Below are 431,037 nucleotides of genomic sequence, written 5' to 3'. Positions count from 1 at the left end.
TTTTATGTCTGTCATTTTCACAACTGCTTAAGGCAATAATTAGAGTTAAAAGATAATGATACTGACTTACAGAGAATTTTTGCTTTTTTATGACAAGTGCTTATTGAGATGAGTCAGAACTGAACTTGTGATTTATACTTTTTACTTTTAGTTCTCTCTTAACTCCAGAGGTAAAGACTTTCCAGGTCCCAACACAGAATAAGTGGCATTCACTAGTGCCCCTAACCTCCTGGTGGCTCCAGACTCCAGTCTCTATCTCTCTAGTCCCTCAAAACTGTCAGGCACACCATCAACCTCTTAACCTTCCCCTTGGAATCAGAGAAGTCCCAAGGAGGGGCTCCTGGCTGGCTCAGTTGGAAGAGCATGTAACTCTTAATCTCAGGGTTGTGAGTTTGAGCCCCATGTGGGGTGTAGAAATCGCTTAAAATCAAAAAGCAAAATTTTAGAGAAGAAAAGTCTCCAGGAGAAAAGCAATCGTAAATAACAGACACCGTTATAATAACACCTCTCTGTGCCAGTGTCCCTCCAGGTGCTGGTTCAGTCCTTTTTTACTATCTTGTTAGCTTTCCATGCCTGTAAAGAGCTCTAGCTTTTCTGATTGTCTCTCTAGGAGGATTGGTTTGTGTTACCCATTAATAGGAAGGCAAGTTTTAACTTTCATGGAAATAACAATTCTTTATTGTCAAGTGCCTATTTCATTGGCTTATTTAATACATATTTAATGACACCATTATAATAAGGACTATAGCATACACGCATTTAGAACAAATGCTGCTGACAGTTGTTACCATATAACTCAGTTGTTGAGATTAGAAATAAAGAGATGAGTGCTATTTATATACTGCTTGCAACTTGTATTTTTATTTTTATTTTTTTCAGTTTATTTATTTGGGAGAGAGAGTGGAAGAGGGCCAGAGAGAGAAGGAGAGAGTGAGTCCCAAGAAGGCTCCACACTGTCAGCACAGAGCCTGACGTGGGGCTGGAACTCACGAACTGTGAGATCATGACCTGAGCTGAAATCAAGAGTCTAGAGCTTAACCAACTGAACCACCAGGCGCCCCTGCAGTTTGTTATTTTTAAGAGGGAGTGTAGCATATTAGTTAATCCAGTGAGTTTTTAAGTGAAGATTGATTAATATCTCTTCATATGGTTCTTTGTTTGAAGCTTATATACCACAGACGTTCTTGCCTTAAGTAAACCTTCTGTACGCAAATTTGAAATTTTGTGATTATTTGACTATCAGGGGTTTTTACTCCTATTTCTTGTCAACTTTAAAAGAAATCTTATTTAGTCAGCAAATACCTCCTTTCTGTTTCTTCAAGACAGCATGCCAAGTTCTATGAAGAGACAGTCATAAATCCTGACTGTCAAAAAAGGAAGAAAATGTTTAAAGAGAAGACATATAGAGAATTACTCAAAACATGAGACATACTATGATGGGTTATCTAAGTGTCTGGATAAAGTGTTCAGGATTCAGTGAAGGATGACTGTTTTCAAAGGGGATTCCCCACTTTGTTTTGAATGTGCTTAGCATATTCTTCCAAACAGCAGAGTATAATATATTTGAGACCTTAAGTCCTGGTTATATATTAAAGACTGTGAATTGAACCTCTTTGGCCATTGTTATTTATGTAAGAGCTGAATGAGGGTGCTCTTTTTGACTCTGGTTTTTAAGGTAATGCCAGTGATGTGATTATGTGCACCTGAGTTCTTTTTTTTTTTTTTTTTTTTTTTTGGTCTCTGTTTATAGGAAGAGCATCAAGAAGTTGGTTTTGAAAAACCTTAACAACAGCAATCTCTTTTCTCCTGTTAATCGTGACTCCGAAGATCTCGCTTCACCATCTGATTATCCAGAAAATGGGGAGAGGTAAACCAGATTTTGTTTTGGGTTGTTCCTGGAAGAGAGCCCTGTTCTCATTCTGAAGAGATTCTAAGCTTGGAATTTACTCATTCTATGAAAATGTATGAAGTTTGGTGAATGTTGCATGGTATTACAGCATATGAGCATCTAGAAATTAAGTCCTGTTCTTGTTTTTTGAGTACTTTAGACCTTAAAATTATTGGAGTTCTTCTGATTCAGTTTTGCATAACTATTTTGGTATCCGTGCATGTCATTTTGAACCAGGGTTCTCACACATTTGACACCCTTCACCACCTTTAAAATGAGCGATATCTTGTTTGTGATCATTATCAAAGTGATACATGGTCACTGTAACCAAACCAAAAAAATAAGTAATAAGTATACAAGTGTATAAAGGAGGAAGTGGAAATAGTCACCCTTACAACCCTTAATAGTTTGATGTCTTTTCTTAAAATTTTGAAATTTGTTTATATAGATATTGTAGAGATAGGCATGAATGATGCAATGTTTTATAGCTTGCTTATTTTTATTTATTTTATTATAAATACCTTTCTATATCAATATGAATATACATATGCCTCTTTTTTAATTACTTGGTAGCCATTATTGTGAATATATGATAATTAGTTCCCCATTAGAAGACATTTAGATTATTTTGATATTCCTATATTCAGAGTAATGCCTCAGTGAAAAATTCTATTTATATCTTTGCACTCCTGTTTTTGTTTTTTGTTTTTGTCTCTCAGGATAAAATTCTAGTTTGATTTTTCATGAATGAAGCATTTTCTAATACCTTGCTGATAATAATATTGAAAACCTAAAATTTTTCAATTTTTTTAGTTTGAAATTCACCACTCTTATTTGACCTTACATAGTAGAGTGCCTTTTTTTTTTTTTTAACTAAAAATTGGGAAAATTGGGATGCTCAGATTCACTCATTCACGAAAATATAGGAGTTAAAGGCATGGAATCTACAGCCAGTTTTCCTGGGTTAAAATCCCAACTCTAGCACTTAGAACTTTTTTAATTTGGGCAAGTTACTTTCTTATTCTCTGTCAGTTTTCTTTCCTGTAAAAGAGAATGATAGGAACCTATCACAGAGGGTTACCACAAGTATTAAACAAAATTTTAATATATGGAATTACCTAGAATAGTCCCGGGCACTTATTAGTAAAAGCTCAGTGAAGGTTGGCTATTACCATTGTTACAAAGAGCTAAGATATTATTTGTTTTCTACCTTTTCAGGTTCAGTTTCCTGAGCAAACCTGTTGATGAGAACCATCAGCAGGATGGAGATGATGATTCTCTTGTGTCACGTTTTTATACTAACCCTATTGCCAAACCCATTCCTCAAACCCCAGAGAGTGCTGGAAATAAACACAACAGCAGTAGCAGTGTGGATGATACCATTGTTGCACTAAACATGCGTGCTGCCTTGCGAAATGGGCTGGAAGGAAGCAGTGAAGAGACCTCTTTTCATGAGGAGTCACTGCAGGATGACAGAGAAGAAATAGAAAATAATGCTTACCATATGCATCCAGCAGGTCAGATTTAGATTGGTACATGAGTAATCTTTTACTAGTCATTTAAGACCTCTTACTTGTCACAGATTTTCAACTTAGTGGAAGTCAGGTATCTGAACTTTTTAATGTTTTTATTGCATTTTCTAGAAGTTAACATTTTAAACCCTTTTCACATACTCTTTGGTTGATTTTTTATTTTTTTTAATGTTTATTTATTTTGAAAGAGAAAGTGCACTCACATGAGCAGGGGAGGAGCAGAGGGAGAGGGAGAGAATCCCAGGCAGGCTTCAGATTCAATGTGGAGCCTGACACGGGTCTTGATCTCAGGACTGTGAGATCATGACCTGAGCCGAAATTGAAAGTCGGACACTTAACTGACTGAGCCACCCAGGTGCCCCTGCTTTGGTTGATTCTTAATTCACATACTTTCTGTATTTTTGGAGTAAATTCATGTCATTAATTATCCTGGCATAAAGATCCCAAATTTTATAGCCACAGAAACTATCCTACTTTTTCTAGCTTTATAAACTCAGATTGCTTACTAGTTTTTTAATTAAAATAATAGTGATAATTATTATCATATAAGGGTTTGAGATATGAATTAACATAGTATATAAACCATAATGACTGAAATGTGTAGGGATTCAAATGGTATACGTTGTTATGTTTATTTATTATCACCTCAGTTCTGTGCTTTTCTTTCGTTCCCCCCAGCAATGAACTGATTAGTTTTTCCCAACTGATCTATGAAACAAATAATGTAAACTACAAGATTATAGGGTCTTGATTGTTTACTTAAAACTTGCCTTTTTTTCTTTGTTGACCTAATATCTCATTTGTTGTTGTTGTTGTTTTAATTTTTTTTTTAATTTTTTTTTTTTAATGTTTATTTATTTTTGAGACAATGCAAGAGACAGAGTGCAAGCAGTGGAGGGGCAGACGGAGGGAGACACAGAATCTGAAGCGGGCTCCAGGCTCTGAGCAGTTAGCCCAGAGCCGACACAGGGCTCAAACTCATGAACCGTGAGATCATGACCTGAGCCGAAGTCTGACACTTAACTGACTGAGCCACTCAGGCGCCCCTGTTGTTGTTTTTTTTTTTAATGTTTATTTATTTTTGAGAGAGAGTGTGGGCAGGGGAGGGGCAGAGAGAGAGGGAAAGGGAGAATCCCAAGCAGACTTCATGCTGTCAGCACAGAGCTTGACACGGGGCTCAAACCTACAAACACAAGATCATGACCTGAGCCAAAATTGAGAGATGCTTAACTGACTGAGTCACACAGGCACCCCTCATTTGGGTTTTGATTAATGTAATCACATTCCTTTTTTTTTTTTTTTAACAGATACAATTTATATATAGTGAAGTGCACAGATATTAAGTGTTTATTTCAATCAATTTTGACATATATATACTGAATATATATAATGGAAACTGGAAAGTTTTTATGTCCCCATCCCCAGAAGTTGACCACAGTCTGGTTTCTGTCACATAGATTAGTTTTGCCTATTCTTGGACTTTATATAAATGGAATAATACTATATATATTCTTTTTGACTCTATAATTTTTATCAGATTTAATCCACAATATGTCAACAGTTCATTCTTTTTTTATTGTTGAGTAGTAATCCATTACTATAAATATGCCACATTTGGTTTATCCATTCTCTGTTAGTGAACATTTGAGTTGTTTTATAGTTCATCTTGCAGTGTCTGTAACATTTTTCTGTATCTAATCATCTTACTGCCTTCACATATATTTTCTGGTCACTTGGTGCCCTGTGAAAACAACTTTATATTTTATTTGTGTGTGTATCTACATGAATTCATTATGATACTACATCGGTTTTTCAAATACCCAGTCTAGATTTTTTTTTTTTTTAATTGCTCTTTGTTTTCTCATTGACCTTGTTTGTCACCTCTCATTTTAAAGTTCCATCCCCAGGGACACTATAACAACTCTCTAAACATTGCCAGTAGAGAAACACATTGAGTATACAAGTGGGCATTGCAGGAGGATGAAGTTTGATTTGATATTAGCCTTAAATTCTCTCACAAAGCAAGTTAGCCTAATTTGTACCTATAAATGGGACAAGGGGTGATTACAACAAGCATACCAGTGTTCTGTTTTCTTCAGAAATCTACTTAGTTAATACTTTTAAAAATAACACTAATTTAGACCTTTTTTTGTTTTTATTTTTAAATAACACTAGATGTTTAAGTTTCCATTTATCCTTGGGACTTTCTTATGTAGGATTTTTCTTTTTCTTTTCTTTTTTTTCTTTTCTTTTTTAATTTATTTGGAGAGAGAGACAGAGCAGGGGAGGGGCGGAGAGAGAGAATCCTAAGCAGGCTCTGCACTGCCAGCATGGAGCCCAGCACTGCTAACATGGAGCCCAGTACAGGGCTCGAGCCCATAAACTGTGCGATCATGACCTGAGTCTAAACTAAGAGTCAGACACTTAACTGACTAAGCCACCCATGTACCCCTCGTGTCGGATTTTTCATCTTGATTTTAGCTCTTTACTTAGGGATGTAAATTTGAAAGATAGAAGGGGTTTATGGAAGACAGGCTGTAAAATAACACGTATTGACTTTGGAGTTATAGCTCTGCCTATACCACCGAATTACTTTGTAATCAAGGCAGGTTCTTTACACATTGGGTTTTGGAATTTTCATCTGTAGAATAAAAGTATCTTAAGTAACCCTTTCTCAGAACTCATTTTATGGATTATGTTTCATAGTATAGTATGTTAATGGAGGCCGTATGAAAAGAAGTTTCTCTGGTTAATTAGCGTGAGAAACACTGGATTAAGTGAAGTTAAATAGACTTAATTATTTGACAAGTTCTCAGAGCCTGTAACATACTATCATGTGCATGTTTCCCAAACTTATTTGACCAGGAATCTTTAAACAAAACAAAACAAAAAAAAAAACACACGGTTTCTCTTAGGCATATAGTGTTCCTTAGAAAACCAGTTTGGAAAAATGCTTTATTCCTATATGTTTTCTCTTTATTTAATAATTTATTTAGTTACTGATTGTTTCAGATTATATTAGCTTTTAGATTATTATTTTTCAAAAAGGAAAAAGTGAAATATGAAAATTCCTCTACCTAAGGACAATTACGATTAATACTATATTTGCTGTTTCTTTTGTCATAGGCATTGTTCTCACTAAGGTTGGTTACTACACTATTCCATCTATGGATGACCTTGCCAAAATTACCAATGAAAAAGGAGAATGCATTGTCTCTGACTTCACTATTGGTCGTAAAGGTGAGTGTGAACGTAGAAGTTTGTAGTGTTTAAGCCAAAGATCTTCACCTTATTTTTGTAATTAAGTAAAAGAAGCTCTTGATAGCTGAATCCATTTCTTTTTTCCCCTATACTTGGACCCACCTTGACCTTCACGGTAGACACTTTGACAAGTAACAAAATAAGCTTATAATCGTGTAACATTCTTTGGTAACTGTTTGGCTCATTGGAGTTTTCTACAATTAAAGAAAGTAAGCAAGAAAATACTAAGAGAAAATTTAGTAATAAAAGATGGAGTAGTATTTAGGTTTAACTTCATACTAAGTTAATACAGATAACTTTTGGGGGGGGGGAAATCTCATCTTGCTATATTGTATTTTCAAAAGGGCTCTCAGGTACACTGAAAGCTAGGTACTAAGTAAAGGTTGTTTCAAATGTAGCAGTAGTACAGATACTTAGAAGAGATTTAAGAAGGCTGTTTTGAGGATAAGTGCTACAGAAATGTAGATGTTAAACTAGATAACTGTGTTTGATGTCACCCCCTAATACATACTATGGATGAAATAACACAATGAAAGTATTACCAGATGATTTAAAATGTTCATGTTTAGCGACATCTGGCTGGCTCAGTCGACAGAGCATGTGACTCTTGTTCTCTGGGTTGTGAGTTTGAGCCCCATGTTGAATGTAGAGATTATTTAAAATTGTTAAGAAAATTAAATAAAATCCTGATTAATGTTTAAAGCTGCTTGCTTCCTCTGATTATTTAGTCACTGGGAGTATAAAATAGATTATTTGCCTTCTATACAGGATGAGTTTTTAACTATTTCCTTTGACTTGTAGGTTATGGTTCAATCTATTTTGAAGGAGATGTGAATTTGACAAATCTAAATTTGGATGATATTGTGCATATTCGAAGGAAAGAAGTGATTGTCTACTTAGATGATAACCAAAAACCACCTGTGGGTGAAGGGCTAAATAGGTATGAATTTATTTATGTATTTAGAAAAATCTGCTTGGGGTGCGTAGGTGGCTCAGTCAGTTAAGCGTCTGACTTTGGCTCAGGTCATGATCTCACAGTTCGTGGGTTCAGGCCCTGTGTTGAGCTCTGTGCTGACAGCTCAGAGCCTGGAGCCTGCTTTGGATTCTGTGTGTGTCTCTCCCTCCTTCCTCCACTCGCATTCTCTTTCTCTCAAAATAAATAAACATTGAAAAAAAATTTTAAGGGAAAAAAAAGAAAAAATAATCCACTAAATCACATTTTTTTATATTATATACATTTTCCTGCAACTTGCTTTTTTGACCTACTGTACAGTCTAAGATGATTGTTTCTTGAATTTAAAAGTAAAAATGGTAAAGAAATGCTACACTAGGACTTTTTTTTGCCTCCTTTTCCCTAATATCATGAGGACCAACTGTTACTTTCCCAAAACACTTTTTAATAGTACTTTTTTTTCTTGTGTCTGCTATGATCATTTTTAACTCTCTTTATTGTAATTGGAGAAACTAGCTTCGGATACCTGTTCAGACACATGAAAGGGCCACAGGTAAAATAATTTATGTTCACAACCTACCAAGATTGAACTGTGAAGAAGTGGAAATTCAGAATAGCCCTATAAGTATAATAATTTTTAGATATTTCCTATTGTAGCAGTATTCTCATACAGGGAGTCATGACCCTGAAGCTTTTCTTTCCAGGAAGCAACTTTATTTGTGCCGGTACGGCTCAGTTGGGTTTGTACACGAAGAACTGAGCCCCAAACGCCGCCTGGTATAGTTTTTAATACGTTTTCTATTTCTTTGTCTCTCTTATATGGTAACAGACAAACATGCAGTCTGATTAAGTGGTCTCATGTTACAAGGTCATGAGGGATGTTGTCACATACACATATAGCCAGGTTGCCTTGAGGGTTTTTTTTTTTTTTTTCTCTCTCTCTCTCCTTAGGGGACCCTACCAACCATAATAAGGAAATTGAATCAGTAATCAAAAAATACAGCCCCCCCCCCATGCCCCCAAAAGCCTTCAACCACATGACTTCAGACTACAGATCAATATCCTTGATGAATACCGAAGTAAATATCTTCAACAAAATATACATTTGACCCTTGAACTGTGTGAGCCCACATACATGGGTTTTTTTAATAGTACAGTACTGTAACTGCATTTTCCTTACGATTTTCTTAACATTTTCTTTTTTCTAGTTTATTATAATACAGTATATAATCACATAACATACAAAATATGTGTTAGTCAGTGGTTTATGTTATCAGTAAGGCTTCTAGTCAACTAGGCTATTAGTAGTAAAGTTTTGTGGGAGTCAGATACACAGATTTTCAACTGCACAGGGGGTTGGTACCCAACCCCAGCATTGTTCTGTCACCAGTTGTATTAGCAAATGGATTTCAGTAGTACATCGGGAGGATTTTACACCATGACCAAGTAGGATTTATTCCTGAAACACAAGGAAGGTTCAACATAGAAAAATTGATCTTGTAATACATCATGTTTATAAAATGAATGAAGAAAATCACATGATAATCTCAACTGATGAGAAAAAGCATTTTGACAAAATACCCTTTTATGAGAAAGCCACGCAACAAACTAGAGATAGAGGAAAACTATCTCAGCTTAATGGAGGCCATATTTTCAACGTCCACAGAAAATATGCTCAGTGGTGGAAGAGTGAAAGCTTTTCCTTGCCACTTTTATTCAATATAACTGCCAGGGCAGTTATGCAAGGAACAGAAATACAAGGTATCATCCTGGGGGCCCTGGGTGGCTTAGTTAAGCATCCGACTCTTGATTACAGTTCGGGTTATGATCTCACAGTTGTGAGATTGAGCCCTGCGTTGGGCTCTGTGCAGGTCATGGAGCCTGCTTAAGAGATTCTCTGTGTCTCTGTCTGTCTGTCTGTCTGTCTCTCTCTCTCTCTCTCTGCACCTCCCCTGTGTGCTCCCACCATCTGTCTCAAAAGAAAAAAGGCATCACCCAGATTGGAAAGGAGGAAGTAAAATATCTCTGTTGAGAGATGACATGATCTTATGTGGGAAACCTAAAGATTCCATAAAAAACAGTTATAAATTCAGCAAGGTAGCAGGATACAAAATTAACTCACAAAAATCAGTTAAGTTTCTATATACTAATAATGAACAGTCCAAAAAGGAAAGCAGTTCCATCAAAAAGAATAAAATATTTAGGAATAAGATTAACCAGGGAAGCAAAAGCTGAAAGAAGACAAAGAAATGGTAATTATCTCATGTTCATGGATTGGAAGACTAAATTATTAAGATGTCTATACTACCCAAAGCAATCTACAGATATAATGTAATCCCTATGAAGATACTAGCAGCATTGTACCTCACATATGTAGTTATTTTTGACAAGACTGCCAAAACCATTCAGTAGGGGAAAGAACAATCTCTTTACCAAATGATTCTGGGAAACCTGTATGCAGAAGCATGAAGTTGTACTTTTATACTATATTAAAAAAAAAAAACAAAAACCTCAAAATGGACTAAAGCCTCAACATAAGACCTAAAACTTACAACACTCTTAGAGTAAAACATAGGGGAAGTTTTATGTGTGTGTGTGTGTGTGTGTGTGTGTGTGTGTGTGTGTGTATATTTTTTTTTTTTTTAAGTTTTTAGTTTACATACAGTGTATTAGTTTCAGGAGTACAGTATTCAACACTTCCATACATCACCCAGTGCTCATCACAAGTGCACTCCTTAATCCCCATTATCCATTTAACCCAACCCCCCCCCCCCCAACCCCTCTGGTAACCATCATTTTGTTCTCTATGGTCAAGAGTCTGTTTTTTGGTTTGCCTCTCACTTTTTTCCCTCCTTTGCTTATTTGTTTTTTGAATTCCAGATATGAGTGAAATCATACAGTATTTATCTTTCTCAGAGTAATTTTGTTTAACATAATACTCTCTAGCTCCGTCCATGTTGTTGCAAATGGCAACATTTCATTCTTTTTTAAGGCTGAATAATATTTAATGGGGTGTGTGGTGTGTGTATACTTCTTTATCCACTCATCAATTGATGGACACTTGAACTGTTTCCATAATTTGGCTATTATAATTATAATACTGTAAACATTGGGGTGCATGTATCCCTTTGAATTAGTATTTTTGTGTTCTTTGGGTAAACAGCTCATAGTTCAATTGCTGCATCACAGAGTAGTTCTGTTTTTTTTTTTAATGTTTGTTTATTTTTGAGAGAGAGAGAGAGCACGAGTGGGGGAGGGACAGAGAGAGAGGGAGACACAGAATCCAAAGCAGTCTCCAGGCTTCAAGCTGTCAGCACAGAGCCAGACATGGGGCTCGAACTCATGAACTGTGAGATCATGACCTGACCTGAAGTCAGACACTCAACCGACTGAGCCACCCAGGTGCCCCAGAGTAGTTCTATTTTTAACTTTTTGAGGAATCTCCATACTATTTCCCACAGTGGCTGCACCAGTTTGCATTCCCACCAACAGTGCAAACAGGTTCCTTTTTCTCCACATCCTCGCCAGTACCTGTTGTTGTTTCCTGTGTTGTTGATTTTAGCTATTCTGACAGGTATGAGTGATATCTCATTGTAGTTTTGATTTGCATTTCCCTGTTGATGAGTGATACTGAGCATCTTTTCATGTGTTTTGGCCATCTGTACGTCTTCTTTGGGAAAACTGTCTATTCATGTCTTCTGTCCATTTTTAATTGGATTATTCATTTTTTGGGTATTGAGTATTATAAGTTCTTTGTGTATTGTGGATACTAGCCCTTTATCAGATATGTCATTTGCAAACACCGTCTCCCATTTCTTAGGTTGCCTTTTGGTTTTGTTGATTGATTCCTTCATTGTGTAGAAGGTTGTTATTTTAGTATAGTCCCAATAGTTTATTTTTTATTTTGTTTCCCTTGCCTCTGGAGACATACCTAGAAAGAAGTTGCTGTGGCCAGTGTTAAAGAAGTTAACTGCCTGTGTTCTCTCCTAAGATTTTTATGGTTTCAGGTCTCACATTTAGGTCTTTAATCCATTTTGAATTTATTTTTGTGTATGGTGTAAGAAAGTGGTCCAGTTTTATTCTTTAGCATGTTACTGTCCAGTTTTCCCAACACCATTTTTTGAAGAGACGTTCTTTTTTTAAATGGTTGTTTATTTTTAAGAGAGAGGGAATGGGGGGAAGGGCAGAAAGAATGGGAGACGGAAAATCCCAAGCAGACTCCTTGTTCCCAGCACAGAGCCTGATGTGTGGTTCAAACTCATTAACCATGAGATCATGATCTGAGCTGATGGAAATCAAGAGTTGGGACAGTTAACCAACTGAGCCACCCAGGTGCCCCAAGGCCTTCTTTTTACCATGTCATTATATTTTGACAAGGATTTACTGAATACAACACTAAAAGCATAGGCAACAATAGTAAAAATGAACAAATTAGACTACATTAAAATATAAGAACCCTGTACATCTAAGAACACATGCAACAGAATGAAAAGCCAACCTGCAGAATGGGAGCAAATATTTACAAATCATATTTCTGGTAAGTGGTTAATATGAAGAACTATATCTCAACAACAACAAAAATACCACCAAAAAAAAAAAAAAAAAAACTGGACAAAGGACTTCAGTACACATGTCTCCAGAGATACAGATTGCCAGCAAACATATGAAAAGGTACTCAACATTGCTAATAATTAGAGAAATGCAAATCAAAACCACAGTGAGCCATCATACCATCAGGATCGTTACTAAGTTTAAAAAAGAAAAGTTTTGGCAAGAATATGGAGAAATTGGAACCTTTGTATATCTTGGTGGGAATGTAAAATCGTTCAGTTACTATGGAAAAGAGTATGGTGATTCCTCAGAAAATTAAAAATGACCCATCAGTTTCTAAAGAATTGGAAGCAATATACACATATATGTGTATGTATGTGTGTGTATGTATCTAGATATATACGTATATCTATATATGAGTATAGATATAGATATGTAGATGTGCATACAGATATAGATACATAGATGTATATATAGATATATATCCTGGGTATATATCCAGATGGATTGGCAGCAGGATCTCACAACCATGAGTGATTACACACCCATGTTCATAACAGTGTTCATAATAGCAAAGAAGTAGAAGCAACCCAAATATTCATTGACAGATGAATGGATAAACAAAATCTTTTTACACACAATGGAATATTATATAGCCTTAAAAAGGAAGGAAGTTCTGACATATGCTAAAGCACGGATGAACCTTGAGGACATAAATAAACTGGTCATAAAACATCGAATACTGTATGATTCCACTTATTTAAGGCCATCTAAAGAGACAGATTCATAGAAACAAACAATAGAATAGTGGTTGCCAGTGGGTAGAGGTAGGGGAGTTGTTTTCTAAGGATAGAGTTTTACTTAGGAAAGGTAAGTTTTGGAAATTGGTTGCACAACAGTGTGGACATACTTAACACTACTGAATGGTATAAAAAGGAAAGGGTTAAGGTGGTAAATTTCTTTTTAAGATGTAAATTTTGTGTTATATCTTTTATCACACTAAAAAGAATAATGTTTTAAAAAGTCACCTATTAAATAATGTGATTTAATTGTGTTCTATCTGGGGGCACTTGGCTGACTTAGTTGGTGGAACCATGTGACTCTTGATCTCGGGGTTGTAGGTTCAAGCCCCCACATTGGGCATAGAGATTACTTAATAAAAGTTTTTTTTCTTTAAGTCATCTATTATTATGTACTAATGACTGTACTAGGTGTAAGTCATACAGAATGAATAGAACACAGTCCTTGATCTCACATGTTGATATTAGAAGGTGTACCTTACTGCAGTTACAGTCATCTTCCCACTCAATATTTAATGGTTAATATTATGGTATTCCTGATAGCTCATTCTGGAAACATTTGTTAGTGGTAGTTGCTGCTATTATTAATGTTGTTAAGTACAACACCACTTTAAGACCTTCACCAAGAGTTAAGTCCTAGATCCGGACTTTTAGCACTGAATTTGATCAAGGATGCGTAGCTTAAGTGTCAAAATTTTATTGGAAATAATTGACGTGTCGTGGTAGTTTAAAGTAAATGGAGTTTGACTCTTCAACCAGATATTGAGTTAGGTGATGTGGGGGTGATTCCTTGCTTTTAAGCTTATCTACCCTAAGAGGCAGGACACAAGTTTATGTAACACCTGCAGAGTAATTCCAAAGTAACACAGGTACCTTTATATAGATGTTACTTGGCTTTCTGGTCTTAAGTATGGAACATTTACACTTCACTTGGTTGTACATTACAGGAAGGCCGAAGTTACACTGGATGGAGTTTGGCCAACAGATAAAACATCTCGCTGTTTAATAAAGAGCCCAGATCGACTTGCTGATATGAACTATGAGGGCAGATTGGAAGCAGTTTCAAGGAAACAGGGAGCTCAATTCAAAGAGTACCGTCCTGAAACAGGTTCTTGGGTGTTTAAGGTACATAGTCAACTTAACCTAGTTCTTGTAAACTGTAGTTACACTGACAAAATGTGTTAGAAGAGTCTCTCTTAAATTCTTTTCATTTTTACAAATTAGGAAACAGATCTATAGAGGTACATTATGATTTGCTCCAAATTACATATGTTAGTTAAACACCAGAACAATAAGGAGCTATTAAAAACTTTTATGCTGATGATTCACATCTTCTACCCCATCCTGTGAGCATGTAGATACACTTCTAAGGAGTGGTTTTTCTAATGTGTGACATCCTTAGAGACATGAGGCAGAATTTTTGTCTCTTGATACCAACTCTTCCTAAATTGTCATTCATTTAAAGATTTTTGGGGATGAAGACATTGACTTCCTCCCTTCCTTGATAGTTTAACCCAGTGGTTTATTTTCTTCTAGGCCAGTTGGATTATTTAACTAGTTGAATGTCCTTGTGTAGGTAGTGAACAACTAGGCAGCATATAGAAATGAAAACAGTAGCAGTGTTTCTGGATTCGGTTTCCTGTATTAATAATTTAGTAATTGTATATGAGCAACAAGTACATGTACTAATCATCTAAATCTAGGGACAGCAGTAAAGTATGATAGATGACATTGTGCCTTAAATATTATGATCTCTCTCTCTCTTTTTTTTTTTTAAAGCTAATTCTGCAAGATTGTAAGGACAAGTATTGTGGAAGCTCTTAGGAATATAAGTGTTAAAATTGATTTTGTTGATTCTGAGGTGCTTGGCTGGCTCAGTCAGTGGAGCATGTGGCTCTTGATCTTGGGGTTGTAAGTTTGAGCCCCACACTGGGTGTAGAGATTTCTTAAAAATAAAATCTTTAAAACATTTTTTGATTTTGTTGGATTCTTCTCTTCCTTAGGTCTCCCATTTCTCTAAGTATGGCCTTCAGGATTCTGATGAAGAAGAGGAGGAACGGCCATCCAAAACTAGTACAAAGAAGTTGAAGACTGCCCCTTTGCCTCCTGCAGGCCAGGCCACCCCATTCCAGATGGCTCTTAATGGCAAGCCAGCACCTCCACCCCAGGTAGAGACAGGACAGTGAATTTGAATGGAATCCGTGATACAGAAGTTGAAAGCAAGTCATTCAGCTAGTACAAAGCTGTTTTATGACCCCTGGAACTTTGAAGAGTACAAATGTATTGGCAGTCACGTTGAGACAAGTACAAGGGAGGGCATGGTGTGGTCCTGACATCTTTTTTTAAATTGAGAGATTTAAGGAATTCTCATGCTGTTTGGATCATTCCTTCTACAGATTATCATTCTTAAACACCTCCCTCTCTTTCATTTGGACTTGCTGAATTCTCTGCTCAGTGATCAACTTAAGATAGCATTTTGCTTGTGTGGGTTGATACAAAGTAAATTCTACTTTTGTTGACTATCTGATGTGCAGTTTAATCTTGTTCTTTACCTCTGTGGTTTTTTAAAAGTTCAATTCGCTTTCTGCAAGGGTTTTTTAACTCCCATTTTTCTCAAGTTGTTTGCTTATACTTCAGGTAACCTCTTAATATTTGTATTTTAACAATACATAATCTTTCTGAATATAGATCAAGTTTTAGAATATAAATGAATTATTTGGCGTGGGGAGAGTAGGGGCTACATTGTTTATTGCAATTACTTGTATCATACTCCTTTTCAGTATTGTTAAGCCAGTATAAGCCTTTTGTCCATCTAGGGAAAGGTTTGTAATTTAAATATCAGGTAGTTTCTTTGCCAGCTCATGAAGAGTTTTACTTTCCTTTGGATGTCATTTATATTCAATCAAGTTACAAAAAATTTTTTTTCTTTGCTGCCATACTCCCTCAAAAAAGAGAACTTAATATAGAATTTCTTTGTAAAGCATCCTCTACCTCTCAGCTGCTAAAAGCAGGGCCTTTGGAATTTTTTGTGCTACAATTCTTATGGCTGCTGAAATGTGCGATTTTTATGATTTATTAAATAATTTCTTGGGAGGCATTTTCTGGAGATTGTTGTGTATGTATGTTCATATTTGCGCGTACAAGGTGAGGGGGAGGGTATGATAAAAGTGGGAAATGGGAAATATATTGACTTTTATATTTATAATCTTTGTAGCATAAAACCCCTAAGAATTCTCTTCTGAACTAAAGAAATGCTGTAAATGGACTTGGTTTTCCAGTTTTCCATGTTCATTTTTTCTGAATCATATGCTTTGTATAATCTCTTTCATTCCAAAGTGTTTTTTCATCTTACATTATATGTATTTCTAGAATAAGAGTCAGGTAGCCTTCTTTTCTGCTAATAAAAGTAATTGTCAAGATCCTAAAGATGCAGCTGAGAAAAAAAAAACTTCATCCGTGGATAGAGCAAATTTACGTAATGTGTCTTGACAACCAGTGATTTTTAGGCTGTTTAATTTCCAGAATACAAATAGTAAGAGAAAACTATACGTTTCTATGATGACACTTTCATAGGTGAGAATTTTTTAAGAAACTGAGTACCACATAATTTCACAAGAACCAGGTTGTAGGAAAAAGAGACTTCATAAGGATCAAAATGGGCAAAGAGAATACAGTGAATGGGATCTGTTTCAGATATCTCCTTTGATTGAAGAGAAGTGGGTGGTCTTTGGATGGCAAAAACAGAAATGGGAATAGTGGGTAGAGCTGTTTAGATATTAGGCTAACGTATTGGAACAGTAATGAAGGACTTCCTTCGTATTGCCCAGTGAGATAGGTAGGAAATGGTAGTGGTTGCATAGCTTTTAGTAATTCGCACCGAAGACCTACATCTTACTGGGCACGAAGAAAACACTTGAGCCATCTGGACGAACTGGGAACAGACTGCACTGTCTTTTCATCCTAGTGTCAAGATGATTCTCTACACACTGTCACCTGGCCCCTGGGCAGCTTGATTTCAGGGACATGGTGTTCCTCCACCTCCAGTCTGCCATAGCAGTTTTTTTTCCTCCTGTGTACAATCTCAGGTTCTCAGAATTGGGGGTTGGGGGTTTTTTAGGTATTAGGAAGATTTACATTTTTGTTTAATGGTCACTTTATCCCACTGCCTCGTGTATAATATCATTCGTGTCTTTGTAGTTTGTTCTTAAAGCTTTGATTTGCTTCTAAATAGGTAAATCAAAGCAACCAGAAAACATTAAGGTAACTAAATCTTCATGTAGTCTCTTCTGTGCCTTTGAAGTTACAGAAAGTGTTGGCATAAAAACCTTCATCACACAGATAAATTAGGGCAGTTGCAGAAACATTTGGTAGTTAGAACATTGTTTCCAAAATGCTGATCTGAGATTTAGTTTTCAGCTGACTGGATCACTCCTTTGGTGACCTTTGATTCCATAGATAGGCACGGGGCTCAGGCATATTTATATTTTAAATGCTTTCCCCCAGGTGATTGAAATATGCATTGAGGCTTCAGAACCATTTGTTTAAAGACCTCAGATAGCACTCAGGGAGAGAGATTTTACCTATAGCTTTTTACCTCCACCTCATACTGAACTGTAACTTGTGTTCAGTATCAACACTGAGTAGTTGACTTGCTCAGAAACTTAGCATTGTTCATTCAGTGAGTACCTTCAAATGAGTTAGGAATTTTTTTCAAGGGAAAAAGTGATTAGGATTTAGAAGAAAATTAACATTTCATCTTGTGTATACTTTTTAAAATTAGTCAATTTTATTTTGGGAGAGAGAGCACCCACGTGCCAAGTAGGGGAGAGGCAAAGGGAGAGGGATGGAGAGAATCTTAACCAGGCTCCACGCTCAGCACAGAGCCTGACGCAGGGCTTGATCTCACAACTGTGAGATCATGACCTGAGCTGAAATCAAGAGTCAGACGCTTAACCCACTAAACCACCCAGGTGCCCCTTTCTTGTGTATACTTTTTAAAAGTAAAGTGGCAGCTGTCTATATTTATCCACTAAGTAAATGTATATGTGATTATCCATTTTATATTTTTATGTAATAGATGATATATATATAAAATAATTGTATACCAGAAGTCTTTTTGCTTCAGATATTAATACTGTCATGTCTTATACTTAATTGTAATATCCCTGAATGTACGTGTAGAAACATACACACTTATTTTGGTGGGCCCTTGAAACCACGACATGGAATCTTTCCTGAGAACACAATAATGGTGACAAGGCTGATTTTCCAGCCAAATGAATATAAAACATTCTTTGCAGTTAGAAAACAAGTTATTCTGGGGGCGCCTGGGTGGCTCAGTTGGTTAAACATTTGACTTTGGCTCAGGTCATGATCTCACTGTTCATGGGTTTGAGCCCCATGTTGGGCTCTGTGCTGACAGTTCAGAGCCTGGAGCCTACTTCAGATTCTGTGTCTCCCATTCTCTCTGTCTCTCTCTCTCAAAAATAAATTAAAAACACATTAAAAAAAATAAAAGCTATTTTGGAAGCTGGCAATGGTAATAGGTATACTATATTAAACTATTTGGCGAGGACAGTATGAATTATTTAAATACCTGTTTGACCGTGGATTGGTTGTTTACCCTTTGTTGAATAAAAGGTGTCATGATTTACTTTACCTAACTTGAATTACTTTATCTACTGGATTAAGACATGTTTTATCTTTAGGGTATTGGCAGCTTTGTTTGTATGAGAAAGATTCTCTTGAGGTGGAAAGTGAAGGTTTCTAAAATCCCTGAAGGTTTCAGTGATGAAATCTCACCTTCCATGTATCTAAAAAGACAGTCATTTTACAGAAATTATCTGTGTACTTAGGATTTATAATGTACTGTGCTGGTATTTAGACATAAATAAGATCTACTTTCAAGAGATTACAGTATATGAAAGGAATATTCCATTTAGCTGCTTTTCCCAGTATTTGCCTTTCTTTTCCATAGATCTCACAAGGACTCCCTATTTTTTTTTAACTTCCTCAATTCCTTCTGAGCCATCTTTATTATTATTATTATTATTATTATTATTAGTCTACTTTTCTTTCCAGGACTGGTTTTGAAGAAGCACCTGATCTCCCAAGATCGATCAGAAAATAAGTACACAGGCATCTTTTGGGGGAGTTTACTGCAGTTGCTTAGATTCACTTTAACAACATTCACTAATGGTTCTAAGAGCTTCCCAGCTCCTCATAGTTTCTAGTAATTCACTTCTCCCTTACTTATTACACCATACCTCAGAGCTTTAAAGTCTGTGCATGAGAGTGGAGCAAATAAAACCTTGATCCTTACTTAGCATACTTCTGAAAAATATGCTGGGTCCCTTAGGTCTCCATTCGAGTTACTTGATGAAATACCTTCGTTTTGCCTTAAAGTGTTCTAAGTGAACATCTCTTGCTGCTGTTATTTCTTCGTTGAGTAGTGTAAGTTGAAACCATTCTCTCCTTTTTTCCTTTTCTCCCACCCATCCTCACTCATTGTTCTTTCATGGTTATTAACTGCCCTTTCTGCTGTATGCCAGGCACTACACTAGGCAGTAGATTTGACAAAATGATGAATGTTGAATTTAAAATGTGCTTGGTGATAGATACAGAAAACAGTAGGCCGTAATCTCTGTTTTCAAGCCTTGACAATATGGTGGGACAGACATCACATATGCAAGAATTTATAGTATATCATGATAGATCATAAAAAACAGGTTTAGACAGAATGTAATGGGAACCCAACAGTGGGAGGGTATTCTAACTGATAGGTTGACACACAAGATATGGAGTAGTTTAATAGCTTCCTAAAGTGAATTGGTTAAAAACTCTAATATACTAGGGAGCCTTTGGAGTTAGAGTGTTCCCATAATTCTTGTAAATGGGAGCATTGTGACCAGGGCTACTTTTTATTTTATTTTTTTCCAGAATTGTAGAGCATAAAGGTAGTCGCACTTGCCTTTAGCCTCTACAGTAGGTAAAAAAAGAGTTATCATTTTTGCCTTTCATCATTATCTAGTTTTGTTAGAGCTGTCCTTCGGGAATATTCATATCTTCAGTTGCAATTCCCTATGCATCCAACAGTTCAGTTTTTCTACACTTATAAATGAGAGCAGTCATTCTTTCAGTAAGGATAAGTGTTAAAGGAATGCAAGGGAATAGCTAATAGACCATTAAAAATAAAGTTGAAAAAGTTACACTAATGATTGTTTCTTTGTTCAAAGTAATCAAGAAATTATTTATTTACTTTTAATGTCTATTGATTTATTTTGAGAGAGCACGAGCAGGGAAGGGGCAAAGAGACAGAATCCCAAGCAGGCTCTGTGCTCCTAGCACAGAGCCTGACATGGGGCTCAGTCCCACAAACCGTGAGACCATGACCCAAGCCGAAATCAAGAATCAGACACACAATTGACCCAAGTGCCCCATGAAATTATTTTTTTAAACTACCTTTTACACATTAGCATCTATTTGAGGGTTAGCATGAAATAGGCCACTTAGGAAGATAAGCCAAAAATTTTGGAAGATTAATAATCTATAAATGATACCATGATAAGAAAAATAAGTGGTAAAACTTTTTGATTTTGAGAATGTTTCATAAGTTGGCTTAGCCACTTGTCACCATTTTACCAGGTAATATGCAAGTTTAGGACAACTTAATTTGTACTGAAATGGTTATTTTACAGTGGGCTTCAGGTTGATGAGTTATTTACCTTTTCAAATCATTAACTGTTAGTCATGGGTATATCTTGAAAACTCCTTAGTAAATGTAAATATAACTCTTGGAATTTGAACATAAAGGAATTATTCCTAAATTAAAATTGTTTCTAAGAGGCTACCTGGCTGGCTCAGTTGGTAGAGCGTGGAACTTTTGATCTCAGGGTTTTTTTAATGTTTGTTTATTTTTGAGAAATAGTCCGAGACACAGTGCAAACAAGGGAGAGGCAGAGAGAGAGGGAGATACAGAATCTGAAGCAAACTCCAGGCTCTGAGCTGTCAGCACAGAGCCCATTGCAGGGCTCTAACTCACAAACTATGAGATCATGACCTGAGCTGAAGTCAGACACTTAACCAACTGAGCCACCCAGGCGCCCTGGTGTGGAGCCTACTTAAAAAAAAAAAAAAAAAAAATGTTTCTAATATTACTTTGTTTTTTCCTTTTGGGAAATTAGGGTAGACATTCCTCATATGTTACATGGTACTGCATATGTGGATTCCAGCTAACCTTTAGGATTTAGTCACAGAAAAGATAAAAAAAAATGGAAAATTACTTGAGACTTTGATATTTGTACCTTTTATTCTCTTTTCCCAATGGCTTCTGGCTACAAGGCAATGTGAGGGCAGGGTCACCCTGTGTATATCAGAAAATTATATTTGCTAGCTGTATCAGGTAAGGCATAATCTTTGTCTGAAGACCACCATTTGTTCAGTATGGGGCTTACGTTCCAGACACCAGACCTTAACATATTACAAAAGGGTGATTTCATGTATCCATATTTGGATCTCAAGTACATATAGGGGGATTTGGGGTAATTATTCCTAAATCCTTTTTAGCAAATATGTTACCTCACACTGTCTTAGAATGGACAGAATCTAGTATTACAATATCATATTCTGAATAACTATAGAAGCTCTGTGTCTATTTGGTATAATTTAATGCTGCTTCCCTGATCTTTCTGCTGTCTACAGAGCCAAAGCCCAGAGGTGGAGCAGTTAGGGAGGGTTGTGGAACTGGACAGTGACATGGTAGATATCACCCAGGAGCCAGTTTTGGATTCCGTGTTAGAAGAGTGCGTGCCTGAGGATCAGGAACCTGTGTCTGCCTCAACACACATTGCATCTTCACTGGGAATTAATCCACATGTCTTACAGGTGAAGTCCTAACCCACCCTTACTACAACAGGAAGCCAAACTAATGTTTATCTCCCTTGCATCTAATCAGGCCTCTTCCTTGATTATTTACTGAAGAGCATTGAGTGGTCATTGGAATGAAGAAAAACCAGAATATGGTCCATATTTGGGCCTCATTTTTCCGTTCTGGGAGGGAAAGCTATATTGAGATTCAGAACACGTGGATTCTAATCCGAGTTCTATAACTATTACTATGTGACTTTAGGCGAGTCATTTAACATCTGTGAGCACAGATTTTTCTCTGTAGGGTGGTTTTGAGGCTCTCAAAAGTGCTCCATAAAAGTTTTAATAGCCTAGTAGATAACAGGTTTCTTTAAACTCTGTCTCAATTTCTTTTTCCTATGCCTTTTGGCATGTTATAAGTTTAGCCTTTGTCTTATTTTCAAAGTTAATCATCCTGTAAACAGGTGAGCAATTGCTGTGTGCCAGACTTTGGTGGGACTCTAGATATAAGAGGAATGTTCTATAACTTAAATTCCTCAGGCACATGCAGCCACACCGATATTATAGTAGCTCTGGACACAGCCTTCAGGCAGAGCAATTTACTGGTTGTTGTAAACTGCATTTTTCTTTTATGGCCTTTGGATTCCAGGGAACACATTCATTCTATAGATATTGCCTTTTTAGATCATGAAAGCATCATTGCTTGCTGATGAAGAAGATGTAGATATGGTCATGGATCAACGCTTCAGTCACCTTCCTTCTAAGACAGATACTTCTCAAGAAATCTGTTCTCCCAGACTCCCCATTTCAGCATCCCACTCGTCAAAATCCCGTTCTTTAGGTACTGTAAGTGATGCTATTTTACAAGAAAGCTGTAAAGTCCTGCTTTTCACATATCTTCTTCTAAGCTGAGTCAGCTTCTCTAGCAAATATCCCCCTAAAGGCATATGACATAAGGATGCCAAGAGGAAATGTACTCTTCTAAATATGTTAGGTGGGGCCGGTTTTTAAAAACCGTAATGTGCTTTATTGTTGCAGATGTAGAAGTTGTATGGAGAACAAAGCATTTGTGTTTTGTTTAGGTTATGTTTTTATTTGCTTATGAATGTGGACTAGATCAGATTTCCTAATTTTTATCACATCTTAGAGGAATGACCAAGTTGACCTGCACTGTACAATTTTGTGCAGTCCTCATACTGTCCTTATTTTATTGCCTCCTGGGGGCAAATGTTGCTTCTTACAATGCATAAAACTCGTCAGATTTCTGCTTTTTCCTAAACCTTGCCAAATTCCTAGGAAAGTGATACTTGATTTTAAAGTTTTCCCTTTTTTTCTTCTTGTGGGATTGGAAGTAGAGTATCAATATGAACAAAGGACATAAGCACGTGTAATCTCAAAATGTTTTAAAAGCCAGAGGAACTACTAGGAAGAGATTTGTTTATATTGCCTTAAAAACTTTATTTTTCACTTCTTTCAAGTGCCCTTAATAACCCGTTTTAAAAATATGTTAACTAATAAAGCAATTAAACATAACAACCTTTTCTCTAATGGGCACTTGTACTTCAATAACTACCTCTACCTCTTAGAAAACAGGCAATATAATAGTAATAAGAACTGTCCTTCTGAAAGGCACAAGGTACCTCCATAGGTTTTTGTTTCATGGAGTCTAGCATGAGCATTGGAGTGGTAGCAATTTGTATTTTTATCTTATTAAGCTTTTTCTTTGGACTAAGAAATGTTTGCATTTGGCATTCTGAAAAGGGCATGACCATTGATGTCAGACCTGGGTTATCTCTCAATCCTGCCATTAGTAGCTTTGTGGATTTGGACTAATCACTTTTCAAAGCCCAGTTTTCCTACCTATAAAATGGGATAATAGTGCTGTTTATATGAAGTTATTAAAGGGTGAAATGAAACTGTGTATACAAATGACTTATACAGAGTCTTTCACAAAATAAGTGTTAAATAATTTTTTTTTTAAGTAGTAGTGATAGTGTTTGTTATAAATGTTAATATTGTTGTGGCATCATCATCACAAATTCCTGCCTTGGTTTCCTGGTGAAACAGTATTCCACAGATTATGACTTGCCTCTTGTCATCTATATCTGATTTAATTGGTTTGGAAAAACTGTAATTTCAGCCTCACTGATGATTGCTGTTCAAGAAGCAATAGAGACTGTATTTTCTAATAGTTTTTTTTTCCCCCTATTTCAGTTGGTGGGTTACTACAATCAAAGTTTACTAGTGGAGCTTTTCTTTCACCAAGTGCCTCTGTACAAGAATGTCGCACCCCCAGAGCAACGTCTTTGATGAATATTCCATCCACATGCCCTTGGTCTGTCCCTCCACCCCTCACCTCTGTGTTTACGGTGCCCAGCCCAGCCCCTGAAGTTCAGTTGAAAACCGTGGGTACACGTAGACAACCAGGCCTAGTCCCTCTTGAAAAGTCTGTCACCTATGGCAAGGGGAAACTCTTGATGGATATGGCTCTGTTTATGGGACGCTCATTTCGAGTTGGTTGGGGCCCCAACTGGACTCTTGCTAATAGTGGAGAACAGCTGAGTGGCTGTCATGAACTGGAAAATCATCAAAATGCCGATTCTATGGAATATGGATTCCTGCCTAATCCAGTAGCTGTTAAATCGTGAGTCACATTTTCTTTATGGTTTTTGAGAAAAGCAATTTGGTAGGTGAGAAAAAATTTTTCATTATCAGAAGACCCAAAGTCTCTAGACCTTGGTGATCTTTCTAGATATGCTCTTAGTGTAGTTTTTTTTTTAATTTATTTTTTTTTAATGTTTGTTTATTTTTGAGAGAGCACATGGAGGGCAGGGAGCAGAGAGAAAGGGAACAAAAGATCCAAAGTGGGCTGGGCTGACAGCAGTAAGCCCAATGCGGGGCTCAAACTCACAAACCATGAGATCATGACCTGAGCCAAAGTTGGATGCTCAACTGACTGAGCCACCCAGGTACCCCTGTTCTTAATACAGTTTTAGATACCAGAAGATCTTTGTATAATTAAAAACCAAACCGATTAATAAGATAACTCCATTTGTAACATCAAGGTATGAAGAGTATAATACTTAGTGGTTAAACTTTAATTGGAAATTTAACAGACCCAAAGCTGATGCTGCAGCATTCCTTGGGTTTTATCCTTTTTATTGCATTAGTCATTTTTTCCTATTTTCTCACTTAGATATTTGTGATTTATATATATATATACTTATGTAATATATGTATATATATTATATATATAATATATATGTAATATATGTGTATATATAAAATATATATTATATATAATATATATAATATAATTATATGTAATATATATTATATATAACATATATATAATATATATATATATGGGGTATTTTCTCAACTAAGCACATTTCCCATATCTTGGACCTGGTAAGGTGAATGTATAAACTGGGTATAATTCATACATAAGTATCTGGAAATAAGATGACATCTGATAGAGGCATCTGGCTGGCTCAGTCAGTAGAGCATACAACTCTTGATCTCGGCTTCATGAGTTGAAGCCCCACATTGGTCATAGAGCTTACTTAAAAAAAGACATCTGGTAGCTATGTATGCTATGTTATTACTACATAATCCCCACTATTAACATTTATGTGTGTGTACTTCTAGTTCTGTATACTTTATATATGTGTTGAGTATACATATACACATATATAATCTATACACATACATATGTGCACATACACATATATAATCTATACACACACATACATATGCATACACAGTTCTGGTAGTTATTAACCAATATGCATACAGTTTTGTGCAAAATATATAACATTTTCCTGTTTACTCTTTATAACAAATTGTGCTGTCTTTACTACAGATTAAATGACTGTGATCACCTATAATGCTTGGTATTTAAAGTTAACTTTGAAGAAATACAAAACAATAGCTCTCTTGAACCTCACAATTAGTAATGTTGATCCTAATCTAGGTTATACATGATGTCATGTTTTGAAAGTTATTACTATCAATCTTAAAATTGGATCAAGGTGAGATTGATTATATGCTCATCTTAATTTAGAGTCAGTTTTACAGTATCTATAACCTTAGCCTCACAACTTTTGATCCCTCACTATGTATAATTTGAGAAATCAGTGTCCCAACAATGGCTTTTGGTCCTTGGATTTCATAATATGTAGATACATGTTGAAGCCAGCTCAAAGTCTAACTGCATTGATTCCCGTGCTTGTTACAACCTGGCCTTAAGAAGCCTTTGGATTCTGAATGCATGGGCCAGATAATTTGTTTACTCATTCTACAGCAGATAAGTTCATTATAGTTTGACATTAGGGAACACAGTTACTTTAAAATCACAGGTGAATGTTTTGCATTCTCTTTGAATCATAAAAATAAAGGTTTATTTGTAGGAAAATTCTAGCATCTGTCTTATCTTCATTTTCTGTCTTGTCATTTGCTCTTGTAGCCTAACAGAGTCTCCATTCAAAGTTCGTTTGGAAAAACTCAGTTTGAGACAAAAGCCAGATGAAGACCTGCAGTTATACCAAATACCTCTGGAGCTCAAATTAAAGCACAGCACTGTCCATGTAGATGAGCTGTGTCCTCTCATTGTCCCTAATCCAGGAGTTGCTGTCATTCATGACTATGCAAATTGGGTTAAGAAAGCATCTGGAGACTTTTTGGAAGCACAAAGTGAGTATGGACTATGTCTATCTAACCTTTGATGTTTCAGGAACTGGAGTAGAAGCATGTGTTCATAGGAGGACAGATTTCCTTATGGCAATGTAGTGGGCGGATGCCTGAGTTCACACTTGTGTGTAGTTGAGTTGCAAAGAGCAAAATCCCAAGGAAGAAGAAATGATAACATTTTTTACAGTTACTCTTCTGCCTTTTAATATATGAGTCCTTGTTCACAGGAACTGCAGCCAAATTCCTTGGATTTTTTTAATTCCATTCCTTTCTCCATTCTGAGAACATAGGGAGAGAAAGCCATTCCTTTCTTTCTTTTTTTTTTTTTTAAAGTGTATTTGTTTATTTTGAGAGAGAGTACAGTGCATGCCAGCAGGGGAGGGTCAAAGAGAGAATCCCAAGCAGGCTCTGCGCTGCCAGCACAGAGCCTGACGTGGGGATTGACCCCACAAACCACAAGATCATGACCTGAGCCAAGGTCAAGAGTCAGACGTTTAACTGAGCCACCCAGGTGCCCTTCCTTCTTGCTTTTCTAAATCCTACCCATTCTTCCATGTCCAGCTTAAGTCCCTTTTGTTCTTCCCAACAATTTTAGTGTTCATAAATTCCCTCTTAACCTCTCTTTTCTATAACTATTGTGACCATGGTTTTCTAAACCAATACTTTGATAACAGGCTTTTCTAATTTGGGAACCTACTATTTCAAATAGTAGAAAAATTATACTTAATTACATGTTTGATAACATTTCAACATGTAAAAATGTTGAAAAATGGCAACTATTTTAGACTGTCATATGCCACAAATTCTGAGAATTGTGTATGTTAATTTCTTTGTGTTTGCTTCAGTTGTCTCATCATCACTTCAAACATGTGAGACGTCTTCCCAGTGCATACTTGTATTTGGCTTAGTGGTAAACAGTGCTTCCGTCTTGTTTTCCTTCTTGAGGAGCAATATGAATAGTAGTTAAGAGTATAGAGCTGGATTTATTACTTGGGTTCAAATCTTGGCTCTACTACATTTTGCCTATAACTTTGAGCAAGTTACTTCAATTTCCTCATCTGTAAAATGAAGATGATAACCACTGTGGATAGTGAAGTTCAGAGTTGGCTTTACTCTTAAGTGTTTTCGAATAGTGTCATTTTAGGCTCAGTAAATGTTAGGCTGTGCCTCTTACAGGAGAGAATACTCTCTCACAAGTTTTTAGAGCACTTCATATTTTTTAATAAAAAATTTTTTTCTTGGGGTGCCTGGGCAGCGCAGTTGGTTAAGTGGCTGACTTCAGCTCAGGTCATGATCTCACAGTGTGTGAGTTTGAGTTCGCGTCGGGCGCTGTGCTGACAGCTCAGAGCCTGGAGCCTGCTTTGGATTCTGTGTCTCCCTCTCTCTCTCTCTGTCCTCCCCTGCTTGTGCTCTCTCTGTCTCTCAAAAATAAATAAATGTTAAAAATTTAAAAAAAATTTTTTTTTCTTTATTTTAGAGAGAGAGCACAAGTGACAGAGGAGAGGGGAGAGGGACAGAGTGAGGGAGGGAGAGAAGGAGAAAGCGAGAGAGAAAGAATGTCTCAAGTAGGCTCCACGGTCAGCCCAGAGCCGAAATCAAGAGTTGGACACTGAACTGACTGAGCCACCCAGGCACCCCAGCACTTCTTATTTCTTAAAGCATTTTGTAAACAGAATTTAATCAAGTTACAGGACTTTTCTCTGTCATTTGAGATTATATTAGCCATAATTGAGCTAGAGGAACTGGTTTAAAAGAGCATAGAGTTACATATGTTATAACAAGTACCACAGGAACATGGAGTGAACAAGCAGTTACACTACAGACCTCTGGGACTTGTAAAACACAGCAGAGTGAGCCAAAAACAGATTCAGGGAAATCAGCTTGAGTGGTTGTTTGGGGTATTTATTAATTTATGTGTTTTTATGCCACCATTAGAGTGATGTCCTCTCTGTAGTTACTTTGACTTTATGTCATATTATTATTTTCCTGTCCCATCTTTAGTTGTGAAGCACTGGAGCCTAGCATGGACATTATGTGAAGCCTTATGGGGCCACCTGAAGGAGACTGACAGCCAGCTGGATGAACCCAATGAATACATTCAGATTCTGGAGCGAAGAAGAACTTTCTCTCGCTGGCTATCCTATACTGCCGCACCTCAAATTGAGGAGGAAGTCTCCTTAACCCGAAAAGACAAGCCTGTGGAGGCTGTCTTCAGCTACCTCACAGGCAAGAGGATCAGTGAGGCCTGCTCTCTGGCCCAGCAGTCAGGTAGGGCATATGGTCCCTCTCTGCACCCCTGTCTGTGCTACTCACTGTCCCTACCCCTTAATTGTAGATACGCCTTTGTCTTCTAACCTGAATTAATAATAAACTTCCCAGGAATATTGCTGGTTCCTCAAGAATAGGGATTGTGTTTTCTAGTTTTTTTATAAAACTACGTTAAACATTACGTTTATGAAATTAAAGTTATTTTAATTTTGTATGCTACAAATGGATTTACAGATGCAGATAAGCAAAAAGCAATAAATACAAATCACCTGCATCCTTTAGCATTTAGTAGACATTTCAGTATACAGCTTGTACTTGGACTATTTACTTTGTAATATATTAGGTATATTAGAATTTGTGTACACAAAGCATATATGAATGTAAACTTTTCAAAGGTGGTATCCCACTACATACACACACACACACACACACACACACACACACAATATGTGTATATATACACATTATAATATATACATATGCTATATATGATATACACATACATACACACACTGTGTTCTTTTCATCTCCTATAATATAGGCATTATAGTCAAATGCTTCTCAGCATTCATTTATGTATAGATGTTAGGGAACTCCTTTTTTTTGACATTTAGGCTTTTTCTTCCCCACAATAAGCAGTACTCTGAACTTTTGAAACATACGCATTTTGGATTAATTCACTTTATTTCATTCAGGTAAATATTAAATTTAATTTCTGGGTTATTGTTTGGTTGTTTTTTTTTTTTTTAAAGGTCTTCCCATTATATATTTCTGCTTTTCCTCTTGCACTAATGAGAGGCATTCAGCAAGTACTTCAGACACAAATCTTGGTAAAAATAAAGGATGGTATAGTTCAATTTAATATAAGTAGATCTCTGATCAGACTTTGTTACTGAAACTTATCTTACGTGAAACCAACTAATTGGAGCCATCAACTGGATTTATTCTGGGGGGGACTTGGCCAGTTTGGGGATTATAAGGAATAAATCATAGGAAAAGCTAGAATCAAGAACTTATATACATGGCCAGTTGCATTCCACTGTCACTACATGTTTAGCTCAGTGCCTTTGTGGTCTTCATATATTTTTGTACAGAGAGAATTTGTCTTTAGGATTGGGCTTCTATAAAGCTAAAAAGATTATGAATCATTAAAGAGACAAAGTTATGCTTACCAATGCATATGTGTATAGCAGAAGAGGATCTTAAGGACTGCCGGAAGTCAGGTCCTTAGATTTATTTGTTCATAAACTCTACTTCTTCCTCCTTTTTTTTTCTTATTTTAAGGTTAAACTTCTGCCAAGGCAGTACTTTTCAGCTTACTAAAAACTTTCGCTTTACTACCTCCACTTTTAATAATTGATAGAACAATTAAACAATATCAAGAACATAAAATTTGTGAACGTTATCAATATTATCTTATATATACCCAACAAGAAGACCTCAAATCAATAACCTAAGCTTCTACCTTAAGAAATCAGCAAAATAAGAAATAAACCAAAAGGTAGAAGAAGAGAGGAAATATTAGATTAGAACAGAAATCAATGAAAATGACAACATAAAAAGAAAAAAACAGTAATCAGTAACATCAAAAATTAGTTCTTTGAGAAGATTGAGAAAGTTAACCTTTAACTACACTGATCATGGGGGGGTGGGGAGGGAGACAAATTACCAACAAATAAGAATGAAAATAAAAAACAAACAAAAATGCTACTAACCCTACAGAAAAGGGAATACTATGAGAAATTCTGTGTCAACAAATTAAACAACTTAGGTGACATTGACAAATTCCGAGGAAGATATAAATTACCAAAACTAATTCAAGAAAAAGTAGAAAATCTAAATAGATCTGTAACAAATAAAGAAGTTGAATTAGTAATTAAAAATCTTCACTCAGAAAAGCTAATCCAGATGTCTTCACTGGTGAACACTATCATGTGTTTGAAGAAGAAGTCATATCAATCCTCTGTAACTCTTTTCAGCAAATAGAGGGGAGCACTTTCCAACTCATTCCATGATGACATTATTACCCAGATGTCAAAGCACACGTACAAAAAAACTATAGCTAACATCATACTTAATGTTGAAAGACTGAACAATTTCACCCTAAGATTGGGAACACCATTTCTGTACAACATTGTGGTGAATATTGTAGCCAGTGTAATCACATAAGGAAAAGAAGCAAAAAAGTCATACATATGAGGAAGGATGGGATGTAACTGTCTTTATTAAAAGATGGCATGATTCTGTATGTATATAGTTCAGTCCTAAGTAATCCACAGAAAAGGTAATGGGACTAAATAAACTAGTTCAGCATGACCTCAGGATTCAAGATTAGTATACAAAATTCAGTTTATTTCTATGTATTAGCAACAGGCAATCGAAAAATGAAGTGAGAAAAACAGTTGCATTCACAATAATATCAGAAAGAATAAAATACTTAAGGAATAAATGTAACAAAAATGAGACTTGTACTATAATTATAAAACATTGCTGAGGAAATAAAGATCTAAATAAATGGGGAAACACATTCCTCATTTATGGAATACATCTCAGTTCAGCACTCTTGTCATTTTTGGCTGGTAATTTTTTGTTGTAGAGGCTGTCTGGGCATCTCAAGATACTTAACAGCATCCCTGCCCTCTACCCATAAGAGTATTTTACCCTTGGTTGTGACAACTAAAAATATCTCTAGACATTGCCAAGTGTTCCCTGGAGAGCAGAACCACTCAGATTGAGAACCACTGGTAGATTGGGAACCTCAGTGTTGTTAAGATGTCTGTTATCCGCAAATTAATTTGTACATTCAGTGCATTTTCTATCAAAATCCACAACTGGCATTTTTGCAAAAATTAACAGGCTGATTCTTATTTGGAAATGTAAAAGACCTAAACAGTCTTTGAAAAGAAGAACAAAATCAGAGAACTCAACACTTGTCTAATTTCAAAACTTCTATAAAGCTGCAGCAGTCAGGACAATGTGGTACTGGTATAAGAATGAACATAGAACAACAGAGTAGAATAGAAGTGAGACTTAAATATAAAACCCTTCCACTTAGATTCAGTTGATTTTTGACAAAGGTGCCAAGATGATTTAAATGTGGAAAGTATGGTCTTTTCAATAGATAATGCTGTGATAGTTGGATATTCACATGCAAAAGATTAATTTGTATTCTTACCTTGCACCATACACTAAAATTGACTTGAGGAAGTACCCTAGGATCCTGCTACGTGCTTTGTATATGTCCTCATCAATGGGAAAATCTATGTGAAAAGTCAGGGATGGGCAGAAGCTGATTGGTTGGTTGTGTGATAGAAGCAAAGAGAGGATCTAAATGAATGGATTATATCAAGCTTTGAACTTGACCATCTCTGGTGACCCAGAATATTTATAAATCCTGGCCAGTAAATCCTCTCTTTGGGATTCTGTAGATACATAGAAATAATCTTTTCTTTTTTCCTTTTAGTATTTTTCACCTAGAATACTAGCAGCTCATGGTCAAGTGAGCTACAGCACTTACTGCCTGAATCATAGTCCAGTCATGCCTTGATTACCTATATACAGAGAGACCACTTGGCCTGGCACATTTCCAAATGTATTCCTGATGCATGATTTTTTTTTCCTTCAGGCCCCTCTCGTTTGTGAAGGAAACTCTTTTGAGATGAGAGCCTCAGTTTCTGATAGAATGGTAGTTTATATAGACATGTAAGCACTGACCCATATGTACAAACGAAAGGAGAAAGATTGTTGACTTTACCAGGTCAGAAGGGGTGAAACAAAGCATTTTTCTCTTAACTTACATCTTAACTGGAAGTTTTCATAAACTGGAATTTCTATCCCCTCACATTCTGGTTAATTAGAATTGTTTTATTGCCTCAGCCCTTTGTACTTAATTTTTAGTAAAAAAGATTATTGGACCTATGAGAGTGAAAGACTCAGCGATTCTTTTTATACCATGCACATATGCTTTTTCTCTAGCTTTCAGTTGGCCATTCCTCAGTGCCATTCTAGTTGGGCATGTTTTCAATTATGTCATCTCAGTTTTCACTGTAAGCCTTTGAATCAGATGATACTTTCCTCCATTTTACAGATGAAGGGTCACAGAAGTAATAGTAGATCTATAATTGAACTCTGTATACTGTACAGTCTATGTAATTTAGGTTAAAGTACTCTGAATAATTTTCTGCCCAGGCAGAAAATGGTATGGTGGTGGTCAGTATTTTGTTACTACTGCAGAAAGCAGTCACTGTGTCAAGTTCTCCCTCCTGAGGGCTAGAAGAAATAAGATAATACCTAGTGTTTCCCCAAGTCTGTAAATCCTCAGTGATCACTAGAGTTTTGTTTCTCTTATAGGTGATCATCGTCTTGCCCTTCTTTTATCCCAATTGGTGGGCAGCCAGTCGATCCGGGAGCTGCTTACCATGCAGCTGGTGGATTGGCATCAGCTCCAGGCTAACTCTTTCATCCAGGACGAGAGACTGCGGATCTTTGCCTTGTTGGCTGGAAAACCGGTACTTTCCTCTTTTCTTGTACATTTGCATAAATTTTCTCATAAATTCAAGATGGCTTGAGGTTAAGGGAAAAAGCTATCTTTGTAAATTTTACACTGTTACACATATAACTAAGCAACTTGTTTTTAAATTTTAGTGAAGTATTTTCAGATTACAAAGGTATAACATGTACAACATGTACAAAACCAAAAACTGGTTATATTGAAATTAAAACATTAAAATTCACCTTATCCCTTGTCATAGTGGTAAACAAGGTAAATAATTTGTAGTCTGTCTTTCCAGACATATTTTAACTCTGTATCAACATATATGTGTGTATATATGTGTGTATTTACACATGTGTGTACATTCAAATAAAATCAATTATACATAGCAGTACACTTACGTATATGGACATTTTTCCATGTTGTGTAGCATCACTCTTTTTAAAACCCACTTCTGTTCATTTTGTGGATGATACACCATAATTATTTTAAGCCAGTTCTCCATTTGCTGCCTGCCTGGTTGACATCTTGATAATCACTTTCCAAAAATGAAATAGCTGGTCAGAATTTATGCACATCTTAAAGTTTTATAAGACATCAGCTGTGGGCAGTGAGAAGACCTCCTCTTCACTCTCAGTGGTTTTCATCTCCGAACACCTGTTGTCTAAATCCACCCTGCCCCCAAAGAACTGTGTATTTTATATTTGGATCATTAACACTGCTAATCTAGTTCATTTAAAATGTTACTTAAATAGGGGTGCCTGGCTGATCCAGTTGGTAAAGCATGTAACTCTTGATCTTGGGGTGGTGAGTTTGAGCCCCACATTGGTCATGGAGATTACTTAAAAAATAAAGTGTTACTGGAATAAGTGAGTGACTTGGAGATCTGAGTAACAAGATGATGTATAACACATAGCTATGATGATGATTTTGTTTCCTGCAGGTATGGCAGGTCTCCGAAGAGAGGCAAATCAACGTGTGCTCACAGTTGGACTGGAAACGCTCCCTGGCTGTCCATCTTTGGTATTTGCTTCCACCGACAGCCTCCATTTCCAGGGCACTCAGCATGTACGAAGAAGCATTTCAGGTATTTGTGTCCAGTAGAGCCAACCAAGTGTCATGGCGGGCATTCTCATTTTGCCAGAAAAGTACTGCAGAGAAAAAATCCATCAAGTTACACTTCATAATACTTTTTCTTAACTCCTTTTTTTGAAAGGACTCTAAAATTGAAATGGACCCAGGAAATCTGATGGGAAACTTTCCTTTTCTCCTGCCTCTAGACAGGGTTACTTTTGAACTTCCCCAAGTGTCTGCTTCTACTTTATTTAGTATGATGTTTCCACAGTTGACTCTTTCTTTTCTTCCTTTTTTTTATAATTTTAATTTTATTTTTTTAATTTACATCCAAATTAGTGTATAATGCAACGATTTCAGTAGATTCCTTAATGCCCCTTACCATTTAGCCCATCTCCACTCCCACACCTCCTCCAGTAACTCTGTCTGTTCTCCATATTTATGAGTCTCTTATACTTTGTCCCCCTCTCTGTTTTTATATTTTTACTACCCTTCCCTTATGTTCAACTGTTTTGTATCTTAAAGTCCTCACGTGAGTGAAGTCCTATGATATTTGTCTTTCTCTGACTAATTTCACTTAGCATAATACCCTCCAGTTCCATCCACCTAGTTGCAAATGGCAAGAGTTCATTCTTTTTGATTGCCAAGTAACACTCCATTGTATATATATACCACATCTTCTTTATCCATTCATCCACCAATGGATATTTGGGCTCTTTCCATACTTTGGCTATTGTCAATAGCGCTGCTATAAACGTTGGTGTGCATGTGCCCCTTCGACACAGCATACGTGTATCCCTTGGATAAATACCTAGTAGTGCAATTGCTGGGTCGTAGGGTAGTTCTATTTTTAATTTTGTGAGGAACCTCCATACTGTTTTCCGGAGTGGCTGCACCAGCTTGCATTCCCATCCACAGTTGACTTTCTTAAAGCTGTTTTCCTGCCCCCAGATGAGAGAGGGTTTTTCTTTATTCCTAATGCTGTCTTATTCCTTTGGGAATTCCTTGAGATATAGCCCAACCTCAAGTTGGTATAGTCCTAAATCACCAGGCCTGAAAAATTTGCCTCTGAATATCATCATATTTCATATGCCTTGACAGTGTTGGAGTTAAAATATTATTAATGTTTTTATATATTTTTTTAAAGTTTATTTACTTATTTTGAGAGGGAGCACGCGAACAGGAGTGGGGCAGAGAGAAGGGGAGAGAGAATCCCAAGCAGCCTCCACACTGTCAATGCAGAGCTCTACTTGAGACTTGAACCCATGAACCGTGAGATCATGACCTGAGCCAAAACCAAGAGTCGGACTCTTAACTGACTGCACCACCCAGGCAGGCACCCCATTATTAATGTTTTTAAAGCCATAATTTCTTCAGCTTTTTTTTCTTACTGTCCATGTTTATTATCTTTGATAAACATGTCAGGAGAAAGAGAACACTAAAGAAACTGAATGTAATAAGAATTGTGACAAGAAAGGTAGGAGGATTAGTGAGAGCTATCCAAAGTCTTTGATAGTCCCTTGAAGACAGGTAGGCTATGTCACCACTCAAAATTAAGTTTAAGATCCTTGACACATTCCATTAGGGTGTTACTATCCTTAAATTTTTTTTTCTTAATGTGTATTCATTTTTGAGAGAGAGCACAAGCGGGGGTGAGGCAGAGAGAGAGGGAGACACATAACCCAGAGCAGGCCCTAGGCTCTGAGCTGTCAGCACAGAGCCTAACTTGGGATTCAAACTCATGAACTGCGAGATCATAACCTGAGCCAAAAGTCAGACGCTTAACCGACTGAGCCACCCAGGCGTCCCAGGGTGTCATCATTCGTAATACATGTGTGTAAGTAGTATAATTGAGACAGGATCACATCTAATGAAACACAGTAGCAGCTGATGTACTGTTGTACCAAATTCTTCCCTTCAGAATTCTTCTGAGGCTGAGAGTTATGCCTGCTCCCCACTTCCTTCATACCTAGAAGGCTCTGGCTGTGTGATAGAGGAGGAGAAAAATTCACAGAGACCACTTCAAGATGTCTGCTTTCACCTTCTAAAACTCTACAGTGACAGGTAAGTCAGAGAGCCACTCATGAGGGCTTAATCAGCCCTAGGAAGTTCTATCCTGAGTCTTTTCCTTTTGATGTGAGGCCAAATTGCCTAAGTTTGTCTAAATTAACAAAGTATAATTTATAGTAGTTGAATGCAAAAAACATTGGAACTAGAATTAGAAATCTAAAAATTAATCAACTTTAAGAAGATACAATTTACAAATAATGAAGTGTTCATTTTAACATAATGTAACTGTCATCACAATCAAGATAATAATTACATTAACCCCAAAAAGTTCCCTCATGCCCCTTTGCAATCAATCCCCAACATCCAGACAACGAACTGAGTTTTTGTTATGATAAATTTTGCTCTTCTAGAATTTTATATAATTGGGATCATTCTGTTATCTTTTCACTCATATAATGGTTTTGAGATTTATCTATGTTAATATGTGTATCAGAAGGATTTTTGTTGCATAATTTATTTGTGGATGGATAGTTTTTCTTGATTTGGGTTATTATGAATAAAGATGCCATCAACATTTGTATCCATAAGTGTTCACATAATTTTACATTCCCACTAAGATCTCTGGGTGCTCCATATCCTCTTCAAAATTTGGTATTGTTAAGGCACCTGGGTGGCCCAGTGGGTTAAGCGTTCCAACTTTTGATTTGGGCTGAGGTCATGATCTCGCAGTTCGTGAGATCAAGCCCCACATCAGGCTCTGCGTCTCTCTCTCTCTGTCTCTCTCTGTCTCTCTCTCTCTCTTTCTCTCAGGATAAATAAACTTAAAATTTTTTTTTCTTGTGAGTTTTTTAAGGTTTTTTTTTGTTTGTTTCTATGAGAGAGAACGGGGTGACACAGAGGGGCAGAGAGAGAATCCCAAGCTTTGCGCCCTCAGCATGAAACCTGATGCAGGGCCCACAGGGCCCAATCCATGAACGGACCTGAATTGAAATAAAGAGTCAGATGCTTAACTGACTGAGCAACCCAAGCACCCCTGGTATTGTTATTTTTTTTAATTTCGCCATTTTGGTGGGTATATAGTGGCATCTCATTATGTGTGTGTTGTTATTGATGTTTGTTTTTGTTTTGTTTTTGAGAGAAAGTGGAAGTGGGGGAGGGGAGAGAGAGAATCTTAAGCAGTCTCCACACCCAGCTCTGGAGCCTGACCCCGACCCTGACCCTGATGCAGGGCTCCATGTCACCATTGTGAGATTATGACCTGAGCCAAAATCAAGGCTTGGATGCTTTAACCAGCTGAGCCACGCAGGTGCCCCAGTGTTGTTTTTAAACAAGAAACAGTAGTTTATTTATCCTCCAGCAGTATATAAACACTTGCTATTATTATAGATAATCAGTTAATTAAAACTCTCTCAGCAGACCTATCTTGGCACACATGCTCAGAAACACTACAGGATTTTTTCCGTCACAACTAATCACTCATATCTCATTTCAATTCATTAAATACTTTTAGGTATTAGGTGAGTAACTGTGTTAATTAGAGGATCATATAGGTTTATATTGTGGTAAAATAGAAATAACTGAAGTAGTGCTTTAATTTGCATTTCCCTAGTGACTAATGATTTTGAGCATTTTTTTCATGTGCTTATTTACCGTCTATATATTTTATTGCTAAAGTATCTCTTCACATTTTTTTTTGCCTGTTTTTTAAAAGAGTTCCTGTATTGCAATATTTCTTTATATATTCTAGATATTAGTCCTTTATCATTAATTTTTTTAATCATCCTAATATAAATGCTTGTTTTTTCATTTTCTTTTTCTTTATTTTGAGAGAGAGAGTGTGCACACACATGTACCTACATGAGCAGGGGTGGGGGAGAGAGAGATGGAGAGAGAATCCCAAGCAGGCTCTGCACTGTCAGCACAGAGCGCAATACGGGGCTCGATCTCACAAACCATGAGATCATGACCTGAGCCAAAATCAAAAGTCAGACACTTAACCGACTGAGCCACTCTGCGCCCCTCATTTTCTTAATAAAATGAAGAGCAGAAGTTTTCCATTTTTATTAAGTTTAATTAAAGTTTTTAAACTATAAAATAAGGGCGCCTGGGTGGCTCAGTTGGTTAAGTGTCCAACTTCAGCTCAGACTATGATTGCACAACTCGTGGATTCGAGCCCCGCATCGGGCTGTATGCTGACAACTCAAAATCTGCTTCAGATTCTGTGTCTCCCTCTCTCTCTGATCCTCCCCCACTCAATGCTCTGTCTCTCAAAAAATAAACAGGCGCCTGGGTGGCTCAGCTGGTTGAGCGACTGACTTCGGCTCAGGTCATGATCTCACGGTTTGTGGGTTCGAGCCCCGCATCGGGCTCTGTGCGGGAGCCTGGAGCCTGCTTCGGATTCTGTGTCTCCCCCTCTGTCTGCCCCTCCCCCGCTCATTCTCTGTCTCTCTCTGTCTCAGAAATAAACATTAAAAAATTAAAAAATAAAACACTAAAAAATTTTTAAACTATGAAATCAACTTCCTTACTAGACTGTTGAGGCTTTCTGCTTATTCTTGAGTCAGTTTTGATCATTTGCTTCTTCTAAGGAATTTGTTTCATTGAAGTCACCAAGTTTATTGGCATAAAGTTATTCATAACATTTTTCCTTATTAACCTTTTAAAATGTATGTATGATCTGTGTCTCTCTCCTGATTGATATTGGTAATATGTGTTTTTTCTCTTTTTTTTTCTTGACAGTCTACTAGCTTTTGGTTTTACTGCTTATTTCTATTATGTGTCCAGTTCAAAATGAATCAGAAACCTAAATTTCAAACTTAAAGCAGAAAACAAACCAGAAAATCTTTACAACTGTGAGTTAGGCAAAGATTTTTTTGACACTAAATATACAGTCTGTAGAGGAAAAAAATGGTAAACTGGACTTCAGCAAAATTAAAAACTGCTGGTCACTGGGGGCGCCTGGGCGGCTCAGTCCATTGAGCGTCCACAGATTGGAGGAAGATACTTGCAATTCATATATCTGATAAAAAACTTGTATCCAGATCATATAAAGAACTCTTAAAACTCTGTAATAGTTAGGGATGCCTGGGTGGCTCAGTCAGTTAAGCATCTGACTCTTGATTTTGGCTCAGGTCATGATCCCAGGGTCATGGGATCAAGCCCCACATCAGGCTCCGCACTGGGTGTGGAGCCTGCTTGGGATTGATTCTCTCAGACCCTCTCTCTCTGTCTCTCTCTCTCTCTCAAATAAATAAATAAGCAAATAAATAAATAAAACAATAAGAACCTCAATAATAACAAAACAACCCAATTTTAAACATAGGCAAAATATTTAAACAGTTCCTTTACCAAAGAAGACCTGGATGTCAAGCACACGAAAAAATGTTCAGCATCAGTAGCTAACAGGGAAATGCAAGTTAAAACCATCATGGGATACTACTACCCACCTATTAGAATGACTGGAAATTAAAAAGACGTACACTACCCAATGTTGTCATAGATGTGGAGCAACTGGAATTCTCATACACTGCTGGTAAAAATATAAAATGATATTGGCACTGTGGTAAACAATTTGGCTTAAAAAGTTAGACATACCTGCATGCATATGGTCCAGTCATGCCACTCCTAGGTATTAACCCAAAAGTAATGAAAACATGTTTGTATACAGATGTTTATAGCAGTTTTGTTTATAATGGTCCAGACCTGGAAACAAGCCAAATTTCTACCAACAGCTGAATAGGTAAACAAGATGTGGTATATTTATGTAATGGAATGCTACTCAGCAGTTGATACACATAATTAGCATAGTGAATCGCAGGATAATTTTACTTGGTTTTGGAAGAGGTGAGACAAAAAAGTACCTGGAAGCATACCTACTCTATGATTCTAATCTATATAAAATTCTGGAAAATGCAAACTGATTAATCACAGAAAGCTGGTTGCCCAGGAAGAGAGGGTGTAAGGAGAGGCAGGAAGAGAGGGATTACAAAGGGGCATAAAAAAATTTTTGGAGGTGATGAGTGTGTTTGTTATCTTGACCTTGGTGGTAAATTCGCAGTGTGTGCATATATTGAAACTTAATGAAAATTGTGCATTATAAATATGTTATGTTTACTGTATGTCAGGTTTTTTTTATGTCAAAAAGAGAAAAAGAAGGATATCTCAAGGTGCCAGAAATAGAGAAACCAGCGCCAGAAGGAGATAGTAAACCTTGTTCTCAGGAAAGATAGAATTGCTGTGGACTAAGACCTTACATAAAATCCACACTCTGTCCTTCACAAATAGTCTAAACTACACTGTCCAATATAATAGCTGCTATTCACATATGAATATTTAAGTAAAACTTAAAATTAAGTTATTTATAGTATCCACATTTCAAGTGTCTGATAGGCACCTGTATTGACTATTGGCTATCATTGATCAGGACAGATTACAGAGCATTTCTATCATCCCACAAAGTTCAGTTTGACAACACTGGTCTAGAAAAATTCTGTTCATTACCTGAGAAGTGTTAAAAAGTTATAAAATGTCTGGATCTTAGGTGAAAAGGAAAATTATTGATTGGTAGTCTAAGCTCTAAAACTTAGAAGCATGAGATCTTACTTTCTACTATTCTTACGATCTGGAATTGCAAGCTAAGAACTTTACACATTAACTAGTCTAGGACCATTGAAATCTTTGGGCTCCCAGCAGAAGAAAAGGTAAAAGTCTGTATAGGGACACTTTAAAAACCCAGGACACCTGAATGTCCTTATATAAAAAATACTCCCCACTGTAGACAAAATCAGAGGCAAAAATTATAAACCTCTTAGAAGGAAATAACCATCATGAAGACTAGTTAGCTGTTGGAGAGTTAGCACTCCGACAGCTCCATATAATAGAGAAGTTTGAAAGATCCTAAGATAACTGTGTGTTTTAAATGGTTAAGAAAGGTATCAACACTAAAGCAAAGGAATGAAGAGTAAGAATTATGAAGACTCTGTGTACCAGGACAATAAATATCTAGGCCAAACAAATACCAGCATACCTGTCAGATCCCACAGCCACAGAAGAGGAGCTGCCTTCATTTTTGGTAGGCTCTGTAATCTGGCTGAACCTAGAAGTAGATTGATACAGCACAATCTCAGAGGGAGACCATGTGGTCTATAACGCTTCTGTTCTAGGGTGCCTGCCTTTATTATCTCCTAAGCCATAGCCAGAACAGTTGATTTGTTCAGTGCAGGTGGTCTGCTGCCTTGATGTGGTAACACTCCGCACATTCTCCTTTGCAGACATTATGATCTCAACCAGCTGTTGGAACCTCGAAGCGTAACAGCAGATCCTTTGGATTACCGCCTAAGCTGGCACTTGTGGGAGGTGCTGCGGGCTCTTAACTATACTCATCTCTCAGACCAGTGTGAGGGTGTGCTACAGGCCAGTTTTGCTGGCCAACTGGAAAGTGAGGGCCTCTGGGAGTGGGCCATCTTTGTCTTCCTGCATATTGACAACTCAAGGTGAGTGAGATGCCATGAACCCACGAGGTACACCTAAGGCTACAGGGGCAAAGAATCAGTCTCTTAGGGTTTAATTCATTAAGTAAGCGTCTAGAATGTATTTTCGGTCCAGCCTTGTGATAAACTTTAAGACCGTTCAGTCCACAGCTGTCTCTGTATTCATGTGAACAAGTTAGAAGTTTAGTGCCAAATAATGCTGTTTCTCAGGAGAGATCTCTGTGAACTGCAGTGATCATGGAAAACTTTAGACAAGAACAGGAAATAATTAAGTAGAAGAGGAAGGGTATATCCACATGGGGCAACCCATTAACACAGACATAGATTCAGTTGAATGTGGCATGTTTAGGTATTATGCAGAAATAATACTTACTGAGCTGCCTCAGTGGATCTGTGAAGTGATATAATGAGTTGGCAGGGAGCTTCCCTGACTTTTTCTCTCTGTTGCCTTTCTCCCTCTCTGGCCTTCCCTTGCCATCCACCCATGCCTACCCCTCAAGTTTGGTAGCATCATATTTACCAATATATCCTTACTTAGGTGTGTTAGGATTTGGTTCTCTATCCTGAAATCGCCTTTTCTCCATGGTGTGAATGAGATAAATTGATGGAGATTTTTTTCCTGTTAATGGTAGTAGCATGGCATTACACTAGTAACAAAAACATTTATATAGTACTTTGTTGCATAGTACTTTTATATGGATATACACTCTGTTGTAAATACTTTATATCAAAATTAGTGCTCATAATGACTTTATAAAGTAACACTCTTACAATCTGTGTTTTACAGATGAGCAGCCCAAGGCAGGGAGAGAGTAACTTTTGCTCAAGGTCACATAGCTAGTAAATGGCAGAGTCTTCCAACTCAAGACATCCAGAGTCTGTGCTCTTAATCATTATGCTGCATTAACTGTCACGTGATACAGTGTAAAAAGGAGTTGAGTTTTGTAGTCAGACTTGCCTCAGTTCTAGATCCATCATGTACTCACTTTGACCTGGAGTAAAGCTTACTCTTTATCTATAAAATCATAATATTAATCTGTATCTAATCAAAGGTGGTTGTGAGATTAAAGGAGGAAAAGTTGACTTAGCCAAGTGTGTGACTCTTGATCTTCATTTGGGTCATGAGTTTGAGCCCCATGATGGGCATTGAGATTGCTTAATTCAACGTTTTGGTTTTTTTTTTTGTTTGTTTGTTTGTTTGTTTGTTTTTTTACAGAAAGAGAGTAGAAGTATAAAGCATCTAGCACAGCCTTCCCTTAAAGGAATTTCTCCTCTTCTCCCTTACCAGGAAGCAAAATTATTTCATACTTTTCCTTTGAGTTTATTTAAATAAATTCATGGGGAATTTCAGAGGTTAAAAGTCTGGCTAATAAAACTGATGATTCACAGTAGGCTCAAGCAGATCCTATTTCTGTTTATTTATTTAATTTATTCAAGTTATCTCTGTATCCAATATGGGGCTCAAACTCACCACCCCCTACTGAGCCAGCCAGGTGCCCCTGATAAAGAATTTTTAAAAAGAAACAGTTAAGATGAGATTGGGGGGTCCTTGAAAAGCCTTGAAAGGTGTTCAGAAAAGAATCTAAAATGAGAATACTTGTTTTGATTTGAAATTTAAATGGCTGGTCCTTTGGCCCAGATAGATAAGGACTCTAAGGGGACTTGAGATCAGAAAGAATGAGGGTAGCCTAAATCTAGAGGTAGAGAGAAATGAATTAGGAAAGTTGGTAGTTTTGAAGGGGAAAAAAAAAGCAAACAAGGACCTGGAAGAGGCCTTACCTTTAAAAACTACTTTGTTTACTTGTACTGACCATATGGGAGAAAAGGAAGGAAGAAGGTTGGGAATGAACTGCAAACAACTGCTCTGTGCAGAATAGCATTCTCCTATCCTAGTCCTTGATCTCCTGTTACAAGAAAGAAAATAAGGAAAAGAAAGGGAAAGCCTTTTCTTAGCCCTAGACAACCTTTCCTAGAGTATTAGTTTTCAGACTTTTTTGATCATGAAAATATAACGTGCTTAGATACTATTTCATTTAAAAAATAAATGTAGATATGGTGACTTTTTTTTTTTTAAGTGAAGTTTGAAGTCCAGTAAGGGTTAAGACTTGCAGTTTGAGAGACTATCCCATGGATCACTCTGCATTGTCTGAGGCAGTCTTCTCCATCAACGAAGATAGAATTTATTCAGCATTGTCTTTTTTCTTACAGCGTGCGTGAGAATGCTGTTCGAGAGCTGCTTACCCGGCACTGCCAACTATTGGAGACCCCTGAGTCTTGGGCTAAGGAGACTTTCCTGACCCAAAAGCTTTGTGTGCCTGCTGAGTGGATTAATGAGGCCAAAGCAGTGAGAGCACACATGGAATCTGACAAGCATTTGGAGGCCCTCTATTTGTTTAAAGCTGGACACTGGAACCGCTGCCACAAACTCATCATCAGGCACTTAGCTTCTGGTGAGTCCTCCTAGGGCCCGTGTCTCCTGAAATTACCCCAAATTCTTCCAGTCTCTGAATGCCATGATTAGTCTGGCCAGAGATGATATTCTCTATGGGACTTTGAGGTCTTGCATCAGATTACACTTGCAAGAGTTCTCTGTGCAGAGGAAACGTGGCCTGGAGAGGCTAGAGGGACAGGTTGACAGCAATATTGTTACGTCACCATTTGCCAAGGATATGCTTGATATGCATGAATTATGTTAAACTCTTCGTGTACTTAGGGAATTTTATTCACCAAAATTAAAAAAGAGATAACTGATACCTTAGAAATACAAAGGATCATTAGAGACTACTGTGAACAGGTACATACCAACAAATTGGGCAATCTTGAAGAATTGGATAAATTCCTAGAAACATACAGCCTTCTAAGACTGAATCATGAAGAAATAGAAAATCTGAACAGACCAGTTACTAGTAAAACAGATTGAATTGGTAATCAAAAAACTCCCTTGGGGCGCCTGGGTGGCTTGGTCGGTTAAGTGTCTGACTTCGGCTCAGGTCATGATCTCACGGTCCGTGAGTTCGAGCCCCGCGTCAGACTCTGTGCTGACAGCTCAGAGCCTAGAGCCTTTTTCACATTCTGTGTCTCCCTCTCTCTCTTCCCCTCCCCTGTTCATGCTCTGTCTCTCTCTGTCTCAAAAATAAATAAATGTTAAAAAAAATTTAAAAAAAAAACAAAACAAAAAAAACTCCCTACAAATAAAAGTCCTGGACCAGATGGCTTCACTAGTGAATTCTACCTAACATAGAATTAATACCAATCCTTCTCAAACTCTTCCAAAAAATAGAAGAGGGGAGAATACTTCCAAACTCATTTTATAAGGTCAGCATTATCCTAATATCAAACCAGACAAGGATATCATAAGAAAAACCATATTGGTACAGACCAATATTCCTGATGAACATAGATGTAAAAATTCTCAGCATATTATTAGCAAACCGAATTCAGCAATACATTAAAAGGATTATACACCATGATCAAATGGGATTTATAACAGGGATGGTTTAACCAAACAGTGTGATACACCATATTAATAAAATGAAAGATAAAAATCCTATGATTGTCTCAAGAGATGCAGGAAAAGTATTTGACAAATTCAGCATCCATTTATGATAAAAACTAGTTGGCATAGAAGGAGCATACCTCAATAATAAAGGCCATATATGACAAACCCACAGCTAACATCATATTCAATGGTGAAAAGCTTTCAGCTTTTCCTCTAAGATCAGGAAGAAGACAAGGATGCCCACTTTCACCACATTTGTTCAACATAATATTGGAAGTCCTAGTCAGAGCAGTTAGTCAAGAAAAATAAATAAGAGGCATCCAAACTGGAAAGGAAGAAATAAAACTATATCGTTTGCAGATGACATGATGATTATATATAGAAAACCCTGAAGACTCCACCAAAAAAACTCTTGGAATAAATGAATTCAGTAAATTGCAGGATACAAAATCAATATATAGAAATCTGTTGCAATTCCATATACTAATAATGAACTATCAGAGAAATTAAGAAAACAATCCTGTTTTCAATTGCATCTAAAAGAATAAAATACCTAGGAATAAATTTAACCAGAGATCAAAGACCTATACCCTAAAAACTATGACAGTGATTAAAGGAAATTAAAGACACAAAGAAATGGAAAGATATTCCATGCTTGTGGATTGGAAGAATTGATATTGTTAAAATATCGATCTACTAAAACAGTCTACAGATTCAGTGCAATTTCTGCCAAAATTCCAGTGGCATTTTTCACAAAAGTAGAACAAACAACTCTAAAATATGCGTGGAACCACAAAAGACCTCCAGTAGCCAAAGTGATCTTGAGAACGAAGAACAAAGCTGGAGACATCACACTCCCTGATTTCAAATTCAGTTACAAAGCTGTAAGAAACTAAAACAGTATGGTATAGGCCTGAAAACAGACACATAGATCATTGGAACAGAGTAGAGAGCCCAGGGGGTGCCTGGGTGGCTCAGTCGATTAAGTGTCCGCTCCTGATTTCAACTCAGGTCATGATCCCACATTCATGAGTTCAAGCCCCATGTTGGGCTCTGCTTAGGATTCTCTTCCCCGCCCCTCCCCTCTCTGTTTGTGCTCTCTGTGTCTTAAATCTAAAAAATAAACTTTAAAATCAAGAGTAGAAAGCCCAGAAATAAACCCACACGTATGTGGTCAATTTATGACAAAAGAGCCAAGAATATACAGTCTTCAATAAATGGCATTGGGAAGACTGGACAGCCATATGCAAAATAATGAAACTGGACCATTGTCTTACACCATATACAAAAGTTAACTCAAAATGGATAAAGACTTGAACTGTAAGACCTGAAGGCATAAAACTAGAAGAAAACATAGGTAGTAAGCTCCTTGACATCCATCTTGATGATGATTTTTTTTTTTGTTTTTTTTTTTGGATGTGACACCAAAAGCAAAGGCAACAAAAGCAGAAATAAATGGGACTACATCAAGCTAAAAGCAGCACCTGGGTGGCTCAGTCATTTGGGTGTCTGACTTCAGCTCAGGTCATGATCTCGTGGTTTGTGAATTCAAGCCCTGCTTCAGGCTGTGTGCTGACAGCTCAGAGCCTGGAGCCTGCTTCAGATTCTGTGTCTCCCTCTCTCTCTGCCCCTCCCCTACTAATGCTCTGTCTCTCAAAAATAAATGTTTAAAAAAAAAAATTTAAAGAACTCCTAAAAATAACCAAAAAAAACCTGATTGAAAAATAGGCAGAGGAAAATGCCTGGGTGGCTCAGTCGGTTGAGCATCTGACTACAGCTCAGGTCATGATCTCACGGTTCGTGAGTTCAAGCCCCACATCAGGCTCTGTGCTGACAGCTCGGAGCCTAGAACCTGCTTTGGATTCTGTGTCTCCCTCTCTCTCAGTTTCTCCCCTGCTCGCTCGTTCGTTCTCTCTCTCTCTCTCTCTCTCAAAAATAAGTAAAGATTAAAAAATTAAAAAAAAAAATAGGCAGAGTATCGAGTAGACATCTTCCTAAATAAGATATATATAGATGGCTCACAGTTACATGAAATGATATGTGCCACTAATCAGAAATGCATATCAAAACCACAGTGAGATACCACCTCATCCCTGTTAAAATTGCTGTTGTCAAAAAAAATAAATAAGGCTGGTGAGGATGTGGAGAAAAGGGAACCCTTGTGCACTGTTAGCGGACATGTAAATTGGTGCAGCCGCTATGGAAAACAATATGGAGGTTCCTCAGAAAATTAAGAATAGGGGCACCTGGGCCCCTCAGTCTGTTAAGCATTCAACTTTGGCTCAGCTCATGATCTCGCGGTTTGTGAGTTCAAGCCCCACTTCGGGCTCTGTGCTGACAGTCCAGGGCCTGGAGCCTACTTCAGATTCTGTGTCTCCCCCTCTCTCTGCCTCTCCCCACTCACACTGTGTCTCTTGCTCTCTCAAAAAGTAAATAAAATAAACATTGGGGTGCCTGGGTGGCCGAGTCGGTTAAGCATTCGACTTCGGCTCGGGTCAGGATCTCACGATTTATGAGTTCGGGTCCACGTCAGGCTCTGTGCTGACAGCTCAGAGCCTGGAAGCCTGCTTCGGATTCTGTCTCCTCCTCTCTCTGCCTCTCCCCCACTTGTGCTCGGTCTCTCTCTGTCTCTCAAAAATAAATAAATGTAAAAACAATTTTTTAAATAAAAAAGTAAATAAACATTAAAAAAGAAAAAAGAAAAGAAAGTTAAAAATAGAACTACCTACCATATGATTCAGTCATTCCATTTCCAGGTAGCTATCCAAAAAAAAAAATGAAAACACAACTCAAAAAGATACATGAAACTCCATATTCATTGCAGCATTATTTACAGTAGCCAAGATAGGGAGACAACCTAAGTGTCTATCAGTGGATGGATAACGAAAACAGTGTGTGTGTGTGTGTGTGTGTATTGTATATATAGGCAATGGATTATTATTCAGCCATAAATAAGAATGAAATCTTAGTATTTGCAACAATATGGATGGACCTCAAGGCATTATGCTAAGTCAGAGAAAGACAAATACTGCATGATATCACATTATCTGGGGAATCTTTAAAATAAGAAAAAAAAAAAAAAGGCTTATAGATACAGAGAACAGATTGGTGGTTGCCAGAGAGGTGGGAGGTGGAAGTGGGCAAAATGAATAAGGGAGTCAAAAGATACAAACTTCCAATTACAAAATAAATAAGTCATGAGGATGAAATATACAGCATGGCAACCATAGTTAATAATACTGTGTTGCATATTTGCAAGTTGCTAATAATAGAGGGGGAGCCAGGCTGACTCAGTCAGTGGAGCATGCAACTCTTGGTCTTGGGGTTGTGAGTTCAAGCCCCACAATGGGTGTAGAGGTTACTTAGAAATAAAATCTTTAAAAAAAAGAAAGTTGCTAATAGAGTAAATCTTAAAAGTTCTCATCAGAAGAAAAAAATAATTCTGTATGGTAACATAACCAGACATTGTGGTTGATCATTTTGCGATATATCCAAGTATTGAATTGTTATGTTGTGTATCTGAAACTAACATAATGTTATAGGTCAATTATGTCTCAAGAAAGAAAACAGAGGGGTGCCTGGGTGGCTCAGTTGGTTAAGCATCCGACTCTTGATTTCAGCTCAGGTCATGATCTCACAGTTTCGTGAGTTCTAGCCCCATGTCAGATTCTGCACTGACAGCGCAGAGCCTGCTTGAGATTCTCCCTTCCTCTCTGCCCCTCCCTGGCTCATACCCTCTTCTTCTCAAAAATAAATAATAAATTAAAGGAAAAAAAAAAAGGAAGAAAAAGAAAACAGAAAAAAACACCCAGATGTCTCTGTTTGGGGAACTGAAGCAAGAACTTTTTCACATTTTTCTTTGGAGAATTTCAAGATATCTACTTGAAATATCTGTGCAATTCTCTAGTTCGACCCAACATTATTTCCCCTTCCTTCCTGTTTTGGATTTCTGTCATGTCATCTGTGTACTTTTGAGAACCATATACTTGTGCAGACATAGTGCTTAATATTTTGTTTCTTCAGATGCCATCATTAATGAGAACTATGACTACCTGAAGGGGTTCTTGGAAGACCTGGCACCTCCAGAGCGCAGCAGCCTAATCCAGGACTGGGAAACATCAGGACTTGTTTACTTGGACTATATTCGGGTCATGGAGATGCTTCACCAGATACAGCAGGTACCTGAGTCTTTGAACTACTGCTTGGTTTTCCTTTTCCCTGGCCGTTAAAGCCACAGAGACCTCAAAAGGCCTGAGCGACCACTTGAAAAACTTAATGGCAAAGATAGAATGGTCAGTGCAAAAGGGATGTTTTGATGAGGCTAATTTGCTGTAATCACTATGACACTTGTATCAAAACTTAAAAAAAACTTCTGTTTTGTACTTATTACCAGTGGTACGTACAGTAGACATGCCCGAGGCTTGTCCATAGTCTCCCCTTGTCTAGCCCTAGTTTGAGTGAACAACTCAGGGATGAGAGAGATAGGAAGGTCAGAGATTTGGTGAAGGTAGTTTCATACATCATTTGGCATGTTTAAAATTGCATATATTAACAGTTTTTTTAGTCTTCATTAAAATGTATTGGGGTCAGTCTTGATAAGATCATAAGAGAGACCTCCATTGCTTATAGCACAAAGACCAAACTCTGGAATATAGAATTAAAGCCCATATAAAGGCTTTTACCTTTCACTCCTGCTTATTCCTACTAGTGTTACCCCCACATTCCAGATGCCACCTTCTCTAATCACACTAAATTACTCATGGAGTTTCCAGCAGAATTTGTTTTATTTCACTCTTGAGCACACATACATTCATCCTTTAAGATCTGCATTGCTGGGGGCACCTGGGTGGCTCAGTCAGTTAAGCATCTGACTCTTGGTTTCTGCTCAGGTCATGATCTCCTGGTTCCTGGGATGGAGACCTCCCTACATGGGGCTGTGTGGTCATAGCACAGAGCCTGCTTGGGATTGTCTGTCTCCCTCTACCTCTATGCCCATAGCCCCCTCTCTCTCAAAATAACCTTAAAAAAAAAATTTACATTGCTGTAAGCTCTATTTTGTTCTCGTTTTCCCCAAGAAATGTTTATTGCACTTTATTTTTTACTACCAAAGCACTTGGTACATTAGTCTACTAACTGTATTTTAGTTACTTATCTACATCTGTCTTGCAGTTATCATGAGCACCTTTTGGGGAGATCTTCTTTAAGATTAAAGGTAATAGAACATAGAGGTTAAGAATCGAGTTCTAGAGCCAAACTGTTAGATTCAATTAATGGTTCTCACTCATTAGCTATGTGACCTTAAGCAAATAAGTTAATGGCACAGATTATCATAGATACTGACAGTTGTCACAAAGCTTAAACAAAATACACTGTGTTTTAGCAGACTACTTTATATATACTAAGTGCTTAGTAATTATTATCTGTTACCCTTATCAGAATTCCCACTACCAGTATAGTGCCTGGCACATAATATGCATAACTTATTTGCTACATGTTTAAGATGGATTAAGAGCATCATCCCTAAATTATCACTGAAGAAAACTCTTTTCTAGTTGAACATTAATACTTTAACACAATCTAGTTATTGAGAACTTACTATGTCCCAAGCACTGGTGGATTTGGGGGATATGAAGGTAAGCAGTACTGTATGTTTTACCCTTACCAAAGTAATAATTTTGTTGAGGAAGATATTTCCAGGTAAACTAACAGTTACTATAGAATGGTACGTGTAACGATTAAGCACAGAGTATCTTACAGCAACACATAAATTGAGTACCTAACCCAGTCTGAGGGTTATAGTAAGGCTTTCTAGAAGTGAGTCTCATTTCTTTCAGATGAAAAAGAAGGATGGGTGGGACAGAATGCTTTAGCAGAGAGAATAGCGTAAGTATGAGTCTAGAGGTCAGAGAGATCGTAGTGCTTCCAGCGAACTTTTAATAAGAGTAAGTATTGGTGTGTGGAGTGGAAAGGGAAACCGTGTAGGTGTAGTAAAATCACAAAATCTCTCACCTGGACTGCTGTAGTAGACACCTAATTGGCCTCCCTGCTTCTACACTTGTTCCTTTACAATTTATTTCCACACAGCAACCAAAGTGATCCTCTTTTTTTTTTTTTTTTTTTTAATTTTTATTTTAACGTTTATTTATTTTGAGAGAGTGAATGAGTGGAGGAGGCGCAGAGAAAGAGAATCCCAAGCAGGCCTCAGCACTGTCAGCACAGAGCCCAATGCAGGGCTCGATCTCCTGACCAGGAGATCATGATCTGAGCTGAAATCAAGAGTCAGACGCTTAACTGGCTAAGCCACCCACGTGCCCCAGAGTGATCTAATATACAAATCATATAATCTCACTCTAAAATCATTCCAGGGGCTTGTCATTTCACTTAGAATAAAGTGCTCCTTAGGAAGTCTTAAAAGCTCTGCATGAATAATTCTTACCTTTTTCGTGCCATGGACCTCCTTGACAGTCTGGTAAAGCCCATGGATGGCTGTCTAATGTGTTTTGTTGCAAAAATTTGAATACATGGGATTACAAAAGAAACCAGTTATGTTAAAATATAGTTACCAAAATATTAAGAACTTATAGTAAGTAATAACTGCTTTATTAAGATCTTAAATAACAAGCTCAGCAGTGGATCTTCTAACTACTCTAATTTTGAAATGCTACATTTAAAAATCACTAACAACTGTAATGTAATATGAAAATAGCTGTGATTTCTGCTGATGACAAAGTCACAGTTATTGCTTGACATCCACATTAATAATTAAATGCTAATTTTTAGTAAAAAAAAATTTTAGTAAAAATTTTTCCCAGTCCAAGTTCACAGACTTTCAAAATTCTAAGGACCCCAGTCATGATCCACTGGTATATAAAACCTCTCCAGTTTTATCTTTTTCTATTCTCCTCTTTAAACTCTGCATTTTAAACTGCTTTTAAACTCTGCACCCAGGTACCTGGATAGCGCTCAGTTGGTTGAGCATCTGACTTCAGCTCAGGGCATGATCTCGCAGTTCATGAGTTCGAGCCCTGTGTTAGGCTCTGTGCTGGTAGCTCGGAACCTGGAACTTGCTTCGGATTCTGTCTCCCTCTTTCTGCCCCTCCCCCCACTTGCTGTCTTTCTCAAAAATAGACATTAGAAAAAAAATTTTTTTAAACTGCATTTTACCATTCTTTGCATTCCCATCTTGTAGTTTTAGCTGTTCTCTTGGCCTAGAAAGCTTGACCCTCTCGTTAAGGTCTCTAGTTAGATATGACCTTCCTCAAGGAATCCTTTCCTGATCCCCCAATCTGAAGTAGCCATCCAGTTTTTCTACCACATTACCCTCTTTGATTCATCTGCATAGCTTATGATTCTTTAAGATTTATTTCCAATGGTTTCTTTATTTTCTACGAATTTCTTGAGAGCAAAGACCTCATTTTATTTACCACCTTTAGAAGTCCAGTTGAAGACTGGATTATTTTGGATAAAAAAGTACTTGTAGAGGTGTTAAATGGTAGATTCTGCAAAGCCCAAAAATAGATTCAATGAGAGAGATACTTCGTGGAAGGGTTGAAGGAGCATTTGGTGAAGGAGGAGGTATTAGTATAGTTAATGTAAGAGTTTGAGAGAGGAGGGCTAACCAAGAGTCACATGTGAGACAAACAGGAATAAGATGCTGCTGGAAAGTATTCAGAACATAATAAAGAATAAAAAATACAGGGTTCGTGGCTGGCTGAGTTGGAAGAGCATGCAACTCTTGATCTCAGGGTCATGAGTTGGAGCCCCACACTGGGGGTAGAGATTACTTAAATAAATGAACTAAAAAAAAATTTTTTTTTAAAGAATAAAAATACAGGGGTTCCTGAGTGGCTTAGTTGGTTAAGCAATTGACTTCGGCCCAGGTCATGATCACCCGGTTCGTGGGTTCAAGCCCCACATTGGGCTCTCTGCTGACAGCTCAGAGCCTGGAGCCTGCTTCAGACTCTGAATCTCCCTCTCTGTCTTCCCCTCCCCTGCTTACACTCTGTCTCTTTCCGTCTCTCAAAAATAAATAAACGTTAACAAAAATAAAAAGAGTAAAAATACAGACTTGCTTTTTAGAAAGGTCACTCTGGCTACCGGATAGATGGTAGGGAAAAGGATGTAATGGGGATGACACTGAAGATAGTGATCAAGGTCTTAAGTAATGATAACCTCAGCTAGGGTAAGTGGCCCTGGAAAGGGGAGTGGAAAATTGGAATATTAAGCTAAAGATTTAGTAATCATCAGCACATTAATCATAATTGAAGCCATAGGAATGGATCGCGACGCATAGAGAGAGGGCATACAGTGAGAAGAGGGCCCTGTGGTATTTTAGAGAGGGTTGTGAACTTGGAGTTAGGATACCGAAATTAAATACTAGTTTGGGCTCCACTTTTTACTTACTGTGCATTCTTAAGAAGTCATACAATTTCTCTGAGCCCAGATTTATCTGTATTTTTGGTGCCATGTTAAAGCTTGCTAGTTAAAATGGTTCATGAATGCTAATCTCCAGACTTGTCCATTCTGGGGCTCTATGTACTATATGTTACTTTCCTCTGGTGGATTACTGCTGAGGTTGCGCCTTGTCCTCAGTGATTAGGCTGTATAGTGGTTACATGACACTGCCAGTCAGTTTCGCGGGTTTTCTCTGTTGTTTCGGAGCATTGCATAGTCAGTCTATGGATAGAATTGGGTGAGGGGACCTCCTCTTGGCCTAACTGGTTTCTCTGCTTCTTTGTAGATGGATTGCTCAGTTTATGAAATGGAGCAGTTACACACCAAAGTGACCTCACTGTGCAACCGCATACAGCAGATCCAGTGTTACAATGCCAAGGATCGCCTGGCCCAGTCAGGTAAGCCTCCATCCTTTCCCTGCTTCCTGCCTGCATGTTTCCTGTCTTTATGATTATTATACCTCTGCCCTGATGCCCTCCCTTCCCACCCCTCATCCTTGGTCCCCACTCCATTTTTTTTCTCTCCAGACATGGCCAAACGTGTAGCCAACCTGCTGCGGGTGGTATGGAGCCTTCGGCATGCCCCTGATGCAACCTCCGACTCAACACCAGACCCTCAGCGAGTCCCTTTGCGTCTCTTGGCTCCCCACGTTGGCCGACTCCCCATGCCTGAGGACTATGCCTTGGAGGAACTGCGTGGTCTCACACAGTCCTACCTGCGAGAATTGACTGTTGGAAGCCAGTGAACCCCAAGTTCCTCCCAACACACTCACATGCTTGTTCACACTCACCACACAAAGATCCTTTGCATTGAGTTGATTGGCACTGTTTGCCATTCTCTTGGTTAGCTGTGGAATCCATCCTGTTTTCCTGCTGCCCCAAGCAGCAGCCTCCATTTGTTCAGGGCTTTTCTTACTGAACAAAACGTAAGGGCTTTTGGAACCCAAAAAGGAGTCAAGCCTCTTTTTACCATCCTTAAAAAACCATTCTTTTTTTTTTTTTTTTTCTTTTGAAAAATGATCAATAAAACACCTTTGGCAGAATCCCCCCCCAGAGAACCAGGGAATCCTTTTCCACTCTCAGCCATTCTGGATCTTGTGGCCCTCCATGCCAGCCTGCTACCCTACTCCTACCTCAGCCCTTTTATACTAGGACAAATGTGTTAATCAAAGACTGTCCTTCCTTAACAGATGAACTATCCACACAAGGAAGGAGAATCTGTCTCTTAAGTAGGTTGATGACTTGGCACTGTTTTAGAGTCCAAAGAGGGTTGGACTGAGTTAGGAAGCAGTAACAGGGTCTTTCTGACTCATTTAGGGTAGAAGTGAGTGCCTGCCATGGAGGGATGAATCTTCAAGGCTTGTTTGTTCTGCCTTGAATGTTGCATGAACACCAAACCTTTCCTGCTACCATGTGCAGGAACTCTTGGTCACAGACCCCATGTCTCTAGGAAGCTCCAGAACTCAGTTTGATCCCTGGTTTTCAGTCATCTTGCTAGGCCTCCATTCTGGATTTCCCTGAAGAGTTTGGATAAAACATGGCAGGTTGGGTAGCCCTCCTCATCCTTTCTCTTCTAGCCCAAAGCATTTCCTACCCATTGTCTACAGTCCTAGAACATAAAACCATTACTGAGGCAGGCAAGGAGCTGGGCTTTAGGGGCTTTAGTGGAGGGCCTTTGCTACACTGCTGCCAGCTATGGGGAGTCCCAGGTAAAGACCTGTGACAGCTGGTATTAGGTCTGTCACAGACAACATGGCCACCTCTAGGTCTTTATGCATGAAGATTATGTAAAGGTTTTTATTAAAAAGTATATATATATATATAAATAAATGATCTAGATTATTTTCTTCTTTTTCTGAAGCTACTTTTCTTAAAAAAAAATAAATAAAATGAAATGTTTATAGCATTCCTGCTATTGGCCTTTTCCCTTTGTGTTTTTTGAGCCTTCTTACCCCAAGGAGCTTTATAGTAGCCTCAGTTGATCTGCAATCTAAACGGAGATGGGGCATGGGTTAAAGAAAGAACAATCAAAGGCTAAATTTATGAGCAAATTTAGGGGTGAGTAGGTTGAGATTATTAATTAATCCTGTTTATATAAAAATATTTATAAGCATTTTTTTATGTGCTTGGATTCCCAGTGAGGGATCAGGGAAGAGTCTCATTGCCTTTAGGGTTCAAAGCCTCCTGGCTTTTCTGCTCTGGAGGTTTTGTTTGTTTTTAAAACTTGGATCATACTCATGTTCCATTGTGTAATGGGGTTAATGATCTTTTATGTTGCTGCTAAACAGACCTGTTTTGCAGAGGGAGCAGATGGGTCTGATGAGTACTATTTGTGGTGGGGTGGAGGTTGTTTGTTTTTTGGTCTGTTAAACTGAAGTTGTCAGCAAATTCCAATTAGGATTAGGCCAAAGACACTGGGACATGGAGGAATTTGGAATTTGGAGCTAAAGCAGAGTAGGTCTGGGGCTTCCCTTTAATTTAGACCTGCAAGGACAAGGGTAACTCAGCTGGGAATCTCCGTTACTGACTGTGAACCTGAGTCACAGAGCATTACTGGGCTTCTAGCAAAGAATTCCTGTTCTGGTTTCCTTGTGAGAGAGGTGTTGTGTGAAAAGTAAATGTGCCTTAGAAATGGTTAGCCTTTAGAAGTGTTAAAGAATTGTGAATATGTGCAGTGTTTCCTCTTAGGACAAGTATTTCATATCCATGTATTTTTTAAAGGCTGTATGTCAGATGTTTATCATAGCAGCTATGTTACATCACAGACAACAGACTTACAGTTCAAAGTGAATGATAAGATGAAGCTCTTCTACATTTCAAAACTCCATGTTAAGTTTCTCAAAAATATAAAAACGGGAATCAGTTTTCTCAAAACTCTTAAAGAGTTATGGAATCTGCAACCTCATATAATACCTAAAATAAGTGTATTTCCTTGGCAGAATGCCGAAGTCAAAGTCAGGAAAGGTCTGGAGATTAAATGTTGGATTAGCCAGGGTGCCTGGGTGGCTCAGTCGGTTAAGCGTCTGACTTCAGCTCAGGTCATGATCTTGCGGTCCGTGAGTTCGAGCCCCGCGTCGGGCTGTGGGCTGTGGGCTGATGGCTCAGAGCCTGGAGCCTGCTTCCGATTCTGTGTCTCCCTCTTTCTCTGTCCCTCCCCCGTTCATTCTCTGTCTCTGTCTCAAAAATAAATAAACGTTAAAAAAATTAAAAAAAAAAAAATGTTGGATTAGCCAAACCAAGGCCTGCAGGAGCTGCTCTTTTCAGATGCAGTAGTAGACTCAGCTGCTACTTTGTATTAACTGAAAATTACTTGAGATTTTTTGTTTTTGAAAAAACCAGCTCTTCAACTTATCAATTTTACCAAAGTTCTGTATTGTAATACAGTAAAACCTTGGATTACGAATAACTTGTTCTGGGAGTGTCCCACAAGACAATCAAACATTTCTAATAAATTTTAACTGGATAAACGAGCGACGTCTTGGAATATGAGTAGCATGTGATGCTGAACGTCACATCACAACGGAGCCAATGGTTTTCTTTCTCCTCTCTCAGTGGGATTGTGGGTGATCACCCCCCATGCTTGGATGCTCAGTCCCAGGCCTTGGTGTTTGGCAGAAATCAGTAATTTTTCAGAACGTTGTAAGGTGCCCACAACTGGCATTAGTGTATTTTTTGTCACTGCAAAGCACCTATGGACACTGCTTTGCTTTTCCATACAAGAGTAAGCTTAGGAATGCTTTGCTTCATTCTAGGTCAGGCTGCCTGCAGATAGAGACCCTTGCCTCTGCTGCCTTATTGCCAGTTATGTTAAATACAGTAGACAGGAGTTTGTTAACACTGTACTGTAGTTAATATCCACGAGAATGTATACAATGGCTATGGTACAGAAAAAGATGCTATTAACCCAATAGATAGTAGTGATTCTGTTAGTGCTAGTGAAAGTCATCCTAACAATCGTCCTCTCATCTCCCTCACACCAGCCACAAAGGTTTTCAAAGGTAAGTACAGGTGGGTTTTTTTTTTTTTTTGTATTTTCTTATATTACAGTATTGTTATCATTTTTATATGAATATTTTTGGGTTGTGGAACAAATCATCTGAGTTTCCATTATTTCTTATGGGGGAATTCGCTTTGATATACAAGTGCTTTGGATTATAAGCATGTTTCCGGAATGAATTATGCTCGCAAACCAAGGTTTTACTGTATATTGATTTCTGCTTTAAACCTTCATTTCTTATGTTTTCCTGAGGGTTTTTTATTAACCTATTACTGTAGAGATTTTCACCTATGCAAGAGTAAGATGCTGTCATGAATCTACATGCAACATTTGTCAAAATCCTTTCCTCTTTACCTCCATTATATCTGCCCATCCCACAATGGTATTTCTAAGGTAGATCATCATTTCCTCAATACCTAAGAATTTATAACAAGTAAATTTTTATAAACATAATCACAACGCCTTTGTCACACCTAACAAAATTAATAATTCCTAGATAGGAACTGACATCCACTGCATTTTCAAATTTTCCCAGCTGTCTCAAAGGTCAAGTTTTACTGTTGAATTGTTTGAATTAGGATCTCAACAGGGTCCATACTTTGCATTTGGTTGATAAATCTCAAGTATCATATTATCAACTCTCTTCCCCCTCTTTTTTTTTTTTTTTAACATCCTTTATTTGTTGAAGTAGGTGGATCATTTGTCCATTAGGGTTTTTTTTGTTGTTGTTTCCATGATTTATATTATTTATTTTTTTAATTTACATCCAAGTTAGCATATTGTGCAACAGTGATTTCAGGAGTAGATATCTTAATGCCCCTTACCCATTTAGACCATCCCCCCTCCCGCAGCCCCTCCAGTAACCCTCTGATTGTCCTCCATATTTAAGAATCTCTTATGTTTTGTGCCCCTCCCTGTTTTTATATTATTTTTGCTTCCCTTCCCTTATGTTCATCTGTTTTGTATCTTAAAGTCCTCATAGGAGTGAAGTCATATGATGTTTTTGTCTGTCTAATTTCACTTAGCATAATACTCTCTAGTTCCATCCACGTAGTTGCAAATGACAGGATTTCATTCTTTTTGATTGCCGAGTAATACTCCATTGCACATATATACAACATCATCTTTATCCATTCATCCATCAGTGGACATTTGGGCTCTTTCCATACTTTGGCTATTGTTGATAGTGCTGCTGTAAACATTGGGGTGCATGTGCCCTTCGAAACAGCACACCTGTATCCCTTGGATAAATACCTAGTAGTGCAATTGCTGGGTCATAAGGTAGTTCTATTTTTAATTTTTTGAGGAACCTCCATACTGTTTTCCAGAGTGGCTGCACCAGTTTGCATTCCCATTAGCAGTGCAAAAGAGATCCTCTTTCTCCACATCCTCGCCAATATCTGTTGTTGCCTGAGTTGTTAATGTTAGCCATTCTGACAGGGGTGAGATGGTATCTCAGTGTGGTTTTGATTTATATTTCCCTGATGATGAGTGATGTTGAGTATTTTTTCATGTGTCGGTTGGCCATCTGGGTATCTTCTTTGGAGAAGTGTCTGTTCATGTCTTTTGCCCATTTCTTCACTGGATTATTTGTTTTTTGGGTGTTGAGTTTGATAAGTTCTTTATAGATTTTGGATACTAACCCTTTATCTGATATGTCATTTGCAAATATCTTCTCCTATTCTGTTGGTTGCCTTTTAGTTTTGCTGATTGTTTACTTTGCTGTGCAGAAGCTTTTTATTTTGGTCCCAATAGTTCATTTTTGACTTTGTTTCCCTTGCTTTGGGAGACATGTTGAATAAGAAGTTTCTGTGGCCAAGGTCAAAGAGGTTTTTGCCTGCTTTCTCCTCGAGGATTTTGATGGCTTCCTGTCTTACACTGAGGTCTTTCATCCATTTTGAGTTTATTTTTGTGTATGGTGTAAAGAAGGGGTTGAGGTTCATTTTCTGCATGTCGCTGTCCAGTTTTCCCAGCACCACTTGCTGAAGAGACTATTTTTATTCCATTGGATATTCTTTCCTGCTTTGTCAAAGATTAGTTGGCCATACATTTGTGGGTCCATTTCTGGGTTCTCTATTCTTTTCCATTGATGTGAGTATCTGTTTTAGTGCCAATACCATACTGTCTTGATGATTCAAGCTTTGTAATACAGCTTGCGGTCTGGGATTCTGATGCTTCCTGCTTTGGTTTTCTTTTTCAAGATTGCTTTGGCTATTAGGGGTCTTTTGTGGTTCCATACAAATTTTAGGATTGTTTGTTCTAGCTCTGTGAAGAATGTTGGTGTTATTTTGATAGGGATTGCTAAAAAAAATTTTTTTAATGTTTATTTCTGAGAGAGAGAGAGAGGGAGGGAACACGCAAATGTGGGGGAGGGAAAGAGAGAGAAAGGAGACAGAATCCGAACGAGGCTCTAGGCTCTGAGCAGTCAGTGCAGAACCCAACACGGGGCTCAAACCTACAAGCTGTGAGATCATGACCCAAGCTGAAGTTGGCTGCTCAACGAGCTGAGCCACCGAGGAGCCCCTATGTGGTTACTTTTTAAACCTACCTCCTCATTTTTGAGAGTACTCTTATTTTGTTAATAAATTTCCAATCCTTCTTATTTAAATCATATTATGCATATATCTATTTTGTTTTTAAAAGGGGCAATATAGTTGCAGCATAGAAAGGCATGGATTCCCTACTCCTAATATCTTACTTTCAAATCCCGAGTCCATTTGGTATATGTTATGGAATCTTGACTAAGTTATTCCTGTGCCTCAGTTACCTCATTTATAAAATGGAAACAATAATAGTATTTAACTTATAGGGTATTGTAAGAATTATGAATTAATACATATTATGGTGCTTAGAGCAATACCCAGAATACATTACTCAAATTATTATTATTTAATATGTCCAGTACCTGTGAACTTTCTTGTTTCTGTGATTATTTTCTTGTTTCAGCTCTCATTCATGATTGTTTATGAGATTTTTGGTAACAGCTTTATTGAGATATAATTCACATACTTTACACTTACCTATTTAAAGATTTTATTTTGGGGGCGCCTGGATGGCTCAGTCATTTGAGGATCTGACTCTGGCTCAGGTCAAGATCTCGCAGTTTGGGAGTTCAAGCCCTGTGTCGGGCTCTGTGCTGACAGCTTGGAGCCTGGAGCCTGCTTCAGATTCTGTGTCTCCCTTTCTCTCTGCCCCTCCCCTGCTCGTTTCTCTCTCTCAAAAATAAACATTAAATTTTTTTTTTAATTTTTTAATTAAAAAAAAGATTTTATTTTTAAGTAATCTCTACTCCCACCATGAGGGCAAACTTACAACCCCAAGATCAAGAGTCATGTGCTCTACCAACTTAGCCAGCCAGGCACCCCTACCTACAGTTGCCCATTTAATGTATACAATTACTCTTATACCAAAGCTAGACAAAGACACTAAAAGAAAATTACAGCCCAATTCTTTTATGAACATTGATACAAAAATCTTCAACAGAATATCAGCAAATTGAATTCAGCAAATCAGAAGGATTACACACCAGGACCAAGTGGTATTTCTTTTTTTTTTTTTTTTTTTTTTTTTTAATTTCTTAAAATGTTTATTTTAGAGAGAGAGAGAGAGACAGAGCGTAAGCAGGGGAGTGGCAGAGAGGGAGACAGAATCTGAAGTAGGCTTCAGGCTCTAAGCTGTCAGCACAGAGCCCAATGCAGGGCTGAAACTCACAGACTGTGAGACCATGACCTGAGCCAAAGTCGGATGCTTAACTGACTGAGACACCCAGGCGCCCCAGGTGGGATTTATTTCTGAAATGCAAGGATGATTCAACATGTGAAAATCAATGTATACATCACACTAACAGAATGGGGGTGGGGAGAAGAACATGATCATCTCAACGGATACAGAAAAAGCATTTTACAGAATTCAATACTCTTTCATGGTAGACACTCAACAAAGTAGGACAATAAACACCCAACACTCTTACAAACTAAGCCATATATGAAAAACCCACAACAAACATTGTACTCAATGGTAAAAGAGTGAAACCTTTTCCTCTAAGATCAGGAACATGGCAAGGACATCTTCTTTCACCACTTCTATTCAACATAATACTGGAAGATCTAGCCAGAACAATTAGGCAAGAAAGACAAATAAGAGACATCCAAATTGGAAAAGAAGAAGTAAAATCTGTTTGCAGATGATATGATCTTTTATGTAGAAAACCCTAAAGATTACACCAAATAACAATGATGATGACAGCGTTCAACAGCAGCACTGTTAGAATAGCTGAATAGATTAATTCAAAGCAGTATACAAAATCAACATGCAAAAATCCATTGCATTCTATACACTAACAATGAACAATCCAAAAAGGAAATTATAAAATTAATTCCATTTTCAATAGCATCAAAAAGAAAATAGGAATGAACATAGTCAAGGTGGCAAAAGTCATGTACACTGAAAACTAAAATATTGCTTAAAGAAACTAAAGACAAATGGAAAGACATCGTATTCATGGAATGGAAGATTTAAAATATCCATACTAACCAAAGCAATCTACAGATTTAGTGCAATTCCTACCAAAATCCCAGTGGCATTTTTTTTTTTCAGAAATAAGAAAATCCATCCTAAAATTCATATGGAATCTCAAGGGACTCTGAATAACCAACACAATCTTGGAAAAGAACAGAGCTGGAGGACTCACACTTCCTGGTTTCAAAACTTATTACATAGGTACAGTAATCAAAACAGTGTGGTATGGGCATAAAAACAGACATCTAGACTAATGGGTTAAAATAGAGAGCCAGGAATAAACCCTCACATGAGGGTCAAATGATTTTTGATGAGGGAGCCAAGACCATTCAATGGAAGAATTTGTCTTTTCAACAAATGGTGCTGGGATAACTGGATATCCACATGCAAAGAGATAAAGTTGTACCTTTATCTAAACACCATACCTAAAATTTTAAAATGGATCAAATACTTAAATATAGGAACTAAAACTATAAAACTCTTAGAAGAAAATACAGGGCAAAAGCTTCACAACATTGGATTTGGCAGTGATTTATTGGACATGACTTCAAAGTGCAGGCAAAAAAATAATACAGTCAAACGGGACTTCATAAAATATTTAAAATATTGTTCACCAAAAGAATATATCAACTGACTAAAAAAGCAGCTCATAGAATGGAAGAAAATATTTACAAATTATATACCCTATAAGGGCTTAATATCCAGAATATAGAGAGAACTCCTAGAACACAACAACAACAACAACAACAACAAAAAACAATTTAAAAATGGACAAAAGCCTCAAATAGACACTTCTTCAAAGAAGACATATAAATGGCCAATAAGCACATGAAACCATGCTCAACATCACTAATCATTAGGGAAATGCAAATCAAAACTATAGTGAGATACCAACTTATACCCATTATGATAGCTACTATTTAAAAAAAAAAAGAAAAAATAATAAATGTTGATGAGGATGTGGAGAAATTGGAACCCTTGTACCCTGTTTGGTGGGGATGTAAAATGTTATGGGTATTATAGAAAGTAGTATGACGATTTCTCAAAAAAAAAAATTTTTGAATTACCATATGACCTAGCAATTCCATTTCTGGGTATATATCCAAAAGAACTGAAAACAAAGTCTTGAAGAGATATTTCTATTTTCATATTCAGCAGGATTATTCATACTACCCAAAATGTGGAAGCAAGCCAAGTATTCCTCAAGGAATGAATAGATAAGCAAAATGTAGCATATGCATACAATAGAATATATATAGCCCTAAAATAAGAAAGTTCTGACATATGTAACAAAATGGATCAATCTTGAGGATATTATGCAAAGTGAATCAACTGATCTCAAAAAGACAACTACTGTGTGACTCCACTTACATGAGGTACTTAAGTCAAAATTATGGAGATAGAAAGTTTAGAGCTGTGGTTGCCAGGGGCTGGAGACTTGTGAATCTAAGTGTGTGTTCCTGAAGATATCACTGAGAGTATAGTTGGTTGACTACTGTGCATCAGACAATATGCTGGGCACTTGCCTTGCATAATTGCTTGTCTCATTTAATCCTTTCAAAGTGAAGACTGTTAATCCCATTATCCTGTATGAGAAAACCGAAACCCAGAGAGTTTCAGTAGCTTGCCCATGTCAGACAACTCATAAGACAGAGCTGAAAGTGACTCTAAAGCCTGTGTTTTCCCTGCTACCCCATATCACCTATGGTGTTTGGGCATGGGGAAAACACTGAGGCTCTGATTGGGATGGCTGTAGGGAGCTGGAGGTGAGGATGTGAGCTGCATCCCCTGCTCTGTGGGGCCACCTGGAGGAGCCTGAGGCTCAGCTCCCATTCCCACCAGGAGGGGAGAGCTTGATTGGCACAAAGTGCCTACCTAGCCTGGACAGATGTGTTCGATCTCTCACTGGAGGCAGAGCTGACAGTTTAAAGGAGGCTTCAAGAATTCAGTAATGGTGGCAGAACTCGGAGGACAACATCATCCATGGGTCCTGCTCCCTCACACCCCTGACCCTAGGATCTCTGTGCCCTCCAATACCCCAGGCTGGGCTTCAGCTGAGCCTGGGTGCTGACTTACAGAATTTGAATAATTCAGGGCCCGGTAACCTGAGGTGTCAGTTTCAATTACTCTGTTCCCATGGGCACAGGTATCCCAACCCTATAATTAAGCTAATGAAAACGGCAAAGGGGGAGGGGCCTGCAGCCCTATGCCTCAGAGGGCTCAGGGCTGATGGAGTCCCTGCCCTGTCCTGCTGAGAATGTGCCAGGCTCATCCGGAGTCCAGGTATGGAGAACAGAGAAAGGAAGTTAAGGGGCTGAAATAGAAGGAGACAGGAAGAGTGAGTGGAAGGAGGAAGACCAAAGTCAAAGAGGCAGAGGCCAAGAAAGAGTTACAGAAGAAAAGACAAAAGGAAGTGGAGACGGAGATGCTGAGTGAGAGAGGTAAAGGGGGTGGGGGGCAGAGACAAGTGCAGGGGCAGAGGCCAGAAGAGGAAAGGACTAACAGAGGAGAAAGAGCAGATGCCAAGATCCAAGTACTTAAATCCAAAGGCAGGTACAAATAGGATGAGAGAACTGGAAGAGCCGCAGGGCTCCCCAGAGGGTAGCTGGACCCAGAGGAGATTTCAGTCTTACTTCTGACTTGCAGGTATCGTCCACACCATCTCTGCCAGCAGAGCCTGATGCTGCCCTCAGTGGGGCCAAGAGGCTCACACCCAGAGACCTGCCCCACCTCTTGCTGTGGCAGGGCCATGGGGCCCCGGAGCCACCATCTCAGCCTAAGCTTCTCTGTCTCCGGCCTGGGCTTTCTGCTCCTGCTCTCGCTGCTTCCAGGTGTGAAGCTCAGTAAACCAGCCCTGCCTCTCTGGGCACTGCTGCTGTTACCTTCCTCCCCAAATCTCTCTCCACACCCTATTTCTCTTCACTACTGTGTGGGGAACAAGTGTTCTATCTGGGTATCATGGAGGACAAAGGTGCTGAAGGGGACAAGAGAAGACCTGCCTGGCCGGGGTGGGAGCAGTGATGGAAAAGCCAGGGTGAGGGGGCCAGATCATGAAGGGCCTTGAATGCCAAGCTGAGTTTAGACTTTATTAGCAGGCAACAGAGAGAGAGATTGAACACTTTTAAGCAGCTACTGGCCTGGTCAAACTTGAGTGCTTAAAAACCTGATCTCAGAAATGTGAAGGTTGGTTAGAGAGACTAAACTTGCAGCAGGGGCAGTGAGAAGTCCTCTCAGCTTCAGAGGTGAGTAGACATTCGAAAGATCCCCAGTAGCATGGCTGGCAGAATTCGGGTACTGGTTGGATTGCAGGGGGAGGGAGCAGAAAGGAGGGATAATTCCCAGATTTCTGGCTGAAATCATTGGGAGATCAGTGCTGTTTGCTGAGATGGGGAACACAGAATAAGGAATAGGTTTCAGAGCATGGGAGGAGGAAATGAGTTCATATTTTGGACCTACAGCCTTAAAGGTGCCAATAGGACATTCAGGAATGAATTGTATTTATGGGTCTGGAGCTCAGGAGAAAAATCTGGGCTGGAAAAAAAAAAAAAAAGGCCAAGGACAGGATTCTGGGAACAATACTTGAGTCAGAGGCTGAAGACAATGTGGTATGTCACAGAAGTCTAGAGAAGAGAGGATTTTCAGAAGGAGGGATAGCCCACAGCATTAGAAACTTTGAAGAAATCCACAGAAGTGCAGCTGGATAAGTGGAGACAGGTTTGAGAGACTGGAGCGGGGGGTGGGGTGGGGGGTGGCAATGGGGTTAACAACACCTGGGTGAGAGATGAGACTCCTATCATCTGTTTAGGCCCCTGTTGCATTTGCAGTAGGGCAAGCAGAATCCAGGTCCTTAGGAAGGGAAAGGGTGGGGGAAAAAAACAGTCAGCATGCTCCAGAAGACAGTACCAATTTAGTCCTCAGCCTTCACCTCACTCATCCCTGGAAGCAGTCCAGGGAGGAACTAGAACCACAGCTAGATGGACAGAGAAGACATCAGGAAGACCAGTCAGATGGCCAGGAGATAGCACAGCAGGTGACAGGTGCCAGCCTTGTGGGGATAGAGGGTATGAGCAGAGGGCCCTGGACAAGGGTCTCAGATGCACAACCCTGTTTCCTGGTCCCCCAGAATGCTTGGGAGCTGAGGGCAGACTGGCTCACAAGCTGTTCCGTGACCTCTTCGCCAACTACACAAGTGCCCTGAGACCTGTGGCAGACACAGACCAGGCTCTGAACGTGACCCTGGAGGTGACATTGTCCCAGATCATTGATATGGTGTGTTGTGGTGCAACCTTGGAGCATGCCTGTGGCAGTGTCAAGGAATTGGAGGGGGGTGGGGGGGGAGGGAGTGAGAGAATGGGATTATTCTCCAAATAATTCTTATCTATAAACATTAATATTAACAATAATAACAGCTACTAACCGTTGGATACTAACTGCTGGGTGCCCACAGTGTGTCCACTACTTTGCACACTTGGATTCCTGCCCAGCAGGGATTATCACCCATGTAACTACTGAGGAAACTGAGACCTAAAGAAGAGTGGAAAACTGTCAAGGTCACATAGCAAGGTCAGGCCTGGGTAGGAACTGGACTGTGAGCCAGCTGCATTTGTGGGTGCCATCCAGAACTCTGTAGGTGAGTGTGTACACACAGGGGAGGGTGTGCATATATGTGTGCCCACACCTGTGCCTACTCCCTGCCACCCACTAGGATGAGCGGAACCAGGTGCTGACCCTGTACCTGTGGATTCGACAGGAGTGGACAGATGCCTACCTACGATGGGACCCCGATGCCTATGGTGGCCTGGATGCTATCCGCATCCCCAGCAGTCTCGTGTGGCGTCCAGACATCGTACTCTATAACAAGTACTGCCTGCCTGGGCCCCTCCCCCTTCCATCTGTTGCCCTTGGCTCTAGGTTTGCACTGATTCCCCATCCCCGCAACCTAACTTGGTTCCTATGCTGTCCTGGAAGCTTTTCCCCCAGGACCCTTCTAAGCTGCCAGCCCCTCCATGATATCCCCCACTTTAGACTCTCCCAAACCAACCCAGGCTGAATGTCTCCTGGGAACCCACTGTGTGGTCTAGGGGCCATTTCTGTATCTCTCACAGAGAGGGTTCTGGGGTACAAGTGCCTCCTGATGGCATACTCCACCCTTCCAGGCCCGCTCCAAGTCTCCCAGGACTCCCCGACGGCCTACCTAGGGACTTCCTCTAGGGCCTAACCCTCTGGAGCATTCCTTTATGCCACCTAAACCAGTTGTGTTTCCCAGACAACACATGGCTTTGCATATTTTCCCCCAGGGGCCCTCTAGGAGATTTGCAGATAACACAATGCAGCCAGGTGCCATCTTTTGCAGATGTGTTTTCACCCTGCCCTGGCCTAGATCCGTGTCTCCTCTAGAGTCTGCAGGCGCCACCCCTTCTGAGCCTCCAAAGGCACGCAGGGCCCTCTCTGCCGCCCCCTCCACCCTCCAGGCGGTCTCTGGTAACCACAGGGCCCCGGGGGTCACAGAGCTGCTGCAGGAGTCTGCCTCCCAGCAGCCTCCTCAGGTACCCCAACCCCGCCCGCCCACAGGGCTGACGCACAGCCGCCGGCCTCGGCCAGCACCAACGTGGTTCTGCGGCACGACGGCGCCGTGCGCTGGGACGCGCCGGCCATCACGCGCAGCTCATGCCGCGTGGACGTGTCGGCCTTCCCGTTCGACGCGCAGCGCTGCGGCCTGACGTTCGGCTCGTGGACGCACGGCGGGCACCAGCTGGACGTGCGGCCGCGCGGTACCGCCGCCAGCCTGGCCGACTTCGTGGAGAACGTGGAGTGGCACGTGCTGGGCATGCCGGCACGGCGGCGCGTGCTCACCTACGGCTGCTGCTCAGAGCCCTACCCGGACGTGACCTTCACGCTGCTGCTGCGCCGCCGCGCCGCCGCCTACGTGTGCAACCTGCTGCTGCCCTGCGTGCTCATCTCTCTGCTCGCGCCGCTCGCCTTCCACCTGCCCGCCGACTCGGGCGAGAAGGTGTCGCTCGGTGTCACCGTGCTGCTGGCGCTCACCGTCTTCCAGCTGCTCCTGGCCGAGAGCATGCCACCGGCCGAGAGCGTGCCGCTCATCGGTGAGCCACGAGGGCGCGGGTCGAGGGTGGTGAGGGGGCGGGGAGTGAGCCGTCCCCTCCGTGAGACCGGCCCCCGCCCATCCCCAGCCCAGCCGTGCCGGCCCAATTCGGTGCGGGAGTTGGGGGTGAGGGTGGGGGCGTTCCGGGAGCATGCCTCATTCTGAGATTGAGGGGAGAGGGGTAGGCCCCTTCCGGGAAGACATCCTTCCCCTCACCCGTCGTGACAGGCAGTTTGCATTGAGTGCTGGCTGTGTGCCAGGTCCTCTCCTAAGCGCTTGTCATTTATTAACTCAGGGAGCCCTCACCACAGACCTGTGAGGTAAGTTCTGTTGTTATCCCAGTTGTACCAAAAGAATCAATAACTTGCCCCAGATGGTGCTTCTACATTTGAGAGCGTGGCTTTCATGGATTGTGAGGGAGTGCAGAGTCCAGCAGTGAGGAGAACAACTAGGGAGCACGTGGCTTGTGAGAACTCACTTGTAGGAATAGGGGATGAGGAGACCTTGGCTTTTATGTCCTTCCTGGCTCCATCCATTGGGATTGGAGGGTCCTGAGAGCCTCGTGGTGGATGAGCTGGTGCCTATTTGTGTTGAGACAGTGGGCAGACTCAGGCACCCTGAGTTCTTGTTTTGGGCCCCAGCTCACTCTCTCTCTTTCAGGGAAGTACTACATGGCCACCATGACCATGGTCACATTCTCCACAGCGCTCACCATCCTTATCATGAACCTGCATTACTGTGGTCCCAGTGCCCGACCAGTGCCAGCCTGGGCTCGGGCCCTCCTCCTGGGACGCCTGGCGCGGGGCTTGTGCGTGCGGGAACGAGGGGAGCCCTGTGGGCAGTCTAGACCACCTGAGTCACCCCCCAGTCCCCAGCCTTCTGATGAAGGGGTTCACCCTCCAGCAGTTCCTTGCCATGAGCCACGGTGTCTGTGCCATCAAGAAGCCTTGCTGCATCACGTAGCTACCATTGCTAACACCTTCCACAGCCACCGGGCTGCCCAGCGCCGCCATGAGGACTGGAAGCGGCTGGCCCGTGTGATGGATCGCTTCTTCCTGGGGATCTTCTTCTCCATGGCCCTGGTCATGAGCCTCCTGGTGCTGGTGCAGGCCCTGTGAGTCCCAGGGGTCTGATGCAGCCACAGCACCCCCAGACAGAGATGGAAAGGCCAGGTGGTTGTTGGCTCTCAGGCCACCCAGTCTCTCCCCACTGTGCCTAAGAGCCTGGGACACCCTTTCTTCAGGATCAGCACTGCCGATTTCACAAACCACAGGGATCGCTTGTCTACATACCTTAACCACTAAGGGAAATCCAGAGTTTGCCACTCCCTTAATCCCTATGGAAGAGAAACTCTGAGAAGGGTCAAAATCAAAATGCAGTCCTGGAGGAACAGAATTGAACTTTGATGCTGAGCGTTAGAAATGTTAGAGTGGCAAGGGTGCAGGTTATATGAGAAACAGAACTACCATGTTTCTTTGTCTTTTCTTACTTCCTTGGTGGCTATTGTTTTAGGAACTTGGTCTTGCCAGTCCCTGCCTAGGACTCAGGGTAAAGGATTCAGGATTCTAGTTTCCAGAGCAGGAGGCCACACCAGAATTTTGGCCCTAAAGCCCCAACTCATAATAAAGTAAGTGTGTGCCTAGCACCTCTTCAGTGTCCTGTCTTAACCCTTGGGGCCCGTGGTAGTGGAAGTTGGGGATCCAGGATTGTCTCTCTAGAGACGGGAACCTTAGGACACATAGATCAGAGCAGAAATTATGTCTTTGCTGACAAGAATTCAATTGAGCATTCAGTTGAGACCCTGGCAGAGAACCTAATGCTGTCTCTGCTATTTCTCCTGCTCTCTACTGTCTGGAGCTAGAGCCAGTCCACATCATTCCTACACACTGACATTCAGAGAGCTTGAAAATGTCCAGAGCAGGGCACTGCAGAGATGAGCCATTCACAAGATGTTTGTTCCTTTTTGACTTACACGTTTTCTAGCACTACCTCTGTGCTTTAGACCCAGTCCCTGCCGTCAGGAAGCTCACCATCTGATACAGGAGGCAAACATGAACACGTGGTGTAGAGAAGCATCTAAGGACCTGTGGGAGCAGAGAGGCAGGACCCCTAGCCCAGCCAGGTGGGAGAAGTCAGAGAAGGCTTCTTGGGAGAGTGAATAGGAGCTTTTCAGGTGCACATGTGAGGCATTTGAGTAATACCAGCAAATGCTCTGGCCAAGTGCTTTCCTCCCCATTCCCCCCCCCCAAACTAGTTTAATCTCTAACCTCCAAGTGAGTTGTTGCCTGTTGTAGAGACCCCCATGTCTATTCAGTGTCTCATTCTTGGAGCCTTGGCTAAGGCTCAGTCCCCAGATTCCCTTACTCCTCCATCAGCAGGCCTGGCAGCTACCAACATCCCAGAGTTCCCAGCAGATGGAGTTACCATGGATCCTGGCTGCCTTTAAAGCACACATGTGGCCAACATCCCCATGTTGGGTAGAGGCAGCAGGCAGGGCTGTTCAGTGTTGGAAGGATGATGGGAGGCCTGGAGTCTATGGAAAGGTTCCTCTGACAAGGAGCCAGAGTGGCAGTAGGAGGGACCAGACTGCAGAAATGGGGCCTTGACTCATGGCTGTGGGAAAAACAGAGGCAGAGAGAGAAGTTTTCAGGGTAAAATGAGGTACATAAATAAGACGAAGAGGAGCGAGCAGAGTGAGCTGGAAACACAGACACACAAAGTGTGATGGGAGCCAGAGATGCAGAGCATGGATTCAGGGAGGAGGGTAGGCAGATGAAAGAAAGAGCCCCAGTTCCCCTCCCAGAGGTCACTAGGTTGGTCTATACCCCTGCCCCCTACTGAGACAAATGAGGCATCACAAAGTGGGTTGAACAAGGGGAAGAGATATGAGTGAGCTCTAGTGATGCTCATCTTTGCCCCTCTGCCCAACCCCTGATAGAAGTACTGATGGACCAGGGGGAATCCTTAACTTGTCCAGTGCTTGAAATGACATTAGCAGAACTCAAGTTGGTTGGAGCCTGGAGATATGGCTTCTGACCCTGGCTCTGCCACTGACTCCTTCTGTCACCTTGGGCAAGTCATTTCTGTCTCTGGGTCTCCTTTACTATATAACGAAGGTAATACTCCCTGTTCTTCCTCCTTCCAATAGTTTATTTTACAGTAAGGATAAAATAAGATGGTGTCTGGAGAGAAATGGGGACCAGGTAGTGTGGTGGTTCAGAGTGTGGCTCTAGAGCTGGGCTCTCTGGACCCCACCCCTTATTAGCTGTGTGTGTAGGACTGGTTGCTTCACTTCTCTGGGACTTAGTTCCCTCATCTGTAGAACAAGGGTGATGATAGTACCTACCCCACTGGGTCATGGTGAGGATTCATGGTGTGGTGTGCCTGGAGCATGGTGTGGGACTGTGTAGTGGAGAATGGTGGGAATAAAGTAGATGCTAGGGCCCCTTCTTTCCCACTGTTCACAGAGCCCTGGAGGAGGGAAGAGGGACCTGAGGGGGATAAGTGGCTAGAGTTTCTTTCTTGGGAAGGGCCTATTCCAGTTGGTTCCCCTGGAAAAGCCCCTTCCCACCTAGAGAAGTGGTGGCTTAGGCAGGCCCTGGAATAGTGGGTATTCAAGGGAAGAAGAGTCACAACTGAAAGGGACCTGGGGATCATCTAGTCTAATATGCTTATTATACAGATAGGAAAACTGAGGCCCAGAGAGAGCGAGTGATCACAGAGAAAGGGCAGAGCCCAGATGAGATCCCAGGTCTCCAGCACCCAAGACCTGACCTCAACCTTGAAAGGTGGTCTACAGGAGCCCTGAGGTTAGTAATAGAGACAGTGGGTTCTGCAGCTGAAGGAGAAGGCCCAGAGAGGACTGTGGGAGTGGTCCCTTCCCTTCACCCCCTCACTGCAACCTGGATCTCTCTGGTGCATGATCAGTGACCTTCTGTGAAGGAGAGGGCCCCATACTTGGGGGCAGGTGTATCAGCTTGCATGACTACTGCCCCATACACACATCTATGTCCTCTAAGAGAGGTTAGCAACCCCCACAGGTGTCTGCTTAAGAGAGTTTACTTGTTTTGATTAAAAGAGGGTTGTTTTCCTTTCAAGAGTGACATGCATTCAGGAGGGGAGTCCAACCCCAGGGCACCCTGCTCATCCTTGAGCTGAGGCCCACATAGGCTTGCAGCTCTTACCTGAGTTATCCAGACGGCAGGGCCCAGACTTGCACTGCTTATCTGTAGGGAAGAAACAGTAAATAATCAAAGTCTCAATAGCTCTCAGGTCAGGAAAGAACCCCCAAACCCTGTGGTCCATCCCCAACTCATTCAAGGAAAAGCTGATACATTTTCTTCTAACTCTGCTTCCTTATGGTGGGACCTCCTTTGCCTACATTTGACTTGACCCATGAGCAGCAGAGCCAGAAGGGAGCCAGCCCTCAAAGCCAGGGTCTATTCTGGGTACCCTCCTGCTTCCTTGGCCTGTAGCTTTGCCTCACCTCTCCCTCTCCCATGCCTTGTCCCAGCCAAGGAGGCACTAGTTTATGTATTTTGCATGTCTTTTTCACCTTCCATTGACTCATGCAAGCTCATGGTGCTGTCCAAGATGAGAATGGTAGCCATACTGGACTTTCTCTTATCTTAGATGTGGTCCACAGTTCCAGGCAACAACCTGCTTCTAATTATGCAAATTAGGCTTCACAAGCCCCTGGGCATCATTTGGCCAGGACCAGCAACCCCCAACCCCTTCAGATATTAAGAACCTGAGGCTGGCCTCATGATTCGATCTCTGGCCAGCCCTGGAGGATAGACAGGAAGAGTATCCGAGACCTGCCACAGCCTGAGCTGGAACTTTGGGGCACAGCCCCTAATGGCTATCTCACCACCCACCTGCACCCCTACCCAGCACACACGACAGCACAGGATTTCCATTCAGCTGAATACATGTGCTCCTCTTGGAAGCTGAGGTTGGGGCTCTTAATCAGACCCGGCATCAATGGTCTGGGTGTCAGTGCTATGGCCAGAAATTAATTGCCTTCCAGCTTCCAGCTGGGAGAAAAGCCTGATCAGTTCTGTTTGGCTCTCAAATGTCCATAGACACCTGTCTTGGTCAGAAAACCCTCTTCAACCTCCCAGCAGGCAAGAGGCCAGCTCTGGCTTAAGCACCTCCAGGGACAAGCGTCCTACTACCTCAGAAGCTTGTCTCCCCTTAGATGCAAGGGGGTGGAGGGGCAGAGGGACAGGACTGGGTCCCCCTTACTATTAATTTATTTGTAATATTTGTGTATGTATCCCTTGAAAACAGAAGGGGAGGCCCATCTTCTGCATAGATGCTGACCAGTGCATCCCCTGCTCACCTTTAATGTACTCACAGTTGTATGTGCTGCGCTTGCCCAGGGCCCGGAGGTAAATGCGGGCAGGGCCCTGGGCTGGTCTGCTGGCATTGATTACCTGGAAGGTCTCAAAGGGGGGGATCAGCACCTCATCCTCCCCAGGGAAGAAGGAGTAGCCCTTGATAGGTGCCCCAAGGCAGGTCCAGATGCCAAAGAAGGTGTCCTCCCCAAACTGCTGGGCTGCAACATTCTGCAGGGAGGCGGAGGCAAATCCTCCCAGCCTTACGGTGGCTCCAGGTGCTGCTGGCCGGAAGCGCAGGCCATGCACCCCTCGGAACACCTGGCGGCACTGGGGTGAACGCTGGCCCCTACCCAGCAGCTGCAGGGCCTCGGTCAGCAGGAAATGGAGTGTCTTGAAGGAGAAGTGGTGGAGGTAGGAGGCTCGGGAGCGGCCCGCCTCCCGCACGGCTGCGTTGAACTGCTTGTGCAAGGGGCTGTTGGCTGTGTAGGCCAGGAGGGCCACCCCATGCTCATCGCGGAAGCCAGGGGGTGGCAGGGGCAGCCGGGTAGGGCTGGGGCCCCACTCTGGTCCCCAGGCCTGGCGCTCCTGCCACTGGCTGCTTGCCAGTGCCCAGCCGTCAGCATACACTTTGTTGGCCTGGAACTCTGTTTGGTTGAGATCCGGGAGGGCAGCTGTCATGGCTGCTGCACAGCCAGCATACTGGTCATCAAAGGAGGCTGGGGCCATATCCAGGGGCATTTCTTGAGAGAAGAGGTCTCGTTGAGTGATGGGGTGGCTCTGGGCCTGAGGGAGAGGGAGCAGTAAGGACTGAGAGGATGAGCCTCAGGAGAATGGGAGCCTGTCACCAAATTTCTCCACTTAGATGATGATGCTGAGAGCCCCAAACACACCTGGAGGGGAAGGGGATTGGGAACGACTAGCTGCAGAGACCAGGGTCTGGGACTGTCCCCTCAGGCTGGGCAAGCCCCAAAGGGAGCATCAGTCATTCTCTCTTCCCTTGGCTCCTCACAGGAAGCCCACAACTCAGCTGACAACTCCCTGCTGACATGGGGACAGTGGAGGATAACCATACCTGAAGTGCTTCCATGAGGCCCATGGACACAAGCAGCAGAGACACCATGGCAGGAGGCTGCATGTTGGAGGTAGCCCTAGACAAGTTACTATCTCTCTTTGGGTCTCAGTTTCTTCATCTAGAAAATGAGAATGTTAATATGTAATTTCATAAACATTAATTGACACCTAATCTGTGCCACTCCCAGTGCTTGGCACAGAGTCACAACATAGAAATGAAGGCTCGAGAGAGAGTAGACCCTTCTTGCTGGAACATAGGAATATGGGAGACTTCCTGGAGGAGGTGTTACCTGAACAAGGTCTTTCAGATAAATAGGAGAATAAGGCTTCAATCAGTGGAGACTGGGATAGGAAGATTGGCATTTGGGGTGGGAAAGGAGTCGTGGATAGCAGAAATGAGAAGAGCAAAGGTGTTGAATGTAAAAAGTGAAAGACATTTTATCCAGCACGGCACAGCTTGCAGTGTGGGAATGTTGGGGCCGTTCGTGAAAGGTCCTGACTAGCACAGTAAGAGGTCTGGGCTTCACCCAGTGGGGGATGTGAGGCTGGAACAGGGCAGATCCAGGACTGGTCACCTGGTGGGACCATGGCATCCTTCCCTCCTGCAGTCCTGGTGCCAACTGAGCCCTCCTCCCCTAAGCCCTCGATTGCTTCCAGGGCAGGGACAGATGTAGACCCCCCAGGTGGTAAAGGAGAGGGGCTGAGAGTTGGGGAGAGGATGAGACGGGGAATGAGTCTCCAAGAAGGCAGAGTCCAGCTTGGGGTAAGGAACAGACAGTCTCTCTGTGTCCTCTCTCACTCTTAGCTGTGCTTGCTGTTACCGTGACAGTAGTACCCTTTCGGACCTTTTTCTGTGCACATGCAAGTAATTTAATATTTAAATATGCATACACACCTAGTTTTCTGTACACAGGCTGCTTTTGGTTTTTATTTTCTTTTTTTCAAAAAGGAAAAGGAACATGCCTTTTCATGTTTCACACACATCTCCTGTAACCTTTTTTCCAGGAAACAATGTATCAAGGACTTCCTTCCACATCATACATTCATATCTACCTTATTCATTATAATGGCAGCACGGGATTTCATAATATAGCTAAACCATAGTTTGTTCAACTATTTTCTTATGGGCACACATTTTTTTTGTAACTTTTTGACATTTTTGACATTACACATAATACTTTATGAACATCCATGCATATAAATCCTTATCTACTTATGGGCATATTTTTATAGGAAAGATCAAGAAGTGATATAATGTTGAAAGGATATGAATTAATGTTTATTTGGCACTGCTAAATTACCACCCAGAGGTACTAGTTTGCCCTTCTGTAACAGCGAATGAGAGTGGCCTTTTCTCTATGTCTTTGCCAGTTCTAGTTATTATGATCTCTCTCTCTCTCTCTCTCTTTTTTTTTTTTTTTTTTTTTTTTTTTTTTTTTTTTTGAGAGCGAGAATCCCAAGAGCACTCCATGCTCAGTGCAGAGCCCAACAGGGTCTTGATCCCACGACCCTGGGTTCATGACTTGAGCCGAAATCAAGAGTCAGCCTCTCAGCTGACTGAGGATATCTATTTTCTTATTCACATTTCTGCTTACTAACAGGATCAATCTTGACTTTAATGTTTAATGTTTTAAAGGTTTAAGTTTTTTAAATCTTTTTAAAAAATATTTAAGAGAGAGAGAAAGAGAGAGAGAGAGAGAGAGAGAGAGAGAGAGAGAGAGAGAGAGAGAGAAAGGGCAAGCCGGGGGAGGGGCAGAGAGGGAGAGAGAGAATCCCAAGCATGGAGCCTGATGTGGGGCTCAACCTTACGAACTGTGAGATCATGACCTGAGCCAAGATAAAGAGCCAGATGCTTAACTGACTGAGCCACCCAGGTGCCTCTAAACGTTTAATTTTTTTTAAGTAATACATTTTCATTGTTCAGAATTTAAATAGTCCAAAAGGCACACAATAAAATATCTTTCTCTTGCTAATTCCTCACTCCATCTCCCCAGAGGCAACCAACATTCCCATTTTCTGTGTATCCTTCTAAAGATACTCTATGCACATATAAGCAAATGCAAAGGTATTTCTATTTTCCTTCTTATACACAAACGGTAAAACAGTCAGTGGTTCTTTGAGAATCTGATGAAAGGTGAAACGTCTCCTCAGAAAATGGAGGGGCATCTGGGTGGCTCAGTCGGTTAAGTGTCCAATTTCTGCTCAGGTCATGATCTCACAGCTCATGGGTTCAAGCCTTGCACTGGGCTCTGTACTGACAGCTCAGAGCCTGGAGCCTGCTTCATATTCTGTGTCTCCCTCTCTCTCTGCCCTTCCCCTACTCATGCTCTGTCTCTCTCTCTCAAAAATAAACATTAAAATTTTAAAAAAGCAAATGGATGTATGTACCCTCACACAATGTTACATAAATTTCAGGTGGTTATGTCTCTGCCCCCAGTCTCATTCAGGTTAAGCATCCCTGTTCCGTAATCTGCTGGGTGGGAGGAGGCTAAACTTTGATGGTTCAGCCCACCCACAAGTCCACACACAGGAGCAGTGGATAGTTCTCGTGCATGCTGATACCTCAGCTTATGCTGAGCTTCTCACCTCTAGTTTTCCATGTTATTTTTGTGCCCAAGACTTTCTCCATCACCCTGTAAACTTGCTCAGGGCAACCCAAAAGTGCAGGGGATTTAATGTTCCCAGGGACAACCCTTAACCAAGGAAGAATGGTAGTCAGATTCCCTTTCCCACAGAGGGTGCCCAGTGGGATTAAGCCCCAGTTGACCACAGTGGTCACAGTGTGCTCATTAACGCACTTTTTTTTGGGGGGGGGTGCTTTTCTCTTCTCCATCCCACTTTGCCACTTTTTAAATTTTATTTAATGTAATTTATTGTCAAATTGGCTTACATACAACACCCAGTGCTTATCCCAACAAGTGCCCTCCTCAATGCCCATCACCCACTTTCCCCTCTCCCCCACCCCCCATCAACCCTTAGTTTGTTCTCTGTACTTAAGAGTCTCTTATGGTTTGCCTTCCTCCCTCTCTGTAACTATTTTTTCCAACTTCCCTTCCCCCATGGTCTTCTGTTAAGTTTCTCAAGATCCACATATGAGTGAAAACATATGATATCTGTCTTTCTCTGAATGACTTATTTCACTTAGCATAATACTTTATTCATTTATCAGTTGATGGACATTTAGGCTCTTTCCATAATTTGGCTATTGTTGAAAGTGCTGCTATAAACATTGGGGTACATGTGCCCCATCCACTTTGCCACTTTTAAACTTGTACTTTCTGGGATCAACTTACAAATAAGCTCACTACACCCAAGTCCTTGTCTCTGGATTGGCTTTTGGGAAACTCTAAACCAAGAGAGGGGGTCTTTTGGGGTCACAAATCATCAGAATGTGGCCCAGAACTGTTCTATTAGCTTGGACCCTAGAATGATCACAGAAGGAGCAGACCTGAGCCCAGCCAGCCAAAAGCTGAGGCAGACTGGCAGCTTGAAGCAGAGCAGCCCAAGCAAACCCACTTTAGATTAGACAATCTATAGTCAGCCCAAAAACCTGTGAACATGTGAATAAACCTTTGCGTGCCACAAGATTTTATGGTACAGAGCAAAATGGTTATGCAGCAAAACCTCACTAGGCCAACTCTATCTCTTGCCATCTCTCTGTTGCCCTTGTTTCTATCCTCATCTCTACCCTGCAGAGACAAGGCAAGAAAAGAGAGAGTTCATAGGCTTGGGATAGGGAAGTCTGAGTTCTGAAGTGAGAGTGAGGACCTTGAATCATGTGGCCTAAGATACTAGCAGTGAGGATGGACCCAGAGTCATTAGGTATAATTTACTAGTCATGGTGTCTGATGGGATATAGAGGGTGCAACAGAGGGAAAAATCAAGGATGACATATGGATTCCATACTCCAGTCTGCTAACAGAGGATGAGCAGAGACACTTTAAAAGCTCATTTTGCCCATCCCAGCACATGATAGGTGCTCAATACAAAATGAATGAATAATCAGGTTTAGAGGAAAAACGGTGAGTTCAGTTTGGCATGTGTGGACTCTCAAGGGGCAAATGTCCAAGGGATAGAAGAATGGACAATAAGATGAGACATGTGAGAGTCATGGGTGTATTGAAGTCAGAGAAGACATAAGATCCCCAGGGAAAGGAAAAAGAGGGCTGAGAAGCAAAGAAAAAGCTGCCTGAAGCCAAAGCACAGGCAGACCAAGACATCTTGGGTTTCTAGAGGCTCTTCACTTGGGTCTCATGAAGTACTCTGGTATTCTTGTGATAATTTCCTCTTTAAATTTTTTTTTAATTTTTATTAATGTTTATTTATTTTTGAGAGAGAGAGAGAGAGAGAGGCAGGCAGAGAGAGAGGGAGACACAGAATCAGAAGCAGGCTCCAGGTTCTGAGCCGTCAGCACAGAGACGGATGCAGGGCTTGAACTCATGAGCCATGAAATCATAACCTGAGCCAAAGTCGGACGCTCAACTGACTGAGCCACCCAGGCACCCCAATAATTTCCTCTTTAGGTTTTATCTAGCTTGCCATTGAAAGAGTCTCATATAATATACCATCTCTGTTATTCACCCAGTCACCCAAAATGGTCACTTGGATATCCATTCATTTGATCATTCATCAAACACTAAATTAGTTGCCATCTAATCACCATATGGATCCATCCTAGAAACTCCTTTTCTTTTCCCACCCCCACATCCCTTGCCATGGCTGAGGTCTGCCCCTGCCTCCTTCCTGATCTCCCTGCCTCAGCGGTCACCCCTGCTAATCCACCCTCCACAGAGCAGGGAGAACAGTGTTTCTAAAGCACAGCTGGTCAGGTTGCTTACCTGCTTAAAAACCTTGTGTGCCAAACCTAACTGGAAGAAATATTTCAAAATACAGAGTAAAAATGCAGAGATGAAAATTATGAGGGAATACATGAGAACACATCTAGAAAGGAAAAAAAGCAACAAAACACAACTTCCTTCCTTACCCTCAGGACAGAATCCTCCTCATGCTGGCATTTGAGGTGCTCTGTGACCTAGCCCTCCGTGACCTCTTCAGCCTCGTGCTTGGCTTCTCCAGTACAGAACAAAGTTCCAGGTGAGGCTCCACTTCTTCCCTCCCCGTGGCTCTGCACACATTGCCATCTGCTGGGGATGCCCTTCTCCTGCTACCCACCTTTCAAGGCTTAACTCAGGGTTCCCCTTCACCAGGGAGTCTTCTGATGACTCTGTGCTCTTAAATCACCCTGTGCTTCCCTCTGCCACTGTCCTAATCCTACTGTGTTGCCCTTATGTGTCTGTTTCCCCTCCTGGCCTGTGAGTTTCTTGAGGGCAGGGACCAGCTATGACCTGTTCTGTGTCCCCAGAGCTTAGCCCAAAGCAGCCACAGATGAGGCCACCTGGAATGTTTGCTGAGAGGCTGAGAGGCTTTCTGGGTGCAGCTAACAGTGTAGACCACTGCAGAACAGGTAGTTTGATGACTTTGGTGAGCAGTGTTTGGGGGAGTGGGGTGGGGCCAGAATGATGGGGAGGTCATGGGAGGCAAGGAAGTGGAGGCACTGGGCAACCCCTTATATCCCACCTGCCCTTCTGTTTTTCCTCTCATCCTGTTCAGGGCACTTGTCATTTCTTCTTATCCAGACCCTCACTGAACATTTCCTTTTGGGGATGTGACTCTTAAGTCCCTTCCCAGGAACCCCTAAGTTTCTCAATGCCCCAAGCCTCCCTAGGTATCCTAAACCTCTCCATAAAAGGGGCTACGGTCTGAATATATGTGTTCCCCCCAAATTCATATGTTGAAATCCTAATACCTGCTGTGATGGCTTTAGAAGGTGGATCTTTTAGGATGTAATAAGTTCATGAGGGCGGAGCCCTCATGAATGGGATTAATGTTCTTTATCAAAGAGACCCCACAGAGCTCCCTAGCACCTTTTACCATATGAAGACATAGTACGAAGGTGCCAGTTATGAGCCAGAAAGAGAGTCTTCACCCAACCATGCTGGCACCCTGGTCTCAGACTTTCAGCCTCCATAACTATGAGAAATGTTTGTTTATAAGTTATGCAGTCTGGGATATGTTATAGCAACCTGAACAGACTAAAAGTTTCCCTGAAACTGTTCCTAACTCCTGAAACTCCACCATCAATACCCCAAATTTCCCCTTGAAAAGAGTCTTTCCCTGCCCTGTGCCCAGGAGGACGGCGGTGTGCCCCTTACCTAGGCCTTCTCCAGGGAAGCTGGTGTTGGTCTTCTGCGATGGCCACCAGGGGAGAGGAAAGGCAGGTTTCTCCTTTATACTGTCAGTCCCTCACCCCCCTGTCCCCACACAGCTGCTCAGAAATGTGACACTCCCCCATCTATTTCTGGATGTCTCCTCAAGGCTTGGGAACACTAGCCTCTGCCCAGTCTGCCCTGGGCCTGTGCTCCTCCCATGTAAAAGGGAACCCCTGAAGCCAGAGAGAAGGTGGGCTGAGGCATCGAGGATCCAGGCTGGAATGACTGTCTCCCCATTGGGTTTGGTCCTGTGCACAGCACCCCTGTCCTCGGTGTCTTTTACATTTGCATTTTATTCCTTTTATGTGAGCATGGAGACTCACCTGACATGCCAGGAGAGATTCCCAGATTAAGGTGGCTGGGTCTGGCCAGCACTGATTTGCTAGGTGATCTTAAAGGACTTTCTGCTTCTGCCTCAGGGCCTCTGCTTAGTGACTAGATTTGATTCCATCTCTTGGGGCCTTTCTTGGATTTCCATATTTGGGGATGGGGGAAGCACTTGCATCAGAGAGGACAAAACTCTGATCCACTAGATCTGATACCAAGGACTTGTTTCAGCAAGCCTACACATCCCAGACAGTATCTTCTGTTCCAACAGCAAATGCTGAGGGTCCTCCAGGGACAGAGGCAGCCAGGATACACAGGCAAGATGCTGTTTTTCATAGTCATGGTAAATAATAGAGAAACTCCTGATTTTCTAATCTAGTTGAGCTTTGGGATAGTCGGTCTCATTGGAAGGGGACAAGAATATTTGTCTTTGTTTTTATTTTATTTAAGTTTATTTATTTTGAGAGAGAGAATGTGCACAAGCAGCGGCAGGGGATGGGCAGAGAGAAAGGGAGAGAGAGAATCCCAAGTAGGCTCCATGCTGTCAGCGCAGAGCCCAACACAGGGCTTGAACTGGTGAATGATGAGATCATGACCTGAGCTGAAGAAGAGTCAGATGCTTAACTGACTGAGCCACACAGGTGCCCCAAGAGTAGTTGTCTGGCAGCTGTGTTTGCCTGACAAGTGTTCTAGTTTTTTGGGATGCCACTCCTTCCATCTACCTCCCCACATCTCTCCAAGCCTGTATACACAGTTTGTCTATTTGGGGCTATAGGAAGGAATTTGGGAGAAAGCAGGATTCTTGATGAAGGAAATTCTTTATTTGGCGGGCAGCCTGAGGGGATGGGGCAGCAGGGATGGGGCTAAGTGAGTGAGCCAGACCAGGATGGAGGCCCTGTGGTTAAGTCTAACCTGGTAGGCACTTCCGCCCCGCAAGCAGCAGGAAGCATCTCTTTAAATCCTGACATTTGAGACCCCCCTCCCCCCACCAATTCCCATGGCCACTGTGAGAGTAACCCTCCCACCCCCAGCGGCTCAGGCTGCCAGAAAGCTGTTCCCAGAGCTGCTTACTGATTCCTCAGCTGGCCATTTCTCCCATTACCTCTGATTGGGCATCCAAAACTCAGAGCCAGGTTATTTATAGACAGGCCCGCAGCAGGGGAGGGGAAAGGCTAGTGTTTATAAACATGGGGTCACCTGAGTCTAAGAGGTCCAGAGAGGGAGGGTCTGGGGAGAAGTGGTACTGGCCCCTGAGGCTGTGAGATAGCTCTGCATCTGGTCCGACCCCACTAAAGGGAAGGGGAACGATGGGTGCCGCTCAGAGGTCCGACCACAAATGCTCCAAAGTTTGGGCCATATGCAAATATCATGCAAATCAGCAAATGCACCAGCGGAGACTTTCTGGTGGGCGGGACCCTCGTGGGCCTCCCCGGCGTAGTGGTCTGGGAGGTGGGGCCCAGCCAGGTCAGGGCCTACCTGAGGAAGAGGCAAGTCTCACAAGTCTCACAAGTCTCACAAGTCCCTGCCTCATCCCTGGCCTCGCTCGGAGCCAAAGTGGATTCTGGAGAAAGACCTCGCAGTCCTAGGGGTAGGGCGGTACGCCCCTCGGCCCCTTCCCGCGCCACACCCGCTGCCCCCACCCCGTGTCCGTTGTTGGAGAAGAGAGGTGTCAGGTTACCGCCGCGGGGGCTATAGTTAGCCGCGGGACTTTGTTGATCGGCTGGACTCCCGGGACAGCGCAGCGCCCGCCCGGACTTGAGCCCCCTTCCTCCTGCCCGAGCTATCAGCGCCCCTTCCCGCTCTCGCCCCTGCAACTTCCAGGTGGGTTCCCCGGCCTCCCTCCCCCTCCCTTGTCCGGGCGAAGCCAAATAACGGCTCCACCTTTACCATCGCAAGAAGGTCTCCGAGCAGAAGACGCTGAGCTTGGGGGCGACTGGGAACTTGGGGAGCGGAGCCCTGGGGTTTTGCGGAGGACAATTAAATCTAAAGCCCCGCCCACCCCCTTAGGCCCGCCCTTAGCCCCGCCCACGCCCTCCTGGACTGTATCCTGAACGGGGGCACTTCACACCCGAGGAACGGACCCAGGTCTTTGTCCCCCAGCCCATCGCCAATGGTGCCCTCGACATCTGGACCTCGCTTTCCTGAGTCTCCCCCAAAAACGATGCTGGTGGCTCTGCTGATGGCTCTCCATGCCCTCTGGCAGGTAACTGGGGGAAGCTTCTCCCACCACAAAGGGAACAAATAGTTCAGGGGCAGACCAAAAAGAGGTGGACTGGGGGGCTGACTCTTCAAGAATCTCTCCCAGGGACTCTTTAGGATCCCAGTCCTCTTAATCTTCTTCTTCTCAGGAACCTACATCCCTGCAGGCAGCCCCAAATTCCCATTCTCTCTCCCAGAATCCTCACCTCCACCCATTGGTCCTCCTAGGATCCTCCTTCCTTCATATCATTCCTCCCCACTTCCTGTCTGCCACCACAGGCGCAGCCCAGGCAAAGCGGCTTGGGCTACCTGTGCGCTGCCCTTCTGCAGCTCCTCCTAGACCGGGGCTTGACCTCCTCCACACACCCCACCCCATGTTTGGAAAAATGGGCTTCTAAAGCAGAAGAAGACTCAGGAGTCTCAGAGCTGACAGTGTCTTGGTATTGTGGCATGAGGGTGGAAGAGAATCTAAGGATGGAGGCAGGGTCAGGTCACTGGACATTGGCTGTATATTTGTATATCACCTGAATACTGATCTTAGTGCCAGAACAGTGCTTGGAAGTCATCTAGCCCCACTTCCTACCAGGTACAAGAACTTCTCTAATGACAAAATGACCCCTTCATGTTGTACAGAAGTGAAGATCTATATGCTGTCCTTACAATATCCCTGTGAGGTAGAAAGTATCCTCAGTTTATACGTGGAGAGCCCATAAAAGTTAAAGAGACATACACAGGATCCCACAGCTAGTAAATGGGGAAGTCAGCATTTGAACCCATGTCTGTCGACTGCAGTGGCTGTGCTATTTAAGCCCTTGAGCTCTTGCCAAATTGCATATACTATATATCTGGTCATAGAAATGAGATACTGTGTTTCTGAATTGATCTGCCACCAGGGCCGGCGTCCAGTGCTCTGAACTTCTATCCTTTCCTATGTGGCTCCTCTCTTTCCTACATCCATAGGCCCGGGCTGTTCCCATCCTGCCCCTGGGCCTGGCTCCAGACACCTTTGATGATGCTTACGTGGGCTGCACAGAGGAGATGGAAGAAAAGGCAGTCCCTCTGCTGAAGGAGGAGATGGCTGGCCACGCCCTGCTGCGGGAGTCCTGGGAGGCAGCACGGGAGGCCTGGGAGCACAAGCGTCGAGGGCTCACCCTGCCCCCTGGCTTCAAAGCCCAGCACGGAATCGCCGTCATGGTCTATACCAACTCATCTAACACTTTATACTGGGAGCTGAACCAGGCTGTGCGAACAGGCGGTGGCTCCCGGGAATTCTACATGAAGTACTTCCCCTTCAAGGCCCTGCATTTCTACTTGACCCGGGCCCTGCAGCTGCTGCAGGGCAGTGGGGGCTGCAACGGGGGACCTGGGAAGGTGGTGTTCCGAGGCGTGGGCACCCTTCACTTTGAACCCAAGAGGCTGGGGGACTCTGTCCGCTTGGGCCAGTTTGCTTCCAGCTCCCTGGATGAGGCAGTGGCCCGCAGATTTGGTAATGCCACCTTCTTCTCTCTAAGGACTTGCTTTGGGGCCCCTATCCAGGCCTTATCTGTCTTTCCTGAGGAGCGCGAGGTGCTGATCCCCCCACATGAAGTCTTCTTGGTCACCAGGTTCTCCCAGGAAGGAGCCCAGAGCCTGGTGACTCTCTGGAGCTATAATCAGACCTGCAGCCACTTTAACTGTGCCTATCTGGGTGGTAAGCCATGCACGAGGGAAGCAGGACTGGTGGGATGGGTGAAACAAACCAGGATGCCCTTTCAGGAGACCCACTTGGTTAATGGGAAAGCTGAGGGCTAGAAGTCAGCTGTAATTACTATTCTCTGTGACTTGGGTTCTGCCAGCTCTTAAAAGGTCTTATAAGTGTTTTCTGGATCTATGAACATTCTCAGGTGATTCTGTAAATATTCTCAAAAGGTTCTATCTGCTGTATAGTCTGATTGACCAATAGAATCTGGTTAAGGAGATTGATAAGCAGAGGAAAGCGATGGGTGCTTCTTCAGATCTCAAGAGGCCCTGGGCTTAATGGGGTTGACAGGACACATATATGATGCTGTTCCTAAGTGCCGAGGCAAGGACAGCATGGAGGAGTGGCTGGGGCCAGGGGGGGGAGCAGGGACAGATAAGCAAGCTGGAAAGATATTCCAGGGGAAGAAAGAGGAAAGAAAGTCAGAAGTCGGCATTTTGGAGAAGGGAAAGCTGGATTGAGAAGGGGGGAATGGCCCACGCCAGGACCTGGTAGGAAGGGAAGCTTGGGGTGTGAGGGTCTGTATCTACATGGAGGCCTCTCATGGTGCTATCTGTTCCAGGGGAGAAGAGGCGGGGCTGTGTATCTGTACAAAGTGAGTACTCTTTGCCCCCTCCCTCAGCTGCTTCAACTCCCCCTGGCCCTACTGACCCTTCACCTTCTTTTCTTCTCTCTTCAGCAGGAGGACAGCCAGACTCCACCTCCCAGGGGGACTTCTCTCTACTCTCCTGGAAGACCCTGTTCTTGGCACCTAGGGGCTTCCAGATCTCAGGAGTTGGGCCCTGAAAGTTCAATATCTGCCACTTAGGAGTTCTGGGAACTGGTGACCTTCATATGAAGAAGGGAGCTTCGAACAGCCTCGAAGCGAGAAAGTGGTTTCAGACACAGCCCTAGCAGCCACTTCCCCAGGGATGGGGACCCACCCAGCCATCTCTCTATCCAGCCATCTCCCCTCCCAACCAGGATGTGGGGGGATCTGAGGCCATGGCAGGGTGGAGGGAGCCCTGCTGTGTGGTGGTAGGGACTCCCTGGGACAAGCACGGGTAGTACTATGACGATCACTCAATTAAACAGTATTGCAGTGTGGTGACATCAAATTTCACGATTGGTTTATTCCATGAGACCAGACCATCTACTCTGCTCTAGCCTTGCCAGACTCAGAAACTGAGGGACTAAAAGGATGACTTCTTGATCCCTCCTAGACATGGTCTCCTATGCAGACCCCTGTCACATACCACAACTTGCAAACCAGAAACTTTAAGAGTCAGAGATTCCCCACAACCTCCAGGAAGGAAGGCAGAAAGGGAGAAAGGGAGGGAGAGAGGGAGGGAGGGAGGAAGGAAGGAAGGAAAGGGAGGGGAGGGAAGGAAAGGAAGGAAGGGAGATGGATTCATCGCTCATTTGTCAGATGAGGAATGCAAAGCTCAGGAAAGAAGCAACTTGCTTAAGATCAAAGAGTTAGTATTAAAACCAGGCTCCCTGCCTCCCAGTCCAGAATCCTTTCCACTAATGATGTGAAGGAACTCAAGTAGGAGCCTAAACCCAAGATATCTGGGACCCCATAGCAAGACATTTCTGTCTCTCCTGCTCCCACAAGAGTCCATTTCAGGGACAAGGGAAAGGGATCTCAAAACCTGAAGAGACAGAGATCCTTACACTCTCTAGAGGCATCTGACATCCAGAACAGAAACTTTATTGAGGCAAGTAAAGCAGCACAGGCTTCTACTAAGTGACCCCTACCCTCACTTATCTAGGCTTCTCTACCTAGTAACAGAAGAAGGTACCCTCCCACCGCATCAGGACCCCCGTTAGATTCCCAAATCTTCCTCCTGGGGCAGGTCCCCAGCCGCCTCTGATTCTTGCTCCCTGTGCACTAACACGTGAGCTGGGGAGGAAGGGCCAGACTCTCCAGAAGCTGGAGTCCTAGCCCCTCCAGCATCCCGAAGCCCAGTTTCCGAAGATACCTGGGTCCCCACCAGCCCTGGCACTGTCAGCTCTGGGGTTTCAGGGATGGGGGGGCCCAGATTCTGGAAGCTGTTGCGCACTCGGGTGATGTAGCGACTGAGGACGCTGGCACCTGCGGGTGGTCGGGGTGTCCCTCCCTCTTCCAGAGTCCGCCGCACACCAGCCACCTCACTTTGCAGTCGAGACACAGTCTTGGTCAGCTCTGTCAGTCTGTTGCCCAGGTCTGGGGGTGTGGGGGAAGGTATTGATGGGGATCATCTCAGAAGATGAGCCTGCCCTGAACCACTTCTACCCTCAACAGAATCTCAGGGGACATATGCCTGTGGGTCCTGAGGGAGGAAAACTGGAGAAAGTGAGAGACAGGCTCGTGGGCTGGGGATCAGGAGCAGGCAGAGTCTGGGGCAGATGAATCTGAGTGGGGCTGAGGTGGCCATGAGTTTAGAAGATACAAAGAAGGAAAGGGATCCTCTCCCCAGAGAAGGGGTCAGGAATCACAGGGATGGGAAAGTTTTAATGGGTAGAGATTTGTGCCTCTGCCCTTGTCAGCCCTGTTCCCATCTAACCATCCTCAGGGCCATTTGAATTACACCTCTGCTTTCTCCCATTTCTGGTCCTCTACTCTTCTACCTTCCCAATAGCCTGTCAAAATAATAGGTGCTGTGTCTGTCTGTCTCTCTCTCTCTCTCTCTCTCTCTCTCTCTCTCTCTCTCTCCCCCTTGGGCTCCCATAGCAATTTGGGTCTCTCCTAGCTAAGCACTATCTGCCTACAAAGATGGTTTCTCTTTCTCACCAGACTGAAAGTTTCCCCTGTGTCTCTGCTTGACATAGTACCCCCTCCCTCCAAGATGAGGCTGGAACAAACGGAATGTAGTGGTGAATGGTGGTTGAGTAAGTGAATAAGTGAATGAGTGAATAATGAGTTAAGTGAGTGAGTGAATGGGTAAGAGAGTGAATGAATCAACAAACACTTGAAAGATTAAATGAAATGAATGGAAAAAATGTCTGAATGGCTCAGAGAGTCATTAAGTAGAAAGGCCACACTGCAGGGTGTGTCTGGGTGTGTGGGATTTATATGAGCTAGGACTGGCAATGGGGAAGGTTTGGGGGCAAGCCACTAACCTTTCCGACGGGTCTCCTCAAACTCCCGCCGGGCTGTCTCTATGTAGCGCTGTACCAGGGCCTTGATGACTCGGAGGCGGTAGGATCCACGTTCTCCCTCCCCAGGCCCTGCCCCTGCCCCAGGATTGGCCTGCGATGGGAACACCAGAGGGTGAGAGAGACCCCCACCCCAAGCCATTCTCTAATTCTTGTGCCCTCCCCCAGATGATAAAGGTTGGAGGCCAAGTCTGTGCAGACTTTGCTGCCCCTGAAGGCCACATATTTAGACCCTGATGCAGTCCTGGAAGACAGGAGGCAGACGCTGAGGAATGGCCAAGGGTAAGAGAACCAGGGTAGGGGGGCGAGGGGTCGGAAGGGGTGCAGGGGGTGGGTGGGGCAGGGCAAAGACAAAAATGTTGAGCCGGGCACAGTTGAGTTCTCTCTCCTGCCACCAACCCCATCTTGGTTTTCTTGAGTTAGTCCAGGCTAACTCTGCCCTTCAAATTCTGCACAGGGGGAGACTAGGGGCTGGGGGGAGGCACCCACAGGTACCTGCTCATGCTTATGAGATGGATATCATCATGCCAATTAGAATGATTGGTTTGGGGTCCAGTTATAGGCCTCAGAACGGTATCAGAAGGGCAAGCAGGGCAATGGATGGAGCAGACAGTGGAGAGAGAACAGAGGTGTAGTAGGCAAAGCACTAGACTGGGATGACTTAGGTTCAAATCCCAGCTCCATCATTTAGCAACTTTGTGCCTCAGGCAAGCTACTCAATTTCTTCAGGCCTGAGTGTCTCCAAATTTAAGACAGAAATGGTAATAATGTCTACTTCCCAGGTTAGTACTTCACTGGGACATAGAGTAAGGGCTCTCTACATGCTTAGGAAATAATTGTTTTCATCTAGTTTTATCTTCTCTCTAGATATTTTAGAGTTACATATGTACTTTTATAATATAACAAAAGCAAAACATTTTTTAAATATTTTCAGGGAAAAGATGGGATTGACCAAGATGGGCAGGCAGAAGCATGAGAGAGAATGATAGGTCCTTTACAGCTACAGAGTTATGTAAAGCATTTTTCTTATTAAATAATCAGTAAAGACTTAGGGAGGCCATTTCCTAAGGATGTGAGATAGGTGGAAAAGGACACCTGATTGGATCATGAAAGAATAAGTGAGGTGGGGGCAGCTGGGAGAAGGGTGGGACTCCCATGGGGGTGCACTGGAGGAGTGGGGTGATCCCAGCTGGCTAGTGTGTGTGTGTGGGGGGGTGGTCCAGCAGGACACACTGCTTATGCCCATTCAGGACTGGCACATGCCCAGAGAATGGGGTTCAAGCCCAGGCAAAGAGGCAGAGTCTCACCCTAGGGTGGAGGAGTCTTGACACATGGTCTGCAAATATGCATCAGGTAGCCTGGACAGGAACAGGAAGTGGCAGGGGGAATAGGGTGATAATTCCAGAATTTGGAGTCAAAAGTCCATTAAGGTAAAGGAGGGGTCTATACAGGAACTCCTGGAGCCAGGAAGTGGTGGGAACAGGGGACCCTGGGTATTTAGTTTCTTGTAAGCATCCTGTTTTCCCCATGCTGAACACATGCAGTTTATTGTGCCTAGAACTCCCATGTCCACTGTATCTGCCCATCAACCTCCTGTTTACCCTTCAGGATACTGTTCTTCCCTCAAGACTCCGGGAAACTCCCGGCTTCCTGGGTCTGGGGCCTGTCCTCTGTGCTTCTTTCTACCATAGGCTGGCTCTGCTGTGCAATTACAGTCCATCTCCTTCCTACTCTAGACCTTGAGGGACCACCATTATGCATATCTTTATTTCCAGAATAGGTGTGCTTTGGTAAGTACTTGTTGAACAAACTATTGACCAATCAGGAAGAGCCTTCTTCACCTGGGGATCTGGCCTGGTGACCCTGGCCTGGAGAGATCCTCAGGTAACAAGTTTTAAAGGGAACAGATAGAACCCCCTACAGACCTGGCAGTAATGCTGGTCTGAATTAGGATGGGGCGCCCATGCCTGGGTTAGGGAACAGACAACAAGAGATAAGGGAGCCCCTTGGAGGCTCAGCCTCCTCTCTCAGGCCTCTATCAGCCATTTAATTTCCTAGTTTGTGGGGCATTTGTCCCTTGGTTTCTTAACTTTTTTTTTTTTTTTTTTTAAATGCTCATCTGTGTCTTGGCTCAGTTTAGGGCCAAGAGGTTTGTCTGAAGGCTGGGAGCTTTTTTTTTTTTCTTTCTGATGGCAAAAATATTATGTAAAAATAGTAATAAAAATACAATACTGAAAAGGATTATTGGGGGAGTAGGGGTTTCTTGATCCTTCTGTGGCCCAGCAGAGGCTCCGGTGGCCACTTAAGGCTATAGAATGTGCCTGAGCTGAACAGGGTGTCAGTGGCTTGGGAGCAAGGTGGCATGGATTTCTGTTTAAGCTGGGTGACCCATGGTTGGAAATCTAGAAAATGGCCAGAGTCAGGAAGAAGGAAAGGCAGTCATGTGTTAGAGGAGGACCTAGGAGCTGGCCTTCTGGAGAACATGTCCAGAAAGACGAGGGTGTGCAGACAAACAGGTGGTATAGATAATACCATTGAAGGCCTGTTGTGACGAAGACAACAGACAAGCAAATGAGGTACTCACAAAAGTGGGGATTGGCGGGTAGTCTGGCTTCTTGGTTTTACAGCAGGAACAGCAACAGCAGATGAAGCAGAATATTCTTCTGAGAGAGTCAGAGGACCCACAGCGGTTGATCAGGGGACAGGGTGTAGGGAATTGGGCAGGAGCTGGGCTAGGGGTGCTGGGTGCTTGGGGGGTTGGGAGCGAAAGCTCTGAGGTCATTACCTGAGAAGGTAGAAGAGGGCCTTGGGGGAGGGCAGGATGTTGAAGGGCACAGGCAGCGTCAGGCCTTCCCGGAAGTAGGACAGGTAGAGCTTGGAGCGAGCAAACTTCCACTCCACATCGGCGTCGTCCTGAAGCCAGAGGCAGAGGCTATGCAAGGACTGCTTTGGCCCCTCGCCCTCCTGCCCGCGCAGTCTGCCTCATCCTCCCCCTGGTCTCCATGTCTCTCCTGCAGTGTGCCAAGTGCCGCCTTCTCCCCATTCCCATTTATCACTCACATTTCCCCCACCTGGCTCCCCCCTTCCTTTCTTCCTCAGCACTGTCTTTCATCCTCTGACATCCAATTCCTGCCCAGGCTGTTCTCCAGCCACAAACCTGACCCCATCCATCTTCCCTCTCCCTTCCCATGTTCCCATCTACATTTCCACAACACACCCTTCCTCCCCACCATGAAGCGTCTTGTGTCTGGAGAAACGAATAGCATTATTAAAGAGCCTCATTTTAGAGATGAAGAAAATGAGGCCTGGTAAGGAAAACTTGCCCCAAGCCACAAAACAAAACAGGAGGGGAGCCAGAGGAGGAACCCAAGTGTCTGGACTCCTTGCATCCATTTCCTCTCCATCTCTGTGTCCCTTCTTTTCCCTGGCCACAGGTGGCCTCAGTCCACACACCTCAATCTTCTGGAAGGAGTTGGTAATCATGGCAATGAGCATGTTGAGCAGCACAATGACCATGACGATGGTAAAGATGCCGTAGAGGGCCCGGCCCACGAATTCAGGCACCAGAAACTGAGGCATGTCTACAACGCTGTGCTCCTCCATGCCAAACATGGTCCAGAACAGAAACTGGAATGTCTCGTTGAAACTGGTGTGCCGGGCCAAGCAAAGGATAGGATGTGAGGGGTGGGAGAAGAGCCTGAGCACCACCCGGACACACTCCTCCTCACCCTCCGGGACCCAGCCAGACACACTCCTCCTCACCCTCCAGGACCCAGCTAAGGGCGATCTGCTTCTATGAAGCCCTTTGGACCACAATGACCCATACCTACTCTTGTCATTTCTGAGCTCTCACTTTTATTCTTTCAGTAAGCCAATATTTATAAAGCATGTTACTACGAGTCAAATGTACTAAGGATACAGCTATGAGAGAGTAGGGGCATGAAGACCAGTTAAGAAACTTGTCATGGTCTGGGTGAGAGAGGATGGTGATTTGGACCACTCTGATAGCAAAGCCAGTGCCACCTCTTCAGGGAAGCCCTTCCTGAACTCCCTTCTCGACCCCCAGCAGAATGTGCTTGTCTGTTAGTCACTCACAGACCTGATCACATTATCTGTGAATCCATCTTACTCCCTCCATCTCAGTGCCAGTTCAGGCCTAGATTACTGCAACAGCCCCTGCATCTGGTCTCTGGCTTCAATCTCTTGTTATTCTGTCCTCTACATTGTATCCAAGGTGTCCTTCCTTCCTTCCTCCCTCCCTCCCTCCCTTTCTTCTTTCTTTCTTTCTTTCTTTCTTTCTTTCTTTCTTTCTTTCTTTCTTTCTTTCTTTCAGAAAGAGAGAGTGAATGGGGTGAGGAGGGGGAAAGAAAGAGAGAAAGAGAGAGAGAGAGAGAGAGAGAGAGAGAGAGAGAGAGAGAGAGAGAGAATCTTAAGCAGGCTTCACGTTCAGCATGGAGCCCAATACTGGGCTCAATCTCACAACCCTGGGATCACTACCTGAGTTGGCTCAACCAACTGAGCCACCCAGGCACTCCCCGCTCCCCTGCCCCATCTAGGTGTTCTTTTTAATTGCTGATTTGAGGTTTGTCAAACCTTAAATGATCCTAATCACTCTCAGTTCATATGCCTACCATGCAACTTACCTGAGATTGTTAGCAGAAATATTTTTTTTTACTTAATAAGGTGTCATCTGTGAACGAACAACACAGGAGGGCTCAGGCTGCCTGTGCCACTGTGGAGTGACTGATACCACCAGGACCTATGAAGCAAGCTGGAATGAATGGTTGCTGCCTCTGGTGCTACAGTTCATGGTTTCAGCTGTCTAAGCTCAGTTCCTTTAAGTTAATATCCTGAAGGTTGGATGTGAACAAAAGTTCTTAGTAAGAGGATTGGTCTCCATTTATACTGGAATAAAGCCTCCATTTATACTGGAACCAATGACAAAGCCTTGACCAATATCCACAGGCCCAAGTGTAGCTCCTTCAGCATCATTGATAAAACCATGTAGTTGCACTCATGAAGAATTTATAACAGAATCATTGCTTGGAAGGCCACCCGGAGCTCCCTGGCATGCTGGAAACAGCCCAAGCTTCTTAGGAGGACATTCGTGGGCTCCATGACCTGGCTCCTCTACCCTCTCCAGCTCTTCTCTCAGAACTCCCTCTACATGCCAAACATGGAAGACATCTTGCTATTCTACAGCCATACCTCCCTGCTTTGGTACGTGTTCCCTTTCTGCCCAGGATGCCCTGCACCTTCTCTGAAGTCCATAATCCTTGTAGGTGGAGTCCAGATAATCCCTTCCTGGTGAAGTCTTTCCTGATTACCCAAGCTGGCTGGAATGAATGGTTGCCACCCCTAGTGGTTTCCCCCGGAAGGAGCTTTCCCCTGTGGGTCTCCTCAACAGAAGCCCTCCTTCCTCACAGCACTTATCACCACAAATTGAGCTTATTTGTGCACACTGGGTATCTTCTTCATGAGACTGAGCCTGGTTCGGTTCATTTCCTCTATCTGTGCTTCCAGTGCCAGGGATAGGACTTACTGCAAAGGTGTCAGTAAATGGGTGTGGGCCCGACAACAATTATAAAAAGCCCACCACAACTGAATGATGAAGTGAATAAACTTAAAAAGTGGGCAAATGAATGAATGGACAATGAATGAGTGAGTGAATAAACAGACACAAGAATTATTGGCCATGTTTTGGAAGAATTGAGCATCAAAAAGAAATAATGACTATAATGGATTCTTATATTTTAAAAAATCTTTGAATCCCATAGTGATTTTTAAAAAATAAGACAGCACTTCTTTAGAGAAGAATGCCAGCAAATAAATGTAGAAAGAGAGGCGCCTTGGTGGCTCAGTCAGTTGAGCGTCTGACTTCGGCTCAGGTCATGATCTCACATTCATGGGTTCAAGTCCTGCATCGGGCTCTGTACTGACAGCTCAGAGTCCGGAGCCTGCTTTAGATTCTGTGCTTCTCTCTCTCTCTCTCTCTCTCTCTCTCTCTCTCTCTATCTCTCTCTCTCTCTGCCTCTCCCCTGCTCATGCTCTGTCTCTTTCTCTGTCTCTCAAAAATAAATAAATAAATAAATAAATAAATAAATAAATAAATAAACAAAATGTTAAAAAATTAAAAAAATATTTATAGAAAGAATGGCAGTAGTAGAAGATCACCATCTTGAAGCCACTATTATAATAACTGATTCATCTATGGATGCTAAAGCCAGTGAAAGTTGGCAAGGGAACAGGTTAGTCACCCGGTCTCAGCATATCTTTATATTACTAAAGGGCATCCTTAGTACCTTTACAGTGAAGAGGTTTGCTAGACCATTGGGCCTCCCAATGGGCTACATTGACATCTTCTGTCTCCTGATGTGATGCAGTGGAAAATACACATCATCAACTACGTTGTGTTCTTGATAAAACTGCTTAACTTTAATCTTATCATGAGGAACTAGTCAGATAAATCCCAACTGTAGAATACTCTACAGTATACTTTGATCTGTACTCTTCAAAAAAGTTCATTTGTTATGAAAGACAAAGAAAAGGTAGAGGGCATGTTGCAGATTAAAGGAGACTAAAGAGAGGGGCCCCTGGGTGGCTCAGTCGGTTGGCGTCCGACTTCGGCTTAAGTCATGATCTTGCCGTCTGTGAGTTTGAGCCTCGCGTTGGGCTCTGTGCTGACAGCTCAGAGCCTGGAGCCTGCTTCGGATTCTGTGTCTCCTTCTCTCTCTGCCCCTCCCCCGCTCATGCTCTGTCTCTCTCTCTCTCTCTCTGTCAAAAATAAATAAACATTAAAAAAAATTTTTTTTAAATAAAGGAGACTAAAGAGATAGGATAACAAAATAAAACACATGACCCCAGATTGGCTCTCAGAGTTTTAAAAGGGTAGAAAGACTTTTGGGGGGGGGGGGGGATCAACTGGAGAAACTTGAATAAGAACTATACAGAAAATAATAATTTGGGTTCAATATTAATTAATTAATTAAACAATGCTTAAAGTAAGCTCTACATTCAATGTGGGGCTTGAACTCACAACCCCCGGATCAAGAGACACATGCTCTACTGACTGACCTAGCCAGGTGCCCCTTGATATTAAATTTTTTGAGGGTGGGAGTGCCTGGCTGGCTCAGTCAGTAGAGCATGTGACTCTTGATCTTGGAGTCTTGAGTTCAAGTCCCACATTGGGCATAGAGCTTACTTAAGAAAAGAAAAAAGAAAAAGCATCCAACTTCATCTCAGGTTCATGGGTTAGAGCCTGCTTTGGATTCTCTGTCTCCCTCTCTCTCTGCCCCTTGTGCATGCTCTCTCTCTCTCTCAAAAATTAAATAAACATTAAAAAAAAAAGAAAAGAAGAAATAAATTTTTTTAGTGTGATAATCGTTTTGTGGTTATGCTCTTAGGAAATCTCCTGAAATATTTAGGGATAAAGTGTCATAATGTTTGCAACGTACTTTTAAATGTTTCAAGGAAAATAAAATAAGGAGAGCAATAGATAGAGCAAAGTGTGGTAAAACATTAACAACTGATGAAGCTAGGTGAAGGGTATATGGGCAACCACTGTGCTTTTAACTTTTTCATAGGATTGACATTTTTCAAAATACAAAGTTTGGGGGAAAAGTGAATGAGTGAGTAAATGAGTTAATGAACAAATGAATGAGGAGGAATCAATGAGAGAGTGAATTATTGCTCAAACAAGAGATTAATTATGAATGAAGAGATGAGGAAGGAGAGGGAAGGCAGTGGTGATCACTAAGCTCCAGACCGATCAGCCCCAGACTCCCACCTACCCACCCTGCCTCCACCCCAGCGTACTTGCCCAGACGCTCTGTCTCCTGGTAGGGCACGTAGATGTTGTTGAGGCCACAGAGGAAGGCAGTCAGGATGATCATGAGGATGAACATGAACCTGGCAGGGGGTGGGGTGGGGAAGGATCAGAGAAGGTTTCTACGTTGGGAGAAGTCAGGTTCTGGGAAGAGGGATCAGGCGATGGCCTCCCAGACTCAGCATCTCTTGACAAGTATTCAAATTTGGTGATTATTAAGAACAGAGAAAGTAAAGGTGGGAAAGGAGAAGTCATTTAAAATGGTGCCGAAGCAGGAGCTCTTCCTTGAGAATAAAGGATACTTAGTTGAAGTGATCCAAGCTGGGGATGGGCCAGTCTCCCAGGGAGGGACTGAAATGCTAAGAGGTGGTTCAAGGAAGAGTGAGGCAGGCAGTCCTACTGGACAGGATTTATCAGCAGCAGTGGTAGAGCTACCTGTGAGAATGGGTCAGCCTGCAACATGGGCTGGGTGGGGGGCATGCAGGCAGAAGAGTCTCAGGGGTGGGGTGGGAGATTCTCCTCAAGCTGAGCTGAGCTGAAGATGTTCGTAGATGTAACCAGGGCTTCAGGCAGGGGATTCCCTGGGCAGCAGGCACTAACTATGGGCTCTGCTTAGCGGGAGAGTCCAGGTTTGGCTGCCAATTATTAGGTGATAAGCACCAAGAATACCAGATAATGCCACGAGTTCAAAGAGCTGTTGCAGAGTGGGAACGATCCAAAGGGACCCCTGACTCCAGTGCCCTTACCACAAAGATGGGAAAACTGAGGCCTTGAGAGGGTCATGAGGAGCAACAGAACTGGGGCTGGAACTCCCATCCAAGGGCTAGTCCTGCTCTCAGTGGTTCCTAATCTTTTCAGGGCTCATGGGCCTCTTTGAGAATCAGATGAAAGTTATAGACCCTTGCTGCAGAGAAATGTGCATTTACGTCTACATCCCTAGTTTTGTCTGTAATTTCAGGACCTCAGAGGTCTCTGGAGCCTCTGCAAGGAAGCAAGGTTAAGAACCCCTGTGCCAACTAGAGGTGAGGACTTTTACAAGGAGGTCAAGTGGAGTCTATCACAGTGGAGGATGCTCTGAGCAGGGACAGTACTCACCGGATCATGTCGTCAATCATCCTGCCAATGGAAATCTGCAGAGTGCCCAGGGACTCATGGGCCGGCAGGATGTAGGCCAGGCGGGTGAAACTGAGCATGCTGGTGACGGCAAACAACACCTCCGCCAGGAACTGGGGGTCCTCAGTGCGCCACTCACTTCGCTCTGTGCAGGGTGGAATGAGGCTGAGGCTGACATCCAAAGGAGAGAAGGGCCTGGGGGACCCCAACTGAGTTGGGGGGCACTCACCAGCCGTGGTGAAATAGTGGCAGGCAGCCCCGTTGGGGGCATCCCGGCAGTGTACGTGGGCAAGCCCGGCCAGAAGGAGGCGCAGCGCAAAGGCCGCCAGGTACAGGGACAGGATGACCACATCCAAGAAGTTCCACCAGTCCAGGAGGTAACTGCGCAGGCCCTCAATCCACACTTCCTTGCACTCAAACCACAGAAAGCCTGAAGGTAGGAGGCAGGGACAGGACAAGGCAGAACTGTCCTGCTTCCAGGTCAGAGCTAGGTTATGGTGTGGGGGCACCTATCCGTAGGGTGGGGGAGCTAAAACATCACAGGGACGAAGGTGATTAAACATAACCATGCAATCTACGTAACTACAAAGTGATATGTGAAAATAAAAAAGACTACCAGCTAATGTGGACTCCTCTACCGTGGGGCCTGCACCGATGATCCCAGTTGGCTTATATGCATAAACTAACACCTGGGAGAGGTTGGTACTGGGAGGGAATGGTTTAAATCTGTTTCTCCCTGCCCTCCACTGAATAAATGCTGGACAAATATTTCTAGAATATTGACTTGAAGGGGCTCCAAATTATTTGCCTGCTCTGAGTGCCCATGTCTCAGTGGGGAAAAGTGCCAGACCTAGGGATGGGGGTGTTGGGTCTTGGACCCCATTAGCCAGGTAACCCTGCCGCATTGTACCCTTCTGCATTCCCTGGATACACGTGTGTGCTTTTTCTGTCTGCCTAGAATGCCCTTCCACACCCATTTGAAGCCAGGCTCGCCTATATGGCCCAGGTCAAATACTGCCTTGTCTGCAAAACCTTCCCTGAGCAGGTGTGGTGAGTTGCTCCCTGAACTCTGCTCTCACAGCTCCATTCAGATCTCTGTGATGCCATCAACCACGGGGCCCTATGGGGTATCTCTTCCTGGGTCTGTCTCCCCTCACCGCCCCTAAACTCTGAACTCCTTAAGGGCAGGGACCATGTCTGATTCATCTCCTTGTCCCCAGCGCCCAGAACAAGGCCAAGTAGTCACTATTAAACTAACATTTATTAAGCTACCACCATATGCCAGTGGGACCCTGGCACAAATATGGTCCCCGGCCTTCTAGGATTCTAGTGAGGGAGACGGGCAAGTAGCCAAGTGGTTACAATTCAATATGGTGAATGCAAAGATTGAGGAGCAGGGAAACAGGTTGTTTTGGGAGTATTTAGGAAGGGACCCTCACCCTGATTTGGGGGCCAGGGAAAGCTTCTCAAAGAAAGTGACATTTAAGCTGAGATTTGAAGGAAGAAGGGGAGCCAGCCAGGTGATGGGGTAATGTGGGAAGGGGACAGGACTGGAGAAAGAGAATGAGCATAGGCCTGGGACAAGTGGGAACATGGTGTGGTCAGGAACTGAATCAATTCTGACAGCAGCAGACTATCTTGTGAACCTGGGATGGATGTTCAGTCCTATATGTTGTTGCATGGATGGATGGATGGAACCATATTTAATTTATCCGTGCATTATCAGGGCTTCACTCACAGTGAACAACAAGCATTTATTAGGAGTTTGCTGACCAAGCTAGGGCTGAGGGGAGGGCAGCTGAGGAAGGCGGCCTATGGCCCAACCCGCTGAGCTGCCCAGCCAGAGGCTAGATAGAGCTCTGGGGGGTTCTTGTAATTGCCTTTGCTGAATTGTTCAAGAACACTTGATTTCTGCTATAGAAGAAAACCAATGGAATACATGAAACTTACATGTTGAGCATAGATAAGTTAGTTATTTGGGTGACATGTTGAACAAATAAAACGAGTGGAGCATTTGTGTGTGAATACATAGAAAGGGATTAAGTATTCATAATATACTGAATATACATGAGGCAGCTGAAGCCCTCAGGATTCATCATCTCTTAAGTCAGCTACCCACTGTTGATACCCTTTCTGGCCCTATGTGTCTTTTGCACAAGAATTGCTTGGGGTGCCTGGGTGGCTCAGTTGGTTAAGCTTTAGACTTCAGTTCAGGTCATGATCTCATGGCTTGTGAGTTCAAGCCCCATGTTGGGTTCTGTGCTGACAGCTCAGAGCCTGGATCCTGCTTCAGATTCTGTGTCTCCCTCTCTCTCTGCCCCTTCGCTGCTTGAGTGCTCTCTCTCAAAAATAAATAAATCGGAGCACCTGGGTGGCTCAGTCAGTTAAGCATTAGACTTCGGATCAGGTCATGATCTTACGGTTCGTGAATTTGAGCCCTGCGTCGGGGTCTGTGCTGACAGCTCAGAGCCTGGAGTCTGCTTCCGATTCTCTGTCTCCCTCTCTCTCTCTGCCCTTTCCCTACTGGCGCTCTCTCCCTCTCTGTCTCTCAAAAATAAATAAACATTAAAAAAATAAATAATAAAATAAGTAAACATTAAAAAAAAAAAAAAAAGAATTGCGAAGGAAATTCCTAGCTGCTCATCAGGATGATTAGCAAGCTTCAGCTGTGGCCAGACATACTTGCCCCCATGTCTCTCCTACAGACCAAGTGTTGGGGCGAGGCAACTTCTGGCTCTCGCAGCCCCTGCTTAAACTTCAACTCTGGTTCTCATAACAGCACCACCATTTATGGATTTGGTAAACTGTATGATTGAAGCATCTCAGTTTGGTCTGTGAGCCTTTCTGTTCCATGACTTTCGGGATAGACTGCCTGGTGTCCTGGCAGGTTACCATTACGCCAGGATCATTTCCCACCTGAAGCTATGGACCAGTGTCTTATTTGTGAAAGGATAGGAACCTCTGGAGTGGGGTAAGAATGGGGCCCCTGCTCAGGGAGTCTTATCACAGGGCTACATCCTCTAACTAGGAGTGAATAGAAAAGGTCCCTTGGAGTGCTGGAGCCTAGAGGGGTTTGGTTCTATGTTTGCGGGCATCTACAGGCAGAGGGTCCTCCCCACCCCCGCCTCTACTGGAGTACTTACTTTGAAGAACAGTGAGGGAGCCCACAAGGGGGACCACTACAAATAAAGGGCCCCACACACGTACCTATGACCCAAACCATGTGTAGGGAAGTCTCCCAGACGCTCTGGCTGCGGCCGCGGAAGGTGCTCAGCTGTGTCTCCATGGCCAGGGACTCACCCAGCAGGAAGATGAGGAACCACAGATAGGAGGCGGAGTGCAGCAAGAACTTCAGCACTGGGATCTTCAGCAGACGGCCCAGCTTGCAGGGAGAGGGAGGAAGGCATGGCTCTCAGAGGCCTGTCACACCACCCCTTCCTTGGAGAGCTTCCAGACCCCTCCTTTGACTCGCACACTTATTCAGACCTTTATTGAGAATGTGCTCTATTTCACATCTATTTCCTTCACAGCTGTATGAGGTGAGTAGTACTATTCCCATGTGTTTCAGCTAAGGAATTGAGGATCACAGAGTAAAACAATTTATCCTTGGAGGTCCCACAGGCTCTTCAGTCTCAACCAAATTAAAAAATAAATTCGTCATCTTCCATCCTAAACTGGTTCCTTCTCTTCCTCCTCCTGTGTCCCCATCTCAGACAACGGCCATCTCCCTAACTCCTACCCTCTCCCCAACCCATCCTCATGCCTCTAGTAGAGAGAACTTTCTAAAGCACATAACTAAAGGGATCACTCACTCCATTAAAATCCTACAATGGCTTCTATCACTGCTTATAAAGCACTGCTAGATCTGGCCCCTGCCTGCTCCCCATCACTCACTATTTGTACGTATGCTTCAGCAAGCAGAAATTCTTTCCGTCTCACTGATACTTTATGTTCTCCCTCCCCTGGGCCTGCAGACAAGCTGCTTCTGCTCCCTGGGACACCACTCTCCCTGTTTCTCACCTGGTTAACATTATATCCCCCGGATCAGGCATAACGCCCAGCTCACAGCAGGGTTTCAAGGAAATGCTTGTTGAAATGAAGGAATAAAGATAGCTAGGTCCATACAGGCTCTCAAAGAATTTGTAGGTTGGGGCGGGGGTCTCTTTAGGAGATTTTGGGTCGTACATAAGATTCAGGCTTTGGAGGCAGAGAGACCTCAGTTTAAATAGGGACTGGGCTATTTACTGCGTCCCCTGGACAAAAAGAGCACTTCTGTTCCCCATGCCTGCTCTATAAAATGAAAGTGTAATACCTACTTTCCAGGGCCACTTCAAGTGACTACATGGGAACATTAGCAAAGTGCTCAATAAGTGACAGTTATCATTAACTTTTTTCTTAGTACCCGGGACTTGGGTGCCAGCCAGTAGCCGAGGCAGAGGAAGGGCATGGTGAGGAAGATGAGGAAGGCGACAAAGAGCTTCCAGATGGTGGTGCTTCCACGCCAGCCAGCCAGGTTCCCACACCAGATGGAGGACAGGACTTGCTGGCAGATGGGGTGTGCTACAAACTAAGCAGAGATGGCGCGTGAGCAGCGTGGGTGGTTACCAGGCAGGGAAGGGAGGGGGAGCCAATTGTGTGCACAGTACTGCCTTCCCTGCCCCAGAGACGAACCACATTTCTTCTCAGGCCAGCCAGCTCAGAAGAGAGGCAACTCATTTGCCATGTGACCTTGGGCAGACCCCACCCTTAGGCCTTGGTTTCCTAGTCTGTGAGGGAGAAGCTTAACTCAAAAGATTTTTCTGGACTCTCTGGATTCCTCTTTCTTTCTTGAGTCTAAGCCAGGTAGTGGTGGGTGGAACTAGGTACCAGAGTCCCAGAACCCACAGGGTTTTCTGCCTTCTTAGAGATGTGGGGCACCAGTCTTGAGGAGGGGAGGAACAGGGAGAGTAGGATTTGATGTTTTGGGAGGCAGGGCCAGGGGAGCCATTATGAAGGAAAGTTTTTGGTTAAGCTACTGGTGAGATAGGATATCTGAAGATGGGTGAGATGGAGGAGTAAGGGGTGGGAGAGGCTAGAAAGGGAGCATGTCTTCAGCTTATGGGGGCAGGCATCTAATAAGGTAAGGAATAATGGAATCACTTGGTATCTAAGCCCTGAGAGATCTAGTCTACTCTTGTTGAATACATAGAGATACTGAAGTTTAACAACAGAAGAAGACTGGACCAAACTAACTCAATAGGCCAGAGGCAGAGCTGAATAAAACCCAGATGTCTGGTCTGAAGGTAGAGTCCTGGTGGGTAATGGGACTTCCAAGGCCTGGGGAGAGGTTAGGGGCTTAGACTGAAGGTAAGAAGGGGGTTGGGGAGGCCCACAGGACCAGGGCCTAGCTAGAAGGGTGCTCAGGATCAGGTCTCAGAGGGCAGGGGGAGGACTTACTTAGGCTGGACTGGGGAATACCTAGCCATGGCAAGGCAGGGATTAGGGCAGGGGTGGGGGAGGTAGGTAGGGCCCAGCTGACCCGCTTCTGGTTGTAGTTGACGGCCAGTCTCAGCCTCGCCAGGTTGGGGATGCCTTCCTCAAAGGCCTGGCCCAGGCCCTCAGCCTCGGGTTCAGTCTCGTTGTCTTGGCCCAGGTCATTGAGTACTGCGGTGACCTCACTCTGGTTCCGGCACATGCCCAGCAATTCAAAGCCATAGTCCTGGCTCAGCGACTCCAGGGCAATGTACTCAGGCTGCAGGGAAGCAGATCTGTGTATGCCCACCGCCCTGCAGACACAGCTCTGGTAAGTCAGCTCCACCCTCCCAACAGTGGGCCTGGCTACCTCTGTGCTGCCTCAGGCCATCACCTCCCCACATATGATGTCACCTGAGTCCTCCGTTCCTTCTCTGCCACCTCAGCTCTCCTCCTTGTTATAATTAGGGGCCTCTTGTGTCAACTTTGCTTCTCTGGTGCTCCATCAACCTCATCACTAAGTCACTGGAACCCAAACCCCTCTACCACCTTTGCCCGTCCCTTGTACCTCCTTTCCTGGTCCCTGTTTCCTGTTCCACTTCTCATCCTCTTTATGCCTTTCTTGTGTTCATTTCATTGAGTTTTTTGAGCACCTACCTTACATGAGAATCCGTGCCAGCAATGTTAGAAGCAGACATGAGTAAGGCAGTTCTCGCTCCACTTTACCCAATCTATTCTCGCTTTTACTCAGGGCCCCAATCCCAGAGAGAATGCAGGCAAGAATTTGGGGAGGCTAGACCTGCACCCAGCACTGTCCCTCAGGTGGTGTTACATTGGGCCAGGTGCTTCTCCTTGCAGGCCTTAGCTCCCTGGTTTGGAGGGTGGGGATGACAATCGGTGCTGCCTCCCTCAGTGGGCCACTGTGAGCACGGAGGGAAAGTCCTTCAGAGGAACCACTCTTTCCTGCTACCTGTGAGGTGGGGGCTCTGATCCCTCCATAACTCTGGTGAAACAGCATGCTGTTTCCCCAGTGCACCTGGCATGGGCCACATCCTGCCTCAGAACTCTGTTTCCCCACCTAATGGTAATCTCGAGCCTGGGGACCAAGTGTGCCTGGCACAGAGGGGGTGCTGGTGGATGAGTGAGGGACAGGACAGGGCTGGTGGTATTTAAGGCTCCTGACCAGTCCCCGCTTCCAGGCCTCCCCCACTCCCCTTTACTCCTTCTCTGTCCCGAGCAGCCCCTTGTACTCATCACCATGTGTACTTTTCCTACCCAACAGCCTTGCTTGGATTGCACCCCCTACTGCAAATATCCTCCCTACTCCTCCTCCTCACTTGTTATTAAACCTCCTGGCTGTGCAGCCAAGATAAATTTTGCTTCTTTGAAGGAGTCTGCATGGAACACAACAGCTGTAGCTTCCTGACCTCTCTTTTCTGGGTTTTGGAAACCATGGAGCACCCTCCACAGAGGCACTCCAATGACGCTGAGCATCCTAGGAGTGGCTTGTCCACCTCACTCTTGCCGATCACAAGCTCGAGGCTCCAACTCACAATGCTCAATATGGGGCCGCACAGTAGGTTTTCAGAAAGGATGGGTCCCAGGGGCGCCTGGGTGACTCAGTCAGTTAAGCATCTGACTTTGGCTCAGGTCATGATCTCTCAGTTTATGAGCTCGAGCCCAGCGTTGTACTCTGTGCTGACAGCTCAGAGCCTGGAGCCTGCTTCAGATTCTGTGTCTCTCTCTCTGTCTCTCTGCCCCTCCCCCACTCATGCTCTCTCTGTCTCAAAAATAAACATTAAAAAAAATTTTAAAAAGAAGGGACGGGTCCCACTGAATGTCATCTCTAAGTCTGTCTAGCTGCTTTTCTATCTGTGCTCTCCCTCCTTCCTCAGACAGACCCAAGGCATCCCTAGGGTGGGGTTTGTGCTGCCCCATAAATCTAGGTGGCCCTAGAGTGATGGCTCTCTTCCCATATAAATGGAGATTTACCGAGAACAGAACTAGGTCTCATTATCTTTCTGTTGTTTTCCACTTCCTGGAACACCCACCACAAGCCCACCCCTGACCATGTGGAAGGACAGATGCAGGGGACCAAGGGCAGGAGAAAGTATGAGAAACCAACCTTAAACTCAGGTTCCTTGCGTGCAAGGCGCCTGAGCTCCCGGCTGAGCTGGAAGGCAGCCAGCATGGCATCCTCACTGGCCAGCGAGAGGTGGGCCCTGCTCGCAATGCCGCGGTAGGTGTTGATGCGGGACAGGGAGAACTTCAGCAGGTCGTAGCGGCGGGCATTGCTGCACTCGAGGCAGGCACAGGAGACCGGGTGGGGCCGGGCAATGGTGTGGCCCTGGTCCATGAGCAACTGTGCGATCTCATACAGATCCTTCTGGCAGGCCAGGGTGAGTGGAGTGACACCAGGGGCAAAGCGTGAGCCATCAATTGAGGAGTCAAAGAAAGCCAGTGAGAAAGACCTAGTGTCCACTTTGCGGCCCTTCTCCCGTTCCAGCCGGGCCAGCAGGCGACGCACCGCTGCTGGCTGGTTTGTGTCCACTGCCACTAGCAGCGCCTCATGGATCTGCCGGAAGTCAAACTTGACATTGGCCAACAGCACATTGGTGATGGCCTCGTGGCCCAGCCGGATGGCCAGATTGAGAGCTTCCCTCCAGGAGCGGTCCTCGGCCTCCTCCACGTTCCTCAGGGGCCCGCCTGGCCCGCTGCCTGAAGCCTCCACCCCGGACTCCAGCAGGTGCTGCACTAGGCCCAGGCGGCCCTCCTGGATGGCAGTCAGGAGCGGAGGTGGGAACTTTAGCTTTTTGTTCACAATCTCCGTCCAGTTGGGCTGTGGCTGGATAAAGGATGGAGACGGTGGGATCCCCAGTCTCCAACCCCCTTTGCTCTGAGGCCTCCCTCACCCTTCCATCTTTAAGCCCTCAACCCAGCCACCGTTCTATTTTGCTTTAGCCCAAACACATACCAACAGTGTTGCTTTCAAAGGACATTTAGTGTAGTGCCTATATATGCTCATTATCTGAGCACTTCACAAGTACAGTAACTATCCTTACAATAACCCTGTAAGGTAGGAGTGATCACACCCCCTTCAACAGGAGAGGAAACTGACATACAGACATGCTAAGCCACTTTGATGAGATACGGACCCAGGTAGTCTGGCTTAGGAGTTAGTGTTCTTAACTACTTTTATGATGCTTCTCAACTCAAATAGGAATTATTGTTACTAGTTTTGGATTTCTGGAATCTTTACTTATTTGAAACATCGAAAATGTGGGATGTGATAATACAAATAAATGATTCCACTTTCTTCTAAGAAGGAAATTAATGCTACCACCTTTATCTGAAATTAAACTCTATATCAAATGTACATCCTACACTTTAGTATATGTTTTATCCAATGTAATCATCTTATATAATGACATGAATGTCCCCTCAAAATTATGTCTGTGTAGGAGATAAATTTCATTTCCATGTTTTTTGGGAATCAATCATTTTGGAAATACCCTTTCATACCATAGTAGTTTCTTGTATAGATTTTGTAAGCTTTTAGTAAATAATCTCATTTATTGAAATACTGATATTAAGAAAATTGGTCTTGGTTGAAAAAAGCATCTTTCTCTTTTTAAAAACCATTAGCTTAAAACTATACAAATTTATTCTTACAGTTCTAGAGGTCAGAATTCAGAAATTGGTATCATTGGGCTAAAAAGTCCAGGTATTGGCAGGAGAGGGTGGCTCTAAGGGAAAATCCCATTCCAGCTTCTAGAGCTATGTTCCCTTCATTCCTTAGTTTACGGCTACCTGCCTCCATCTTAAAGGCCAGCAGAACTGAAGATTACCAACATTTTCTTAGTCACCACTTTACTGTGTAGATCCTTAAAGGCAGTGCCAGGCCTGGGTCTGGCTGGGGATCCCTTCCCCAGCACAACTTCTACCCTCACAGGAACCTGCACACATTGAGCTAGCATGGGCACCCTGAAAAAGGGTAGGTTAAAGCAGGTGAACGGGGCCATGCTCGGAATCTACCACAGGATCCGCCCAGGACCCAGCTCCCATCTTGTTGACTTCATCTTCCAGCTGCTCATCCCTCTGAGAGTCCCAGAGCCTCCGAAGGACAGGTCCAGACATGTCCGCACAGGAGGGTCTTTGAACTGGGCTTTCTCCAAGCCCCTCAGCTCTGTCCTGGCCTCCTAGAACATCCCAATGCTCCTTCCCCACCAACCTACCTTGGCGTTGCCCAATCCTGCTTTCAGTAGCATTTCTCCCTCAGTGCTGCCTTGTCCTTCTCTTGTACCAGGCCTAGCCCACCCCCAGGGCTCCTCTCTGGGCCCAGGCTCGGGACTCCAAGGGCTCTCCTCCACCAACATGGCAATGTTCATCACCTCCATGGCAGCTAGGATATCCTTACTGTCCCTGTGGCTCAATCTACTGTTTTAATCATGGTCAGAAATGGGACCAGGATGAGGAATGGTAGGAGAACAGCCCTCTTACCGTGAGGAGGTCCATGGCTGCACCCACCTAGGCTGGCAGGGACCGAAGGACTGAACTGCTCTGGCTACTCCCCTGACTGTGCCCAGCTTCCTCTTTCCTACACTTGAGTTCAAAACCCCGCCCTTGGCCCTCCCTTTGCCAGGACCAGCTGCTCCCCCTTTGCCCTGTACCCTGGAGACCAGAGGAACTGATGAATACCACACAGTGAAAACTTCTGGGAAAGGGGAGAGGACATAGTTGCTCAAGGAAGGTGTGGGAATAGAATTTAGAATGTTATAGGTGGAGGGGACCTTAGAGACCCTCTGGTCCAACTGCCTCATTGTACAGGTGGGGACTGGGTTTTGTCCAAGGTTCCATAGCCAAGCCTAGAACTATTCCTTAGTCATTAACCCATCTGATCTCTGGAATTGCTCTGCAAGCAGGATGCTTAATTGAGTCCAAGATGAAGAACTCAAGTTGCTTAAGGTCATACAGCAACACTGTTACTTGATTGTATGTAGGGAGGGAACCAACCAAGGATACTGGGAGTTAAGCTCAAAAAGCACTCAACTTCCCAGTATACCACAGGGTCCCATCTGTTTTCACTGGGTCCAGTTTTCCTTTCAGGAAAATGGGCATGAGGATGCTGATCACTCACTGAGAGGAAGATGTTCTGGATTATGCCCCAAAGCCCCAGAGAGATCATCAATTCTATCCCAGAAGTTCCAAAGGGGAAAAGGATGGAACTGTCTTTGGGAGAACAGGGTGCTATGGTGACAGAAGCCTTGACAACTGGGAGTGGAGAGCAGGCTGGGCCCAGAGGTACCCTGAGGCAGAGTCCTGGGGGAATGAGTGGAGAGAAGGAGAGAGGGCGGCCTGGCCTTATTAGCTCTTCTTCGCAGTCAAGAGATCCACTCCCCAGTTTTAGTCACTGAGGGCAGGGGGGCCAAAACCACAGGACCTCATGGCTCATGCCTGAGGGAACTCCCCACACATGCTGGCATGTTCTTCTACTTCTCCTGCTGAGAAGTCCAACTGGCATAAAGGGCACTGGACCCAGGAAGTGGGTGGTGAGCTGTCCGGGGAGGACACCCACAGTACAGACTGCGATGAAGATGGTGATGAGGAGGGAGAGGCTGAGTGAGGTGGGGAGGTCTCTCCACAAGTCGCAGCGTGCCGGGGAAGAACCTTGATGCTGAAGGAGCCTAAGGGGGAGAGAAGGAGGTTAGCAAAGCTGGGCCTGCTCCCAGTGCGGGCTGTTTTTGCAGGAAGTTTACTCTGGCTGGATAGTCTACTCCTGACATTATCTGCTCGTGAATCCACCAAACATTTATCAAGGGTTTACTGTATGCCTTACACTGTGCCAGGAGCTGAGGGGTAAACCCAGGCCTGTCCTTCTGGACTGTAGAGGTCAAGGGTAAAGATAAGCTAAGGCCACAAGCAATTGTGACACAAAGCAGAAGGGAAAAGTGCTAAGCGCTGGGAATCAGAGAATGCTGCAGGGTTGCAGGTTGGGACAGATTATCTAAAATGAGACAAGACTTGGCAAATAAGTACCATTTGAACAGGGACTTAGAGAACTGGGACATGGAGAAAAAAGCTGTGAAGGAAATGCTAGGCCCTCTCTGCTAGTATTTTATATTGTTTTGTTTCATGTTTCTTCTGGGGACAGGGCCTGTGTCCCTGCCTCAGCTGGGCCAACACAATGTGAGCATGTCCTCAATATAGACTTGTCTGTGTGTGGACAAGAGCAGGAGTCCCAGCTCGAATGTTCCCTGGCAGCATTCCCAGGTCTCCTAGTCCTGCCTCAAGGGATACCTAGCAGTCCCACAATAACCCCTATGCCTCAGCAGCTCACCTGAGCAGATGGGGCACAGCGCACTATCCTGGACCCCACTGCTTTGGGCCTGGGGTCGCTGGTGTTCTCTCTGCCCTGCCTTTGCTATCCCCCTCCGGTTTGGCCGAGAGTTTGAGCTGGATAAAGGCCTGTGACAGAGAATAAAGACCAGCTATTAATAATAGGCCACAAAGACTAAAGGACAGAAGAGTGTGGATTCATTGATGTGGAGCCCAAAGCCCTGGTTGGAGTCCTGGTTTTCCCACTTGATGTACCCAACTTGAGGGAGGTCACTTAACCTTGACCATCTGAGAACAGAAGTTCTATTATTTCTCTCAGGTTTTTAAAATTATTTTTTCTTATTCAGATATAATGCACAGCCCATAAAATTCATCCTATTATACTATTCAACATTTTTAGGATATTCACAGGGTTGTGTCACCACCATGACTATCTGATTCCAGAACATTTTTATCACCCCCAAAAGAACCCCTAAACCCATTAGTAGTCACTCCCACACCCACCCTCACCAGGACCCTGGCAACCACTCATCTACTTTCTATCTGTATGGATTTGTCTATTCTGGACATTTCATGTAAATGCAATCATATAATGTGTGGTCTTTTCTGACTACTTTCACTTAGCATGTTTTAAGGTTTATCCATATTGTGTGTTGGTACTTCATTCTTTTTTAATGGTTGAACAATATTCTATTATATAAATACACCACATTTGGCTTATCTATTCATCAGTTGATGGACATTTGGGTTGTTTCCACTTTTTGGCTATTATGAATAATGCCGCTGTGAACATGTGACTATACGTTTTTGTGTGGACACCTGCTACCAGTTCTTTGGGGTCTATTCCTAGGAGCGGAATTGTCAGGTCCTATGGTAACTCTATATTCAGGTTTTTGAAGAACTGTTTATGAAGGTGGCTGCACCATTTTACATTTTCACCAGCAATGTATGAAAGTTCCAGTTTCTCCACATCTTTGCCAACATGTTATTGTCTTCTTCTTCTTCTTCTTTTTTGTAATGTATTTTTAAAGTAAATTCTACACCCAGTGTAGGGCTTGAACTAAAAGCCTTGAGACCAAGAGTTGCATGCTCCACAGACTGAGCCAGCCAGGCACCCCTGCTATTGTCATTTTGATTACAGCTATCCTAGTGGGTGTGATCACTGTGGTTTTGATTTGCTCTTTTCTAATGGCTAAAGATATTAAGCATTTTTTCATGTGCTTATTGGCCATTTGTTTATCTTCTTTGGAGGAAAGTTTATTCAGATCTTTTGTCCATTAAAAAATTAGGTTATTTTTTATTGTTGAGCTGTAAGCTTTCTCTATTATTCTAGAAACAAGTCCCTTATTGGATATATGATATGCAAATATCTTCTCACATATTCTGTCACTTGTCTTTTTATTTTCTTGGTAGTGTTCTTTAAAGCAGAAAAAGATTTCAATTTTAATGAAGTCCATGAGATACAGAGTACCCATCTTCAGATTCTGATTTACTACAGAGCTACCTCCTTGCTTAGTTGACAACATGTGGACAAGGACATCTTTTCTCTACTACCCTCTGGGTCTAGACCATGAGATCAAGACTTAATGGTACTCGGTGATCTAACTAAGACACAAGTGGGGGAAGGACAGGTGTAGGTGGACAATAAGGTTTGGGGAGGTGATTTGGCTCTTTCAGGTTGATCTACTCACCTGTGAGCTTGCACTTTCCGTCTCTTCGTCCTGCCCACATTATTCTCTGAGTTTTGCTCTTCTGGTCTGAGCTCTGTGTTAGAAATACTCATTAAATCTAGCTCATTAACAAAAAGCCCTTCACATATGATGTTCCTTCTTTTTTTGTTGCTTTTAAATGTTTATTTTTGAGAGAGAGAGAAAGAGAGAGAGAGAGAGAGAGAAAGAGAGAGACAGAGGGGGAGGGGCAGAGAGAGAGAGAGAGAGAGAGACACAGAATCTGCAGCAGGCTCCAGGCTCTGAGCTGTTAGCACAGAGCCAGACACGGGGCTCAAACTCACAGATGCTCAACTGAATGAGCCACCCACGTGCCCCTCTTTTTCCTTTTTTAACGTTTATTTATTTTTGAGAAAGAGCACACATGCAAACAGGAGGGATAGAGAGAGAGGGAGAGAGAGAGAATCCCAAGGAGGCCTCGCACTGTCAGCAAGAAGTCAGACTCAGGGCTGGAACCCATGAACCGTGAGATCATGACCTGAGCTGACCAAGAATTGGATGCTTAATGCAGTGAGCCACCCAGGCGCCCCATGATGTTCTTTCTTTTAAGAATAGTCTTTCTATCCATTTTTCCTGGTTAATTCTTTCTCACTCTTCAAGTCTCACATGAAATACTAATTCCTGTGAGGCACTTTCCCTGAATTCTCTAATCTAAATCTGATCATCCTATTATGCTTTGCCTTTGAAGTACTCATCACAGTTTGCAGTTGTAGACTTACTTATATTACATGGAGATGCCTCTCCATTAGGGTAGGAGAACTGCTATTTTCTGTGCTGTGGAATCCCTGACACCTAGCATGGAGCCTTGAACACAGAGATGTTCAGATATCTGTCAAATGAGTGGCAACAAAATCCAGCAACAACCATTTGTCTAGCTATTCAGAACTTATGAAATACTTGATATAGGAGTTAGGAGTTATATATAGGAGTTATATAGAAAGTTTGTAGGTACTTTCATAGCTCCAGTGTCCAGCTGACTGGGTGCCCCCAACAGGTTAGCTCCTTCCCATTTTCTGTCTCTTAAAATAATAAACTACATCCTTCCTTATGTGGTAGACAGCTTCTGAAAGGACTCCTATTGATTCCTGCCTCCTGGTAGTCATGACTCCCCTTGAATTTAGGCAGAACCTAGTAATTTGTTTGTAATGAATAAAATATGGCAAAAGTGATGGAATGCCACTCCTGGGATCAGGTTATAAAAGACCGACTTGTTTCTTTTTTCTTTTTTTAGTTAGTTTATTTATTTATTTTTAGTAATCTCTATACCCAACATAGGGCTTGAACTCTCGACCCCAAGATCAAGAGTCACATGCTCTTCTGAGCCAGCCAGGTGCCCTGGACTGACTTCTTTCTTACTAGCATGCTCTCTCTTGCCCTCTAGCTTGTTCACTCTGATGAAGCAAGCTTCCACATTGTGAGATGCTCCTGGGAGAGGCTCTCATGGCAAAGGAATTGAGGGAAGCCTTGGTCCCACCACCCACGAGGAACTAAATCCTACTAACAACCATGTGACTGAGTTCGGGAGCAGATCATTTCCAGTGGAGCCCTGAAAGGACTATAGCTTTGTGTCAGATCTGGAGCTGGAAGATGCTGTTAAGTCATGCCCGGATTCTTAACCATGAGTAACTGAAATGATAAATACTATCATAAGCTACCAAGTTTTGGGGTAATTCATCGTGCAACAGTAGACAAACAATGTACCCTATTTCTGCCATGAGATAATATGCTTACTATTTCAGTAATTTTGGTCAGTTCTTTGAAATGACAAATCACCTGTTTCCTTTTTAAAAATTTTCCCAGTGAAGCAATGAGTGAAACCAAAGGTTTTCAGTGAGAACTCTACTTGTTTTCTCTTTTGCTATCTAGAACAGTAAAAAGAACAAGAACTCTGGGGTTCAAATCCTGGTTTTGCCACTTATTAGCTGTGTGATTCAGAAATACCTCAGATTCTTTTGTAAAATGAGTATAACAGTATTTACTTCACAATTTGTTATGAACATTAAATAGTTAAGTTAGTAAAAGTGTGTTAGCAATGTCTAGAGCTAAGTAGGAGCTCCAAAATGCTGAATCTTTTCTTCCTCTGTGATAAAACCATGCTATTCCCCTACTTTATTTCCCCAACAAGCTCCATACACCATCACCCTGACTTAACTGTCTTTCTGAAGTGATTACAAAACATTAATACTGCAAAAGGCCGAAATACTATTTGGTTTAACTCCTTCATTGTGAATATGGGGGAATTGGGGCCCGAAGAAATAAGGATTCCTGATTTCAATTACTATATAGTATTTGATTTCTCCTCTGGTAACAAGACACTGACAATGGTCTTTTCTCCCACAGGAAGTCCCATTTGTAAGCCACCCTTCTATAGCAGCAGTGGATTCAGGGAGGAAGGATGGTGCCAGGGAGAGCAAGGAGCCAAAGGTAGGTCATGGGGACTCACCTGTGCTGGCTGGATGACTGGGACCTGGTTCTGCCTGGATGTTTTTTGTGCTTGCCATACTCACGGGGGGCACCCTGCGGGCAGCTGAAAGTACCATGCAGGCTGAACGTCCCAAAGCCCCTGGCTGCAGCTGCTTTAGGATATTCCTAAGCTCTGAAATTTCCTTGGTGCTCCTGCAGGGAAACAGAGAGCACTCGGTTTCACTCAGAAAAGAGACTCCATTCCTCTTACCTAAGTCAGTGACCTCTAACCAAGAAAGCCAGTTTGATATACAGATAGGGTTAGGTCCCGAGGTTGTGATTGAAGTGGGGGGAAACCAGGCAGGCTTGTGTGCCTGTGAGTGACTTGGTAGCCTTTCTCTTTTTGGGAGAAAGAACTGAGAAGTGGACAAGGACCTCCGTTCTGGTAACTACATACGTTTGGGGATCTGGGAAGAACGTCCTCCGAATGGAAGGATTAGCCAGCCAGGGGCCTGGACCAGACTCCTGAGCATCAGAACCCTGAGAAGAAAATGGAGCAATATGAACTACAGACATTCACCACCAGGGGACGCTACCACCTGTACCAGGGCTATTCCCAAACCTGAGGACTTCAGCTTAATGACTAAGCATACTTTCTATAACTTTACACAGTACCTTTGCTTGTGTGCACACTCTCTTCTAGCTCTAAGATACGAGATTCAGTAATGTTGTAAAGTTAGTTCCTCAATGCTAAGGGTTTTGTCATGATCCTGAAAGTCCCCAGAATCAAATATATGCTGTTGGGAAAAACGGGGTCATGGGAATAATAATCATGTGCGAACTTTTGAAAGCGTATACGCTGTAGTTTAAATCTGTACATATATAAAATTCACTCATGTAGGTACAAAACTCCAATCACTTATCTCTTTATACACCTACATGAAAGAAACAAAGCATACCCATATATTTCTCCGTAGTTAAGAATAGTTCTATTTTGAACTCTTTGGGGACATTTTTATCATTTTTATCTTCTAAATATTAATAGTATTATTTAATTTCCAGTATGATTTATTTTGTGAAAATTTTGTTCACCTACAACTAAAAACCTACCAATTTAAGCCACCATTTCTAGCCATTTATAGAAAGAAATGTGTATGTGTGTATGTATATATGGATACCTCAAGTCTCTTTTCTACCATTAGCCTCTCCATGTAACTATCACAGGCATTTTATAAACCTCTCTACTTCTAACTCCAAAAATTTCTACGTGCGATAATCATGCAAGAGATCATTTCTACCTAGATTTTATTTATGTGGTATGTGCTACGGTTTCTATTTTGTCTATTCAATTTATCTGTCAATTCACCTGCACCTATTTCCTTTTTTATTTTTCCAAATTTCCTTTTTCCCTTGAATTTAAAAAAATGAAAAAACTTTGTCTTTAATTTATAGTTGATTCTTCTATTGGAGATTCTTTTATTTTTAAAATATTTATTTATTTTTGATAGAGACAGAGCATGAACAGGGGATGGGCAGAGAGAGGGGGAGACACAGAATCTGAAGCAGGCTCCAGGATCTGAGCTGTCATCACAGAGCCTGATGCGGGGCTTGAACTCACAAACCATGAGATCATGACCTGAGTAGAAGTCAATTGTTTAACCAACTGAGCAACCCAGGTGCCCCTATCAGATTCTTTTAAAGGTAAACATCTTTCTTGTAAAGCATGATTTTGGCCTCATTCTGCAAACATGAGAAGTAGTATTTTTACTCACATTCACAGCTTGTTTATGTATTTATGTATGTAATCACATTTACCGTTTAATACTTTAAAAAATTTTTTTATTTAATGTTTATTTATTTTGAGAGAGAGAGAGAGAGAGACAGAGCATGAGTAGGGGAGAGGCAAAGAGAGAGGAAGACAGAATCTGAAGCAGGCTGCAGGTTCTGAGCTGTCAGCACAGCGCCCGATATGGGGCTTGGACTCAAGAGCTGCAAGATTATGACCTGAAGTCGGATGCTCAACCGACTGAGCCACCCAGGTGCCCCTACCGTTTAATATTTTTTAATTGCCATTACAATCTCATCTTGGATGCAGCATTAATTTAGAAATATTTTAATTTTCCTGGGCTTCTATTTTTTCTTTACCTTGTCTCATACTTTAGAGCAAATACCACTAGAAAGGGTAACTAGATGGGTGTGGAGAATTTATGGTTTATTTAACTCTAAGTGAGATTAATCATTAGGAACTGAGCTTCCAAGCACAGGTTACATGGAGTCAGGTGGCCTGGATTCAAATCCACTCTAAGACTTATTTAGCAGTGTGACCTGGAACATCTCACTAAAGTTCTTTGTGCTTCAGTTTCCTAACTGGAAAACCAGTGCCATAAAAGACCCTATGTCACGGGGTTAAAAGCCCGTACGTTTTGCTTTCACTATAATATACCATTAGAACAATACACCTTAAATTTTAGACATTTTAAATTATAAAATTGAGTGCCATCAATCTGTTTCCATGCATCGACCCTCTCTTGTAGACACATTTTAGAATTTCTTTCCCTGTGGTTTCACTGAGGTATGTGTAATACGTTTCACTCTGCTGTTGATGGTCAAGGTCCTTCTAACATTATGGCTCTGGAGTTGCTGACTCCCTCATTGGTCTTAAAGGTGCAGAGTAATTTAGATGGCCAAAAGAAGCCCTTACTTAGCCTATAATTAGGGAGACCGTATGTCCTGTTTTGCCTGGGACAATACTGTTGTCTCTATGTAATTAATAGCACTCTTTTTCCTCTCCAAATGTCTCAGTTTGGATGGTAAACTTTATGGTGGTGATCCTATCTACAACTTGCCCCTGAAAGGTAAGTTATTCTAAAAGCCTACTTTGTTCTAGGCACTGTTCCAGCTGCCAGGACTCAGTATGGAACAAGACAAACAGGTCCCTAATCTCACAAAGCTTCCATTTTATTGAGGCCAGGCCCACAGGGCTGTAGCTCCATTCGTGTCAGCCCCCTGGCACCACAATACTGGAACCTGGCAGAGCACATGGAGCGGCTTCCACTGGTCCTGCTGCATTTTTTAGCCCTTCCTATGAAGGAGGAGTAAATCTCAGACCAGGCTTTACTTGGTCTCCGTTCTCTAGGTCTCTCCCGAGGCTGTACTACAGAAGCATCTCCTCTTCCTCCTCCATTTTGTCTTCTGATGCTCGGTCTGTTTTTCTCAGTAACCTCAACAAGAGTGACACTTGTAATGTTCACTCCTGGAACTGAACTTCTTTTGGTTATGTCAGATGTTTGGAACTTCATTTTTTTTAAAGTTATTTATTTATTTTGAGAGAAAGAGAGAGAGAGAGAGAGAGAGAGAGAGGGAGACAGAGAATCCCAAGCAGGCTCTGAGCCGTCAGCACAGAGCCCAACGTGGGGCTCAATCCCACAAACCATGAGATCACAACCTGAGCCGAAACCAAGAGTTAGACACCTAAACGACTGAGCCACTAGGTGCCCCGGATGTTTGGAGCTTCTAGAGGTGTATTACGTGCATAGGAAGCACTGTGGTATAATGACAGATGACCTGATTTCTAGTCCGTCTTCTGCTCTGGTTCACCGTGTGAATCTGAATATGCAAGTGTCCCTAGCTGACACATAAAATAAGGTGGCTGGGGCTTGATGATCTCTAAGTATTTTTGACCTCTAGAATTCTACAACTCTTGCTTTGTGTGATTCCATCTTTGTATTTGTTTTTGAGTGAATTATGGTAGAGGGTATTGGAAAGATAAATGAAGACACAGTGACAAGAAAGCAGGAGGATTCAGAATAGGCTGAGGAATAAAAAATAACTAGAAAACTGGCTGAGAAGAGGGGAGGTAAACTGACCAGATACCTATCCATCTTCTCTTAGCAGCATGTGTGTGTTGTACAAGGAGAGAAAGCAGGAAAACAAATGAAATTGCAGAACACATATCTAACATTATAACTGGCTTTCCTGGCAGGTGGGTCAGGCAACAACAATGACAGAGAGATAGTAAGTGAGCCCTGGGGCTTTCAGGTGCTAGAAGGAAAAGTCTGATGAAAGCTGTAGCCCACAGGAACCTAAACGTAAAGTGGATTAAGTCTGAATCCAAAAAGAAATTTCATTCTTGCTAAAGAACCAATGGCCCTACAGCTTTGTGTACACTGCACTGAAGGTTCACTGCCTTGAATCTCCCAAGGGCAAAAGGGATGGAGAGGCATTCACTCTTAGCTGTAAGGAAAGGTAGCAAGCCCATTTCTGTTTTTACTTGAATGTGTGTGTGTGGTAGGGGGGAAGGTGGCTTTCAGTGTTTATCCCTCAATCAAGCCCCAGTCTTCTAACCTGAAACTGAGAAAAGTGGGAAAATATGAAGTCCTTGTTCCACCATTGTACATACCTGGCTTAGCCTAGTGCTCCCGGGAGCAGAGAGATCCCCCACAGGGTCATCTGAGGAGTCCAGGGAGGAACACACCCGGAGGAAGGCCAGACCAAAAGACTGCTGACGTGTGAAGGGTTGGGAGCAGGTCAGGCGAAGTCGATCCCAGGGCTCACCTGAGGCCGCAGCCAGGAAATCTTCTGAAGGGAAAAAGAAAGAAAATGAGAGGCAGAGGAACTGTGTGAATGGGAGGGACAAAGAAAGAGAAGGTCAATACTGAGGAGAGGAAAGACAGGGACTATACAGATTAAACTCCAACAAAAGGAATGGAGGCCATCAGTAACTGTCCCCTTAGGCTTTGGTGCTCAGGGTTTGGCAGTGCTAAGCAGGCCAGTTAAGGTGCACTCAGACCTGGTGCCTTGCCTTCCCCCCATCGCTCCTCTGTCACGGTTCCACACTGTTCCCAGCACATCCTCATTCTATACCTCTCTAGGGACCTTGCCAATGTGTCAATTTACTTATGAAAGTTTTTTTTTAAACTTTATTTATTTTATTTTTTAATGTTTATTTATTTTTGAAGGAGAGAGAGAGACAGAGCATGACCCGGGGAGGGGCAGAGAGAAAGACACAGAATCTGAAGCAGGCTCTAGGCTCTGAGCTGTCAGCACAGAGCCTGATGTGAGGCTCGAACCCACAAGCTATGAGATCATGACCTGAGTCAAAGTTGGACGCTTAACTGACTGAGCCACCCAGGTGCCCCAGTTTATTTATTTATTTTGACAGAGAGAGAGAGAGAGAGAGAGAGCACACAAGTGAGGGAGGGACTGAGAGAGAGGGAGAGAGAGGGAGACAGAATCCCAAGCAGGCTCCACACTGTCAGTGCAGAATCCAATGCAGAACCTGAACTCACAAACTGTAAGATCATGACCTGAGCCGAGATTGAGTCAGACACTTAACCGACTGAGCCACCCAAGTGCCCCCAATGTCTCATTTTAAACAGGAGGTACCTGTAGTGTTGGGGTCTGAGGTGACCACTAGCCCAGTGGATCAGATGAGCTACATCTGCTCTTCCTGGACCATGAGACCTCCACCTCCCTCACAACACTCCATGGCCTCCATAGTCACTGTGTGACATGGCAATACTGCAAACCCTTCTCACCTTTACTTCCCAGCACTCTGTGGTAGCACCTCACCCCCTGCACCTAGTATGCCCCTCCCATATCATGGTTCCTTCACAACATTACAAACACCTCAGCTCCAACACAGACAAATCCTTATTAGACTGTAAGTCCCCAAAGTCCAGGAATCAGATCTTATGTCTGTTCTGCAGTGCCTAGTGAACACAGAAATTTGCATGGATTGGAACTCAGGAAGCACTATATACTATCTAACCATATCCATCCTGTAGCCTTCCATCACTTATATAAACATTTATTCTACACTAACACTTACACAGTTGTCCCTCCTCATCTGTGGGGGATATGTTCAAAGCCCCCAGTGGATGCCCGAAACCACAGATAGCACCGAACCTCGTATATACTATGTTTTTTCCTATACGTGCACACCTATGATAAAGCTTAATTTATGAGTTAGGCACAGGAAGAGATTAATAACAATAATAAAACAGAGCAATTATAACAACAGGCTATAATAAAAGTTACGTGAATGTGGTCTCTCTCTCTCTCACTGTCTCTCAAAATATCTTACTGTACTCTGCTCACCTTTCTTCTTGGGGTGACGTGAGATGATAAAATGCCTATGTGATGAGATGAAGTGAGGTGAATGACGTAGGCATTGTGACACAGGGAGGCTACTACTATTGACCTTCTAATAATATGTTAGAAGGAACATCATCTGCTTTTGGGCTGTGGTGGACTGTAGGTAACTGAAACCATGGAAAGTGAAACCATGGATAAAGGGCGACTACCATACTCACACCAATGTACATTTATACAGATAAAAACACTACTCACAAATACGGGCTCTACATCAGGCTCCACCGAATCATGTGTAAATATAAATCATAGTGCATAAATGTTCTCGGTTCCCATATACTGTCATCACAGAGAACTCATACAAACATACCAGTAGTTATTCACTCACTACCTACCCCATACCCCCACAGATACGACCAAGCCCCTTCACAGGCCCCTCCCACCATTCACCTAACAGCTCCATGGCCCTCTCTAGTGGGTTGTCTAGCTTAGTATGACTGCATCTCTTTCTTATAGTCTCTCTCACTGTCCATTTCCCATTTCTGTTTTTGCCTTCCTTACCATCTTTAAACATGCGGACCCCTGAGCGGTTTTTCCCCTGCTTTGAATCAGCCAGGGACATAAGCATGGTTGCAGGGAGCAAGGTGACAAAAGGTCTGTCCAGGGACCAGGAAGAACGGCCCACATCAATTTGCAGGAAAGCACAGCCGCAGTTACCTGAGGACAAAAGGTTGAGAGAAGGATTTAAGGGTGATGGGAAGACAGATGCTCCCCTGACCGCACACAAGGTATCGGGTGGGAAAAGGACATTCTTCCATTCTAGAGCTGGTTGGAAGCCCAGAAAGGTCAAGGAACACAGTGAACCGGCAACTGAAGTGGATGAGACCTCAGTCCACAAAATGACAGTATGAAGGTTCACAGTGGTCCTCCCAGCTAGAAACCTTCCCTGACTCAATAGACTTGCTGCTTCCCTGTCCTCTGGCTCTGGCAGGCAGTGCTAATCTCTGTCTCTATTAGACCCCTGCTAGGGAGCCCTACAGAGCTGAGGCCAATGGTCTTTGTTAGTTCTCTACTCCAGAGAATGCTAAGGCCAACCTTCTCAACCCGCAAATTCCTGTGGAGACTTCCCAGATTAGTCTGCAGAGCCCATCCCCCAGCATCCTCTTGACAATGATATTTACAGGTGCTTACAGGTTCTATTTGTTGGCATTTGTAATTATGTCAGCATCCTAAGGCTTCACCCAGACTACTCAGATCAAAGCAGGGCACGTATGTTAAATAATTCAGGGAATACCATTCCCACTACTTTTTTTTTCAAATTTTATTTTTAAGTAATCTCTCCACCCAATGTGGGGCTCGAACCTACAACCCCAAGATCAAGAGTCACATGCTCTACCCACTAAAACCAGCCAGGTGCCCCTCCCATTGCATTCTATGTGAACAGAAACCTCAGAGTTTGCCAACACCATACACCTGAGAAGGGCATCTGGGCCACATCTCACCTTCACACCAGGAAGGGCTTATTCCATGAAAAGTGCTCAGCTAGACCAAATTGAGACATTATGGAGCACTTGGAGGGGAATGTGACTCCTGCATCTCCCGCACAGATTCCTAGACCTCAGAGAACTCACTCACCTACATCAATGTAGCCAATGGGCACTGCCCTCTCCAGCTGGAGTTCCACTTTCAGCTGCCCACTCTTGTCCTGAGGGCAGCTGAGCCAAGGTCCCTTCTGACAGTCTGGATTCAGCAAGTTCTCCACAGGATACTTGGGATCCTAAGTCAGAGAGAGAAGGAGTAATCAGGAACTTCACTGAACTGAAAGGTAAAAAGGATGCCCATGAATGAGGGATTCCTACATTCCCAAACCTTTCCAGGCATTTTACCATGATAGAAGAACCACTAGATGGGAGAGTCCATAAAAATACAGCTATCATGTGCCAGGGATTTACAGACCATTTACCTCTCCTTCATTTACCAAACCACCTCATTTAATCCTCCTAACACTTTACTATTTAGTTTAGTTGCTATTATTGCTTCTTACTTAACAGATCAATACATTGAAGCTTAGGTTCAGAAACTTACCCAAGGCCACAAAGCCAAATAACCAACCAAAATCAGAATATCTAGCTTTCTGAATCCAGGCTTTTAACTGCCACACTATGCTATTTCACTTCATTTACAAGGTACTTTCACAGACATTTATTTATCTTCAAAGTAGCCCTATGAGAAAAGAAAGGCAAGGATTTTTATTCTGAGTTTACAACTAATGGGTAGGAATAAAGTGATTTGTTCCAAGGCAACAATAGCAATACCGAGAGAGAAAATTTTTTTAAAAATATTTTTGAGAGAGAGAGAGAGATAGAGAAAGAGCACAAGCAGGGGAGGGGCAGAGGAGGAGACAGAGGATCTGGAGTGGGCTCTGTGCTGACAGCAGCAAGCCCAGTGTGGGGCTCGAACTCATCAACTGTGAGATCATGACATGAGCCAAAGTCAGATGCACAACCGACTAAGCCACCCAGGCACCCACCGAGAGAGAAATTCTTGGTTCTAACCCACAGTTAGATATTTTTTGGTGGCAAGGCCCTGAGCAAACTACTTTCTCTCTCTGGATCTAAATTCTTTCATCCATAAGTAAAGGGGAGGGAGTCTATACTCATGGTTTTCAATCTTGTTTTTTGTTTTAGCAATAAAATCCTTCCTTTTAGCTGAAATCTTACACTAAAATGTGTGTGTGTGTGTGTGTGTGTGTGTGTGTGTGTATTTTCAGCAAAAAAACCCAGAGCTCTGGTTAAAACACAGGTTGGGGGGTCTAGAGACATACATGCACCACCTCATTTCAATTAGAAGTGGGTGCCCATAGAACAGTTTGAAAACCTCAGTGTTAGATGATAAGTAACATTCTCTAGCATTTTATAAGGCTCAATCTTTGAAGAAAACCATTTAGGCTGACTATGTAGGTAAGAAGGATATGGGCAATTTTTATTTTCTTTCACTTAGGAGTTGATATATTAGTTCCAAAAGGCTCTCTAAGAGTCTTTCTGAAATGAGTGGGGATGTTTTTGACTGTCATCATGACCAGGGAGCATTACTGTCATTAGGGTCTGAAGGCCATGGATGCTAAATACCTCATCAGGTAAATGATACTGCTATAAATGCAGATTTATCCCACCCAAAATGCCAGTGGCATCCTTTGAGAAAGACTAGGGCAACAGAAGGTGAAGAAGAGTGGGGAGAAAAGGTATGGATAGAAATGACAGCAAAGGAAAGGGTGGGAAGTTCTTAAGAATCACCACATGGTATAAATCCTGGGCTTAGGCCTCAGCATCTAGATCTAATCTGGATAATTGGAATTTCTCAAAAGTGAACTTTTAGGGAGGAGGTTGAGATCACTTTTGATGGTGGAGGTGATGTCCTCACAGGTCACGGATGACCTTGAATGTCCCGGTGTGCTCTCAATGACAGAGTAACTAAACTGCCCTTCTAGGAACCCTGGTACAGACTTTGGGCCTATGGGTTTGCCAGTTCCCTTCAAACTAAGGGTTGAATCCTGAAGTTGTTTCTTCTCTACCTTCAATTCCCAGGAACACTTCTTTTATGCACCCTGCGTTGCTCTGGGAACAACCTGAGGGCAAGAGCTGTGTGTCCTCCTTTGACTTTGGATTCCCAAAGAAGGGACGATGTCTCTTCTATTAAACTGGGAGTTTCCTGAAAGTGCAGCCAAGTCTCCTACTTTTGTCACTTCTTTCAGTTGCCAAGAAAAAAATCACAACTGCTAATTAACATACCTGAGAGGAAAATGATACGATGTGGCTAATCTTTACAGGAGCCATTGTGGGCCCAGCAGCTATCCCAAGTACAAGGCAAAAATACTTTCTCCTAAGATCTCTTCTGTCACCACTTTGGCACTGCCTTTTTTGGTCCTGTCAGTTTCCAGAAGAGAAAGAATCCTCATGCTACTCCTGAAGGAGAGAACAAAAGAAAAACAAACTAGCCATGGCTGGTTCTCTGGAAATCTTTGCAGGAAGTCAGACTGTTTCTGATGCCCTTGATGGGCTTGTGGGGGCAGTGGGCAGGGAACGGATCTGGACCAGGTGGTGAGATTCCAACAAACACGTGAAACAACTAGAATGCAACCACAGGGCAATGGAGCAGCAAGTACAAAATAGGTTAGTACAGGAACGTTGGACGCTCCCCAGGGCAAGAGTGGTGCCTTAAATCATTCACCTTTATACCCCTAGAGCCCACCACGTAGTAAAGACGCAACAAATGTTCAACTAAATATACAAGTCTCTTAATTTGTTCTCCCCTCTCAAATCAATCTTCTTAAATTTGTTTCTCGTTGTTACTCCTCTATTAGGAATCATCAATGGCTTCCTGATGTACGCAAAACCCTTTTTACATGGTGGGTACTTAGTAAATATTAATTCAGCTTGGCCCCTCAAAGCACCTACTAGGTGCAAGACTCTTCAGCTCTCAGCTTCGGGAGACTAAACCGTGCAGGCACTTCCCCCTCTCCTCGGAACGCGCTGTTCTGTACATTCCTTGACCGCTGCCCATTCTCTGCAACTGCCCACCTCCCCCCCGCCCCCAACAACCCTCAAAGCCCCTCACCCGGAACAACGGACCTGGAAGAGCCACCACAGCCTCAGATCGCGGACCACAAAGTCCTTTCTCCCGCCAATTTGGCCCTCTGACCTCCGACTTCTGATTCGTAGCACTACTCTCCGCCTCCGGAATTCCGGGAATTTGTCCTGGGGCCTCAAGAAGCCGCTGTTTTTGAAAAATGATTCCCACCGAGGCAAGAAGACATGTGATATAGCCAGTAAAATGCATTCGTGTGCATCTATGTATGTTTTATATCTATTTTAAAGGTATATTTTTAGTTATATTTTATGCAAATTTCCACTCACTATAAATCTGTCCACAGCGCGGAACCTAAACTTCCGGGTCAGAGTCAATGTATTCTGGGAAATGTAGTCCTTAGCCTCCACGCTTCTCTCGTTGGAGCTTAGAGTGAGGGAGCGTCGCAAAAGTTGACGATGTAGAGACCCTTCTTTTTGGCGCTCCCAAGGGGAGAATTGGTGAAATATTTGCACTGAAAAAATCCAAGCCAAATTTCTCATTTTCCAAGAACCCTCCCCCAGGGAAGCTTAGAAGCGCATGGAAACCGTCCCTCCTTGACCTTTAAGTGAGCAGCAGGTAGATAGTCTCTTAGTACCGCTCAAGACTAGTCCTGACTTGTTGCCCCGCCCCCTGCCGGAGCCTGCGCCGCCGATTGGCTAGGAGCACTTGAGCGGCGGAAGCAGCTGGCTCCCGCGGGGACCGGAGGGAGGGGGAGAGCTGTGAAGATGGCGGCAGTGGTAGAGGTGGAGGTTGGAGGAGGTGCTGCCGGGGAACGGGAGCTAGATGAGGTAAGAAATGTTGAGAGTCAAGGAGAGAAGAGGCTCAGCCTGAACCTGAAGGGAGGGAGAGGAGAGGTTATCGGGAGTGGGGTCCTAGGGGAGGCGGGACCCTGAGAAGGAAGGAGCCAACTGGGGGGCGGGTGCGCGGAGAGGGAAATCAGAGGTAACCTGCACTCAGGGACTGAAAGGCGGTCATGGGGATAGAAGACTTGCCGTAACCTCGAGGGTGGAGATTGAGGACAGGGAGAGAAGCCAAAGAAGTGAGGGCGTTAGGTTTGAGATTATTAACTGGGGGTCGTAGGGGTAGGACTGAAGGGCTGAGGAGTAGCTTGAGTTGGAGGGGCGTGGACTTCTGCGTGGGAAGGCCGGACTTTCGCTGTAGGAGAAGACCGGCTTGGTTTGGGGTGGGGGTTGGGGACGCACACCAGGGAAGAGTGCTAATCTAGTATTACAGTGTTGAGAGTTATTTTTATGTAAGAACTGTTTTATTTATCATTACACTCTAGGACTTGGTACATAATGTGTCATAAAGTTTTGTGCACCTAATGGAAGAATGAATGATTGTATACCGGAATTCATCGTTTCACTCATTTAACAAACATTACATATGTTTGTGCTGAGTCCTGGGTTAAGTGCTAGAGACATAGGGGCCCTTCCATAGAAGAGCCCACAGCCTAGTGATGGGAGACACAGAAGGAAAACTAGTCGTAGCATCAGAGGTATAATGGTGGCACTGAGAAGAGGGCAGTTCATTTTGAGCTAGGGAAGGCTTCCCAGAGGAGCTGAGTCTAATGGGGTAAATTATTCTCTATTTCTGGCTCTTTCTAGACCTCTGAGCTCTTTGAGGGTGAGCTCCTTGAGGGTGTATGTCCCCTTTACCTGTCTAATGGACATTTAACAACTGATGTATTGAATTACCGGTGGTCCTTGAATCACTAGGAGGAAAGAGACATTGAGTTTAAAGGGGATGAAGGGATAGCGCTGAGAAGTAAATAGAAGGTAAGAAAGGAAAGGGAGATTATTGTGAGGCCAAAGGTACATTCATAGCAAGGGTTGCTTATAGCCTTGCGTAGGACAGCATATGGACAACTCAGAGGGATAGGAGGAAGGGGGTTGATTGTCAGGGGTCCACCCACCACCAGTGGGATCTCTGAGGGATCAGAATCTTAGAGGCTCTGGCTGTGTATTGGAGGTGGGTGACTGGGGACAATTGGGGGTGAGGCTCAGAGAAAGGGAGTAGAGGTGCACTTGAGAAGCTAAGACTGTTGCTTGGTGGTAGGATGACTTGGTGGATTTGATTTACTTGATTGGGGTTATTAAGGTGGCGGGAAGAGACTGAGAAACTGACAGGTGGTTAGAGCAGGGGAAGATTTTTAAGGAAACATTTTAGACCCATACCTCTCAACCACTAGAGGTGTTTGGATACCACTTGGTTGGTGATATGGGGTGGTTGTGGAAATGACCTCCAAGGCCCCATCCAGTTTTAAGTTTCTGTGATTACGGTTGACTGTGGTTCAGTGAGATATAGTTGAAAGTGCCCTGGAAAAAATAAATACAGTATTGAAGTTATTACGTATGGTTTGTTAGTCATGAACCCTTCTTTGAGGGAGCCTGATTTCAATTACATATATCAGGGTTCATTGAGATACAGAGCAAAAAAGTATTGGCAGAGGGGAAAAGAACTTAAAGTTTTGATGTAAGACAGTTTTTATTTTTGCTTCTTCGCTTTTCTTCCCTTATTGTTTTAAGAATTTGAGAGCTTCTAGTTGTATAATATGCTTATACTACAGACTTATTAGAGTGTCGTGCCTAGAGGTCAACTTTATATGTAACCACTAGCATCCATCCCAGAAACTTCTGTTACTTGTTTTGTTTACGTAGAAAGATATAATCTGTGGTCTGGAAATTCTGTATGGACTGGTTCTATCTTTTGTGTGTTTGAGAAAATAACTCTGAGAAGCTGGAACAGCTAGTAATCCCTTCAAGCTCCCTTCTCCCAGACAAACAAACACACAAACAAGAACCAGGGGTCTGGTCTGGTAGACTTAGTTTATGTGAGTTTCTACTAAAGTCTACCCAGCTGTCTCTTAGCAGCTTTAGTTAGTGAAAAAGAAGGTGAAATCCATCCTTGTAATTTGCAATTATGGAGGTCTGTGTGTTAAGCACTGGCAATGTAAGACGGGATCTTTACCAACTTAGAGTATAGGGAAGAGGCATGCAAATAGCTCTACTCTATTAGGTAATTGTTATATTGGAAGTGTGTAAAAAATTCAGTGGGGCAAGTGGTTGAATCTGCTAGGAGGAGTCAGTGAAATCCTTATAATAGAGATGAGCTTGAGCTGAAAAAATAAAGGTTGGGTTTACAAAGAAGTAGTGATTTACATGTGGCATCAGAGTTGCCTTCCTGTAGCTCTTTCTGCTTGGTAAACTACTGTAGGGCCCAAATTATAAAAGGGTAGTGGATAGCCTAACTAAGACACATTTGGTGCTCTTTGCCACTTTTTTGGAAAGATTGCACATGCTGTGGTTTTGTTCTTCAGGATATTGTACCTGTGTTTTCCAATATCAGATTCCATTAGCATGATAAGTGGTCTGGAATAGCAACCATCATTCCTTTCCTCTTCTTTTGTCTTTTCATTATTTGTTGAAGTAATTTAGGCTTTGCTAAGTGCTTCTCTAGTTTTGGAGAGGTGTAGAGAAAATAGGGTTTAGGAAATGAGCTACCGATAGAAAAACTTACTGTTTATTGAGTCCTTACCATAAACCAGCTCCTGTTTAAAGCCCTTTACTTGCATTATCTCATTCATCACTAATAGCAGCCCTGTGAGTTAGATTAGCTGCACTTTGTACTTGAGGAGACTGAGGCTAGAGAGGTTGAGTAACTTTTCTAGGATTCCAGTTTGTGAGGGAGGGGGCGGTGGCAGGGGCTGTGTGCAGATTCCAACCCAGGTCCGCCTATGCTATCCTGAACTTAGCCCATGCTGTACTGAGCACCTTGGTTCCATTTCTCCATTATTTGTGCTATACGGGTAGGTAATTTAAAACTGTATGATTTTAATGATCTCATGTGAAAATTGATATGGTACATTTGATAAGTAACTGTGATTCAAAAGAGCATTTTGAGTCTCACGTTTGTGATGGTAATTTTATTAGTATTCCCTATTTATTGTCGAGGAAGTTGAGGTTCAGAGTATTTGAGAATGCCGAGGATATTGCAACTACTAAGTGGTATCACTAAGATTTAAACCCATTTTTTTTTTCCCAGATTCCAAAGCATTTGTTTTTCCTCAGTTTAAAGACCTAAACTGCAGGCTCATCTTACCAAAGTAAACTACCCCTTTCTATATATACAAAAGTTTAATCTCCAAATTATGAAGCAGTATTTCATTCTTGAGAGGTGTTAAGTAGGGGTTAACCAGAGGAATATTGGTTTTTCCATATAGGTCCTTTAATTTACTGATAACCTGATTCTGCTAAACCCCTGGTTGGGAGGAGTGATTAGCTTAGTGGTAGTTAGGAAGATGAGAGATGGGTCTAGCCAACTCAGGGTAGGTAGTAAACAGGCTGTGATAACTGGTTAAACTCAGTTCTTGCTCTCAACTTGCCAAACTACATGGTGCTTGAGGATATTAGTAGTATAAAGCATGGGTACCAGATAGGTGGTCCAGAAGCAGACCTACTCCTGGAGCCAGTGAGTTCCTCCTGGAAGGTGTAGCTGGTCAACATTAGAGAGGAATTGGAGGCATCATTTTGACACAGAGACCCAGCTTGAGACCTAAGGTAGAAAAGTGCATCAACATCCAATCAGGGCCAGACTGCCTGCCTGGCCAGTGCCTGTGAATTCTGGATGCATCTACTCCCAGTGCTTGTTCATCTGCCAGAATGATGTGACATACAGATCAGTGGGTAGTTTCCAGCTCAAGTTCAAAGCAAGTATCCCAGTCTACAACTAACTTGAGGTATTATTGCCTCAAGTATGTAATTTACCTCATCTGGACCCTGTTTTATTCTTTTTTTTTTTAATGTTTATTTATTTTTGAGAGAGAGAGAGAGAGAGGGAGACAGACAGACAGAGTGTGAACAGGGGAGGGGCAGAGAGAGGGAGGCACAGAATCCAAAGTAGGCTCCAAGCTCTGAGCTGCCAGCATAGACAGACATAGAATTTAATGCAGGGCTCGAACTCATGAACTGTGAAATCATGACCTGAGCCAAAGCTGGACACTTAACCGACTGAGCCACCGCCCTGTTTTATTCTTATTAAAAGAGGAAATTGGACTAGATTGGTGGTTTTTAAATCTTTATTTAGCCACAAAAGCCTTTATTCAAACAAAATCTCACTTTGAAACTTTGGGGTACTTAAGGGGACTCAGAACCCCTAACATGTCTCAAGACACACTTTGAGACACACACAGTTCTCTCTTACTGCCCATTGATTGGATGACCCTACTCTTTCTTCTTTCAGCCCCTCACTCTACTTCCTCCTAGCCCAGGTCTACCAAAGATTATTTTGTCTGTCTTCCCCACTAGACTCTTAGCTACATTAGAGAGCAGAATTCAAGTCTGTCTTGCTCGTTGTTATAGTCCCTTCCCTCAGCATGCTGCTTAACATACAGCAGGTACCTGCTAAGTGTTTGATAATTATTATTTTTGAGTAATAGTAATAATAGCTACCAGTTAGTGAATATTTGTGATATGCCAGCTCCTCTGCTTAGTAGTACATGCTTTTTAATTGAATGTTTACAACATCCCTATAAAAATTGGACTGTTGGACTAAATCGTGTTTAAAACTTTCTGGTTCTAACATATGGTGCATCATGTTTCTGGTTACTGCCAGGTCTTTGTTGGTGCTGTCCTGTCTGTATGTTTCAAATCCCACCTGTATTTTAAGGTTCTAGCCCAAGGCTGTCTTGACTTTTGGAACTATTCTGATCTACACTGATGTCTTCTTTCCCTGCCTTTGATAGTTTTCTCTGTGTTCATTTATCAATTCATCAAATTTCTGAAGCACCTTCTATGTGCCAGGCACTGTGCTATTCTTGGTAATACCAAGATGGAGAAGGTGTGATAATTGCCTTCAGGGAGTTCACAGACTAACATGAGAAGAGCAACACTGATAAATAAGTACAAAAACATGTCACAGGTGCTGTGCTAGGGAGTAGGTGGGATGGGTATATCAAAGAGGAAGTGGCAATTCATGTCTTATCTCCTCTTCTCCGCTAGACTGGTAAAGCTCTAACAGGCAGGGTATAGAAATCCCTTGCTTCTTCAAAGGAGTAATCACTGCCTTCCCCCCCCCCCCGCCCCTTTTCTTGTGGGTCTCTCCTGATAGACCTTTGATAAATGTCTCTTGTTTCCAGGAGTTTCTTCTCTAGAGACTCTTGGTCAAAGCCAAGATTTTACTGGGGGATTGAGGTATGTGTGATTGAAGTTTAATCTTGGATATTTAACTATTTATCTTTGGATTTTTTTTGTTTTTGTTTTTTTGTTTTTTAAATGTTTAGTTTTTAGAGAGCGAGAGACAGAGTGCGAGTGGGGGAGGGGCAGAGAGAGAGCGAGACACAGAATCTGAAGCAGGCTCCAGACTCTGAGCTGTCAGCTCAGAGCCCAACACGGGGCTCGAACCCATGAAGTGTGAGATCATGACCTGGGCCAAAGTCAGATGCTTAACCGACTAAGCTACCCAGATGCCTCTGTGGATTATGTTTAAGGTATGTAAACTGAGTAATAGCATAGTGTAGTGGGAAAAAAACAGAGTAGTAAAAAGTACTCCTAGGTTCTAGACTAGGAATAGCAGATTTGTTTTATCTCAGAGACAGTCAAATGATAATAGATGCTTAAAAGGCTGTGTTGAGATTCTGAGGCCTGGGCTCAGGAGGAGAATGCTGAGGCAGAGTGCTGAAGGTGAAATAAGATAGAGTACTTACTCTGTGCCAAGTGTTTCATATGCATTTTCTAATTTAATACCAAAATCTTACAAGGTAGGTACTATTATGGTTATCCCCATTCTATAGATGTGGAAACTGAGATGTAGAGAATTTATGTAACTTGCCCAATGTTATATAGCTAAGTAAGTGACAGAGCTGGAGTTCAAATCCAAGATGACTCCAGCACCTGTGCTTTTAACTATTTTGGGCAGTATGAGTACTGTATACTTCTAATACTGTCCTACAGTGGACATTTCTACTATGTAAGTATATGACTTCATTTATAGAGGTAATTTGACTGGAATCATGCTGTTTGTTTCCCATGAGATTAGGCTCTCCTTGAAAGCCTTGTGTCCCTGGTGTCTGGCAAAGAGTATGATTCAATAAATGCATGAAAATGTGAATTCATGAAAGATTTCAATCTCTCTGTACCTCACTTCTTCATCTGTGAATTGATAGGTTTGGACTAGATGACGTTCTAAAGGTCTCTTGCAGCTTTGAAAGTCCTGGATCCCAGTATTTTACTCTGCCTGTATTTCATACAGTTCCTGTCAGGTACTTAGGTACTATTTTCTATCAGGTAAATACTAGTGAATGAGTGAGTGAATGCATAATAATTGTTAATAACCCGTGCTAATAACATTAAGTTGAGAGAAGAAAAAAATGGTGATAGAGAAGTTATAGACAAAAAGGCCTACATATAACCTTGACTTTTTATGCAGAGTTTCATACTTTGGCAGATAGCCTGTCTGCAGAGAATCTTTCCCATTTGGTTTCTCATCATACCTTTATACCTCCCATCCCCAGCTCACTCTTGTTTTTTGCAAGTCACTTTTTTTATTAAGCTTATGTCTTGTTTTTGTTTGTTTGTTTAAGATTTTAAGTAATCTCTACGTCCAATGTGGAGGTCAAGCTCACAACCCCAAGATCAAGAGTTGCATGCTCCACCAACTGAGCCAGCCAGGTGCCTCCAATTAAGCTTATGTCTTAATAACTCTTTTACTTCCAGAAGGAATTTAAGGTGTTACTTGGTCAATAAAGGGGGATAGGAGAGAGAGAGGAGGAAAAGGTGAAGAGGAATGTTCTAACTCCTTGAATGCCAGGACTGTCTTTCTCATCTCTATACATTCTTCAGTGCTTTGCCTGGTACTTGGCATGTAGCAGACATCAGTATATTGTGGGTTCGGCTCAGGATGAAAGGAATATTAACCTAATAGCAAAGGTTAGCTGACACACTTAACTATCTGTTCTGGAAATAACACAATATCACCTGACAGCATTTGCTTATAAACTGCTTTTGAAGCATTTCCATTTTTAATTAATGCCATATTGCACCTTACCAGTGAGTCATAGGCACACAATCTGAGGATTTGCTCTCTGCCCCATGGTACCTTATATGGATTTCTGTCAGCACTTAAACCATGTTGTATTTCCCCCCTGATTAGGTGGTGAACTCTGGGAGGGAGGGGACAACCATATCATTTTTTATCTCTGTGTTCCTAGCACCTAATCTCTCACAATGGCTAGCGTAGAAATTCAAATGTTTATTGAACTTGAATCTTAAAGGGATGTTGAACATCCCCAGTAAGTGATCACTCCCAGTCTGTGTTTAAACCCCTCTAATGGTAGGGAGCTATCTTTTGGGTCATCCTATTACCTCTTTGAATACCTCTGTTGCAGTTTTCTTCAAATTGGGCTAGAATTTTTATTTCTGTAGTTTCAGCTTAAAAACATTTTTTTTTAATGTTTATTTATTTTTGAGAGAGGAAGAGAGATTAAGCATGTGTGGGGAAGGGCAGAGAGAGGGAGACACAGAATTTGAAGCAGGCTCCAGGCTCTGTGCTGACAGCAGAGAGCCCCATGTGGGGCATGAACTCATGAACTGTGAGATTGTGACCTGAACCAAAGTTGGACGCTTAACTGACTGAGCCACCCAGGTGCCTCTGTAGCTTCCTCTTTTTAGTCCTTGTTCCTTTTTCCAGATCCTGCTTCTTTGCATCTTTGACCATGGAAGCACATGCAAACACTGGCACTGCCAGAGAATGCCTCTGAGGAGTGTAGGCTCAATTCACCTGGGAATTTGTCCTGAAAGCCAACCCACTGTAATCCGTCTGATGTCATTCCTTATCTCCACTTTATTTCTTTGTGTTTTTCCTTCTTGAAGTCCTTTGTTATCTCTTTGCTCCTCAGAGGAAAATCTGGTAGGTAAATGTAAACTCATTAGTTCTCTCTAAAGTGCAGCTTTCCACAAGGGGATGCTGAGTTGTGGCCATGGGGCTTTTGGCCCTGGGCAACTAGGGAGAAACTGTGGGGAAAGAAGAAGCAGGGAACTGGAGGCAGAGAGCATAAGCATAAGCCACAAACCAAGGTTTGTGGTCCCTCTGTTCTCCTTCCCCTTTCCCAGTAGGGTGTTCTCAATAACTTAATGTGTCTGTTACTTTTTTTTTTTTTTAATTTTTTTTTTTTTTTAACGTTTATTTATTTTTGAGACAGAGACAGAGCATGAACCAGGGAGGGTCAGCGAGAGAGGGAGACACAGAATCGGAAGCAGGCTCCAGGCTCTGAGCTGTCAGCACAGAGCCCGACGCGGGGCTCGAACTCACGGACCGCGAGATCGTGACCTGAGCTGAAGTCGGCCGCTTAACTGACTGAGCCACCCAGGCGCCCCCCCCTTTTTTTTTTTTTTTTTAATATTTATTTATTTTGAAAGAAAGAGAATGCGGGAGGGACAGAAAGGGGGAGAGAGGGAATCCCAAGCAGGCTTTGCCCTGTCAGTGCAGAGCCCGACTCAGGGGTCAAATCCCATGAAGCATGAGATCACGACCTGAACTGAGATCAAGAGTTGGACACTCAACTGACTGAGCCACCGAAGCACCCCAATGTGTCTGTTACTTAAGAGGACCCTAGTGACACTTTACTCTCCATTGCCCATTGCTTAACCTCTTCTTGAGTCTGTCAGCACCCTCCAGAAACAGTTTTTTCTCCCTCTATTCTTATGGTAACAATAGCTAATTTTTTAGTGTATACTGTGTCCCTGGCACTGTAGTAAGCATTTTACATGACATTAGCTCTATTAATTCTATTTTAATACTATTATTATGTTCAATTTCTAGATGAGAAAAACCAAGACACAGCTAAGTAATTTTAATTTATTCAAGATTGCATAGGTTGTAAGTGGAGGTGGGATTTGAACTTGGTGATAGGATTCCATGATCTCTGTTGCTGGTGTACTCTGTAACATGGACTCACTGTTTTCAAAATTCACCACATTTTTATTGAACATTTAATTATACCAGATACTTTTTTGGTCTTGGGAACTCCTAAATGGATAATGAGACTATCTCTGCTCCAAAAGAGGTCACAGTCTAGTAGGGAGAGGAAGTGATAATGACATAAAGTATTATGAGTAGAGTTATGCACAAGGTACCACAGGTACATGGATGGAGTGCATAATTGTATTTGGGAGTGTTAGGGAAGACTTCAGAGAGGATAGGATATTGGATTGATTTTTTTTTTTTTTTATGAGTTTATTTGTTTTGAGAGAGAGAGCCAGAACCAGGGATGGGGCAAACAGAGAGAGAGGGAGAGAGAGAGGGAGAGAGAGAGAGAGAGAGAGAGTCCCAAGCAGGCTCTGAACCCCCATCACAGAGCCCAACAAGGGGCTCAAACTCTTGAACCTTGAGATCATGACCTGAGCCAAAATCAAGAACTGAACCCTCAACCGATGAGCCGTCCACATGCCCCATCATTGGGCTGATTCTTGAGGGGTAAAAGTTTACCATGTGAAGGAATGGAAGCATGAAATCTCTAATCCTTAAGCATATTATTCTTCACTAATAAAATATTTGTTGATGATTGCTTTTTGTGCAAGGGGCTATGTTAGGCACTTGGGTCGAGAGAGAAGATGCTAAATCATGTTTCAAGGAGCTTATAGTTCTGTTAGAAAATGGGACATGTAGTCCAGTTGGAAATGCAGTGGCTATAATTATAAAATGAAAGGTCCAGTGGGGCACCCGGGTAGCTCAGTCAGTTAAGTGTCTTACTTTGGCTTCAGTCATGATCTCATGGTTTGTGGGTTTAAGCCCTGCGTTGGGGTCTGCGCTGACAGCTCAGAGCCTGGAGCCTGCTTCGGATTCTGTGTCTCCCTCCCTCACTTGTGCGCTCTCTCTCTCTCTCTCTCTCTCTCTCTCACAAAAATAAATATATATACTTAAAAAAAAAGGTCCTAATTACCTTATCAGTAGAAAAAACAAAATACTATTGGGGAAGTAAATCCCTTCTCATTGATAGGGTTAAGGAAGTCTTCTTTGAGAAGGAGCCTTCTGACCTGGACCTTATGGATGTTCTAAATTTCACTAGAGAGCATCAGGAATAAAGGCCCCAAGTAAATGTGAAAAAGAAGGATGTATTTGTGGAGATCATCAAGTAGGTGAGGACTAAGTGCTAAATCTAGAAATATAAGTTGGGACCCATACAAGGTTGATTTTGAATGCCAGGCTGAGGAGTTAAGGTATGTTTTAACTCAGTCATCAGTTATTGAGTGCTTATATATGCCAAATACTATGCAAGGGGGACACAAAGATGAACGCCTGGCTCCTATTCTCAGGGGATTAATAGTCATATAGGGGAAGACAGACATGGAAACAAATAATTGTGGTATAGTGTAAGATGTGTGTTATATACCGTAGTGACACAAAGGAAGGAGAGATTAACTCTGCTTAGGGGAATCATTAAAGACTTAACAGAGAAGAAGCTTGCGTTTGCTCTTAAGGATTAAATTTGAGTTCAATAGATAGTCTATGAGGTAGGGAAGAGTGGTCCAGCAAAGTGAAAAGATCTTCAAAGGTTTGGAGGCAGATCCTGGGAACTTTAAGAATTTCTGTAAAACTGAGTACAGGCTAAATGTAAGGGGATAACAATGAGCAGTAAGGTTGGAGAGACCTTTTTAACAATATGCTAAGAAGCTTGGGTTTAAAACATGTTCAGATCTATGTCTCAGAGTGATCAAGTCTGATAGAAGTGTAGAAGCTATTTTGGAGGGATCCAGTTGGGGAAAGAAGAAATTAGTTGGGAGTACTTTGGTAGCTAAGAGATACTGAGGATCTGAGCAGAAGCAAAGGCAGTGAAGGTGGAGAAAAGTGAGCAGCTATAAAAATATCAAGTAACAGTGCTTCCACTTATTTTTGTGTGCTTTTCATTCCTTCCCCTGATTCATTCACTCATGCATTCATGAAGCATTTATTAAATATGTAATCTGGATTGTTAATTCAATCTTTCCTTCCTCAGTACTTGTACCTTCAATATGTCATGCATTTTCCTAGGTCCCAGTAACTCAGCAATGAACAAGACAACGAAGGTCCTTGCTCTTGTGAAGTTTACTTTCTAATGGGGGCATGCAGGTAACAAGTAGCAAACAGGATAACTCCAAATGGTGACAAGTGCTCTGAGGAGTGTAGGGTGATGTGATAGAGAACAACTAGGAAAGGTTATGAACAGCCTATGAGGTGATATTTGAACCAACACCTGAGTGAAGAAGATCTGGCAATTGGAAGATTTGGAGGCAGACATGTGTCAAGTGGAGGGAGAAGTATAAATCCATGGGAATGAGTTAGGCATGTCTTGGGACCAAAGAGAAAGCCAGTGTGTGTGAATCATAGTGAGCAAGGAAAAAATAATACCAGTCAGGTCAGGGAGTTTGGCACAGTCAGATCTGTAAGGCCTCATCGATGCTGCTAAACATGTTGAAATTTCCTGAGAGTACAATGAAAAGATTTTGGATGGTTTGAAAGATAGGAGTGAGGTGAGCTGGTTTGCATTTTTTTTTTTTAATTTTTTTTTTTTTAATGTTTATTTCTGAGGCAGAGAGAGACATAGCATGAGTGGGGGAGGGTCAGAGAGAGAGGGAGACACAGAATCAGAAGCAGGCTCCAGACTCTGAGCTGGCAGCACAGAGCCCGACGCGGGGCTCGAACTCACACAAACCGTGAGATCATGACCTGAGCCGAAGTCGGTTGCTCAACCGACTGAGCCACCCAGGCGCCCCTGGTTTGCATTTTTAAAACAATCTTTCTGGCTGCTTTAAGGAGAATGCATTGTAAGGGGCATTCAAGAAGAGCTGTTAGGAGATTTGCAGTAGTTCAGGTGAGACCTGATAGTGTTGGGGTTGCGGTAGCATAGATGATGGGAAGTGGATGAATTTAGAATATGTTTTGAAGTAGAGCCTACAGGACTTGCTGGTGGATTGGATATCAGATAGAAGGGAAGGAAAATAAGCTTGACTTCCAGGTTTTGGGATTTGTTTTGCTTTAAGTAATTGGCAACGCCATGGTTGATGGTATATGTATTGAAATAGGAAGGACCAAAGGAGAAGTCTTAGGTGGGGGAGAAGAAATGTGAAAAATTCTGTTTGGCTATTTTATTTGACATCATCCCCACTGTTTGTTCGAGACTGTTACTCAGTCTCTGTTTATTTCCGAAGCATGTGCTTTGTTTGTGTCTAGTGCTAGGTGTGAAGTAAGAGGGGGATGCTGAACGAGTAAGGCATTATCTTTGTCATCATAGCTGTTAACATTATGTAACATCCATCTAACATTTATTGAACACATACATTGTACCAGATTATAGGCTAGTTCTTTGAAACAAAAGAAAGTAAGATTCAAGTGATGCTCACACCCAGTTCACATCCAGTAAGATTGCTAAATAGGAGAAAATATTTGCAAATAGTATATCTGATGAAGAACTTACATTCAGGATATATAAAGACCTCTCACAGCTCAACAAGAGAGAGATAAATAACCCAATAAAAAATGGACAAATGATCTGAATTGACTTTTCTCCAAAGAAAGTGTACAAATGGCCAATAAGTGCCTGAAAAGAAGTTAAATATCATTAGTCATCAGAGAAATGCAAATCAGAACCACAATGAGGGGCGCCTGGATGGCTCAGTCAGTTGAGCGTCTGACTTCAGCTCAGGCCATGATCTCGCGGTTTGTGAGTTTGAGCCCTGCATCGGACTCTGTGCTGACAGCTTGGAGCCTGGAGCCTGCTTCAGATTCTGTGTCTCCCTGTCTGTCTGCCCCTCCCATGCTCATGCTCTGTCTCTCAATAATAAATAAACATTAAAAAAATTTTTTTTTAAAAACACAATGAGATACCACTTCATACTCACCATGATACTATAATAAAAAAAGACATAATAACAAGTGTTGTCAAGGAGGTGGAGGTACTGGCACCTTCATGCACTGCTGGTAGAAGTGTAAAGGGGTGCAACAGCTGTGGAAAACAGTTTCATGGTTCCTCAAAAGGTTAAGCATAGAAGTACCATATGACCCAGCAATTCCTCTCCTAAGATATATGCTTTAGAAATAAAAAACATGTGTCCACACAAAAGCTTGTACACAAATGTTCTTAGCAATATTTTCATAATAGCCCAAAAGTAGAAACAACCGAAATGTCCCTCAATTGCTGAATGGATAAATAAAATGTATATCCATATGGTGGAATATTACTTGGCAAGAAAAAGGAGTGAGCTACTGATACATGCTAGAACATGGATGATCCTTAAAACATTATGGTGTCTGAAAGAAGCCAGTCAGAACTGATTTTGTATGACTTCATTTATATGAAAGGTCCAAAAGAGGCAAATCTATAGAGAAATAAAGTAGATTAGTGGTTGATTAGGTCTGGGGGTGTTGCAGATGAGATGAACATGAGGTTTGTTTTTAAAGTGATAGAAATGATTTAAAATAAGATGGTTGCACGGGGGTGCCTGGGTGGCTCAGTTGGTTAAGTGTCTGACTCTTGGTTTCAGATCAGGTTTTGATCTCACAGTTCGTAGGTTCAAGCCCCACATCAGGCTCTGTGCTGACACAGTGCAGCATATTGGGATTCTCTCTCTCCCTCTCTCTTAGCCCCTCCCCCCATTTGCTCTCTGTCTCTCTCTCAAAATAAAACTAAAGTTAAAATTAAAAAATAGATTTAAAAAGATGGTTGCACAACCCTGTAAATATACGAACAGTCATTCAATTGTCCACCTAAAATGGATGCTGTTCCTGAACAAAGCTTTTAAAAAAAAGAAAAGATCCTTGACCTGAAGATGATTAGAGTTTAGTTATGGAAACAGACTCAGAAACAAGTATAAAAAGTAATAAATGTGACCTTGGAGATAATGTACAAATTGCAAATTTCTGCAGAAGAGGAACACTTCACCTGAGGAAATCTATTAGACTCTGAAGTATCTTGAGAGTGAGAGCTGTTATTTATTATTGTATTTCCAGTCTAGAGTTCAACATATGCTCACCTCACAGTTGTCGAATGCAGTGTGAATGTATAAAGTTGGAGAATATCTTTTTTTTTTTTTTTTTTTTTTTTAATTTTTTTTTCAACGTTTTTTATTTATTTTTTTGGGACAGAGAGAGACAGAGCATGAACGGGGGAGGGGCAGAGAGAGAGGGAGACACAGAATCGGAAACAGGCTCCAGGCTCCGAGCCATCAGACCAGAGCCTGACGCGGGGCTCGAACTCACGGACCGCGAGATCGTGACCTGGCTGAAGTCGGACGCTTAACCGACTGCGCCACCCAGGCGCCCCTGGAGAATATCTTTTGAAGGAGGTAATACTTGAACTGCATCTTTGAGAGTGAATAGAGATGGACAGTGAAGATGAGGAAAGAATTCTAAGGAGAGAAAATGGCAGTGGCCAAAGCACCAAGGTATAAAAGGGAAGAGCATGTTAGAATGGTAGGTGGTTCATTCCTGGATTGTGGCTGGAGTGTAAACCATTTGGGGGAGACTGGTGAGATAAATAGCTGGCTGGACCAGATTATGAAGTACCTTATATGTCATACAAAGGAGTTTGGGCTTTAATCCAAAGACAATAGAAAGTCATTAAGGTCTGTTTAAGTAGGGGGCTGATATACTCAGTTGTGTGTCTAATAAAGATCACTGTGGCTGCTCTTATGTTATGAATCTGTTCTGGCAAGATTAGAGTCAGGGAGATGATCTTGGAGGTCACTACAATATCCTAGGAAAGAGCAAGGGATAAAGTCTGAACTTTAGGAGGTGTGGCAATGAAGAATTCAAGGGAGATTCCATAGGTGGGTAGATGTGGCTAGCAAGTAAAGGCTTTAAGGAGTTTGTAGGAAGGATAGTTCTGCTCTGGAAGGGTTTCTGGAAGAGGTGGCATATGGATTGGGTTTTAAATTTTTTTTTTTTTTCAACGTTTTTTATTTATTTTTGGGACAGAGAGAGACAGAGCATGAACGGGGAAGGGGCAGAGAGAGAGGGAGACACAGAATCGGAAACAGGCTCCAGGCTCTGAGCCATCAGCCCAGAGCCCGACGCGGGGCTCGAACTCACGGACCGCGAGATCGTGACCTGGCTGAAGTCGGACGCTTAACCGACTGCGCCACCCAGGCGCCTGGATTGGGTTTTAAAAGAATGGGTAGAAAGGTTTAGAGTATGTAGGAGGCTGGAATGCACGTAGGAAAGAGTGAGAGAGGGAGGAGGCTAGTCTGAGAAGTATGAATTTGATGGGAAAGGAATTTAAGAACCAAAGAATGATAGGTGCCCCCAAGTTTGGTAATTGTTGAATGAGAAAGAGGTCATTAAACTATTCCTTCTACTCTTATATATATTTGAAAAGTTTCACTGAAAAAGCTTCCCAACTCAGCTGGCCTGCAAGATATACTTTCTGGTGATGGTAGGAGGGGTGGGGGTGATGAGCAGATAGCAGCCATAGCAGTTGTTACAACCAACACCTACTTCCACTTTCTTGCTCAAAGTGTGCTGTCTATATCAGGCCTTACAGTTTGCCTAAGTAGATCCAATGTCTGCATGATTCCCAGCTGATTTATGAGGTCTGTTTTAAAAGTGAGGTAGTTGCATTTTGATTTATTGGCCTTGAATTCTTGACAAGGCTATGGAGTTTAAGAAGATTGTGAATGACGCCAGTCAGAGTGGCCAAAATGAACAAATCAGGAGACTATAGATGCTGGAGAGGATGTGGAGAAACGGGAACCCTCTTGCACTGTTGGTGGGAATGCAAATTGGTGCAGCCGCTCTGGAAAGCAGTGTGGAGGTTCCTCAGAAAATTAAAAATAGACCTACCCTATGACCCAGCAATAGCACTGCTAGGAATTTACCCAAGGGATACAGGAGTACTGATGCATAGGGGCACTTGTACCCCAATGTTTATAGCAGCACTCTCAACAATAGCCAAATTATGGAAAGAGCCTAAATGTCCATCAACTAATGAATGGATAAAGAAATTGTGGTTTATATACACAATGGAGTACTACGTGGCAATGAGAAAGAATGAAATATGGCCTTTCGTAGCAACGTGGATGGAACTGGAGAGTGTTATGCTAAGTGAAATAAGTCAGGCAGAGAAAGACAGATACCATATGTTTTCACTCTTATGTGGATCCTGAGAAACTTAACAGAAGACCATGGGGGAGGGGAAGGAAAAAAAAAAAAGGTTAGAGTGGGAGAGAGCCAAAGCATAAGAGACTGTTAAAAACTGAGAACAAACTGAGGGTTGATGGGGGGTGGGAGGGAGGGGAGGGTGGGTGATGGGTATTGAGGAGGGCACCTTTTGGGATGAGCACTGGGTGTTGTATGGAAACCAATTTGACAATAAACTTCATATATTGGAAAAAAAAAAAAAAGAAGATTGTGAATGAGAGGAGAATGGAGAGCTACAAATATGGAGAGCCTGTGTGAACCTTGGTATTTCACTTGTCCTAATCACCCAGCAGACCAGAGCATCTGTCCCTACAAGATAGAAGAGGCAGCCCTCCTGGTATGTTGTATTCATATCAGGTTCAGGAGCTAGCTAATATCTCTTTTCTCTGCACTTAAGTAGCACTTTGTTTAAATGTCAGTGGTTGTCCTTATCATACTATGTTATGTTTAATAGTCTGTTGTGTCCTGTTCCCCACCCCCCCCCCCCCCCCCCGACTGAATACCTCAAGGGCAAAGGTTGGGCTTATCCGTCTCTAATTTTTGTGAAAGAATGAAGTCTTTAGCTGCATGGTTAATCCATCTCTAACTTGGAAGGATCAACTGAGACCTCTGAAATACTAAGTTTGTCCTGGTGGATAGGGTTCCAGAGGTTAGGGCCCTTTACAGTTAGCAGGTACTTGAAGCCAGGACAAGAAGCCATCTCCTGGTGATGGATATTCCTGATGCATGCCTGTGGTAATCATTTGTTAAAGTTTCATTGATGTAATTTGGTAGCATCCTGTTAAATTACAGCTCACCACACTGAAGGCATTTTGTTTTTAGTTGTATGGTAACTAAAGGAAACTGTGGCAGTTTGGAAAGTCAAAATATTAGAGCTGACTCTGAAGCTTTGGAGTTAGATTTGGTAGAATTATTACAGCATTTTAGCTTTAAAGGACCTCAAAAATCACCTAAGCCAACCCCCTCATTGTATATATGGGGAAATTGAGTCACTGAGGAAGTTTCCTATTCATTGACATATAGCACCTGTGGTGACATATCCACCTGTGGTGGATTAGTAGGACCTACAAATGTTTTTCTCTTCACTGAGAAAGGTAGTTGTTGCCCTAAAGCCATTTCTTGGGGTGAAAAGTGGGAATGAGATAAAACCCAAGGAAATAAGACCTACCACATGGGCTAAGTATAACGGCTGTCTCACCCAGCATGTTCTCTTGTTGTTGGAAACCTTTTGGGGGAAGCGAATATCTACAATGTAGTCAACAAAACAGTCTCCTTTTTCACTTTCTTCTCTTTTCCTGCTTTATTTTCCTTCATAACACTACCAGAATGTATTTTATATGTATGTATATATATATATATATATATATACATATATATATACATATATATATACATATATATATACACATATATGTACATTATGTATATATATGTGTGTGTGTGTATATGTTTATATGTGTTTATTATCTGTCTTTTTTTTTTTAATATATGAAATTTATTGTCAAATTGGTTTCCATACAACACCCAGTGCTCATCCCAAAAGGTGCCCTCCTCAATACCCATCACCCACCCTCCCCTCCCTCCCACCCCCCCCCCCCATCAACCCTTAGTTTGTTCTCAGTTTTTAACAGTCTCTTATGCTTTGGCTCTCTCCCACCTAACCTCTTTTTTTTTTTTCCCTCCCCTCCCCCATGGGTTTCTGTTAAGTTTCTCAGGATCCACATAAGAGTGAAACCATATGGTATCTGTCTTTCTCTGTATGGCTTATTTCACTTAGCATAACACTCTTCAGTTCCATCCACGTTGCTACAAAAGGCCATATTTCATTCTTTCTCATTGCCACGTAGATTTATCTGTCTTCTTATTAGAAGGTAAGTTTTATAAAGGAATAGACTTTGTTTTATGCTTGTCTTTTGATTGAATGAATGAATAAACATTTATTGGCTACTTTCAAGATGCCAGCTATGTACTTCCCATGACTTTGGTGTTTGCAGGTCAATGACATGTCTTTCTTTTTTGGGGTATGATCATTCATGAATGTATCCGAACCTTTTTTGAACACAGAATACACATTATTGTCAAGTGATTTTTCAGTGACTTTATAGTGCTCATACAAGTGGAGTGAGGTTACCTTTTGTTGTGGATTTAGGCAGTGTGTAAGATTTAGTGTGAACTTCAAACTCAGGCTGATTGATCAGATAGGCTCAATAGAGGAGAAAATCTTACAAGCAGTAGAGCAAAGACTTGGCAGCTGGGGAGAAAACACTTGGTCCATAGCTATGGGGTTACAGCAGGACCCACAACTGACTTATCCATTAGGGACAATGCCCAGGGACCCACAAAAATGTCTTAATTTCCTTTAATAATAAGAAAAAAATGAATACAGTCCAGCTTGGATTATACATCTTTATAGTAATGCAGTCATAAAATATGTTTTTCTTGTGCAGGGGCCATGCTACTCTTCTCTGTATTCCAGTTTCAGTATATGTGCTGCTGAAGTGAGCATTTTTAAATATATTTTTTTTGATGGAGGAAGGAGCCCACAAAGGCAGAAGTACTTGGGGCCCATGACAATCATAATGTGACCGTAGGAGGACTTTGTGACTAGTCATTGATTTGGTCATTTGGGGCCCTAAGCTCTGTCTCTGATTTCTCCCATAAGCTCTGTGACCCTTTCCCCATCACTCTTGGCAACTGTGATATTCAGTGAGTCATTACTCTCCTTTATATCTTATCTGTGCCTTCTGTAGAGTGGAAACAATTGTGCTCCCTGGGCTAAGTAAATTCATACTTTTAAAACAGCCTAATTATTTTATTTTTTAATCTGTCTTCTCAACGGCAAGAAAAAAGTCTGGTTCATCTGTACATCCCCATGCCTAGCCCTGGACCTGCACATTTAGAACAGGAGTACCTCAAATGAGAATTGAATAAATGAATAAATGTCTCAGATCTCACAGATAGCTTTGAGGCCTTATTTGTTTGCTTATTTTTTTACTTATTTATTTATGGTATTATATACAGTTCTTCAGGTATCTTTTGGACTTTTCTGAGGTTCTGTCAGCAAAGTTTATAGAGCTGTGGGGACACTTGAGAAAATGATGTGGAAAACAAGGGTGTTGCACCATCTTACAGAATTAAGAGCCAGTGTGAAGAATTAGGTGCACATTGGGAATGAATTGTCCTTTCAACAAATGGTGCTGAGACAGTTAGCTAGCCACATGTAAAAGAATGAAGTTGACTCCTATCTCATACCATATAAAAAAATTAACTCAAAGTGGACCAGTGACCTAAATATAAATAAAACTATAAAAATTTTAGAAGAAAACATAGTCATAAATCATGACCAAATCATGAAATCTTCTTAGATATGATACCAAAAGCATAAGCAGTTAAAGAAAAAGTAAATAAGTTGGACTTACCAAAGTGAGAAACTTTTGTGTTGCAAAGGATGCTATCAAGAAAGTAAAAAGACACACCACAGAATGGGAGACAATATTTGGAAGTCATATATCAGATAAGAGACTTATCTGACTTATAAGTCATACATCAGATAAGTATCCAGAAAATATATAAAGAACTTTTACGGCCCAACAATAAAAATATAAATAATTCAGGGGCGCCTGGATAGCTTAGTTGGTTGAGCATCCAATTCTTGGTTTCAGCTCAGGTCATGGTATCACGGTTCGTGAGTTCAGGCTTCGCATCGGGCTCTATGCTGACAGTGTGGACTCTGCTTGGAATTCTCTCTCTCTGCTCCTCCCATACTCTCTCTCTCAAAATAAATAAACTTAAATATATATGTGTATATGAATACGCACACGTGCGTGCACACACACACACACATACACACACACACACACACATAATTCTGGGGTGCCTGGGTGGCTCAGTTGGTTACATGTCTGACTCTTGATTTTAGCTCAGGTCATGATCTCAAGGTTCATGGGTTCGAGCCCTCAGTCGGGTTCTGTGCTGATGTCATGGAGCCTGCTTGGGGTTCTCTCTCCCTCTCTCTCTGCCCCTCTCCTGCTCACATGTGCGCACTCTCTCTCAAATAAGCTTAAAAAAATGCACCAACTGAAAGATTGTCATAGTGGATGAAAAAAAAGATCTGCTATATATTGCCTACAAGAAGCCCCTTTTTAAGTAAAAGGATACATATAAAATTAAATGAATAAAGAGAGATATAGCATACTAATACTAATCAAAAGAAGGTAAGACTAGCTATATTAATTTCAGACAGAGCAGACCTCAGAGCAAGGAAAGTTATTGGGGATCAAGAGGGGCATTATGTAGTAATAAAAGTCCATCCTCCAAGAAGACGTAACAGTCCTCAATGTGTATATACGTAACAGCAGCGTGTCAAAACATGTGAAGTGAAAGCTGATAGAACTGCAACCGGAAGTAGACAAATCCAGATTATAGTTATAGGGCTTAGCATTCCTCTGTCAGAAATGGACAGATTCAGCCATCAGAAAGTCTGTAAGTACATAGCTAAATTCAGTTAACACTATCAATCAACTGGATATAATGGACATCTGTAGACTGCTTCATTTAACAACAGCAGAAAAGATTGACCTTCTCAAGTTTTCATGAAACATTCACCATGGTAGACCACAAAGTTTCTATAAAACACAACAAATTTAAAAGAATAGGAACACATTGTCAGAGCACAGTGGAATTCAGCTAGAATTCAAGAAGAGAAAGAAAATCCACAAATACTTGGGGTGCCTGGCTGGCTCAGTTAACCATCTGACTTCAGCTCAGGTCATGATCTCACAGTTTATGAGTTCGAGCCCTGCATCAGTCTCTGTGCTGACAGCTTGGAGCCTGGAACCTGCTTCAGATTCTGCATTTCCCTCCCTCTCTCTCCCCCTCCCTCTCTTGTGCTTTCTCTCTCTCAAAAAATAAACAAACATTAAAAAAAAATCCACAAATACTTGAAGATTACACAACACACTTCTTTTTTTTTAATTTTTTTTTTAATGTTTATTTATTTTTGAGACAAAGACAGAGCATGAACGGGGGAGGGTCAGAGAGAGGGAGACACAGAATCCGAAACAGGCTCCAGGCTCCGAACTGTCAGCACAGAGCCCAACGCGGGGCTCAAACCCAAGGACCGCGAGATCATGACCTGAGCTGAAGTCGACCGCTCAACCGACTGAGCCACCCAGGCGCCCCTACACAACACACTTCTAAATAACACATGGATCGAAGAAGAAATCTCAGGAAAAATTTAAGTATATTTGAACTAAATGAAAACGGAAACTCAACTTACCAAAATTTGTGGGATGCAGTAAAAGCATGTTTAGAGGAAAGAAAGATCTAGAATCAATCACCTATGGATTCATCTTTGGAACCTAGAAAAAAGTGCTAATTAAAACCAAAGTAAGCAGGAGAAAAGAAATAATGAAAAACAAGGTAGAAGTCAATGGATTGAAAATAGGAAATCAGTAGAGAAGGTCAACAAAATCAAAATCTGGTTCTTTGAAAAAATTGATACAACTGGTAGGTCTGTAACCAGGCTAACTATGAAAAAAAGAGGACACAAGTTACTAGTATTATAAATGAATGAGGGGACAATTCAAGAAAGTACAGACCAATGTCTCTTACAAACATCAATTTAAAAACCATCAATAGGGGCGCCTGGGTGGCTCAGTCGGTTGAGTGGCCGACTTCGGCTCAGGTCACGATCTTGCTGTCCATGAGTTCGAGCCCCGCGTCAGGCTCTGTGTTGACAGCTCAGAGCCTGGAGCCTGTTTCAGATTCTGTGTCTCCCTCTCTCTGACCCTCCCCCGTTCATGCTCTGTCTCTCTCTGTCTCAAAAATAAATAAACGTTAAAAAAAAAATTTAAAAAAAAAACCATCAATAAAATATTAACAAATCTGACAGTGTATAAAAAGAATCATACACCATGACTGAGTGGGATTTATCCCACGTGTGCAAGTTAACTCAGCGTTTGAGAATCATTTAATGTAACCCATCACATTGATAGGCTAAAGAAGAAAAATTACATAAATATATGAATAGATACAGAAAAAGCTCTTGACAAAATCCCATACCCATTTAAGATAATTCTCAGTGGCACAAGAACAGACAGATCAATGGAAGAGAATAGAGAACCCAGAAATGGACCCACAAACGTATGGCCAGCTAATCTTTGACAAAGCAGGAAAGAATATCCAGTGGAATAAAGACAGTCTCTTCAGCAAGTGGTGCTGGGAAAACTGGACAGCGACATTCAGAAGAATGAACCTGGACCACTTTCTTACACCATACACAAAAATAAACTCAAAATGGATGAAAGACCTCAATGTAAGACAGGAAGCCATCAAAATCCTCAAGGAGAAAGCAGGATCTTGCCTGCAGCAACTTCTTAACACGTCTCTAGAGGCAAGGGAAACAAAAGCAAAAATGAACTACTGGGACCTCATCAAAATAAAAAGCTTCTGCACAGCAAAGGAAACAATCAGCAGAACTAAAAGGCAACCGACAGAATGGGAGAAGATATTTGCAAATGACATATGAGATAAAGGGTTAGTATCCAAAATCTATAAAGAACTTATCAAACTCAACACCCAAAAAACAATCCAGTGAAGAAATGGGTGAAAGACATGAATAGACACTTCTTCAAGGAAGACATCCAGATGGCCAACCGACACATGAAAAAATGCTCAACATCACTCATCATCAGGGAAATACAAATCAAAACCACAATGAGATACCACCTCACACCTGTCAGAATGACTAACATTAACAGCTCAGGCAGCAACAGATGTTGGCGAGGATGTGGAGAAAGAGGATCTCTTTTGCACTGCTGGTGGGAATGCAAACTGGTGCAGCCACTCTGGAAAATAGGATGGAGGTTCCTCAAAAAACTAAAAATAGAACTACCCTGTGACCCAGCAATTGCACTACTAGACATTTATCCAAGGGATACAGGTGTGCTGTTTTGAAGGGACACATGCACCCCCATGTTTATAGCAGCACTATCAACAAGAGCCAAAGTGTGGAAAGAGCCCAAATGTCCATCGATGGCTGAATGGATAAAGAAGATGTGGTATATATATATACAATGGAGTATTACTCGGCAATCCAAAAGAATGAAATCTTGCCATTTGCAACTACGTGGATGGAACTGGAGGGTATTATGCTAAGTGAAATTAGGCAGAGAAAGACAAAAATCAACAGGTGAACGTAAGGGGAGGGAAACAAAGATAATATAAAAACAGGGAGGGGGACAAAACAGAAGAGATCATAAATATGGAGAACAAACTGAGAGTTACTGGAGTGGTTGTGGGAGTGGGAGATGGTCTAAATGGTTAAGGGGCACTAAGGAATCTACTCCTGAAATCATTGTTGCAGTATATGCTAACTAATTTGGATGTAAATTTTAAAAAATTAAAAAAAAAAACTGCATCTACAAAAAAAAAAGATAAAAATTCTCAGAAAACTAAAAATAGAGAGTAACTTAATCAAATTGATAAAGAATATCTACAAAAAAAATTTGCAGCTAACATCATACTTGATGGTGAGAAACTTGAAGCTTTCCCAGTAAGGTTAAGAGCAACGTAAATGGTGTCTCCTCTCACCATGCTTTTCAACATCATACTGTATGGAAGGCCTAGCTAATACAGTAAGACAAGGGAGTAAAATGTATACAGATTTGGAGGGAAGAAATAAAACCACCTTTATTCACAGATGACATAAGTGTCTATGTAGAAAACCCAAAAATGTCAACAAAAAATCTGGAACTATTATAGCAAGGTTTCAGGATGATATAAATCCAGCAAGGTTAATATAAAAAGAGCCAATTGCTTTCATATATATATATATATATATCACCAATGAACAAGTGGAATTTGAAATTAAAAACACAATACCGGTGCGTCTGAGTGGCTCAGTTGGTTGGGAGGTCAACTTCAGCTCAGGTCATGATCTCACGGGTTCGTGAGTTCGAGGCCCATGTCGGGCTCTGTGCTGATGGCTCAGAGCCTGGAGCCTTCTTCAGATTCGGTGTCTCCCTCTCTCTCTGCTCCTCCCCCTCTCATGCTCTGTCTCTGTCTCTCAGAAATAAATAAACGTTAAAATTAAAAACAAACAATACCATTTACTTTAGCTCCATGAAAATGACATCCTAGCATAAATACTAGTATAAATCTAGCAAAATGTTTATAGGAGCTATATGAGAAAAACTATGAAGCTCTGATCAAAATATTAAAGAAGAACTATTTAAATGGAGTGATATTCCGCGTTTAGGTATAGGAAGATTCAATGTTGTCAAGATGTCAGTTCTTCCCAGCTTGATTTATAGATTTAGTGCAATGCCTGTCGGAATCCCAGCAAGTTACCTTGTGGATATTGACAAACTGATTCTAAACTTTATATGGAGAGGCAAAAGACCCAGAATAGCCAATACAGTATTAAAGGAGAAGAACAAAATTAAACACACTATTATGTCCACACAGTTGTTTATAGCAGCTTTATTCGTAGTTGCCAAATGTTGGAAGTAACCAAGATATCCTTCAGTAGGTGAGTGGATAAATAAACTGTGGTACATCCAGACAATGGAATATTATTCATTAAGAAGAAATGAGCAATCAAACCATGAAAAAACAGAGGAGTCTTAAATGCATATTACTAAGTGAAAGAAGCCAATGTAAAAAGGCTACATATGATTTTAACTATATGTCACTCTAGAAAAGGCAAAACCATAGAGACCGTAAAAAGATACGTATTTGCTAGGGATTAGGGGAGGATGGAATGATAAATAAGCAGAACACAGAATTTTTAGGACAGTGAAACTACTCTGTACGATACTTGAATGTTGTGTACACGTCCTTATAGGTTATATGTTTGTTAAGGTAAACTGAACTTTGGGTGAAATGATGTGTCAGTGTAGATTCATCAGTTGGGACAAATGTACTACTCTGGTGGGGGATGTTGATAATGGGGGAGGCTATGTGTGTTTGGGTGGAGGGGATATATGGCAAACGCTGTATTTTTTGTTCAGTTTTGCTGTAAGCCTAAAAATCCTCCAAAAAAGTCTATTTTTAAAAAATGGACAAAAGTCTGAATAAACTTTTCTCCAAAGTTAAGATATATAAATGGCCAATAAACATATGAAAAGATGCTCAGCATCATTATCCATTAGGGAAATGCAAAATTGAAATCACATAGCGAAACCATTTCCCACCCACTTGGATGCGTTTATGAAAAAGAGAATAACAAGTATTGTTGAGGATGTGGAGAAATTGGAACGTTCACGCAGTGCTGGTGGGAATGTAAAATGGTGCAGCTGCTGTGGAAAACAGTTTGGCAGTTCTTCGAAAGGTTAAGCATAGAGTTACCATATGACCTAACAGTTTCACTCCTAGGTATATATCCTCAAGAGAAATGAAAACATGTCTACACAAAAGCTTGTAAATGAATGTTCGTAACAGCATTATTTTTAATAGCCAGAAAGTATAAACAACCCAAATGTCCATTAACTGTTGAGTGGATAGATATAATGTAGTATATCCATACAGTGCAGTGTTATTTGGCAATAAAAAGGAATTAACTGCAATACATGCTACAACCTGATGAACATTGAAAACATGCTAAGTGAAAGAAGCCAATCTCAAAAGACCACATACTGTATGATCCCATTTTTATGAAATGTCTAGAATAGGCAATCTATAGATAGAGACAGAAAGTAAATGAGTGTCTTCTTGGGCTGGGGGAGGATGGAGAGTGACTGCTAACTGGTATGTGGTTTCTTCTTATGGTGGTAAAATGTTTCAAACTTACACAGTGGTGATGGTGGCACAACTCTGTGAATATACAGAAAAGGACTGGATGAATTTATGGTATGTGAATTAGATCTCAGAAAAGCTGTTATTAAAATAATCAGGTACATAGAAGTATATGTCTTTGGACACATTGTGGAATGTGAGTGCTGGGATGCAATAGCAGCAGTAGCAATGCTTTAATGGGCGTATGAATTATCTGGCTATCTTATTAAGTGTAGATTCTGATTCAGGAGGTCTGGGATGGAGTCTTGAGATTCTGTTTCTTAATAAGGTCTCACGGTGCTGATGCTGCTGGACTATGCCCCATGCTTAGCAAGGCAGTAGAGGATATTTGTTTCTTCATTGAATGGGGTCAGTCTAAAGAGCCTTCCTGGAGCCAGGAGGATTTGGCCAGCATTTTGTACCAAGGCAGAACTGGTTTGTGGAACAGAGGGCATTAATGGACAAAGTAACCAGCCTGTGTAAAGACTCAGAGACCAGAGGGGATCTGATACTTGAGGGGGTGGGACAGGAGGCCTATTTGTGGGGTTACATGGGTGGGTCCCTGAGTCTTTTACACCTGAGCATTTTCTATTTTTATGAAATTTTCTCTTGCCCTCTGCCTGACATTTTGGTTTATTCTTTCAAATCTGGACTTAGGTAGATTGGCATAACTATAGGTGCCTTGTGAGCTTCTAGGAGAGGGGTGAGTGGTTGGCAAGAAAACATTCTGTATGTGGGTCTTGGGAGTTGGATGTCAGCCCATCAATCAGTAACCATGCCTAGAGAGCCTCCCTAGTTAGCTAACCTGAGCTCTGGACAGGGCACAATCAAGACTGTCTTACTTCTTGGACCCAGATGAATAAACTCATTAATGAGGGAGCAAATAAAGCTGTATTTCCAGATGGTACAGGTTAATTATAGTTGTAGTTTAGAGCTTTCCTTGTCTTTCCACTTGCACTTGAAGACCAGTTTGTATCTAATGTAAATAATCGCTTGGTTCAGGAGGCAAATATTAAAGCCAAATCATATCTTTACTCTTAGGATTCACAGTACTCCATGAAGTGCTAAATGGTCCTGTAAGTCCAAGTCCAATCTCAGCCTTAGTGTTTGCCTTTCTGAGCTGTTTTCTCTGAGGCTCTGAAAGCATTACTGTTCTGTGCTTCACCAGCATTTGGTTCCCCAGCCTCTCCTGTTACTTTATAAAGTACTTCCACTCTCCCAGGAGGAAAGGCAATGAAATCGCATGGTGACCTGGAATGTTCTTACGTTCACAGCCCCACAATGAAATCAGAAGTCTTATTCTTTATTTTCCAGATGGAGAGACAGTATAGACTATATGGACAGTAGCATGCTTGACCACTATCTCATGGAGAGGCACCCCTGTGTCTGGCCTAGTTCTTTGGATCTTCCTTAGTTTTTCCTTCAATAGACTTGTCTGGCTTCTTTGAACATGTAGTTATGTTGTCTTGGTTTTGTCTTGTCTTGTTTTGTTTTGACATAGAGTTTTTTAAACATGATTTTCTGGGTGCTTCCTGGTGTCAAATGAATACTTCTTTCCCAGATGCTTATTAAGTACTTTTCAAGTGTTTGTTTATACTCCCATTTAAGCATCTCCAGGTAAGGTGCTGGTTTGTCAGCATACTTATCATATTGTAGAGAATTGTGTTCAATTCCTTCAGTACTCACTGAGTGCGTAATATATGCTCAGCTCTGTTCTGTTCTCCTTGAAAGACACAAAGCTGTGTATTCTCCTTGGCGCTGTGGGATCTTCCAGGTTTCTGGGATGGGAGCAAGTTACACAAAAGCAGGCTAGGAATAGAGTGAAGCAAACAAGGCACTTAGGGTGCAAACTTTAAGGAGACACTCACTTTCAAGGTCATGCAAGTGGAGGATTAGTACCTGACAGTGAGTGCCTCCTTAAATTTTGAGCCCTAGGTCCCTTGCTTACCCCGACCTTAATGCTGGTCCTGCCTTAAGAAGCAGTTAGATCACTTGGCAATCATGTCTAAGATAACATAAGACTATGAATGAATGGCATGGAACAGTGCTTCTAAAATTTAATGTGCATACAGATCATCTGGAGATCTTATTAAAAGGAGGATTCTGGGGGTGCCTGGGTGGCTCAGTCAGTTAAGCATCCAACTCTTCATTCGGCTCAGGTCATGATCTCATGGTTTGTGGGATCAAGCCCTGTGTCAGGCTCTGCACTGACAGCACAGAGCCTGCTTTGGGTTCTCTCTCTCTCTACTCTCTTTGCCCCTCCCCATGCTCATGCACTCATGCTTATAATAAACTTTTTTTTTTTTTTTTAATTCTGATTCAGTGGGTCTGGAGTGATGCCTGAGATTCTGCATTTCTAACAAGCACCCAAATAAAGTTGACACTAGCCTTTGTACTACACTTTGAGTGAGAAGGAGAAAAATCCATGCTTGAGAAAACCAGAGGGCCACATTCACTAAGCTAGAGGATCAGGGAAGGCTTCTCCAGAGAAGGTGAAATTGCAGCTGGTTCCTCAAAGGACAAGTTGGACTTGGATGGGAAAAAAGAGAGGGAGACATGGCAATCAAAAGGAAGGATATGCAAAGGCTAGAGACAGGAATGAGACCCATGTGTTTTGGGACAATGAACAGACTGGTTTGGCAAGATGCAGGTTCAAGTTGGAAAAAAGGAAAAGAGTTTTGATACGTAGTGTGAAACCATATGGATTGTTTCTTTAGAAATATGGTCCTTAATTGTCTGCTCAGGTACTGCCCAAATGGGCATTTCCATTTCTTCTCTTTTTTTTTTTTTAATTTTTTTTAAATGTTTATTCACTTTTTGAGAGACAGAGACAGAGTGTGAGCAGGGCAGGAGCAGAGAGAGAGGGAAACACAGAATCCGAAGCAGGCTCCAGGCTCTGAGCTGTCAGCACAGAGCCCGATGTGGGACTCGAACTCATGAACCGAGATCATGACCTGAGCCAAAGTCAGACACTTAACCAACTGAGCCACCCAGGCACCCTGGGCATTTCCATTTCTTATATCCACTTGTCCTTCTGGGATACTCTGGGGCCTCTTTTTTTCCGGGGGAGATGAAGGCCTGAGTCAGGACACCTGAATATATTCTGTGAGGCATTGTGTGAATTAGGAAAAGAGAGGAGGTGGTTGACTTTATTATCCTGATTGGCTGGGTGAAGCCTTGAGATGTTGTTGTTGTTTTTGTTTTGTTTTGTTTTAACTTAGCTGGGACATGTAGAAATCAGAAAGCCCTCCCTAAAGAGTGATGGGAGTACACAATACACACATATAAAAGGATGCCTGGTAAATATGTGCTGATTTGACTCAGTAGGAGAGTTCTGCCCATTTTAAATCAAACATTCCATGTAAAGTACTTTTCTGAAATTATCATAGGAACAGTGGGAAATTGGGCCTTGAACATCATAGGTACTAAAAGAATATTTGTTGATTGATACATTTGAGAATTGTCTCTCCTCTTGACATCAAGAAACATTTTCAGTTCAGGTCAGTAAAAGAATGTATGAAAGTAATGTTTTTGACTTATGTACTGACACTTGGGTATGCTTTTGTGTGGCTGCAAGGAAGCAGAAGACTGCTTTCTGTGTCCTGAACTCAAAGAGTTTATTTTTGGGCAGTGGTTTTCAACTGGAGGCAGTTTTCTTTCCACAGGGGACATTTTACAATGTCTGTAGACATAGTTGCTTCTGTGGAGATGCTATTGGCATCTAGAGGGTGAGGCCAGGGATGCTGCTAAAACGTCCTACAGTGTACAGAGAACTCCCCACCCCACCAAAAAAATGAACCAGTCTCAAATATCCCTAATGTCAAGGTTGAGAAACCCTGTTCTAAAAGGACAAGACTAACAAATAGAACCAGAACTTTGAAGTTGGAAGGCCATACTACTAGTTAATAGCAGAGCAGACTGAAGCTTAGTTCACCCTAGTCTAATGTTTTGCCTGATGCCATAAAGCCATTTAGACTCAAACAGCATTATATGACAAAATATTTTATTTAGCTTCATCTCCCACTAATTCTGATTCATACTTTTTGCTCTAGCCATACTCATTTATTTGTATGCTATACAAATAAATAAATAAAGTTGTATGCAACTTTATTCCTTCATGTTTATGTTAGTCCCTTTGCCTGGAACATTTATTTCTCTTATTTTTTCATCTGGATGATATTTCACATCTCCTCTGGGAACTCTCTCCAATCTATAACACCCCAGATTGGATCAGAAGCCATTTCTTTATTCTTCTCTAACTAGTCCTCAGCATATAATAAAGAAATTTTCTGTATATATGTGTGACTTCCTGACAAGGCTGTGAACATCTTAGGGGTTAGAGTTACTCTCCTATCCTCATTGCCTTGCATATACATACAATATACTGTCAGTCATAGACATGAGACAAAGTAAGTGGTTAGAGAAGGGAGAGATCAGTGGGAAATAGAGTATTGGGGAAGGTTCCATACAGATTACGACACTTGAAAGCTTCTTGTAATTCCTTGAAGATAATGATGAATGTATGAGCACCTTATGTTGTGCAGGGATAGTTCTCAGACAGTAATGGATTTTTCTTGTGGTGTCTTTCTACAGGTTGATATGTCGGACCTCTCCCCAGAGGAGCAATGGAGGTAAGTGTGACAGTGTGGGCCCCTTAGGCTGGAAACTATAAATTAATCCTACTAACAGAGTTGTATATCTTCCCTTTTGCTAACTTGGCTGTGGGGAGGCAGTGACTCTTGACCAGTAAGACAGGTCATTTGGGATCTTTCCCAGTACTTGGGTTACTCCTGAGTAGCTCCTTCAGTCCTGGGGAGTAAATAGGTAATTGCACCAAACCATTTATTTGGGTTTGAACACTACTAGTTCTGCCATTTCCTAGCTGTGCGGTCTTCGGCAAGTTACTTAGTTTCTTACTACCTTAATTTTACCAGTTTGCACAATGAAGATTACGACAGTACCTGTACCGCATAGAGTAGTTGTGGGGATTAATATATGTGAAAATCTTAGAACAATGCCTGGCATGTGGTAAGCTTCCAGTAAGTGTTGATTATCATCATTAATATCATTATCCATGAACAGGGCAGAGAGCTCTGGGTGAAAAATGAGAGATGTGTCTTCTGATCTCAACTCTGCTACTAACATGTTTTGTAACCAGAGTGAGTCAACAAATATTGTCATGATTACTCATCAGTAAAGAACTTTCAGAGTGCTTACCCCACAAACTTCACAAGGTAGCTGACCAATGAGCTGAAATCAACCATGTAGACTTTATTAATAGTGCAAAACCCCCCTTCATTTAGATTATAAAAATGGAGAATTGCAAAGATACCAACTTATATGACAAACCCAGCAAGATTTTAGGTGACTGTAAGCTTAATATGTACTAGTTTTTTACCTCAGCTATCAAAACATTCCAAAATTTGGAAGATGTTTCTAAAAATATATTATCTGCTTTAGGGTGGTGATAGTTCCACCGTGCTCTGCTTCACTGAGTCCACATTGATTTTGTTGTAAACACTGTATATTAAGAAGATCTTTAGCTAGATAATGTCTAGAAGAAGGCAACCAGGTTTAATGGTTTTCACATTATATTATATGAATAGTGTTGAAAAGAACTGTTAGCCTAAAAGGGCACAGAAAAGTGATAGTAGGAAGAGGATAGTTTTTGTTTTTGTTTTTAAATAAGATCATGACAAATCTTTGAAAGCGCAGCGCTGGGTAAGAAGAGTGAAAATATCCTTTGTTGTTCCAGAGTATAAGATTAGGTCCAACGGATTGAAGCTATAGATAGATATTTTGTCTCGTTATCAGAGACAGCTTTAATAATTGTGGTATAGTGAACTTCTGCCCTTAAAGCATTGGAATTTTATTTCTTCATAACACATGTGAACACCTACAATGTGCCAGACACATAGTTCCCTAACTACTTTAAGAGGCAGATGTTCTCAGCCAGTGGAAGTATTCAAACAAATATTATAAAGATAATGTTTGCATTGGGTGGGAACCTGAACTAGATCTTCTCCGGTATTTTCTAGATATTTCTTTGATTTTTTGTTGTGTACATCCATTCAGTCATATACTGTCTGCGAATAAGAAATTTATGTCTTGTTATCTTTATAACTCCCCACAGTCTTTAGGTTTTTAAAATGCCCTTTGCCCTTTAGTTTAGCTTATCCTCACAACAACCCTATGAGGGAAGCAGCAAAGATATGGACTCTTTTTGACAAATGAAGAAATTGTGATGTAGAGATGTGAATTTTCTTGGCCAAGGCCACATGGATGTCTGAACCTAAGTTTTTCTGACTTACACTCCATATTTTCTTTTTGTCAGATTCTCCCACCTAGGATAAACTCTTAGGTGCTGTGGCTGGCTGCTGACATTTGGCTGCCCACTCCCCTACCATGTTTCTTCCCTAACATTTTATTATGAAAAATCTCAGAAAAATTGAAAGAATTACACAGTAAACACCTTTACACCCACCATCTAGATTGTACAATTAACTCTTTGCTTTATCATTTATCTCTTATGTAATTCATCCCATTGGGTTCTTCTTGCATAGTCTCTCATTGCTCCTGGGAACTCTATGAAGATACCATTTATGTTGTCCTATCCCTCTCTCCCTAATATCCCCATGCATGGAGAATTTGCATAAAAGCTCCTGACTACAGGCTGTATTTATATTTAGTTTTCTAACTCCTTCCTTTTTTCTCTCTGTTGGCTGACTCTGACCCAGAATGGTAGGATTAACTCTTTTGCATTCTTAGAGGAAGCTCTTTGCCTATATTGGCCAAGGGAATCACTTGTTGCCAGTCCTCTGGACCAGAGAATGCCTGTCTTAGATTATATGAGTTTTCGGTTGTACTCTTCCTTGAGCCCTTGAGGAGGCTATTTACCTGTGGACACTGATGGTGTAGTCACTGTTGAATTAGTATAAAGTTGAAGCAGTCCAGATTTTTCAGGCATTAACTAGCTTTCAGAATCCCTGGTCCTGACAGAGAGGGTAGGACAAATAAAGCAAGACTTTAACCCTGGAATTAGTACACATCTGCAGTATTACTTCTTAATTGGTGTCATAATATCACTGAGTAGGATTATGAGACTTTATAGCTATAACCTTTTCTCTGGGTTACTTTCTCCTTCCAGTGACAGGTTGAAATAGGACTGAAATGGGCAGTGACTACAGGCTTCACCTGGGACCTCTTTCCTACAGGAAAGGTGTCAGCTGTTTCTGCTCTTGCAGGTGGGCAGCAGACAACCCACCTTTAACTCCAGTAGCTGAATTTTTGACTGGGGCCCACAGAGCTCTGGTTCTATCCCCCAATGCCTGTTCTCTAAGATGTGTATTTTTCTATTCTCTAATTTGTACAGTACCTTGCAGCTGCAAAGCACAAGAATATGTTCTGAGCTATGGGATGGTGGGATGTCCCTGGAAAGCATTGCTATTTTACCATCACACCATCCCTGACCTGCCTTACCTCATCTGTTTGGCTTTCAGGGTTGAGCACGCACGCATGCATGCCAAGCACCGTGGCCATGAAGCCATGCACGCTGAAATGGTCCTCATCCTCATCGCTACTTTGGTGGTGGCCCAGCTGCTTCTGGTACAGTGGAAACAGAGGCACCCCCGCTCCTACAATGTAAGCTACTTTGCCTCTCACTTCTTTGTATGACATTCATCAACAGACCCTTAGTATTCTGGGGTCCAGCCTAACCCAGGCCACATATAGGTGGGGAATGGACAATAGTAATAAACTTTATATATGAATGGTGAAGAGTGTATGGCAAATGTGTGTTGAAGAGGCAAGTAATCCAGATTGTGAAAATAGGGATAGAACCTAAGGCTACTTCCATGGCCAGAAAAGGTAGGTCTTCCCTTGTAAACATTTTGGGACAGATTCATGAGGAGGTGTTCATCAGAAACTATTCAAATAGAGGGAGAGGTGATCGCTTTATTGGGAAGACCAAGCCTCCGAGTAAATATTACAGGTAGGATTTAGATTTAAAAAAAAAAAAAAAAAAAAATAATTGAGGAAATGAAGAACAAAACATGTAAAACATATAGAAAATGTATAGCTGAATGGCAGAAGGAAACCCTCCCTTATTGGTAATTACTTTAAATGGTTTAAATTCTTCTATTAAAAGGCAGAGATTGGCAGACTGGTTTAAAAACCCCATGAGAGGGGTGCCTGGGTGGTATAATAAGAGTCAATTATGTGTCCGACGTTTGATTTTGGCTCAGGTCATGATCTCATTGTGAGATTGAGCCCTACATCAGGCTCTGTGCTTACAGTGCAGAGCCTGCTTAGGATTCTCTCTCTCTCCCTCTCCCTCTGCCCCTCCCCTGCTCATATGTGCATGCTATCTCTCTCTCAAAATAAATAAATAAACTTAAAAAAAACAAAAACAAAAACAAACCGGGTGCCTGGGTGGCTCGGTCGGTTAAGCGTCCAACTTCGGCTCAGGTCATGATCTCACAGTTTGTGAGTTTGAGCCCCGGGTCAGGCTCTGCACTGACAACTCAGAACCTGGAGCCTGCTTCAGATTCTGTGTCTTCCTCTCTCTCTGCCCCTGCCCCGCTTGTGTTTTCTCTTCCTCTCCCTCCCTACCTCCCTCTCTCTTTCTCTTTCTCAAAAAATAAATAAATAAACATTAAAAAAAAAAACTAACCATGAGAGACTCATAAGACACAGATATTAAACGTAAAGGGATGGAGAAAGATATTCCATGCACATGATAATCAAAAGAGAGCTGGGGTGGCTATTAAATATCAGACCAACAGACTTTAAATCAAAAAAATTTACAAGACATAGAAGACATTATATATCGATAAAAGGTTCAATCCAACAAGAAGATACAATAATTATAAACACATACATACCTAACAAAGGAGCCCCAACATATGTGAAGCAAAAATTGACAGAATTGAAGGGAGAGATGGACAGTTGTACAATAGTTGTTGAAGAGTTCAGTACCTTACTTTTGGTAATGGAAAGAGCAACCAAATAGAATATCAATACTTAATAGTGGACTTGAGCAGCATTAAAAACTAATTAGACCTAAGAGACCCAAAGGGCACACTCTAACCAGCAACAGCAGAATACATACTCTTCTCAAGGGCACATTGACTGTACTACAGGATAGGACAGATGTTACACCACAAAACAAGTCTCAATAAGTTTGAAAAGATTAAAATCATAGATTTAACTACTGTGGATTAGGACATGGCAGGTGTAGTGTACTGGATTTTTTTCTTAGAAGTTTGTAATCTTTTCATGGGCAACCCTTTTTTAACATAAAAACTTGGCAAACACCCATATGATAATACTTTGTAAAGAATATACAATCACATATATAATAGTAACAATAGCTAGTATTTATTGAATTCTTACTATGCCAGCCACATTCTAAGTATTTTAGGTGCATAGATTTAGCTAATCCCCATAATAATTCAGTAAGGTAATTTTTTCTCCATTTACAAATGAGGAACTGAGACAAAGGCTAAGTAACTTGATCTAGTGATAAAACCATTATTTGAACCCAAACAATTTTACTCCAGGGTTTTTAATCTTAATACCTAATGGTTCTTTTGCTCAATTATATGCTTTTTCATACCTCTGGTAATATGGCCAGACATGCCCAGGGGTCTGTAGCTCACATGATATGAACTGCTCTATCTCATTTAATCCTCCTAATAGCCCATAAGGTAAGTACCATGAACAAACTGAGGCCCAGAGAATTGACGCATGAAGGGAATACTAATAGAGCCAGGATTTCAATCCAGGTCTTTTATTTCCTGTTTCATAATTTCTGCTGTACTATAGGTTGCTTGAAGCAAAAAGCAACCAGGGAACTGAGGGGTCACCTAGAGCATAGAAGGAAGAGAGGCTAATCTTTGCCCTTGAACAGACACAGGTTCTGAACCTTACTGGCCTATAGCCAGCTCAAGTGTTACATGTACCACAAATAGAGACATCTGTACCTTCAGGTCACAGTGCATTAAGTGACCACATGACACCAAGGCTTTTTGAACTGGAGACCATCCAGCAGGCTAAGCCACCTAGGTGTGGCTCCATGTCTAGACACTGGTCATACTTTGCCCTGATACCTGAGACAAGTCACTTGTTTGTCAGTGTATGATTATAGTGCCTTCTCTATAAAATGGGGATTACCAAGATGGTTGAAATGAGCCGGGAAAAATAAGACCACTCATAAACTAAGTGTAGAATGAAAACCCCCTTGGTATTTCTATGCTGCTATTTAAAGATAATCTTAATTATATAATGCTGGCTAATCTGCAGAGATTTTTGAAAACCTCTAAAGGAAGTGAGAATACATGTATGTACTATAGTGGTTTTCAGTAAGTACTTTTTTTTAAAAGCTGTGGAATCCTGTCTTCAAATAATATCTTAAGGAACAACCCAGTATAGAAAACAATTAAGAGGCTGCTCTGCTTGATACAGGGTTGGGTAACTCTCTGCTTCTCAGGAACAAACATAGGACTCACCAGTGTTAGAAAACCACTGATGTCATTCATTAGTTAATCCTTAAAGGCAATGTGACTAATTTAACGAAGTCATTTGTATAAGGAACATGCATAGTTATCTCATTACTGCCATACCTTGTAAACTGAACGTCACTGGTGAGCGACCTGCTAACATTATAAAACATCTTGGGGGTGCCTGGGTGGCTCAGTCAGTTAAGCATCTGATTTTGGCTCAGGTCATGATCTCGCGGTTTGTGAGTTCAAGCCCTGCATCAGGCTCTGTGCTGACAGCTCAGAGCCTGGAGCCTGCTTCCGATTCTGTGTCTTCCTCCCTCTCTGCCCCTTCCCTGCTCGCACTCTGTCTCTCTCAAAAATAAAAATAATAAAAACATTGAAAAAATTAAAAAAAATAAAATATCTTGAACTGAGAAACTTAAACCCTTATTTTTCAAAAATTAGAAAAGGAAATCTGCAATGTCCTGCTTTATGCTGCTGTTACACAGTAATCTAGATTGTTTTTTAAAAAACTTTTATTAACTTTTGTACAGTGGATATTCTTACTGCTTTAATTAAAATACTAACTTTGGGGGTTCCTGGGTGGCTCCGTTGGTTAAGGGTCTGATTTTTATTTCAGCTCAGGTCATGATCTCATGGTTTGTGGGTTCGAGCCCCACATTTAGCTGTGTGCTGACAGTGCAGAGCCTGCTTGGGAATCTCTTTCCCTCTCTGCCCCTTCCCAGCTCGCATCCACTCTCTCTCTCTCTCAAAATAAATAAACTTAAAAAAATAGTAAAAATAAATAAATAAATAAATAAATACTAACTTTGGAAGAAGAAAATTGCCCAAGAACGTTGTACACAGTGACATCTCCTGTCCTTTTTCAAGCTTATCAGAAGTTGGAGCTGTCTGCCATGGAGGCAGTTAATAAAATGGAGCCATCCCAGTCTGACTTGAGTAGTAAGCTCTCTCACTTCTTTTTTTTATTTTATTTTATTTATTTTATTTTTTTTAGCTCTCTCACTTCTTAGCTCTATGATTTTCTATCTCTCTGAGCCTGTTTTTCTTATCTCTAAGTTGGAGTGATAGCTACCTCATAGGTTGTGAAAATTATATAAAATTGTACGGTAAAGTGTTTTGTAAACTCTAAAGCTAATGTTGTTAGTGGCTATTGTTGCTTCCACTCCTAAGAGAAGAGCTCAAGACATAAAAATGTTTTCAGATACTATTTCATATAGAAGAGGGATAGAATTGTATTTTTGTTGAGAATAATTTCATATAACAAAATTCACTGTTCTAACCATTTTAAAGTATATAATTCAGTGGTTTTTAGTACATCCACAGTGTTGGGCAGCCATTGCTGCTATTAGTTCTAGAGCATTTGCATTACCCCAAAAGGAAACCCCATATCCATTAAGCAATCACGTCCTATTTCCCCCTCCCACCAGGCCCTGGCAACCACTAATCTGTTTTCTATGTATTTGCCTATTCTGGATATTCATACAAATGGAATTATACAATATGTAGCTTTTTGTCTGGTTCCTTTCATATAGCATAATAGTTTCAAGGTTCAACAATGTTCTAGTATCAGTACTTTATTCCTTTTTATGGCTGAATAATATTCTATTGTATGGGCATGCCACATTTTGTTTATCCGTTCATCGTTTGATAGACATTTGGGTTCTTTCTACCCTTTGGCTATTGTGAATAGTGTTGCTACAAGCATTCATTATAAACTTTTATTTGAACACCTGTATTCAATTCTTGGGTATGCCCCCGCAGTAGAATTGCTGGAGTAGAAGTGCAGGGTATACCCTGGAGTAGAACTATTTAACTTTTTGAGAACTGCCAAACGTTTTTCCATAGCAGCTATACCATTTAACATTCTAACCCACAGTGCATTGGGTTCCAATTCCTCCACATTCTTTTCTTTTTTTTTTTTTTTTTAAAGTGTATTTATTTATTTTGAGTGGGGGAGGAGCAGAGAGGGGTAAAGAATCCCAAGCAGACTCCACAGAGTCCAATACAGGGCTGAATTCCACAAACTGTGAGATCAGGATCTGAGCAGTTATCAAGAGTCAAGTGCTTAACCGACTGAGCCAACCAGTTTCTCCACATTCTCACAACACTTGTTCTTTTTTCTTTTCTTTTCTTTTTTCTTTTTTCGTTTTTATTATAGTCACCCCAGTGGGCATGAAGTAGTATCTCATTGTGGTTTGATTTGTGTTTCCCTAATGACAAATGATGTTGAGGATAATTTGATGTATTTATTGGCCACATGTATATCTGCCATGGAGAAATCTCTTTGCCTATTTTTAACTGGGTTTTTGTTTTTCCTTTTTGTCTTTTTATTATTGAGTTGTAAGAGTTCTTTATATAGTTTGTATACTAGACCATTATTAGATATGTTATTTATAAAATTTTCTCCCATTCTGTGGGTTGCATTTTTACTGTTTTGATAGTGCCCTTTGATGCATAAACATTTTAAAGTTTGATGTCCAATTTATTTATTTTTCCTTTTTGAATGAATATATTTGACATGTAATATTGGTTACATTTAAGGTGTTCAACATGTTAATTGATACATTTATCTATTGTAATATGATTCCTATTATAACAACATTTAGCATCTCTATCACATCATGTAATTATCCTTGTTTTTAGTGGTTGAAATAATAAGGTTGATCTCTTAGCAGGTTTGATGATTATATTACAATATTGTTATCCATATGCATTATACTTTGCATTAGATCTCTGTGGTTTATTTACTGCTTGTTCCAAGTTTGCACCCTTAAGTCTATTTTTTTGTTTATTTTTAAGAGAGACAGAGAGGGACAGAGTGCAAGCAGGGAGGGGCAGGGAGAAAGGGGGAGACACAGAATCTGATGCAGGCTCCAGGCTCTGAGCTGTCAGCATAGAGCCCAATATAGGGTTTGAACTCACAAACCATGAGATCATGACTTGAGCCAAAGTCGGATGCTTAACTGACTGGCCACTAGGTGCTCCATTAAACCTATTTTTTTATTTTGTTGCTTGTGCTTTTAGTGTTATATCTAAGAATCCATTGCCAAATCCAAGATTACTAAGTAAGCTTTTATCTTTATGTGCTTTTTGAAGAGTTTTATACTTTTAGCTCTTTGGTCTCTTTTGAGTTTTTGTAAATAGTATGAGGTAAGGGTCTAACTTCATGTTTTTGCATATGGATATCCAGGAAATCATATGATATTTATCATTCTAAAACTGACTTATCTCACTTAGCATTATACTCTCTAGATCCATCAATGTTGTTGCAAATGGCAGGGTCCCATTCTTTTTTTATGGTTGAGTAATATTCCTGTGTGTGTGTGTGTGTGTGTGTGTGTGTGTGTACACCACATCTTCTTTATTCATCTTTTGATCAACACTAGAGCTGCTTCCACAATGTGGCTATTGTAAATAATGCTGCAATAAACATAGTGGCGCATATACCATTTTTTTTAAAGTTTATTTATTTTGAGAGAGAATGAGAAAATGCACAAGCAGAAGAGGAGCAGAGAGGGAGAGAGAGAATCCCAAGCAGGCCTCATGTTGTCAGTGCGGAGCCTGACACAGGGTTTGATCCCATGAATCGTGAGACCATGACCTGATCCAAAACCCTGAGTCAGACACTTAACTGACTGAGCCAACCAGGCACCCCTGGGTATATCTTTTTAAATTAGTGTTTTGTATTCTTTGGGTAAATACTCAGGGGTGGAATTACTGGATCATATAGTAATTCTATTTTTAACTTTTTGGGAAACTTCCATACTGTTTTCCACAGTGGCTACACCAGTTTGCCTTCCCACCAACAGTGTGCAAGGGTTCCTTTTTCTCCACATTCTCATCAACACTTATTACTTGTTTTATGGTTGTTTTTGTACTTCCTCTCTGTTCCTTTCTTCTCTTGTTCTTTTCTCTTATGACTTGTTGGCTTTCTTTAGTGATATTCTTGGATTCCTTTCTCTTAATTTTTTGCATATCTATTATTGGTTTTTGATTTGTGGTACCATTAGGTTTATATATAACATCTTATGCATATAGCAGTCTAAGTTAAGTTGATGGTCGCTTAAGTTTCAACCCATTCTTTATTCCTCCTCCCCCCCACATTTTAGGTATATGGTGTCATACTGTATATCCTTTTATTTGGTGAATCCACTGACTGATTTTTATAGATGTATTAATTTTATTACTTTTGTGTTTCCTACTTTTCTTATTTTTTCTTATGGTCTTTCCTTTCTACTCAAAGAATCCTCTTTAACTTTTGTTGTAGGGCTGGTTTAGCGGTGATGAGTTTCTTTAACTTTTGTTTGTGTAGGAAAGTCTTTATCTCTCATTTTATTCTGAATGATAGCCTCGCTAGATATTCTTATTTGCAAGGTTTTTTGTTTTTTTTTTTTTTTCCTTTCTTTCTTTCAGTACTATGAATATATCATGCCATTCCTTCCTGGCCTACGAAGTGTGTGCTGAAAAATCAGCTGATAGCCTTAGGTTTCCCTTGTATGTAACTATTTTCTCTTGGTGCTTTTAAATTCTCTCTTTATCACTACTTTTTGCTATCTTAATTGCTATGTGTCTTGGTTGTGGACCTTCTTCTCTTGGTTTTGTTGGGGGATGTCTGTGCCTCCTGTATCTGGATTTCTGTTCCTTCCCCAGGTATGGGAAATTTTCAGCTATTATTAAATAGCTGAAATAAATTTTCTGTCCCCTTTTCTGTCTCTTCTCCCTATGAGATCCCTAGAGTGAAAATGTTATTATACTTGAAGGTGTTGCTGAATTTCTTAAGTCTGTTAATTTTTTTTTTTTTTCCTACTCTCCTGCCCACCTTGATTGCTTTCCAACACTCTCTCCTCCAGGTTGCTAATACATTCTTCTGTTTCCTCTAGTCTACTATTTACTCCATCTAGTATATTTTAATATCAGCTATTGAGTTCTTCATCTCTAATAGTTCTTTTTTTATGTTTTCTATTTTTTTGTTAAGGGTCTCACTGACATCTCCACTCTTTCTCAAGTCCAATGAGTATCTTTATGACCATTACTGTAAATTATCAGACATATTACTTATCTCCACTGCATTTAGCTCTTTTGCTGTGATTTTGTCTTTTTCTTTCATTTGAGACATATTCTTTGGTCTCCTCTTTCTTTTGTCTAACTCTCTGTGTCTGTTTCTGTGTGTTAGAAAAGTCAGCTATATCTCTTGATCTTGAAGAGATCAAGTAGTGGCTTCATGACGAAGAGGTTCTGGAGTACCGTGCAGTGCAGTGTCCCCTGTTCACCAAAACCTGTTGCTTCAGGAGTGTCTCCAGTGTATGTTGCATGCACCGCACTGTTGTGGCTAGGCCACATTTGTCTTTAGTCCAGTCGTCTGCAATGGGTCTCTTGGCCTGTTTTGGGCAGGGTTTGGTCTCTGTGTTAGTGGGCCAGTCTGGGGCTGCCTTTGGTTTGAGGTGAGTCAGACGAAGCATTTGCCAGAGATGTAGTAGCACCAAACTGCAGGGTGCTTTCTCTGTGCTGTCCCCTGAGAAGCTTTTGTTGATAAGCGGGACCTGCAGTCAGACCAAATGTCTGCCCTCAGCCCACTGTTTGGGTTGCAGTTGGACTGGTACATATAGTTATCTTCCCCTCTCTCTGAGGCAGGAATCACTTTGGAGTGGTGCTCACTCTTGTTGGGCCTGCTTGTACACTGCTGAGCTTATAGCACTGCTTGGGATGGGATCCAGCCAGGGAAGTACTGGATGGGGGCATTTCCTCAGGAGAACATGAGGTGAAGTACAAGATGCCAGCAAGGCCCACATGGTTTTGCTGTGGGAGGGGACCTAGACCTGAGGCCTGGCTGAAAGGCGCATGTCCACAAGAGAGCACAGGACAGGGGCCTCAGTTAGCAAGTTGAGTGAGTTTTGGCCACTGTGCTGGTTCCTGCAGGTATCTATGTGTCTAGGCTAGAGGGTGGAGGAGAGAAATGGTGCCAGCAAGCTCCTTTGTTCCTGAAGAAGTCTCCTAAAGATCCCTGCCCTCTAGCAAGTACTCTGAGATTAATAAATAAATCTCCTTCCTGTATACCACAGGTGTTTTTCAAATTGCTACTTCTGTGCTATATTTCTGCAGGGCTGTTTGTTGTGCTGTCTCTTTAAGGGCAGGGACTCGGTTTCCTATCCCCCTCCTGGCTCTGCTGAGCCCTCTGATTTTTAAAGTTCCAGGTGTTAAGTGTGGCTGGTTGTAAGAACTCACGAGAGTAGGACCCTCTGATTTTCAAAACCAAATGTTACAGGGATTCATCTTCCCTATGCAGGTTCTCCATGCCTGCGGTGCTTGGTGTGAGGATCTGTTTCTCTCCCCGCTCTGGGCTCCCTGCGTCTGTTCATCCCAATGGATAATCCCATAGGTCCATTTAGCTCCCTACCTTGTCTCCACCCTTCCTACCCTGTTCAGTGTGGCCTCTTCTCTACATGTAGCTCTGGAGAGTCCATTCTGCCAGTCTTTGGATCATTCTGGGTTATTTACACTGATCAGGGTTTTATGTAGTTGTATCTGTGGGATGAGGTGAGCTTGGGATCTTTCTATTTCATCTTCCCTGGAAGTCTCAGCACCACACTTTTGATTACTATAGCAACCTGGTAAGTTCTGAAATTGGGAAGTGTGAGTCCTCTTAATTTGTTCTTCTTCCAGATTGTTTTGATTATTGTGTCCCTTGAAATTTCTTATTAATTTTTAAGATGAGTTTTGCTATTTCTGCAAAAAAGGAGTTGTGATTTTGATAAGGATTGCAACTGAATCTGTAGATTAGTTTGGGGAGTATTGCCATTTGTGACTATGAATTGTCTTTTTATGTATTTAGATCCTCCTTAATTTCATTGTTTTGTGGTTTCCAACATATAAGTTTTGTACCTCCTTTGTTAAATGTATTCCTAATATTTTGTTTTGGATACTATTGTGGTTGGAATTGTTTTCTTAATTTTCTTTTTGTATTCATTGTTAATATATAGAAATATAGCTGGCTGTTGTGTGTTGTGTGTTGATTTTGTGTCTTGCAACTTGGCTGAATTTGTTTATTAATTTTAATAGTTTTTTGGGGATTTGTTAGGATTTTCTATATATGACTTCTTCTTTTCCAGTTGGATTTTTTTTTTCTTATCTTGCTTAATTGCTCTGGATAGAACTTCCAGTACAATGTTGAATAGCAGTGGTGAAATGGGCATCCTTCTCTTTTTCCTGATCTTAGAGGGAAAGTTTTTTTTTTTTTTTTAATGTTTATTTATTTATTTTGAGAGAGAGAAAGAGAAAGCATGTGTGCATGAGCAGGGGAGGGGCATAGAGAGTGAGAGAGAGAATCCCAAACAGGCTTTGCCCTGTCAGGCGTAGTGAACCATGAGATCATGACCTGAACCAAAATCAAGAGTTGGATACTTAATTGAGCCACCCAGGTGCCCTTCAGAGGGAAAGCTTTTAGTCCTTAATCTTTAAATGTGTGAGCTGTGGGTATTTCGTAAGTGCCCTTTATCATAATGAGTAAGTTCCCTTCTGTTTCTAGTTTGTTGAGTGTTTTTTATCATGAATGAGTGTTGGATTTCTCAGATCCTTTTTCTACATCAGTTGAGAAGATCATGTGGTGCATTCTTGGTATAAATCCCACTTGGTCATGGTGTATAATCCTTTTCATATGCTGCAGCATTCAGTTTGCTAGTATTTTGTTAAGAATTTTTATCTCTATCTTCGTGAGGGATGTTAGTTTGTAATTTTATTGTCATGTGTGTGTCCCTTCATGTGTTTGTCTTCCTTTGATACCAAGGTAATGCTGGCCTCATAGGATGAGTTAGGAACTGTTACCTTCTTTTGCTTTTTGAACAATAGAATTTTGGCATAGTTTAAAATGCCTTGAAGTGGGAGTCAGGTGATATAAGATCTATTTCTAACGCTGTTGTTAATTAGCACTGGACCATGGGCACATTACTCTAAGCCTCTGTTTCCTCATGCCCGTGTTTCATCTTTAAAGTGAGTAGTTAAGAGTACATGATTGCTAAAGTCTTTTCAAGCTTTAACATATTTTTCTGTTGTTATTTTATGTAATTCCAAAGGCCCAGATTAAAGCTATGTAATGAGTTTTTAGGAATGTAGATATCAGCTAAATATTATTTAAAATTTTTCGGGGCACCTGGATGGCTCAGTTGGTTAAGGGTCTGACTCTTATTAGTTCAGGTCTTGATCTCAGGGTCATGAATTCAAGTTCTGTATTAGGCTCCACTTTGGGTGTGGAGCCTACTTAAAAAAAAATTTTTTTTCCAGCAGTGGGAGCTGTTCCACAGTAAAATGAACTGTCTTAGAAAGGAATGATTTTCCTACCACAAGCAGCTGTATGGGCTTTTTTTGTTGTTTTGTTTTTTGTTTTTTTAATTTTTTTTAGAGGGTGGTAAGAGTGCACGCGAGTTGGGAGAGGGGTAGAGGGAGAGAAAATCTTTTTTTTTTATTTTAATTTTTTTAAACTTTTTTTTTTTTAATTTTTTTTTTTTAACGTTTTATTTATTTTTGAGACAGGGAGAGACAGAGCATGAACAGGGGAGGGTCAGAGAGAGGGAGACACAGAATCTGAAACAGGGTCCAGGCTCTGAGCTGGCAGCACAGAGCCCGATGTCGGGGTCGAACTCAATGGACCGTGAGATCATGACCTGAGCCGAAATTGGCCGCTTAACCGACTGAGCCACCCAGGCGCCCCAAACTTTTTTTTTTTTTTAACTCATTTTTGAGAGACAGAGTGCAAGCAGGGGAGGGGCAGAGAGGGAGACACAGAATCTGAAGCAGGTTCCAGGCTCTGAGCTGTCAGCACAGAGCCCGATGCGGGGCTTGAACCCACGAACTTTGAGATCATGACCTGAGCCCAAGTCGGCTGCTTAACTGACTGAGCCACCCAGGTGCCCTGAGAGAGAAAATCTTAAGCAAGCGCCATGCTGAGCCCTACATGGGACTCAATCCCACAACCCTAGGATTGTGATCTGAGCTGAAATCAAGAGTTGTATGCTCAACCAACTAAGCCTCCCAGGTGTCCCACAGGCTATATGTTTTGGGAGGGTTTAGACAACCTCCTGTCAGGGATGTTGAGTAAGGGATTTTTGTGATTTTATTTTTCTTTTTATGGAATAGCCGACTGGGCTTCTTTTAAGTTTTCCCTCTCAGCTGTAAAATCTGTATCCTATCTAATTATCAAAAAAGATGAAGGCCTGTTTTGTTCTTAGAGGATAAAACCAAGCTGTCTAGAGGCAGGGTGAGGTTTTGTTCTGTTTTTATTTTGGTTTTGTTCCGATTATAAATGTTCTACGTGTTATAAAAAATCCAAACAATATATATGTGACATAGAAATCGAAAGTGTCCAGAGAGAACTGCTATTAACACTTTATGTTTATAGATTTTTTCTATGCATATAATGTTTATGACATCCATTAGGTTCTGCAGTATTTTCACCTAATACTGTCTCTCAAATACCTATCTATATTAGCATGTCATCCACTTAAATTAGTAATGCATGGTATTCTTTTTTTTTTTTAAGACAGGCAATTAAAAAAATTTTTTTTAATGTTTATTTTTGAGAGAGCGAGAAAGACAGTGTGAGCAGGGGAGGAGCAGAGAGAGACAAAGACAGAGAATCTGAAGCAGGCTCCAGGCTCTGAGCTGTCAGCACAGAGCCCAATGTGGGGCTTCAACTTACGAACCACGAGATAATGACCTGAGCCAAAGTCGGGCACTCAACCAACTGAGCTACCCAGGCTGATAGTATTCTTTTAAATAGTTTTTTTTTTTTTTATGTTTATTTATTTTTGAGAGAGGGAGCGCAAGTGGAGGAGGGGCAGAGAGAGAGGGGAACAGAGAATCTGAAGTGGTCTATGCACTGACAGTAGTGAGCCCGATGTGGGGCGTGAACTCACAAACTGTGAGATCATGACCTGAGCCAAAGTCTGGAGCTCAACCGACTGAACCACCCAGGTAGCCCTCTTTTAAATAGATTTTTAAAAAAATTTTAACCTACCTCTGCTGATAGACACCTTTTAATTAAGTTTATCACAGTTACAATTCACTTATTACATATACATTTTATCTTACATATGTATCTTACGTATATAACAATATACATGATAAACTTTTTACATATATAATATGCATAGCTGTGTAAGCATTTCTGAAAATGAATTCCTAGAAATGGAATTGCCTAGTCAAAAGATAGACACATTTTAATTATTAATGGATCTTGTTGGATTGCCTTCCCAAAAAGTTATAGCAATTTACAGTCCCACCAATAGAAGTTAATGGTGCTGTTACCCAGTATTAAAGAGAATATAGGGAATCATCAGTATTTTTAATAATCTTTGTCAATCTAATAGGGTAAAAATATCTAATTAATCATTTCTTTATTAGTGAGGTTGAGTGTTTTTTTCTTACTAGTCATTTGGTTTCTTCTATCAATTGTTCGTATTATTGACTAGTTTTTATATTTGATATTTCAATTACCTTAAAATTTTTATTGAAGTATGGTTGATACAGAATGTTATATTATTTTCAGGTGTTCAACATAGTCATTCGACAATTGCATACATTACACAGTGCTTATCATGATAAGTATATTTAGTAAGTGTCACCATACAACATTATTACAATCTTATTAACTGTATTCCCTGTGTTGTACTTTTATTTATTTATTTATAAATGTTTATTTTGAGAGAGAGAAAGAGAGAGAGAGAGAGAGCAAGCATGCAAGTGGGGGAGGGGCAGAGAGGGGGAGACAGTGAATCCCAAGGAGGCTCCACACTGTCAGCACAGAGCCTGATGTGGGGCTTGATCTCACAAACTGTGAAATCACGACCCTAGCCGAAAGCAGGAGTCAGTCGCTTAACTGACTGAGCTACCCAGGTGCCTCTAAGTTTATTTATATATTTTGAGAGAGAGAAAGAGAGACAGAGCATGTGTGCAAGATGGGGAGGAGCAGAAAGAGGGAGAGGGAGAGGGAGAGGGAGGGAGGGAGGGAGAGAGAGAGAGAGAGAGAGAGAGAGAGAGAGAGAGAGAATCCTAACCAGGCTCCGTGTTGTCATCAGAGAGCCTGACATGGAGCTCAGTTCCAGAACTGTGAGATCATGACCTTAGCAAAATCGAGAGTTGGCCCATTAAACGACTGAGCCACCCAGGTGCCCCTGTTCTACTTTTCAATCTCCTGACTTATTTATTTTTATAACTGAAAGTTTGTACCTGTTAATCCCCTTCATCTATTTTACCCATCCCCCCATTCTTCTCTCCTCTGGCAACCACCAGTTTATTCTCTGTATTTATTATTTATGAGTCTCTTTCTTTTTTGTTTGTTCATTTGTTTTGTTTTTTTAGATTCCACATATAAGTGAAATTATATGGTATTTGTCTTTCTCTGACTTATTTCACTAAGCATGATACCCTCAAGGTCCATCCATGTTGTCACAAATGGTAAGGGTTCATTATTTTTGAATGGCTGCATAATATTAAACACACACCACACAGTGCATCTCCTTTATTCATTTGTCTATCACTGGACACTTAAGTTGCTTCCATATCTTAACTGCTGTGAATAATGCTGCAATAAACTTAGATGTTGCACTTATCTTTTCAAATTACTGGTTTCTTTTTTAGGGGGTGGGTGGGTGAGAAACCAATAGTGGAATCACTGGATCATGTGGTATTTCTATTTTAAATTATTTTAGGACCCTCCACACTGTTTTCCACAGTGGCTGCACCTAGTTACAGTGCACCAGGCTTCCCTTTTTTTTTTTTTCACATTCCTTGTTATTTCTTTTTGATACTAGCCATTCTGACTGTGTGAGGTGATATCTCACTTTGGTTTTGATTTGCATTTCCCTGATGACTAGTGATGTTGAACATCTTTTCGTGTACTTGTTGGCCATCTGTATGTCTTCTTGGGAAAAATGTCTGTTTGGGTCTTCTGCCCATTTTTAATCAGATTACTTTATTCTCCCCCTCCCCCTCCTCCTCTGTGTTGAGCTGTATACGTTCTTTATATATCTTGGGTATTAACCCCTTATCAGATATATCATTTGGAAATATCTTTTCCCATATAATAAGTTGCCTTTTCATTTTGTTGATGGTTTCCTTTGCTGTGTAAAACCTTTTTATTTTGTTGTAGCCCAAAGAGTTTATTTTTGCTCTTGCTTCCTTGCCTGAGGAGACATATCTAGAAAAATGTTGCTAAAGCTGATGTCTAAGAGATTACTATCTATGTTTTGTTTTTGTTTTTGTTTTTGTTTTTTAGGAGTATTATGGTTTTCAGGTCTCACATTTAGGTCCTTAGTAATTAGAAAAACATGTGTTAAAACAACAGTGAGATATCACTGTACACCTATTAGATTGGCTAAAAACTAGAAAGCTGGATATGTCCAACTATTGGCAGGTATCAGAGACTTTAGGAACTTTTGTGTGTTCTTTATAGGTCTGAAGACTAGGGCAGGCATTCTGGGGAGCACCGTGGCACTATTCAGTCAGCTGGAATATATACCTACCTGTGGCATAGCCTCAAGGGACACGTGAGAAGGGGTTCATTTAAATGTTAATTATGGCAGTTAATTGAAGAGTTGGAGGCAATCTGGGTATATGTGTCTGAATAAAAAGGTAAAATGTGGTGGATCCAAATCATGATGCTGCCTTGCAGCACATAAGATTTACCCTTAAGGGCTTGTGGATCTTAAAAGCAGAGTACTGAGTGGAAAATGTAACAAACAGAAACAAATTTATTAGTGCCAACTAATCAAAAGACATGCACAAAAAATAGTTTGTAAGAACAAAAAAATAAACATGTTAAACACATTAGAATGTTTGTGGGACAAAGAATGGGAATAAAAAAGAATCAGAACAACTCCCCAGAGAATGTTGTGTAAAGGAGAGGGACGTAGAAACATGAACTGTTTGAGCTTAGCTGTCAGAGCTTTTAAAAAAAAAAAAAAAAAAATGGTTCTTATGGCGTGTTGAGGAATGATGGAATTAATTGATAAGTCTCTGTTTCTCTCAAATGAATGAAATATTCTGTTCTTCACTAGTGCTAGTTGGCAGCCCACCCTTTCAGTGGGCACACATGACCATGGAGTGGAAAAACACTAGCTCTGTTCTCCTAGACCAGGTCTCTCAATAGGGAAATTATTCACATTTTGGGCCAGATGATTCTTTATTTTGTGGGGACTGTCATGTGCACTGTAGGATGTTTAGCAGCATGCCTGGCCTCTACCTACTAGATGCCACTGGCATTTCCTCCCCCAATAATGACAATCAAAAATGTCTCCAGACTTTGCCAAATGTCACCTGGGGAGGAAATTCACCCCTTATGAGAAGCGCTGTCCTAGAGCAGCATGGATGTCGCCAGTCATTAGGCTGATTATGAGCAAGTATGCCAGTCGACTGGTTTCACTGTGAAAAGTATCAAACATCTCCTTGTAACTTAGGAGTTCAAGTCCATCCTTTAAGTTAAAAGAAGAAAAACTTCGTCAAAATTACCTGCTATTTGGGAACAAAAAGTCCTACTGTTCTCTGTATTTCAATGTCAGAGTACTGTTCTTTTCTATAACAGCAGCAGTAGTAATACTACCTTAAGCTGCGTATAGTTTCAATTTGTTGGTATTTTAAAAAATACTTTTCTCATCTGATATCTCATTGTAACCTCATGACAGCTTTATATGATAGTGAGGACAGGGATATATCTCCCTTTTTCAGATTAGTAAACCAGAGGGTAAAATCCTGAAGAGATTTGCCAGGAGCACATAACCATTAAATTGGGGAGCTGGATATAAAACCAAAATCTTATTCTTGGTTAAGCACTCTTTTCATGAGAGGACTCAGCCAATTTTTGAAGTTTCTCAAAAACTTCAGCAAATTGTCAGTTTCTGCCATGGTCATTTCTGTTTTTAACTCCCTTGATTTTTCCTTGATTTTTCCCTTTTGCCCAAATCCATCCTTCCCCATCCCCTTTACTGGCTACATCATATTGCCTCCTCAGCCTTTCCAGCGTTTTATCACAAACTCAGAAGTGAATGGTATCAGGGAGGCAGGACTTGGGAGACAGAAGATCGGGACTGGAAACCTAGCCCAGGCCCAGCTTGCTTTTTGGCTTCTCTCTAGCTCAGTTTTCATCATCTGTTCAGAGTCTAATATTACTTAGTCCTTAGCTCCCTCAGGGAGGTCAGGGGAAGGAGTAAGTTTATGCCTGGAAAAGTATCTATCCTATTTTTAAAGATCTCCAAGGAGAAGCTTTCATCATCTCTATTACTAAACACAGTATCTTTTCAAACTCCTATCCCCTGAACTGCTATTCCCTCCTGGGATGGAGGAGTGGCAAAATCTCCTACATAGAAATCTTTAAAGTACTATAGATTTGGGGCGCCTGGGTAGCTCAGTCTGTTGAGCATCCAACTTCGGCTCAGGTCATGATCTTGCTCAGGTCATGATCAGGTTTGTGAGTTCGGGCCACATGTCAGGCTCTGTGCTGACAGCTTGGAGCCTGCAGCCTGCTTCGAATTTTGTGTCTCCCTCTCTTTCTGTCCCTCCCCTGCTCATACTCTGCCTCTCTCTGTCTCTCAAAAGTAAATGTTAAAAGTTTTTTTTAAAGTACTATAGATTTTTATCAGACCAACACATTAAGAGGGTGAGTACAATGTGGCTAGAGAATGTGGACTAAGATGGGGAAGGGTGGTGCTAATCCGCTTTCTATGAGAAGGAAAAACTTTCCGTCTCCGACTGTAATAAAAACTTCCTAAGTGTGATGCATACATCAGCTTTCTCTGAGCCTTGCCTAATCTTTAGGCTCATTTCTCACACCTCCCTCAAACGTTAGTTGTATTTTCTCAAATATACCACGTTTCCTTATCTTGGAACACTCATCATGATGCCTTTCTCTACTTACACCTACTAGGCCATTAGGACAGAGATCCAAGGTTGCTTTCTTCAGGAAGACTTCCTTGGTTCCCCCATGTTGAGTGAAAGCTTCTCCTCTACTTTCTTGGCCACCAGGGCTTAATGCATTATAGCACTTATCATACTGCATTATAATTGTTTTTTTCTCCTCAGTAGATTTAAGTTCTTGAGGAAGTTTTGTTTTTTATCTCTGGATTCTGCAGTCCTTACTTAGCATGGTGTACAGTAAGCGCTCAGTAAGTGTTAAGTTACTGCTTGACTGACTCTTGGTGGGAGAGAAGAAGACTTGGGGGAAAAGATGAAATTTTAGTTATTAGAAGAGTAGTTGTAAGAAATAGGAAGTAGGGCGGGCGCCTGGGTGGCTCAGTTGGTTAGGCGTTGATCTTAGCTCAGGTCTTGATCTCAGGGTTATGAGTTCAGGCCCTGTGTTGGACTCTGCCCTGTTTGTGAAACCTACTTAAAAAAAAAAAAGAAAGAAAGAAACAGGAAGTAAATGTACTGCGTGGCACTCTAAAGGACAAGAGTTGGACCCAGAGGCAGAAGGTACACAAAGGCAGATTTTTCAGGTTGGTATCAGGGAAGAACTATCTAGCACATCTATTAGCAATGGAATGGTCTGCCTCATGTGGTAAGGTTGACTGTGCCAGGGCTGTGGTAGGAGGCAACTGCCAACTAAGTTTCTGCCCTGTAGAGTATTCTAGCAATGTGTGGAGTCCTACTTGATCACAGAACTACACTGAATATTTGAGCTTACTGGGCCTCTGGACAGTCTTCAGATAACTGAAAGTAATAGCTGTGCCTTCCTGTAGTTCTCCAGGCCTGTTATCCTAGGCTTTCAGCTGGTCTTTATGTAATTTGGTTTCTAGACCAAATTTGTAATCCTGGCTGCTCCCTTATGGCCACTTTTCTTTGTTTTATTCTTTGTACATTGTGGTCTCAAGACCTAAAATCCCAGGGCCCTAAGGATGCTTTGACAGAGCAGAGAACAGTAGAGTTGCTTGCTGCCTCGTTCATTCTGGACATACTCCTAGTTAAAAAGCGTAAGGTTGCCTTGGCTTTTTTGGCAGCAGCCCTTTTGGCATATATTCCCTGGCAATTTGTGGTCAACTGAAACCCCTAGATCTGTTCCACATGAACTGCTATTAAGCCATTCCTTTTCCATCCTATACTTGGTAGTTGGTTCGGTTTCATTATATGGTTTTTGTTCTTCATTTTGACTTATTAGCCCTTAGAATCTTAGAGCTAGAAGAACTCTAGAAACAAGCTTTATTCATTTTGGACCTTGCTTGTTTCTTCCATGTTCACTATCTTGTTCTTCCCAGCTCTTAAACGTTATGCTGTCCACAGTTTGGTAAGCAGGTCCTTTGCATTTTCATCCAAATCATTCATGAAATTATTGATCAGAGCTGTGAAGCATATCCCAGACACCTTCCTCCAGTTGACCTCTCTCCATTTATCAGCATTTTTTTCAAGCTGATTGTTCTGTTAGCTGTGAGTCTCGTGCTTTGCTGTACTAGCTGGCTATGTAGTTTTCAATTCATTCTTTATATTCCTTTTCAGCCAAGCATGGTAGGTAATCACTACCCCCACAACATAGGGAAATACAGAAGTGATAAGAATCCCAAAAGCCGGGGCGCCTGGGTGGCTCAGTCGGTTAAGCGGCCGACTTCGGCTCAGGTCACGATCTCGCGGTCAGTGAGTTCGAGCCCCGCGTCGGGCTCTGTGCTGACAGCTCAGAGCCTGGAGCCTGTTTCAGATTCTGTGTCTCCCTCTCTCTGACCCTCCCCTGTTCATGCTCTGTCTCTCCCTGTCTCAAAAATAAATAAAAACATTAAAAAAAAAAAAAAAAAGAATCCCGAAAGCCAAAAGCACCACGCATGAGAAGATTGGAAAGGCAGCTGGTGCCCAGGGGAGGATTGATCTGGGGGCTCCTTTCTGATTTTTCATGAATTATAGCTTCTGAGATGAAAAAAATCTAAAAGTCCATTTAAATATCATCTAGCTCTTTTTTTTTTTTTAATTTACATCCAAATTAGTTAGCATATAGTGCAACAATGATTTCAGGAGTTTCAGAATTCAAGGAATTTTCCTTAGTGCCCCTTACTCATTTAGCCCATTCCCCCCTCCCGCACCCCCTCCTGTAACCCTCTGTTTGTTCTCCATATTTATGAGTGTCTTGTTTTGTCCCCCTCCCTGTTTTTATATTATTTTTGCTTCCCTTCCCTTATGTTCATCTGTTTTGTCTCTTAAAGTCCTCATATGAGTGAAGTCATATGATTTTTGTCTTTCTCTGACTAATTTCATTTAGCATAATACCCTCCAGTTCCATGCACGTAGTTGCAAATGGCAAGATTTCATTCTTTTGGATTGCCGAGTAATACTGTGTGTGTGTGTGTGTGTGTGTGTGTGTGTGTGTGTGTGTGTACACACCACATTTTCTTTATCCATTCATCCATCAATGGACATTTGGGCTTTTTCCATACTTGGGCTATTGTTAATAGCGCTGCTGTAAACATGGGAGTGCATGTGCCGCTTCGAAACAGCACACCTGTATCCCTTGGATAAATGCCTAGTAGTGCAATTGCTGGATCGTAGGGTAGTTCTGTTTTTAGTTTTTTGAGGAACCTCCATATTGTTTTCTAGAGTGGCTGCACCAGCTTGCTTTCCCAAAATGTCATCTAGCTCTTATTGTTAGCATCTAACATCAGCATTTCAACTGTATAGCCTTGTGGAGAGATAGGTGAGATAGAGCTATTCTTATTTTCCAGATTGGAGAAGCTGGGATTGTCCCTCAGTAAATGTTTGCAGAATGGATCAATGAATAGGTTTCAGGTTAGTCTTCACTTCAATTTTGTATTTGTAGACTCAGGGAAAGAAAAGTAAATGGCTTTCAGTTTTCCCCTCCAGCTGGTCAACTCCAAGCCCCTTCAGAACTAGACAAGAGCTCTGCCTCTTCCAGGCAGTCTTCCTGATGGCTCTTGCCCACAGTGCTACATCTTTCCGCTGAACTCTCATGTTAGTAATTGATGCTTTGCTGATTGTGCTTGATGGCTGCTCAATTCATGTATTTGTCTCATTATCCCAAATCCTGGAAGAGAAATTAGGGGCAAAAGCTTTCCATTACTTCGTGCACTTGAACAAATGATTTAACCTAATGTGTCTGTGTAAAGTATTGCCAGCAGGTGGCACCAGAGTCCCTGACAGTGTTCTGAAAATCTTGGGTAACTCCATCATTTACATATTGCCAAGCTGCCACTAAAAATGCCTTCCTTAATGAAGAAGCTTCAGTTTACTTATTAAATTAAGCAAAATGCTAATAAATACTATAGTAGAAATCAACTAGGCAAAATTGTAACCTAACAGTTTTGTCATGGGAGGCTATTCTGTTTACTCAGCTGCTTTGCTTTGCCGCTTATCAGGTACTGCTGTCTAGGCCCTGAACAGAATCTGGCTTTCAGGCTTCCCAGAGAGTGTCCAGGTACCTGAAAGTAGCCTCAAATCCTTGGTTTATGTTTTTAGATAATTTATTTTTCCTGGAAAGGAAAATTAAGAATTATAAAGAAATTGCTATGACCCTACCACTTGTTTTCCCCCTGGAGGTTTTGGTGATTTTTAAAATATTGTTTATTGAAGTATATAAGTTGACACATACTTTACATCAGTTTCAGGTTGTACAACATAGTGATTCCACAAGTCTATATGTTACGCTATGCTCGCTACAAGTGTGAGCGTAGTATCCATCTATCACCATACAACACTATTACAATACCATTGACTATATTCCATATGGTGTACCTTTTATCCCTGTGACTCATTCCATAATTGGAATTCTGTATCTCCTACTCGCCTTCATCCATTTGCCCATCCCCCTATCTCCTTCCCCCCTGGCAGTCTTCAGTTGGTTCTCTCTGTTTGAGTCTGTTTCTGCTTTTTGTTTGTTCATTTGTTTTGTTTTTTTTTTTGTTTTGTTTTGTTTTGATTCTATATATAAGTGAAATCATATGGTATTTGTCTTTCTGTGTTTGAGTTCGCTTAGCATAATACCCTCTAGGTGTATCCATGTTGTCACAAATGGCAAGATCCCCCTCCCCCATTTTTTTTGTTTTTTGTTTTTTGTTTTTTTGGTTTTTTTTGAGAGAGACAGCACGAGCAGTAGAGGGAGATAGAATCTTAAGCAGGCTCCGTGCCCAGCTCACAGGCCGACTCAGGGCTCAGTCGCAAGACTCTGAGATTATGATCTGAGCCGAAATCAAGAGTCAGAAGCTTAACCACCTGAGCCACCCATGTGCCCCAAGATCTCCCTTTTTATGGCTGAATAATATTCCATTGTGTATATGTATGTATATGTATATATATATACACACACACATATCTATATCTATATAGATATAGATATAGGTATAGATAAAAAGATATATATACACCACATCTTCTTTATCCATTCTACCAGTGAACACTTGGGTTGCTTCCATATCTTGGCTACTGTAAGTACTCCTGCACTAAACATAGGGGTGCAGATATCTTTTCAAATTAGTGTTTTGGGGTTTTTTGGGTAAATATCTAGGAGTGGAATTACTGGTATTTCTATTTTGAATTTTTTGAGGAACCTCCATCCTGTTTTTAACAGTGGCTGCACCAATTTATATTCCACCAACAGTTGTAAGAGGGTTCCTTTTCCTTTTCTTTTCTATTTTGGGGGGGGGGCAAGAGAGTGAGGGGCAGAGAGGGAGAGAGAGAGAGAGTGGGGTGGGGCTTACCCGAAGCGGGGCTCAAGCTCACCCGATGCGTGACTCAAACTCACGAACCATGAGATCATGACCTGAGCCAAAGTCAGATGCTTAACCGACTGAGCTACCCAGGCGCCTCCTCTTCTTTCTTTCTCTCTTTCTTTAATTTATTTAAATGTTTATTTATTTATTTATTTTGAGAGAGGGGGAGGGGCAGAGAGAGTGAGAGACAGAGAGAGTGAGAGAGTTAGTCCCAAGCAGGCTCTGTGCTGTGCTGTCAGCGCAGAGCATGAAGCAGGGCTCAAACTCACAAACTGTGAGATCATGACCTGAGCCAAAACCAAGAGTCTGATGTTTAACTGACTGAGCCACCCAGGTGCCCCTTCTGTCCATTTCTAATCAGATTGTTTTTTTGCTGTTGAGTTGTATAAGTGCTTTGTGTATTTTGAATATTAGCCCCTTATCAGATATGTCATTTGCAAATTCCCTCTCCCTTTCAGTAGGTTGCCTTTTCATTTTATTGATGGTTTTATTTGCTGTACAGAAGTTTTCTATTTTGATGTAGTCTAAATAGTTTAATTTTGCTTTTGTTTCTCTTGGCTGACGAGACATATGTAGAAAAACATTTCTGAGGTTGATGTCAGAGAAGTTACTGTCTGTGTTTTCTTGTAGGAGGTTTATGGTTTCAATTCTCACATGTAGGTCTTTAATCCATTTTGAGTTTATTTTTGTGTATGGTATAAGAAAATGGTCCAGTTTCATTCATTCTTTTGCATGTAAGCTGTCCAGTTTTCCCAGCACCAATTTTTTTCATATTTGGTTATTTAAAAAAAAAATTTTAATGTTTATTTCTGAGAGAGAGAGAGACAGAGTGTGAGCAGGGGAGGGCAGAGAGAGAGGGAGGCACAGAATCTGAGGCAAGCTCTAGGCTCTGAGCTGTCAGCACAGAGCCTGACACAAGGCTTGAACTCACAAACTGTGAGATCATGACCTGAGCCGAAGTTTGATGCTTAACCAGCTGAGCCACCCAGGCACCTCCCCCCAGCTTTTTTTTTTTTTTTTTTTTTAATTTACATCCAAGTTAGTTAGCCTATAGTGCAATAATGATTTCAGGAGTAGAATCCAGTGATTCATCCCCTATGTGTAACACCCAGTGCTCATCCCAACAAGTGCCCTCCTTAATGACCCTTGCCCATTTAGCCCATCCCCCACCCCACAACCTGTTTGTTCTCTATAAGAGTCTCTTATGTTTTGTCCCACTCCCTGTTTTTATATTATTTTTGCTTCCCTTATGTTCATCTGTTTTCTATCTTAAATTCCACACGAGTGAAGTTACACGATATTTGTCTTTCTCTGATTTCACTTAGCATAATACACTCTAGTTCCATCCATGTTGTTGCAAATGGCAAGATTTCATTCTTTTTGATTGCTGAGTAGTACTCCATTGTGTATATATACCACATTTTCTTTATCCATTCATCTGTCGATTGGCATTTGGGCTCTTTCCATACTTTGGCTGTAGTCAGTAGTGCTGCTATAAACATTGGGGTGCATGTGCCCCTTCAAAACAGCACACCTGTATCCTTTGGATACCCAGCACCAAATATTGAAAAGACTGTCTTCACCCCATTGAATATTCTTGCCTTCTTTGTCATAGATTAATTGACTATACAAGCATGGGTTTATTTCTGTACTCTTTCTTTTGTTCTGTTGATTTATGTGTCTGCTGTGCTTGCTTCAGGAGCACATATACTGAAATTGGAACAATTTATGTGTTTGTTTTTGTGCCACTACCATACTGTTTTGATTACTGTAGCTTTATAGTATATCTTGAAACCTGGGATTGTGAAGCCTCCAGCTTTGTTTTTCTTTCTCAAGATTGCTTTGGCTATTTGATGTCTTTGCAATTCCATACAAATTTTATTTTGGCTATTTGGTGTCTTTGCATTCTAGTTTTGTGAAAAATGCTATTGGTGTTTTGATACAGATTATGTTGAATCTGTAGATTGCTTTGGTTTGTATGGACATTTTAACAATATTCTTTCAATCTATGAGCATGGAATATTTTCCCATTTGTGTTGTCTTCAGTTTCTTTCATCAGTGTCTTATAGTTTTCATAGTACAGGTATTTCACCTCCTTAAATAAATTTATTCCTAGGTATTTTATTCTTTTGGTGCAATTGTAAATGGAATTTTTTCTTATTTTCTCTTTCTTCTTCATTACTAGTATATAGAAAGGCAACAGATTTCTGTATATTTAATTTTCATCCTGAAACTTTACTGAATTCATATATTACTTCTAACAGTTTTTTATGTATACTATCATGTCATCTACAAATAGTGTTGGTTTAACTTCTTCCTTACCAATCTAGATGCCTTCTATTTCTTTTTCTTGTCTGATAGCTATGGCTAGGACTTCAAGTACTATGTTGAATAAAAGTGGCAAGAGTGGATATTCTTGTCGTGTTCCTGATTTTAGAGAAAAAGCTTTTGTTTTTTCACCATTGAGTATGATGTTGGCTGTGGGTTTGTCATATATGGCCTTTACTATGTTGAGGTATGTTTTCTGTATCCCCACTTTGTTGAGTTTTTATCATGAATGGGTATTGAATTTTGTCACATGCTTTTTCTGCATCTATTGAGATGATCCTATGATTTTTGTCCTTTATTTTGTTAATGTGGAATATGATTTGTGAATATTTAATCATCCTTGTATCCCCAGAATAAGTCCCACCAGATCATGGTGCACTGTCCTTTGGTCGTTGAATGTGGTTGCTAATATTTTGTTGAGTTTTTACATCTGTGTGCATTCAGGATATTGGCCTATAGGTGGGGTTTTTTTTTGTTTGTTTGGTGGAGGTTTTTTTTTTTTTGTTTGTTTGTTTGGTTGGTTGGTTGGTTGGTTTTTGTAGCATCTTTGTATGGTTTTGGTATCAAGGTAATGCTGGCCTCATAGGGAAGCTTTCTTTCCTTTTCTTATCTTTCAAATAGTTTGAGGAAGATAGGTATTAACTTGTCTTTAAATGGTAGAATTCACCTGTGAAGCCATCTGGTCCTTGGTTTTTGTTTATGGTAGGTTTTTGATTATTGATTCAATTTCATTACTAGTAATCGGTTTCATTCTGTTTGTGCCAGGTTCAATATGGGAAGATTGTATGTTTCTAGGAGTTTATCCAGTTTTTCTAGGTTGTCCAGTTTTTTTGGTATATAATTTTTTTGTAGTGGTCTCTTAAGTTCTTTGTATTTCTGTGGTGTCGGTTGTTACTTCTTTTGTTTCTGATTTTATTTGGGTCCTTTTTTTTTTCTTGATGTTTCTGGCTAAAGGTTTATTCAAACAACCAGCTCTTGTTTCATTGATCTTTTCTATTGTTTGTTTGTTTCTTTTGTCTCTCTCTCATTATAACCCCACCACTTTCAATATGTTGATTATTTTGGTTGCCAACTGCAGTCTTTGCTCCCTTATGACAGTGGACTTTATGCAGTTTTGATAATGTGAAGCCATAATAAGAGCTCTCATTTACTGAATGCTTACTATGAATTATGCACTCTACTTGTTTTTTTATATAAGAGCTATTATATTGAATACTTACATTGTATTTATTACATTATCTATATTAAATGCTTACTTTGTTGGGCCTTGTTCCAAGAACTTTCCATGAATTAATTCACTTAACCTATACAATCTTTTGAGAGTAGATGCTGTTAATCCCATTTTACAGTTCAGAAAACTGAGACTTATCAGGGTTAAGTGACTTGCCTAAGGTAATACAGTAAATAGCTGTATTGAGATTCATATCTAGATCTCTTTAATTCTAAAATCTCTGGTTATTTCAGTGTATTATTCTACCTTGTTTTTCATTCTTTTTTATTTATTTTTTATTTTTTTAAGTTTTTTTTTAATGTTTATTTATTTTTAAGAGAGAGAGAGACAGACCATGAGCAGGGGAGGGGCAGAGAGAGAAGAGACACAGAATCTGAAGCAGGGTCCAGGCTCTGAGCTGTCAGCACAGAGCCCATCGCGGGGCTCAAACTCACGAACCGTGAGATCATGACCTGAGCCAAAGTCGGACACTTAACCAACTGAACCACCTGGGCACCCCTCGTTCTTTTTTTTTTTTATTTTTTAATGTTTATTTTTGAGAGAGACAGAGACAGAGTGCAAGTGGGGGAGGGGCAGAGAGAGAGGGAGATAACAGAATCCAAAGCAGGCTCCAGGCTCTGAGCTGTCAGCACAGAGCCTGAAGCAGGGCTTGAACTTGGGAATGACAAGATCATGACCTGAGCCCATCTCATGCCTAACTGACTGAGTCACCCAGGTGCCCATGTTTAGTCATTCTTTAATGGTTTCTATTTGAACTTTTTAAATTATTTTTTTATGTTTATTTTTGAGAGAGAGAGACAAAGAGAGACAGAGCACAAGTGGGGGAGGGACAAAGAAATAGGGAGAGACAGAATTTGAAGCAGGCTCCAGGCTTCCAGCTGTCAGTACAGAGCCCGATGCAGGGCTCGAATTCACGGACTATAAGATCATGACCTGAGCTGAAATTGGACGATCAGCCAACTGAGCCACCCAGGCACCCCTCTATTTGAACTTCTAAAAAGCATCTAAAGATTAATAGAATCATTAATCAAAGGTTTGATTTATATTTTTCTCTTGCTGCTAGACTATTAGCTCCTTGAGAACAGGGACTAAGGGTCATGTTTATTTCTGCATTTCTCTTTCCATTAAATGCAAACTAAATTCTTTTTTTTTTTTTTTTAACGTTTATTTATTTTTGAGACAGAGAGAGACAGAGCATGAACAGGGGAGGGTCAGAGAGAGGGAGACACAGAATCTGAAGCAGACTCCAGGCTCTGAGCTGTCAGCACAGAGCCCGATGCGGGGCTCGAACTCACAGACCGCGAGATCATGACCTGAGCCGAAGTCGGCCGCTTAACTGACTGAGCCACCCAGGCGCCCTCAATTCTTGATGTACTTACTGAACGCTGCCTTCGCTCTCCCAGGAAATCTGAAATACAAGGCTGCTTAACAGAAGAACCTTAGCATGTTAGAACTTGAAGGGGTTTGAAAAATCAAGTCAAGCCTTTCCCTCAAGGAGGAAGAACCTTCCTGGGTGACCCAGTGAGTTGGAGGCAGACAGAACTAGAATCTAGGTCTTTTGGGGTTCTTCTGGACCATCTGGTTTAAAGGGCCTAACCCTGTCCCTAAATTGCTCCCTCTCTCTGTTTCTTCCTTCTTCCTTTTCTTTCCTTTTTCCTTTCTCTCTTTCGTTCATGATGTGAGATGAGTAGCTTTACACCCTTATAGCTTTAAGCCTAAGAGTTACAAAGCAAGGCAATATTTTTTCATTTCTTTTACACTGATGCCTAGACTTATTCCTGATTATGCCTTTGTTAAATCCACAATAGTAGGGTAGTGGGGATTTGACTGCCTAAGGATGTTGGGTGTTACCCTGTATGTAGGGGACCATTAGAGGGTTGTAAGCAAGGGAATGACATGTTCAAGACTATATATTAGAGAGACACTTGGGTGGCTCAGTCACTTAAGAGTCTGACTCTTGATCTCAGCTCAGGTCTTGATCTCAGAGTCGTGAGTTCAGGCCCCACGTTGGGCCATGCACTGGGTGTGAAGCGTACTTAGAAAGAGAGAGTGGGAGGGAGAGAAAAAGAAAGAAAGAAAGGGAGGGAAGGAGGGAGGAAGAAGAGAGAGAAAGAAAAGGAAAGAGAAGAAAAGAAAAGAAAGACTGTATGTTAGAATTACCATTCCAGACTCCTGGAAACGGTAGATTGGAGAGGGAGACACTGAATGCAGGGAGATTGAACAAAGAGGTCATTGCAGTGAGGCAGGCAAGGGCTGGCAAGGGCTCACCCGGAAAGGAAAGAATTTATACAACAGTTAGGTGAGGGATGAAAGGGAGGTGTCAGGCATGGTCCTAGGTTTCTAAGTTGAATCACTAAGAGGTGCCTCTGTCCAAATTTGGAAATCTAGGAGAGGATCAGGCTGAAATGGACTCGTGGATAGAGCTACAGAGGGAGCTGGCTAGAGCTGAAGTGCTTGTGTTTGTGTTTCAGATGGTGACCCTCTTTCAGATGTGGGTTGTTCCCCTCTATTTCACAGTGAAGCTGCACTGGTGGAGGTTCCTAGTGATCTGGATCTTGTTCTCTGCTGTCACAGCTTTTGTCACCTTCCGAGCCACCCGAAAACCTCTAGTACAGACAACCCCAAGGTGAGAGATTAGGTAGTGGGGAAGAGGAGCTAGGTTTCCTGAAGCTAATGGGTTGGAATGCATTGGGGTTGGAATGGGTTTAGACTGAAAAAATTGTAACTTTTATTTGCCAAGATTACTTGCTATGGGGTTCCACCAAAACAAGCTGATTGGGAGAACTATCCCCCCTTCACAGATTAAAAATCATAAAATATTTCCCTGTAGCTTACCTTAGAGTTTATATCAAGGTTTATTTATATTAAAAGCAACCAAAATAAGTAAGCAAATTCTGGTGATCATTGTCTCATTTTAAATGTTTTTTTTGTGTGTGTGTGAACCCTTCTCTAATCTCTAAATTAGATTTTCTGTTGTATTCTTTTATAGGCCCTGTAGTTTTCCAACATAGAACTTATCACAAAATATTGAGTGTCTATCTCCCCCACTAAACTATAATTGTGAGATCAGGAACCACATGTATTTTGGTTGTCACTGTATATCCAGGCCCTACCGCAGGGCCTGGCACATAGGAGCCTACTCTGTAAATTTTTGTTGAATGAATGAATCTCAGCAAATGTGCAATTTTTCAACAAATAATACTTCCTTCTTGGGTCACAAAGCAGCCCCTGCCTGTATTATTCTTTGCATTTTATCCAAATGCGTTTCTAGTTTGATCCTCCCAACCAGCTTGTGAGGTCATTTAATATCTGTACTTGACAGAGAGAGAGATTTTCTCATTCATTCATTCATTCAACAAGCACCTGCTATGTGTCAGGCCCTGTGCTGAGCGCTGGGGATACAGAACTGGATAAGACATGGTCCCTGCCCTCAAGGAATGCTCGGTTTAATGGAGGAGATGGACAAGAAAGCAGCTGTTTCAGTGCAGTTGGTAAGTGCTGTGAGAGATGTGTGTACGGATCCAGGAAAGCCTAGCAGAGGAAATAGCCAGCCTCCAAGTTGTAACTACCTGAACCAAAGTCTTCCAAATTGCAAGTTGCTCTTTTCCCCATGCATTTTATGTTCTGCTTTACTATATAGGTCTTCCTTTGGCCTTCTGAGTATCATTTTGTATGGTAAAATTGATCTTCAAGGTGAAGTTGGTGATTGAGAAGCTCCTCCCTGGCTATGGTAGTTTACATTAAGGACTGTTAGAAAAGATACAGGCTCTGGAGCCAGATGGATGTGGATGGGAAACCCCAGCCCTGCCAATTGTTAATTATATGACTTGTTTGGCTTCACCTTTCTGAGCCTTGAATTTTTTATCCTTACAAATGTGATGATAATTGCTACCTCATATAGGGTGATATGAAGACAAAGTGTGAAAAAGCACTTTAAGAATCACTAAGTAACAAACAGTATCAACTTGTAGATAAAATGACTGAAAATGTGTCTATAACATGGGAAGTTTTTTATCACGATAACTAACATTTGATAGTGCTTTATAATTTCAGAGCACTTTCATAAACATTCACGTTTATTCATGTAGCAGTTATTGAGCGTGTATTATATACACCAGGAAATGGGTTCTGTACAATCCATTGAGGAAGGCATCATGGTTTTCCCCTGTAATACAAAAAATAAACTTGTCTTAGAGTGGTGATTTGACTTACTTGGAATTACCCAGCTAATAATACTTACTTAATCCAGATTCCACCTAAAATTCCACATCCTTTCCACTATCTCACTCCCATCTGATCAGTGCAAACCCTGGGTATTGGAGCTTTGTGTGGGTTTTGCTTTGTGCAAAATGTTTGGGACCTTTCCCTTTCTTGAGAACTGATCACCACTTGCTTAGCTGTAGCAGGGAGGCATAGGCAGGGACCTTGAGTTTCTTCCCTGAGGCGGAGCACCGTTGACAGTAACTTGGCCTCAGTAGCCAGGCAAGCTTGAGTTGTTTATTCAAGCAAATTGTTCCTTTGCTCCCACCACAGATAGAGTAGTTGCTCCTGATATCAGGGACCTGCCTCCATAGCATTTAAAAAGGCCCTGCTACATTCAGGGAACCATCTTTCCTCTCTGAACCTGGCTGGGGTCAGCCAACCAGATTTCACACTCCTTTTTATAGGGTTCTAGAGAGCACTGCTCCTCCTCCTTCACTAGCATTGTACAGCCCCACTCCACCCCCCCCCCCCCACCACCACCACCACACACATCCAATTCAAAGGTATTCTTTGAGTGCCTCCTTCCTTATCCCTTCTTCTCCAGAAAATCATTTCAGAAGCAAATCCATTAGACACCATTTCCTTATTGGCCTCTGGAAAGGAGCAAAGCAGTATTCAGGTTAACCATGCCCAACTGGAAAAGCCTATAGCTGATTCTACCTCTTATTCATCTTCCCTTGAATTCTCTTTTCTGACGAGAACAACTAGCCTTCCCCACCTATTCCCTTCTGAGCATAGCTGTAGTTAGTATTTTTCACTTCCTTATCCAACTAATCTGAATTTGAGATGACATAGCTGTCTGAGGTCAGCTGTGCTCTTTGTTTGAGGCCAAAACCTCCTTTTAAGGCTCTCTTTTCTTTGCTTGGTCTGGGACCAGGAAAATAGCACTAGCTCCCGGTATGTGGAGGTGTTTCTACCGTTAAGGGAGTGACCAGCTCCATTACAGTAACAAGTTGCTCAGTAAGTCCTAACCAAAGAACCTGCTCTCTCCATTGATGTGTGAATAAGAGGTTCTGGTAATCCAGAGGCCCCTAGGCCAGAGTTTCTGTGTCAGCTGTGCTAATATTCTTTCCTTTCTCCAGGTTGGTTTATAAGTGGTTCCTGTTGATCTATAAAATCAGCTATGCCACAGGCATTGTTGGCTACATGGCTGTCATGTTTACCCTCTTTGGTCTCAATTTATTATTCAAGTAAGTATCCTTTGCTTTTGTTTTTGCTTGTGTTTGGGGAGGAGGGGCCGGTATGATGTACCTTTCTTCCTGGAGCAAGTCCTAGATATTAACAAGGGGGACATGGCACCCAGGATAGGACACTTGGGCTTTGGGGAATAGGGGAGGGTGAGCCCTCCCTGATTTGCACTGGCCAAGAGAAAGGAGTGTCTGGACATACAGAGTTAGAGTCCCAAATCATTGGTGATATTTTCCAAGAATCTATATTGTAATGAAAAAGTATTAAAAAAAAGTAAGCATAATAATGATTATAGCCAGTTACCATTACTCCATTCATCACTGTAACAGAGCCATTTTCCTTGTCCATGTTTGTACTATCGCAGCATCCACTCTACCTGAGTGGTCTTATGTTCAGGGAGACTAGGAGTTGGCAAACTGTCCTGTGGGCCAAATTGGTCTACCTCCTGTTTTTTTCTAAGGTAAAGAAAGTTTTTATTGTAACACAGCGATACTCATTTGTTTATGCATTGTCTATGGCTGTTTTTGTAATAAAACTATAGCAGCAGAGTTTAATATTTGTGGCAAATACTATTTAGGTCACAAACCTTAAATACTATCTAGTCCTTTACACAAAACGTTTTTTGTCAACCCCTAGACAAACTCATGTGACACAGTTGGCAACACCTGGCAGTAGGTTCGCCCAGAAGTATACAGGGCGGGAAACAGCAGAGTGGTGTCCATAACAGTCCTTACAGTAGTTCCAGGGCTGGGATGTGAGGGAATGAGACCACCCAGATGGCTGTGGGAAACACCCTACCTCAAAAGCTTTCCCTCGCCAGTTTTAAGAGTCTCCCAGTTTAGATGCAGTATACTAATAAAATTGCTGCCTTGTAACGTAGCTGACATTCCACTTTTATCAGATTTCTAAGGGCACACTTTTTTAGAAAGTTAACCTGTGGGCATTTAACCCCCGCTCCATTGTTGGGCACTTAGGGTGTTTTCCAGTTTCGGATAACATTGTTTTGTTGCTTCCTAAGGATATATTACCAGGAGTCAAATTCTGGCTGTTACTCCATATTGTCATAAGATTTCAAAAAGATTCGTGTCAGCATACAAGCCCCCTCACTCCCAGTTGAGGCAGAAGCCAAGAAATCCTGGACTCTGAGACTGTAGGGTACAGTAAGTAAGGGCAGAAGAGAGTGGAAATGTGGTCTCATGGCTGAGGTGATGGGACTGTGGGCTGTGGATCATGAGGAATCCTAAGCCTAGGACAGTGCACTTGAAGTTACAGATTTAGGATTCAGATTTAAAGTCAGCACCACTGGACTCTCCCAAATCTGGCACACTGTAGGCAGGAGCCTTTTTTTTTTTTTTTTTTTTTTTTAAGTTTATTTATCTACTTAGAGAGCTGGAGAGGGGCAGAGAGCAGAGAGAAGGAGAAAGAGAGAGGATCCCAAGCAGGGCTCAAACCCACGCACTGTGAAATCACAACCAGAGCCAAAATCCAGTGTCAGACGCCTAACCGACTGAGCCATCCAGGTGCTCCAGGAGCCTTTTTGAAACTGAAAGGAGTAAGCCCTACTTTATACAGTGAGAGGATACTGTGGAATTCTTTCTTCCAGGGGTAGTACAGGCTGCAAGCAATAACAGGCTCCACAAGGATTTATAGGAACTCATTGGAATAGAGTCTAACATGTCCTGTCAAAGAAAACCAAGATATTTCCAGATATCTTCCTAACCTGTGTGGTTAAAAAAACAAAAATCAAGATTCTGCATTGTACTAAAGATGGCTATTCTTAAAAAAATTTTTTTAAATGTTTGTTTATTTTAGAGAGCATGTGTGAGCGGGTAGAAGGGCAGAGAGAGAGGGCTCTGCCTGAAGCAGGCTCCAGGGTCTGAGCTGTGAGCACAGAGCCTGATGTGGGGCTCGAACTCACAAACCACGAGATCATGACCTGAGGCCAAAGTCGGATGCTTAACTGACTGAGCCACCCAGGCTCCCCAAGATGGCTGTTTAAAAAAATTTTTTTTTAATGTTTATTCATTTTTTTGAGAGACAGAGAGTGAGTGGGGGAGGGGCAGAGAGAGAGGGAGACACAGAATCTGAAGGAGGCTCTAGGCTCTGAACTGACAGCACAGAGCCCGATGCGGGGCTCCAACCCACGGGCTGTGAGATCATGACCTGAGCCTACGTCGGACGCTTAACCTTCTGAGCCACCCAGGCGCCCCGGCTGTTCTTTTAATTACAGTTCTTTTTTATTTGCATAAACTATACCAGGAAGAAAACAGAATTGAGGGGCTTGACCATTTTTATGCTACTAATCGAGTTAATTGGTATAAGATCATGATGTCTAGTTACTAGGTTAAATATTACATGATTCATGAGTAAACTCAACTTTTTAAGATAAATATAATTTACGACTTTAAGTGAACACATACAGTTCCTGGTACAAATATTTTTAAAAAGGTTGTTTTCTATAATAAACATTTAAAGACTGAAGGTTGCAAATTATTAGTCCTTGGAATTATTAAAACAAGCCTCCTAATATACAGATAAGATCTTTGTCCTTCTTAGGAAGTAGACTTGGACCAAAATTTAACTTTGATGACATGATACAGAATATGTATAGATACAACCTAAAATTTTATGGTAACTGGTATGTATGTATTTACTAATTGACTGACTTTATCTTTATTTCTAAAGCTGTGGATGGCAAGCTTTTTCTGTAAAGGGCCAAATCAGATTTTAGACTTTATGGACAAAAGGCAAAGTCTAGGATAATATGTAGTATAACAAGAGGGGAAACTCTTCCCTTGCCCTACCTTGTTTGAGGGTTGGGCTGTCTCAGATGGTGGGCATGCTTTGTGCCCACTTGCCATCAGACGAGACATTCTCAGAAGGAGGGGCCTTACAAGGGGGTGTGTGACCACTGGGATCATTTTCACTCTCTGTTCCAGTGACAACCCAGGTCCTGGTGTGCCCTTGCTCAGTCATTTCAACTTAGGCAGCTGGCTGGAGGTGAGGCAATTTGGTGAGTTGCCAACTTCCTGACTGAAATTCCACTGGTTGGTGTCCAGTGATTGCCAGCAGTGGAGTTCCCAACATGTAGGTGCCAACCAGAGTGGGCCCTAGGCAGCTGTAAGGCATGGTTGCCAGTTGGAGGAGACAGGCACTGGGAACAGAGTGGGGAAGAGGGGCACTAGGGAATACCTTGGCTTGGTCTTTGTAGCTCACAGTGCTAGCCTGTTCAGATGGTGCCAACAAGCCATATAAAAACAGGTAGCAGGCTGGATTTGTTCTTAGTGTGCCAACGCTTGCTTTAGCCCTTAAAGCCTACCACTTTAGTTGCTGCCTTATGTGTCCCACAGTAGTAATCCAAAGCAGTTGCATCTTAGGGTAGGCCTTACAGGCCATGCTGCTTCCCTTACAGGATCAAACCAGAAGATGCTATGGACTTTGGCATTTCTCTCCTCTTCTATGGCCTCTACTATGGAGTTCTTGAGCGAGACTTTGCAGAAATGTGTGCAGACTATATGGCGTCTACCATAGGGGTAAGTTCACATGGGCTTTGTTTTTTCTTTTTTTAGAGAGAACATGTACACACACACACACACACACACACAAGTTGAGGAGGGGCAGAGAGAGAGGGAGAGAGAATCCCAAGCAGGCCCTGCACTGTTCTTGCAGACCCTGATATGGGGCTCCATCTCACAAACCATGAGATCATGACCTGAGCTGAAATCAAGAGTCAGATCTTAACCGACTGAGCCAACCAGGTGTCCCCACACGGGCTTTTAACTGCCTCCTGACATCTCCAGACAGTTCAGGATAGCATCGCTTGTTTGATGGAAGAGATAAACCATAAAAAAAATATCTTTCAAGATATAAGTAGTATGGTATGGAGATTCCTTCCTTAAAATTTGGAAAGCCAGATCTCAGTTGTACCGTGGAATTTTTAACTTTAGAGCCATTGTAGGAAAGAACCACTTTACCATTCAGGAAGTTAACATTCATTTAATAGATATTTATTTAATGGTTCCTACGTGCCAGGGCACTGGACTTATGCTGGAATTACAAAGGTGTACGTGGTCCTCGTCCAAAAGGAGTTTACGCCCTAGTGACAGAGATGGGTATTAAAGTAATAAATACACAAATAAATATAAAATTATAACCTCAATAAATACTATGAAGGAAAGGTTCATAATGGTGTGAACAAATGCAGTAGTGACATTTGACCTAGTCTCGGGACTCTGAGATGACCTCCCTGAAGAAGGGATTATTGAGCTGATGCATAGGAGTTAACTAGATGAAGTGGGAAGTGATGTGAGTGGCAGCTTCACCAAGAGACCTAGTGGGAGAATTTCTCACTAGGGTGGGGAGTGCCTCAAGCACCAGCTCTTGACCCCTCTTAAACCCACATGTCTTTCAATACCTCTTAATAGCACAAGAACATAAGGATCAAACAGTGACATTGAACTTTATTAAAAGGTTGGGGTTGATAGCAGGAAAATAGATATGAGTTTGAATGAGGTTAGTCTGACGAAGCAGGGTATCTCCTTTCCCAGACTTTCAGACCCTGCCCCATCCAACTCTCAGCCTATCTCTGTGTATCAGGTGCCATCTTAGCACCCACCACCTAGAATCCACATCTAGACAACTATCCTCCAAGTGTCTAGACCCAGAGCCCATGTCTGACAAAAAATATGCCCATACCTCAGGCCAGCCATCTGCATCCTGGTTTCTTCTATGACGATCCACATCTTCCCTAGGTAATTGACACTGAGAATGCCTATCCCTTTCAGGGGAGCTACTCTGCCTAGCTCTTGTCCAACAGAATGTGACCTTGCTGACCTCAACAATAATAACAGTTTGCTGTTTCCCCAGGCCCCCATCTCTGGGGGCAGGGAGTGGGTCATAGGAAGACTAACATGGCTTGTGGCAGTACTGGGTGAGTCACCAGGAGTTCATTCATTCATAGTTTCCCCACAGCAAATGTTGCGGAGACTTAGTGGCAAGTTAATTGCTAGGGCTCAGGATGCCAACAGATGAGACTCTATGGGAGAAGGGACTCTAACTCCAACTTGGGATAAAGGGATAGACTGCACTACCTTTACAGTTCTTTTCACCCTGAGAATTCCAGGATTTTCCTATATCTGCTCCAGTCTTTAGTCAAATGGGCTGTGGTCTGCTTAGGAACACGTGGGCCCCTGAGCCACAGCAACCTGAATTTCAAGAATATCCCTGGCCTTGAAGCCAGAACCTGATGAATGGTTTGGGGAAGGCAGTTTAAGAAAGCTAGGAAATTCCAGCCTTCCACGAATTTGTTAGCCAACTCATTCTTTCATTTATTCAAGAAACAGTTATTTGTCAACCATTTATAGTGTGCCAGGTATGACCAACTGCAACCTTTACTAGCACCACCACTGCTCACTTCCAAGTAGCAGACCTAGTCATTTTTTTAAATTGTGGTAAAGTACACATAAAATTTACCATCTTAGCCATTGCTAAGTCTGCGGTGGCAGTAACTACATTTACATTGTTTTGCAGCCATTACCATATCCATCCATAGAACTCTTCATTTTGCAAAATTGAAGCTCTGAACCCCTTAAATAATAACTCCACAGTCCATCTTCCCCACAAGCCCTGGCAACAACCATTTTACTTTCTGCTTCTATAAATTTGACCACTCTAGGTGTACCTCATGTAAATGGACCCATGCAATATTTGTCCTTTGTGATGGCTTACTTCACTTAGCATAATGTCTTCAAGGCTCATCCATGTTGTTGCATGTGTGTCAGAATTTTCTCCCCTTTTCAGGCTGAATAATATTCCATTGTGTACCTCAATTTTTAAAAGACTAAATAAACGTGTGTGTGTAGCCGCTGAGATAATAAAATTCCATTGTGTGCCTATGCCACATCTCAGTCCCAGTTGTTTTCATAGTCTTTTGTACATTTTGTGATCACAGCTCTAATCCCAGAGAGTCATAGTTGATTTTGAAGCTGTTCCATCTACCAGGTCCGGAACTATGCTGACTCATCTTTTGGTCCCCCTTGAGAGTGGTTTGACCTACAAAGATCTGTGATTAATTAACTTAAGGCATGCTAGAAATGAAACCATAAGGTTTACAATTGTATTAACATGCATTCTCAATTCCTTTTTACTATTCTGCACTACTCTTGTTTAGTGCAGAATAGCTGTTTTGCCTCACATGGAGTAATTGTAGTATGAACTAAAGTAACTCTTGTGTCAAGGGAACCTTGGATGGTGTTTTTTTGTTTTGTTTTTTTCCCCAGCTGGTCACTGTGAGGTCATGAGCTTGTGATAATCAGTCATATAGTTTCCATTCATACCCAAAAGTCATGTTGGGTGGGGGTAGGGGGACAGAGGATTGTGAAATAGGCAAGCCTGTTTTTCTGGGGCTCAAAAGAGAGAACTGTTGGGCAGGCAGGGTAGTGGCACATTATTTCTGCTCCATTAGGCCATGAGTCCTGCCTCATGCTTTCTTCTCAACAAGTTTCTGTGCCCCAGACAACATTAGGACAGGACTGGCTGTCCATTCATCTGTCTGAAGTAGTGGAAAGAGCTAGGGGGTTAGAGTCAGACCTTATTTCAAATTCTAATCCACTTTTAATTAGCTATGTATTCTTGAGCAGGTTACTTTACCTCTCCGACCTTGTTTCCTCAGATGTAATAATATTACCAGACATAAAGAATTGTAAGGAACAAACAGGTTAATGCACAGCATTTTGCAGAGTACCTTGGCCCATGGCACGTAGTAGAGGATGATGATGGTAGCTGTCATTTGTCCAGTGTACCTAGCATACACTAGTGCTTGCTAGAAAGCTACCTGTTTTGTATATGTGATCACCTGGAGCAGAGAGACCCTGTAGAATTTGTCTTTGTATCTTCATTACCCAACACACAGATCAAGACACAGAACAGACCAATCCTAAATCATGAGCATATGCCACTTGTCTCTTGGATAACATCTATTGTCTGAAGTCCTCTCAGACCATTCTGTCACATGGAATCTCTTCTATAACCCTGAGAAATGGATATTTTATTCAGTGTTTCACCAAGTTTCAACTGACCAGACACCAGCTCAGCTTTGCCACCAGCTCTCTCTGACTTCAGGTGAGGCCCTCCTCCTTGGGCATCAGTCTCCTCACCTGTCGAGAAGCAGTCAGACTGGGTGAGCTCACAGGGCTTTCATGGTGTATACATTCTTCACTGGTGTGGCATGCAACTCCTCTTTGTTTCAAGAGCCCCTGCTGTGCACAAGCGCCTGTGTTGGGTTTTCTACTCACAGATTTGCACCCATCTTTCCTCCTTCCCTCTAGTTACAGTGGAGAAAATGTCCTTTCTCCCATCACAAGCCAGCCATGCCTACACTGTGGATTCCATACCCTCTTCCCTTCTCAGGGACCCATTGTGCTATCAACTTCCTTTCTCACCCATGACTTCAACTTCGCCTTCTCTGCTAGGCTCTTCCCATTAACTTTTGAAGCATTCTTTTTCAAAAAACATCCTTTCTTTGACCTACTTTCTCCTCTAACAACTGACCTATTTCCTGTCCTTCACAGCTAAACTTAGAGATGAGTTCCTGTCTCCTTTTGATTGCTTTCCACATACTCCTTAGTTCATTCTAATCTGACCTCAGCTTAAACCCTTCCTCTGAAATGACCTTTTTATTCAGGTCACCAGTGACTGTGTCACTAATTCTGACCTCAGCAGCCATCAGCACAGTTGACTCAGCCACCCTATACTTCTTAAAAGGGTCTTTTCTCCTTGGCTTTTGTGATGCATCTCTATCCTGCTTTTTTTTTTTTTTTTTTTTTTTTTTTTTTTTTAACGTTTATTTATTTTTCAGACAGAGAGAGACACAGCATGAACGGGGGAGGGGCAGAGAGAGAGGGAAACATAGAATCGGAAGCAGGCTCCAGGCTCTGAGCCATCAGCCCAGAGCCCGACGCGGGGCTCGAACCCGCGGACCGCGAGATCGTGACCTGAGCCGAAGTCGGACGCTTAACCGACTGAGCCACCCAGGCACCCCCTCTATCCTGCTTTTCCTTCGCTGTCTTCTGTAGCTTGTCCTCCCTGGAATGTCACTATTCCCTGAGCTCATACCTAAGGCATCTTCAATGCACTTCACCTAGGCATTCCCCTTTTCTTTTTCTCTAACTTTCTGGACCTCTAACCCAGCACTTTTTTCAGTACCATATCTTTAGTCTTCTGCTATCTATTTGTCATCACCAGTCTGTCCACTCTCAGTTTTTACTGCCGTCAAATTAGCCCAGACGTCCCCTTAGCACAGGTCTCCAGCATCTCTTGCTTTTAAAGAATTGTCCCTTAGCTGGCCTCTGAATTCATGTTGGCCTCCTCTCCACTCCATTTTCCACGCAGGAACCGAGTAATCTTAAAAATTCACGTCTGATCAAATGCCTTAGATGACTTTCCATTTCAAGTCCAGAATTCTTCATGTGGCTGAGAAGGTGTCACGGTTTTCCTCTTTCTCACAACTCTAGCCACACTGGGTTCGTTTTAGTTTCTCAAGTGCACCGGGCTCCTTTCCACCTCAAGGCCTCTTCCCTCTTCTGCCTTTCTTCCTCTCCTAATGCCCACCACCCATTATCTCTCAGCCTCAAGAAACTTCTTGTCACTCTCTCAAAGAAACCTCCTCACGTGACCTAGGCCTAGTTAGGAACCTCTTTCTTACCCCTGTACTGCCTTTTTAATTCTTATTTTAGCCTACTTAGTAGTTCTTATTTTCTATAAGTATTTAAAATTTTTTTTAAGTTTGTTTATTTTGAGAGAGATAGCAAGCGGGGTGAGGCAGAGAAACAGGGAGAGAAAGAATCTAAAGCAGGCTCTGCCCTGTCAGTGTGAAGCCTGATGCAAGGCTTGAACCCATAAATCTTGAGGCCATGACTTGAGCTGAAATCAAGTCTGACACTTAACTGACTGAACCAACCAGTCGCCCCAGTATTTATTTTTTTAATGTCATTCTCTTGTAGCTGTAGGTTCCATGAGGTTAGAGGTCAGGTTTATGCTCTTCTAGCATTATATCCCCAGGATATAATGGTCCAGTGGCTGGTACTTCAGTAGGTACCCAATATATTTTGATGGAAGAGGGAAGGGTTTGGAAGGCTTGCTCAAGTTCATCAAGGTAGTAAGTGACAGAAGACTGTACTTAGGTCTGTCTAATCCTAATAAACCATTGGTCCCCCTGAGTCTATTCTAGCAAGGGATCAGGCTCTTAAGGTTAAACTGAAATCTGCCTTTCTGTATTTTACCCAACCCCACTTCAGTGCCTCCTGATACAGTCTCCTGTGTGGTCTCTGTGAGCCATGGGGGTGTTGGGCCTTCCTGGTTTGACAGCTTACCTGAGGGCTTTGTTGAGACACTGTAGTATTTGACTCTGCCTGCCTGTTTCCACATTAGCCTTGTGGGAAGAACTCCAGAAATGAGGGGCCTAAGACAGATACTTTTGTGACCTTCCTTCTTTCTGTCTTCACCTCATCCAAGTTCTCTTTGATCCTTCATCCTTTTTTTTCTTTTTTTTTTTTTTTGAGATTGAGACAGAGACAGCGCAAGCAGAGAAGGAGCAGACAGAGAGGGAAAGAGAATCCCAAGCAGGCTCCGCGCTGCCAGCACAGAGTCTAATGTGGGCTCGAACCCACAAAACTGTGAGATCACGACCTTAGCTAAAACCAAGAGTAAGTCGGATGCTTAACCGACTGAGCCACCTAGGCACCCTGATCTTGCACCCTTGGCCCCGGTGCTCTGGGGGCAGAACTCTGGGGTGATTTGAGGTTAAGCTCTTCCTCAGAGCTCTAAACCATCTCCTGAGTTGTAGCATTCTTAGTTCTCTTATTGCCAATGTTGTGGGCCAGAGTGAGTGGCCATATTCCTATGCCACGTGATTGTACAAGGACTCAGTGCCAAGCTGAACCCAGACCTCTTGGTCTCCCCTCTCTGTTTAGTTGATGTGCCTAGAAATTCTAAGCCAGAACACATTTCAGAGCCATCAGCCTGTCAAGCTTTGGGGAAGTGTTTCTCAGAGGTGCCCCCCCAACACTAACATTATGAGATTCCAGCTTTTGAGAGTTGCACAGTTCATAAGACTCCCACAGGTTTGACCCTGCGTTCTGACTGTAGCTTATCCTTTTCCACTGCCTTTTGTACTCTGGATAAACAAATTGTAATCATTTGGATAACTGGCCTTTGGCAAGTTAAGTAGGTGATCATTCTGCAGATGTTACTTGGATGGGAACTTGGGTAGGAGTCAAAGGGTCTGGGTTCTAGTACCCTCTTGTTTATTTCCTCTTCTGGGCTTTGGTTTCCCCAGTGTTAGGGCAGCTCTAGTATTCTGTGATAATAAGCGCACTCACCTTGAGCTACTTCAGAGAGTTTTACAAGGGAGGGAGGTGGGAGTGAAGGCAGGAAGCTCTATATTCATGGACTCTTGGGGGCAGTGTGTTGTCTCTGCCTTCTATCCTGGAGGAGTCTTGGGTTGGGATAGCAGTTCTGATGGCTGACAGAGGCTGTTCTTAAGGAGGACAGCTTGGAGCAAGGGAACCTTCCATGTCGAGCAGAAGTTCTGGCAGGCACCTGGTGTCACCCTCTCATACTCCCTGTCCCAGCACCTGGGTGCCGTCTCCTCTCTCACCCAGCCTCAGGGCTTTGCTTTTTCAGAAGACATTTGTTTGCAAACAGAAGAAAAGAGAGAGCAAACTCAAGTTTAAGGACATACAAATGGCTAGGTATAGTAAACTATCTTACAGGTCCAGATGAATTGTAATAACAAACTCCAAAGTCTTTTTCACAGTCCATTATAGAGTCTAGCAAAATGTTTAAAAGTTCTGGAGATTAGTTGCACAGTGTGAATAGACTGAACACTGATCAACTTACATTTAGAAGTAGTTAAGATGTATATTCTATATTATGTGGTTTTTACCACAATTTTTAAGGCAAAGGAAAGGAAAAAAACAATACATCTTAGAAAATGCCAAAAAATAAATTTCAAGTCTTTTCTCTTTGGGGTCAGGGGGAAATGCTATTTAGCTATTTAAGAATAGGGGCACCTGGGTGGTTCAATCAGTTGAGCATCCAACTTCATGATCTCAGGGTTCCTGAGTTCGAGCCCCTCATTGGGCTCTCTGCTTGTCAGCATGGAGCCTGCTGTGGATGCTCCCTCTTCTCTCTGCCCCTCCCCCACTTGTGCTCCCTGTCTCTCTGTCTTAAAAATAAACCTTAAAAAAAAAAAAAGAAAAGAAAGAAGGAATAAACCACATGGAAAGTATACAAAATTTGAAGTTTGTTTTTGGAGCATGGAATTGGTTATTGTAATTCACCATGGTAATAAATAATCTTTAATCTAAAAGTAATGTATGTTCATTAAGGAAAATTTGAGTACAGAAAAGTAGACAAAAGAAAAATACCACCTATGGAGGGGCGCTTGAGTGGCTCAATTGGGTAAGCATCCGACTTTGGCTCAGGTCATGATCTCACAGTTCGTGAATTTGAGTCCCACGTCAGGCTCTGTGCTGACAGCTCAGAGCCTGGAGCCTGCTTTGGATTCTGTATCTCCCTCTCGCTCTCTGCCCCTCCCCCACTCACCCTTTTTCTCTTTCTCAAAAATAAACATTAAAAAGAATAAAAAAAAAAGAAAGAAAAATACCACCTATGATGCTACTACCAAACCATCACTGGTGTGAGCATTGTGACATATTTCCTTCTGATCTTTTCTCTTTGTATACATTTGGGCTTGTCTTTACATATGGTACCAACCATACTGTGCCATCAATTTTTGACACTTACTGTTACACCTCAGGCTTCAGTTGACTCGCTGCCTGTTCAGTCCCTTGAGTGTGTACCAAATTTATTTAGGCATTCTCCTATTCTGAGTCATGCATGGTTATTTCCATTTCTTTGCTTGTTTTTATTATTTTATGGTATTTTTTATGGTGGTAAAGTATATGTAACTTAAAACTTCACTATTTTAGCTATTTTGAAGTGTACAGTTCAGTGCATTAATTACATTCACAGTGTTGTGCAACTATCACCACTATTTCCAAAACTTTTCATCACCCCAAACAGAAATTCAGTGCCCATTAAGCAATAACGCCCCATTCCCTTCCCCCAGCCCTTGGCTACCTCTAACCTACATTGTGTCTCTGTGAATTTGCCTATTCTAGATATTTTATCATATAAATGGAATCATGATATTTGACCTTTGGTGTCTGACATTTCACTTAGGATGTTTTCAAGGTTCATGCCTGTTGTAGCATGGATCAGAACTTCATTATTTTTATGACTGAATCATATTCCACTGTACGCATATACCGCATTTGGTTTTATCCATTCATCTTTTGATGGACACTTGAGTGGTTTCCACCTTTTGGATATTGTGAAAAATGCTGCCTTGAGTATTGGCTTACAAATGTGTGTTTAGTTTTTGTTTTCATTTTTGGGGGGTGGGTACATGTAAGAATGGACTTGCTGTGTCATATGGTAATTCTATTTAACTTTTTACAGAATTGCAAAACTCTTTGCTTCTTTAATTATAAATAATGCTTAAATGAATATCTGTATACATGAGGCTTTTTTAATATTTTTACTTCTTTACCTTACTTGAAGTGACATCAGTGGGCTAAAGGGCATGGCAGTTTGAGATGCTGTCCGAATGCTGCCCAAAAGGAGTAAGCCTCTTTTGCTGCTGCCACAAGTGTCTGGGAATGCCCTCATCACCATACCAACATTGCACCAAAGATATTTGACTGTTTTTAATCTTAGAGAAGAGATGTTGTCCATCTCTAGTGGAAGTATAGTCTGGCCACAGAGCGGCTTACCTGACACAGCTCTGGATCGCCAGCCCTGAGTTCTCCTACCTCTGATTTCCTTGTCCCTGATGCTGACTAGACCAGTGTTCAGGTCCTACTGGGTCTGACTTCCCAGCCCATCTCTGGTGTCCCTTTCTCCCCATCCACCTCGCAAAGATGAGGTGAGTTTGGCATATAAAAGATGTTCTCTAGCTGTGGGACCTCCCCCTGGCACTTTGCCTCCTCTTCAGAAGACCTAAGTCCTCTGTGGTACCTTCCTACTTGGGCTGATTCTCACACCTTTCCTGTCTTTTCCTCTTCTTCTCTCCCAGTTCTACAGCGAGTCGGGCATGCCTACCAAACACCTCTCGGACAGTGTGTGTGCCGTGTGTGGGCAGCAGATCTTTGTGGATGTCAGTGAAGAGGGCATCATCGAGAACACATATAGGCTGTCTTGCAATCATGTGTATCCTGTCTGGAGCCCCTGGGCCACATCTCTCCTGCCACATGGCATTCTAGTCAGGGAGAGGAGGGGGTGGTCATGACCCTGGCATATTGTCCAAACCTTGAAGTGCGAGAGAGTCACAAAAGGGCAGACATTTGGGTGGTGTTCTTTGCTAGAGAAACTGATGCCCAGGAGTGGAAATCGCAGCCTCCCTCACTCTTTTCCACAGCTGGGGGCCACCTATATAAACAGTGTTTATAGCCTGGCTGGATCAGAAAGGAGCCTGAGGCTGCACTAGCTGTCTTGAGGTTGGCTCAGTCACAGAGAGGAGCATCCTCTAGCTGGATCGCTCAGTATCAGAATCTAGTCTCCCTGAATGACACTTCCAGTATTTATCATGTGCTTACTCAGCGCCCATTCTGTGCCATGTCTTCTCTCCATTTTGTCCCACTACAATGCTGTAAGATAGAGATCATTTTCCTCTCTTCACATGAGAGGAAACAGGGTCAGAGAGAAAGGATGTGTCCATGGTTATACAGCTAATAAGAGGTGAAGCCAGGATTTGAACCTTTCTCCAGGGCTAGTGCATGGGCATGGGGCTCCAGTGCCATCCCGGCTGCCTACCATTTCCCTTGACCAGTGGTACTCAGATTCCACGAATTCTGCATCCGCGGCTGGTGCATTGTGGGAAAGAAGCAGACATGTCCTTACTGCAAAGAGAAGGTGGATCTCAAGAGGATGTTCAGCAACCCGTATCCTTTGTTTGGGTTCTTGCTGGGAATGGGCAGTGGGAAGAAAGTCCTGGCCAGCACTCTGCATTTTTGTCCTTCTGTGGCCTTTCCTCCTGCCCCCAGCCTGGTACATACCCACAATTCCATTTGGCTCGTGGTCTAGGAAAGTAGGGGGTGGAACATGGGACAGGACCAGCAGCTCAGATTCTCTTCATAGTTCTAGATCCCCCAACAGTAAATTGATGGCAGTAGCAGCCCAACTTACTGTTTGCTCACTGTGTGGTTGGCACTTCAACAAAGTGCTCTGCTCACATTATCTCATTTGATTCTCTGGCAACTTGATGACCCTCCTCATTTTACAAATGAAATGGTTTGGAGGTTGAATAACCTGCTCAAGGTTATATAGCTAATAAGTAATGCCTTACCTGTGACATGTGAGACTAGAGACAGTCTCCATGCCTCTGCGGGGCCTGCAAGATGCAAGGATGGCTGAGGGACTCCTTGTTCCCATCCATCCACTTTCAGCCCGGGACCACTGCTCCTCTGAGCTACGTCCTGTACCCTCTTGGCCTTCCCCACTTTGCCCTCACCTTCCTCTTCCTCCTCCCTGCCTGTCTGTTGGAAATTTCCCAGTCACTACTCTGCCCCTGCCCCTCCCCCCCACTTCACTTCCCCTGGGATCCAGGGGCCCAGGTTTCTCCCTTCTCCCTACCCTGGCTGCTCACTCACTTGCTCTCTCCTCCCTCTCTCTCCTCCCTCTCTCTCCTCCCTCTCTCTCCTCCCTCTCTCTCCTCCCTCTCTCTCCTCCCTCTCTCTCCTCCCTCTCTCTCCTCCCTCTCTCTCTTCTCTCTCCTCCCTCTCTCCCTCTCTCCCTTTCCTTCCATACCAGGGTTCCCTATCCTCTGGTCACTGGCTGGGCTGGGCAGGGGCCACTGCATTCCCACCTAGCACATTCCCACAGCCCCTGAACAGGAGGCTCTGGCCTGTCCCCATAAGGTTTCTTGTTTGGTTATTCCAGGGTCTAGTTCAGGAACAGTTAAGTAACTCCATGGTAGAGCTGAGACTTGGGGCTTCCCTTAGTTCCCAGGGATTGGGCCAGGCTGCTCTTTCTAATGCTATTAGAGGGGTTCCCTCACAGTGTCGTGATGTTCATTTTCTGCTTTCCCCAGAGCTGGATTCCCAGACTTCCTCTCTAGATGTCTGGCCCAGCATTTAGTTATAAAGTTAAAGGAACGGAACTGATCTCTGGGGCCTCTTGGCCTCAGTAGGGCCTGGTGTTTAGTGGTGGGTGGGGATTCCTTAGAGCCTCTGCCCAGGGTTATCCCATGACTAACTTGTTCCCTGCTCTCTTCCAACTCGGTCCCTAGACTCAGCCCCTTCCTTGACCTAGAAAGCCTTCATTGTGGACATTACAAGAACCTTTGGGGTTACTTTATCGCATTGTCCACCTCCCTGCAGCCACTGGCACAGATGCACTTACAGCAGTCTCAGACTGTGTATTCTTACTTAACACCAACGGGTCCATCTTCGAGAAGGTGTTACATGGGAGGCCCTCTTCTGCATGTTGGTCTTAGTTTAGTTTCACCTTTCCACCCTTCTCCCATGTCTGTCCTGTCTTCTGCATTGGTTCCCTGTTCTCTCCTTCCCCCATTCTCTGGGTTTAGCCCTTCCTTCTGACACGGAGAGGCTGGCTGGGGCTTCCTCTCCTTGTAGGTTCATTTCTGTGGAGCAGCTGAAAGTGTGGGCAGACCTTCTCACCCATCCCCTAGTCCAACCTTAGCAGCTCTTACACATAGCCTCTTTAACACACTGACAGCTGGGAGAGGCCTCACGTCATGTACGGGCAACTGCTGGATTGGCTTCGATACTTGGTAGCCTGGCAGCCTGTCATCATTGGCCTGGTGCAAGGCATCAACTACATCCTGGGCCTGGAATAGTCAGGAAGAAGAGCATCCACCCACTATGGACCTCAGGGCACTCTCCTCCCTGCCCTCCAAGACCTCCTGGGTGGGAAAGACTCAAAGGGGCACTTGGGCCACTCAGGACCCCTCCGGCTGTGTCCGGGCTGGGGAGGGAGACGATGGAGAGCCAGCCAGTGGGGCTGTCAGCAGTGGGGGCTTTTTAAAAGAATACTATTTTGATGAATATATTTAAAAACCTTTTTTATTGTGGAGCATAGGAATTGCCCCAACTCCTCCAGGCCTTACCCTCCTTGCTTGAGCAGGGTGGGAGCAGAGACACAACATTTTTGGTTTAAAGGAGCCTTCTCATCTCTGGCTGAGAGCCTCAGCCAATCCCACCCCCATCTTTCCTTCCTTCTGTGGGGCTCCAGTCTGGTTCGCTCAGTGTGGGAGAGCCAATGGGCTCTGCCTGGTGCCACAGATGTGCACTGAGGGGTGAGGTATCTTCCCTCCTCCCTGTCTGGGCCTGGGATCGGTATTGTGTCTGACTCTGTCTTCCCTTGTCCAGGTCCCATAGACTGGTTGAGGCAAGTGGAACCTTGTGACTTTTCTAGTGAGAGAAGCCCTGGAACCTCGTAATCCATTGAGGATGTGTTTGGGGGCAACCAGAAACAGCAGCAGCTTGGGTAACCTGCCCCCAAGCTGGGCTGTACTCAGCCAAGAACAGAGTCTATCCATATGTAGTTGGGCCACGGGCACTGCTATGGGTGGCAGTGATTGAAGGCCCCTTATGTGAACAGAACCTTTAGCCCGGAAGTGGTGACACGTGCCAAAGGCTACCCTGCCACATCACTCACTTCCTTCCCTGAATGCCTGAGAGAGAGTATGTGCGTCTGTTTGTGTGTAGCAGAAGGACTATGACAGTTAAGACTCCTCCCTGTCGTCAGACAGTGTTCCCTTGAAGCAGCCAGGGGATTCCCAGCCCAGGGAATGTCCCTCTGTCAGCTTCCACGTTCATGGGGCCTACCCGGGCCTGGCAACAGGAGTGAAGGTGGGTGGGAAGAGAAGTGGGCAAGGCCCAGGCAAGGGATCTAAAAACAGGTTCCAGGTAGGCCCTAGCTCTGGCCCTAGGAGTTCTGAAGGAAGTGGGAGGGTAAACGTGGGCCCTCAGCACTGGGTTCCTAGGGAATGTGGCCCAGCTGGGCTTGCATCTTCAAGCACAGCAAGAGCCAAGCAGGATCTTGTCACTCCATTCTGAATAAAGCTCCGTGAGCTGGGTTGGAAAGCTGAACATCCATCTTGCTTTATTCTTCCCTGGGGTCCCTGGGAGTACCTTGTCTTTGCTGCCTTTTGCTATTCCCATTTGAGAGCTGGATCCTAGGGGTAGTTGGCCCCACCCCTTATCCCTGGGAATGGTGTGATGCCAGGCTCCTGTCCTGCGGCAGAAGGGCCCTGGGGCATCACTGGGTGACTCTCTTCCTCACCTCCTGAGGTCAGTGCCCTGCTGCCAGCACCTCTTCTCATGAGCCACTCTCAACTTTGGCTTCTCTCACCCAGCTGTGTTTTCCCATAGTCCCCCACTGCTCATGCTGGTGCGCCCAGTTGAAGGGTCCAGGGATCATTCTTTCACTTTTGTTCCCCCTATACTTCAGGCTCATGTGAGAAGCCAAGACCAGGTTGTCCAAGGCTCTCTTTTCATACTTCAGCAAGCCTGAGTCCCATGACCTCCCGGTGGCCCAACTCTTGTCTTGGTTCCACTCTAAGGTAGAGTGCTGTCTCCTCTTCCTCCATCCCCACCCCACCCCCAAAGGACTGTCTCAGAAGCCCCAGGCAGCCTTGCCTCCTGACCTGATGGCTAGAGATAGGGGCACTCCCAGGGAGGAGTTTCATGAACTCCAAACCTAGTTCCATCTCCTGGCTTCCCTGGTTCTTTTCTGGGCATCCCATCACAGAGAACACAGAGACCACAAACCTCAGACACTTGGGTCTTGTCCTTCATGCTTAATCACCAGTCCTGGTCTTTCTGCCTCTGCAGACACTGGCGAGACCCTGATAGTGAATGCTTACTCCAGTTTTGCATCCCAGGTGCCTCACTTAACCCCACCCTAGTCCTGGCCCTGCCCCAGCTCCATTTGTCCCATCAGCCACCAGACTGGTGAATTCATATAGCTCTGTTGTTGCTGAAGCCAGCGCTGGGCTGCTTGCTCCCCTACTTCCCTGGGAGGCACCCTCTCCTTTTTAGGGCCAAAGCTCCAGTTTATGTTCCAAGTCCTCAGCTTGACTCTGAGAGGTTCCTGCACACAAGGCTGGAGAGTGCTGTCAGCATAGTTCCTGTGTCATGGCTCATGTGGGTCTGGACACAGCTGGACTGAGTGTTGAGCTTTGAAGGGGGGGGATTCTGAAAAAGAGGGCTCTTTGGGGCTTCTTGGGAGCCAGGTAGGGGGAAATTTAGACTCCCTAGTAAACCTAGACCTATAGTTCTGGCCATATAGTTTGTGGGGTGGTGGGTGGGGGTGGGGTTGGTGGTTGGAGGGAGTGGAGAGCCTGAGAAAGGCCAGGATGACAGGCTGGTGTGACACTGAGCCTGGAGTGGTCAAAGCGATCCAATATGGGGCCCCCAGTGCCAAGGAGAGTTGACCCCTTGAATATCAGTGTGAATGTGAAAGAAGCATGAAGTCTGCTCATGTAGAAGCAAGGGCTGGTTCCGAAGAGCAAAGGTGGATGCCAGAGTCCTAACCCTTGACTGGGACAGAAGAATCCATCTGCAGGAGACTCATAAGTTCATACCGTATGTGCCCCTGGGAGGGTGAAGCTGAGCAGGGACGAAAGATCCAGTCTGATGCCACTTGGAGAGTAGGGGGGGGTCTGTGAGTTAGCAGGAAGGTTCTGGGCCATCATGAACTTCGGCTCCCAGAAGAGGTGCTGTGTACAGACTGGACCCAGACTGGCATTATGTGTGTGCCCTCTGTTAATAACTCAGAGCCTACTCTGGATTCCATGGTTAGAACAAAAGTGAAAGTGAAATAGAGGGGAGTGGAGAGTGTTTTCCCAGAAGGATTTCACTAATCCTGTCCTTCCCGGAACCAGCTCCAGTGAAGAGAGCTTTGCCTCTCTTTGTGACGGGGTAAGTCCTTGGCCCCTCTTTGGGTCTGTTTCTCCATCCTTATAATGAAGGGGTTAGAGTGGACACATAACCACATAATGTTAATGGTAATAAGAGCTAGAGTGGGGAAAGACGGTTACTAGATGATCTTCAGCTTTGTTGCTACATTCTGAAAGAGCTCCAGCCTGTGCTGGATGGGATGCCTGGAGTAAATAAATAGCATTGCCTGGCAACCCAGTCAGTTCAGACCAAGGGACAGCTGTGGAGTCTACAGGAAGGACAGGCCCATACAAATGGCTGGGATCCAGACAAGCCACTGAGAAGATGTGAGAGAAGTAGTTTACTCCCATTCTCCTCCCCCACCAGCCCCAGAGAGGAGGAAGTTGTCACAGTTAAATAGAGCCAGGCACGCCAGCTCCTTACACATCCGTCAAGACCATGAGACAGAACCGGACACCAGGTAGGACCTAGGGGCTGGCAAGGGCGGGTGGGGTAGGGCCTGAGAACAGAAGAGAGTGGAGCAGGCACACACACACACACACCCTCCGCCAGGGGAGCTCCGCCCTGCTGTTGTGCTCTCCCTTTCAGCCTCTGTCCAGCCTCTCTCCATTCAGAAAGGGCCAAGAGGTGGGGCCCGAGGAGTCCTTCTGCCCCTCTGATTCCCTGGGCAGAGCCCAGGAATCTCGGCCAGAGCTGCATCCAGGCAGCTCCCTCTCCAGCCAAGATCCAAGCCAGGATGTTGAGTATTTCCAGGCAGTCAGACAGCAGTTGACCTCTGTGACTGTCCTGCCCTCAGATCCCAGGCCTTTGCCTGTCCTGCTCCTATGTGCCCACATAGTCTCTCACCTGGCTGGAGCCACACCTCTACCTCAGGCCACCACCGCTTTCACTGGCTCATCTGGGATCACAAAGGACCCCTGCCCCTCCGGGCTCCCAACAGCTAAGCAGTGCCCAGCAATGGAGGTGACCTGGCCGGAACTGGAAGTCCCACTGAGTAAGGAGCAATTCTGATGGGAGCCCAAAAGGGCACGGTGGTCAGGGGGTGAGCTGTGGGCACAGAGGGCCCAAAGGTGGGATTGACTCCTGAGCTGCCCCCTTCCACTGCCTTCTGCCATGTAGCCCCACCAGCCAGGGCACTTGCCAGAGCACTCGGCATCCCCTTTCCCACCCAGCATCATGAGTGTGGGTGCAGGGCCCAGCTCCCAAGATGGGATGGAGAGAATTCAGACATAAGGATGGTCAGAGGACTCCCAGAGCCTTGACTGCAATATGCTCCGAGGCCCAGCTTGCGCCCCACCCAAGCCCACTTGCCCTCTGGCCATCTTAGAGGAGCAGTGGCCTACTGCCTCCTTGACCAGGGCTCCTAGAGTCCCCAAAGCTGAGCACTGGAAAAGGCCATCTTGAAGAAACAGGGTCAGGAGTCGTCATCTGAACCAAGGACCCGTCCCCAAATTCCTCTTGTTCAGCCCCAGGCCTGCCTTGTAGACAACCACACTTCCCCATTAACGGACTTTCCCACCTGGGTGGTGTGTACAGCAGTAATCCAGTTCCTGAATTGTGGGAGCCAGTGGGGAGGGCAGCATGGTGGAGGGGAGGGTGTGCTCTCCAGAAGGGCTAACAGCCACGTGTCCCTAGATGGAACGCTGACCTTGTCCTGTACCGCCTGTAGCCGCTTCCCCCACTTTAGCATCCTGTACTGGCTGGGCAATGGTTCCTTCATCGAACACCTCCCAGGTCGGCTGAGGGAGGGCAGCATCAGGTGAGGGGTGCAGTGGCAAGGCTGGCAGGCAGGGGGGTGGTTCGGGTTCCTCCTATGGTCTTCTCATGGCCTTTCCTCCTCTGCTTCAGTCGGGAGCGCCGGGGCCCACGCACCCAGCTGCAGACGACCCTCATGCTAGAGGAGCTGAGCCCCACCCTGCGCAATACCAACTTCTCCTGTGTTTTTGCCGATCCTGAGCAGACTGCCCAGCGTCACATCGTCGTGGCCCAGCTCTGGGTGAGAAACCTGAGTGGAGGTTTCCACGGACAGGAGTGGTAGTATGGGGAGGATAGGGTGGGCTCTGCCCGGAGTGGCCTCCATTAACGTCCACTGTGCTCCCAAGTGGAACTTAGGATGCAGGCAGGGGAGGCATGGCCTGGAGAGAGGTTACGAGAGATGTCCCCACCCTTGGCCCTGAACCTTGTCTGCCTTCGCTTCTCCAGGCTGGGCCGAGGACAGTTGTGCCCTGCACTCAAGAAACCTCACCCTCCAGCGGGGCCCCTCTGCCTCACCATCAAGACAGGTGAACTCCAGAACCTGGATGAATGTCGTTACCTGAGCTGCCCTTGCAGCTCAGGCCTTCTGCATCGACTTAATATTCTTTCTTTTTTCCCTTTAATGGACTGTCCCAGGGAAGGGTGGGGGTAGATGCTGTTTCTGATCCACAGCTGCCTGGGTCCACAATGGGTACTCATAAATGATTTTTCAGTGGAGGCATGATGACATCTGCTCTGTCATTTAAGTCCTCATTCCACTTACAGAACTTGGCCCGTCCCAGGAGGGAGTGTGGGAAGAGGGGGACTATCACTCAGAAGCTAAAGACAAAATTAAAGTCCGGGAACACAGGCCCTCAAAAAAGTGTGCGAAGATCCTGTGGCCCCAGAAAGGCCAGGAGAAGGGATTTGAGAGAAGGCAGGTAGTCTGGGACACTCGGCAGGGACAAAGATAGAAATACCCTAATGAACCTAAACTTCCCTTTTCCCACACAAATCAAGACAGCTCAGCACTTAAGGGAGAAAAATAGACTTTATTTACAAGTAATAACATTTAGAAAAAGATCCATCCCTGGCCCTTAAAAACCTTCCCATCACTCCAAAATCCCACCCCACTTTTAAGTCTGGGGAAGGGGGGATGAGGTGCAGCTGAAGGCTGCTCCCCTCCCACTCCCCACTGCCACCCCCAGGCATGGGGCCTATCTGTTCTGGAAAAGAGCATCTTCTGGGCAGCTGAGCCCTTGGGTGGATGGGAGCATCTCTAGGTGCACCCGCTAGGTCAATGTCCAGTCCTGGACTTCAAAAGCAAGGGCCCTGCTAGGCCCAGCCACCACGAGCAGCAGGGACCAGGGCCTGCTCCTCCAATGGTCCCTTCTGGATTCAGAGGCTGAGGAGGACGAGGCCCTTGGGCCCAGCCACTCAAAGCCAGCCTCAAGTCTGGTTGTGATGGAGAAGTGACTTTGTTCTAAGAAAACGTCAGGAGGCAAGGTAGGGAGAAGACCCAGACACTCCAGGCCTCTGGGGACAACTCTGAGAACACCTCAGTTCACCTAGCGAAGGCTCCTGTGAAGATCCAGGTACCAGGCCGGGGATGTGGGCAGGCATCACTGTCTGTAGGGGTTTGGCCACTGCTGGCCTGGGAGCTGAGAGAAGGCACTGAAAGGGATAGTAGAAGGAAAAGGACCAGGCGAGGTCGGCACTGAGGACACAGGTGGGGCCTCTCACTGGTCCTGGCCCTTCAGTGCTTTCCCTGAGAGAGAGAGAGAGAGAGACAGTCACTTGGCTGGAGACTTGTGATGCCAGCAGATACAGCTGGCCTTGAGGAGGCCTCTTTTAGCCCCAAACCTCTCTGACTAGGATCCCTTCCTTGGTGTGACCTGGACACATCTAGCTTCAGGTTATCAGTTGCTGGCTGTGCTGAGTTGCCCTGTGTCTCCTGTCCTCAGGGAGCAGCTAGTAAGAGCACCTTCTCTTAGCCCACCCCCAGTGGCCTAGCTGGGCCACACAGTGGAAGCCTCCCAAGGGGTGGCCTGGGGGAGTACCCTGCTTCCACCCACTCTAAGAGTCCATCCACCCCCTTCCTTTCCCTGTCAGTGCTTCCACCTTGCCCTTGGCCCGAGGGGTGGCAGTGGCGGCAGCTATGGCAGCAGCAGTGGCGGCGCTGGCTGCGGTGGTGGCGATGCGAGGAGAGCGGCGGGTCCCGCTGCGGGTGTTGGGAGAGGCCTTGGATGGGGCTTTCTTGGAGGCTCCTCTCCGCAGCAGGCTATTCCCGAGCTTCTTGGGTGTGTTGAGGATGTTAAAAGCCATCGACTGGCGGCGGTCAGCCTGTCGGGGAGGGGAGGACTGTCAAACTGGGCTGCACTTGGGCCCTGCCAGCAAGGTCCCTCTAGGATCTCCTTCAGCCCCCAGTGACCTGTTTAACAGCCGGAGCTGCTCTCTTCTGGGCCTCATTAGTGCTCTGTTTGCGCCCTTCGTGTCGGTCCCGGGGAGTCATGGGGCGTGGGAAACAGCTGGTGGCCTTCTTAGACTACAGGGAAGAAGAGTTCACATCCAAAACCAGTTGTGTGTCTCAGAGCCAAGTGGACCTTGTAAGTCAACACCACTTCCCTCCGGAAACCTCCCTTCCCAACAGCCCCTGTCCCTGCATCAGACACTTGGAGAGAGAAGCCTGCTAGATGGAACAAAACAGGAATCAGGGTCACCTACCTCAGGGGTACCAGGGCCCTGGTGGGGCTCTGAGGAGACCCGTTTGCGCTGCTGCCGGGTGGTGATCCCCATGCCCTCGGCTATCTGGGCTGGCTGCATGCTGGCTCGGCGCAGGGTCTCCTGGGGGTCACCAGTTTTCATCTCCTCATCCGTGATGGTAGCCAGGCTCAGGGAAGGCTGGATGGGATGGAAGGAGGGGGTCAGTGCAGCAGGACCACCCCAGAACTCTTCACGGGCCCGGCGTGTGCAGCAGCTAAAGCCTTCCTGTTGCAGAAGGTCTCCCTTCCCATTGTCTTCTCTACTCAGGCCCTGCATGGTGGTCAGAGCAGAGTAGTCCCAAGCAGACCTCCTCCACAGACTCAGGCCCACCCACAGTGATTTCACCCCGAACCCCTCTCTGCCAGCTACTCCACCAGAAGCATAAGGTCACTCTGCAGCAGGCCAAAGAGCCAGGCAGGGCACTAGGGCTGGGTCCGCATGGAGCGCTGAGGGAGGAGGAGAAGAGCCAGTGTGGGTCCCGTGCAGGTGACCCTGGAGCTCACCCGGGACTCCAGGGGATAGCAGGTCTTCAAGTGTGGGGGGCATACTCGATTGCGCTGCTGCAGCTCTGCAATGCGATTCCAGTCATCCAGCTGCTCAGGCTCATCCTGGCAGGTGCCCATGTAGAAGCTATTCCTTCCTGTGGAGGGCAGGGAAACTGAAGCAGGTGGGGCTAGGAAGTAGGAAGGCCAGGAAGAGTGAGGGTAGAGGCAGCAGGTCTCCCACGGGTCCTGGCCTCTTGCCAACTTTTGTGGCCACCACTCCTGTCCACCTGTCCCGTGGACTTCAAGCCCAGTACCCTAGAGTCCTGCTCTGCTCCGTGTGCTCTCTCCCTGGGGAGGTCAAAAGAAGTCATATACCATATGCGGAGGCTGTGACACCCTAGAGAAACTGAGGACCAGGAATTGATAACCAAAGGTCCCTGAGGCACCCTTCTGGCACCCCTTACCACCTGAGACAGTAATGGAGGACTCCAGGCAGCAGCTGAGCATCACTGTTCCACTGGGAGTCCCAGGCTCCCTTGTGACCATTTTCCATTCACCCTGGCTGAGATGAACATCAGCCTGATTGCCCAGCACAGCCCTGAGACTGCAGGGAGGAGGGGTCGGTGAGGTGCCAAAAGATAGCCTGGGGTTTTCTTTGTGTGTGTTATGTCCCTGTGGCCCCCTCACCTGGAGGGGCCCCGCTGGATACCCCAGCCTGGGAGCGGCGAGCAGAGCTGCGAGTGGTGGGCCGGTAGCCAGGCAGGCTGAGCAGAGCGGAGTTGCCATCGTCAGGAGAGCCCAGGCGGGCTAGAGACTGGGTGGAAGAGGTGGCTCGTGGTCCAGCCTGGGAAGCAGGGGCCGACTGTGTGCTATAGAAGGATGAATTGGCGCTGTCCGGCTCTTCCACGTCTAGCTTCTGGAAGAGAGAATGGATCTGGTGGAGTGGGGCCCTGACAATCCATAAAGGTGCCTCCTGTTCACTTTCCTAAATACAGCCTCGGATCCCGCAGCAGCATGTATTCCCACTGCTTTGCAGGAATCCTTAGCTGCACATCTACAAGGAATGGGCCCTGTTGCTAAGAATCCTGCACAAGGTGCCAAGGCTATCCCATTTTCATTTGAGTCTGTTAACAATGCTTTAAAAGAGGGAAGAGAGTGTGTTATCAGACAATTTTAGAATCAAGGTGCAAAAAAGTAAAGTGACCAACCCACAGGTAACAGCTAGGGAGTGGCAGAGCTGGGGCTAGAATGCCAGTCTCCTGAGCTAGTCATAGTCAGGCTCATCCCACAGCCTCCACTGACCCTCAGCCCAAGCTTGCCAGGGCCCTGCCCATCTTTTAGAACTTCTGCAGCTTCTTGGTAGCCAAAGGCAGCCCACACCAAACGAACCTTCCCCACTCCCCATCCTCCTCAGGATATGGAAAACAAGGGCCAACCAGGGCCCCCAACCTAGCAGGCAGCCCTCTGGGCAGCCACAATGCATCTCAGCCACCCAGGAGGTATGCTGCAGGCACAGGGCTGGGCTGCAACTTCTCCATCTTCTCTCCTTTCGGTCTGCACGGGGTCAGTACTACACATGGAAAGAAACCAGCCTTAGATCCCTTAGGCATCCAATTCCAGCCCTGCCCCTTTCTACACAAGAGGCTGTGCTTCTTTGTAACACATGAACTAGTCAGCCCTGCCTGCCTCCAGAGGCACCCGACGGGAAAGATGCCCTTAAGAGCAAGTGAGCATCACTTGGGTCCTACAGGCCCACTCCCAGCAGCCTGACCTTGGTCATGGTGATGTTGATGATCTGAGTGGTGCGCCGACGGGCGGAGCGGGTCTTCCGGCCTGAATCCAGGAGGACGTCCCCCAGGGAGTCCAAGCTGCTCTCCAGTGGGGCCTGACCCCGAGCAGGGATGGGGGTGAAGTAGAGACTCTCAAGGGATTCTACCTTGGGGGGCAGGCGCTGGGAGATGGGGGAAGCTGGCTCTCCAGGGATGCTGGTGCCATCTGGCTGGGTTCGAGGCAGCTTGCTGTAGGAAAGAGACTTGCTGAGGTGCCATGCCTGGGGCTAAAAGGCAATTTTGTTCATCCCTTTGCTCCAAAATGACCCAATTCCTACATTTATTACAAGCAGACCAGGTCAAGCACCCCATTCTCTGATTTTTGAAAGGCATCAAGGAGAGCCCTTGCTTGACCTGGGTCCTCCCTTCACTCTCCATTTCTGGTCAGCCCATCTATCTCCATGGCTATCTGAGCTCCTTAACACTGGTAACTCTCAGCTCCACGGTGAGCATGTCCAAATGAAGTCCATCCATCTGGATCTCCTGCCTCAGGGAATGGGAGCAGCCTCCACCTGGGTCCCCTAGCCATGAACATGAGCTCAATCCTACTTCTTCCCTCCAGCCCAATGCAATGGACAAGTCCAGGAGCTCACTTAACCACACGCCACTCCATTTGCATGTCCTTCCACGGTCTGCCTCCTCTCCTCTCACCTAGATTTAATGGTACCTGAGGGGAGGTGCCAGCCTGGTGACAAGCAAGGACTCAAACCAGGCTGCTCGGGCTCAAGCCTGCCTCTGCCACTGTGGGACCTTGGGCAAAGGACTGCCCCTCTATGCCCCAGTTTCATCTGTTAAAGGAGATAATCACAGAACCTACCTCAGAGGATGCGGAGGGGTAAATAAATGCATTACTAGTTTTTAAGTGTTTTTGTAACAGTATGGGTACATCTCAGCTTTTACATTGGTTATCGGAAAAACTTTCTAGGGGCACCTGGGAGGCTCAATCGGTTGGGTGGCCCGACTCTTGATTTCAGCTCGGGTTATGACCCCAGATTCATGGGATCAAGCCCGGCATCAGGCTCCATCCTGAGTGTGCTGGAGATTTTCTCTCTCCCTCTATCTGTCTCCCTCGCTCGTGCCCTCTCTAAAACAGAAATTAAAAAAAAAAAAAAAAAAAATCAAACTGGACCACATCTACCTTAATTTCAAGCCTTTCCAAGATCCCTCAGTGCCTTCAGGATCAAATCTAAACTTCAATGAGGAGTCTAGCCAGCCCCACCCAACCTCACTTGCCAGCCCAGCCAGGCTCTTTCTCAGCCTTTGCTCTCCTCTGTTCACGGAGCACACACACCTTCCGCTCCTCTGCAGACTCAGCAGGAGTGACAGCCTCCATGAAGCCCTCTCTGAGCACTCATTTCTTTTTACTCCCAGTGTGCCCTACACAAACATCTGGCCGAACACCTCGGACAGTTTCCTTAGTCTTCTCCTCTAAGAAAAAGCTCCCAGAGGGCAAAGAGACATCTTCTCAATCTCACTAGCCCCAGTGCCCAAGACACAGCCTGACACACGGTGGGCACTCAGTGAACAAGACAGAGACAGGGCACCTCCTCACCTGGTGATGGTAAGGGGAGTCCCCTCCTCGCAGCTCAAATCCAAGCTGTCAATGCTCAAGTCCAGCTGAGGCTTTGCCTGGGGCTCCCGGCTCTTCAGGGCATCAGTTGCCACCTGGAACTTGCCCAGGTCTCGAAGCTGCTGGTCAGCGTGGGCAACCTGAGGAGAGTGAAGAGAAGCCTCAGGCAGGGGCAGCCTGGGAGAGGAGGGCACAGGGGTCCGACATGACAGGGTGGAGTCCATCTGACCGGATACGCACCTGTGCCTCCAGGCTGCGCACCTGGGCAGTAAGGTGGCGGCAGGTCTGCTCAGCCTCCTTGGTCTTCAGCCCAGCCTGCTGCAGCTCCCGACCCAGCCGTTCGGCTTCAGCCCGCAGCTCCTTGTTCTCCTTCTGTAGCTGCTCCAGGCCCCGGAGCTGCTCCTGCAGCTCTTGGTTCTGCTGCTTCTTGGCATCATAGTGGGTCTTAGCTTTCTCCATCTACGCGGGCACACAGAACGAGTGGGGCGGTGGGGGTGAGGGGGAGGCAGGGACTGGAGGGCAGCAGGGCGAGGAAGCAGTGGGCCAGGGCTGGGGGCGCCTCACCTGCAGCTTGTAGTGCTCAGCTGCCTGCTCCTTCTGGTTCAGCTGGGCCTGCAGCTCGTTCAGCTGGGCCTGGAGGCGTTGAGCCTCTTGCTGGCTCTCCCCTCCCTGGGCCTGGAACGCATGACAACGCTGATCAGGGTGGCTGGTCTGGCTAGTGCACCCAAATCCACGGACCTGCCCTAACCTCCTGGGTTCCATGGTGTTTTCAGACTCCTGCAGACCCTCTCAGGACTCGCACAAAAAATCCTTTTACCCCCGCCCCTAGCGCCTACTCTACTGCCATACCACACACCCTTCAAGGTCCACATTCTGCAGAAGCTTTCCCTGTCTGGCTAAGGCCATTTCTGGCAGAGTTCTGACAGCCCTATCTTTGCCTTCTTTGCACCCAGGAACAAACTGTCTCATTCTCTCTCCATGAGTACTCTCCCCAAGGAGGAAGGGGGCTGATCCTCAGGGAACACTTGGGTGCAAAGCTAGGCACTTGGCACATGAGCTCTCAGAGGACACGGGAACTCTTGTTCTCCTCACAACTGCTCCGGGAAGTAACTTCATCTGTTTCAGAGGTGAAGACACTGAGCTCAGAGATTTAAACAAATTGACCGGGGTCATAGCAGAGTAAGATCTGAACCTTGTTCCACCCAACCTCAAAGGCTGTGTGGGCTTTTATGATGCTGCACTGCCTCCTATGCAGACCACAGACTCCTTGGGAGCAGGGGCCATGTCCAGATCTCGGTCCCCCCTGTGATGCCAGTGAGCAGAGCACTTAGCTTGTAGAAGACAATGGACTACCCGGCCTTCTCTCTCCTACATCTCCTAGCACCGAGAAGGCCCCGAAATGGAGAAGCAGCATCTGTTTATCACACGATTGTGGCATGGAAATGAAGTTCTGCTCCCAGCTCCTGTGACCCACCACGGGGCTTTAGTGCCACAGGTGCCTAATTCCTCTGCCCCTAAGTAAAAGCTGTGAAGACTGAACTGCAGAAAAGCAGGTATTAAACCAAAAAGGTGATGCTGTTGAAAGCATGACAAAGCATGACAAGTTACAGTGCAGTTAATATTAAACATTGTTGACAATCCTCAAAGCTAGGCTGTCTGGAGCAGCACTATCCAAAGAACTTTCCACAGGAATGGAAATGTTCTGTATCTGCCCTGTCCGATATGGTAGCCACTAGCCGTACATAGCTACTTAAGCAAGGGAAATGTGGCTAGCGTGACTGAGGAACTCAATTTTTAATTTAGTTTAAATAACCACACATGACTAGGGGCAACTAGTGGGCAGCGAAGGCCTGAGTGATGGGAGCCACCCCAGTGTTCCCTTGAAAGCTCTAAGAAGGCACATACAGGGGCTCCTGAGCCACAGGCAGGTGTAAAGCTGCCATGCCAGGCCCACCTCCGCCTCTGCCCCCATACCCACTACAGCCCAAGGGCTCACAGAGCCCCTTCCCTCCCCGATTCTCACTCTGAGGCTGACAAGATGGCCCATCCCCCCACTGTCCCACCTTCAACTTCTGTTGCTGCACCTTACTGGCTTGGTCATGGTCAGCTAACTTCTTACTCAGTTCTTCCACCTGGAACAGGGGAGGAAGAGAAGAGAAAACTCAGGAGGACTTCCCCTCGATATTCAGAGAAATTAGGAGGTTTCCCCCAGATAAGTCCCCAGTGTTCCTAGAAGAAGAAACTCTGGTCCTTTCTCTGGCCTCCATTTAGGGATTTATCCCTGCGATGCAGGCTGGCTGGCAGGACCTAAGGGAGGTGACCCAACACACAGGTGCTGCCAGAGCCACTGCCCATGCTCACCTCCACCCCCAGCCTGCAGAGACAGGCCTGCCGGAGCCCCACAGCCTCCAGATTCAAGAGAATTCACTCTGGGGAACTGACACCTCACTACCACCCTACTACTTACTGCCACCATTCACAGCCCCAAGCTTCCCAGGCTGGGGACAGGAACAAGGGACCGAGTCTGTAACTAGCAGACAAGGATGAATACCCAACACTCCTCCCCAAAAGTGCCAAGGTGCACAGATGCTCAGACCTCTTCCCAATATCCACAGGCTATGAGGGCTGGTGCTAGCAGTGTAGCTGCTGTGGTTAGCACTGGGAAGCAGACAGGGGCAGCCCTCAGACCCAAAGCCCACCCCACTCCCACAGAGAAGAGAAAAGGGAGTGGGGCGGAGAGGGAGCAGAACAGCCCAAGCCCTGCTGGCTCCTCCAGGCATTCCAGGAGCTCAAGCATGAACAGCAAAGACAAGAGGCAGGAGCTCCATTGCTGACTGTTTGCTATTGGGTTTGACTGTCCCCATCATCTCAGGCTCCCTGGAGGAGGCGGGCAATGGAAGGAGAGGAGGGCCCGACTCCTCAGCAGGCCTGAGGTGACAGGAGTAGGAGGGATGGTGGAGAAACCAGTGTGATAGCGTTGACGTCTAGGGCAGCACAGGGAGATCCTTGTGAGGGCCAGGCAGCCAGACCATGCCACCTCCTGTCTCTCATCAAGCTTGGCCTTCCTGCTCCCAGGCAGCTCTATTTCATGCTCCAGGTTAAAGCCCCAGAGGGTGATGGGCAGGTGTCCTGAGCTCACAACCCTCCCTGACCTGTGAGGGCTGCTTTCATGTCACCTTTACGGCTTCTGCAGGAAAGAAGGGGGCTGTGTGTTAAGCAAGGCCCACGGTCACTCTGCTGTTACTCTTAGTTCAGCATCCAAACTGGGAACAGGACTTGGAGATTTGGGAATCCCAAGGACTGCCGGTCACCAGTTCGGACATGGGAAAGATGAAGCCTACCCTACCCCTCATCCCTGACAGACAGATGAGAGAAAAGGACAGGAGAAGGATGGAGAGGCCGACCTGGGATGGGTGGAATGAGGCCCAAGAGAGGGCCCAGCACACCACACTCCTGGGCAGCCCGGGCCTGGACTCCATGGCTTGACCCTGCCCCCTTCACAAACAGTTCACAACAGGAGCAGGCGGAGGCAAGCTGCAGCCGGGGTCATGCACTGAGATGGGTCACCGCTTAAGCAGCCAGCATTTAGCGGGGACCCCAGGCATTACCTGCTTAGTTTGCTCTCTCTGAAATACCTCTAGCTGTTCCACCTGTGCATGGGGGAGGAGCAACGAAGACAGAGTGAGATGGGGGCCAAAAAGACACTAGCCCTGCTGCCAGGCTGACCTCGCTGCGGCTCTGATACTTTCCTTCAAGGAATTAGATTTCTAGTAATCGTTTTTAAATGCCAGTTTGTCTCATTCTAGTCCCCAGTGGCTCCTGGATCCTCCACTGCAGGTATGCCTCCCTAGCATAGTGTGCCTCTAGAACGGGCTGATGGCCTTCACAGCTGGACTCTTAAAGGACGGAGCCTTCAAGGAAGGGGAAGCTATTGATGTCTTCTTTAGGACGGTAGGGGGCAACATACTTCAACTCTGCCAGCCACCCGGTAAGGGAGGGGAGACCAGAGGGAACATTGTTCCCTCTCTCAGGTCCAATCTTTGGGGGCAAGTTTGAGCTGGGTATCTTACCTGGGCAGTGAGTTTCTGCCTCTCATCCTGGAACCGCTGCCTCTCCTCCAGGACCTTGACCTTGGCACTCTCGTACTTGGCAGTCATCACCTCCAGCTCCCGGGCAGTGTTTTGTGCTTCCCGCTGCATCTCAGCCAGACGGGTCTCGGCGTCAGCACGCACGGCTGCCAGCTCTTGGCCATGCTTCTCCCTGGCCTGGTCCAGCTCCACTTCCAGAAATTGCCGGCCAAGGCTGGCCCGCTCGCCCAGCCCCCGGTTCTCCTCTGCCAGCAGGCCATGAGCCTTCTTCAGCATGCTCAGCTGCTCTGCATAGCTGGCCTTCTCAGCCCGCAGCTGCTGAGCTGCTCGCTCTTGCTCTGCCAACTTCTGCCGCAGGGGCACCAGCTCCCCGAGCTCCCGCTGGGCTCGCATCAGCTCTGCCCGCAGCCCGCCGGCCGCCTGCTTGCTTTGCTCCAGCTCCTCACGATGGCGTTTCTCAGCGGCTGCCTGCTCAGCCTGCAGCTGCTGGCACAGGTGCTTGGCGGGCAGCAGCTCGCTCACCAGGGCCTGAGTGCTGGTGTGCTCAAGCTGTAGGGCAGAAAGGGCCTGCTCCTTCTGGAAGAACTTCTCCTGCCATGCCTTTAATTCTTGGCCCAGCTCCTCCGCTCGCTCTGCCTGTGAGGCCAGCTCCTGCCGCAGGCTCTCTGAAGCCACCCGCTGTTTCTCTGCCTCCTCTCGGAGGGTCTGGACCTCCTCCCGCAGAGCAGAGCTGCGTTCGGCGGCCCTGGCGCTGTTGCTGGCCGTCTCTGCCTGGAGCAGACGCAGCCTCTCCTCTAGCTTCTGGCTCTTCTCAGACTCAGCTATGACCAGCCGCTTCAACTCCTTGCTCTCACCCTCTTTCTCCAGGACCTGGCGGTTCAGGATAGAGACCTCCTCTTCCAAGCTGCTGATGAGGCTGTTTTTCCTCTCCGCCTCCTGCTGGCCCCGGGTCACTTGGGTCTTCCACTCATCCTCAGCCTTGCTGTGGTCTTGGGCCTTGGCGCGGAGGGTGGCCAGCTCCCTTTGGGCTGCAGCTAAGGTGTCCTGACTGCGCCCCAGCTCCTGGGCCTTCTCCTCTAACCGGCCCTGCAAGGCCTCCAGAGCACTGGCCTGCTCAGCGCGGGAGGTGCGCTCACGCTCCAGGCTGCGCTCCAGGCCAGAGGCCTTCTCCTGGTGCTCCCGGCACTGTTGCTCCAGCTTGCTCACCTCTGCCTGCAGAACCTGCAGCTCAGGACCTTTCCGCTTGCTCTCTCCAGTAGCCTCAGACTGTGCTCCTGACCCAGAAGGGTCTTTTCCGCTGGCCATCCCTAAAGACTGTTGGCGCTCCTCCTCTTTCTTAGCCAGCTGTTCCTTCAGTCGCTCCACAGTCTGCTGAAGCTCCCCGAGCTCTGTTCTCTGGGCTGCCTCCTGCCCACGAAGCTTGGCCAGCTCCTGATCCTTTCCTTCCTTTTCCATCAGGGCGTGGGCCAGGGCTTCCTGCAGGGTAGCAAACTCCACACGCTGCTCATTGAGGGCATTCTGCAGCCGCATCTCCAGCTCCGCCTTGGCGGCCTTCTCCAGGGCCAGATCGGCTTGGGCCCGGCCCCGCTCCTGGGTCAGACGGGCCACCTCCCTCTCCTGCTGCCCACGCTCCTCCTGCTGCTGGCCCTGGCTCTCCATCAGCGCAGCCCGCAGTCTCTCCAGTTCACTGCCCATCTGCTCTGCCTCCCGCTCCATGGCCTGCAGTGCAGCCTGCGTGCTGCAGAACTGGCGTCCCTGCCGCTCTTCCGGCCACTCTGACTCTCTGTCTCCTGCCCTCAGGGGCTCCTTGAGTACCTCGCGGGAGGCTGATTCCGGCTGCTCCCCTGTCTTGCGCACTAAGGCCTCCAGGCGGGCCACCTCCTTGCTGGTGGCGGCCATCTTCTCTTGCAGAGCGGAGAGATCGTCTGCAAGCTTCTGGGCCCTGACCTCCTTCTCCTGGACCTGCTGGAGAGCCCTGGCCAGGTTGGCATGGAGCTGAGCTACTTCACTCTGCTGCCGGCTTATCTGGAGCTCACTGTGGGCCTCTATCCCTGCCACCTTCTCCTTGGCCTCCTGTAGTTCCTGGCGGGCCTTCTCACATTCCTCCTTCAGGGTCATCAGCTGCTCCTGGAACATGGCACCATACTGTGCCTCCTCCTGCTGGCTGTCCTCGTACCGCTCGCGCCAGGTGGCCACCTCCTTGGCAAGCTGTTCACACTCCCCCTCAGCTTCGCGCTGGGAGGCTATGGCCTCTGCCAGTTCCTGCCGCAGGGCTTCTGCCTCGGCCTGATGGGCCTCCCCAAGCTGCCGTAATCGGGCCTCCAGCCCCTTGCGCCCAGCCCGCTCTTCTTCTAGCTCCTTCCGCTCCTGCTTATGCTGCTCCACCAGGCACCGGGTCTCCACCTCTAGCTTGGAGATGTGACGCTGCTGCTCCTCCAGGGCGTCTGCAGCCCTGCGCTTCTCCTCTTCCAGGCTGCCCTTGGTGATCTTCAAGGACTCCTCAAGAGCCCGGACCTGCTCCTGGAACTGGCCCTTCTCCTGGGCCACCCTTTCTCGCTCAGCTGCTTTTTGTTGCTCAGACCTTAGTTGGGCCTTTAGCTCTACCACCTGGGCCTGGGTCTCACTCTGCTCCTGGCGGGCTGCCTCAACACAGGCATGGAGTTCCTCCACTTTTTGGCTCAGCTCTGCCTTCTCCTGCTGGGCCTGAGTCACCGAGGACTGGGCACTGTCCCGGGCTTCCTTAGCAGCCTGAAGTTGCTGTTGCAGGACCTCTAGCTTGGCAGTCTTCTCCTTCTCCAATACTTCCAGCTGCTGGAGGGCCGAATCCCTCTCCCTTAAAGAGGCCTGCCGCTCCTCAGCTGCAGCGGCCAGTCGCTGGGCATGGTCTCGCCTGGTTGCCTCCTGCTCCTGGGCAGCTTCCTCTAACAGCTTCTCCTTTTGCTTCAGGCTGCTGCTCAGCTGCTCCACCTGCTGGCGGAGGCCCTGAGAGGCCTGTTCTTGCTGCTGGAGGCTCTGCGCTAGCTGGGCCTGCTCCTTTTTGGCCTGCTGCTTCAGGCCAGCCAGTTCTTGATCCTGCTGCTGGAGAGTGGCTTTGAGGGTGGTGAGCTCAGCAGTCAGCGTGGTCACCCGGGCAGACAACCGAGCCTCCTGAGCCTGAGAGGCCTGCTCCACGTCTTCTTTGGCCTGGCTGAGGTTGGACAGGGAGCCCTGCAGCTCGGCAATCAGGCCAGCCAGCTGCTGCTTTTCTTCTTCAAAGTGGCCCCGCTCAGCAAGCAGCTTGGCTTCCCGCTGGCCCTGCTCGGTCTCTAGAGCCTCCACCCTGGCTCGGAGCTGGGTGTTGTCCGCAGCGAGAGAGGCCGCCTCCTGCTTCAGGGTTTCCAGCTGGTGAGATAAAGAGACCAAGAGGATGAACACGACTCCTCACACCGTGGCCCCCGTGAGAACTAAGGAACAGGAACCTGAATGTACCAAGCACGGGTCTACACGAGCCCTGGCACACAGGTCCTACTGCTGCTCCTGTGAGTTCCTACCTGCAAGACGTCACCCAGCACTTCGCCCTTCTCCCGGGGTGGGTTCTCCCGCAGCTGGGCCAAATGTTCTTCCAGTTGTGAAAGTTTTCCCTGAAGGATTTCATTCTTTTCTTCAAGGCATTTCTGACAGTAAACAAGAGCCTCATGTGAACAGAGGTGGGACAGGCACCATGTTACCAACAAAATATGGAGCCCTATCACCCTGTTATCAAGATCTCTTAGGGCGCCTGGGTGGCTCAGTCGATTAAGTGTCCGACTTCGGCTCAGGTGGTGATCTTGTTTGTGGGTTTGAGCACGTTGGGGTCTGCGCTGACAGCTCAGAGCCTGCTTGGAATCCTCTATCCCCCCCCTCTCTCTGCCCCTCCCCTACTTGTGCTCTTGCTCTCTCTCAAAAATAAACAAACATTAAAAAAAAAAAAAAAATTCTCCCAGGACACCTGGGTGGCTCAGTCAGTTGAGCGTCTGACTTCAGCTCGGTCATGATCTCACATCTCATGAGTTCGATCCCCCCCATTGAGCTCTGCACTGACAGCCTGGAGCCTGCTTAGAATTCTATGTCTCCTTCTCTCTCTGTCCCTCCCCCATGTGTGTGCTCTCTCTCTCAAAAATAAACAAACACTGAAAACAAAAAACTCCTGTTCCCCTGACCTAGGAAAAAACTCAGAAACCATGGACCTGGGATCATGAGGGACCTGATTTTCTAACCCTAATTTCAGGGCTGAATTAAATCATGTGACTTGCTAATAGTTTCTTCTGCCAGGCCACTGAGTTCACTTCACATTTCCTTACTTTAAAAAAAAAAGTTTTTTTTTTTCCTTACTATATACCCTTCCTTAGACACGTCTGGGCTCCCAGATTATCCAGACACTCACCAGCTTAAAAATATCCCCAGCCTTCCTGGGCATGAACAGCAGCAACCATAGCACCTCCCACCCTCAGCCCCTCTTCCTCCCACTGCTCACTAAGCAGCCGCCAGGACTATGCTGGGTCCTCTCTGAATTCATAATCCACCTGACAGAGATGGGAGGTAGCTATTGCTGTCCCTCTTTTGCAGATCAAGATCTGAAGCTCAGATATTAAGTGCCTTCCCCTAGGGCTACAGGGTTAATAAATGGTAGATTTGGGTTCTTAAAAATAGCAGTAAAAATAACAGTGGGGCACCTGGCTGGCTCAGTTGGTAGAGCATGCAACTCTTGACATTAGGGTTGTCAGTTCAAGCCCCACACTGGGTGCAGAGATTACTTAAAAATAAAATTAAAAAAAAAAATAGTAACTAATTCACTGGTAACTTACTTCGCATCACCCAACAAATGCAGTATCTTACAATGGTTGATGAGGCAGCTACTTGTTATCCTTCCCATTTTACACAAAGCATGCTTAGAGAGAAAAGAGATCAAATAACTTGTCCAAGAACCACACCTTGTAAACAGCAAAGATAAGACTCAAAGGTGGTACATTGGACTTAAGCTCACATTTTCCCAATACGGCGCACTATTAACCTTCAAGAGGAGACAGCTTAATTCCCAAAGGCCCCAAAGAATAGAGCGGTAAATGGAACTTTGAACAGGTAGCCAAGACTGTGGCCCTGACACCCCAAAGCAGAAGGTTACCTTGTCCTGCAGGGCTGTGCTGAGCTCCTTCTCAAGGTGGGCCTGTTTCTCCACCCACTCTCGAGTGGCTTTGCTGTGCTCTTCTGTCAGCTCATTGAGGGCACCCTGTAGTTGCTGCAGGTGACTGGCAAACTCCCGCAGCTGGGACAGACAAGTGGGAGTCCCCATCACCCAAGGTCAAAACTAGTACCACCACTGCTGTTTGTTTCCCGAACTCCAGGGGCTGTAGGTGTCTGACTATCCAACCCTGCTCAAACCAATTACAACCAACCATATCTTTAACTCAAGACTCAAAATTTAGGGCCACAACCCCGTCCCTGGCAGCAGCCAATTATGGGACAAGGAAAGGGCCAAAGTATGCAGGTCTCTGCAGAGACTGGAGCATAGGACAGATGCCAGGACATTCTTCTCAACCCTTTCTTCAAGAATCCTCGAGACTAACTCAGCCCCACGGACCGTCAAGTGGGGACTACACCCCCCAACCCTCACCTTAAAGGAAAGGTCCCCATTCTCCTCAGAAAGCTGGTTAATTTTGCGATCCATCTGGCTCTTCTCTGTCTTCAGGTCCTGACACTGCTTCAGAGTCTCATGGAGACGCACAGTGAGGCTGTGAGGGAGTTGGGGCAGTTAGAAAAGACGGTAGCACCTTCACTGCCACCCCATGGGTACAGAGTGGGGTATGGAGCTGGGAAGGAAGCAGGCAGAATTATACCTCTCATTCTTGCCACGGAGCTCCTCAAGCTCCCTGGGCTCCGACGGGCTGGCCGCCTGCTTCTCGTTGAGCAGAGCTAGGCGGTCAATGCGCTGCTGCATCACAGCTATCTGCGCATCTGTGCCCGAGGAGGGGAAAGGAGGAGAGTGGAGAGTCAGCAAAGAACGAAGGGGAAGAGAGAAGGAGGAGGTGGCATCCAATCTAAGGGAAGGGGAGGATGAGGCCAAGGGCAGCACCAGATTCCAGGCCAGCCTGACTGGCCCATGGCTGAGCCCTAAGCTCCAGAGCCAGCAGAACAAACAGAGAACAGAGGGGCCGTTCCTCACACAAGCCCAGCACTTCCCCGGATGAAAATCCCCAATGCTGCCCATTCACACACCACCTGCCAGCGTGCCAGGCACCTACCCTTCTCAGTAAGGAGCTTGCGGTTCTCAGCCAGCTCCAGCTCCAGCTCATCTCTATTATTTCTTTCATCGGCGAGCTGCTTCTTCAGCCGTCTCATCTGGAATTGTGGGGTTTGCAGAATGTCGCCCATAGGGGAGGCTGGAGAACCTGAGAGGAAGCTGAAGAAGGAGACGCCATGGTCAGAGCCTGAAGTGTGAGGCTGAAGAGAAGAGCAACAGGCAGGGATGGGCAAGCAGCGCTCTAGGGATGTGAGCACTGGCTGGGAGGCTAAGCACCTCCGCTCTGTTGATAGTGCTATCTCATGCCTCATGACTGACCTCGAGAAAGCTTTTCTTCTCCCTTCTCCTAGCCTCAATTTCAATTTCCTTGTCCAAAAAAAAAAAAAAAAAAAAAAAATTACCCTCACCTCTGCAGAGCTGCACTGAGAAAAGGGACTTTAGCATCGTCTCCAAGGAAGAAAGGAATTCCATAAACAGGGAACAGAGCCTTTGAGGCCTTCTGCTAAAAATGGATGCCAACCAATTCCCCTAATTAATACTGGGGCAGGTGAGAACATCTACAGCATACTCTAAGTGCTGTCTGATGACGTAACAGGTTGGTGAACAGTGTTAGCTTCTAGAATGCAGGGATTTGAAGACTGGATGTTGAGGCCCCACCCCAGGAGAGGAGGCCCAGCACATACTTGTTCCCACTGGAAGAGGCAACCTTCTGTAGCTCTAGGAAGCGAATCTCCCTTTTGGCCTGGTGGCTGGGTGGGGACAGCTCTTCGGAGATGGTGCTGGAGCAGGTGGAAGGGACAGGAGCTAGGGCAAGGAGCAAACCAACCATATAGAGGTTAATAGAGGGAAAAGATTTGCATCTTTATACAAGTTGAGAACTTGCCTTAGTGGAAGTGGATCCACAGACAATTATATGTAAGCTATAGAAGGAGGCCACCAGGCAGAATCTGAAACCTGGCGTCTGGGTTAGCCAGAGGTCAGTGTCCCTAAGCCCAGTGAAGCAAGTGGCTTCCGTTTCCACAGCTCAGCAAGTGCTCAAGGAGAGCACAGGAGAGTGAGGGTGTCCTCCCTGCTTAGAGACTGGACCAAGTGCTCATGCTTTCCCCCCCATCCAACACTGCAGAGGCAGCTTGGGAGCCTTGAGCAGGATCTCCTCCTCTCAGCCCACCAACCTCTCAGATGAGAGCCGATGGCCTTTCTCAACTCCTCCACTCTAAAATCTTGTCCTGCCAACACAACCCCTTTCTCAAAACCTCCTCCCCTCCCATGGCTCCCACGACTACCTTCACATGGCTCTCCTACCCCTAAACACCCATTCCTAGTCTCCCTATCTGCCCCTCCCTCCTACACCCACAATCTAAGCTCCCAGAGTTCTGATGACGCCTCCCTGTGCTGCCCACAGTGCCCATGGCTTCAATGGTCATCCACACACTGACCTGTACACCCATAACCTGGCCCAGAGCCCTCACCTATATTCTAGACTCATACTTCCAACATCTCCATCTGAAGGGCTGAAGAGGAACGTGACTATGAGGAACATCAAATTCAGTGGCTGGAAGAGAACCTGCCTTGACCCACTTCTCACATCCCATTGTCATTAGATACCCTCTTCATCAGAAGACAGGGGGAGCTCTCACCCTTTCTACTGTACTTCCAGAAGGCATTTGGTAGATCACGTACCTCTCTGTTCTAGCACTCACTCTTCATCATACTTACTGATTTATGCATCTGCCTTCCCACCTAGAACATGAACTTCATAGGGGGAAAAGCCATTTTTTTTTAGGCATTACTCCCAGCTTCTAAGCCTAGAGTAGCAACTGCTTAAAAAATAAAAAACAGGGATGCCTGGGTGGCTCCAGTGGGTTGAGTGTCTGACTTTGGCTCAGGTCATAGTCTCACAATTCGTGGGTTTGAGCCCCACATCAGGCTCTGTGCTGACAGCTCAGACCCTGGAGCCTGCTTCGGATTCTGTGTCTCCCTCTCTCTCTGCCCCTCCCCTACTTGTGCATGCACTCTCTCTCTTTCTCTCTCTCTCTCAAAAATAAACATTAAAAAATTTTTTTTTAATAAAAAAAAAGGTATGTGTGAAGTGCTCAAGGACAACCTAACAGAGACGAGATCACATGTAACGTCCTGCTCAGGCACCGCCAGGCAGCAGGAGAAGCTCGGTAGGAACTGGGATGGTGGCAATGTGGCCCAGAAATCAACCTATTCCAATTACACACACTTTTCCTGAGCACAAACTCTGCCTGGTTGGGACCTGAAACAAACCCCCACGGCGTTTCTCAACAATTTGGGGTCCTAGCAGTGCCTAGCTCAGACAGGGCATCCTCAGGAATGGGCCCTACTTACCTTTCTGCAAGAAGTTCTCTAGGTCCTCATTCAGGTTTAGCCCATCCTCATGGTCCAGCACAAATTTGAGAATGACTGCTAACTCAGCCTGGACCAGAGAGAGAGAAGAGCATCACTTTAGGTGCTAGGGAGGTTTGAAGAGATAGAGGGCACCACGCCAGCAGTGTCAGCCCCAGGAGCTGCTGGAGCCCAGTCTTCCTCTCAAAGCCTAAAGCCCCCCAGTCCAGCTGAGAACATTCTACTAGAGACACATTGCCCTGCTGGCTCCCGCCCTCTCGGTTCCCCTGAAGATGACCCAGGGTCAGAAAGAGTTCCTACCTGACTTCACTCCTGACCACAAAAAAGAAAATGGGCAAAGACAGTAGTGCAGACAGAAAGCTTTTATACGTAACTATGTTGCCCTCTTCCAAATGACCCTCACTATTGTTCTCTGAGTGAGAACACCTCCAGGGCTCATCCAAAGTTTACCCACCAGCTCAGCTGTAAAATCTGCCCTTCTCTGTCTGAGTTCCAAAGCTACAGAGTTGATTGGACTTTTCTGGCCAGCCTGCTATATAGTTCCTTATCTTTTAGAATTTCTGTTTCTGGGGCATCTGGGTGGCTCAGTCCGTTAAGGGTCTGACTCCTGATTTTGGCTCAGGTTATGATCTCACAGTTTGTGGAATCAAGCCCCGTGCTGGGAGCTTGCTTGGGATTCTCTCTCCCCCCTCTCTCAGCCCCTCCCCTGCTCATACACACTCCCTCCCAAAATAAATAAATGGACTTTAAAAACAAACAAAAAAAAAGAATTTGTTTCTACCAGGTCTGTGGCCAGCTTGCAGCAGAGAAAAGGTTAAAGGAAGGAGACACCCATCCTTCCCATGCCACAACAACCTCAACCTCAGAGGAGAGCCATGAGCTAAATGAGTATAAAATGAGATGATTCAACATTTTTACCACTACGTGAAAGGCCACAGCTCTCTAGGCACTGCCCATGCCCCACCCCCCCACCCCCCGGTCACCTATATTACCCACTGTGGCATCCCAGCTCCTCCTGCTCTGGGAAATAAAGGACAGCTGCTCATACAGGAAGCAAAGCCAACATCAGACCCTTCCAGGCAGGTAGTTCCTGGAAACCAGGTCATTCCCTCTATAGTGAAGCAAATGCACTTAGGGACCAAGTAGAGGAGGGGAGAGAAGGTAACAGCTCTGAGCTAGACGGTCATGATGGACAAAGATATTCTCTCTCACTAATCCCTCCCATTAGAGGAAAGGAGGAGACACATGGAATGACAGTTTGTGTAAAAATATACACTCACAATTTCTACATATTATCCCAACACAGTAGAGTTACCACTAGAGTTTACAACTACAGTTAAATATATGAACATGAATGGGGCACCTGGGTGGCTCAGTGGGTTAAGCATCTGACTCTGAGCTTCGGCTCAGGTCATGATCTCATGGTTTAGAAGTTCATGGGGCGCCTGGGTGGCTCAGTCAGTTGGTTAAGCGTCAGACTTCAGCTCAGGTCATGATCTCGCGGTCCGTGAGTTCGAGCCCCGCGTCGGGCTGTGCTGACCGCTCAGAGCCTGGAGCCTGTTTCAGATTCTGTGTCTCCCTCTCTCTCTGACCCTCCCCCGTTCATGCTCTGTCTCTGTCTCAAAAATAAATAAACGTTAAAAAAAAATTAAAAAAAAAAAAAAAAAAAAAGAAGTTCAAATCTGATAGCATAGAGCCTGCTTGGGATTCTCTCTCTCCCTCTCACTCTCTGCCCCTCCACTACTCATACTCTCGCTCTCTCAAAATAAATAAACATTAAAAAAATACACACACACACACACACACACACACACACACACACACACACACACACAAAAGGACTTGGAAGTATATCTCTTAAAAGTTAGCAGTTAGTTGTCTCTGGAAATGAGATTAGAAGCAATTGTTATTTCCCTCTTTTGTGCTTTTCAGTATTTTCCAGACATCCTATAAAGAATGGCTGGAATTGCTACAACCTAATTTTTTTTTTTTAATTTTTTTTAACGTTTATTTATTTTTGAGACAGAGAGAGACAGAGCATGAAAGGGGGAGGGGCAGAGAGAGAGGGAGACACAGAATCGGAAGTAGGCTCCAGGCTCTGGGCCATCAGCCCAGAGCCCGATGCGGGGCTGGAACTCACGGAGTGCAAGATCGTGACCTGAGCTGAAGTCGGACGCTTAACCGACTGAGCCACCCAGTGCCCCTACAACCTAATTTTTTAAAAGAACAATATACGTTGTTGAAAGAAAACCAATGGAGTAGGGTGAAGCACGAGCTAGGCCCACCAGGTGTGGTGGAGACACAGGGCTTACCTGAATCTTATATTCAAATTGTTCCCAGTCCCTGGGACTTTTGGAGCTCATGGTGGAGTGGTATAACAGCAGCATGGTCATCTAGAAGCCAAACAGAAGACAGTCACTGAGCAGGACTGTCTCTCTTCTCAGTGCTCCCCTCTCTGGAATGTTCTGGGGACTCTGAACTATTCCAGAGGCTCTTCCAAAGCTCCTAGAATTCAGTAGCCCCAGGTCCCTGCCCTTAACTGCACCAGGAAACACCTGACTGAGGACTTACTGCCCACTGTACAAAAAGCCTGGTGTACAACTGAATTCCTGGACTCATGGAACCTAACTACAAAGCTTAAACTGCCCTCTATGGGCCAGCACCCAGAAACAGGAAGTGGAGGGAATGAAAGAGACTGAGCTAAAAAGAAGACTATGACACCTGGGTGAGGCCCAATTCCTGCCACGTCTTCATTGAGGCTCACAGTAACAGTCTAGTAATCTCTGTCATAGGGCATGGGCTCTGAGACTCCTTGCGCTAAATCAGCCTCTGCCTCAGCCAGATGGCTGACCTCTAACCTCCATGAGCCCCAGAAATAAAGTACTCATCACCAAGAGAAGGCCTGGCAGGTCCAATTGGTGCCACCCTCCCACCCCCACATCCGATATCCCATAGATACCTTGGCCAATTCCAGCTCTGACCCTTCCATCACCTTCTGCACGGACACCAGGCATTCTGGAGAAGAGGGATGTTTTCGGTTTTCTGTAAAGATGACAATGTAGAAAACAGGGTGAACTTCCTGGACACCATTCCTGAGATCATGAGAACACCTCAAAGTAGAACAAAATCACCGCCTCTGGTGGGGCTAGGAGACATAAGTCTCCTTGCTCCTATGTCCTCTCTCCCCCAACATATGCATTTCCACCTGAAGTTAGTTCTATCCTAGGTCAGCCCAAGGACTACAGGGATAGTTCAAGAAAAAAGCAGGCTAGGAATTCACAGCAGCACTGGGACATGATGTTGCACTCACCCACCCAATGCATAAACTCCTGCTCAGCACCACAGAGAAGGAACCAGAGATTCCAGGTCACTCTAGGGTCTTATTCCAAGTAAGGTTGTAGAGGAAGCCTGAAGCTGAGTTAGACCAGGAGGACTAGGGACACCTGGTTCTTCTGCTGTTATGCCAACTATCAATTAACCTTTGCTTTATCTAAATCTATTATCACCTTTCCCATAACTCTCCTGAGGGGGTGATGGCTGATAGCTCCTGTGTCAAAGAGGAGGACTCTGTGTCCATGACTGTACAAGGGAGGGGAACTGACACTGTGCTAACTTTACATCTGTTCTTACTACCTATCAACCTTAAGAGCAATTATTCCATCTTATAGACAAAAAACCTATGTCCAGAAAGGCCATACAAGCTGTGAGTAGAAGAGCCAAGACCTCAACCTAAATCTGCCTCTGCCCCATCTATTGCCTAGGTAATTAATTCAAAATCATCCAGGGGAATGTTTTTCTTACAAGGGAAAGAGGATAACATGGATCCATCCCTCTCCTCCAACTCCTTGCATGGGGGGTGGGGGGGGGGGGTTGGGAGCCCAAGGTGCTGAGTCCTAAAAACTGACCCTCTGGCTCTACCTGGATCTTAGAGATGGGCTCTGGGACTGAAGGGACACTCTTCTTCCCTGACGGCATAAGCATCACCAGACCCAGGGAAACAGTTATATTCATCTCTGTGGTACAGAGTCAGCAGCCTTGAGCCTCTGCACCTCCAGACACCTGTGAGCTGGTTCCTCTGGACTCCCAAAGTCCTGGGAGTTGAGGAAGCAGCTCCTTCTCAGCTAGGTAAGAAAGGTGCTTACTTTGCAAAAAACTGCACACAAAGTCCAGTCTCTCTGGTACCGGCTGTTGCAGGATTTGCTGCCCCTCATCAGTGCCGTGGCTAGAAAAAGAACAAGTATCAGGACCAGAGTACTTAGCAATCCTTCCCCCCTCACTACTCCATTCCATGCCACCTGCCCCTTCCTTCAGGTTTGGTCTGCACTGGATCTGGGAGAGATGCTGGTGGCAGGGGAGAAGATACCAAGACACCATTTGGTCAGAAGGAACTGTGTGGTGGGTGAGAAGTGGGAACTTGAGGCAGGAGGTCCTTCTGGAAAAAACTCTGCCACCCTCTTCATGAATATGAAAGGCTCTGTGGGAAGGGGGCTGAGGGGAGAGGACGAAGATGACAGAGACGAAGGGGAAGCTAGGTTCAGTAGTCTGGAATGGCTTAACTGTAAAAGGTCAGAAAGCCTGGGAAACACAGTGAGAGTAAGACAAATGATGGAAAGGGAAAAACAAGTCAAAGAACTGAAAGAACAGGAGGGAATTCCCAAGGCTCTGAAGGGACAGGGCAAAGTTCAACACAACAGATCAAAGGTTGAGATGGCTAAGGCCAAGGGACAACACTCAAGTGGCTGGGTACTGCTGCGCTGGTCTGTTTAACTGGAAGGGCAGGCTACATGCTGAGAGAGCTATGGGGAGAGGGAGGCAGCAGGGGGAGCCCTCACACAGCCCGGGCCCCTGGTGCTCAGGCTAACTGCCCTGTCAACCTCACCGGGGAACAGCTTCACTAGAAGTCAGAAAGCAGACTTTTCTCCTTGGGCTTCTATGGCTGGAGATACTAATTAAAGGGGCCTCCTGTTCCTCAACCTCCAGATTCTACTGAATGTTCCAGGTTTCAGTCAACTTTCTGGAGGGCAGGGAGGGCCTGAGAACCAGAGAACTTAGCAGTGCCGGACATCCTGCAAAGCATAAGCAGCACCCAAGCAAAGACCACGAATGTACCTCCCTCCCTCTCCCACGTGATTACAAAGGATTCTTCCAAGTGAACCCCCCACAAGCCATTTTCTGGATAGCTGGTGTGTGATTAGGGACTCCTACAAAGCCATCAGGAGATGCCAATCTCCTCCCAGGCTCCTAAAAGAGCCATCTTCCCTACCTACCCACAATCTGGAACATTGTGACTCCTTGCCTCAGCACAGAGCAGTAATTTCCCTAAGTGTACTCCATTAGATAAAAAACAAAGAGGGTTCTCAGGTTAAATGTTTGAGAAACGCTGGGTTAAACCAAACTGAGCACTTTCTAAAGAAAAGGATATAACGTGAATTATTTCCTAAACCTATCTGACCACAAAACCTCTTTTTCCCCCACTAAGCCCCTAGGATAAGTAAAGTTACATGGAATATGCTTTAAACATGCTGGACCTGGAACAATCCAGCCCATCCTTTAAAAGTGAGTTCAGGGGTGCCTGGGTGGCTCAGTCAGTTAAGCGTCCAACTTCAGCTCAGGTCATGATCTCAAGGTTTGTGGGTTTGAGCCCCACTTTGGGCTCTGTGCTGACAGCTCAGAGCCTGGACCCTGCTTCAGATCCTGGGTCTCCCTCTCTCTCTGACCCTCACTTGCATGCTCTCTCTCTCAAAAGTAAACATTAGAAAAAATTTTTTAAAAAAGTGAGTTCAAGTCTTATCCACAACCACTACCAGTCATGACTCCTTCCTCCCCCTCAGGACTTTCTGCAGCACTGACTGATACAACAGCATCACTTACAAATGACCCCTCTAACTGTGTGACCTGAAAGCTAGGGTACAGGAGGTACTCAGTACGTATGGGTTGACTAACAGATGAAGGATGCTTTATAACAGGAAGAGGAGAGGTCAAGGTCAGTAACACAAATGTCAGAGCTTTAGGTTTTCTGGCAAAATGACTCTACTACACTTTGCTAGTCAAGTCTCACAGGTATCAGAGATGGGACAGCCTTTTTGCTTCAGGCTATTCTCACATAGAACAGAAAGGGAAACTTGATAGAGGGGCTGATGTCAATGTATTTTCCCAGAAAGAAGGCCAAGTGGCCAAAGAACAAGACCTGTTCAAGCCCCACAGCTGCTATCTGCCACCAACCCTGCCATCCTCCACGGCCTTCCCTGGAGAACCAGCATCTGATTTAGGTTAGCAACAGTAGCATCATCCACAATGAAAAAGCCAGAACACGTTCACCAAGAACACATCTGTCTTCCCAAAGGAAGTTGATTTGCACTGGTCTGGATCCGAGATGGAGATTAGGGTTAACGTGGAATTTCAACAGCCCCTCTCCTCCACCGTGCGTGCACACACACGCACACACATATATTTGTGTTCTCTCTCCCTCCTCTCTTACCCTCCCTACACCTTCACTTCTCCTAGTCTAAGGCTCAGGCAGTGCATTAGAAGACAACTTGGAAAATGTGCATCTTGAATTTATAACCCTCCCAGTGAAAATTTCCCACCAGGTTACCAAGCTACAGTTGCTAAACCAAGGATACACATGCTTACCTCTTGGACATTTCTACTGCTCTTGTCATTAAGCCAAGGAAATTGATCTCCTCAAAAACAAACACTCCTTGATCTATTTTTTCCCCAAGATTTTATTTTTTTAAGTAATCTCTATCCCCAAAGTGGGACTCAAACTCATGACCCCGAAATCAAGAGTTGCATGTTCCAATGACTGAGCCAACCAAGCATCCCACCTTGATCTATTCTTAAGTCAAAAACAAAAACAAACACACATACCAAAAACCATGCTACGCCCCACTGTACTTTTACAACACAAAGAGCATCACACCTGGCTGCCCATATTTTCGTGACATTAAAATTAAATGGTAGGCTTAGGTATCGTCAGCCTAATGATTTTACCAGCCACTGATGTTAACTGTGTAGATCTACCACTTCATTAGGGTTTGAAAGATAATTCCTTTCACTAAGAACTGCAAAAGGCTATATTACTCGGCAATCAAAAAGAATGAAATCTTGCCATGTGCAACTACGTGGATGGAACCGGAAGGTATTATGCTAAGTGAAATTAGTCAGAGAAAGACAAATATCATGAGACTTCACTCATATGAGGACTTTAAGAGACAAAACAGAAGAACATAAGGGAAGGGAAACAAAAATAATATAAAAACAGAGAGGGAGACAAAACAGAAGAGACTCATGAAGAACAAACAGAGAGTTACTGGAGGGGTTGTGGGAGGGGGAATGGGATAAATGGGTAAGGGGCACTAAGGAATCTACTCCTAAAATCATTGTTGCACTATATGCTAACTAATTTGGATGTAAATTAAAAAAAATAAAATTTAAATTAAAAAAAAAAAAAGAATTGCAAAATGCTAACTTATAGGTGGTACATAATTCTCCTATGAAGAATCTGTGCAAAAACAAGAAAACAACAACAAAAAACCCTTCAGCTAATCAAGCTTGGATCTAATTACCAGTTTACAGGGAACAAGGTTGGGTTGGGGGTGGAGGTGGTGGGGGTGGGGGAGGGGGGTGACGGCGGGGAGAACAAGTTGAGCAGTACCATGATACAATTAATAAAATCAAGGGATGCCTGGGTGGCTCAACTGGTTAAGTGTCCGACTTCGTCTCAGGCCAGGATTGTGGTTTGTGGGTTCGAACCCCACATCGGGCTCTATGCTGACAGCTCAGAGCCTGGAGCCTGCTTTGGATTCTCTGTCTCCCTCCCTCTCTCTGCCCCTCCCCTGCTCGCTCGCTCTCTCTCTCTCTCTCTCCCTCCCTCCCTCCCTCAAAAATAAACATTAAAAAAAATTTTTTAGGGGTGCCTGGGTGGCTCAGTCAGTTAAGTGTCCGACTTCAGCTCAGGTCATGATCTTACAGTTCATGAGCTCGAGTCCTGTGTCAGGCTCTGTGTTGATAGCTCAGAGCCTAGAGCCTGCTTCAGATTTTGTGTCTCCCTGTCTCTGGGCCTCCCCCGCTAATTTTCTCTCTCTCTCAAAAATAATAAGCATTAAAAAAATTAAATTTTTTTAATAAAAAATAAAATAAAATCCAGAACTTAGGAAATTCTACAGGATCCGGGAAGAAAAAAAATAGGGTAGGTATGGAGTTAGAAATGAGTAGGAAACAAGACTGGTGGGAGGAGAGGAGTCCCTGATCAAAGTTCTTCAATGCCAAGGCTGGAGATTTTAGATTTCAACCTCCTGGCAATAAAGAGTCCATCCCTGAGGTCCACCAGCTGTGGGGCACCACAATGAAAGGAGGACTGGAGGAAGAAGGTTCCTGAGGTCACATGAACAGGAATGCCCTGGGAATACGCACAGATTAGAGCAGAACCAAGCCACGAGGGCCAGGTATCCAGAGTGAGGCAGAGGCAGAGATGTGAGAAGTCTTCTAAAGGACAAAATGAGAGGAAGATGACCTAGTAGAATCACTGCCAAGGAGAGGGAGGAATTCAAGATGATGTTGAAAGGTCCTGCCTGGGTAACTGGGAAAGAAAATGGTACTGTCTGTACCAAAGTAAGAAAATAGTGACCTCTTTCAGAGGCACTATGGCAGGTGCTAGTTAGAGCCACAGGGACTTTAAAAAAACCTTATAAGACATCCCACCACCAACATACACTTCAAAAAACACATTCAAAAAATTAAAACCAAAAACCATTCTTGCTGAATCCATCTGTTCTAGGCTACTCAGCTCCACTAGACTTCGGTGATGAACAGTATCAACTACATTTTTGTTCACTTACTCAACAAACATTAATCAAAACCGAATCAATGTACTGTCCCAAGCTAGGCACAGAGGAACTCAAGGTGAATCAGATCCAGCCCCTGCCTCTGACAAGTTCAGTTCTGCCTCCTTTCCCTATGAAAGGGTGGCCAAACTGCTTCACAGAGATACTGAAGCCCCCACCCCAGTTCTTACCTGCTACGTGTGGAACAAGAACGGTCTCAGTCAACACTTCAGACTATCCCCGACCTGGGGGCTGTCTACCGTGCTTTCCTTTGAAAAGGGATGGTCCTCTCTGTCCCCTCAATTCTCTACATTATGGCTGACCTCTACTTCTGCCCACAGCACAAAGATGTGAAAGGTCAGTTTTGCCCTAATTTCTGAAGGCTTGATGACAGAGGAAAAAGAATGAACTATATGAGCCTTAAAAAATGACTGTAGGTTACAGCTTGACCCTTGTAACTGTAGGTTACATCTTTGCTTGGTTCCAGAGAGGGAAGATACAAGGGGGAGGCCCACTCCGCTGATTTCCCAGATAACTGAGACGTTCAAAGACAGATGTAAAAAAAAAAAAGCTCACTAGAATCCTGGCTAGGGGACAACAAGCAGCTTATCAAATGCTAATCGACCTCACAAAGCAAGTTAATGAGGCAGGCAAAACCCCCAGAAAAGCTCTAATGGTTTAGAAAGGGGCAGATCTGTGGCACACTAACAAGTTAGAGATAAGATTTCTAGGTGCTGCTTATTTCCCTTAAGTGCAAGAGCTTCCCCTTTCTTCCTCCTGGCCTTACAGGTTGCCAGAAGGGCTTGTGAGGTAAGGACAGGCCAGAGCCACGAGAAGGTATGGAAGACTCTCACTAAGACAAGAGGACAGGGAGCCCCAGAGCAGACTCTTGAAATCCTGTGAAAGCACAGAGACCTGCAGGCTCTCCTGTGCAAGAGTGAGGAAGCCATGGGATGGGACCAGAGGGAAACCTCTTCCCATAGAGAGAGTGACTAGGAAATGAGCTCAGTGTGCTCCTGCCTCAGGGCCCCACGCTGGCAATCCTGCCCATGCTTTCTGGTCACAGCTGTCGGCAAGGAAAGGGAGTAAATGTGGTCCCCAGCCCAACATTCAGCCTCACGTGGGAGGCTGGAGAGGGGTGTGGTGTATACTCACATGCCGTCAATGATCTTGAGGAAGACGCTGCAGTCCTGGAGCTGCAGCACGGCCTCCACGGGGCTGGCTACGTGCAGACTGTTCACCTGTGAAACAAAGGGGAGAGCCTGGTGACCCACTGCGAGTGTGAGGAGCACTGCATTGGCCGTGCTCCCCAGATGTCGACAATGAGCCTGCTCACAGTGGGTGCCCACAGCTGCAGGCCGCAGGCGCGAAGAACAGCTGGTCCTCAGAGCTTGCACTTCAGCGGAGAGAACCTGCTGCAGCCACGTGCCCAGTAACAGCCACCTGCGTGCAGCCTCAGACCCCTTCCTCTGGCTTCAACTAAATGAGAGCCAAAATTCTCCGAAGATGCTTCAGCACTAGGGATATAATTTAACTATAACTAGGCATAAAATGGCTCTGGAAGAACACACAAGAAACTGTCCGGTACCACCACTGCCTCTAGGGACAGGGGAGTCAGAGAAGCGGGTTAAAAGAAAGGTTTTTTGTATTATTGCTCTTTGTATCTCTTGAATATTTACATTATAACCCTCCATAGCTCAAATTTTCACATTATAGCCCTTTCTATCTCGTGGACTTTGAAATATCTATTCAAAACTTACATTAAATACTACGTATGTTTTATATACTATCACACAGATACAAAATTTTGCCAATGCATTTTTTAAAAATTTAACGTTGGGGCACCTGGGTGGCTCAGTCGGTTAAGCGTCCAACTTCAGCTCAGGTCATGATCTCGTGGTTTGTGAGTTCGAGCCCTGCATCGGGCTCTGTGCGACAGCTCAGAGCCTGGAGCCTGCTTCGGATTCTGTGTCTCCCTCTCTCCCTGCCCCTCCCCCCTATTCACACTCTGTCTCTCAAAAATGAATAAATGTTAAAAAAAATTTTTTAATAATAAAATTTATTTAATGTTTATTTATTTGGGGGCGGGGGGGTGGTTGGAGGCAGAGAGAGACAGACAGACACAGAATCCGAAGCAGGCTCCAGGCTCTGAGCTGTCAGCACCAAGCCCGATGCGGGGCTCAAACTCAGGAACCGCGAGATCATGACCTGAGCTGAAGTCAGATGCTAAACCGACTGAGCCACCCAGGTACCCCTGTTATTTACACATTTTAAAAATCCTTCCCAGACATAAACCTTTGGCTGACACAGGGAGAAATGATGAGAGAACAAGATAACAAAGAAAAAATAAGGGAGGAAAAGAAGAGCTGGGAACCCCAGAGAGAAACTTGGCAATCCTGATTCAATTGCCTTTTTCTCTTCTTTGCCTTTAGGCAGGCATCCACCTAAATCAGTCTTTACAACCAGAAAACTCACCAGCAGTCAGTCACCTGCGAATGAGTCAGGTACACAGGTTATTCAACAAGCATATACAGTCAACTTCTCCAGGAAAACCTCAGAAATTCCAAAGGCATCAAGTTCAGAAGAAGCCTGGGCTGAACTTCACCTTTGTTACTACCAGAGGAACAAAGGGTTTGCTAAGTCAGTCAATCACACATGCAAGACTGAGGTAAGAGGGAACTTAGGCTGCTTATTAACAAGGTATTTTTAAGAACTTCAGCACAGTGGTTATTATGTGCAATGAGTAGTTTCTGTTTACAAATGTGCTCTTTAAAAGGTACTGGGCTATGGGGCGCCTGGCTGGCTCCATCGGAAGCACATGCTACTCTTGATCTCAGGGTCATGAGTTCGAGCCCCACACTGGGTGTAGAGATTACTAAATTATCTGACAGAAAGAAAGGTAGATAAATGAAGAAATGAATGAATTGGTACTGGGATGAGAGCTCCCAGATAAAGATTTTGGGTGCAGGTCTTCCACGAACTTGCCAGGAACCTTTGTTATCAACTTATTTCTCTCCGTACCTACTTTCTCACTTGCCCAATGGATGGAATTCCTACCCCGTTTGCTGTTTACTTTAGAGGACTGGTGTGGGTTCAAATGGAATTATGGGTGCAAGAATATGTTACAAAATACAAGTGCTAAATGCAAAGCACTATTATTATTAATATTAAAATAATGAAGTAGATGTAGCAAAACTTTTACTTCTCAGTAGTTAAACAGGCTGACTGCACTAGAGAATCAAGAGTATTAAATAAAAAGAAACAATGACTCAGCCACAGAAATGATACTATTTATTCAGTTAAATATTTTTATGTTAAAAACAACTTTTAGGGGCACCTGGGTGGCTCAGTCGGTGAAGTGTCTGACTTTGGCTCAGGTCATGATCTCACGGTTCATGGGTTCCAGCCCTGAGTCAAGCTCTGTGCTGAGAGCTCAGAACCTGTAACCTGCTTCAGCATCTGTGTCTCCCTCTCTCTGCCCCTCCCCTGCTCACACTCTGTCTCTCTCTCTCAAAAATAAACATTAAAAAATTTTTTTAAATGTATGTTTAAAAATAAAAGGCAGGGGGGCACCTGGGTGGCTCAGTCAGCTAAGTGTCCAACTCTTGGTTTTGGCTCAGGTCATGAACTTGCACTTTGTGAGTTCGAGTCCCACATCAGGTTCTGTGCTGACAGTGCAGAGCCTGCTTGGAATTCTCTCTCTCTCTCTCTCTGCCCCTTCCCCACTCTCTCTCAAAATAAATAAACTTAAAAATATAAACAACTTCTAGGGGCGCCTAGGTGGCTCAGTCAGTTAAGCATCCGACTTCAGATCAAATCATGACCTCACAGTTTATGAGTTTGAGCCCCACATCGGGTTCTGTGTTGACAGCTCAGAGCCTGGAGCTTGCTTCAGATGTGGTATCTCCCTCTCTCTCTGCCCCTCCCCTGCTCACGCTCTGTCTCTCTCTCAAAAATAAATATAAAAAAAAGTTTAAAAAAAACAACTTCTAGATGGATCTAAATTAAAATAGGCTAAAAGTTAAGGGGGAAAAAAAGAGTAGAACATAAAATATGACCTCTCTTTGAAGCCTTAAAGACAATACATTTATACCATCTTGTCACGCTTAATCTAATTAGTCAGGAAAGGCGAGTGTAAATTTTCGAAGATTTTGAAGAAGATTTGAAGGACCAGGCCAAGGTCCTTTTCCATCAGCTGATAATGAAGAGAGTGCCAAGACTTAAGCACCCAAAACAGCCTCCTTTTAATACCTGTAATCTAAGAAAAACATTCAAGGACTGTGTCACTAACAAGACTGAAAAATCACACCAGTTAGTGGATTTAAAGTCACTTAAGGAATCTGGATTCATCCCACACCAATTAAGTAAGAATCCAGCAACAGTTTCTTTCATGGATATAAACATGTATTTTCTTCCTGTGCATTATTTTGCTCTCAAATGAGAAATTGTTGGAAAGCTGAGGAAGTGGAGAAGCTCATTAGTCTGGTTCAAAACACAAGAGTGAGGGCCGAGCTCACTAAACAATAAACAACCCAAGAGCTGCCTGTAAGGTTTTCAGAGTTACTTAAGGTTGTTGAATCTTAAAAAGTTCCCTATTCCCTATAACAGTTTATTCATGGTAACTTCTGGGTAGGGAACAATTTCAAGATACACTTCAAGCAAACTATAAATTCATTTTGACACAATAAAATAAATTACTGAAAACCTGGTAGGGAGGGAACCCACTCATTCTAGTATTTTAATCCATGCATTTTTAGTATTTTGAAGTATTTCCTTCTAGTCTTTTTTCCTACGTTGTTTTTTGCTAAACCACAACTATAATTGTCACATGTGTGTGTTCTATGCCACTCTTCCCCCTAATGTAACAAGTATTATTTGATGCTGCTACAGTATCTACAGTATCATAAAATCCACTTTAGCTGCCTTTTGTGTATGTATGCATATATATGTGTTTATATATATATATATATATATATATATATATATATTTTTTTTTTTTTTTTTTTTTTTTTTGAGAGAGAGAGAGAATGAATCCCGGGAGGAGTGGGGGGGGGAGGTTGTTGAGAGAGAGGAGCGGGGCTCACCTAAGGTGGTGTTTTGTGTTCACCCTAAGTAGGGCTTGGGCTCAAGAACCAGGATATCACGACCTGAGCCAAAGTCAGATGCTTAACAAAATGACCCACCAAGATGCCCCAATCTTTTGTTTAAGTTGAAGATTTCTATATAACTATATATTAATAATTTTAATGCATGTTCATTCTGACTCTTGAAAAAAGTATGCAAGTATCTGCTGTTAAATAAGACTAACCCTATGTCTGTTCTCTGTAATGGTAGTACTCACCATAAAACCAAACCTAGGACCTAAATAAATAAACTGATGAACTTAAAACAATGTGGCTAGGGGCATCTGGGTGGCTCAGTTGGTTAAGCATCAGATTTTGGCTCAGGTCATGACCTCACGGTTGGTGGGTTCAAGCCTCATGTCAGGCACTGTGCTGACAGCTTGGAGCCTAGAGCCTGCTTCAGATTCTGTCTCCCTCTCTTTCTGTCCCTCCCCTGTTCACCTTCTGCCTCTCTCTCTCTCAAAAATAAATAAACATTAAAAAAAATAAAAATAAAAAAATAAAATAATGTGGCTAAAGGATCCCCCAATATTCAGTTAATCCGCTGAACTAGAGACATAGCTCACAACCAGCCCCTTCCTGGGGATGAAGGGCGGAAAAGGAAGAGACAATGTTTCTAACATAGATATAAAACACTGACTCTCCTCTTCTCTGCTACTGCCATCGTGCTGTGTGGTGCGGTTTCTCAGTATGTCTTCTCACAAGACTTTCAGGATCAAGCGATTCCTGGCCAAGAAACAAAAGCAGAATCGTCCCATTCTCCAGTGGATTCGGATAAAAACTGGTAATAAAATCTGATACAACTCCAAGAGGCAGCTCTGGAGAAGAACGATGCTGGGTCTACAAGGGATCATACATGAGATGGCACACACTTATGCCGCCTGAAAGTCGTATGTTCCTATTCCATTACATCCTACTCCATCACCTTCCCACTACCTCAACAGCAGATCTGTTTTATCAAGGAAATGACTTTTCTCTGTCATTATGCTTCTGCACCAGTAGGTTGGTTCAGTAATAAACATGAGACCTTTTGATTGAAAAATAAACTGAAATGTAATGTAAATATAAAATAAGTAAACTATAAATATAAAAATACCCATTTTAAACTGTACAACTAAAATTCACATTTACTTCAGAAACTGAAGACTAAGAATGTACGTTTTGTTATTTTTTTTTTTCTTTTTAAAGTAGGCTTCACACCCAGCGCAGAGCCCAACATGGGGCTTGAACTCATGACCCTAGATCAAGACCTGAGCAGACATCAAGAGTCAGACGCTAACTGACTAAGCCACCCAGGCACCCTTGTACACCCTGTATATTGAACACATTTCCTGACTAGAGATTTACAGCAATTAAAGACAATGTCTTATTAAGCCCACCCTACTTGGAAATTAAAAATTCATGTCCTTCAAACTATTCTGTAATTTTTTTGATTGGCTTTTCACTTGGCCCTAATTGATCAGCAGTCAGGGTGACTACTAAAATACCCTGTACCATATAGCATGCCCTGGCAATATTTTAAGTATCAAGAATTATTATTTATTCAGATACTGTGCTTAATGCTTTTTACAAACATTATTTCATTGTCCTCATAATAACTCTATGATGTATTTTTATTTCAATTTAAAAAATATGGTGCTGAGAGGCTAAGTAACTTGCCCTGGGTCACGCACACAGGTGAGAGTGCTGATTCTATCAGGCTGTCTGACTCCAAGGTCCATGCTTGTCATCACTACACTCTGTGGCCTCCTCTGTTTCTCTGTACCTTTTTGTTCCCAGTGCTCGGTATTACTCTTTCATTTGCCATTGTTTGTCTTGGACAAATGTATGAAAAGATCTAGCACAAGGATTTAAGTAATCAAGAAGGCAACAGGAAAACAGTGGAAACAGACAGAAACATGGTAAAGAAAGCAAGGAGAACCTTGCCCTACAATAAAAGGCCTTTCAAGACCAAAGTCCCTGCATGTTACTGAAGTTCAGCATAAACCCTTCTAGTTAGGAAAATGCAAAGGAAGCAAATGAAGATGGGTCTCTATGCCGTGCTGCAGCCAACCGTCCCATGAGAAAAGAAATTTATACTTCTCCTAAGAGGTATACAGAAGCTTAGAAGATAATACTCTTCTAAGCCACACAAGCAGAGTTATGGACCATTGTCAGCAGCAACATCACCAGGGATAATAAAAGTTAAAAACTAAGGAGAAAGGCAAAGGAAAACTGTTATTTCCTTAATCTGGAGATGAGAAGACCTTACATAGCCCTGGTTCCCTCTCGCACCCCTCCAAACTTTCTGGGAAAATTCTCAGCAAAAAGAGAGGAAGACTACTCACCCAAGAGAGGAGTGCCGCTGCCCGGGTGGCATGGAGTGTCATCTTGGTGACACCAAACAGTCACCCCAATGCACCTGAAAACCAAAAGAAGAGCAGTTAATTATATCAGATATCCATGATGAACGATTAAGGGGGAAGTGGTTCAATTTACTGGCTCTTAATATTTAAATAAATCTCTCTTCACGCAGCACTTAAATTTACCAAGGCACCATGGGAATTTTGAGAAAGAAGCTCAAAGTACACATTAAAATTACTATAGGGGCACCTGGGTGGCTCAGTCAGTTGAGCGTCCGACTTCAGCTCAGGTCATGGTCTCACAGCTCATGGGTTTGAGCCCCATGTCAGGCTCTGCCGACAGCTCAGAGCCTGGAGCCTGCTTTGGATTCTGTGTCTCCCTTTCTCTCTGCCCCTCTCCCACTCGTGCTCTCTCTCTCAAAAATAAATAAACATTAAAAAAATTTTAAAAATAAATAAAATAAAATAAAATAAAATAAAATAAAATAAAATAACTATAAAACTTCGGGTGCCTGGGTGGCTCAGTCAGTTAGGTATCCGACTTTGGCTCAGGTCATGATCTCATGGTTTGTGGGTTCGAGCACCACATCGGGCTCTGTACTGACAGCTCCGAGCCTGGAGCCTGCTTCAGATTCTGTGTCTCCCTCTCTCTCTGCCCCTCCCCCACCCATGCTCTGTCTCTCTCTCTCAAAAATAAATAAACATCAAAAAAAATTTTTTAATAAAATAAAATTACTGTAAAACTTGTAACAGTAAAGAATCCTGCATTTAATTCAATGTCCACAAGCTCTACATGCAATCTTTCTGTTCCACAGAAAATATAACATTCAAGGCTGTTCTTCAACCCTCCTCTTTGGGACATGGTGCCCTTAAAACATGGAACATGGGTGCCTGAGTGGCTCAGTCAGTTAAGCATCCGACTTCAGGTCATGATCTCACAGCTCATGAGTTTGAGCTCTGCATTGGGTTCTGTACTGACAGCACACATCCTTGGAGCCTGCTTCGGATTCTATCCCTCTCTCTCTGCCCCTCCTATCCTCGAGCTCTCTCTCTCTCAAAAATAAACATTTAAAAAATAAAAAAATAAAACAACAAACATGCCTTTTCAGACAGGCATGGGTGATCCCATGTGACCTTGGTCTTGTGACCTTGGACAAGTAGCATAAGTTCTTTCGGTCTCAGTTTCCTCTCTACAAAACGGTAATCACAAACACTTCCCTGGGTCACTGTGATGCTTCAAGACCAAGCAGATAACGCAAATAGCATAGTGCCTGGTATACGGTAGGTATACAATAAACAATCACTAATCTTAAGCAGAAAGGTTGATTTCTGGCTCGTTCTGCAGGTATCCAAATTCTACCTAACAACAAGTCCTTAAAGGGAAAACTCTCCAAATTCTGGATTTGTATATCTCCCACAGAAATGTCAAAGACATGGTTCAAATGAGGGACTGGATGATGCCACATCCAATGCTGGCAGAGATCTCACGGGACATTTAATGAAGGATCAGGTACCTGTCCTGGTATTCCTGCTTCCAATTTCCCTTCCCATTGAGAATCAGCCAACTGCCTGCCAACCTGCCCAAGAGACCACACAGCTGGTGACTAAATATTCCTCAACACCTCCCAGGAGCTCCCAGAATTCCCACAAATCATGGGGGCAATCAGTCCCACCCCCCACCTCCTGTCACAGGTACTCAGTCTGTCACTATTCCAAGAAGAACAAGAGTGGTTAAGAGTCACATCACCTGTAACTTTCCCCACATATTAGTATCCCCTAAGGTGTGGGTTCTTTGGAAACAACATTTGCTAGGCACCTTCTGTGTTCAATGTGTTGGGACTCCATTCTTGTCCATAAGGTGCCCACTGTCTAGCAGGGGAAAGATATACATAAATCTGATGGTAATCCACTCCCCATCATTTCTTATTCCTTCCTATGCAAGTGTATAGTGCTTATCAAACAACCAAAAAGGTTATTTTCTTGTTCCATACATATGTTCATCCTGTGCTGGAAGACACATGGGAAATGGGAGACAATGACATGGCCCCTACCTCTGAGGAGCTTACAGCAGGATGAGGAATGATATTAAACACACACGAAGCATTAAATAATAGAAAATAATTAAATGCTAAATATAACTGTTAATTATAATTAAGTGCTTCCTGACCCCACAAAAGCCAATAATACCCACCTGTAATACCAACATCACAGTCTTGGAAATGAGCCAATTCACCTGGGCTTTGGTAAGACCCAAGTGAAGTGGTAAAGGGAACTCTCAGGAGGGCAAAGAAGCTAAAGGGCCTAAATGTTCTTCAGTCTTGGATGATTTTCATCCAGCATGGCCTATCCATCAGCACTGAATGCCTAGCACCCTGGGGCCAAGCAAGGATGAAGACAGATGGTCTCAACTATTGCACCACAAAAAGACTCTTCTAGTGCTTGGCCAGCCTAAAGTTAGAGGGACCATGCCTGGTCCTGGTGAAGGCAGCAATGGCCATGTTCTATTGGGGCTTCTTAAAAAAAAAAAAAAAAAAAAAGTCTAAGCTATTTAGGAACAAGGGAAATGAGGCCCAGATTACCTCCCCCTCATCCCCACTGTTGCCTCTAGACTTGCTGTCTGGAGAGGTCCAAAATTTCGGTCAGAAATTTTATTTGCAACTGGAGGTGGATCTTGCCCCCTCTGAGAGATTCCACAGCTGTGCTGCTAAAAATGACCTGAGGTTTAACCAACCTCTTCCCTTCATCTCAGAGGCAAAACCTACAACCCTTATGTCCTCTTTGGGGGAGCCTGTCTAAAACTAGTTCCACTGCTCAGGAAAACTGGTGTCAAGGCCAAATGCCTTCTTCTGGGCTCCCCAGGCAAGGAAACAGGAAGAATCCAATACTCAACATGAGGCACTCCAGAATGACCTTATCACCTCAAAGCCCATAAAGAAGCACTTTTCCAGAGACAGGACACTGAGGTGGGAGCTGTTAGGACAGACAGCCACTCATTTCTCTGGTTAACGAATGATTGAAGCCAGTGGCATGGCTAGTCTTCAGATTGGGACTATAGCTTTAAGCAGGCCTTGGCTTAGAACCTGAGGGCTCCCAGCCAAAGCACCATCCTCCCCACCCTCCCCCTGAAATCTGAGGCAAGCCCCACCCAGAAGACTGGGTGATGGTCATGGTGATGGAAAAACAGATCCCCGCATTGTAGCTCAGAACCATTTCACAAAAGGATCTGAGATCCACCCAACGTGATCAGGTACCACCCACCCACAATCCCCAAATAACAAACAAACCAAGGCTTCTCAAGGCACCTTCAGAGTTCCCACCTACCCATTTATGTGAAAAGAAGTACCCTCAGAATCTGAAACAGAGACTTCACAGACCTGATAAGGTGCCCTCTCTTCCCTGAGTTCAAGAAGGAACCAAGACACAAGACACAGAAGAAGCTACCTTATAAACTTATGGCCTTGCATCCTCTTTACATTTTCAAAACCGATATAATGTAAATTCCTACATCAGGACCAAGCCCCACATTTACAGGAATCCCTCTGTTTCTAGAAAAGATGTATCAGGACAAGGAAAAGGACACTCAAAGACGCATAGCCACCTGGCCTGTACCCTCTCTGGGTCTTAAAGAGTTAAAACCTAGCCATGGTTTCCTACCAGGACTGAAGCTAATGCAAACCACCTGCTCAGATGCAAGGACCAAGACCAGAGGGTCAGGTTGCTAAGCTTTGGGGTCTGTTCAAGAAAAGTTTCAGTTCCAAGGGTTTAACTAAGTGATAGGTCAAATGCCAGAGGGTCTGAGTCGTGTTGTGGCAGCACTGCTCTCCTTACCCTAAGCCCCCGCCAGCTCCTTTTGAGACCATCTTTAACTCACTTACTGCCTGCCAGAACACCAGCCCTACCTCAAGATAACACCAAAGTGAAATTTGGTCCAGAAAACTACAAAATTGTACTGATCACAAGCCCTTGCCTCCACTGAAAGCTCATTCTCTTAGGTGATAGCTCCCACTCCCAGAATTTCTTGGCCCAAATCCCACACAAACTCCCACCTCAAGGCATCCTTTCCCAAGCCCCACCCCCTCTCTATCCCTTATTTCCAAAGGCTCACAGGCTCAGAGCTCACAAGGGAAATGTCTGAGTGCACGTGGGTGGCTCAGTCGGTTAAGCATCCAACTCTTGGTCTCAGCTCAGGTCCTTGATCTCAGGGTCTTGAGTTCAAGTCCTGCACTGGGATCCACACTATGTGTGGAGCCTATTTTAAAAAAATAAGGACACCTGGGTAGCTCAACTGGTTAGGCTCTTCATTCCAGCTCAGGTCATAATCTCAAGGTTTGTGAGTTTGAGCCCCACATGGGGCTCAGAGCTGACAGTGGGGAGCCTGCCTGGAATTCTCTATCTCTGCCCTTCCCACCACCCCACCCCCCACCCCCTGCTCTCTTTCTCAAAAATAATAAACATTTATTTAAAACAAAATAAAACGCCTGTCCTATCTATAAGCCCATGTTCAATGGCAAGATTTGCCACTACTTTGACAGCCTGCCTGCAGCCATAAAAATTCCATGCTCTGTACACCTTTCTAAGAGATATCCCACCATCGAATAACCCCCACATCCAAAGAGTAAACACCCTGATCTTGAGGGAGGTCCTCCTCCTCCTCTAACTCAGGGAGGAATAGGTCAGGAGGCACTGGCAAACAAGCACCCAGACCTCACCTGGTAGGTTACCCCAGAGAGGTCCAGCAAAGGCCAAGCTATGTCACCATCAACTAATTCATCATAAAGAACAGAATAGGAAATATCTTGCTGGTGCATCTCTTGGCCTGGAGGACATAAAAGGCTTAAGGACCAGTGGCTCCAAGAGCAGCCCAGGTGGAAAAAATACAATCCTTTTCAACTCCTGTGGTGTCCAGGATAGGCTGTCCTGTCTAACTCCACAGGGTTTCTCTGCATTCCTGAGATCAGGGCAAACCAGCTTGCTGGGTATATTTCCTGGGTCCCCTAAAAGGGACTCACTCTGGACTCAGGCCTCCCCCTCTTCACACAGACCAACCCTTCTATGTAGCCTAGAATTTGGCCCAGAGCTCTGGTGAGGAACAAGAGAAGGAATGCAAGGGAAACCAAGATTTCCCTGGTTTCTTCAAAAGTGGCTTACTGATATCTGCCCCTCCCCCCCCCCCATGCTCTGCAACGTCCAGATCAGAAGGATGTGGGCAAAAGGGTTGCCATCACGAAGCAGACCTGGGGCCTATAGCCATATACTGCACATACACACCCAAGCCCCCTTCAGCAGTTCATCAGCACCTGCCCCCACTGCTGTATTCACACACCCTACCCTGGTCACTACCCGCGGCCAAAATGAACCTTTTTCACTCCCCACCACTGCGTACACACCCAGGCCTCACTCAGGAATGGAGAAGCTCTCTTGAGCTGTCTCTACAGCTCAATGTGCAGGCGCACGCTTTTCCCCTCTTAACAAAAACACGCTGACATCTATCTACGCGAGGGGAAAAGAAAGCAACCCTTTGCTCTCAAAGGCGCCAACTCCCGGATGTTGGCAAGCTCTGCTCCCAGCGCCTGTTTCTGAGTGTTTACTTGCGCTCCCTCTCCTCTCCCTCCCCTTTAAGGATGGCGCAGGAAAGCGGAGGGGGGGGGGGGGGGGAACTCCACCGCACCCCCTCGTCCATGTTTGAACAAAAACCCAGAGAAAGAGGGAGGGAGAAAAAGTCTCAGTGCAGGGGAGGGTGGGGGGGGCCTTACCAGACTCCCAAAGCCAAACGTATCTACAGGTTTTAATCCGCCATTAGCATTTAAATCTTGAAAGGAGAGGAGGAAGGGGGGGGCTAGTGGAAAGTAACCCCACACACAAAAGAAAAGTTGTTGGTTTTCTTCTCAGTCAGCCTGGCAGGAGCGATCTTCCTGGCTGACAGCCAGAAGTGCGTCACAGCCAGGAGTCTGCTTTCTTTAAAGGCACAGCAAGCTTCCGCGATCTGGGAGTACAGCGAAAGCAGGGAACTCTCGGGAAGGGGGGGGAGGGGCGCCAGTCGGGGGCAAGGAGAGGAGGGGCGCACTGGAGAGGAGGGGCCGCGAAGGCTAGGCCCACGAACGAAAGACTAGGACGCAGGGGAGGGGGGAGGGGGGTGCAGGAGCCAGCAGACAAAAAAATCCTGAACGGCAACAGTGGCAAGAGCCAAGGCAAACTGTGGCATAAATACACAAAACACATCTCACAGTGGCCTGCCTGACAAACCTGGTATCACCCGGACACTCCCCCTTCGCTCTCTTAACACAGCAGTGACAGCCTGTCCATCTCTCTGGCCAGCGACGGACTGCCCTGATGATTAGCTCAGCCCCTGCCTGGCGGCGCGCAGGGCAGGGAGGAAGAGCCGGGAACAGAGGCTTTGGAGAGGGAGCAGGACACAGGCCCTTTCACGCGGGGCTGCTTCCTGCCGGCTCCAGGGCGGGGCGGCTGTGTCTTTAAGCACACACATGCCGCTCACACACAAAGCGCCGGCCTCCTTTCGCGAGCGCCGCCTGCCCTGGGACAAGGCCACCCCCCAAGCCCATTCCCAGAGGGAATCTCTCCAGCCCGTACCTTCTGCGTGGCAAGGCCAGGACTCCGCGCTCTGCCCGCTCCTCCCCCTCGGCCACCCAAACAAGAAGCCCAGGCAGATTGTGGCCTTGGAGTGCAGGCCTGCGCGGTCCTGTCCGGGTGGCTGCGTGCTATTGTCGACTGTGGAATGGCCGCCAAAATCCCAGCTGTACTGCCAGAACCTAATCCCCTGTTCCGCTGAGCATTTGTGGGGAGGGGCCGAGGGGCCAAGGCACGGGACCTAGTACCGCAGGCACTGGCTGGAGCCCCTTCACAGTTACAGGCACTGGGACCCATGGGCAGAGCCTACAGGCTCTGCCTCTCCTCCATGGCGGATAAGATGTCGGACTCTTAGAAAACAAAACCACAACATTTCCACCCACTGAACAGTGACTCTCACCAAGACTCCAAGAGAAACTCACCAGGCAGTTATGAGGACACCCCCCCCCATCTTTTATTTAGACCAAAAATATTAAGCACCTACTATGTGCAAGGCACTGCTATAGGACATTGAGGGCGTATACAAATATGAATTAAACCCAGCCTCTACACTGATCTAGGTTATAATTACACAGAAAATAAGAAATGTGCCTTGAAAATTATATTTCAAGACAGTATGTGCTAACTCCCACAAAAGAATATAAAAATTCTAAAAAGAGTAGGTAAAAAGACTAAGAAAACGAAGTGATATTTCAATTTGGATCTTGTAACAGGTAGGTAAAATTTCCCCAGACAGAAGTAGATAGAGGAGGGTGGGGGGAAGGAAAAGCAGAGAGGACTTGTGGAAGTAGTCTGGGAACACACTTAAAGGGTGAGGTGGGGTCAGAATTAAAGAATCTTGAACTTGAAACCAAGAAACTGAATAAAGATGTGAATGTTTATTTTTAACACAGAGATGTGATACGATGAGAACTGAACTTTCAGAAATGATTCTGGTATATAAAAGAATGAAGCTAACAGCAGGGAGGCAGGTCAGAGGCTGCCACAACAGGAGACAGGTGATAAGGCCACAAAAGAGGGTAAAATGAGGGAAAATGGAAAAAAGAGGAATGAGACACTGCAGAGACAGGATGAAGACAGGCAATGGTTGGAAGCAGAGAGAGAAACTGTAAAGGAGAGAAAAGTGTGAGGGATGACTGGGAGGACAGAAAGGCCATCTATAGATTTAAGTGGGGGAGATGACACAAATCATGTTAAGAAGAGAGAAAACAAGGTATAGTAAATAGCTACTGCTTACTGAGTGCATACTATGTGCCACACACCCACTGTTCCACTGGCTTAATGTGTATTAACTCATTCATCTGAAAGCTCCTGGTGAAGCAGATACTGTTACCACTCAACTCTACAGATGAGACTGAGCCACAGAGATGAAATAATTGGCCCAAAATCACATGCCTAGCGAATAGCAGAACTCTATACTGCTTGCTGCTGTGGGACCCTGGCAGGTAACCTCTGAGCCTCCATATCCCTATTTATAAAACAAAAATAAAGATACCTATTTTACAACAAAAATATACATGAAAAAAATCTACTTTACAAAGGTTATAATGAGAATTAATTCAATAACATCTATAAGATGCCCCACACACTGGCTAGCACATAAGGCACAAGGTGGTGCATAACAAAGGTTAATTCCAGCTGGGCACTTTGGCACCTTGTAACCAAGGTGTCCATGCAGAAGTTGGCTCTTTGTCAGGGAAGCTAGTAAGGGTGCTCCTCCCTGGAGTGGGAGCATGGATCCTTAGGATGCCTGCTTTCCTTCCATCAGTCTGCCTCTCTGGATTTTACTTTAAGGTCCAGCTCAAATGTCAACACCTCAAATACTCCTTAACAGGTATCAGTGATTATCTTAAGGAGGAGTCAGACTATGAGGAACTTTCTACACTGTATGTTTCTTTCATATTTGAACTTATTTTTAATAAACATGTATTCCATTGGTAATCAGAAAAACGTGTCTACCTTCTGCATTTGGTACTTGTACTGCCTTAACCGTAGACGCATGGAAGTCTTATCCTCACATCTAGAATGTAAACTCCTCAAGAGCATAACTAGTTCCATCTCTCTATGATCCCCCACAGTATCTAGCACACTAGGGGTCCATGTTATCTATCCCACTGAAATACATCTGGATGATAGCTTTCCAAATTTAACCTTCTCAGCACCAGAGAATGACTGTGGTGAGTGGTGGGGTCAGACCAAGGCCCACTGCTGCAGAGACTCCCATCACCCTGCTTCTCCCAGCCCTGTAACTTATTCCCACAGGATCGCTCACAGTCTGTGGTTGGCAATTGCTATTGGTAGAAAGGAAAGTTCTTATTCAAAGAAGGACCAGGAAAGCCAAACCAAAGCAAAATCCAAAGCTTTTATAGAAAAGCCAAGTGGCAAACATAATTTAATAACTGGCACAATCAACACTCCAGAATATGTATGAGGTGAAAATAGGAGGCAGGCCTGCTAAAACTGTCCTGGCCACATGTGGCACTGTGCTAACCCTGAAGCTCCCTAGCACATTAAAGAGTTGATACTGTGTCTCAAAAGAATACAAGAGATTCTCACCCCCCCCACCCCCCCCCACCCCCCACAGCTCTAAACTCCAGGCAACAGCTTCCAGCTGTGCAGCCTCAGAGGGCTGAACTCTCCTCTGGAACCTCTCCACCAAAATTGCCAAGCTTCCGGGCCTGCTCTTTAGGACAGCCCAAGGAGCTGGGCCAGTTTCTCCAGCCTCTCCCTCCCCCACCACAGTGCTGCCACTCCCCTCCTGTGTCCCCACCCTCCTCCTGGCCTAGCCAGGTGACAGGCAGGCCATATGGCTCCTGCCTGATTCCACAGCCCCTGTTCAGTGTCTTCAAAAGACCAAGATAGAAATGGTAAAACCATTTTTAAAAGAAAGGAGAGAGGAAGGAAGGAAAATGATACATGGCTAACACAAGATTCAGGAGAGCATTCAGGTAGAGGTTGGTGATGGGTATGGAGCACACAGGATGTTTCAAAGGGTCCAGTAATATCACATCTCCTGAGCTGGGTGGCAGGTGCATTGGTGTTTTATTATTTTTGTTTCAAATGTAAATGTTACAGTTTTTAATGTATATTACCATTTTAAAAAGCTTAAAGGAAAGACTGCAAGAGAGCAATTCCGCTGAGATGACCCAGGGTAGGGTGGCTCTAATACAAACAATTCACCTGACATTCATGGCCCTCCATGACCTGGACCCAGTTTTACCTTCTACTAGAGTTACTTATGCCCTTACCCAAATGCTCCACCCTGACAGATTGGTCTTCTCACTGTCCTCTGAAGTCCCTCTGAACTCCTATCTCAACCTTCTAGCCTAGAAGAGAAGCCTTCACTGTAGGAAGCCATAGGCCAGGGTCCAATGAGAGCCTCTCAGTCCCTTCAGGCCCTCTCACTAGGAAAGTTGGCAAGGGCAAATGCTCTTATAGATCCACTGCCCTATGTAATGCCTTCTAGTCTTTCCTCTGCCACTTGATGTCCTAGCATAATAAATACCTAAAGACTATCATTATTGTTTTTGCTGTTACTGTTGTAATTAATAGCTAACACTTAATGAGCACTTAGTATGCACCAGGCACAATGCTAAACACTTCCCTGCTTTATTTTGCTTAATCCTCACAGTAACCCAATGGCACAATAACAAATACTATGATTACCCATCTCTATTTTACAGAAAAGTAAACTGAGAAAGATTAAATAACTTGCCTAAGGTCACACAGTTGGTAGGTGTCGGAGCCAAAATCTGAGTCCAAATGGGTTTCTCCAGAGCCCATCCTCTTACATGGTCATCTCATCTAGTTCTCTCAACAATCTATAAGGTAGGTTTTATTTCTATCTTAAAGATGAAGAAATCTGAGTCTCAGGAATTAAGTGACTTAGTCACATAAGTATCAAATTGTCTCTGTGGTCTCTACATTATTCTCCAATGCTCTTAAATAAACAATCATTGAATGAATAAATAAAAGCTAGTACATAGCACATTCTCAGAGGCTCCAAGAAGCCTTGTGCCTCTATACCTCCTCATAAAAATCAACTCTTTGATCAAAACAATCAAACTTCTAACTTTATTATCTTTTAATGTTTTTATTTTTGAGAGCGTGCACACGCGTGCGCACACACACTCATGTGGGAGGGAGGGGCAGAGTGAGAGAGACACAGAATCCGAAGCAGCCTCCAGGCTCCTCTCTGCCAGCACAGAGCCGAACGCGGAGCTCAAACTCACAGACCGCAAGATCATGACCTGAGCCAAAGTCGGACACTTAACTGACTGAGCCACCCAGGCACCCCTCAAAGCAGTTCTAATCTTAAAAGTAACCACTAAAGAGCTTTTTTCTGAAGATACAAGAGCTTTACAAACATTAAAGGACCAAAACTACTCTGAAGAGGCAAGAACAGAAGAATTTTCTATTGGGAGGGATGTTGGACATATCTCTAGGGTGAGAAGCCACGGAGAAAGAAGGCTGGAGGAAACACCGTTGGCTGGAGGGAAGGACTGCTGTTTCAGAACCCTGACCTCGAGCTTATTTACCAAGCCTCACCCTCCCTCTCCAGAGGGTAGTGCTGAGTAATGAAGCAGTGTTGGTAAGCCTGTAACTTCCAGAGGAGAAAAGCAGAGGGCAAATCAAAACCCAGAGAGGATTCATTATAACATCCAAGAGGCCCTATTTGGTTCTCCCTGAAGAAGGGCTTTTCTACAAAACACCTAAGAACCTGTTCACCCTGTTTCATTGTCACAGAGGAGTAAGCGGATCTGTCCCTACAGGCAACATATCTAGCACAATGTTTGTGCACAAACACAGAACTGATGATGAGAAAGCTAAAAGAAACGGAAGGAGGAACAGTTTCAACGTAAAGACTTGCAACTACTCCTGGAAACAGCCACACCAGTGGTAAAAACACACTAGATTTGGTATTGGAAGCCCCTGGAGGTTAAGTTCCCAATGGACTACCTACTAAATTTATGACTTTAGGAAAGTCACTGCCCTAGCTTGGGTCTCAATAAAAGAAGGTTATTGGTATTAGATAGATCATATCTAAAGCACTCTAAAAATTTCCCATGATTCTTTCTGCAGGACACCATTCTCAACAAGAACAACAACAAAAATCTTTGTAACAGAACTAATCTCAGAATCTGCTCCAAACTTCACCAGTTAGGGCTTCCTTTGCAAAAAAAAAAAAAAAAAAAAAAGCAAGTCCCCTAGAAACAAGCATTTTGTTTTTTACCCTACTGGGTCCCACCCCGAAGGAAGGCACATGTGGGTGCTTTACTAATTCAGATGACAGAAGGTGGTCCTTGGAAACTGGTAGCACCAATTTTGCATGGGGCACAAGCTGATTGGAGCTATACTCAAGGTATTTACGAGGTTTTGTAAATAAAAGTCACAGACAAAAGTGCAATTTATAATTACATTGGTCTAGAACGCCTAAATAAAAACAGCTTTCTATACTTGGTCAACAAATCACAGAATCTCAAAGTTGACAGACCTTAAAGGTCATCTAGTCCCAACCTACATTCATAGTGGAATACATGTGACAACTCTGCTGAAGATTTGCTATCTCCTGCCTGAGACAGAAATTTTACAACCTATTTGTATGTCTGAGCAAGGTCTGCTGATTTGACACAACTTATGATTTCAGCTGGAGAATAAGGATTCTGCCCAGGATCTGGTTTGTTTAAAATAGGCTTTAAGTAACTAAAAAACTCCGATGACACCTCTCTCTTCTCCCCTCCTCCCCCTCTCCTCCCACCCCCTCTGCTTTATCTTCCATGTCTCCACCTCCTACACAGCACTGAATCCCCTCTCTGGTTCCAAATCTACTTCTCCTATCACACCAGGATGCCTTTAATATCCAAAGAAATGAACAAACACAAATATTAGTAAGGGCTGGATTTCTAAATAGGATGCTAGATTGCCTCAAAAACCAAACTTGTTAATATGCTCCTAGTAAGTAAAATAAATGGGAATGGTGTCTAACGTGGCCATGATTAAAAAAAAAAAAAAAAAAAAAAAAAAGACAACAAACCTAACATTTTAACAGACTTTAAAAATGTAAGGAAGGCTATGTCTCACATCTTAATTAATCTCCCCCTGAAAAACCCTAAGAAACAAACAGGTTTATTCCAATTTTAGAGAATAGAAGAAAATACCTGCTTCAAGGTCAACCTGCAAGATTGCAGAGCCAGAACTCAAGTCTTCTAAAACCAGGGCTCTCTCCAGCACACCTCAACTACAACTTATACTTTTCTTATCAGTATAATCCTTTAGGTGTACAAAGCACTTACACATTCCTTGATCAAATGGTTTCTGCTACAACTAACTCATGGTATGGGCAAGTCTTAGGTGTCATTTTCTCCATTTTTAAAGATGCTAAGTAACTTGAACATCATTAGATAAAACAACATCCCCAATGAATCTGGCATCATTGTGAAGGATGAGAGTTCCTCACCAGCAATTTTCCTAAAACTGAAATCCTCCCTCCACTTTATGACCAAATTTTTAAAACAAACAAAAACAACAAAACAAAAAATGCTATTTGCAATACAAATTCTTCAAAATATGTAAGATGGGTTACTCCTTATTTGGGACTAATGAAATTTAATCAGGGACATTCAACCATAAACATGAAATAAACACCTGTAAATACTGTGTTGGAGACTCAAACATGAACTAGACAGGTTTACAATCCTGTGGAGAAAGAAACATACCTATAACTCACCTTAATACAAGGTGAAAGGACACAGACTTGGACAGTGCCAACGGGAAGGTGAGAGAACACTGGGAAGTCTAGACTTCTAGGGGACACACCAGAAAGGCAGTGTCCTGAGCAGAAGGCTTACTTGTGTGCACTTTTTCAAAAGATGAATCTGGCATAACATTGAGTCCAGGGGCAGAACAGTGAGGTGGCAATTGCAGCAGCAGAGATAAAAGTGCTGCTGACAGGGCAGGGGCAGCAGGAACGAAAAAGAATGGTGTTACTTGAAGGGCGCTGTGGAGGTAGACCCAGAGCTCTTAGGAACACAGGTGTGGGAAGGAAAAGACCTAGGATTCCTGTTTCACTGAAAAGATATCAGAACAGGAACACAGAAGTTACTGTTTTAGAGGACATGTGACGGCCTGATTGACTCGGGATGGATGATTAGAAAAGTTTTACCAAGGAAGTAACATTTAAGCCCAGTACTTAAAGTATGAGTAGGATGAGTAGGGTTTCACCCAAAAAGAAAAAAAGAGCATTCTAGGCAGAGAGAACAGCATGTGCAAAGACAGAGCTTATTACATTTGAGCAATGGCATGCAGTTTTAGGAAGGTGTAGCAGATGATGAGGATAAGTGGTACTAAACTGTGAGGTACTTACATCATACTAAGGAATTCAGATTTTATCCTGTAGGTGATAGGAAACGATCAAGGTTTGTAAAGAGACAGAGTAAATGGGAGTAACATAGATAAGATCTATGTTTCACTCTGTATGACATACAAGCTAGAATTGTAAGAAACAAGAGGAAGGCAACATAGCACAGTAGCTAAGAGCATGGGGTCTAGAGTTAGACTGCCTAATTAAAATCCTGGCTCCAGAGCTTATTAGCTGTGCAACCTTAGGCAGGTTATTTAACCTCTCTGTGTCCCGTTTCCCCATCTATAAAATAGGAATAGTGATAGCACTTTCTTAGAGAGTCATTGTAAGGAATTAAGACAATACTTGTAAAGCGCTTAGCACAACACCTAGCACAGAGAATGCTAGCTGCTATTAGAGTCTGAAAATCCATTACTAGAAAGTTCTATCTGCATATGGTTTAGCGTTGTCCACACTCTTCCTTCTACCCAAAGCTTTCTTTTCCTGCCTCTTCATCTAGTTAATTCTAACTTATCCTTCATATTTCAGCTCAAATGTTACTTCCCTCATGTAAATTCTCCCTAACCACCTAGTTCCTAGTTCCCAGTTCCATACCAGGTCAAGTTCCTACTATGCATAGCACCATAGTACTTTCCTTCACAGCACTCAGTTTCTAATTATGCCTTTTTGCATTTCATTAATTCCTTTCTCCTACCATCATATGTTCCATGAAATCACAGATGGTGTGCTTGCCACTGAATTCTTAGAACTCAGCACAATGCCTGGCACATAGAACATACTTGATAAGCATTTCTTAAATGAATGAAAGGTTTCAAAATATATTTTAAAAGTGAAGCCTCCAGACTCAATCTTCATATACAACGCAAGATACAGAGGGATACCTGGGTGAGTTCAAGCCCCGAGTCAGACTCTGCGCTAACAGTCAGGGCCTGCTTGAAATTCTCTTTCTCTCTCTCTCTCTCTCTCTCTCTCTCTCAGCTCCTCCCTTGCTTCTGCTTGCTCTCTTTCTCTCTCGAAAATATACTTAAAAAAAAAAAAAAAAAAAAAACCCAAGATACAGATAAAAGTAGTTGGTTTGAAGTAAAGGATGTTTGGAGCCCTGTCCCCTTTGCTTCCACCTGGTTCCTGAGTCTGTTCTGTAATTCTTTTTTTTCTTTTCATTGTTCTGTAATTCTATTAAGCTTTGCACAATGCAGAGCAAAACCAATACATGTCTGAAGTAAAGCAGTGATTAAAAAAAAGAGGAAGCATGGGCACCTGGGTGGCTCAGTTGGTTAAGTGCCCGACTCTTGATTTCTGCTCGGGTCATGACCTTGCAGTTCATGGAATGAGCCCCAAGTCAGGCTCTGTGCTGACAGTGTGGCACCTGCTTGGGATTCTCTCTCCCTCTCTCTCTGCCCCTCCCCCACCTGTGGGTGGTCTCTCTCACTCAAAATAATTTAAAAAATTAAAAATAAATAAAAATAAATTTTAAAAAAGCAACAGTTTGAGAACCACTTATGACAGGCCCCGATAATCAACTGTAAGCAAAGAAAAAGGAAAATTCTAGAAGCACCTCTGATTTCCTAGCTTGAATGAGATGAGCATGTGTGCCAAAAACAAAAAGAATGCAAAAGCAGTAACTTCATTAATTGAGCACTAGTATCAACCCTATCAGGCAAGTGCTATTAATACTCTCTTTCAAGATGTTTGTCTCTTTCAAGAAGTTACAAGATGTTAAACAACCTGTCCAAGATCATGATGCTAACGAGTAGCAGAATTAAGATTCAAACCCACATCAGGCGCCTGGGTGGCTCAGTTGGTTAAGCCAACTGAGTCAGTTTGGTTCAGGGTTCAGGTCATGATCTCAGGGGCTGTAAGGTTGAGCCCCACACTGGGATCTCTATTGTCAGCGCAGAGCCCCCTTCAGATCCTGTCTACTTCTCTCTCTGTCCCTCCCCTTTTTGCACACACTCTCTCTCAAAAATAAATAAACTTAAAAAAAAAATTCAAACCCAGGTCTATTTCACTCCAAAGTTCATAATCTAAACCATCATGCTATCTGGCAGGTGGCTTGAAAATTTGGATTTAGACATGAGGTATCTACTGGACATACAATTAGGAAAATACAGTAGCTGGTGAAAAATATGATTTGGGGCTAGAGATACAGATTTGGGTCACCTTTAGAACAGTGTGACATAATCAGAAGAGGGCTTGCTTATTAGGCCTGTAAAGAGGTAATGCATACATTTGCTACTGAAACATATTAATCTTGTGTCAAAGTCTCTGCCTTGCACAGCTCTGGGGGCACCCACATTGACAGCAAGTGACAGACTGGGTGAAATTCCAAATCTCTGGGGATTCCTTTTAGACCCTTTATATTATTTTCATTTGAGGAAATTTTAACAGAAAGTCAAGGACCACACCAATATCAATTTAAAAGGAAGGCAATACAGGTGGTTAAGAGAATGGATTTTGTGATCAAACTTCTTCATTTTCTCTCCTTACATTAGGTTCACATCATCTCCTGCTTGGGATTCTACCTCCCTTACTAAAAAATGACTAGCATTTGTATACGGCTTTTTAACACTGACAGTGTGTCCCATCTATAAAGTATTTCACATGATCCTCACAACAGCTCTGCAAAGTAAACACTGTTTTCATTTTATCAAAGAGGAATGAAGTTCAGAACAGTACTTTGCCTAAGGTCACACAACTACAAAATAACAGGACCACAATGCAACTCTGATCTTCTGGCTCCAAACCTGAAGCTCTTTCCAGCAGATTCACCCCCAAGATAACCATGAGCCACACACCCATCTGTGAACCAACAGAGTGTCACCATCCCTATGTATACTTTCATTGCATTTAAAAAGAAAACAGATGGTAACTAGAAAGGGCTAATGGGATGCTGGTAATGTTGTTTCTTAAAACAACACTAGTTACGTGTTCACTTTGTGAAAACTCATGAGCTACATTACTTTATGCATTTTTCTGTATGTATGTTACACTTTAATTAAAAAAACAACAGACAGGGGACACCTGGGTGGCTCAGTGGGTTGGGCATCTGACTTCAGCTCAGGTCATGATCTCACAGCTGGTGGGTTTGAGCCCTGCGTCAGGCTCTGTGCTGACAGCCTGGAGCCTGCTTCAGATTCTGTATCTCCCCGCCACCCCCCCCCCCCTTTCCCACTCACATTCTCTCAAAAAATAAATATTAGAAAAAAATTTTTTTAAAAACCATTAGGCAAAATTAAGACAGACTAATCAAAATCAGGAGCACTAAGTTGGATGCCTCAGGGCTACATATATATTTACCTGGCTTCTCAAGCAGCAGGTACGTGTAGGACATGTATCAGTTAAGTAAGGATGCACAAAATCCTTGCACACTCAAATAATATGTTCACTCACTTGTCCCTACCCATAATGTCTAGGTGATGTGATTCTGATGAGGTTAGGAGCAAGAGAAGCCCAGAAAGGGGCCAAGATTACAGTTAATGGGAAAAAAAAAAAAAAAAAAATTGGCATTGAAAAGTGGAACCATCAGGGTCACCTGGATGGCTGGCTCAGTTGGTTAAGCGTCCAACTTCGGCTCAGGTCATAATCTCTTGGTTCATGAATTCGAGCCCCAAGTCAGGCTCTGTGCTGATAGCTCAGAACTTGGAGCCTGCTTCAGACTCTGTGCCTCCCTCTCTTTCTCTCTGCCCCTCCCCCACTGTTTTCTCTCCCTCCCTCTCTCTCTCAAAAATAAACATTAAAAAAAATTTTTTTAAAAAGGAAAGTGGAACTATACTATCAATAGTAAGATATCTCAATTTCAGAGAAAATGAAAATGTGAAAAAAAATAGCCAACAATTGAAAGATGTCACCAATTATAAATGCATTCTAATTTCAGGGTGTTAAAATGTAAAAACAGCAGCAAAGCATTTAAAAATAAATAAAATACAGGGGTGCCTGGTGGCTTAGTCAGTTGAGTTGCCAACTCTTGATTTTGGCTCAGGTCATGATCGCATCATTGTGAGACCATGCCCTGCACTGGACTCCATGCCCAGTGTGGATTCCCTTAATTCTTTGTTGTTGTTTTATTTAAACTTCTGCTCTGCAAAGACACTTTTTTTTTTTTTTAACGTTTATTTATTTTTGAGACAGAGAGAGACAGAGCACGAACAGGGGAGGGTCAGAGAGAGAGGGAGACACAGAATCTGAAACAGGCTCCAGGCTCTGAGCAATCAACACAGAGCCTGACGTGAGGCTCGAACTCACAGACCGCGAGATCATGACCTGAGCTGAAGTCGGACGCCTAACCGACTGAGCCACCCAGGCGCCCCACAAAGACACTTTTTTTTTTTTTTAATTTTTTTTTTCAACGTTTATTTATTTTTGGGACACAGAGAGACAGAGCATGGACGGGGGAGGGACAGAGAGAGAGGGAGACACAGAATCGGAAACAGGCTCCAGGCTCTGAGCCATCAGCCCAGAGCCTGACGCGGGGCTCGAACTCACGGACCGTGAGATCATGACCTGGCTAAAGTCGGACGCTTAACCGACTGCGCCACCCAGGCGCCCCACAAAGACACTTTTTAAAAAAAGTTTATTTATTTTGAGAGAGAGAGAGAGAACGGACAAGTGGTGCATGAAAGAGAGGTGGGGGGCGGGGCAGGGGACAGTGGATCCAAAGCAGGCTCCATACTGACAGCAGAGAGACCTATATGGGGCTCAAACCCACAAACTGTGAGATCATGACCTGAGCCAAAGTCAGACAACTAACTGAGCCACCCAAGTGCCCAGATTCTCTTAAGAATTCTTAAGAGATGCTCTCTCTTCTCTGCTTCTTTTATTTCTGTTTTAAAAAAAAATTTTTTTTAATGCTTATTTATTTTTGAGACAGAGAAAGAAAGAGCACAAGCAGGGGAGGGGCAGAGAGAAAGGGAGACACAGAATCCGAAGCAGGCTCCAGGCTCTGACCTGAGCTGACGTCGGAGGCTTAACTGACTGAGCCACCCAGGCGCCCCTATTTCTGCTCAAGATTCTTTCTCTCTCTCTCCCTCTGCCCTTCTCCCCACTTGTGCTCTCTCTCAAAAAGCAAAACAAAACAAAAAAAACCAAAACCCACAAATCCGTAATCTCTCAGCCCCTTTTTGTTCCCCTCCAGGCCCTCCCACAAGATAAGAAATGTTACCAGATTTTTCCATGCCCTGAAACACATAAGCACAAATATATTTTTATATTAAAGAGGATTTTTTTATTTTTCTCTACTTTTAAAAAACTAGGTTTATACTTTAACATTGCTCTGCAACTTGTTTTTCTCACTTAATAATTTATCATGAACATCCCCCCACCCATGTCAATAAATAAAATTTCAACTCACACTTTAAAAAAGCTGTATAATAACAGTCCGTATAAAGGATATGACATAACATGTTCACATATTTTTCAATTGATAGACATGACTATTTTCAATCTGTTACCATGTTAAACAATGCCTATCCTTGTACATATTTCTTTCTAAATTCTTTAAAAATATTCTTTAATTCTTTAAATTCTTTTACAAAAAGAAAAATTTTTCTATCCCCACTTCCTTGTTGTCCAATGTTTTGATTGCTTCCTTTCCTATCATCATCCCTGCCTTACTTGCTCATAGAATTTTCCTCAGGGCCCAGTGTGATAAAGGAAGGCAAAGCAACTTGGAGAATGTCAAGACATGACATGTGATACTTACTGTTGGTAAATTAGAATTGGCCTGTCTTGGCCGCCTCTCCCAGCCACCTGCACATTCTGCCCCCCCCACCCCCATACATGTGCTCCTTGTTCTAGTCTCAGCAGCTGCTTCCCACTCAACTGACGTGGCAGAGCTGGGAAATTAGTCCTACTCTGTCACACTCCTGACCCTGGCCAGTGGAGATAGGCCCACCAGCTATCCAAACAAGTAGGAAGGGAAAGAACACATTATCAACTATGAAATATTGTAATACGAAGTATACGGAGTAAAATGTAAAACTCCCCATTCACCAAACCTTAACCCACATTTACCAATGGCACTTCCCTCCTTGGAGTGACCACTGTTACAAGTCTGTTGTAACCTTTCAGACTTTTCTGTACACGTGTGTATGTATAAAGATATATGTGTAGATGTACATGTACATATATGTAAATAAAAAAACAGAGTGTAAATGTGTTTGATCTACATACCTGTAATCATACTGTTATAATTTGTTCTGCAACTTTCCTTTTTCACTTAAAAATCTGACATGTTTCCATTTTAATATATAATGGACTCCTCATACTTTTTCATGTTTATTTCTGAGAGAGAGAGAGAGAGAGAGCGTGCAAGCGCATGCGCAAGTGTGAGAGGGGCAGAGAGAGAGGGAGACACAAAATCCGAAGCAGGCTCCAAGCTGTGAGCTGTCAGCACAGAGCCCTACATGGGGCTTGAACCCACAATCTGGAAGACTGTGACCTGAGGCAAAGTCAGATGCTCGACTGAGCCACCCAGGCGCCCCTATTTCCTCACACCTTTAAAAGCTTGAGAAAAATGCTATAGTTTTTGGATGGCTAGGCCTTCTAATATATTTCCCACTACCCAAAGGTCAACAAACTATGATCTGCAGAGGTAAGCAGAGCAGACCCTTGAACAATGTAAAGGTTGGGGCACCAAACCGCTCTACCCCCACCACCCCACCCCCACCACCCCATGCGGTTGAAAATCCACGTATAACTTCTGACATCCCAAAAACTTAACTACTAATATATTGCCTACTGTTGACTGGAAGCCTTACTAATAACATAAACAAATGATTAACACGTATCTTTCAAGTTATAAGTATTAATACTGTAATCGAACAATAAAGCTAGAAAAAAGAAAACGTTACTGAGAAAAATCATAAGGGAGAGATAATACATTTACAGTACTGTACCGTATTTATTGAAAAAATCCACATATAAGGGGACCCATGCAATTCAAACCCACGTTTTTCAAGGGTCAACTGTAGTTGCAACTACACAGCCTGCAAAGCCTGAAATATTTACTACCTGGGCCTAAACAAAATAATTCACATTTAACATCTAAAGAGCAGTTTCTTAATGGAGATTAATTCTTATCCAACTGACCAGAGTATGGCTACGTTAGACTGATTTTAAATGAAATTTATATGCAAAAATAGGTCTGGTATGTAATATTGAAGAAACAAATCTAAAACACTCAAAGGACACCTGGGTGGCTCAGTCGGTTGAGTATTCGAGTCTTGATTTCAGCTCAGGTCATGATCCTAGGGTAGTGGGATCGAGCCCCGCCCTGGCCTCTGTGCTGAACCTGGAGCCTGCTTGAGGTTCTCTCTCCCTCTGCCCCTCTTCCCAGCTCACATGTGTCCTCTAAAATTAAAAATATACATATATTAAAAAATAAAACAAAACGCTCAAATGAGGTCAAAAGACATCCCCCTACTTCTGGGTTGAGTACGACTCTAATGAATTTCCAATGTGCTATTCTTCATCTTCTTTTTCTCTTTGATTTCAACTAATGGGAAACAGACCGGGTTCCTAATGTCCTTCAGTGATGCTGATGAGCAATGCAGCTCTCACTCACACACTACAATAATAGTATGAAATTAAAGTAAGCTCCCTCATCTCTGCTGAATATCCCCAACAAAGCCCCTCCAACACAACACGACACAGGTGTCTGTCCTTCTCTTTTGCTTGCAGAAGATTCACTATGAAGCAGCTAAGCATTTCTAGAATGTCTAGCCAACCGTTAAGAGCTAGGGTCCTGACTTTTGTGGGAAAGGAAGACCAATTCTCTCCTTCAGAGTCTACCCTTCTGAAGATCTGAGGCATGAAATTAAAGCATTTCTATGAGAAATTTTAGGTCATCCAATTTCTGTAGTACAGAAGGGGAAGGTGCTATCACCCCAATTTTATAAATGGAGAATTAAGAGTAACTTGTCTCCTTTTCCATTTCTAGAAGTCACGTCAGCAAATAGGGCTTCATAACAGTGACCACCCCCCAACACACACACATGCTTTCTCCTTCCATCCTCTCCCAAATTTTGGTTTTATATAATAATGGCAAAGAAATTATCATACCCTTCAGGGAAGTTAACTTAATCTAGTACTTTGAGTGGAAAATTATCAAAGAAAGAATATTATATTTTCCTCATGCAAGTGAGGCTTTAAGTGATTCTCTAGAAAGGAATTTGGCAATATATGTTAAAAGCCTAAAAGATGTTCATATTCAGGGGCACCTGGGTGGCTCAGTTGCTTGAGCATCAGACTCTTGGTTTTGGCTCAGATCATGATCTCACAGTTTGTGGGTTCAAGCACTGGCCCTGCAGAGCCTGCTTGGGATTCTCTCTCCCTCTCTCTCTCTCCCTCCTTCCCTCTCTCTCTCTCTCTCTGCCCCTCCCCAGCTCACACTGCCTCTCTCAAGATAAATGCTTAAAAATTTTATTTAAAAAAAGTATTACAATACTGTTTAAAATAGAAAAAACTGAAAGCACTATACAAATCCTGTATGATAGACAGACTACTATACAGTCATTAGGAATATTTATAGTTTCAGCCGCATTTTAAATTCATATGAATTTACACAATGAAAATAATGGTAACTGGGAAAAAAGCAGAATACAAAATTATAGGTAGTGTATGACACTGGACTATGCAAAACAGAAATATGCATAGGTACAAAACATTGAAAGGAAATACTAAATAAAACTATACATTAAGTTTCTTCTTTATACTTACCTGTATTTTTCCTGTTTCCTATAATGAATATACACTACTTTTCAATCAGATTCAATAAATGTTTTTGGTTTCCGCTGTAGAATCAAAAGCTCACCCTTTGTGAGAAATTTTATCCTCAAAGGATTAGCAGAAGTAAGGAACTCCCCTTCCCCCAAAACAACAACAACAACAACAACAACAACAACAACAACAACAAAGAAGTAAGCAACTCACTAGTAGGAAGACTGCATAATGTACATGCCTAAGAAAACCATCTGGGGGTGTGGAGAAGCTCAGTCTAAAGGCACACTGCTGGGATGCCTGCGGGGTTCAGTAGGTTAAGTGTCTATTGATTTTGGCTCAGGTCATGATCTCGCGGTGCATGGGATTGAGCCCCATGTCAGGCTCTGCACTGACAGCATGGAGCATGCTTGGGATCCTCTCTCCCTCTCTCTCTCTCTGCCCCTCCCCTGCTCGTTCACGCTCTCTCTAAAAATAAATAAATACACTTTAAAAAATAAATAAAGGTACATTGCTGACCATTTCCTGCCTTCTTGCTTCTGGAGCTGCCTTAGTAAATGTAACTGGGAAATCAAGTAATATTGAGATGCCTACAAACCTTATTTATACTCTAGACCCAGGACCATCACCTTCTCAACCCTAAGATCTAAGACCTTACACTTAAAGAAAACAGACCAAGACCTAAATAACATGGATTGGATTGTGTTCTTCCTCACATCATAAACATTCAGGGGGTGCCTGCCTGGCTCAGTTGGAACAGCATGTGACTCCTGATCGTGGGGTCATGACATTGAGCCCCACACTGGGTATAGAGATTACTAAAACTAATTAATTAAAATATCTTCTATCTCAAGAACACATTTCCCAAACATGCCAGGCATTTTCCAAGCTCTGTGCCTTTGCCCATGTGTAACCTCCTTCAAAATGCTTTCTTCCAAACCTACTGAAGTCCAAGTTCATCTTTTATAAGCTGGTTCAAATGCCTTCTCTCTTCAGATGCTCTCCTTGTTCCCCCAATTCAAAAACAACTGTTCTTTCCTCCATATATCCCAATATTTCTTGTTCTTCTGCACATTTTATTCCATTCCTCTTTGGGTCTACACTAGCTGCAAATATGTTTCACTTGACTAAGTTTCTAGAGAGCAGAAATCATCTCATCCAGCTCCATTTCAGCACAATGCTTGCACACAGTAGGTGCCAAATAATGTTGCCTGACTGAATGACAGCCAACTGGCCCTAATCTAATGGATTCTTTCAGTGAAGCAGGCCAGTGAAGCCAAACTGTCAAAGAGGACAATCTCTCCAATTTAAAGTCACATACCTTACGTGAGTGAACAGCCAAAAATGTCATGGACCTGCCACTTTAAGGGGACTGGCAAGCTGACTGTGTTTACACAATCTTAATTAAAACTAAAGGGCACTAAAGGAAAGAAGAGAAACAGGGAGATTAAGAAGTGTGGATTCTTCAGGTCACCTCCTCCTCTGTTTAGAGCCCAAATCTCCCAGCCTAGTGCCTAGTGAGCTCACCAAACATCCTATTCTCTCCTTGGGGTCTCTATAGGATGTAAGTGTCAAAAAGCAACTGATTAGGGCACTTTCTGTCCAGCAAATGGCTCTACTCTTGGCCATTCAACTCTAATTGTGGTTACCTGGGGCTTCTTCTCTAAATGAATCCCATTCCACCAATCATTAAGAGAATCCCTTTAAAGGTAGGCTTGAAATTAACCACAGCAGGGAACAAAGTCTCTAAATCTCCTAAATCACTATATCCACACTGTCCATTTTGATGAAATTCACCCCCACCTCTTTCAAACAATAGGTCCTACCAGGCAATGACTTCTCCCAGACCAGCATGTCCTGTGATTGTTTTTCAGGAGAAAGCTCCTAGTGCCTGCTTCCCATTAAACAGCTACTTGATGTTTGATCGCTCAGCTATGACTGCACATAGAGAGTAAAATCACTGTAACTTAGGGGCTAAAAAGGAATTCCACTCCTACCCCTAATCCAAAAGTCAAGCAACTTAGAACAAGTAGATACTTTCCCAGCTCAAATTTCCTTAGGCTTACCTGTTTTCAGATCTAGAACTCTTAGCATGTAAATTTTTCAATATCAAAATGAGGAAAACAAGGCCTAGAGTAAAAAAGAATTACAGGGGCACCTGGGTGGCTCAGTCAGTTGAGTGTTCGACTTCAGCTCAGGTCACAATCTCACGGTTCCATGAGTTTGAGCCCTACACTGGGCTCTCTGCTATCAGCACAGAGACCGCTTTGGATTCTCTGTTCCCTCTCTCTCTGTCCCTCCCCCACCTGTTCTCTCTGTCTCTCTGTCTCTCTCTCTTTCAAAATAAAAAAATATAGGGGTGCCTGGGTGACTCAGTCGGTTGAACATCTGCCTTTGGCTCAGGTCATGATCTCACGGTTCATGGGTTTGAGTCCCACATCAGGCTCCGTGCTGACAGCTCAAAGCCCGGAGCCTGCTTCCAATTCTGTGTCTCCCTCTCTGCCCCTCTCCCACTCACGCCCTGTCTCTGTCTCTCAAAAATGAAAACATTAAAAAAAATTTTTTTAATAAAAAATTAAAAAAATAAAAACATACACATACATTAAAAAAGAAAGAGAATTGCAAATGATCATACAGCGACAGAATGTTTTGTTGACCCCGCTGCCTAACACCTTAATTTACTGACTAGTTATCAACAAAACCACCAACAAGATTCCAGGCCTTCAATCAATCAGCCTAATTGAAATCAGTTCAAGATAGGCTGCTTTCCCTCTTCCCATCCCCCTGCCTATCCTCACCCCTTCTCAAACCCAAATGCTGACCAAAAAAATAAAAAATAAAGATCAATGGAGTAGCCTAATCTATCATTTTTCCCAGAAAAAGACTATCTGCTTCCACTCTACCACGCCACCTGATGGATTCTGACATACTGGTGAGCAGAGGCGCTACAGTCTGAAGAACTTGTGACTGATTCTGGAGATGGGACTGCAATGGCTCCTCAGCTAGTGTCCTACAGCGGCATGTTCCAATCCTTTCTGGCCCCCAATACATTTGTGATTTGGGAGGACTACACGAGAAAGGCTAATTTTCTCACACTATCTAGTCACCTTGACCTAGAAGCAAGCATATATGCACAGTGAGTATAAAGGAAGTGACAGGGACACCTGGGTGGCTCAGTTGGTTAAGTGTCTGACTCTTGATTTCGGCTCAGGACATGATCTTGCAGTTGTGAGCTCAAGCCCCGCATCAGGCTCTGTGCTGACAGCATGGAGCCTGTTTGGGATTCTCTCTCTCTCTCTCTCTCTCTCTCTCTCTCTCAAAAATAAGTGATTAAAACTTAAAAAAAAAAAAAAGAAAGGGCGCCTAGGTGGCTCAGTCAGTTAAGTGTCTCACTTTAGCTCAGGTCATGATCTTGCATTTTTGAGTTTGAGCCCCACATTGGGCTCTGTGCTTCAGCTCAGAGTCTGGAGCCTCCTTCAGATTCTGTGTCTCCCTCTCTCCGTCTGGCCCTCTCAAGAGTAAACATTAAAAAAAAATTTTTTTTTCATTAAAAAAAAAAAAAAGACAGGGCACCTGTGTGGCTCAGTGGGTTAAGCACCTAACTCTTAATTTCTGCTCAGGTCATGATCTCAGGGCTTGTAAGTTCAAGCCCCACATCAGGCTCCGCTCTAACAACACAGAGCTTGCTTGGGATTCTTTCTCTTCCCCTCTCTCTACCCCTCCCTGGCTCAAGCTCACACTCTCAAAATAAATAAATAAATAAAAATTAACAAAAATAAAAAAAAAAATTAAGTGACACCTTTTTAAACAAAATTTCCAATCTTATTAAATCAAATGAAAACTGCAGTCAAAATAGTCTCTGTAGGAAGTTATTTACTTATTCTAACAATATAATCATTGCTCAAAATATATATGAAACACTCTTCTGGAAACTGCGTTTAAAGTCTACTCTGTGAGACACACAAAAATTAAATCTTACTGTTTTGCAGTCACACCTCATTTTTCACCAAAAAATGTACTGCCTTGCTTGACTCTTTGGCTTATAGTATCTTTTGGCTGTGAACCCACCAAGCAAGGTTCAGTGAAGATTTGCTACTTCTGAGGACATTCAAAAGATTGGCTTAGGAGCCAAAAATATTTTGAGCATTGGCAGCATCACCAGAATAAATATAAAGTCTGAGAACACAATTACTTTGAAGAGGACAAACTTACAAATACTGTTAAGTGTCCTACAACTACAACAAAGAGGACAAGATATGTGCAATATATGTCATGTATTAAGCTATTACGTTACTTTACTGTTTATTTTTTTAAGTTATTTATTTTGAGAGAGACAGAGACAGCGTGAGTGGGGGAGGGGCAGAGAATGCGGGAGAGAGAATCCCAAGCAGGCTCTGCACTGTCAGCACAGAGCCCAATGCATGGCTCAAACTCATGAAATCGTGAGATCATGACCTGAACCTAAACCAAGAGTCGGATGCTTAACCGACAGAGCCACCCAGGTGTCCCAACTGTTTATTTATTTTTGAGAGAGAGCCCGTGCACGTGCACAAATGGGGGAGGGGCAGAGAGAGCGAGAGACAGAATCCTAAACAGACTCCAGGCTCTGAGCAGTCAGCACAGAGCCCAACACGGGGCTTGAACCCACGAACCACGAGATCATGACCTGAGCTGAAGTCAGATGCTTAACCAACTATGCCACCTAGGCGACCCTATGTTACTTTACAATCACACATTACGTAGTCATAAATTTTGGCCCTGGAAGAAATCTTCCGTATCATATAATCCAAACTGTTTATGTTTATATATGAAAAAACTTCAGTCCAGAGGTTACGTAATTTGTCCCTGGTCACACAGCTGGTCAGCAACAGTCAGGACTAGCAACCCAGTCACCCTGACTTCTGGCATAATCCACAAACATATCCTAATCCAATTCCTCCCATTTCCGTGTTCCTCACTGCTGTCTTTCAAAGGGAAAGGAAATAACTTGAGACACTAAAGCACACCAGAATGGTTCTGAAACTCAGTAGCTGAGAAAGATCGACTTAACACCAGTTATCTCTCTATAATCACCCCTACAGGTATAAGTCATTGTTTAGTATGTAGTTCACAAGAGTTCTGGATAAAGGGAAACCTATGATCACTTCCCCCCAAAGCAAGAATATGTTTATTAAACCTCTCTCCCTGGGTGGCTCAGTAGGTTGAGCATCCGACTTCGGCTCAGGTCATGATCTCAAGGTTAGCGAGTCTGAGCCCCACATCGGGCTCCCTGGTGTCAGCCTGTCAGTGCAGAGCCCGCTTCAGATCCTCTGTTCCCCTCTTTGCCCCTCCTCCACTTGCGCTCTCCCCAAAATATTTGAACAAACAAACAAAAAACTCTCTTCCTACCTCCTGCAGTAACCCATGTGCTTCAAGTAATTGAAAGGTCACTATGAAGAACATGAATCAGAGAAAAAGAAAATAATAAAGCTTCTGTTCAGGAAAAGGCTGATCTATGAAAAAGCAGAGAAAGGACAGAAACCATCCTGAACTTACCTCCTGGTGGACAGCTTCCCCAGGCCTGGACAAGATCCCTGGCAGACTGGCTTAGAATTAGCCTCTACCAAGGGAAGGGGCAAAGGGGCAGGAATGCTTGTTCATTCTCCCATCCCACCCACTGTTGGTCAGCTCAGCTTCATATCATCTTGGGCAGCCCCAGCATTCTGTAGATCAGACAGCAAACGGAAGGGAAGCCACGCAGCCTAGGTCAATGGGGTGAGTCAGTGGCAGAGCAGGAAGAGTCACTGGGGCAGAAATTCTGGCCTCCTGTGGCAAGATTGCCAAACCACACCACACCCCCACCCCCACCCCCACGCCTTGGTCAGCACTGGGAAGGCCCTATTAGGATTCTGGTCTCCAAACCAAGAGAAGTCCTTCCTCAGGAGGCTCCATATCACTAATTTCCAAGTGTGTTTCTCCTCAAAAACCTTCCATGGCTTTCTTCTGTCTAAAGCATTATATCTAAATTATTTGGCTTCATTTTCAAAGCCCTCCATTATATGGCCTCAAGTCATTTATTCAACCTTACTTCCCACTATTCCACAGCATACACTCTGAACTAATCAAGCCAGTCTTCCCACTTCTCTCTGCATAAGACTCTATTTCTCATTCCCATGCCTTGAGTTATCCAGCAGTGGTAAATTCAAATACCTGAGTCAGGCAGGTAAAAGAAATGGATTCTCCAGTGGAGCATATGGCAGAACTATGGAGTGTTGTCCCCACCTAAAGGCATTCAAATATTTTATTATTTTTTTAATTATTTTATTTTTTTAATGTTTATTTATTTTTGAGAGAGACTGAGAAAGAGAGGGAGGGGCAGAGAGAGAGGAAGACAGAAGATGTGTGGGCTCTGTGCGGACAGTAGAGAGCCCAATGAGGGGCTCGAACTCACGAACTGGGAGATCATGACCTCAGCCAAAGCTGGATGCTTAACCTACCGAGCCACCCAGGCGCCCCAAGGCATTCAAATATTTTGATTCAAATATTTATGCAGTTCTTCACTTTGAGCATCACAATAACTTATTAAATAGTTATTAATACTCTTTCTAACTTGCAAGTGAAGAAACTTTCCCAAGGTTAGGCAGCTGGCAAAATCCTGGGCATCACCTCTGAAGCCAAAGCAAGAGCTCTAAAGTAAACGCTTCCCAGTAGTACAAACACCATAGAAGATACAGCACTCTAAATCTGAAGAGGAAATTCATTTTTCATGATATACATGCAACTTTATTATTAGTAGTAGTAGGATGGAGGGGCGCCTGGGTGGCTCAGTCAGTTGGGCGTCCAACTTCGGCTCAGGTCATGATCTCACAGTTTGTGAGTTCAAGCCCCACATCGGGCTCTGTGCTGACAGCTCAGAGCCTGGAGCCTGCTTCGGATTCTGTGTCTCCTTCTCTCTCTGCCCCTCCCCAACTTGTGCTCTGTGTCTCTGTCTCTCAAAAAATAGATAAATGTAAAAAACAATTTTTTTTTAAATAGTGGGATGTAAAACCCAAAGAGCAGCTTATCTAACCATATACTCCAACTATCTCAAATTCTATTCATGTTCCTGCCAAAGTCTCTCCTAGTTATCCAGGCCCTACTGAGTTCCCTCTTCTCTCAATTCCTATAGAGCTTACAGACTAGACAACACAGTCGAGTGCTAAATTATATACAGTCATGCAAAACTGAAGTGAGTCCATGTGTTTTCTAGCTTCACTAATCAAACTACTGTATTAACCTATCTAGTTCTACTAAAAATGTTTAACCTGAATCTAATGAAGAAGAGATAATCATACAAATCCAAATTAAGAAATATTCTAGGGGTGCCCAGGTGGCTCAGTTGGTGAAGCATCCAAATCTTGGTTTTGACTCAGGTCACAATCTCACAATTCGTGAGATAGAGCCCCATGTCGGGGTCCACACTGACAGCATGGAGCCTGCTTGGGATTCTCTCTCTCCCTCTTACTCTCTGCCCCTCCCCCCAATCACACTCTCCCTCAAAATAAATAAATACACTTAAAAAAATTCTGCAAAAATCTACCTAACCTCTTAAAGAATGTCAATGTTGCGACAGATAAAAAAGCATTCAAGATTGAGAGATTAGGGAATTGCTCAAGGGGCATGACAAAATTATCACAACTAAATGCATGAATGACCCTTCACTGAAGGCTGATTTGAAAAAAAAAAATCTATAAAAGACATTACTGGAAAAATGTGAGATGTCTGAACAAGTATTATACACTGGATGTACTGAATCAATCCTAAATTTCCTGAGACCTAGCTGTATTGTTATTATATAGGCAGATACTCTTGTTTTTAGGAAACACTGCTGAATTATATTTAGGATGAAGTAACATGATGTTTGCATCTAATAGTCCAAAGGTTCAGAATATGAAGAATGGAGAGCAAATGCAGCAAAATGTTAACAACTGGCAAATGTAGGCAAAGAGTTTGTTATATTTTTCTTATAAAGTATCGATAGATTTGAACACACACAAGAGTATATAAATATTTATGATTCCTATAAAGAATCTACAGGTTTGAACAGTTGGTGAGGAGGGAAATCCTGTATTGTACATTTCTTTATATATTCAGCTCTCTGAGAGATAAAACAGGCACTCATTGTTTATTTGCTCACTACCTACGGAAACTGGGCTTTGGAGGTCAGCAACCAGACAGAGTCCACTTTGCAGCAATTCATGAGGGGTACAGTAGCAAACTCCTAAGGAACAAGAGGTTTCCCTCAAACTCACACCATCACACCACATGGAAGATAGAAAAGTAGGTAATCAAAGCTATTGTTATCTCGCCCCTCACTGAAGCCATCCAGAAGTGAGACACTTGACAAATGCCCACTTACAGGGCAAAACAGTTGCTACCCACACGAAGGACCAAGATCCAGGGTCACATTGCACCCACCTTGTCATCGGGTACCAAAAACTTGATAGCCTGCAAAAGAAGTATGTCTGACCAGTCACAGGAAGGCACTCAAGTGGTCAAATAAATAAGCCTGAAATATACAGTCTTTACTCCTCACCATATAAAACCTGTCCTCAATTGCAGTAAGGCAGAAGAAATCTGCCAGGCTCAATCACTGGCATTTCCTGCACTGGCTTCAAAGAAATCAGCCCTTAAATAGGACAGAAAGGGCAGCTGACACAGCTGTCTACTGAGGCCTCAACCCAGGAGCATGCTGTGCAATATGCCCTCTTCCCCTTCTACAGCCACCAGATCACTTTACTTCTGCCAAGTGGTCCCTTATTAGGATGACTGATTGCCCAATGGCCAACCCTTAACCTTGATTCTCTCCTCCCCTCACTGACAGCCAAGATATCTTTCCAGATAGCTCCTCCTCCAATTTAGCAGAAAGAACAGCCAAAACTATTCCCCCTCAAACCTCCATCAACTGAAGTAAGACCTATAGTAGTATTACACACAGCTTATTTCTCAAACCTACCATTTTTAGCATTTTTACCAAAGACAGAATGAAAACATATAAAGCCCGCTTGTCAAGCTTTGGCATTATAGACTATGAAGGAGAGAAAATACAATGCTTTTAGATGTGATCTGGCAAAAAAGCTCTCAACAGTTCTTATGCTACCAAAAGTAACAAGATACAATTTAACATGATTAAACATGAAGGTTTGCATTCACTAAACTAATACAAGAAGGTAGAGACTTGGTACAGCAGTTTATATTAAATAGGCTGCCTTTGGGCCCTTGGGGTAGGGGAGGGAGCAGCCTGCATATGGTGGGAGGCAGAAGAGAGGATGTCACACTCTCAGTGAACCATGAATGTAACACAGCTGCCCAAAACACCAGCGCAGGCTTGGGTTGTGTTAGAAGACAACTCTGTGCCCCACTTTTAAAAAGCAAAGTCAGAGTCCACGCAGCTAAAGAATGAAACAACTGTGGTGAAAAGTCTAAAAGTCATATATCGTAGCAAATGTGAGGGAAGAACTACAGATGTTTAGTGAGGGAGAACACGAAAATGTGTTCAAATATATGCACACTTGTCATGCAGGTGAAGAGAAAAATGTATGTGTTCTGCAGGAAGACAAAACCAGAACTAGTGAGTAGAAATTACAGAAAGATAGAGTTCGGTTTGACATAGGGAAAAACTTTCAGCATAGTAAGAAAGTTAAGAATGTGAGTTATGGAACCCAGAATGCTTGGATTAGAACACCAACTCCACTTACACTGTATGGCTTTAAATAGACTACTTAATTTATTTGTGTCTCAGTTTCCTTGCCTGTTAAAGGGAATAGTAATAATGACAGTATTTACCTCACAGAACTTTGAGAAGCAGTTCACGTAAAGCACTTAGAACAGAGCCTGCTCACAGTATATCCTGAAGAAAAAAACAATGTTAACTATTGCCATGACTGTTGATATAATAAATGAGATAACCTGAGAATCTTCCCACTAAATACACCTGGAAATGCTTAGAAAAATATAATAAACATCCTTTTAGAGTATGCCAATTAAGTTACTATCTCTCAGCTCCACACCTACCCTGTTACACTCTGCTCTGTGACACTGGGGCTTGGACTCCGCCAACCCTATCACACCTTTGCCAGCTGGCTCTGTAGGAGGTGCTAAAGGGAAAATGGAAGGCAGGAACTTCCTCCTTCGTATGGCCTGCTGTTTCTTGACAACAGCAGTTGGTTCCTTCCCACTTCTTGCTAAACTCCCAGAACCAGCCTCAATGCGCCCCCCTCAGAGGCACCAGCACCAGCTGGGCAGAACTCAACCAAACCTGGCTCCTCCAGGCCCTTCCTGCAAACACCTGAGAAACCAGCAGCACCAGGAGACGCCCTCTCCTCAGAGAATCAGGGCGTAGTTCCTCCAGATCCCTTCAGACTTACAGGATCTGAGAACTCCAACCTTTCTTCCCTTTGTTTTTTGGCCCTAGATGAAGTAGCTGCTTAATGCAGTTATTACATCAAAGATACCCTTTTTGCTTGTCCAGCCCTCCAGCAAGGCTTTAAACTAATTCCCTTTACTGAGTTCACTTTTAAAATAGCTATGTGTGGTTTCTATTTTCCTGACTGGATCCTGATACATAGATAAACTGAGCTCACAAGAAAGTAAGGAAGTCCCAGGAAAAGCGACCTGACAGCATAGCTATCCTAGCAGTGTAAAGAATTTATAACCATCTCTTTGTCCAGGAGACAGATTCTGAGCCTACAAAGAGCAGCTGAGATCCCTATACAAAGGCTAAGACATTCAATAAAGACAGACCAGGGGAAAAAAGTCTGTCCACAGGGAAATAAGGAAGATTGTCTTGCTCACCTAGTGAAGTGGGAGGAAAAAACCCTCCTAGGAATTCAAAACCATAGTCGTTTTGCGGCCTAAGCTCGTGGCCCGAAAATCTACAAGTAGAGAAAAATTACATACATTTTGGTCCCAGATTGGGACTAGCCATGAGTGCCCAACAGAAGCAACCACAAAGTTGCTCCAGAAGATATATGAATGGCCAATAAATATGTGAAAAGATGTTCAACATCATCAGTCATTAGAAAAATGCAAATTAAAACCACAGTGAGATACTACTACACCTCCATGAGAATGGCTAAAATTAAAAAGGCCGACCATACCAGGGTGCCTGAATGGCTCAGTCAGTTAAGCATCCAACTCTTGATTCCCCCTCAGGTCATGATCTCATGGTAGGTGGAACTGGGCCTCATGTCAGGCTCCATGCTAAGGGCATAGAGCCTGCTTGGGATTCTCTCTCTCTCCACCTCTCCCCTACTTGCACTGTCTCAAATAAAATAAACTTAAAAAAAAAAAAAAAAAAGCCAACAATACCAAGTATTCGCAAGAATACAAAGCAAACAGAGCTCTCACATACTGCTTAAATGGTGTTACCACTTGAGAAAACTGGTAATTTCTTAAAAAATTAAACATATACCACCATACAACCCAGCCATTCCACTCTGAAAAGGAAAGTATACAAACACTCAAAGATATATACATGAATGCGCATAGCAATTTCATTTATAACATCCAAAACCTGGAAACAACTCAAATGTCCATGAACAGTGAATAAGCAAAATTACCTGATACAACCATATAACAGAATACTACTAACAAATTACTGATATATGCAACTAAATGGATAAATCTCACATGCATTATGCTATGTGAAAGGAACTAAGCCCAAAAATACAACTGTATGATTTAACTTATATAAAATTCTAGGAAACACAAATTAATCTACAATAGTTCCTGAGCCAAGGTGAAGGGAAACATGGACTGTAAAGAAGCACACAGAAATTTTGGGGAGTGATGGTACTCCTCTATAATTTGATTGTGGCAGCTTTTGATAAGTGTATATACATCTTTCAAAACTTTTCACTACAAATAAAGTTTACTGTACATAAATTATCCATAAGCAAAGTTGACTTAGACTGAGGGACAGAGCACAGTGGGGGAGGGGCAGAGCGGAAATCTGAAGCTGGCTCCAGGCTCTGAGCTGTCAGCAGAGCCCGACACTGGATCGAACTCACCATGAGATCGTGACCTGAGCCAGAGTCGGACACTCAACCAACTGAGCCACCCAGCTGTCCCATGACCGTAAATTTTTTACAAAACTTATGCAAGATATGAAATCCCAGACTGAGGAATCACTATAAACCCCCAGTAGGGTAAAATTAAATCCACACCATGTAATGAAACTGTAGAACACAAACAACATGGGAAGATCTTTAAAACAGAGAAAAATGCAGGTTACCTAAAAAAATGATAGTTAAATTGTGAACACATTCTCAAAAGTAACAAAAAAAGCCAGAATTTCAGTAAAATAACATTTTCAACATGCTGAAAGAAAATATTTGGAAGCCTAGTACCCAGCTAAACTATCAAGACAAAAGAGTAAATAGGGGCGCCTGGGTGGCTTGGTCGGTTAAGCGTCCGACTTCGGCTCAGGTCATGATCTCACGGTCCGTGGGTTCAAGCCCCGCGTCGGGCTCTGTGCTGACGGCTAGGAGTCTGGAGCCTGTTTCAGATTCTGTGTCTCCCTCTCTCTGTGACCCTCCCCCGTTCATGCTCTGTCTCTCTGTCTCAAAAATAAATAAACGTTAAAAAAAAAAAAAAAAGAGTAAATAAAGATGTTTCCCAGAAGAATGTTTACCACTAACTGACCCTCACTGAAGAAAACATCTGAAAGATACATTCATCTCTTTAACAAAAATGGAACAAAGTGCAAGAAAGAATTGTGACAAAACAAATAGTAAACATATAAGGGTAAGATGAAAAACTCACTGCAGCACAAAACATAATACTGTTGGGGAGCCTAGGTGGCTGAGCCGGTTAAGCACTGACTTCGGCTCAGGTCATGATCACACGGTTCATGAGTTCAAGCCCCACATCTGGCTCTGTGCTAACAGGTCAGGGCCTGAAGCCTGCTTTGGATCCTGTGTCTCCTCTCTCTGTGCCTCCCCCGCCCCTCTTTTTCTCTCTCTCTCTCTCAAAAATAAAATAAACATTAAAAAAAATTTTAACATAATGCTATTACAATACAGTAACAATTATTATCACTTAGAATTGTTCAATATTGAAATAGACTGCCTTTGGGAGTTGTCTCATTCTTGGAAGTGATCATTTTTGAGTTCAGACAACACCTTTTGAGAAGTTTGGTATACACTGGAGAAGAGGCTTAAATAAATGACCCCCAATATAGCTACTGACCACAGGGTGTTATCAATTAGACACAGCTGTCAAAACATTCCCTGATCAGTTCTGTGTAGCCACCTGTGGCAGGGCTTGCCCCTATCCTAACAGTTCTAGAATTCAAGTATTAGTTCAAAGCATTCTTCTCGCTCCCATATTCCATAAGTAAAGAAGAACACTCTAGATAGAAATGTTTCCTATATGAGCTTTCAGGTAATATCTTCTAGCTTTGGGGAAGTACAGCTTTGGCTTTTGATTAAGATTAAGGAATTACAATTAGTCATCATTTGCTTAAACTTGGGCCAAGAAAAGAGTACTTTAGGGGCTTTTACAGACAAGTACATGCTTCTTCCTCTAACGAGGAAATACCATACAGGAACAGAGAGGGAAGGAGTACATACACTAATCCCTGCTGACTGAAAGCTACCTTACTTGATCTGAATGTTCCCTCCAGGTTCCCGTATATTCACAGCAGTAAAGATCTCCACAAGGTAGCCCCAATTCCCTTCCCAACAAGGTTTCTGCCCACCACAAAGTAACACACATGACGGTCCAGAACTTTGGAAAGACAGGACCAGGCAACAGACACCAGAGAGAGGAAAACACGGATCAAAGCAAGTATCACATTTTTAGAAGGCAGCCCCATTCCCCACAAAAAGAATACAGCAGTTCAAAAGCCACTAAATGAAGATGGGAAAGCCAGGCTCCTATTTCCTTTCAGTCCATGAAAGCTCATTCATTTCAAAGCATACATTAATGGCCATGACATGTCTCACTCATAGCTGTCTAGGCATCAGGATAAAGGGACAAAAGACACTGTCTCCACTCAGAAGGACAAACATGCAGACACTCTTCCAATGCAAGATGAGAAGTACTCTTCCAGAGGTAACGAAGAAGGCGCACCCAGAGGAGGGAGCATCAAGCCAATTAGGTTCTTTCCCACCCACAACCTTCACACACTTAGTCATAAATTTGTACTTTCTAAGATGTTTCCATGAAACAACCTACCTGATTTGACCCTAAGAACAACTCACACACAGCCGCCACACGGCCCCTCCCCCCCTCAAGCCAACCCTCAAACACCCCAGTACAGCCAACCACGCACTAGCTATGTAATCCTGGCCAAAAAAACATTATAAAATACCGCCGGTTCTCTATCTCTAATAAAGTATAACTGGAAAATTAGGAATATTAAAAAGATGATCCATATAAAGGGTGTGGCACAGTGTCTGAAACGTAGTTGGTGCTCTGAAAACGTTTACTACCAATATTACTACTGCTATTGTTAACAATAATAGGCGGAGACTTTCCTGGGACCTCTCGCTCACAAGCCTTTCAGGAACAGGCACTACCCCGCACCCCGGTCGTCCTCAGGCAAAATTCCACGGACACACCCCCAAACAGACCCTCCCACTATGCACGCCGGCACCTCCCCTCGGAACAGGCGTCCCTCCTCACACACCTCACCCCCGATAAATCTCCCCAGAGTAGGTTACGAAGGAGGCTCTCGGCTCGCACCCGCCTCTCCAGCACCCCCTCCAGCACCGCATCCCTGCGGGCGCCCAGACCGAACAGCAGCCGCGGGCCCGCGCCGGTTACCTGGCCGCGCGCTCCCGCAGCGCCTCACGGTCCCCCGGGATCGTCTTCGTTGCGGACTCGCGCCAGCGCTCCGAGCGCACAATTAGTTTAAACTATGGCCCCGCCCCCTCGCACCACCCTCTGATTGGCCCCGGTCGGCTGGAGTTTCACGCAAGGGCACGCTTCAGGACCCGGGAAAAGGAAGTGTGAAGACCACTGGGAAGAGAGAAGCGGTGTCACTACTTCCGGAAGCCGGCCGCGACTTGAAAGCAAAGAAAACCACAAATCCCAGCACCGCCCGCGGCTTCGGAGGCCCGCCCCCCGGCGAACTACAACTCCCGGTAGGCATCAGGAAGCACTTTCGGCGCTTAGCCGAGTCGCGGTGGCGAAGGTAGTTACTATGGAGTTGGGCTGAGTAAGCAAGGGGTAGTGGGACGCCGAGCTGGAGGGAAAGCAACAGCGGGTGAGTCGGGCGGGAAAACAGGAAATTCACTCAAAGGAACAATTCGCTCTCTATAGAGAGGAGAGGAACACACAGAAAGATTAAGGAATTTCCTTTCTCGGGGACCTGAGATACCCCCGCACACACCCTTTACCCCTTTAACAACAAACAAGACACAACGTCCATATGGAATAGACTGGAGCGGGGAGGGGAGGAAAGGGCGCCGAGATACATACCCATACAGATTTACAGATTTGGGGGCGCTTAAGAACATCCCCCATCACAAACCTGGGTCCCTGACACTGGGAGATCTGAAACGCCCTCAGAAAATGGGTTGATTTTTCCTTTGATGAACTGAGACCTCTTCAGGACATGAGTAAACTACAGGCCCTAATACTGGAGCTGTATGAGGCTTGAAGTGTCTCTTTCCTTACAAGCAGGAAAATCCTAGAATACAGCCTCCTTCTGAGTCAGCAGCATCTTCCCACACACAGTCATGGGGGGGGGGGGGAGGGTCCTGTCCCTAAATTATCTCTTCTCTCTTTACCTCCACTATGGTCTGTTTCTCGGAGCTCTACTGTTAAGAGTTTCATTCCTTTTACAGTCTTCATGATGGATTACCTTCGGCAACTTACCAGCACTTTCACATCCAGTCTCTTTTGAATTTTGTGAGTCAAGGATATTTATTCCCATTTTACAGATTGGAAAACTGAAACCCAAAGAGGAGCAGTAACTTGCCTGAGGCCACACAAGTCAGTGACAGCTAAGACTAGATAGATCCCCAGTTCTCCAACTTCCAGCTGGAGTAGATTGAACTGCCTCAGAGAAAAGAAGCCTTTATGGCCTACATTGGGGTATTTACACTTCAGGCAGAATGAGTCCAAATCTTCCTTGAGAGCTTAAATGGGGAAAAGGAACTAGAAAGATGGAAGACAATGAGAATCAAACAGATTTAACAAAACTAAACAGGAAATTATCTGGCTAATGCAACATCCACATCTGATGCTGCCATGAATAGCTGGCTTCTGGCTGGCTTCTAGGTGGCTGGTCCACTTACTATCTTACAGTCCCTCCAGGCTTGGTTCTAGGCCCACTTCACACTGCCGTATTCTCTTTGGTATTCTAATCCACCTCATTCACCACCTGTACACAGATGTACACAAGTATGTGCCCCCAGCCCAGCACTCATCTCTAAGCTCCAGGTCTGTCTAGCCAATTGCTTCTTCCAACATCTTCGTGTATCTCACAGACAATCCAAACTCAACACATCTGCAACTGATCATCTCTATGTACTCCAAGCCTGGATTTCTTACCATGTTCTCACCTCTGTCCAACATTATGCAAGCCAAAAACCCAAGAGTTATCCTTAATACAACTTCTATTTCGCATCCATCTCAAAGTTCTGTCAGCTTTACTTCTTAAATAGGACTTCTCTCTGGTCCTAGCTACCATCACATCCTTCCTGCCTTCCTTCCCAGCCATTTTGCATGCTGCAGCCAGAGTAGTCCTTCAAACCACAAATGTGATTTTGTTCACTCCCCCCAGCCCCATTTAAAAATATACCTGTGCCTTCCTATTGGTCTTAGCATCAAGCAACATCTCAGCCAGGCTCCTGTCTACGTCTCCAGCCCCCAGTCTAATATATATCCTTCCCTTTCTCCTCTCTAGTTATATAGCATTCTTTGAGGTCTTCAACGTTGATTTCCAGGTAATCTTTCACCATAGAGCTTTTGCACATGCTGTTTTTTCTGCCTGGAATGTTCATCTTTTCTCCCTGCTATAATTTATACTTATCCTTCAGTTTTCTCAATCACTTCTTTGGAAGGTCTTCTCTGACTGCTCAGACCAGGGTCAAATCCTTCAATTATACAAGCTCATGTCCCTCTCCGTTATAGTATTATTACTGTTGCATTTGTTTAATTTTTTTAAATGCTTGTTTTTGAGAGAAGAGAGAGAATGAGTGGAGGAGGGGCAGAGAAGGGAAGAAACAGAGGATCTGAAATGGGCTCTGTGCTGACAGCAGAGAGCCCGATGTGAAGCTCAAACTAACAGACCATGAGATCATGACCTGAGATGAAGTCAGATGCTTAACCAACTGAGCCACCCAGGTGCCCTGCAATTTTTTTAAGTGTTTATTATTTAGAGAGAGCGCACATCCATGCACAGGGGAGGGACAGAGAGAGAGAGGGAGAGAAAGAATTCCAAGCAGGCTTCATGCTATCAGTGCAGAGCCCTATGAGGGGTGCAAACCCATGAACTGTGAGATCATGTCCTGAGCCAAAATCAAGAGCCAGATGCTTAACCGACTAAGCCACCCAGGCGACCCATCGTTGTTATGATTTTTACATACTGATTAAGCACCTACTACTTGCCACCACTTTGGCACATGAGAAAAACATGGTTCCTGCCCTGGTGGAGTTTATGGACATACAGATGGTAAACAGATAATCTTAGGAGTGCTACCATGGCAGTAAGTATATGAGTCCAGAAGAGAAGTTCCACATCCAGATTGGGGCGTATATACAGGCTCAAAAGGTGATACCTGAACTGAGCCATAAAGAAGTAGCAAGGCAAAAGGAGAGAGAAACTGTATTCCAAGCAGAGGAAGGTAGATGTGTGGCAACCCAGTGGCAGGTGCAAGGAACTTAATTCAAGTAGGTGTATTAGCTGGGCTGCAGAATTAGAGATGAGGAGAAGCGATGGCAGTAGAGAGGTAGGCAGGAGCTAGGTTGAATCTTGGACTTCCCTATGGCACCTGGAAGTATAACCTCCCACTAGAGTATGTGGTAGACTTTTCATGCCATTCTTTGACTTTTCTTCCACCTGTAGTCCATGACCAGAAACCCTCTCTAGGCCAGGCCATTTAGTCTCTTATCAGATCTCATCTGATTATTCCCAAAGCTTCTTATGCCATTGTATTGCTACTTACCTGAGAGGGAAGGAATAGGCTATCAACAAATCAAACTCCAATTGTTGTAATTTCCAGAAACTGAAAACAAATTTCCATCAACCTAGGATTGGTTAAAGTTAAATTAAGTAAATAAAGTAGGATACACACAAATTCTGTGAAATACTCTACAGTTATTAAAAGGGTGAGAGTCTACAACATTTTTTAAGCTTATTTATTTTGAAAGAGAGAGGGGGGGGGGGGAGAGAGAGAGAGAGAGAGAGAGAGAGAGAGAGAGAGAGAGAGAGAATATCCCAAGTAGGCTCCACGCTGTCAGTGCAGAGCCCAATGCAGGACTCAATTTCATGAAGCATGAGATCATGACTTGAGCTGGAACCAAGAGTCAGATGCTTAACAGACTGAGCCACCCAGGCACCCATAGAGTCTACAATAATTTAAAGAGAAAAAAATACATTGTTAGCTAACACTACAAGGACAACCATATTTCAGTATAAAATGAGTATGCATCAAATCAGTATGCATCAAATCATAGACTTTTAGTTTCTACTTGATGTACTTCTCTATGTTGTTTGACTTTATTCAGCTATCATGTTAACTTTTAAAATTAAAGATAAAAGATATTTCTAGTTTGGAAGAGAAAAATTCCAAAACAAGACAAGTATTCCTCTAAAACTGTCATTTGTCAAGTTAACCTGGATAAATGAGGAAGGCACTGTGATCTGACTGGTTATGAGGCAGAATAGCAGCTGGGAAAGACAGACTCCAAAAACGCAGCCACTGAAGTGAGCAAGGCAGCCTCAGGGTTTTGTCAGTTTGGGTATACCTACCCAGCAGCCAGATTTACCATGTGACACCTGAAGACGCAATTCATTTCTTCCTTCATTTTTCCATTATCCATTTGTTCATCAAGCCTTTAGTGAATACCCATTCTTTGCTAGGCTCAGTGCAGAGTAATGGTGGGAAGAGAGAAAGAAGTCTGATTTCTGTCCCTGCCCTTGAGTTTACAAGGAAGGAATAGGAAGTAGTTTATAAAGAAATGTACAGAGAATACAACTGCTTCAATGTATTAAGCACCTGCTGCAGGACATAAAACAGCACTCAAAATAGGTTTGTCTCCATTTTACAGATGAGGAAACAGGCTGCGATAAAATTTTGTTCAAAGTATAATACAGGTATGTATCAGTTAGCTATTGCTGTATGGCAAACTATCCAAAACCATACTTTAAAACATATAGCTTAAAACAATACACATTTATTATTGCTTCCAAGTCTTTCAGTCAGCTATGTGTCTTCTGGTCTTGGCTCAGCTCATTAATGTGTCTGCAGGCACCTGTGGGTTGTGTGACTATCCTGAACTTGACTTGGTATAAGCTGGCTATTGGCTAGTCTAGGATGGCCTCAGGTGGGAACACTAGCTCTCTGCATGTATCTCACCTGCACGTTTCTCACATCCCTCCAGCAGGCTAGCCATTTTCTCTTGGCACAGGTAAAGAGCAAGAGGGCATGCCCTCTCTTTAAGCTTCTGTTAGTTTCATATCTACCAACATCCCATTGGTCAAGGCAAGTCATATGGCTGAGCCCAGCATGAAAGTGGATAGAACTACAGAGTTACAGGGCAAAAAGGACAGATACAAGGAAGACCATGAATAGGAACAATCAAGGGAATCAATCTATAGGACACATTGATCAATTTTTTTCTGGAAAGACAGGCTTCATCAGAGGGTACACTAGGCTTGGGAACTGAAACATGATTAACATTCACTAAATAGGCAGCTATTTCTTAGAACTTGATGTGGGCTGGTTTGCCACAATCGATGGAATCCTAGCAGGCTTTTCTGTGCCCATGACAGACAGGGTTCTGTTATTTACTATCTTGGCTTCATTCCTTCTGGTCAGGTACAGGGCAGCAGCCATTCCACAAATGTTGGCAGAATTGAATCGACTTTCTTACTGTGAATGAGGTGTGGACTGAAATAGCTGAACCTGGGAGCCAATTGTTAGAAAGAACAGCTTAGCATCAACACTCCCAAAACAGAAATCCTTGTATTTGGCAGTTTCTCATTCATTCCTCCCACAAATATTTCTCGAGCGCCTGTTGTAAGCCAGGTTCTGTGTCAGATGATGAACAAAATTTAGTGCCAGCTCACAGCCTGGGCTACTATTTAAATGGAGAAGAGTAATAACCCTCTCCACCTGGCAATTTACCTAACTACTTGGGGCCCCATGTTTAATACTAACGCATCCAGAAAAATGCATCAGGAGCTGGTGCAACACAAAATTCTGAGTGAGGTTCTCAATGGTCAAGGAAACTAATGACAAAATTCTGCCCTTAAATATTCTAAGCTAAAATCCACGTCCAGTAATGCAGAACTCTGGGGTCCCAACCCAGGACTTTGAGAAAATTATCCAATCTCTCAAAGGCATCGAACCTGTTGTAGGTGCTCAAGTGGAATGGGCTTCTCTGTCTCAGTGAGAACACAAGCCAGGTTCCTGTGTCTGGAAAAACATGTGTTCTTTGCTGTCTGTCTGTTGATTTGATACCTAAAAGATTCTGGTCTCCCTAATCAACAGTCTGTGCCCACCAGGCCAGTTCCAATTTAACAAGAGAATTCAGCTGTGAAGTGACTCAAGGTGGCACTTCCACGAAGCTCAGTTGAGACTGCTGCTTTTTGAGAGGAAGACATCATTCAGTTTCCATTCTTCTACACATGTGAAATCACCAAAAAAAGGAATTTACTTGAACTGTATTAAGTTGAATTATAAGCTATCAAGTCCATGGTTTTTAAGGGAAATTTCATTTTAAGAGAATGCACAGATTTCATTTTCTGCGTAAAACCTGTTTGCTTCTTTGAATCAAATGATAACTCCATATCCTAAGGTTTCCTTTTTTACTTTGGCTGCCAGGAATTTCAGAGATAACATAGGCCGTTTCCTAATTGTTAGATACATCTCTCTCCTTTCTTCTTTAATTTGCCTTCTAACCTTTCTCTTCCATGTTTCCATTTGCCACTAGTCATCCGTGGCTGTTGAGCACTTGACAGGTAGCATGTCCACACCAGGATGTGCTATGTTAAGTGTAAAATGTCTCAATTATTAATATCAATTATATGTTGAATATTTTGGATATATTGGATTAAATAGATTAAGCTTCATCTGTTTCTCTTGACTTTTCATGGCTACTAGAAAATTTTAAACTATACACTTGAAAAAAATTATGTATGTGGCCTGCATTTGCAGTGTTCATTATATTTCAGTTGAACAGCTCTGTTCCGTAAATCATCCCGTTTTATGCATGTATTGTTGTAAACTACCTCAAATCCTTCTGGAAAGCAGATGAAGTATAGTAACTGCAAAGGCGATGATGGCAGTGGAAGCAATGAGGAAGGGGAGGCTGACTGGGATGTGCACTTGTTGGTCTATTTGTCTTTTGTTTGTATGTGTCACATTCAAACCCCCTTGGTATAAAGTGTGTTCAGCTCTCTTCTTCCCAGGTGAGTAGTATTCTCATGGCTCTCTCCAGTCTCTTGAAAATTTCTCTGTTTGAGTTCATTGGAATTGGAAAGGATCTAATAAAACAATTCACACCACATTGTAAATGACTGATAACACTGTGTTCACCCCTCTCAAGGGGTATTTCCATTTTAACAGGGAACAATCCCTGAACCCAAAGGAATGAATCCCTAATGGTGGAGTTTCAGGCATCAGTGACAGGTGAGTGACTGAAGTAGACTCTGGTTTTATGTGTATGTGTTTATATACATATGACTGTATTCGGGATGTGGCTGAAAATAGAGTCTATTGAAAGGAAATGGGGCTGACAGACATAGGGTCTATGGAAAGGAAATGGGGCTGACAGACAAGCTGAGCAGAGGTAACAAGTCCCCAGCTGGTCAGATTGCAAAGGGCTGTCAGACACCTGATCCAATGCAGGTGCTCAGGAGTTTGTTAAGCAATAGAATAGCCCAGTTGATGTCACCAGAGTGTAGGTACCAAGACAGCCTCCATGGTAACTACTATGGAGTAGCACAAAGCGGGGCTCAGAGCAGGATGCAGGAGGCTATGATTGCAGTCCACACTGACTCATTGGCTTAACTTTCGGCAAGTGCTTTCATCCTGGGGTCTCAGTTTCTTTGTGTAGAAAGAGAAATGGGTGTTACAATTATCAATGAGCTCTAAGGGATGTAAAAGTTCTCTGAGAAGTAGGAAGGTGCCCTACAAATGCAAGGAACCATGCTTAATATCTTAAAATAGAAATGCAGCCAGGCAAGCCTTGAGTGGTAGAGGATAGAAAGGAAGGGTGGAAGGCTATGGGGATACCAGAAGGCCTATGCCCCTTGTACCTGCAACACCCGTCCTTCTCTGTCCTCCCAGGCTGAACCCGGACTCCCAGGGCCAGTGCTTACACCTGACAAACGATGGCCTGAGCTATGAGCAAAGAGGACTATATGAACACTTCAGTGCAAGAGCCCCCTCTTGACTACTCCTTCCGAAGCATCCATATGATCCAAGGTCAGCCCACAGAGTACAGCACTCCACTCACCATAGCAACAGGCTGGGTATGGTCCCCAGGGAGAAACCAGTCTTCTACTTAAAAGCCTAAATTCCTGTATGCTTGCAATTTTGTTGTTTTGGGGAGGAGTAGGGGTAGGGAGGTGGTAGGAAGAGGTGGTAGGAGTGGGAGGGATAATTGATCCTCTTTGAAAGAAGCCAGCCTACAACAGTAAAGTCAGGTGGAAGAAAATTGGGAAACCAGTCTATCAGCCAATGGTTTTATTCTCCTGTTTTTACCTGAAGAGACGAAAAGACTAATGAAAACACAAGCAGAACCCTCTCTCCTCTAAGGACACAAGCCTATTCTGATCACTGGTAAAACATGCAAGGTCTCGTTATTAACAATGGGCATGTTTCCAGTTTAAATATTTATTGACAAATATCTTATATTCATTCCAGTCATATCCAAGTTTATTCAATCATCACCCACACTTATTTCAGGTTTCAGCACTGCCCATGCTCATTCCCATTTTGTTATTCAATGTCCTTGTAAATAGGTGGCTCATACGCTTCAGGAAGGGACAGAAAGAGAGAGAGAGAGAGAGAGAGAGAGAGAGAGAGAGAGAATCATATTCTCAGGAGAATATGCTTCTTCCCAAGGGAATTCTGCTGTCCCTAGACTTTACCATCTGCCCTCACAGAATACATGCTGGCACCCACATATCCTAGCCCCAGTATCTGGCTTTGGTTTTCTCACATAGGCAATTGGTGACTAATTTTAAGCTCAGAAAAAAGGCAAATAGTTATCCAGGAGGTACTAGCCTTGGCTTGTGTTTAGGGCACTACTGGGCTCCCACCAGACACAGTGGTAACTCATGTTCTGTCATGGACATACACTCACCTACCATGATCTTTATTGGGCACTGTATCACTCTTAATTGATATAGTCTGTGTTTCACAAGGGTTTGAGCTGTAATGGTCATGTACAAGATAGCTGAGGTGACAAATAAGGGAATAGCTGAGTGGGGAATAGCTTTGTCCTCTATGGAACCCTCAGAATAAGGGGACAATCTACTACAACCAAGAATAACCACACAGCACAAACCATGATCTGTACAGATGCCCTTTCATTGAATCACTAATATTTACTGAGCACCTATTTAGTAAGCACATGTGTATACACACATGCCAGGCATTGTGCTCCTTGCTGTGTGTTGTAAGGAGGAGAAAAAGACAGGTGCATCCAAGCCCCAAAGGCCCTCTGGTTCCACAGAACTTGTGGAAAGAGTTTAGGAGTACTTGATAAACTATTTGCTTGAAGTAATCGATAGATGGATTATAGACTCTGAAATGGCAGGGACTTTAGACCACATCCAACCCAAAGTCCTCTAACTTCTGCTCGCTCGTGAACCTACAGTGGTAAGGGAGTCCCCTATGACACCCACTTACCAACCCCTCCCATTATGAGGTGAGGAATGATGCAAAGAAGTTATCATCAAACTAGCTCCCACCCTCTAGGGACACGTGGAAAAGTTGCACAGCAATCTTTCAGAGATATGAAGACAGGATCACATTTTCCCCAGTCTTCCTGGGGCTGAACACTCCACAGTTCTTTGGGCACTGATATTTGTGATCTGTTTTCCAGACCTGCCTTGGCCTACTCTGAACAAGGCAGCTTCAACAGATCCTCAAGCAGTGCACTACCCTGGTGGAGTCTAAGGGAACAGAAGTATGTAGCAGCGGGATACCCCATTCCACCCTTGATACCAGCAGCCCCAATAGGAGCCTCACGTTTTAGGCAGCACAGTCCTGCTAGTGGCTAATTCTGAGCTAGAGATCAGCCCATGCTTGGTGGCATTCCTCAAGCTGCTGCCTCATCAGACTGGATGCTAATCCATATGGGTTTATTTTAACCCTTTTATTCAGCTGTGTCATTTCATTGGGGGTTCTTGGGATATGGTGGTGGGGAGGGGACAGGATAAGGAGTTTATTCATGAGCTGGAGCACTCTGCTCCAGTGCCCTTCTGCCACCTCCCCCCAACTTCCTGCTCACTCCAGCATTAAGGCAGAGAGCCATCTGGTGGATGCTGCTGGATGTGCAGCAGAGGAGGAGAGGAAGTTAACACTGGGAGGAGGGGATGGGAAGGGAGGAAGCATGTCCAGTGAGAGTTGAGGGGAGTGACAACAGCTGGCCAGGCTCAGCAAACCCTAAATACTTACTTCCCCTGAGGCAGGTTTTGACAAGTAATGAAGGGCTTAGGGAGAACAGGAAAAATGTAGTCACCTCAGCCATAGCTGGTATCTGGTTCTGGCTCTGCCACCATGAATTTGGGCAGGGCTGGTCCTTTCTTTGACCTCATTTGTCAAAACGTGAATGGGGGCCTATACAGATGGATTGTAAAATTACTGTGTTCCCTGTTCTCTCTCCTCCTTAACCAAACTTTCTGAGGGTGTTGTTTACACTACCTGCTTAGATTTCCTGAACCGTCCCTTCACCCTTGAACTCAGTCCAATCTAGCTTCTGTCCCCAGGCCCTCGTCATTTCATTGAAATAGTCCTCACCAAGGTCACAAGGAGCTTCTGAGTTGCCGAAATTAGTTTTCAGACCTTATCTCCCGAAACTCCCGCTTATAAACTATGGATTCCCCAAGCATCTGTAAAATTATCTTCTCGAGGTTCTCCCTCCTATTATTCATAACTATTTAATAGACTCCCCTTCCTCCTTGTCCCTTCTCTCTACCCTCACTCGTGTGGAATCTCATCTATTTCTCTAACTTGTACACCTTCTATGCTAATGATTCTCATCTCTTTCCTGAGCATCAGGCTTTCATATTCAGCTGCTTACTTGGCTTCTCCACCTTTTTGTGCTACAGGAACCTCAGACACACACCAAGGCCAAGCCTTCCAACCCCAGTTTCTGTCTTTCTAATTCCTTATCATTCACACAAACAAGAAACTGGGCACTACCCTTGATTATTCTTCTACTCTTAACATCCAATCAATCATCAAGTCATGCTGATTTTCTGTTCCACTTCATCTCTTGTCTGGATGACTGAAAGAGCCACATCGGTCCTCAGTCCCATCCACTCCCTTTAATCCATACTCCACACTAAAGCTTCAGAATGATCTTTTTGTAGGGCACCTGGGTGGCTCAGTTAAGCGTCCGACTCTTGACTTTGGCTCAGTAAAATCATAGCTCTTGTTATCAGGCACCAACTGTGCCTTGTACTGAGTTCTTTTGTGGAAGAGGTAGCTAAACTACAGCACTGATTTTTCATGAACTCAGGCTCAAATTTTAAGAAATAAAATATCTTATCTAGGATCCCTATCTTACAGTTCATGAGTTCAAGCCCCACACCCGACTGTGCACTGACAATGCAGAGTCTGCTTGGGATTCTCACTCTCTCCCTCCCTCTCTTTAGTAGTATCTCACATAGTATCTCTCTCTCAAAATAAATAAATTAAAAAAAAAAAAAAAAGAATGAGGGGCTCCTGGGTGGCTCAGTTGGTAAAGCATCCAGCTTTGGCTCAGGTCATGATCTATGGTTCCTGGGTTCAAGCCCTGCATTGGGCTTCCCACTGACAGTGTGGAGCCTCCTTGGGATTCTCTCTCCCTCTCTCTCTCTCTCTCTCTCTCTCTCTCTCTGCCCCTCCCCATTTGCATGTGTTCACTCTCTCTCAAAAATAAACTTAAAAAAAAAAAAGATCTTCTGCATTGAAAGATTTGAATCACCTCATTTGCTTAAACCCTCCACTGGCTTCCCATTGCCCACAGGATAAAGTCCAAAACACTCAGCCTGGCATTCAAAGCTCCTTGTCTTTTTCCTCCTTGCCCACCTTGTGCAGCACATGCCCGTATATACACACTGTTCCACACCTCATGCCTCTTCTCCTGTCATGCTGTTCTCACCCTTTCCACCCTTTACTTGGTTAATGTCTCCTGATCCACTGAGTTCCATCGCAGGTTTCAACTTCCCTAAGTTCCCAGATTATGTTAGGAGCCCCACTTCATAGTTCTGTTGCTGTTACATTGCCAACATTGCCAACAACATTGATGTTGTTTTCATCTTGCTGGTATGAGCTCCTCCAAGGCACAAACAACTGCTTCATCCCTGCCCTGTTACTCATACAGAGTTTGGCATAGACCATCTCTCATTTTGTTTACTGCTATATATCCAGTATCTGGCACATACACAGTTGCTCAATATTAACGCGAGAAAGAGGACATCAGAATGTGTTGTACTTTAGTGAATGCTATGGGCTCCACCAGCGGATAAGTCTAGATTTTGTGCTGTCATCTCGGTTCAAGCCTGACAATTCTGGGTTCTTAACTTCCACAAAATTAAGAGTGATTTTGCCTCCCTCAACCCCTCAAACAGGGGTGGTACACAAAGGACCCAATGATATGATAGACATGAGGGGACCATGTGACCCAAACCAAGAGTTTGGGATGGGAAGTCTTTGACCCTCAGTCCAAGCTTATTTGGATTCCTGGGGTCTATGGGACAGGGTCCTGGACTGACCATTGGTAGAGTCATACTAGACTCAAGCATGGAGCTATGGTCCTGCCAGCCCCTCCAGCTATAGCTTAGGCTGTAAATCCACCCAGCTCTGTCCCTTCCCAATGCTAAGACAGAAAAGCAAAGATGATAACCCAAGTCTTACTTTGTCCCCACAGATCTGACAAGCGAGGAGCCAAGAACAGGGCTACGACCACTAAGGCACTCAAAGTCAGGGAAGTCACTGACCCAGTCCCTGTGGCTGAACAACAATGTCCTCAATGACCTGAAAGATTTCAGCCATGTGGTTTCACTGCTTCTGGAGCATCCAGAGAACTTGGCCTGGATCGATCTATCCTTCAACGACCTGACTTCAATTGACCCTGTGAGTACCCAGCCCTGAGAGTCCAGTCAGGATGGGCCTGATCCCACCTTTTCTAGCTCCCAGCTTCTCTACTTCCCACATATTATCAAAGAAGTAATGAGGCAGTGTGGTACGGTACAAAGTACATGGCTGTGGGCTCAGAGAGATGTAGGTTCAAATCCTAGATCTTACTGTGTGATTTTGAGCAAGACACCCAACCTTTCAAAATGTCAGCATCCCTGTCTGAAAAAATGGAGAGCATATGCCAGCATCATAAAGGTTTTGTAAGGATTAAATGAGAATTATGAAAAACAACTGGAACATAGCAGGCTGCACTAAAATCACAGCTCTTGTTATCTGGCACCCCCTGTGCCTTGTGCTGAGTTATTTTGTGGAAGAAATAGCTAGACTGCAGCACTGATCTTCCATGAACTCACACTCAAATTTTAAGAAATAAACAGAACTGGGGGTGCCTGGGTGGCTCAGTTGGTTGGGCGTCCGACTTCGGCTCAGGTCATGATCTCGCGGTCCGTGAGTTCGAGCCCCGCATCGGGCTCTGGGCTGACAGCTCAGAGCCTGGAGCCTGTTTCGGATTCTGTGTCTCCCTCTCTCTCTGACCCTCCCCTGCTCATGCTCTGTCTCTCTCTGTCTCAAAAATAAATAAATGTTATAAAAAAAAAAAAAAGAAAAGAAATAAACAGAACTGGTCCTGTCTTGTCCAGGATCCCTATCAGAGGGAAAGCAGCTAGAGAATGACTTGGTAACTATTCCCCAGGTGTAGAGATCCCAATTTAACTACTATTTGAAAGCTTCTCTTTTGTACCTAGCATGATGTTCTGTACCCCTGTCCCCTGTTGTGAAAGAATCTTAAATCACTAAAGCTGAAAAGGCCTTCAGTGTAGGGCCAGCTAAGGCTCAAGGAGAGGCAGGAGAGCCCAGGCACCTGGCAAGTCAGTGGCTATGCTAGGAACCAGGATCATATCTCCTGCACTTTAGATCATAGCTCTGTGTCAATGTGTGTTAGCCCTTCAAAGCTAAATGAAAAGTAGGTTGGAGTCGTCTGCAGTGGCTGCAGCAGAATGGCATAGACTGGAAATCAAGTTGTTTCTCAAACTCTTCCTTCTCTGCCCACAAGCCAGTCCTGAGCACAGATCCAGGACCCTGTCCATTCTGGCTTTCGGTTTCCTTCCCTCAACAGGTCCTGACAACTTTCTTCAACCTCAGTGTCCTCTACCTCCATGGCAACAGCATCCAGCGCCTGGGAGAAGTGAACAAGCTGGCTGTCCTCCCTCGACTCCGGAGCCTGACACTCCATGGGAACCCCATAGAGGAAGAGAAGGGGTATAGGTGAGCGCCCTGCCCCTGGGCTGGGCTCCTCTGAGGGGGAAAGGAGGTGGGAAGATAAGAAGTCCAACACCATTATTCTGCCATGCTGGGACAGGGAAAGGAGTAGAGACCTTTAGGCATTTCTTGCCTATCAGGAGAAACTCTGTCATCCCCCAAATTATACTTAAGTTCCTCCATTCCTTGCAATTAGGGGAGATAGTGGCAACTGGTGGAGGGGGAAGGAGGTTCTGGTGCAGGGCTGGCCCCCAGCCTGAGTCTTCCCCACAGGCAATATGTGCTGTGCACCCTGCCCCGTATCACCACATTCGACTTCAGTGGGGTCACCAAGGCAGACCGCACCACAGCTGAAGTGTGGAAGCGCATGAACATCAAGCCCAAGAAGGTCCGGATCAAGCAGAATGCACTCTGAGGTTCTCAGGCCCCAGCAGTCCTGAGAGGATGGTCAGTTTGGTTTAACAATAAACGATTTGAGCAGTTGAGCAGGTGCGAAGTCACCTGTGTCATGTAAAAACGTCCTCCAACTCAGGCACTTGTCAGTAGCTCCAGTGTTATTTGGCTGAAAGAGGGAGGCAGTGGAGGAAAAGGCCTGTTGCAACACCTGGGACACGGGGGACCTGGGTTTACTGGTATGTCCTTGGGAGACTTACCTCTCTGAGCCCTTTCTTTACTCTTCCATTCAGACATGCTGGGGTTAGAGCTGTTTCACAGAGTGCCAAGTTTCTGTGGAGATCCCTCAGAGAAGACGACAGGCTGTGATCTTTGAACCCCCCACTTCGATCAGATCAGGGTATTTCTGCTCTTACATGTTGGGATTCTGCTTGAGATTTCATTTGATAAAGGGAATCTTCTGCTTGAAAACACTGGCTTGCTGGCTCCATATCAAGTATTCTTGGTCTGCCTTTATCCCCCAACCCTGGGCTTGTTGGTAATTCCACTGAATTTGAGGCAGGGCCCCAACAGCGAGAGCTGCCTCAGATTCAAGTCTGTTCAGTTTTGACAGTGTTCCCATCACCAAGAAAGGACAAGCATGGTCTTATCCAATCTGATGTTATTCCAGGCCAAGTTCTGGCTAAGACCGGGGAACCCTGAACCCTTATCTCCTGGATTCCTCTTAATGCCCCTAGAAGACATCCCCCACCCCCCGCATCCATCTCACTGCTCACAGACCAGAAGTAGTATCAGGGTGGTGGGCAGGACAGACGGGCTGCAGCCAGCACACAGATGAATACACTTCCTTTATCGAGGGTGACAAACCAAAACAAAACCCCAAACATGTAAAAACCCAGGGTGCTAGATATACAAACTCAATTCATTCAGATTCAAGCTCGTCCAGACCCTGGTCACAAACCCTACTGAGGTGCATGTGAGCACCAAGTCAGGGAGAGGGGGGCAGGAGTGAGGCCAAGAGAAAGGATGGGAAGGGGGCCCCCATAGGCCCCCTAAGGATCACTCTCTCACAGGGGTACCTTCACCTTCCCAGTGACAGTGAAGACCTACTACGCCCTAATCTTTTGACCCCCACCCCATCCCTGGCCAGGGCTTTGAACGCCAGTCCCAAATGGTTCTACCCTCCCTTGCTCCATCCTCACTTGCTCAGGCTTCCAGCCTTCCAGCTTCTTCTCCTCCTCCACACTCTTCTCTGTGATTAGTAGCAGGTTAGGGTACTGTATGAGCCGCAGTGAGGCTGGGGGCCAGGAGAGGCAGGGTGAAGACGGGTGAAGAGAGGAGAAGAGCTGTCCCAAGGATCCCTCTCTTCATGGGATCCCAAACTGTACAACCAGCTCCTCTTTTGCATCCACTCGGATCTGAGAAAGTGCACTGTAGGCATAAGCAGCTATCCTGGAGACCTGAGACAGAGGGACCAGGGAGGAGAGGAACAGAGAGAGGCAGTGAGAAGGGAGATCCAAAAAGCCAGGGAAGTGGATTGGGTGGCGAGAGAGGAGGGGATGATGGGGGATAGGAAGCCAAAGAGAAAGGCAGGGATGGGAAAGATGGGAAAGATGGAAAAGAACAAAGGGGAGAAAGAGAACAAAGGTGGAGAGGAGAAGACACAAAGTAAGAGAGGTGAGACTGAGCAAGGTACTTGAGCTACCAGGCTCTCTAACTCCACTTCCCTACTGCCTCTGAGATGGAGAGGGCGAACCCTCTGCCACAGCCTGGGCAGTGCAGGAAGGATGGGCAGGGGCGGGCCAAGGGGTGGCTCACCTGCTGTAAGTCGGAGAAGGGGATGGGCTCGCTGGCCAGCACTTGGTGGGGCTGGCTGGTGAGAGATGGCAGCGGTGGCAGCTTCTTCCAGTGGGTCAGGCTGCTGCTCAGCACAGCCAAGCGGGTGCTGGCCAAGAGGGAGGATGGGGTGGGCAGTCAGGCCAGTCTGCTCTGCCCAGTCCAGCCCGGCTCGGGGAAGTCTCACTCCCTCAGGCCAGAGAAGCAGGGTGACGGTGGCCTCTGCTCACCACAAACTCACTCCAGGCCCACCTCCCTTGGCCTCCGCACCCTTGAAGGCCATGGGGCAAACAGGGCCAACATGCACATCTGCTGAGGTACCAGAGAGATTTGTTGTCAGTCTCCTGGGCCACACCCAAACAAGGAGCCTGGACTGGGGCTCGGACTCCAAAGCTGGATAAGGGATTGAGGGGCAGGGAGGGACCCAAGTAGCCTGAGGGAGGGATGCAAGCTGGCCAGGTCTCACCTGTACTGCCTTGCCCGGTCCATGTACTCATGCTGCTCCATGCCCTGGGAGTCCGCAGCAGACACGTCAATGATGTTGCTTTGGGGAGAGGAGGCAGAGGGAACATGACAGGTGCTTTAAGAGGGATACACAGGACTCACTGCCAAGTCCCAATTCCAGAGCTATCTGACACCATGTCCCTGCCTCCCCACTGGAGCAAGCCCAGGCCTAGAGGCATCTCTCACCACTGACCTTGTCCCATCCCCCATGTCCTGGGCCCAGTCCCCCTATCCCAGCTTTTAACATGGATGGAGAAAGCTCTGCCCAGGCTTGGTCCTGCAGTGCTCACCTGGCTGTCTTAGCAAGAATGGAGGAGAGCAGGGCCTGCTCATCTGTGCGAGTGGAAGGCAGGCTGTGGTAGTTGGGCTCAGCTCCATTGAGGGCTTTGGTAGGGGGGCTGCTAGGGTCCAGCAGCAGTTTCCGCTCCTCCCGGTCCTGGGAAAGGCCATGGAGGAGAAGTAAGCCCCAGAGCCTTTAGTTAGATTTATTTATTTATTTACTTACTTATTTGAGAGAGAACACACATGCTAGCAAGGGAGAGGGGCAGAGAAAGAAAGAGAGAGAGAGAGAGACAGACAGACAGACAGACAGACAGACAGAGGATCTTAAGCAGGCTCAACACTCAGCACGGAGCCCAATTTGGGGCTGGAGCTGATGTGGGGCTGGATTTCACAACCCTAGGATTACGACTGGAGCCAAAATCAAGAGTCAGACACTCAACCAACAGAGCCACCCAGGCACCCCAACCCTGGAGCCTTTAGTCCAACCTGCCTTTCTTGGGCTCTCCTTTCAGCCCAGCTCTGACTTTTAAGCACCAAAAAATATCCCAAGTGCTGAAGTGTATGGAATGTCAGATAAGGCTCAGTCCTGCCTGCCCTTTGGAGCTCAGCTGAGTTGTGGGTCTAGGATGAATTAAAGTAAATCCAAGCAGCCCTAGAGGCCCTGAAAAGATGGACAGAGACACAAAGCATGTACTCAATAACCACTCTGGAGCTTCAGCAAACAGTCTAGCACCTGATGAGAAAGAATACTGGAAGCTGGAAGCCAGAGGAGTAAGGTCTAGAAACTGATGGGAGTCAGGAGCCCAAGAATGGCCCTCCTGATCCCCCAGACCAGGCCCTTCCCAGAAAGGCTGTCTGCTCCTAGGATGGAGGCCCCGTGAGGCCAGACAATTATATTCCTCATGTAATCTCAGGGCAAGAGTCCCAGCCTCTGGGTCACACAGTCCAAGTGTGCCCCCTTCCTAGAGGGCAGGTCCCTTCTACTCTCAGGTGTTCACTCTTCTCTAATGCTTTCTTTGTATATGACTCCCAGAACCAAACTTGGTGCACCTGGTGAAACCTGACCAGAACAGTGCAGCTGTTCCCTCCCTTGCCAAGTCACCACACTTCTATTCTTGTGGTTTGTTAATTTTCAGTAGTCCTGTTACTGCTAGCTTAAGCCAATAATCACAAACCCCAGAACTAACATGGGGCCAAACCAAGTCTCCCTGGTCCTATTCCAGCCCCTTATTCTAATCTACTGCAGTCTCTCTGAATATGACCCTGCCTTGAGCCTATCAGCTGCAAATCCCTGCTGGCTTTATGTCAGCCACAAATTGGATAAGCAGGCCTGCTGGGTATCTATCCAAGCCATAAAGAGCAAGGGTGCCCAGGACAAAGCCAAAGACAAGGGGGCCCATCCTGCCTAATGCTGACTCACCAACCCTTAGTGCCAGACCACCAGTGCTCCACTCCAGGCAGATCTCAGTTCCTACCATAGACCTTCCCACTGTGGGCTCCCAGTTCCCCTGCCCCCAACTCCACAACTCTCCTTACAGAGGGCCACTTCCTCCTGCTCGCCTGCCCCACCCTAGGCAGGCCGAGCCTTTTCACAATACTCTTCCTTCTCATGTCTAGGTTGCCAAGCGTCTTCGGTTCCCAATAGTATGAGACAAAAGCTGTGGGACTCTGTCCTATCACCTCCCAACTCCTAGACATACCCTCCTCCTCCTCAAAACACAGACTAAGTATTCAAGGGCTAGAAGGACAAAATGCTTGCTAAAGATCAAACTATCTCAAAGGAAAGCTGGCTCCATAACCCTGAATTTGCTTCCTGTGTGCTGTCCTTCTCCCAGCCCTACTTCAGACAGATCTTCCTATAGGACAGGTCTCCCCTGTCCCCCATGTCTAAGTGGATTGTTCAAGAACAACGATGTTTTCCTGAGACCTAGACTCCCAGAAGAGGCCAGGCTACCCCCAATCAGAGTGAACAAATAACATCACCCCACCCCCAAGGGCAAGTGAAGCATGGAGGAAGTGTTTCACACCAAGGTTTGTCCCTGAGTCAGTGTCAACCCAGGAGTCAGGCTTTCACTGTCTACTCCAGCACAGACACATATACATGGTCTGTCCATAAGTAGTCACCTGGTGTATGGGCATAGCTGAAAAGAATATCTTGGCCCAATGGATAAAGCACATGGCTTGGTATCAAGATACGTTGACTACAGCATTACTCAGCTTTGTGTCTTTGGCTAAATATCTTAGCCTCTCTGAACTTTTCCCTTACCTTTAAGTACATAACCTACACCTATACGACAAACGTTTGGCAAACGTCAAATGAGAGAACTATAAAAAGTCTTTGAAAATGTGTCATTTATTTCTTTTTATTGTAACAAGGGAGCAGAGATTAAAGTGGGGGAGGGGCCTGCCCAAGAGCTGAGAAAGGGATTTTGGGATAGGGAATGGCTTGTAGACCTTTGCCACATGAAGGCTCAAATCACCCAGCACTGACTGAGCACCTCTCTGGGGGTTAGAAACAGAAGTGAGAGCCTGTCAAGATGAAAGTTCAGATCAATAAACCCAGCTCTCCCAGCTAGAAGCTGGTATCCTTTCTGAGAAGGTCCTAACCCTTCTTAACTCATTCCCTGCAAGAGTTCGTGTTATCCTTTAGGAGACAATTTTCCATTAGGCCACAGTTTTCCCAGTAGGCAGGAATACTGTCTCCTCTAAGATGCTGGGGTGAAGTGAGGGATAGCGGACATGATGTATGCCTAAGGTGTAAGGGACAGGAAATAGGAATATGTGTTCATTGGGGGTTTGGAGAATTAATGAGGCCCAAGAGACACCCATGCCTCTCAAACAAAGGGCATTTTCCTAACCTTAAGTTCTTAACCCAAAATAGTTTCATGTGAGTCACTGGGGAAAGACCGACTTCCCAAATACCAATAATATAATCCACTTCTGTGACCATCTCTCCACCAGACTGTGAGCTACTTGCTGAAATCCTTCTGTCATCTGTGTGTCTAGAATGTGTTGAAACCCAACACATGTTGGACCCAAGCTTAGAGGCAAGAGCTTGAGACTTCATCCTTGGGAAGGTCTCCCCACTCCTAAAAGGAGATCGGGCAGGCAGGTCAGAGATTAAGATGTAGGGAGAAGTGAGAATGCACCAAGGGGAAGAGGAAGGACTTAAAACTGCACAATCTTCCCAGCCTAATCCTTTCTGCAAAGGGATCAGGTCTACAGTCAAATTCCCAGGGCAAGCACCCCTCTAGCTAAAGGAACTCGCAGGCCCCAAGCAAAAACTGCACCGAGGCAGGTCAAACTGAGCTCTCATCCCACCTCTCTAATCCAATACAGCCAAAGTGAAACCCGCTTTGTTGCTTCCCCAAAACGTCTTGATGTCATGGTCTCTATTAAATTCTTTACTGGTCAACTCAAATGCCACCTACTTCCAGAAGCCTTCTCTGACCCCAAACCGCAGTGACCTTCCTTCTCCAACTCGAGGGACTGAGAAGATACATAGATTCCTGATTCATGTTAGGAAAAGCTAACTCTGAGCCTCAGCTTACCCATCTTTAGAATGGATTCACAAAGCCCGCTCATACAAGCACAGAAAAAGCACAGGAAGCTTGGAAGACAGTGTTTCCCAAGGACCGAGGCTGAGGATTCTGAAGGCTATAAAGGTTTAAAGATAGGATAACATGAAAGGGGTGGGAGCGAGCGGGACAGGGGGCTGTCTGCACACCCCAAAGCGGAGACTGTGTAGAGAAAGCTTGGGCTTTAACAGGGGTAGGAGCCCGGCCGAGCGTCCCCTCCGTAATCTGTCCCCTCCCGGCCTCCGTACTAAGTGAGGCCCACAGTCCCGCTCTTCTGCAGGCTTTTTTCTGGGCCCCACGCCCTAGCCTCTCAACCCTCATTCCCGAGCCTCGCCCGCCGCGGCCGCACCTGGTCCGAGTCCTCGTTCTCGCTGCTGTAGCAGCACCCCATGGCCGGGGTCGGGCCGGGCGCTCAGGCCGCGCCGAGGAGGGACGGCGTCCGTCGGGAGCCCTTCCGGTCACATGACCCGTGGCTGCATCCAGCGAGCAGCCACCCGCCGCCCTGCCTATCCCTTCCCAGAGCCCCGCAGCTACCGCCGCAATCCTGGCTTCCGGTCCCGCCTCCACCGCATGATCATCGCCAACCAATGGGAGGGCTCACCTCGCTTGACAAGACGCGAGGCACGTGATGCGATGAAAGGGAGGGGCAGGTCACATGACTTCAGCGTCTTCTCAGTCTTGGAGCTGGAGTCTTCCGCCGACTTAAAGAGGCCCTCCTGATGTGTACTGTGTGGTCGCGTGGCTGCCAGGCTACCTTTCAGGGTCAGTGAGCGAACTTATACCAAATGCTCCCGTAAATGCCATGCGAAGGAAGAGTGGGACTCAGGCCCTCCGCTCCTCGAGCACACAGTCTCCGTGTACAAACACTGGACCCAGATGCCCAGCACCAAGTTGGAAGACACATAAAGACTGTAGCCCCCAACGGAGTTCTCAACCTGTACTGGGGATGGGAGACTTATTGGAAGAAGAGCTCTTATTCCTTCACGAGCCAAAGAGGAGCAGAGCTCAATCCTGGAAGAGAGGCCACCTGGCAGTCTTTGCCCTCAGGCATTTCTCTGCAATCTTGCTTGCCTTTTTACATCAACTCTAGTAATCCTAACTCACAAAGCTGACTATCAGTGCTTTTTTTAGAACCATCCCATATCTTCCCTTGGACCCTGAACACTGGTCATTCAACAAGTCTGTTATTCAACATCTTGCAGCACCTGATACCTGCCTCCCTTTTCAGCACTGGGGTCGTGGGGGTTAATGGTAATGGTGGTGGTGGTGGTGCAGGGGTTATAAATATTTATTTGCAGTTTCCTGATTGACCTCCTGGACTTTCCACATGTTGGCACACCGCCTCCCCACGAGGTCTGCCTTCAGGCCTGAATACAAACAATATCCTCCTGATTGCCATTTCTGACCCCATTCTTTGGGCATCCCCAACTCCCTGTGCTTAATCCCTATTCCACGTAGCTCCATTCATTTATCAAATCAAGTAATTACTGTCTGTGATGTGCCACACACTGCTCTGTCTAGATACACAGAAGTTCACAGAACAGCCTAAAGTCCCCATATCCGTGAAGAATTGCATTATGCTTTATTCTGTTTCTGGATCAGTCTCTTCCGCTAAATTTGGAGTTCCTTGAGGAATGAGACAAGATCTGACTCCTCTCTGTGACCCACACCCTGGCAATTGCTTAAACAAAACTTGAATTTTGAATTGAGTAAATTACAGCCTCCCATTTCCTTGGCTCACACCATGCCCCCATATCCTGATACAAGGAGTTGGAGGAGAGGTCACCAAACCCAGTAGCTGTCATCACCCCTCAAATCAAGACCCTGGGGTTCTGTAAATTTAGGGCTCATGAAGGGTAGGAGTCAGCCCCACCTTGTTCCTGCAGCTAGTAACTTGAACCACATGTCTCAGGTAACAGCAGCAGCTTCTGCATCAATAATTGAGAGCAAGTCCAGCCGGCCTCAGAGTTCTCTGGCCCTGAGGCCTCCCCCTCCTGTTCTAGGCTCTGATCTTCCCCAAGCAGAAGTCTCCAGCACAGGTAAGCAGGGCTCTTGAGTGTGGGTTCCCAAGCACACGAGTTCAAACTCACTATCACTCACCTACTCACATCCATTTATACACTCTTACCTTCAATTTTAGTCCCCACCATCACCAGGAGCTCACGAGGGTCAGATCTGGAGGAAGGGGTGGATGGATGGTTCAAGGTATGGGAGAGGAGAAGACACTTACCCTCCCCATTAGGGATAGGGCTTGGGAGAAGAGGCTCGAGTAGGGGGGAAGCATGTGCTGTGTGTATACATGCTTTTACAAGGAATTCTGAGAGAGAACATAAAAGGTGAATGCAGGGGAGGGGAGACAACTGGAGAAGAAATATAGAATCAAGGACTCCTCCCACCCACAGGGAAGAGCAGATGGAGGGGTGGGAAGAAATCTCATCAGGAGATGCAGGCGGTTGGGGGGGGGGTGGGTAGGATATTTCCAAAGACTGTGGAAAGTGGTCCTGAAGGGGTGACGACAGAGATGAGGCAAAATGGGTGGGAAAAGTAAGGTGAAGACAGAATCAGGGGGCAGAGGTGGGAAGAGGTGGTTTGAGGTTGGGTGTAGAACGTAGACTAGCATGGATTCCTTGAAAGTACATGAGCTTGGAATTGGACCAATTCAGATTCAAATCCTGGTTCTGTTGTATGACTCTGCACAAAAGACTTAGCCTTTCTGAGCCATGGTTTGTAAAATATAGGGATAATACAAATGACAAGCAATGGTGAGTTTCCCTGTCTGCCTTCCTTCACCCCAGAGCCCTGGTAGGGACTATGTCCCCCGCCATCGCACTGGCCTTCCTGCCACTGGTGGTGACATTGCTGGTACGTTACCGTCACTACTTCCGACTGCTGGTGCGTATGGTCTTGCTGCGGAGCCTCCGAGACTGCCTGTCAGGGCTGCAGATTGAGGAACGGGCCTTCAGCTATGTGCTCACTCATGCCCTGCCTGGAGACCCCAGTCATATCCTCACCACCCTGGACCATTGGAGTAGCCACTGCGAGTACCTGGGCCACATGGGGCCTGTCAAAGGTCAGTGTTCCCTAGCCTTCTGCTCCAGGAAATACCCCCAAGATGGTAAGGAAGGTCTGAGATCTGCCAGTGCCTACTGGGCGCATTGGGCAGGTTCTTCATCCTGAGTCTCTTTTTTCTCCTCTGCAAATGAGGGGGCTGGGCAAAGTTATTCATTCATATAGCAAACACTTACTGCCATCCCATTTGAACTAGGCATGTACTAGGTGCTAGGTTGGAAAAGGAGGTAGAGGCCACACAGATGAATCAGCCATAAATGCTAGCCTCAGAGGGGGCATAATACAAAGGGGATAACATCTCAGCACATAACCCATAACTTTGTAATTATCTGTGCTGATTCATTCTCCCCTCACCGTGGAGGCTCCCACATCCCATTCAGGATAGCTACCTGGCTTTGTCTCAGTCCCAGCTCCTGGCACAAGTGCTTTTAGAGTCTGAAGAAATTTTTCCAATTCCCAGGTTAGAAAGCTACCCAGTGAACAAAACAAAGAGGAATGAAACTGGAAGTTCTAGCCAAGGTCTCTCAGGAACCTGGTGCCTGTTTCTGCCTTAGCCTTCCTGGAGGAAGCAACACTTAAATGGAGCCTATAAGGATTGTTTTCAATTTGGCCAAGCAGATAAGGACAGGGGTAGGAAGAGGCAAAGCCAGTCACATATACTAATGCACCATGAAGGAATGAGCCAGTGATGACTTGGTTGACTCTGGGCACAGTTGTTTTGGAGGACTGTGGTACAGTCTACAGATGGGAAGAGCTGGAAAGGTTGGATAGGATCAGGTCCAAGAAGGTCCTGAATGTCAGGCTGAGGATCCCAAGTTCAATCCCAAAGGCCTTTAGGATCACAGGAACCAAGGAGCAACAGGGTCACATTTGTTTGTTGGAAAGATAGCTAGTGGCTGGTACAAAGATGAGACTGAAGGACGAAAGCCTGGAGGGTCAGAGGACGAGCGAGGCAGCTGGAGCTGTAGTCCAAGGAGACCCCAGCTGGTTGAGGGCTACAGTGAGACAGGTGGACATTTGAGATCCCTTTCTATCAGGGGCCCTGAATCCATCTCCCATGTCTGCTGCAATAAGCCATCTTCCCCCCCCAGGTCAGATCCTGATGCGGCTGGTGGAAGAGAAGGCTCCTGCTTGCGTGCTGGAGCTGGGCACCCACTGTGGGTACTCCACTTTGCTTATTGCCCGTGCCCTGCCCCCTGGGGGCCGCCTTCTCACTGTGGAGTGGAACCCACGCACCGCAGCAGTGGCTGAAAAACTCATCCGCCTGGCTGGCTTCGACGAGCGCACGGTCAGCCCCTGCCTCCCTGACCCTAGTATCTTCCCTTCCACCCCCAGCCTTGCCCTAGCCAGGCCTCCCCAGTAAGGGAATCCCACCTAGGAGATTCCCCCAGTAAGGGAATCCCACCTAGGCAGCACAGTAGGAGACTGTGACCCTGGGTGATGTGTGAACTCCTGTCTGTTCCAAGTCATTTGCTCATATTTGCTGCTGGATGACAAAGGAGCAGTTAAAAGGAAGGTCTTTGGAGACCAGCAAATATGGGTCCAAACCTTAAGTCTACCTCTTGTGAGCTGTTATGACTTTGGGCAAAGAACTTATCCTCTGAATCTCAGCTTCATCACTGGCAGAATGGAAATCACAATACTGATCCTGACTTCTTGGGTTCTGAGGACAGAGGAAATGGCATAAAGTAAGCCAGATCCTGGTGAAGTCTGGTATGGGAGAACAGACCCTCCCACCCTCACCTCCAACTCCTCCCATCCCCACAGGTGGAGCTCATCGTGAGTAGCTCAGAGGAGGTGATCCCACACCTACGAACCCAGTACCAGCTGAGTCAGGTAGACTTGGTGCTCCTGGCACACCGGCCCCGACGTTACCTGCGAGACCTGCAGCTTTTGGAGGCCCATGCCCTGCTGCCAGCTGGTGCCACTGTACTGGCTGACCATGCGCTGTTCCCTGGTGCACCCCGCTTCCTGCAGTATGCCAAGAGCTGTGGCCGCTACCGCTGCCGCCTCCACCACACTGGCCTCCCAGACTTCCCTGCCATCAAGGACGGCATAGCCCAGCTCACCTATGCAGGGCCTGGCTGAGGTCCAGGCCCAGGGGCACTTACTGCTGCCTCTCCACCCCCACCGAAGCAAGGACCTCAGAACATCCATTCTTCTCCCTGCTTGTGGCCTGACACATGCTGGACTCAGGCTGGGGAGGCTGTCCTCCAACCTCTGCCCCACTCCAGTTCTACACTGACCTGGGACATCAAGTTCTATCAGGATGCTTGGTTCCATTGCCCCCCTCCTTCCAGAGAGCCATGGATTGACAGGCAAGAGACCTGGGCTCCCAACCCAACTCTATCACTGATTTTCTGGGTGACTCCAAGGGAGTCCCTGTGCTGCCTGAAGATTTAATCTCTCTTAACACCAAGGAAGCCAGCTGGAAAATCTCCAGGGGCCTCCTAGCTCTAGGCCTCAGAAGCCTTCCCTCCTCAGCCCATGCAATTCCAGTTAGGATCAGAGGAAACAGTAAACATTGAGTTAGAGGCTCTGAAGGAATGGGTACAAGCTGAGCCAGAGAAAATGGTAATGGAGCCTGGGCCCAGGGCCAGGACCACCTCTAGCCCTGGACAACATGATCCAGTAGGCTTGCCTGAAGTCCCTTGTATGCCCTCTCCCTGAAGCTCAAGAGAAGATGCTGGATTCCTCTGGGCCCGACCAACAATTAGGGAATAGACACGGGGAAAAAAATAAAATCATTCCTGTGTCTTTATTAAAGGGAGTTAGAAAGAGCCTATACCTGGCAACCAAGGGGTGAGGTAATGGGCGGAAAGGTGGGGTGGGCTCAGGCCCTGGAGACTCAAGGGCAAAGTGATGGCCTAGGAGGAGCCAAGGAGACCAGTTCTTGGCAGCAGCTGAAGAGATACCCAAGGGTGAGCTTTCAGGCACTGGGGCAATCAGCTGGTTCTTCAGGGGGTGCAGGATAAGTTGGGCTGGCCTGGAATTTGCCTGAGGCCACCCTGCCTTGTCTACCTAGATCATCCACTGGTCCTGATCCTGTTCGTTGCCTTCCATGTCCACCTGGAGAGAAGGCTAGGTGTGGGTGGGGAGGGGCCTCAGCCACCCAGCCGGCCGTAGTCCCAGATCCTGCCCCTGGTTGGATCCAGAGTCTCTGTATCCTTGGCCACCAGTTAGGTCACAGGCAGGGGCCCATCCCCACACCCCTGCCTACCTCATTGACCTCTCCATCATCAGGTGACTCATTGTAATCATTCATCTCATCCATGTCCTGCATGTCCTCATCATCCTCTGAGTCCTCTTCACTATCCTCGTCGTCATCTTCATCCTCCTCTTCCTCGTCATCATAGTGCTGGTGAGGCAGGGGAGAGCCTATAGGCTCTGTAGGCTTGCCTGGACCACTTCAAGGGCTGGTCCACTTGGAGCCTTTCTCAGGGGCAGTGAGTGACCCTCCATTCCCCAGACTTGCCCCCCGCCTTGAGTCTAGCAGACTGGTGCATGTTTTGCAGGACCTTGGTGCTAGGTCCAATGGCCACCCACTCTAGATCCCCTTTATGGCCTCTGCCTAGAGCTGAGGACCACAATTTCTCTGGAGTCAGAGGTAGGACCTTCAGAATTAGAGCAAAGCTTTAGTCCACCTGAGCCCCACAAAGGTCCTACCTATTGGAACCACTCACCTCCGAGGCCGGCTTGCCAATGGGTACCAGATTGTTGTCTTTCTCTGCGATGCTCTGGAGCTGTGGCCAAAGGGGGAGAGGAGGGTCAGGGCCCAAGCAGGGCATGTCAGGGGCATGGGACTGGCCCACTCTGCCCCTAAGAAGATACCCCCACCCCCAAGTATGGAGAAGCTTCCTCTCAGTTTTTTTAATTTTAACGTTTATTTTTATTTTTGAGACAGAGAGAGACAGAGCATGAACAGGGGAGGGGCAGAGAGAGAGGGAGACACAGAATCTGAAACAGGCTCCAGGCTCTGAGTGGTCAGCACAGAGCCCGACGCGGGGCTCGAACTCACGGACCGTGAGATCATGACCTGAGCCGAAGTCGAATGCTTAACCGACCGAGCCACCCAGGCGCCCCTTCCTCTCAGTTTCTAGAAAGAGTCAATCCCTTTGTTTCTTGTCATCTGCTACTTACTTATAAACTGGATCCAACTAAATTCTCTGGGCCATGGTTGCCCTATGAGATTACAGTGAGGGTAAAGTGAGAGACTGATAGAGAATATGGCATCTGCTACATCCTCAATACAGTCAAAATTACTATTTCCTATGAGTTAGAGAACAGAGCCTGGGCTCCAACCTGGCCCAGAAATCCCATGGTCCCACCGTAAATCAGTAGCATAAAGACTGGAACCTAGGCCTCCTACCTCCCAGCTTGATTGTTCCCAGCTCAGGGCAAAAAGCTCCTCCAGGATCATGGTCTGTGAAAGGCAGGGGAGGTCCCTGACTAAGGCTCCACCACTGTGCTAGGTCCTTACTCACCCAGGCCTGATGCTGTTGCTCTTGCTGCTGCAGTTCCGTCTCCTCCACACAGGGTCGATCCAGATTAAACCACAGTGTCTCAGTCACACGGGGGAAGAGTGAGGGAAACAAGGTGGACATGGCTCCTAGACTGAGGTAAAGGGCCAGGTGAATCCAGATCAGAAGTATTTGATTTCAGTTATTTGGTTAGTCTGATTTGGGGATGGGGTGGAGTAGAAGGTAGGGGGAAATAGCTCTTCCTTGTGGGAATCAGACAGACCTGGGTTTGAGTCCTGGCTCCACCACTTACTAGCTGTTTGACCTCGGCCAAGTCACTTAACCTCTCTGAGCCTCAGTTTCCTCATCTGTAAAATGGGGGATAACAGTTATACCCACCCTCATAATTATTCTGATAATCAATTTACTTTGTGGAGAAGTAAAGCTGTTTGCAAGCTATTCAAGGAGTGGAAAATGGAAGCCAACATGTAGAGCTATGAATCCAGAATGCAGACTGGTATTACAAAATTAAACAAAATTAGAGGTAGCAGGGCTCCACTGACACTATCTTTACCTCTTCCAAACATGAAGACCTACTTTTTGCCCTTTTATGAGAATCCATTCCATTCTTACTCCACGTCAGAAATTTAGGGCACTAACCACCTCTCTCATGAACCACAACCAAACTGGGGTGGGGATGGGCTACCACGTGCAATATGGTTCAGAAAGGCATTCTAAAGGCATGAGTAAATGCATAAATAAGTAAATGTTAGGCTGAATGAACTAACGTGAGAGAATACGTAAATTCAGCACAGATTTAGCTGAGGGAGCGGACCAGAAAGGTCCCAGAGAATCTGAATTAAAACCTTTCAGTTCACAGGAAAATCAAGGCCCTGGGACAAGCAACACTGTCTCTAGGTCACACAGTGAGGTGGGGCATAGAATTCCTACGGGGAAGAAATCGAGGCCAGGCACTAGAAGAGATAAGCAGGAGAAAAGGACCTACGTCTAGTTCTACTTTTGCCCTAATTCATTTGACTGATCCTGGGCCAGCCGCTGTCCTTTAGTAAACCTCAGCTTCCCGGCCCGTGTCACTGACACAACACCCATCCTCACGGCCAGTAAGTTTGAGGCGAGAGACCGAGGCTCCGAAAGCCCCACCCCTCGCGGCAAAGCCACCGCCCATTCTTCGCTTATTATGAAAATGACCGCGGGGTGGCCCAACAAGAAGAATGCAGGGGCGGGATTCGAACAGGCATTTGCCCTTTATAGGGTTGCTAATCGCAAAAGCAGCGAGGCCTGAATAGGGCCAATTAACTGGAAGAACTGCTGGGTGACAGAAAGTGACACCAATGAGTGACGGATCTTGTGCGACGGGGTGGAGCTTAGCCTCGAGGAAGCGGCCAATGAGCTGGAGCTCTTTACTGTTAAGAGTGTGGGCACGGAGCTCCTGAAGAGCCGGGTCAGGGCCACGGGGTTTCTCCGAGGGAGGAAGAAGAGAAGGGGCAGAGAGACAGCAGCCTCAACCTGGCTTCCGTACTTACCGCGCCGGGAGGCGGCAGCCGGCAGCGACCCGGAAGCACTTCTCTCTGCCTGAGCGGAAGGGCCCACCAGAACCGGGGAAGCACCAACGCATGCGCCTTCGCTCTCCTTTTGTTTCTCGTTCCCGCCCTCCACACCGGATGTGACGCTCTACACCTTAGTCACGTCGTTAAGGTTGGAAATTTGCCTACTCTTTGGCCCCTCCTCGAGCCTCCGCCGAGGGCCCTCTCCAGTCTGGCCCCGCCCCTCCGTGTTTAGCCTGGCTGTGCTTGCGAACGCCTACTGAAAACTAGCAGCAATCTGTTTTAGTACTAGGACTGTTAGTCCTGTGGCGTCCTAGGAAAATTTGTCCACTTTTACCCCAGAATTGCTGAGTGATATTACACCTCATCTGCCTTCCCATTCTCCCCCTAAGTTTCTTGTTGGGGCGCATGCTTTATTTATGTACGACTTCAACAGAAATAGTTGAGTCCTGGGGCACCTTGGTGGCTCAGTTGGTTGAGCATCCAACTTTGGCTCGGTTCATGATCTCACTTGGAGGGTTGGAGCTGCGGGACCGGCTCTGTGCTGGCAGTGCGGAGCCTGCTTAGGAGTCCCTCTCTTACCCTCTTTCTCTGCCCCTCCCCCACTCGTGTGTGGGGGGGGGTGAGGGTGTGGGCGTGAGTGTGTGGGCGTGTATGTGTTTGCGTGCACTCTCAAAATACATAAACTTAAAAAAATAGTTGAATCCATACTATATTCCAGACTCTGCTAGAAGCTGGGGAAAATCTAGGAACATGGTCCCTGCCCCCAGTAGACCTCACACTCCAGTGGAGAAGCCAGACTCTGCAGACCCGCAGGGGACTCACAGGTTTCATAAGATTGCCGGTCCAGTTCCAGTTCTGCATTTGAAATCATGTATGGGTTTGAATGGGTTTGAGTGACTAGTCAGCTTCAGGCACTGCTTTTGGGGAATTCAGCTGCCCTCTCCAGGCCTGGGCTAAATACATTAGTGGTCAGCCTCGTCATCTCTCCCACTCCTTCCCTGATGATTCTGTTCCAGTAACCTCTGACTCAGCCTCCCCTTCAGAGACCATGCCTTCTGACAACGGCAGTCCTTCAAACCCAACCCCCATTAAGCTCCATCACCCACCAGCCTCTTCTAGAGCTAGCATTCATCCACAGTTCTACTCCTGACCACACCAGATGTGTGAAGTTTAACAAGTCGTTTTCCCCACCTGGATTTAGTTTTGTCTTCAACCAGCTTCGAAAACTATGCAGCCTTCCTCCTATCCTGGACTGATGTGAGGATTTGACGAGACTACATATTTAAGTCCTAGTGTACTGTGTATGTTAACATGATTATGTTTCCAAGAAGCTCTAGTTGTTACAAAGTTTTCATTAAAGAGTAAATTTTGCCTCTTGGAACTGTCCACCTTTTTCATCCATTCACTCAAATACCTTCTGGGTGCCTTACTGTATTCCTGTCACTAGTCTAAATAGTGGGTATATAATAGTGAACAAAACAGACCCCCCCCCCCACATCTCTTCATGCAGCTTCCATTCTAATGGAAGAGATAAACAACAAAGAAGTTAAATAAAATATATAGTTTTAAGATAGCAGTAAATGCCTAGGAGAAAAATCAGAGAAGTGGGGAGGGAAGTTTTTTTTATTTTAGGTAGGGAGGCCAAGGAAGACCTTATTAGGAAAATGACTTTTGAATAAAGGTCTGAAGAAAAAGAAGGGGGAGGGCATTGCTATGATGTTTAGGAAAGAACATTTCAGAGAGATCAAGTACAAAGGGTGGAGAATTGCTGGAGCATAGTGTACTATGGTGAGAGCAGGAGATGAGGCCAGAGAAGTAGCAGGAGCCAGATAGTACAGCCTTGCAAGTCACAGTAACGATTTTAGCTTTTACTCCATCTTGAGAATCCTGTGAAGGGTTTTGAGCAGAAGATCCACATGATCTGATTTACATTTTAACAGTTACTCTGGCTGTTCTATGAAGAATAGATTTAGGAGGGAGAGTGGTAGAAGCAGGGAGACCAATTGGGAGCCAATTATAATAATCCAGAGGTGGGGGATGAGAAGTGGTTGAAATATGAGTATATTTAGAGGGTAGGGACAAGAGAGCTTGCTGAGAGATTGGATGTAGAATATCAGAGGCAGAAAGGAGCCAAGATGTTTGGACTAAACAACTGGAAGACCAGTGTTGCCATTTCTGAGATGCAAAAGACAAAGGAGATGCTGTTTTGGGGAGGCAACTATCTGGAGTTCATTTTTGGGTGTGTGGAGTTTGAAATGCCCATTAGTGTACAGATGGTGAGAGGGCAGGAGGAGGAAGGGACAGGAGGTCTGAGGGCCAGGGGAGACATCTAGACTGGATATATCAATTTGGGAGTTAACAGCACACAGATGGCATTTAAAGCCATGAGACTAAATAAGATCATCAAAGGAGTGACTGTAGATGGAAAATACTTTCCTTCAACATTCAGGATTTGAGGAAACTAGGAGAAGCCGCAAACCAGACTGAGAAGGAGGGCCAAAATAATAATAATAATAATAATAATAATAATAATTAGAAGAAGAAGAAGAAGAAGAAGAAGAAGAAGAAGAAGAAGAAGAAAGGCAGGCAAGCTGGGAGATATCCTGTAAGTCAAGTAAAGAAGGGGTATCAGGAAGGTGGTCATGCTCCACCTTTAGAAATAAGCCCATCAACCCAACCAAAGGAGGGATGCAGAGACTCAGAGCACAGTGAAACGAGGTTTTAATCAATGTTCTTGCAAGTGGGTGTCTGACAAACAGGCATGCTCTGGGCATTTACCGCAGACAATTTGTTTCCTAGCACACAAGTCCCTCCCCTGGTTCCTCACTGGCTAAGTACTACAGAGGTTACAGTCTTAACTGGGCATTACCTATGCCCATGTAAGGCAAAAGGTAATCTGATTGGAACAAATGTACATTCCCTAAGGTGATGCAGAGACTTTCAGTCTCTCCTCCCTTTGTTCTTTGGCGCATGCTCATTGCAAAGCCCAGGAAAATAAGCCTGCAAAACAGAGAGGGGAAGAAGAACCAGGAAATGAAGTATCTAAGGCTTTGGGACTCCATTGTGTGTGTTTGGGGTGAGGCGGGGGCGGGAGGCAGTTTGTACATATTTCCAATAGGTTGTAAACCTATTGTTAACTAGACAGCACAGCTTTTGTTTGGTATTTCTGAAAATAATAATCATCTCCCTTCTCACATCTACTACAACCTAGTTCTGTACAAATTGTGTTTCTAGTTGTTTCCCAAGCAGACCAGGAACTCCTGAGGGCACAGACTTAAGTGGTTTCTATGTCCCCAGGACAAAGCCTGACGTCTCCCATCTCCTCGATCCTTTCTCTGCTTTTCTTGTGGCCTATGTCCCCATGAGTCTCTCCTCCTGCTTCTTTTCCTTACAGGATCCCTACTGCCAGCACCTTTTGCCTCTCATGCTTCCTGACAGCTCTGGCCTAGTGGAAATTCCCCTGTAAGCTAGAATTTCTTACCAAGGTCTTTAGCCAGGTTCAACAAGCCATGGTGACTGGTTAGTTCCAGATAGAGGAAGAGGGAGTGGGAGAAATGGAAAATTTGTGTGATTCCCTATTTTTGGCTTGGGTAACTCAGTCAATGATGGTGACATTTGTTTTACATTCATTATCCATCATTTAACCTTGCCAGGTGCTTAACTTGCTTTCATTTCAAAGATAATAAAACTAAGACTCTGAGAGGTTAAGGAATTTGCTTCATATTCCTTCCTTTGTTCCACTGTTTGGTCAACATTTATTGAGTACCATGCAAAAGCCAGACACCATGCTAGGCCCTATGGATAGAGCAATGAAGCAGAAATAATCCCTCTCGTAGAGAAAAATATAGTGCAGTGAGGACTAAGTCAATTATAGACAATTATAGGAGAGCATAGTAAATGTTAAAATCAATGTATGCAAGAGTGTTATGAGAGTACAGAGAAAGGAGAGATGAATGGGTTCTGGAGAAACTGAGTTTAGACTTTTGTTCCAGGGAAGGAAACATTTGAGAGGGCCTTGAGGGATGAATAGGAGTTTACCTGGTAGACAAGTGAGAGAAGGAGCTGTACAAAGAGGCATTATTACCTTTAAGGGTATGGAGTTGAAAGGAGATGATGATGTGTTTAAAGAACAGTGAAAATCCTTTTGGGCAGAACCAGGTATCTGAGGATAGAGAAAGAGAGATGAGAAAGAACTCAGATGGGAAAGGCTTTGGTGGCCCTGAGATTGAGTGGACAGAATGGGAGCCAGGAATCCTGGGCCTTACCTTGACCCTACTGTGACTTGCTGGGGACCCAGGCAGATTCCACTTCATATCCCAGCTTCTGTTTTCTCTAACATAATATCCCAAACATGTCTCCAGATCTATGTGAGTCCCTAGAAGATACTTCCTGGCCCTGGCCCTTCTGTCCTGAGATACTACTTGCTCCTTCATTGTGTTTTATTCAAGCCAGCCCTGGGCTGAAAGTAGGAGGTAGGATAGGGATTTCTCAAGAGTCAGAAATAAGTCCAAAGCCCATAAGCTAGAGAGGAAAATCCATGGCTCTGTGCAGAGAATTCTCCAGGATCCAGGAAGGGCAAGAGCTGAGTGATGTGAATACAATATCTCCCTCCTATTTGTTCCTGAAATGTTTAGAGTGCATTTTTGCTTCAGGGCCTTTGGGCTTACTGTTCCCTCTGTCTGGAACACATCCCTCTTGCGATGTAACCTCTGACAGTTGGTTTCTTTTGTTTTTTGTAATGCAAGTGCCTGACTTAAGCTTTGGTTACTGAGCGGTCCAACTGACAGCCATTTCTAATAAACAGGCCACCTCTCCTCCACCAAGTCTCCTTTGTTTTAGGGATTTTGCTGACTTTGATAACTGACCACTTTGGGCCACTTGTTTGTTCTCTTCCCCCACTTTAAATTATCACTCTTAAGTTTTAAATTCCCCAAAAAGACTGGGCCCTCAGGGGCAATTAAGTGGCTCAGTAAGTTAAGCATCTGACTTCAGCTCAGGTCATGATCTCGCGGTTCATAAGTGCAAGCCCTGAGTCGGGCTCTGTGCTGACAGCTCAGAGCCTGGAACCTGCTTCAGATTCTGTGTCTCCTTTTCTTTCTACCCCTTCCCCACTCGGGCTCTGTCTCTCTCCCTCAAAAAAACCCAAAAAACAAAAAAACTGAGCCCTCAAAACCCAAGGCCCCAACCATCGACCCCAATAAAAGCAAAACCCCAGAACCCCAGGCCCATGTGCTCTTTCTATGGTGACCTTGCTGTGTGGCCACAAGTATGCTGTGTAATTTCCAGGTTCTGTAAGTAATAAACCTTTCCTCCAAAGTTTCCTGATGATTACTGCTGAAGGGCATCTTAAAACAAGAATCACAAGGGCCAGCCCAACCACAGCACTGCTTACCAGTAGGCTGAGACCAGCACAGAACAATTGGTATTGATGCGGTTTTAGAGTTGGGGGGGTGGGGGCAGGGGTGCATCCAGAACCATTGGCTAAGAAAGAATTCTTGAGACATCTTTGGTGCAAAAAGGTGATTTTATTAAAGCATGGAGCAGGACCCATGGGCAGAAAGAGCTGCCCTGGGGTTGTGATAGGTGATTGATAATACACCCTCAGGTTGGGAGGTGGTTAGGGATAGCATAGGTCTTCTAAGGAATTTTGGAAGCAAGGTTTCCAGGACCTTGAAGGGGCCAGCTGTTGTTAGGAAAAGGCATTTATTACTGTCTAGTAAAACCTTTGTCATGAGACTCTTCAGATGTATTTCAGTGGGCCGTATGCTTGGAGGATGATTGCCAACATATATCTTTGGGGGGAGAGGGGGTAAAGGAAGTTTCCAAAGCAATTTTTATATGTTCAGGTAGACTTACAGGATCCTAGAGGTTGGGATAATGTTAAGCTAAGGTTGCCTTTTGCCCTTAGCAAAGTGTCATCATCGAAGCAGCTGAGCTCCTAGAGGAATGTCACTCTGCTTGTCCCAAGGACTTGTCAATGAGCTGTAGGCAGTAAGGAAATTTAATTTTTCGTTTGCCTTTGTTTCCACATCAGTGTGGCTGGCAGGACTGCATGATGGTCCTTGCAGTTACCTTAGGGGGGGAGCGAATGCCTTTTTTTACCTGTAACTTGCTTATTAACCACCTAACTCAGATGGGTAACATCATCTCAGAAAGAAGCACCACTTGCTGGGGGTCTGTCACACTGCTATGTGCTTTTGCATACTGGCCCTGTGGTATGTTGTCTGTGGCGTGCAACACAAAGAGTCACAGCTATCATAACAATCCAATGATCTCCCCAGAGCATCGCGATCAAGCCCACAGTGTCTAATGAGATAATCAGACTCCTAATTATAAAGGCCTTAATTGACTATTACTGTGTGAGAGGGTCCTCCATGCCTCATGGCCAAGAAGAGCTAAGGAAGGTAGACTGGATCACAAGGGCATTGTCACTGCCCAAGGAGAGGCTCTGGGCTAAAGACACAAGGAAAAGAGGACAGGAGACTCCCACCTGCAACCACTGAGTCAGTGAGTTATGCTTGGACTACATGTCCTAATCCAGAAGACTGAAATAGCTTTGCAAGCGGAAACCAATGGCACCACCAGAGGGAAAATACAACAGAGGCCTACAGTCTCTGACACCACTTCACTCACTACTTCCACTCTTCATCCCCTGACCCAATGGGATATTACCAATCCCTGGTCAGGTGTTACTACATAAAATGATGGACAGATATACATGTCCTGAACATCTGGTGCCAGAGCCTCTTGAGAACCCTGAGGAGGTACACCATCTCCTTGATAAATGCAAAACCCCACGGACACTTCCTGGGTGTTAGTCAATGCCATGTAAACCAAAATGCAAGACTCTGGTATTACACTCAGAGGCCTAGGAGCTTTTCCCAAAGATCCTATGTATATTGCGCTAGTGGAGGCAGACCCCAATCCAGAGAGGTCTTTTGGTACACTCTGGAAAGGAAAGCAGCCACCTAGCAAGAGGGCTTACAGTGATGTCATCCAAAATTCTTGGCAACAACACCTAAGATTAAGGTAACAGGATAAAAACAAAAAGTAGAAACTGAGACCACAACTGTACCTTAACTGGAATTCAAACATTTCTTAGAGATTTTATGCAGCAGGAAGAAAAGAGAGGAACAAACAGGCTATTGCAAGTTTTCTTGTTGGTTTGGAATGGGCTCTGAATTGTTACTCATGGCTGCCAAAATGCACCAACTGGCCAGTATCTCTGAAGACCGTAAAATCCATAACTTTTTAAAAGATCCATCCAGGTTATGTGCTTGTTTCCTCTAAGATATCACAGATCCTGAACCCCTCAGCTTTCCCCTGAATGGGGCAGAACTAGAAGCACACTTCTGGAGGCATCCCTGCCACCAAAGGGAAAGCTGATATGGTTATCAAGGCCTCCAAGGAAGAGGAAGAGGGAAATGGGGCAAAGGCCCCTAGAGTCCCCTCATACTCATACTTCTCTCCTCCCTTGGATATTTACTGCCTAGCTCCATGCCATCTTTCCATCACAGTGATCACTGCTAAGGCTCACAGTGAATGGAAAGACTAAGGTGAAGCCCATCTCCTGCTGCACAAAATGAGCATGGTCCCATGGGTTTATCCTTTTCATGACTACAATGACCCAAATGACTCCCTCTTCATTTCCATTTCTGAATAGGCCCGATTTGACCTCGAGTCCACAGAATTATTTTTATGGGGTGCTCCTCTAATTAAAGGTCAGTGCCACTATATTTTCCAGGTACCAGCAAAACCATCAAAAAGGCACTAAAACCCCAAGGAGAAAACTTACATTCTTTCTTGGTCCCTTGAAAATGTAAATCTCACCGTGTCTTTGAAGTGTAAACACCCCAGGATGTAACTTAAGTCTACTTGTCAAGGACAAGTACAAATCTTAAAAGCCTTCACAACTATTAGTAAAAAGCTTTAGCCATTGGAGCAAGACACCTTAACTTGTTCCATCTGCCAACTGGGATTCAACTTTTTTATAAACTAGTGACTTTTATGTTATGTACTTGATTCATGGCTAAAATTTTGCAATAGTGTCTCTGTGTATCTCTGTATGTTTATGTATGTCTGTGGTTATATGTTCTGTACATGTGGGGTTTTTTTTTCTCTCTCTCTACCTCCAGATGGTATTGCCAAAATTAATTGATATGAGTTCCATTTAATTGGCTTAAAAATGAGCACTTAAAGGGGCGCCTGGGTGGCTCAGTGGGTTGAGCGTCCAACTTCGGCTCAGGTCATGATCTCGCAGTTGGTGAATTCGAACCCCACATCAGGCTTTGTGCTGACAGCTCAGAGCCAGAGGCTTGCTTTGGATTCTGTGTCTTCCTCCCTCTGCCCCTTCTCCACTCATGCTTTCTGTCTCTCAAAAATGAGTAAATGTTAAAAATTTTTTTTTAAATGAGCACTTATGAATTAAATATTCCTAAAACTCAGAAATACAGAAACTAACCCAAATGTTTTTTAAGTTCACATGATCTGGGATAATCTTTGGTAAATAAATCTAGTTTAAATTTGATTTAATTAAAATCGGTATGTCTTCAGAGTTATCAACATTAACTATAATGCAGACATACAACTTTTATTCTACCTGGTTTATTAGTCAAATTCATGTTATCTCTAATATAAATTTTGTCAGGAAGAACAGTAGCTTGGGATGATGGCTGACTTTGTCTAGTGTCTAATGAAGTGTTTTCGGGTATCCTAAACATAATTGTTAGGAGCAGTGATTTAGATAGATGTAAGTGGGACAAGAGTTTTTAGGTGAAACTTTCATCAATAATTATATCTTATAGCATGTCCAGTTTCATGGGGCACCTGGCTGGTTCAGTCAATGGAGCATGCAACTCTTCATTTTTTTTTAATGTTTTATTTTTGAGAGAGAGAGAGAGAGAGAGAGAGAGAGAGAGAGAATAAGCTGGGGAGGGGCACAGAGAGAGGGAGACACAGAATCCAAAGCAGGCTCCAGGCTCTGAGCTGTCAGCACAGAGCCTGACATGGGGCTCCAACTCGAACCGCGAGATCATGACCTGAACTGAAGTCAGATGCTTAACTGACTGAGCCACCCAGGCGCCCCAAGCATGCAACTCTTGATCTCAGGGTTGTGGGTTTGAGCCCCATGTTGGGTGTGGAGATTACTTTAAAAAAATAAAATCTTAAAAAAAAAAAAAACAGTTTCCCAAATCTTTGGTAACTTTCATTGTTATAATTTTGCTAAGTTAAAAAAAAAAAAAAAAAAAAAGAGGGGTGCCTGACTGGCTCAGTTGGTTAAGTATCCAACTCTTGATTTCGGTTCAGGTCATGATCTCAAGGTTTGTGAGTTCAAGTCCCACATTGGGCCCTGCACAGACAGCTAGGAGCCTGCTTGGGATTCTCTCTCTCTGCCCCTCCCCAGCTCGTGTGCATGTGTGCTTTCGCTCTTTCTCTCTCAAAATAAGTAAATAAACTAAAAAAAAAAAAGAATTTTGCTAAGTTAAATTAAATGATGGGAATTCATTGAATGTCTATATTATTTCTAAACAAGATGAAATACTGAAACATTAATTATTTTTTTAAGTTTTACTTGTTTGTTTATTTGTTTGTTTATTATTTATTTATTTATTTAGAGAGCATAAGCAGGGGAGGGGCAGAGAAAGGGAGAGACAGAATCCCAAGCAGGCTCTGCACTGTCAGCACAGAACATGATATGGGGCTTGAACTCATGAACCATGAGATCATGACCTGAACTGAAATCAAGAGTCCAGCGCTTAACCAACTGAGCCACCCAGAAACATTAATTGTTAAACAAGTCTAAATTTACCTGCTTTTGACCTCTCATCATAGAAGAACTTAAAGACATCTGGGTCTGTTAGTAAACATGTCTTGGGTCACATGGAAAAATTGTGTTATGGGGAAATGTGTGTTACTAGAAATTGTTAAATATATTCATAAATTTGCCAATCTAATGAATGCTGATGTAAAAGTTCACAACTCGTTGCCTTTTAGTTGTTACTAGAAATTAAGGTTTCTAAGGGTTAAGAATTCTAATTAATATATGTAATTAAAGCTACTAGAACTAATAAAGGAAACAACTCGGTATGCAAGGAAAGTAGGATATGGTTTTGGCTAAGAGAAGGTATGAAGTATAAAGATGCATTTTTGTTAAGGAAAAAGAAAAATTTGCCCTAAAAAAAAAAAAAACTGGTTATTTAATAATGGGAAAGAGGAAAATAAATGACAAAAATCAAACTTTCCCAAATCATTTTTTTTAAGTTTTATTTATTTATTTTCAGAGAGAGAGAGCATAAGCAGGGGAGGGGCAGAGAAAGAGAGGGGGGGGAGAGAGAGAATCTCAAGCAGACTCCACATTGTCAGCGCAGAGCTGTATACAGGGCTCAGTCTCACGATCTGTGAGATCATGACCTAAGCCAAGATCAAGAGTTGGACACTTAACCAACTGAGCCACCCAGGTGCCTCCCAAATCAAATTCTAAATGAAGTTCTGTTTTGTTTTGTTTTTTAATTTGGAAATACATTTGGGATTTTCTAAAGGGCACCTGGAACATCTCAAAAGATTTGTTCTCTCTCTGTATAAAAAAAGACATTAAGGGACACCAGGGTAGCTCAGTTGTTTAAGCGTCTGACTCTTGATCTTGGCTCAGATCATAGTGTCATGGTTCATGGGTTTGAGCCCTGCATTGGGCTCTGCCCTACGGTGTGAAGGCTGCTTGAGATTCTCTACCCTTTTCCCCACTCATGTGAGTGTGCATGTGCACGTGTGTGTGTTCTCTCTCTCAAAATAAATAAATAAACATTAAAAAAACAAACATAAAAAAAAGAGGGGTGCCTGGATGGCTCAGTAGATTGTCTCACTCTTGATTTTGGCTCAGGTCATTATCTCAGGGTCGTGAGGTAGAGCCAAGCCCTGCTTTGGGCTCTGTGCCGAGCGTAGAGTCTGCTTAAGATTCTCTCTCTCCCTCTGTCCCTTTCCTCTGCTTGTGCTCTCTCTCTCAAAAAAAAAAAAAATAAGTAAATAAAAAATAAAAAAACAAACAAATAAAAAAATAGGGGAGTCTGGGTAGCTCAGTTGGTTAAGCGTCTGACTCTTGATCTCAGCTCAGGTCATGATCTCATGGTTCATGAGTTCGAGCCCCATCTCAGGCTCTGCACTGATGGTGAGGAGTCTGCTTGGGATTCTGTCTCTCCCTCTCCCTGCCCCTCCCCCACTTATGTTTGTTTTCTCTCTCTCTCTCTCTGTCTCAAAATAAATAAATAAACTTTAAAAAAAATAGAAAAAGACATTAAACGAATTGGACTTATTTGATGTGTTAAATTACATGGAAACATGCCAAGTAAGAAATAATGCTAAACTTTCTTCATGGATATCCTTGTATGGATATATGTTACTAATACAAGTGTTCCAGAAATTATATGAAATTCCCAGAAGTCCAATATGTAACATTATCAGCCATAATTCCAGTTACCATCTTAACATGTTTGCATATCACAGAAATAACCAAATTTCCTCATCAATTTCACTAAACAGAACTCTCATCAGACTTTTAACTATGGGCATTTTTTAATGTTTATTTTTAGAAGAGAGAGAGAGGGAGAGAAAGAGTGTGAGTGGGAAAGGGGCAGAGAGAGAGGGGGCAGAGGATCTGAAGTGGTCTCTGAGCTGACAGCAGAGCCTGATGCGGGGCTCAAACTCACAAACTAAGAGATCATGACCTGAGCTGAAGTTGAACATGTAACCTACTGAGCCACCCAGACACCCCTTAACTATGGGCATTTTAAGTCTTTTTTCATTTACAGGCAGTTATTGTTTTACTCTGAGTCTCTTGCAAAAGTGCTTCATCTTCAAGGAGATTCATGGAAAGGACTCTGACAAGTACAGCTTTCTGATAACTTTCAGATCATACCATTGAACTCAGTAAGAATTTACAGAACTCTTACGAAAAGCTGGATTCACAAGACTGTAACGAAACATCAAGATCAAGAATTAATTACATATGGGCGCTCCTGGGTGGCTCAGTTGGTTAAGCATCCAACTCGATTTTGGCTCAGGTCATGATCTCACAGTCATAAGATGGAGTCCTGAGTTGGGCTCTGTGCCTACAGCATGGAGCCTGCTTGGGATCTCTCTCTCCCTCTCTCTCTCTCTCTGTCCCTCCCCTGCTTGTGCTCTCTCTCTCTCTCAAAATAAATATTAATAAAAAAAATATTCTACAACATCACCCAAATCTTTGAACAGATGGCTAAACTCTTGCAATCACTAACCTGTTTTCATGGCTGGACCTTTCAAGTTTGAGACGACGGCTGTGGACTGGATTTCAGAATATTGTCTGTATAATTATTATAGCATTTACTATTATAATCCTATTTATGTGCAATTTCTGGGCAACAAGTTGCCCTACCCCCGACTTTTAGCATGTGGGCTACCCTGCCACCATTAATCTCCTCACCATTGCCTCTGATACCTCAGCATCACAGGGAAGATTATAATGTAAACCTTGACAGTGGGTTGTTCTTTTTTGCAGCCCAAATGCCTGACTTAAGCTTTGACTACTGAGACATCCATATCAAGGACAGTCTTCTTCAATAAACATATTGCCAGCCACATGGGCTAAAGAGCCAGGTCACCTCCCCGCCAACGGATGCTCTTTTGTTTTGGAGATCTTGTTTTTTCTCTTCTCACACTTTAAATTCTCACTCTTATTTATTTAATTTATTTATTTCAAGTAGACTCCATGCCCAACATGGGGCTTGAACCCACAAGCCTGAGATTAAGAGTCATATGCTCTACTGACCGAGCCAGCAGGTGGCCCCTGCTTTCATGTTTTAAGTTCACCAATAAAGAGTGAAACCGTGAAACCCTAGGCCCCCACCCATGACTCCAATAAAAGTGGAACCCCAGGCCCGTGTGCTGTCTCTACCCACGACCTCGTTGTGTGGCCCCAGGTATGCTGTGTAATTTCCAGGTTCTGTGAGTAATAAATCTTCATTTTTTTCAAAGTTTCCTGATGGTTATTGCTGAAAGGCATCTTACATTCATAACAGGAAGCACAAGGGTCAAGGCCAGTCCAACCACAACATTGCTTCTTGATAAGCTGGGACTGGTACAAGATACTCCTCCATATCCATACAGAAACTTTCCTTACTTCACTATGGCCTCTGCCCAGATATCACCTTGTAGATCTTTCCTATATAAAATAACCCCTGCTGGGCACCTGGGTGGCTCAGTCAGTTAAGCAGCCTAATTTTGACTTCAGCTCAGGTCATGATCTAACGGTTCAAAATAAATAAACTTTAATAAAATAAAACAGCCCCCTCTATCATTCTCTATTCCCTTACGCTGCTTTATTTCTCCAGAGCACCATCACCATGTATCTCTTCATTTGTTTTCTCTCATCTCCCCTCCCTCACTGGAATGTTAGCTCCATGACAGCAAGGACTTTGTCTTGTTCACTGTTGTAGCCCTAGCACATAGTAGACACTCAGTGAATCTTGAACTGATTAACTTTTTTAATGTTTATTTATTTTGAGAGAAAGAGAGAGAGAGAGAGAGCAGGGGAGGGGCAGAGAGAGGGAGAGAGAGAATCCCAAGCAGGCTCTGTACTGTCAGCACACAGCCCAATGCAGGGCTTGAACTCACGACCTGTGAGATCATGACCTGAGCCAAAATCAAGAGCCGGACACTTAGCCAACTGAGCCACCCAAGTGCCCTACTGCCACCTTGCTGGTCCAAGGCACCATCATCCCAGGCCTGGACTCCTGAGGTCTATCTGATCCACCCACCTGCCCACACCCTATCCCTTCTGCCCACCTCAGCCAGAAGATCTTTCAAAACTGCCGATTGAATCATGTCACTCCTCGGATTAAAACTCTTCAATAATTAAATAATCTGATCATCCCTTGCAGTGATGAGGAAGTCTGTGGAAATAGTTTGCTAATTCTGTAGAATTAACTGTTATTTGGCTGTATTAAGATGATAAGCCAGGGGCGCCTGGGTGGCTCAGTCGGTTAAGCATCCGACCGTGGCCTAGATCATGATCTCACCATTCCAGAGTTCGAGCCCCATGTCAGGCTCTGTGCTGACAGCTCAGAGCCTGGAGTCTGTTTCAGATTCTGTGTCTCTCTGCCCCTCCCCCACTCATGCTCTGTCTGTCTCTCTCTCTCAAAAATAAATAAACATAGAAAAAAAGATGATAACCCAAATTATTTCTCAGAGCCTGGAAAAGGCAACACTAACTGTCACAGTATTATCAGTTTTCTATTGCTGCACCCATCTCCTAGCTTTGTGGTTTATTGTTGCAGGCAAGATGGGATGGGAGGACAGTGCGATGAGGATATAAGCATAGTGTCAAAGTATTTTCCCACAAAATACTGATTACTCACAAAGGGAAAACTAAGAACTATATGGAGAGAAACCACCTTAACCAAACTATTGCTAGCAATAGGACATATTGCACATCACATACCCCTTGATATGATACACTCAGAAAGGGCCAATGCTCCTCTGATTTTCTGGCCAAAATGTGTTTGGTTATGTAAGAGGCCAACATTCAGGGAACATGGATGAAAAGTATATGGGAACTCTCTTTACTACTTTTGCAATTTTTTTGTAAGTCAAAGATCATTCCAAAATGCGAAGTTAAAAAATCAAATGGATGTAGTGACTTAATAGCTATCTTATTAAATTTCATGATTTTTATGAGTCAGGAATTTGGGCAAGACTCAGATGGATAACCCTTCTGCTCCACGTGGCAGTGGCTAGGGTCACTTGGTAGTGTTCAGCTTATGTCTGAGCTGGTCTTGAACATCCAAGATGGTTTTACTCATGTGCTTGGCCCTTGGGCAGGGGTTGCTGGAAGGCCATCCTTCCTAGACCCCTCTTTTCCATGTAGTCCAGGGGCTTCTCAGTGTGGCCCCTCCAGTAGGTAGTCAGTGTCCTCACATGGTGGCTCAGGGATCTAAGAGATAGGAAATAGAAGCTGCTAGTCCCTGCCTCGATCGGTTTGGGCTGCTGTAACAGAATACCACAAACATGGTAGAGAGCAGAAAGAAAAAGCAAGCTCTCTAAATAACTCTTATAAGGGCACTAATCCCATCTAAGCCTAATCACTTCCCAGAGGTCCTGCCTCCCAATATCATCACATAGTGGGGGGCAGGTAAGGGATCAACATACGACTGTGGGAGAGACACAAACATTCAGTCCTTAATAATCCCTAAGGCCTGGAGCTAGAAACTGGCAAAACATCAGCTTTATCACATTTTAGTGGTCAGAGCGGTCACAGAGCCTGTCCACGTTCAAGGGGAAGGGTCACAGACCTCACTTGTCAACAGTCAAAGAATTTGTACTCTTCTCTAACCCCTCCTCATGGGAAAGGGCTTTTTCCCCTCCATTGCACAGGATTAGATTAATCATAACCTTTGTTTCTTGGTACACTCTCAGCATTGGTCCAGGCGTGACCGCCTTTATATATTTATTTATGTCTTTGCTTAGCTTTTTTCAAAAAAGCAACGGAAATCTTACGTTTTCCCTTTCTGCATCGTTTGTGATTTGTATACCTGCTTGATAACATGGCTAGGAAGAACTTCTAATGAAAAATCTAAACTTACCTCTAGTTGGAATGGGGTAACATGATACTCTTCTTTCTAAAATATTATATTTCTTTTATTTACATTGACAAAACTTAGTAGAACTGGAAAAAATATTGTATAGTCTAAGAGGTTTCTAGGGAGAGAAGCTCTGAAGGCTGTTCTCAAAAGTAAACATAGAATGTGGTTTCTCAGCTAAATTTCCTAGAGACAAGGCAACAAAATGAGACCATGTATCTGGAGATAGCATTACAGTGAAAAAAGCATGGGCTTTGTAGCTAAATCAGCTTGGGTTGAATCCTGACTCTTCTACTCTTTAGCTGTTTGGGAAGTCACCTAACTCCCAAGGCCTGAGTTTCCTCATCTGTATGTTGGGAGTAATAGAGTTAACATTGCAGTGGGTTGTGGGAGTTACAGACACAACAAGGTAAGTAAAGCATCCATTATTCTAACTGGGGTAGAGTAGTTCTCAATGTATGATGACTGATGTGATTATGTAACACATGTTTAGTTTCATTTACACCTTCAAACCTCTCCTAAGAGAAGGAAAACAGATACATGTCCCAGTTTAGGGAATGAAGGTACCAAGACCAGCAGCACAGTGAAGATCGCAGGCTGGTTTGCAGGCTGGTTCAATAGTGCTGCTGACCATGGTCTGGTACTCAGCAGTGATGGAGCCCGGAGTGGGCACATGGGGCAAGGTGAGCATCTCATAACCAGACTCTGACCTTGCCATCCCAGACGTACCCGCGGCAGGACCATGTGCTGAGAACAGACTGAAACCACAGACCTTGCCCCAGGAGAGGTATTCCACTAGTTGGGTACGCGAGGACAAGATTTGGAGGCTTTCCCAAAATCATAATGGGAAAACATCAATATACATTATTAAAAAAAAAAAAAAAGAAAAAAACAGGGGCAATACCATCGATCTTCTTGCTAGCAGCAATTTTACTATCTGAAATAATGTTTGAGAAATAGACTAAGGGACAAGCATCTCTGACTTGAAAAAATGAACTTTTCTTCCTTTACTTTTTGTTTTTTAAAGATTTTATTTTTGAGTAATCTCTACACCCAGCGTGGGGCTTGAACTTACAACGCCGGGATCAAGAGTCACGTGCTCCAGGGGGCCTGGGTGGCTCTCAGTCCGTTGAGCTTCCGACTTCGGCTCAGGTCATGATCTCAGGGTCCGTGAGTTCGAGCCCCGCATCGGCCTCTGTGCTGACAGCTCGGAGCCTGGAGCCTGCTTAAGATTCTGTGTCTCCCTCTCTCTCTGCCCCTCCCCTGCTCATGCACTGTCTCCCTCTGTCTCAAAAATAAAATAAACATTAAAAAAAATTTTTTTTTTTAAAGAATCACGTGCTCCACTGACTGAGCCAGCCAGGTGCCTCCTTTCTTAACTTTTTTATAATGGTTAAAGAAAGGGTTTTTGCCATAGAGAGCATTTTAATTAATTTCAGACCATACAAGGCATAAAGAAATACTTGAAGGTTATGGTATCAGCTGTGACGATAATACTCAAGTGTGTAAGTGCGGATAACTTGGCTTCATGAGGTTTTTGTTTGTTTTGTCAAAAGCATAAATGTATAGTGAGGAGTGCCTGGGTGGCTCAGTCGGTTAAGTGTCCGACTCTTGATTTCAGCTCAAATCATGATCTCACAGTTGGTGAGATCGAGCCTCATGTTGGGCTCTGTGCAGACAACGTAGAACCTGCTTGGGATTCTTTCCTTCTCTCTCTGTCCCTCCCCCACTCACATGCACATGCACATGCGCTCTCTCTCTCTCTCTCTCTCAAAATACATAAATAGACTTTAAAAAAAAAGCACAAATGTACAGTGAAACTACCCCCAAAAGGCAAAGTGTAGAACAGTATGCTATCATTTGTGCACAAAAATGGAACATATGGTTGGCCTTGAACAATGCAGAGGTTAGGAGTGCTGATACTCCCTACCTCACTGTGCAGTTGAAAATTTGCATGTTAGGGGTGCCTGGGTGGCTCAGTTGGTTGGGCATCCGACTTCAGCTCAGGTCATGATCTCACGGTCCGTGAGTTTGAGCCCCGCATCGGGCTCTGTGCTGACAGCTCAGAGCCTGGAGCCTGCTTCAGATTCTGTGTCTCCCTCTCTTTCTGTCCCTTCCCCGCTCATGCTCTCTTTCAAAAATAAACATTAAAATTAAAAAAAAAAAAAGAAAGAAAGAAAGAAAAAAGAAATCCGCATGTGACTTTTGACTCCCCCAGAACCTAACTAGTAATAGCCTACTGTTGACTGGAAGCCTTACCAGTAACATAAACAATTAACACATAATTTGTATGTTATGTGTATTTATGCCATATTCATACAATAAAATAAGCTAGAGAAAAGAAAATGTTATTGAGAAAATGCATTTATAGTACTGTACTGTTTATCCGAAGAAAATCTGTGTATAAGTAGACCTGTGCAGTTCAAATCCATGTTGTTCAAGGGGTCAACTGCATATGGCATAAACGCACAGAATTTCTATGGTAGTATACCCAAGGACCTAGGACTAATGGTAGCCTCATGTTCACATTTCTGCAAACATATCTATAGTATCCATAACTAATACATAGCATTATTTTATAAATATCCTTCTTACTGAAATGTACATAATGGTATCAAATCAGATGCATCATTCTGTATTTTATCTTTCCATTCAACATTTTATATATTTATATTCATATACATACAAACATACATGTTATATTTAAATAAGGTATATACTCATATGGTTCAAAAAATCAAAACAGCATAGAAAGATTTATAGAAGAAAGTCTCAGTGCACCTGTCTGGCTCGGTCAGAAGAGCATGCGACTCTTGATCTTGGGGTTGGGAGTTTGGCCCCCTGTTGGGTAGAGATTACTAAAAAATTAATAAACTTAAAAATTTTTTTTTAAATAGAAGAAAGTCTCATTCCTAATCCTGTGTCATCCCACCAAGCAACTACTTAAAAAATTTTCTTCTACATTTCCAGAATTTTCTTACGCAAGCACATACATTCTCCCTCTTCCTTGTTTACACAAAAGATTGCATTCTACCAACACCTTTCTGCACCCTCCTTCTTTCACTTAACAATATACTTGGAGCTTTTCCCATATTTGTACACCAAGAGCTTTCTCAATCTTTTATACCAGGTTAGATCCCATTGGGTGGACCATAATTTATTTACCTGGCCTCTCACCGAAAAACAGTTGAGCTGTTTCCTAGACAGAGCCTGACCACCCCGCCTGACTGAGACACTGGAGAAGCAGTCCAGGTAGGTTTATAAGAGGGAGTGGAGAGGAGGAGGGAGACACTGTTCCTCCCAGGTGGGCTGAGGGCAGAGGCAAGTTCAGGCTTTGAGGGAAAGTGGGGAGGGAGAGGGGAGGAAAGATGAAGTCTTTCCCAGTTCTCCTGGGGTCTCTCGTGTCTGCTGAATTTTCCTCTGGTAACTCCCACCACCCACTGCTCTGGCTCCGTTCCCTCCTTCAAGTGCCTTACTCTTGGCCTTCCCCTGGTTCTACGCCTGGCTCCACCAGGGTAACTTCCCAAGACCCTTGTGTGGTGGGGAGGGGTTGTTGAGGTGTGAGAAACCGGGCTCTGACTCTCCGGGCCTGCACCCTCATTGGCTCTCCACATTGCACCCCTAGCATCCCCCAACTCCCGTGTCACCGGGTCCAGGACCATAAGCGGTAACTGAATGGCTCAGGGCCTTCAGCTGGCCCTAGGTCAGCATCCCTGTCTGCCCACTGGCAGTCTCCGGGGGCCTGAAACTAGGCTACCTTGGACTGGTGGGGGATGGGCTGAGGCTGACAGGTACTTCTTCCTCTCACTCCCCACCCTCATCAGCAGACCACTTCCTGTGGTTCCTGTTGTGCAGATCTGAGAAGACTTGCCAAGCTGGCAGGACTGTCAGACTGTGGATGAAACACCACCAGTGAAATACAGAAGGATATATCCAGAGAAGGGTGGTGGCTCCCACCAAGGTAGAGCAAGCTAGCATTGGAGGGCCCTTGGAAGAAGGCCCTTGGATCTTGCCTTCTGGCCTAGACCTCTACATCTGCCTTGTTGTTTGGCTCAGGTGCCCTAGGGGATAAGCTGGGTGAGGAGGCAGAGATCTGGGCTTGGCAGGCAGACAAGAAACTCGGTGGAGAGTCTCATGGCTGCTGCCTCTCTCTCAGGCTGTGTCCACCTCTGACTGTGGCTTTCTGGCAGGAATAGATGAACATGGCCTGGCAGATGACACAGCTGCTGCTTCTGGTTTCGGTGGCTACTGCGTGGGGCGCCCAGTCCAGGACTCCAGGGGCCAGGAGAGACCTGCTCAATGTCTGCACGGACGCCAAGCACCACAAGACAAAGCCGGGCCCTGAGGACAAGCTGCATGACCAGGTGAGGATGGAGTGGGGTCAAGGGTTGGAGAGAATGGAAGAAGTTGGGAAATGGGAAGATCAGTTTTGGGGAGCAATGGAGTCAAGAGGGTGGCTGAGGCAATCCCCAGGAGGCCACCAGATTTACTGTAGTGAGGGGACCATTTTCTGGCACCCACTATGGGCCAAGTGCTTTCCTCACGCCTTGTCAGTGAATATGCCCAAAGGGCCTAGTTGGTAGGTGGATGGTCTCTACTCATTCAGATAAGGAAATGGGAAATGAGGCCCAGAGAGGGCACAGGTACATGTGGGAATTGAGAGGCTAGTCTTTAGCAGGGCTTAGGACAGAGTCGGGCAGTGCCTTTCCCAGCATTAACTATGTGCCAGCCTACGCAGCTCAAAGACGAGGTACAGGGGAGACAGGTCCCTCAAGGTCACAATGCGGCAAACACATATGAACAGTCCAGGTCCTCCACCCCTATTAAGTCCTGAAGAGACAGTGACAAATCAGATAATGCTGGGAACACTTCCCAGGAAAGGTGCCATCAGCCTTGGCCTTGGAGGATGAGTAAGAGATTTCCAGGAAGACAAAGCAGGAAAGGGCAGCCTAGCAGAGAACAGCATGTACACGGGTGGCAGGGTTACAGCACAAGCCGTGGCAAGAGTAGTGAGGCAAGAGCCAAGGATGCTGCTGCCCACAGAGAAGGGGAGGTGAGGGCCCTCCTTTTATAGGTAAAGCCCCTGAAGCCACTCAGGGAACCCGAACTTGAGGTTGAACTCCAGGATCGTGAGAGATGTCAGTATTTCACTCTTCCTGGTCTCCTCCTCTGTTCCCCACAAAATCTCACGTTGCTAGAGGGCCGGGGATGTTTCCAGGTAAAGAAGGCATAGACTGACCCAGGGGCTGGAAGTGAAGGGCGGGAAGCCCAGAGCCCCATGACTTCTGAGTCATTTCCGATGTATCATTTGCTTTGTGCATGTGTGCATGGCTAAAATATGAGTAACATAAAATATGCCATTTTAAGCATGTCTAAGTATCCAGTTCAGTGGTATTAAATCCATGCACATTGTCTTGGGACCATCACCACCACCCATCTCCAGAGCTTTTTATCTTCCAAAACCGGAAGTCTGTATCCACCACTTCATTTTCAGAACATTTTAAGTTCTAGAGGGTGCTTTGAAGAACCCTCTGGAGCACTTCTTCTTCTCCAAGAAATGGCACACAGACTTTTGTGGGAGACAGATGATTCTGTAACTCTGAGAGAGACAGGGGCTGCACTGAGAGTGCTTATCTATGTTGAGCCCCTGCTATAGGCCAGCAAGTGATTTTCATTATATAATTAATCTTGTGGAGGCAGAAGCCACTGACTGTGGTGGGCAGGTCAGGGATGAGGTGCATGGGTTCTTGCAGGGCAACCGAGAGTCGGGGCATCAGAGGAGGTGTGTGCATGAAGTTAGGGAGGCCTGGAAGCATGTTCTGTGTCAGCTGTGCTGGGGGCGGGCTGGGTTGCTGGAGAAGGGTAGGTTTGGTTCTACCCTCATGGGTTTTCCTGAGTTTCTCCTGAGTGCCCAGACCTGTCACATCTCCCCTGTCACTTGGCCCTGGGTGCTAGAGGTCATCTCAGAGATTTTAAGCAATCGGCTCATAATCACTCAGCTCTGGAGGCCCAGCTTAGAACGATTTCTTCAGACACCTTCGCCACTTCCTCTGTCTTAGCTGTCTTGAATTTACCTCTCTGGGATTGCCTCCCGCGTTGAGTCAGGTCCACACCGGGGTTCATGTGCAAGACATTGCCCCTCTGTTCCCCACTGCTTTCTGGACCTATCTGAAGTCCCCTAGCCTGGGATTCCAGACCAGACGACAGCAGATCAGCCCCCCTCATCTCCACCCTTACCACAGCTTGGAGCCAGGCTTTTCAACCCCACCCCTGTCCTGAGTTAAAATCTTGATCCTACCATTTCCCAGGGATGCAGTTTATGTAAACTCTGTCAAAGTTGAAGTAATGATGTTTTCACTAGACCGTTGAAGGCATAAAGTGCCAAAGCCTCAGGGACTTTGCACTTGTTGTTTTCTGTGCCTACAATGATCTGTATCTTCCCTCTGCCCGGGACTAAAACTATAAGCTCCATAAAGGTAGAGATTTGATCTGTTTTGTTCACTACTATATTCTCAGCACCTAGCACAACGCCTGATTGAAGGTAAGCATTCAGTTAATATGGGCTGGATGCGGAATGAGTAATATAAATAACCCGAATCATGTGAAATAACTTTGTAAACTGTTTAGAGCTGTAAAAATAATTGCTCCCCCAGACAGTGGTTCCCATGCCTCCCACATCCTCTGTTTTACTCTCTGTTAAAAGTTCTGTTATAACTACCCCAAGGGCCAGGCATAGAGGCACCCTCCCCAGCAAGTATTCCTCTGGATGCCCTACCTGGGGCCAAGGAGCCGGAATATGGAGGAGACAGCTGTGGTGGGGGAGGCATGTGTTCCAGTGTCTTCTCCACCCAGTGCATTCCCTGGAGGAAGAACGCCTGCTGCTCACACAACACCAGCCAGGAGCTGCACAAGGACCCCTCCCTCTTGTATAACTTCAACCTGGACCACTGCGGCAAGATAGAGCCTGCCTGCCAGCGCCACTTCATTCAGGACAACTGTCTGTACGAGTGCTCACCCAATCTGGGGCCCTGGATCCAGGAGGTACGGGCCTCTCCCTCACCCCAGCCCAGCGGGCTGCCATCCTGCTCGGTCAAGGTGGTCAAGGCGGTGGCTGCCAGCACCCCTGGCTGAGAGGAGCCCTCCCTCCCCCCCTCCCACCCAGGTGAACCAGAGCTGGCGCAAGGAACGCTTCCTGGACGTGCCCCTGTGCAAGGAGGACTGTCAGCAATGGTGGGAGGACTGCCGCACCTCCTACACCTGCAAGAGCAACTGGCACAAGGGCTGGGACTGGAGCTCAGGTGAGGGCCCGGGGGTGCGGAGATGGAGGCGGGGTCCGAGGATCTGGGGTTGGGTGCGGATCTCCAGGGGGGTGGCCAGAAATGGGCTTTGGGCCCAGGGGCTGAATGTCTGTGTCCACCCTCTCTCCCCATGCAGGATCGAACAAGTGTCCAGCCGGAGCCACCTGTCGCACATTTGAGACCTACTTTCCCACGCCCGCAGCCCTGTGTGAGGGCATCTGGAGCCGCTCCTACAAACTCAGCAACTACAACCGAGGGAGCGGCCGCTGCATCCAGATGTGGTTCGACCCGGCCCAGGGCAACCCCAACGAGGAAGTGGCCAGGTTCTATGCCTTGGCCATGAGTGCTGGGGCCATGCCCCATGGGATTGGCCTTCTCCTGCTCAGCCTGGTCCCTATGCTGCACCTCTGGCTCCTCAGCTGAGTCCCTCCCACTGCCGACATCTGGACATCTTCCTTGACTGCACCCAGCCTAGGTGACCCAGCCTCAGCCCAGCTCAGCAATCTCAGATAAAGGGGCCTCCCAATGCCCTAGTAATTATGCTTCTTGATCCAAGATGGGTCATATGGGGTTCCTCTGACAGCCTATTTTAATAGACAGATCCAGGTATATCTTGTGTCTCGTAAATAATTTGGAGATGAGTCATTTGGGGGGCAACATGCCTCATTGCTTTATCATTCCTATTGAGAGGCCCAAAGAGGGACTGGGACTGGCTTGAAGTTCACCAGTAAGTAGGGGTGGAAACTGACCCCTAAGTCTGAGGTTCTTACTTCTGCACCAGGCTTCCCCCTCAAGTTCCCTCCCCCAAGTTCATCACTCCTACATCACAGGGGATGAGGGCATTGGTGGAAGAGGTGGGCAGAGACTGGCAGATGAGTCATCAGGCTCCTGGTGGGAAATAAAAGTTTCTTGCCCCTTCCTTCCCTTTCTAGATGTGGACTAGGGTGGAGCTATTGGTGGTGGTAGTGGGTAGGGAATGCCAATGAAGAGCAATGGCATTGCTTCCCTTTCTTAAAAGGACAAATAATGCTACACTGAGTCATCTTATGCATGGTAGAATGCTATACTTGAATTCCAGAAAAGGGATTGCTGGGTCAAGAAGCATATGCATTCGGGTGCTTGGGTGGCTCAGGCAGTTAAGCATCCGACTTGGCTCAGGTCATGATCTCACAGTTCATGGGTTCAAGTCACACCGTCAGGGTCTGTGCTGACAGCTCAGAGCCTAGAGCTTGCTTCTCCCTCTCTCTCTGCCCCTCCCCAGCTTGCACTCTGTCTCTCTCTCTCCCATAAATAAAGATTTTTTAAAAAAGGAAAAAAAGTAAAACAAACACAAAAAATGTCTTACTACATGACAGCCCCTCACCAGAGCTTTAAGGCTTTTCCATGGTATCTGTTGGAAAAACTAAGCTTCAATGGCATAGAAAGCCCTGCCATCCGCCCCAACTTAGAGCTCACTCGTGTCAAACTGTTCCCCTTCCATACCATTCACACTTTTCACTTTGGGCCTTTCTCAGGCAATTCTCTTTCTGTGTTCCTGGAACGTTCCTTTGTCCTCTGTGGGCTGGCTCCTCATAGCCTCTCAGATTTCAACCTACAATTCCCACTAACAGGACTTCTGACCACTCAACCAAAAGAAGTCATCCAGGCACTTTCTTATCACATTGCTCCAGTCCCTTTCTACAAACACCTACCTACTGTGTTTATCATCTGCTGTCCCTGACAACACAAGCCCTCACAAGTAGCCTATGGAAGCCCAGGGAGGTTAGAGGAGGCTTCCAGAGGAGTAATGTTTGCCAAGCAGAAAACGGAGGGCGGACCGGTATTCCATGGTTATGGTTCAGCATGTACAAAAACTTGGTGGGACCAAAGCACAAGCAAAAATTTCTAGATGGCTGAAATAGAAGTTAAGACGGCAAGGGCAGGAATTGAGGCCAGAGGAGAAACATTGGATTTGCAAGCCTTAGGCTGATGCCCTGAGTGTCTCTCACAAAGCTTCTCTTTCATTCTTTGTGAAAGGATCTGGTTTGGAATGGGACTCAGATCTGAATCCTAGCCCCACCTTGCTGCCTGGGAACCACAGTTTCCACAGCTGATGGGCTGGCACTCAGGTAAAGCTCCAGTTTCTCCCACCCCCACTCCCTGCAGCCCAGGGCCTCTCCCTTTGTAGGCCAAACACCTTCCTGTTATCTTTGTCTGGTCACAGGGCAGCCTACAGATTGGGTTCTACAAGGATGCGGATAGCTCACCTTGCTGATATTAAGCTTCCGGTCCAGGCAGATAACTCTCTTGGGATCTGCTCCAAGGTGGCTGCTTCACCCCCACCCCAGCACCCAGATCTCAGATTCAGAACCAGGCTTGAGGCTCAACAAGGGCAGGGACTCCCCACAGGTCATAACCCCACCCCCAAATCACCTCCCAGTGGCTGGTTACTTCTGAAGCCATCAGGGCCCAGGGCCTTACTCTCCTGGTGGAGGGGCCACAAAGCCCAGTTAATGATCAGCCCCCAGGGCAGGGGTGGAGGGTGCAGGCAGGGACAAGTCCAATCTGAAAGAGCTCCCACCTTAAGACATTCCTAGATCTCTGGTCATTCTTCCCCAATCAGGAGAAGGCTGTCTGGTCCTATAAAGCCAGAAGAGAGGTCTGAAGGGTCCAACGGTGCCTTATCTGCCAAGGTCTTCAGAGGGCTGAACCCTCCCTGCTTGTCACAGGATTCAAGTAAGGATCACTCTGAGGGAGAGGGAAAGCAGGGCATGAGCTGGGGGTCTCCTGGGAGTCCATTTCTTTGCAGACCCTTTAGGGCTTGGCTGCTCCCCCAGCAATCCCACCCCCTCCCTGTTCCATGGGCCCAGACCTATGGCCTTCCCCAGGGTATTGAGGCTCCATCTTCCTTAAACTTCTATTGCCATCCATAGGTTGATGGCTCCCACATCTGCATCCAACTTAGACCCTTCCTCTAGGCTTTCGTCTCTGTAACCACTTCTCCCTGGGTTGCACACAGGCGCTGTGACAAAATAAAGCTTGGTATTTTCTCATGCCCAAATTTGCTCCTCTACTCTTCCCTTTCCCCAAAAGCGGTACCACCATGATAAAAGGAAGACTTGTGTCCTTGGCTAGGGTGAGAGAGGTGGGAGGGGTCTACATGAGACCAGACTCTGATGATGCCATAGATGGGGCACCTGTATGGGTAGATGTGGGGGGCAGGAGAGTGGAGGGAGGAGGGCTGGGGCCTGGGGTTCTGGGCATCTGAACATCTGATTGTGCAGCTGGAGGTGAGCAATGCCTGGGGCTGATGAGCTTGGAGGAGTTGCTGGATCTATAAGTTGGGGACTGGAGAGTTCTGTGCTCTCTACAGCTGGCTGGGAGCTTGGAAGCTTGCACTCCAGCCCTTGCCCTGCAATTGGTTCTATCCTGATTCTCTAGGTCTCATTCTCTTCTGTATAACAAGGACAGGGGGTTGGAAGTGGATCAGATTGTTTTAAAGGACTCGGCAACTCAGGCTGCAAGGTTTTATCAGACCTGAGTCTGGGGGAGAAAATGGGGTAAGTGGGGCTGGGGACTGGCCCTAGGCCGGCACTATTAATCCACCCACCTCCTGTGGAAGCTGGCTAGTGTCCACAATAATTGACGTGCAAGAATTAACTGCTGAGTAGGCCGAAGGACCTGCGGTGGGCCCACCTCAGCCACCTCTCTGGCTTGATCTTCCTCTGTGCCTGACTGTGTGCTTAGTCCCGCACCATGGGGCAGCAGGAAAATCGAGTGGCCTATATGAACCCAATAGCAATGGCCAGATCCAGGGGTCCAATCCAGTCTTCAGGGCCAATGACCCAAAATTATCTGAATCGACCAAGGCCTACCTGGGAAGAAGTGAAAGAACAACTAGAGAAGAAAAAGAAAGGCTCCAAGGCATTGGCTGAATTTGAAGAGAAAATGAGAATTGGAAGAAAGAACTGGAAAAACACAGGGAGAAATTATTAAGTGGACGTGAGAGCTCATCCAAAAAAAACAGAGAAAGAAAAAAAAAAAGAAGAAATCTGGTAGGTATTCATCTTCTTCATCAAGCTCTGCTTCTTCCAGCAGTTCTTTGGATTCTGAAGATGAGGATAAAAAACAAGGAAAAAGAAAAAAGAGAAAGAAGAATCGTTCACATAAATCTTCTGAAAGCTCCATGTCAGAAACTGAATGGGACAGTAAGGATAGTTTAAAAAAAGAAAAAGAAGTCAAAGGATGCAACTGAGAAAGACAAGGACATTAAAGGACTCAGCAAAAAAGAAAGATGCGTCCTGAAGATAAGCCTTTATCATCTGAGTCCTTATCAGAATCAGATTATGTTGAAGAAGTATGAGCAAAAAAGAAGAAAAGCAGTGAAGAATGAGGAAAAGAAAAAACAAAAAAGAAAAAGAAGCATGAGAAACACAGTAAGAAGAAGAAAAAGAAGGCTGCTAGTTCAAGTCCCGACTTGTCATAATATTAAGAAAAATCAGGAATCCTTTATAAAGAAAGTGCAATGTCTAAGGAAATTTCAACGGTTAAAATTATGACATAATTACTAAAATGCATGAATTTTCTTGTTTTTAGAATTATTACTGGACTATTCAGTAGCCACTCGGATGCCTCTGTGTGAAAGGGCCATAATTGTTGCCTGCTGCTTGAACATCAGTTTTTTCTCTTCCAAGGCTGAACAACTCTGGGAGATAATACATTGCAGTTGTGCTAGTGGTTAAGATTTGGGAATAAAATTACTATTTTTGACTCGAAGTAGCTAATGATACATCAACAGAAATCGAATCTGGATATATCATTTAAGATGTAATTAGAAATGACCAGATGACTCTAGTTAACATTTTGGAAATAGGGATTACACTGATATTTCAAAATTCTTATTCAGTAGATAAGTATATTTTAATTTTTCCCCTTATATACTTTTATTTACCTGGGGAAGGAGCTTTGAGGTTTGGGGTGGGGGGGTGGTTTGCTATCTCTTTAGCTAGAAGAGTAGCGTGCCTTTTATCCTCACACATCCTATTTTTGTGGACACAGTAGCCATGCTTCATGGGGAGCTCAGAGCTGGTACGGCAGTCTTGCCCTTAGACATCCTTGGACTCTTGTCACTTGCTGCTTTAAGTGAACCAGAGTAACAGCCTTTTGCAGCACGACAAAGCCCCAAAAGCTCTGGGATTTACCTCCACTTCAATAATACTGAATGTTTTTTAGCATTAGAATGTGTTATAACATTTGAATTAACTTTGACTACACTTTGGAGAGGAATCATTTCAAATAGACACTGGTACTTTTTGAATTTGACAGCTAAAGATTCTAAAACACATGTTTTACACTGTTAGTTTTAACCAGTCAGGAAAATTTTATGTAACCAGCGATAGTTACTTTATTTTTGTATGCATTTTGTTTAGGCTGCCGTGTTTAGCTTTTATTAACTCCTTATTCCTGCTCTTAAATTCCATACTGTGGTTAATGGCATACTTGCCAAGATACTTAGCATGTAAAACAAAAAAGCAGACTTCTAATTTTTTCTTTTTTTTAACAGCTTCATACTGAAGCTGAGTCTTACCATAAACAAGTTGAGTGGCAGGCCTGGTATGCTGTGTCTTGTTACATAAAGCTATTGCCAGAATCTTAGTAAATATAACACTTTAGAAACTTGTCTTTGTATATTCATAACAAATTGTGACAAGTTAAGTGAGAATTACATTATTGCTCTTCCTGTGTCATATTTTACTAAGAGTTTGTGCCTCATATCTACTGCTGAATTGTTTACTAGTAACGTTAAAAGGAATTGAAAAATCATTTTCACTTTACATTTTTATATAATGAGGTAACATGACATATAATTTGATGTACAATTTTGCCTGTTACAGAGGGTGTGCTAATTAGAGTGGTATATGCACAAAACATTTTGGCATGACAAGAGGATGAATAAATAGCTATTTTACTTAAAAAAAAAAAAAAAAAAAAAAAAAAAAGAATTAACGGCTGAGTGGCCTTCGCCCGATCCCGGGCTCCACTCCTGGGCCACATTCCCTGCTGCCTGACCTACTGCCCGTCTCCTAGGCCACTAAACCGCGGCTGTGCCCAGGAGTAAGGCAAGGGGGACTGTAGAGCGGAGCAGAGGCCTGAGCCAGACCAGGAACCACTTCCTCTCCCAGGTATGCCACTCCCCACCCCTTTAGTAGAGGCAACACACCCCGCTGTGCTCCCAGCATGTGCTAAAGAATTTGCTGCACCGAGAGGATCCACTTTGCCTAAATCCTAGAGAATCCAGAAGTGGAAGCTAAGGGCCCAGAGCAGGGTCTGCCCAAGGTTAAAACCACAAGCTGGTGTCCACTACCGAACTAGAACCAGCGGACTTTTACCTTTCAGCACAGTGCTGGGTTCTTAGCACTTCACGTCTGGGGCCCTGGGTTGTTGTGTGTGTTCAGGGTGATGGTGGTTGGTGGGGGCACAGCTGCACCAGTATCTGAAGCTGAGACTAGGAATGTGGAGAGCAACTTGCAGAGAGCATAGGTTGCAGGGAGAAGAGAGCTCTGACTCTAGAGAGCAACCACCACAGCAAGAAAAACTACTGACCGACCAGGTGGGGCCCACCAAGCCTGGGGAAGGGCCTTCTCAGCCTCCACCCAGGCCTCCCTAGTACTCCTCATCAGCGGCCCCCATGAAAGCCTCAGCACAGCGAAGGTGCAAGGGACAAAGCTGAAGGAGCTCTGGAATCGAGGGGCCTGTATCAATCTTGGGGGGTCTCTATTATGGTAGGTGGGGCACATCCCTCAGCCTGAGCCAACTGATGACACAATCCGTGCCCAGCTGACTCTCATTCGTTAGGGTTTTCTCCCCTACATTTAGTGCTCAGATGAGGACGCTAAAGCTCAAGATAATTTGAGTTATTTTCCCCCAAGGTCAAGCCAGAGGTGGTGTGTTAGGGCTGAGAACTGTGCTCTAAACTGCTAGACCGTGTTTCCCCAAAGAGCCTGATCCAAAGAGTCACCTGGTGCTCCCGAGAGTACTGATTTGTCTTGTGACCCAATCAGTGAGTGATTGGGTCATTAGAAGGATGATTGGGTCCTGGAATGAATGAATTACCAAGTGAGAGAATGAATAAACACTGGAGTAAATAGAGCAGCAGAATATTGGATTGTGGAAAGGTGAGGGGCGAGGAGGAGAGGGGAGGTGGGAATTCAATTCCAGGTTTCCCAAGCCCTGCCAGGCAGTCAGCCTGGAGGCCACCCAGCTCAGGTCCCGTCCAGGAGGCCAAGGAAGCTGCCTGAGCTCCACAGGACAGGGCGGGGAGGGCAAGGCAGTGTGGAGACAAGGCAACTTTGAGCAGAGGGGCGTGTGCGCTTTGGGAGCCATGGGAAACGAATGCCAAACTTTAGGAGAGCCCAGGCGCCTGGTGACCGGTGGGGTGAAGGAACGGTCAGTTCCCTCCCAAAGTTCAGTGTCTGAATTCAGAGGATTCAGGTGCTACGAAAGCCAAAGGGAGGCCAGCTCTGTGGTCGGGGGCAGGAACCTCCCCAAGGCCCCGGAGGCTGTCCAGCTGGCTGCCCACAGCCCTCTGTGCCCTGGGACATTCCCCGTGGTGCAGGATCTCCAGGAGAGGCCAAATGATGAGGCTGGGAAGGGCTGGAACTGGGGCTGGGTTTTGTTGTCTTGTTTTAAACTTAGGTCTGCGGCTTATCTGGAGCTCCAAAACTGAGGTTATTGTCAAAGTTTGCACGAAGTCATTTGGTGTCAAAATCTGACCTGAAAATTAATGTGAGGTTATTATAGTTTTTATTTCTCCCACCAGTGTAGCTATTTCAGCACAGAATGTATGCTTGACTGTTGCGTGCAGGTGAATTGTATTACTTTTACAAAATCCTAAATACTTGAAATTCTGAAACACTTGCCTCCAAGGATTTCAAACAAGACTGTGGACCTATGGCAATCTCCCGGCTATTTCTTCATTTTGCCCAAACCCCATCCCTTAGTTTCATCATTTGATCCTCCTGTCCACCTGGAGAAGTCACTAATGACACTAGCAAGGACTGTCCCAGAGGGCGGTGTCTGATCCCACCCCTCCCTGAGGCTATGAAGACAGGGGTAGGGGTGGGGCATGACCCGGCCCAGGCTTCTTGGAGGCTCCACCCACCTGGGGCAGTTCCCACACACCTGGAGGCCCCACCTCTGCTTTCCTTGGTGCCACTGACCACAGGTCTTCCTTCAGACACTGACATGGCCCAGCTGGTGACAACAGAGTTGCTGCTCCTTCTGGCGGGGGTGGCTGCAGTGTGGGCAGCCCGGCCCAGGACTGAGCTTCTCAATGTCTGTATGGATGCCAAGCACCACAAGGAAAAGCCAAGCCCAGAAGACGAGCTGCATGAGCAGGTGGGCGGAGGGGTGATCCGAGGTGGGGAGGTGCTGACTCAGGAAGAGGGCAGCCAGAGATAGAAGCATCAAACCCTTTCCATGGTGGAGGCAGGAAGGCCACCTGAGAGACTTTGAGTTTGCACTAATGCGGGCAACTACTGGCTTACCACATACTGTGTGCTCAGTGTCGCCAGTACAATGCCAGCACCTCAGCTCCTTGGTTGTTGGGTTTCCGCGTTACACAGATCAGGAAGCACGTCCAGAGAGGAGCCTGGGAAATGACACAGGAGAGACCCGTCAGACACATCAGACCCATGGGCTGATTTTGATTTCAGAGTTTAGACAGGAACTGACCCAAGAATCTGAGAGCAGCAAGTGCACACAACACATTGTGGTTTCTTTCCCTCCAGCCCCAAACAGCTCGAGAAAAGTAGATTTCTCACGGTCTTGAGGCTGGGTGTGAGGCACATTGATTCATGCATCTAGCAATCATTTCCACTGGGGCTCTTGACCTTTTTGTTGGACCTGAGGTCTCTTTTCTATGAAAATTATTTTGTCACAACCCCCCTTTTTTTTTTAACGTTTATTTATTTTTGAGACAGAGAGAGGCAGAGCATGAACGGGGGAGGGGCTGAGAGAGAGGGAGACACAGAATTGGAAACAGGCTCCAGGCTCCGAGCTGTCAGCCCAGACCCCGACTCGGGGCTCAAACTCACGGGCCGTGAGATCATGACCTGAGCCGAAGTCAAGGCGGACGCTTAACCGACTGAGCCACCCAGGCGCCCCATGTCACAACCCCTTTAATATCCTGGACCTATCTAAGCATTAAAAAAGCAATATGATGCATAACTGTAAAGAAAACACAAAAGGGAAGTCACTTGTAAAATGCATTCCAATATGTAAATGTTCATTTTTTTTTTAATTTTTTTAATGTTTATTTATTTTTGAGACAGAGAGAGACAGAGCATGAACAGGGGAGGGGCAGAGAGAGAGAGGGAGACACAGAATCTGAAACAGGCTCCGGGCTCTGAGCGGTCAGCACAGAGCCCGATGCGGGGCTCGAACTCACGGGCCGCGAGATCATGACCTGAGCCGAAGTCGGACGCTTAACCGACCGAGCCACCCAGGCGCCCCTGTAAATGTTCATTTTGACCTCAGTAGCAGATAATGATCACAGTCCCCAGTTAGTGCTTGCTCAGAATCACTGAGCCTGCAGCTAAGTGATGGTGTAACTTGCATACTTTGAGCAGCCTTGATTTTAACTTCTTTTAAAGTGCACTTTTTTTTGTTTTTATTGTGGTTTTTTAAGCTTTTTAAAACAATGTTTATCTTATTTATTTTTGAGAGAGACAGAGACAGAGATAGAGCATGAGCAGAGGAGGGGCAGAGAGAGGGGGAGACACAGAATCCAAAGCAGGTTCTGTGCTGCCAGCACAGAGCCCCATGCAGGGCTCGAACTCACAAACCGTGAGATCCTGACCTGAGCCAAAGTCAGTCACTTAAGCAACTAAACCACCCAGGCGCCCCTAAAGAGTACATTTTAATATTTTGCTTTTAAACTGAATTCTAAACTATGGGTTTTCATTCATTCACTGTTTTGAGTATTTATGTAATTAGATCTATTCTGAGGTTCCAATTTATTTAGCTTGCCTCCTCACCTCTGGGTCTTTGTCACCTTCTAAATGAGGCTTGTCTGACAAGTCTAGAAAACTGCCCTTCCCCATCCCTCTCCCCTGCTTAATCTCTTTCCAAAGCAGTTGATGAGTTTTCATTGTTATGTCTCTACCTTCTGGGTTAGAGTAAGTAGGAGCTCAATAGAGATTTGGATTATTGAATTTTATAATGGCTGCACTTCCCCCAAAGAGGGTCCCCCAGTGGCAAGTATTTCTCTGAAAGATTGACTGTGTTAGGGGATAAAAGAGGGAGGAGTCTTGGTAGCTCAGTGAGTCAAGTGTAGGACTCTTGATTTCAGCTCAGGTTATGATCTCATAGTTCATGGGATCAAGCCCAATGTCAGTCTCTGTACTGACAGCACAGAGCCTGCTTGGGATTTTCTCTCTCTCCCTCTCTCCTTCTCTCTCTCTCTCTCTTTCTCTCTCCCACCCCCAAGTAAATAACTAAACATTAAAAAAATAAATAAATAAATAAATAATTTAAAAAAGACTAAAGGGGGAGAGGCTGCACATGGGAATACTGTGGCTGTGCCAGGCATGGGAGTTAGTGCCTGTGTCTCCCCGACCCAGTGCAGCCCCTGGAAGAAGAATTCCTGCTGCTTTGCCAACACCAGCCGGGAAGCCCATAAGGACATTTCCTACCTGTACAGATTCAACTGGGACCACTGTGGACAGATGGCACCTGCCTGCAAACAGCACTTCATCCAGGACACCTGCCTCTATGAGTGCTCCCCCAACCTGGGGCCCTGGATCCAGCAGGTATGAGTGTGCTCCCCTGGACCCCCAACTTTGCAGAGGACCTGAGCCTCCCAGACAACTCCTCGGGCTGCCTCTCCAGCTCTCTCTTCAGGGCAGAGCTGCCGAGAATCTTGAACCTGAGCCCTTTTTCTCCACTCACCTCTCCCAGGTGAACCAGAGCTGGCGCAAAGAACGCATCCTGAACGTGCCCCTGTGCAAGGAGGACTGTCAGCAATGGTGGGAGGACTGTCGCACGTCCTACACCTGCAAGAGCAACTGGCACAAGGGCTGGGACTGGAGCTCAGGTGAGGGCCTGGGCAGGTCAGGGAGGGAGAGATTTGGAGGCAGAGGTGTGGGGTGTGGAGCTGGCATATTGGGGCTGTGAGATTGGCGGAAACAAAGTTAGTTCTGGGCCCAGTGGCTAAAGGTCTTCCATCTTCCCTACAGGGCATAACCGGTGCCCAGTGGGAGCTGCCTGCCACCACTTCCATTTCTATTTCCCCACACCTGCTGCTCTGTGCAGTGAAATCTGGAGCCACTCCTACAAACTCAGCAACTACAGCCGAGGGAGCGGCCGCTGCATCCAGATGTGGTTCGACCCGGCCCAGGGCAACCCCAACGAGGAGGTGGCCAGGTTCTACGCCTTGGCCATGAGTGCTGGGGCCATGCCCCATGGGATTGGGCTTCTCCTGCTCAGCCTGGTCCCCATGCTGCAACTCTGGTTGCTCAGCTGAGCTCCTTTTACCTTGTGATACCTGCACAGCCCTGCCCTGTTCAGCCCCATAGCTCCCAGCTATTCACTTCCTGTTCCTTGGATGGGGGCGGGGCTCAGACCCACGTTTGAATAAACCAGACACCTAACATGTATTAAGTGAATTCTTTGGGTGTGAAATGGGAATGTGACTTTTGCTTTCAGGTTCCCGCTGATTGAAGCCAGTTAGACTTGGTCAGTTCCAAGTTCTGAAACTTACTATGAACTTTCTAGATGTTTAACTGCGCTTATAACCTAGGACATATTCATAGCTCTCAATTTCATTTTTTGTTACAGCTCTAATCTAGAGCCAGGCCCAGAATTTTATTTTATGTTATGTTATGTTATGTTATGTTATGTTATGTTATGTTATGTTATGTTATGTTATGTTATTTTTTTAAGTTTATTTTTCACAGAGAGAGAGAGAGAGAGAGACAGAGAGAGAGAGACAGAGAGAGAGAGAGAGAGAGAGAGAGCGAGCATGGGTGGGGGAGGGGCAGAGATAGGGAGACACAGAATCTGAAGTAGGCTCCAGGCTCTGAGCTGTCAGCACAGAGCCCGATGCGGGGCTCGAACTCACGCACCTCGAGATCATGACCTGAGCCGAAGTAGGACGCTCAGCCGACTGAGCCACCCAGGCGCCCCAAGGCTCAGAATTTTAGAATTTGAATTGGACCTATGTCCCCCCCCCCAGGTTGACTATTCTGCTCCGTGCTCAGCTCTCCAATAGAAGAGAGAGGAATGGGTGTGCCTGGCATGTTCTGGATGTATGGCTGGGTAGAGGTGAAGAGGTTCAGCAAGAGCCATTCCTCACCAACAGCTAACACCCACAAAGCACTATCTACCAGGCACTATCCTAAATGCTTTACATTTATTCCTATAGGGTATATAGACTGTTGTGTGCCTTGTACATATGTGGAAATGGCCACATAAATTAAGAAATATGGCTAAAACTGTCCCCTGCATAAAAGCTGAGATTCCAACTCAGGCAATCTGACTCTTGAGAATAAATTCTTTCCCCTGCAGACTGGGTAAATATGTGTATCTTGAAGGGATAATGGACCTCATGCTTAACCACACTTGTGCGCTTGAGCTGGTCTAGCAGAGCCAGGAATGGAACCCAAACCTAGCTCCTAGATCAGGTTCCAAATGAATAATTTGACAGACTTTTAGGCAGTGTTTTCACATTAAGCATAGGTTGTAGCAGTTATAATAAGCTAGGTTAAAAAAAATAATAAGCTAGGCTGTTACAGTAACATCTCAAATATCTCCCTGGCACAACTAACATTTCTTATTCAAGCCACAGAGTTTAATGTGGGTTAAGCAGGGTTGGGGAGGGGGGATTTCTGCATGGCACTCAGGGATTCCCAAGGTTGAGGGAGGCTCCATCTCATCGTACACTTCCATGAGACAGGCATAGGAAGCTTGGTGAATTCTCTACAGGCTTACAAAACTTCCACCCATCACTAATTTTGATGGCCACATCAAGTCATTGCCATGACTAACTTCCAGGAGGCGAGGAAAATACAATGCTAACAAGTTCTTGGAAGGAGAGGGGGAGCAGAATGTTTGTCAAAAGACCTACCAACTTGTAATGTTATGGTCAGTTTATGTTTCTGGCATGGTCGTGGTTACAAATTTAACTTTTCAGCTTGATTCAGGTAAGAAAGAGAACCAGCCCTTTGAACCCTATGCAAAGAACTACATCAACATGAAAAGTGGAGCGTTCCACTGGCCACCATCCTAGGTGGTCTTGCAAACAAGGCCAACTGATGTATTACATTTAATATGGAACCAATGATACTATTTACAAATGCAACTTATTTATAGATGTGTTAGAATGAGTGAAATTTGGGGCACCTGGGTGGCTCAGTTGGTTGAGCATCTGACTTAGGCTCAGGTTGTGATCTCACCACTCATGAGTTCAAGCCCCGCATTGGGCTCACTGGTGTTAGTGTGGAGACTGTTTCAGCTCTTCTGTCCCCCCCTCTCTCTGTCCCTTTCCTGCTTGAGCTCTCTCTTAAAAATAAATAAATCTTAAAAAAAAAAAAAGAATGAGTGAAATTTAAGATCGGTATCACCTCAAGCCAACATGCCTTATTAAAAGCTTATTGTGCTGTTTCTGAACCATGTATAAGAATACTTGTCTGAGTCCCACTTTCTGGAGTTGCCATTCTCAAGTTCTGAGGAGTCATTAGCTTGCAGAATGTATTAATAATTTTCCATATTAAGATCTCCTCAGCAGCGGTACTGGCATAAGGATTGACATAGAGATTAATGGATCAGAACTGAGAGTCCAGAAATAAATCCTTATATTTATATTTAATTGATATTTGACAAAGGTGCTAAGGCAATTCATCGGGGGGAAAGGATAGTCTGTTCAACAAATGTGTTGGGACAACTGATTATCCACACACAAAAAGGTGAATTTATGGTATGACCTTCAAGTCATACCATATACAGAAAATTAACTCAAAAAGATCATAGACTTAAATGTGACAGCCAAGGGGCACCTGGGTGGCTTAGTGGGTAAGTGTACAACTTCAGCTCATGTCATGATCTTGCCCTTCATGAGTCAGAGCTCCATGTTGGGCTCTGGGCTGACAGTTCAGAGCCAGGAGCCTGCTTTAGATTCTGTCTCCCTCTCTGTCTGCCCCTCCCTCACTTGCACTCTCTCTCTGTCTCTCAAAAATAAATAAATGTTAAGAAAGAAGTCTTTTTAAGTGTGACAGCTAAAACAAAATTTCTAGAAGAAAACAAGAGAAGAGTTAACAGACGTTGCGTTAGGCAAAGATTTCTTAGATTAAAACTTCTAGGGGTGCCTGGGTGGCTCAGTCGGTTGAGTGTCCGACTTCAGCTTAGGTCATGATCTCACACTCCGTGAGTTTGAACCCCGCGTTGGGCTCTGTGCTGACAGCTCGGAGCCTGGACCCTGCTTCAGATTCTGTGTCTCCCTCTCTCTCTGTCCCTCCCCTGCTCATGCTCTGTCTCTCTCTGTCTCAAAAATAAAACATTGAAAAAAAAAAAAAAAAAACTTCTACTGGGCCGCCTGGCTGGCTCAGTCAGTGGAGCATGCAACTCTTGATCTCAGGGTCATCAGTTCTGGCCCTATGTTGGGTGTAGAGACTATTTAAAGAAAAAAAATCTCAAAAAAAAAAAAAAAAGCTTCTACCTATTCTAAGATGGACAGTGTATTTTTTCTTTCTTTCTTTCTTTCTTTCTTTCTTTCTTTCTTTCTTTCTTTCTCTTTCTTAAAAATAAATAAACATTAACAATTTTTTCAAGAAAATTAAAAGACAAGTTACAGACTGGAGGAAATATCTGGAAAACACATATCTGATAAAGGATTTGTATCCATAATATATAAATAATGCTTACCACTCAATAGTTAGAAAACAAACAACTCAATCAAATAATGGGCAATAGAATGAACAGACATTTCATCACAGAAGTTACACAAATGGCTAATAAGAATGTGAAAAGATGCTTGATACCATTCATTAGTCATTAGAAAAATGTAAATTAAAACCACAATAAGATACCATTTCATACCCACTAGAATGTTTATAGTAAAAAAGGCAATAACAAATGTTGGCAAGGATGTGGAGAAATTGGAACTCTGATACATTGTTGAAAGAGAGGTAAAATGGTGCTGTCTTTTGGAGAACTGTGTGGCAGTTTCAAAAACAGTTACATGTAAGACTGCCTTACAACTCAGCAATTCCACTTCTAAGCATCTACCCAAGAGAAATGAAAATATACATCCACATAAACACTTGTATGTGAATGTTCATAGAAGCATTATTCAGAGGAGTGCCTGGGTGGCTCAGTCAGTCGAGCGTCCGACTCTTGATCTGGGCAGGGTCATGATCTCACAGTTCATGTGTTTGGGCCCCGCATTACGCTCTGTGCTGATAGTGTGGAGCCTGCTTGGGATTCTCTGTGTCCCTTTCTCTCTGCCCCTCCCTTGCTCATGCTCTATCTCTCTCAAAATAAATAAATAAGCATTAAAAAAAAGAAGCATTATTCAGAATAGGTCAAGACTTAAAATAACCTAAATGTCTATCAACCAGACAATGTATAGACAAAATGTATTTTACCCATACAATGGAATATTATTCAGCAATAAAAAGTAACAAACTACTGACACATGCTAATGTCATGGATGAACCTTAAAAACACTATGTTAAGTGAAACTCCATTTGTATGAAAATTCCAGAAAAGGCAAATTTAGAGAGACAAAGTAGATTAGTGGTTGCCTAGGGCTGGGATTTGGGAACCAAGATTAATTATAAATGGACATGAGGGGGCATGAAAATTTTCTAAAACTCATTTATGGTGAGGTTGTACCACTTGGCAAAATATTTGTAAACTTTAAATAAGTAAATTTTATGATCTGTAAAAGAGTGAATGATTACCTATATGATACTCTCCCCTGCAATGGTAGCATATAGAGGATCTTAAATGATTCTAAATTTCTGTGGGGTGTGTTCATGAGGTGACAGATTCTGAGGAACTCAGAATCTGGCTCCACAAAAATCTATCATCTGAGCCAAACTCGATCCCATCATAAACTTTGAGAGATGAGGTGCTTCGGTGGCTCAGTTGGTTGTGTGTCTGATTCTTGATTTGGGCTCAGGTCATGACCACAGGGTTGTGGGATGGAGCCCCACATTAGATTCTCTCTCTCTCCCTCTGCCCCTCTCCCCCATTCATGTGCTCTTTATTTTTATTTAAAAATTTTTAATGTTTATTTATTTTTGAGAGAGAGAGAGAGAGAGAGAGAGAACGAGCAGGTGAGGGGCAGAGAGAGAGGGAGACACAGAATACGAAGCAGGCTCTAGGCTCTGAGCTGTCAGCACAGAGCCCAGTGCAGGGCTGGAATTCATGAGCTGTGAGATCATGACCTGAGCCGAAGTCAGATGCTTAACCGACTGAGCCACCCAGAAGCCCCACCTGCTCTTTAAAATCAAAAACAACAAAACTTTGAGAGACTGGTTGGGAAAATGCAGCAATCAAGGAGGGACTCTGTGCTTGGTGTGGTATGGACAGTACCAGTAGAGATATTTAGGAGTGTGGCCCATTGACCAAGGGTTTTTTTTAGAGAAAGGGTTTATTCCAGTTGGCACAAGTATGGTCTATTAAATTGAGGGTTAGAAACCAGAGCCAGGAGAGAAAAAGGGCTACATCATATGACTAATGAAAAAAAGATCATGAAGCACATTACCAAAAATACCAACACAACAGCCACAACCATATTGCCTTCTCAATTTCACTAATTCCTTTAAAAATATTCCTGCTTCTTGTCTGTGGGTTAGCTTCTCCCTCCATATAAGTCTTCTGTTTTAGGACTGAAATTTTTCTGGAAACCTCAAGCCTCACAGCTCCAATGTGTTGCACTGTCCAAGGGTCAGCTATGGTGGTGATGTCAGACCCATGAGTCTGTTCTCCTGTCAAGTATGGCAGAATCTTTGGGAAAACAAAAGGAGAGAATAGAACCTCCTTGTTGGCAGGACCGAATGATCTAGAGACCTACTGATGTCCAATATCAGAGTGAAAGAGAGAAGCTTCATCGAGGAGAAAGACAACAGAGCATGAAGCTACTGGTGACTGCTGCATTTCATGAAGTCTCAGTTGATGGCTACTCTGAAGAGGAAATATTATTAGGATCTGGGGAAGGAGAGTTACCTTTGCAACCAACTTATTTTTGATGATTCTATTTGTCCTTCCTTACTTGCCTTGAGCTCTGGGTGATATGGACAGTGGATATATTTAGAAATCTTGAGGGCCTTACAGTCTATTGTGTAAGATGTACACCAAACTTACTATCGATAATAAAAAGTTATTTTAAACGAAGGCATAAAATGATCTTGGAAATAAATTTGTTGATAGGCATCATGCAAGCCCTTGCATGTGAACATGAGTATGTTTTTACCAATTTGGGAAAGTTCGCAGTCACTGACCATTCACAGCCACAAACTTCACCCTGTAGAAAAGTCTTCTGGAAAGGATGAGCTCCTCTCTTGGCTTTGACATCTTTCTCTACATTATGGACATGATGAACAAGGCAGATTTTGTTTGTTTGTTTGTTTGTTTTGAGAGGGAGAGAGCGAGTGAGCATGTGAGCAGAGAGGGGCAGAGAGAAAGAGGGAGAGAGAAAATCCCAAGCAGGCTCCACGCTGTCAGCACAGAGCCCCAAGTGGGGGCTCAATCGTACAAACCGTGAGATCATGACCGGAGTGGAAACTAAGAGGTGGTGCTCAACTGACTGAGTCACCCAGGTGCCCCAAGGCAGCTCTTTAGAATACTGATAGCTAATTTTAAAAACATGGAGCATACCGACCATACCGAATTATTTTTAGCATCCCTCCTTGTAGCCTTTCCTTCTGAGTGCCAGGCAGTGAGAAAGCAAAATTTTTGTGTATTCTAACAGCTTCCAGGGAAGCATCAAGATGATTTTGGTGTAAAAGATGCCTTGATAATTTTGTTATTCTGAATTTAGGGGCTGATTGTGCATAAGGGAAACAGAAAAAAAAAGTGTTGTCAGGAAATAACCTCAGCCTCAGTCGTGTTATTAATAGGAACATTATATTTTACAATTTTATATTTTAGAACATTAAAAATGTTAACTTCTCCAGAAGTGAGGAACCCTAATGTTTTCTGTTCTCTCTTGACCCAAGGGGATGGATAATGTGAGTCGTGAAAACTTAACATGCTTTCTAAGAAGTGAAAGTTCACTTTCACATTATGCAAGGACTTAAGCTGTGCTATAAGGAGAAAACACACCAAAATAACTTTTATTTCTTCATGTTAAGTATAGACTGTATACTCAAAGACCATTTCGCTTTTTCTTTTTTTTAAGTAGGCTCCACTCCCAGTGTGGAGCCCAACATGGGGCTTGAACTTACTATCCAGAGATCAAAACCTGAGCTGAGATCAAGAGTCAGACACTTAACCCGACTGAGCCACACAGGTGCCCCTCAAAGACCATTTTTCTTATGAGTGACCATAGCATCTAAACATTGATACTTCTTAAAGTACAAGTAGTCTGAAGAAGCACTTCTGGAATGGCGGAGTAAAGACATCTGAAAATCTGCTTCTCCATAAAAGCAATAATACTGGTAAAAATTGTCAAAATCAAGTTTTTAGGAGTCTGGAAACCAAGGCTTTCAAAAATCGAAGGAGAATTTGTTTAAGAAAAATGGTCGAATGTCAGTAGGAACAGTGAATTTTGACCGGCTTCTTCCCCATCCTCCTCTCCCCAACTCCACAGGAGCTCCACAAATCCGCAGTCTCTCAACTACACTAGCTTTGAAAAACAGTGGCCTAGCAGCCACTAGAGGGGGCAGCATGGGTGTGGAACTCCCCAAACAGCCCCATCCCTAGAGAACTGTCACCGTTTGATCTATCTGTAAGCTCCCTTGAAGAGTCCCATTCATAGCACTAGTCTTTATTTGACCTGATTCAGAACTCTCACAGCAAGAAACTCTATTTTGTTTGTCTAAACAATTAGCAGCAAATTGTTTGACGTCCCAGCTGCCGGAGGCAGAAACATCAGCTGAAGCAAACAAGAGGCTGGCTAAAAAACTTAAGAGGAATATTGGGGAATGAAATGTCGATGGAGGGCTATGAAATCTCTGATTACCTCAGGATCTAGAAATCTGCAAATGTTTACAGAACTGTGAGCACATCCAGGAAATACCTGAGGAAGTTCCAATCTCTCCATCAACTCTGGTGAGCTTGAGGTCCTGCTCATGCAGGAAGTGAGGAATAAGGCAGAGTAAACTGCCAGAGTGTTGAAGGCTTGCCTGAACCCTTGGTAAAAAGTAGGAAACTTACTGCTTCAAGGAATTTAATGAAATTTCTGTCCAATCATTAACTGACCACTAAGCAAACCAGGCAGAAACTTCAGCGACCGCATATGACAAAGAAAATAAGACTCTACAGAATTAGCCCATGAAAGTTGATAAACAAATAAGCAGCAACAACTCAAGCCATAGTTGGGGAGATCTGATTTCCAGAGTTGCCATCTTACATTAATTAAAACACCCAATTTTTGAGGACTTAGTTGGCTCAGTTGGTGGAGTGTGCAATTCTTGATCTTGGGGTTGTGAGTTCAAGCCCCACATGGAATGTAGAGATTAAAAATAAAATCTTTTTTAAAAATTACCCAATTTTCAACAAAAAATATGAGACATGCAAAGAAACAGGAAAGTGTGAGTCATACACAGGGGGGAAAAAAGCACTCAGAATAAACGGTCCCTGAGGAAGCCCAGACACTGGACTTATTAGACAAAGACTTTAAACCAGCTATTATAAGCAAGAAGTAGGGTGGCTGGCTGGCTCAGTAGGCAAAGCGTGACACTCTTAACCTCAGGATCATGAGTTCAAGCCTCGTGTTGAGCGTAGAGCCTACTTTTTTTTTTTTAAAAAAAAGAGGAAACTATGTCTAAAGAATTCAAGGAAATATGAAAATGATGTCTCACTAAATAGAGAACGTCAATAAAGAAATAAAAATCACTGGGATGCCTGGCTGGCGCCAGTCAGTAAAACATGTGACTCTTGATCTCAGGATCATGTGTTCAAGCCCCACATTCGTCATGGAGCCTACCTAAAAAATAAAAATAAATAAAAAAAAGAAATAAAAATTATTTAAAAACTGAAATAGAAATTAGGGTAGAACAGTACAATAACTGAAATGAAATATTTACTAGAAACTGCTCAACTTGATAAGGAATATCTACCAAAAAACCTAGAGCTAACATACTTTTTTTTTGAGAGAGAGTGCGAGCACAAGTGGGGGAGATAGGCAAGGGGGAGAGAGAGAGAGAGAGACAGAGAGAGAGGGAGGGAGAGAGAGAATCTTAAACAGGCTCCATGCTCAGCACAGAGCCCAATACGGGGTTTGATCCCACGATGCTAGGAACCCTTGGTTCCCCAACCCAACCCAATCAAGAGTTGGAGGTAGAGCTAACATACTCAATGGTGAGAAACTTGAAGCTTTCCTATTAAGATCAGGTACAAGGTAAGGAGGTCCCTTTCACTTCTCAGCATTGTACTGAAAGTTCTAGCTAATGCATCAGGATGATCAGGATGAGAAAAGGAAATAAAAGGTACAGATTGGGAAGGAAGAAATAAAGTGTCCTTGTTCATAGATGACATATTCATCTATAAAGAAAATCTGGGGCACTTGGGTGGCTCAGCTGGTTAAACATCTGACTTCTGCTCGGGCCATGATCTCGCGGTTTGTGAGTTGAAGCCCCACATCAGGCTCTGTGCTGACAGCTCAGAGCCTGCTTTGGATTCTGTGTGTGTCTCTCTCTGTTCCTTCCCCACTCACCCTCTGTCTCGCTCTGTCTCTCAAAAATAAATAGACATTTAAAAAAATTAAAAGAAAAAAGAAAATCTGAAGAAATGACAAAAAAATTTCTGGCACTAATAAGTGATTATAGCAAGATTGAAGGATATAAAGTTAATATGTGGAGGTCAACTGCCTTCCCACATACTAGCAATGAACAAGTGGAATTTGAAATTAAAAAATATATATCATTCATAATAGCATCTGGAAAAAAATGAAATACATAGGTATAAATCTAACAAACTATGTATAAAATCTATGTGAGGAAACTATGAAATTGATGAATGAAATCAAGGAATTAAATAAAGGAGACATATTTCATGTAAGGAAGACTCAATATCGTCAAGATGTCAGTTGTTCCCAACTTGATCTATAGATCCAATGTCATCCCAATCAAAATCCCAGCAAGTTACTTGGTAGATATTGACAAACTGAGCCTACAGATTATGTGGAGATGCAAAAGACCCAGAACAGCCAGCACAATATTGAGAAGAACAAAGTTGGATAAATGACAATACCTGACTTCAAAACTTACTGCAAAGCTACAGTAATCGAGACAACGTGGGCGGCACCTGGGTGGCTCAGTCGTTAAGCGGCAAGCATCCCACTTCAGTTCAGGTCGTGATCTCGGGGCTCATGAGTTGAGCCCCGCATCGGGCTCTCTGCTATCATTGAGGAGGATGCTTTGGATCCACTGTCTCCCTCTCTCTCTGACCCTCCTTCACTAGCTTTCTCTCTCTCTCTCAGAAAATAAACACGCACAAAAAAGACAATGTGGTATTGGCAAAAGAATAAACAAACGGATTAATGACACAGAGAGTCCACAGATACACTCACATAAGTATAATCAACTGCTCTTTGACAAAGGGACAGTGGCAATAAAATGGAGCAAAGAGAATCTTTTCAACAAATGTTGCCAGGACAACTGGACATCACATACAAAATGATAAATCTGGATACACGTCACACTTTTTGTGAAGGCACAGGAAGTAATTGAAAATGGATCACAGACTTGAATAGATCACAGATGCAAAACTATAAAACTCCTAGGAGATGATGTATAAGAAAATCTAGGTGACCTGGGTTTTGTGATGACTTTTTTTTAATGTTTACTTTATTTTATTTTTTGAGAGAGAGTCAGAGCACAAGCAGGGGAGGGGCAGAGAGAGGGAGACACAGAATCCGAAGCCGGCTCCAGGCTCTGAGCTGTCAGCACAGAGCCTGACGCGGGGCTCGAACTCATGACCCTGAGATCAAGACCAGAGCTGAGATCAAGAGGTGGATGCTTAACCAGCTGAGCCACCCAGGTGCCCCTGGTGATGACTTGTAAGATACAAAATCAGGAGAGTCTGGGTAGCTCCATCAGTTGAGCATAGGACTTCGGCTCAGGTCATGACCTCATAGTTTGTGAGCTCCAGCCGAGGGGGAGCTCATTGCTGTCAGCACAGAGTTCACTTTGGATCCTCTGTCCCTCTCTCTTTGCCCCTCCCCCGTTCACTCTTTCTCTCTCTCAAAAATAAATAAACATTAAAAAAAAAAAAGATACACAACCAAAGGCATGATCCATGAAAGAAAGAACTGACAAGCTAGCCTTAATTAAAATCTAAATTTTCTGGGATGCCGGGGTGTCTCAGTCCCTTATGCCTCCAACTTCAGTTCAGGTCATGATCTTGTGGTTCGAGCCCTGCATCAGGCTCTGTGCTGACAGCTGACAGCCTGCTTCAGATTCTGCATCTCTCTCTCTTTCTGCCCCTCCCCTGCTTGCTCACGTGTGTGTGTGCATACTCTCTCACTTTCTCTCTCAAAAATAAATAAGCATCAAAATTTTTAAAATTTTCTGATACGTAAAAGATACTAAGAGAATGAGAAGACAAGCCACAGACTGGGACAAAATATTTGCAAAACACATACCAAATAAAGGACTGTTTTCTAAAATAGAAAGAACTCTTAAAGCTCAACAATAAGAAAATAAACAACCTGATTAAAAATAGCCGAATACCTTAATTAGCCGACACCTCAGCAAAGAAGATACACAGATGGCAAATAAACATATGCAAAGATGCTCCACATATATATCTTCAGGGAAATGCAAATTAAAACAATAGTGAGGGGCGCCTGGGTGGCTCAATTGGTTAAGCCTCTGACTTCGGCTCAGGTCATGATCTCGCCCCTCGTGAGTTCGAGCCCTGCATCGGGCTCTGTGCTGACAGTTCAGAGCCTGGAGCCTGGAGCCTGCTTCGGATTCTGTGTCTCCCTCTCTCTGTCCTTCCTCTACTCTCTCTCTGTCTCTCTCAAAAATAACTCAACATTAAAAAAAAATTAAAGCAAGAACAACAGTGAAATACCACTATACACCTAACAGAAAAAAATAATCTGAAACACTGACAACACCAAATGCTGGTGAGGATGTGGAGCAATAGGAACTCTCATTCGCTGCTGGTGAAAATACAAAATGATACAGCCACTTTGAAAGACTGTTTGGTGGTTTCCTAACAAAATTAAACATATTCTTACCATATAATCCAGCATTTCCCCAAAGGACTTGAAAACTTATGTCCACATAGAAATCTGTACATAGATGTTTCTAGCAGCTTTATTCATAATTGCCAAATGTTGAAGCAACCAAGATGTCCTTCAGTAGGTGAGCGGATAAATGAACTGTGGTACATCCAGACAATGGAATATTATTCAGCACTAAAAAGAAATGAATAATCAAGCCATGAAAAGACATGGAGGAACCTTGAATGCATATTACTAAGTGAAAGAAGCCAACATGAAAAGGCTACAGACTATATAATTCCAACTATATGACATTCTGGAAAAGGTGCAAACTAGGAGACATTATAAAGATCAGCGGTTGTTGGGGACTGGGGAGAAGGAGGGATAAATAGGCAGAGCAGAGAGGTTTTTTTTTTTTTAAGACTTTATTTTTTTGAGTAGTCTGTACATCTGACGTGGGGCTCAAATTTACAATCCCAAAAGTCACATGCTCTACTGACTGAGTCAGCCAGGTGCCCCAGAGAAGAGGGTATTTTTAGGGCAATGAAAATAATCTGTATAATAATGACACGTGCTATGATATATTTGTCCAAACCCAAAGAATGTACAACACCAAAAGGGTACTGTAATCTAAACTATGCACTTCAGGTAATTAAGATGTGTTAATGTAGGTTTATCAGTTGTAACGAACGTACTACTCTGGTTGGGGATGTTATAATGGAGGAAGATATGCACGTCTGGAGGCAGGGGGTATATGGGAAATCCCTATACCTTCTCCTTGATTTTGTTGTGAACCTTAAGCTCCTTTTTTAAGGAAAAGTAAAGTCTGAATTTAAAACAGTTTCTTACTGTAGGTACTCAGCAGTAGATTTGAAGGGGTAGAAGAAAGAATCTACAGACTTGGAAATAGAAATTGTCCATTTTTTTTAAGTTTGCTTATTTATTTTGAGACACAGAGACAGAGAGAGCGTGCATGAGCACATGAGTGGGGGAAGGACAGAGAGAGAGGGAGGGAGAGAATCCTAAGCAGGTTCCATATTGTCAGCGCAGAGCCTGATGTGGGGCTTGAACCCACGAACAGTGAGATCATGACCTGAACCAAAATCAAGAGTCAGACACTTAATGGACTGAGGTAACCAGGCGCCCCAGAAATTGCCCATTCTTAAAAACAAACAGGATGAAGAAAAATGAACAGAACACAGGGACATGTGGGAATACCATCAAGCATACCAGAATATGCACAATGGGAGTCCTAGAAGGAGTAGAAAGAGAATAAGAGCATAAATAATTGGAGAAATCGAGACCAAAACCACTCAGATTTTAAATAAAAAAATTAATCTACACGTCTAAGTTCAGTGACCTCCAAGTAAGAGAAACTCAAAGAAATTCACACTTGAACACATCAGAGTCAAACTATTGGACTATAAAGAGAGAATCTTGAAAGCAACAATAGAATAACGACTCATCATTTATAAAGGATCCTCAATAAGATCAACTGTTAATGTCTCATTTAGAAACTATGAAGTCCAGGAGGCAATGGGATGAAATATTCAAAGTAATGAAAGAAAAAGACTGTCAGCCCAGAATTTTATAACCAAAAAAATTCTTCTTCAAAGGAGAAATGAAGACATACACAAATAAACCAAAGTTGAGAGAATTTGTCACTAGCAGACTTTCCCTACAAGAAATACTAATGATTGCCCTTTAGGCTGAAATGAAAGAACACCAGACAGTGAGTTGAATCCACATGAAGAAATAAAGAGCACCAGTAAAAGTTACTGCATAAAGAAATAGAAAATACGGTATAAATGTTTTTATGTTGTAACTCTTTTCTTATCCTGTCTAAATGGGAAAAGATAGCTTCACGAAGCAATAACTATAAAATGGTATTTTTTTTTTTTATTGAGAGAGAGAGCGCGAGAGCGCACAAGTAGGGGAGAGGCAGAGAAAGAGGGGGACAGAGGATCTGAAGTGGGCTCTGCGCTGACAGCCAGATGCGGGACTCAAACTCACAAACCATGAGATCATGACTTGAGCTGAAGTCTGATGCTCAACCAACTGAGTCATCCAGGTGCCCCTAAAATGGTACTGATATGCTCATAGTGTATAAAAATGTAATTTATATAATAATACAGCAAAGCAGTATGAGAAGGAATGAAACTATATTGGAGTAAAATTTTGAACATTATTGAAACTCAGTATTAATCCGAACTAGATTGTTATAAATTATGATGTTAATTGCAACCCCAGAGCAACTATTAAGAAAAAATTATAAAAATATAATAAAAGAAACAACAAAGTAATTAAAAGGGTACATTTTAAAATATCTATTAAACACAAAAGAAGGGAGTAAAGGAGAAATAGAGGAACAAAAGAACCAAAATACATATATAAAACAAAATTGCAGGTGTAAAACCTGTTATTAGTAATTACATTATATATAAATAGATTGAATTCTCCAATAAAAATGCAAAGATTGGCAGATAAAAAAATCATTGTCCAACTATACACTCTTTTTTTTAATGTTTATTTATTTTTGAGAGAGAAAGAGAGAGCTCAGGAGAGGGGCAGAGAGAGACAGAGAGACAGAGAATCCAAAGCAGGCTCTGTGCTGACAGCAGACAGCTTGAACTCACAAACTGTGAGATCATGACCTGAGCTAAAGTCGGACACTTAATGGACTGAGCCACCCAGGCACCCTAACTATCCACTCTTTGCATGACTCACGCTTTAGATTCATAGACACAAAAAAGGCTGAACCTAAAAGGATGGAAAAAGATACATTATGCAAAAAATAACTAAAGGATATCTAGAGTGGCTATAATAGTATCAGACAAATAGAATTTAAGACAAAAATTGTTAAGAGGCAAAGAAAGGCATTTTATTTTATCTTTTAAAGTTTATTCATTTTGAGAGAGAGATAGACACACGTGTGTGCACACACGGGAGGGGGCAGAGAGAGAGGGAGACAGAATCCCAAGCAGGCTCCATGGTATCAATATGCAGCCTGACATGGGACTCAATCCCATGAACTGTGAGATCATGACATGAGCCAAAACCAAGAATCAGACACTCCACCGACTGAGCCACAAAGGCACACCAAAAAGAAAGATTTTAAATCAAAACCTAACCTTCTACCTTAAAAAATAGAAAAAGAGCAAAATAAACTCAAAGTGAGAAGGAAAAAAATTAAGAGTAAAGCAAAAATAAATGGAATAGAGCATAGAAAAACAATAGAGAAAAACCATGAAAATGAAAGTTGGTTCTTTGTTTTGTTTTTTTAAATTAATTATTTAATTAATTCATTTTTAAGTAAGCTCTATACTTAACATGGGGCTCAAACTCATGACCCCAAGATTAAGAGTCACATGCTCTACTGACTGAGCCAGTCAGGTGCCCCCAAAAGTTGTTTCTTTGAGAATATCAACAAAAACCTTTATTTAGACTGATCAAGAAAAAAAGGAAAGAAGAGTCAAATTAATAATATCAGGAATAAAAGAGGAGACAACACTAATACAGAAGTAAAAAGCATTGTAAAAGAATACTATGAACAATTGTATGCCAATAAATTAGATACCATAAATGAAATGGCCAAATTCCTAGAAAGATACAAACTACCAAAGATGACATAAGAAGAAGTAAAACATCTAAATATACCTGTAACAAGGAAAGGGATCGAATTCATAATTTTAAAACTTCCCACAAATAAAAGTTCAGGCTCACACAGCCTCAGTGGTGCACTCTACCAAATGTTTAAAGAATAATTACTACCAATCCTTCAGAAACTCTTTGAGGCACCAACTGGCTTAGTTGGAATAGAATGTGACTCTTGATCTTGGGGTACAAGCCCTACGTTGGGTGTAGACATTATTAAAATAAATAAACTTTAACAAAAAAAGAAATTATTTCAAAAAAGAAGAGGTAATACATCTCAACTCATTCTGTGAGATCAATATTACTCTGATACAAAATCACACAAAGACATTGCAAGAAAACTACAGACCAATATCCACTATAGATAAAGACATAAATATTCTCAATGAAATACTAGCAAACTGAATCCAGCCAGGGACGCCTGGATGGCTCAGTCAGTTAAGAATGACTTAAAAAAAATTTTTTTTTCATTTAATGTTTATTTTATTTTTGAGAGAGTGACAGAGTGAGCATTAGCGGGGGAGGGGCAGAGAGACTGGGGACGGGGGGGACAGGATAGAGGATTCGAAGTGGGCTCTGTGCTGACAGCAGAGAGCCCCATGTGGGGCTCAAACTCTTGAACCCAAGATCATGACCTGAGTCAAAGTCAACACTTAACCAACTGAGCCATCCAGGTGCCCCAAGCATCTGATCCTTGATTTTGGCTCAGGTCATGATCCCAGGGTATGAGATTGAGCCCCAAGTTGGGCTCCATACTGAGCATGGAGCCTGCTTAAGATTCTCTCTCTCTCCTGCCCCTCTTCCCTGTTTGTGTGCTCTCTCTCAAAAAAAAAAAAAAATATATATATATATACACACACACACACACACAAACAAAAAAACAAAAACAACCCACAACTGAATCCTGCCACATATAAAAAGGATTGCACATCATGACCAAATAGGATTAATCCCAGAATTCAAGTTGGTTTAACATCCAAAAATTAATTGATTCAAAATATCATATTACTAGAATAGAAGACAAAACCCACACGATCATCTCCGTCGAACATAATTTGGCAGAATCCAAAATACTTTCATGATTTAAAACAAAACAAAACCCAATACTGAACAAACTAGGAATAGAAGAGAATTCACGCAACCTGACAAAGGTCATCTATGAAAAAGGCACAGATAACATCCCAGTCAACATCAAAAGGCTTTCCCACTAATATCAGGAATAAGGAAGTATATCCATGCTCATCATGTCTATCCAACTTGTACAAAAGTTGTAGCTATGGGTACTTGGCTGGCTTAGTCAGTGGAGCACACGACTCTTGATCTTGGGGTGGTGAGTTTGAACCCCACTTTGGTGTAGAGATTAATAAAAAAAAGTTGTAGCTAAGCCTGTTAGTCAATAAAAAGGAATAAAGGCATACAGATTTGAAAGCAAGAAGCAAAACTATTTCTCCTTCCTTCCTTCCTTCCTTCCTTCCTTCCTTCCTTCCTTCCTTCCTTCCTTCCTTCCTTTTTTTGCTGCAAAAAGCTTTATCATTTCCATTTGGTCCACAGCTTAAAAAGCTGCCTAGAGACTGCAGGGAGAAACTCAAGTACAAGCCTGGGCATAAAAGGGATGCCATCTAGGAAATGTTTCTCTAGGAAGAAGTAAAACTTTCTATTCACAGATGTCATTGTACATAGAAAATCCTAAGGAATCCACAAAATAGTATTACTAATAAGTGAGTCTAGAAAGTTTGTAGGATAGCAGATAAATACACAAAAATCAATTGTATTTCTATATGCCTGCAATGAAAATATAAAAATGAACTTAAGGAGCACCTGGGTAGCTCAGCCAGGTAAGTGTCCAACTTCAACTTAGGTCATGATCTCACAGTTTGTGGATTCGAGCCCCACATCAGTCTCTATACCATCAGCTTGGGATTCCCTCTCTCTCCCCCTCTCTCTCTGCCCCTCCGCTGCTTGCTCTGTCTTTCAAAATAAATAAACAAACTTAAAAGAAAAAAAAGAGTATAATTCCAGGGGCATCTGGCTGGCTCAGCTGGAAAAGCATAGGACTCTTTTCTTTTTTAAAATGTTTATTTACTTATTTTGGGGGGGGGAGGGGCAGAGAGGGAATCCCAAGCAGGCTTGCACTGTCTCTCTCAAAAATAAATCTAAACATTTTTTTAAAAATAAAGAATTTATTAAAAAGAAATAAATTTAAGAAAATAATTCCAGGGGGGAGAGGGGGCCTGGGTGGTTCAGTCATTTAAGCATCTGACTCTTAATCTTAGCTCAGGTCATATCTCACAGTTCCTGAGTTTGAGCCCCAAGTCCAGCTCTGTGCTAACAGCACAGAGCCTGCTTGGGATTCTGTCTCTCCCTCTCTCTACCCTTCCCCTGCTCCTGCTTGCTCTCTCTTTCAAAATAAATAAACATTAAAAACAAAACAAAACAAAACAAAACAAAACAAAACAAAAAAGGGCGCCTAGACAGCTCAGTCAGTTGAGCGTCTGACCCCTGATTTTAGCTGAGGTCATGGTCTCATGGTTTGTGGGTTTGAGTCGCATGTTGGGCTTCACTCTGACAGCGAGGAGCCTGCTTGGGATTCTCTCTCTCCCTCTCTCTGCCCCTCTCCTGCTTGCTCTCTCTCTCTCTCTCAAAATAAATAAATAAACTTAAAAAAAAAAGACTATAATTCCAGGGGCACCTGGCTGGCTCAGTCGGAAAAGCATGTGACTCTTTTTCTTTTTTAAATGTTTATTTATATTGAGAGAAAGAGGGGGGGGCGCGGAGCATGTGCAAATGGGGGAGGGGCAGAGAGAGAACCCCAAGCTGGCTATGCACTTCCAGCACAGAGCCCAGTGCAGGGTTCCATCTCACCCACCATGAGATCATGACCTGAGCCGAAATCAAGAGTAGGATGCTTAACCAACTGAGCCACGAAGGCACCCTGGAACAGCATGTGACTCTTAATCTTGGGGTCATGAGTTCTTAGCCCCACAATGGGTGAAGAGGTTGTTTAAATAAATAAAACTTAAAAAAAAAAAAGAATATCATTCCATTCACAATAGCATAAAAAAGAATAAAATACATAGAAGTGAACTTAACAGAGTAAAAGGCTTATATACTGAAAACTATAAAACATTGTTGAAAGAAATTTAAAACCTAAATAAATGGAAAGAAAGCCCATGTTCATCAATCAGGAGACTTACTATTGTTAAGAGGGCATTACTCCCCAAACTGATCTACAGATTCAATTCAATCCTTCTCTAAACGCCAGCTGGCTTTTTTGGAGAAATTGACAATCTAATCCTAAAATCCATATGGACATAGAAGAAACCCATAACAGCCAAAACACTCTTGAAAATGAACAAAATTAGAGGACTCACACTTTTTGAGTACAAAACTTCCTACAAAGCTACAATAATAAAGACAGTGTGATAGTAGCATAAATGTAGATATGTAGGTCAATGAAATAGAACTGAGAGTCCACATTTTTGACAAATTGAATGTGCCAAGACAATTCAATGAGGGAAAGAATAGCCTTTTCAATATGTGGTGGTGGGATAAAACTGGATATTCACATGCAAAATAATAAAGTTGGACACTCTCATTTTATACCTGATATAAAAATTAAACTCACAATGGATCATAGACCTAAATGTAAAAGCTAAAACTATAGAACTTCTTTATTTTTTTTTAATTTTTTAGAGTTTATTTCTTTATTTTGAGAGAGAGAGAGAGAGAGCACAATTGGGGAAGGGGCAGAGAAAGAGGAAGAGAGAGAATCCCAAGCAGGCTCCACATCACCAGTGCAGAGCCTGATGTGGGGCTCAAAGTCACAAACCACGAGATCATGACTTGAGCCAAAGTCGGACACTTAACAGACTAAGCCACCCAGGTGTCCTTTAAAAATTATAGAACTCCTTTAAAAAAACAAAACAAAACAGGGGAAGAGCTTCATGGCATTGCATTAGGCAATGATTTCTTGGATATGACAGCAAAAGCACAGGCAATAAAAGAAAAAACAGATAAATTAGACTGCATCAAAATGGGAAACCAGGCATCCAAGGAGAGTTAACAGAATGAAAAGGCAACCTACAGAATGGGAGAAAAGATTTGCAAATCATATATCTGACAAAGGGTTAGTCCAGAATATATAGAGAACTCCTACAACAATAAAAAGACATGTAATACAAATGGGGTATCTGGGTGGCTCAGTCGATTAAATGTCTGACTTCAGCTCAGGTCATGATCTCACGGCTTGTAAGTTCAAGCCCTGCATCCGGGCACTGTGCTGACGGCTCAGAGTCTGGAGCCTGCTTCAGATTCTGTTCTCCCTCTCTCTCTGCCCCTCCCCTGCTCATGCTAGGTCTCTCTCTCTGTCAAAAATAAACATTAAAAAAAATTTTTTTTAATAAAATTTTTTTTTTTTTATTTTTTAATGTTTATTTTTGAGAGAGAGACAGACAGGGCATGAGCAGGGGAGGGGCAGAGAGAGGGAGACACAGAATCTGAAACAGGCTCCAGGCTCTGAGCCATCAGCACAGAGCCCAATGAGGGGCTCGATCTCATGAACCTTGAGATAATAACCTGAGCTGAGGTCAAATGCTTAACCGACTGAGCCACCCAGACGCCCCACGTTAAAAAAATTTTTTTGAAGACATAGAATACAATTTAAAAGTGGGCAAACAACTTGGACAGACATTTGTATATCTTCCAAAGAAGATATACAAATGATCAATAAGCCTATGAAAAGATGTTCAACATCACTCATCACCAGGGAAATGCAAATCCAATCCGTGACCTCACACGCCCACTAGGATGGCTTTTATTAAAAAAACAAAAAGCCAACAGGAAATAACAAGTGTTGGCGAGGATGTGGTGGAATTAGAACCCTGTACACTGTTGGTAGGAATGGAAAATTGTACAACTATTACAGCAAATATTATGGCAGTTCCTTAAAAATTAAAGGTAGAATTACCATATGATTCAGCTCGTCCATATCTGGATATATGAAAGAATTGAAAGCAAGGGCCTCAAAAGATATTTGTGCACCCATGTTCGTAATAGCATTCTTCATAATACCAAGAGGTGGACGCATCCCAGGATCTATAAAGGGATGAATGGAGAAACAAAATGTAGCATATACATATAATGAATTACTATTCAGTTATTAAAAAGAAATGAGGGGCGCCTGGGTGGCTCAGTCGGTTAAGCGGCTGACTTCGGCTCAGGTCATGATCTCGCGGTCCGTGAGTTCGAGCCCCGCGTCGGGTTCTGTGCTGACGGCTTGGAGCCTGGAGCCTGTTTCGGATTCTGTGTCTCCCTCTCGCTGACCCTCCCCTGTTCATGCTCTGTCTCTCTCTGTCTCAAAAATAAATAAAACGTTAAAAAGAAAAAAAAAGAAATGAAATTTTGACATATGGATTAACCTTGAGGACATTATGCTATGAGAAATAAGCCAGCGACAAAAAGACAAATACTATATGATTCCCACTTATATGAAATATCTAAAGTAGTCAATTCATAAAAACAGAAAGTTGAATGATGGCTACCAGGGACTGGGGAGAGGAGGAAATGGGATATTGTTGCTTAATGACAATAGGGTTTCAGTTTTACAAGACGCAAAGTTTCTGGAGATTGCACAACATAAATACACTTAAAATTACTGAACTGTACACTTAAAAATAATTAAGATGTTAAGTTTTACATAATGTTTACCACATTTTTTTAAAAAGTTTATTTATTTACTTTGAAAGAAAGAGAGCAAGCACAGGCTAGAGAGGGGCACAGAAAGGGAGAGAGAGAATTCTGAGCAGGCTCCACACTGCCAGTGCAGAGCCCGATGTGGAGCTCGAACTATGAACCATGAGATCATGACCTGAGCTGAATCTAGAGTTGGACACTTAACCTACTGAGCCACCCAGGTGCCCCTACCACATTTTTTTAAGGCTATCAAAAAATGTTCAATTATTTTTTTTAAAATTTTGTTTAATGTTTATTTATTTTTGAGACAGAGAGAGAGCATGAATGGGGGGAGGGTCGGAGAGAGAAGGAGACATCGACTCCGAAGCAGGCTCCAGGCTCTGAGCTGTCAGCACAGAGCCCGATGCGGGGCTCAAACTCATGGACCATGAGATCGTGACCTGAGCTGAAGTCAGACGCTTAACTGACTGAGCCACCCAGGCACCCCATGTTCAATTATGTTCATAGAAATGCTAGGTGGTGAGATATGATCATTTACCAGATTTTTTTTTAATTTTTTCTTTAATTTTTTTTTTAACGTTTATTTATTTTTGAGACAGAGAGAGACAGAGCATGAACGGGGGAGGGGCAGAGAGAGAGGGAGACACAGAATCTGAGGCAGGCTCCAGGCTCTGAGCCATCAGCACAGAGCCCGACGCGGGGCTCGAACTCACGGACCGTGAGATCGTGACCTGAGCTGAAGTTGGACGCCCAACCGACTGAGCCACCCAGGGGCCCCCATTTACCAGATTTGAGACCATTTTTCTTTGTGACCCTTGACTTCTATACTTCAACCTCTACCTATGTCTACCTGGCTACTCAAAAAGTAACCTGAGAGCTATCATTTAAGCCCACTCATTTTGTGCCAGGCTTTTCCATATATAATTCTCCACAATTTCCTGGAGAGTAAACGAAAGCTCAGAAAGGCTCAGTGACATTTTCCAAGGTTGTGTGAGGGACGGTGCTACCATTGGGACCCATGGCCTGACCCTAAAGCCTGGGTTTTTCCCTACTGCACCTCATGCCCAACAAACCCGCTTCATCCTAACAACCACGTGGGGTACCTCAAAAGTTCAGATCCCCCTTAGAGATGAGCTTCTCTAGGTTTTGATGAATCTTGGATGTGTGAATCCTGTGATGAATAAATTAACAAAGAGTTGAATGGAAACAGGAATGAATACATTGAGAGACTAATGGAGCCTTGAATGGGTGGGGCCTGGAAGAGAGGGAAGACCAGAAGAGCCGAATGAGGAAATTATACTGTGCTAACCAGAGTTCTTACAGTCTGTCTTGCACCGAGGTCAGAGACCACTGGTGAAAGTCAAAGGGCCTGGAGCCATTGCCAGCCTGAGAAGAGGCCAATTCAGACACAGCTGTGTGTGCTCCCAGCCGCAAAGGAGGCTCAGGCAAGATGCCCTAAGAGGGAAGGGTGACAGGGACACTGGGGAGACTTGGCGGGTTTCTGTGTAGGGGAGGGGCAGATCTTTCTTTAGAAAGATCACTCGGGCTCCTGTGGGGAAGGTGACTTTAAGGGGAAGAAATTGGAGGAGGGAAGACCTGACCCCAAATATAGAGCCAAGGGAAGTGAATTCCAGAAAGATCTTTGGAAGGACCCTTGACCAGGGCTTTGTGATGATCAGCTGCATGTAGGGATGGTGAGAGAGAGGAAGGAGTCTCCATTATCCCTTCCAGTACTTCAGTGACAGAGCCCAAAGAACAGATCTTTTTTTCCCCCTTAAGTTTATTTATTTATTTTGAGAGTAAGAAAGACATGGGAGGGCGGTGCAGAGAGAGAGAGAGAAAAAAGAGAATTGCAAGCAGGCTGTCAGTACAGAGCCTGATGCAGGACTTGAACCTTCCAACCGTGAGACCATGACTCGAGCCAAAACCAAGAGTAGGAAGTTTAACCGACTGAGCCACCCAGGCGCCCCAGGAATAGATCTTTAATAGATGGGAGTGGGGGGTGAGGGTCAGTCAGGAACAGAGAAGCGGGCCGTCACTTTTGCTGGGTGACTCCCATGACTCTAAGTGCTCGTCTATTTGGCTGTTCCAACATGAGGTACTTTTATGTTTTATGTTGTCCCCAAGGGGCCAGGGGTCTCTGCACTTGTTTTCTGAAGGGTAAGGAAGGGGGATCTGCAGGGGTAAGTGCATTAGCCTAGCGAGAGCTGAGGAGGCCAAAGTCATGATGGGGTGGAGGGAGGAAATGGTTTTCAGAAAACAAGGAAGGAAAAAGTCTGAGGAAGCAAAAGTTAGAAACCGCCACTCTTTCTATTTCTGTATTATGTAACCAAATACCACCCCATGTGCTACATCCCTTGACCCTCATGGTGATCGGGAGAACTCAGCAGAGCTGGGCCACTGCCTTCCCCAGGCTAACAGGGTCTCTAAGCTGGCACGGGAACCCAGGTGGTTCGGTGCCTCGTGGAGCACTTGCTGGACACAGCATAAGGGCAATGGGTGTCCCTGGCCCCTTTCAGGGCAGGAGGGCATGGACCTGAACTATTTAATTACTTTTCTTGGGTAAAGTTGAGAGAAGATGAGGGCACAAAAACATCTCCTCCAATTTAGGAAGACTCCCCCAGAGCCAGTCCACTAACCTCAGATCTCCTCTGAGCCCGCCAAGCCTGGAATGGGGAGCCCCCTTTGCCAACCTTCTCTACTTCAGCTTCAGGGAGCCTCAGGACCCCAGCACTAAAGGAACAGGGTCTGACCCCATCCTCCACTGTGGAGATGGGGAGACTGATGCAGGGGGTCAAGGGGGACGCCGCATGAGGCTCTCTCCCTTCAGGCCTCGGCCTCCCTAACCACAGCTCCATCTGCAGGGACACAAAGACATGGCCTGGAGACTGACACCACTTCTGCTGCTGCTGCTGGCCTGGACAGCCTCCATGTGCAGTGCCCGGAACAGGGTAGACCTGCTCAACGTCTGCATGGACGCCAAGCACCACAAGACAAAGCCAGGCCCCGAGGACAAGTTGCATGACCAGGTATGGCCGTAGTGTGGCTCGAGTTGGGGAGGGGGTTGGTTCTAATGTGGAAGAGGAAGTCAGGGTGGTGGGGGAGGGACGGACTGATCAGATAGCCCCACATCCTGAGTTACTGCTGTGGGAGAAGATGAAGGTAGGGTGGGGGGTATTGGTTGAGGTGATTTAGGGGTGGCCTCCTCAGAGGATAATGTCAGCAGTGATACGATATGATCACTTGTTGAGCACTTACTATGCGTTGAGTTTTCTGCACGTGATTTCACATTCCCAGTAGTCGTTCAATGTAGGAGATCATGTTCTCCCCCATAGAACCCAAATGAGGAAATGGGCCCGGAGAAGCAGAGGACGCACAGAAGATCTGGACATAAGCAGCCCCTGTGGTGTGGGGGTAGGACTGGGGTGGGCACTCCCAGCATGTTAGAGGGTAAGAGACTGTCGGGGAGGATGGTTCTCACTACCTTCATCACGTGCCAGTCCATGAAGCGTCAGAGTAGAGGACAAGGGCTCTTACGGCTGTGACCCAGGGGCACGATTGCTGCACATTCACTCACTCTATACAAGCGGATGCCAGTTGGTTTCAACTCTATTGAGACTCCATGTCTCCTTTTTTTCTGAAATAAAATTCAAAGCCAATAGGACCTATTTGTACATTTAACTTAAAAAATACCAACATGACTCTATCTATCTGTAATACAAAAGAGAAGCACAAAGAAAGCAACTTATAATAAAATATATTTCCATATGTCAATTCTCTGATATGACTACGTTAGAAATCACTATCAAATGGCATGTTTGCTTTTTAAGTTACTGCTTTATTTTCTTTAATCTTTATTTATTTTTGAGAGAGAGAGAGAGAGAGAGAGAGAGAGAGAGAGAGAGGGAAAGAATGCAAGAGGGGAAGGCGCAGAGAGAGAGAGGGAGACACGGAATCTGAAGCAGGCTCCAGGCTTTGAGCGGTCAGCACAGAGCCTGACGTGGGCTCAAACTCATGAACTGTGAGATCATGACCTGAACCCAAGTTGGGAGCTTAACCAACTGAGCCACCCAGGTGCCCCAATGTTTGCTTTTATTCACCAAATCACTAGGAATGGGGCAGCTACAAATGAAGATGGATACAGGTATATTCTGTTGACAACTCAAATGCTATAAGATACTCTATGCAGTGTTGCCATTGATGACATAATTTGCTAAAATAGTGAATAATTCCAGTAAAACAAAACACATAGCACGGCCTTCCTTTTCATAGTATTTACAGTCCTGAAAAAGCCAGTCTCTGTTAAAGCTTACTGAAATATGATGCATCTATATGTAAGATGGAGTTTAGATTTAGGAAATCATAAATAGGTCTTTCATTTATTTTTTTCAGCAAATATTTTTACAGGCCTGCCACATGTCTGGCACTGGCCTCGCCGCTGGGGACACAGAACTTAATACAGACCAAGAAGAAAGTTATTCAACATACATTACCGCATAGGTCATTCCCTTCCTCCTTTGCTCAAAATGCCACTTTCCAGTGAGGCTTTTCACAACCACCTTCTTTAAAATTTCAACAATCACCCCATACTCCACATCCCTATTCCCTGCTGTAATTTTCTCCATGTAATTGATCATATCCTGACACTATATTTTTTCTCTTTTAGTTTCTTACTGTCTGTCTCCATTGATCAGGATGTAAGTTCTATGAACACATATTTCTGTTTTGCTTTCTACCGTATTCTTAGCATCTAGAACAGTAACTGGCATAGAAATAGGTACTCAGTAATTATTTTTTAATGAATAAATAAATCAAAGAACTCCCTATAAAATATGAAGGGCTGCTTAAACGATAGCTATTGTCCTCCCAAGACAGGGTTTCTCTCCGGCTCCCACAACCCCTGATTACACTGTTGTAACTAAGTCTCCCCCAAGATGGGAGCTCCTGGAGGCCAAGGACAGAGGGGTCTTCACAGTAAACTTTCCTAGGACAACCCACCTGAGGCAGGAGACCAAGCACCAAATAGGGAGAGGCTGAAGGTTTTGGTGGGGGAGGCATGTGTTCCAGTGTCTTCTCCACCCAGTGCATTCCCTGGAGGAAGAACGCCTGCTGCTCACACAACACCAGCCAGGAGCTGCACAAGGACCCCTCCCTCTTGTATAACTTCAACCTGGACCACTGCGGCAAGATAGAGCCTGCCTGCCAGCGCCACTTCATTCAGGACAACTGTCTGTACGAGTGCTCACCCAATCTGGGGCCCTGGATCCAGGAGGTACGGGCCTCTCCCTCACCCCAGCCCAGCGGGCTGCCATCCTGCTCGGTCAAGGTGGTCAAGGCGGTGGCTGCCAGCACCCCTGGCTGAGAGGAGCCCTCCCTCCCCCCCTCCCACCCAGGTGAACCAGAGCTGGCGCAAGGAACGCTTCCTGGACGTGCCCCTGTGCAAGGAGGACTGTCAGCAATGGTGGGAGGACTGCCGCACCTCCTACACCTGCAAGAGCAACTGGCACAAGGGCTGGGACTGGAGCTCAGGTGAGGGCCCGGGGGTGCGGAGATGGAGGCGGGGTCCGAGGATCTGGGGTTGGGTGCGGATCTCCAGGGGGGTGGCCAGAAATGGGCTTTGGGCCCAGGGGCTGAATGTCTGTGTCCACCCTCTCTCCCCATGCAGGATCGAACAAGTGTCCAGCCGGAGCCACCTGTCGCACATTTGAGACCTACTTTCCCACGCCCGCAGCCCTGTGTGAGGGCATCTGGAGCCGCTCCTACAAACTCAGCAACTACAACCGAGGGAGCGGCCGCTGCATCCAGATGTGGTTCGACCCGGCCCAGGGCAACCCCAACGAGGAAGTGGCCAGGTTCTATGCCTTGGCCATGAGTGCTGGGGCCATGCCCCATGGGATTGGCCTTCTCCTGCTCAGCCTGGTCCCTATGCTGCACCTCTGGCTCCTCAGCTGAGTCCAGCCCTCCTCAGGCATGTTCGCTGCATGTCCCCAGTTTTGATGACCAAGCTTGGCTCAGCATAGCTCTCACAAATGAGGGAGTGCTAAGCATGCCTCCACTCATTATCCATCCTTCTACCATCCGGTTCCTGCTTCCATGGTGGGCCTTGGGCTTTCTCTGACAGTCAGTTCAAACAAAGAGACAGACCTATCCGTGTCTGATGAATGGTTTTGGTTTCAGTAAGTAGAGGACAGCTTCCATAGCTTTTGTATTCCTTCAGATGAGAGAAATGAGACTTGGGTTTGAATCCTAACTCTGCTACTGACTATGGAAAGTGAAGCAGTTGCTTGTCTACATTAAAGCTTAGTTTTTTCCTCAGTAAAGTGGGCATAATAATCCTTCTTTCCCTCAGAGTTGTGAAGTACAAAGGAGATGTTGCCAGAAAGCATGTGAGCCCAGTGTCTGCGCCCTTAATAGTCCTCGGAGATCCTGTTCTCTTGTAGCCAAAAATGAGAGACAGGTCCAGGACTGTGTTACTTGTATTGGTCCCCAAATATCCCCACTTTCTCTCAGGTCCTGTCTGCCTGGCTTTGTGGTCAGCTCTGCTGGGGATGGAAGTCCAGGGAAGGCTCTGGATTCCCAGTGGGGGTGAAAAAAATTCTCACGTCATGTGGATTGAAGGGACAGAGTTGAGACTAGGAACCCTCAGAGGAGGAAGACAGAAGAATGGGGAGGGCAGTGTGGGAGGTTCCTGGAGGATGAAATGTTCAAGAGTCTAGAATTGGTTTAGCCCTGCTGCAGCCAGGAGGATGGGAAAAGGTTGGAAAGTCTTGGGGGCTTCCCAGGGGCAGAAGCCTGGCCTCTCCTCTGGCGATTGCTAGATACGCCTGTTCTGTCTCTACACATCCCCCAGGAACTAGGCCTGAGTAGGTCTCTGGGTCTCCCCCTGGGGAAGTCTTTGTCTCTACATCCCCCTCACAGTCATCTCCAAAAAGGCACAGGTACCTCTCTGAGACACCAGGCAGGTTGGTGATCAAGCTAGGACTAGAACCCAGGTATGAAGTTTCCTAGTCCAGGTCTCTTCCCTCCCCACCGCACCAGGGTGTCCCCTTCATGGCAGACTCACCTTCCCTCATTTCTAGAGCTGAGTGACGGGAAAAGTCGGGCAGTTTGGAGGATGACTTATGGGGTTCCTGGAGGGGTCTAGAGACACTGTTGGGTGTGGGGGGGCTGTCTCTTAGTCACTATATTTACCTAGTCGGGAAAGCCCCCACAGAGCCCATTCCGTATCCCAAGCTTTGGTCCCGCTGGGTTAAACAAATACTTATTGGAAATAGAGGAAGGAGCTTGTAGGGACTGACCCAGGCACAGGTTCAATTGAGCAAAGTGAAAGTTCTCTCCCAGGTTAAAGGAGATAGGCCGACGGTGGCTCAGGAGTTGGCAGCAGTGGGAGCCAGGATGGAGGCCTGCGCCTTTAAGGAGCCAAGGGGCGGAGGGGCGGGGCAGGAAGCGGACTCCCGGGAGACGCTGCCACCGGCTAGGTCTTTTTTGGGGGGAAGGGGCGGGCCAGACCCTCCATGGGCCCCGCCCCCTTTCCGGCGACCGTGTTCCCCCCACCCTCCCGCCAAGGGCGGGCGTCTGAGCGGGGGTGTCTGAACGTACCCGATAAGGGGAGCTCCCGGTTCGGCGTCCCGCCCACAAAGGCTCAAGTTTGTTGTCTTGGAGGGAGTAGCTGGGGCGGGGGCGGGTGCTAATAATACCCGTTCGTTCAGGCGCAGCGCTTTACAGTTTACACAGCTGTCACCTTCGTTACTCCTTAATTAATAATAAAAATAGCCGCTGTTCTGGAGCGCCTACTGGATGCCAGGCCCCGTGCCGAGAGCTTTACAAGCAGTCCCATTGAGTCGGCCAAATAACATTGCCCCCACTTTGCAGAGCGGGAAGGCGAGGCGCGGAGAGGTGCCGTGACTGGCCCGAGGTCACTCGGCGGGTCAGCGGCTCCAGGATCGGGGGGCCGGGGTAGGCGGGGCGCGGGTGCTACCCCCGGCTCCGCGGAGAGCCGCGGGGGCGGAGCGGCGGGCGGGGCGGAAGGCGAGGGGGGGTGCGGCGGCAGAGGATGGCCATCTTAAGTGGCCGTTGAGAGTCAAGGGCCGCTTCCCCCGGGAAAGGGGCATCGGAGCGGCCCAGGAGGTGGGGGTCTGCGCGCGGCGGCTGCGGTTCTGGGGAGAAGTCGGGAGCCCAGGGGTTTGAGGGAACTTTCTTCCAGAGGGCAGTTGGGGGTGCTGATCTCGGACTGCTGAACCCCTCAAGGCCCCGGCCTGCGTGTATGGGGGATGGTGCCAGGGAACTTGGCAGGGAGGGGGGAAGGGCTCTGCCCCGGCTGCGAGGGGCTGCCAGGGACTGTGCCCGGGGATTCGAGGACACCGGACCTTGTCTGAGGGTGTATGGGAGACCAGGTCTCAATGGGGGGAGGGGGGATTTACCCCCGCGGGATTTGTCGGGGGCTGGCCCCAGTGGAGTTTGAGGGTTCAGGTCTAAGAGGGGCCTAGATTTCATGGGAGTTGAAGGTCCAGGCCGCTCGGATAACGAGGATAAGGATGGGAAGAGGTTCATCTTGGATCCCTCGCAGGTTTTGGGAACTCGACCCTTTGAGGCTGCAAGGGGAGCTGAATGAAAAGGATTTGGGGTGGAATTAGACGATTATGGGAATTGGGGGTCATACCATTGCGATTACTAGAGACGGCTTATTTTCCGGAGAGGGGGCCGGGATCCAAAGTGTCCAGAAGCAGGGTGGGGGAACTTGACCTTCGTTGGGGGGATGGTTGGGGGCTGGATCTCTAAGGGGTGGTGATGGCAGGGCAGGATCATTGTGGGTTTGGGGGATCCTGCGGGAATGTGGGGGCCATCATCCCCGCGGGGAAGATGGTGGGGGTAGGGGCGGGCCGGGCCGTGGGCCGAGCGGAGGGGGAGGGGGCCGGCCGCCGGCTCAGCGCTGCGCTCCTGCCCCTCCCCCGCCGCCTCTGAACAAACTTTTCTTTCTCTTCAAGTTGAGGCCGGCGCTGCAGGCGGCGGCGGCGGCGGCGGCGGCGCGGCGAACAAGGCGGCCTGCGCGGCAGAGCGCGGAGCCCCAGACATCCAGCCCGGTCCGGTCCGCGGATCCTCAGGGCCCGGGCCCGGGCCCGCCCCCAGCCTCAGCCCCGAGCGTCCCGGGGCGGATGGCGCGGGGCGGTGGGCGCGGGAGGCGCTGAGCCCTGCACGCGCCATGGCTTCGGCTTGCGGGGCGCCGTGCCTGGGGGGTGCGGGGCCCGGGGGCGCGCTGGGCAGCCCGGCCCCCGCCTGGTACCACCGCGACCTGAGCCGAGCTGCCGCCGAGGAGCTGCTGGCCCGGGCAGGCCGCGATGGCAGCTTCCTGGTCCGAGACAGCGAGAGCGTGGCGGGAGCTTTCGCGCTCTGTGTCCTGTGAGTGGGCTGGGGCTCCTGGCGGGCGGGGGCACGGCCCAGGTTCCTTGCATGTGCGCGGAGGGCCTGGGACAGTGGGACGTCTGCGCCCTCCACAGTGGGAGCTTTGGCTTTAAGCCGGGACTGAGGAAGGATGCAGGGGGCACTTCCTTCCTGCTGTGTCTGGGGACACTTTCTGGGGCAGGGAGGGCAGAGTATGTGGGGTCCTGTTAAACAGGGTGGCTGTAATAGGGAAAAATGCAGGGAGTCTCTGGCAGACCCCCTCAGGCACCCTCCAGGCAGGAGGGGCGGGAGGGAGTGAGGATGTGTGGATGTGTGTTCCGGGGTTATATGCAGTTCTGTTTATACAGGGATTGGGTGTTAAGAGCTGTAGGCATAGAGGGAGTTGGGGCCAGAGAGACTGATGGATATGTGAGGATGCCCAGCAGCTTCCTGTGCCGCCAGGGCTGAAATTGGGACCTGCCTGGCGGTAGATGTCTGGGGCTGGTGGAGCAGAGTGGTGTTGAGAAAAGGGGATGTGAGGCTATATGGGGCCGTGTCATTATTTCATGAATCAATGGGCGCGTTCATGTGCCCTGGCTCTGGGCCCCAGTCCTGGGCATCCTGGCTGCCCTAGCCCTGAGCTATGGGTGCTGAATGTGGAGCCAGACTTGGCAGCTCCCTGAACGGATCTCATCCTGGGCCTGTACCCATCAGCTGTATGTGGCAGTGGTGCCGGGTGCGTTTGGTATGTTTGGAGCCTTCTCCTTGAGCTGTCTCCTGCACCCCGTGGTCTGATACTAGGTGGGCTCCTGTGGGCCTTGTTAGGATCTGGTAATATTCCTCAGCCTCGTGAACCCTCCCAAACCCCTGTCGTTCTGTCCCTTACCCCTCTGTTCTCCTCACTTCTTTGGGGGTACATGGGCATAGGTCAGTGGTTCTCAGTTGAGGTTGATTTTACCCCTCAGGGACACTTGGCGACGTTTGGAGACATTTTTGGTTGTCACAAGTGGGATATAGTGCTACTGGCATCTAGTGGGTAAAAGCCAGTGATGCCACCACACATCCTAAAATGCACAGGATAGTCCCTCACAACAAAGAACTATGCAGTCCAAAATTTTAGTAGTGTTGGCGTTGAGAAACCCCGGCCTGGGCAGTGGACCTGAAGACGAAGAGGAAGGGGTCCCCTAAATCTCAGCTTATGCATCAAGTCTGACGTCCAGTAGGAGAGACTAACAAGGGACAGCTTCCGCAGATAAATATCACGGAGTCCTGCCTCCCAGCCCCCTCTGAGGCATATCCCCTAATTAGAGAGGGGAGGGAGGCAGGTGCTGGCTCAGCTGTTGAGTGGGAGGGGGACAGCTGGGCCTGTGTCTAGGGGAGGAACATTATTGTCCCAAGAGGGGAGAGCCCAGACTCCACTGCCAGGGGAGGAGATGGGTGGAGTGAGGGTCTGTCTGTGTCAGGGGCTTTGGCTTTGCCAGCTGACTCTGGCTCCTCCTTGCATCTCTGCAGCCCGGGGATGGGGGGAGGGGTCAGAAATGGGATAGAAGCCTGGGGGTAGGTGATGAGAAACATACTTGCTTACCTGTAGGTGGGTAACATTTCCGGACACACCCCTGCTCCAACAGGCACAGGCAATCTGACTGGCAGGTCGGGATACAGGCACTGGGCTCTGCCCTGGCTTTAAGTCCCAGCTCTGCCTTTTACTTAAAAGTGAGGCAAATCACTTTTCCTCTTTGAGCCTATTTCCTCTTCTGGAGAATGGAGTTGGTGCTCATATCTGTACCAAAATGTGAGGATTAAATGAGATCACATCTGTGGGGTGTTGAGTACCCAGCCTGTCATGCAGACAGGGCTCAGTTCATGGGTTGCTTATGTTATAAATACAGACCCACAGTCCACAAACCAGTGCACAAAGACACCCGCACAGAATGTTGCCCCGTCAGCATCCAGGAGAGTGCCCAAAGGGGGCTTACTTGAGGTGGGGGATGGACTGTGGCCAAGGTGTAGGGTCTCCTCAAACAGGCATTCGGTCCTCTGGTGCCAGTGTCCCCCTCCTGCCCAGCACACACATGGACCCGGGTGGCACCGTTGAGCAAGTTTACCTGAGGTATGGCTGCAAGAGAGTCTTTGCCCCCATTGAGTGTGGCCTGTGCTGCCCAGGCCTGGCTCAGCTGTCACCTGCTCAGCTGTTGCTGCCACCTGTCAGTACCCCTCTTGCCCCTCCTCAGTTTGGCGCTCTTACAAGCCTGGGTCTGCCACAGGGGACCCCTTGGGTCATCCCAATTTCCTGGTATCTGGGGAAGGGGGACAGAAGCTGGGATACCCGCATACTCCCTAGCAAAAATGGCCCCTGACACACCCAGCTCCAGTAGAGACAGACACCAATGTAAACACAGACAGCAGGGACACACGTGTGTTAGCACATTGCCTATGCATGCAAACAGAGGTTACCAGGCTTCTGAGGACTCTTACTCTGGCGGGGGGCCAGAGCTGGTACCACAGCCCGAGGGGCTGTTTAGACAGCTGTGGAGGCCACAAAAGAGCTGCCTGTTGCTTCCCGGGCCCTGTGGTGGGTGTGGAGCCTATGTAGGTCTGGCTGGGGTGGGAGGGGGGGGGATGCTGCTGGTCATTCCTGCTCTTGTTGGCAACACTAGCAGGCTAGAAGTAGACTGGCAGGTCTAGAAGTAGACTGGCCTCATCATTAACCCTGTGTGGACTGAGTAAAGGATTTTAGGAAAACTAACCTGAGTGGGCTGGGGGCTGAGCCTGGTGGCAGGAGGAGAGGGGACCTTGGGGCTTAGACCCCAGCTTGGGGGCGACAGATTCTGACCCCTGCTTTGTCATCAGGTATCAGAAGCATGTGCATACATACAGAATTCTACCTGATGGAGAAGACTTCCTGGCCGTGCAGGTAGGAGCTTGGACCCCAACCCCTGACCTTGATTCCAGCCTGTGACTGGCTGATTTTTCTCCCACCCTTGCTTGCTCGCAGACCTCGCAGGGCGTGCCCGTGCGCCGCTTCCAGACCCTGGGCGAGCTCATCGGCCTGTATGCCCAGCCCAACCAGGGCCTTGTGTGCGCCCTGCTGCTCCCTGTGGAGCGGGAGCGAGAGCCAGACCCACCGGACGACCGTGATGCCTCAGGTGCTGCCTGCTGTGCCGTGTGCATATGTCTTCTCTGTCCCTTCCCCAGACACCACCTGTTTTTTCCCATCACATCTTCTCAACCTGCCTGCCCTAAAGCCCCCTGCCCCTAACCATGATACCAGAGCCCTTTACCCCACCTCTGTGGAAGTCTCTGATAGCCACAGCATCCCCCCATACTTCAATGAGAATGGGGAGGCCCAAACAGCTGTCCCACTGACTCCTGTCCACAGATGGGGAGGATGAGAAGCCCCCACTGCCCCCGCGCTCTGGCTCCACCAGTATTTCTGCCCCCATGGGGCCTGGCAGCCCCCCAGCAGTCCCTGAGACTCCCACAACTCCAGCTGCTGAGAGGTAAGACCGCATCCCCCTACGCCGAACAGGAATTCCCTATCTCCTCTGAGAACTTGTCCTCATCAAAGGTAGAGAGACCTTCCCAGCCCCCACTCCTCCCCCAGGGATCTTCATCCCATCTCAGCCCCAGAGGTAGACTCCCTGATCCATGGTGCTCCAATTGTTACCAGTACTATCTCCTCTAGGGATAGGGTGGCAGTGCTGGGACAGGGTCAGCGGATTCTTCACTGACTTTTTAACCCCTCCCTGAAGTGCTCCCAACGGGCTGAGTACTGTCTCGCACGAGTACCTGAAGGGTAGCTACGGACTGGACCTGGAGGCTGTGCGAGGTGGAGCCAGCAACCTGCCCCATCTTACCCGCACCCTGGCCACCTCCTGCCGGAGGCTGCACAGGTACCTGGGGCACCCAACACCATGCATGCAGCCTCTCCTCTGACCTGTCCTCGCCTGCCCCCTTGCTGCACAAATGCTCTGACCTCTGATCTCTGGCCCTGAACAGGGAGCCAGCTGTTGCCTCCTGACTTGTCCTCACCTGAACCCTCGTATCCTCATCGTAGAGGCTGAAGCTGCACACTCAGCCCCCCTTCCCCATACTTGGGTCGGGGTAGGGAGTTCTGACCTACTGTCTCCCCTAGTGAGGTGGACAAGGTCCTGTCGGGCCTGGAGATCCTGTCCAAGGTGTTTGACCAGCAGAGCTCTCCCATGGTGACCCGCCTTTTGCAGCAGCAGGTGGGATTGTGAGGAGACCTGTGGGGAAGGGGTTCATGTTCCGGGTTGGGTGGGGGACCTCCTGCGCGGTGGCCGCATGTTACAAACCTTATTCTTTCTCTGTGCAGAATCCACCACAGACTGGGGAGCAGGAACTAGAGAGCCTGGTACTGAAGCTGTCTGTGTTAAAGGATTTCCTGTCAGGCATCCAGAAAAAGGTAGCCTTAACCCTGACCTCTGACCTGACCTAGCAGTCTGAGTATTTGCGTTGGCCTAACTGATCTCAACCCTGAATCTACAGTTTAGCATTGACCCCACATCAACTGTATCCCCCCTGGCCCCAGCTTTCAGCATGTCCCCTGACCTTGCCCGCCCTTCCCTGCCCTTCCCCACTCCAGGCCCTGAAGGCCCTGCAGGACATGAGCTCCACAGCCCCACCGGCCCCGCTGCAGCCATCCATACGTAAGGCCAAGACCATCCCCGTGCAGGCCTTTGAGGTACACAGAGGGGTGACAGGTGGGGCCTCATGGGCCAAAGAGCAGCTGGAGATGAAGGGGGTGTCACCTGCCCCGAGGTCTTTTCAGCAGCCTACACACCTCCTGACCTGCAGGTAAAGCTGGATGTGACCCTGGGTGACCTGACCAAGATTGGGAAGTCACAGAAGTTCACGCTGAGCGTGGATGTGGAGGGTGGGCGGCTGGTGCTGCTGCGGAGACAGCGGGACTCACAGGAGGACTGGACGACCTTCACACACGACCGCAGTGAGCCAGGGAGCAACCTGGGGTGGTGGGCAGGGTGGCCTCCAGGCCTTGGTGCACAGGCCAGTGTAACCATCCTCCATCCCCTAGTCCGCCAGCTCATTAAGTCCCAGCGTGTCCAGAACAAGCTGGGAGTTGTGTTTGAGAAGGAGAAGGATCGGACGCAGCGCAAGGACTTCATCTTTGTCAGTGCCCGGGTGAGTGGCATGTTGGGCTAGGCCCTGGGGGCTGCAGGGGTCCCCTGTGGGATGGGAAGAGAGGGAACACGTGATGTAGGCCGGTCATCCCTCTTGGCAGGAGTGGGTCTGACAGGGTAGAGAGTATGTGTACTGAAAATGGGTGGCCTGAGGGCAGAGTCAAATGGTCATTCAGTGAGCGTTTATTGAGCACCTGTTGTCTGCTTGAGTAGTGGATATGCAGTGAACTCACAGGCATGACCTCATGGGACCTACCACCTACCAGGGACCTCCCCTAACTAGTTGCTGTCCCCCCAGAAGCGGGAGGCCTTCTGCCAGCTGCTGCAGCTCATGAAGAACAAGCACTCGAAGCAAGATGAGCCCGACATGATCTCTGTCTTCATAGGCACCTGGAATATGGGTCAGGCCCAGGTTGGGGCTGGGATGGGAGAGAGGAATAGCCCCAGGTCAAGGGCCTGACCGCCCCCATCCCCTTCGCCTCCAGGAAGCGTACCACCTCCGAAAAACGTGACATCTTGGTTCACATCGAAGGGTCTAGGGAAAACCCTGGATGAAGTCACAGTGACCATACCCCATGACATCTATGTCTTTGGGACCCAGGAGAACTCGGTGGGCGACCGCGAGTGGCTGGACCTACTACGCGGGGGCCTCAAGGAGCTCACAGATCTGGATTACCGCCCGGTGAGGGGGTCATCTTGTCCAGTCCCCCTCCTCACACACCACCCCAAACTATCCTACTTCACCTCATGGGTGACCCTGGGGAGCACAACTTGACTGGCTTTTCCCTTGGTCCCTGGGCATATCCTTTAGGAGGTCTAACCCGAGTCCTTTATGCTATGGGAACGTGCTGTGTTTTTCTCTGGCACCTCAGGAAAAAGGGGTAGTAGAGACCTTCCTATCCTATGACTGACAGAACAGTCTGTAGTGTAGGTGGGGGTGGGAGGGGAATGCGGACAGTGGCCCCGGTCCAGGGCCGGAGTGACCCCAAACCCTCTACCCAGATTGCCATGCAGTCACTGTGGAACATCAAGGTGGCTGTGCTGGTCAAGCCAGAGCACGAGAACCGAATCAGCCACGTCAGTACATCCAGCGTGAAGACTGGCATCGCCAACACCCTGGGTGAGCAGGGTGGGCAGGGTCCCTCTGTCCACGCCTCCTGCTTCCTCTCCAGCTCACAGTCTCCTCCTTTTGGTTGCTCCCAGCTTTCTTATATAGAGAGCCCTCCCCCCATTTTTTTTAAAGTGTGTTTATTTTGAGAGAGACAGTTAGCAGGAGGGAAGGGGGCAGGGCAGAGAGAGAACCCCAAGCAGGCTCTGTGCTGTCAGCATGGAGCCTGATGTAGGGCTCAAACTCATGAAATGTGAGATCATGACCTGAGCTGAAATCAAGAGTCAGAGGCTCAACCCACTGAGCCACCCGGCACCCCTATAGAGAGCCCTTTGTAAAGCATATTCATATTCTAAATCTCTTCCAGCACCACTAGGAAGGCAGGGCCAGGATAATTACCTCTATTTCATAGATGATAAAACTCAAAAAGACCCAAAAAACACTCAGGCCCAGAGTCGCTGAGTGACCTCTCCAAGGTCACACGACTAGTATGTGGAGGACTTGGCAGAGTGCCCAGGTCTCTTGGTTTGTGGTCCAGTGCTCCCTCAGCATAGATTCTGCTCAGAATCTGCAAGTCCTTTCAGCGTCACCTTTGGGATCCCCTGTGATCTCCAGGGGCCTTGTTCACACATGCAGAGAAACTCGGTCCATCCAGATGGACCGTGTGTGATCTGTGTGGCACCTCCAGGGAAGGAGGGGATGTGTTCAGGGGCCTGCCTGCCTCATAAGACTGCGGGGGGGAGTTGGGAGAACCTTCCCACTGCTGCTTTGAGGGGCAGAGGGGAGACTTGGGAGCCCTCTAGATGTGACACAGGCCTTCTTTTCTTGCTTGCCCTGACAGGAAACAAGGGGGCTGTGGGTGTCTCCTTCATGTTTAATGGCACCTCATTTGGCTTTGTGAATTGCCACCTTACCTCGGGAAATGAGAAAACTGCCCGGTGAGGGGGGCACCTCCCCAAGTCTTTACCCTCATTCCCTATTCACCTGAGACCTATTCCCTTTCCCATATCCCAGTCCATGACCCACCTACCTCCCTGTCCCCAGAGAGCCCCTTCTCCCTTGTCCAAACCCGAGACTGCTGTCTGTTCCTGACCTTGATCTTGTTCCCAGCTATTTCCTCTGTCCCCAGGCACCCTGAGCCCTACTCTGTACCTGACCCCAGAGACTTACCTTTCTGCCAGTCCCTGGCTCGTGACCCTGGAGGCCTCCCCCCACCCCCACCATAGGCGGAACCAGAACTACCTGGACATCCTGCGGCTGCTCTCACTAGGTGACCGACAGCTCAGTGCCTTTGACATCTCTCTGCGTTTCACTCACCTCTTCTGGTTTGGGGACCTCAACTACCGCCTGGACATGGATATCCAGGTGCAAACAGGGCCAGTGGTGACTGGTAGGGGAGCTGGGCTGGGGGGCCAGTTGGGATCCTACCTCTGACTCTGGCTGTGGGTCAAGAGGGAGTTTTCAGTCTTTGTGTCCTCACCACAGGAGATCCTCAACTACATCAGCAGGAAGGAGTTTGAGCCCCTGCTCAGAGTGGACCAGCTCAACTTGGAGCGTGAGAAACACAAGGTCTTTCTTCGATTCAGTGAGTGTGGACCTGTCAGGAGGTCTCTAAGGGATGGGGCCTTTACGATACTCCTGGGTCTTCAGGGCCCTGATCCATACTTGTTCCCTGCCTTTCCTAGGTGAGGAGGAGATCTCCTTCCCACCCACCTACCGCTATGAGCGGGGTTCCCGGGACACATATGCCTGGCACAAGCAGAAGCCAACTGGGGTGAGTGAAGGGAACGAGGCAGGTTTGGGGGCGGAGTGCTTGGGAGACTCCCCTGGCCTGCAGTGAATCAAGGGTACATGTCTGGTCAAGGGTCTGGGCAGTTACTATTCCAGCTTCTGTGGTTCCTCTGAGGCCTTAGGGGTGATCCTGAGTGTTACAAGGACCCAAGAAGGGAGGTAGGCACAGGGGCCTGGTGTGGTGGGAGCATAGGGCCTCATCAGCTCTGCAGCTCTGGGTGGGGCTCATGCTGAGCAACCCCAGCTATTGAACCTGACCATGCTGCCATCTCCTGCCCCAGGTCCGGACCAATGTGCCTTCATGGTGTGACCGGATTCTCTGGAAATCCTACCCTGAGACCCACATCATCTGCAATTCCTATGGTCAGAGTTTCCTGGACAGGGTGATGGGCAGTCCTGGGTGGTCACTGTCCTGACACTGCCCTAGCTTTGGGAAGTGGGAACGGAGAATAAAGAGCTTGCCCCTGAGCTCCCATTCCTATCCCAGGTTGCACTGATGACATCGTCACCAGCGACCACTCCCCTGTGTTTGGGACATTTGAGGTTGGAGTTACCTCTCAGTTCATCTCTAAGAAAGGTGACTATTCTGGATGTGCTTGTGGGTGGATAGGCACTGGTGGTGGCCTGGGGATGTGCATAGGTTTGAATATATCTGTGCGTGAGTTTGGGTGTATACACGGACATGCGGTAATGTTTCTGAATGTGTGCTGTGTGAGGGTGTCTGTGCCTGGGGCATCATGAGAAGTACATGTCCATGAGTGTGTTTATGTGTGTGAGTATAAACGTGCATGTGTATCTGTATTTGCCTGGAACCACATGTGTACCGCTGAGTGTGCCTGGTAGTGTGGGGGATTGTTGGCAGGCCATCCCTGCAGCCATTCTCATCCTCCAGCCCTTCCTTAGATGGTCTCTCATCCTTGGGTTGTCTGTTTGCCCTGGTCCATGGTCTGGGCTTTGGGGTCTCCCCATTGGTTGCTGGGGATTGGGGAGGCCCCTCCTGGCCTTCCTTCCTGGGGCCTCCCTTACTGCTCTGCCATGACCCCCTGATTTCTTTCCAGGGCTCAGTCTCTGTCCTGTTCCTCCTGTCACCCTCTCAGCCCTCCTGACTGCCTTCTTCCCTTTACCCCTCAGGTCTCTCAAAGACTTCGGACCAGGCCTACATTGAGTTTGAGAGCATTGAGGCCATTGTGAAGACAGCCAGCCGCACCAAGTTCTTCATTGAATTCTATTCCACCTGCCTGGAGGGTCAGAGGGGGGCCCCGGGCTGGGTGTGGCCTGAGAGGGATGGGGAGCCAGAGGTGCCCAGACACCTTGGATATCCCCCTTGGATAGTGGGAAGGGAAGCCGGGAGGTGGCACTCAGTCGGGTATTCCCCACCCTCACCCCAGAGTACAAGAAGAGCTTTGAGAATGATGCCCAGAGCAGTGACAACATCAACTTCCTCAAGGTGCAGTGGTCTTCACGCCAGCTGCCTACGGTGAGGCTTTTGTCAGGGCCTGGGCTTGTAGGTGAGGGCACAGGGAGAGGTGCAGTGGAGCATGTCCATGTATGTGCGTGCACATGGGTGTGCGTGCATGCATGTGTATGTGCATGTGTGTGCTGGGGGCTGGGCATGAATGAGGATGAGGGCATTTGCTTTCTTTGAGGGGTGTGGGACCAAGTTGTAGGTTCATTTATTTGTTCACAAAAGCTTTTCGAGTTTCTGCTAAATGTCAGGTCCTGTGTTAGCCATTGAGGATGCGGAAAATTAATTACGATGCTGTTAAATGTTATGAAGGGCCCATGTGGGGCTGTGTCCTCTGTGTTAAGGATTTGGGATTTTTCCCTAGTAGATGAGTGGTAGTGAGCATGGACGAGCCTAAGGGTAGGGATAAGTGGTGTCGGGTAGGAGGGGATGGTTGGGGCTTTGTTCCTCACTGGGTCTCTCTGCTCCTTAGCTCAAGCCAATTCTGGCTGACATCGAGTACCTGCAGGACCAGCACCTCCTGCTCACGGTCAAATCCATGGATGGCTACGAATCCTATGGTGAGGGGTGAGGGGTGAGGGGTGCCAAGGGGCACAGAAAGCCAAACAGAGACCTAGAAAGGTTTGGCAATCTGCTGGTCTACCCCATCTGCCCTTCAGGGGAGTGTGTGGTGGCACTCAAGTCCATGATTGGCAGCACAGCACAGCAGTTCCTGACCTTCCTGTCCCACCGTGGCGAGGAGACAGGCAACATCCGTGGCTCCATGAAGGTGCGGGTGCCCACAGAGCGCCTGGGCACCCGTGAGCGACTCTACGGTGGGGGCTCCACTGGGAGGGATATGGGGCATGAGATGGGGTGGTGTGGGCAGGTCTAGGAAAGGAGAACCGGGGGTGTGGGGAGAGCATGTTAGAATCCCTGGAATATTTGGAAGTTCTGCAGCCATGGTTGGGAGTGGGCCTGCCCTGAGGAGTAGCTGGAAAGAGGCTGGTAGGCCCAGTGGGTATCTAGGGTCCAGGACCCCAGGTCCTCTCTGAGTCTCTTTTCTCTTCCTCCCCCAGAGTGGATCAGCATTGATAAGGACGAGGCAGGAGCAAAGAGCAAAGCCCCCTCTGTGTCTCGAGGCAGCCAGGATCCCAGGTGAGCTGGGGTTGTGCTGGGTGTCCCATGAAGGGGTACCCGGGGGCTTTGGGACAGCCTCTACAGCATCTCCTCCCTATATACCCCCGGCAGGTCAGGGAACCGCAAGCCAGCCCCCGCAGAGGCCTCCTGCCCACTGTCCAGGTTATTCGAAGAACCAGAGAAACCACCACCAACTGGGAGGCCCCCAGCCCCACCTCGAGCCGCTCCCCGGGAGGAGCCCTTGACCTCCAGGTGAGAGAAGGAACCTGTTATCCCCCCACTTTAACTATTGCTATGTTTGGTTCTCACGGCCAGCCTGGGGATCATTTGCTGCTTGAGTGTTCTGACGCCCCATGGCTGGGAGTGCCAGGGCTCTACACCTGTGGCCACTCTGGCCAGCCAATCCCCTCTTCGGCGTGGCTCTCTGAATCCAAAGGAGCACAGTGAGCCTTTCCTCCCCATTCTGCCTTAAAAAATAGAATTAGAAGTTGTTTTTGCAATAGTTCCTTCCATGTAAACAGATTTAGCTTGAGCTTTCTGTTTGGCTTCAGCCTGGGATTTCCCTCGGTGCATACTATGGGACCACAGTCCTACAAGATGCCCTATTGGAAATGGGTTTGGGAAACGGTTCTTGCTAGATTCTTTTCTTAGATAGTCCAGTGCACACTAGTGTTCACAAAAGCTCTGAGCATGTGGACAGGAAGGAAACTGTTTTTCAACTCTGTTGAATATAGTTTCCCAAACTTAATGTGCTAGGAAACTTCTTTTCCACACAGTAACTATTAATACCCTGGGGAACTAGTATTCTGTGGATCATACTCTTGGAAAGTGAGGCTTACTTTCTAATTATATCCAACTGTCGATTGAACTTCAATAAAAGCTGCTAGGTACGGTTTGGTGCTTTTTCACTCATCTTCACCTGTTATCAGTCACCTTGGTTTTATCCTCAGGCTTGAGTAAAACTAACCTGAATCCCTGGGTAAGATTCCTCAGTAGATTGGCCTCAGATGCCTCCAGAGGCTTTCAAACTCTGGCTGATCATTCCCATTAAAGGCCTTCATTGCCTTGACTTCTGGCACCTGTTTGCACTGATTTACGCTCTGAGAATTTTAGCAAGTAAGGCTAGGAAGTTTAGGGATTATCTGTTCAACTGCCATGTCTACTCGACTTTAGAGATGAAGACCAGAGGGCCAGAGAGGGAAAGCAATGTGCTCAAGGTCTCATGCAATTCTAGGACCAGAGACCCTTATCTCCTGACTCCCAGTCCAGTTCTCCTTCCACTGCACCCATTGCCTTCACTTTGGTCTCTGGGTCCTGACTTAATTATCCTGCTCCCAAATGCAGGTTGAAGGCAGAGGGGGCTCCAGAGCCGGAAGGGGTGGTGGCCCCCCCACCCAAGAACAGCTTCAATAACCCTGCCTACTACGTCCTTGAAGGGGTCCCACACCAGCTGCTGCCCCCGGAGCCACCCTCGCCTGCCAGGACCCCTGTCCCACCTGCCACCAAGAACAAAGTGGCCATCACAGTGCCTGCTCCACAGCTTGGGCGCCACCGGCCCCCCCGTGTGGGAGAGGGGAGCTCATCAGATGAGGAGTCTGGGGGCACACTGCCCCCTCCAGACTTTCCACCACCACCACTGCCAGACTCGGCCATCTTCCTGCCCCCCAGCCTGGACCCTTTGACAGGGCCAGTGGTCAGGGGCCGCAGTGGGGGTGAGGCCCGTGGCCCACCACCTCCCAAGGCCCATCCAAGACCCCCACTACCCCCAGGTCCCTCACCTACCAGCACTTTCCTGGGGGAGGTAGCCAGTGGGGACGATCGTTCCTGCTCAGTGCTGCAGATGGCCAAGACGCTGAGTGAGGTGGACTATGCTCCTGCTGGGCCTGGCCGCTCAGTGCTTCTGCCAGGCCCCCTGGAGCTGCAGCCACCCCGAGGACTGCCCTCAGACTATGGCCGGCCTCTCAGCTTCCCTCCACCTCGCATCAGAGAGAGCATCCAGGAGGACCTGGCAGAGGAGGTGTGTGGACGAGGGGTGGCTGTCTGTGTGTACCTGAGGTGGTATCTTCTTCCTTCACCATTCAGCACTTAGTAGTGTCCCCTCTGCCCTGAGCTGGGCACTGGAGAGTTTGGGGGAGGGGAGGGGAACACTTCAATCAGCCCTAGTTCTTGCCTCCTTCCCGAGAGCACGTGGTAGAAAGTGGCTGTCTGCAGGTGCTTCTCTGTGTGGGTACCCTCAGTGCTCCCCCTGACGTGCCCTATTCCCTCAGGCTCCGTGCCCGCAGGGCGGGCGGGCCAGCGGGCTGGGCGAGGCGGGCATGGGCGCCTGGCTGCGGGCCATCGGTTTGGAGCGCTATGAGGAGGGCCTGGTGCACAATGGCTGGGACGACCTGGAGTTTCTCAGGTGGGGGCGGGGCTGGAGGTGGATGGGTGGGTCTGACCCCTGGGGCGGAGCTACGGGCCCTCAAGACCACTTCGCGGATCTCCCAGCCTATCTTACCCCTACAGCGACATCACCGAGGAGGACCTGGAGGAGGCCGGGGTGCAGGACCCGGCTCACAAGCGCCTCCTTCTGGACACCCTGCAGCTCAGCAAGTGATAGCGGTGGCACTGCGAATCTGCGAACTCGGCGCCCCTCCCCGCCCCTACTAAGGCCCAGCCTTAGACCCAAAGTTGACAATTATGAGGGGTGGGGCAGTACCTCTCTGCCTATTTATTGGGGATCTGCGTTCCCCACTGCCCAATCATGTTGGAATGCCCTAATTAGGACATCCTGCCCTTCACCTTTTACAGCAGGGTCAGTTGCCGTAATTACCAAGGACTTTGGTTATTCTGGTGCTGACCTCCCTTTCTGGACCCCTACTCCCAGTCCCGGGGGTGCCTGTAGGGTCCATTTGGGTACGTCTGGGCCCCCACTTCACCGCGGTTTCTGCTGCCCTCTATCTGGCCTTGAACCACAGTGGGGGGTTCTCAGCTAGGACCTCTCCCAACCCCAACTCTGGGGGTGTCCGTCCGGAAATGAAGGAATAGCCCAAGGACTGGGCTGGGGTTTATTTAAGCTTTTCTGCGTGGGTTTAGGGAGGGCAGGCACTTTAATATTATTGGGGCCGGTTGGGGGTGGGGAGAAGAATCTTGGGCCATAAAGTGCTAGTTTGCTTAGTTCTCACTGTCTCCTGGTCTATACCACCATGGGGTGCGGATGCGTGGCAGCAGTGGCTTCCTCGCTGGTTGCAAGGGGGACCGTCTCTTGCAGGCAGCGTAGCCCCATCCTGAGTACTCAGAAGGGTTGCCAGCGTGATGTCTTCAATAAATTAAATTTTATTTGGATTGAGCAAAACTCACCTCAATAAATTACAAGTTTTTCAAAGGAAAAGAACAACAACAACCAAAAAAAAAAAAAAAAAATCAGGAAAGAGGTAACCCCTCTGTCCCGATGCCCTGGCAGCCAGCCCCTCTGCTCTGAACCGGCCTAACCTCTGCGCCAGACCGGCTGGGAATGGGAGGGGACAAATTGGCAGTGGGACCCTTCAGGCGGCTCATTATCCCAACGACGACCAGAACGGGTGGGGTCAGTGTGGGTTGGCCCAGGGGCTAGAGCAGCAGGCTGGTGGCTAAGTGACCCAGCCAGCTGCAGAGCTAGGCTGTTACTGAACTTGAGGACCCTCACATTCCAGCGCTGTTATTTCATCCCGGTTCCAAAGAAAACCAAGCTGGAATTGGGGAGGGGAGGGGGGGCGGCCCCAGTGAAAAGTACCCCGCTCTGCTGGGTAGGGTAGGTGAGGAGGAGAGTGTCTCTGACTTGATCTCTCTCCAAAGCTGGGGAGGGCACACCTACGGGTCAGACATGGTAGGGGTAGGGACGGATGGGCACTTCAGGCGGGTGCCCGAATGGGGAGGGACTCTGTCAGGTCCTGGAGGGGCAAGGACGTCTCTGGGGGACAGGCCCGGAGCCTCCAGAGTCCGGCGGCTAGAAGAGATTGGTCTTCAGGGCCGGCCCAGGCTTCCGGTGGAAGGAGGACAGAACCCCCGAGAAGGGCCCCGGCCCGGGTTCCGCCGGCTGCCAGGCCTTAAGCAGCTCCGCCGCGCCCGCGCCCGGCCCGCCGCCCCCGCCGCCCGCCACGCCGGCCCACAAGGGGCCCTTGAGCGGCTGTGGCCCGGGGCCAGGGCCGGGCCCGGAGCCCAGGGCGGCAGGCAGCGGGCTGGGGCTCAGACGCGGGCTGGCCAGGCCGGGGGCGGGCGGCGGCGGCAGCGACGCGGTGCTGTCGGGCGTAGGGCTGCACGTGGACTCCTTGGAGTCGTCGTCCTCGGACGAGCAGCGCGCCTCGCCCTTTTTGGCGCCCGCCGCGCCCGCCGCACCCTTGGCGCTGGCGGCACGCTCCTGTTTGCGGAACTTGGCCCGGCGGTTCTGGAACCAGACCTGCGGGCACAGGGGCCGGTCAGGCCGAGGCCGCAAGGCGCGGGTGAACCCTCAGTCCAGAAGGGACCGGATCAGGATTATTGCCAGCTTTCTGAGCGTTGGCCCCTTGGCCCTCCACTTGACCCGTTGCCCTCCTCACCTCTCTGTTCACCTCTTCTCCTCCACTTGCCCTTTCCTTCCAGGTCTTCCCCCTTGGGATCTGCTCACCCGCGGACCCAGTGTTCTTGGTCTCGGGGACTCCGCCTTCGCTCCCCTCATCACCCAAAGCCCTGCCCCGAAGTCCTTCCTACACGAAGCTCCAGGAATTTCCACCTGGGGTGTCCAACGGCGGTTGAGAACGGGTTGGGGCACAGGGGAAACCTTTTGTTCAGGGTCTCCAGTAAGGGCGGACCAGCTCAACCTCTGTACTGGATTTCTGAGATAGACAACAGAATCTACCCTGGCCTGGCTCTCCTGGGCCCTGTGCCTGCCCAGAGCCCGGGATTTCCCGGCTCGGGGATTTCACAGCTGCAGACCTGGGGAGGGGACGTGGAGGCGCTCACTGGCTTTCCCGTATTCCTCTGCCTCACTTGGCACTGAAGCCTCCCCGGGCTCCCGCTCTACCCACTCGGCCTCCTTCCAGGATTCCGCACGCCTGTCCCTGCTAGGGAGACTGAGGGGGAAATCTGGGGGGCTGAACACGCAGATCTCCCTAGGGCCTCAGGTCTGCCGAGTCCTGGCCCCCTCGCCTACCGCAGCTGCCCATCCTCTCCTTCCCAACCACCCCCAGACCGCGCCCTAGCTCCTGGTCCCAGCTCTCCGCCCCCAGGCTGCACCTGCCTGCCACTCTGTCCCGTGGCCCCCAGGTGTCGGGCACTGACTTCCCACCCCCTGACACGCGCACACTCCCGTTTACACACGCAAAACACGCACCTGCACGCGAGCCTCCGTGAGGTCGATCTTGAGCGCCAGCTCCTCACGCGTGTAAATGTCGGGGTAGTGAGTTTCTGCGAAGACGCGCTCCAGCTCTTTGAGCTGCGCGCTCGTGAACGTGGTGCGGATGCGCCGCTGCTTGCGCTTCTCATGCAGGCCCGACGGCTCCGGGAAGAACTTGTAGGGCACTAGGGGTGTGTGCAGGAAGGGGGAGCAAAGAGGGTGAAGGTGTGAGGGGCAGAGCTCAGCCGGCTGTGTCCTGCCCCTGAGATCGCTCGCGGTCCCTGCCCCTTCCCTGGCCCCTCGGCTTCCTCCTTTCAGTCTCCAATTGAGCCTCTTCCCTACCGTTCAGTGGAGCTGGCAGGAATGAAGACGGACAGGGCGCAGGTAGACATGGGGCCCAAGAGCAGAGGAGAAGGAACAAGGATCTGATCCTCAGGTCAAGACCGCTGACCTGGCCTCACCCACCGCCTTGTTCCCTAATCTCCCTCCAGTCCACTTGCCCCTCCGATCTCCGCTTGGGTGTTTCTGCCTTGGTCAGTCTGCCCGTTTGGTTTCAGGCTGTGCCATGTCCACCTTAACCTTGGCTGTCACGTCTTATCAGTATCGTGAGTCTTCCCAGTACCAGTTCTGGACCTGGCTGGGTGACTGAGACTCCCTGGCCTGGGTCTACTTTCGGCCCTGCCTGTGTACACTCTGCCATGTAGGGACTTGGCCCCCTCTACCCTGCCATTTCTCTTCTCCTAGGCTTCATTTTCTCAGCCCCCTCTCATGCCTCATTTTCCTCCAGATGTTGGTCCCCCTCTCCTCTTCCTCATCTCTCTCCATCCGCATCTCTCTTCAGCTTTCCCCTTCTGAACCATTCTTCTCTTTGTGGCCATTGAGAAGAGTCCGTATTTCTCCCCACCCAGGTTCCTTCACCTTCTTCTTGCCCTTCTCATTCCTCCCAGGCACCTCTGTGTCCCAACTCCCCCACAGCCAGCCCTACCCCCCTCCCTCATTCTCTTCCCATCCTTGTCTCCCATTTACCCCATCCCAATCCCCATTGCCCCACAGACAGTGTTGCTGACACTGTCTCCTCATCCCTGTCTCCAAGCCCTGCTTAGGTGTCCATATCCTTTAGGGGTCCCTAATATCCTTCATCTTTGTCCTATGTCCCTAGTTCTCTATCTCCCCCCTAATCCTTGTCTCTAACACCCCATTCCTATCCCATCTTCCTCATCTCTGTTGCCAGTCTTCCTTGGTTCCCATCTCCCATAATTCCTGTCCCCATCACCTAGTTCTTATCTCTATCTCCCCAGCCCTGGGTCCCCATTTCTCCCATGGTCCCCAATCTTCCTGTCTTTGCTCACACTTCTCTGTATCTGTCCTCAACTCCCCATCTCAGAACTCCATCTCTCTGGGGCCCATATCCCCATTTCCTGACTGTATCTCCCCAATCCTCATCTTCATCTGGCCCAGACTACCCAATCTCCCCATCCTTGTTCCAGTGTTTGCCTCCATCTTGCTGGTTTTCATTTCTCCAAATCTAGGTTCCTATCGCACCATCCCTCCCCACCCTTCAGGCCCCAATCTTCTACTTGGGTCCCAGTGGTGTTCTCAGGAAGGAAGGAGATAAGGACATTGGGTGGGGCAGCTTGGACTCTAACCGTGAGATGGGGATGGCTGAGAGGCTCCATGAGGTTGAGGGTTCAGATGGGGACTTGAATCAAGAGGCTTGGAAGTGGTGGGGGCTGCCTCTGGGTTCTGCAGGACTCTAGCTGGGAGAGGCCCCAGGGGGAACGAAAGTGGCTTAACTCTTTTCTTCTGGCAACAGAACGGGATTCAGTGGTGCAAGAGGGTCAGGACACAGGCAGGATGGGTTCAAAACCAAGCAGGAGGGGCTTGATGATGCTGGGGCTCTAGGAAGGTTTCCATGTGGGCAGCTCAGCTGCTGCAGGAGCCCTTGCTGGGGGTCAGACATGAAGTGGGGTGGGGATAAGGATGGGATCTGATTGGATTGAGCCGGAGTATCTTCTAAGGATACGGGGATGGAGAGGTTTGGTGGTAAGTCTTTGCAGGTGGGGACAAGTGGACCTGGTGAGGGGTCTGGGGCTGCACCAGGGATCTATTTCCCTGACCTAAAGAGCACAGGATAGGGATCTGGCAGTGAGAAAGAGGAAGGGGAAGGATGAGAGGGTGGGGCTCAACTCTGTCTAGGGGAACCCCATCTTACAGGGAGGCTGGGGTTCCCGCGGGGTGTTGGAGGACAAGGATGGTGGCAGCTGTGGGGGACAGTCGCAGTCACCTGCCACATAGACCAGGGGCTGGGGTTTCCGCAGGTTTTGGAGGGAGGGTTGGGCCGGGGCTGGTCTCACCTGCCGAGTAGGGCGCGGGCTGGTGGTCGCGTAGAGCGCCAAGCGCGCAGTTGGAAGAGCCGAGCGCGGGGCAGGGCGGACCAGCCGCAGGGAAGGCGGGTCGCAGGGGGCTGTACTGGAAGCCGCCGGGCTGGCTGCAGGCGCCGAAATCGCCGTAGGCGGACGCCTCCATGGCCGCCACGCACGAGTCGTACGAATTGAGGTAGGAGTAGTCCATCGGCCCGGGGGTCGGGGTCGGGGGCCGGACCGGGCCGGGTCGGGTTGGGGTTGGGGTCCGGGTCCCGGGCCGGGTGGGGGTCGGGATAAGGGTTCGAGCGCCTGGCGCCGAGGACCCGAGGCCGGCTCTGAGCGCCCGCGAGTCCGCCCGCCCCGTCGCGGCCACCCTCCGCCCGGGTGCAATGCAAGTGCAGCCAGACCGGGCCCGCGCGCCTTTTAACGCTCAGGACCCCGCGGAGGGGGCGGGGCGGGGCGAGCTCCGTGGGGCGGGGCCTGGGCCTCCCAGGCCCCACCCCCAGCCACACCAGACCCCCACCCCAAAGGGTCCCCGCCGCCCTCCTTGGGCTCCCGAGGTGCAGGGAGGGGTGGCGCGGGGACCGATCCCTAGAGTCCCCATCGGGCCCCAATCTGGACCAGACCTTCGCTCGCTACGCATAGTGCCAGGCTGGAGGGTCCCAACCCCTTTCCTCGGCCTCCCCACCTGCGGCCCAGCAGAAGGGAGGGGAAATAGGCCTGGCGGCGCTCATGTGAAGAAGTTAATTTAATTCGTCCCGATAACCGAGTTATTCTGATCCAGCCCCTCGGCCCCGCCCCCAGCGAGGTCCCCATCCCGGCGGGGACCACGGAGGCAGCCCAGGAGGGGGATGGAGACACGGACAAGGAAGAGACGGAGCCTGGAATAGGGACGTGGATGAAGAGAGGACACAGGGAGAGAAAGGGACAGAAACGTGATGGAGAAAGGGACAAGAGCGATACAAGTACACAGATGGAGACAAGGATGAGACATGGACCAGAGAGAGATTGGAGATGGGGCCAAGGAGGTGCACAGGGGCAGAGATGGAGACAGAGCTGAAGTGCATACAAGAGAAAAGCAGGGATGGAGATGTGGATGAGGCAGAAACAGAACAGACAAAGATAAGAAAGAGACAGAGAGGGAATGGAGAAAGAGAATGAGGAGACAGAGAAGGCACCCGCATGAGATGTGGACGGAATCAGGGATTGAGATGGAGATCAGGAGAGAGAGGAGACAAAACAGGGCAGGGACAGTGAAACACGCACACGGAGGGATAGTCTCAGAAAGACAAGGCCAGAGACAGGGAGAGGAGGAACAGAGGCTGAGAGAAAGAGCTTTTGGAGAGCTGAGACCCACAGCGGGATCACCCAGAGGGTGGTAGGATTCTGGTGGAGGGGCCACGGGAGGCTGCTGAGGGGGAGGGTTGCTGCAGCCGATAGCCCTCTATCCTGATTTGGCCACAAAACTGTGCCCTGTACCTTCAGGCCAGCCTGCCTCTCCCCTCTAGTTCCCCAGCTCCAGTCTTCCCTGTGTGCCTCCACACAGTGTGACTCGCTGGTCCTCAGCACCGTCCGCAAAGACTGTTTGCAATGAATGTCAGGATCAGGAGTAACTGAGTGACCCCCACACTTTCCCTAAGCCTCTTAACCACCCCCCCCCCTTTTCTTCACCAGGAAAACCACTTAGACTCTTTCTGGAGCTGGTCACAGACCTAGCCCTCAGCAGATTCAGACACAGACCTTCACACTGTGGGAAAACCAACACAGACTCCCTTCTAGAACAGAAGAGAAAAGCTTTTTGCCTTGGCAGCTTACCTGAGGTGGATTGGACAGCCTCCTCACCCAGCCCTCGGCCTCCTCCACCCAAATCTTGGTAGGTCCTACAGATGGGGGACTGAAGACCCAGAAGAAGGCCAGGGGAGGGTGGCACCTTATTACCAAAGTCCTTGCAGGATGAGAGAAGGACTCTGGGAATATCTTCTCCCAATTTACCAACTTAGTGGGGAACGTGACTATCCTCAGGTCACCCACTTCCCTGGCCACCAGTTCTTTGCTTCACACAAGGACCACCTATCTCCAATTTTTGTAACTGCTCCATGCCACAGGGGTTTTTTTGAAGTGTTTTCTCTAATTACTTTTTAGATATAAACTTCTAAAACTGGCAGCAAAATTGCTTCAAAAGTCCTCCCCACTGGTGTGTGAAGCGTACTGCTCACCTGTGACACATCCTCCACAGGAAGCCTAAGGGATCTCAGAATTGAGAAATCAGAGGTGCTCTCCTTAGACCTATTATGGCTCTCCATTGCCCTCATGATCAAATCCAAGCCCTCATTCTGGTCACAGTGTCCTCTGTACCAGTGCTCCAGCCTACCTCTACCTCTACCTCACCTTGGCTTTCTTTGAAGCCCTCATACATTGATCTTTTAGTTCATACTGTTCTCTCTAGCTGGAATGTTCATTCCACTACCCCCTCCCCCATCCAACTCCCCCTTACCTCCCCAAAACACCCAAACCTGGTGGGTTCTTGTTTATCCATCTGGTCTCAACTTGGACATTATTGTTTCCTGGAAGCTTTCTGTGATACTCCTAGACTATGTTGGGTGTCCCATAGTACCTCCCTCTCTTTTGGTTACTCATGTTACCAATATTCACAATAAAGTGCAATGTCTCAGGACAGAACTGTTACCTCCCAGTTCTACCACTGTCGAGCTCATCATTCTGTACATCACAGGTCTTCTCATGTCTGCCTGTTGAGTTAAGGAAAGCTAAGCTGGAATCTTTGTGTTGGGGAATCCCGCCCTTATTTCTGGGGAAGGAATCCTCATCCCCTGATTCTTACTCCCCACTCACCGGAAAGGGATCATCCTCCCCTTTTCATACCCTCATTCCGCAGGGACAGGAAACTTCCTTCTGCTGAGCCACCCTTCTGCCTGCAAGAAAGTTCTCCCTCGTCTGAGGAATTTGCAGGGGGCCTGATCCCTTCTCCAATGACAAAGCTGAAGCAAAGGAACAATTGAAGCTTGTAGGCAGGGACAAATAGAGATCTGAGGAGAGGCAAAGAGCTTCTGGTTCCAGTTTTCTCAGAGACCATGATCCATCCCTATCATTTCTACAGCTTGGGTTTGGTCATTGAGCCAATAAAGTCTCCTCTCTGTCTACACCTACTTTAAGTTGGGCTTCTGATACCTGCAGTCAAAAGTTCTGACCAATATAATCTCTGAGTGCTTGACACCTTTATAGGTAATCAAATATCGCAGTGGTGATTAGAAATTTTATGTAATGTGCATGTTGCACAGTTAGCAGGGCAGAAGCTGACCTTCCCATGACTCAGGGCTGTGGACTTGGAGGTTCTTTTCTCAGCAGGCAGCCATTTGCATCCTGCTGATTGGCAAAGAAACAGACATAGCCCCCCCCCCCAAATTCTTTGAATCCTGTCGACTACTGGGTTCAGGTCTTCCAGATGGTGGAAATAAGGGGACTTTGGAGGCTAGGCTGCGTGGTGTGGTGGTGGTGGTGGTGTGGAAGTGATATGGGGGCAGGAAAGGGGGCTTCCCGAGAACTCTTCATAAAAGAAGAAAGAAACAGAGTGGGCTGGACTCTGCAAAGACCTCACGCTCAAGAGGCTAGTGGTTGAGAGCTGATGTGGGGAGCTTGTCCTGACTAAAACTCCCTCCCACATATGCATGCATTCCTGGGGGAATAAAAAAAATGCTCTAGCACAAAATAGTGTTGCAGTAGTCTTGCTGTGATGCCTTCTTGCTGAGCATAATGTCTTCACTTCCATGAGTAATGACAGATTCTGGAGCCTGATAGCTGGTTTTAGCTCTGCCACTTACAAGCTTATGACTTAAGGTAAGTCATTTAACCTCTCTATACCTCAGTTTTCTCACCTGTAAACTGGTTGATTTTTTTAAATATGAAATTTATTGTCAAATTGATTTCCATACAACACCCAGTGCTCATCCCAACAGGTGCCCTCCTCAATGCCCATCAGCCACTTTCCCCTCCCTCCCACCCCCATCAACCCTCAGTTTATTATGTTTTTAACAGTCTCTTATGGTTTGCCTCCCTCCCTAACTTTTTTTCCCCTTCCCTTCCCCCATGGTCTTCTGTTAAGTTTCTCAGGATCCACATAAGAATGAAAACATATGGTATCTGTCTTTCTCTGCCTGACTTATTTCACTTAGCATAACACTCTCCAGTTCCATCCACATTGCTACAAAAGGCCATATTTCATTCTCATTGCCACGTAGTATTCCATTGTGTATATAAACCACAATTTCTTCATGCATTCATCAGTTGATGGACATGTAGGCTCTTTCTATAATTTGGCTATTGTTGAAAGTGCTGCTATAAACATTGGGGTACAAGTGCCCCTCTGCATCAGCACTCCTGTATCCCTTGGGTAAATTCCTAGCAGTGCTATTGCTGGGTCATAAGGTAGATCTATTTTTAATTTTTTGAGGAACCTCCACACTGTTTTCCAGAGTGGCTGCATAAACTGGTTGATTTTAATGATTAGGTGAATTAAAATATATAAAATGTTTGAATAGTACCTAGCACATAGTAAACATTAAGTAAATTAGCTACCACCACCGCTGCTGTTGCCACCACCACTGTCCATATGCACACTTCCTTCTCCCTCTCACCAACTGATTCAGCCCTGCGTGACTCAGAGACCCAGACCACACTCTGGTCAGACTTCTCTGGCTTGTTACACCTCATACCTGGGTATATAATCTGGACAAAAACTCCTATCATTGCACCATAGCATCACCTCTATCCTTAAGATTTCAGAAGAAATCAGGGCTCAGCAGTTACCCAGACTGACCTCTTAATTTTTACAGATGAAGAGACAGAGGTCCAAGGAGTGGTCTTGTAGAGTCACTTCCACACAGTGAAGTGTGTCAGGATGGGAGGAGCCCCCCACAGAGGGAGCAGCATGAAAAAGGAATGTAGGGAGAGACTGTTTTTCTTCTGCTCTGACAACTAACTTACTCTGTGACCCTGGCTAGTGGAAGAGCCCTGAAAATGGATGAGGAAGGACCCATGTTCTGGAGAACTTTTTTTGCCTGTGGTCACTTGGAGAAGGACAGCCTGGGAATTCCCAGGTACCACCACCTTATTCCAACTTCTATGAGTAGCCTCTGAGGTCAGGCTTGCCTAGGCTCAGAATGTGGCTGCCAAGCTGACTTATTAATCCAGGGCACCCCTCGCCAGTCCTTCTCTCCTATGGAAAGAACATGGAGCAGTGGCTCTTCCCTACCGTGGAAATTCATCTTCTTGCCCTCTGAAGCAACGTCCTCAGTGTCATCATTGTCCAATCATGACTGGAAGCAAAGCTTGATCAGACATCCATGTCTAACTTCTAAAAAGGAAGAGAGTTTATCTATCAGTGAAAAGTTAACACACTGTCAGGTCCTGCATGAGGACCCTAGAACTCCTCCCCACCCATTTATCTATGAAGCATCCTTTGGAAGTGACAGAAATCCAACTTGAAGTAGATTAAACATAAAGAAGAATGTATTGGATAACAAAATCCACAAGCATCCTTTTTCCAAATCCCTATTCTCTCCTGCTGTGACTCTCTGCTCCAGGGAGTGTTGGAAGCAAATACACTAACTGTGTATCCTCCCAACTTGTCTATTAGAACCTGTAGTCTCTTGTTCATCTATTAAGGGGACAACCTTGTTGACCATTCTTTTCTTCCCACTAGTACCTTAGGCTACCCAGTATACTACCAATTTCTACTTTTTTTGTTTTATTTTGTTTTTTAATTTTAATGTTTATTTATTTTTGAGAGAGAGAGAAAGACAAAGCATGAGTGGGGGAGGGACAGAGAGAGAGGGAGACACAGAATCAGAAGCAGGCTCCAGGCTCCGAGCTGTCAGCACAGAGCCCAACGCGGGGTTCGAACTCACAGAGTGCAAGATCATGACCTGAGTCGAAGTCAGACACTCAACCGGCTGAGCCACCCAGGCACCCCACCTATTTAGCTTTTAGCATTAGTTTTTAGCTTCTAGCATTAGGCCTCTTCTTTCCAGGGCCCCAAATGTTCAACCATCAAGGATCTCTGAAGAATGAGGAAAGATCTTAATCCAATTCTACAAATATTTTTAGGGTCTGATCCATGATAGCATTTCATGGGGTACTAGAACATGGGAATAAATTAACCCTGGATGCTTTCTTTAAGAATCTCCTAGTCTGATGGGGTACATGGATTCTTATCTATGGGGAAGTTCTCCTTAGAATGTTTTAGTTGCCTGGACAAGAGAATGGTACATAGATGGTGAGGTGAGTGGACCCTATAAAAAAGGAAGAAGGGGCTCCTGGGTGGCTCAGTCAGTTGAGCAACTGACTCTTGGTTTCAGCTCAGGTCATGATCTCATGGTTTGTGGGTTTGAGCCCTATGTTAGTCTCTGTGCTAACAGCATGGAGCCTGCTTGGGATTCTCTCTCTCCCTCTCTGCCAATCTCTCTCTCTCTCAAAAATAAACATTTTAAAAGGGAAGAAGAAAAAAAGGTTTGATCCTAACAACTATGCCTTATATTGACAAGCTTATCCAAGTTTTTGTGCATGGGAAGGAAACGGCATAAGGACTGCCATAGTGGACATCTATGGTGTGGTCATCCCAGCACAACTCCTCTCTTGGGAACTGTCTCCTCCATCCACATGGATACCTAGGGAATCATTGCTCTTATACAATCCTACCCTCAGCCATAATTGGTCCAGGTGTGGATACTTGTCCAAAGATGGGTCAATAAACCCTTTCCCATCATTTCTTCTTTTTGTTTTTTAAATTTTATTTTATTTTGGAGAGAGACAGAGACAGCACGAGTGGGGGAGAGGCAGAGAGCAAGGGAGACAGAGAATCCCAAGCAGGCTCCCTGCTGTTAGTGCAGAGCCTGATGTGGGGTTCAAACTCATGAACCATGAGATCATGACTGGAGCCAAAACAAAGAGTCAGACACTTAACCAACCAAGCCACCCATGTGCTCCTCATCATTTCTTCTTAATTAAATTGAGAAACAAGACCTTCTCTTTTGGATGGCGAAAGCTGTAAATATAAATCTCAGGAAATGTTTGCAGCCATTTTCCCTATAACAAAGAGAAAGAATATGGTCTGTAGTGAAGAAAGAATAAATAAGAAGTTGAGGCAAAAGATATAGAGACTCAGGTGAGAATTTAGGAGCCTCGTTCCAGTTATTCCTGAGACATCTTTACTCTTTTTGCAAATTAGTTGTTCAGCCCTCCACTGAATTTTGTTATACAGTACATGCTTCTTTTTTTTTTTAAGTTTATTTATTTATTTTGAGAGAGAGAGTGAGCACAAATGGGGAAGGGGAAGAGAGAGAGGGAGAGAGAATCCCAAGCAGGCTCCATACTGTCAGTACACAGCCTGATACAGGGCTTGATGTCACAACCATGGGCGATCATGACCTGAGCTGAAATCAACAGACACTCAACCAACTGAGCAACCTAGGCGCCCCCCACCCAACACATTCTTCTTTACATTTAATCTATTTCAAGTTGAATTAAGCACATAGTGATGCGAAGAGCAGACCCTAAAATATGGAACTGGCCCTGTTGATATCAGGTGAAATGTAGTCAGAATCTCCATCCTGAGCCTAGAAATGAGATGACCTTGTTAGGTGATAATAAAGTAGCTGGAAAAACTACTGCATGTTGTCTCTCAGAACTTGACCTCAGTTTTCCCCCTTGCCCTGAGGTTTCAATTTCAGAGGATTAAGTAGAAAAATGGTAAAATATTGGTGTATACTGTCTACATTTGTAACCTCAGGAAGGTGGGTCAAGAGGGTACAAGCAGATGAGGAACAGCATGACAATTTGTAACTTTGGTAAGGATATGTCTGTTTGTGGGCAGCAATCTAAGGCTGCAACAAGAGTATAATCATGTAATTGGCAGATTGTTCATAGTCAAGTTTTCTGCCACATCCTAAAGTGAATGAATGTATTGATTAGGAAATAATAAATGTGTAACAGGTGAAATGGAGATATTTGGGAAAATCCAGAGGAATCAGAAAAGTGTGATTCTCCCAGTCCTTCTTGGCACTCTGGCCTGACAGCAGGAAAGAGTTGACATTCATTATTCTTTTTTTGTTATCTAGCATCTGAAACCACTTTCTAAGTTAGGGGAATTCCCCACCTAACAGATGTCAGATACTTGCTTTCTAAACTTCCCTTACAACCAAGATGCAGACACTTGACCTAGTCTCAGCCAATCATGTACACTCATCACAGACTAAGTTAAGGAATCTGTAGTAGTGAGGACACAGGGACCATAAGAATCCTCTACAGGGGCAAGGGGTTGTGACAAGGTCTAGTTCTAGGTGCATGAGGGCCCCTACAGAGCTTGTTCTTGGCAGCATTGAGGGTTTGGCACCAACCACATCAGCTGTGCAAGGGACAGTGGTGGCAGGGCTGTCTTCATGGAGAAAACAATGCAGCTTAATTTAGGGCAGTATTTCTAAATCTATGGTTCTGTATTTAGTCCTCCAGGCATTCCAGTAATTCTTTAATATATCTAATATATTTTATAAATGTAATGTACTAATATATATATATATTTTGCTTAAATAAGATGGAGTTCATTTCTGTTGCTTGTAACTAATGACTCTGACTGATACAGAAATTGGTACTAGACTGGCTAAGGGCATCAGGGTCTCAGAACTATTGGAATCTTGGAATAATTTTGATGCCTGGTTGTGACCAAAGGCAGTGAAAATCCAGAGATAGTGTCAATCAATGGCAAAATAGTTCATCAATGTATTACGAGTGGCCACCTGGAATGAAGTGGCCATAAAGAGCATAAAGGGGGGCTGTTAGGGATCAGTATAAAGGGAATGAGGAATTGAAGGATTGCGAGGAAGTTTGCTCCTATGTGAGAGAATGGCTTGAAAGAAGTGATGCAGACAGCATGGTGGTGATGAAAGGATCCGGATGGCTACAAAAGCCATGAGCCCTCTATGAGTTAGGGTTAGGTTGGGTGCACATAAGAAAAAATCCAAAATAACAATACTGTAAAAAAAAAAAAGTAATAGATTATTTCTTCCTCACTTAAGGTAAGTCTGTAAGTAAGGAGTCCAGTGCTTGTGTGGCTGCTTCATGGGCATCAAGGACTCCTATTCCTTCCTTCTTTCTGTTTCCTAGAGTGTGGTTTCTAACTTCATGTTTACTTCATGTCCTAGAGTTCCATTCTAGGCATCAAGAATGAGGAAGAAGGAAAAGAAAAAGTGCATCACTCAGTGAGACATCTCCCTATAAGGAACCTTCTGGAAGTTCCATACAACACATCTACTTGTTTCTTTTTTGTCTGAACTTAGTTATATAGTCACATCAAACTTAATGGGGGACTAGGAAAGGCAAGATTTTAACTGAGCATATTAGTATTCCCCAGCCCAAAATAGAGTCTGCGTTGCTGAGGAATAAGGAGAGAATGGATATTATCCATTGCTGCATAACAAATAACCCCCAAACTTATTAGCTTAAAGCAATACACATTTATTATCTCATAAATTCTGTGGATCAGGAATCTGGATGTGGCTTACCTGGGTCTTCTGCTTCAGGGCCTTTCACAAGATGGCAGTCAATGTGCCAAGTCTGTAGTCTCAAATTAAGCCCTGACTTAGGAAAGATTGCTTCCTAAGTTCACTCACATGGTTGTTGCCAGGACTCTCTTCACCCAGGGCTGTTGGACTGAGGGCTCAGTCCTTACCAGAAGTTAGCCAGAGGTTGCCCTCAGTTCCTTGCCTCTCCATCAGGGCAAGCACATAAGGAGAGCCGGAGAAAATGGGTAGATCTTATCTAATAACAATGAGCCCTTTATATTTGGGTCAGAAGGTCAGAAACAGTGAAGTCAGAGAGATTTGAAGCATCACTCAACAGGAGGAAGATTCTTTATCGTCAAATGGAGGAGCCACATGGTAAAGAATGTAGGTGACTTCTAGGAGCTGAGAGTGACTTCCAGCTGAAAGCCAATAAGAAAAGAGGACCTCAGTCCTACAACTACAAGGAATTGAATTCTGCTAAGAACCTGAATTAACTTGGGAGTGGATTCTTCCTCAGAGCCCCCAGAAAGGAATGCACCCTGGCTGATACTCTGACATCCTTAGCAGATGAGTACTGTGCCCAACTCTGACTTACAGAATTGTGAGCTAATGACTGAATGTTATTTTAAGCTGCTAAGCTTTAGATTATTTGTTACACAGTAACATAAAACTAATCTAATATGCAGTTTGCTTAGCCATTCTCTTTTGATGGACATATGGACTATTTCTAATTTTGTCTTAGTATGAGTAGTGAAGCTATGAGCATTTATGTACAAGTTTTTTTGGTGTATATATGTTTTCATTTCTGTTGAAATGGAATTGTTGGGTCATAGAGTAGATGTATGCTTAGTTTTATAAGAAACTACAAGAACTTTTCCTAAAGTAGTTGTTCCATTTTATACTCCCACCAATATGTATGTGAATTCTGGTTGCTCCACAACCTTTTTCATTGTCAAGTAGTCCTTTTTTTTTTTTTTATGTTTATTTGAGAGAGAGAGAGACAGCAAGTGCACATGAGCAGGAAGGGGCAGAGAGAGAGGGGCAAAGGATCTGAAGTGGGCTCCACGCTGACAGCTGAGAACCTGATAAGGGGCTCAAACTCTTGAACTGTGAGATCATGGCCTGAGCCAAAGTTGGATGCTCAACTGACTGAGCAACCCAGTCACCCCACAAATAGTCTTTTAAATTTTATCCATCCCTGTGGGTGTACAGTGGACTTTATTGCTTTTTTTTTGAGTTGGTTGACTGAAACCTGGATTCATTGATGAAGTTAAATGAAATTGAGATGCCAAGAATCCTTTGGTAGAATGTAGAAGAAAGAATCCAAACACTTAGGGAGATGGGAATGTTGTTTTATGAATCTTTCCTTCTAGGAAAGTGTGATTCATCCACAACCAATTCCAACCCCTGAGAGGGTCCAGATGACATTCTCTTCACTAAGGCACTGAGAAACATATTTGTGAGAGAGTAATAACATCTTTGGAAAATGCGTAGTAACTGTTTTCTGTAGGCCAGGGATGTTGGGGGAAGACACTGCAGATGGGACTAAAGAATATGGGCATTTCACTAAGGTGTTAACTGATTCATAAAACCAAGAATCCTTTGGAACCTGTGAACAGAAGGCCAACTTAAGACAAGATAGAGAGTTATGGTCTCCCACCCAATTTTCAGGCCTGGATTAGTTCCTTGAATGAAGTAAAGACAAGTACACTTAAGGAAGTTGTATAAAGATCTGTCTATATATTCCTTATAGGCTTCCCCAGTGGGACTTCTAGTCATTTCTCAGGATAACTTATGAGTTGAATTGCATCCTCCAAAAAGATATGTCGAAGTCCTTGCCCTAAATACCTGTGGAATAGGTGGCCTTATTTGGAAATGTGTTCTTTGCAGATGTAATCAAGTTAAGGTGAGGTCATACTAGATGAGTGTGGGCCCTAATCCAATGACTGATGTCCTTATAAAAAGACATTTGGACATACAGACACACAGAAAGAACACTATGTGAGGATGGAGGCAGAGGCTGGAGAGATGCATCTACAAGCCAAGAATTGCTGGAAACCAGGAGAAGTTAGGAGAGAGGCATGTAATGGATTCTCCCTCAGAGTCTCCAGAGGGAACCAACTCTGCCAACACCTTTGAACTTCTGTCCTCCAGAACTGTGAGAGAATAAATCTCTGTTGTTTTAAGTCACCCAGTCTGTAGTACTTTGTTATGGCATCCCTAGGAAATTAAGAGTAACTGTGCCCTTAGGTATTGTTGACACCAGCTCTAATGCAAATTGGAGCTGTAGTTGGCACAGTGATCCACCACTCAAGAGTGGAGGCTTATGGAGTCAAGTGATAGATTGACTTTTGATTGTCATCTACCTCACTGTCAGTCTAGTCCTTAAACCCATTTTTATTTATTTTTTTTTCAACGTTTTTTATTTATTTTTGGGACAGAGAGAGAGACAGAGCATGAACGGGGGAGGGGCAGAGAGAGAGGGAGACACAGAATCGGAAGCAGGCTCCAGGCTCTGAGCCATCAGCCCAGAGCCTGACGCGGGGCTCGAACTCACGGACCGCGAGATCGTGACCTGGCTGAAGTCGGACGCTCAACCGACTGCGCCACCCAGGCGCCCCCTTAAACCCATTTTTAAACCCATGATTTTTCCAACTCCAGAGTGTATAGTTGGACTAGGCATATTCAGAAAGTGGCAGAATGTGTCTCTAATCCATGGAATATGGCTATTATGGTTGAAAGGGTGAAGTGGAAGCCCTACAACTTCCTTCCTATCAAAATTATAAACAAAAAATAATACTGTATTGCTGGGGGAAATGTAAGACTAGTGCAGCCATCAAAGATCTGAAAATTCAGAGGTAGCAATTGCTGTTACTTACCTTCTTAACTCACCTGTCTGGCTTATGCATAGTCAGAAGATGCTTGGAGAATGGCAGTGAATTATTGAAAGGTTAAGAGAGGTGATGACTCTGGATATGGTTTCTTTACTAGAGCAAAACAACAGAGACTCAGCCACCTGTAATAAAGTTGTTAGCTTGCAAATGTTTTTTCTCTATTTCAGCAGGCAAAGAGAAGGCAAAGGTATTTTTGTTTAATCTGGCAAGGGCAGAAGTACACCTTCATCATTTTGACGCAATTTAGTCCCATAGACACTTCGATCATCTTAACATCACAGGGGATATCACACAAGTCCACTATAATCATGACAAAATGCTGATAAAATCAGAGGTCTTAGTGAGTTGGTGTTTTCAGTGTTTTTGGTTTTAGTCACTCTAGGATGTGTGTAGTGGTATCTCATTGTTGTTTTAGTTTACAATTCCCCAGCTCCCTAAAAACATATGATAAGGAGCATATTTTTGTATGTTTATTTGCTATCTTTTTTAGTAAGGCATCTGTTCAAATCTTTTTCTTTTCTTTTCTTTTTTTCTTCATTTTAAAAAATTTTTATTTAATTTTTTTAAACTCACATCCAAGTTAGTTAGCATATAGTGCAACAATGATTTCAGGAGTAGATTCCTTAATTCCTCTTACCCATTTAGCCCCATCCCCCCTCCCACAACCCTTCCAATAACCCTCTGTTTGTTCTCCATATTTAAGAGCCTCTTATGTTTTTGTCCCCCTCCCTGTTTTTATATTATTTTTGCTTCCCTTCCCTTATGTTAATCTGTTTTGTACCTTGAAGTCCTCACACGAGTGAAGTCATATGATATATGTCTTTCTTTGACTAATTTTGCTTAGCATAACACCCTCTAGTTCCATCCACATAGTTGCAGCAAGATTTCATTCTCTCTGATTACCGAATAATACTCCATTGTATATATGTACCACATTTTCTTTATCCATTCATTAATTGATGGACATCTGGGCTCTTTCCATCCTTTGGTTATTGTCGATAGTGCTGTTATAAACATTGGGTTGCGTGTGCCCCTTCGAAACTGCATACCTGTATCCCTTGGATAAGTACCTAGTAGTGCAACTGCTGGGTCACAGGGTAGTTCTATTTTTAATTTTTTGAGGAACCTCCATACTGTTTTCCAGGAGTGGCTGCACCAGTTTACATTCCCACCAGCTGTGCAAAAGAGATCCTCTTTCTCTGCATCCTTGCCAACATCTGTTGTTGCCTGAGTTAATGTTAGCCATTCTGACAGGTGTGAGGTGGTATCTCATTGTGGTTTTGATTTGTATTTCCCTGATGATGAGTGATGTTGAGCATTTTTTCATGTGTTGGTTGGCCATCTGGATGTCTTCTTTGGAGAGTGTCTATTTATGTCTTTTGCCAATTTCTTCACTGGATTATTTGTGTTTTTTTGGAGCTGAGTTTGGTAAGTTCTTTATAGATTTTGGATACTAACCCTTTTCTGATATGTAGCTTGCAAATATCTTTTCCCATTCCATTGGTTGCCTTTCAGTTTTGCTGATTGTTTCCTTCACTTTGCAGAAGTTTTTTATTTTGATGAAGTCCCAATAGTTCATTTTTGCTTTTGTTTCCCTTGCCTCTCGAGACGTGTTGAGTAAGAAGTTGCTGCGGCCAAGGTCAAAGAGGCTTTTGCCTGCTTTCTCCTCAAGGATTTTGATGGCTTCCTGTCTTACATTTAGGTCTTTCATCCATTTTGAGTTTATTTTTGTGTATGGTGTAAGGAAGTGGTCCAGGTTTATTTTTCTGTATGTCGCTGTCCAGTTTTCCCAGCACCACTTGCTGCAGAGACTGTCTTTATTCCATTGGATATTCTTTCCTGCTTTGTCAAAGATTAGTTGGCCATATGTTTGTGGGTCCATTTTTGGGTTCTCTATTCTGTTCCACTGATCTGAGTGTCTGTTCTTGTGCCAGTACCATACTGTCTTGATGATTATGGCTTTGTAATACAGCTTGAAGTCCGGTTCTCTTTTCTTTTCCCTCCTTCCCTCCCTTCCTTCCTTGTTTCTTCAAACACATATTGCTTTATTTAGCGTTTCTCTGGATTGCAGAAATGTCAGAGGCTGGCTGAGACATCCCAGGAGGGCAGAGACAGGTGGGTAGCCACCAGGCCCTCTGGGGAGGTGGGGTAAAACAGCAGAAAGAGGTGATGCCTCCACAGCTCCTCCCAAGGCCAGCCACTTCCCCAGGCTTCCAGGACAGGGAGGGGGTCTGGGGCCAGGATCTACTGCCTGTTTTAAAATTAGGTTGTTTGTTCTCTTATTGTTGAGTTTTAAGGATTCTTTGTATATTTTTGATACTAGTCCTTTATCAGATATGTGTTTTGCAAATATTTTCTCCCAGGCTGTGTGTCTTGTCCTTTCTTTCTTTTACTAGTGTCTTTTATAGAACAGAAATTTCTAATTTTAATAAGGTCCAACTTATCCATTGTTTCTTTATGGATTGTGCTTTGGGTGTTGTTTCTAAACAGTCACTGCCAAACCCAAGGTCACCTAGATTTTCTCCTATGTTATCTTCTAGGAGTTTTATAGTTTTGCATTTTACATTTAGGTTCTTTGGTCAACTAACATGTATATTTTAAACAATTACTTTATCAAATTAAAATGTACATAATTTTAAAAAATCAAGACTTATAATGAAAAACACCAATCCTCCTCTCTACCCCTTTGTATCCCCAGAACCCACACCTCACTTTGCAAAACATTTCAGCTGTTTCTTTTGGTATTGACTTCCATATATTTAGATAAATAATTTTAGCTAACATTTATTGTTTACAATGTGTCAGGCTTTATCTTAAGCATTTTTCATGTTTAGTCTTTATAATCGTTTTATATTGTAGGTACTATTTTCATCCCCATGTTAGAGATGAGAAAAATTGAGTCACAGAGGGGTTAGGTACTTACATAAGGTCACATGGTTAGCAAATGGTGGAGTTGGGATTTAATCCTAGGTAGTATGTTTTTTCAGTATAATGTTTACCCTGTGATTTCTTGATTTATTAATCTTTTAATTTAATTTAACTTTTTATGTTTTATTTTATATTTAAGAGAGAGAGAGAGAGACAGGGGCATGACAGAGAGGGAGGGAGACACAGAATCTGAAGCAGGCTCCAGGTTCTGAGTCATTAGCACAGAGCTCGACGCAGGGTTTGAACACACAAGCAGTGAGACCATGACCTGAGCTGAAGGTGGACACTTAACAGACTGAACCACCCAGACACCCCTTAATTTATTAATTTTAGACTGTTGGATTCTTAGTATGAATATTTACCACTCACACCACCTAAGTCCCCAGTGTGTCTTCCAATATTAACCCAATATGCTGTATTTCACTGAATCTAAGACCTCACTGACTATAAAATACACCTTTATATATCACTAAAAAGAAAAAAAATTATCAAAATAACCATTATATTTTCTTATCACTTAGAACATTTTTTTAGGGGCGCCTGGGTGGCTCAGTCGGTTGAGTGTCTGACTTCGGCTCAGGTCATGATCTCACCGTTCGTGAGTTTGAGCCCTGCGTCAGGCTCTGTGCTGACAGCTTGGAGCCTGGAGCCTGCTTCAGATTCTGTCTCTCTCTCTCTCTCTCTCTCTCTCTCTCTCTGCTCCTCCCCTGCTCACACGCTGTCTCTCTCTCAAAAATAAAGATTTAAAAATTTTTAACAAAAAAAGAACATTTTTATATTTATTGAAAGAGAGCATTTACTTTACATTATACATCTATACTTTAGATGTATAATTTATTATACACTTTTGTGCATGCATGCAAAAAGAAAAAGATAAGCAAATAAATTGGTTAAAGCATTTCTGAAATTTATTTCAGAGTCTCATTCTTTTTAATTTTTTGCCTCACAATGCCCACATTTAATTTTTTTAATACAGTGTCATACCCCATACTTTCAAGAGTATTGGTGATATGGCATTTTTAAAGGTTTATTTATTTCTTTTGAGTGAGAGAGAGAGAGGTGGGGAGGGACAGAGAGAGAGGGAGAGAGACTCTCAAGCAGGCTCCACTGGCAGTGAGGAGCTTGATCCAGGGCTTGATCCCATGATCTGCAAGATCATGACCTGAGTCTAAATCAAAAGTGGGGTGTTTGACTGAGCCACCCAGGCGCCCCAATATAGCATTTTTTAAGAGAGGGATCCACTATCATCAGTGGGATTTTCTTCCAAACCATTGATATTTATTCTGCAAGTTTCGATACTGGTACTTACTTGATTTTTCCAGAAGATATAAATGAAAACTTCTTAGACAAAACCTGGACTTCTCTTCTTTCCTCAAATGGTTCTTAAATGGGTTGTGGACTGAAATGTCCAGGAGTGGCATATTCAGTCATGCGATAGGAGTTAACCATTACAGTTGCGTATGAAATAGCATCTATGTCATGATCATTGCCCATCTGCTAGCACTTGTGACAGACTTTGATTTCAGATTCTCAGATTTCAGTTTGATAACTTGTGTATCTTGGAATCCATGAAGAACAGTAGTTGTATACAAATTTTAGTTATGTCAACATTTAATTAGACTTTATACCTGAGCCATGTATCATATATGTAACATGATTAATTTCTTCATATGAACTTTTGCTTTCCTAGAATAATAGCCTGTTTTTCATTTGCTTACTTTTCTATATTCTCCATAGTTATTTCTCTCCTAAGAAATTGTAAAACATTTGTAAATACTCTTTTCCACACAGACATGTCTTCTATTAGTCCCATTATTTTTTTCCTGGAGACATTTCTCCTGGAGCTTTATGGGTTAGGTTGGATTATTGTTCCCAATTCTTCACTTCCTTCCTGTTATTGAATTATACACCCATGCTTTTTCCATGTGACTTTGTAGTGTCTTCCATTAGAGTAGGGGGGAGTATGTTTTCCCACCTCATTGATGTTGAGCTTAGCCCTATGACTTGCTTTGGCTCAAGAATGTTAATAGACATGAGAGGAGCAGAATATTTCAATGTACTTGTGTAATTTGGCTTGCTTCTTCCGCTTCTGCAATTTGCCATGAAAATAACGTGGCTTGGGTGGCTGCTGGTTCCAAGAGAATGAGAAAACATGGGGAGAAGACTTGAACTCAAACTTCAGTCCAGAGCCAAGCCCAGCTGAGCCCAGTTATATTGATTGAACCCGAGCCAATATGTAGACCCACGAACATGAAAAACATTTGTTTTTGTAAGCCACTGAGATTTTGAGGTTTTCTTTTATTACATAGAAAAAATTGACTAAATGCCTTCTGTCTTCCTGCAAAATCCTGCAAAAATCTTCCTGGACTAATTGTTACTTTGCAGAGCTATTTTCCTGAGATATTCCTTTGCCCATCTATCAGGCCAGATACCCTATTTACTGATTTCTGTGACTTTCTTTTTCTTGGTTTATTTCCTTGTTTGAATGGAGCATATCCTAAAGTAGCTTCCTGAGAAAGGGTGCATAATAGGCACATTTCTTGAGCCCCCTTCATATCTGATTAACATGTTGATTAGGCTATCACATTTCATTAAGAATTTGGCCAGGTATGAATTTCCAGGTTGAAAATAATTTTCTTCCAGAATTTGAAGGCATTTCACCATTGTCTTTCAATTTCCTATGTTGTTTCTGAGGGATGTAATTATAATTTCTTACTCTTAAAAATGGTTTTAAACTTTATTCATTTTGAGGGGTGGGCAGAGAGAGAGAGAGAGAGAGAATCCAAAGCAGTCTCTGCACTGTCAGTACAGAGACAGAGGTGAGGCTCCAACTTGTGAACCATGAGATCATGACCTGAGCTGAAGTTGGACACTTAAACGACTGAGCCATGCAGGTGCCCCTAATTTTTTTAAAGTTTGTTTTGAGAGACGGAGAGAGAGGGAGAGAATGAGCTGGGGAGGGGTAGAGAGAGAGAGAGAGGGAGAGCGAGAATCCCAAGCAGGATCCTTGCTGTCAGTGGAGAGCCTGATGTGGGGCTTGATCCCTATGAGATCATGACCTGAGTTAAAATCAAGAGTTGGATGCTTAGCCCAATGAGCCACTCAGCCACCCCTCTCATTTTCCATTTCTTTTTGTTCTACTTTTTGAGAGATTTTCTCAAGTTTATCTTCTAATTATTTTATGGATTAAAAAAATTAGTTAACATATCTTAAAATTGCAGAAGTTATCTCTGTTCTGTTATTGTTACTTTTAAAAAAAAAGAATCTTATTTTTTGTTTCATGGTTATATTATTTTTTCTTATCTCTCTCTTTTTATTATTCATCTTTATATTTTTTGGGCAATTTTCTTCTACTATTTTCTGTATTTTCTGCTTTTTTCTAGTTTTCTTCTTTTTTAAGTTCTATTTATTTATTTTTGAGAAAGAGAGAGAGAGGGATAGAGAGCACACAAGTGGGGGACAGAGAGAGAGGGAGACAGAGAATCCCAAGCAGGCTCCACACTCTCAGTGCAAAGCCCAACGCGGGGCTTGATTTCACAAACTGTGAGACCATGACCTGAACTGAAACCAAGAGTCAGACACTTAACCAACTGAGCCACTGGGTGCCCCTAGTTTTCTTCTTGATTATATTTTTGGCTTTTATGCTCAAGCTTTCCTCACATGTCTGGTGACCCTTGTTTCCTTTCATATTTAGGAGTGAAGTATCAAAGTTTGTTGGGAGCTCTCTCTGTGTGTCCAGAGCTTGTGAAATGTGGTTTCTCTGCATGGTCATTGGTTAAGGACTCATCCATTTTTTTTTTTTTAATGCAAAATGTTACATCTATAGATCTTTTCTCTATGATATTTTAGTATCTCTAGAGAGAAATCTGTCAAGGTTCTGCCCAAGAAGGAAATGTGCCTGGCTGCCATTGCTTTTGAAGCTATGTGGCAGAAGTAGCCGGGGTATGTTTTGGGAACAGCTTTTATACCTCACTTTTTGTTGTTCTTGGTGGTCCTGAGCCTGAAGGCTCTCTGGTTGGCTTCTTCCACAGGCTAACACTTCAGTTTCCTGTTTCTTCGGGGAAGGGGTAATTAGCTGACCAGGATGTAGGAGGAGACCTGGAAGTCTTACTGCATCAAAAAAAATTTTTTTTAAACATACAAAAAAATTTTTTTAATGTTTATTTATTTTTGAGACACAGAGACAGAGACAGAGCAGGGGAGGGGCAGAGAGAGAAAGAGGGAGACACAGAATCCAAAGCAGACTTCAGACTCTGAGCTTTCAGCACAGAGCCCAATGTGGGGCTCAAACTCACAGACTGAGTTCATGACCTGAAGTCGGATGCTTAACTGACTGAACCACCCAGGTGCCCCATATGTTTACTTATTATTATTTTTTTTTTTTAGAGAGAGAGAGACAGAGAGAGAGAGAGACGGAGAGAGAGGAGAGAGGGAGAGAGAGAGAGTACACGGGGGAGGGGCGGAGAGACAGGGAGACACAGAATCCGAAGCAGGCTCCAGGCTCTGAGCTGTTAGCACAGAGCCCAAAGCGGGGCTTGAACTCACGGACCTCGAGATCATGACCTGAGCCAAAGTCAGACGCTTAACTGACTGAGCCACCCAGGCACCTCAGTCTTATTGCATTTAAAAAATAAAATATATTTACAGTCCTGGAGTTTCCTGGAGTCCTGTGGTATAAATTTGATTTTTTTTTTTTTTTACATCCACTCTGTAGCTATTGGGCGTTTAGTTTTCTTAGTTCTGCTATTCATTTTTCTCAGTTCTGCTTTCCCTATTCAGTTTCCACTTGTAATAGAGTACAGAAATGTACTGAGAGAAAAAGTTTATAATTTCACTAACTCAAAATAAAAATACATATATTAGGCCAGATGATTTAAGAAAGACAGGGGCGCCTGAGTGGCTCAGTGGGTTAAGCAATGACTTCGGCTCAGGTCATGATCTTGTGGTCCATGGGTTCTGTCTCTAAAAAATAAACAAACATTAAAAAAAAAAAAAAAAGAACTAGAAAGTGATATATAAAGTGTCTTCCTCCTTTCTTCCCCTAGTCCTTCTCTCAAAAGGTAACCTTTGTGAATACTTTTCTCCTGGAAGTAAAAAAAAAAGCCCGTGTGTGTGTGTGTGTGTGTGTGTGTGCGTAAGTGTACATACACATACACAAAGGGGATAAAACCATAATGTATATGAACTAGATTTTTCCCCATAATATTCCTGGAGATATTTCATTATTGGCACATACAGATTCATTTTGTTCTTATTAGTTGTGTAGTATTTATAATTTATTGTGATGAACACAATGGTTTTGAAACAATATTTCTTTTTTGAAAACAGTTTTTAATGTTTATTTTTGAGAGAGAGAGACAGAGATAGAGCATGAGCTGGGGAGGGGCAGAGAGAGAGGGAGACAAGAATCCGAAGCAGGGTCCAGGCTCTGAGCTGTCAGCACAGAGCCTGATGCAGGACTTGACCTCAGGAACTGTGGAATCATGACCTGAGCTAAAGTCAGATGATTAACCAACTGAGCCACCCAGGCACCCCTGAAACAATATTTCTAGAGCACTATGCAAATTATAAATTATAGAATCCTTTCTAGTAAGTTCTTTTTGTACAGCAAACAATTATTTCAAGCTAATTAATACTTACCCAGTATTTTTTCAGGCATGTACACTTGCACTTTATTTTTTAGTTTATTAGTTTAAGTAATCTGTACACCTGACGTGGGGCTCAAACTCATGACCCCAAGATCAAGCGTCACATATTCCCCCGACTGAGCCAGCCAGGTGTCTCTGTACACTTGTATTTTTAATACATCAAACTTTCTTATTTTAAAATTTAAATAAACTTTCTATTTTGACAGAGAGAGAGAGAGAGAGCGCACAAGTGAGGGAGGGGCAGAGACAAGGAGAGACAGAATCCTGAGCAGGCTTCACACCATCAGCGCAGAGCCCTATGTGGGGCTTGAATTCAGGACTGTGAGATCATGACCTGAGCTGAGATGAAGAGTTGGATGCTTAACCCACTGCACCACCCAGGCACCCCAATACATCAACCTTTCTTAAAATGATCCCACCTGCAAATAACAGATGACCACATATATAGTCACAAGGGTTTCAGGTGAAATGCTCAGCGAGGCAGTGAGCAAGATTTTTGGGAATCTTTTGGTTGCAAGAAACAGAAATTTCACCTGAAAGTAAACTCCAGCTAAATGAAAAAAGAAAGTTGGTTTTAGGGATACTCTGTTGTCTTATAGGACCTAACAGCAGGTGGGCTTCAGGGAAAACTGGGACCAGAGACCCAGACACCATTGTAACTCTCTCTGACCTTTAGCTCTGCTCCTCTCTCCAGTCTGTTCTTTACTCTCAGCTCATCAGTTTCTTCCACTATTCTGCCCCCCAGAACAGATAACTTGGCCATGGCCAGCTCCAGAGCTGTACGTCTTAGGTACTCTAAAGAGAGCCTTGAGGTTCTCTCTCAAGCTCTGGTTTTAAAATTTCTTGGTGGGGGGAGAAAGGGGAGTCTGGTTGGTCCAGCTTGGGTCATATTAGGTTATCACATTAGGACCAGTAAAATATATCCAGATGTATATCCAGAGAGCAATGGATGGCCATGAATGGACCAACATGACAGCAACCTTGAAAAGCATTTGGATGGTGTTAGTGGGTGGGGGACAGCGTTGCTATCAGAAGGAGAATCCTGAGCCGACTGTTGCCTAGGGGTCTTCCATTACTAAGTCTTCTAATTTCTTGATGGACACTTCCTAGAAGGGGTAAGATTTCAGTGGTGCCATAATTCGAAGAAAATCAAAGCCCTCAGTGAAGGTTCCAAAGGTTCCCTAGGTCACAGAAAGACCCTAGCCAAAGATACCTTTACCAGTTTGGAGGCCACCAACACACCCTTTTCTGGGCCTTCAATGTTGTGTGATCCTTCCAATCAAAAGTGGAAAGCAGCAGGCATTATTGTTAAATAGTGGCTCAGAGGGAGATCTACATCTCTTAATATAGATCAAAGTTTCTCTTTGATACTATATTCCATCTTCCTGAAGAACCCCCTTTAACATTTCTTGTAATGCAGGTCGAATGGTAATGAATTCTCTCAGTTTGTATTTGTATGAAAAAGTGTTTCACTTTCATTTTTGAAATACTTTCACTGGGTATGGAATGCTGAGTTGACAGTTTCTTCCTTCAGCACTTTAAAGATGTTATTCTCTTGTCTTCTGGCCTGCAGAGGTTTTGGTGAGAAGTATGCTTTGTTCCCTGTATAATGTGTCTTTTTTCTTTGGCTGCTTTCAAGATTTTTCTCTTTATTTTTGGTTTTTGGAATTTAAAATATATGATGTGTCCAGGCATGTGTAGTAGTTTAAAAATATATATATGAATTCTTTGATGCTTTAAAAGGTGGAGCTTTATTCTTCTTTTAAGTTTGAGATGGACTTAGAAACTTACTTCCTGTTCCCTCAGGTATTTTAATTTGTAGTAATTTTTTTGTATTGAGGTAGAATTAACATATAACATATTAGTTTCAGGTATATGACATGATTTGACATTTATGTTATCACAAAATAACCACAACAATATCTAGTTAACATCTATCATTATATAGTCAAATTTTTTATTTACATATCGCCATGACTCATTTATTATATAACTGGAAGTTTGTATATTTTGATTGCTTTTACCGATTTTCCCCAGCCCCCACTGAACTGTTCTCTGTATAAGTTTTTTTTTTTTCTTCAAGATTCCACATATGAGTGAGATCATATGGTATTTGTCGTTCTCTGACTTGTTTAACTTAGTATAATGCCCTCAAGGTCCATCCATGTTTCACAAATGGCAAGATTTCATTGTTTTTATGGCTGAATATTCTGTATCTTGGATATTATAAATAATGCTGCAGTGAACATGGGGGGCATGTATCTTTCTGAGTTAGTGTTTTTGTTTTCTCCAGGTAAATACCCAGAAGTGGAATTGATGGATCACAGGATCCAAACTAAAAATCAAAAAAATTTTAATTTTTTGAGGAACCTCCCTATCGTTCTCCATAGGAGACTTACTTCTAATGAAGAGAATATGGTGGGAATAATGGTGTGCTACTTCTGAGACCTAGATCATACTAGATAAGGTTGCTTCTGCTTCACTCTTAGATTGCTCTAGGGATACTAACTGCCACACTGTGAGGATTTTAAGCTGGTATGCTTTAGTGACCAGGAAATTATAATTGTTTTATATATTTGTTAGAATAAGCCAGCTGACTGAAGAGATACTGTAATGGGAAGAAACTATCAAAGATAAAAACCCAAGTTGTGACATTAGGCCACAGAAAGCTTGAGTGACTTGCTCTTCCAGAAAGCACCTGGTAAGCATCTATACTGTGTCTGAGTATGTCCAGATAAACCACAGAAATTAAGCAGAGTTAGACCCTAAAAACAGTTTTGTAATTTTAACCTGCTGGGATATGAACCTTGACTTCTTTGATAAGCTGTATTAAAATGAAGTTCATTTACCTTTTTAAAATTAATAGACTTTATTTTTTAGAGCAGCTTTAGGTTCACAGCAAAACTGAGTGGAAAGTATAGAGTTCCCATATACTCCCCCGTCCCTAGAAAGCTTCCCCACTATCGACATCACCATCGGAGTGGTACATTTGTTACAACTGATGTTACAACATATCATTATAAACCAGAGTCCATAGTTTACAGCAGGGTCCATTCCATGGGTTTTGACAAATGTATGGCATGCACTCAACAATATCTAATATACAGAAGAGCTTCATTGCCTTAAAAATCCCCTATGCTCCACTTCCTCTCTGTCCCACTCAAGCTTCCAGCAACTGCTGATGTTTTTACTGTCGCTATGGCTTTGTCTTTTCCAGAATGTCATATAGTTGGGATCATACAGTATGTAGCCTTTTCACATTGGCTTCTTTCACTAGTAATATGAATTCGTGGTTTCTCCATGTCTTTTTGAGGCTTGATAGCTCATATCTTTTTAGCACTGAATAGATGTACCACAGTTTGCTTACCCACTTGCCTATTAAGGAATATCTTGGTTATTTCCAAGTTTTGGCAATTATGAATAAAGCTACTATAAATTTTGTGTGTAGCTTTTGTGTGGATTTTTCAACGCATTTGGGTAAATACCAAGCAGCATGACCTGCAGGATCCTATGGTAAAAGTATTTTTAGTTTTGTAAGAACTAAAATAGTTAAACTGTGTTTCAAAGTGGCTGGACTGTTATGCATTCCCACCGGCAATGAATGAGAGTCCCTGTTGCTCCACATCCTCACCAGCACTGGTGCTTCAGATTCTTTTCTAATGTGTGTGTAGTGATATTTCATTGTTTTAATTTGCAATTCATTAGTGATGTAGGATATTGAGCATCTTTTCACGTGCTTATTTGCTGTCTTTTTTTGGAGAGGTGTCTGCTCAGATCTTTTGCCCATTTTGTAATCTGGTTGTTCATTTTTTTTCTGTTGAATTTTAAGAGTTCTTTGTACATTGTGGGTACCAGTCTTTAGTCAGATTATGTAGTTTGCAAATATTTTCTCCCAGTCTATGATTTGTCTTCTCATTCTCTTGACATTTAGCTTTGATGCATTTTTTAAAAAGCTTATTTTCTAAATGATTTTTTCTTTAAATTGAGGTATAATTTTCTTGATACAAAAAAACTAAGATAATTCACATGTCATAAAAGTCACCCTTTAAAGTGTACAATTAATTCACTGGTTTGCACAAAGTTGTTCAACCATCACCACTATGTACAGAAAATTTTCCTCACTCCAAAAAGAAACCTATTATCATTCCCATTTCCCTCTCCTCTTGGCAACCACTAATCTACTTTGTCTCTATGGATTTGCCTATCTGGACATTTTCATATAAATGGAATCAGAATACGTAATCTTTTGTAACTGGATCCCATTACATTTAATATGTTTTCAAGGTTCATCTTCATGTTGTTGCATATACTTCATTCTTTTTATGGCTGAGTATTCCATTGTATGGATACATCATATTTTATCTATTCATCAGTTTGATGGACATTTGGATGGTTTCCACTTTTTTGCTTTTAACATTCATGTAACAAGTTTTTGTGTGTGTTTTATGACACAGGTATACACTTGGGACTGTAATTGCTGGGACCTATAGAAACTTTTTTTTTTTTTTTTTTTTTTTTAATGTTGACAGAGAGAGTGCATGCACACGAGTGGGGAAGGGGCAGAGAGAGGAGGGAGAATCCCAAGCATGCTCTGCACCGCCAGTGCAAAGCCCGGCATGGGGCTTGAACTCATGAACCATGAGTTCATGGCTTGAGCTGAAACTAAGAGTCACTTAACCGACTGAGCCACCCAGGGATCCCTGAAAGTTGTTTAATCTTCCCAGGGATTGCTAGACTCTTCCAAAGTGATTGCATCATTTTACATTCCCAAATCTCCACTTCATCACTTGTTATTGTCTATATTTTTGATTATAGCCATTCTACTGGGTGTATAGTGGTATCTCATTGCAGTCTTGATTTGCATTTCTCTGATGGCTAATGATGTTTTGCTTATTGCCCATTTGTACATTTTTGGAGAAATATCTCTTCAGACCTTTTTCCCATTTTACAATTAGGTTATTCATCTTTTTATTGTTGAGTTGTAAAAGTTCTTGAAGTGTAGTTACTGTTGATAAGATGTAGGATGTGACAGTGACATAGGTGAGTGAAGTGAGCAGGGGCAGAAAAAGATCATTAAATATAAGTAAAGCAGAGAGTTGGAACAGTCATTCATGGTAAGTTAAAGCCACCAAGAATAATGGCATGTGTGGGAAAAAGAGAAAGTGATACTACAGGAGCTAAAACCTTCCCTGTATGAGGGACATTGAGAGTTCAGTAGAAAGAACAATGACAGAAGGGTTGGGATAGTAGTCAGACTGCTTAATTTTAAAAGCTGGAAGAAAGGATGAGAAATAATCACAGAGAAGCAGTGGGGGGCTCACTTCCTGGGTATGACAATAAAAGCAGCCTCCACTTAGGAAGGCTACAGGGGAAGCAACAGTTTATGGGACAGCCAAAGTAAGCAGTCCCTTTAGGGGACAATTAAGGTGAAGAGTGATGCAAACATTCCAACAAGAAGGTGCCTATATAGAATTTGATTATAGGGGCACCTGGGTGGATCAGTCGGTTAAGCATCCAACTTCAGCTCAGGTTATGATCTCGCGGTCCGTGGGTTCCAGCCCCGCGTCGGGCTCTGTGCTGACCGCTCAGCGCCTGGAGCCTGTTTCGGATTCTGTGTCTCCCTCTCTCTCACCCTCCCCCATTCATGCTCTGTCTCTGTCTCAAAAATAAACGTTAAAATTTTTTTTAATAAAAAAAAAAAGGATTATAGAAGGCAAGTGCTGGAAGGCACAGGCAAAGGGCTGGGAAGGGGAGCAGTATGTGTGATGTGGTGGTAGATGACCAATGAGATTCAGGGGCTTGGGATTACTGGGACAAACCTGTGAGGCATGGTGGGATTAGACTTGACTCTTAGGCGGTGGTGAGCAAATAGTTCCAGAACTGTGGTCGAGGCTACATTCCTTATTTCTGCAACTGGTCATGGCCCAGAGGTGGGGGTGGGTGGGGTGGCACTCCAGTGACTTCCCTCCTCTTCTACTCATTCCATATTCTCCTTGCCCTACGTCATCTCCTTAGATCATTAGTGTTATTTGCTTAGTAGGTGATCCAAATCTTTGTTCTTTAAAAATCCGAGTGGTCCTAGTATCTAATACCTAATACATAGTATCAATTAGGACTACAACAAAATAGAAAATTGCTTAGATGTAAAAAACATGGAAATAAATCTGAAGAAAGTTCTGGAGTGTTCTTTTCAGATTCACCTATTTTTTATACTGTCCTTTCTTCCATTATGGTTTCCAGTCTTCCCTTTTATCTCTCTGAACATTTTAAACATACATAAATTCAGATTCTTTTAACAATTTTGAGTAATCTCTACATGTAAGTGGTGGCCAAACGCACAACCCTGAGATCAAGAGTTGCAGGTTCCACCAACTAAGCCAGTGAGGCACCCTTCAGACTCTTTTAAAAACAATTCTTGGGAGTGTAATCTCTCCCATTTGTTCTTTCCTTGGTTTGTTGTTTCTTCTCCTTCTTCTTTTGTAACTTTTTCAATTTCTCCCTGTAAGCTCATTTTTAATAGGACTTGTTTTCCCATGGGTTCCTTTGTGAAAAGCTGATTATGGGAATATCCTTAAAGAACAGTAACTCCTTGACTTCCACTCTCACAAATCCTTTGACTTTTAGGTTCCCATTCATTTCTGGCACCTTGGGATCTCCCATTTTTAGTTTCAAGCCCAGTTATGTGTTAAACTTTTTGTTGTTGTTACATATTATTTCCATGTTTGAGGGTGGGAAGGGATTTTGTCTGTAACTACTCCATCTGTTGCAAACTGGTCCGAAGTCAGCCCAAAGGGTCTTTTGAAAACATAAATATGGTAATTTCATTCCCTTAGATGGCATTCAAGGCACTATGAAATTAGGAAACTTGCTTCTCTAGCTTCATTTTCCACTGCTTTCTCTTTTCCACATCCAGATACAGTCTCCACATTCTAGTCATAGATGACTCTTCTCTTTCCTTTCTCTCTCATTGTACCTAGGGTGTGTGTTGGTGGGAGTTAAATGGACTCATTCTCTAATTTGCACACTATTAAGTAGTTACTGCCAGTAGTAGTAGCTTGTATGTTCTAAGAGCTAGATCCAGAAAACAGTATCTCCAGGTGCCTTCACATCTAGACACTGCAGTGTAACATGAGTTAACTTAAAAAATTTTTTTAATGTTTATTTTTGAGAGAGAGTGAAAGAGAGAAAGAGAGAAAGAGAGAGAGAGAGAGAGAGAGAGAGAGAGAGAGAGAGAGAGAGAGCGCACACCCGCATGAGCAGGGGAGGGGCAGAGAGAGAGGGAGACACAGAACCCGAAGCAGCGTCCAGGCTCCGAGCTGTCCGCACAGAGCCCAATGAGGGGCTAGAACTAACAAGCCGCAAGATCATGACCTGAGCTGAAGTTGGACACTCAACTGACTGAGCCACCCAGGCACCCCTAGTTAACTTTAAATTAAAAATGCTGTTGAGTCGTTAGGTTTACACTGAATTATATATTGAGCCATACTTTTCAAGAACTTGGTATATCTTTTCATTTTATGCCCTTCAGTAGGATTTTCTTAAGTTTATTCTTAAATAATTTTGAACAGGTAACACATTAATATGGTTCAAAATTAAAAGTATAAAAATGAATATCGTGAATTTTCCACTTCCATTGCTATCCCCCTCTCTCTACCCAATTCCCCTTTCATAGGTAATTTTTTTGTATATATGAACAAATATATATGTGTATTTGTTGCAACTGAATGAAATACCTTTCCTTTGTTACTGTTTTCTAGTTGACTACTGCTAGAATAGAAAAAAAGCTATTGACTTTTATACATTTACCTTTTATTCATACTTACCAAATTTCCTTATTATGCTACTAGGTTTTAGTATAGTCTCTTGGATTTCCTAAATACACAGTTGTATTTCACCAAAACAAGATAAGTTATTATTTTCCAGTATTTTCACCAATTATTTAGTTTTCTTGCCTAATTGTTTTCAGTTGAATTTTCAAAGTAATGTTGAATCCTGTCTTATTTCAGACTTCAATAAAAACAGCTTTAGTATTCACTATTAGAAATGTTTGCGATTGTTTTTTGATGAATTATCTTTTCCTTTTACTTAAAGCTTTATTTTACATTAAAAAAAATTTTTTTAAGGAATCTCTATGTCCAATATGGGGCTCAAAATCAGGACCCCAAGATCAAGTTACATGCTCTACTGGCTGAGATAGCCAGGCACCCTTAGAGCTTTATTTTTATATCATAAATCATTAAAACTGAAAATTTTTATTCAATGCTTTTTCAGCATATACTGATAAAATAGTTTACCTCCTTTAATTTAGCAAACTGTATTTGAAATAATTTTAGAGTTAGAGAGAAGTTCCAAAAACAATATAAAGAATTCCTATATATCCTTACTCAGATTTCCCACCTGTTAATACTTTACTCTTTTGTTTTATCATTGTGGGTGTGTATGTGTACATGTGTATACATATATGAGTCCATGCATCTGTATGTATGTATGTATATATAGTTATATATATATATATATATATATATATACATATATATATATATATATATAAAGTTTCCAGATACATTTGCAAATTTTTACCTTTAACCTCTAAATACTTCAATGTATATTTTATAAAAACAAGGACATTCTCTTAATCATATATTATCAAAATAAGAAAATTGATATTGATCTGACATTTAAATAATCCAGTTTTTTTTTTTTTTTTTTTTTTTAAGTAAGCTCTACACCCAACACAGGGCTTGAATCTGAGATCAAGAGTCGCATGCTCTACCAACTGAGCCAGCCAGGCTCTTCGTTTTTGATGTAGTGACTTATATTAATAAATTTCTAATACTGAGGTTTGTACCACTGAAATAAACCTAATATGAGCATAGCATACAATTCAACTCTGTTTTATTTGGAATTTTTAATCTATAGGCATAGGTGAGATTAGGCTAGGGCATTCTTTTAGGCACTATCAGGTTGGAGTATTAATCTTATGCTGGCCTTTAAAAATCAACCAAACATCTTTCCATCTTATCCCACAGTCTGAAGCAACTTATAATTAAAAATTGTAACCCATCTATTTGTTGGGCTGGATGACAGCTTCAAGTGGTGTTCACCTTGTGACAATTCAATGAACTGTATACTTGTGATTTGTGCATTTTCCCACATATATTTCAATAAAAGAAGTTTAAGTAGGGGCGCCTGTGTGGCTCAGTCGGTTAAGTGTCCAACTCTTGATCTCAGCTCAGGTCTTGAGATCGAGCCTGTGTTGGGCTCTGTGCTGGGCGTGGAGCTTGCTTAAGAATTTCTCTCTCTCCCTCTAGCACTCATGTGTGTTCTCTCTCTAAAAACAAAACAAAACAAAAAAGTTTAAAAGAACATGATTTTTTAAAAGGATAAATGTTTAGTAACCTTTCCAATTTTTTCTTTGGTAATTAATTGGTCTATTCAAAGTATGTTTTGGGTCAGTGTTTGCTAGGAAATTATCTATTGTTTCCAAATTTGTTGCCATAGAATTCTCCTAAAATTTAAAAAGTTTCCATATTTACATGGTTTCTCATTCCTAATTCTGCAGGGTTTTTGCTTGTTTGTTTTTTTGCTGTTTTTCTATTTATCAAGCTGAGGTTTTATCTATTTTATTGGTGTTTTCAGAGTCATTTTTCTACTTGTCCTTTTTTTTTTTTTGGTTTCCTACTTTTTTAAAAAGTTTATTCATTTTGAGAAAGAGAGAGAGAGAGAGAAAAGAGAGAGAGAGAGAGAGAGAGAGAGAGAGAGAGAAAGAATCCCAAGAAGGTTCCTCGATGTCAGTGTAGAGCGTGACATGGTGCTCATTCCCACAAACCATGAGATCATGACCTGAGCTGAAATCAAGAGTAGGACACTTAACCAATCGAGCCACCCAGGTGTCCCAGTTTTCCTACTTTTTAACTTCAGGTTTTATCCTTATTGGTCCATTTTCTATTTTTGTATGGTTTAAATGTGTTTCTTTCCTAAATCTCTAAAACAATCACTACACATCTTTGAGTTTTTCTTTCTGAATAATAAGTGTTACATTTTAATTTTCGAGCCCAGTCTCACGCATTCCAGGATACTCAGTATGGGATCAGGGTCTTACTTTACCCCATTTACTGAGGGTCCAATCCTGGCAGGTGCTTCTGGCTGGGCACAAAATCATGACAAATAAATGTGTGCTTGTTGAATAAATGATACTGTTCTGTCCTGGGACCCACTGTGAAGATCTGTGCTTGCTGCAAGGCCCACCCACCCATCCCAATACCTGGAGCATCTGTCATATGCTGGCACTGTGTCAGGTCTTGTGAATAGGGCAGTGAACTAAACAAGTATCTGCCCTCTGGGTGTTTATATTCTAGTGACAAATACAGACACAGAACAAGTAATACAAGTGAACTAAGTATTGCCTAGGATGCTCTGGAAGTGATGATAGGGACCCAACATCACTTAGGAGGTCTACCTAAGAATCTGTAGAAGTAGTAATACTTAAGTTCCTCAAAATCTGAGGATCTACTCTGTCTCCTACTTTTCTCTCAGGAAGGTGGCCATTGGGTTTTCTAATATGAAAGTTGTCTGGTCTTGAGTTATATGTCTATTGCTCCTAGTCACAGCGGATTGAACCAAAGACTGACAGCCAGGCATACGAACTTAATCCAATAGGAATGTTCCACATAGGATGGTCACTAACTGACTGAATTAGAGCCCCTAAGGGAAGTCTGAACACCAAACAGAGTGAAACGAGAAGAAACAGAGATAGCAGAAGAGAAAAAGAAAAGTAAAGTATAATAGTGTCACAAATCCTATGGTATTGGATTGGAACTGTAGGTATCACCTGAACTCATGATTTTTAATAATATACATATAGACACAATAATAAATCCAGATGTGCGTGATGTGTGTGTTAACATAAATACACATATTTCTTTAGCTCTGTATGCTGAAAGGGCCTAGAAATAATGACACCGCAGTAGCAATGAATACATCTGATGCCCGTTCTCGAGTGAAAGGAACCAGGAGCTACCTGGGGAAATAACTGATGCCAGGGCTAGAACAAGAAAAATATGAGTGAGCTTGGAACATCCTGTGGTGCTAGAGAGTAAGGAAGTACTTAAAAAAAAAAAATGACGGGGACAATGTTGAAACAACACAGAAGCCAACCTGAGAGAGTTCCTGATGGCCAAATCTGGGCCAGTATGAGCAACAAATGAACTATTTTAGTATTAGATTATAACCCATAGAATAAAACAAATATCCATTAGTTTATACTGATATAAATTACTGGATAAATATATGGGGGAAAGGAGATAGCTCTTCCCCACAGTAGAATACCAACTAATACAGATAAAATAAGTAAACAGAAAGTCATCATTAGGTCAACACAGCATTAATACTTGTAAACAAAAGCCACTTGGTTTTTGGATGCTAAAATTAGTGGGCAAAAAGTCTAAGAATAAATAAGACATTGACACACCTTCAAAGTATCTCCCCACAAGATTCTTACTAATTTCCAAGGGGAAATTAGTAATTTTACAGTGGAGAAACCTGGTACACACCACCTCAGCCACGTGATCAGAAGTAACATCACCACCTGCTACGAGGCACTAGAGGGGCACATCATCAGTTCTGGGGTAGTTTTGTCAAAAATGCAAACCCTCAATCTAATCACATGAAAACAGAAGACAAATCAGATTGAGGAACATTCTACAAAACAACTGGCCTGGACATTTCAAAAGTGTCAAGTTCATGAAAGGCAAAGAAAAATGGAGGCATTGTCACAGGGTGAAGGAGATGAAGGAAACAAGACAACAAATGTAACATGGACAAAAAAGGGGGGCGGCACCTGGGTGGCTCAGTTGGTTAAGCATCTGACTCTTGATTTCAGCTCAGGTCGTATCTCACAGTTTGTGAAGCTGAGCTCTGCACTGGCTCTACGCTGACAGTGCGGAGCCTGCTTGGGTTGTCACCCTCCCCCTCCCCCATATGCGCGTTTGTGCATGCAGCACTCTCGCTCTCAAAACAGACCAACTTTGGAAACAAAACAAACAGGGGCACCTGGGTGGCTCAGTTGGTCAAGCATCCGACTTCGGCTCAGGTCATGATCTCACTGTTCCTGGGTTCGAGCCCTGCATCAGGCTCTGTGCTGGCAGCTCAGAGCATGGAACCTGCTTCGGATTCTGTGTCTCCCTCTCTCTCTGCCCCTCCCCCGCTTGTGCTCTCTCTCTCTCAAAAATAAACAAACATTAAAACAATTAAAAACAGAAAAACAAAACAAGACAAAAACCCCCACAAAATGTAACATGGGATCCTGGATTGGACTTTGGGTCAGAAAAAGGGCATCAGCGGGAAACCTTCCAAAATCTGAATGTCTACAGAGTAGTTAGTACTGCATCAATGTTAATTTCCTGCTTTTAATAACTATACTACAGTTTTTAAGATGTTACTATTACGAGAAGTGAGGCGAAGGGTATACGGGAACTCTACCATTTTTGCAACATAAGTCTAAACTTATTTCAAAACAAGAAGCTGTAGCAGTAGTAGTAATAATAAAAAGAACAGCAGTCACTGAGGTAGGGAACAGCAGGCAGCTCCTTGAGGGGCTGGACAGTGATTATTGGAGCATCTGCTGGAGCCCATGTCTTAGCTTCTGTCTGCTTCATACCCACCATACTGTCATGGCATTCCTCCATCACCTGCCCCCATTTTCTGCTTCCTGAAAGAGATCAGCTAACACAAAAGGAGAGTTCTAAAATGGCCCTGCAGGACGATGGAGTGGTCATCAATGGTGGCTACTGTCGATGGAGCCCAAGGATGCACCAGGCCTTGCTGTGCCCTGCTAAGCTGGGGTTGAAACGTGGCTGGTTTGTGGAATGCTCTTGGGGGATGGTGTGCAGCCCCTCTGCTTA

The 431,037-nt window shown here is 44.5% G+C and overlaps 17 protein-coding genes, 2 long non-coding RNA genes, 1 other non-coding gene and 2 pseudogenes across 48 annotated transcripts in view; 14 read left to right on the top strand and 8 right to left on the bottom strand.

The window, feature by feature from the left end:
• Positions 1 to 54,837, top strand: part of NUP98 (nucleoporin 98 and 96 precursor) — a 114,381-nt gene extending 59,544 nt beyond the window's left edge. For 6 of the 7 annotated variants that reach the window (XM_042958461.1, XM_042958462.1, XM_042958464.1 and 3 more), the window contains 19 exons: positions 1,751 to 1,867; positions 3,107 to 3,405; positions 6,547 to 6,660; positions 7,483 to 7,621; positions 13,932 to 14,109; positions 14,988 to 15,152; positions 21,685 to 21,867; positions 22,534 to 22,690; positions 24,064 to 24,493; positions 26,318 to 26,544; positions 28,543 to 28,809; positions 33,160 to 33,317; positions 34,245 to 34,388; positions 36,297 to 36,439; positions 41,656 to 41,877; positions 44,083 to 44,324; positions 49,397 to 49,551; positions 54,114 to 54,225; positions 54,355 to 54,837. In XM_042958461.1, the coding sequence (XP_042814395.1) occupies positions 1,751 to 1,867; positions 3,107 to 3,405; positions 6,547 to 6,660; positions 7,483 to 7,621; positions 13,932 to 14,109; positions 14,988 to 15,152; positions 21,685 to 21,867; positions 22,534 to 22,690; positions 24,064 to 24,493; positions 26,318 to 26,544; positions 28,543 to 28,809; positions 33,160 to 33,317; positions 34,245 to 34,388; positions 36,297 to 36,439; positions 41,656 to 41,877; positions 44,083 to 44,324; positions 49,397 to 49,551; positions 54,114 to 54,225; positions 54,355 to 54,572 (3,670 nt within the window). In that variant the 3' untranslated portion in view covers positions 54,573 to 54,837. Of the gene's footprint in view, positions 1 to 1,750; positions 1,868 to 3,106; positions 3,406 to 6,546; positions 6,661 to 7,482; positions 7,622 to 13,931; positions 14,110 to 14,987; positions 15,153 to 21,684; positions 21,868 to 22,533; positions 22,691 to 24,063; positions 24,494 to 26,317; positions 26,545 to 28,542; positions 28,810 to 33,159; positions 33,318 to 34,244; positions 34,389 to 36,296; positions 36,440 to 41,655; positions 41,878 to 44,082; positions 44,325 to 49,396; positions 49,552 to 50,542; positions 50,586 to 54,113; positions 54,226 to 54,354 lie in introns of those variants that run through there. The other variant, XM_042958467.1, reaches the window with a different exon arrangement.
• A 4,998-nt stretch (positions 54,838 to 59,835) lies between these two features.
• Positions 59,836 to 69,964, top strand: CHRNA10 (cholinergic receptor nicotinic alpha 10 subunit; the record flags this gene model as incomplete). Its single annotated transcript, XM_042957562.1, has 5 exons — positions 59,836 to 59,860; positions 66,465 to 66,610; positions 67,047 to 67,201; positions 67,913 to 68,445; positions 69,105 to 69,964. Coding segments are annotated over 5 exons (1,317 nt in total), but the record flags the coding sequence as incomplete, so codon positions are not given.
• Positions 69,965 to 70,810: 846 nt separating this feature from the next.
• Positions 70,811 to 88,560, bottom strand: ART1 (ADP-ribosyltransferase 1). The gene is made up of 5 exons (XM_042957560.1): positions 88,475 to 88,560; positions 74,859 to 74,976; positions 73,789 to 74,569; positions 72,629 to 72,670; positions 70,811 to 71,057 (listed from the first exon to the last, which is right to left on the bottom strand). The coding sequence occupies exons 2-5, from the start codon at positions 74,919 to 74,921 to the stop codon at positions 70,978 to 70,980; spliced, it is 966 nt and encodes a 321-aa protein (XP_042813494.1). The 5' UTR covers positions 74,922 to 74,976; positions 88,475 to 88,560; the 3' UTR covers positions 70,811 to 70,977.
• On the top strand, positions 74,844 to 87,164 carry ART5 (ADP-ribosyltransferase 5). 4 transcript variants are annotated; one of them, XM_042957556.1, is made up of 6 exons: positions 74,844 to 74,928; positions 79,853 to 79,951; positions 83,461 to 83,656; positions 84,613 to 85,342; positions 85,953 to 85,985; positions 86,070 to 87,164. In XM_042957556.1, exons 2-6 carry the CDS (start codon positions 79,863 to 79,865, stop codon positions 86,174 to 86,176), a joined length of 1,155 nt encoding a protein of 384 aa, XP_042813490.1. In that variant the 5' UTR covers positions 74,844 to 74,928; positions 79,853 to 79,862; the 3' UTR covers positions 86,177 to 87,164. The 4 variants fall into 4 exon arrangements, with proteins under 4 accessions (XP_042813490.1, XP_042813489.1, XP_042813488.1 ...); XM_042957555.1 differs by having other exon boundaries at positions 79,848 to 79,951; positions 86,073 to 87,164; XM_042957554.1 differs by having other exon boundaries at positions 79,848 to 79,951.
• LOC102949490 (short transient receptor potential channel 2) lies at positions 87,187 to 123,325 on the bottom strand. Its single transcript, XM_042957569.1, is given in 24 exon segments — positions 87,187 to 87,578; positions 88,475 to 88,604; positions 91,095 to 91,173; positions 91,296 to 91,423; positions 91,964 to 92,156; positions 96,326 to 96,418; positions 97,431 to 97,593; positions 97,678 to 97,878; positions 100,656 to 100,830; positions 101,851 to 102,015; positions 102,967 to 103,179; positions 105,025 to 105,744; positions 107,570 to 107,586; positions 107,922 to 107,948; positions 108,393 to 108,397; positions 108,475 to 108,583; positions 109,237 to 109,364; positions 110,927 to 110,999; positions 113,406 to 113,578; positions 113,823 to 113,905; positions 117,765 to 117,943; positions 120,020 to 120,175; positions 121,094 to 121,235; positions 123,247 to 123,325. Coding segments are annotated over 24 exon segments (3,789 nt in total). The 5' UTR covers positions 123,292 to 123,325.
• On the top strand, positions 108,163 to 123,298 carry LOC122230980. Of its 2 annotated transcripts, none has more exons than XR_006208045.1 (4): positions 108,163 to 108,200; positions 112,344 to 112,554; positions 113,303 to 113,386; positions 123,043 to 123,298. It is a non-coding gene; the product is annotated as an uncharacterized LOC122230980 (long non-coding RNA). The 2 variants fall into 2 exon arrangements; XR_006208044.1 differs by lacking the exon at positions 123,043 to 123,298 and adding an exon at positions 113,780 to 113,867.
• A 692-nt stretch (positions 123,326 to 124,017) lies between the features above and the next one.
• RNF121 (ring finger protein 121) lies at positions 124,018 to 207,395 on the top strand. Of its 3 annotated transcripts, none has more exons than XM_042957558.1 (9): positions 124,018 to 124,308; positions 155,621 to 155,658; positions 158,527 to 158,668; positions 187,242 to 187,396; positions 190,116 to 190,223; positions 193,634 to 193,754; positions 203,360 to 203,493; positions 204,123 to 204,224; positions 206,020 to 207,395. In XM_042957558.1, exons 2-9 carry the CDS (start codon positions 155,627 to 155,629, stop codon positions 206,138 to 206,140), a joined length of 915 nt encoding a protein of 304 aa, XP_042813492.1. In that variant the 5' UTR covers positions 124,018 to 124,308; positions 155,621 to 155,626; the 3' UTR covers positions 206,141 to 207,395. The 3 variants fall into 3 exon arrangements, with proteins under 3 accessions (XP_042813492.1, XP_042813493.1, XP_007080972.1); XM_042957559.1 differs by having other exon boundaries at positions 124,292 to 124,332; XM_007080910.3 differs by lacking the exon at positions 124,018 to 124,308 and adding an exon at positions 124,782 to 124,872.
• LOC122231576 lies at positions 143,652 to 143,756 on the bottom strand. Its single transcript, XR_006208838.1, has one exon. It is a non-coding gene; the product is annotated as a U6 spliceosomal RNA (small nuclear RNA).
• An 87-nt stretch (positions 207,396 to 207,482) lies between the features above and the next one.
• On the top strand, positions 207,483 to 212,090 carry LOC102948713 (interleukin 18 binding protein). Its single transcript, XM_007080909.3, has 6 exons — positions 207,483 to 209,228; positions 209,574 to 209,667; positions 210,004 to 210,201; positions 210,843 to 210,966; positions 211,056 to 211,203; positions 211,410 to 212,090. Exons 2-6 carry the CDS (start codon positions 209,646 to 209,648, stop codon positions 211,491 to 211,493), a joined length of 576 nt encoding a protein of 191 aa, XP_007080971.1. The 5' UTR covers positions 207,483 to 209,228; positions 209,574 to 209,645; the 3' UTR covers positions 211,494 to 212,090.
• NUMA1 (nuclear mitotic apparatus protein 1) lies at positions 211,974 to 284,115 on the bottom strand. Of its 6 annotated transcripts, none has more exons than XM_042957551.1 (26): positions 284,043 to 284,115; positions 246,578 to 246,651; positions 240,283 to 240,368; positions 234,445 to 234,524; positions 233,262 to 233,344; positions 232,615 to 232,695; positions 230,285 to 230,372; positions 228,616 to 228,736; positions 227,934 to 228,091; positions 227,529 to 227,646; positions 227,306 to 227,423; positions 226,817 to 226,957; positions 225,207 to 225,329; positions 221,659 to 225,057; positions 221,197 to 221,238; positions 219,652 to 219,720; positions 218,153 to 218,263; positions 217,829 to 218,047; positions 217,571 to 217,728; positions 215,961 to 216,207; positions 214,877 to 215,105; positions 214,208 to 214,344; positions 213,666 to 213,842; positions 213,373 to 213,486; positions 213,063 to 213,284; positions 211,974 to 212,709 (listed from the first exon to the last, which is right to left on the bottom strand). In XM_042957551.1, the coding sequence occupies exons 2-26, from the start codon at positions 246,617 to 246,619 to the stop codon at positions 212,698 to 212,700; spliced, it is 6,375 nt and encodes a 2,124-aa protein (XP_042813485.1). In that variant the 5' UTR covers positions 246,620 to 246,651; positions 284,043 to 284,115; the 3' UTR covers positions 211,974 to 212,697. The 6 variants fall into 6 exon arrangements, with proteins under 6 accessions (XP_042813485.1, XP_015392506.2, XP_042813484.1 ...); XM_015537020.2 differs by lacking the exon at positions 284,043 to 284,115 and adding an exon at positions 253,181 to 253,515; XM_042957550.1 differs by lacking the exon at positions 284,043 to 284,115 and adding an exon at positions 252,836 to 253,061.
• Positions 244,747 to 245,135, top strand: LOC102951569 (annotated as a pseudogene).
• Positions 284,116 to 284,340: 225 nt separating the features above from the next.
• Positions 284,341 to 298,932, top strand: LRRC51 (leucine rich repeat containing 51). 5 transcript variants are annotated; one of them, XM_015537019.2, is made up of 8 exons: positions 284,434 to 284,484; positions 288,498 to 288,543; positions 291,000 to 291,082; positions 291,743 to 291,880; positions 296,541 to 296,746; positions 297,924 to 298,072; positions 298,340 to 298,513; positions 298,753 to 298,932. In XM_015537019.2, exons 4-7 carry the CDS (start codon positions 291,799 to 291,801, stop codon positions 298,479 to 298,481), a joined length of 579 nt encoding a protein of 192 aa, XP_015392505.1. In that variant the 5' UTR covers positions 284,434 to 284,484; positions 288,498 to 288,543; positions 291,000 to 291,082; positions 291,743 to 291,798; the 3' UTR covers positions 298,482 to 298,513; positions 298,753 to 298,932. The 5 variants fall into 5 exon arrangements, with proteins under 5 accessions (XP_042813500.1, XP_042813498.1, XP_015392505.1 ...); XM_042957564.1 differs by lacking the exon at positions 288,498 to 288,543 and having other exon boundaries at positions 284,414 to 284,484; XM_042957565.1 differs by lacking the exon at positions 288,498 to 288,543 and having other exon boundaries at positions 284,467 to 284,484; positions 291,020 to 291,082.
• Positions 298,933 to 299,290: 358 nt separating this feature from the next.
• LAMTOR1 (late endosomal/lysosomal adaptor, MAPK and MTOR activator 1) lies at positions 299,291 to 305,174 on the bottom strand. The gene is made up of 5 exons (XM_042957567.1): positions 305,009 to 305,174; positions 301,090 to 301,235; positions 300,762 to 300,839; positions 300,278 to 300,404; positions 299,291 to 299,919 (listed from the first exon to the last, which is right to left on the bottom strand). Exons 1-5 carry the CDS (start codon positions 305,048 to 305,050, stop codon positions 299,827 to 299,829), a joined length of 486 nt encoding a protein of 161 aa, XP_042813501.1. The 5' UTR covers positions 305,051 to 305,174; the 3' UTR covers positions 299,291 to 299,826.
• An 80-nt stretch (positions 305,175 to 305,254) lies between these two features.
• TOMT (transmembrane O-methyltransferase) lies at positions 305,255 to 310,489 on the top strand. Of its 2 annotated transcripts, XM_042957561.1 has the most exons (5): positions 305,255 to 305,910; positions 306,572 to 306,698; positions 307,455 to 307,729; positions 308,820 to 309,016; positions 309,496 to 310,489. In XM_042957561.1, the coding sequence occupies exons 3-5, from the start codon at positions 307,471 to 307,473 to the stop codon at positions 309,814 to 309,816; spliced, it is 777 nt and encodes a 258-aa protein (XP_042813495.1). In that variant the 5' UTR covers positions 305,255 to 305,910; positions 306,572 to 306,698; positions 307,455 to 307,470; the 3' UTR covers positions 309,817 to 310,489. The 2 variants fall into 2 exon arrangements, with proteins under 2 accessions (XP_042813495.1, XP_007080964.1); XM_007080902.2 differs by having other exon boundaries at positions 305,255 to 306,698.
• ANAPC15 (anaphase promoting complex subunit 15) lies at positions 310,468 to 313,851 on the bottom strand. Of its 3 annotated transcripts, none has more exons than XM_007080903.3 (5): positions 313,733 to 313,851; positions 312,213 to 312,342; positions 311,412 to 311,471; positions 310,949 to 311,086; positions 310,468 to 310,797 (listed from the first exon to the last, which is right to left on the bottom strand). In XM_007080903.3, the coding sequence occupies exons 1-5, from the start codon at positions 313,822 to 313,824 to the stop codon at positions 310,750 to 310,752; spliced, it is 468 nt and encodes a 155-aa protein (XP_007080965.1). In that variant the 5' UTR covers positions 313,825 to 313,851; the 3' UTR covers positions 310,468 to 310,749. The 3 variants fall into 3 exon arrangements, with proteins under 3 accessions (XP_007080965.1, XP_007080967.1, XP_007080966.1); XM_007080905.2 differs by having other exon boundaries at positions 312,213 to 312,337; positions 313,733 to 313,806; XM_007080904.3 differs by lacking the exon at positions 313,733 to 313,851 and adding an exon at positions 313,195 to 313,347.
• Positions 313,852 to 328,526: 14,675 nt separating this feature from the next.
• LOC102970124 lies at positions 328,527 to 377,123 on the bottom strand. The gene is made up of 5 exons (XR_006208216.1): positions 376,981 to 377,123; positions 372,866 to 373,018; positions 345,185 to 345,288; positions 339,220 to 339,386; positions 328,527 to 328,715 (listed from the first exon to the last, which is right to left on the bottom strand). It is a non-coding gene; the product is annotated as an uncharacterized LOC102970124 (long non-coding RNA).
• Positions 333,223 to 337,187, top strand: LOC102968953 (folate receptor beta-like). The gene is made up of 5 exons (XM_007080893.3): positions 333,223 to 333,322; positions 333,552 to 333,725; positions 336,214 to 336,402; positions 336,524 to 336,659; positions 336,796 to 337,187. Exons 2-5 carry the CDS (start codon positions 333,558 to 333,560, stop codon positions 337,080 to 337,082), a joined length of 780 nt encoding a protein of 259 aa, XP_007080955.2. The 5' UTR covers positions 333,223 to 333,322; positions 333,552 to 333,557; the 3' UTR covers positions 337,083 to 337,187.
• On the top strand, positions 339,298 to 348,293 carry FOLR1 (folate receptor alpha). Of its 3 annotated transcripts, none has more exons than XM_015537017.2 (6): positions 339,298 to 339,374; positions 342,726 to 342,820; positions 344,875 to 345,035; positions 347,261 to 347,449; positions 347,598 to 347,733; positions 347,876 to 348,293. In XM_015537017.2, exons 3-6 carry the CDS (start codon positions 344,883 to 344,885, stop codon positions 348,160 to 348,162), a joined length of 765 nt encoding a protein of 254 aa, XP_015392503.2. In that variant the 5' UTR covers positions 339,298 to 339,374; positions 342,726 to 342,820; positions 344,875 to 344,882; the 3' UTR covers positions 348,163 to 348,293. The 3 variants fall into 3 exon arrangements, with proteins under 3 accessions (XP_015392503.2, XP_042814068.1, XP_042814069.1); XM_042958134.1 differs by having other exon boundaries at positions 344,863 to 345,035; XM_042958135.1 differs by lacking the exon at positions 342,726 to 342,820 and having other exon boundaries at positions 339,327 to 339,374.
• Positions 340,205 to 341,228, top strand: LOC102969256 (annotated as a pseudogene).
• Positions 370,696 to 375,701, top strand: FOLR2 (folate receptor beta). Its single transcript, XM_007080895.3, has 5 exons — positions 370,696 to 370,826; positions 372,246 to 372,410; positions 374,465 to 374,653; positions 374,775 to 374,910; positions 375,047 to 375,701. Exons 2-5 carry the CDS (start codon positions 372,258 to 372,260, stop codon positions 375,331 to 375,333), a joined length of 765 nt encoding a protein of 254 aa, XP_007080957.1. The 5' UTR covers positions 370,696 to 370,826; positions 372,246 to 372,257; the 3' UTR covers positions 375,334 to 375,701.
• Positions 377,124 to 378,410: 1,287 nt separating the features above from the next.
• INPPL1 (inositol polyphosphate phosphatase like 1) lies at positions 378,411 to 392,715 on the top strand. Of its 3 annotated transcripts, none has more exons than XM_042958498.1 (28): positions 378,411 to 378,777; positions 381,610 to 381,673; positions 381,755 to 381,905; positions 382,139 to 382,259; positions 382,512 to 382,652; positions 382,895 to 382,988; positions 383,096 to 383,185; positions 383,366 to 383,464; positions 383,578 to 383,728; positions 383,816 to 383,922; positions 384,220 to 384,322; positions 384,407 to 384,603; positions 384,924 to 385,041; positions 385,871 to 385,967; positions 386,256 to 386,394; positions 386,515 to 386,614; positions 386,715 to 386,803; positions 387,102 to 387,183; positions 387,308 to 387,397; positions 387,952 to 388,065; positions 388,209 to 388,297; positions 388,758 to 388,845; positions 388,945 to 389,100; positions 389,344 to 389,422; positions 389,513 to 389,656; positions 390,749 to 391,421; positions 391,672 to 391,805; positions 391,910 to 392,715. In XM_042958498.1, exons 1-28 carry the CDS (start codon positions 378,581 to 378,583, stop codon positions 391,998 to 392,000), a joined length of 3,798 nt encoding a protein of 1,265 aa, XP_042814432.1. In that variant the 5' UTR covers positions 378,411 to 378,580; the 3' UTR covers positions 392,001 to 392,715. The 3 variants fall into 3 exon arrangements, with proteins under 3 accessions (XP_042814432.1, XP_042814434.1, XP_042814433.1); XM_042958499.1 differs by having other exon boundaries at positions 378,412 to 378,777; positions 389,516 to 389,656; positions 391,910 to 392,714; XM_042958500.1 differs by lacking the exon at positions 391,672 to 391,805.
• Positions 392,716 to 392,969: 254 nt separating this feature from the next.
• PHOX2A (paired like homeobox 2A) lies at positions 392,970 to 397,304 on the bottom strand. Its single transcript, XM_042958501.1, has 3 exons — positions 397,088 to 397,304; positions 394,731 to 394,918; positions 392,970 to 393,818 (listed from the first exon to the last, which is right to left on the bottom strand). The coding sequence occupies exons 1-3, from the start codon at positions 397,302 to 397,304 to the stop codon at positions 393,369 to 393,371; spliced, it is 855 nt and encodes a 284-aa protein (XP_042814435.1). The 3' UTR covers positions 392,970 to 393,368.
• Between the last annotated feature and the right edge of the window lie 33,733 nt (positions 397,305 to 431,037).

Source organism: Panthera tigris, chromosome D1 (assembly GCF_018350195.1).
Source record: "Panthera tigris isolate Pti1 chromosome D1, P.tigris_Pti1_mat1.1, whole genome shotgun sequence".
Lineage (NCBI taxonomy): Eukaryota > Metazoa > Chordata > Mammalia > Carnivora > Felidae > Panthera > Panthera tigris.
The sequence above is the reverse complement of the archived record's forward strand: the minus strand, read 5'-3'. Positions and strand labels throughout refer to the sequence as shown.

Excerpts from the sequence above, each read along its gene's own strand:
- RNF121 (XM_007080910.3), top strand. The coding sequence starts at position 124,810 with ATGGCGGCAGTGGTAGAGGTGGAGGTTGGAGGAGGTGCTGCCGGGGAA. Across the intron at positions 124,873-155,620 it reads GGGAACGGGAGCTAGATGAG|GTTGATATGTCGGACCTCTC; the intron begins GTAAGAAATGTT and ends GTCTTTCTACAG. Across the intron at positions 204,225-206,019 it reads AAGAGGATGTTCAGCAACCC|CTGGGAGAGGCCTCACGTCA; the intron begins GTATCCTTTGTT and ends ACACACTGACAG.
- LRRC51 (XM_042957566.1), top strand. The coding sequence starts at position 291,799 with ATGAGCAAAGAGGACTATATGAACACTTCAGTGCAAGAGCCCCCTCTT. Across the intron at positions 291,881-296,540 it reads AAGCATCCATATGATCCAAG|ATCTGACAAGCGAGGAGCCA; the intron begins GTCAGCCCACAG and ends TTGTCCCCACAG. Across the intron at positions 296,747-297,923 it reads ACCTGACTTCAATTGACCCT|GTCCTGACAACTTTCTTCAA; the intron begins GTGAGTACCCAG and ends TTCCCTCAACAG.
- INPPL1 (XM_042958498.1), top strand. The coding sequence starts at position 378,581 with ATGGCTTCGGCTTGCGGGGCGCCGTGCCTGGGGGGTGCGGGGCCCGGG. Across the intron at positions 386,804-387,101 it reads ACAAGCAGAAGCCAACTGGG|GTCCGGACCAATGTGCCTTC; the intron begins GTGAGTGAAGGG and ends CTCCTGCCCCAG. Across the intron at positions 389,423-389,512 it reads CGAGGCAGCCAGGATCCCAG|CAGGTCAGGGAACCGCAAGC; the intron begins GTGAGCTGGGGT and ends ATATACCCCCGG.
- ART5 (XM_042957554.1), top strand. The coding sequence starts at position 74,872 with ATGAGGCCCATGGACACAAGCAGCAGAGACACCATGGCAGGAGGCTGC. Across the intron at positions 83,657-84,612 it reads CTCTCCATGCCCTCTGGCAG|GCCCGGGCTGTTCCCATCCT; the intron begins GTAACTGGGGGA and ends CTACATCCATAG. Across the intron at positions 85,343-85,952 it reads TAACTGTGCCTATCTGGGTG|GGGAGAAGAGGCGGGGCTGT; the intron begins GTAAGCCATGCA and ends TATCTGTTCCAG.
- TOMT (XM_042957561.1), top strand. The coding sequence starts at position 307,471 with ATGTCCCCCGCCATCGCACTGGCCTTCCTGCCACTGGTGGTGACATTG. Across the intron at positions 307,730-308,819 it reads CCACATGGGGCCTGTCAAAG|GTCAGATCCTGATGCGGCTG; the intron begins GTCAGTGTTCCC and ends TTCCCCCCCCAG. Across the intron at positions 309,017-309,495 it reads CTGGCTTCGACGAGCGCACG|GTGGAGCTCATCGTGAGTAG; the intron begins GTCAGCCCCTGC and ends CCATCCCCACAG.
- ANAPC15 (XM_007080903.3), bottom strand. The coding sequence starts at position 313,824 with ATGCGTTGGTGCTTCCCCGGTTCTGGTGGGCCCTTCCGCTCAGGCAGA. Across the intron at positions 311,472-312,212 it reads AGCAACAGCATCAGGCCTGG|CTCCAGAGCATCGCAGAGAA; the intron begins GTGAGTAAGGAC and ends CTTTGGCCACAG. Across the intron at positions 311,087-311,411 it reads TTGGCAAGCCGGCCTCGGAG|CACTATGATGACGAGGAAGA; the intron begins GTGAGTGGTTCC and ends CTGCCTCACCAG.
- ART1 (XM_042957560.1), bottom strand. The coding sequence starts at position 74,921 with ATGCAGCCTCCTGCCATGGTGTCTCTGCTGCTTGTGTCCATGGGCCTC. Across the intron at positions 74,570-74,858 it reads GCCTCATGGAAGCACTTCAG|GCCCAGAGCCACCCCATCAC; the intron begins GTATGGTTATCC and ends CCTCTCCCTCAG. Across the intron at positions 71,058-72,628 it reads CTGCCGTCTGGATAACTCAG|CCATGAGTCAAGGCCCCATT; the intron begins GTAAGAGCTGCA and ends TTTTTCCCACAG.
- NUMA1 (XM_042957551.1), bottom strand. The coding sequence starts at position 246,619 with ATGACACTCCATGCCACCCGGGCAGCGGCACTCCTCTCTTGG. Across the intron at positions 240,369-246,577 it reads CAGCGGCACTCCTCTCTTGG|GTGAACAGTCTGCACGTAGC; the intron begins GTGAGTAGTCTT and ends TTTGTTTCACAG. Across the intron at positions 219,721-221,196 it reads AGAGAGAGCAAACTAAGCAG|GTGGAAGAACTGAGTAAGAA; the intron begins GTAATGCCTGGG and ends CCCCTGTTCCAG.
- LOC102968953 (XM_007080893.3), top strand. The coding sequence starts at position 333,558 with ATGAACATGGCCTGGCAGATGACACAGCTGCTGCTTCTGGTTTCGGTG. Across the intron at positions 333,726-336,213 it reads AGGACAAGCTGCATGACCAG|TGCATTCCCTGGAGGAAGAA; the intron begins GTGAGGATGGAG and ends TTCTCCACCCAG. Across the intron at positions 336,403-336,523 it reads TGGGGCCCTGGATCCAGGAG|GTGAACCAGAGCTGGCGCAA; the intron begins GTACGGGCCTCT and ends CCTCCCACCCAG.
- LAMTOR1 (XM_042957567.1), bottom strand. The coding sequence starts at position 305,050 with ATGGGGTGCTGCTACAGCAGCGAGAACGAGGACTCGGACCAG. Across the intron at positions 300,840-301,089 it reads ATTCTTGCTAAGACAGCCAG|CAACATCATTGACGTGTCTG; the intron begins GTGAGCACTGCA and ends CTCTCCCCAAAG. Across the intron at positions 299,920-300,277 it reads CCTTCTCCGACTTACAGCAG|GTCTCCAGGATAGCTGCTTA; the intron begins GTGAGCCACCCC and ends CCTCTGTCTCAG.
- PHOX2A (XM_042958501.1), bottom strand. The coding sequence starts at position 397,304 with ATGGACTACTCCTACCTCAATTCGTACGACTCGTGCGTGGCGGCCATG. Across the intron at positions 394,919-397,087 it reads GCCCGCGCCCTACTCGGCAG|TGCCCTACAAGTTCTTCCCG; the intron begins GTGAGACCAGCC and ends ACACACCCCTAG. Across the intron at positions 393,819-394,730 it reads TCACGGAGGCTCGCGTGCAG|GTCTGGTTCCAGAACCGCCG; the intron begins GTGCGTGTTTTG and ends CTGTGCCCGCAG.
- FOLR1 (XM_015537017.2), top strand. The coding sequence starts at position 344,883 with ATGGCCCAGCTGGTGACAACAGAGTTGCTGCTCCTTCTGGCGGGGGTG. Across the intron at positions 345,036-347,260 it reads AAGACGAGCTGCATGAGCAG|TGCAGCCCCTGGAAGAAGAA; the intron begins GTGGGCGGAGGG and ends TCCCCGACCCAG. Across the intron at positions 347,734-347,875 it reads GGGCTGGGACTGGAGCTCAG|GGCATAACCGGTGCCCAGTG; the intron begins GTGAGGGCCTGG and ends TCTTCCCTACAG.
- LOC102948713 (XM_007080909.3), top strand. The coding sequence starts at position 209,646 with ATGAGACAGAACCGGACACCAG. Across the intron at positions 210,202-210,842 it reads GGAACTGGAAGTCCCACTGA|ATGGAACGCTGACCTTGTCC; the intron begins GTAAGGAGCAAT and ends ACGTGTCCCTAG. Across the intron at positions 211,204-211,409 it reads TCGTCGTGGCCCAGCTCTGG|GCTGGGCCGAGGACAGTTGT; the intron begins GTGAGAAACCTG and ends TCGCTTCTCCAG.
- FOLR2 (XM_007080895.3), top strand. The coding sequence starts at position 372,258 with ATGGCCTGGAGACTGACACCACTTCTGCTGCTGCTGCTGGCCTGGACA. Across the intron at positions 372,411-374,464 it reads AGGACAAGTTGCATGACCAG|TGCATTCCCTGGAGGAAGAA; the intron begins GTATGGCCGTAG and ends TTCTCCACCCAG. Across the intron at positions 374,911-375,046 it reads GGGCTGGGACTGGAGCTCAG|GATCGAACAAGTGTCCAGCC; the intron begins GTGAGGGCCCGG and ends CTCCCCATGCAG.